The sequence below is a fragment of the Hyaena hyaena genome, unplaced genomic scaffold, assembly GCF_003009895.1.
Source record: "Hyaena hyaena isolate Hyena2069 unplaced genomic scaffold, ASM300989v1 scaffold_48, whole genome shotgun sequence".
Taxonomy (NCBI): domain Eukaryota; kingdom Metazoa; phylum Chordata; class Mammalia; order Carnivora; family Hyaenidae; genus Hyaena; species Hyaena hyaena.
Window position 1 is genome coordinate 1,005,432 of NW_024080680.1, and position 576,716 is coordinate 1,582,147.

The following is a 576,716-nucleotide window of genomic DNA, read 5'->3' on the forward strand; positions in this document are numbered from 1 at the left end:
TAGTTCAAGGCCCAGAGTACCCGACTGGAAGCAATTAAAACTTTAAGAACCTCTAAAAGTGAATGAGGTCTTACTCTGCCCTATCAATCTAGGTCAGCTCTAAGAGGATGACCTGGTTGATCTGTAAGGTAATTAGAAGTATCCCCTTAAAATTAATTACATAATCAGATGAACCATTGACCCACTGACCTCATCAGGAATGGTCAGCTTATGTCCTCTGTTTTCATATTACCCAGAAACCCCAAATGTGTTAGGAATTCCCGAATTTTGAGGAACACTTTTTGAATTATTTTGCTGTAACCTATACACACACTGCCTTTTAAAAATTAATGTGAAGACGGTACCTGGGTGGCTCAGTCGGTTAAGTGTCCAACTTTCAGGTCATGATCTCACTATTTATGAGTTCAAGTCCCAAGTCAGGCTCTCTGCTGACAGCTCAGACCCTGGAGCTTGCTTTGAATTTGTGTCTCCCACTCTCTCTGCCCCTCCCCAAATTGTGTTCTGTTCCTCTCTGTCTCTCAAAAATGAATAAACATTTAAAAAATTAATGTGAAAATATACCTTTATATTCTTAAATAGATTTTCTTTCACTAAGGGATTTTCAACTCCTTTTCCTTAAGTAACGGCTCCATTTAAAAAAAAAACTTAAGCTGTAAGGCAGATGGCCAACAGACACATGAAACGATGCTCAGCGTCACTCCTCATCAGGGAAATACAAATCAAAACCACACTGAGATAGCACCTCATGCTGTGAGAGTGGCTAAAATGAACAAATCAGGAGACTGTAGATGCTGGTGAGGATGTGGTGAAATGGGCACCCTCCTATATTGTTGTAGGGAATGAGAACAGTGTGGAGGTTCCTCAAAAAGTTAACACTAGAACTCCCCTATGACCCAGCAATAGCACTGATAGGAATTTACCCAAGGGATACAGGAGTGCTGGTGCATAGGGGCACATGTACCCCAGTGTTCATAGCAGCACTTTCAACAATAGCCAACTCATAGAAAGAGCCAAAATGTCCATCAATTGATGAATGGATCAAGAAAATGTGGTTTATCTATACAATGGAATACTACATGGCAATGAGAAAGAATGAAATCTGGCCATTTGTAGCAAGATGGATGGAACTCAAGGGTGTTATGCTGAGTGAAATAAGTCAGGCAGAAAAGGACAGACACCATATGTTTTCACTTATAAGTGAAACAGGAGAAACTTAACAGAGGACCATGGGGGAGGAGAAGGGGAAAAAAACAGGGAGAGGGAGGGAGGGAGGCAAACAATGAGAGACTCTTGAATACTGAGAACAAACTGAGGGCTAATGGGGGTAGGGGAGAGGGGAAGGGGAGTGATGGGCATGGAGGAGGACACTTACTGGGATGAGCACTGGGTGTTACATAGAAACCGACTTGACAATAAACTATAAAAGAAAAAAAAAAGACTTAAGCTGTAAGAAATTAAGTTGTTTCCAAGTGTTGAGTGATAGGGAGATTTGGAGAGAAGGGAGAACCAATCATACAGCAGAACGTGGAAGGGAATGCTCTTAAGCTATTATTTTATGTGCCTTGTGACAGTAATGTCCCCAGACTACAAAGCTAAATTGCTCTCCTCATTTATGAGTGTCTTTGTCTCATCAATAAGTCTTTAACTCCAACAGGGGAACAACAAAGCCAGAAATAGCAATAATCATCAATCCAGGAGAGCCTCACTACACTGTAGAGTCTAAAATAAGGCCAGCTCATCTTAGATACTGGATTCATAAATCAAAGTACCTTATCTATGTATCTAAAGAGAGATTTCAGCTTGTTCTACCTGCAGCCTAGTGTGTTCTACTAAGGGAGTGTCACAGCCAAGACTGTCTCCCACTCATGCTTCAGATCTCAGCATGATGATCCCTTCCTCCAGGAAGCCACACTGCCCCTCACCACACCCAATAGTTCCCATACCCGTTGTGGGCTCTCTTTCTGCCTTACTTTGCGCCATTTCAATTAGGCATTTCTAGTGTAAATGTTTCTTAAACATGTGTTTCCCTAGTAAGACTATAAGTTTCATCAGGATATGGACCTAGTACAGTTTTGTTTGTTTTTCCACAGTGCCAGGTTTATAGAAGACCCTCAACTATGTCTTGAGTGAATAAATGTATTAATGATTGACAGGCATGGATGGGAAGTTGGAATGGAGAAAAAAGGAGAATTGGGCTTTTCTATCCAAAAAAAACCCCCAAGAATTTGGGAGTTAATCAAACAGAAGAACCTTTAGGGAATGGTGATCAGATAATGGGTAAAGATAATAGAGAGCAACAAGGTACCTGGTGTGGTCATGCAATGGAGTCCATGATGGTTGTTGAAGCCCCATAAAAGACAGACAAAACTAATAGTCAATTTTGGGGGGTATTTGTTATAAATGATCATATTTGCTATAAATACAATCTTGAATCACTAGTACCCTATGAAAATGAAAAACACTGAGGCCCAGGAAGAATTCAAAGTAAACCTCAGAATAGACCTAACATGAATATTTCCTACCCCCCAACCCCACCTCATACCTGCCAGTATATTAGAAGGAGGTGACCAGGTGTGATACTAAGCTACAAAGTGCTGGTACCACTTTTTAAATACAAGTGATATTGTTTTACTGTATTACTTGTTAAAATACAAAATTAGTTTCATGTTGGTTAGTTGAACTACTGCCACTGGACCCTTTCTCAGGATCTCTTGGAGTGCTTGAACCCATTTCTGATCCAGCAATCTCAAAGCCAACTCCAGGTACAGTAGAGAGCCACTAAGCCAGGCATTAGCTCTGACTGGCTAGTGCCCAAGTCACACCAGTTGTTAAATATCTTGATTATTTCTCTAGAAGTTGGTTTTTGCAAAGAGCAGGAGAAAGCTGCATTCTGCATTTTTCTCCAAGCCTACCTCAAACCTCAGCCTTTAAAAAACAGAACATTAGTCAGTTTTTTTGGTACACTCACAATTTTTCACTTGTTCAATTTTTAGAAATACTACTCATCACTGTGATTATACAATTAAATCCCCACCTGCAATCTTTGAGATTTCCATTTCTCAACATCCTCTTCATATGTGAATTCAAATCTTACAGATGCATATTCATAGCAGCTTTATACATAGCAACCCCAAAATAGAAGCAACATTCATGTACAGGTGAATAAATAAGAGACACCATTGTTAAAATTATTATATTTGATTTTTGGTGAGCTTTTGTGATTAATCACATAACCTCCTTGAGTCCTAAGTTTACATCTATGGGAAACTACCAAAACTTTTTCCAAGCTGGGACTAGTACTGTCCACTCCCATCAACTACATACAAAAATCCAAATGGCTCCATATCATAGGCAACATTTGATGATGTTAAACTTTTAATTTTAACCTTTCTGATGAACATGCTGTAGTATCTCATCACATTGTAAGTTGGATTCCCAATGATGAATAATGATGTAGAATACTTTTAAAGGTGCTGATCATTTATATATTCAAAATCTCTCCATATTGTTTTTAGTTTTCTTACTATTGGGAGAAATTCTCCACCCCCCCCCCCCGCCCCCACCAAGGAGGAATTCCTTAGTCATCCTAGCTGTGAGTCTTTTGTCAGATATATTTATTGGGAATATTTTATCCCAGTCTGTAGTTTCATGTTTTCAAGATGTCCTTGGAAGAGTAGAAGTTTTCAACTTTTGATTAAATCTCACTTTATCTTTTTCCTTTTGTAATTATCAATTTTTGAGATAGGCCTATGGTTTATTTTGGGGGGGGGCATTACTCTCAGAGACAGTTATAAAGTGTTCATACTGACCTTCCACCAAAGAAATCAATTCACAGATTCCGTAAGCTCAGTGATTGCCATGCAGAATAAAGAAAGAAGATTACACTGGGACATAGAGTTCAATGTCAAACTTTCAAAAAAAAAATGAAACAAAAAATCATGAAAGCATCCAGGGAAAGAAACCTCACTGTTTTGAAAGAAGCGGCAAGTCTAAGATCTGAATTTTCAATAGAAACCATGATATATAGAAGACCATGGCATCCCTAGCACAAAGGGCAAGAGAAGAATACAAGGATTAAATATCTTGCATCGTTTGAAGTGATACAATTATTAATTTAAGCAAACTGTTTCAAAATCTAGGATACATAATCAAAATCACTAAAAGAATTCTAAAAGAATACTTAATTGAAAACTGATACAGAGAAATATAAAATCATTTCAGTATTTCAAAAAACAAAGCTAGAAGAAAATAGCAGAACCAAACCACAAATGGACAACAAAGCCCACCATAGTTAATGTAAAATACTAACCTGTTCTGGGGCGCCCGGGTGGCTCAGGCAGTTAAGTGTCCAACTTCAGCTTAGGTCATGATCTCGTGCTCCATGAGTTTGAGCCCAGTGTCAGGCTCTGTGCTGACAGCTCAGAGCCTAGAGCCTCCTACTGATTCTGTGTCTCCCTCTCTCTATGTTCCTCCCCCACCCGTGCTCTCTCTCTCAAAAATGAGTAAATTTTAAAATATATATGTATTATTCTGTTTTGTCCAATCATGTCACGTCAGCCCCTCATCCACCATGCATCTGATAGACTGCATTCATTTCAGCCTAGTAGGTGAACAATGTATGTTCAATGTGTGAACAAGTGTTCCTCTTACCCAGCAATTACTCTATATATTTCATGGCCAAAGATCAAGACTCACATATCTAGCCTAACCCAACTTCTCTGTCAGTGTTTATTTATAACTGTTAGGGTGAAATAGAATGAACACACTGGGTGAATTAGGTCCCACTAGGTTATACTACAATAACAAGTAGCCCTTCAAATCTTAATGGTTCAGAAAAATGAAGTGATATGTCAACGGCAGTCTATACCAGCTCTCCTCCATGTTGTCTTCATCTGTGAATAGCACAGCTCCCCTCTACTTATATTTCTCTGACTAAATCAAGTCTCATTGCCAAGGTTGATAGCAATCTTGGGTCCTGAGTATCCTCTAAGAGGAACAGGCCATTGGGACTGTTCTCAGAGAAATGGGTCTAGAAGGATGAAAAGTAAATACTTAAACAAGTACTACAGTCTAGCACATGTATCTTATTTCTTAACCATTATATTTTTGTTTTAACATCTTCTAATCATTATTTGGAGATTATGTCACTTCATATGGGTTTATCAGATAAAATTATTTTTTCTCTTAAGACTGAGATGAATTTGACACAATTTCCTATCCTCTTTTTATATTAAAATTGATTATACTATATTTCATTTCCTCTCATAAATAAAATTAAGGTAAATATATATAAATACATAGGGTTTTCTTTAGATATATACTTTTACCCTAAGAAATATTGTTGAACCAAAAGTATCAATATTATTTTAGACTCAAGAAATATTCTTTTAATTTATCAGTTCCTAGCCATGTGTATTGAAGCAGACGTATTTCCCTGTTTTCACAAGAGCTATTGTTACTGGTGGTAATTCATCATGGCTGGGTGAGAGAAGAGAAATTCTCATCTGAAAGTTGATATTTTCCACATAATAGATGGATAAATAGAGCAGATTCAAAACATGGACAACATCATAGAAAAAAATTTTACAAGCAATGCTTTTTGAAAGGGTTGAAGACAGACACATCCTTTCTGTAGTTTACAATTATGAAGTTAAAACAGACTTCAGGAGAATTAGAATGAAGACACCAATTACACCTTGTAATTCTTTGCCCATATTTGACATGTAATTGCTACCCATGGTGTCCTAATCCACCTGAATGGATGAGAAGAAGGGAAATGACTAGGCAACAATCGTAGTGTCTTATGCATATGTCTTGCCTTGTAGTTGATAAAGCAGTTTCACATAGGTTACCTGATTTCAGCTTGCATGTCACCTTGTTGCAAGCAGGGCTGGTGTGCCCCTCTTTGTATACATGAGTAAAACTAGACTCTGAAGCATTAAGTCACTTGCCCAAGGTCACACAGCTATTAGGGGAAACAGAGCTCACCTGTGACAACCTATCTTTGTGCCCTACCCATTGATTTTCAAATTTGATACAAAGTAGAGGATTTTGCCCAAAATGCATATTCTTCTACCTACCTATTGGAAATTCCAGTATTTCTGGAGTTATGCTCAGAAATTTACATTTTTTGCTAGATTTTCAGGTGACTGTGGTGCAGGATGAACCCCATTTTACCTGACATTGGAGACCAGGGTGAAATGACAGAGGACATTTGTGGGTAGCATTTAAAGCTGAATACTCCTCACTAGCCTAATGAGAAAAACACCTAGCCTGCTCCTTGTTTTGAAATCACTGGTAACTTTAATCCGTGTGGTAGGTAGGTAGGAGAGAACAAACAGCGTTGATAGATTTTTAAAAATAACATGCTCATAATCCTATTCACCTTAATCCCATTCAAGCTTTATAAGGGGATTTAGCCCAAGCATGATTTAATGACCCAATAATAGTCATATGGCAGTGTCCAGAGATAGGACCCTGTCATTCATTTGGAACAACTTTAATAATACTTAACTCCCAGGCTCAACAGGATGACGCTTTGCTGATGGAGCTAACTAAATATTATTCCGCGTATTTACCAATGCATATTAGAGCCAGTTGGGTGCTTGTATTCTCTTGACTAGATTTCTTTTCATTTGGTTCTTTTAATATGACATTGGACATCAAGACTTGTAAAGTATAATTTTTGGAGGACTGATAAATGTTTACCCAGTGAAGTCAAGAGCTGTGCTTTAGAAAGGATGTTTCAGGCAGGTCCATATCAAAGGACAGTCTCTTAGAAAATGATGAACTGTTGGTTTCTTCACAACGTCAATAGGGACCTTTCATGTCACCATGAATTGAAGACTGTCTCACATGTTTTCCTTTGCACTCTCTTTGACTGGATTATGTTCAAGGGCACATGGCCTCTTGTTTTTTGAGTCTGTGTAAGAGTTCATTTCCCAACTTTGACATTGAGCACAGGAGTTTCAACAACAATTAATCATAAATATCCTTATCAGGAACACATTGAGCTTTACAAACAGAAGCAGTTGTGTTTACAACTCAATTTTCATAGACTTTTTAGAGGTAGGATTTGCCATTTTACAAATGTTTTTGAAAGGGAAGACAAGATTTTGAAACAAGGTCAGCGTAACAGTTTTAAGGAGTTAGAACCCAATCCAAGACTCACTAGACCAGTTTGAGAGGAAAGATCTGAATCTGCTGCAGGTTATGAGAACAGTCACTTCCAGATTGAACCCCACCCAAGTGTGTATTAGGGCATATGGTTATCCAGCTTCCAAATTTCAGTCCTCAGCCCTTCTCTGTCCTCTCCCCCTGAATGAGCTCATTTCTTCCTGATTTCAATTATCACCTCAGTGCCTCAGTGTAGATGACTCATGGATTCATTCAGTTACCCAGCAGGTACTGAATTCCCACTGTTATAATAACTGTCATCCTAATAGCTTGCATTTATTAACTTTACATTATTGCCAGACACTGTGCTAACCCTCTCTGTTCCTGGAGGAGAGAGTGGAGTATGGTGATTGAGGAGGTAATAGGTTCTAGAGGTCAGCAGCCTGAGTTCATATAATTTGGGGCAAATGATGCACTTTTCTGTGGCTCCATTTCCCTCTCTAAAATGGGTATGAAAGTAAGATATAGTTGAAGAGTACATACACTTGTTTTTGTTTAGAATTAAAAGATTTCCTTTTTAAAGTTAGTTTATTTTGGGAGAGGGCATGGAAGGGTGAGGGGCAGAGAGAGGGAGAGAGAGAATCCCAAGTAGGCAGAGCCCAATGCCCAGTAAATTTTTATTATCAATATATCTTATTTTTACATAATAGCACAAGTCTCCTAAAATACAGTTAATGCTTAATCTGCTTTAAAGCCACACCTGTGTTCTTAATCATTATGCTAAGGACCTCTCTGATTTATGGCCTATGGAAATAAAGCATTGTTAGAGAAGAGATCAGTCTTGACCAGTTTACATATACAAAAAAGGGGCACCTGGGTGGCTCAGTTGGTTAAGTGTCCTACTTCGGCTCAGGTCATGATCTCCCGGTTCGTGGGTTTGAGCTCCGTGTTGGGCTCTGTGCTGACAGCCAGCTCAGAGCCTGGAGGTTGTTTCAGATTCCGTGTCTCCCTCTTTTTCTGACCCTCCCCTACTCACACTGTCTCTCTCTCTCTCTCTCAGAAATAAATAAAACATTAAAAAAGTTTTTTTAAATATGTCTACACAAAAAAATGACTAAGGATAACAATAATAATAATAATCTCAGAATACTAGTTGTCTATATAGCCTTCTCCTCACCTGATTTCCAAGTGTTTACAGAGTCATAGAATGTTAGAGCCAAAAATACATCGAGTGTGAGAACAGAGCTATGATCACAGTAGAATGCTTTTACAGCAAGGGCATTCATCTCAGAGGCATTAAAGGGTTGTGGTGAAAGTGACAGATAGTGACATGGGCAGAACTTCCAACTCTCTCTGCTATGCTACTTAGTAATCCATCACCCCATGGATGTGCTACCATCCGCACTACTCACCATTTCAAAATGTAAGCTTTCCATTCAACATACTGATTACCTATTTGCTATTGTTTATAAAGGTTCCATTTTTGACAGAATTCCTTGAGTGTGGCGCATTCCCTACGTTGCAGTCAGTCAGAACTACATATTGCAACAATCCTTATTATTTACCAGACAGAAGATGCTGTGTTTACAATCATTTTGCAAAAGCTTTGAAAGGGAAGTCAAGGCTTTGAAGCCAAGTGGGAGAAGTGATTCTCTTCTTAAGAGGTCATTTACAACAAAAACTCAAAAGTTGTTAAACTAGTTCTGCAAGTTGTTTGTTACTGCTTCAAGATGGCAACTCATCCCTTTATTTCCTGTTCATCAGGAAATCCTGCTGCTTTATAACATATCCACAGTCTGAACATTTCTGACCACGTATTCTGCTACTATCCTAGGCTAAGCCATGGCCATTGCTTACTCATTTGAGAGGAGGAGACTCCTACCTAGATAAACTCAGTTTTCTTGTGCCTCCTAGAGTGTTCTCCTCAAAGAATTGACAAAGTAATGATTTTAAAACAGAAGTCAGATTATGTCCTTTGTTTATGGGAAGCCCAGGGCTTCCCACTGGACTCAGAGGAAAACTCAACTCCCTTTACAATGGCTTTGGGCTCTCCCCAGTCTGGCCCCTGCTCCTTTTTAGCCATGGCCCCATCTCCTGTTTCTCTCTTCTCCATTTATTCCACTTCAGCTGCACTGCCTTGCTTGTATTCCTTGAAATCTTAGGGCCTTGGCCTAGATCTTTTCTCTGCCTGGAACAGTCCTCACTGAGCTATCTGGTGGCTCACTCTCTCACTTCCTTCTGGTCTTTGCTCAGAAGTCCTCTCCTGTGAGAGCTTACCTGGATTACTATGTTAAATATTGTAACTACACTACTAACTACACTACACCATCACACACACACCAGGGAACAGAGGCACACATTCTGAATGCTTCTAACTATGGTACTCGTTTTTGTAGTGTCTTTTTGTAGATGTCCCAAACTGGAACATCTTTTAGGGGAAAAGTGGGTGCTGAGGATAATTATGCTGGGACAGCAGGAGTACAGTGAGCCTTCCTTGGGCAGAGAGATAGACCTACTCATGGCAAATGTGCTCTGATTTTCTCCCTTAACATTAATAGCCTTTTGATAGACTTATGATATTGACACATTTATTTTATGTGAGTTATTGTCTTTCTCTTCCTCTTAGAGCATAAGTTGCACGAGGGCAAGGATGTTAGTCTCTTGTTTTTTTCATGTATTATGAGTACTTAACATAGTGCCTGCCTAGCACATAGTAGTTTCTTAGTAAGTGTTTGCTGAATAAATTAATGAATCAGGGAAATAAAAAAATGATCTCACAAGCTCTTTCAAACTTTAAGAATGAGATGACTTTGTCAGTTTAGTTCTATAAAAAAAGATTAAAAATTAATAAGATGGTGATGCAAACCCCAAAAGTTCATTAGAGTGATAACATTAAAGATTTGAATACTGGGTCTGGGAGAGATACAAACGGCTGATCTGGCTCTTGCTCCCTTCTTTCAAAAGACCAAATGTTCCTATCAGTGATTCCTAATCGTTTTCTTATTCTACATCTTTAAATGTCTCTGATTGGCTCCTCTTCATCTTTACAAAGCTCAGATGGAAATCTCTCCCTAAAACTTTGCATTTCTCTTGCCTTTTCTTATCCAGTCATGCCCACTGGACAATGCTACTTGGTCCTTTGTAATATTCTTTCTGTTTCTTGTACATGTCCTGGAACTGTATACATCTCATTTCATGCTTTCTACCATGTCACTTTCCCGTTTATCGAACTATAAATTTTTAGACCCTAGTGCTCTAACTTACTCATCTTTAGCTTCACAGCAATTAGCACAGTGCCTGGCATACAGTGGGCACCATCTCTGTATTTCTTGATGTGAATTCTATTGCCAACTATATCTTTCATTAACCACTCTGTCTAACCAAACTGTGCAACATTCCTGTTGAGCTGTAAAATTTTACATTAGTGAGATATCAAAAGCCCTTTCAAATATGACATTTTCACTTACTAATTCCTTATTAGTTTCTTAGCTTCCATCTCAGTCTACTCAAAGCTCAAAATGATCTTCAAACTCTAGTCACTGTATTAAAGAAGGCTGCTGCTTTCCTTGCAACACTGCAAATCAGCAGTCTAAGCATTGAGTTTTAATTTACTAGTGTATAAAATCATCTTAAAAGTGATTTTTAAACTATCACATTCAATCTCTGTCAACATGAAGCCTTCTGCAGTTGGATTCTTAATAAGTTTTTAGATATTATTGAAACACATCTCCTAATTCCTATGCATTGTTTTCTGATCCTCTAATATTTTGACGACTTGTGGTCAAGTTCTTTTTGAATCTGTTACTGAACAATTTGTCCATTATTGTCAATATTTTCTGTTTCTGAGCTATTCACCGTATTACATCTTGAAATGCTTTTACCCACTGGTCGTACTTCTAGTCTATGCCTAACTTTGATTAACAGCTAAACAGGACTATCCAGATTTTCCATTAGTGGTCAAATCTCTTATGTTTTCCCCTCCACATATGCATGCCTAGAACCTTCTTCCATGAACTCACCCCATATGAGTTGGTGATAATCTCCATTATTTAAAAATTTCCTAATGTTTTCTTCAGAGATATAAAATGGATAGCATGTCTTTCCCCATCCCTTCCCAGCATGTTTCTCCTGGTCACTGTAGAGTCCAGCAGTTAATATGACAGGTACACTTTATTTAAAGTGTGCAGACTCCCCTCCCCACCCACAATTCCATATTCCATTCCCCTCTTCGATCACCATTCCAACAGGCAGAGAAACAGACAAACGTTACTGAAAATCACAAAGAACAATTTCTCACCAGGTTGAGTGTATAGGAATGATCTTCACAAAGCCCAAAAGTCACCAGGGGTCTGTTGGAAATAGTTGCAAGAGTCATGCCCTCACAATTACAGAAATTCAAGCTGCCTTATGTATGTGTGGAAAAGATCAGTAACATACTTGCTCTCTGAAGCACCTTAAGGGTAACATCCTGTTCACTTTTCACCTAGATGATATCTGTATTTCAGCAAATGTCAGCAAGTCCACATACTTTGGCAGAACAAATGTTATTTTTCCTTTCATAACTGTCCTAAGAGGAATTGTGCAATCCTATAGATTATCGCATGGAGCTCTCATTGGCATGTGGCCAAGGCAGATTATTCTTCTCTGGAGGAGGCAAATTGCGAATTAGGTTCGTTGCTGGTAAATTGCTTTTTGTGTGCAGTTTAATTTAGTTTTCATGATTTTTCCTGAGGGTTCATCCGGCCTTGCTCAACTAACTGGTTTAACAGATCAGCCTAAGTTCAGAAACCTCATTCTTTCCAAGATGTCAAAATGTCTTTTTATTCAGTTCCTGATTAGGACAAGTGAGAGTAACAAACGTCTTACAGGTATTAAACTCTCCTAGACAGATATGTTTTGGAAAATGGAGGGTGGGTTTCAATAAATTACACCAGGCATAATTTTACTCGAACTCTGAGGGAAAACAAAGGAGGAGGAAGGGGCAGCGGGAGCAGCTTTTCCACCTCAAGTGAAAACTACATTCTGTGGACAATGACTTCTTTAGCAATATGTTGGATAATCCATGAATAGCAATGGTCAGGCAACAGCGAAAATTGAAGATCTATGTTTAAAACAAAATAGGGGCCCAGCACCCAAAAATTTATGAATCACTCAGTTTCCAAGTGATTGGAACAGTCAGTTGTGAATAAACTCAGGATCCCAGTTGGTTCCATTTATAAAACATTATAAAACATTGTTGGAATAATACATTTAATAGATTTTAATAATAAGCGAGCAATGTTTTAGTTAAAGCTTTACAAAACATACACGTATACACGTGCAGTGGTTGCAATGAGATGGAAGTTTATATATTACATTAAAGAATTCTAGAAGTAGGTAGTCCAATGTTCTGCAAGGCTGTTACGTAGTTTCATCTCTCGAAGTTTCTCTATGTTGAGAAATGGCTGTTAGCGCTCCAGCCTTGAAGTTTGCTTTCCAGGTAGGAGGAAGAGAGAAAAGCAAAAGACAAACCCCTCCTAGTTGAGTCTTCAGTCCTTGAAGAAATTTCCTGGGAGAAACATGCCACTGTTTCCTGGTGATCTGGTTACACACACCACTGACTAGATGCATGGAGGCTGAGAAATAAGGTCTATTTGTCACCCTAACAAAATGGTGGTTCAGCCATTGAAAAACACAAAGAGTGGATATTGATTAGGTAGCTTCCACCTGTCAGGTAAAATTTTCATGGAAGTAGAAAGAGGATCCTTAGAAGAAAACTGTTGCCTTCTTTTAACCATTACCTTAGATATGTCACACATGATTTTCTTGATGCAAATACTTGGTTCTTTTTTACTTTGTGATGCAATCATCCCATTAACAAGTAGAATGATGTCACACAAGAGGACATATTGCCAGCTTCTCAAATGGTGGAGGTTTTGTCCTCAACACAGGGCATGACATTTGACAGAACACTGAGAAAGCTCATCTGACCAAAACCACCCATAATAAAAGATCTGAAGTGTCCACTATGAAACCCACTCCTTCTGCATGGAGGTGGTGTGCTTCCAAAAGATCTTTGTTCTAAAATACATGTTACCTGGACTAGATCACTGTTAGGCTTTTGAATATCCATTAACTTGGTTCTCTGTATTAGCTTAGCAAACTAAGTATCATTATGGAAAGTAGAGAGTAAGGCTTTAAGGAGGGGTATAAGTAAGTTGGATACATTTTTAAGCAGTGGATATGAAAACCTCTGGGTAGAAGGGAGGTCCCTTATTATTACTGGTGGGCACATTGTAAGGACACTAGTTTGTGTAGGGAAATACAGGGAGAAAATTGGAAGAGTGACCCTTTAAAAAAAAAGAGCATGCATTAAGAATCCCATAATTAATTTGGAATAAATAAGTGAATTAAATAAGACATGCACAGAATAAATTCTCACTATATCTTTCTTGATGGCTTTTGTATAAATCCATGAACAGATGAACATCAGACTAAATCCTCAAAGGTGAATTTGATCCATGAAGATACTTTTATTTTTTCCATGCTGCTGTTCTTGCCAGTATTGTAGGTTTTTATAACAGCAAATTTTAGATAGAACTTAAAAAAAAAGTGTGAGTGGTCTACATAGCCAGCCTTGAGAGTTATTCATTATGGTGAATATCAGAGTACCAAATAAGCAGGGACAATCAGAGACAAGCCGGAGCCCGCAAACACTGAGGGGGCTGGCCAGGGGAGCAGCCCCTGGGCTGCTCGCATCCGCTTTAACACATGATCAGTTCATATAACCTCAAAATAGGAGCACTCACTATAAGATGACTGATAGGGATTTGCCTCACTTGGCCATGACCAAACTTTAATTATATACATTTTATCATAGCTTTGAGTATGTCTTTCTCTCCTGGTGTGGTATAATGATTAAGAATATCAGCACCTGTTGTAGGAAAATGTGAGTTCAAATGCTACCTCTCTTCCACTTTCTAGTTGCATGGGCTTGAACAAATTACTTGGCTTTCTTAAGCCTCAGTTTCCTCATTTATAAAATGGGGAAAACGCAGTTGTCTACATGTCTAAATGCAGTTGTGAGATTGAGGGCTTAATGATGTCAGCCACTGTGATTATTTGTTGAGGTTATAGGAGGACTGTGTTAAAGTCCTCCAGAGAAACAGAGTAATAGGACAGTATATATCTATATAGATACATGTATATATGTGTGGTATATATATATATATTTATGTATATATATGTACACACATACATATATATGTGTGTATATATGTGTGTGTGTGTGTGTATGCATGCAAGATACATTGCCAACTCTCTAATAGGTAATTATCTTAGGAATTAACTCCCACATTTGTGGGTACTAGTAAGTATTAAATCTAGGGGAAGCTAGCAGGCTAGAGATTAAGATTTGATGCACTCTTGAGGCTGAAGGCTGGAAACTCAGGTAGGTTTCCATGTTGCAGTCTTGAGGCAAGACTGCTTTTTCTGGGAAATTTAGCCTTTGTTCTTGTGGGCTGCAACTGATAAGATGAGGCCCACCCACATTACAGAGGCTACTCTGCTTTACTTAAAGTCAACTGATTTAAATGTTAATCACATCTTTAAAAAATTTTTTTAATGTTTATTTATTTTTGAGAGAGAGACACACACACAAAGAGTGCAAGCAGGAGAGGGGCAGAGAGAGAGAGGGAGACACAGAATCTGAAGCAGGCTCCAGGCTCAGAGCTGTCAGGACATAGCCCGATGCAGGGCTTGAACTCACAAACCATGAGATCATGACCTGAGCTGATGTCAGATGCTTAACCAACTGAGCCACCCAGGCACCCCTAAATGTTAGTCACATCTAAAAAATATTATGACAGCAACATCTAGACTGTTGTTTAGGGGGAAAAATACTTTACCCACCTGAATTCTGAACAAATAAAGAAATACAACAGAAGAGTTGCAGGTTGGAAAATCCAGCTATAACTTTGATGACAGCCAAAGGATGGGGATGTTTGCAGTGCAATTAGGTGCAGTGGAATTAGGAACTGCTACCCTGCTGGCCTCTGCCGGGTGTATTAACACACACAACCCAGGCAGTGCAGCCCAGCGTGGGTGAGCTGGCATCATCCAATCATCCTGATGGATTCATACCTAAAAAAAATAAAAATAAAAAGAGGAAGATCTAGTTTTTTCTTCCCCATCAGGTAGATCCCTCCACCTCCCTGGAGTAGAGGCAGTCTAGTGGCAAAAGGGCCAGAACTCTTTGTCTGCCTAATACATGCCCTTCACAGGAAGGAATTATCAAGATTCCAGAAGAATCAATGCACCTCCCAGCACCCTCCTCTCCTCACCTCCACCATTGCTTTCTTAATGATGGAATTGTGCTGTTTACACTTGTTAATTTAAAAGTTCAGTCTATGAAGTTAAAGCTCTGGAGTTAAAAGTGAAAGCTTTGGTGACTCCCAAAACCCAAGAAAACTCTACCCAAGACATATCTAGGGCCCTGTGGAATCTTGTATTCTACTCGTTGTGTATTTATACCAAGAGCCACCAGTTTTGTGTCTCTACCCTGCCCGCATCCACAAAACTTGAGCTGAAAACTAGCTGGGGATTAAAATGTCAGGCCTGCTTTGGATCCCATGACCCCTCCAAACCAAATTACCTATAATATAGGAAAATGGCTCTGTCCCTCCATAAAAAGCCCCCAAAGCCTCAGCCAGCTTGATGCAGAAGGACTCTGATATGCCCAAAACGGGGGGAGAACTGGGATCTTTGGGGCATGCTTGAGAGTGTCCTTTTATAAAGCTCCCCCTTCCTCTCTCTCTCAGGAAATCTGGGTGCTGACATTTGCCAAGCTGACCTCATCTCTCTCCCTCTGGCCCAGAACCCAGGGTTACTCACTTCCAGTTTGCTTGAAACAGCTTGCCTGGGCAGGACTGGTGTCCTACTGCTGTCAGTCAGAGCTCCGGAGTGGAACGTTGCCTGTGTCAAAGGCAGATGAAAAATTACAGTGATGGTTGGCTGGCAGACGGGTTCGCTATGTGCATCCACTTGGTTCACTTGTCATCCACTTGGCAGGAGCCATGTTATGTGGTCCTCACGGGGAGGTGTTTGTATGAAGTGGGTCTCTCCGTGCCAGAGCAAGGTGGGGAGGTTCCTAAGCCAGTCCCTCAGATTCCTGGTGACTGGGACGTCAACATTAGAGCCAAGAATCTGTCTGGTTTGTGAGGCTGGATAGAATCAGAGAGAGAACACAGGATTTGGAGCCACATTCCTCCAGTAAGCAGCTGTGAAATGTACAAATTATTTCATCTCTCTAAGAAACTACTTAGTTTCCCTACAGCCACATTACTCTAAAACTAACCGTTTTGCAGCTAACGTTTCCCTGGCAGGAGAAATTGCATGCGAGAGTAGAGCTAGTCGGGCATGGTTTAAATTTGATACCTGCCTTACATCCTGTGTGACCCTGGACAGTTGCTTAACTTCTCTGAGCCTCAGTTTCCTCATCTATAAAATGGAAACAAGTAAAACCACATCACAGGGCAGTGTCTGGAGAATTATAAAAAATAACAAAGCACTTAACAGTCTCCCAAAAAGCATGCTTTTTTCATCCTTGGGTGTTTTTCCTGGAGACAGATGCCTAAGGAACTGGGTTTAGGTGTTGAATTTCCTGTATAGTTGTCCAGAATAATCACAAGAAGATCTCTGTGCCTGGAGTTCGAAGCAGAAAGTGTTTTATATCCAAGAAGGTCGTAACATAAGAACATTTTATGCCAAAAACAAGCTTAAATCAAATGATAGTGATACTGGTCAGCAGGGCAAAAAATAATTGTTAGCGTTTTGTTTTCAAAGAAATGAAAGAATTGGGGCATCCACGTACTAACCGATATGAGAACATGTTTTTGTTTTTAAATTTTAACGTTCATTTTTGAGAGAGTATGAGTCGGGGAGGGGCAGACAGAGAGGGAGACACAGAATCTGAAGCAAGCTCCAGGCTCTGCACTGTGAGCACAGAGCCCGACACAGGGCTTGAACTCAGGGACCCTGAGATCATGACCTGAGCCAAAGTGGGACGTTTAACGGACTGAGCCACCCAGGTGCCCCTTTTTGTTTTTGTTTTTAAATGTTTATTTTTGAGAGAGAGAGAGAGAGAGAGAGAGAGAGAGAGAGATTCCAAAGCAGGCTCATGCTGGCACCAAAGAGCCTGATAAGGGGCTTGAATTCATGAACTGTGAGATCTTGCCCTGAGCCAAAATGAGACACCTAACTGACTGAGTCACCCAGGTGCCCCGAGAATATTTTTTAAATACTGAAATACCATTTTTCTTGATTGCTTAATTTGTACAAGGGGCTTTTCATACATAGCACAGTGAGTTCCCATTTTTAAGATGAGGAAATTAAGTCTCAGAGAAGGTAGCTGACTTTACCAAAGTCACACAGCTGCTTGTAAACCCATTCTCATAACTACTAAGAGGTATCCCCTCCAAAAATAGCAGCTACCATTGATGGAGACACTGGACACGACTAAGTTCATTTAATGTATTATCTCCACAAATCTGTAGGGTGATATTCTTCAAGCTGCGGAAACTGAGGCTCAGATACACAGCACAACTTAGCCAATGATGCACAGTAAAGAGCCTGGGAACTGAAGTCAGGACAAAAGTTGGACAATTCTATCAATAGGACACAGGGACCTCACATGGGTCCGTGTCCCTCATGCCCAGAGTACTGTGTCAGTATAGAAAAGGTGTCCAAAGGAATCCCAAAGCAAAATAGCTCTTCCTGGAACTACACACCACTGCTCAAGACCCAGGGCAGGTGTCCACAATTAAACTAACAAAAGAAACCAGCGGTGCTCACTCAATCTTCCTCTGCCTCTGCCTTCTGCGCTCTATAGGATTACACCTCCACGCCCCTTGAGGTAGGGTGGGGCCATGAGACTAGTGCTGACCAATGAGCTGTGAGCAGATGCTGCACGTGTCACTTTCAGGTCGAAGCATTTGTCCGTGTGGGAACTGTCAGCGTGAGAAACTCGAGCTCTTGCAGGTCATATTTCCATCGGCAGCCGTTTGTCAGTTTATGCCTAAATGACTATATTAGCGGAGCTCCTGTCCCAACACTAAGGGATGCGTAGGGTGAGCAAGCATTAAACGTGTTATTCTAAGCAGTTGTGATTTGGCTATTTGTATAAAACTTAAAAAAAAAGAAACACTCTGAGTGACACAGAATCAGACCCAAAGGAGTTTTGTAAAACTTCCCAAAGGAGTCGGCAGGTGCCAAGACTCTTAGCATCCAAAACCAAGAACTCCGGTGTTTCAGCGACCAGAGAGGGCAAGGGAAAATCAGTGAAGCAGCTGGGAACAAGATGGTAGAGGGTGGGAGGGACTGAGTCAAGCTGGGGACACACGCCAATGAAATTGGGCTCCCTCTTGACACATCTTGGAATTTTTGAGAAACAGGGATGTTCATGACTTTTCATAATGGATAAAACACTGAAGGTCAAATAAGCAGGTCTGTGGGCTATGTTCACTATAGGGTTTTCTTTCCCCTTAGCCTCATGTTCAAAAATGGGCTCCCGTCTGTTATCACAACCCCAAGGCAGTTCTTCAGGTTACTTGCTGGGTGACATTGGGCATGTCCATGTAGTCTTTAACACCCCATCCATGAAGTGGTTTAAGTGAGAGAAAATTGCGAACTCTTGCTTTTTCTCAGTGCTTCTGCCTACCAAAAATCTTATATACACACAGATGCAAAATGTTATGTGTTTCGGTTCCCAGTGATGTTGGAAGCTTTCACCACAGACCCCCTTCTCCACACAGCAGTTCCATAAAATCAAGGTGAAGCATCCCTGGGTGATGTGTTGCCAAAATTTTCTTCCATCTAAAAAGATGTGTCACTTGAGCAGGAAGGGTGGGGTATTTCTCTCCCTCCTGGAGATCCTCAGGATGGGGGAGCCGAGAAACCTTGGCTTTGATGCTGTAGTTGCCTGTGATCACATAGAAGGACATCTCCAGGGGGGGTACAGACCTTGTTGTTATGTTTAAAATGGGATGATTTCTCTCACTGATTTATCATAATGCATCTGATCAGAGGGACATCTAAGATGTGATTGCATGCAAAATGAAAATAGAATTTTCAGGTTCTAATTTAATTCCAATGGTTTTGGATTGAGTTATCTTTGGCCTCCTTTAGCTTTGGAATCCAAACCATCAATGCAATGCTGCTTTTAAAAATCTTTCAGACTCCCTTTCCGTGCTAATGATGGGTGGTTCCCATTGAAAGTCTTTGGAATAAATCTTTTCCTGTGGTCACCTTGTCAACGCTAGTCTATAACTCTTAAAAATCCATCCAGACAGGACTTCAGACGCATTTTTTCCCCAAAAGAGCCATTGTAATATTTGTGGGGCCAGGAGCAAGAAATTGCCAAAGTGTGCATTAAATAAATGGAACAATGTTCTGTAGCAGGTGGGTTCTGATGTCTCTCCCACTTTGATAGTGTGTGCTCATAATATTTCCATCAGTAGCACCTTTCACTGCCTGTCTTAGTAAAGGAGGATTCCCACCCCATTTATCAGGCTCCTGAATGTATGAAACTGTTTTACTCTGCAAACCCCTTGATGTGGTTGGAATGAAACTGAAACTTCTATTTAAACAGTCATTCAGTTGAAATAAAATTTATCATAAAGGGCAACCCTAACATGAAATCTTTATATAGAGCAAAGAGGTCTTAATTTGAAACAAATAAAAAAAAAGAAAGCATTAAATTGTCAGGAAAGAGGTCCAAGGCCATGTGATAAATTGGTCACAGCCAAATCCTCAAAGCTTGAAGGAGAAAACTGAATAGAATTTTTAATTTGTATGAAATTAATTCAAACAAGGTAGTTACCCTGAGATGCTGGAAATTTCTGGAAGTAATCTGTTTCTTTTTAACTGTCCTCCCAACTTTATATAATCAGCCTATTGAGCCAATCTGTCCTTTCTCCTTACTCATGTTTTTGGAATGTGTGTTCAATTCAACAAATATTTAATGGACTAGGGGGCCTTCTGTGTGCAAGATAACTTACAAAGTCCTGTAGGGACTGCCAAATAAGCAACTCAGAATTGAAGGAAGCAGTTTCTGAAAGGTGATATATAGGCTAGGGATGAGTAACTCATTTAGGGTGCTCTAAAAATACATCTTCTCAGGTCCTATTCAAAGCCAATAAAATCAGAATCTTGAGAGGACAAAGCAGGAAACTATATTTTAATTACATTCATCAGATGAAATTGATACAGAGCAGGTTTGGATCCTACAGAGGTCAAGACCTCTCTTACAAGTGACACACATCTAGCTCCAGCTGGCTTTAGGCACAAAGGAACATGTCAGCTGTAGTAACTAAAGAGTCTAACAAGGGAGATGGCTTCAGGCACAGCTGGATCCAAGTTCTCAAGCAAAATGCTCAGAGACTGAGTTGCTCTCCCATCTGTCAATTCTGTTTTCCAATGCATTGGCGCTATTCTTTTTTTTTTGTTTGTTTGTTTATTTATTTGGGGCAAGGACGGGCAGAGAGAGATGGAGACACAGAATCCAAAGCAGGCTCCAGGCTCTGTGCTGTCAGTGCAAAGCCTTACATGGGGCTCAAACCCATGAGCCAGGAGATCATGACCTGAGCTGAAGTTGGATGCTTAACCAACTAAGCTACCTGGGCACCCCACATTGGCTCTATTCTTAAGCACAACCTAAAGCACCATAGGAAGTAGTAGTAGTAGTAGTAGTAGCAGCAGCAGCAGCAGTAGTAGTAGTAGAATTCTCACTATGTTTCAGGCATTGTATTTTACCTATTTTGTCTCATTTAGTCTTTACCATAATGATAGAAGGTAGGAAATTATGTCCACTTAACCCATGAAGAAAGAGCAGCTCAGACAAGTGTAGTGATTGAGCCAGAGTCGACCAGTCACCAAAAAGATGGAGAGAATTAAACCCAAAGCTGTTAGAGCTGTTAGGTTACAGTTCCCATTTTCTTACCCCTTCTCATATTTGAAGGTAAAGTAGGCCAAGAATAAGTAAAATACAGAAAGAAAAAAATAAGTGTCAGAAGGAAAAAGAAGGACAAGAGAGTATAGTTTAGAGGAAAGTCTTTCTTCGTGTCCCTGAAATGCCTCATAGGCTCTTATCTCTCTGTAGATTAAATTTTCATAGGCCCAGGAGTCTGCATTTTAGATATTCCCCTAACTGATCTGATTCACACCTGAGCACTACAATAATTTTGTGAGTAATTCATCATAGCTTACAGGAGATGTGCTGAAGCATTTGAATCCATGGACAGCATGTTCAGGACTATTGCTAAGCTTCTGTTTTAGCAAGCAAAGACTAGGGAGTCATCAACAAAAAGGCCAAGAAAATTATTCTAAGGCTTCCAGAGGCAGAAGGCTAACAAAACTGTTATGGTCCTAGCAGATAGGAGCTTATAAGGCTTGCAATGGTGGTGTCACTAGAGGGAAAAAAGATGTAACACATGGAAACAAGGTTTAATAGTAAAAAGGATATGAAGCTTGAAGATACCTATTTTTAAAAAAAGTTCTGGGTGTCAGTGAGTCCCAGATTGCTAACTTGGCATGTCCTAAGAAACTGATAGATTATGAACTCCATGAACCATGCCTCCTGGCATTCCAACTGATGTTACTCTGGGCTTGTTACTTTTATGACTGATTTCATCAATGGGACATTAGCAAGGATGATTGAGCAGAACCTTGCATACAGGGGCTTTTCCTATTGAATTGCTACCTCAAGACTGCCATAGGGGTGCCTGGGTGGCTCAGTTGGTTAAGCATCTCACTTTGGCTCAGGTCTTGATCTGTCAGTCTGGGAGTCTGGCTCTGTATCAAAATCTGTGAAGACAGCTCAGAGTCTGGAGCCTGCTTCAGATTCTGTGTCTCCCTCTCTCTCTCTGCCCTACCCCGCTCCCACTCTCTCTCAAAAATAAACATTAAAAAAAAAAAAGACTGCCATGTTATGAGGAAACTCAAGTTGACCATGAGGACATAAACCAAGATTCCCAAAGAGCAACCCCAGCCAATCTCAGCCTCTAAGTGCATGACCTACATCTGGTACCCCAAGCAAGATTAGGAGAAGAGTCCCTCAGCCGACCCACAGAATTCTGAAAACTGGTGAGTCATCATGATTTCAGCCACACATGTTAGGTCAGCTTGTTTTGCAGCTCTTGGTAATGGAAGCAAACCAGAATGTGTTCTTCTAGTCGGCAGTGTAATCCACAGTTCAGTGAGCTGTATTTCCCTCTCTCCACTGGCTGCCAGGAACCTCAGGGCCAAATTTTGTGTTCATTGCTGTCTTCCTTAAACCAGGAGTTTTCATTAGAATTTGTCCATCTCTGTCTCAGGTTTTGTCTTTTTTATTCATTGGTTTATCATATTATTTGAGTTATTTTGTTTTAAACTGATGAAAATTATCCTTAAAGTAGACGAGGTAAATATAAAATAAATAAATATTCATGGTGGATATGTAGTAGAATGATTGATGAGGGAGAAATCACAGTAATTGTCCACTAGTACCTATGAATTCAACAAAATATTAGCATATGTTCTGAATCAGGTCCTGTTCTGAAAGGTTTACATGCTCCTATCATTTAATTCTCCAAACAACTATGAGCGAGCCCTGGGATCTCCCATTTTACAGAGGAAGAAACTGAGGCACACAATTTTTGTTTGTCTCATCCATTGTCTCAGAGATGGTGTTTAGGGTGCCAGCTCAGGCCTCCCCAACTTCAGAGTCCCCACTCATAACCATTACACAGCATGTTCATCAGAGTCCACTGGTTTTTATATTGTGTTTAATCTGTTTGATGCATGTGAAATTTAAGAGAGGAAACTGTCTTCTAAGTACTTTTAAATCCAAGAGTGATAACCAGATTACTAAGTACTTTACAAGGGGAAAAAATAGAAAGTTGAAAATTAAGACTCCACTGCCAGAAATGGACAAGCATTGCACTGAAAAGAAAATTAATGGTCTCCACATTGAAAACTAAAACTCAAGCTCCAGCTTCTGATGTCACCATCACTGCAGTTAAAAAAGCCAGTTCACTGATCTGATTTTGTCCTTGCTATATGTGTGTTCTTTCACATGTGTTTTCTCAGAAATAGAGTACTTTTGTAAGAGTCAATTTGAAATATTTCGAAAAAGCAAAGTGGTTTTATATAAGTACAGGGTGTTATTGCATGCAAGTGGTCCACAAACATTGTACAACCCAAGCATTCACAACTTGATAACCTTAATGTACTCAAGAGCCAAAACTAAACTTTGATATGTTGACTGAGCAAACATTTCAAAATATCTTGCTTACTCTGCCTTTTGGCCCACTGAATGATAGTATCACAAGCTTTACCTAAAAAGTAGAGCTTATGGCATACTTTAAATGCATTATTGAGCTTACATATTAAGCTTTTATTTGTACTTTTTAAAGTTTGTTTATTTATTATTTGAGAAAGGGACATTGGAGGAGGGGCAGAGAGAGAGAGAATCCCAAGAAGGCTCCACACTGCCAGTGCAGAGCCTGACACGGGACATGAACCATGAGATCATGCCATGAGCCCAAACCAAGAGATGGACGCGTAATGGACTGAGCCACCAGGCATCCCTAACATTTTATTTAAGTTGGTGCAAACTGGAAAGTGATTCTGGTGGTCAAGTATTTTGAAATATAAAACTACAAATGTTAAAGAACTTACTATGCATGCCAAATGTGGACAACATTTACTTTTGGGAAGATAATTTTTGGCCTTAGATGGTCATTTGAGAAGGAAAGTTAAGTTCTAAAATGTATATAACTAAACTGTGTCATTGACCTTTATATCTGAAAGGCAAAATATAATTCAGGATTTTATGATCTTTAGTTTTTACTTTATGAACTAAAACTTTGGAATTACACAATTCTTTTTGTCTAATATTAACTCAAAAATTGGACAATGAGACTTTCAATTTCAAGGAGAAATTGAAAATTACATTTGTGAATTTAAATGGAGGTTTGGCCCCAGACTGTTATTTCATTACATTTAAAGATTGCCCTAAATAGGGAAAAGTGTCAGCTACAGAACATTCATTTTCTTGTGCCCTGTGTGTACATCCTTCCCAAAGGCAGGAGACTGGTGAAGTTGATCTTGTAGACTCTTCTGTCTAAGTGATTCCAATCTTGAGTCCGTGGGACTGGCTTCCACCTCCCCCAAAGGCAGTTTGAACTTAAACAGCCCAGAAATATGAGAGACTGCTCTGTTCTGATTTGTCCCCAGCAATCAAATTGTCAGAGGGCAGGTGGGCCTGCTAAGCAGACACCCACACTTTCTGCCCTACATAAGTGCTCATATGGTCAGCTCTACCTCTCTAGCTTCCTCCAGGCTGCCTGAGACAGTCTTCATTGCATGAGAATAATGCTTTTTCTTCTCAAATTCTAAATGACAAACACACTGACAAAAATACTTTAATAAAGGGGCACCAGAGTGGCTCTGTTTGTTAAGTGTCTCACTTTTGGTGTTGGCTCAGGCATGGCCTCGCAGTTCATAGGTTTGAACCCCATGCTGGGCTGCACGGAGCCCGTTTGAGATTCTCTCTCTGTCTCTCTGCCCTTCCTTTCCCCTCAAAATAAATAAAAGAAACATAAAAAAAATAGTAGAGTGCTGTTAAATGCTTACTCTTACTGTAGTATAAGAAGCAAATCCTTGCTACCTTAACATAGCCCTAATAAAACATTATCCCTAGCACAATCACCCTCTGGTTAGGAATTCACCATTTGGCCACCTCATAAGTAATTATCAGTCTCCTGATCTGAGTGCTGACAGTGGGAAGTAGACTCCCATTTCTCTCTATGTTGTCTGTCATCCTCCCCTTTCCTGTTTTCTCTCTGGTATCAATACTTTTCAATCACCAAGGATAGAGAGAAAAGATTTTGTTTAGAAGCTTGTTCCTTTTTCCTAAAAATAAGAGAATTCAAGGGAAAAAAAAACCCTTCTCCTACTCTTATTTCTAAAGTATGCTTCACTACTCCCAATGCTGAAGAGAGCAATTCCTTACATTGATGAGGAGCAAATACAGGAAAAGTTAAGTAATTCCCCAAGGTTGCCGACAGCTTTTTCTTCCATCCTAGAATTCAAACCACAACAAAGAGCCACTTCAAAGTTACCATACTACAGAGTTCTCAAATTTTAGTTAATAATAAGGTTTCTGCCTACTCTGAGTCCAGTGGGTACCAGAAAATGTTTCTGTAAATGAAATAAAGATCACATTTTAAATGTGTTTTTCCTCATGCCCCCCAAAATACAATTTACTTTAAAGTATAATATTTGAAGAGAAAACAAAGATAGCTCCCTAGACTTGATTGTTTTTCCTACATAGTTTTGGGAATGGGTGGCTTAATTCAAACCCAGAGAATTTGTTAAAATTTGAGGTATCAGTTAAGTCATTGACCCTTTAGAAACTTTTTCTTCTAAAATGATAGCTATTGTTTTAGAGTGAAGTGTTTCGAAAAGAGTGAAGAGAGCTCCTAAAATTGCTATGTGATATAACTTGACTAAACTTTAAAACTGAGAAAAAAAAACCCTGAACATGCAGGTGCTATTGAAATAATGGATGCTAAAATTGTGGTCATTTTAAATGATAATGACAAAAGTAATTAAACAGAAAGGTGACCAGCACTCTTAGAAAAGGGTCAGAGAAAAGAGAGAAATAATTTCCTCCAGCTGCTGACTGGCTCCCAGAAAAGCAGATGCTATTTTTATCTCCAAAAGACAAACATTTTTCTTCCTGTAAACTCTTTTCTTTTTATCAAAACTGAAGACATGATAGCTTTGTCTGGGTTGAAGAGAAAGGAAAATAAGAACTTACCAATTGATCTCACCAGTCAATTTTCCTTGAAGGATCACTTAAAATTGAGAAGTCCAAACCCAACCACTTTTCGGAACTAAAGGCAAATATACTATTGTTGAGTCTCTCTGAGGGGAAAGAACATTTTTAATTGTTGGGAATGATGTAGCCATATAAATGGTTTGTTTAATCCCTTCTTCTTTTCTCCCCACCCTAAACCACCCAAAACCCTTCCATAATCCTCATTTCCACTCCAATCCCCACCACCCATGCTGCAGACCTAGAGTAAGGTGGCTGCTATAACGGGGACATAATCACAAAGAGAAAGCCATGCATGAGAATATAAATATATCTATATAAAGCTTCTAATATGGCCCTAGAGAGTGAGAAGGATTTAAGGTCAGTTCCTGATTAGAGCCCCTCTCCCTACCCAATTCCTAACTCTATTTTGATCAATCCCAACAGCACTGAGGTACATTTAAGAAGGAATATAAAAGAGGGGTGCCTGGGTGGCTTAGTCGGTTAAGCGTCCGACTTTCGCTTAGGTCATGATCTCGGGGTTTGTGGGTTTGAGCCCCGCGTCGGGCTCTGTGCTGACTGCCAGCTCAGAGCCTGGAGCCTGTTTCACAGTCTGTGACTCCCTCTCTCTCTCTGACCCTACCCTGCTCACGCTGTCTCTCTCTCTCTCTCCTAGAAATAAAAACATTTAAAAAAAAAAAAAAGAAGGAATATAAAAGATAAGACTAGGGAAAACAGAAGGATGAAAGCAAATCCAGAAACCTTAAAGTCTCCTCTTTAAGTCTTGTCAACAAGAGCCGACAGTGGCCATAGTAGCAGTGGTAACAAACATTTATTGAGCACTTAGTATATTCCTGTTACTGCATGTGGTATCTTATTCACTATTCAGAATAGCTACTCTTGTTAATTCATCGTATATAATATTAAGTTTTCGACTGCCCTGTCCACTCTTCATTCAAACTGCTTTCTGTTTATTTAAGTTCTGAAGTCTCTTTGCTTCTTGTATTTGGACAGTTAGTGTTTGGACCCAAAACCAGGACTTGACACACTTGTCCATAAGAGGTTCAACATTAGTAGATTCTGTTCATTGTTTGAGCCTGTGAAATTCCATCTGAATTCTGGTTGTGCAGCCACATGTTCACAGTGCCCCTCAGCCTCATGCCACTCAGATTCATTAAGTGTGTCTTCAGAATGGTGATCCAGGCCAGTGATAAAACAGACCTCTTCCTAAGGGCTCATTCATCTACTCTTCGTCCCACCAGGTGGGCATTTTCTTTTTGGTCTCCACTGAATTTGAGTGGATAAATTCCACAGCATCCTCTCACTTTTTATAGCAGTTGCCTGGGAAACCAACTGTGTAGCTCCCAGAGACCTTGGGGCCAATGAGCAGCTGCAGCCTCCCCCAGACAGAAGAGATCCACTCCCCCATGAGAAATCATGTGCAGGTGCACCCACTTCTAGTGGGAGAATGGGGACAATCAAATCCAGCTGGTTCTTCTCTGGGCAGCCCAGCTGGAACATCCAAATCCACATTTGAATAATTCTCCAATCTAAAAAAAATAAAAAGTTGGAATTCTAGTGGATTCTTTAGGCCCCTTGAGAGAGCTTATTTCTGCTCTCTTCCTCTGCTCCTCTCCTGTCCTGATTCACACATACACAGTCAGATCCTGTTCTTCCCTTGATACTCCCTAAAGCAGGAGCCTGATGTGATCTATCTCTCTGGTGGTCTTCCCTTATAAGAGTCTCTCCTTTCTTCTCAGAGCTGTGATCGTATAGATCACCCCTCAGATCTCCCTCTCAGGAAGACTTGGCCAGCATTCCTTCTCTTTGTTTCCCTCCTTTGCTTTCTTTTTGAGCAATTCTTTTTCCCTGTGACAAGTGTAGTTTCCAAACTCTAAACAGATTTAATGTTAGAGAATTGGGCAAAAATTAGAATTCTTCAGAATACCTCCAATCATAAATTGTTATTAAATATGTCCAGCATTCTTCATACAGCCTAACTCACTATTAGAAATATCAAAAATCCTTAATACTAAAGATACATAAATTTAGTAGTATTCGCAATGAACTGTAGTCTAGCTTGAATACCCAACTGCTGGAAAATATCTAGGAACATAATTGGGTAACAATAAATAATGTTAACATGCTACTCATCTCATAAGATTAACAGCTCTAAATAGAAGTGTGTGTAGAAATTGACAATTTAAAGACTTATTTTTCTTCCAAAACTTGTTATTTCTTTGAACACCACTTACAGGTTTACTACAGAGGATACCAAGTGAATAACCTTAGCATTCACTTTATCTGAAGAATGCACCAATTGTAGCAGACAGGGCCCAGCTATAACCAAAACCAGTGAAATTGTATTGCATCTCTCCTTTTCACTCCATCCCAGTCACATTGACCTTGGGCTTCAACTTTGCATCAACTTTTCCTGCACTTGCTTTCTTCTTGACATCACTGGATTCCTTGGAAGCATAATTTCTCTAAGTGATGTCAATCTTTTATTCTCACAGGAGAATTACAGTACTTTTTCTTTTTTCTAGACTTCTAAAATTCCTTTTTTTCAGGATGTGAGATTCAGAAAAAAAATAATTTTTTCAAGAAATGGCAAGGAGTGCCTGGGTTGATCAGTTGACTAAGCATCCGATTTCAGCTCAGGTCATGATCTTGTGGTGCATGAGTTCAAGCCCTGCATTGATTTCTGTGCTGACAGCTCAGAGCCTGGAGCCTGCTTCAGATTCTGTGTCTCCCTCTTCTCTGCCCCTCCCCCACTCATGCTCGCTCACTCTCTCTCAAAAATAAATAAACGTTTAAAAAAAGCTTTAAAGAAAAAAGAAATGGCAGGAAGGAATATCCACATGGGAAGTATTATTACAACGGCTATTTATTGTTTTTGATATAACCAGGAATATTTTTCCCATTCTTAGAAAAGTAGCACCCTCATTTTCATTTGTGATCTACCCTGGCTCTGCTCTGTGGCTATCAATGCTGGTGTCCCATATCCCCTGGTAGCAAGGAAATGTACCACATTCTTTCTAATGGCTGTAGCCTGGTCATTAACTATGTATAATTAACAAGTCCCTTATTCAGAGCCATTTAACAGTTGTTATTTGTGAGCATGCAGCTCTGCCTAGATGTCACAGAGAGAATCAAAAGACAGTTGATATTGTGTCTCCTTACTGGAAATACTAAGATTATGAGAGATTCACTGATTCCTGTCCTTGCAAACCTCCCTGTTATTTAATTGTGATATTTCAGTAAGTTATTAATTTTCCCTGGTACCAATGATTCCTTTTTTTGGAACTTAGAACACTGATTCTAAAACAGGCTCCAGAACAATTAGCCTGGGCCAGAAATGCTTGATCAAATGGCCCATCCTATGTCCCCTCAAGACATGAAGCTATCCTGTCTTAGTTTTAGGCTTGTGTCTTTTTGGCTTCCTATATATGTTTGGCCTGGAATAGGCTTATTTTACCAATAGTAATCGGATTAGTTTTCCAGGGTTTTGGTGTGAGACTTTCAAGAATGAGTCAAAAAAGTTCATTAAACCACATTACTTTGGTTATAGGTCCAAGACTAACTTCTAATGCAAGCAACAGGAAATTTCTCCAAGGACGTAGGGTCCTGTCCTATAGAAATATTTTCTTTGGTGCACATAGTATTTTTTTCTTAAAAATGTTTTAATTAGCCAATTAATTAAAATGTATGAATTTGACAGTTTAAATAAATCTAGATTTCCACTTTCTTTTAAAAAGATAAAAATATCAAGAAATTCTCAGCCCATGTTTCTGAATAACACTGCTTTAGATGGGTCACACCTCCACTGAGCCCAACTCTATCCAGTAAGCTTTGTTTCTTTGCATTTATCTTCCCAATCCTTATTGATGATTGAGTTCGTAACACCTGTTCTGTATGATTCAACCCAAGATCAGTAGAGGACTAAAGTTTCAGGTCAAATCCTCATCTACATATCTAAAAGGGTGTATCTAAAAGGGTGGTACATGGCCAGTTGAAGAGAGAATTCAAAAATTTGGTAATCTGGAGCCAAATCAACTTTTAATTTTCTTTTATATCCAATAGATTATTGGTTGGAGTCAAACAGAGAAACAAAGCAGGAATAACCACAAAAATACAGTAGTACAACTAAAACAAGTTTATTTCTCTTTCATGAAATATTCCAGAGGCACTCACAGGGTCCAGGTTGCAGGTAGCTTCTCTCCAAGAAATCATCCAAGTATCTAGTTTCCTTTTTCCTTGAAGGAAAGATGGCTCTGTCATCCTCTAAGGCGATTTCTCACCCACCTGATTAAAGGTGGCTCACATTACACATCCAAGGTCCAGCGCGTGGGACAGGGGAAAGAGAAAGTGCAGAGGCAACAATCTTTGTTTAAGGAGGTGTCTTCAAAGGCAAATCGACTACTTGCTGCTCTCACTCCATGGATGAGAACCTACTCCCTGCTCTTGGGGAGAAAGAAAATGGGACACAGAAAGAAAATGGGTGACAGAAAAATGTTTCTTCTCAGAGACCACACTCACACACATGCAAACACACATGCCACAGCCAGAGGCATCTGTCTGTAACCTCTGGATGTTCCTTATTTTTTTTTAACCAAACAGCCACAAACTGAAATAATAAGGAAATGATCTTTCTATAAACCGTGAATCAGACACCAAGTTTTGGCTTTCACAACCTCTTTACAATTCTTCCTACTATTTATTTGCCTGATGGGTGAGGCTTCTAATTTTGCCAGTATGGGAATTACACATTTTCTTAAATATTTGGACTGGAAGAAGCCCTTCCTCACCTGATGTGTGTATGTATATGTGTGTATATATTTTTTTAAATATGTATTTAAATACTTCCTTAAAAAGAACTAAATCCCCTGTTGTATGTGTACATGCATATGTACATGCATGTGTGTGTATTTGTGGGTGTGGCGTATGCCACATTCATTAGAGATGAAGACAGAGAAAAGTATAGTCACATAGTGATCTCTTCCCATGAGTTCCTCAAATCTTTGATCAGAGTTGCTTAGCAGTTGTTTGGATCAGCTGGCTTTCTCATCCAATAAAAGACTTGCATACGCCGTTCATTTCTTACAACTTGAAGGCTATCCTCTAGGGTTATTCCACTGGGAACTTTTTAAGAAACTTTGCGTTTAAAACCTAATTTTTAAGATGGCTCCAAAAACCCTTTATTATTCACAAGGAGCCATAGCTTTCATGTATTTTTCAACTTTTTTACTAGTCCCAGAAGTTTCATTTCAGAGCCCAATACATTAGAGAGATAAAACCACTGCTGCTCTGAGCAAAGAAGGCGTCGGTAGCCATGAGCTCTAGCAATTGACCCTCCCTGTCATCTCTTTAAAAAGTCCTTGAAGCCTCTTTGAGGAGCCCCCTGTCACTATGAACACAAGGTGAAAACCAGGCCTCCCTGTCTCTTTGTTTGTAACCTGAGGTTCAAGAGTGGAAGGAATAAGAGGAAAGACCTGCAGGAAAATGTGTGCCTTTTCTTTATAAAACCAGTGCAATCTGCCAATTCTCTTAGTTCAGCCTAGTAGAAGAGCCCAGCCAGCTCAGACATTATGCAGACAAAGCAGTGGTGTGTTGTTAATAGACGCATGCAGTTTTTAGTTCCAGACTTGCTTGTATGCACAGCCCTCCTCTGACTTGCATCCTTTTAAAATGGGAAGCAGATGCTGTGTTGGGATCTAGTGGGATCGTCACAGCTTATTAAATGAGAGGCCATGGGAAGCTCAGTTTCCCCATCTGAGAGTAGGGAATGTGACTACTTTCTCTGCTCCAGCACCAGGCTGGCTCCCTTGCTTCTTTGACTTCATCAGAAATGCCTCTCTGACCTCCCACCTGTTCTTCTGGCCTTCTGTATTCACTTACCATAGTGCTTATCACTACCTGACCTCACATGTATTTATTTGTTTCTCATCTCTCCCCCCTACCAGAATTCAACCTCAAAAGAGCAGAATCATTGTTTTCTTCTGTTTGCTGCTCTTCCTCCGGAGTCCAAGAGAGTTTTTGGCATTTAGTAGGTGGGCAGTAAAATGAGTTAGCTGTTGAATGAATCCTGAGGTTGTCGTAAAAGAGAAAAGAGTATGTATAAAATGTCCCACATGATCCCTGGTGCACAGAACGGCCTCAATACAAATTACTTAATTGTTTGACTGTTCTCACCTCACAAACAGAGGCTCTAAGATGAAAATTGACTTCATGGTTTCGCCCTTTCCTTCCCTTCTCAGTGGGTCTCTTTAATCTGTTCCCTGAGATGCAACGGGGACTGCCACAACATGGAGAAGTGTACACAGTAGGTATAGCATTCTATTTCCAAAGTTAGCACGTAGGATGAAAAATCACACACAGTTTGAATTACTCTTGAAGATTCATTAGGAAGACATTCACTGCAAGCCCAACTCAGCCAAGTTTTCCTCCAGCATTGCACCAGAGTAATGAGTCTTTGATTGAGTATCAAATGGAGTATTTGGCTTGTTAGAACCTATGTTGTACCAAAAACAATTATAAAAATTTAAACCACTCTAAGGTTTAACACAAGTCTCTTTAAACATCAGGATGTTACTCAGCAGGGTGAGAGTCCCACGGAATGGGAAGCTCTTGGGATCCAAGATCAAATGTAGATAAAGACACCCACTTCTTTAAAGCCATGCCATACATGCCCTTACAGAGTGGATGGCGGGCCGAGGTAACCATGTTTCATTTCTGTGTTCCTTCCATCTTGACCCTGGTCTCCCTCTCTCCTTTTCTCTCCCTTCCCCTTTTCTTTTCTGCTGTCCACAGAGCTGAAATAGTGTGAGCTAGAGATGTGCATTTATTGAATCACAAGTAGTGACAAAAGGCTATTATGCTCAGAACACTTGCTAATTGGGGTGATCTTTAGAAGATATCTAATTTTTTTCTTTTACACAAGGTGTGTAAGCAAAGTGGACATAATTTCTCTGAAATCACACACTGAATGAACTGTAGTACTAGAACCCAGTTCTGTGGCCCCCTAGTCCAGTAACTTTTGTCTGTCTTGTTGTCTGCCCTCTAGTGTGTCACATGTATCCCTTCCATTCTCCCCTTTCCATGTTCTACTCCTAAGACTATTCACCGGAGGGGATGTAGCCACCTTGACTTCCCTCCTCTCCTGGCTTGGAATCCAAACATCCTTGACACAGGGGACATGCTTCTTCCCCCATGCCTCTTCTAGTTCCTCACCTCTTCCTCACTGCCCCAGGAGTCAGTTGGGTTTCCATGAAACCTCTGGAACTCTCACTAGCTGCTCTGTAACTGGGCCAGTGCCTGCCTCCTCCATCCCTTGGCAGCTACTGTAATTCTTGGTGGGAAATATCATTCATGAAGCCCCTGGCATGGGAATCATGACAACATAGGGCATCGGAGTCTAATATTTTCTCCCTGAGTCACACTGAGCCGAGGCAACTTCCTCACACAAAGATCAGAAAACACATCCAGACAGACAGCATGAATGGATAATGAAGAGGACATAGAGACTCCAACAGAATAAACAGAACTGCATTTTTAAAAATAATAAGCATTTACATATAATGCCAGATGATGCTTGTAGATTAGCTTGTGGCTCCAAATGACCTCATATTGCACTTATGCCCCGAGGTAGGTTTTGAAGGGGTGAGACATTACACAGAACAACAGTTAGCTGCCAGAGAAACAACACAGCTCTAGAAACTGTCTGCCCACTTAAAAGTTGGTCCCTTCTTTGGTGTTTCGACTGGAGCTATGGGGTTGGTTTCCCAATGATCAAGCACAAGCCCCCCACTGCCGTTAGAGCACCTCATCTCCATCTATCTCTTTTTTCACTTCCCCCACATGCCATACACACACACACACACACACACACACAACACACACACACACACACACACACTAAATGATCCTTCCAGAGTTTTTAAAATAAATATGTGCCTCTCATTTTCTCTTTGTCCAGATGTGGTTTTTAAAATACTTTCAAGGGTGGTGACTGTGGAGAAATTGTAGAAACCAAGGAGGAGGTGCCTTGAAGGCAAGGCTATAGGAGCAGTGGTGTCCATGTTCTTGCCTAAGGTCATTTGATAGAACTGGCTGTTTATTACCCAGTACCCTCTGTCCCCAGAGTTCTCTTTGCTTTTGATTCCTACTCACGATCGTAAGTCTCTCCACATGCTTCACAGATATCCCCACTGCTTCACCATTATATTCATTCAAATGGGGAAAGAGAGAAGAAAAGGAAAAAATGTATAAAATTTCTATCTGTACAACCCTTCCTTCAATCTTTAGGCTAATGCCTGTGGTCACAACTTTAATAGCCTTTGAAGTTGAAAGTGAGTTTGAGTATATTTTAGTGGGTTCCTTGACAGTCTGACTGGTGACATTTTATATTTTAACCTAGTTTTGCTCCAGTGGTTGCTTTTTCCAGAAATGGGGTAGGAAAACCTTAATACATGAGTATATCACATGATAAGTGGGTAATAATCAGTGAGGACACAAAATGGTGCACAAATCAACACTGTGTTATTTTTAGAGCATTCACGTGATGGGATTCATCTTAAAAGCATTTCTAAGTGTTAGGATCTAAAACTATCGCCATGATTTACTGAAGTCATGGAGAACACATGTGACTTTTGTTCTGAAAATGACAGTATGTGGATACCACTGCTTTTTTTCCCCCTCCCCTTTTAGTTTCTCAGAAAATTGGTGGGCAAAACCAAAAGATGAACATAAATTCTCCCTGGTACCCTGCTGTCCGTGTTCAAAGACGGGGAGTATTTGGTGTACATGATCTATGTACCAAGGTGATATTCTAACAGAGACAAATTATGTTCAAACATCTGAAAGTCATCATTTCTATGCATATGCAGGCATTTTGAGAAAAATCTACAAGAGGATCAAAAACAAGATTAAACCACATCTGTTTGGGTTTAAACGACATTGTCTATGTAGTTCAAAGTTGTTTCCTTTCATATAAAAAAAAAAAAAACCTGCCCAGCTGTTTTTTATCTTAAATTCTTAGCCTTTATCAAAGGAGTGTTTTCATTGGCTAGCCAATGTTATTTCTAAAAGTTGAACTAGTTAAGAAAGAGGGCTAAGAAAAAGAAAATATGCTTTATTCATCTTGATTCTATCCCCAGAGCCCTTTCTTGGCTCTGGCAGAAAAGTAATGCAGGGGTTCAGTTCAATTCTAGATAGAAACGATGTATCTACTGTGTGTCATCATGTCATAAATTAGGTGTCTTATCATTTTATGCAAGTAATTGATTACAATTGACACTGATAAGAAACATGAAACAAGAAGTGACTCCTCAGAGGCATGAATTGTATAATAAATAAACATCTGACTTCCTGGATGCTCTGCACTGTTGAATGAGAAAGGAAATGTTTTTGAAAGCCACCATCTATCAGAAGATGGTCTGATTTAACAGACATGTGGGTGTAGAATGATATTGCACCAGTAGTGTCTTTCTTTTGGACATCTGACACATTTATAACATTACAATAGCACATCTGGTGATAAAGTCCTCATACTTTATGAGGAATAAATAAGCTCCACTATGAGCACCACTAAACAGTTCATTGGAATGAAACTTGAAAGCAAAAAATAAGAATGAATCAAAGGAATATGATATGACAACCAAACCACTTTAGGTAATCGCTTAGCTGCTTTGTGGTTAGATAATTCTTCATGTCACGTCCAGCTGATTTTAGCAGGATGACTAGACAATGTAACACAGACAGGTAGGTTTCCACAGACAAACACACAAATGGACTGTAGAGCACTCTAAATTACTGTTTGTCAACAATCAACAGATAGCTTTAAGGAGGACATTGTTATTGAGAAGACAACTTTTGGGGGCACCTGGGGGCCTCAGTCAGTTAAGCGTCTGACTCTTGATCTCAGCTTAGGTCATGATCTTGTGGTTTCTGAGGTGGAGCCCTGCTCCAGAGAGAGCGCCTTGGAATTTTCTCTCTCTCCCTCTGCCCCTCCCCTGCTCATGTTCTCCATCTCCCTCCCTCCCTCCCTCCCTCCCTCCCTCTCTCTCTCTCTCTCTCTCACTCTCTGAAAGGACAACTTTCCATTGTAGCATTTATAATTAGCTCTCCTTTAGACACACAGAGAAGTATTCTCCCTTACCAAATACAGCCAGCTCTCAAAGCTTTGTCCGTAGTTTGTATCAAAGAAGTGGTTTCAGTTTTCCAGTTTTGTTTACCCTGAAACATATTTTGAGACTAAATAAATATGAAGCCCTGGGTACAAATGCAACATCCATTGTGTTTGCATTTCCTCCTTCATTGGGTTTTATCCACTTCTTATTTCCTTAATATATTTTGAATCCTCAGTTGAGCTCTATACTTGGGCTCCAGGATCACGCACCCTGTCTCGAATCTTAGTTTTGCCACTTACTAGCTAAATAATTTTGGCTACTTAACCTCAGTTGCTTTATCTGTACAATGGAGGTAATAACATGACTTATATCACTAAGTCTTTGGAAAAATTAAATAAGAAAAGACATGCAAAGCACCCAGTGGAGTGCTTAGTTGTAATAATTGCTCAAAACATCCTTGTCATTGTTATTCTGCAGACTGAACTAAACCACCTCTCTGTTCCTCACTCTCTGCTGTTCCCACCTCATTGTTACCTGTGAGCACAAGTCCCAAGCCAGGTTCCAATATGGAACAGGCAGTTGAGATTATCCAGATGTTTTCATCTTGAGATCACTCACTGTATTCAACCTCTGTCTCCTTCTTAGCACCTGCTTCCAGAAAAGTCATGCTCCTCCCTTCTGAGACTAACTTCTCCATCTCTAAAGAGAGCACATGACATGTGCTAGGTGTGAGTCAGAGGCCATGACCTCTGCTGTGCTTACTCAATGGGAAAGACCACCGTGATCAAATGGTGCCAATCACCCTCATCCACAGAAAGGAGAGGGACAGAGCAGGTAGTAGATGTATGCCACCAAATCCTACATTCTTGGTCCTCTCCCTTCACTCCTCTGGGACCAGACAACGTCATTCATCATCCTTCTCAATCAAAATTCCATGCCTCCATCTTGGGAATCATTAAAATAATGTCTTAATAGACCTCCTGTTTACTGCCCTACCTCCTTCCATTCCCTCCTAAAACTGCTGTCGAGTTACTCTTATGCAGCAACTCCTTTTCACTAACCTTCATGGTTCCTATTACTGACATTAAAAAAAAATCCACTCTTCTTAAAGCTAATGAGAGGAAAAAGCAGATTTTTACTGCGTTTATTGAGAGAGAAAACTTTTGAAGTCTTTTTAAAAGTAGATAAAATTACAGAGTTTTCTCTGTCAGACACTATGCTAAATGCTTTGCCCATTCTCTCTCTTTTAATCTTCACAAGAATTGTATGAGGTAGGTCATGCTATTATCCCCATTTAATAAGAGAAATCAGGCTTGGAGAGGTTAACCTTGCTCAAGGATTCGTGGTGCAATGTATTGCTGTTCAATCATTTTGCTTGTGTTTTTCTTGTCTCCCCACCACCACACCCCCACATCGAAACTTGTTTTGGCACCAGGGAAAACATGCTAAATGCAGAGTAGGTGCCTGGTAAATACCTTTGAAATCAAATAGACCACAGGTTTCAAACAAATCCCTTAGCAGTCAGAAAGTGTAGCTGCATGGCTTCTTCATGTATTTCTGATCTCTGAAGCTTACATTAAGTTGGACCTTTTACTTCTGAAAGTATCTTCCCATGCTTATGTTATCCTGAAAACAACTGTACAATCCAATGTGAATGGGCCCATTTTGTGGATATGGAAAATAAAGTTCAGGATGGTCCTGACTAAGTATGTTGAGGCAACAGAGCAACAGAATCTCTGAGGTAGAAAATGGACCCAAGTTTCTCCCCATCTTAACTAAAATTTTCTTAAGCTAAAGCTTTAATCGCATCTCTGGAGATGCCTGAAACAACAGTTCAGAAGCTGTTAGAAGTTGGTAAGTTACATTATTTTTAAGTCAAATAGCCACTGAAGTCATTAGTTCAAGAGCGTCCCCCCCCCAGCATGTGGCTTCTCTGCCCACTTCTTGCCTGGGAGGTGAGTTGAGGACAGAGTCTCAGCTTAACAGTGAATGTCTTGGTTTTCCTGAATTTATTTAACATCCACCCTGGATGTTATTTCAACACAGTTTATCTTCCTACGCAGTAATATGCCCCTTTATAGTTTCAAGGCAGATTGACATGGACTGGGGCTTTTGAGGTTTCTGGACAAAGGTGACACTGAGGCTTATTCAGGGATTTGAATTTCAAATGGGCAGAGAAGGACTTGGCAGAATGCCTTCCCCTGGGAGGCTGGATGGAACTGCCAGCAAAGGAACATTAATGCTCCTTCTGTGTTCGGCGGATCTTCATCCAAAGAAGGAACAAGTAAGCACAAAGATGCTTCTCAAAGTGGTAGCAGGTAATCCAACAGTTCCAGAAAGGTGTGGTTAAGGACATCTTCAAAGGAGGAATAATGAAAAATCCAGGCAGCAAGATGTGTAGTCTGGCTAGCTATGGAACAAGGAAGCAGCTGAAAGACTTTGTTGGTCGTTCAGGTGTGGCAGTCTGCACAGAAGATTCACCCGGGCTCAAAGTTGGTTTTGTTTCAGTTCCTGGGATTTCTAAATTTATGCTGCACATTTGAGGCAAGTATTGTTCTCCATTGATTCAGCTACATCTATCTGTTACCTGAAGAAGGGATAAAAACAGCAACGACAAATCTTGCCCCCAAAACATAAACCTTTTGTTCCTTAGTCGAAAACGTTCTGTGAGCATCATGTTTGACAAGGAATAACAACTGATTCTGAGGAATCAACTATTTTTTCCCTCTAGCCATAAACTTCTGAATTTGTATAAAAAACAAAAAACAAACAAAAAAAAAGTTTGGTACCATCCCCATATCTTCTCAAGGCTGGCTCCTTTTTTCCCTTGGATCTCATCACATTGTACCTCCTCCAGGAGACCTTCTCTCAAATGTAAATTCTTAAATCAAATAATAAATTACTAAGTTCTGTCCAGATGTGACAATGGTGGTGGTGTTTGTATAAAAAGGGGGAAAAAAAGGTTATTTGTCTTTTGGAAATACATCATGAAATATTTATAAATAAAATAATCAGCAGGATTGGTGGAGACAGAGAGGAAATAAGATTGGCCGTAAGTTGACATTATTGAAGGAAGGCTATGGTTACATGGAGGTTCATTTTCCTGTCCTCTCTACTTTGCATATTTAATTTTTTCCCATAACAAACAAATCTAAAAATAATTTTAAGTGGTTATAAAGTAGTCCTCCCTCAGCCCTACTACCTACATCAGCTTGCTTTTCTTTGCTTTGTCCCATTTGATATTTTCCAACACCTAGATCTCTCAAGTCATCTTGTTAATGTGTTGGTCTATATCCTCATCCTCTACCAGAATCTAAGCCCCATGAGGGCAGATACCTGGTCTGAATTATCCATGTCTTAGAGCATAAATAACGAAATAGTCAGATATAGATTTCTATCTCATACCCATAGTTCTCTAACCAAAACATCTGGAGCAATTTACCTAATTTACCACACCTGTCTTCCTAACTTCCACTTAGAATTTCTTTTCTCCAGGAATGTTGTAAGCATGGGGTCATTATACCAAAAGAGCCAGGGGACTTATCAGTTTCTAGCCTTTTAGAAAATTAACATGTTTTAGCTGTTTCTCTTTTGAGGTATTAGGTAATATTTACATTTTAACCATCTCCACCATTGGAAAGATTGGGCAGTGAAAGGTATTTGTATTCATTCACTTTTTAAACTGAAAAAAGCAAGAAGCCTAGTTTTGGTTTTACCACTTCTGACCTGATGTAGAAATTTCTTTTTGCTGATTTCTTCTGCAAAATGGAAACCAGAGTACGAGAATTGAGGTAATCATAAGATGAGAGAGATAAAAACTATTTGGAACCCCATATAAATGCCAAACCAAATTTTATAGAAATCCCAAACACATTTGAAATATTCAGCAGTTCTCCTAAGGCCTGATGACAGACTTGATGGCCTTAATTTTTCTCTAATATGTAATTCTCTGTTAGAGTACTCTACAAAATGCTGTAGCATATCATTAATGCTTACAAATGTCATAAAAGTACACAGAGCAGAAAACCTCCCAGCTAGAGAAATTTTACAATCTGAAGATAGAGGCAGTTAACTTTAATCTAGGGAGCTGAAAAAAACACAGAATGGGTGGGTAGTTTGTAGAGAATGTTCCTCGTTGTTCTTTTGAAGTAGGGGACAGTGTTTAAGAAGTGACAATGTTTGACTGTAGAGGGGTATTCGAAATAAAGTCCAGAAAGTACTCCTGATAAAGGGAAAAGGAAACAGGAACGAGAAGGAATTTTTAAATAGAAAAGAACCCTGTTTTCAAGGTGGCAGGGAACAAAACAGAGAAATAATTTGCCTGCAAATAAATTTTTTGAAGGTAAACCTCAGTTTGAAATTGTTGGAAATAAAAGAAGAAATAGCAATATGGAAACGTGGGAAGCTGTAGTACATTGCCCACCAGATGCACTGGAATACAGATATTTAGTCCACGCATAATTTCAAAGTTAAAAATAATCTGAGCTGCTAAATGTCTATGATGGTTCTTTCTAAAGTTAAAATGTAAATGTATCTCAATTGTTTAAATCAGTCCGCGAACCAACAAATATTTAGTGAGAAGATGCTACATGCCAGGCACTAGGGATATACAGAGGCAAGGCAGACAGATGCAGTCTCTGTTTTCAAAGCATTTATAGTTAACTAGAGAAGACAAGCAGTAAATAATAATGAAACTAGTACCTATAGATTATTAACTAACCTATGATAAGTTAGCAAAATAACTGTTCAAGTAGTCTCAGGAGCATTTAATAAAGAGGACTATCCAATCTCAGGGGATATGAAAGGGTATTGGGAGCCACAGAAAATGGCTAACATAGTGTCATTTATTCAAATTTCAGCTGAATGATTGGGGATTGGCTAGGTTACCAACAGGAAACGTTTTCTACAAATAGTGAATAGCTTGGACAGGGGCCCTAAGGCAGAAGAAAGCAAATTGAATGTATAAACTGAGAGAAGTTCAGTGTAGCTGCAGTGGAAAGAAATTGGGGGGGGGGGGGGGGAGGGGGGGAGAAGTATACAAAATGAGCCCAGAGGAGTAGATAGGAACTGGATCATATAAGGCCTTATTAAGGATTTAGAACAATTATTCTATGAGCAACAACAAGGGAAGTAAGACCAATTATTCTATGAGCAACAACAAGGGAAGTAAGACCAGAGAAATTTTAATGACTATTCTTGTGATACTCATTACATAATGAGGTGAATTACAATTGAAATGCGCTGGAAAACAGGCCATTTGTACACATTGGCCAGGACATCAGACACCTCCAGAACTGTAGAACTCTAAGAACTCTTTGTGCCCTGTGATTGAAGAATCACAGTGCATCGTGCCAAAGGGAACATAAACATATACAAACACACACACACAAACAAAACCCTGGAGATCATCTCTGGAAAACAGACAAAATAATTCCAAACCACATCTAAGGCGCAAGTGCTTATGAAGAGATGTCATGTGGGTGGGGCCAACCCACCCAGAGGCTTATTGGGCAACTGCAGTGAATAGCTTGGAGTAGAGGGATAATCTGAAAGTTGGCATCTCCCAAAGGTGCCACAAATGGGAGTGGTAGACTACCATCCCTGGAAATTCTGGCTTGTGTGTCAGTGGCACAGGAATCTGCTCAGTGTATCTTATAAAGTTTCCACCCATTGGCTCAAGACAAAAACCTGGGAATCATCCTCCTTTCCAGTTCCTCCTTTTCCTTTATTCCACACATTGAATCTATTAGCAAAGTATTTGTTATTTCCAAAATATATCTTTGACTCAGTCTCTGCTGCTACAACCCTGGCCAGAGTTTCTGGCCTTGTCTACTGATACAACATCCCTAGTCCCCTTTGCAGTCCATTTTCCATAGACTAGAGAATGATCTTATAACCTAAGTATGGTCACTTCCTTGCTCAATATTCTTCAATAGATTCCCACCAGACTTAGAAGAAAATCATTCCTTTTTCTGGACTACAAAGCTCTGAATAACCTGGTTCTCTACCTAACTTTCCAACCGTATTTTATACCTCCCAGTGTTCTCTAAAGCTAACCTTGATTCAATTCCTTAAATGTGCTGAACTCTTTTCTGACTCAGAGCCCTAGAACAGTGTGTGGTCCAAGGGTCTTCTGCATCATTTGGGAGGTTATATGAAGTGCACATTCTCAGACTCTATGGTTGATCTACAAAATCAGAATTTCTTGGAATGGGAGCCAGAAGTTTGTGTTCTAACAAGCTCTCCATGTGCTTTTTTTTTTTTTTTTTTTTAAGTGCTAAAGTCTGAGAGTCACTACTCTGAAGAATTCTTTTCCCTTCAGCCTGAAATACTCTGTGCTTTCAGTAGAGAGATTACAAAAAAACAAAAGAGCAAAGGTTTACAATGTAGAACTGTATTTCTTTTCTGTGGAAAAATCTTTGTAGATAAAATAGGTTTAGAATGGGATTCTACTGTTCCAGAACTCCTCCTATCTTTCTTGTTGCTTCACCATTCCTTGCCTCTGTTCTCAAGTTCACATCATGATTCGTGAGCTCTCCTCTGGATCCAGCTGTCATAGCTTCACTCCAGGCACCTGGAAGGAGAGAAAGGAAAAGGTCATGACTTTCCAACCAAGTGTCCCTTAAGGACACTTTCCAGAAGTCATGCAGACTACATCCATTTGCACCCCTTTGACCAGAATCTTACTCCTGTGGTCACACCGACTTCAAGGAAGTTTTACTCTGAGTGGTGTCTCTGTCTACCTAAACTTTGGGATTGTATTTCTAAAATAGAATGGAGGAATACATACTGGGAGTAATTTTCAGACCCTGCCACATCTCCCACTCTACATATTCCTTAATTTTATTTTTTCAAAGAGCCTAGCCACTAGGTTGGAGTAAACCCCATTCCATTGTTTTCTCTCACTGCACACAAATTACTTCCTTTACAGCTCAACAAAATTTGTACTTTTATATGTTTAAATGCATTAAGTGGCTCCCCTACTAGACTGCAGAAATCACATGTATGTTATTCAACACATGTTCTTAAGCACCTAGTACAAAACCTAGTACATAGCAAGCCCTTAGTCAATATTAGTTGAATGAATGAATGAATGAAGATACGACTAAACAAAGTAATCCTTCTGTGGCAGATTGAAAGGGTTGTGCAGTGGAGTACACGAGCCACTGGAGAGGAGCCACTTGTGCGTGTCCCTGCTATTATGGCTCAGCACTCACTCGAGTTAGGGGACCTCCACTCCCAGCAACATAAAGAATAAATCCCATCTCTGCTATGAACCTATATACTCTCAACCAGTATTATAGAAGCAAGGAAAAAAAAATCAAGGTAAAGAGAAAAAAATCATGGGAAAGATAAAGCTCGAAGAAAGGTGATAACAATAAATCCCAATTTATTAGTAATCACTTTAAAAAGATGAATACAGGGGCGCCTGGGTGGCTTAGTCAGTTAAGCGTCCGACTTTCACTTAGGTCATGATCTCACGGTTCGTGGGTTCGAGCCCCGCATCAGGCTCTGTGCTGACTGCCAGCTCAGAACCTGGAGACTGTTTCAGTCTGTGACTCCCTCTCTCTCTGACCCTCCCCTGCTCACACTGTCTCTCTCTCTCTCTCTCCTAGAAATAAATAAAAAACATTAAAAAAATAAAAAAAATAAAAAGATGAATACAATTGCCAGTTGCCCTGCCCAGGTTCTCAGATGTAGATAAAAATAAAACAAAGTTCATAGCTACCAAATGATGTATGTAAAACATAATGGCATGGAAAATTTTAAACTAAAGCAATATATAAGTAGAAAGCCAACATTAATCAAAAACAGCTCTTGTAGAAAATATGAACATCACATGGTATAGACAAGGATATATACAAGGATAGGGATAAAAGAATCAGTAAGAGTAAACAAGAATTTTATGTAATAGTTAAAGGAAGATGGAACTATTCTGAGCCAATACATGGCTAACAGAATTCCAGAATATAAGTCAAAAGTTAAGGAAACTAAAATGAAAAATGATCCAGTCCACAATCATCAAGAGAGATATAACACATCTGGCTCAGAAAGCTCTCTCTCAAGAGCTGAAAATAAGAAAACACCAGTTCTACAGGTAACACAGTGGCACTGAATTCATATCTTTCAGTAATCACTCTGAATGTAAATGGACTAAGTGCTCCAATCAAAAGACATAGGTTATCAGAACTGATTAAAAAAAAACATCAAGATCCATCTATATGTTGCCTATAGAAGACTCATTTTAGACCTAAAGCCACTGGCAGATTCAAAGTGAGGGGATGGAGAACCATCTATCATACTAATGGAGGTCAGAAGAAAGCTGAAGTAGCCATACTTTTGTCAGACAAACCAGATTTTAAAACAAAGAGTGTAACAAAAGATCAGGAAGAGTATTATATGATAATTAAGGGCTCTATCCCTCAAGAAGATCTAACAATTGTAAATACTTATGCCCCCAACTAAGAATATAGATGCTATAAACATAACTAACAAGTTTGATGTAATTCCTATTTAGAACTCCACCCTACAGTATTACTTTTGTTTCCCTTCTACTGTATGTGCAACATAGATTTTTAAATTAAATTTAGATAAGGCAACAAATATTACAGAATCTAAGTTCTACAGATATCAAAGCATCAAATATAAAAAACCTAGATCACTCTATGTTCTCTGGCAAGAATATAATAAAATTAGAGCTCAAGAAAATAGGATTGTAATGGCCCCAAATACATTCAGAAATTGTAAAACATTCTTTTGTTAACAATTAGTAAAAAAGAAAGCAAAAGACATTTTTTTAGAAATAACTGACCCAAACCCCCAGAGGTATAACAGAGTAAAATTTCTCCTTGGAGGAAAATATATTACCTTAAAAACGTATGAAAGAAAAGACAAATTAAAAGCCACTGAGCTACATGTTCACCTCAAAAACCTGAAAAAAAGGAATCATAGAGAAAAGCAAGCAGGTGGAAGGAAACAATAAATATAAGAGAAGAACTTAAGGAATAAAAATAAATCCAAATACTAATGACGGTCAACACAGTCTAACTCCAGCCCCTTAAGAAGCTAATAAAACAGACAAACGTGTGTCCAAATTTATAGAAGAACCTCTTGATAAATGTGATGAATGGATGATTGGCCAACAGGTGAGCTGACTTTCATGATAGTAAGGAAAGAGATGGGATCACATAGGTGAAGAATTGGTCCAATACCTGCAACTCAGTCGGAACCCAGTAAGTATTATTTCTTCCTCTTACATTAAAATGATAAATGAATTAAAATGAAATGTAAAAATGGACAATGGCAATTCAGTGCAGTGCTTTTGAAATGCAAAGGATTTATTAAAGAACAAATCTTAGATGGGATCCCAGTATATAAAATGACAATAGCAGAAGGACTCTGAGTAAAAATGGTGGCAGAGGAAACATCTATCTTCTTTACTCTCCCACTAGCCATTTAAACACTTCCTGGGAATCACTAAGACTGCTGAGACCCCAGTTGCAAAACCAACAATTGATTGCCTTAACTCCACAACTATCTTTAGAGGGCACACTGTGCCCAAATCACCCTGCTCTGCAAGGCCTTCATGTGTGAATACAAGGAGTGAATATGAAGATATGAAGGAGACTATTTGCAGGACCTGTCCTTAGACTGCATGAACCTTCTTGTTTCACTAAAAGTAAGGAGGCATCTTCTCTTTCTTCCTTCTCAGAGCAAAACACAGGCCTAGGCCACATCTACCATCATTAGTGCCTCTGTTAGAGATTTTGGTTTCAAGAGAAAACTTGGGCCAAGAGCCATTGAAATCAGTGACTGGAAGAATATTGGGTAATTCCCCATGTCCATGAAGAGATGAACAGTGATGCACAGGGAAAGATAGGAATCAGGACAGTTCCAGCTTTTGGAGAGTAGAAATCAAAGAGAATCTATTCACACAGTTGCCGCAATGAGATGAATCAATTCCAACACCCATCCTTCATGTGCCTCTACTTGAGATGTACTTTCCAGGAAAGAGACTTCAGTGGGCCCAGCATCATGACAAGCTGAACTTCCTGCCGTGTGACCATTGCTGTGATCATTGATACTCAATCCTCTGCAGCTTTCTAGACTCTGGTCCATGTTCCAAGTCTGGTCTGCAGCTTCCTGCTAAGTCTGCAAGCCTTTGATATTCCTTAGATAAATTCCCCCATTGTTAGGATAACTATAGTTAGGGCATGTTGCTTACCAACAAAATCCTGACTAATAGAAAAGGGCTCTGTTCTTGTGGATAGTTAATGTCTGTATCTTTGAGAGATTGGGGACATCATGACATTGGTGCAGGGGGCTAGAATTGTATCAATACATTATGGTTTAAAGCTAAAAATAGTAGACTAAAAACCTCTCAGTGTAAGGAACTTTTGGCAAACCCCAAGAGCAAAGCTGTAATTTGTGTTATTGGTTTCTGTTATATGTTTCTACCCAACTCTGTCTTCTGAGTGAATTGTTTTCATTGATTACAATTGTCTTCTCCTTGCCTCTAATTATAAAATTCTGAAATCAAAGCAGAGAGCCCTGCAGTAAACCCTTTTCCCTGCCAAAGTGAGTTTGTCAAAACAACAGACAAAACAGAACTCAATTTGATCATCCCAGGAGAACGGAACTTCGAAATCCTTTGCCAAAAATATTTTCAGACCAAGCCTTCAATCAGAAGGTGCCTTTTATCTTTGGAGACATCAGTAAGCTGACCTTAAGAAAATGTAGCTATGCTCTCTCTAGCCTTAAATGTGTGGGAACCAGACGTATGTCTCCATATGCCAGAATTTTTATTACAGAACTAACCCAAACCCCTCAAAGAGCATCGTAAATTCACAGTAACATCTCCATTGAGACTTTTACCCAGTGAATGTGTGGGAAAATACAAGTATTGTCGAGGCCAGTGTTTGCCAAACAACATCCAAGAGACCATTAGTGACCCAGTCAAGGGCCTCAGTGGCTTTTTCCTCAGTCTGTCCTTGATTTTCTGCATTTATTGAACCAACTGTCCATATAGAAAGTTAGTCCCAAAAGAATCACTTCCTGAGAAAGAACAGAGCCCCACAAATCTAGAAGGTGTCTATCTTAAGAGAAATAATGAAACCATGACCTTGGGGAATAGGAAAAAAAGACCACACTATCTTTGGAAATCATATGGATTCATCCTTAAGGCACTTTACCCTAAAATACATGCCAGGAAGTGGCCATCTGATAAATAGCACTGGGGTTCTGGCCAACAAACGTAAGAAAAGTTAACTCAACATAAGTCTTCAGAGAAATGCAAATTAAAATCACAGTGGGATAGCACTACACCCACCAGAATGACTAAAGTTTAAAAGGTTACCGTACCACACACTGCAGAGCATGGAGGAACTGGAACTTTCATAGACTGCAAATGGAAACTTACATTGCCTTAATTCTGGAAAACTGTTTGGTATTATCCACTGAAGTTCAACACACTCTATGACTACGGTTTTACTCTTAGGTATATTTTCAACAAATTTATTTACACAAGAAGAAATATGAATGAGAATATCTTTAGCACCATGATTTGTAATGGCCATAAAGTAATGGAAAATCATCAAATGCCCATCAACTATAAATGATAAATCTATGCAATTGATGCTATACAGCAATGTAAATGAACGAGCTACAAAAGACATACTGAAACCCAGGATCCTGCTGTTGAGTTAAGGAAGACAGACCAAATAATATGTATGATATTCTTTAATTTACACAAAGTTGAAAACCAGGTATGGTGACCAAGGTGTTAGAAGTCAGTATGGTGGTTACCTCCAGAGAGGAAAGAAGGATATTGATTGGAAAGGGCCACAGGGGAATCTTCTGAGTGGGTCAGTGTTCTAAATCCTTGATCAGTGGTAGTTAAATGAATGTGATTACATACTAAGCTGTACCTTTATGGGTTGGCCACTTTTCTTTATACAAACACTTGAAAATAAAAAGTTTTTTAAACATTAATACTGGAGACCACTGGTATAAATCTATTTCCAGGCATCAATGGGAAGAGAGCCAAAGTGGTTGAACTCTACAGTCAGCCCTGGATTTACTGCTTGTTAGCCTCAGTTTCCTCAAATATAAAAATAGGCCAAAGAATTCCTGCCACAGAGGAGTGCCTTGGGCTTTGAAGTCTACTGTTTTCCCAGTGTGTTATCCGTTTTCTGGCTCCTTCTTCTGATACCTTTACCCCGGATAATTCCTACTTGTCTTTAAGATGCAAGTGTTGTTGTCCATTGGTTTAATAGGGTGGTGATCTCTGTGCACTGATGATACCGTCGATGATGCCTGTCCTTCTCATGTCACAGTGGGTATTGTCAGAGTACCTGGTTCCGCACAACAGGTAGTGATTCACACTGACCAACAAGAAGAGTAATTGTTACAAAACTAATAAGAGGCTCTGGCATCACTGGGAGGCCATTGAATTTGGCATAAAGGAAGTGGAAACAAACAAACACATGAATAAAATTAGTTAAAATTAGGTTCTTGAGAGATTTGATGTGGACAATGCTAACACCATCATAACCACCATCAGAGAAATAAAGTACCCCCTGTCTCTTCCTTGAGGCAGAACCTATTCAGATTCTAGTGAGGGGTTATCTGATTGGCAAAACTTGTGTCATACACCTGTAGCATAGCTACAAGTGGTGCTGGGAAAAAATACCCAGCAGTTTTAGCTTTTGTAGTTAGAGGAGGTCCACCCACACTGATAAGACATTTCTTCATGTAGAAAGCAAATCAAAGGCTGAGCGGCCAAAATGAATTGCAAAAGGTAAACACACCTTGTTTCGTTGTTTAATTTTCTGCCTCCCCCAAAAGGCAGCAATATCTGTGAGGTCAGGAGCCATATCCAACTTGTGTATCATTTCATCTTTGCACTCAGCACAATGCCTAACACAGAATAGGCCCTGAGTAAACATTGTTGAACAAATGAATAACTAATTTAATAGTTATAAAATATTTAACATAGTGCCTAGCACACAATATATGCAATATATATAAGATAAGCAATGGATCTTTTGAAGATAGGGACCATTTCTCAGTCTGTTTTGTGTCCCTATTAATACACCAATTAGTATATGTTCAATATTTGTTGAATGGATAGCTAAATCAATGAATTCATGAATATGTGTCATTGTCATTCATCACTCATAGAGTATATCCATGATGCTTCTTAAAATAAAGATTAATTAGGTGCTCAAAAGTTGAGCAATGACCCAGTGAGGCAGCTAATATCCTAGACGGGAGAGATCAGATGATGTTCTTCTTACCATCAGTCACCACAAATCCATTGAAACTCATATGTGTGCATACAGTCTAACAGTATAAATCCTTCTTTTCCCTTCTTCATCTATTTCTCCAGACTCATTTTGCTTCCCTGACTTCCAACTGCTAAAACATAGGGATGTGGAGACTCTTCCTATAAAATCATCATATAGAGTCTAGATCCCTCTGCAAAGAATCCAACTCAAAGAATATCAAAGTCCCATGTCCCATATTGCCTTTTGGGCTTTTGTGGCTAATCAAAATGGCAGCATGAGTTCTGGTTCCTGCAAAGAATATCGGTTTGTCTATCCCAGTTGGAGCTTTAAGATTTTTTCCATTGTGAGTACGTGACTCAGTGCTTTCGCCAAATCCCAAAGTCTGTCCTAACAGCATAACTTCAGGTACAGCCTTCATCACTGATCTAGAAAAAATGTGATGGCAGAGAAAAAGAAATTCTTTTAAGACCTGGGTTGGGTCCATGATTATGTGTAGTCCTATCAGAATGCAGCCTGATACAGTCATTTGTTGGAAGCTAGAACATGAATCAGAGAAAAGCCAACTGAAACTATTATTAGATTGTTTCAACTGGCAATTTGGCTAAATGAGGAGGGGAGGAAGACCTGAAAACTCCAGGTGGCTATATTTACTTGCAAAAAAAAAAAAAAGAAAAGAAAAGAAAATAAAAATTTGAAGGATGGTAATTTTTCCTCAAATTTAGAATAATGTTGAATCTGTTTTTAATGTATAAAGCTCAGTCATAAATAAAAGAATAGGTAACTGTGATTACTCGCCACCTCTGGAATATTTATTCACCTCTTGAAATACCAGCTAACTGTGCATGATCACCAGTAGATGGCAGCATTACCTCCACCATTTTGATCTTCATCTGTCAAACTCTGAGGTTATCAACGTTTGAAAGTTAACAATCACAAATTGCAAACCAGCTGCCTAATTTGTAGGCTGTTATAACCTTTCTTTTATGATACACTCCTCCTTTAAAAGATCTATTTAGCCAATATATCCTTTAAATATGTGCACGGAACTAAAGATGTGTAAGCAGTGTGCTAACTTGCTTTTTTTTTTCTTTTTCTTTCCTTCTGTTGATTTTCCTTCCCAAGATTTTCAGGCAAGTCTTTGCATGTCTAATTGTATGGAGATAATTAACTGTTCTATAAAATGTTGCCTCCTCCTATACTGTATATGCAACTACTTACATACAACTTTACTCACCAAGTACCAAAGCCCTGCCAATAGAAGCAGGAAAAATGGCAAGAGGGGGGAGGGTATTTTAAATAAATTGTGGTTCCAATCCTGACTGGATCACTTAACTTCACTGAACCACATTTTGCTGCTGTTTTTTCTTGTTTTTGTGTATAAAAATGAAATTACCAGAGTTAATAATATCTGCCTGGGACTATTGTCATACGTATCTACGATAACTGAATTCAGTAAATGTTTACTGAGCCCTTAGAACAAGGAATGAGTAATACATTAGTTTTATCCTTAAGAAGGTCACAGTCTACAGTGTGCTGTCCAATACAGTATCCACTAACCCCATGCAACTATTCACATTTAAATTAATTAAAATTAAGTAAATTAAAAATTCACTTCCTCAAGGGCATCGGCCACATTTCAAGTGCTTGATAGCCATATGAGACTAGTAGTTACTATACTGTATAATGCAGGTGTAGAACATGTCCATCTCTGCAGAGAGTTCTCTTGGACCACAGTGGTCTGGAAGGCTACATAGACTCATAACAGTTGATAATCATTTTTAAAAGTACCATCAGTATCAATATACAAAACAGGGAGGTGAAACATGGGAGTGATGAGGTCTTTGTAGTGGTGTCAAAGAAAATGGAAAGATAGAGGGATAGAGATAGATATTCTTTTAATGTAACCCTTTACACAAGAGATGATATTCCAGGAGTAGTATGAGGGGTATCAAGGTGTTTTCAGGAAAACTAGAGCAGAGGGGAGAAAGTCCCTAAAGAGACACATCATGTACAAAAACTCTAAAGAAAACAAAAAAGCCACAAATGTGCCCAGGGAATTCAAGGTACTCTGCATCGTAGAAGGATAAAGACTGAGGTCAAGGAAGGTAAGATAAAAGGAGATAGCACTAAGGAGGGAAAATTTGCCACTAAATTGTGAGTGCTTTTAATGACCACTTCACATGGCTTAGGTTTCCTTTCCCCAGTGTGAGAGGATGAACAACAACCTTTACATCTGAGCTCAGGGAGAGACAGCCAAGAAAGAAGGAGAGGTTCCTGATTCTTTCCACGTCAGCATCCCAGTGGAAAATGAAACTAACTCTTCTTCCAGTCCTGCACAGCCCCTCCCAGAACAAGGCTGCTTCGCTCACATATTCCTCAGCCTGTGAGAACAACCCACCAACCCTGCCACCAGGAACACTGCTGCCCACGTCAGTTGTCATGGAGGCTCCTTGAGCCCAAATGGCCCAAATGACTGCGGAATGCCTTCCGCCAAGGTTAAAACATATTCAGGCTTCTCATGAGTCCTGAGCTTTGAACCGATCTCCAACTTTTTGTGGTTACAGTTCATAGTCGGCTAACAAAATGTGACTTCCTGGTTTTAAGATAAAAGACTTGGAGTGGAAGAGGGGGGAGAAGACTAAAAAATTCTTCTTGACATCAAATGGCTCTTGCAACATAGAACTTGAATGAGCAAAGCACAGATGAGTCCTAATCATGCTGATTACATTTCTGAATTTATATACACTTAAAATTTCAGAAGGAGGAGGTTTGGTGAAAGTATGTTTGGGGTTTCTCTAACCTCCAGCCACTTGGGAAAGACTTGGAGATATATGCTGATTTGCAGAACACAGCTGGGAGTAAAGGGCCAAGATTTGGGGGAGGAGGAGACCGAAAAGGAAAAGAAAAAGCCCTGTTGTAAAAGATGTTCCAAAAAACACAGAGATGAGGTGGGGCCAGTGGGGGAGGGATTGACTGAGCCCTTCATACGGTTTTATTTAAGTTTGAATAGAGATAATCAACTTTGCTGTTTATTTCCATACCATATTCTCGGGGGCCAGAACTCTGTCACATTCCTAACGCAGATAATTTTAGCAGCAATCTTTCTGGAATAGAAAATGTGCCAAAGACACTTCCTGCTAAAGAGTTTCCAAGAGAATCCAGAAGAGCCTATCCTGCACTCCTAGAAGCAAGACAACAGCTATTCTTCTCCCTCCTGGGTGGCCAATTATTCCTGTGACAACACCTCATACTTTTCATGTGATGGCTTTTGACACAGAAGAACCCAAGCCAGGATAAATGCTCACCCACTTGACAATCTCTGTCTCTTTATCATCCCAGTTAAAGCATTGGGGGAGGGCAGCTGGCATGAGAGATCAACTCTAAAACCTTGTTTTAATGGTGATGAGGCAATCAGCGTGGTTTTTCAAAGCAGAGGGCGTTGGCATTAGCGAATATGCTATAGAGCACTAGTTTGGTAACTTGGATGCCTTACTTCTCTTTGCCTCAATTTCCTTACTCATAACATCTAAAATCTCATACTGTTGACCTCATAGTGTCCATTTTGAAATTATGCGAGCTATGGTTTCTGTCCTCACAGTGTCATGCACAGACTGATTAGCATATTACAGAGCCTGAAGGGATGTTTGCTCTCTTCAAGGAATTTATTTTCAGTTTTCTTAAGAACAAATGGTGTATCAGCCCCCATTTTTTTTTATTGTGCAAAGAACACTTAACATGAGATCTACCTTCTTCACAGATTTTAAAGTGTACAATATAGTGTTGTCAGCTAGCACAATGAGGGTGTCTACAATTTAATCATTTTGCACAACTAAAAGTTTAAAATAGTTGAAGAGCAGTTCTCCATTTCCCCTCCCCCTTGCCCTTGAGAAGAACCATTCTACTCTCTGTATTTGACTACTTTGTATTCCTCAGATAAATGGTATCATGCAATATTTGTCCTGAGATTGGCTTATTTCATTTAGCACAGTGTCCTCAAAGTTCATCCATGCTGTTGCATATGAAAGGATATCCTTTGTAAGGCTGTATAATGTGTGTGTGTGTGTGTGTGTGTGAGAGAGAGAGAGAGAGAGAGAGAGAGAGAGATACGTTGTGTGATACGTTTTCCTTATTCATTATCCACCAATTGACATTTAGGCTGTTTCTGAATCTTGGCTAATGGATAATGATACAGTGAACTCTGTAATGCAAATATCTCTTCAAGATGACAATTTCAATTCCTTGGGGTAAATACCCAGAAGTGGGATTATTGAATCATATGGTAGTTCCATCTTTAATTTTTTGAGGAAACCCCATATGTTTTCCACACTGGCTAAACCATTTTTACATTCCTACTAACAGTGTCCAAAAGTTCCAACTTCTCCATATCCTCACCTGTTTTGTGTGTGTGTGTGTGTGTGTGTGTGTATGTACACATATTTCTAATACATGTATTTAGAATAATAGCCTTCCCAGAAGGTGTGAGGTATCGTCTCACTGGGGCTTTGCATTTCACTTAATGATTGGTGATATTGAGCACCTTTCCTTTTGCTTGTTGGCCATTTGTATGTCTGCTTTGAAGAAATGTCTATTCAGTTTTTATGCTCATTTTTTAATCAGCTTATTTTTTTCCTCATGAGTGAGTTCAGTTCCTTATATATTTTGGATATTAACTCCTTATCAGATCCATGGTTTGCACATATTTTCTCCATTCTGCAGGTTGCTTTTTCACTTTGTTAATTGTTTCCATCAAGATCTTTTGTTTGACCGACTCCCACTTGCCTATTTTTTCTTTCATGGCCTGTGTTTTTGGTGTCACGGCCAAAAATCCATTGCCAAGATAAATTTCATGAAGATTTTCCCGTATGTTTTCTTCTAGTAGTTTTACAGTTTCAAGTCTTATGTCTAAATCTTTAAACCTTTTTGAGTTGATTTTTGTCTATGGTTTAAGATAAGGGTCCAATTTTTCTTAGTTTGCATTTGGATATCCAGTTTTCCCACTATCATTTGAGGAAGATATCCAGCTCCAAATGTAAGCTTAATAACCTGGAAATTTTCAAGGAGGGAAAGTCTCACTGACAGCAACTTCAAGGCTGAAAACATTGGTCTGTAACCTCCCTTTATTGGCCTAGAATCACTCATCAAAAATTTTTTAAAACTTATTTTCAACCTGTTATCACCTCAGGGGACCATTTCATGCCTGTGTTATGTGGCAGAGAATATAGCACTCTCTTTCATTGGAATTAGAGTGGTTTTCTTTGGTTATGCTGGGACTTTCAACAGTAGATGGAGTTAAGGCTTTGGTAAAAGAGTTACATGTTCACCCTGGCGTTGGATTTGCTGTCCTCACAGCCCACCCTTTGAATTTGGAATTGATACAATTGCTCTTGTTGTTTTTATTCTTTCCTTACATGGAAGCCCCCTATCCAGTTCCTCGTTTACTTTTCTTTCTCTTTCTCTGTTCCAGAGCAATATCTATTCTGTGAGAAAAATTTTTCTCCAACTTAAGGGAAGTTATGCAGGAGTAAATGACTAGTTGAGCAGAGCAGAAGAGCTGGCCTTAGAACTTAGGTGTGAATGTAGTCATTCCTGAAGATCTGCCCGGGCTATGTTTCATTGTACTATGCCCACAACCCCTACAAAAACACCTACCTATGCCAAACAGAGGAAAAGAAAAAAAACCTGTTAAAGAAAGTGAATCTCCTTCCCTTTGCACTAAATTTAACAAGGATATTTAACCATTTACTTAACACCCAAATTATGAGAGTAACAAAGGATTGTCATAACATTCTTAAGAAGAAGGTGAGGGTGCCTGGGTGGCTCAGTTAGGCATCCAATTCTTAATAACAGCTCAAGACATGATCTCACAAGTTGTGAGTTCAAGCCCTGTATCAGGCTCTGTGCTGACAGCACAGAGACTGCCTTGGATTCTCTCTCTCCCCTTCTCTCTCTGCCCCTCCCTCAATCATGCACACTCACTCTCTCTCAAAATAAATATATAAACAATAAAAAAATATTTGGGATATTTTCTGAGGTTGACAATTACATGGGGAACCTTCAGGTTTAGATTGGGGATCTGAAATTCAAATGTCTATAGGAGTCTGGTGTATAATTTAAATGAGGGAAGCATGAGAAATGATTTTATATAATTCTGTTTTAATTTTTAATTCTACTGTTAACTGTAAGTGTATTGATTAAAGGCCATTGCCACTAGCTCCAAGTGTTGAGTAGTAGGGAGTGGTGGGGACTGTGGAAAACTGAAGACCGTATGCATGATGAAAGAGAGTGGTCCCAGATGCCTCAGCTGCTCAGTGTCCAACTGCAGATCTTGGCTCAGGTCATAATCTCACAGTTCATGGTTTCAAGCCCCACATCAGGCTCTGTGCTTTTAGCATGAAGACTCTCTCTCTCTCTCTCACTCTCTCTTTCTCTGTCTCCCTGCCCCTTCCCCCCCTCTCTCTTTCTCTCAAAAGTAAATAAATATTAAAATAAATAAACAAAAATAAGGAGAACAGTCCCTTTTCATCTTGACCTGATTGTTGCCCTGTGGGAACATGAGCCCAATGTTGCTAGATGATTCAGTTTTTCAGGAGAAACCAGAGATTTCTAATTTTTGAATATTGTCAAGTAAACTAATCAATGTGATTGTAAATCGGGATATTGGTTATCCTTATGTAAAAAGTACAAGTAGAGATTTGGGGTGCTGGTAATTTCTATTTCTTCCTGCTAATTATGTAGGCGTGTTCTTTATGAAAATTCATCTAGGTAGGCACTTATATATGTACTTTTCTGTATATGAAACGTTTATAAATGTGTTGGCAGGTACTTGAGTTTTTAGAAGAATTTTAAAACATTATCTGGGCCAACATCATGTAGGCCTAATAATGCCCATCTGTGGTTTGAATTAAGCCCTCAAGGTCACTCTTCATAATCTTTAATTTAGAAAACTTTGAAGGGGGAAAAGAATTCTGACTTTTCTAGCACTTATTCAAAGACTGGGGAGGAAGGAAAGGCCAGACAAGGCTCTGAGGTTACATAAGGTACAGATAGATTTTCAGGGCACACTACTGTGTGCCGGGACCACTCTCTTTAATCATGCATACCGTCTTCAATTTTCCACAGTCCCCACCACTCCCTACTACTCAACACTTGGAGCTAGTGGCAATGGCCTTTAATCAATACACTTACAGTTAACAGTAGAATTAAAAATTAAAACGGAATACACAGAGAACAGTCCAGATCATCAAGGTCATGCCCTTCTCATCCTCATCTGTGAGAGCCTGTCTTCGTTTGAATTGCTAGTTGGTTCCCCTGATCCACCAGTACTGGGGCCTCCATTCTAGCTTCACTGAATCTCCCCTTGTGGAAATTCACATCTCGTGTTTCCTCTCATTGAAACGAAACCAGCACAGTGCAACCTAAGCTTTAGGAAAAACTGAAGGTAAATAGAAGGTCAATAGAGTAGAAAATAGACAAGCTTTTAAGCCAGACAAAACAGGTTCAAATATGGCCCTGACACAAACTGGTTGAGGATTTGGCCAAGTTACTTACCCACCCTGAGCTTTTGTTTGCTCATTGAAGCAATACTGACATGAATACCTCTTCCCTAAAGGTGAGAAATGTATAAATAAGTGCAGTGTTCCTCTAACTTTAATGTGTGTGGAATGTTGCCCCAGAATCTTGTGACAATGTGGCCTGTGACTGAGTAGGATCACGGATTACATGGATTACACATTCCTAACCAGCTCCCGATTACACCAATGCAGCCAGTCCCAGAACCACACTTTGAGAAGCGAGGCTGTAGAGTGCTTGATCACAGTACTTAGTGGGTGTTAGTTTCCCACTCCCACCCTCCATAAAAACATACACTCCCAACGAGAACTTAGAAATGGAAAGTTGGAGGTGCTATTGACACTGACTTTCTTTGCTTTGCATGTGATTCCAGTAAGTTCTGAGCACCTAGTTTCCTTCATGATGCTGACAGCAAAGTCACAGTCTCCTCCATGATGACTTTCACAGGGAAAAAATGGAAATCCTTTCAACCCAAAGCAGCGGTCAGAAGGGTTGCTGAACTAGGAAATGAGACAAGAGTTAAATGTGCTTCTCTTTAGGAGATTTCTCTTTGTTTCCTCAAGATGACTTCCACACTCACTGGTTTTTTCAACTGAATGCTTTATTCCATGAATAGCCTAACAATATAAATGTGTTTCAAGTACATGAATAAACAACATAATAATAAAAAGCACATGACTTTCCCAAGAATTTATCCCTGCAGTTCTGAGTTAACCAAAAGACAGCAACTTTCACTTTGGGGGAAGGGAATGAGGACAAGTTTCAAACGTGCTCAAGAGACTCAGAGAGGAGAGGAAACAGGAGGGTAGGAAAGAAATACTGGCCTGCACTACTCGTATGTTCCCCAGAACTGTTTGAGAGGATTGAGGAGGAAAAGGAAAACTATTCAGAAGAGATTAAAGTGGCAAGAAAACACACATCTGGCTTTGTACTGGCTTTAGAGACAGGAAGAAAAATACCTTTTCCCCAGGAATATGAGAAAGAGCATGAGTTTGGAATCAAGCACAGTCTGGAACATACAGGCATCATCTCTTCTCATAGTAGTCAAGGTTGGCCACTCACTTGAGTCTAAGTTTCTTCATCTGTAACACAGGGGGACTAAATACCTACCCGATGGGATTATTCTAGTAAGATACCAAAAATCACACATGGGAAGTACCTTGCTCAGTGGCCACTTAGCTTAACATATGCTCACTAAGTGGGTGTTTCTCACCTTCCTTCTCTAGGGAACTGAGGCTGTTGATCATAGACCCTGAGGTCAGCAAGAACACCATATCCTAATTCCCCGACCCATCTAAACCATCAGGACATTTCTTTTGATAGGCAGATAATCTACACCAAGGTGGGTGAAAGAACTTGGTACACATTCATGAGATGTGTTCCCATCAACATTGTCCTCAGTTTCGCTCAATACCTACTATAGTCCTCATGGCCAAGTAGATCATCATTCAGACCCATATTCATCTAGTCCCACTTCATCTAGCCCTTATCAACACCCCAGGACACTGTCAGGATGCCATCAAAAAGCTCTAGGTTTGAGCTGAAGCTTTCTTATTCACTAGCTGTGGGAACTTTGGTACATCACATAACTCCTTTTGGTCTCAATTTCTCCATCTGTAAAAGAGATAATTAGTGTAAAATGAGACATTAGCCCAACACCTGACACATCCAAAGCAGTCTGCCATGTTAGTTGTTATTGTTGATGGTGTTCTTATATACATTGGGCTTTACCCTTGTTCATAGGTAAGGACATTGGCATTCTAGGTGAATGAGTAATAAAACCAAGCTTTAAAATTTGCCAGTTCCATGGAGGAACAGGAGGCCCCAAAATCCAAAATAAAAGGTGTCCAAGACAATAAAAAAAAAAATTTAAATCAGCTGGCTCAAAGCCCATGGTCTTTGTACATCAACATACTACTAAACACTGAGGAAGGTACAGAAAAGATTAAGACACAGAAGCTGCCTTAAAGGTGCTTTTCAGGGATCTGTAGCAGAGAGCTAAGAATGATGACAGCAATATCCTGCTTGGTTGACCAGATGTCAGTGTTGATGGATACTTTTCTCTCCAGTCAGTTTTCCCTCTATTCAAGGACTTCTGAGTACCTCCACACTTGGTCTTCTCTAGTAATTAGTTCCTCTCTCCAAATGAAAGATAAGAAAATTGTCTGAATAAAGGAAGATAAAACCCCATGAATACCAAGGGTAATTTAATGTACTAATTGATGTTACTTGGTCATCACATCTGTTCAACTGACAGCCCTGTTCATGTTCTGAATATTTATTGGGTACCTGGATTTGGGCTTCCCACCTTCTATTTCAGGGATTTGGAAATGCAAGACCCTCATCTAATATACTTCTTGTCCATCAATTCCTGACCAAGTTCTGGATGCCTCCTGATTTCAGATTTGCCTGCCTTTTTGGCTTTGACCTCATATGCTTCCTTGAAACTTGCCTCAGTTTCCCCAGCACCTGCCATTCAACCTGCATTCACAATTCATTGCAGTAGAAACTCTACATCTTCTCTAAGGCCAGTGCCCTTTGCCTTGATTAAAATTGATCTCTGACTAAGAAAACCGCCTTAGTGATTTAGGCTGACTTTCCTATTATTTAATGAGAAAGTACTGTACGAAGTGAAAGGGATGTAATGCTAGGTAAAAAAGAAGCACAGAGATTAGTGCTTTTGTTTTGTAGTGGGTTCCACAACCCTGTGGCTTGAACTTTCTTTCTCGCTTTTCTTTCCCAGCAACTTCCTCTTCTTCCCAACCTCTAAATGATGGAATATCTTAGGAGCCCATTGAAACTCTTCAATCTTCTGTCTATATTTTTACTCCCTAGGTGATTCCAACCAATTTTATTTTTAAATACCCTGTCCACTATGTCTCCCAAATACATATCTCCACCTCAGACCTTCCCTTGTACTCTGGTCTTCCACACCCACCCACCACTTGAGCACCTAAGAGGCAGGATACACTGAGCAAGTCTAAGCCAAACTCTCCCAGTCTTCTCTGTCCTACTAAAGCATCTCTACTCTTCCGTTTCTTTTTCCTAACATAGTTTTTCTTATGTCCTGTATTCAATGTGTCAGCAAATCTTATAGGTTCTACGTTTACCATATATCTGGAATCCAAACCCACCTATTAGCCACCATCAGTTCTTGTGAAGACAGTTGACAGTGGTTCTATATTGGTTTTCTGTTTCCACCCCTGTTCCCTGACAGTCCTTTCTCAGTAGGGCAGCCAGAGGGAGCCTAGGAAGTCAGAGCATGGCGCTCCTCTGGTTGCTTATTGCTCTCAGTGTAAAAGCTCATATCGTTACAGTGTCTTGCAGGCCCAAGTGATCTGACCTATCCTGACCTCGTCTTATTTCCCCCTCCTCCTTTCCCACTTCTCCCTAGCACACTGGCCCTGGAGCTGTCCCCAAACATACCACATATCCTATTCCAGCTGAAGAACTTTCCCCCAGCTATCTGCACAGATCATCCCCCCTTTCCTTCACATGTCTGGTTGCATGTATGTGCTACAATAAGCCCCTTTCTGGTCCCTGTATCTACAATGGCACCCACACTCCTTAGCCCCTATCATCATTATCTAGGCTTTATTTGCTTGGTCTCTTCTGGTACTTGTCACCATCAGCCTCACCATACACTGATAGTTATTTCTCATCTACCTTCCCGAACTGACTCAACTCTCACCCACTCCACAAGCACAGGCACTTTGTTTTGTCATTGTGTCCACAGTCCCCCAATAGTCCCTGACACATTTTCTATACTTAATATGTATTTGCTGAGTAAATGAACATTATTAATATCCTGACTTGTCTTCCTTCGGAGTCTTGGTGGACTATGAGTCATGGATAGAGTTCATATTAGGAGTCCTGCCTTTTTCTAAATATCTGTATTGTCTTCAGAGGACTTAGTAACCTAGAAGCCTGCTTAGGACCCCATCCTCCTGCTGACCCAGGCCCATCTCAAAGCCTCCTTTCAGGACTAACTCTTTAAAACGTCTACGTTTTCACAACGTTCATATTGCATTATTATGAATTATTTCAGCTACAAGCTACAGAAATCCAAGTCAAACGGGTAAAAGGTTAAGAAAGAAAAGACATGGGATTCATTGGTTAGGTAGAATTGAAAGTCGCAGTTCGAGTGAAGTTGGAGTTTGTCAGGGATGCACTTTGTTCCTTCTTTCAGCTTTGCTTTCCTCTTTGGTATGATTCAGACAGATGTTTGCCCGAGTAGGAGTAAGGCTGGCCACCAACATCCTAAAGTTAAATTCTACCAAGTTAGCCACTCCACCGTCAGATGTAATCTTAGATGGGGTCAGTTCTACCCACAGCAAATGGCCTAGGAGAGATCAACATGGTTTTTCAGGAAAAGTCAGCCTGCTGAAACAAAAAGAACAAAAATGGTTCCTGAGCAGATGAAAAAAGTCGATGTCCACTACATTGGGCTTGCTTCTTTGTATCTCCAAGATCTCATGGGGGGGGTGATACTTAAAATAAACATGCAGTAAATGCTTGATAAGATTGACAGAATCCTCCCAAAGCCATAGCTCAACACAGAGCTGTGATGTGATTTTAAGTATTTTCCATCCCAGAAAATTTTGAATTTTCTTTCAGAATCCCATATTCCATATTCAAACAAGTCCCCTCTATCCCCATCTCCTTCCTTTCATGGAATATGCCAAAATCTTGCTGCATTAGCTATTAATTGCTGCGTAACAAAGCAAACTAGTACTGAGCAGCCTCAAGGCAACTGCATTTATTATCTCATATTTGCTATGAGTGAAAAATCTGGGTCCTCTGGCTATAGTAAAAGTATCAGCCAAAGCTGTAGATGTATCAAAGCACAGCTGGGGAATGTCTACTTCCAAGATTATTCACGTGGCTTTTTACAGAATTCAGTACTTACTGTCTTTTGGACTGAGGATCTTAGTTCCCCATGAGCTATTGACTGGAGGCCTCCTTTGGTTCCTTGCCATTTGGGCCTGTCTCTGGAGCTATTCACAATATGACAACTGGTTTCCTCAGAGCGAGACGGCAAGAACGAGTGCCAACAAGATGAAAGTCACAGTCTTTTGTAGCCCTGTCTTAGATGTAGCATTCCATCATCACTTTTGCCCTGTTCTGCTCACCAGAGTGAATTGTTAGGTCTGGCCCACACTCAAGGGGACGGAATTACATACGGGTACAACTAGGAGGAATTTTTGTTGATGGCAGAAAGCTGTCAGAAATGCAGGACACTTTGGTGTCACCTGGAGGTAGGCCCAGCGGATTTTCATGTGATGACAATTCCGACGCTGATGGAGACTGACTACGTGGCGCCTCGCTTTGTCAAGATTCGGAGGCCTGTGGACTCAGTGGGAATGTGTGCCATAATCGATTAGTGATGTCTGTCATGGATGAGACATGGAAGAATGGCAGCCTGGGTCCACAAACTGCCGAGCCCCATTCAAACGGCATTTTCCCAGGCCTACTAGACAGAACAATTTCTTCTGACACTAACCAGAGGAAACGATGAGCTGGCTAAAAACCACATATCTGATAGCTGAGGCTGAATGTGCTCTGATCAAATGGCACAGCTTGAGTTACTATTAACAACTGATGCCTTGTCTTACTGGCTTGCTTTTAACATATGCCCAAATCCATATTGAACCATTCTGTAAATTTACATCCAGTTTCCCACCTCAAATACACTTGAGAAATGGAGCAAGGCATACTTGTTCCTTTTTTTTTTTTTTTTTTTTTTGGTTTGATTTCAAAGGTTATGCAAGGAGCTTGGCCTGGTTGCTGAAATTGGTCCCAGCATTCCAAAATGGTGTCATGATGGCAGATAAGCCAATCTCCCCTCTCCCAGGACTAGTAACTGTGAAGGCTGGGCCCGTGGCAAAGCAGCAGAGAGAATGTTGTCACATTTCACATGGTAGGTACTTTTCTCTTCTTCAAAAGAACTAGCAACATATTGGGTACATGGCAAAATAAATAAATAAATAAATAAATAAATAAATAAAAGAAGTCTAATTAAAAACGTGTGTGTAAACACTTGCTTCCTTGGCACTCAGGCAAGAGAAAAGAGCTGGCTTCCTTTGACTTTGCCCCAGAATAAATGTGCTTGGGATAGCGTAATAACTGGGGTAAAAAGAGCAAGTACCTTTTGCCTTAAAATATTAAATGATGTTCCAGAACTGAAAATACTGCTTTATTCACTGAATGTCATGGCAACAGTGTTGTGTGTGTTTCAAACTTCTTTAGAAGGGTCAATTAAAGTTAGCATTATAGATTCCTTCCTTCCTTCTTTCCTTCCTTTCCTTTCCTTTCTTTTTTCTTTCTTTTTACCCAATTGTATTCAATGCTTTGGAGTTGACAGCGGAGTTTACAAAACAGAACACAAAAGATCAAAACCTAAGTAAGTTACGAACATGCTTTATTTTGGAATTCATTTTTGTCCCTTCTCTTTGGATTGCTTTGTTGCCATGCGGGGACCAGGGATACCCTGAGATTGAAATGTGCTCAGAGAATGAAACCTCCACTCCCAAACTCCTAAAAGGCACTCCAGGAAGCCAGTCTTCCCAGAGTTCACATGTTAGTATGGCCACATGTCAAACTCAATCTGTTACAGAGTATACAACTCCCGAAATCAGCATCTCAGGAAATGTAGCCTACATCCTGTGGCCATCTGGAGCCTGCTTTGCCGAGCCGTCTATTTTTCACCGGAGAAGTTGCAGAAAGGGTTAATCAATCACTGTGCCAGTTCAAACACAAACCGCCCCTCCTGCTCCCTGCAGCTCTCACTCAGCCCCAGAGTCGGCTGAACAAGCCCCAACATCAAAGCCGGAAACTCAAAGCAAATGTGCCAAAAGCCCAAATGGAAGTGGCGGAATTGGAGAAGGCTTTATTAAGTGTCACTTCTTAATACAGCCCCCAAACAGGCAGAGGTGACGAGACTGTCACGCCCAGCGGAGAATTTAGGCGCTCCACGCTGGCTGGATACTAGGGTTCCCCGTTGAGAATTCCAGTCTCCTCTGAAAGTTGTTTCTTTAGTAACTCACCTTGATAATGTGGCAAGGCCAAATGACAACAGCACTGTGCCCCTTGGACCCCAGAAGGAGCCATGCCCTTGTGCTCTTTCTAGGACTTCCAGGAAAATGTGCATACCGTCTGCCTGCTGCTCCTTCCTGAACACTTCTTTGAAATGGACCCAGATGACAATTCCTTCACCCTTGCGTAAGCTCTCTGAGAAAGTAAGGCTGACGTGGTGCTGTTCTCTTTCTTGGCCTGGCTCTTTGCCCTTTAGTTAGAACATCTTCATTATCCTTCAGGGTAACAAATGTGGGTAGTTCAATCCCTCAGTTTCCCCGTATCTTGCACATGGTGGCTTCACAGTCAGATGGGCTTGAGTGCAAATCATAGCCCTGCCACATACCGGTTGTATAAGCAGTGCACCTGCAGAACTAATTTTTCCAGGTCTCTATCATCTATAAAATGGCGATAAATCTGCATTCCTTGAGGAATTTGAGTTGCTGAGAAATTAAGGAGAAAGTGCATATGCAGACTCAGGACAGTGCTGGCCAGATAATTAGCATTCAATATATGTGCTTTGCTACTGTTGTTGATCATATGTTCATTCAACAAACATTTCCCAAATGCCCTGTCTTTGTTAGGTACTGTCCTAGGCGCTGTGGGCAGTGATAGACAAAATAGGTGAGGTCTTTGTTTCCGCTGAGTGTATGATCTTGTCAGAGGAAACAGATCAAAAGCACATGAATGAAGGGACAAAAACAAGTAGAGCCTAATATGATAGAGAAAGGTCTGGGGTTGGGACATTGAGACTGGGAGCTCTAGAAAGTTCCTCTAAAGATGAAAGGACTGAGCCAAGGCTTAAATAACAGAAGATGCCAGGCGTGTGAGGATCTTGGGGCAGAGCATTCTAGGCAGAGGGGACAAGTGCAAAGGCCATGATTCAGGACTGAGCTTGGCATTCAATTTGTGGGCAGAAAGAAGGCTGATGTTCTCAGAGCGTGGGGAGAAGAGCACACAGAAGAATGGAGAGAGCAGGGTGTGGCGGTGGCCTTACTTCTGTGCAAGTTCTAAGGTTTTATGTGACTCAAGGAGTAATTTTGCTTTCCCCTCCACCCACTTCATTCTGGAGGCTGCCAGTCCCTTGCACAGGAGAAGGACAGAGTTGCCTTATCCCTCTGCGGCCTCAGAGTCCCCTCTGGCATTCGTAAAGGCACAGATTGTTTCCAAGAGAAATGCAGAACCTCAGAACCAAGCAGCTTTGAAATCTCTGGAGGGAAGTTCATGCACATGCCAAAGAAGGCAAAGTAGAAACATGTCCTTTTTTTGGGGGCTTTTCCTTTCCCAGAAGTAAAATGGACATTGTAAATGTAAAAAATACACAGTGATTGAAATCGTAGTTTCATTTTGTTTGGTTTTTCATGCTTTGTACAAAGGGCTAAATGTCTGATTATGATCTGCAGGTCTTCTTTGTGAGGTTCTGTGTCTTGTGACCAACAGAACATGCCAGGAGGTGTTGTGTTGCATGATGTGCTTCTCAGTTCTGCACTTGAATTGCTGTGCAACCCTAGTTAATTTACTCACCCTCTCTAAGCAGCACTGCTCTTTCTTCATCTGCGAAATAGAGATTATAATATTGTTTGAAAAAGAGAGATAGAGAAAGAGCATAAGCAGGAAAGGGGCAGAGGGAGAGGGAGAAAGAGAATCTTAAGCAGGCTCCATGCCCAGTGCAGAATCCGACTTGGGGCTCAGTCTCATAACTGAGATCACGACCTGAGCTGGAAATCAGGAGACTGATGCTCAACTCCCTGAGCCACCCAGGTGCCCCAAGAGATTATAATATTTATGCTTTAAGAATTACATTAGGATTAGTAGAATCACCTAATGGGATCCTGGCAGCCAGAAGGGATACTCAGTGAGGAGGCACTTCTGAGGAGCTCACAGTAATACAAGTCGCTAGCTCAGGGCACAGCAAAGTGCTGCCCATGGCCCAAATCCAGGCTGCTGCCAGTTTTTATAAATAAAGTTTTATTGAAACACAACCACCCCTACTTGTGAATCCTTTGCAAGTGCTTTCCCTCTATGAGAGCTGAGTCAAGTAGTTGCACCAGAGGCCCTAGGGTCCACAAAATCTAACTCTCTGGCCCTTCACAGAAAGAATTTCCAATCTTGGCTCTTGACCCCTAAGGTCAGTGCCCTTTCCAGTCTTCCAAGATGCTTGACACTTCATTCCATGTCACAAAATTTTCCTGTGTGCTCATTTTGACGTTCATAGCAGGCAGGTAGTACCTAGTGATTCAATTGAATTAAATATGCATGTACACACACACATACACATGCATGCACACATACACACCTATTTATAGCCTTTTGCTCTTCCCAGAGAGCCCTTCCCTCTGTTGCATATTCATTTTTTCCAAACTATTCTTGGCTCCTTTATCAGTGTGTGGCTGACAGATACTATAGGCTTGCAGCCACCCAAATAACCTTTGCCCTTTGCAGGATCTAATGTTCATGGATTGAGCGGACCCTGCTGACCAGCGGGCGTCTGAGCATTCTATCTAAACTCTCTCTGCCCCACCACCCCCAGATGTCAAACACTGGAAGTGGCTACTGAGACCTTCTAAACATCCCCAAGCAAGAATTGCAAATAATAGACCAGCCAGTAGGGGTCGGGCTGTGGGATCCTAATCAGAGCCGCTTGGACCAGAATAGCCTATAAAATGTCTCCCACCACTCACCTGCCCCTCCTTCTGACTTCATTTCCTTTCACTCTAGCCCTTGCTTACTCTAGCCCAGGCCCACTGGCCTCCTTCTAGTGCCTTAGTCACCCATAGTCACTTGCTCTAGCTGTTCCCTGTCAGGAGTATCCTTCTCTTAGACCGGGAACCTTCAACTCAGAAACACTCTGCTTGAGTCCTTCCCTGACCACCATGCATCTGAACATTCCTGCTTGATCTCCCATGCCTGGCTTTCATTCTTCCACAGCACTTAAGACCTTCTACCATACACTGCTACGTGTTTAGTATGTTCATTGTTTATCATCTGTTCCCTCCATTATAGGTAACTTTCACAAAAGCAGGGATTGTGAAGTACTTTGTTTATTGATATATTCCAATCGAGCCCAGGACTCACATGTTTATGTATGTCTCAGACACACTGTATTTATTTTGTGCCTGACACTGTTCTAACCTCTTTAAGAATATCTACTTACTTAATGGTAGGTACTTGATAAGTATTCACAGAATTGGGTGCATAAAGAGAGACAACAAGAGTGTGGTTCTGGAGTCAGACTGAGTGGTGTTCCATCCCTCACTCTGACACATTCCTACTGTGTGACCATGAGAAGGTCACTTAAACTCTCTGAACATCCATCCTTTTTTGCTGTGAAAATAGAAATGAGAATTCTTATTCGTAGAGTTGATGGGAGAGTTAAAGAAGGCGTTGTTTAAAAGGTCCCAGGACACCTGGGTGACTCAGTTGGTTGAGTGCCCAACTTCGGCTCATGTCATGATCCCATGGTTCACAAGTTCGAGTTCCGCACTGGCTTGCAGTACACTGTGAGCACAGAGCCCACCTCAGCTCCTCTTCCCCCTTCTCTCAACCCCTCCCCCACTCACTCTCTCAAAATTAACTAAAACATTTTAAAGAAAGTCATTATTGAAAAGGTCTTGGTACAGTTTGCTACATAGGGAAAGAGCTAATGGTGGTAACACCATCATGGTGACGGCGCCATGTCACTAAGTAGTCAAAAGTGCCAGGCTGGTCATAACTTCTTGTTTCTATCACGATTCCTTTTTTTTTTTAAGAGCAAAAACACTTATCAGGGTCATCTGTAAATGTCAGTTCTTCAAGCCAAAGTAATGAAGAAACTGGAAAATTTTTCTTGGGCAAAGTTCCCTTGAAATTAATGGGAACTATATCAAAAATTTCAGTTCAAGTTGTTTGGGTTTTTTTTTGTTTTGTTTTTTTTTGTTTTGTTTTGTTGAATTGTGGTAAGAACGCTTAACATGAGATCTATCCTCTTAACAAATTTTTAAATGTGTAATACAGTTATTCACTACAGGCACAGTGTTGCACAGCACATCTCTAGAAATTAGTGCTCTTGTGTAACTAAAATTTTCTACTCATTGAAAAGCAATTCCCCATTTCTTCCTCCCCACAGCCCCTGGAGAATGACCACCTTTTTAATCTCTGCTTCTAGCAGTTTGGCTATTTTAAACACATTATCTAAGAATTTGTATTTGAGATACTGCATATGAGTGTTACATTATTTATCCTTCTCTGATGGGCTTCCTCCACTTAGCATGGGGTTCTCCAAGTTAGTCCTTGTACACTTTGGTGGTAGGGTTTCCTTCTTTTTAAGGATAAGTAATATTCTACTGTAAGTACAGTACCTTTATTTCATACCTTTAAAGAAAACAGAAGAATGGATGAATTAGGGGCACCTGGGTGGGTCAGTCATTTAAGCATCTAACTTTGGCTCAGGTCATAATCTCATTGTTTGTGAGTTTCAGCCCCACATTGGGCTCTGCACTGACAGTGCAGTGAGCGAAATATAAAAATTGATTTATTTAGCCATTCAACAACCATTTATTGTATATATTGAATACCTGATGTGAGCTAAAATCTTTCTGCCAGACATTGGAAACACAAAGTGATAACTATACTTTGGATAACCAATATGATATAGGTCACACTCTTCTAGTGATGATGAGTGTGTTAAGCACATGACAGATGTTGTGATGGAGAAATACAGAGTCAACGTACGTGCACATCTCATGTTACAATAGCTAGCGGCTGTTGATCGCTATCATTTAAGTACTGGGTACTGTGTTACAGCTTCATGGATGTTAATATTTATGGCATACCTGTGATGTAGTTTCTATAATTATCCACTTCTTGCAGGAAAAAATGAAGTTTAAAGAGGTTAAACTGTCTGAGATCAGTTAGTAAGAGACAGAGGCAAGAAATAAAACCAAAGCTCCAACTCTTAACTGGGCATAGATGGGTAAGTAAGTGGCTGACACTGGATCTACTGACATGTAGCTGATGGGTGCTTTCTGAGCTCATTGCCTTTCTAGAATTTGTTTTCTTATCTGTATTTACCACTGTAAGACAGATAGAAGAAGTAAATAAGACAATAAATAGAGAGTGATGACCCAAGACCTAGTTCATGGTATGCAGTAACTGCTAGTTCTCATCTCTCTTTCTTCTTCTTTTTTTTTTTTAATGTTTTTATTTATTTCTAGGAGAGAGAGAGACAGCGTGAGCAGGGGAGGGTCAGAGAGAGAGGGAGTCACAGACTGAAACAGGCTCCAGGCTCTGAGCTGACAGTCAGCACAGAGCCCGACGCGGGGCTCAAACCCATGAACCGCGAGATCATGACCTAAGTGAAAGTCGGATGCTTAACCGACTAAGCCACCCAGGCGCCCCTCATCTCTCTTTCTTCTTAAGCAACTTTATGATTGTAGAGTCCTGGGTACACGTATGAACATATACACCAAATAATTACATTAATAATAGTTAATATCAGGGAAGCACTTACTATGTGCAAGGCACTGTGTGAAGTTATCTTCATTGATTAACTTACTATCTCAGCACAGTAAGCCTCTGGGTAGGTGCTATTAATATCCCTGTCTTTCTGCTGAGGAGACAGAGGTACAGAGACTGTATGTGAGTTGCGCAAGGTTACAGAGCCCTTACTGGGCAGACCAGGCTTCATTCCCTGGTGTCTGGTTCCAGAGTCAGCTCTTGACCATTCTGATGTCTAAATGCCATCAAAAAATGGTTCCAGATACCCTTAGAAGCAGTTACTGGTAGTGGTGGTACTAACTGGTATGATTCAAAAAAATTTAGATGATTTATTCTCAAAATAGTGCAGTATTATTTATGCATTTATTTTCAAATTTGGGTAGATTTTTCGGTCACTGATAGCCTCCTGTAGCTGATGATCCCACAGACTTCCCCTCGCAGCATCAGTCAGTGTCATTACCTTTCTTAGAATGTACTCCTCCACCCCACCAGTGGCTTGTTCAGCATCAGTACACAGCCAAGTATTGTAAATGCCACCCCCCAGCCCCCCCCGCCCCGCCGGATAATTTCAGTGAGCTTGCCCTACCACCCAAGATTTGTAATAGAGCTCATTATTTAATTTTGGAATGGAAGATTGGGAAGCTGTGTCCATACTGGTACTCCCCAAAGCTAAAAGTCCTGTCCACTCTATCACCGACTCTGTCCAACTCAATAAAGCGTGTAGACCAAACTATAGAAAATACTTTCTCTTCTCCCATAGACTTATCAGAAAAAGGCTTAAAGACAAGTAAGGAGGAAGGGGAGCTAGTCCTTTGTGCTCCTCTTCAAAGCTGCAAACCTCAGCCGGGGCCCCCAAAGCTTGAGTGACCTCATCTGGACACTGCTTTGCAAAGTAATCAGTCCTTTCTTGGGCAGTGAACTATTTGCTAACTTCTCCTAATGAGTGTGGTTTTGTAGACTGTAATTTCTGTGCAGCTACATTGCCAGGGCAGGTTTAAACAGAAATATGCAAACAATAAAGCACGACGGGGCACGCAGAGTTGGGTCATAAAACGCATGTCCCCTGTGCGCTGTGAGGCAAGACGCCAGCGGCCTTGTGCCCTCAGCCACCTGTGTGCGATTCCAGCCGATCATCTGTGACTCACTGGAGGCTGATCAGATTGTTTCTGTCCCGAGGCCATTTTATTATAACGTTTGGTTGTGAATTTCATTAAGTTTTACAGTCCTACACATGTGTGTTTATAACAAAAGCTATCTCCCCTTGCGGGATGACATTTGTTTTTATAAAACAAAAAAATTAAATCAAAATCCAAGCTGATGAAGGTTGAAAAAAACACGTGCAAGAAACAATAGAAGAGAAACAAATTGTCAGTATAAACCAATAGGAAATGTCAACCAATGTCCATCGAGGGGCTTCAAGAGCCGTTTTTGGCATTACTCAAAATGCCATGTGAAACATATATAGGGATAACATGGAGATATGCTCAATGGACATTGAAGAGCTGGCTTTTTAACTCCAGTCAGTGTTAAGAAACATTTGGGGGAGAGAAATAGGAAATGTTACCTAGGCCACAGAAAAGATGGGTTTCTTCATTATGGAATCTGGAAGGTCCAAGGTGCAGTCTGTGGAGAGGATTAAGGGAGTGTCGGGCCCCACTGCATTTGAGCTTCCGACTTTGTCAGTGATGTTGATTCAGGGAAGGCAAAGAGACCCATCAAACATTGTGTTCACTTCTCTGTCTCTGTCTCGTGGTACAAAATCATTATGCCTCACACCTTCTCAGAAACATATACACTTATAGCGTTTTACACTTACACCTGGGTGACTCAGGTAGTCCAGGAGCTGGCACACATTTCCTAGAAGGGACCAACATACATAGAGTATGTATGTTTGGCTTTTCTGGACCTCTGTTCTCTGTCATAAGTGCTCACCTCTGTTACTGTAGCACAGAAGCAGAGACAATATGCAAGTGGATGAGTGAAGTTATGTTTCACGAAGGATTGTTAAGGCCATTGAAATTTAAATTTTACTTATTTTCACATGTTACAAAACATTATTTTCTTTAAAAAAATAAAGCATGAAAAATTTTAAAAACTATGCTCACAAAAGGCGATATGAAAACAGATTTGGCCTACAGGCCATATTTGCTGACTGAGCCTGATAACAGAACCCTGAGGGTAGACATGGGAGATTGCTGCATGTAACCTGGCTACTTTTACTCCCTTGTCTCCGTGAGGCTGCCTCTCCAATAGGCTATAAGAGAAAAATCCAAGAAGTTAAAAACCAGTGACAGCTTTCTCATTGGACTTCTGCCATGTAATCATAATATACTGAACCCAAATTATGATTCTGTGATGGAGATCACTAAGTACAATTTTGGCTTTTTAAAAAGGTAGTTAATAACCATTGTTTCCTCACTTGTTCTTTGGCAGGATATATTTCTTTCCGCCTCTGTGGTCCAAAGCCATATTTCACACATTCGAAAAAGGGAGATATAGTTGTTACTTGAAATCAAGTATCAAGTTATGGCAAATTCTACTGTTCAGCCAATATTCACTCCTCACCCCCCCCCAAAGGGAGAAGTGTTCTCCCCTCACCCCTACCCCTGCTTTGATGACTTAATTTGGACAGTTGAGGAAGAAAGATCCATGGAGTGGAAGGCACAGTGCAGCACAGACCATCAGAGGAATCATGTGATCCTTTTGGCCCTTCTAGAGATTCTGACCTCCTCCAGGAGATGAATATGCCCCTAGGTAGCTGCTGCCCTTTCTGCTTCACCCCAGCATGAGAGACCCCGGAGTAAGCCTAATCTGATCAGCAGCCTGGAGCGGGGCCACACCAGCTGACCCACAGACACAGCCAGAAGCAGGGTTGTGCTCACCACCCCACAGTCCAGTAAGTGAGAAATGAATGCTTATTGTTACATGCCACTGAGATTTTGGATGCTTTGCTTTGCAGCATAATTAAGGCCATAGCTGACTAAAACACAGGTTCATGGCAGAGCTGAGATAAAACTCAAAATGTCCTAAACTCAACCTGCTTTACTTGCCACTTAACTAGAAGAAAAATGAATGTACAATAGGCAGCTCTCAGCTGTAGAATATCCTGCCAGTGTGGTCTCATAGTCACAATTTCCAGAACAAGATAGGAGATCAGGTATTTCTAGGGTGAAATTACCGGTGAACCTTTATCCTATGTGGAAACCCCTGAGCCTGCCCGGTGTTCGCTTGCTGTTTGCTTCCTCCCTGTCGCCCCTCCTCCTTTAAATAATTTCTGTTGTGTTTTTCTTCCTTTCTCTCTTCGCTTTTAGTGCCAACCAAGCTTGGCACACTGTGAGAGAGAAATGTCTTCTTGTTTATCTTGAAAATGGATGTGAGAGAAAAAGATCATGTCTCCTTTAAGTGGAAAAGACAGTGATGAAAAGAAAGGAAGACTATAAGTTCAAATTGCTACAGAATAATTCAAGTAGCAAGGAAGGGCATGAAAGAACCTTTGGTAGACCAAGTTTCCATGAAACTGTGTACATCTAGAAGATATTTTTTTTAATTTTTAAATATTTATATTTAAGAAAAAGAGCGACAGACAGAGCATGAGCACAGGAGTGGCAGAGAGAGAGATAGAGACAGACACAGGATCTGAAGCAGGCGCCAGGCTCTGAACTGTCAGCACAGAGCCTGACACTGGGCTTGAAACCTTGAGCCGAGTCAAAATATCATGACCTGAGACAGATTAAGATGCTTAACCAATTGGGCCACCCAAGGACCCCTAGAAGTTTTTGAGCTCAAAAAAAAAAAAAAAAAAAAAAGATTTTGAGCTCATATGCACACATTCCAATTAAATAGAACCAGCTAGCCTTATTTTCTTGAATAGTTGTTGTAAATTTGTTGCCAGGTCCTATTTAATGATTGGCCTAAATAAGGCTGATGGTTGGCATAGTGGCTGTATTCTTGAGAAGGACACTTCAGAACAAAAGAATATTGATTCCATGATGGGCCCCATATTTTGCTGTGGCCAGTAATCATTTTCCCTGGGCCTCATGGTTTGAAAGGAGAGCCTTCCTAGGAAACCGTTTGGGGTTTCTCCCCATCAGTTCTGTAGCAATTAAAATCCTTTAAAAAGATTTTCAAAAACAAAGTATGTTCCCTTTAGAATGCACCCCACTTGGCCTTTCTAGAAGTGTAAACAAAGAGCCATAAAGTGAGTTCGGTCCTTCTAGACCACTAATAAACAGAAAGAGAGAGCCAGAAGAGCATCTGCAAACAGAGGCTGACTTTGAGCGTCATGGAACTCAGCTCTATAGGAAAAGAGCAGGCTTTAAAATTAACTGTCTCCTTAATCGTAAGTAAAAATGGCTCAAATTTGGTGACTTTCCCTATGGAAGTAAGAAATTATTCATGCGATATGATCAATTGTCATCCATATGACAATAAGTTTACCTATCAGATCACATATTGGGAAACCAAAAGAAAGAGATCGATGGTTTTTAAAACTTGCTTTTTAAAAAAATTTTTTTTCTCACTTTTTCCATGAAAAATCACCAAAATAAAGATGAGCCAAGAAACCTCACAGCCATGATTTACATCAAAATGAAAGTAAGACAAAGCAAGATCACTGGCTTGTTCTTGTCAATCGTGCCTGACACGTAGGTGCCGGGCCAAGGGGGCAAGTGTAGCCCAAGTGTCCCTTACAGTCCCCTCACCAAGCAGCACACCCTGGTGTGATGCTACACTGATGAGAGCGGGATGGGGGGGAGAGGGGCTACCTTTCCCCAGTTCACAGACACCATGTAAGATCACCAAGTCCAGCATCTGCCATGGGTGCCATTTTCCTATCCACATAGAGGCTCTGTGTGGGCTAGTGGCAGCTCTAAGCCAAAGCAAAGTGAATACCAGATATTCCATTTGAGTAATAAATACTACTTTGAAGCCCCACCAGTATTGCCAGCATGTCAAAAATTCACGGAAATGTTCATGAAGTTATGTTTTAATTTTGGACTTTGTCCACGAATATCATGGAGTTCTGTCAACTGAGCAATAACATTCTTACTGTTGGTACACATCATTGTGCTCTGTAGATGCCCTATTCTTGCTGGCTGAGAAAAGACTGGGCCCAGCATTGGTGACTGACAAAATGATCTTGTAGAACCTACCAAATGTGACTAAGCTCCCCTAGTTACACTGCTGATTTGTTCACTAGGGATAGATAGGTGTATCTCTTCCTAGCCCAACCCAGATGAGCTTTCAGGTATGGGCCATTAAAGGAGTTACAAACACTAGTTCAAGTAGGAGTTCTTAGATGTTCTTGCAGATTTCCTCAGGCTTACTCAGCCTCCTCCATACCATATCTGTAGTCCAGTAGTTTTTTTATATAAATTTTCCCATCAGAATAATGTAACTTAATGGAGTATTTAAAACATAATACAACTAACTGTGATACAACATCTCTTAACTGCAATTTTACTTAAATTAAGGTCTGGAAATGCTATATCCTTTAGAACTAGCAGTTTTCTTGGCAACATCCTGACTACGTCCACTTTCATAACACTGATCTTCATTTACTCCTTTGTTCTAGCATTTTCCTTCCTGCCTTCAAGTTTCTACATCTACTATTCCTTCTTCTTGAGATCCTCTTCCTTTCTGTCTTCCCCTAATTATTTCCTGTTCATCCTTCATACTCCAGCTCAAGTGTTACTTCTACAGTGAAATCTATGCCTTCCACAAATTATTCTTTCTGCCTGGCTATTTGATTAGTGCCTATGTCTCCCACATGAAGGTCAATAGGTCTGTGTCCCCAGAACCTCACCCAGGGTCCAACCCCAGGGAAACATTCAGCAATTGTTAGGGATCAAATGTTTTGTGTCCACTCCAAAATTCATATGTTGAAACTCTATTCCTCACTGTGATATTATTTGGAGGTGAGTCCTTTAGGAATGAATAAGGTCTGAGGAAGTCATGGGGGTAGAGCCCCCATAAGAGAAGTAGTGTCCTTATACAAAGAAGAAAAAGAGACGAGCTCTTTTCCTTACTCTCTCCTCTGTCAGGAGGATACAGAGATAGGTTATCTGTCTGTAAGTGTGGAAGAGAACTCTCACCAGGAACTGAATCTGCCACTGCCTTGATTTTGGACTTCCCTGCCTCCCAAACTGTGGAATAAACCTCTGGGGTTTAAGTCCCCTAGTCTGTGGTATTCTGTTAAAGCAGCCCAAGCTAAGACAGCAACTATTTTTTGATGGCCAGATGAATGAAAAGGGGAGAGGAAGAAAGAGTAGAAGGGAAAGTTTATCTGAAGGAAAGAACCAACAGAAGTGTTCAAGATTTAGCTGTGAAGATATTATCAGGCCAGTAATTATGGTAGCAAAAGCCTGGAAATCAATGTTTCTTGCATGAGCATTCTACCTAGCCCCTGCTGATGACACCCCGCAGTTAGAGGGATGTCCTCAGTATATTGCTGGACAAATCAGAAAGGTTACAAAGCAGTATATACTGCTTGGATCATGATTTCTTTGAAGAAAAGTATAATAGAACAGCACAAATGTGCACAATAATCTAGAACAAGGACCCAGAAGCCATCAACACATTAAGAATAGCTGTCTCAGGATGGTATAAATCTGGAGGATTCCTTGCTTTCCTTTTACTCACCCATATTTTCTCATTTCTCCACAATTAGCATGTACCACTTGTGTGTACCATATGTTAGCTTCCTCCCACACAGGCTCCATTTTTCCCTCATGCCTAGTTTGAAGCAGTCTCGGGACCTTTTTGTGTTCTCTAAAAAGAATCTGCTTAGACTGTGAACACTGGTGAGCGACGTAAATTCTGTGAAAGTTTTTAAGTAAGAGATAGGATGCTTTCACATCAGAGCCCACAGTGATTATCTCAGTCAAGTTCCCCAAAAGATAATCCTCTTGTCCTAGGAGCTCTTTTCTAAGTAACTGGTGGGTTTCCCTTTGTCTCTCTCATCTTTGTTCCCCATGTAGCTTCTCACTCTCTTTTGGCCCCTTGCCTCGACTCCAGCTTCTGATTCTTATAAATGTAAAGTCATTTCCTTCTTCTGCATGAAAACTTGTCCTGGCCCCACACTTGCTCTTACCCCACAGCTGGCTGAATGTAACTTCTCAGCAAAGCCCACATTTCCTCAGACTAAAAAAGAAAAAATAAATCCTCAAACCAGCTGTAGAGAAGACACAATTTCATCCATGTTTTTATGCCTCAACAACAAAAGTTAAACCATAATTATCTAAAGATGAAAAAGTTCATGTGTGATTTATCATTTTCCCACATAGTACTCTATCACATCCCAGTGAAGATCATGGCTAGCCTTTAAAGCAGAAACATGTCAGTGAAGAACAGAGATATAGACCACAGACTGATCCAAGATTTTGCTGATTTTTGGGGAATATTATCCACTGCACATGGGTCTAGTTATCAAATTTCCCATCATTCTCTGTACATTGGTTTTCAAATTCTCCAACCTGGTAGAACTTTAAAAATCCAATTCTTGGTGGAATGATAGGGCATCTTAAAGGGCTTGGCACAAATACAAATAAGTAAATCTACCAGAACTCCATTTTCTTAAGAAGTCCCAACTGTTGTGTTTTGAGCTTTAAGGGCTTCACAGGACCCAGGATGAAACCACTGTTCTTAGTAATTGAGCAGAAACTAGGAAGAGGGTGGGGGTGGCCAAGCTCTAAAGCATATTTCAACAATTCTAATTCACCCCAATTTCTATCCAGAACTGCCATATATAACTGAAGTCAGAATTCCTTACCTTGTGAATGACCAGATGTAACAATTGTTAGTTTCAGCAACAGTAGCCTTCTCTTAACTGGAATATGCCAGGTCCCTGTGCTCAAGCTTGGTACTCATCATCCCATCCAGTTCTCCCAATAATCCTGTCTACATGTAGAGATACTATTCCTATTTGATTGCAAAACTGTCAACTAGGGGTTAAATAACCTGTGCAAATTCCCACAGACAGTGGTGGAGGCTGTACTTGACGCAATGGCTAACATCAAATCCACACTCCTAAGCCTTTGAAACATTCCTGCTTCTTCTATAAATTTAAATCTTCTCTGCCTTCATTTTAGCACAAAGCTAGAGATAATTATATGATGTCCTTAGACCAGATGCACTCATATTATATTTGCAAAAAGGTTTCCTGGTGCTTTGGCCCGGCTATTTTTTTAAATGACCCCTATTAGATAGCAGTTAAACATCTGTGTTCCCAAATGGTTGGGAAGAACACCATTATGTGTGTTTCAGCCCCTAACACTGTAACTATTAGAAAGCAAATAGAGTAAATTCAAGGACTATTATTATAGAATATATTAATATTATATCATTCCAAAGTCCTGGTCTTCTGAAATTAAAATTGTCATATCATATATCTGGTAGAATGTGTATATACTTAGACAAGAGCACAAAATTGTAATTTTCCCAAAAAAAGTGTTAGAAAGTATACTCTAGTGATCTATCCTTTCTTAACTATGTAGGCTCAAAAATATCCTTAAAATGATGTGTCACTTACAATCGATTGTTTAAAAATAAACAGAAAAAATGTACAGTTTTCTCTTCAAGATAGATTTTTATGAGTGCAAAACTTCTTACCTCTTCATATAAACATGTAGGAATTTTCTTTTAGGTCGGACTCAATTAACCCTCACCACTCCACATATTAGAACTATGTAAGTCAGAAAAAGACAGAACAAAGTTATAATGAAAGTGGTCACCATTTTTGGTTTTATTTTTCAAGTACAAAATCAAGGACAAGGTTTAAAGCGTATTCTAGTTACTCTCCAAAGTCTTGACTTCCACTATGAAAATATTGTCTTATACAGAAATAAAGTATGAAGAGGGAATTTTTTGTTCTAACTAGTCCTTCTAAATTTTATTATATATATTTTGATGTTATCACAAATTTGATATCCATAGGTGGTTCTTTAGACAGTTCTGTTTCTTACATTCTTTTCAGTAGAAAGCCCTTCTGTCCATCCAATTTAAGGTCCAGTCTCAGCTAAACTGTACACTAGCTGTGTGACCTTGTATACATTTCATAGCCTCAGCTGCTATACCTGTAAAATAGGGATTATAGAGTTATAGTGTGCATGAAATGGGTAATATTTTATCTTCTTGGTTTTTTTAATTTAACTTTTAGTTAGTTATGGGATAATATTTGTAAAGGTAAAATATCCAGCATAATGCCCAGTACAAAGTGGGAGCTTAATGCATAGTAGCTCTCACTATCATTTCCAACCTTCCTCTAGCTTCTTCTTAAGTATCTTATTGCCCTACATGAATACAAACCCAGTAGTCGTATGATAGCCCTACCACTTTGAGATACACAGAGTCCTGGTCATTACCAGCCATGATTTTCAACATGGTGTTTAATAAGATCCCTAGGTCTTCCTTGACACTCCAAATTCTCCATGACCTCCCTAACTCTTCAGAATGAAAATACCATCTTGGGAAGTTCTCTCACATAACGCATATTTCTGAGATACCACCTAACACTAAATCCTTACTTTGTATTACCTAACCCTCGTGTGGCCATGATTGTTGAGACAGAACGTAGGAGAGATGAATTTTGATGAGAGCAAAAGACAGGGATAAGTACTGAGCATAGGTGTCTGAGGGATCGGCATGCCCACCATTTTATATGCAACAGAAGAGGTCCCTTGTTTCCTACCTCACCAGTATGATCCATTGGTGCCAGCACCCTTCTCCTCACCATCTGGCTTCCCTTCCAATGCTCAGTCATCAGGATTGAGTCCACATTCATTTTACCCAACACATACAGACCTGACCTTATTAACAACTGCATGTTATATTCTACAACCCTGTAAAGCAGTACTTCTGAAGCAGTTCACGTGCATGCAAACTGCCTGAAGACTTTGCTAAAATGTCGATTCTGATTCAGGAGGCCTACAGTGGGGCCGAGGTCCTGCATTTCTAACCAGCTCCCAGGTGATGCCAGTGATGCTGATCCAACAATGATAAGGGGTATGCTGAGCTTACAGATCACTTTCATAGTGACCTCATGAATTTTGACCACAAACCAGTGGAAGGGGAGGGCCTGTGGCTCATCTCTGTTTCTCAGGTGAGGAGAATAAGGTGCATAGAAGTTTAATGCCCTTTTAAAGTCAGAGGACCAGACAATGAGTCTTTATCCAGCTTTCTTCCAGCAGCACAGTGCTGTCCTTACCTTAGTTCTCAGTACCTTAAGTGCCTTTATTGACTTAAGATCAATTCATAAATTCATTTTAGAGAAAAGAGAGTAAATCATGTAGCTGGCTGACTTTTCTTTCTGGTGTTTCTAGATCTGTTATCTGCTTCATCTTGCCCACCTATTCCATGCTATCTGTGCCTCTTACCCCTTCTCAGTTTTCACTATGTAAATGCATATCACACAGATGGACCACTTAATTCCTCTTCACAAATAAATACTTATTGATCTTTCATTTGTGCAAGGCATTGAATGATGGTCTGGGGACAGCAAGATAAGACTTGTTCCCTGCCCTCAAAGAACTTTCACAATATCAAAGATGACCAATATCTATACCAATGGCTAGAGTAGAAGGCAAGCTATGCCAGCATAAGACATGATTCGACAAAGAGAATAAACAAAGCGATATGAAAGCCCCAGGAAGGGAGCAATTAGTTTCTTAAGTGGATCAGGGAAGATTCTTCAGTGGAGACTGTGTTTGTGGGTTAACCTTTAAACTAAAGCAGGATTTCAACATGTGGGAAAAAATGTGGAGGAGGAAGAAAAGAAAAAAAGAAAAAGACAGGTTGCAGGCATGAGAAAAGGCTCACTGGAAGATTTGCTCATTCAGAATGGTTGGTCTCCTGTGCTTCCCCTTGTCCATCAGGCTTGTACATCTGCAACAAAGTCCAGGAGAAATGCAATACCTTGCCTCTAAGGTACTGGCAGCAGAGTGCAGTCTGGTATCACTCCCCCCTCGAAATGGAGCCCATCCAGATTCCCACATCTCATTCTGCCTGAGTCCAATCCACCTCAGGAGAAGTATCACTTTTCAAGAAGGGACTTAGAGGCTCAGATAACAAATCTCTTGTTGGTGAGTCATGTTCTTCTTGGCAATCCAACAGCACATGGATATTTCCTTTCCAGCCTCTTTCTTTTCCAATCATCCCTAATGGAAACATTGCCTCATGCCTTCCTTTGCCAAATCCTCCAGCTCACCTGCAGCCCAGCTTCCGGGATTTCTTGCTTGAACTCAAGTCCTATCTGCCATAAACAAATCACCCAAGCTATCTTCCTTGAGTTATTTGGATCCTAAGCACAAAAGATGATACCAAGTCATTGCAGGACAATTTTTATTTTTAGCTTTTCAAGGCTGTCCAATTTAGATACTATCAATAAAGGGGATGAGGCAGGCAAAGCACTAAGCAAACAGTAGTTTGCCAACTTGTTTTTGATAAAACAACTTGTTTTTGATAAAACCCAACTTCAAGGCATTTTTAATTTTTCTTAACCAATGTTCCTTTTGTGAATTCTCTTCTGATGTCTTCTTTCAGTAGTGTGGGACATTCTGCACAATCTCTGTTACTTTAAAAATTCCCTGAGCCAACCATCTCTGAAGAAGAAATTCCCAATAAATTGTATGTGCGTCTGCTTCCAAAGGAAATGTTGCAGCCTTGAAAATATTGCCCCAATGTTATTCACCACGACCATTGTTAAGATTTCAAATTACCTATGACTAGCAAATTTTTAAAATATTCCTATGTGATCTTCAATCAAGTTCTCTTCTTGCCAACATTTTATAAGCTCTTGCAATGAGGAAGAAATCATAGCTACCATCCCTGTGATGAGGCCTTCCATCCTCTATAAAAAGCATCTGCCAGTTTACCAGAAGCCATCTCCCGTCCTTGGAAATCACATCTTAGAAGGATATATGATTTACATGTATTTAGTAGAGGGAAGGTCTGTCTGAATGAAGGAAATGTGTATTTTAGGCAGTATAAATGTAATCATATTACTTTGAAATACATGCAATAAAAATTAATTAAATCACCCAAGTGTTGACAAGTTGCAATTTGTAATTAGCATGCTAACTGTTTATAAACTGAGGTCTCTAAAGTGCCCCACATTTGAGGTAATCTTGTAGTCGAAATGGTTGTTCTTTTTTGTCTTTTTTGACTATCATATCCTTTTACTGAAAACCTCACCATTGCTGAAATCAAACAGAATCTCAAATTAGAAGCTATGAAAATAAGAAAAAATGCTTTTCTTTCTTGTTAGAAATATGTTGGTTAGGGATCAATGTAAAAATCAACACATATTTAAACTAATCTTTAGTTCTCTTTAAAGAATTGCTCCATCAACATATTAATATGCCCCTTTTTTAGTTTATATATATTTTTGCATAATTGAGTTTGTATTTATAATTATTATTATTTTCCACTTAATTATATCTCTGAAAAACTTGATTCCAGTAACTACATAATATGTTTAAATGCTTATGTCTAATCATTTATACATTCTCTTATTATTCTACATGCACACTATTTCTAATTTTGTATTACTATAAATAATGCTAGGATAAATACACTGTGCATAAATTTTATCTGTACTCTTTATCCCTATAGTCTTAGAAATGAAATTACCCAACCAAAAATACATCTTTTTTAACTTGTTATTTTGACCTAGTTTTTTTTTAATGTTTTATTTATTTCTGAGACAGAGAGAGAGAGACAGCATGAGCAGAGGAGGGTCAGAGAGAGAGAGGGAGACATAGAATCTGAAACAGGCTTCAGACTCTGAGCTAGCTGTCAGCACAGAACCTGATGCGGGGCTTAAACCCATGAACTGTGAGATCATGACCTGAACTGCAGTCAGACACTTAACCAACTGAGCCACCCAGGTATGCCTCGACCTAGTTTTAAACTTACAGCTGAGATTGAAGGAAAAGTAAAAAAAAAAAAAAAATCCCTTATAGCCTTTGCCTAGGTTTCCCATATTTGAACATTTCACCACATTTGCTTTATGATTCTTTCTCCCTGCCTCTTCTTTCTCTCCCCTTCTCCTTCAGCTCTCTAATCCTCTCTCTGTTTCCCCTCTACCTTCCCTTCTTCCCTCCCAACCTCTTTCCCTCCCTCATTTGAGAGCAACTTGAAGACATAATACATCTATACCCCTAAATATGTCAGTGTATCTTTCCTAAAATTAAGGAAAGCACATATAAGAATCAGATATAAAATTCAGATTGATAATATATATTGTCTAATCTACAGAATTTATGTAGATTTCTCCATTTGTCCTGATAGTGATCTTTGTAACAAATAAAATCCTGGATTATACACTGTGTTCACTTTTCATAAGCCTCTGATTTTCTGTGATTTAAAACAATTCCTCAACTGTTCTTTGTCTTTCATGATATTGACATCTTTAAAGAATAAAAGCCCATTGTTTTGTTAATTTGTATTTCACCCTGGATTTCTTGGATATTTTCTCCCTAGTGGTTTCAGGCTACTCATTTATAGCCAGAATATTGTTAATGTGATACTGTTTTCTTCTCACTGCATTGTATCATAAGGCATCATATCATAAGGCCCCTAATGTTTGTCTCATTACTCAGGATGTTAACTTTGATCACTTGGTTAAGGTGGTATCTGACACATTTCTCCACTGTACAGATACCTTTTTCCCCTTTGTAATTAATACACATTTTATAAAACTGTGGAAATACCCTATTACTCATCAGACTTTGACCCACTGATTTTAGTATCTATTGACTATATTAACTTTAATTCATTGTTACTGTGATGCCTGCCAAATGGCGGATTTCTGATTCCATCTTTCCTTCTGCATTTATTAGTTGCAGTCTCCTATAAAGAGAAACTTCCCTTTTCTTTAACTAAAATTATTTATATCCATATGGACTCACGGTTGTCTATTTTATTAATTGGTCATCATCTGTTATTATCTCTACTTTGATACTCAGACTGGTCCAGATTTAGCTGATGGGTGCTCCTTCAAGCTGGCACCTGTGTGCTTTTGACGTGTCCTCATAATTCTTTGAGCACATCCTATTTTCAGACATAACATGAATTTCCAGGTCTGTGCTGTTTTTGTTTGTCTTATTTGTTTGTTGCCTCTCCCTTAGGGTCAGGTATTTCTCCAAGGGGTCTTAGTTCCTTCTGGGGAAAAATGGTATTTTGAGACTGAGATAAGTATGTATGTAGTTACCAAGGTGTTATTGCTTCTAGATGCTTTCAACCTACAGAGCTGGAAAACACAAAGTTGTATCCACATTCACTCATCTACATGTGTGTATACATATATACACCCATCTCCACTTGTATCCATAACTGTATCCATACCTTACACATTAAAAATAATGAGTGGTTTTGACCCCCAATTGTTAAGACCTCCAATTCCAACTTAACAGAATGGGAATTGTTCTAGTTCTTACCCTTTTTGTATTTGTAACTCCTTCCTCCAATAATTGGAAACATTGCTACTACCATCTGTAGTCTACTATCTGCTTAATTCTAGTTTACGCAGAAAGTAGTTTCAAAATTGCTAAACTCTAACTCCGTGGGAACAAGAAAATCTATTAAGTACAGGTAATTCTTTGTTAATAATTTCTTTGTATTCAGTCTCAGGATTGCCAGTCCAAATACAGTGCTCAAAAAAAAAATACAAACTTTTGATAAATCTCAAAATATATCATCAGATAATTTCTCCAGTCATCAGCAATGATTAAGAATAAATGATCGAGAGCACCTTACGAACATGGAAAGTCATTCTCTCTCTCTCTCTCACACACACACAAAACTAGTTTACTAATTAAGTTTTTTAAATGTTACTATTATCAACTGTATTTTTGATTCCTCTTGTAAGTAATTATTGGAGGAAAATGATTTTGAAATCCCCATTTTTTTTTTTTTTTGTGAATTGGGCTTGAATATAATTATCAGCTAAGCTCTGGAGCTAATAACCCTGGGATCTTACCAAATATTGAGGAAACCAAGCAGTAGCAAGGCTAGGTGAAGAGGTAAGATGGGGTGAAGCTCTTTTGCAGACATAAGCAATCGCCAAAGGAGCCATTTTTGCCGTTTCCCCCACACCAAACTCCAGCCTGTGTGTTTTGGTTTTGGTGACTTTGATATCCCTTGCCCTGAAAAGTCATTTTAATTTGAAATGACTGACCTCAAATGTTGGGCTGGAAACAAGACCACCTACACAATAATTTGCCACCTATTCCAATTCCCCTTCAGCAGAGTCATTCAGTAACTGATTTTAAGAGGAAACCAAGGCTATTCAAAAGCTTTGTAATAAATATTAAGTGCAATCACAGGTATACAAGAACTAGCTTCAGAGTTCATGCAGAGGATTCATTCTAAGCAAACCACATATGCCCTGGGTCTCTTCAACAGGATCACCAAGACTCATAAATGAAATGAGATCCAGTCACTTCTCCTTAATTTGCTTATGTTTACATAGGCTGTTCATGATAAAGCTTCCTGGCTCTTAAAACACAATCCCCACGTCTTAAAACACCACCCCAAAATCCACCAGAGCCATTCCCAAACCCAAACTATTCCCTACACAATTTAAAGGGTGAATTTCACAGTAGGTGAATTATGTCTTAATTAAAAATAGAAAGCAACTACTAAAGTCATTCCAATGATAAAAACTAAACTTCATAGCATGGAAAGGATATGGCAAGCACCAGGAAGCAATAACACATGAGGAAACTGAGGCTTAAAGAGGAAAAATAATGCCCAAGAACATGCAGATAATAAGTGGACAAACCAGAACTGAAACTCATCTCTTTTCCTTTCCAAAATTCAGGATTTAACCCATGTACCATGACTCCAGTGAAGACCTACAAGGTGCCACCCACACTAAGTCATGACACGTCAACACAGTGTCCCATCAGGACACTCAAGAGGTATGTTCCTTGACATTGTAGTGAATAATTGTCTGCGCTGAAGGTTTGGGGATGTTTTCTCTTCATCGGATTAACTACTCACTTGACCAGACTAATCGATTCAACCAAGAAGTTCAGCATCATGAAAATAGACTCCCTGAACTGAGATTCAAAATTGGAAATTATAGGATATATTTAAATTTTTTAATGTTTATTTATGTTTGAGAGAAAGAGACAGACCATGAGCGGGAAAGGGGCAGAGAGAGAAGGAGACATAGAATCAGAAGCAGGCTCCAGGCTCTGAGCTGTTAGTTCAGAGCCTGAGTGGGGCTCACACTCACAAGTGGTGAGATCATGACCTGAGCTGAAGTCAGACACTTAACCAACTGAGCCAACCCAGGTGCCCCTATAGGATATATTTAACTGCTGAAAAGTATAATAAAATAAAGTGGAGTGTGGGGCTGTGGACTTGTAACAAAGACAGTGGTAGTCATTATACTGGTCTTGAACTGTTTATCCTGCTTCCCGCACATTAGGGTACACACAGATCACATGGGGAAGGTGCTGAAGTATAGACTCTGAATTGGTAGACCTCGGGTGGGGCGAGAGATTCTGTGTCTCTAGCCAGCTTCCAGGTACTACCAGTGCTGCTGATCCATGGACCACACTCTGAGCAGCATGAGTCTAGTTATATTCCCCATATCGCCCATTCACAAGGATTATCTGAAGCCTCCATGAAAACTGCACATCCAAGGATCTATCTCATTCTGCTGAATTCACATCTCTAAGGCAGAGGCTGGGGAAACTCACTGTCTATCGGACACACACCGTGACTCACATCATCAGCCGGGTTGGAATCCCGTTTCTGGATGACTCTAAAAAACCAGCCCTGGGACTATTAATATACTATGCATACACAGGAACAATTAGCAATTTTTAAAATCCAAGTCTCGGCTTCTTTCAATGTGTTACATCAACAGATCTATGCTATCTTTGCTTAGTAATTTATGAGATCTCATTATTTAGCTAACTATAGGTATGTGAGGCAGTCTTAGTAACGTGAGCCCTTTCTGTGTCGAAGGCCCAGCCATAAAACTTCACTTGGAAATGGATTAAGGCTGACAGATACTATACATATGCATGCTTGGTGTTGGTATGTATGTATGGCTAGGGTTTTATTTGTGCAAAAAATGTTAGTTGTTCAGCAGTTAAAAATGGAGGGGAAGAAGGAAAAGAACAAGCAGAAAGCTTATAAGACTTTACAACATCTACATTGACAAAACCAGTAAATATTAGTACTATTTGACTCTCTGATGCAAAACAGTTGTTATACAGATTGCCAACCCTGTTTGAGATATGCCAGATTCTCCTTGTTTCGATCAGATAATTAAGTGTCCATCTTACAATTAGCAACTGATACATAAATGTACACACACACACACACATACACACACATGTATGATGATTGCCAAGAATGTTTTCTAGAAAACCCAGAAGGTGTATTTGTGGAAGCTATTGTTTAGGACTTCCCTACTTGGCCCTGGACAATTTTCCCACTCACAAGTAAATGCCATCCTTATAAAACAGAATTGTTGAAATTAATAAAATTATCTATGTTCAATTACTTAAGTTATACATACACTGTTATTAACTGTATTGTTGGGTTTTCTGAGACAAGGGGAAAAAATACTTTCTGGTATGTAAGTTCAAAGAAATGGACCTCTTACCAGACATGAGCAGTTGTCTTGAGAATGCACATTTATGAAAATTGATAGCCTGTCTTTGTCTGGCAAAACAAAGTGCCTTTCTTTCCCACTATGTTTTCTCCCTGGGTAACAGAGACCGATTTTTTTTCCTCTTTATTTTCGGGGGATGGGATGTGAAATTTAAAATTAAACATACCTCTCAGGCCCATGGCAAGGAAACATCTCTGGGGTCTCAGCAATTCCTTTGAGCCCCAAAGAAAAAGACGTTGACCTTCAAGTTCAAGCTACGATGAAGACTGAAAGCAAATATGTTGGGGTAGAGGGAGACAGATGTTCAGATTGTATGTTTAAGTTGATGATGAGTAAACAGGTTATTATAAACAAAGCCAGACGCCTGGATGTGGTTAGAGAGTGTTTATAAAAAAAATAAGTCAAATAAATAAAATTTAAATGATCTTTTTAAAAATGAGAACATAGGAAAATGTTGAAAGAAAATAACTGTGTTCTATTTTGGTATCAGGGAGGCGGTATCCAGGATTTTATATTTTTTCATTTCCATAAATTATGTGTATATGTGTGTTGCGCTTACCTAGGCTTACTTAGCATATGCTAAAAATAATGAGAACTTTTCTTCTCCTGGAACGTGTCCCATGTTCCTCCAATTACCCTGCTTTCAGTTTCAGGGCAGTGAGCAGCACTGCTACAAAGGTAAACAAGCAGCTGAGATAACACTACAAATTTAAAACGTCACTTGAACATACCCATTCAATAAAGAGACAAAGGGGCCATGATGGCCTTTTTTTCCTGCCCTAAAAATCTGGAAAGCAACTGGGTTTTCTATCATACTTTTGGGGATTTGAACAGCATCCAGACATCTGTAAGACGTGTATTTTTAATCACATCTGACTTTCACTCCCAAGCCTTATGTACCAAAACTTGAAACTGCCATGTGGCCTACAAGCCTGTAAAGGAACCCCGCCTCCAAACATGGGAAGTTTCCAAAAGCATTTGTTCCCAATTTCCACAGTTTGGGTTAGAGTACTTCCATAGGGCTCCCTGACTCTTGGAAAACTGGAAACCTGGCTTGATTTGGCTACGTTTCTGCTAGCTGCACCTTCCCAAGAGGCTTGCTTTAACTCTCTTTCTGATCTGAGTAAATGTTTTTTTCATATGCCTGGAATGATATAATAATTTTACCACTAAATAAAGAAAATATTTACTGAGAATTTATTAGGTATTGAAGTCAGGGAGGTGTGGTGGACAGTATTGTGTCTGCTATCACTGAGCTTGGTGTCCACTTGAGAGGGAAGACACAGGCAGGTGAAATGGTCTATAACAGTCAAAGATGTAAATAACTATATGGAAAAAAAACATAAAACACAAATTATGTTTCTAACAATTGCCAAAAGATGAAGTATAAAAACGGCCAAGAGAGTATCACATAGGGTGGAGATGCCTAATGAACAAGGGATTATAAGAGGTTGACCAGATGTACTGATTTCACTGGGTTGTGACATATTGGCTCCTTTCATTTATGAAAGCATGCCAGTTTGCATGAGAAATTACATGGTCACACCCTGTTTATGGAAGACTGAATTTAGATACAAGGAAGAGAGTAGGGAGGATATTCCAGAAGGAAGCAAATGAAGATTATAAGACAGATCAAAGGGAGAAGAACATATTAGTCATGTGCCAAAGCTCAGTGACTAAAGCAATATGTTTAGCAATAACAGAGAAACACAATTACTACCAATCTCCTGCTTCGCAAAGTTATACAAAATAATACTCTGATATAAAATAGAATAAACAGAAAATAGAAGTGAGGAAAAAAAAGAGATTGTCCTGATTTCTCCCACCTAGGGTTCACCATTGTCAAGTTTTGATTGGATGTCATCTGAGAGATTTATTTTTCTTTGCAGATGTCATCACATCATCCATATTGACTTTAAATGTCTTGTTTATTCAATTTCCACATTATGAATATCTGTTTATATCAGTAGGTTTATTTTATACCTTTGATAATTGTTTCATAAAATTCCATTATGCAGATAAGTTGTGATATATTAGACACGCTCCTGGGTAGGATAGTTGGGACATCCAAGCTATAATTTTTGCTCTTATAAAAACAGTACTGCAGTGGACATTGTTATAGAAAATCTGTGTTATCAGATGACTCTCATATAATACAAGATCAGTAGCACAATTTCTAAATCGATTTTTAACATAATTTTTGAATGTTTCTTTCTGAGAGAGAGAGTAAAAGAGAGTAAGAGAGAGAGAGCGTGAATGGGGGAGGGTCAGAGAGAGAGGGAGACACAGAATCCGAAGCAGGCTCCAGGCTCTGAACTGTCAGCACAGAGCCCAACATGGGGCTCAAAGTCACAAACCGTAAGATCAGACCTGAGCCGAAGTCAGACCCCCAACTGACTGAGCTACCCAGGTGCCCCTTTAAATAATTTTTAAACTCACAATGGAGAAATTAAGTCACCTAGGCCATTAAACTATTGTCATTTTGTTCCCAAATGACCAGAAAGAATAACTTCGACAGCTCTCTGACTTTTCTCCATTCCCATTACAACCATCTTAGTGTTCCTGAGGTGTTGTGATAGCCTCCTGATTTGTCTTATTTCTTCCACTCTAGCTCTGTCTAAAATATTGCCCACTATGCAGGAAAACAAGCTGTTTGAAAATATCACCCAGATTTTGCCATCTTTCTGATGAAAACCCTTCAGTGTGTTCCAGTGAAACTCAAAATCCCAGCTCCCTAGCATGATTCTGCATGATCCAACCTATCCTAATCGCCTGCCCATCACCACTGCCTCCCACATTTTAGCCCCAGTGGCCACCTTCCAGTTCCTAAAGCAAGCCAAGCTCTTTGCTGTTTCTGGGTCTTCACCCATCAGTTTCTGAAACACGCTTTTCCTTTATAGATTTGCTCAAAATATAATTATACTCATTTGTTTCTAACTAGCATATGTTTCAGTCTTTATCAGTAGACAATAAGCTCTGTGGTGATACGAATGAAATTGGGTTTCTTTTTTCACGGCTGATGTGGCAGTGCTCCTAATAAGGTTGATCGCCATATAATAGGTGCTCAGTAACTCATAGGGAGGGAGACTCAATGATGAATGACCTCAGTGGCCATGGACCCAAAGAACTTCCTCAAATTAAACCTGTGTTCTCCATTTTTAAGCATGACATTCTAAAAAAATCTAGCTTGGCGCGCCTAGGTGGCTCAGTCGGTTGAGCGTCCAACTTTGGCTCAGGGCATGATCTCACAGTTCGTGGGTTCGAGCCCCGCATCAGGCTCTGTGCTGACAGCTAGCTCAGAGCCTGGAGGCTGTTTCAGATTCTATATCTCCCTTTCTCTCTGACCCTCCCCTGTTCTCTCTCTCTCTCTCTCTCTCAGAAATAAATAAAACATTAAAAAAAACTTTTTTAACATCTAGCTAACTGTAGTAAGTATATAAGCATTGTTGGCGGGAGATGACAAATTCCGGGAAAGGAAGGGCCTGGAATTAGACTAATGTTACCAGTAAACTACCTAGAACCTGGCATCTTAGATACTCCTTTAGCCCATGCATGAGGTCTGTTGGCTGAAGGCCAAGCAAAGGCCAAAACTGAAGCAAGCAGTCAGAACACTGCCAGCATGGCTTTCTGCAGGAAGGAAACCCTCAGTGAGCAGAAGTCACCCCAGGGGCTGGGATGAGTGACACAACACAGCCGGCAGAGGCTGACCAACAGGATTAACTGGGTCAAGGCATCGGCCAGCCAAAGCAGCCGCGACAGGCCCAGCAGATGCCAAGGAGCGATCGTGTGTCACCTCTGCTCATCCCCATCTGTTTGTTCGGCTGACCCCAGAGCTGGCCCCAGCTTTCTTTCTGAACTCCCAGGCAGCTGGGATCCGAGGAAAATGAGTATCAGGCAAGGGCGTTTAGCAACTGTGTGTCTGATGTGTGCTCATAAGTCATGGAAATGACCAGGGCGAGGTGTCAGCTTACAATTTCTGCATGCTTCTCCTTACTACAAAGCCCACCCTCTACAGCCAGAGAGAAGGGAGGTGGTGGATGGCAGAAATCTCTACACAGGTAATTTAGGAGATAAACAGATCTGCGGGAGCTGGCCAGAATTCCCTCTTGGGCCATGCCTTTGCATTTCCCCAGACTCGCTCAGACTGAGAGAGATTTCCTTGAGCCCACAGCCTCTGCATTTTGTGTGGCAACTTACAGGTGATACTCTGAAGCCATGCCTCTGTGTGACCTCAGGCAAGTTTCTTAACTTTGCTGAGCCTCAGTTCTCTCATCTACAAAATGGGAATTACAGCCCGTCACGGCACTAGGGTGAGGATTAAATGACACGAAAAATAGCTCAGTGCATGTTTAAAGGTCTGATATATAATAGTTGCTTTTATTATCGTTGATATAAAGTATCCAAGATTCCTCAGTCTTTAGAAAGAGATCGGGGGCACCTGGGTGGCTCAGTTGGTTAAGTGTCTGACTTCGGGTCAGGACATGACCTCACAGTTTGTGAGTTCAAGTCCTGCATTGGGCTCTCTGCTGTCAACACAGAGCCCACGTTGGATCCTATGTCCCCCTCTCCATCTCTGTCCCTCCCCTGCTCCGGCTGTCTCTCTCTAGAAAATAAACATTAAAATAAGAAAGAAATACAGAGGATGCCCCCCAAATTCCTGAGGCTCTGGAATCATTCTGTGACATTCATCTTGCTCCTGCATGTTATTCGGTCTAAGATATTCTCTCAGATCTTCCCTGGTCAAATACTTGAGTATCTTTTTCTATCTCATCTTGAATGCTGACCTTGATCAATTGCTAATGGTGGCCAAGAGTGAACAAGTATGCAGTGATCCATTGGCAGTGTCTGTCCCGGGCAAGAATTGGGCAGAAGGTGACCTGAGGGCCTGATAGTTGCTGTCCCTGAAGAGCTGGCACCATTATGGCACCACATTTCTAATACCAGCGTGGTTTACACTTCTTCCTAAGAGCACTAATGCCCTTGGCAAGAAGCACTTAACTCAAGTTTACCCAAACACTACTGTATGGCCTCTGCTCCCTCTTCTTAAAGCCTTTACCTCCGTTCCCAGCAAGAAAAAGGCAAAACAACCATATGCCACCAAGTACATTTTTCCTTTCCAGCGTCTCTTTGATTCTCTTTCATGAATCTGAGTCATCTCTCCACAGCCACCAGCAATCCCAGCTGAAATTACTGTTTTCTACAACCCTTCAACTTTTCATATCCTCGGGACCTGCTTTCTATCTGGTTCAGAAGCCTTTGGAGGGTTGGGGGAGGGCACCCAAGCCTTCTCTCCGACCGGGATTTCTTGCTGAAATGTATTTTCTCCTCCACATCAAAGTCCATTGGAAACACAGAAACCTCAGCCCATCAGGGGTTAGATACATATATAAATATATCCGTCAAATTCTCTAACCCTGGCCTTTATCAAGAGTACTCCTTTATGGGGGCACATTTCATAAGGCCGCTGACATGGTCGGTGGCCCAACACCCTTGAGAGGTGACAGTGGGCATCTTCCTCTGCATTGCCACACCGTGCCTGGTGCCCACGCTGCTGTTTGCATGCCTCTGGGCCCAAACGCCCCATTCCCAATCATTGCCCGGCTGAGGCTGGTTTAAGGAGATCTTACCAAGCAGCAAGAAAATCTGTGCACAGCATGATTCAGGCCACAGGGTCTGCAGCAAAGGAAATTCCACTGCAGAGGGAATGTCAGCCAGCTTCTTAGGCCGTCTGGAAGCAGCCAGAAAGCCGGGCTGACAGACAGATCTGAGTAAGCTCCCTGCAGCAGGAAAAACTGGCAGCTTTTTCTTTCCCAGCTCTTGCCACAGTCGGGGAAAAAAAAGATCCAAATCGTTATGTCTACAAAACAATTCTCAAAGTGTGAATTAAAGGGAGCAGAGAAAGGAGAGGGGAAACATCTTATTTCAAGTGCAGGTTCCCATGTACGCACCAGACCTACTATAATAGTTACCGTTAGGCGCCGAATGGAGGAATCTGAACTGTAACCAAGACAGGCCCATGTGGGCATGCGTACACATGTTGAGGGTCTTACACACAGTGAAGTTTTAACCTGCAAAGAAAAGTTTGGCTGGTCCACTATAGAATGACCTTGTTTTTTGCAGACCAGTGCAGAAATGTGTTTCTCGATGGCTGAGTGGAAAAAAGTTTCATAGCACCAACTTCCCAGGGGCAGGAAATATTTTAAGCCCTTATTCGTCCCATGACAGCTCTTCTGCTGTGAGGTCTCTGCTTTCCACATGCAAGTTCTGCACCCTTCTTAGTCGGAACGTTAAGATCCTCCATCTATCGTCATGGTCTTAGATGGATACATTCCACAGCCACATCTGCTGCTGATAAGACCCAATGGGAAAAACAGGTTTAAATCATATCAATGACAGTCCCCATTTAAGCTCATGAGAAAGCTGTCCTATTTGTTCCCCACTTGTGGTTACTTCCCACCTGCCTTTACTGTACTTCTGGTTCTTTTTGGTTGCGTATAAGAGAATCTACTGAAAAGAGTTTAAGAAAGAGAAGGAAAGAGGGAAGAAGAGAAGAAAGAAAGGAAAGGAGAGAAGAAGGGAAGAAAGGAAGAGGATTATAAGGTGCCAAGGGTAACTTCGGCACTCAAGGTAGGGAATATAGGCAGGCTTCCCAAGGATCAAAAACCAGGATCTTGGTAAACATTGGTAACTTTGGTGGACACAGTTGACTCTCTGCCCAGTATTCTCCTTTTCTGACCTTCTTCAGAGTGTTCCTGTTCCTTCCACATCAACCCATTGCTTGTGGGGCCTCAGGTCAGCCCAGCTACCATTTTTGAACCTGAGAGATCCAAACCACTGACTCCCCTAACAGATTTCTGTAATTTGTAGAATCCCTTGTATTTATCATGAAATGAAATCAAGAGATACGTATCTTATAAAATCAGTATGATTCCCTAACTGCCATGTAAAAGATACGTAGAAGCTTCACATACTAAAGTTATATGCATTTTGATCAGAAAACGCCCAGGCATGACTGACTCTACAAAAGTACATAGTAAAAAGTGGGCAGATTGTGCTTGAGTGAAGCTACACTGTGAATTTGAGAATACACCAGGGTTTCTCAACCTTGTCACAATTGACAGTTGGTGCTAGATAATTATTTGTTGTGGGGAATGCACTGGGCTTTACCTACTAGATGCCAGTGACACCTCCATTCGACCTTCCAAGCAACCAAAAATGACTCTAGTTATTGTCAGTGGATTGTGAGCACAGTCAGATCTGGATGAGAACCACTGGCATAGACTGGACATAAGATGTGGGGTTTTTTGATAACTCACATACAACAAACAGTATGGGTGTCAGTGATGTGAGTTTTCTGGAGTGGTGACCATTTCCTAGTAAAGTTCCAAATAAGGCATAGTAAGATATTTCCTCATTTCATGCAATGACTGTATCCTTGGAAAATCTAGTGGGTAGAAATACTTTGCAAAACAATGCCTTATGTTTACATGTAAACTGGGGTCATTGAATTCACTCAAATAACTAGAAACAAGGATATTTCCATGTGCAGATCAGGTAAGAATATAAAATGCTTTGGAAGACAATCTGACAGTTCAACAAAATTTTAAGCATAGGGGTATCTGGGTGGTTCAGTGAGTTGTATGTTTGACTTCAGCTGAGGTCATGATCTCACTGTTCATGAGTTCAAGCCCCACAGTTGGCTCACTGCTATTAGAGCAGAGGCTGCTTCAGATCTTCTCTACTTCCACCTCTGCCCCTCACCTGCTTGCTCTCTCTCTCTCTACCTCGCTCTCTCTCAAAAATAAAAATAAACATTAAAAAACACATTTTTAAGCTTAGAGTTACCAGTATAACTGAGCAGTTCCATTGCTAGGTATATACTCAGGAGAAATGTAAACTTGTGTCTAGGCAAAAACCCATGCCAGTGTATGAATGCCCAAAGTCATTGATGGCAGCCCCAAAGTGAAAATACCTCAAATGTCCAACAACTTATGAATAGATGAATAAAATGTGGTATATCCGTACAATGGAATTTTATTTGCGCTAAAGAAAAATGAAATACCAGTGCATGCTACAACATGGGTGAACCTTGAAAACATTACTTGGAGTGAAAGAAGCCAGTCACCAAATCCACATGTTGTTCTGGTCTATTTATATGAAATGCCAGAATAGGCAAATCTACAGAGACAGAAGTAGATAAGGTGTTGTGTATGTTAGGGGGGTGGAGGGGGCTGAGTAATTGCTTTGGGGATTTATATGCAGGGGTGGGGGGGAGGGAGGGGTGATGAAAACATTCTAAAACTGATTGTGATTATAGCTGCACAACTTTGAATAATCTAAAAAAATTGATTGAATGTTTTAATTACGTGAGTTCTATGGTATATGAATTATATCTCAATGAGACTATTATTTTTTGAAATGTCCCACAGATAACAATTCATTATTGTATGACACTGTATTACAATCTCCTTATACTTTGCAAGACATTTAGCTTCTCATCCATTTGTTTTTCCAAATCATGGTGAGGATATTAACAGCCCTTTCATTGTCCTCACAGGGCTAGTTGCAGCCCTGTGGAAAGTCATGAACCACTGGTCTAAACAATTTACATAGTAAATTCCTCCTTGCCAGTGATTGGTTCAGGAATTCAGGCTTTAGCCAATCAGTAAATGTTTTTAGACTATATGGTCACATGGCCTATGTCAGCCCAATCAGACCATAGAAAATCCTTTTATCCAGTGGTTTGGGGCAGAATCTGCTTTTCTCTCACTGGGCTTGAGCAAACACACACAGAGTCCTAATTGTCTCTGACAGCCATCTTGAGATGATGAGTGGAACCAGCTGTACAATGAAGCCAATGGTGTGGAGAGTAAGGTGGAAAGAAAGAATCTGTACCATGGCTGAACCACTAATTAACCAATTCTAAAGCTCGGCCTTCCTTTAGATTTTTTTGTTAGATGAAATAATAAATTTCCTTATTGTTTTAACCGTTTGGAAGCCCTTTTCCTATAACAGGAATCAAAGTGGACAGAGGACAGGGAATGAGATGTGCTACTGCCCTAAGACAAGCTGAGGTCCTCGAACATCTGTCCCTTCATGGAAAGACTTCCAGCTTTGCCCAGGAAGTGAAATCACCCACCTATTCAAAGCAAGGAAAATACCAATGAGCGCCCCAGGTATGAGGACTAGGGTTCAAGGCCAGATTTTGACCTAAAATTGGAAATGGGCAGACCAGATTGATTAGAAGACGAAAGTGAGTAGAAGAGCTAAAGAAAGGATATTCAGCTACAAGGATACTCAGAGTTCATCTCTGCTTTTCTGGTGTTGGATAATAGCTTGTAGCTATTCTGAAGCTTGCCTTTTATTTGTTTGAACACACTTATTTCAAAAATAGTTGTTTTATGACCTTTTATTGACAGGTCTGATATCTGAAGTCTTGATAATGTTGTTTTTGTTGTTTGTTGTTTCTACTGGTTCTTACTCTTGGTGCCTGCTTTCCATATGTGTTTGATCATCTTAAACTCTATATTGTTCATTGTCCTTAAAAAGAAGTTGTAGGAAGTCTTTGTGAAGATGTGATCCTCCAGAGATAATTTGAATTGCCTCAGCCACTTAGATACATAATCAGTCCAGGATAACTTTAAAGAAAATTTCTGGGTTGAATAATGATACACTTCCCAACTCAGGAGCATATATCATCGACATCAGCAACTGTATTTCCACCATTATTGTGCACTGATTCCATACATGCATGGATCTAAGTGCTTCCCATGCATTATCACACTTAAATGATGCAGGTATTGCAATTATTCCCCCAGAACAGAGAGAAACCTAGAGCACAATATGTCAAGGAATTAGTAACCCAGGTTCATATAGCCAGCTAATGACAGAGATACTAAAATCTTATCACCTAAAACCCAATAGTCCAGAGCCCACTAAGATAGTGAATAGTTAATAAATACATATTGGCGGTGTTCGTCACTATAAAGGTATTGTTCTTATAAATTTAAAAAAAGAAATAGAAATAAAGATACAGGTTCTGCTGGATTTAGGTTTTGAATTCACAGCTAAAATGTAAAATGAGTTTTCAGGAAGAGACAAAGTTTTGCAGAGGCACTGTCAGTAACAACCTGAATAAATTATGTGGGAACGAAAATGGAGAGAAACTCCTTGAGGTGAACGTTAGGCCAGAGATTAAAGATGAACTGAGGATTCCCAAGCACAACTTTCTAAGGAAGCCCATTATTCCATTTTACTATTGAGATGCTCACTGGTCCTTGGGACCATGTCCTCAGTTTCCCTGGAGGCTGCTGCCAAGGCAGGTAGTTAAGCCATTGGGCCAGGGAAGCCAGTTATTGTCGCTGCACTAGGTCTGGCCTTCCTCCTTATTCACCTGGATAATTGAAATTGATTGCAAACTGGACTACAGTCTGTAGCTGACAGAAAACCCCTTCAGGGCAGGGAATGTTGATTTTTTCACCATTAATCTTCAGCACAGTGATGACAGACTTACCCCTTGGTACAGGTCACAGTTACTTATTTTTCTTTTTATGTTTATTTTAATTTTGAGAGAAAGAGACAGAGCCTGAGCAGGGGACGGGCAGAGAGAGAGGGAGACACAGAATCTGAAGCAGGGTCCAGGCTCTGAGCTGTCAGCACAGAGCCCGATGCAGGGCTCGAACTCACCAACTGTGAGATTATGACCTGAGCCGAAGTTGGACCCTTAACCCACCAAGCCACCCAAGCACCCCAGGTCACAGTTACTTATTAAGAATTTACTCTCTGTTAGTCACTGATGACATAATTGTAAACAAAATCCTATGTGGTTCTTGTAGGGTGCATGGTCTAGTGAGGGACATATAGTGGTTAAATAATAAAAATCAGATGCATAATTACAAATTACGATTGATGTTATAAAGGAAAATAAATTGGGATATTGAGAATCTGATCTATTCTGGGCGACCAGAAGAAGCTGTCAATAAATAGTCACATTTGAGCTAAGGTCTGAAAGATAAACAGTTTAATCAAGAAAAGAGGAGAAAAAAACTCCAAAGAGAACTATACCTGCAAAGATCCTGTGGTCAAAGGAATGGTAGTCAGGAGTAGTTGACCAGTACAAACTGGTTATATTCATGAATGGTTGGTTCAGAATAAGAACTAGTATCTCTTTGTCACTTACCACATGCTGGGTATTATTCTAAGTGCTTAATTCATATCAACTCATTTAACCTCCACAACCAATGTATTGGTAGGTGTTATTATGGTCTCCATTTTACAGAGGAGGAAATTGAATTGCAGAGAAAATGGATACCTTGCCTAAAGTTACACAATTAAACTGTGACACTGAGATTTGAACCCAAGAATCTGGATGAAGTAGAAAAGCATGGCTTTCTTGGTGGTCTACAAAGACCCTAGAAATGGAGCACTTGGGTGGCTCAGTTGGTTAAGTGTCCAGCTTGGGCTCCAGTCATGATCTTGCCATCCATGAGTTCAAGCTCCACATCAGACTCTGTGCTGACAGCTCAGAGCCTGGAGCCTGCTTTGGATTCTGTGTCTCCTTCTCTCTCTCTGCCCCTCCGTTACTCGCACTCTGTCTCTGTCTCTCTCAAAACTAAATAAATATTTTTAAAAATTAAAAAAAAATAAAGACTCTAGAATCATATATATCATTAAATGGAACAAATAGGATGGACTGAAATAGTAAACAGTGGTTCTAAAATTGAGTCTGTGAGATAAAGGAGCAAAGTCCTTTGAAAGATGTGAGCTACTCAAATTAATATGGAATGGGATTAAGTAGATGGCAAGGCTTTTCAAGCTCAGTTAAAAATCCCCTTATAAAAAAAGAACTTAAACTCCATAAACTTGCAGTGATAAAGAACAATAAGACAATAAAACTGTTGTTTAATAAACCAAAGGAAAAGTTTAAAATGAAAATACTAGCATAATCAGTATTATTTACTTTGAATATTTTCTTTTTTCTTTTTAAAAAGTTTATTAATGTTTATTTATTTTGAGGGAGGGGAGCACAATGTGAATGGGGGATGGGAGAGAGACAGGAGAGAGAGAGAATCCCAGGCAGGCTCCATGCTGTCAGCACAGAGCCCGATGGGCAGGGTCAAAGTTGCGAAACCATGAGATCATGACCTGAGCAGAGATCAAGAGTCGGAAGCTTAACTGACTGAGCCAGCCAGGTGCCCGCGTTTGAATATTTTTTTAAGTCTGCATACCATAAACATCGTAATCACCATTTCTCCCTCTATTTCCCCCCTCTCTTCAATCTGTGAACGGATTCCAGTGATTTTTGTCTCTAAGTGCTTGCAAAGATACTTTGAGAATTAGGAAACCCTGGAAAACCCCTTATTGCTTCACAGTAATAAGTAGCAATGAGCCCTGCTGGCAATTCTGGATGAGTGTTAGCAGTATTTGCACTCTAATGCTCATAGTTGCTTGAACCCAAAATCCAAGCGAATTTCTAAAGTTGTGGGGCTAGGCGGGCCGGCAGACGCTCCACTGTTGTCAATTGCCTTTACACAGTTTACCTTACCCAACGTGACTTGTTATTACCCCACGATCCTGCAAGCACAGTTTGCCCTTGAACTGACGTTTTTATCAAGATGAACACTCTAGGGTACTTGAAGCTGCTGGCTTATTTTAAAATCTCCTCTCTCTCTCTTCCCCTCCCTCCCCTCCCTCTCCCTCATTCCCTCCCTCTCCTTTGTCCCCTCCTCCTTTCTCTCTTGTCCCTCTCTGTTGTCGTTTTTTGTCTTTCCTGGATTCTCTGCCTCTCTTGGCCACGCTTAAGAGCAAGCACTGGCAGGCAATGAATCAAAGCGGGCTATTTTTGCTCTCTCTGTGAGAATGTTTACAACATACTGAAAACTCAGCCTGTGGTTTAATGTTGTGTATACTTTCAGAAAAACTGACTGATTTCCAAAGTCAGTGTGTAGCTGTGAAACCCACAGAAAGCTCCGTGCGTGGGAGCAGGCCTTGCTCTACAGGCTCTCGCTGCACCAAAGATAGGCCCACATGTGTAGAGCCAAAAGCATAAGGCCTCTGACCAGGTTTATTTCCTAACAATGCTGATTTCATGACCAGTGGCTCCAAGTTGTAAAAGAAGAAATTCAAAACTAGCTAGGTATGACCAAGAATGCTAAGAAAACTCTATCTGTGGCCTAATTAAATTATTCCTCCTTCCCACCCAACCGAGTGGCCCCCAAATGTTTGGGATGCATGTACCATTCCATTAGAATACAGTTAATCTTGAATATATTTTACCATGAAATATGAACATAGTAATTACAGAGTTTTCCATTCAATGTCCCCTATCATATTCCTAGCATATTGGATTCTCTTGGAATAGCGTTTAACTGTTTTCATATGGGCTTCAGCCGACATCCTAGAACGTTCGAAATGGCCAATAATTTCACTCCAGCAAAACTTAGTCAACTGCTTTCTCTTTTGTATTTCTTTTTTCTTTTTCCCTACAACTCCAAGTTTTAAAATAAGATTAAGGCCAACCTAATTTTCTAAGAGCCTCCTGCTGATTTATCGGCTGATAGCAAGTTGGAGAGGTATTCAAGCCAATTAAACTGGCTCTCAGAGTTTTGCTCAGTGGATAAATATGAGGTGGAAATGTCCGGGAGGTCTTCTCTTATCTGTAGCTGAAATCAGAGGGAACCTCGAAGGCGGATTGGTATCTGTCAGGGGGGTGGGAAAGGCCCACCGGTGTTCATTAAAAACTGTCCTGGCAACAGCCCTTCTGAACAAGCAAAACTTCAAGCAGAGACGCTCAAACGGTGTTCAGTAGACAGAGAGGGGCCCAAAGTGGGCCTGCTGGCCTACTTTCCAGGGTCAAGGCTCACTTTCCTCTGAGGTTTCCATTCTTAGCGCTGTATTAAGTCCTTGTTTTGTGAGTGGCTTCTCTTGTCTAGCTGCTGTTCTGCTGGCTCACGGCGGGCAACACTGGGCCTGTTGTTCCGATTCCTTTGGAGATTCTGTAATTTAAACAACACAGAGCGTGGGCCAGCCCCAGAGTTATAGCCTTGTTTAACTGGATTTAGAAAACTGGTTAAACTAGGCTACAACTCCCTTGGTCTTAGACCAGCTGCTGGTGTGTTATTTTTGTTTTTGTTTTTCTTTCCCCTCTGTTCAGAGTATGAGTTCACTCCCTTTAGAAAAATGGAAAGAAGGGGCACCTGGGTAGCTCAGGTGGTTAGCATCTATCTGACTTTGGCTCAGGTCATGATCTCACGGTTTGTGAGCTGGAGCCCCGCATCAGGCTCTGTGCTGACAGCTTGAGAGCCCAGAGCCTGCTTCAGATTCTGTGTCTCCCTCTCTCTCTGCACCTCCCCCACTCACACTCTGTTTCTCTATCTCAAAAAATGTATAAACATTTTTAAAAAATGGAAAAATATAAAGGATAAGAGGGAGAAGGACACGTACATTGGAAACATATCTTTGTACTGGTGCAGCAGTCTTAACCTTTAACAAAGAATGTCTTTAAAATGTCCAGCATTTGTTAATGGCATTGGCCCTCGTACATTATGATTGCCTGTTCAGGTCTGACTTCACCACCAGAACAGCGGTCCTCAAACTCCACAGGCATCAGAATTTCCAGGAGAGCTTATTAACCCACAGACCACTGCCTCCCCCTGGAAGGCTGCTGATCCATGAGTTGCAGGTGGGGCCTAAGAGTTTCTCTTCCTAATAAATTCCCAGGTGGTTGGTGCCCATACTGCTGGTCTAAGGAAGACACATCAAGTTCCTTGAGGGGAAGAATTTTCTCATTCACCCCTGTATGCATAGTAGTCTGCCCTATGTCTGGCCCAAATATGTACTCCAGTAAATGACTAACTGTATCTCTTCATTCAACTGGTAGTTATTCAGTTATCTGCTATTCTAAATGCTAGAGATTCCACAGTAAGACAAAGACATTTCACATGCTTACAGTTTCCATCCTAGTAAGCCAGTCTGGGAAATAGCAAATAAATAAAATGATTTCAGTGCCAAGCCCTGTGAAGAAAATTAAGGCAGGGCACAAGGAGGAAGAGTGATGGGGTAGAGGTAACTTTAGACTGGGTGTCAGGGAAGGCCTCTCCGAGAAGGAGACATTCATGGAAAAATGAACAAAATAAGCAAGTCATAGGAAAATTTTACAAAGGAAGATTTCAGGTGAAGAGAACGGCAAGTACAAAGGCTCTAAGGCAGGAGTAGGCTTGAGATTTCCAAGATAAAGCAAGTCCAGAGTTATAAGAGTGAAGTGAGTTGAAGGGACAATAGTAGATGGCAAGATCAGAGAAGTAATAGAAAGGCTCATGTAAAGCCTTTAAAGCAATGGTAGGAAGTTTTGATTTTATTCTCAATTTGGTAAAATGACAATAAAAGGTTTTGACTCAGGAAGCAATATTATAATATTATTTTTAAGGCCATATTAGAGGAAATAATGTAATCAAGGAAGCCAGAGAGAGGCTATTGTAATAATCCAAGCACAGAATGATAACTTAGAATGGGATGTTGGTGAAAAATGAGACAAGAATGAGATTTGAGATATATTTTATAGGTAGATCCAACTGCAATTGTTGGTGGATTGAGCTGTGAAAGAAAGACGAAATCAATGACTCATAGTTGTATTTTTTTAAATGAATGTGGGTGACATTTGCTGAGTTGGGGAAAAGTAAAACATGATTAGTTCTGTTGGGGACAAGTCTTGAGCTGCCATGACGCATCTAATGGGAGGTGCTGAGTGGCTCTATGAGTCTGGAGCTTAGGGGAGAGGTCCGTGTAGGAATAAAGATTTGGGAATCATCACTGGAGAGATGGTTCCAAAGCCATATCAGTCAGGGTATACTTGCAGAGAGGAAGGAAAAGAGGATCAAAGGCTGAATCCTGGAGCATCGATGTTTTCAGGGTGGGAAAAGAAGGAAGAGTTGTAAGCCAGGTGTTTCAAGAAGGAAGGAAGGGTCTACTGTGCCCAATGTTGCTAAGTGATCAAGTAAGACAAATACTGAGAATTAACCATTGGATCTGGCAAAATGGAGGTCCTGGACAAAAGCAATTTCAGTGAAGGGGTAGAGAAAAAAAACCTGACTGAAATGGATTAGGGAAGAATGAATGGTATGTGAGGAAGGGAAGACAGGAGTCCAATGAGTATTTTTTATAAAAGAAACAGAGACATGGGCAAGTAGCAGAAAATGAGTGTGTTGATTTAGGAGGGTTTTTAAAGAAGGGAGATTGCTCACCCTTGCTGAGCCTATCCAAGGGAGAGAGAGAAACGGATTATGTATGTAGGAGGAGATTCACCTCCAGGAGAAAAGTGCTTGAGTAGGTGAAAAGGAAGGAACCCAGGATGCAGGTAGTTGTTGGCCCAGATACAACCAGAGGGCATACTGAGAATGAGAGCACAGACTCAGCACATGCTTAGGAGCAAATGGGCAATGAGAATTCTCTTCCACCTTGACACTGGGGAAAGATGAAAGTTTAATGAGCATGAAAGAATCATCTCAATAAGTAAGAGATGTAACCAGGTTGCTGAATTCTGCTTGACATCCATGGCTATGAATATAATGTGAAACCCCTCAGTATGGTTAGATGTTTTTGTCCAATGACATTTCCCTGCTGGGATCAAGCTTGGTGTAGCCAGAGGTTTGGGTTTGAGATATAATCAGGATTGAGATGTATCATGTCAGGGGCAGGAATTTGAGGATATCTGCAAGGGAGTAATGATAATGATAGACAGTGGACTTTCACCTGGGTAGGCAGGAAATAAGGTGAACAAGATCACTGGATCATTGGTAGGAGAAGGCCACAGATGTCACCTCTCCAAACTTATAATGCTCTTGGGCAGTCAGGTTATGGTTACAAGAAACAAAATGAGACAGCACATATGAAGTACACGCCAAAAGAATGGTTCCAATATTATGTATACCACAGAGTGATATAGGAGGAAGTCATTGTTCATCAAAAATTCATCAAAATATATAATTCATCAAAAATTTCCTCAGTATCTTCTATGTACTAGACTCAGTCTTTGGTGCTTGGGATACATCAGTGAGCAAAATACAAGGATGGCTGCCTTCCTCGTGCTTATATTCCTGATAGACAATAAACCAAAGAGGTAAGCAGAGGGAAAGCATAGCACTTATTAGAATAGTGTGGGTACTGTGGAAACAGGGAAAGCAGAAGCAGATTAGAGAGACTGAACACTTTTAAAAGTTAGGTTGGGGCTCCCTAAGGAGGTGGCATTTGAGTGAATACTTGAAGGACCTGAGAGAATTAGTCATATAAATAACTGGAGGAAGAGCATCCCTGGCAGAGGGACCAGCCACGTCAAAAGCCCTCAGTGTGCCTGGAATATTCTAGTGACAGCACAGAGGTCAGTGTAGTTGGAGTGGAACTAACAAAGGTGAGAATAGAAAGATCCCAGGTTGGAGAGGTGACGGTAGGGAAGCAGGGAGAGGGAACAGATCTCATCAGCTCTTTCCAGTCTTTGTGTGCACTTGGACTTACTGTATTCACGAATAAGTTAGTGATGGAATAAGATGATAGAGGCTAGGGCCTGGGGACTAGTAGTGGAAACATCCAAACCAAGCCAGATTCCAGGTATGTTTGGAAAATAGAGCCAATAGGATTTCCCCTTCACAGAGAATGCACGGTTTAAGAGATGGGCAGGATTAACTGACAGAGAAAGAGCAATTGAAATGTAAGGCAAAGCCAAGAGGTAGAAAGGGAGTACCTGGGTGGCTCAGTGGCTGGGTATCTGACTCTTGATCTTGGCTCAAGCCATGATCTCACAGGTTCATGAGATTGAGCCCCACATCCATCTTGATACTGACAATGCAAAGCCTGCTTGCTCTCTCTCTCTCTCTCTCTTTCTGCTTCTCTCTCTCTCTCTGAATAAATCAACTTTTTTTAAAGAGAGAGAAAGAGATAGAAATCACCATGAATTGACAGGCTACTGCGAGGGGAACACCTACTGGAGTAGAGAATAGATAGAAGGAAGGAAGGAAGGGATGATTTGTTTGGGTTCAGATGTCAGATACCTTCAATGTAGGTTAGGCATTTCAGACCTCATCTTATCCTTAATGGGAGCCATTGAAATACCTTGAGAAGGGGTAACATCATAGAATTATGTAATAGGGAAGTGAATTGGACCCTGGTAGTCACTGTGGTCACTCTCTTACAGACATTCTAGTGACATGAGTGTATAAACCAAAGTAATAGCAGGATTATGTAAGGGTGGGGAGAACAGACTTTAGATCAGACAAACATGTGTGGGATGCCGGCCTCATCCTATTTTCCATGGTCAAATTATTCACCATTACAGATTTGCTAATCTGTAAAGTGGTTATTCAAAGGGCTACTGTGGCCTTTAAATAACACAGTGATTATTAAATTCATAGTCCAATACCTGGTGCTGAGTAAACACCCAAAAAAAATGATTTGTGGCTATTCTTAATAGTTTTCATTTCAAATGGAATTAAAGGGATGAATAAAGATCAAAAGAGTGGGAGAAATAGAAAATCACCATTAGAGCACCGCACCAGTAATTAGTCTATAAGATCCAATGATGAATGCTAAAGCTGGTAGGCAAAAAACTGAGGAGAAATGGTATATTTGTATAGTCTCAAAGTAGTTCCTCTAAGATACTTATTCACTTCAAAGAGATAAGTAGTAACTTTACAGTGAAGAAACCCAAAAGACATATCCATGAAGTAAAGATGGACATTGCCACTGTCACAAATTGGAGGAAACAAAAGAAAAATGACAACTAAATGCCGTTGAAATCCTGGAACTGAAAAGAAGGGGAAACTAGTTTGTATAAAACCTGTAGTTTAGTTACTGGTACTGTATTAATGTTAATTTCTTAACTTTGAAACTTATATGATTGTTGTACAAAATATTAATGTTAGGGGAAGCTGGGTGATGGATGCAGGGGAATCCTTGATAGTATTTTGCAACTTTTCTATAAGACTAAAACTATTTTTAAATTTTAAAGCATAAGTAGAAGAAGTTGCCTTTGAAAAGCATCACAAAAAGGTGTCAGCAATACTTTCTGATTTGTTGGCTTTGAAGAAGGAAAGGGCGGATGGTGGGTCAAAGCTACCTTGAAGATTGTTCTTTGAGGCACTGGGTTGAGAATTGAAAAAAACCATTAGTGAAGACCTGCTTATGTGAGTGTGAGTGGTGTGTATGTGTGGGGGTAGGGGCTTGGGCATGTGAGTGCATTAGTCAAGGTTCTCCAGAGAAATAGAACCAATAGAATGCAATAGGATATATTTATGGAGAGAGAGAGAGAGAGATTACAGAGAGAGAAGGAGAGATTATAAATGGGGAGATAAGAGATTATAAGGAATTGGTTCAATTGATAAGACTGAGAAGTCTAGATGCAGAGGATCCAATGGTATAATCCCTGTCCAAGTCTGAAGGTTTAAGAACCAGGAGAGCTGATGGCTTAAGTGCCAGTCTAAGCCCAAGTCCAAAGGCTGAAGATGACTGATGTCCCAGGTCAAAGAGCATCTGGTAGAGAGAAAGAATTTATTCTTACTCAGCCTTTTATTTCCTTTAGGATCTCAATGGATTGAATGATACCCAGCTGCACTGGGGAGGGCAAACTGCTTTACCTCATCTACCGATTGAGATGTTAATCTTACCTAGAAATACCAGCATAGATAGCCCCCAGAATAATGTTTAACCAAATAGCTGAGGACTCCCATGCCCCAGTCAAGTTGACACATAAAACTAACCATCACAGTGAGTGTATATGTGTGTGAACATGTGCGCATGCGTGTGTTGGAGGAGGGGAGAGGAGGCAATCACTTCCACTCTAGACATGTGTTCCAGTGTCTTCCAGGCAGCGAGATAACAGAAGTGTGGTGAGAATGCAGAAGGTGTGGGGCAGAGAAAACAGGATAGGAGTAAACTGAAGAGAATATTTGAATACATATGTAGAGACAAGATACCTAACAAGAGGATGTACAAAAGTATGTAAGATTATCAATTATCAGTGGATAATTGACTATGAGTGACTTTCCATATAAAAATGAAAGAGCATTCAGAGAATGACAGAGAAGAGGTCACAAAAGGAGAATAAAGAAGAGACAGCTTCAAGGTCAAGCCAACTTTGACCAGTGCTTTCTGATGTGTTGGCTTTGAAGAAGAAAAGAAAAAGGATTGAGAAAAAGTCAGAAGAGTTGATGAATAAGAGGCAAAGGGTGATTTCCAAGAAGACCATCTCATTATACCAAAGTAGACAGAGACCAAAAGAGTAGGGAGAAGTGGGGAGGTGACCGGAGAGGTAGTTTCTAGGTCTAGAAGCCATAAGTATGATCCTAAGTAGATCTTCAGGCTTTAAAAGAAACCAAGAAATCTGATATTCTTTCACCCACTTGTTTAGTAAGTATTTGGGTGCCTACTATGTGCTCAGAGCAGCAGATATACAATGAACGAAAGCAATATCATCACTACTTTTGGAAAACTTCAGTCCTAGCATATTTTGCACACTGGCATCCAGGCTTCTCCAAAGATATGCTGACACAGCAAGCTTTGAATTTTCTTTCTGGAAGAGACTGAAACAGACACTGGAGGAATTAGCAATAATACATCTTTTTAAACTCATTGCTAGTATTGTGGTTGAAATGACAATGATGTATATTATGTGATCCAAGCTTTGAACATTTGATCCACAGCTCAGTCTTCTAGGTGCAACTTGTTTTGCTTCTGAGTTTGAGGAAATCAGTTCTTTTGTTCTCCACTAAAAACAAAGCCCATGACACTATGCTTAGTCTGGCCAGACTTCCAAATTTCCCATCATGAATTTTATGAGTAATATGCTTTCTTTGAAAACCTCACTCATAATTTGGTGAGTTTAGTTTTACAAGTAACAATGAACTAGCATACTAAGACAACAAAATGATGTTCTTTTCTTTATAGCAGACAATTCACAGTTCACAATTTTGTCCTGGTTTATAGGATACAATATATACCTGGCTCACCTCGAATAAGAACACTTCTTATCTTGAGATGGTAAAATGCATAAACGACAGCAAGGAGTATTCAACTCTAAGGAAGGTCTTGATTCACATGAGCAAAGTACATGCATAGCTTCAAGGAAAACACCTTGTCCATTCGTAGAGCATCAATATGCAAGTTAAACATCCAGGAATGGAGGAGATCTAGTTTATCACTTTCCTGTGGTCCTCAAAGGCTTTTAACTATTGTTATATTGTGTCTTCAAAATCTCAATAAAAAAGAGCAGGAGAGTTCATGTTAAGAGTTCATATTGGTCTACAGGAATTCCCTAACCCTAAGAGAAATGAGAAACTCCGGTGTTATCAAGTAAGGATATCTCATCTCCTATAAATTTCTAAGGACAAAGCAACAGTTTTTGGAAATGTTGGCCTACTCACTACTTAATACTTACAGCTTAATGCCAGGCAAGTTACCTAACCTCTCTGAGCCTCAATTTCCTTATCTGTAACACAGGAATGACATATTACTTATTTCATATGGTTGTTTGAGTATTTAATGAGATTAGTTATAGCACAGTCCCAGCACATGTAAATTGTCAAATATTAATTACTTTTCTTATTTTTCCTTAAAAAGATTTGACACAACTTGTTACATTGATTCATCCTTTGGTCCTTACCACCAGAACCGTAAGAATGAATCTAGCTGAAGTAAATACATTTTCATCCTCCCTTATACATAGGAATAACCAATGAGATATATGCAGAAATATTGGACAGTGGCATCTGGAAGAATGCTTTTTCTTTGCTCTTTTGCTTTATTCTTCTCTTTGCTCCTACTCAGCAGCCTGACGCAATGTCTGGAACTCCAGCAGCCATCTCGTGACTTACGGATGGAAGTTAAGCTTTGAGGCTGGCAGAGGAAAAAGATGGGGAAAGATGGATCTACAGCAATTCTGTGGAACTTCTCTAACACACCTAGACTACTATTATCACTGATCATTCAAATGACAGATATTTTAAATTGCTTTGAGTCTCTTAGCTGGGTCTCTGTTTCTAAGAGCAAAAAGCAATTCCTAACTGATATCTCAAATAACTAAACTTGAAGATCTTCTGAATTTCTGTTCACTTTCATGTTGACAACAGATATTCGTACAGCTGTAATTAGTTTGTCTTCCTTGCCATCACCTGCCTTTGTGATGACAAACTAGTCCTTCTCTGCAGTCTAGACTTCAATTTGCCTTTGTAGAGATAAGCTTCCTTCAATTACCTACAACTTTTCCCATTGAGTAACACACTCTTATCTTCCTATCCCTCAGTCACTTTACACATACACACTCATAAGCTTGAAAACTGATCTGAACATACCAGGATGTTTTAAATATGAAAATGAGTATAAATCAGACAACAATTTCCAACAGCAGAACCAAAGCCTTGGCCAAATGGGTTTCTAGAACAAAACAAAATGATTCCAGTGTGTAGAGATGTATTCTTACCAGAAGGCAAGGCATTCCGTGGTGGTTTCTGTTCACCACCTAGTCATAGAAAAGTTAGTCTCTCCTGCAGTTGAACAATGACCTCACCCTCCATTTCAGGCCTGGAGTGATAAGAAGGAAAAGACATCAAACATAAGGACCCAGGAGGCATGTTGGGGAGTCTAAGTGATGAGATCATTTTCCTCAACCATGGCGCAGAGAACACAGGTCACAAACTCTTGCCTATTTTAACCAGAAAGGTTTAAGAAAAGTCATGTCAGCACCTGGGGTAGCTTTCATGTTCCCACTTTTATAGAGCCATGGATTTTAGAGACATTTCTGTGCCCCAAGAAAAATAACATCATAAGCACATTAATAAATGGCAAGCTGAAGGGGTCTCAGTGTCAGAAGGAGAACCAGAAATGGTGAGAATCATCATGAACTGAAGAGCCCCTTCTCTCTCTAAAGAGGACCACCTTTATTGTCTCCAGCAACTATTTCCATGCCAGATTTTCAATGTTTTCAAGAAAAGCAGAAACTCATATTTTTGTGAGAAACCTCCAAAATTTTAAATGTTGCCTAGGGGCACCTGGTTGACTCAGTCAGTTAAGCATCCGACTTCTGCTCAGGTCATGATCTCACAGTTTGTGGGTTTGAGCCCCACGTCAGACTCTGTGCTGACAGCTCAGAGCCTGGAGCCTGCTTCAGATTCTGTGTCTCCCTCTCTCTCTGTCCCTCCCCTGCTCATGCTCTGTCTCTGTCTATCAAAAAGCAAAACAAAACAAAAACAAACATTTAATAAAGTATAAATATTGCCTCAATTTTTAAAATTCTCTGAGATTTAGAGAAATAAAACACCTCAGTTTGCCCAAAAATGCCCGGCCTGTGACTAAGCACCAATGAAGAGTAAGAATTACAGAAGCACAGAGGAGGAAGGAAATCTAGCATGTAGTCCTTGAATGTGTTCATTTATGTAACAAGCGTTTATGAAGTTGTCTTCCTACGTGCCCAGTACTCTGCTAAGTACTAGATCTGAACAAAAACCCAAGAAGAAAAGGAGGGGATGGTAAGGGATTGTTCAATACAGCAAAACCTTGAAATGTAATAGAAAGAAAATTACAAAATCTGTTGGGAAAAAGCCTCTAAAAATCCAGGGAAGGGGTTAAAAAATGAAGTACAGAGAGTTATGAAAGAAGTGACTGGTAAACGTGTAGCCACCTTCCCAAATGGGAGGTTTGTAGCCAGGCTACAGGTATTCTTTCCCTCTGGCACTCACCCTTTCCCATGCTGAATAGGGTTGAACCATGCAACCAACAGGATAATGTAGGAATAATGAGTGTCACTTCCCAAGGTAGGTCATAAAAGGTGCTCTGGTTTCTATCTTGCTCTTTCTTAAGTCACTCTCTCTAGGTGTAGTGAGCTGCCCTGATATGAAAACCTTCAAGAAGCCTTATGGACAGGTCTGTGTGGTGAAGAAGTGAGGTCTCTCTCAGTCAGTGGAGAACTGAGTGCTCCTCAGGTCATCTTGAAAGTGGATCTTCTAGAATCTGTCAAAATTCTCAGATGACTGCAGCCCCAGCTGCAATTAGATACTGTGGGATAGAAGAACCCAGATGAGCACTGCTGACTTCCTGACCCACAGAAACTGAAATAATAAATGTTATTTTAATCTACTAAACTTAGGGTCATTTGTTATGCAACAGTAGTTAACTTAGTAGGAAACGTAGAGGCTTTGAGTATCACCCACATTTCCAAGAAAAAAAAACAGAAAGAAAAGAGAGCTAATAGGGGTTTGGGGGAGAGTGTTAGAAGAGAAGAATATATTGGTAAAAAGCATGGCCTTTCAAAATAAATCAGACATGAATTTGAAACTCAGCACCAACACCTATGTCAGTGCAATTGTTGTCAGGCAAACACCTAACATATCTAAGCTTCTGTTTTTTCTTTTATCTGCATTCTCAAAATAATAATAATTACTTCATATAATTGTGACAATTAAAAGACAGAATGGCTGTGACATATCTACTTGGTACACAGTAAGCACTAAATAGGGTTAAGTTATCACTATTAGTGATCATATCATTGAAGACAAATATCATATACTCTCCAGATTTGGCATGGCCAATCATTTTAGGGAGAAAGAGTACCTTTTTTTTTTTGTTTTATTTTTTTCCTTCCTTCCTTCCTTCCTTCCTTCCTTCCTTCCTTCCTTCCTTCCTTCCTTCCTTCCTTCCTCTCTCTCTCTCTCTCTCTCTGTCATTCTGAAATATTTCAGAACCTTGATTACATTTTTAGAGTAGGTTGTCTTAAACTTAAGTTCTCTGTATCCACAACATTCCAATGAATCAAAGTATAGAATACAACGCAGAAGCTAATAGACCTAGAAAAAATGTATTTGAACAGAAATTAAATTGTTTCCAGAAAATGATACTCTTTTTTATTCCTTTTAAGCAGTGTAGACATCATGCTTAGAACACACATAAAACCTTATCTCAGTGGGGGTAGATAGCTAATGTCAGTTCCATGTTTACTACTCTGAAGAGAGTGGGTTTCTTCAGCAAGAGCTATTATACACTAAGGCACATTCTCAAAATCTACAAGGTCTTGGTGTTCTCATTTATAGCAGCAATTCATTTATAAGTGGGTGAATGGTTAGATGGATGGGTAGATTAATGGATAGATGGATGAAATAATTTTAAGCAAAGCAAATTAACTTTGGTGGTATAAAACTTTTTTTAACTTCACATTAATCATGTATAACATCTACCAACAACCAACAAAATGGACTATAATCCTTGCATGGTCAGCAACAAGTCACCACCAGGAAAAATTAGTTTGTCATTATCATGATTGACAAAGTTTACACACTGGTGGCCAGATGTCGCTATTTCCTAGATGCACATGTTGGTAGCATTGAAATGTTTCTCCTCTTTGCTCTTTTCTCTCCAGGAAATCACCACACTCTTGTAATAAAATAATTCCACTCCTTTCAGCGTGGTTCAGTGGTTGAACCAACCTTATCCAGGTAGTTAATAACAGAGCCTAAACAAGAAACCTAGTCTCTTATTCCCAAACTTAGTAAGGATTTTTATTTTCTACAATATAAGTATTTAGCAACTTTCTTACCTTGTGTCACCAAGTAAGCTGTCTTTCCCTTCCAATCATCCTGGTCATTCATAGCATTATTCCATTTCTCAAAAACCTGCACTGGCTCCCTTTTCCTACCCCTATCAATCCCAGATACTGTTACTTATCTCTCTGTCCTTTTCTTACACAATTATCTGTTTTTCTAAAAATTGACTTTCTCACTGAGCAAGATTGCTTTTCTTAGGCAATTAAATCTCCTAAAAGGGACCATGTCAATGTACCCTAGTCCATGTACTTCTCACTACCTTAATGCCTTGCTCTCTCCTCCCTTGCTTTTGAAATCTTTAAAATCCCTCTGATGAAATTCCACCTCCTCCATTAAACCTTCCTCAACTCCTCCAGCCCATCTGGCTTTTGACATGCTAGGACTCCCATTGTGCTTAAAATCAACACTATCTGGGCCAGAATTTGTTGTTTTACTGCCTACTCTTGCATATAACTTTGGTTGGTCCATTCAAACCCATTCATCATCCTTCACCTGCTTCTGTGCCTGGAGACTAACCTGTTTGGTCAACTTCAGTCGTTCTCAAGGTGTAATTCCAGACTGCGGCATTAGACTCACCTGAAAACCTACTGAATCAGAGATTCTTGGGATAGGCCCCAGAAGTTTGTGTTTCAGGAAGCCCCCTTGGTGTTTTTGACACAGGCTCAAGGTTGAAAACCACTGTTCTACGTCCCCAGCTCGCCTGTTCTCTGGCTCTGTGGCTGGGTTCTGTCAATGTGTAGCCCTAGCTGGGGGGAGAAAAGATTGAAAGATTGGAACTATTCTGACAGGTTTCTGATCCATGTACACACCTTTGAAGCCTCTTTACTTTAACTTTATTAAGGTTTCTTTTGCTTATCCTATTATCTTGTTTTGCCATCCATTTTCTTTTGGGACCCTGGCTGGTGTACACCCATATTTCATAACCAATATAAATGAAATGTCCCAGTTATACTCTTATCCCTGTCTTCCTGCCTCTCATCCTCTAAATTGTTGACCAATGAGGCTCAGGGATTTTCTTAATTATTTTCTCAGAATCCCAAACTTTTTAAGTCATGTGTGATAGACAGGATTATGTTCTCACAAAGATGTTGACATCCTAACCCCTGACACCTGCAAATCTGTTACCTTTATGACAAGAAAAAAGACTTTGCTGATGTCCTTAAGTTAAGGATCTTGCCATGGAAAGATTATTTGGACTATCATAATGGGCCTAATCTAATCACAAGGGTCCTTACAAAAGGAAAGCCAGAGGGTCAAAATCCAAGGAGATGTGGCAAAGAAAGCAGAGGTCAGAGAGAATGGGAGAGAGAGCCTGAGGCTGCTATGTTGCTGGCTTTGAGGTTGAAGAAATGAAGCATGAGCCAAGTAAGGCAGCAGCAAGTAACAGGTGGAAAAGGCAAAGAAACAGATTCTCCCCATAGAGCCTCCAGAAGGAATGTAGTCCTGCAAACATCTTGATCAGAACTTTGTAAGATTCATTATAGATTTATGACTTCCAGGGCCATTAGAAAAGAATTCTGTGTTGTTTTGAGCTAAGTTTGTGATAATTGGTTACAGAAGCACTAGGAAACTAACACAAGAGACTTAGAGAAAATAGGTGTCTTGATCAAATATGTTTGGAAACTCCCACATATTACACCGTGAGAAATATTGCACCAAAGAACCATTCCTAAATTCTTGAAACCCTTACTTCCCATACTTTCTCCAGGAAGACTATTAATATTGCACAAGTAACAGTAGTGACTGCAGTAATAGTCATGACACTTAATATTTGTAGATGCGAACTACATCCCAATTGCTGTACGACATGCTCCCAATATCAATTATCTAGTAGCCTTAGGAGGTCATTGTTATTATTCCTTTTATTTCAAAAAGTGGTAAGCCAAGGTTCAGGAAGGTGAGTAATTTGGTTTACGGTCACATGGCTCATAAGTGGTAGGGTTTATATCTACAGCGTTACCTAATTCTAATGTCCATGTTCTCAATATTCCACTCTACCTGTCTAGTCTTGGGAAATACTAAATAGACCAAGCTACCTTATGGCTCAGATGAAAACCCTAATGTGTATGTCCTACATCTTTACCATTACCAAATGCACCCCATCTCATAGTTTAAAATATTCCATGTTAATACCAGGGCTAATACCATGGCCAAATGCAGAGTGGAAACCTATTTCAGTCTCGTTTGAAAACAGCTAGACCACTGGAGTGTGGATAAGGTTAAGGCAACTTCTTTCCATGAAGGAACGCTTTTCAGATAGAAAGTAGCTGACAAGTACAGATGTGACATGGTCACAAAGGATTAGTATATTTAAATATAACTCAGTAGAGAGAAACCATTCAGAAGTCACAGGCCTGTCAGCGGTTCCCTGATTTACCCATAAAAATTAATTACTGGCTGAAAGTAGCAGAGAAAGTCTCAGATCATTAGGTGGAAAATGTTTTCACAAGCGATCCTAATTATACATAATGTTGGGGAATTTATAGAAAAGAGAGGCACATACAGCAGAGTTGAAAGAATTTTTATTTCTCAATAAATATTTATCACTTAAAATAGTCTTCATAGGATGTTTCTTGTGCTTTAGATGCATGTTTTAGTAATCAAATATGCTACTATACTGGAATATTTTATTAGTGTGTGCTTTAACCTCTTTTATGATTACTATAAAACAATATTTGGGCCTATAATTCTTCTAAATAATTTTTCTGTCTTTGTTAGTCTCTATATTAAATGTTGTGAATTATTTTGACACATATTAAGTTCTCATAAACATTAAGCACATTTTAGGCAGGAGGGAGGCGGGATGCTGGAGAAATAGGGAGCTCTGTACATTTCGCTCACCCCCATCTCTCAAGCAGAGAAGGCCTGAAGCCATAGGCCTCTGAATCGCGGGAGTCTGGGAGGAAAAGAGACAGAGTCTACTGAGAGGACAACCTCAAAGGTGCGTGAGTGCTGACTGGGGAAGATAAGGACTGTCTGGGACCTGGAGACACGGAGGACAGTAGGGTACCCCCTTTGCGGGGAGCCATGGACAGTTGAGGTGAAGACAAAGAACAGCTGAAACTGCTCATAGAACTGTCCCTGGAGAAGAGAAAAACCTCAGCCCAGGACGGAGAGTGATCCTATTTCTAGCTGTGGTGCTGACTTTGGGCTGCATGTCCTGATCCCAGGCGGTGCCAGGAGAAACTGGTCCACTGCTCTCCTGGCTTGATCCCCGGCAAGGAAGCGCCCAGCTTGTGGGATTATATTTAGGGCAGTATCAATAAAGCACACAGACTAAGACCTGAAAATGAGGCCGGGCTTGGAGCATAGAATACAGCCCACCTTGGCTACACTGAAGCACAAGGAGATCGGACCCAAAAGAATGATTTGTAACACTTGGTTCAGAAGGGACTGGGCCGCCGCCATTTTTCTCCCCACAGCCACCAAGGCAAGACCTCAGGGAGCGGTCTGAGGGACGCATTGGAGGCTAAGATCCGCCTACACCAAACCATGCCCATCCCCACTAAAGAGAGCTGGGTTTTTTTGTTTGTTTTTGTTTTGTTTTGTTTTCTTTTTGTTTTGTTTTTTACCGGAGCCCAGGGCAAGACCAACATGGATGCACTGCCATGATTATTTCTAGATCAATTCTTTCTATTCAAATATATTTTCCCTGTCTCATTCATATCCCTTCCCTCTGCAGGACTGTACACTCTGGTCATTGGTTTGCTTAAACAGTCACATTTAATCCATTCTCTAGATGTATATTCTACACCTCCACCGCTACCTTTCTATCTCTCTCTCTCTCTCTCTCTGGAGTAAACAGACTATATAGTTTCTCTGAGTAACATTATCTTTATTGCTTTCTCCTCACCTCTTATAATATTCTCTTCTTTCTCTCTCTGAATTAAGCCTCTCAGTCTCTCTGCCTGGTCATTGCCCAATTTTACTTTCTTCCCACTCCTGTCATTTCCCTTTTTGTATATGCTCTTCCATCAGCACTGTATACACCCTGCTCTTTATTTGTAGCTGGGTATTCTGGTTTTATAGTTTTAGACTGTCGTTTGTCTTTTGGGTGTTATTCTTTTTTCTTTTCTTTTTTTTTCTTTTTCTTTTTCCCTTTCAGTTTGCTTGTTTGTTGGATTTATCTGTGCATTTGTGTGCCTTTGCGTGCCTTTGTTCCCTGTGTGTTTGTCTGTCTGTTTTCCTTTCCAGGGCTGCCTCAAGAAACAAGCCAAAGTGCACATGGTGGAGAGTCCCAAATACCACTATTAGTAGGGAAATAAAATAACCAAAGTCTCAACAAGAAAGACCAAGAGACACCATTCAAAGAACACTTCCTGAATAGACAAGCCCTGGACAGTCAATGAGCCTTCTTTAATACAGGAGTACTCACAGGTACAGAGCGTATAACAAGCTTTTAAAACTGACAAGAGATAGAAAGCTAGTCAAAATGACAAAACGGAAGAACTCTCCTCTAAAGAAATTTGAAGAATAAGTGACAGCTAAAGAACTGCTCAAAAGAGATATAAGCAACATAACTGAACAAGAATTTAGAACAATAGTCATAAAATTAATCGCTGGGCTTGAAAAACACATGGAAGACATCAGAGAAGCTACTGCTACAAAGACTAAGGAGCTTAAAAATAGTTGTGATGAATTAAAATATACTATAAATGAGGTGCATAATAAAATGGGGGCGTCCAATGCGGATTGACGAAGCAGAGAGGAAAATAGGTGAATTAGAAGATACAATTATAGAAAAAGAGGAAGCCGAGAAAAAGAGAGATAAACTGATCCAGGAGCATGAAAGGAGAATTCGAGAATTGAGTGATACAATCAAATGGAACAATATCTGTATCATAGGAATTCCAGAAGAGGAAGAGAGAGGGAAAGATGCTGAGGGGGTACTTGAACAAATAATAGACAAGAACTTCCCCAATCTGGGGAAGGAAATAGACATTGAAATCAAAGAGGCACAGAGAACTCCCTCAGACATAACTTGAATCAATCTTCTGTATGACATATCATAGTGAAACTGGCAAAATATAAGGATAAAGAGAATTATGAAAGGAGCTAGGGATAAAAGGGCCCTAACATACAAAGGGAGACCTATCAGAGTAGTCACAGACCTATCTACTAAAACTTGGCAGGCCAGAAAGGAATGGCAGGAAATCTTCAACATGATGAACAGAAAAAATATGCAGCCAAGAATCCTCTATCCAGCAAGCCTGTGATTAGAATAGGAGAGATAAAAGTCTTCCCAAATAAACAAAAATGGAAAGAGTTCATTGCCACTAAACCAGCCCTACAAGAAATCCTAAGGGGGACTCTATGAGGGAAATGTTGCAAGGAACACAAGGTGCCAGAAACACTACTACAGCATGAATCCTACAAAGAACACAATGACTCTAAACCCATATTTTGCATTAATAACACTGAATGTAAATGGACTAAGTGCTCTAATTAAAAAACAGGGTAGCAGAATGAATTAAAAAAATCCATCTATTTGCTGTCTCCAAGAGACTCATTTTAGACGTGAAGACACCTTCAGATTGAAAGTAAGGGGATGGAGAAATATCTATCATGCTACTGGAAGTAAAAAGAAAGCTGGAGTAGCCATACTTATATCAGACAAACTGAACTTTAAAGTAAAGGCAGTAACAAGGGATGAAGAAGGGCATTATATAATAATTACAAGGTCTTTCCATCAAGAAGAGCTAACAATTATAAATGTCTATGTACCGAATTTGGCAGCACCCAAATACATAAAATAATTAATCACAAACAGAAACAATCTTATCGACAAGAATGTGCTAATAACAGGGGACTTTAATAATCCACTTACAGCAATGGACAGATCAACTAGACAGAAAGTTACTAAAGAAACAATGGACTTGAATGACACATTGGACCAGATAGATTTGACAGATCTATTTAGAACTCTACATCCTGAGGCTATGGAATTCACTTTCTTCTCAAGTGTGCATGGCACATTCTCCAAAATAGATCATATACTGGGACATAAAGCAGCCCTTAATAAATACAAAAGAATTGAGATCATACCATGCGCACTTTCAGATCACAATGCTATGACACTTGAAATCAATCACAGGAATAAGTCTGGAAATTCTCCGAAAACATGGAGGTTAGAGAACGCCCTACTAAAGAACGAATGGGCCAATCAGGCAATTAGAAAAGAAATTTAAAAATATATGGAAACATTGAAAATGAAAGTAAAACAATCCAAACTCTTGGGAATAGGCAAAAACAGTCCTAAGAGGAAAGTGCATTGCACTCCAGGCCTATTTCAAGAAATTAGAAAAAGCACAAATACAAAATCTAACAGCTCACCTAAAGGAACTAGAAGGAGAGCAACAAGAGCACCCCAAACCCAGTAGAAGAAGAGAAATAATAAAAATCAGGGCAGAAATAAACAATATAGAAACCAAAGAAACAGTTGTACAATGAAACCAATAGTTGGTTTTTTGAAAAAAATAAACAAAATTGGCAAATGTCTAGCCAGGCTTCTCAAAAAGAAAAGAGAGAGGACCCAAATAGACAAAATCATGAATGAAAATGGACTTAGTACAACCAACTCCTTAGAAATACAAGCAATTATCAGGGAATACTATGAAAAATTGTATGCGAACAAACTGGACAACTTAGAAGAAATGGACAAATTCCTAAACACACACTCCCTACCAAATTTCTCACGGGAAGAGACAGACAATCTGAACACACGCATAACGAGTGAAGAAATTGAATCAGTTATCAAAAATCTCCCAACAGATAAGAGCCCTGGGCCAGATGGCTTCCCTGGGGAATTCTACCAGACATTTAAATCAGAGTTAATACCCATTCTTCTAAAGCTATTCCAAAAAATAGAAATTGAAGGAAAACTTCCAGACTCATTCTACAAAGCCAGCATCACTTTGATTCCCAAGCCAGACAGAGACCCAGCAAAAAAAGAGAACTACAAGCCAATATCTTTGATGAATACAGATGCAGAAATCCTCAACAAGATACTTGCAAATTGAATTCAATGGCACATAAAAAGAATTATCCACCAAGATCAAGTGGGATTCATTCCTGGGTTACAGGGCTGGTTCAATATTCACAAATCAATCAATGTGACACATCACATTAACAAAAGAAAAGATAAAAACTGTATGATCCTGTCAATAGATGCAGAAAAAGCATTTGACAAAATACAGCATCCTTTTTTTTTTTTTAATTTTTTTATTAATGTTTTATTTATTTCTAGGAGAGAGAGAGAGACAGCATGAGCAGGGGAGGGTCAGAGAGAGAGGGAGTCACAGACTGAAACAGGCTCCAGGCTCTGAGCTGGCAGTCAGCACAGAGCCCGACACGGGGCTCGAACCCACGATCCGCGAGATCATGACCTAAGCGAAAGTCGGACGCTTAACCGACTAAGCCACCCAGACGCCCCTACAGCATCCTTTCTTAATAAAGACCCTCGAGAAAGTCAGGATAGAAGGAACTTACTTAAACATCATCAAAGCCATCTATGAGAAGCCCTCAGCTAACATCATCCTCAATGTGGAAAAACTGAGAGCTTTCCCCCTGAGATCAGGAACACGACAGGGATGTCCACTCTCACCACTGTTGTTTAACATAGTGCTGGAAGTCCTAGCATCAGCCATCAGACAACAAAAGGAAACAAAATGCATCAGAATTGGCAAAGAAGAAGTCAAACTTTCACTTTTCACAGATGACATGATACTCTACATGGAAACCCCGACAGACTCCACCAGAAGCCTACTAGAACTGATCCATGAATTCAGCAGTCGCAGGGTACAAAATCAATGTACAGAAATCGGTTGCATTTTTATACACCAACAATGAAGCAACAGAAAGAGAAATCAAGTAACTGATCCCATTCACAATTGCACAAAACACCATAAAATACCTAGGAATAAACCTAACCAAAGATATAAGAGATCTGTATGATGAAAACTATAGAAAACCTATGAAGGAAATTGAAGAAGACACAAAGAAAGGGGAAAACATTCCATGCTCATGGATCAGAAGAAAAAATATTGTTAAAATGTCATTACTGGGGCGCCTGGGTGGCTTAGTCGGTTAAGCGTCCGACTTTTGCTTAGGTCATGATCTCGCGGTTCGTGGGTTCGGGCCCCGCGTCGGGCTCTGTGCTGACTGCCAGCTCAGAGCCTGGAGCCTGTTTCAGAGTCTGTGTCTCCCTCTCTCTCTGACCCTCCTCTGCTCACGCTGTCTCTCTCTCTCTCTCTCCTAGATAAATAAAAATATTTAAAAAAAATAAAATAAAATAAAATAAAATAAAATGTCATTACTACCCAAAGCAATCTACACATTCAATGCAATCCCAATCAAAATTGCACCAGCATACTTCTCAAAACTAGAACAAACTATCCTAAAATGTGTATGGAACCACAAAAGACCCTGCATAGCCAAAGTCATATGAAAGAAGAAAACCAAAACGGGAGGCATCACAATCCCAGACTTTAGCCTCTACTACAAAGCTGTAATCATCAAGACAGTATGATATTGACACAAAAACAGACACACAGACCAATGGAATAGAATAGAGAACTCAGAATTGAACCCACAAATGTAAGGACTACTAATCTTTTGACAAAGCCAGAAAGAGTATCCAATGGAAAAAAGACAGACTCTTTAACAGATGGTGCTGGGAGAACTGGACAGCAACATGCAGAAGAATGAAACTAGATTACTTTCTCATACCACACACAAAAATAAACTCAAAATGGATAAAGGACCTGAATGTGAGACAGGAAACTATCAAAACCCTAGAGGAGAAAGCAGAAAACAACCTCCTTGACCTCAACCGCAGCAATTTCTTACTTGACACATCCCCAAATGCAAGGGAACTAAAAGCAAAAATCAACTATTGGGACCTCATCAAGATTAAAAGCTTCTGCAAGGCAACGGAAACAATCAAGAAAATTAATAGGCAATTGACGGAATGGTTAAAGATAGTTGCAAATGACATATAAGATAAAGGGCTAGTATCCAAAATCTATAAGGAACTCACCAAACTCCACACCTGAAAAAGAAATAATCCAGTGAAGAAATGGGCAGAAGACATGAACAGACACTTCTCCAAAGAGGACATCCAGATGGCCAATAGACACATGAAACGATGCTCAGCATCCCTCATCATCAGGGAAATACAAATCAAAACCACACTGAGATACCACCTCACACTGGTCAGAGTGGCTAAAATGAACAAATCAGGAGACTCTAGATGCTGGTGAGGATGTGGAGAAACGGGCACCCTCCTACACTGTTGGTGGGAATGCAAACTGGTGCAGCCCCTCTGGAAAACAGTGTAGAGGTTCCTCAAAAAATTAACAATAGAACTCCCCTATGACCCAGCAATAGCACTGCTAGGAATGTACCGAAGGGATACAGGAGTGCTGAAGCATAGGGTCACATGGACCCCAATGTTCATAGCAGCATTCTCAACAATAGCCAAATTATGGAAAGAACCTAAATGTCCATCAACTGACAAATGGATCAAGAAGATGTGGATTATCCATACAATGGAATACTACATGACAATGAGAAAGAGTGAAATCTAGCCATTTGTAGTAACATGGATGGAACTCGAAGGTGTTATGCTGAGAGAAATAAGTCAGGCAGAGAAAGATACCCTATGTTTTCACTTATAGGTAGATTAGGAGAAACTTAACAGAGGACCATGTGGGAGGATGAGGGGAAAAATAGTTGGGGAGGGGGAGGCAGCAAAACCTGAGAGACTCCTGAATACTGAGAACAAACTGAGGGCTGATAGGAGTGGGGGAGAGGGGAAAGGGGGCACTTGTTGGGATGAGCACTGGGTGTTATATGCAAACCAACTTGACAATAAACTATGATAGAAAAAAAAACATTAAGCAAATTTTAAATTAGTCACTCTAGTTGAGTAGTTTTAATGCAAGTTTATACTAATAGACATTTAAAAATTCTATCTCATTTATAATTCTTTATCCCCCCAGTCAATAACACTAAACATAATTTTTAGTTCTGGAAGAGAAGCAAGACACGAGGAGAAAATCCTAACACAATCTGGAATGTAACTCATAGTAATGCACTAATGTTCATTTCCTGGGTTTGACAAACATGCCACAGTTATGTAAGATGTTATTGTTAGTAGAAATTGGATAAAGGGTATAAAGGAATTCTCTGTAGTATCGGGAACATTTTTATAACCCCCAAATTATTCCAAAACAAAAAATTTATTTTATTACAAATTGAACATGTCACTCATGTTAAATCTCATGAGTTTAATAATGTTACTAGCAGGTACTGATGGACAGGAGTTCGTAGGACATCTGAGACTTAGAATTTCAGTCTCCCCATCTCCACAGCCTGTGGTTAGATGCCAAGCATCTAAATAGGTGTCTAACTGGGAAAACAAAGCCAAGAGCAAATAATAAAATGTCCTGTGGCTGACACTCTAAGACATGATAGCTGGATTGTTTCACCAGATTCTTTTTTTTAATGTTTTGTTTTGTTTTTTTCTGAGAGAGAGAGAGAAACAAAGTGAGCAGAGGGTCAGAGAGAGAGGGAGACACAGAATCCAAAGCAGGCTTCAGGCTCTGAGCTAGCTGTCAGCACAGAGCCCGACCCAGGGCTCGAACCCACAAACCATGAGATCATGACCTAAGCCAAAGTCGGACGCTTAACCGACTGAGCCACCCAGGCACCCCTCACCAGATTCTTTTAACTTGATCAACATCTTCAGTAGAGAGCTGACTCCCTAGGTATTTTCAAAAACAAGGTATTTTCAAAACACACACACACACACACACACACACACACAAAAGTCAACCTCACAATCACTTCATGGCCCACATATATAGGACCACTTGTAACTTATTTCTTTTTCATCTGTTTCCCCACTTAGATTGTGTGTCCTTCTAGAGTAGGTACCACGAATGAACGCCAGCACGTCTCCTGACAATGTGGACGCTCAAATGTCATTTGATAATGGGTGAGTTAATGAATTAATTAGCTGGTATTTCTATGAGAAGAGCCTTGCAGGATGTCAAGAAAGGATTACATACCTCTGTATATGCAGTGGAAACAGAGCTCTGGTGCCCACATGTGTATTTTTCAATCAGTTAGGGAACAAAACTCCCAGCCACCTGAGCCATAAATGTGAATTCAGAGTTGAACCAGCCCAGGAATACCTCTCTCCTTAGGAACTAGATAAATAGTTCAAACCAATTCCTGACACAATGAGAGTAAAGAACACCACTGCCATATTAAAACGTGGCTGTGCATATTCTAACATGAGAGGGCCCAAATTCACTTACTCATTAATTGAACACATAATTTTTCAGACTCAGGGACTCAGCAGTCAATGAATAAAACAGACAGGAACCCTTTGTCATAGGGCTCACAAGGTGAGAGTACAGAAAGGAAATAAGTAACTAAGATGGTTACAGACAGGTAGTCATCTCCATATTGTCAGGTCCAGGGAGAGAGGAATATTCGGGATTCAGTCTCGCGTCCTAGGCAGGCCTCATTAGCTGAGGAAACTTGGGCATTGTCAGGGCTATTGTAAGCACGAAGTGAAATGGTCTAGAAGCTCTTTATTAATCAAAAGCATTTTAGAGAATACTGGAATGTGATGTGTTTGTTCGTGCATGTCACCCTTTCCATAGTCACTCATCGTCACACTTTGACTGAGAACCTACTATGTGCCTGACACTGTCACAGAGATAAAGAGAACATCAAAATGACTCTCCAGAAATCCACATACCAGAACAGGAGGCAGCAAAGCTGTTTCCTTAAAGGCCGGAAAGCAAATATGTTTAAGCTTCATGGGCCATTTAGGGTCTTTGTTGCGTAGACTTCATTCTTGTTTGTTTGTTTTTTTAAAACTTTGCAGACATAAATTTAACCATTCTTAACTCATCTTGTAAGTGGCCTTACAAAAACAGACCACCAGTGGATTTGGGCCACGTGACTTACACTGCAAACTGCTGATCTAGAAAGACTGACAGAAAAGCAATAGAGGACCGACTGTAGCCTACTACCTTCCGGAACTGAGGTCAGTGCTGCCATTATTGTCTACTTTCTGAGGTAACCCTCAGAGAGAAATTCTGTATGTTAGCATCCAGCGTCTACCCCATCATCTTCATGGAAAATGTGAGGGCTAGGGCACCTGAGGTAAGTACATATGCTTCCTCCTTCCTAGCTGTCACAACCCCAGTTCGTTCAAAGCGGCAATGTGACTGGCTAAATACTTCTTTGTCAGACTTCCTCGTAGTAAGAAGTGGCCTTGGGCATGGTTCTGGCCACGAGGCTGTGTGCAAAATGCTTCTTGTGTTTCTGGGTATATTTTTGCTTGCCTCATGAAAGAAGATGCCATCCATTGTCCCTTGTTCCTTCTTGCATTTAGAGATAGTGTCTGGGGTAACAGCAACCATCTTGTCGCCAGAAGGCAACCAAAATGAAAAGAGGGCCATGGGATTCACAGATAAGGTGTCCTTTAGTTTCCTAAGGCTCTGAGCCAACCAGTGTGGGCAAGAATGCAGTCTCCAAACATCATTACATGTTTTGTAAGCCACTGTCAGTTGGGTTTTCTGTCACTAGTTGCCAAAAGCATTCTTGGTGAGTTAAGGTTAGTCGTCTACCCAACACACCCCACGTGACATCACTGGAATGGTGTTCTCACCCCATTCCTTGGGCTCCTTTATCTTCATTCCCACCACCCACCACCGTCATCAACATCATCACCACCACCACCATTAATGTTTTTTGAACACTTACTTGTATTATCTTATTTTATTACCTAATTATTTATCAATTCTTATCTAGTTTACTATGTAATTATTATTTAATCATCACAAATGTTGCCAAAGTATTATCTAATTATCAAATATCTGTGTATTTGCAGGTAGGTATTGTGACAGCACTGAAGCAGAAGCTATTACTATCATTACTTTGAGGTGAGGAAGCTGAGCCAAAAGGAGTAATTTGTTTAAGATCTCACAGCTAGTAAGTGGCCAGGCTAGGATTTGGAGCAGTCAGACTCCTGAGGCCTTACACTTAACCCCTGAACTTCATGGCTTCAACTGTCACCCAGCAGTGAACCCACATAATAAGTATAAAGTGTTCGGTCTGGAGTCTGCTGTCTCATTTGGGAGCATTAGCCACAGGGACCCTGGTTCGCAGGCACATCCCAGAAATAAGCCTCAGCTTTTGACATTAGCCAAGTCAAACAAGTCTGTCATTTAATTTCCCTTTTCTCCTCAGCATTAGGAATGCCTGTCAGTGGGAACACATAGTTTTCCGGATGTCAACAACTCGACTTCTTGGGCATTTGAAAATTACCATTATTAGCTGTAGCATGTGAGCAATTTCTTCCAGCCTCAGGGTTGGCATGATTCTTCTTAATCTTTTAACAAATGATGAGATGACGTATTTAATTTTTTTCAAAGTTCTTCCAAGATCCCGTCACTAGTAAGACACCTGAATTTTAAAAATGTTTTATTGAAAAAAATTAGCCCTCAGTTGAATCATCCTGCCCTTTTATCCTCTTCATTTTGATGCTACCAGATTGGTCATAAAGATAAAAGAATGAAGTTGAAAGTCATTAATATTCATTTTTCTCACACATTAAATAGTCAGTGTTCTGAAGAACCTAGCAGGTAGGTTAGCGTGAGTGCTCATCGTCTGTTTAACTCTTCTGATTATTATGCTTGTCATATGAAAACAAAGTGAATGTTAATTTATGCAGCTTTACATGGGGCTAGTGCACAAAGATATAATATAAATAATAATAGTGATAACCATCATCATAGCAAAACCTTAGACAGAGTCCCAGGTAATATTATAAACAGTTGATACCTTATCTCTTTTTTACTGTGACAAAATACACATAGCATAAAATTAATCATCTAGACCATTTTTAAATGTATAGTTCATTGCCACTGACTGCATTCACCTTGTTGTACACCCATTACCAACATCCATCTCCAAAGTTCTTCTTCCCAAACTGAAACTCTGTACTCTTAAATACAAACTCCCCATCCTTTACACTCCTGGCCCCTGGGGCAACCACTTTCTGTCTCCATGAATCTGGCTACTCAAGGAACCTCAAGTAAGAGGAATTCTTTAGAATTTGTCCTTTTGTGACTGGCTAATTTCACATAGCACAATATCCTTAAGGTTTATCCATACTGAAGCATGTGCTAAGAATCGCTTGCTTTTTAAGGCTGAATCACATACTGTGTATATGTACCACATTCTTTGTATTCAGTCATCTGTCAGTGGACAGTTGGGTTTGCTTTCACCTTTTGGCTGTTGTGAATAATGCTGTAAAAGTATCTCTTCAAGCCCCTGATTTTAATTATTTTGAGTGTACACTCAGAAGTAGAATTGCTGGGGGTGCTGGGGTAGTTCAGTTGGTTGAGCATCCATCTTTGGCTCAGGGCATGATCTCACGGTTCATGAGTTCGAGCCCCACATTGGGCTCTCTCCTGTCAGCACAGAGCCTGCTTGGGATCCTCTGTCATCCTTCCCTCTGCCCCTCCTCCACTCGCACGTGCTCTTCTCTTTTTCTCTCAAAAAATAAATAATTGTTTTAAAAAAGAAGTAGTGGGGTGCCTGGGTGGTTCAGTTGGTTAAGCATCCAACTTCAGCTCAGGTCATGATCTCATGGTTTGTGAGTTCAAGCCCTGCGTCCTGCTCTGTGCTGACAGCTCACAGCCTGGAACCAGCTTCGGATTCTCTGTCTCCCTTTCTCTCTGTCCCTCCCCATCTCGTCCTCTGTCTTTTCCTCTCTCTCAAAAGTAAATAAGCATTTAAAAAATGTTTTTAAAGAAGAATTGCTAGATCACATCATAATTCTATGTGTAATTTTTTGAGGAACCACCATACTGTTTTCCACAGCCACCACACCATTTTACATTCCCAAAAACAGTGCCCAGGATTCCAATTTTTCCGCATCCTTGTCAGTACTTATTTTCTGGGTTCTTTTTTTTTTTTTAAATAGGTATCTTAATGGATATGAGATGTGAGGAGTTTTTTTAATCTCCATTTTGTAAGTGAGGAAACCAAGGCACGGAGAGATAATGCAGACTGCACAGGGTCCCATTCTAATTATGCAGAACTGGGATTCACAGCCAGTAGATGGTGGCCCAGAGGTCACAGTGTTCTCCATTGGCCTTTTAAAACTAGCAGCAACTAGGGGCGCCTGGGTGGCTTAGTCGGCTGAGTGTCCGACTTTCACTTAGGTCATGATCTCGCGGTTCGTGGGTTCGAGCCCCGCGTCGGGCTCTGTGCTGACTGCCAGCTCAGAGCCTGGAGCCTGTTTCAGTCTGTGACTCCCTCTCTCTCTGACCCTCCCCTGTTCACGCTGTCTCTCTCTCTCTCTCTCTCTCTCTCTCTCCTAGAAATAAATAAAACATTAAAAAAAAACCTAGCAGCAACTATCACGTAATGAGCATTATTATGTACCAGGCAAGGCACTGAACACTTAAATGAATTATTTCATCTAATCCTCACATTAACCAGCAAGAAAGTCCTTGTTACTGTCTCTACTTTCTTAACACGGGATATGGAAAGATGTTAAGTATATTGTCCAGGGTTCTTCAGCTAGTAAATGACAGAGGTGGGATTCGAATCCATGTCTCTGAATTCAGGACATGAACAACTGATCTCTACTTCATATTTAGTTTTAGATAAAGGATCATCCCATCAAATTCTGTATCTTTCTGTGTGTCCTCAGTAGAGATATTTCCCCCTCCCGAGAGTTAATCAAAGTCCTTCCAGTTGTATTTCATAGTGATATAGATCTGTTCATTGTCTCAAGGCTTATGCTGGCATGTGAATGCAATTCCTCAAGGCTTTCCAGTGAGCTCATTAAGTTGAAACATGCACACTGAATATAACATTCCTTCCCAGGTAGAGTAAGTTGGCAGGACCCCGACCTTTCATGGAAGGGCTGGCTCTCAAAAAGCCTCCCATTTACCACTTACTCCTTCCCACTTACCTACTTGTTATTCTAAAGATATTTTCTTCCAAATGGCATGTTGAAAATATACTTTTCACCTAGCCCCTTGTACCCACTCCTCCTTCAACCTATTGTCATGTCTTTGGGGCAGGTGAGCAAATTTTATCACCTGCCCTCTTTGGTGTGCCCCAATGACCAATATCTTGGTGTCCTTCAGGAAGTCTGCTAACTCTGCCCAGCTATTAGTGACTTGGATTTGGACATGAGTCCTCAAAGAAGTGGGAAATGCCATTCGGAATAATGGTACAGAAGCATTGTTGAGTGGTTGTGAGCACAGACTTTGGTCTTCACCCAGCCTAAATTCAAATCCACTCAACCACTTAATAGATGTTTTACTTTGGATGAGCTATTTTAGTCTCACTGGACATCAATTTCTCCATCTATAAAGCATGAATAAAAAGCCTCTGGGTCATAGGGTTTTAAAGGATAAATGAGATCATATTCAAAGAAAATTAGCATGATATTTGGCAAGTAGTAAACTCTCTTTAAATGTTAGCTGTTCTATTAAATCTCACCCACCAGATGCTAACATTCCGAGGGTAGAAATTAATTCTTATTGACATACCCAGCACGGAGCCTTACACACAGTAGATGATCAAGGAAACTTTTTGGATGATGGTTGTTCATTATTTTTATGGGATGGCCATGACATTTTCAACATTGTGACTCCAGAATCACAAGTTTCAAGACTAAGGAACAGGAAAGACAAGGGTAAGGAGGGCACAGAGGCTAGGGGAGGCAGGCACAGGAGACAGGCACACACAAGAATTTCAGAAGTCATCGTCCTGTGAGATCCAAGCTTAAAGAGTGCTCACACTTCACGCCAAAAGAAGTTGGCTAGAGTCTCTGTGTAAAGAGACGAATTGTTGAGCAAGGACCTGCATGTCTAAACCATTCCAGCATCTTGCCCACCTGAGGAGTTGTCCTGACTCTTCTCACCAGTGATTATTCTGCTTTTCCACACCCACACACTGGGAAAATTTCTCCTCTCTAGGACATCTTCGGCCAAACCATCTCCATTTGTACTTTGAATGCAGTCAGGCCTGGAAGGCTTTTGCTTGTAATTGGAATGTTGTAGGGTTGTACTAGAAAGCCTGCCCAATACTTACATCACTCCTGGAATTGAACTCTGTTTCTTTATACTTGTTGTTCTAGACCCAAGCTGTCCAGTATAGCAGCCACTATACACAGGTGCCTATTTAATGTAAATTAATTAAAATTAAATGAAATTTAAAATTCAGTTTCATTGGCCATTGGCACGCACTCAATCACCACAACTGGCTAGTGAATACTATATTGAACAGAGCAGATATAGACCACTTATGTCATCACAGAAAGTCCTATTGCAGAATGGCTCTAGAAAATAAGATCAAGCATCGTAAAATAAGTAATTCTCATGAAAAACTGTGTCACAGCTATGTGAGGATCAGGGGGATCTGTTACTCTTCATATACAGTCTGGTGGTTTTAAAACATGTTGTAAAATTCTTTGACTCACAACCCATCAAAAGGTGGAATCTAACTTCCTTTTCCTTGAATATGGACCCACTTTATGACCAACTTCTTTTGAATAGAATGAGATGCAGGTGATGCTTGGAATTTCTGAGGCTTTGTTAGAAAAAATGATAGAGTTCCTTGCTTGGCTCTTTCTCTTGAAAGGCTCACCTTTGGAAGCCAGCTACTATGCTGTGAGGATGCCCAGGCCACATGAAGATGCCATATGTAGGTGCTCTGGATGACAGCTCTTGCAACAGCTGACACCCTGCTTAAACTTGATACATGGGAGCCTCTGCAGATTGTAGCCTCTGGGCCACCCCAGCTCATAGGTGGGGCAGAGACAAGATGTTCCCATGATACCCCACAGACTCCTAAGCAAAATGATGTTTTTGTTTTAAGCCACCATATTCACAGTACTTCATTATATGTAAATAAAAATTTGAACGTAAATATTCCCCCAAAGTAGCACATTTTAAATGAAGTATCATTACGGAAGTATCTTTAATGAAGTTCAGTCCATAACGGAAAAAATGTTAGAGGAAGGGTGAGAATCACCGTCTTCAGTGCCTAATTGCAACATCAATGGAGGGAACATGAGACAAATCAAAAGGCTAGGAAAGTTACAAAGCACTTTAACAAATGATAACTGCCCCTGCCGTCCAACTACATTAACTGCACCTTCCTCCAGCCCCACTCTTGGTGGTTAAAAAAAAAAAAAAAAGAAAAGAAAAAAAAAAAGAAAAAAGGCAGCATATCTGTGCTTGTTTCTCAGATGTCAGAACTTCCAATTCATTGTCAGTCCTACAATTCTTAGACTTCAGTCTGGTAAGAAGACTTGCATTGGTATTATATCTGCATAGAATCCTTGATGCTTTTGATAATATATGTGATCATTTAAACAAAATGACAAAGATTACTAAGATGCTTTGATTCTTGAGTTACATAAAATTGAGAAAATGTTCACTGTTCATGGAAAGATTATGCTTCTTAATCTGCTTTTAATTTGGATATATTTTCTATTTCCCCACAAGCAGCCCTTAAAATAAAAAGACCAATGTCCAAGTAGCTTATTTGGAAGTGTAGACTAGAGAAATAAACACAGAAAAATAAATGAGACCAAATACATGGATGCATTACTGACAATACTAACCACCGCAAGGGGAAACTGGATGCTTAATCCCATGGGGCTTTCAAAGAAGCTGGATGAATGAAATGCATCTCAGGTCCATCCACACCAGAGGAATGAAGAAGGAAGCATTTATCTTTGGCTCCTGTTCTCTGTGGGTCAATTTTTCCCCGTAGACTGTGCCTGAATGAGTGCCAAATGAATTGCCAAGGACATCCCAGACCACACCATGAAAGAAATTCTAGAACAGAAAGCAGGAGACGTGCGTTGGAAGCCCAAAATAAAGCACTGTCAGATTAGACCTGCAGGAAGTTGGCGGAAGCATGAGTGGAACCACCACTTCTCACAGATGGGCTAAGATAAGAGGTGACAATAAGAATATATTTGAAGTCCTGAAGTGATACACACAATGTGTGTGCAGCAGTCTAGCCTTTGAACCACTCAGCTATGAGTTTACCCTCTCAGTTCAAATAATTGCACAGTTTCTTTTAAGTGGCAGGCACCACCATCTCAGCCAAGACTTAATGCAAGACAGGTAGTGAACCAACCTAATGACAGTTGCAGCCAGTCCTGAGGCTAGAATTGATATTCAATAGATCTCTTTCCACCAACCATTCTGGATATCCTTCACCCTTGGCTAGCACTTCATCGGGGATGCTTGCCTGGTAAGGCTTCAAATTTCTACCATAGTTACCTTGCCACCGTGTGACTGGTTATTACATTTTCCTATACACCATTATCAAGAGATATGGAAAATACAAGAGACTTACCTACTGAATGCCCTGGGTTTCAGGTGTACTTCTCACTGACCCCTTTACGCAGCAGCACCTCTATCTTCTCATAGTGATGAGAGTCAATTACACGGAGTATGACAGTGATTCTTTCTTCTGCCTTCTGGCTTACCGTCATGAGAAATTGCAAGTAACCTGCCCCTCAGTTAGACAACTGAGTTACTTGAACACACTTCCCCTTATTGGTCCTTTCAGATGACTATATTCTTTCACTACACTTAATTTGCAGAGGAAGCATGAGAAATAAAGGCATAGAAGGATAGAATGAGATTTGAGAAAAGTGGATGTTGTGACAGAGATGACCTGCTAATTTCTCAATGTTCAAGCAAGGAGTCTGTCTCATTCAACATGAGTACCGCCTGTTCAAGTTTCAGAATTTGCATCCATCTGCAAAGGAGCAGCCATATGAGTGGAAATGAACAGCCAAAAAACCTATTTTGTAGCTGCAGACCATAGTAAGCATGCTGGTTTTACTTGATATGCTTATTTAAGATGACTTTCAGCATAGTGAGGAGATGTAAATAGCATCCGTTGGCACTATCTAGGTAGGAAAGTATACTGGCATATTGTACACTAATTTTCCATTCTAAAGATTGCAGTGGAAGCCCATCATAGCAGATGCCTCATTTTGCTCCGTATCCTATTAGCATCGCTTGCTTCCTATTCTAGTCACAGCATCAGTGGACAACTCCATCCGCCTTGTGCTGGCAGGGGACCCTTATCTCAAGTGCATGGCCATACCACATACCCTACCTTAGTACCTCCTGTGGCATGGCTAGACTCTCCTGGCCCCACAGCATGCCCAGCCCCCAAGTGTAGGGAAGTTAATGCCCTCGGGAGCCACCCTCATCCAAATAGGAATGAGAGCTGATAGATAAATGTTCCAGCTTCCCATTTTTGGAGTGAACAATTCTGGGAAGCATTCCACATGTACCTCAGTTTGTTCCAATGCAGTCAGTGTCCCATTTCCAAGAGTGACAGCCTCAATGACTGCTGTTAGCTTTTGTTTCTTTCCTGTTTTACTCTCATCATTCCCTCACTCTTGATCTTGGGATCACCCCCTACATAAAAATCTGAAACTTATTTCAGAAAAAGAGATTTATCAGGGATAAATAGATGCATTTTGCTGATAAGAAGTCCAACTCTCTAAGAAGACTAAACAGTTATAAACATGTATGCCTCTAACAACAGTGTCAAATGAGGGGCAAAAAGATAACACTACAAAGATAAATCAATTATTATGGTTAAAGACTTTAATACCCTCCTTTGGTAACTGGCAGATCAAGTAGGCAGAAACTTTGTGGGATATAGTGGATCTGACCAGCACCCTCAGTCTACTTGATCTAATAGCCACCTGTGGAATGCTCCACCCAACAACAGCAGAATATACATTCTTTTCAATCTTGCCTGAAAGATTTGCCAAGGAAGACTGCATTCTGAGCCATAAAACCAAATCTTAAATTTATGTTCTCAGATCATGATAGAATTAACACATAACAAAACCCCCAAATACTTGAAGATTAAATAGCACACTTCTACATAACTCATGGTAAGAAGAAGGAGGAAGAAGAGGCAGAAGAAGAGGAGGGGGAGGGAGAAGGTGAGAAGAAGAAGGAGCTGTTTCACAAGAAAGTTTAAAATATTTTCGAGCCAAATAAAAACTGAAAATATAGCTAATCAAAATCTGTGGAGTTCTTTGAAAGCTGTGCTTAGAGAGAAATTCATGGCATTCAATGCATATATTAAAAGTAGAATAATCTAAAATCAATAATTTAAGTTTTCATGTTAGGAAAGAGGAACAATTTAAGCCTAAATGAAGCAGAAAAAAAGAAAGAACAAAGGTAAGAGAAATCATTGAAATTTAAAACAGGAAAATAATAGAACCCACAAAACAAAAACCTGGTTCTTTGAAAAGATCAAAGTGACAACCTTCTAGCTAGGTAAACCAAGAGAAAAAGAAAGAAGATACAAATTCCTAATACCACAAATGAGGGAAAAATTATTATTACTGATACTGATCAGTATAATCAAGGAATATATGAACAATTCTATGCCCACAAATTTAATTACTTACATGCAATAAGCCAACTGGTTAAAAAAACACAAACTACTAGAGCTCACACAAGGAGTAACAGATAATCTGAATAGGTCCATCTTTATTATTGTAATTAAATTAATAAGTAATTTTAAAAAACACCACGCCAGGTTGGTTTCATTGATAAACTTTCCCAAATATGTAAAGAAGTGATACTAATACTCTACAGTCTCTTCCAGAAAATAGAAACAGAAAGAATATTGTCCAATTCAATCTAAGATGCCAGTATTACTCCAGAAAAAAAAAAAAGATATCACGACAAAGGAAACTTATAGATCAGTATCCTCACAAAAAATACTGCAAATAAAGTCCAACGTTATATAAAATTATACAGAATTACCAAATTGAGGGAGGAGGCAGCACCTGGGTAGCTCAGTTAGTTAAGCATCCAACTCTTGATTTCAGCTCAGGTCCTGATCTCAACGTTTGTGGGTACGAGCCCTGCATCAGGCTCTGTGCTGATAACAAAATTACTAAATGGGATTTATTCTTGGTATGCAAGGTTGGTTCACCATTCTAAAACCAGGCGATGTAATCCATATCTCTGGACTGAAAAGAAAAGAACAGGAAAGAAAAGAAAGAAAAGAAAAGAAAGAAAAGAAAAAAGAAAAAAATCATATCATATCAATTTATGCAGAAAAAGTATTTGCAAAATCCAACACTCATTCATGATAAAAACTCAGCAAACGAAGACTGGAGGGGAACTTCCTCAACTGGATAAAGAATGTCTACCAAAAACCCTATGGGAACCTTATCCTTAATGTTGACAATTGGTTGCTTTCTAAGATTAGGAACATGGGAAGGATGTCCCTTCGCACAGCTCTTATTCATGTATTATATTAGAAGCCCCAGCTAGTGCAATAAGAAAGGAAAATGAGGGAAATGAAAGGTAGGCTGTTTGAGAAGGAAGAAATAAAACTGTCTTTCTTCACAGATGACTTGATTGTCTATGCAGAAAATCCCAAAGAATTGAAAAACAAAACAAAAATAAAAACAAAGCCTCCTGAAGCAAGTAAGTGAACCTAGGAGTGTTGCAAGATACAAGTTTCATATACAGAGGTCAGTTGTTTTCCTATATGCCAGCAAGTTTTTAAACAATTATCATTTATGGTAGCAGCAAAAAATAAAATAATTAGATATAAATCTCACAAAATATGTACAGGATCTATATGTGGAAAAGCCTAAAATTCTGATTTAAAAAATCAGAGAAGGTATAAAAAATAGAGAAATATTCTGTCTTCACGGATTAGAAAACTCTGCATTAAAATGTCAGTTCATCTCAACTTGATCTAGGCATTCAACAAAACCCCAATCACGAGCCTAGCACAATAACTTGTTAGATACCAACAAACTAATACTAAGCTATATATGTAAAGGCAAAAGACCTTGAACATCCAAAACAATACTGAAGAATGAAATTAAAAATTTAAGATATACTACCAAATTTTAAGACTTACTATAAAACTATAGTGACCAAAGAGCATGGTATTAAGGAAGAATAAACATATGAATCAATGGCACAGAATAGAGTCCAGCAATATTTTCACACAATGTAGTCAGTTGATCTTTGACAAAGGTACACAGGCATTCCAGTGGAGGAAAGATAGTCTTTTCAACACATAACACTAGACTAGGACAACTAGACATTCGTGTGCAAAAACAATAAAAGGAATTTAGATGTTGATTTTATGCCTTTCACAAAACTTAACTCAAAATGGATCATATAGCTAAATGTAAATGCAAAGCTATAAAATTTCTACATCAAAATATAGGGGGAAAAAAATCTGTAATGCTTTTGGGTTTGACAATGAGTTTTTAGTTACAACCCCGAAAGCATGATCTATGAAAAAAATTGGTAAGTTGGACTTTATAAAAATTAAAAACTTCTGCTCTGTGAAAGACACTATTAAGAAAATCAAAAGCCAAGCCACAGCCTAGGAGAAAATATTTGCAAAAGGCATATCTGATAAAGAACTTGTATCCAAAATATACAAACGTTCTTAAAACTCGACAAAAAGAAACAAACCACTCAATATAAAAAAAAATCAGAAAACCTGAACAGACACCTCTCAGAAGAAAAATAGACATGGCAAATAAGATATATATGACAAATGAACATATGAAAAGACTCATTAGGGAATTATAAATTAAAACAATGCAGAGATATCACTATACATCCATGAGAAGGGCAAAAAAACAATTTTAAATTTACAACACCAAATGTTGGCAAGAATGTGGAACAGCAAGAACTCCCATCCTTTGCTGGTAGAAATGCCAAATAACACAGCCACTTTGGAAGACACTTTGGTGTGTTTTCTTAGAAAGCTTAACATAGTCTTACCATGAAATTCAGCAATCCTTCTTCTAGACATTTAAGTGACCAATTTGAAAACTTACATTCTCACCGAAAAATGCATGTGAATGTTTATAGCAGCTTTATTCATAGTTGCCAAAAAACTGTAAGCAACCAAGATATCCTTTAGTATGCAATGCATTCACAAACTGTGGTACACCCATATAATAGGATATTTGCATTAAATGCATATATGTGAAGTATACATGTATGTTGGAAAGTGCAACTATTTGAGCTATTAAGCCACAAAAAGAAAGAGAAACGGAAGGAAGGAAGGGAGGGAGGGAGGGACGGAGGAAGGAAGGAAGGAAGGAGGAAGGAAGGAAGGAAGGAAGGAAGGAAGGAAGGAAGGAAGGAAGGAAGGAAGGAAGGAATCTTAAATGCATATGGCCAAGTGAAAGAAACCAGTCTGTAAAGGCTACATACTATATGACTCCAGCAAAATGACCCTCTGGAAAAGGCAAAACTGGAGCAACTGGGAGAAGATCAGTGGTTGCCAGGGGCTTGGTGGGATGGGTAGGGTTGAAAGGGCAAAGCCTCAGGCATTATGGGATGGTGAAACTTTTCTGTCTGATTCTGCAATGGTAGATACATGATACTTCGTTTGTCAAAGCCCATTAAACTTAACAGTACAAAGAGTCAACCATAATGTATGTAAATTTTTAAGAAATCATTTAGGAGGTTGGAGATCCCAGGATGGAATGTGGAATATGATGAAGCCCTCTGACAGTATTACAGATGTATGAGACACTCTCTCTAAAGGGGTTTGGAGAACAAGGTGCTGAGTTAACTTTGGAAATGTACCGAATCTGTTAAGTGCATCTTAGAGAGAAGCTGAGAATGTGTCCATAATCATGCTTTGCTAGTGATAAAGTTGAATTACACAGTAGTGTGGGTTAACAATTCTGATGCCATCAGACATCTATGCCGGAATTGAGTAAATAAGTGGATGGTAGATAGTGGGAGCTTTCTGTTACTATTGAACTGGAAATTTGCAAATATGAGAAGAGAGGAGGCAAGAATGGTCCGTGTGGTAATGGATTAGCATGGGAGACATTAGTATGAACTCATGTTTGGCTTACTTTACATACAGAAAATTGCATATAGAAATAACTATAGATATGTATATATATACAGAAGTTAGTAAACACTCAAATATGTCCTTGTTCTGTCAGCTGGAATGCATATAGAAGCAACGATATAACAGTAACAATGAGCACACCAAGGGCCCAGGTACTGGTTTCTTTTTCCTTTTTGGTTTGTTTGTTTTTTTTTTTTTTAATGTTATTCCTCTTGAATGAGATTAACAGTTTAAATGTTTTTAATGTTTATTTTTATTTTTGAAAGAGAGAGAGTGTGAGAGGGGGAGGGGCAGAGAGAGAGGGAGACAGAATCCGAAGCAGGCTCCAGATTCTGAGCTGTCAGTACAAAGCCCCATGCAGGGCTCAAACCCGCTGACTGCTGGATCAGGACCTAAGCCAAAGTTGGAGGTTTCACTGACTAAGCCCCCCAGGTGCCCCCTAGATACTGGTTTCTAACACCTTTCTTCAGTATAAAGGAGCCCGAGCTCCTTGGAGAAATGGCTGGTTCAAGAGCTGGGACAAAGAAAAGATACATGATAACCCTAGAGAATCTCTGAGTGCCAGAAAGTAAGAAGTACAAAACAAAACAAAACAAAACAAAACAAAAAAAACAAAACAAAAAAAAAAACAGCAACAAAAAACCAGTACATTGGTGAAGGCATGTCAAAGATAGAGGAGGAGCTGATGGAAAGAGCTCTCTCTTGATGACCAAAGCTGGAAGGAGTGCTGGATTGCAACTCAAAGTATGAAATAAGTATCCATGAATTCATATTGATGTTAGTAAGTGATTGAATATATTTTAAAAATGGAAATTAAAAAAAAAATCTCTGCAAAAGAATCCAGATGCCTCATGCAGATACACCCCTCTCAAGTAGGTGGAGTGTAGCTCTCCGCTCGGTTATGTGTGTGTTACACATAGCAATTTCCTTCTAGAGTGCATTTATGGGAAAGAGGACAAAAGAGGGAAAAACCTCCCTCATCCAGGAGATCAAGGTCAATCTCAGCAGCGATCTGCCATGTTGTAGTGTGTGCTCTTGATATAATGTGATGAAAATGTCACTGTACCCCTGTCGTCTTCCTCTCGAAAACATGTAATGACAGTCTAATGATGGGGAAAACCTCAGACAAATCCCAGTGAGAGACATTCTACAAAATACCTAAACAGTAATCCTCAAAACTGTCAAGGTCATCAAAAACAAGGAAAGTCAGCAACATGGACCTAGCCCAGGGGAGGCTGAGGAGATAGGATGACTTACTGCAATGTGGTGTCCTGGATACTATCCTGGAACAGAAAATGAACATTAGGTTAAAAGAAAACCTAAGGTCAATAGAATAAAGTATCAATATTGAGTCATTAATTGTATGAAAGATACCATACTCATGTAGGATTTAGGGGACACTGTGAGATATATGGGAATTGTCTGGACTATCTTCACAATTCATAAATCTAACGTTGTGCTTAAAAATACATTTTGTCCTTAAAAAATCAGTATCTTAAAGAAAATGGAAGGTGACAAACTGAGTAGAAGTAGCATCATATGGGATGGGGGTCGGGGGTCTGGGCAGTGGGAGAGAAGCGTGGGAATCTAAAGACCCTGCTCTAGTTCGAGGCCTTTTACTCTCTGGCAGCATGACTTCTTCAAATTTCAGTTGTCCATAATTATTACCATAATAGTAGTTAACATTTTAGCAACATTCGTGAGGTCAAGAATGCTGTGTTGTGAATCACTGTATCCACGGTGCTAACACTATTAGTACATTACAAATATTCAATAATTTCCTGTCCAGTGAATGAATGATGGAGGAAGGAAAGAGGGGGTTAAGGAAAGAAGGAAGGAAGGGAGGGGCGCCTGGGTGGCTTAGTCGGTTAAGCATCCGACTTTCGCTTGGGTCATGATCTCGCGGTTCATGGGTTCGAGCCCCGCATCGGGCTCTGTGCTGCCAGCTCAGAGCCTGGAGCCTGTTTCAGTCTGTGACTCTCTCTCTCTCTGACCCTCCCCTGTTCACGCTGTCTCTCTCTCTCTCTCCTAGAAATAAATAAAAATATTAAAAAAGAAGAAGGAAGGGAGGGAGGGAAGGAGGAAGAGAGGGAGAGAGGGAGGGAGGAAGGAAGGAGGGAAGGGCAGAAAGAAAGAAAGACAGAAAGAAAGAAAGAAAGAAAGAAAGAAAGAAAGAAAGAAAGAAAGAAAGAGAGGGAGGAAGGGAGGGAGGGAAGAAAGAAAGGAGGGAAGAAGGAGGAGGGAGGAGAGAAGGAAAGAAGGGAAGGAAGGAGGGAGGGAAGAGGGATGGGAAGGAAGAGAAGAAAGAAGGAAGGAAGAGAGGGAGGGAGGGAAGAAGGAAGGAGTGGAGGGAAGAAGGAAGGAGGGAAGGGAAGAAGGAAGAGAGAGAGGAAGGAAGGAAAGGGAGGGAGGAAAGAAGGAAGGAAGGGAGGGAGAGAGGGAGGAAGGAAGTTCTCTTACTCTGTCAGACACAGTGGTCTGTGCTCCCTATTACTTCAGCTAATACATTCAGTAATGCATGTTTATGGACCACTGTTCTTCCGCATTTGACAATGGGGGCACTGTAGCTTAGAGAATTTCTATTTCTTGCCCATTCACAACCAAAAAGTGACATAGGCAAGATTCATACCAAGCCATCAGACCTCAACCCCCTACACACTTAACCTGTACTTTGCTGGGCCCTTAAATTTCTAATGCAAGAGCAACATGAAAGGAATCTGCCCCTTCCCCGGTTATGCTGCACTGCTTCTGTGTCCTGATGGAGTCGCCCTAGAGTATTTGTGGGGCCCCTTCTATGGTGACGATTATAGGATTCACCAGAACAGAATCTTCGCCCCCAAGACTCTCCCTCACTCTGTTCTGTATCTCTTTGCTCCCAGCCCCACACTGTTTATCTCCATCTGAACTTAGCTTAGATAAAAGCACTTCATCCATAATTTTCCTTTCTCGGGATCCTGCAGGGGAGACGAGACAAAGATAAATGTCTGACCTCCACATTCATTTTTATGATAACAATATCTCGTCCTGATTCACAGAGGCCCAAGCCTACTCAGCAGGTTCAACTTTAAAGAATAATGAGGTGGGAGGAAGGCAACAGAACGAGACCTTTCCCTTTAAATGCCGCCATGATACAGAGCTCTTCAACCCAGATAGCATCAGACAGCTCCAGCCCAAGGAAGGTCGCTGCCCTGAGGTCCCTGGTTCATGTTGTTGTTGTCTTATCCCTAAGTTCAGACCTAATTGTAAGATAATGACTTCAGCGTCAGATAGAACTCAAGGAGAATGTCAGATTGTGGAGAAGAAAGTTTTTATTCAAACTAAACATCTTTGATGGTAGAAAAAATAGGGCATATGTCAAATGCTATTTTACAGAAATCATCTAATTGCTAAATTCCTCCCTAGGCATAGCATGACTTTTTTTTTTTTTTTTAAAGAGGAAAGAGCAAAGACAAGCTCTTTTGGTGAAGATTCCAATCCCATCATGTGTATTTTAAAACAAGCTGATGTTTTAGTAAAAAAAGAAATTGGGTTTTCAATATACTACTCAAGATAAATGCTTGCAACCTGCGCTGTATGGCCATTTGAGTTTTCTGAATGCTTTTACAGTTTTTAGAGTGATTGTGAGCCCTGCACATTTTTTCCTGAGTAATAAAACTGGGGGAGATGTTTGCAAGTCATAATGTTACATAAATGGTTCCAAATTTACGGTTGCACTATAAACTATATTAAGCGATCCAAACTAGCAAAGAGCCAGTTTGTTGCACTCACTGGAGCTCTCAGAGTCTATAAATTCGAGAGGTAAGCCCTGCACAGAGCCAATGAACAGTCACGAAGCCATCCTGGGACAAGATGCACACGTCGACTTTGCAGAACTTTATGTGCTTCTCCGCTCCCAGGCATTTCTAAATAAATCATGGGTGGAATGGAGTCAAGACTCCCATCCTCAAAAGACACCCAGAGGTACATCGACACTGGTATCATATTCCAAGCAACTCTAATGAGGATGACTAAGGTGATCCGTCTGCTGAAGCTTCGTCGTATGACAACTGCATCGTCCTCAAGGGACAACTCTGTCTTTCTATCAGAAGCCTTCCTTTCGCAAGGCTGTGGGCTGCCTTGCAGAAATGGCTACAGATAATGATAGATGCTATTATCGTTACTGTTATTTATTAAAACCTTACAAGGTCTAGTCACGAGGACATGCACAGTAGAGCAATTATTCAAGCTATTCTCATAACCCCATGAAAATTATTCTAACGGGAAACTGAGGCTCAGAGAGGTTAACTACTAGTATTACCTGATCCCAGACAAAACAGCTTAGTCTCCCTGTACCCAAAGCCAAGCTATTAGTCACTCAAAAAACTGTTATTTCTAGACAAAACACAATCCTTTTGAGCATAAGCAGATGGCAGAATGTCCTGAGTCAGTCCTACGTGCATTTTATCACACACTGTGAATCCAGTTTATCCAAACTAAGAGGAATATTAAGAAAGAGGAGGAGGAGGAGGAAGATTGATCACCTTTTTGAGAGGTTATTTTGTGCAAAGCCCTGCACTAGGCACCTTGCATGCCAGATTTCACTGGGTCCTCATCACATCTCTGAGGAGACCCAATTAGCACTCCCATTTTGCAGATGAGAAGCCTGAGGCTTGGAGAGGTACAGAAATGGTTCCCATGTCACATGACTAACACATGGCAGCACTAGGACTTGAAGCCATGTCAGGCTGACCAAGATGCATTCCCTTTTTGTCCTGCACCAAGCTGTCAACAGCACCGGAGAAAAAATGACAGGAGCTTTGACATTTGTCAGGTAGTTTGGAAAACCTCAGTCTTTCTATAGCTCTTGAATAGGCTGTACATGGTAGAATTGCACTAGAGAGCCCAAGTGGTCTGGCCTGACCCTTCGCCATCCTGAGCACCCATTCCTACCTTTCCATTGATTGTAAAGAGAACATTCTAAGTCCAACTCTTGGTCACATTTGCCCTTTTTACTGAGAGCACACTATCCTGGGTTTTGATTGCTTAATTTTTTTAAATGTTTATCTATTTTGAGAGAGAGAGTCTGAGTTGGGGAGGGACAGAGAGAGAGGGAGAGACAGAATCTGAAGTAGGCTCCAGGCTCGGAGCTGTCAGCAGAGTTTGATGTGGGGCTCGAACTCACCAACTGTGAGATCATGACTTAAGCCTAAGTCGGACGCTTAACTGACTGAGCCTCCCAGGTGCCCTCTTTTGTTTTGTTTTGTTTTGTTTTAAATACTAATCGAAAAATGTGAAATCTCACCTTTCAAATAACCACTAAAGTCCTGTCCATTTTCCTTTCCCTTATCCTGCCTGTGATGGACATGTGTTGGTGTTGCCTCACCTCCATCAACTCTTTGCCCTATTTCTAGTAAGGGAGAGTTGATTCTTGTTCACAGAATGACACTGGCCCACTTCTCAATCCATATCTCAGAAAGTAGGAAACTTCATTTTAGCACTTAGATTAAGCCTTGTTTAAAGTTACTTAACATTCTGCTCCATGAGCCCATTAACCCCCTACTTACCCTTTTTGCGTAAGCCAGTTTGTACAGGTTTCGTTGTTTACAAGCAACATGGACTTGTGCCTTCCCAAGCCTCAGGTTCGAGTTCAAGTCATTCAAGTCACAGTTTCTATAGACAGATGGAAATTCCTCACCATCTCTAGCCCGCTTTGACTTCCCGAGCCCTCCTCAACATTTCCAAATAAATTAGCACTCATGCACATGTGTTTCATAGAAAGGGATCACATTCGTCAGGTTTGGTAGAGTATTTGAAATATCTCAGACACAGACAGCACTTTTCAATTAGCCACGTCAAGACAAAACCACCAGCATTGCTTTTCTTCCTCTCCCGGGGTTGATAACCAGATACCTTGCACCTGTCTGCACTCCCCCAATTCCCCTTATTGTTCTGAGGATTAAGGGCTGGCATATAGAGTGTGGCTCAACATTGATAGCCGTGATTGTAGTGAGTACTCTTCTCAAATTCTGGAAGAGCTGCCAAGGAAAAAAAGTAGACATATGTGTGCATTTATGACACAAAATGAAATCAATAGATAAAAGTCATAGAGACAGGCCTACTTGTCTGAGAAATATAGGCTTGAGCAATTGTATTTTTAATAAACTTCTCTAACTGATTTTGAAATAGGGGAAATCATAATAAAGTTTAAGATTCAATAATTAGGTACACAGGGAAGAGGCTGATGATAAGCCTTCACACTTGAGTTAATCAATATTAAGATCTATTGCAGAATCTTGAACATCATCTATAAGCTAATGGCTCCCAACTTAATGTCAACAGGTCAAAAATCTCCTCTAAAGTCCAGACTCATATATCTAACTTACTAGACATGATTTGAATAGCTATCTCAACTAGAAGTTTTGATTTTTTTAAAAATATTTTTATTTCTAGGAGAGAAAGAGAGAGACAGCATGAGCAGGGGAGGGTCAGAGAGAGAGGGAGATACAGACTCTGAAATAGGCTTCAGGCTCTGAGCTGGCAGCCAGCACAGAGCCTGACACGGGTCTCGAACCCACAAACCGCGAGATCATGACCTAAGCGAAAGTCAGACGCTTAACCAACTAAGCCACCCAGGCGCCCCTAGAAGTTTTGATTTTATCATCTACATCCTCTTGTCCCCCAGTCTGCCCCACTCTGGTAAAAAAAAATACCGTTATCCATCTCTTTGTTTGGGCCAGAAACCTTGAAGTTGTGAATCTTTTTTTTAATTTAAGATTTATTTATTTTTGAGAGAAAATGAGAGAGAGAGAACGCTTGAGCAGGGGAAGGGCAGAGAGAGAGAGAGAGAGAGACAGGATCCAAAGGAGGCTCTGAGCTGACAGCAGTGAGCCTGATGCTGGGCTCAAACTCACAAACCAGGCTATGAGATCATGACCTGAGCCAAAGTCAGATACCCAAGTGACTGAGTCACCCAGGTGCCCCTTGAAGTCATAAATCTTTGACTCTTCTCTTTCCCTTATACCCACATCAGCAAGTCCTTCTGTGGTACGTTCGATCAGTCTACTCCACCCTTTCGTGGCAGCTACTCTATTTCAGGCTACCATCGTTTCCTACAGAGAGCCACAGGGCCTGCCAACTATCTTCTCTGCTTCTTCTCTTGCCCCTTCAAATCAGTCCCCTGCTCAGAATGAAAAGTAAACTTGGAAAAATACGTATCAGGCGATTTCTCTCTTGCATCTAACCCATTAGCTTCCCACTGCAGATTCAGAGTAAAAGCCAAAGTCATTAGCTTGATCTCCATAGACCTACATGTCCTGCCCACTTGTCTTCCTGATTCCATCTCCTCCCCCCGCCCTCATCCAACACACAGCCTCTGCTCTCAGCATTTGAAGCTCTTATCCCTGGAACAAACTGAGTTCATTCCTGCATCAGGACCTTTGTACTTACTCTTTTCTCTTTCTAGAAATCAAGTCCCCTGTTGCTGTAACTTCCTCCCTCTCTTGGCCACACTCTTTTTTTTTTTTTTTTAATGTTTTATTTACTTTTGAGAGAGAGAGAGAGACAGTGTGAGCAGGGGAGGGTCAGAGAGAGAAGGAGTCACAGAATTGGAAGACAGGCTCCAGGCTCTGAGCCAGCTGTCAGCACAGAGCCCGACGTGGGGCTCAAACCCACGAACCGTGAGATCATGACCTGAGCCGAAGTCAGATGCTTAACCGACTGAGCCACCCAGGCGCCCCTCTTGGCCACACTCTTAAAACAGCCCCCTGGAACTCACCTGCTATGCACAAACCTAATCATCCCTTACCGCTATGTGGATTCGCCATTCTTCATGGCACATATTACATGTGTATTTTTAAGATCTGTTTATCCACATCCCTCACTCATTCATAAACTCCTTGAGGGCAAACATTTCTTTTGTTCACCGCTGTATCTCCCATGCCTTGTATAGCTCTCCTCATAGCAAAACTTGGTAAACATTTGTTGAATTCATTCACCAAATGCCATTTTCAGCCACAGCAGCCACAGAGCCCAGTTCCCTTTCCCCGCCGCCCCACTTTCCCCCATGCCTTTGCAAAAACGCACCACTCACCTGGAATTTCCCCACAAATGGATGTGTTAATCTTAGTTAAAGAGAGAAATAATGAGGTCTCACATTCAGTGAGCCTCACTGTGTGGCAGGTACCTTGCCAAGTCCTTGACCTGTCAGATCTCATTCATTTTCAGAACAATACCATGAGGAAGTTAATGATAGTTGTCCCCGTTTTGGTGATGAGGAAACTAAAGTGTGAAAAGAGGAGCCTTGCCCAAGGCTTGGATGTGGAAGAGTCGGAATTAATCCTGAGTCCTCTGACTCCAGAGTTACACTGCTCCCCTTCCACATGCCCTCCTTTATCCTCACCACCCTGAACAAGCTTCTTAGAGTTGAAAAAAGACCCCCCAAAATTTATTTGCTATGTCTTAAGCTCTTGCTAGTTTTTGTTTTGTTTTTAATGGAAGCATGCCAAAATACGGTGAAAAGATTATGGAATTTTTCAAATGTGTTCACTTAGCAAAATTATCCTTCTCATGTATGACACACACAAAAACCACGATGCACCGTAGTGGTTACTATTTACAAGGTGAAAATGGGATTATTAAAAAAAAAAGTGGTAATTACAGTGAACTATAGTTGCGGAGAGGCAGTTACATGACACGGAAAAACGGCTTCTTTGAATACTGTCACTGCAATCCTAGGGCCTTATGCGTGATTTCCTTTGGCATTAATAATGTGAGTCCCCTGGTTGCTCTCTTTCACATGTTCCTTACCTTCTGACGGTGCTGTGGAATACTTAACAAGGAAGTCCACGGCAACTCAGAGCCAGAAAGGCAAAAGCCACACCTTGATCAATGGGTTTAGAATCCCCACCTGAGACCTTCCAGATTAGTGTGACTGCAAAATCCGAACATGGGACACGTTGTACCATTTCGACTACATTACAGGACAGAGAGGATTTACTCTTCTGAGTCTCCACTTTGCTCAGCCACGTAGCAAAGCCTGGATAACCAAAGCTGATTCAGACTTTGGTCACACCCAATTTTTTTTTCAATCGGGGAAATGCTAAGAGAGCAAATGTTTTAGGGTTTGCCTCCAGTCTGACTCATGCACTTCAGAATTTTCTTTTGGTTTTCTTTTTGCATTTTCCTTAAAGCTGAATTAGGAGTCGCAGTCAGAGTGCTGTCTTTGACTATGCAGGTTTCACACTACACATCCCCCGGGGTCACCACTGACGGAGACCACAGTGGGACTCAACAGCCTGGGTTTTGATGCTTTGGTGCCTGTTAAGCTCTCTGAAACCTCATTTTTTTTCTTGTTTGTAAATTCAGGATAAAACCTGCCTTATTTGCTTCCTAAAGCATTTGAGGGGGTAATGAGATAATAGGTAAACATGTCTTGTGAATTACAAAGGTTATTAAAGTATGTGAAGTATGCAGGGGAGTGAGGAGGAGGGAGAACGCCATTGTTATAAATGGTGCCATTACTTCTTTCATAGAACTGAGCATCTCAGGCTGCCCTCTAACCCTTCATGGGAATGTATATTCAGAGCATAAACAAACCTACAGAACTGAAATTCTTATACCACCCCCTCAAAAAATATATATGCTAAATATATATAAAGTAAAGATTTTTAAAAAGATAAGGAAAAGAAAAGAGCATAAGCTTGTTGGGGCGGGGCGGGGGGAGGTTAGTGGATGCTGTTTAAACATTACCATAATGAGCAAAGTGAAGTCCAAGGCTATCTCTGAGCAGGTAAGTCCATATTCACGTAAGCTGAGTCTAAAGTTTTAATCAAGGAGATGTCTCTTTCAATCAGATTTTGGTACAGTCAAATAAATGTTGTTTTCGGAATACATTTGATGAAATGGATATACTAATCAGGAGAAAAGTAAAATAGCCAAGCAAATCAGACATTCCATCTCAGCCCAAGCACGACCAACCCAGCAGCAACAATAAAGTCTTGCCAACAAACCTGATGTTATCACTAGGGAAATAGGAATTTCTGGAGCCATGTTTTGACTTTCCTTATGGAAGAAAGACCAGCAGGCTGTACCCAGGAAATAAGTCTAATACGAGGGTTTGGCCATCTGCGTGATTTCTGAAAATCAAACCGCTCTAAAATTACATGGAGACAATCACATTCTGGGTTGCCTTCATTTAGTATTTTCAATTAGTGAAAGAGTAGACAATTTCAGCTGCTTCGAGTTCTCTGCTCAATAAAAGCAATTCTCAGTTACATTATTTTTTTAATTGATCTTCATTCATTAGCGCCAAATGAGAGAAATAATTGGGCTCTAATTACCCTGGCATCTGAGTAAGTAGTAGGATAATTTTCCATTTGGCTCCAAAGTATTCTCAATAATTAAGTCATGTCTCTCCTGCTATCTAATTTAAGAACCTTTAAAGAAATAAAAGAGTGGGGGGAGGGGAACAACACTTAATCACAAACCTTATTGATAGGCAACTTCTTTCATATATGCAGCTTCATTTGAGTTGTAATCAGAACCAAGACACAATGCTGAGCTCAGGGGAGATTGAAGCAAATACCAAACTACCCACAAAAAGAAGTCTCCTCCATTGCTTACTTATTAGTGACAGAAACTCAGTGCTTAAAAATGTGTAATGCTAAGATGGACAGAAAAATAGATATCGTCCCACGGCATGCCTGGGTGTTTTTGTTTTGATGAACATCAATTTGATTGTTATCCAATCCCTTCAGAAACCTAGATAAAGATGTAACACTAATAATTATGATAGTTATTAACTTATGTTTATATAATCCTTTATAGTTTTTAAAATGCTTTAAGGTACATGATCTCAGAAGAATGAGAAGGGAAACATAGCTTCGTGCTTAGGATGCCAGCCATGGAGTGGGTCTGCCTGGGCTCCCTCATTTCCTAGCTTAGTACAACCTTGTGCAAATTAGTTCCTCTCTCTGGGCTCATTTTGTTCATCTGTAAAATTGAGATGATAGTAGCATTTCCGTCAGAGACCCACTATGAAGAATATATTAGTTAACATATATAAAAATGCCTAGAACATTGGTGTCTACTAAGCTCACCATAAGTGGTAGCTAACAGGTAAGGATTTCAGAAAAACATAAACCCAAAGTCAAATTACATAATATAGAAAAGGTGTTGGCAAGCTCTGGGCCGTGGGTCTCATGTGGCTCACTGCCTACTTTTGTAAGTTTCACAAGCTAAGCCTTTTAAAAATTGAAAAGAATAATTAGTGATGTGAAAATGATATGAAATTCAAATTTCAGCCTCTAAAATAAGGCTTTACTGGTACAGAGCCACACCCATCATTTAAGTATTGTTCATGGCCATACCACAACAGAACTAAAGTCATTGTGTTAAAGACCTTATGTCCTGCAAAGCCAAACATATTTATTGTCTGGCCCTTTACAGAAAAAGTTTACTAATCCCTGGTTATAGATGTTAAAGTAAGTTTCAAGATCAGAACCCCCAATGTAGTAGATTAAAGATGAAGGGAACAGCAATCAATTCCCAGTAGCAGGAAGAAGGAATTGGGACATCATTTTGGAACCACTCAGACCTAGGTGGTCTGTTAGTTCCAACTACATCCATTTGTGTAACGTTGGACAAGTTACTTAAACCTGTTGGTGTCTCACCCCCTCATCTGGGAATAGATGACAATAATTAATGCTCCCTTCCTCACAAAACTGTGTTAGGGACTAACTAACATAGTCAATAGATATAAAACAGTGACTATCCAATAAGTATTCCTAGGTTGAGGATGACATAGAAGCAGAAAATACAAAATCAAGTTCAGAAACTCAGGTCTGAGATTTAGAGAACCGAGTCAAAGTTCAGGAGAGACAGAGGTCAGAGTTAGGAGGGATGGGAAAAGACACATCTTCAAGATCGTAAACTGAGCCAGACTTAGGACAGGGAGACAGAGTTTGCCTGCGTGTTCCTCCCAGGGTAGCCTCCACCCTAGGCCTGTAGCTGTTTCCTCACCCGGGTGTGACATGTGGTTTCAGCTGTTTCTCTGATCCATGTTTTCCTTCAAGGGTGTAGTCAAGACGAGGAGTATGTAGAGAATATGTAGAGAAGGAGTGGGGGTGTCCTCTTGGGTTTGAGGCACTAATGAGCCATTCAACTCTACTTGAGCAGCAAGCGAATGGAAATAAGGAGCTGAGACAGAGCTGTCTCCTGAAGGCTACTGGGAGAATAACGGTAGTTGAAGTTTTCAAGGATATGATCAGATCAAGAAGAAGAACATATGGAGAAGGAAGATAGGAAGCCAAGAACAGAACTGGGACAGACATGGTTGTCTACATAAAAGCCATTTCTAGCACCTTGTTCCACTGCTTCCTCCCACTAAAGAGTCTGTAAAGCCAAATGCTCATCTAGCTGACTTAGTCACCAAACTCCAAGTTTTGGAACGTTGAAACCCAGTCAAGCTACTTTTCATCAGAAAGGGGGGAGATATACTATAAGAACACCAGGCCACTGTAGAGAATTCAAGGACAAAAAGAGCCAGATCTTACAATGGACTTTGTTGAGAGGTTGATAGGGTTCAGTAAATAGAACTCTTTCTTTCCTGAGTTCTGAGCCAGTTGAGAAATAAGGCCAAAGAGCCAACTAACGGGCAACCAACTTCTGTTCAGTCCAAATGCTGGAGTCTAATACAATGCCCAGCACCTGACAGGTACTCAGGATATATTCACTGGATTTCAATGCATGAATAAATGAGTGAATAAGTAGATGTTTGTCATCTCACTCAAAAAGCACTTTTCACTGTAAAAGAATAAAGCCCAAATGATTGAATTTCAAGAACCAATGGCAGGGGCACCTGGGTGGCTTAGTCGGTTGAGCATCTGACTTCAGCCTAGGTCATGATCTCACAGTTCATGAGTTCGAGCTCCACGTCAGGCTCTGTGCTGACAGCTTAGAGCCTGAAGCCTGCTTCAGATTCTGTGTCTCCCTCTCTCTCTCTCTCTGTCCCTCCCCACTCATGTTCTGTCTCTCAAAAATAAACATTATTTAAAAAAATGACAAATGACAAGCACAGTAAATTCTATTACCTACTCTACTCATTTTCATAGCATGTGTCATAATTTTTAATAATATAATGATGTTTTTTATTAATGTTTTTCACAAGACAATAAGCTTCATAAGGGTAGGGGGTTGTGTCTGTTTTGATCATTATCTTTTTTTTTTTAAAGAGAAGGACACAAGGTGTTTTTAATTTTTTATTTTTTTAATTTATTTCTGAGACAGAGAGAGAGAGAGAGAGAGGCAGCATGAGCAGGAGAGGGTCAGAGAGAAAAGGAGACACAGAATCTGAAGCAGGCTCCAGGCTCTGAGCTAGTTGTCAGCACAGAGCCCGACGTGGGGCTTGAACCCACGAACCATGAGATCATGACCTGAGCTGAAGTCGGACGCTTAACCGACTAAGTCACCCAGGCACCCCTGTTTTGATCATTATCTGACACAGAGTTAACAAGCAGTTGCTATATAGGGCAAGCAAGTACTGTGAGCTACATGGTGTCTGTCACAGCTACACAGTGTCCCTGTCATAACACAAAACTAGCTATAGACCATATGTAATGAATGCAATGGCTGTGCTCCAATAAAACTTTACTTGCAAAGACAGGAGGCAGGACATATTTGGCCTATGGGCTACAGTTTTCTGACCCCTAATCTAGCATCTACTTGGCATTCAGTGATTAATAAATGAATATTCTGCACCAACTCAGCATCAACTCAGGATCAGCTCAGGGTGATCTCACACTGCCTGTACCCCACCGACAACTGTGTAGATGATGTCGTTCCCTTCCCCCTCTGCTGCAAGTGCCATCAGGTTTTATTCATTTGATTTTGTGGTGAGTTGAGAGCCAGCAGTAATAAAGTAGGATAGACAGGATGAAAAAAAGATTTTTAAGAAAAGAAGATTTGGAGGTTCTAGTTTTAGATTTAGAACTGAAGCAAAACCAATCTGTCTCAACTATTGTGGCCCATGTATGAGAAAGTTACATAAGCGATTTTATGAAAAGACCACTTGAGTTTTGAGGTCCAGAAGGCCTGAGTTTAAGTTCCTCTTCTGTTACTCCCTGGCTATGTGACATTACCCAGTGACTTCCTGTGTCTGAGCTTCAGTTATCTGATCCGTAAAATGGAGATCATGAGACCTTTTGACAATGTAGTTATAAGGATTAGATGGTGTGCATAAATGTTTAGACATGTTCATTATTTAAAAAAATGCTTAGCAAATATTATGTTTGTTAGTGCTTATTCTGTTATTGCTTTTACTCAGTTTTGAAACCCTTTCACAAAATAGATTTGTTCTTCTCCCAAAGATCTATAAAATGCCATTTGGCCCTAACCAACTTTCATGAAAAATTCAAGACCTTTTCACAATGTACACATTTCCTTTGACATCACTACACAATGCAGAACATGTGTGTAGTTACAAAGGAGAAAACAAGGCTTTGTGGCATAAATTATTGATATGTTTTGGAGCATATGCAAAATGAGACATGGGGGAGGGAAATAAAATGAATAAATAGATGAATTTGAAAGAAACTCGATTTACAGGCACAGTTAAATCCCTATGAAATAATCCCAGCCAAATAACAGTAATTTAAACAGGCTGACTATAAATTAGAGAAAATTGAGTTCCCTAAAGTTGTTTATTGGCGAGGGTGGAGGTGGTTATTCTAAAGCCATATACCTCATGTTACCCTTAGCAAACGAGTGGGTTTATCTTTAATGTGAAAATAATGTTGACGTAATTCAGCATATCTTATTGGAGAATAGAAAGACTATTTGCCTTTTGAGTATTTTGCAGAAGCAGGTCAAGTAACGAATATAAGAAAATAAGGTTAATTCCCCTTCCTGGTCCTTGCGTGCGGGCGCATGCACGCGGGCACGCACATACACACACACTCTTTACCATTTTGATTAACAAGTTACATTGTTTCCCGTTGGTGTCTCAAGCTATAGAATTTCTCAATTAACAATGATTCTGTGAGGAGCATGACATGCAATCCTTAAAAGTGTCCTCAAGCGTACTCTCACTTCCCTTCCAATTGTACATTTCATCTATCCTTAAAAACAAATTTCAAACTTGATCCATAGAAATTGCTTCTCCCTAAGCAGACATTTCCTCCAAGTTGAGAACAGGTGGATTTTACCAAAATAAATGGATTTCCAAATAAAAACAGAATTACTAGTCTTACCATATTTAGAATATCATTCATCTTAGTTTTGTTTCACCTTTTTTCTTTTTCCCGTCATTCCTAGAATCTAAGTGGCAATACGATGAGGTGATCCTATAATTTCTTACCCTGAAATTGTGAGAAAGAGGACTGCTTCCAAACAGAGAGGGTGTGTGAGAAATTGGCAGAAAGGTACAAACCCGAGTCTCTTTTTATTCCCTTAATCCTAACTGCTCAAAACTCATGTACAGAGAGCCTGTCTCATCATTGTTTTCAAACATATCACATTCCACACTGACTTTCAAAAGTTTTGAATACATTTTAAATTTGAAGACTTCCTAAGTACAGCAAGTCCTTGACTACAAAGCTAATTTTTATTTTACTGCTTGTTGACAGGGCCGTCTTGCCCACAGAAATAGGACCTCAAACTCAAATGCCAATGGTGGGGTGTGGGGGCAGGGGTCAAGAGAATATAAATGGATGAAACAGATCAATTATCTCCACATCAAACCCATAGAAGTGCTCTTTACATCTACAAAGAAATATACTCTTTCCTCTGCTTCTGGAAAGATATGGTCATCTCTCCTTTGTTTTCGCATTTCTGAGTCATGGATACAGAGGATTTCTTCACTCTGCGTAAAGCACTTGCACAAGCAGTGACAAATGGCAGCTTGCACTGTGGTGTGGGAAAGACAAGGGTGAACAGCAGGTTCTGTGGTGAGCCAGAGAATGGAGTAGCCTCACCCAGAGAAGACAGTGGCTGCCCAGCAACATGGTAAATAAGGAAACAAGGTTTGTTCCTTAGAACAGTACCTGGCACCAAGAAATCATCCAACAAATATTAGCTGTCGTTCCCATTATGATCATTATCACTGTCATCAGTCTGAAACAGGTGGAGGTAGAGGTGAGAACTGGCTATGAGCTGGGTCAGTAGTGACTGAGTTGAATTAAAAAAGTGGTTTACTCATTTTTTTTTCCAGTTATGCCTCAAGCTTTTTGTTCTTTGTTCCCTTCTCATTTGCTCTCTCAGGAACATGCCTCTCCCCTCCACTCCTGTGTCTAAAGGCTGAATCCTACAGATGCTTTCAGGCTCCACTTAGACGCTTCTTTCCCATCTGTCCCTCCCCACCTTAGAATCCAAGTTCCTCATAGCCCTTTAACCAGCAGTGTACCAGAGGACAGTAGCAGTCATTAAATTTTGGGAATATTCTAAGCCAATTGTTAAACACACTTGTTATTAAAATCAAATTAGGGGCACCTGGATGGCTTAGTCGGTTAAGCGTCCGACTTTCGCTTAGGTCATGATCTCGCGGTTCGTGGATTCGAGCCCCGCGTCGGGCTCTGTGCTGACAGCCAGCTCGGAGCCTGGAGCCTGTTTCAGTCTGTGACTCCCTCTCTCTCTGACCCTCCCCTGCTCACGCTGTCTCTCTCTCTATCCTAGAAATAAATAAAAACATTTTAAAAATTTTTAAAAATCAAATTATTTAAATTTAGCATTAAATTATATTAAAAACTTCCTAATTATATTACTACAGTTTATTAGTCTCTATGTTCTTGAGATACTCTATCTGGGTGATGGAAATTCTATGTAATGATGAGTTAGGACACATCTCTTCCAAACTATATCTTCAGTGATTTCAGAATGGCAGCTTGAAATTGGCTATAATGGGTATATTTACACTATGGAAATCTGCAAACACTACAAACATTTCCTCCAATCACACAACCCAGAGTCAGATGTTAAATATTTACAGCACAACATTGTTTTTATCCTTGTTTTGAATGCTTATAAAAAAAAAGTTTCTTACTCTGTACCTCTATTAAGACACCAGATTCTCCTTTGCATTACAGATAATAGGCTATAACTCGTAAAACTTCTTTTAGATTGTACAATCCCTGAGGGCAGAATAGATATCTTGTCATGCTTTTATATTCCTGAAGGCACCTTGCAGTGTGTATATTCCATATTTACTTCTAAATGGAACTAATTAGAAGTCACAGCCTAGTTATGGGAAGTGGGGATCAGGATTCATATTTAGGTAAAATATAATATACTCTTCTTATGCATGGAATAACTTAGAACAGGGAGAGTTGGCTGCAGGGAGGCCAGCCAGGAGCTTACTACCAGAGAAAGAATCAGTGAACCAAGGTGAAGGGCAGTGCATTCAGCCATGCTATGTATGAATTAAAAATGGTAGAAGGACATCAAATTTAGACATCATTAGTTTGAGGTGCACTGATAATACTAGCATCCTCATTTTCTTCTTCTATTGGGATAAAGAATTCTCCTTCACAAATCCCTTCTATTTCCTCAGAAAATTCTTCTGTATCTTTCCAATGATTTGGCATACAGATTGTCAGAATAGGAGCTGTAGTGATCTTCTACACCAATCTCAGGTATTTTTGATGTCAAATAATTTCTTCTTGCCTGCCCATACCAAAAGCAGCCACTGCTGTCTTCACGGCCCTGTCTTCTCCCAAGTGACCTCATTTCCACAGCTGATTGGCTCAGGGATGGAGAGCTGCCCAGTAAACTAGCCAGTGATGTGCTAACTGTGAAAAGGCTGGCCGGTCATGTCATTGCTCTTAGGAATTCCACCTGGGAAATGTGGAAAGCTTGAGCCTGTTAGAATTGATAGAAAGAACTGGAACAAAGAATTCTGAAAACAAACAAACAAACAAACAAACAGAAAAAGGCATTTTGTAGCTAACGGAATTTGCAGTAAATAGAAGAACAACAGAGAATGTGATAGAGACAGTGATTGTTGCCAGATCATAGAGCTGTTTTAGCTCCTCGTTTAGAAGTTATATTCCATAGTTTTAGGCACAGAAAATGTAAGTAATTTTATCTAAGATAAGAAATAGTAAACAGTTTGACTTCTCAATCCCAAATGGGAACACACACTCACGATGAAGCCTGAATTTTGCTTCTAAATTCTCACATTAAGCTCTGAGCAGACACATTAATCATTCAGTTAAGAATGTTTGAGTCTAAGGAGTGCCTGGGTGCCTCAGCTAGGTAAGTGTCCAACTCTTGATTTCTCAGTTTGTGGATTTGAGACCCACGTTGGGCTCTGCACTGACAGCACAGAGCCTGCTTGGGATGCTGTCTCTACCTTTCTCTCTGCCCTGCCCTCTCCCACTCTCTCTCTCTCTTTGTCTCTCTCAAATAAATAAACTTTAAAAAAAGAATGATTGAGTCTAATACTTGTATGTACATTATGCAAAAGCCCATTGCAAAACTCTAATGAACAAAATCAAAGAAGAATTAAATGACTTAATATTCCATGTTCATGGACAGAAAAACTCAATATTGTCAAGATGTCAGCTTGACACCTCAACTTAATCTGTAGATTTAATTCCAATGAAAATCCCAACTAGTTATTTTATGAATATCAACAGATTCTAAAGTTTATATAAAGAAGCAAAAGACCCAGAATAGTTAAGACAATATCAAAAAAGAAAAAAGTTGGAATATTGATGATATCTGACTTCAAGACTTACTATTAAACTATAGTAGTGATGACAGTAGAATTTTTTTATTTTTAATAAAATTGACATATGACATTATATTAGTTTCAGATATAACATAATGATTCAGTATTTGTATACCTTGTGAAACAATAACCATATGAGTCTTGTTATCATTCAATGCCATACATAGTTAAAAATTTGTTTTTCTTATAATGAGGACTTTCAAAATTTACTTTCTTAGCAACATAAATATGTAATACAGTATTTTTAACTTTAGTCACCATGCTGTCCATTATATCCCCACAACTTATTTGTTTTTTAGCTGGAAATACATACCTTTTGACCCTCTTTACTCATTTTACCGCCTCCCATCTGTACCCACCAACAGACACCAATCTATTCTCTGAATCTGTGACCTTATTTTTGTTATTTTGTTGTTTGTTTTTTAGATTTCATGTATTAGTGAGCTCATATGTACTTGTCTTTCTCTGTCTGATTTATTTCACTTAGCATAATGCCCTCAAAGTCCATCCATATTGTTACAAATGACAAGATTTTATTATTTTTTATGGCTGAATAGTGTGTGTGTGTGTGTGTGTGTGTGTGTGTACATACATCTTCTTTATCTATTTATACACTTATGGACACTTAGATGGTTTCTATATGTTAGCTATTGCACATAATACAACATGGGGCTGTGTATATCTTTTCAAATTACTGTTTTTATTTTCTTCTGATAAATACCCAGAAATAAAATTGCTGGATCATATGGTAGTTCTATTTTTATTCTTTGAATCAACTTCATGTTGTTTTCCATACTGGCTATACCAATTTACATTTCCACCAACTGTACACAAGAATTCCCTTTTTTCTACATCCTCATTTATGCGTGTTCTTTCTTTTTTTATATCTAACAGCCATGGTAACAGGCCTGATATGATATCACATTGCGGTTTTTATTTGCATTTCCTTGATGATTAGTTATGTAGAGTATCTTTTCATGTAATTGTTCTCCGTCTATATGTCTTATCTGGAAAAGTGTCTATTTAGATCCAGTGCCTATTTTTTAATCACATTGTTTGGGTTTTTTTTTTTTTTTTTTTTGTTATTCAGTTGTATTTGTTCTTTATATATTTTGAATATTAACCCCTTATCAAATATGTGATTTGCAATATTTTCTCCCGGTCAGTAGATTGCCTTTCATTTTGTTGATGGTTTCCTTTGTTGTGCAGAAGCTTTTTAGTTTAATGTAGTCTCACTTGTTTATTTTTGCTTTCTTTACCTTTGCTTTTAGAGTCAGATCCAAAAAAAAATCACAAAAACTGTTATCAAGGACTTTACCACCTTTGTTTTCTTCTAGGAGTTTCATGGTTTTGCATGTGGCTGTTCAATTTTCCCAACACCATTTATTGAACAGACTCTCTTTTTCCCATTGTGTATTCTTGCCTCCTTTATCAAAAATTATTTGACTGTATATGTGTGGGTTTATTTCTAGGCTCTTTATTCTCTTCCATTAACCTATGTATTTATGCCAGTACTACAGTATTTGGGTTAGAACAACTTTATAAAGTAGTTAGAAATCAGGGAGCATGATGCCTCCAGCTTTCTTCTTTCTCAAGTTTTCTTTGGCTTTCAGGCATCTTTTGTGATCTCACAGAAATTTTAAGATTCTGTGTTCAGTTTCTGTGCAAAATGCCATTAAAATTTTGATATGGATTGCACTGAATCTGTAGATTGCTTTGGGTAGTATGTACATTTTAACAGTATTCTTCCAATAAATCACATGGAATATCTTCCCATGTATTTACATGTTCTTCAGTTTCTCTCATTAGTCCTAGGGTTTTCAGTATACAAGCCTTTTAGATCCTGGGTTAAATTTATTCCTAGATATTGTATTCCTTTTGGTGAATTTCTAAATGAGATTGTTTATTTATTTTTCTTTGTTTTTTTAGTGCTTATCTTTTAAAAAATTTTTAAATGTTTTATTTATCTGAGAGAGAGTGAAAGAGACAGTGTGAGCAGGGGAGGGTGAGAGAGAGAGGGAGATACAGAATCTGAAACAGGCTCCAGGCTTGAACTAGCTGTCAGCCCAGAGCCCAATGCAGGGCTCGAACCCACAAACCGTGAGATCATGACGTGAACCAAAGTCTGAACCTTAACCAACCAAGCCACCCAGGTGCCCCTCTGTGTTTCTTTTCCTGATAGTTTATTATTAGTGTGTAGAAACACAACATATTTTTGTACATTGATTCTGTATCCTGAACTTTACTGCATTCATTGATTAGCTCTAAATGCTGTACTTTTTGTTTTTGGGGGTCTCTAGACTTGGGTCTCTAGAGTTTTCTACATATAATATCATGTTATCTCCAAAAAGTGACATTTTGCTTCTTCCTTTCCAATCTGGGTGTCTTTTATTTCTTTTTCTTACCTAATTGCTCTGGCTTAAGACAGTGTGGCATTGGTGAAAGAATAGACAAATGGATAAATTTTAAAAATGGAGAGATCGGAAATAGACTTACATAAATGTAGCCAACTGGTCTTTGATAAAGGAGCAAAGGCAATGCAATAGAGCAAAGATGATCTTCTCAACCAATGGTGCCGTAATAGCTGGACATCCCCACACAAAAAGAAAGAATCTAAACACACTCCTAAACACACAAAAATTAACTCAAAATGGATCAGCAACTTAAACATAAATAGCAGAACCATGAAATGCCTAGAAGATAATATAGGAGAAAACCTGGATAACCCTGGCATGGTGGTGCCTTTTTTTTTTTTTTAAGTGTATTTGTTTATTTTTTGAGAGAGAGAGTATGCACATAGAAGAGGCGCAGAGAGAAAGGGAGAAACTCCCAAGGAACCATGGAGCCTGAGCCTGTGAACCATGAGATCATGCATGACTGTAGCTGAAATCTGGAGTCAGTCGTTCAACTGACTCAGTCCCCCAGGCACCAGTGCTGGTTTAGATACAACAGCAAAGACACAGTCCGTGAAAGAAAAATCTGGTAAGCTGGACTTCATTAAATTTAAAAACTTCTCTGTGAAAGACAAAGTCAAGAGAATAAGAAAACAAAGCATAGACTAAGAAATATATTTGCAAAAGACACATCTATTACCCAAAATGGGCAAAGAACTCATAAAACTCAATAACAAAAAAACAACCTGATTTTTAAAATATGCTAAAGACTTTCACTGACACCCCCCCCCCAAAGATAGACAAGTGGCAAATAAGCTAAACGGCAAATATAAAAAGATGTTCTACAGCATATGTAATCAGTGAAATTAAAACAACGAGGAGATACCACTACACACCCATTTAAATGGCCAAAATCTGGGAAACTGACAACATCAAATGCAAGTGAGGATGTAGAGCAACAGGAACTCTCCTGCATTGCTGTTGGGAATGCAAAATGGGATAGCCACTATGGGAGACAATTGGGCAGTTTCTTATAAAAGCAAACAAGCTCTTACCATACAGTCCAGCAATTGCACTCCTTGATAATTACCCAAAGGAGGTGAAAAGTTATGTCAGCACAAAAACCTGCACAGAGATGTTAATAGCAGATTTATTCATAATTGCCAAAACTTAGAAGTAACCAAAATGGACTTCAGTAAGTGAACAGATAAATAAACTATGGCATAGCCACAATAGAATATTATTCAATGCTAGAAAGAAATAAGCTATCAAGCCATGAAAAAGACATGGAGGCAAGTTAAATGCATATTACTATGTGAAATAAACCAAATTGAGAAGACTATAAATTATATGATTCCAGCTGTAAGACATTCTGAAAAAAGACAAAACTGTGGAGGTAGTGAAAAGATCAGTGGTTACCAGGGAGTATGGTAAGGGAGAGAGAAATACACAGAGCACAGAGGATTTTTAAGATCAGTGAAAATAGTCTGTAGGATATAATGATGGATATATGTCATCATACATTGTCCAAGCCCACTGAATAAACAAAACCCAGAGTGAATGCGAGGGAAACTATGGGCTGTGGATGATTAGTGTGTCAACATAAGTTCATCCTTGGTTTAAAAAATATATATATATTAATATTTATAAATATATATACCATTCAGAATGGTATATACATACACCATTCTGGTGAGTGGTGCTTAGTGTTGATATGCATATGTTGGGGCAGATGGTATATGGGAAATCTCAGTACTTGCTTCTCAATTTGATTCTAAGCCTGAAGATACTTTTAAAAAAGTATTTAGGGCCAACTGGGTGGCTTAGTTGATTAAGTTTCCGACTTCAGCTCAGGTCATGATCTTGTGGTTTGTGAGTTCAAGCCTTGTGTTGGGCTCTGTGCTGACAGCTCAGAGCTTGGAGCCTGCTTCAGATTCTGTGTTTCCCTCTCTCTCTTCCCCTCCCCTACTTGCGCTCTGTCTCTCTCTGTCTCTCAAAAATAAATTTAAAAAATTTTAAATTAAAACAAACTCTTCATATACAAAAAAGCTTGTAACAAAGTTAAACAATTATGACAATTTATGTTAAAAATGTAAATTTCTCATAACACATACCAATAGTAATGATTTTACCCATTTTCTAACATGAATCAACATGCAGAAAATATTATTATAATTGGTAGACTTACACAGATGGACTATTAAGCCTATAGGAAAAAATTGGGGAATACTTTGTTGATTTTAGAAAGTGAGAGTTGCTTTTCCATTTATGTTATACCATTTTGAATTTGATGCTAATAATCCCAAATTGACAAGGAGTAGCAAATTTATTTAATCTAGATGCACATAGATCTCAAATTGATTTGGTTTTATTTCAAAGTCAAATCAGTTCTGAAAGAAATGAACTGGTTTTGTGAATGTGGATGCAAATATTAAAGGAAATGAATTTTTTGATCTTCAAGTCAGTTATAGAAAATGTTTAGGTATGTTTGGAACAATTTAGGTAGGAGAATCTACTTTTCCAACTGCAAATTTTAAGAAATCTGAATACAAGTCAGGAATTTCCAATAAAAATATTACACCTTTAACTTTAAGATGTACTTTAACTTTAAGATATACACCAAATTCAAAAACTTAGGATGAAAAATATCTAATTAATAATTTTCATATTGATTATGCATTGATATGACAATAATGGAGATACATATGATTAAATAAAATGTCTTATTAAAACTTCACCCAAATTTTTTACTTTTTTAAGTGTGGCTACCAGAAACTTTAGAATTGCATATGTGACTAACGCTGTATTTCTTTTTGTCTTTTAATTTATTTATTTACATTCAAGTTAGTTAACATATAGTGTAGTATTGGTTTCAGGAGTAGAATTTAGTGATGCATCACCTGCATCTAACACCCAGTGCTCATCCCAACAAATGCCCTCCATAATGCTCATCACCCATTTAGTCCATCCCAGCCTACTTCCCCCCAACCCCCCTCCAGCAACCCCCAGTTTGTTCTCTGTATTTAAGAGATGCTTACAGTTTGCTTCCCTCTCTATTTTTATTTTCTTTTTCCTTCCTTTCCCCTTTGTTCATCTGTTGTGTTTCTTCAATTCCACATATGAATGAAATCATATGATACCTGTCTTTCTGTGACTGACTTACTTTGCTTAGCATACTATACTCTAGTTCCATCCATGTTGTTGCAAATGGCAAGATTTCATTCTTTTTGGTTGTTGAATATTATTCCCTTGTATGTATATACAACATCTTCTTTATCCATTCATCACTTGTATTTCTGTAGGACAGTGTGACTCTGGAGATATGACACCTTATGTCAACATTTGTTGCCTTTATCACCTTATATTTTCAGTTATTAAGAAAGTATTAAGATACTCAAAATCTAAACTGTAATTTCTATTTTGTTTCCTGAGGAATTTCACCAAATTGCAGCTTGAACATCTAAAATATTAAGTATTTTACAACCTGACCAATGAAATCAGCGTCCTGGAATAATAACATAGATACATGCTATTGCCAGAAAATAAATAAGAGATTCATAACCTTTTGAAAGATCTTTCAATTTTTTAAATTGTGGCAAAATGCATGTAATATTAAAATTTAATTTTAGCCATTTTTAAGTATATAGTTCTATGGCATTAAGTAACATTCACACTGTGATGCGACCATCACCACCTTGCCTCTCCAAAGCTTTTTATCTTTCCAAACTGAAACTCTGTATCCTTTAAATACTAACTCTTCATTCCCACCATTTCTTACCCCCAGCCTCTGGCAATCATCCGTCACTTGACTTTCTGTCTCGATAAATCCTACTGCCATAGGTAAACTCCTATAAGTGGAATCATATAGTATTTATCTTTTTGTGTCCATGAACATTTTAGTTGTATTTTCCAGTAATATATTTCAAAGTTGGCCCCAAATCCCATTCCCAATGAAACATGATCTATTCAGAAGAAAGTGAGGGAAACGTACTTTGGTAAACATTTTGCACTGGTCAGTTTCCATGAAACTTCTTCTTCCTAAGGGAAAACTGCATCTAAGTTCGGAAAAATGCCAGCAGCTCTGCTAGGAAATATGAAGGTGATATTAGAATAATCTGTAAAGAATGGAATACTACTTGACAATGAGAAAAAATGAAATCCTGCCATTTGCGACAATGTGGATGGAACTGGAGGGTATTATGCTAAGTGAAATAAGTCAATCAGGGAAAGACAGATATCATATGTTTTCTCCCATATGTGGAATTTGACAAACTTAACAGAAGACCATGGGGGAAGGGAAGGGGTAAAAACTAGTTACAGAGAGGGAGGGAGGCAAACTATAAGAGACTCTTAAATACAGAGAAGAAACTGAGGGTTGATGTGGGTGGGGCAGGGGAGAGAGGAAAATGGATGATGGGCGTTGAGGGCACTTGCTGGGATGAGCACTGGGTGTTGTATATAAGTGATGAATCACGGGAATCTACCGCCAAAACCAAGAGCACACTGTACACACCGTTAGCTAACTTTACAATAAATTATATCTAAAAATAAAGAAGGAAATAAAGAAATACATATAACTACAAAAAAAGAATAATCTGTAAAGAACTGGAGGACATCATTCATGAGACTGTACTAACTCTAAAATACATGGCTCATTGGGCCTTTCATAATTGTGCCTTGCTGCTTGGAATGTATTAGCTTGCTTGTTAGAGGAGAATAGCATCACTTAGTCAAAAAGTGAAATTATAGGACATTTCTAACAATTTTACTCCTGAGGTTCACATGACCCTCAAGACAAGCAGATGTCCACACATCAGTGTGTTCTGCTGGGAAGAAAGATGGGTGGATGGCTGCATGGATTAGGTTGGATCTTAGTTTACGTAAAATATATGTAGGCTGTGGGCTTTTCACATATTTTTCACCCTTTCTTTTTCCAGGAGCAAAGTCAAATATTTTAAAATGTATCAACAACCAACTCATTCTTGATTATATGTTTTCTTGACTCTACAATAATTGTTTACATGATCTGTGCCTGTAAACACTTAAATACAAGTTTATGTGTTTATAAACAACTAAAAAACGAAGGGACAATGGACCAATGTGAGGAAAATCAATAAGCCCCTAATTAAATCCCTCTGGAAAGCCATCTTGCTTTGCCTTGGAGGTTCACATGAAGGGTAAAGAATTCTTTTTTTTTTTTTTTTTAATGGGAAAGAAGGTAAAACGATATGGGAAATATACTGATTTGAGTTTCAAATTAGTGCACACAAATCCCATTAAATTATTGAAAATGTAAAAATGAAGAAAAAAAAGGACGTGGCTCCTGGCATTGACACATTGTGGAAATCGAAGAAGCCTTCGTATTCACATCAGTGTGTTATTGATATTTTACAGTTGACAGTGAGGCTGGGGAGGGAGTATGGGACTGGCCCAAGGTCATAGCTCGTGCTAGAGTGGGGCCCCAGGCCAGTCCGAGTCTTTTTGCTCCATCCCACGTTGTATCCAGCCCACATCTGGTCATGCAAAACAAACAAAGCTTTCATTTATTTTTCCCTTCATAAATGCAGGAAGTGTCCGCATTTCCAAAGAAAATATTTATGTATTTTTAAAGTGGATTCTAAGACCGATTGAATACACAAATTAAAACAAACAAATATATTTGCCTGTTGGCCAGTGCCTTTCCGAGGCCCCGGTTTTGCTTTACACATGAAAAACAGGCTAAAAGATTTCATTCTGATGAAAGGCTGGTTCAGTTTGATTGCATTATCTTGTTTTTGAAGGAATTTATGCTCTACCCTTTCTTTTACATTCATTTCACCAAATGGTGATACTGCATTAGCAAAAATCCCAGTACAACAAAACAGATCGCAAGGCAGAAGCAATTTGAAAACCTTTAAGATGTGTTTCTGTTATTTCTGAAGGAAAACAGATCAGTGGGCAGTGAGCATTTGTAGAGTTCTGGTTTCATTTCAATGCAGTATGGTAGACTTGCTAACCCAGTGCTGGCACGGATTTGGAGAATCATTTTTCATTTGAGAATAGCCAACGTGGCCTTCTTTTTCTGTTTTAATGAAAGAAACACAAACGCCTGTCATGGACCCACCACAAAAGAAGCTCATTATCTCAAGACCATGTGACACCCTCAGCTCCACAGCCAGAACATGTTAAAGATATTAAAGAAAAATAATGGTAGCTCAATGCACTTCATAAACATGATTAAAGTCGATGTAGGTGGGTATAAAATAAGCTTGGGTCTCAGAGGTTTCCAAACTTGAATGGACTGTTGACTTTGTGGCTAGGAGGACTTGCAGCCCTAATATCTTCCCCAAAGTCATGTTGATTAATTGGTTCATGTAAATTCCAAGGAGTCTCATTAGTTAGATTAAAGAAATAGCAGTAGGTCATGTTGAGTTTAAAATTAATTATGGAATTTAATCAGCAGTAACAACCATGAAATTCATCTTTGTAATATTTTCCAAAGACCAAATAAAATAAAATATAGTAAACAAGAAACCACTATAAATACTTAAATGCTGCCCTCTCTAAGGCTAGACGACACTGGAGCTCTAAAAAAAACCATTTAACTAGTGTTTGGGTGGTTTTCTTCTGCTGTTTCTGCTTAACAAGCTTGTACTGATGTATCCAGTCCAACATTTGCCTCTTCATTCATTGACTGCCACCAAGTGAGGACAAAGGACTACCATCAATAATTGCTGTCATCAGCAGCTTGGGGCCACAGCTGCTAGTTAGGCTCTTCCTCCTCTGCCCCAAGCACGGGATTCGCTGCTGGGTGACCCAGGTCAGCCCAAACCCCGCTTTGCAGAGCTCTCATTCGGCTTGGTCATTAGACTCCAGGCCCGAAAAGCTGTCAGGGTCAGTGCCGAAAATCTTGTGTCCAACATTTTTTTCCCACCAGCATGGTTCCTGAGCCTTTCTCTGATTTCACAAGAAGCCATCTTGCTGATGGCAAAAGCTTGTAACAGCATATTTTTTTGTTAAACTTTGGTCTGATTGGCTCTGCCACCATAAACATGTCTCAACTCGAATTCCTTCTGGGGCCTGGAATATTCCATTTCCACAATCTATCCCAATCCACTATCATCTTTCACCTAGATACTAAAATGACCTCCTTTCTTACTGACTTTTTTTTTTTTTTTTTGCTTCCATTCTTTTTTCCCTTTACCTCTGAGCTATTCTTACTCAGCAGGAGAAGAAAAATCACTTCAGAGTATAAATCAGAGTATATCAACATTTTAAATGCCCGTGGTGGTGTCCTTAACAATGATTACAGAGGCTCTCCTAAATATCCATCCAGGACCAGCTAGAAACCATGGGGTCCCATGCAAAATGCAAATGCAGTGCCATTTTTCAGAATTATTAAAATTTCAAGAGGGTGACAAGAGAGTAGTTTTAAGGCAGCGTGGGTCCCTTCTAAGCCTGGAACCTTGTGCAACTGTGAAACTGGCCATGTCTCCCCCACTGCCCACATGTCTCTGAGATGGTATCTCTTTTGTTTTCAATGAGAACATTAGAGCACTGAATCCTGCTTTGGAAAATGGAACATGCGTATGGTGCCCATCGCTACAGAGTAGGTGAGTTTCAGACCACACTTTCCTGGCATTTTTCCCTTACTGTAGTCACTGTCTTCAAGTACCTCTTTGGAATATTAGAAGAGCCTCAGTGGCAACGCCTTATATTGGCATGGAAAAATGAAGAAAAATGGAAATATACTTTATGGTAACAAAACAAGTTTTTGTGATGTATACCTTTGACTAAGAAAAGAGCAAAATGGCACAGAGAATAAAAACAAGGAAGCTGCAGATAGAGAATGGACTGGCCCACACAAGTTGTTGATCTCCTGTTATCTAAAGTCCTTTTCTTAGGTTGGCCTTAGTGCCCTACTCCCTACTTTGCAGGAGTTTGTCTAGTGTTTAGGTCACTTTAGCACCTCTTTAAACATGATTTTTCAAAAAATTAAGAAGAAGAATTAAAAGAATTGTGATATGTAGTGATTTTCTATCACATACCCAGTAATGTACTAGACGTTATAATATCACCAATTCACAGTAAGGGAGGTACCATTATACTGATTCTATAGACGAACAAAATAAAGCTTTAAGAAGTTACAAAACTTGACCAATAAACACAGCAGCCAAACCCAGGCCAGCTGGGCTCCTATGTGTGAGTTCTTTCCTTTACCATGGAGGACTTTCCAAGTTAAGTATTTCTGAAAGTATGGTCAATGAACTACCTGCCTCCAAATCGCCTAGAAGTGTGTTAAAAATATAGACAGCCTCACCTAACACTTAGGAATCAGATTCTCCATGGTTGGGGCATAGGATAGTGTGTGTGTGTGTGTGTGTGTGTGTGTGTCTGTGTGTCTGTGTATGTCTGTGTGTGCGCGCAGCACACGCACATGCATGTGCACAAGTCCAAGGTGAATGTTATGCACAGTAATTTGAGATCTGCAGCCTCAAGTATTTTTCTTCTTCACCCATTTGTTTTCTGGAGGAAACTTCTCTATCATCTGGAGACATCTGCGTGCCTTAATCTTTCTTCTACCTTAGCTAAATAATGTGATAGAACTTAGCCTGGTATAGTGTGTTTTAAATGTCAGTAGGTTCTGGAATTCAACCAAATACACAGGAAACAAAGTTAACTAATCTCATACAAAAAAACCAAAAGCAGATCATTTTCCCACACATGATGTGAAACAAAATTTGCAAAGCAGGGTCCTTAACGTTACAGTATGCCCTTTGCATGTGCCTCCACACATAGAAGGCCATTTGTTATAACACATGTGACATTCCACAGTGCAGCCTAGGGCTCTGATGATCGTCAGCGGCACGGAGAACTGAACCGGAGAGGATGACACAAAACAGGCACTGAGATAAGAATCATCTCTGATCTAAGGGCCATTCACAAGATTGCATGATCAGCACCAAATACCACAGGGTTTCCTGACCTCAAATACATTTTTGAGATCCTGCCACTAAAGGAGATTGCAAAGTCTTACCATGTAACCCCTCAGGCTTTATTTTCCTTCCTCTCATTCATACTTTGTTGTTAAGTTCCAGCTGTTTACTTCCCAAATGCCAAGTCACAGTGCCTCAGTATTGAAACTGCATTCTGTTTTAATTAATTGTATCATTTCACATATACATTCACCTTGTAGATTCCCTTGGGTCTCATCTTCTAAGGAAGCTTATATAGGTTTTATCTGCTTTTCCTAGTGAAAGATAAAAGGAAGGGAGAAGGTCTGTTGATGGGAATAATCGTCTGCTTTGTGAAATCAGAAGAGAAAGATGAAATAATGGAATCTGGCCCCAGGATATTTCAGAAGTAGTACGGAGGGAAAATAAAAACATTACCCATATAAAGCATCTCACACCAAAGATCATGAGCTCTCCTTGCGGGACCAGAATTCATCCAAGTACAAATAATAAATAGATGGGAGAGAATCATTAGTGGGTTTACATTTTCCACTTAGCATTCAGAGCATAAAAGCTGTGAGAAGATTCGGAATCCCTTGCATGTGTGTGGAGCAGAGCTGGGGAGTGAAATGAACTCATCATGTCTCTCTGCAGGGGACACTCTCACTTTCCATGGCCTTTGTTTAGAATCTTCTTTGCCACAATTCAGCAAACCTCTCTCCCTCCCAAGGCACTGCACCATAACATACATGCTCCATCCTGCAAATGCCTCCTGTCACAACTGAACATTTCTTATCTCAAAAAGGATAGAAACCAGAGGACCCTCCAATGGCTCAGGAATTATTCAAGAATACCGGAAATTTAGCTCGATCATACCTATGGAGTGGCGAATTCTCGAAGACAGAAGAAAGTATCTGCTAACAGTCAGAATTCCCCCCAAAAGCTCTTTGGTCAGTTTTGGTCAGCTCTTGCAGTCAGCCATTCACTCCTGCCTTATGCCATTAAAGTTCAGGTATGACTATAGTCACTTTCCTTTGAGGACCAACGACTGGTTTTGGGGAACAAAGACCTTTAATCTCTTCTCAGAGGCCTAGTAACATCCTTTAGAGATGCCTGGATTTGGAAGGCAAAAAAAAAAAAAGACTATAATTCAATGAGTTTGGTATATGCTGAAAATGTTTTTGAACAGAACAGGAAAAGCATTGACTTTCCTCAAATACATAAACATAATGAATGTCAGTATGAATGACTAATGGGAAAAATGTGAACACTTACGGTGGCATAGGACATAGAAATATAAAACAATACTGCCGGTATCAGACAACACATTAGGCACCTAGGTGTACTGATCATGGCATAAAACACATAGGTAAGTGATATCTTTGTACACTAAAATGTCTTTATTTTGTTTTAATATGGTGGCATGTATTTTATTCCAGTCAAAAGAACAGTAGTGCTAAGGAGTTTTATTTGGCATCTAAGTAAATTAGTAAAAAGGTGAAGGACATGTACCCAGCAGACGTATATCATTAATATATTCTTCACAGAATATTACTGCTCTGCAAAGTTTCCACAGAAGAAGCTGAAGTTATGTAAATAACATTACTCTAAATCCCTAACCAGAGCTATTCATATAAAGTCTTTATTGTAGCTATCTCCATGACCATGACCATGTAGAGTAGAGATTGCATTATTGACAATCAGATAATGTAAATTACATTTGCTCTGAAACAGCACTCCTTATTGCTTTTGAAGGCGGCCAAGGTCAAGTTTAAAAGATGGAGAACATATGCCCATATGGCTTCAGAACTAGATTGCTGTCTGCTTAAAACTTGAATTCCTTGAAGTTATCCGGAAGATTGATGCTAATGGGAAACCCCACATATTCTTGCTTGTAAAGCATTTAGATTTGCTTGCTCTGGGAAGTGCATGGCATTATTTCACCTGGTGGAACTAAAACTGGAAAACAAAAAACTGGGCATATGCCTGGAAAACAGATACCGTGCTCAGAAGTTTGAGTGCATTGCTGCTTGGGAAGACCCCAAGGGTAACTAAAATAACACCCTTGAATTTGTGTTGTGCTTCATATTTGGAAAAGAGTTCATATTCATTTTCTCTTGTAATCTCAGTTAATCTGGTAACAAATGTGCAAATGACACAAAGCTAAAAGTTTCTGTGAGAAGATAGAATCCAGATTCCAGGCGATGGAGGAGACACAGTGATGGGTCATTATCTAACAGCATTAAGTGCCATGAAATAAGTGTAAAGACCAGTCAGCTATGTCAGTGTGAGAAGGGAGATTTAAGAGCTGACAGAAGCACCGATGGAAACAACTTAGAGGTCTTGGCTGACAAGAAGCGGAGTTAGAGTCAATCATTACCATGGCTGGAGAAAATGTGTATTCCATTCCTGCCTCTGTTACTAGGGTCTGAAATGAGGAAATGGCATCCTAGGCTACTACATCTAGAGTACTGAATTTCATTGGGGGATCCAATGGAATTGGTAGACCTACTTTGTGCCAAGCACTATACTAAACCCTTATAGTATATATATATATAAGTATATATATATATATATATATATATATTGTATATACATATGTTTATGTATTTAAAATAATTATATATATATATATATATATATATATATATATATATATAGGGTGTATATATATAGGGTATATATATATAGGGTATATATATATAGGATATATATATAAAGGATATATACATATCCTATTTAAACCTCAGACAATGAACAACCATGTTATTATACCCCTTTCACAACTTAGGAAACAGGTTAGAACGTGAAATGGGCATCTACCCATGTGCCTGCCCAATGTCCCTTCCTTCCTTCCTTCCTTCCTTCCTTCCTTCCTTCCTTCCTTCCTTCCTTCCTTCTCTCTCTCTCTCTCTCTCTCTCTCTCTTTCTTTCTTTCTTGTCTACCATTACGTACAGTCCTGCTGAATATCAGTCCAATCCCGGGTCAAATGGTGGAAATGTGAATCAAAGCAAACCCACAGCATTACCTGTTGCAGGCACTTGATTCATGAATGGAATAGAACAAGGCAAGAAAACAATGAGGCTGGTAACACCCAACATCAGTACTCTGAGGAAGTGGCCCTACTGCTTTGGTCTCCAAGCTCTTTCTTTTTCTAATTTTTCCAGGGCCTGATTTTTTTTTATCAGATCTCTTAGCCAGTTCATATAATTCTAATAAGTTCACGTTTTTGTTTAATTTAGCCAGTTACTATTATTACCACAGAACATCAAGTACCTTGCATTGATGTAAACAAGTGTTTAGTGGTAAGGTAAACAAGTCACTGAGACCTTTTAGACTCCAGAACTTACACACTTCATTGCTGCACTAGTCAGACACCAGCTCCAGTGAGAGGAGACTTGGCAGATGAGACAGAGGAGATAAAAGGGAAACCAGGAGGAAAGGGGATTGGAAACCATGTGTTGACCACTGATGGAATGGGATTGTTTGTTCTCAAGAAAGGTTGACATTAAGAAGAGTAAATATCTTTAAATAACTGGAGAAGAGTTGTTCAGAAGAAAGAGTAAAGATGACTATCATCCTTTATTCATTCACTCTTTTCATGACAAAATTTTATTGAAACATGCTAGATCACAGGAGTGAATAAACACAAAGTCCATGCTCTAATGGGGCTTGCAATCTAGCTAGGGATTATTGACAAACACATTTTGGAAATCAATATTTCAAATGTCAGGAGATGATAAATAATAGGACAATAATCAAAGCTGGGGAAAAGAGTCATGGTGATATTTGAGACAGAGTGCTCAGAGAAGGCCTCTCTGAAGTATGAACACTTGAACAGAGATCAACATGAGGCAAAGGAGCCAATCATGAGATACCTGAAGAAAGAGCATCCCAGGCAGAGGGAGCAGCAGATGCAAATGCTTGGGTTTTTAAGGGATGTCCAGGAGTGGGTAGAGAGCTGTCACCAAAAGAGAAAGAGGCAGGAAAATAGGGAAAAAGGAAGAGACCTGGTCATGCTGAGCCTTGGGTGATTACCATATGTGTCCATTGGGAAGCTGTCAGCAAGTTTTGACCAAGAGAGAAACATGGTAGAATATATGTTTAAAGAGCACCCCCCTTGGGTGCCACGTAGGCAACAAATAAAGACAGGCAAACATAAGAGCATGGGAACCAGTTAGGAAATTACTGCAGTCATCTCTGCTAGGGAACAATGGTGGCTTGTACTAGGGTGGCAGAGGAGATAAAAGTCATAAATTTCAGCATAAATTTGAGGGCAGATCTGATGGTGTTGGCCGATATTTTGGAGAGCAAGCATAGGAAACAGACAAGAGTAAAGAATGATTCTCAGATTTTTGGCTGGAGCAACTGGGTGAGTGAAGATTCCATTTACTGTCTGGCCTTCATAGAATAGAAATAGGGCTGGTGGTAGATGGGCTGAGATGCTATATAAATGAGGACTTTCCATTAGTCATATCTGGCAAAGGAAGGAATGAACTATCTTTAAAGATGATGAGTTCTCCACACAGGAGGTTGGCACAAGCAAGCCAGATGACTGTTTCGTGGGTGCTTTGTAAAGGGATCCAAATTCCAGTTAAGGGCTAAAACTAAGTGATTTGAAAAGGTACTTCCAATCATGAAATTATATCAAGTATGAGGTTTAGAGAGTCAACAAGTAACATATTAGTTATTATTGTTCACATTGGTAGAAGGGAATAAAAATACAAATTTGGAGTTTGTTTCAAATTGGGGAGAGAATGTAGATATATCCATCTCATGATATCCTGTTTATTACTTCAGCCTAAGACAATTCCTTTTCGAAGTCAGAACATCCTGGGGAAAAAGCAAAGTATGGTTTGTTATTTTTTCTCTTTCCTTTTCTTTGCTCGGTGCAAAGCTGGAAAGTTCTGTGCATCTCTGTAGTCCGGTAAGGTAGCAGACCATAAAAGCAATGGCTGCAGTCCAGTTACATCTCGTTCCTTGTGCTGGCCAACCTTGGAACTGGCCGAGATGAGAAAGGAGGTCCCAGACAAACCAAAGGGAAGAAATAAGAGCCAGGCTTGCTGACTTGTTATTCTTTGAAAGACAAATAATGCCTATAAATTCGATGAGAGGCCACCTAGAGTTATGTGAGGCACATTAAGAGCTGATTCCTCATATCTAGGGAGCGTTCCAAACTCTTTGTTTCCCCTGGATTTGATCATTTTTGCCGAGTTCACAGTTTACTCTCCAGACCTGCCACATGTAACACTCCTAGCAGAGGAAGCCTGGGACAAACCTCAAGGTAGAAAATGTTCCCAGCCGTATCCTGCTCACATCTTGGTACAAAAGCAATTAGGGAACACATACACTGTGATTCATTTAATTTTGATCTTGGCTTTCCCTGTCTTCTCTCGCTTGTTTCTAGGAAAGATGGTTCCCTTTTCCTTGCCAAGACTGATTTGATATCTTATATTTATCTGTGCTTAACTCTTATAAGGACTTGCCTCCCTAATCAGCTGCTTTTTCTGTCTCCTTCCCATTCCATGTATCCTGCTATTACATTTTTTTAATGTTTTATTTATTTCTGAGAGAGAGAGAGAGGCAGTGTGAGCAGAGGAGGGTCAGAGAGAGAGGGAGACACAGAATCTGAAGCAGGCTCCAGGCTCCGAGCTGTCAGCACAGAGCCTCATGCCATGGGGCTTGAACCCATGAACCGTGAGATCATGACCTGAGCCGGAGTCAGACACTTAACTGACTGAGCCACCCAGGTGCCTCACATCCTTTTAAACACCTTTGATTGCCTATTCATGTCTGTCACTGGGCTGGGGTGTGTAACAGGAAAGTGGGGTTCTCCACTCCTACTGAGCACTCTGTTCCCATCAGTGGAGAAGGGACTCCTGGTTCAGTGTGTGGTGTCTACGTGTGTAGCTCCTTTCAGCTCTTTGTAGTGTTAAGGCGAGACACCCAGTGTCTCTAGCCCTTCGTGTAGCTGGACACAACCAAGACGTTTTGGAAATGCAAAGGAAAGTCTAGACAAGAGTAGAAGAAGAGCTTAACTGCTTCTCACGGAAAATTGACCACCAGGATTTGTGAGCAGCTGAGTATCTGCTGGGGAGAGGAGGGCATTATTGTGACCAGTAAGAAAATTCCCTGGAGTCAAGAGCGGTCAATAAGTTTGTAGGGAGGTGAAGATTATAGGGAGGTCAAAACACTGCATCTGGATTCATACCTGGCTCTGGTCTGTGATTACCCAAAAGCTCATTCAAAGTATACTTTTTTCATAACAGTTTTATTTAAAGTGCTTTGGGGGAAGGAAGGAAAAATAATCCCATCTGGGATAGAGGTGGTGAGAGAGAATGACACTCTCAAAAGACAAGATGAGAGGCTACACAGAGACCATGCAGAAAGAGGACCCTGGGGACTGACCCAGCTGCTGCTGGGAGCATCAGTGAAATCCCCCCTTTCCATAAATTCACTTTAGAAGGGGGATTTGAAAGTGGACGGCAGTTTGAATTACATGGGAGATTTAAAAAAGAAATAAGGTAAGATATTGGTCCCAACCCCTCTGATAAACTGATATCCTTCCTCTCTTACATACTTAACCTACTTCATTTTCTATTTCCATTAATAACTTCTATCTCCTTGTGCAGCATTTATATCTGTACACATTTCCCTATGCTACTATGTCATGAGTTCTCTGAAAGTGGCACTATTAATTTATTCAGCAAACTTTATTGCTTAAATACCTCTTGTATACCAGCACAGGGATAAGCTCTCATCATACAAAGATAAATAAGACACGGACTATGGATTTGTTCTTGGTGAGTCCTGATATGGAAAAAGCCAAGATACAAAGGAAGACGTCTTCTGTTTATGTCTCTGTGTGCCTGCAAGAAAGTGGGCTCATGAAAAATATTTAATATCTCTGTTGGAAAGGGATGTAAATTAGGCTATCTATATACCCAAAAGGAGAAACTATTGGAAAGGAAGAAAGCTAAGTTATTGCATGACATTGGAATGAATGCGCTTCTATTCTTTGGAACTATAAGGGTAGTATAGTTCTTACACTACTTTGTATAAGCAAGTCAGTCTGTGTATATTTTATACTTTCTTGATATCATTTCAATATTTCATGAGACAAGAGAGCATCCTCATTTTGTCTCCAAATATTAGCCCCACGAGCTCAAAGAGACATGCTTCCCACGTGCAATTTAAAAAAGCCAAGACAACAGTGAAAATTAAAAGTTAAAAACCATGCATTGAATAGATGACACAATGCTACCAAATCACTGAAAATTCAATAAAGAAAATTGGACTGAATTCTTTCCTCATACTGTTACTTGGCTTCCTCTGAAGAAGTTTTGACTTATATTTTTAATCAAATTCCCCCTCCCCCGCCCCCTTGCTGGTTTAATTCTGGCTTCCAACACTTTAAAATGCTGTAAACCAGATGAATGCTGTATGGTCAAAAAGGAATGTGGAATGCAAGAAAAGCATGGCAAATGGCAAAAAAATTATTAATGTGGCAATAATGATCCTGAAAAACTAAGCTGAGTAGGAAAGTAGGTCACTGTGTGCGCTCCCTGGGGAGCCTCCCGGGAGAGATTCCAGTTCAAAGATGGAAGATGCAGGAGGCCTTGAGAAAAAACATACATTATGGTCCAATTGTCCAACCCTGGTGTGCAAGTCAAAATTCTGGTTACAAACAATGGAAACATCTCTGGTTAGCCTGTTCAGAGAAGAAGTTTATTGGAAGGCTATCAGAAAGCTCATGGATCAAAGAAGGCAGAGAGCCAGCTTAGTCAAGAACCAGAAGGCCAAGTCTAGCCACAGGCATGATTCAGTTAGTGTGATCCAACAGGGCCATTGTCATTACCCTGGGGTCATGGCCACTGATGGCTCCCTCCACCGCTTTGGGGTCTGAATGCTACTTGATCCCGGGCCTTTGTGTCATTCCATCAAGATCCAGAGTCCTGGATGGACCATGCGGCCAGGGAGCATGAAAGGAATACACAGTCTCCCCTGTTGGCTTTTGCAGTGAGAAGTGGGCCTTCCTCTGCTATAATCTTGGGATAATCCCAAATAGAATATTCAGATACCACGCAGCCAGAATGTGAGAAGTCCACTGCTGGCCAGCAGGCAGGTCCTAGGGCCAGGATTGTGTCTGATAGAGAGTTAAAGCTGAGCCAGAGAAACTTCCTCAAGATGGAGGTTGAAGCCACATGAACAGTAGCTGAGAAACAAGAAGTCTGGGCTAAATAATCAGGAACGATGGGATGAGGGACCCATGGGTCACAGCAGTGAATGGGGATTTCCCATGAGGTCAGAGTCTGGAGACAGGTAACTGGTGCTGCTTCTGCTCACAGATATTTTGAGAGGCAGATCCTGATGATGAAAAAGGCAGAGATGAGCTCTTGCCTGTTCCTCTCTGGCCTCCCCAAATTCCCACTGTCCGTCTGCCAGCACGTCAGTGCTTCCCAAACATGTATCACTGGTGCATGAGAGGTGATTTTTAGGTAATTATTGAGTAAACTTTTTTCATGATTATTCATCTATTTTAATAGCATTCAGAAATAGGTATTAGAAAGCAACATTTGCTTACTTTGTGCCAGCGACCATTCTAAGTGCTTTACACACGTTCAGGTTCATTTAATCTTCACCAAAATCCAAGAAGGTGATCATCATTATTATTATCACCTGTAATTCCCAGATGATAAAAGTGAAGTCCAGTAAGCTTAAGCACCATGCTTAGGCCACGGGCTAGCGAGGGACAGAGCCTGGATTTATACTCGCACTGTCTGGCTCGAGTCTTTGCCCTTTTACCCAGTTACCAGAGCATTTTGAAAGAAAGACCATAATTTCACCTTTCTTGTTTCTAGAGAGCATGCATGTTTCTCCTCACAGCAACCCTGTGACAGTAGCAATGGCTAACATTACCTAACACATAATCCATGTCAGGTACCTTTTCAAATGATGTGACTATAATAAACTCATAACTAGGATACAAAGGCTTTCATCATCCCCATTTCACAGAAGCAGAAACTGAGGCACTGAGAGATTAAGTGACCTTCCCAAAGTTACCTATTGAGTACGAGGCAGAGCCAGGGTTAGAATCCTACTTGTCTTGTGCTCTTGACTCCTTACTATATGGCCTCACTAAGCTGTCTGTCTGGGAGATAAGTACCATTATTAACTCATTTTACAGGTGAAGAAGGTGTGGCTCAGAGAAGTGAATTATCCCGGATCAAGAGTTAGCCAGCATTTCCTGTAAGGGACCAGATAGTATATATTTTTAGCTTTGTGGACAAGTGCCCTGCTTTGTCATCCAAAAGCAGTCAAAGCATAAACAACTGGGCATGGTGGGTTTCAATAACACCTTATGTATAGATACTGAAATCTGAATTTCATATAATTTTCATAGGACTGGATTACACTTCTTCTTTTGACTTTTTTTTCAACCATTTAATTCTTTTTAATGTTTATGTTTGAGAGAGAGAGAGACACAGACAGAGAGAGAGAGAGAGACAGAGTGTGAGAGGGGGAGGGACAGAGAGAGAGAGAGACACAGAATCTGAAGCAGTCTCCAGGCTCTGAGCTATCAGCACAGACAGGGTTGATCAGGGTTGATCAACCCGTCAGGGTTTGATGGGGCCTCAAACCCACAAACCACGAGATCCTGACCTGAGCCAAAGTCGGACGTTTAACCCACTGATCCACCCAGGTGCCCCTCAATTTGCATATAAACATGTAAAATCAATTCTTAGTTCACGGGTGATCCAAAAACAGGCAGCAGATAGGATCTGTACATTGGCCAGAGTTTGCCAACCTAGGCTGAATTGTGTCTGTGTCCAAACCAGGTCTCTTTCCACTGAGCTGTGAAGCTTCCATGTAGAGAAGGACTTCTCCATGCCAAGGACGAACCAGAGGCTAATACAGCGACAGCTTGCTCCTGGCCTGCGGCATCCCTGTGGGTCAGCTGTTGACAGTAGTAAAGTTGGAGCATTCTGGTGGATGGAAAAGGAGACGAACCTTATCAGTCCTGTAAGCAGCTTGTATGCTTTGAGTTAGAGTTGATTATGGAAAACAACACTTAAAACCCCAAAATACTACTTTCACAGCATATTTTATAAAATATCCTCTGTCACAAAAATACTGCAAGTTTTTTTTTTTCATTCTTTTTTTCAGGCTCATGATGAAATGAACAGTTTTAAACTGCAGCTTGCATTTTTCCCCTCACCCCAAAGAAAATCAAACTGTAAAAGCATGAATTTCCCCGAGAGGGCTCTTTGCCCATTCAGCCATGTCTTCTAAAGGGTTTGACTTATTGAAACATAGAAACCTCTCATGGTTGTAAAACCGGTGAACCCCTTTCCTTTATTTAACCTATTGCCCTTGAAAATGTACTTTTTTATGGTTTGCACGTGATCCGACCTGGCCCCGCTCTCTGCTATCCTCTCTCATAAGTTATGCGGAGAAGCACTTCAAAGAGAAGTGAGACATGCTGCCTGAATACAAGGCGGTAGTGTACTCAAATCTAATCTCAGCTCTGAACAGGAGCCCTATTGCCAAGGACAATAGTCTGCGATTGAGACAGGAATTTCCTAGTGAATAGCCTGTCCCTGTTAACTCTGCCTTTAATCCTTTTGCCATTTCTATGCTCACTAGTTCTTGGAATCTCCCTTTAATCCTTTTACCATTTCTGTGCTCACTAGTTCTTGGAACACAATCCCTGCCCTCGGGCTACTGGAGCCTGCTTTTCTTTCCTGAAGTAGAGGTACTTGGGAATTCCTGCACCCCAGCCCCGGGGGCCAGCTCCTATCCAGTGACTGATGTGCATGGGGCTTCACCCCTGACTGGGACAACTCTGTGGCATGAGCCTTGCTGTGTCAAGAACGCCCCCCCACCATGGGACTGAGTCACCGTCAGTAAGATGGTGCACAATATGGTAGCCTTGTTTGACTCCACCCTTCCAGTAGCACTTCCTAATGAGTCACTTTCACACAAATGCTCCTCGAAGTCTCCCTCCTGAAGGAGCCTAAGCCATGGGGTTGCAAGAGCATCTTAACGTTCTACCTTCTAATAGACGGTATATTAAAAGCCAATCCCCCTACATGGCGTAACTCTCAAGAGTTTTCCCAATGCTTGTAGAGCATGTTCTGTATTATTCTTTCAGCTGCTATGGCCCCCATTATACAGATGAGGACACCGAGGCTCAGAGACGTAAACAACTTGCCCCAGGTCTCACTGATAGGACTTAACAGAGCTGAATGCTCCTCCATCTTTGGTAGTAGCAATGGCGTGAACAGTCACCAACTTATTGTTGATGGGGCTGTGACCATTATTTAAAATTGAATTGTAAATACAATGTTTTCTCAGATCAAAGTATAGTCTCTCTTTGGGAACAAGGGTAAAGAAATATGTTTGAATCATTTATTCCCACTACAGACTTTTACTGAGCACCTGAAATATATCGGGTGCTGGGATAAAGGCTATAGGTACATAGCGAGCTCTCATGAACTTAACTTTTAGCAGGAAGATGAATGAAAGGGGAAAAGACTAATAATAATGGCCATAATCACTCTAAATAAACTAAACAAGGATCAGGACACCTGGGTGACTCACTGGATTAAGCAGCCAACTCTTGATTTCAGCTCAGGTTATAATCTCACAGTTTGTGGGATCGAGCCCCACACTGGGCTCTGTGCTGACAGTGCAGAGCCTGCTGGTGATTCTCTCCCTCTCTCTCTCTGCTCCTTCCCCACTTGTGTCTGTGTACACATATGTGCTCACTCTCTCTCCCGCCCTCTTTCTCTCGCTCTCAAAAGAATTAAATGTTAAACAAACAAAGAAACAAAACAGACAAGGTCGTGAGAAAGGGAACTTCAGAGGTTAGCCTCTTTAGATCAGAGAAGGCCTGCTGGTGAGGGGACATTTAAATTGAGACCTACGGATGAGTCCCAAGGAGTAAAGTGAAAACCTGAGAAAATGTGTTCCAGGAAACAGATCCTGATACCCACCCTCCATTTAAAAAGGTTGATTTCAGTGATTTGGTTGTCTGTGCAAATAGAATAGCTATTTGTGGAAGATATTTGTGGGAGATATTTGTGGGAGAATCTGTGGCTGCCATACGTACTTAAACAAAAATATCTACCACCTCACTGGCCTGTTCCCTTGTCTGAAATAGCCAGCCTTTGCCATAGCCTTGAAGCATCCTCTGGAGAAGCTCTGTGGGTTTACTTTGGCTCCACATCCACTGTTAACTGGGAGAGGAAATGCATTTATTAGCAGTGGCCAGCCAACTCTTGACAAACCAGCCTCAACAATGGGAGACCTGTGATAACCCCAAGCCAAATATCAAAGAGGTGCCTGTGGGGGAGGGGGGGGGAGGAGGGAAGATATGAGTGTATTCCCTGTTGTGCCATCCAGGTGATTACAAGTAGCACCAGGACTTGTAATAAATCCGCTCCCCTCTATGTTGTGCTCTAGGGTCTCAGTTTCCTCAACCATGAGAGGAGAATTTTGGGCTAACCGAATGGTTCTTGGGATTTTTAAGGATGGAGACCCAACCTGCATTAAAGAGACAACAACAATTTTGAGGTTATAAATTAATACACAAACTTTAAAAATTATACCCCCAAAGCACTCAAAATCCCCAGGTAACTTTTAACATTTGGTGATAATTATAGTCAATATTTCCCTATGTGTACAAGAGAAGGAAGACAGGACAGCAGAAAGGCAGGGAAAAAATGGAGGAAATGAAAGGAAGGAAGAAGGAAGGGATGAAGAGTAAAAGGAAATATGAAACATTATGAATTAAAAGCCAATCCTGAAGATGGTCAAGCAGAGAGATGAGAAGATCTTGGATCCATCATGATTCTATTGAATTGTGGAATCAACCAACCCAGAAACCCCACCCACCTCCAACCCCTAGTGCAGTAGCTCTCAACTATGGCTTCATGGCAGAATCTCCCGGAATGTTAAAAAATGAAATAAAATGTAGTAGACTTAAATCTCAGAATTTCTGATTTAACTAGTAAGGGGTATGGCCTCTGTGGCAGGATTGCCTAAAGCTAAGGACAGTCTACTGTTATAGCCAAGGTTGAGACCACCAGCAAAAAATATATCTCCTATCATATAAGCCAGTGTTTCTCAAACTGTAATGTCTGTCTGAATCAGTGGAGGATCTTGTTAAAAATGCAGGTTCTGATCCAATAGACCCGGGATAAGCCTGAGATTCCACATTTCAGACGAGTTTCCTGGGAAGGTTAATGTTGCTGCAAAGGGACCACACCTGGAGTAGCAAAGTTGTGAGCCAATTTGACCCAGTTTCTGTTCCTTACACCCTAAAGCATTCCATGTGAAACATCTTCCACCTTATCTTTTATTTGATCATCCTTTCTGAAATACCTTATTTTTTAAAGATAGAATCCTTTAACTATTTATTTATTTTTAATGTTTATCCATTTTTGAGAGAGACAGTGAGAGGGAGACAGAGAGAGCAAGAGAGAGAGCATGCCCACGTTGGTAGAGAAGGGCAGAGAGAGAGGGAGACAGATGATGTGAAGCAGGCTCTGTGCAGGGCTTGAACTCAAGAACCATGAGATCATGACCTGAGCCAAAGTCAGATGCTTAACTGAACCAACCAGGTGTCCATCATTTTTCTTGTTTAAAAAACAGTAATATTCTTTTTAGAAAACATTCAGAAGATTCTTTTTGCTTTTAAAATTTTTAAATAACGTTAACTTCTCCCAGGATGTATCTTCTGTTCATTGTCATCTATCCCTTTTTTCAAGGATGTGGTGTGGCCTTCCATCTCCAAATAAAATTATGTATTTGAAGAATCTTTCTCCTCTTACATCTTTGCATGTGTTTTTTCACTATGTTTATCACTTCTCTTCTTCAGCAACTCCAGTTATGTATAAGTTTACCTCCCATACCTATCATCCTTTCTACAACCATTTTTATATCTTCATTATACTTCATGTATTTAGCAGGATTTCTTCAAGCCTGTCATCAGTTTGGAATAATGATTGGGTTTTTTGGTTTCGTCTATTGTGAGTTTCACTCTGCCTTTTTTTTTCCTCTTTCATTTCTCTCTCAACTCTATCATCCTTTATTGTCTTATCACCCTCTCCTTTGAATCTTTGTATCTCTTATTTGAAATATTTTTTTAGTGAGGTTATATTGTATATAATTCCTTGGCGATTATTTCTGTCATCTTTTGTATATTTTATCTTATTCTCTTTACATAAAGATACATATGTATATAATATAGTTTTTCTTGTTTATATATTTTTTACTTTTTTAGGTTTTTTAGGTTTATTTATTTCTTTTGAGAGAGAGAGAGAGAGTGCAGGGAAGGGGCAGAGAGAGAGGGAGGGAGGGACAGAATCCCAAGAAGGCTCCGTGCTGTCAGCCTAGAGCCCAACACAGGGTTCAAATCCAGAAACAATGAGACTGAGACCTGAGCGAAAGTCAGATGCTTAACCAACTGAGCCACCCAGATGCCCATTTATTTTTCTACTTTTTATGCATTAGCTCCATGTATATCTTTTTCTTATTAATCATCTTTGAACAAGTAACATGGCCTGATAAAGGTAGTGGGGTGTAGTATAACTGAATTAGCACTGAAACAGTGTATAGCTTCCATGCAGATTCTTGGTCTATTATATTTTCTTGCAAAATCTATAATTATTTTGTTTCTTGAGAACATATCTCCTCATTTTCAGCAACCACCAAATTAGAACTTTGCTACCATGAAAAAGTGGGGGAGTGCTAGAGAATAAGCTTGTACAAACTACCAGGGCATGGTGGTCTGGAGGTGGACATTTTCATATAAGGAAACCACGAATTAAGAGAATACCTAAAGACCAAAAACATAAAATTAAATTAAAAAATTTTTAAAGCCAGTATCAATTCATTAATGTTGTAAATGTACTTGTGTTTTGGTACACACTATAGCATCTGCAAACATTTGACAAAGAGCCCACGTGTGTACAACATATGTTATTTACTTGGTCTATAGAAAATGGCTTGTCTGCAGATGGTTTCACACAACTTTCATTCAGCTATATTTATCAGGTGCTTACCATGTGTCTTTATGGAGTTTGGTCAAGTGGCAAGGCATATAGTATATAAGTAAATCAATAAATAAGTATTTTCAAGTTATGGACGTATATGCAGGAAGCAGATGGAGTACTGACATGGACAGTGGCTTGTATACAGAATGGCATGATATTCAGGTTGGGAACCGCAGGACAAAAGGCTCAGAATCACATGAAGAACTGAAGAAGAGTGAGCACGCTTAGTAGAAGGAACATCACCAGGAGCTTACCCTGAAGTGACCTGTCTGTGTTCTAGGAAGCAAGAAAAGCCTTTGTGGAGATGGGTGTTGGTAAATGAGTTGGTACACAATGACATTAGATGGGGTCAGAGTATACAGAGCCCCTTCAGACCACAGTGAGGTGTTAATTCTGTGTCTACCATGAAGCAAAGTATCTTGGACAGGAGTATGCCATGATACAATTAAATTGACTTTTGGGGCACCTGGGTGCCTCAGTCGGTTAAGCATCCAACTCTGGCTCAAGTCATGATCTTGCAGTTTGTGAGTTCAAACCCTGCATCAAGCTCTGTGCTGATAGCTCAGAGCCTAGAGCCTGCTTCAGATGTTGTGTCTCCCTCCCTCTCTGCTCCTCCCCTGCTCACACTCTATCCATCTCTCTCTCTCTCAAAAATAAATAAACATCAAAAAAAATTTTTAATCAACTTTTGATGGTTGTAGTGTAGAGCATGGACTTGAAAGCGACTGTGAATGAATAATAGACAGATGCTGCTCTGTGATCCAGGACAGACTTGGTGATCGTTGAACTACAGTGGAGGGTGCAGAGATGGAGAGAAGTGTGCTGATTTGACACACATTGAAGACGTACAATAAACAACACGTCCTGATGGCCTGAACATGGGATATAAACATGGGAGGTGAACATGGGAGGTGAAGAGCAGGGAGGAATCACAGCTGTGCCTCCAGGTTTTGGCTGGGACAACTGATCACTGGATGGCAGCCTTTACTGACATGAGCGTGATCTAGAAAAGAGCATGTTTGGGAGGAGCAATCAAGAGTTCAATTTCAGAACTGTAACGCTTGATATGTCTCTGAGCATCAGGAAATAAGTAAGGTAGTATGGGGCGCCCAGGGAAACTGGATAATATAGTACAAAAGATATTTAAAGTCCTTTGAGCAACTGAGGCAATAAAGGCTAACAAAAGGGGACCAATGAATCTTAGCTGTTTTATTACTTAAAACTCCATAGCTTACATGTTGAAAATCATTGAATATAGACACACACTGGCCTTCTTTTAGCTTATTTTTAATGCTCCTGGTCACCCATGACAGAAACGCTAGTCAAATTATATTAAGCAGAAAAAAAAAAAGGAATTATTGATTCAAACATACTTAAGGCCAACAATCAGTATGTTCTCAGGCACAGACAGATCCAGGAGGTCATATGCATCACCAGAACAGTCATGCCTTACTTCTTGGCTCTCTTCTTCTCCATATTGGTTTCAGTCTAGGCCAGCTCTCTCTCCTTGGTGCCCAACAGGGCCAGGCTTATATCATTCTGTCAGCATACCCAAGAGAGCTTATCCAGTGCAATAATCCTACAAAAATTCATGAATTTCTTCTGACTGTACCACCTTAGTGTCTGGGCTGCCTATAAACAACAAATACTTATTTCTCACAGTTCTGGAGTTGGGAGGTTCAAGATCATGGCACCACCAGATTTGGTGTCTGAGCAGGGCCCACTTTGTGGATGACCATGCTTTCACCACACATGATAGAAGTGGCAAGGGAACTCTGTGGGCCCCTTTTATAATGGCACTAATCTCATTCATGAGGGCTTTGCACTTATGACTTAATCACTTCCCAATCACCCTATTTCCTATACTATCACATGTATGAATTCCTGGGGGGTACACAAGCATTCAGTCTATGGCACTGGGGTCATGTGTCAACCTTATGCCAGTCTCTTTGCTCAGAATATGCTGATTGGTCAGGCTGGGTCCCCTACCAAACCCTAAATCCAAGAGATGTATATTATACCTTGGCCTAAAAAAAGGGGTGTACAGTACCTCAGAGGAAAGATCAGAGAGCCACTTTCAGAAGAAGATACCATGTTGGACCAGGAAAAGCAACAGCCATGCTCAGAGATCACTTCTGTCTCTAAAATATACTGACTCATATAGACACATGATATTTCAATTTGTCCCATCAGACAATCAACATAAAAGTTGACTTACCTTGGGGTGCCTGGGTGGCTCAGTGGGTTCAGCGCCCAACCCTTAATATTGGCTCAGGTCATGAACTCACGATCATGAGATGGAGCCCCACGTTGGACTCCACACTGAACATGGAGCCTGCTTGGGATTCTCTCTCTCCCTCTCCCCAACAAAATAAATACATATATATTTTTTTAAGTTGACTTACCTTTAATGGGTAGCCATATGTATCAACCCTAATGGTAGTTGTGGGTAAGGATAAGGGTGGGCCATTGAAGGATGACCCCAAAATTAGGAGGTCAAAATTAAAAGGTCAAATTCCTACCCTCAAAAGTAAGGATATAAGTGGGTAGATGTACGAGAAGTCAGAGATAGAAGGGTGGCTGTTTATGGAAGCAGTCAGTCTTAGGATTCTAAAAGGAAAAGGGTAACATCACACGTTATATAAATTAACCTTCACAGCTTTCCCTTGCCCCAAGGCCAATGGCTGAGAGTTGTATCAGGGTCGGGGACCTGGGCCCTAATAAGAAGCCTTTAAGTATAAGTACATTAAGAGAAGAGTTTATAAGACAAAACTTATAAACCCATTTCTATGCTTAGCAAGAAAGGGTGTGGACCTAGGTGAAATATTTGTAGCTTTAAACAATGGAGCCTGACCCAGCATTTCTGCATGGGTGTGGCAGCTTGGAAACCGCACTTGTGGCAGTAAGTCTTAACTGTCTTCTCTAAGTTCTATTCACAAGCACTAAATCAAACCCAGGTCCAGACTGCAGCTTGCACTTACAGAGTAATTAGGCTCATGCACTAGCTATTGTCTCTGTTCTGAGCTTGTTGCACAAAAGCATAAAGCCAGACCCCAAAGGGCTGTAACCAGGTGCCATGTCTGCATTTTAATACCATGCACTTTCCCTTTCTCCACTAGAGCACGAAGTATGGAGCAGAGAGAAGCGCCGAGAGTTTGTTTCCAGGTGTCTGGGCATATTCAACAGGCACAAACTGCAGGTAAGGTAGTTCTTCATCTCTATGCTTTCAGGATTTGGTGTACCCACTATGAATTTCTGAACTTTTCAGATGCAGTAGTTTAGGAATGGTGAGTAAGTAAGTCAATGTTAAGGTTAAAAAGGAGGTTTTTGTGCTTGTTTCTGCAAAAAAAAAAAAGAAGAAGAAGCCTCATCGCTGCTTGGTTTTGTGCAAGGAGAGTGGGGGGAATATGTGGGGGGCAGGGGAGCCCAGAGGCCAGGGGAGGAGACTGCAGATTCAAAGCTGTAGCCCATTGGACGCAACCTTGGAGGAGTCACTTAATTACTCTGCGTTTCAAAGCACCTGGAAAAATCATAAAAGACAAGCTGGCTCAGAAAGCCAGACACTCCATTGAATAAAGTGTGACTGAAGAAAATGAGGAGAAACCATTTCAGGACAGAGGAAAAAGAAGCTAACGATTTTTTAAAGTAAATACTTCATTCTTTTCTCCCATTATTAATTTGAGATCTTTTAATTGTCAGAACACCTTTCAGAGTTTGAAATATCATGAACACCGTCTGCCGTCCATTCGCATTTTTTATATCATGCTGTGTTTGCTTTATCGGAAGGGAAGAAGAGAGAGTATAAACAGTTCTAAGTAATAGCCATGTCTAAGAAGTGATGTTTGAATAAGTTTTGTCTCCCAATTATGCAGATGTTTATTTCCTGGAGCTGGGATTCATTTTCCATTTACTTATGCTGTCATAGGGCTTTTTTCTTTTGATCTTCTTAGACCAGCAAGGGGCAATTTTTGTTGTAGAAGGCAAAGAAAGAAGTTGTAGGAGTTAGGCTAGTATGAGGGCTGTGACAAGGAAGACCTAAAAAATGATGATGGCATAATCACAATACAAGTGGTTTTCTCACTTACAGAAATGTCCTAAAGGAGGGTGGTTTGTCACCCTCACTTCCACATGGTAATTGAGAGATCCAGATTCCTTCCATCTCCAAGTTCAGTCATCCTTCACTATTGGTTGCCTGGGGAATCCAGCCAGAGGAAGGGGGAAAAACATGGAGGAGGCACCACTGCCATTAAAAATGTTGGCTCTGAAGCGACACAGGCCACAGCTACTCCATTAGTGAAAGTGAATGCATGGCCCATCTCAGCACATACGTGGTGCCATGAGTGTTGTCCCTGGCTGGGCAGCCGTGTCCAAGCTGTGTTGTCATGGTCTGGATGGGAGAATGGATTTGGGGTGGGTGCTAGCATCCACTACCTCAGAGATCTTCAGCCTGCCCCGTGTGTGGCACCCTTGAGACCTTGGTCTATCACCTAGTGAGTTTAGGGTTTGACATCAAGCACTCAGGAGTTAGAAACTCCACTCTGTCACTCACAGGTCCACGGGAAGTCTTGGGCAAATCTGGGCCTCAGTTTCCTCATCTGTCAAATGGAGGTGATAGTATCTACCCCCTTAGGATTGCTTTGAGGATTAAATAATTTGTATATTCTTTGCTAAACTTTTGTCTTAGAGTAAATGCAAAGTAAAAGGCAACTATTATTATTGTTACCCAACTAAGGATAAAATTGCTGAATGCTTCGTTCTGCTTAGTTTGATTACTGACATCTTGACATATCTTGACACTTTGGGGCACCTGGGTAGCTCAGTTGGTTACGCATATGACTCTTGATTTCACCTCAGGTCGTCTTCCCCAGGTTGTGGGATCAAGCCCCATGTCGGGCTCCACGCTGAGGGTGGAAACTGTTTGGGATTCTGTCTTCTCCTCTGCCCCTCTCCCCTCTTCTCTCAATCTCTCAAAAAATTTTTTTAAAAAATCATGACACATTTTTCTTATTCCTGTTTTCCCAGCTCATCCTCACTCTGATGTGCATGGATGTATACAGAGATGCATTACGGATGTACAAGTGTCACGATGAAAGAGTACTGCTCACCTAACGTGCTCTTAGGATTGGAATGAGAAAGATATTCTGTCCCTTACAATGTCTGTCTGGGGCTCCCTCGCATATTCAGATCAAGGGAAAGTGGTGAGGTCCCATATGGTCTGGTTAGCAGAGCACAGTCGCTGTGTGTTCCGTGCATCAGCTGGTCATCTCAAGGTCTGTGACCTACCTCAGGGATTCTAGAATGGATCATAGAAATAGCTTATATTCTGGGGCACCTGGGTGGCTCAGTTGGTTGAGTGTCTGGCTCTTGGTTTCCCCTCAGGTCATGATCCCCAGATTGTGGGATCAAGCTCCACATCAGGCTTCACACTGAGCACAGAGCCTGCTTCAGATTCTTTCTCTCTCTCTCTCTCCATCTTCCCCTCTCCCCAGCTCACATGCATGCTCTCTCTCTCAAAAGAAGAAGAAGAAGAAGAAGAAGAAGAAGAAGAAGAAGAAGAAGAAGAAGAAGAAGAAGAAAGAAAGAAGTAGCTAATATTCTTTGAACATCTGCTATTGCAAGGCACTGTGTTCCTCAATCCCACATACCTTTAGGTAAGCAATCCACTTACAAGCTGAGGATCCAAGACTTAGAGATTATGAGTTCATGGACATCCTGGCCTCCTGATAACTGGTGGAACTCAAACTTAAAACCAGATCTGCTGACCACCCCGTCTTTGCTATGGTGGTCACAATTTGCTGCAGCCATTACACACACAGAGACACACAATTAGTGTATGTTGTACGAGGAGAGGGTGAGGAGAGTGCCTTTATTTTCAACAGTATGTAAGTTCACTTACAGAATGCTCAGGATCTTGAGGAAAAGATCCTGGGTATGAAAGTGCAGAAGTCTCAAGAGAGGGATTGAGAGAGAAGACAAAGTCTAACTCAACAGAGAGAAAGCTATAAAGGAATTAATTAGGCCACACACATCTCTTAATAGCTTGTGCTAAGGAAGCATCTAGATCTATATGAACGTTTAGCCTCTTCGTTGGGACAGATGGAGAGGCTGGAGAAGGCAGGGGGCACATATTTATCTGCACGAGAATCTAAGATGTGTGTGTAGGGATTATCTTTAACTTAAAAGAGTATAGGGCAGGTTTAATAAATCATATCACATACAGCTTCTCAGGCTGAAAAGTACAGGGTTAAAATGTAAGTGATTTCAAAACCAAAGGCAAAGTACAAATCCATATGTTGCTCTGCAATACGGAGATGCACTAACTTTAGCAGATGTTTTGGCTGCTACAGAAGGAAGGCAGGTCCCTTGGTTTATGGGAATTCTGGGGCTGGGAAGTACGGAGACCGCATTTCTCCCTGGCTGCTTCTTCCTTATTCTATAACCGGCACTGTGGATCCAGCATCCCCAGGCAGGTCCATGACAAGACCCATGTTTGCCTCTACTACCCTTACTAGCCCCTTGCTTTCCCCACAAAAATGACAGTGTTCTGTGAGGAAGCCAGTTTGGAACCACTCCTTTATTATGTGTGTCTATGAATGACACAATATGTCAATACGCACAATATTGTTGCTTAGGGAAACTCCAGGTGACTTTGAAAGCATTCTTTAGTGGGAGGGTCCATGGAGAGTCCTGAGGAAGTGATGGTGAAACTGACACATGAAAGTTAAGTAGAAGATAACCAGATGAGGCATGGGTCACAGCATTTCTGATAGAGCAGTGAGGGGGAGTTCCTCGCAGTAGGGGGAGGTTCTGGAAGGTGTGAGGAGACAGAGATGCTTAGCATAGCTGGTTAAGTTGCTGTAACACCATGCTTCTCAGCTAGGAGTAATTTCTATCCCCCAGCAGATATTTGGCAATGGTTGGAGATATTTATAGTTGTCACAACTTGCGGAGTGGATGCTCCTGGCATCTAGTGGGTAGATGCCAGGGATGCTGTTTAACCTCCTACAGTGCACAGCACAGCCTCTGAAAACAAAGATTTCTCCTCCCCATCGTGTCAATAATGCTCCGGTTGAAGGGCTCTTCAACAGAAGCCCCAAATACCAAGATTGCAACAAGACAGATGTATTTTTCGTATTTATCAGCCCACATGGTCTAAGTCACCTGATGCAATCAGCTCTGTAATGCCATGAACCTGAGCCCCTTCTGTCTTGTTGCTCTATACCCCTAGAGCACAGATTGGCAAACTTCTCTGTAGAGGACCAGCCTGGCAATATTTTGTCTTTGCAGGTCATATGGTCTCCGTCACTTCTCAGCTCTGACACTGGGGTGTGAAAGCAGCCACGGACAATGCCTAAGTCCATGGACGTGGCTATGTTCCAATCACACTTGATTGACCTAATCGCAATAGGCTGGGGTTGGCCTATGGGGCATGCTTGGAACCCTCCCCTGGTCCTATGTGCTTAGCCTGCTTGACCAATAGGAGGGAAAAGCAAGGGTATGGGGAGCAGGCTCATTTTCTTTTGAGGGGCGCCGTCACTTCTCCTTGTGTTCTATTCTCGAGAGCTCAGGAAGACTAGAAATGAAGCTCTTGGCTGGGGAGTCATGGGCCCTAGGGAAACCCAGCTTTTTTTTTTTTTCTTTAAGCACAAGGGAAAATGGATACCGAGGGGCAATTGGGAATGCCTGCACTTACTGCAGTACAGAGCTAGAGACAAGCCCAAAATGAGGCTGGCAGGAGAGTCTGGGTGAGATCATGCCCAGCCTGAGAAGTGAGGTATAGGGTTACAATCCTTTCTCTTAAAAGAAACGGGAAACTGTTGAATGGTTATAAGCAGCAGTGGTTCAGAACCATTTTTCCGTCTTAAAAAGATCACTCTGGCAGCGATGTGGAAACAGAGAGGGGCATGCCGGGATGGAGAGAGACAGCTTCGGAAAATATTGCCATCATCCAGGTAAGGGAGGTGGTGGCTTGGATGAGGAGTGTGGCAAGAACTTCAAGTAGGTAGATGGGAAGGAAATTCGGAGGGGAGAGCCTGTAACTATCTAGAGATCAAACTCCCTTTTTAAAATTGAAGGGGAAAGCAGCTTGTTTATTAATGTTTTAAAAACTGAAAGGCAAACTTGATCACCATTTTCCATCTGATCTGGCCCCAACCCATCCATGTCTGCCACTTTCCTCTTTTTCTTCCAGGACAGAAACACCCATTGTTGACCATCTTCTCTGGAGAAGAGCCATCTCCCTTCTCCCAAGCATGAGCCTCTGGGCTGCAGTGACTCAGACCGTGGACACAGAGTTCACAAATCCCAATTGTAATGAGTGGGCAACCCCGGCACTTTACATAAGCAAAGCGAGGAAGCGGCATGTGTTTTGAGACTGACTGGCACCAAAGGAGACAAAAGCCTGCAGTATAATTATGCCAAGCATATAATATGATGCAATCGGTTGCTGTCTCCAATACACCCCACAGTGCAGTAGGAGGGCTTTGAACAGTACAGTGCTCCAGACCTGCGTGTCCAGGCCGTTGGAAACTGGAGAAAGCCACTGCACCTTCTCTTCTGTCACGCAAGAGTGTCATGGGCATTCACTGAGTAGCTATTGTATCCCAGAGACTGTGCTCAGTGTTGGGGATATAGAAGTACGAATAAGACTTGACCTTATGATCTCTTCAATAAAATAGCTCTCTAGTTTCTGCCTCTCGTCCCTGTAAACAAAGGATGAATAACTGTCCCCCTGGTTTGTTTGAAACAGGCATCCATTAATAAGGGCGTCTTCCCTGACAATCTCATTATAGGGCTCTGGTTTTCACACTTTGCATTGCGGACACATTTATCCTGAAAGACAGTGCCATCCGGCCATTTGCATTCAAGGGATTTGGCTTCATGTCTATTGGCACCATTTTCGTTCTAAAGAGAGAGGACCTCACTTTCTTCTGACGTTCATTTGTGTCTTGGGTTGATAAAACTGTTATGGGGACTAACTGGCTCATTCACAGAATAATAGATAACTCCCAGAGAGTGATGATTCATAGGTAGCTCTGATATGGCCTCTTCTTCTCATTCCTTTCTGGTGAAGCGTGTCAGCAAAACTCCTTTTGGGTATGACTCCATCACTCCATATTCACAGTCTGTATACAAATGCATTTGGGTCCTTGCATTCCAGGTGTCGAGGGCAGAGAATGTGGGTCCAGTTTGTAGATGAGAATTTCAGGAAGCAGGGACAATGCAGGTCCACCCTCCTTATGGCCGTTAATTCAGTCTTAGTGTTGTTTAGCTCAGGAAATGCCTGGCATTTGTGCCAAGCACTTTCCATAGGCTTCCTAAGTTAAATGGTATGCCATTTAATCCCTGTCTATGCTGTGAAACAGGTGCTAATAACATCTCCCTTTCACAGATGAAGAAACTGACGTGAGCGACTTGCAAAGGTCAAAGAGCCGGTAAGTGGTAGAACCAAAATTTGAATGTAGGTTTTCCTGACTCCCAAGTTTATAATACTCCACAGTCCCCTTCATTCCAAGTATCAACATGAATGGAACATCTATTTATTATAAAGTCTATATCACTCAGTCTCACTCTGATGGTGTTAATGGGTTCCAGTTGAGCTGATCTGTGTTTTGCCCAAATGGCAGGGCGTTCTTATGTGAGAGCCGTTGGCCAACTAAGGCCTGTGGGTGAAATCCAGCCCTTTTGAAAACAGAGTTTTATTGGAATACAGCCACAGCCATTCATTTACATATTTTCTACAGCTGCTTTTGTGCTGCAACGTTACAGCTGAATAGTTGTGACAGAGGCGACATGGCCCACAGTGCCACCAATATTTACTATCTGGTTCTTTCCAGAGAAAGTTTGCCAAGCCCCAATGTGGAGCACAATTACTTGTATTGTCTCTGATGAAATTCTTTCAAATGAGTAGAATGGTGTTATTCACTGACTTAGGGTCAGTGTTCCTATTAAATGTATATGTATATGTTATTTAATCCAATTCATTCTTATCAACTGCCACAAAACAAAAAGGTCAGAAGTCCATCTGTAGGGATTTTGGCATGAAGAAGAAAATGTACCATTCCCAATTAAAGGGTGAAGTGTGGAACTTCTTTTGACTTTTCCCAAAAGTCATTCCTAAGTTTTTGTTACAGTAGTCCATCCCCCCGCCCCCCGCCCTTACCTATAGTTTCACTTTCTGTAGTTTCTGTTACCCAAGGTCAACAGTGGTCACGGAAGCAGGTGATCCTCCTTTAGGCACATGGTCAGAAGGGCAGCAGTAGCTTGACGCTACATCATGGTGCCAGCGTTGCTCACCTCACTTCATGTCATCCATAGGCATTTTATCATCTCATATCATCCCTAGAAGGGTGAGTCTAGGGATGCCTTGGTGGCTCATTCGGTTAAGCATCTGACTTCGGCTCAGGTCATGATCTCATGGCTCGTGAGTTCGAGGCCCACATTGGGCTCTGTGCTGACAGCTCAGAGCCTGGAGCCTGCTTTGGGTTCTGTGTCTCCCACTCTCTCTGGTTTTGCCCTGCTCTTGCTGTGTTTCTCTCTCTTTCAAAAATAAATAACCATTAATTTTAAAAAACTTTTTTTAGAAAGAAGGGTAAGTCTAAGAAGGTATTTTGAGGGAGAGAGAGAGAGACCACATTCCCATAACTTTTATTACAGTATGTTATTATAATCCTTCCACATTATTATCAGTTATTGTTAATCTCTGTGCTTCATTTATAAATTAAATTTTATCATAGGTATGTAAGTATAAGACCCCCCCCCCCGCCACAGTTTATATGGGGTTCAGAACTACCCGTGGTTTCAGGCATCCCCTGGGGGTCTTGGAAGTTATCCCCTCGGGCAAGGGGGGACTACTGTCTTTAGAGTTGTGTGCAATTCTTAGACGATCAGCCACAATTCCATTTACAAACAGGGTAGTCCCTGTCTTTGCTCGTCAATTACGGCCCTTCTGGAAATAACAAAATCAAAACATGTATGACAGAAGTTAGAAACACAATCTCACTGATTTCTTACACTTAAAGGACCATCAGCCACTTTGTAGTTCTACAGTAGGAAGAACACGAGTACGAGCTCTCAGAGTGCGGCTTTATCTTCATCTTTGAGCTTACACAACCCGTGGATAAATTATAAGTTACTGCAGAGATTCCCACCAATGACAAACTGACTCACTGTCCTCCAAGTTCTTTCATCTTTTTGGATTCAACTTCTAAGCCTCTCTGTATACTGTCAAGACCGAGTGTGCTATTTGCCAAAATTACAAAGAGTATGCCAGCATTTGGACACATTTTCCATTTTACCTGTATAGAAAAATGTTACCATTGCTGAAGTTTTTTCCATGATTGCTTTTTGCCCCTGTAACAAGTAGCTTGTGGCCAGCTTTGTGAAATGTTTCATGTTCGTTCCTGTGCAGCAATGAAACTAGATCGAAAGGTTTAAGTGACTTTCCTGTGTTAAAATATAACAAACGATTATCCGAGAAACACCATACCATTGTAGGACTATTTTCAGTAATGTTTTGTTTTTTATTTTTCATTGCCAAATGCCGGGTTGATCTGGGTACCGAAACCACAGCTTCAAGACAAGATTTCAAAGAACGGTCATGTCACGTTTCTCTTGATTGGCTGACGTCTCAAAAATGTTCTGCCTGAAGCTCTCCCAGATGAAAAGAAGTTATTCTTCTGTTGTAAAAATGATAAAAAGGGAAGGCAAGGGAAAAAAACACCCTAAACAATGGGAAACTTTCTCTCTCTCTCTTTTTTTTTAAGAGGGCCTGGGCAACTGTCTTTTTTATTTTAATACAATCAAATCGTATGTGAATGAAAAGCAATTGTGTGTTCTATGTTACATGAGGAAGGGCACCGTGGAAGTCACTGGTTCCAGAATTGCAGCTCTGTATCATTTGAGCTCAGATTCTGTTGAGGCCGTTTAAGGTGTTGGTTATATTTTGCTATAAAAAGGCCCGCCCGATAGATGAAACGCTGAGCACAACTCTGGTTATTTGAGGCCCAAGGTGACAAAAGACAATGATCTCATACGGCAGGGTTTTGTTTGTCAAATCAGTGAACAGTGGATGAATCCAGAAAGCCGTTTACAATACTGTATCCTCACGGAGTGGGCAGAATTAGAGTGTGAGCCATCACACTTGCAAACAGAAGGTCGTATCTTCCCCCCCTGCACCCCCTGCGCCCCCGCCAAGCCTAAAATAATAACTTAGCACCTGTGTAAAGTCTTCAGGGGTTTCCACATATAAAAATTAGTTAATTAGCAATTATTACCATATGTTAGGTGAGCACAGATTATTATTACCATAATTTTACAGACAGAGTAAATGAGAGTGATGGAGAAGGTGCCAGAAGAAAAATTACAATTAATGAGTTCCTAGATCATAGGCCTGACCTACAAGGAGGTTAAAGAGCTTGTTGTTTTAAAGAACACACGGTAAACTGAAACTTAAATATTGGAAAAACAGAGTTTGTGAATTGAAAATGTCCTGTTTAGTAGTGAGGGTTCGGATTCTGGTTTTTATTTATGAGTATTTCTTTCGATGATTTTTTTTTTAAACCTTCGATACCCCTGGGATGACTGAGTCATCTTATTATTAATGGGGATTCGATGTGATCAAAGGATGCGCTCTTCAGATCACATTCTTTTCTTTTCTCCTTAGGAATAATCAAGAGTCTCTGAGGTTTTAGAACCCTGAAAAATGTTTCTGGGCCAATAAATATTTGGGTAAGTTACATCGACAGTCAGCCTATTGTGTGAGTGTGCAAATGTGAGCCAAACACCATCCTAGGTCTTACGGATCCGGCACTGAGCAATATGACAGGTATCTTTTAAACTTTAAAAGTTAACATTCGACTTTAGAAATTGTACCTTCGTGTGATTTAGCTGAAGAAATAGGGTCCACTGTTGCATGGAGGCATTCTGAACTTATTAAAAAGCATAATACATGGCCATAATCATGTGTATTTGTTTTCCTTTCACAGGTGATTGCTTCAAGTCAGGGAGGGTAAAACAGATCATGGTTAAGGAGGCTGACTGGCCTTTCTGAAATTCATCCCAAGACAATGGTTATATATGTATTTTACAGACACTGCTTCCCCCTCCGCCCTCAGATGCGTGATGACTTCTGTAATAAGGCTCTAGTGGGCATATTTTTGGCCGTTCCAGCATGTCTTTGGGGAACTACTATCTCCCCTACCTTCATTCCTTGTGGTCGGGTGAGTTTGTGTCCAGTCTCTGACTCTGTTCTCTCTGCTGGAGATGATAGTTGATGGGCTCATGACATGCAAACCTGGGCTGCAGGGGTCTTCTGTTTAATCATGTGGGGAGCGTGCCTAAGAAGGAAGCCAGTCCAGGGGAGAGTAGAGTAGATTCTTAATACATTCATGTTAGCACCTGGATTCAGGTGCCTGAAGCCGTTTTTACCTCCTGGACTTTTCATTGATGTGGCCTTGTCTTTTTTTTTTTTTCTTCTTAAATGCCTGAGTCACTTTGAATTGACTTTCAGAAACTTGATGGTAGAATGAGTTATAATGTAATTCGAATCAATAATGTTTTTTAAATACAGTTTTTGGCATGGATGAGAAAATAGTTTAACAGATATAAGTTTCATAGATACAGATAATAGCTTTATATAATTTTGAGGAACACCTGGGTGTCTTGGTTGGTTAAGCATTCGACTTCGGCTCAGGTCATGATCTCACCGCTCATGAGTTCCAGCCCATGTTGGGCTCTGTACTGATAGCTCAGAGCTTATAGCCTGCTTCGGATTTTGTGTATCCAGCTCTCTCTGCCCCTCCCCTGCTCACGTGCTGTCTGTCTGTCTGTCTCTCAAAAATAAACATTAATGGGGTGCCTGGGTGGCTTAGTCGGTTGAGCGTCCGACTTTCGCTTAGGTCATGATCTCGCGGTTCGTGGGTTTGAGCCCCGCGTCGNTTTAATTAAAAAAAATAAAGTGAGTTTAAGTGCCATTTTATACTGATAATTCAAGAGTATTGTGAAAACAGAGATTTTATTTTTACCTTTAAAAATTAAGGTAAAGGAGGGGCGCCTGGGTGGCTTAGTCGGTTGAGCGTCCGACTTTCACTTAGGTCATGATCTCGAAGTTCGTGGGTTCAAGCCCCGCATTGGGCTCTGTGCTGACTGCCAGCTCAGAGCCTGGAGCCTGTTTCAGAGTCTGTGACTCCCTCTCTCTCTGACCCTCTCCTGCTCACGCTGTCTCTCTCTCTCTCCTAGAAATAAATAAAACATTTTAAAAAAATAAACATTAAAAAACATTTTTAATACATACAATTTTGAAAAAAAAAAGCTTATGCGTGTATATAGACACATGCATAGTGCTCTCTGTATATCTAATATCCATCATTCCCTTTGTCCTGATTAACAGAACCCTGTTAATATTTTTGCATTTTTATGACAGCTTTATTGAATACTTAGTATATGAGATACATTTCACATACCATGAAATTCACCCTTTTATTTTTTTAAGTTTATTTATTTATTTTGAGAGAAAGCACAAAGTGGGGACACAGAGAGAGAAAGAGAGAGAGAGAGAATCCCAAGCAGGGTCTGCATTATCAGCGCAAAGCCCTATGTGGGCCTCCAACTCATGAACTGTAAGATCATGACCTGAGCCGAAATCAACAGACAGACATTTAACCGACTGAGCCACCCAGGCGCCCCAAAATTCACCCTTTTAAAGTATACAGTTCAGTGACTTTTAATACATTCACAAAGTTATGTAACAATCTGTATGATTTATTTTAGAACATTTTCATCACCTCAAAAAGAAATTCTATATCCATTCCATTTCTCCTCCTCTCAGCTTTTGACAAACTCTAAAATAATTTGTGTGTCTATAGATTCTATATAAAGAGAATCACACAATTATGTAGCCTTTTGTGTTTGGCTTCTTTCACTCAGAATAATGTTTTCAATGTAAGCCATGTTATAGCATGAATCAGTACTTCGTTCCTTTTTATGGTGACTGATATTCCATTATATACTAATCTTGCTTACACATTCATCAGTTGATGGATACTTGGGATGTTTAAACTTTATGATGATCATAAATAATGCTGCCATGAACATTCACATGCAAATTTATGTTTTCAGTTCTCTTGGTTATATAGGTAGGAGTGGAACTGCTGGGCCATCTGGTCACCCAATGTATAACATTTTGCGTAATTGCCAAATTTTCTAGAGTGGCTGTTCCATGTTACAAACCTGCAAGCAATGTATGAGGGTCCCAGTTCCTCCTTATCTTTGTCTATACTTGTTATTGCCCATCTTTTTGACATTAGCCATCCTAGTGGATATGAAATATTTCACAATATACACCTGAAACCACTGTGCCCTCTTGAAAGACTTTATTTCACAAATCTTCTTTGCATGTAGGGATTGTTGCTGAAATGTAAGAGAAAGTACTTGGACAGGATTCCCAGAAAGGTCCTAAAGAAGGCTAAATTGGGCGGGGGGGGGGGGGCAGTAATTTTTGGTCTTCCCCTCTTTCCTTCACTTTTCTTCATGGACTGGTTGGATCTGCAGTGGACATCTTGGTCCACAAAATGATCAGAGAGGCCAGGCCCTACTGACAGTAGACTAGGAAGATTAAAGAATCCTAAGTCTTTGATGATTTGGAAGCCAGTGTATCAGCTTTGTGCTCCTAAGGAAAGATCGGACTTTTTTAGTTCAGGGACAAAGAAATTTCTTGCTTATAGACTTCATGGTTGTTTTGATGTTCTATTTGCCTCAGCTAAACTTAATCTTTTTTTCTCCTACACATACAAATGTATGTGTATATACACACCTATGTATTTATGCACAAATGTGTATGAACACATACACACACATATGTGCATAGATTGGCTAGATGCACACAAAAACCTAATTCTTCTCCTACCGGAGACCATAGCTAGATCCCGCTTCCCACAAACCCTTGCTATCAGTGTGGCCCTGTGACTGAATTTTAGCTAGTAGAATGTGGGTAAAAGTAAGTAAGCATTTCCAGTCCTGTCTACAAACACCTTCCATGGGCATCTTCCATTCTTTTCTTCCCATCCACTGAATGGAGGGAGACAGGTCTGAGGAGAGGGCTTGAAGCAAGGGAAAGTCAATAGATGGAAGGAGCCAGGGCACCAAATGACCACATAGATCGCTATAGTAGACAAGAGTAAGAAAAACATGCTGTGGTGTTAGGTCTTAGAGAATTTGGAGTTTGCTTACCCTAATTGAATTGCATATACATACACATCCATATTTATATGAAATCACAGACTAGGTTAACCCTAGGTTACTCAGTGAACCAGAGTTAACACTCACCTCCTGACATTTGATCCAATCCTTTCTCTGCAGTACTAGGTTGTAAGGATAACCGAGCATCTGTAACTACAGCATGTTTCATCATATGTATTTATAAAGTCGTCTCGGGGTGCCTCAGTGACTCAGTCAGTTAAGAGTCTGACTTTGGCTGAGGTCATGATCTCATAGCTCGTGAGTTCCAGCCCTATGTCAGGCTCTGGGCCATCAGCCCACTTTGGATTCTGTCTCCCTCTCTCTCTGCCTCTCCACCCGCCCCCCCCAACTATAAATAAACATTTATAAAAAAATTTTTTTTAAAAAGTCATCTAACTTCTTTGAGCTTTCAGGTCCCCTTTTGATTATGAGTAGTTTGGACTGGATACGATACTTGATACATTTGTTTTAGTATGAGAACTGTTGGTCCGTTCATTCAGTTGGCAATGTTGGGAGCCCTGTGAACTCATGAAGCTAAGAGCTAGGACCTGTGTCCTTTGTCATATGTCTTATCTTCTATGCTCTGTACAATACAGGGGATCAGTATTTGTGGGATAAAAGAGAAGCTCCCTTCTAGCTCCAAATTGTCTATAGTGTCACAAGTCTTTGGAATCACATTTGTCACACACACACACACACACACACACAGAACATTTTCTGTTAAAAAAAAAAAAAGCCACTCAATTCACAACCAGATAGTGATTGAGCTCTTCTTGTGGGAGTTGATTGTTCAAAATTCAGAATAGATTTTGTTAGGGGAACGATGCTCTAAATTATGACAGGCCACAGAAGGCTATTTAATCCATAATGTGATATGGATACCTCATATGGTAGCATCAATCTGTGCCTAGGATTTTAGAAGCAGGAACTTATACTGAGCAGCAAGAGGGAGCAATTTGCTCAACTTTTATTAGGTCTCTACTAAGTGTTAAATATGTGGGAAAGGATATGGTAGTCCTGTTCTAGAATAGAATGGGGGTGGAGGGCTGGACATTGATCGAGCTGTGCCCCTCTGCTGCCAAAACCTATCCGTGCCACCCAGCTCTCTCAGATCACTTGAAACCCTTTGGTCTGAGTGCTCTGGTAGCCCTGGATGTTTGGATCCTACCCACTTCCCTCCCCTCACTCAATTCTATTCTTCCCCTTCCTCACCCTGTTTTAGGTTCTAGGCAAGCTCTAACTTTCACCAAGTGCTTCACTCCCTCTGGACCTCTGCACTTCCTGCTGGAATGTTCTCCTACTGACTAGGGCTGGCTCATTCTCCCCCTTCAAGCAACAACTCCCATTTCTCCTCCCGTCAGACTTCCCTATTTGGAATGGGCTCCTCTAATTTCTCTCCAGCACAACAGCTTGCTACATAGTCTTTGGAGCAGAGCTTCTCAAACTTTAAGTGCATACATACCATCTGGGGACACTGTTAAAATGCAGATTCTAACTCAGTACATCCAGGAGGAAGCCCGAGATCCTGTAGTTCCAGCTGGAAAGCCACCAGGTGATGCCATGCCTCTGACATGATCAGCACTGCTGTAGAGAACTTCCAACATGCTGCCATGGTGTCGGGAAGGTATTTGTTTTTGATACTTGCCTCTTTGCATCCTGGAACGAGGGCTCGATAAGGCAGCATCGGCCATCTGGCTCACCCCTGTCACCCCAGTGCCATGACAAATGCTACGTGCTTCCCAGCACACAGAAGCTATGAATTAACTATTGGATAAATTAAAACATTCCAAGTGTGATGAATGTTACACACAGGAATATACATGGTGCTGTAGAAGCTAGTCCCATCTGAAGGGACAGGGAAGGAGGGCTCATCACTGTGCAGCCCCGGACCCTTGCACAAATTTGTAAGAAGCCTTTTCACAACTCCCCCTGTTCTCTGGCCCATGCCCCACACTGTGGTAGCTCATCTGGACTTAGCCAAATTTTCAAGTCTCTAGGATAAAAAGTTACCTATTCTTCTCCCTACCTAAGGCCAAATGAAATACCCCAGGCCTCAGAATGGCTGACACTGACCAGGTTAGGAGGCAGGCAATCTGCTTGAGATGCGTCACACCTGTTCACCTGTGACTAATACACCTTATTAGTCTCTGGTGGTACTTCTAGTTGGTTTAAAAAAAAATGTTAATTAATCACATTGTCTGTAGGGTACTATTTCAGCCAGTAGAATGTAAAGTAGTTAAGCCTAGGGAAGGTACTGCCCGGCCCCCCCCCCCCCCACCAAAAGCAAAAATCCTGACTTTTTTGCTTTCTCTAGTACCGAACATACAAATTATCTAAAGCCTAGGGGAAGCTGAGGTTTGATAGAGGGAAGGGACAGGCGAGTCATGTTGGAGGCATGGAGTGATTTTCTATATTGCTTGGGAGGTAGTAACTCCTGAGTTAACTGTGTAAGCACAGTGCTCACAGAGGTGAAGTGTGAGGGTTGTGGAATCCTTATGTCTTTATTCTTTGCTATCTTGATAACTTACATAATCTCTGTAAACCTCAGTTTCTTCATTTGTAAACTGGAGCTAACAACACATGTTTTTTGTGAAGTGCTGTGAGGGTTAATGAAAAACTGAAGGTCAAGTAGTGAGCACAATGCTTGGCACGGAGCATTAGCTAGCTCAAAATAGGGCAGACATTATCATCTGATTAAATACGACAGAAGAGACCATAAGAACAAAATTCAAAATCAGGGTGATGGTGAACATGGCATTTCAGTGAGGCTTGGGATCACTTTTGTTTAGGAAGGGCCAAATCAGGCTGTAAGAGGAAGCCGTGACGGCAAAGATGATGGAGTCCATGAAATCATTTGCAGGGGCACCTGGGTGGCTCAGTGGGGTTGAACGTCTCACATTGGCTCAGGTCATGATCTCGCATTTCGTGAGTTCGAGCTCCACATCAGGCTCAGCCTGTCAGAACAAGAGCCTGCTTCCGGATCCTCTGTCCCCCCTCTCTGTCCCTCCCCCACTTGTGCTCTCCCAAAACTAAATATTAAAAAAGAAAAAAAAGAATTGTTTGTAAAATGACTGATCCACCTGCCCCTAAGGAATCACGTTTATCAACAGTCAGCTGGTTCTGTGATTGCTGAGTAAGTATCTCATCCAGGTCAGAAAAACTTGCTAGGTTTCTCATAGGGCCTGCTGGACCAAACATTCACCTTCCTAAGCTTTTATTCACGTTTATGAGTGTGCTGCCTCAGCTTTCCAATTTAACATGACTCTCTCACTGTGCTGCATTCACTAGGTCATTCTGCAGCTAGCAGGGGATGTGGGCTGCTAGTCCTTGCCTGACTTCAGCAATCAGTGAAACAATGCCCTAAACCAGCGGTTCTCAATGTAGGGCAATTTTGCCCCCACGGGACATGGCAACATCTGGTTGTCACAGCAGGGCGGGACGGGGGAGGGGCATGGTCAGGATAGGGTTGCCACTGGCCTCTGGTGGGTAGTAGCCAGAGGTGCTGCTAAACGTTGTTCCCTGGACAGAACACGCCCCCACAACAAAGCATTACTTGACTATCAGTAGTTGCAAGGTTGAGAAACCTTGCCCTAAACTGTACTTGTTTTAAACCTTTCTAGTCCTCAGCACCCCCGGTTAAATTAGGCCACTAAATAATATGCATGGTCCGCCAACTCTGACATTCTAGGAGGTGTTTTTTGATTCTGACCTCCAAAATTTTTGATACTAAAAGTAACCAATAAGGAGTGGCTCCGACAGACTTTGCTTTGGCCTCAAGAGGCCGATCTCTTAGAGCTTCCCTGTGGCCTCAGCTGTAGCATCTTATCAACAGCCTCTCTGGAGGCTGCAGGGGGAGGTGGTGGGTGGCTGCTAAAAGAAGCTGACACCCAAAGCAAGCACTGGCTTCCCATTTATGGTGTATGATGAGCTTTCCCTGTTTCTCAAAACCAGTTTGGTTTGAAGATTATCCCCCTGTTGACACTAGCCCACCCTGTGAAACTGACAAGCCCACACACCTTTGTTGAGAAGAATGTGTTTCTCACTCATTATCTGAGAACCTGTGAGCTGCTTAATAAATATACTGATGGAGATTCCTGGCACATGCTTATCTGAACAAAGGCCAATTATATTCCACCCCATGTTCTATCAAAGAAATGCATTAATTGATTACAGCAATGAAAAGAAAGCCTCTACCACAAACAGACAGCAAATGCCACCAACACTGATTAAAGAACACTGTCCAGTGACCTCAATGATGCATTGAAAAACCTAGTCAGTGACAACTTTTTAAAGGTCAATTCAAAACAAGTAATCCTATAGACATCAAGGCAATCCTTTCACTCTGGTGAAGCAGTTAACTAGGGAAGGTCTTGGGGCTTTAGCAGACAGATAAAGGAGAGAAGTAAAAGCAATTAGACAAAATGGATGCTGTAATCCCACTTTCTAGACCTCACAGCCACACCAAACACAGAGATCCAACTTTTCCACTTCACTATTCAGAGACTGGCAGCAGTTTCTCATTTGGAGAATGTGAATTCCATCCCTTGATTTCTTTCTCACTGGTGCTGCTTGTTTCTTATCAACGTCTATAACCTCAGGGGGAAAAAAAGAAACTCCCCAAATCCAAGGATAATGCTATGTATTTTATCATTTAACTTGGAATCCCAAAGTATTCCTTCAACACACTGGAGTATTGCTGACAACTACAAGTCTCACTACACAGCCTGAAAAACTGCCCCAGAGCAGAAGAAAAAAAGTCCAGATTTAGGGACGGCCACTTTCCAATCAGGTGGAGGTACAGCACTGGAAGCATCAGCATCTTTCTGGAAGCTCTTTTAACATAGAGATTCTCAGCCCCAGACCGACTAGATCAGAATCCACAACCACATTAAAATTTGAGAAACACTGCTCCCGGAGACCTGACAGGACTTTTATTTTTTTTCCTTCTACCAGCCTGCGTTTCCCCTAAGGGGAAAATGGAAATATAACAAAGCAATATTTGTGTATAACGAAGGGGGAAAAAAAAAACGGAAGGAACACAGTTCACATGATCGTGGATGTGGGGGTGGGCTACGGGGAACTTCTCTAATATCTATACTTGTGTGACTTTTCGCTTGGCACGACCAGCGTTTCTTCTGCAATGCAGCGAAACAATTTTTAAATGGCGCTAAGGCTCTCTCACAACATCCTACGGATGGTGTTTAGAGAGACCGATTTAGAAGCGCGGACACTTGAGAGGTGTTAAGTGAACGAACGAACGGAGCCGGTCCTCCAGCCTCCCCGACACTGACAGCCCGTGAGCAGCTCTCCTCCCGGCAAATTCCCTGGTATTCGTCCCCTGGTATCCTTGGCCTGCCCAAATCCAGGGTCCGGGGAACCTCTGGTCGGACCCGCAGTGGCTGGAGCGTTCCGCAGGCTCTGTAACTTTCCCTGGAATGAAATAAATAAAGACCGTAAGTGCTGAGATAGCGGGTCCCAAAATATTTTTCGTTCTCCGCAATCAGCTAAGAAAAGAGAGGGCGGGGGAGGGGAGTTGAAAGTCACGATCAGTCGCGGAGGGGGCTCCAGGAGAGTTCTTCTGGGCGGCAGCAGCAGCCTCAGCTCCAAACTCGCTGTGCTTTTCTTGGCCTGTGTTGGTACGCTATAGCAAAAACTGCAAGAGAGCAGAGAGGAGTCGCCAGAGAGAAGGGCTCTGACTGGCGCCCTGGGCAGGCCAGTTCCCTCGGGGAGCCTCCGGGTCTCCCCATCCTTCTCCGCCTCCTCCTCGTGGCAGGGGGCGGGCCGGAGGCAGCCGAGGCAGGATGTGCGTGCGCACGCGCTCGCGCATATACGGCTGGAGGAGTCCTGTTCCTCGGGCATTTTCCGAGGAAGTCTGGAGCAATTAGGCTCAGTCCGGGGAGAGCGAGCGAGCGAGCGGGAGGCGCCGTCGGCGCGTCTGGGCTGCCTCGCAGGGAGGGAGGGGGCGGCCGGCCGCCCGGCGGCGACCCCGGGCCCCGGCCGCCACCATGGGCTTCGAGCTGGACCGCTTCGACGGCGACGTGGACCCGGACCTGAAGTGCGCGCTGTGCCACAAGGTCCTGGAAGACCCGCTGACCACGCCGTGCGGCCACGTCTTTTGCGCCGGCTGCGTGTTGCCCTGGGTGGTGCAGGAGGGTAGCTGCCCGGCGCGCTGCCGCGGTCGCCTGTCGGCCAAGGAGCTCAACCACGTCCTGCCGCTCAAGCGACTCATCCTCAAGCTGGACATCAAGTGCGCGCACGCCGCGCGCGGCTGCGGCCGGGTGGTCAAGCTGCAGCAGCTGCCAGAGCACCTCGAGCGCTGCGACTTCGCGCCCGCGCGCTGCCGCCACGCGGGCTGCGGCCAGGTGCTGCTGCGGCGCGACGTGGAGGCGCACATGCGCGACGCGTGCGACGCGCGGCCGGTGGGCCGCTGCCAGGAGGGCTGCGGGCTGCCGCTGACGCACGGCGAGCAGCGCGCGGGCGGCCACTGCTGCGCCAGGGCCCTGCGGGCGCACAACGGCGCGCTGCAGGCCCGCCTGGGCGCGCTGCACAAGGCGCTCAAGAAGGAGGCGCTGCGCGCCGGCAAGCGCGAGAAGTCGCTGGTGGCGCAGCTGGCCGCGGCGCAGCTGGAGCTGCAGATGACCGCCCTACGCTACCAAAAGAAGTTCACGGAGTACAGCGCGCGCCTCGACTCGCTCAGCCGCTGCGTGGCCGCGCCCCCCGGCGGCAAGGTAGGCGCCAGCCACCGGCCCCCAACCCCTGCCGGGCCCTCCCTGGGGACCCGGGCGCCTCCTGGTCCCTTTGGGCACCGGGATGCCTGGGACTTCCCAGGAGCATCCCTGTCTCCTTCCACTGCTTACCAGCGGTGTCACTAAGAGCAGGTCGCTGAAGCAGTTGAAGCTTGGAAACTACGGTCAGTACAGATTCCACGCACAGTGTGGAATTTAGCTGCAGCAGCTTCCGGGGTTCTGGAAAGACTAAAAGGAGTCCACAGTCACTGTGGAGTAAGAATGGTGCAGATCCTGATGCACAGCGTGAACTATATCCAGCAACCTTAGGAATTTCAGAAAGAGTAAATGAAATACAGTTCTAAGTTCACAAGGATGCTAGAAAATAGGCCCCTGCAGTCAGAGCTGGATTCGGATCTGGGCCTTGCTGCCAACTAGCTGGCTGACCTTGAGCAAGCGCTTAGGCTCTCTAAAGTTAGAAACTGGTCCCTAGAGCTGTGACACAGGGGTAAAACACAGCCAGGCCCCATCTTTGGCCTTCATCCGGGGATTCCAGAAAAAGAAAAAAAGGAAGCGCTACCAAACATAAAGTAATAATGGAGAGTCAGTTCTTTCAAATTGGAACTGTTAGGATTTGGGCGTTTTGCTAATGGCTGAGTGACTGTGTGGTTTAACCTCCAGGTGTCTCAGTTTCCCTAAATGTGAAATAGGTGGTTGTCAGCCCACAGCGAGAGAATGTTTAAAAAGATCTGGCACAGGGCTGGATGGATGTTCTCTACAGGGGTTAACATCTCCCTGGAGCCGTCCCCTTGAGCTGGGAGTTGGTGTAATTATAATGGTCACCACTAGTGATGGCTTGCTTTGCTCTAGGCCTTAGGCTAAGTACTTCTCAGTTGTTTCCGTTTTAATCAAGTGAGGCAGCTGCGATCAGTCCCATTTTGGAGATGGAGCAACTGAGCCCCCTAAGGGGCAGCCGGGGCAGTCATGTGCCTGGGTCATAGCTTCTAGTGCCATAGTTGCCTTCTGAATGCTCATGCGCCTGTCTTTCCAGCCCAGGGTCATAAGCACTATGGTGTTGTCTCAGTATAACTCCAAGGGCCATTTTTTGGGTGTTTTTTATGTTCCAGCAACTGTGGGAAGCACTTTACAGGTGTGATATCTATTTAATCCTTTGGGGGTGGAGGAAGCAGGCTTAGGGAGGGCGTAGAACCTGTCCAGAGTCATACTTGACTCTGGGAACAGAGCGAGGATTCAGGTTCTGCGTCAGAGTTATCAACGTTGGTTTGTATTGACATTTGGGGCCCCGTCAGTGTTTATTGTAGGAGGCTCTTCTCTGTGTTGTAAGATGGTTAGCAGCATGCCTGGCCTCTACCCACTAGATTCCAGCAGCATGCCTGTCTCCAAGACATGCGACTAAAAACGTCTCCAGATATTATCAAGTGTTCTCTGGGGTTGGGGTGTGTGTTCATACACATGCAAAACCGCCTGTTAAGAACCACGGTCTCCCTGATTGCAAACCCGCATTTTATACCAACAGGGAGGGCCACGGTGCCCCTCTCTGGTTGCCTGTTCCATGTGGCTGCAGGAGCACATATTTGCCCAAGGGGCCTGCATCTGCTTTGCCTCTCCCTGCCCTCTCCCAGCCCCCTCTTTATGCACATACCAGGCCTGCAAGTTTTCCGACCCCCCACTCCTCCCCGCCCCATCCTGGCCCCCTGGCCTGTCTGTCAGCTGCAGGCCCAGCAGCTGGCCAGCTCTGGACGAAGGGCAAATATTTACAACTGGGAGGCTCACGCAGGACCGCACAGGCATACAAAAGCCTGGTGTGAGCCTGCAAGTCCCCAAAACAGAGGGCACAGCTTGGTCTTCCAGCAGGCACCTGGTTTGCGGCAGAGGGGTGCCTGAGTTTCTCTTGTTGATGCTGTCACGCGAACTTCCTGCGTGGTTTTAAGTGATGCTTATTTATAAATAAGCCATTCACTACCCCAGAAGTGATACATCATTCATTGTTCAGCTGGTTTGTTATTTCTTCTTGCCTTTCTGTTTTCTTTCCGGAGTGTTTGGTGAAACCTTCTCACAATCGAAAATGGGATACTTGAATCTGAACTGTTTGAAGCTGCGCTGGGGGAGCCAGGAGGGTAATCAAGGGTATTAAGCTTAGGGACAAGATGTTGCGTTTTGAGCTTCCAGAGAAAGTTCGCCTCTGGAGCTGGAGCCCGCCCTGGGACTCCTATGCACCCCGGTGCTCGCCTCAAGGACAGCCAAGAATGGCCTGGCCTGCAGTTTGCACGAGTTCCTTTCTCTGGCTTCAGACCCTGGCTGGCCTCAATGAGGCCTCAGGGAAGCTTGCGCCTCTTGCCCCGAAGTTAACCCTCAGTGGCCCTCGCTGAAAGCTTTTGCTGTTCTTGCCTCGGCCAGAAAACCCTCTCCCACTGCAAGCTGTTTAAGAACTTGTTTATTTCATTGGGTTGACTCTGCTCCTGCAGGGTACTGTTTATTCTCTTCCAAAAGGCAGGAGGATTTATATTGCTTGGAAACTCTCATGCACAACACTTTTTTTTTTTTTTAAATAAGTCCTAATGTTTATCTGTCTGTTCCAAGCTGAAGTAGATAAGAAACGCTTAGAAGATTTTCACTACCAGTCCTTCAAGGCCTAGCTAGACCTTGTTCCGTAAAATGATCTGGCATTTTAAAAAACGATCTTAACCTTTGGGGTTTGGATGCCAGCTGAGTGTTGAGGGTGTGTGTGCGCTGTACCTACGGAGGCATTGTTTCTCTTGCTCTTAGATGGGTGCTGGGGCTGTGCTTCTCCAGCATCCCTATGATCGGAAATCACCCAGGGAGTTTGTTAAAACAGATTCCTGCGTCTTACCTCCTGAGGGTACTGATCATTAGGGCTGGCTTCGGTCTGCATTTCCCACAAGCTCCCGGGTCAGTGCTGGTCTGCCTGTCGTGCTGGGTTAGCTTCTCCACTGGATGAAGACTAGAGGTTCAAGTACAGACCTAGACGAACAGGTATGGGTCTCCTCCTTTTACAGAAGACCAGGGTAAAGCTCTAAAACCCAGACTCCCCAGCAGTTACACTGTAGATAACCACGGCCTGACACGGCATCTCTGACCAACAGGAAGCTGCCATCTGGGCCACAACAGACTTGCTGATGATGGTTTGCTTGAATCAGTTGAAGAGTTTTGCTGCCAGCGTCTGTTTTCCCACCTTGGCTTACCCACCTGATGATTCTAAGAGCAGAAGCACTTCATAGCACTCTTCTCTGGCTTTCCAAGAAAGGGAGAGTTCTGAGCATAACTTTTCTTGAAAATGTTGAAAAACCAGAGACTCGTCCTTTGATACCTTCTGCCCTTTTATTTCTACATCCAGTCCATTGTTAAGTCTTATTGATTTTACCTCCAAAACACCTTTTAGAAAAATTTTAAATGTTTATTTTTGAGAGAGAGAGAGAGACTGAGTGTGAGCAGGGGAGGGGCAGAGACAGAAGGAGACTCAGAATCTGAAGCAGGCTCCAGGCTCTGAGCTGTCAGCACAGAGCCTGTGGTGGGGCTCGAACTCACAAGCCATGAGATCGTGACCTGAACAGAAGTTGGACTCTTAGCTGACTGAGCCACCTGGGGACCCTCCACGGTACTTTTTGAATCTATTTATGTTCTCCCTCCCTATCCAGTGATATCCTTGGTCCAAACCACAGTTTCCAACTCCACCTATTAATGTTTTGGGCTAGATAATCCTTCGTTGTGTGCGTTTTGGGGGGACAGTGTTCCTTGTTTTATAGGATGTTGAGCAGTATCCCTGGCCTCTACCTGCTAGATGCCAGGAGCACTTCCCAGGTTGTGGCAATCACAGATGTCTCCAGATACTGCCAGATGTCACCTGGGAAACAAAATCAGTTTTGGTGTGAGCCACCACCATATCTTGCCTGTACCACAACATCTATTCTTCCATGCAATTACCTAGCACCAGGAATAATCACTTAGAAGTGTCAATCTGAGGGCTGCCCGGGTGACTTCATTCGTTACGGGTCAGACTCTTGATTTCAGCTCAGGTCATGATCTCAAGGTTTGTGAGTTTGATCCCCATGTCAGGCTCTGAGCTAATAAATGAGGGGCCTGCTTGGGATTCTCTGTCCCCCTCTGTCTGCCCCTCCCTGCTTGTGCACATGCACCCTCTTTTTCTCTCTGAATAAACTTAAAAAGAAAAAAAAAAGGAAATGTCAATCTGATAGCCTTCTGAGAGGCATTATCTTTCCAGTTGCAGTTGCATGGCCGTGAGGTCCATGGTGTCCTATATCCTTCCAGCCTCCACCTGTCTGTCTGCTTGCATTCTTACCCCTTCTTTCTCTCTTCCCCGCTTCTTTAGTCTCTGGAAATTCCATGAATACGACCCTATGCTCCTTTGTGCCCCCTGGGCCTTTGCATGTGCTCTTTTCTTTACATACAAGTCTTTCCAACGACTCATCACTGGATAATCTGCAAGTTTCAAACTGCTGCCTTCTGCCCCTGCCTTTATGTCAGCACTTAGGGTTTGCTCATCACTAGATAATCTTTCTATCCTTCCCATCCCAGCTCAAGCACTACCACATCCACGAAGGCCTCTGTGACCTCAGATCAGGTCTGGTGCCCTGAGATGTACACTTTGGTACTTCTTCTCCTGCATGGTATTTATCAAAGTTGTAACTGACTAATTGGAAGGGCTACTGATTGTGTCTCCCCAGGAGGAAGCACCTCAGTCTTCATCAGGACTGTGCTCTGGACACAAGATTGCCATATGGGCTGTGAGCTCTCAATATGTGTTTGTTCTGTGGGTGAATTCAAGTTTGGTGAGGCTGTCTTGTCAGCCATCACAGCTTTTCAGATTGCTAACAAACAGTGAGCTTGTATTGAAAAAGAATGAGTTTTTCCGTGACCCCCAAGTTAACAAAATTGTTCCCAGGTTTTTGGGAGGCATTCTTTTTGTCCTACTAGATCCACCCGGATCAAATTGTATCAAGCACCACATCCCAGAAACGATTTTGTCCATTTCAGAACTCCTGGGGGTAAGTGAATCTAATAGACAATTGTATCAAAAGGCTTTCCAGATGTCCAAACACTTTGAAATGTATCTATCTTGAGTGTTCACCTTTCAGGGTATTTTCTGTTTCTGGAAAGCTTCAGCGAATAACCATTTCATAGTGCATGTAACAAAACAGCCCAGTTCAGCTAAAGGAATTGGGGGCTGTCAGTCCATTTCATTTCAGGTTAGCTACTCTTAAATAATTATAACTGAACATTTTGAATTGGGAGTTCTGATGATATTTATTCATAAGCGATTCTTTCTGCACTTGGAAATACTGCTTGCCTGTCTGTCAAAATATCTGACGCACAAGAATCTATAAGGCAGTTAGTTGTGCATTAGACTAGAGACCCAGGAGCTTGAAAGGAAAAGAAATATTATTCATTGAATTCTGTTGGGTGCCATACACTTGGGGTGCTTTATGTATGTATGTATATGAGCTGCTCCATCTTTTTCATCAGATAGATCTCTCTTTCTTAAAAAAACCGGTTAGATGAAAGTTAGGTTAAGGCCAGAAGTTACACAGATTCTAGGTATAAAACTGGGATTTGAACCCGGTGTCTGACTGCAGGCTCATGCATGTGTGAGGTCTCATCCCTGTTTCCAGATTGTTCTTATATATGCACACACTATGTTATTTGGAGGTGTTTATTTTGTCCTCAGGAAGACCCTCTGAGTAGATACCCACAGACCATTACCTTTCATATCACAGGTGGAGAAACTGAGGCCTGGAAGGTTAAACATCTTCCCCCAGCATTTTTCTTTGGCTCCTTCTAGTTGGTTTGATGGCTTCTGGGCCGTGCTGGTGAAGTATGTTCTTCCCGTGACATAAATCCGATTTTCATAGGTCTGGCTGGCATCGAACACATGGAACATAAAACTATCCTGTGAAAAGAGATTTCAGTAAAACAAATTAAAGAGATGGTATCCTGGATGGAATAGTGGCTCGTTTCTCTCATTTTCATGCTAATAATATAAAGAGGGGTTGATAGTAGAAAGAAAAGACAGTCTTTTCCAAATGTATTCTTGCCATTTAGCTCTCCATGTTCTTAGACACATTGTGCCAGGCACCGTGACAGGCACTAATGGATACAGAGGTCATCCGGAGTAGCTTTAACTCCTGGGATCAATCAGACACCTACTTGAGTCTTTGAAAACACAACGCAAGTCTTCCTACTCTTGGTTGACTCAAGCTTTTTTTTTTTTTTTTTTTTTGCTATGGATTAGTTTCTGTCCCCCCCTGAACTAATGGTGTTCTAATAAGCCTGTTCCAATAAAAAAGGGAAGTGGTATAACATAATGATTAGTCTTGTAAAGAAAATAACTAACAGATGGACACAGGCATCCACCTTTCTCTCCCCTTCCATATATTCATGGGGAGTCCAGGGGACAGAGACCCCGTGCAGCCTGTGTGTGAGTGAGCCCGGCAGCAATGTTGCCCGGAATGGGGCGGGATGAACTATCTTGGGGCAGCGGGTATGCAGAAATGAGTCCTGGGCAGAGAGGTCACCCTTAGAATTTTTTCAGAGCTGTTTTCAGGTGTCTGTGCCTCTACTTTCAGGTTGTGGGTCATGGTTAGATATAGGCTTTGTGTAAAGAGGCAGGCTGCAGTGTACCCTGAATTGAGGTGGTGTGTGGTTAGTATCCAGGCCCTGGAGTCGGTGATAATAGGATTCATATGTTCCCTATGCCTTATTGTTGAAGGCCTCTGGGAGGATCTTGTAACCTGTAAGCCTTAATGTCCTTATCTCTAAAACGGGATAATATGTGGGCTCATAGAGCTGGCTTTAGGATTAAGCCAGATGATGAGTATTACGTGCATGAGTATTTATTGAACATCTATTAAGTGCCTGGCACCTTTAGGTTTTTAGATATTTTTAAAATAAATTGCTGCAGAACTGTTAGAAATTTGAAGTGATGTAATGGAGAAGATGGAAAGGGGTTTTTGCTTGGAGGGTCACGGTTTCCTTGTGAGCTTCGTGCTCCCCTGAGTGACTAGTTCTTTGGACTAGTTCTCTATCTGCCTCTTTTGCCCTGGTGGGAGCTGGGTAAGAGAGAAATATGCCAGGTGAGTTTCGCTGTGTCAGGGTAGCAGTTCTGGGCTGAGATGTAAGGGAGGTGGTTAAAGCTCATGAATAAAATGCAGAGTGGGGAGTTGCTATGTGTATTGCTGTCTGTCTCACCAAAATTAACGGGGCTCAGGAGAGGTTGGGCAGAGACCCTGCCTTCCTATAATCTAGAACTTAACCGTGTTCTAGCTGGGTAACTTTTGCTTGCTTTCTGATTTGGGGACGAAAATGCTTCCCCAAGGCTTAAATTTCAGAGACTGGAACTACTCTATAGTCTGTCAAGTGAAAATGTGACAATTTGGTAGCTCCTAAAATAAAGTTTGTTCTTGTTTGTTAGTTTTTTGGTGAAGCATTGCTTGTAGATGTTCACCAAGAGAGGCAGGACTTGATAGAAAAAGTACAGACTTGAAGTCAAACCCAGGGGAATAAAGAAGCAAATTTTTAGGGCTATCTTATGTTATTTAAATATAACTGCAGACTAAAAAATACATAGGAATTTTTGAGCCAAGGGACTCTTTCTCTTACACTGTTTTTCAAAAATAACTTCTTTGGCCTATGGAAGAGTTTATATATACTATTCTGTAGATATTGTCTCCAGAGAAGCTCTTTCTGTATTTCTTCCTATCTGTTTCTCCATCCCCTTTGCCTTTTCTCATCTTCCCTTATACCTATTTTGGTGATAGGTACACACCACTAATACTTCCATTGAATGTCTCATACATTTTTTTAAATGTTTATTTTTGAGACAGAGTTCAAGCATGAGCAGGGGAGGGGCAGAGAGAGAGAGAGAGAGAGAGATGTAGAATCTGGAAGCAGGCTCCAGGCTCTGAGCTGTCAGCCAAAGAGCCCAACACGGGGCTTGAACCTATGAACCATGAGATGATGACCTGAGCGAAGTCAGCTGCTTAACAGACTGAGCCACCCAGGCGCCCCTCATCCATTTTCAGTTCGTTTGCATCAACCCCACAACTGCCTTCAGTCTGAGGCTTGAACAGGCCTCCACTTTTCTTCCCCCAAGAATATCCCTTCTTTAGAACTAGATGTTGAGTTACAAGGAGGAGGTTGGCCCAAGCCAGCCGTTAGAACCACAGTTTGAGCGACAGAGAGGACAAACCCATTTTGGTGTAGGGAAGTAAAGACACTCTCATCTCTTCAGAACGGCATTTCTGGCAGCCAGCTCTGCCTCCTGGTGTCCCCGCACCCACCGCTGCACAGTTTCGTGCTTGCTCGTCACTAGTGCACAGATAGAACTGTCTCCCAGCTGTGCGACTGTCCGAGAGCTTTGCATAATCCGAGGCCGAGAGGTGTCATGTCACCCCAGATACACAGACTAGCGGTCAGTCAATTACAGTTCTCAGAACCCGCCGGGCAGTTTTCCAGTCCAGCCAGTTCTCGGCTGTGAGTCCCACAACACCAGTAATTGGGGAACACCCGTCGTGGGGCGGAAAGTAGTGTTTAGAAAGAATCCACATTGACAGTGGCATGGAGGGGCTCTGGAGGCCACCGCGTGGATTAGGAGATGGCCCACAGCCAAGCTTCTGAGGCCAGATTGTTCAGAGGAGGGTGGTGACAGAGTAATACTAAGGAAAAGGGGCTTTTCCTGTAGAGGATGGTTCATGTTCTTGGACACTTAAAAAAAAACAACAAACAAAAACCAAGAAAACCCCCCCAGCCACCATATAAGGTGACTTTGACAAAGTAAATTTGATTTTTACCTTTTCCACCCATGACTTTTATTTTCCTCCCTAATTCTTGTCCGCTTAGACCTTGAGTTGAAATTTGAGCAGATTGTGTTTTGGGCAGTTTAAACATTGATCCAGTAGTTCCTTGTCCGAATATGATAACATAGCTTATTTTCAGTGAAATCAACTACGGTGTTGCTGAACATTGAGTTTCTATTTCTGCTGTGACTTCATGGTGTAAGTACTGTGGACTGTTTGTGCCATCATTGAGGGCTTGGTGCCCACTTCTCCTCCTCCAGGGCTGATGGATCTCTGTTCTTTCTCAATCCTAAAGGCCTAGGCACCTCCCACAGAGGTCCTACACTGCCCTAGGGGCCCAGCGCATGAGCCATGTGCTGCTGGGGTGGAGGTTGGGGTGCTGAGGGCCTGTAAGAGCTTCCAGACCCGCCCCAGGGAGTCCGTGCTGTTTCTGGGGTTCACTGAATGCCTGCTGTCTTCCTTGTCCATCTGCCACCCAGACTCTTGGTTGAGACATGCCTGTCTCCTGGGTCCTGGTTCCTGAAGGAAAGAGACACCTGCCGTCAGAGCAGAGTAATAGAGGCAGTTCTAGGGAAAGCGGCCAAGGAGGTGCGATCTCCCCTCCAGTCTTCTTGCAGATGTTGCTTTATTCACCTTTTCTTCGCAGGCCCATTGGGGCTCACTGATCTGGTAGAACGTGCCCCAGCAGTCCCCACTTACCCCTCACTTTCCATCTCCCCAGCTGCTTCTACGTTGCTGTCCCTGTCCAAGTCCACGGAGTCTTAGACTTCCTGTTTCTCCTTCCCCTTGTGAGCCAATACCTGTTTGCCTGTTCTCTGCTCTGATGGCCTCCTCCCGCCAGGGCTGGATACATCATGTGTGTGACTTCACCTGCTTATCCCCATATCCCACCGGGACAGCATCACGTGCTTGTCCTAGCTCTGAGCTGAAGATTCAGGCTGAGCTGTCACCATTGTTTTCCTTACTCGTCCTCCTGCTACCATGTCTCCAGTGCAAACTGTCTGTTGGCACTTAACCAGCCCTCCTAGAATGTGCCACTCTTTCTCCAGACTTTGGGGAAAACAAGAGACACGTACGTGGAAGAGTTCCCATCATAGGGCCAGATGGTATGACGAATACGTAACTCTCCTATTTTGTGTAACTTGAGGTCCTGTCTCTCCCAAACTTGCTTTAGATAGCCTAAGTTAATTTGGGATTTGCTTGGACTTTGTGGCAGAGTAATTGAAGTGGCTGAAGAGTACCAGGGTCCTCAGTGCTGAGTGTTGTAGTGTCTACCACACACTGTGTCCTGTTGTCTTGTGAGCAAGTCTGTTGGCCAGGTGCTGTACTGAGGCACTGGTCGGTAATTGTCCATCTCATTCATGCTTTATAATAACCCCGTAACGTGAGAAAAAACCATCATTATCCCCATTCTGGGGATGAGGAAACTCAACTCAGGTTCTGACTTGAGGATCTGGACTCTGGAGTCCAAGATCTTAACCATTACCCCGTTTCTGTCAGGGGCATAATACTCTTATGATACCCTTCACGGTATAATAGACGCTCTTAATCTTGGCCACTATTATTACATGGTCCGAAGAAACCTTGCTTAAAACTCTAATTACAAAACTAATTAGATGTCTAATCCTTCATGACATTTTAATGTGAAGGCTCAGTCTTGTGAGGCAAAGGGATTTAGGATATGGTGCCAGACTTTACCCGCAGAGTACAAAGAACACGGACATTGGAGCCCCATGGACCTTGATTCCTGGCTCTGCCTCTGCTGCTGTGTGATCTTAAGTGCGTGTCTGAATTTCTGGAAGCCTCAGTTTCTCAGGTGTAGAGCGTAGATTTAATGTCTGCTTCAAAAAACAGATGTTTTAGTTAACTGGTTGTTTATGTGAAACAGAGCTCTTTTACCTTCTTTGTTGTACTTCATCAGGCCATTAAGAAAATTTCAAAGCATAGATTATGATAAAATCCCCATACAGATTAATATTGGTTAAGTTTTTCTTTAGATGAAAGAGCCACTCGTTAACATCATGTCCGTGAAAAGTCAGCAAAGCAGCATTGACATGAGCCTTTGCCCTTGTCCCATTTACATGTCTCTTTAATTGGTGGAGCATAATTAAACAAGAAATATTTAAATGCCCTCCATCCTGAAGCAGTTTCAGCTCAGGAACAGGTTAAATGATTTAAGCAGGAATTAATGTGTTAAATAGGTTGTATGAAGTGTAGTGTTTAAATTCTCTATTAATGTGTGTGTGTGTGTGTGAGAGAGAGAGAGAGAGAGAGAGAGAGAAATTAGAAAGTTGAGTAGTTAAGATTGCTTTGTGGGGAGAGGAATGGAAAGGGAAAACCAGAATCAAGTTCATGGTGTCAGAGGAGAAAAGACCTTTGGTGGTTAGATGGAGAAATGAAAGAAATTCAGCCCAGACAGAGCCTTTCCTCTTCTGTCTTGCTCCCAGCACTGTGTATTGGCTCATCATTGTAAATCAGTCCTAAAATAGGCAGTGGCACCTGAAGCCAGTTCCAACCTTCCTGGATAGCAGACTACATCAAGATGCTTGTAGAAGTGAAAATACCCTTTCTCTGTCCCCAGTGCTTGGGTCTGGCAGGGAAGTTTAGATGGTCAACCCAGTTGTTCCAAAATGTTGTTTGCAAATCGCTGTTTGGCTGAGGAATATTGTGTCTCAGGCATTGTCTCACCTGTCCCCATAGAGAGATCTGTGAGTCTGGGTACAGCCTTAGGTGTCTGGGCATCTCAGTTTGGATCTTCTGGAGATCAGTAGTTCGGTGCACAGTTGGGGGTTCTATTTTGACATTGGTTTCCTGGGTAAGAGCTCCTATAATCAGTTCCTTTATGGAACTCCAACCATTGAACCATCTTGAGAGAGACCTAAGAGGTTACTAGCCTACATGGCATTCTTTTCTACATTCTGCATGAAAAGGGGGTAGTATTGAAGAGTAACTGGGGTCTAGATTCAGAGAGCCTGGGTGTAAAGCCCCGCTTGATCTCTGACTCGCTCTTCCCATCTATATCATAAGGGTGGTAAGAATGTCAGCCTAGGAGATGGGTTGAATTTATTAAAGAAAATGAAGCACTTTAATGTTTAATACAATTTCTGGCACCTGGTAAGCAGCCAATAAATGTTAGCTGTTACATTGTCAATGCACTCTAATAAGATTTCTTTGTTTTTCTTTCATTTGTAGAATAAGTGCTTATCACACAGTAGGCTTAAAACTAGTCTTTTGAAAAACCCTGTTGTGTGTTCTCTACCGTACATCCTTTGAGATTCCCAGACTAGAGCCATCTGCCTTGGATTACTGGGTAACCGCAGTTTCCATCATTAATTACGAAAGCCAGCAATGCAAGATATGTGTGATAGCTCAGTCAAATTCCAATGTATTTCTAACTTTTTCACCCCTCTAAGATAGCAAAGCAAGACATGGACTTAGCAGGATCTTGCTTTTCCGAGGCAGAGAGATATAAACGATTTCAGTTTGTGAATCCTCACATCGACATTTCACAACTCTCCGGTTGATCCCCAATGTTTATTCTGTTATGGCAGTGACAGTTGTTGGCGGTTAACTTGGGTAGATCAAATTAATTAGATCAGTACCATTGACAGAGAGGTGCTCTAGATGGATGTGCTAGGGATTGGAAATATTTTTTTGCAAAATATTTTGGAAAATTAGTTTGTTATTATAGAGGCTTTTCTGTTTTTGGTTAGGTACAGCAGCTTGATGGAGACTCGTTTGCTATTATATAAAACACTGTATTTTATATATCAAGTGAGCGAGCTGACGGAAGTGTTTTATTGCATTGTTCTTAGAGGACACCTAGTTCTTTCATTAAAAACTGTCTTTTTCTTCTTCTTTTTTTTAATGTTTATTTATTTTTGAGAAAGAGAGACAGAGTGGGAGCAGGGGAGGGGCAGAGAGACAGGGAGACAGAATCCAAAGCAGGCTCCGGGCTCCCAGCTTTTGGCACAGGCTGAACTCAAGAACCCCGAGATCATGACCTGAGCCAACGTAGACGCTTAACTGACAGAGCCACCCAGGCGCCCCTAAAAATGGCCTTTTTCTAATGAAAAATGGTCATTTTTGTTTTTACAGGATTTTAAAAATTGATAGGCTTAGGTAACGGTTTTGAAATTTTGAAAAATTCTAGTATTGTAAATTCAGTGCACTAACTAGGCATGAGAAATGGTTGTGGTTACTCAGAGCTTTAAGCATGTAGGTACTTTTATTTATTGAGGCCCGTTAACCACACACACATATGTATGTATATTTTTTTCCTTTTGGTTCTGTTGGCCACATTTCTGCTGCCCAAATACAGAAATGTGTATTTTGTCATAAGCCATTGCAAGTTTTTTTTTTTTAAAGCTTCTAACGAAGTATTTCATTATCTTAAAAAATGCAGCATTTAAATAATACCACGTTTAAACAGAAAACGTGAGTGACACATTTCCAAGTCTCTCTCGGTCCCCACGTGTAAAGTTTGGTGTACCGTTCGAAGAATGGGAAACATTTCAGAGGTGTCTCAGCGAGGTTCATGTTGATGTCGCTGCCCGTTTAGTGACAGTGCACACCTAACATTAAATTTACTTTTATTCATCTGTTACTGGAGGATTTCCGCTAAGGTGCCCTGGCATCCCTGTCCCGTCCAGCTGGTCACCAGTGCCTGGAAGACCTGCCTGGGTGACTGCTGCTGCTTTGATTTAAAGGGGTTCACGGCGACCAGCCTCCACTGAACAGAGTGTTTTCTGTTAGCCATCTCGGCATCTCCTGTGGGCTGGACAGTAATTACTTTGTGGAATTGTCCCCTCCCCCTTTGAGTCAGATGCAGGATTTTTCTGTTTCTTCCACACGTTCACCGTCTCCCTTCGCTCGGACTGCTGTGTCTCTCAAACACAGATGACCATTGACAGGCTGTACAGGCGCTCAGACTTCTGAGAGCATTGCTACTTGAACCTCTCATGACAAAACATGAATGGCGCTGTTGAGAATGGTTGAGAAACAAACAGAAAGTTGCTGTCTAGACAGCTGGCGTGCAGTGGGCTCGTCAAAGGAGAGATGCGTTTGCAGACCAAGGAGTCATTGATAGACAGTGTTCAGGAGGCACGTCTGGACATCGCCAGACATTCTTATGCGAGCATTGCAAGGCTGGGTGAGATCTAGAAATGTCCGTGACCTCCTCAACACAAGACACAGGTTCAGCTTGGGCCCTAAAACTTTTCTTACGTAAAGTATCCAAGAGACAGAGGATTTTTAGTGATGACTTAAGAGCCCATGAGTCTGCTTAGGTAGAAAGAAAATGGCTACCGTTTATTCCCTGTTTGTAAATAAAACTTGAACTCCTCTGTTCCCTACAGGGTGAAGAAACCAAAAGTCTGACTCTTGTCCTACATCGAGACTCCGGCTCCCTGGGATTCAATATTATTGGTGGCCGGCCTTGCGTGGTATGTTAATTACTAAAACGTGTTTTTCCTTTCCCTGCTGCAGCGGGAAGAAGGCTCAAGGTTTGGGGAGTGAGGAGTAGAAACCTTGCTCACCTCATTCTGCTCTGTGTAATTAGAGAGTTCATTGTTTATCTAACATCTTTATCCTCTGGAGTTTTTATTTAGTTGTCTCCTAAAATAGCATTGTCCTAGTACTACAACAGCTTATCTAAACCGTTTAGGTTTTGAGGGGACATGTCTGGTTGGGTGGCAGTTGAGCTGAAGAACGTGGTGTGAGATGTATGCAGTTGGAAGAGAGTAACTGAGCTGGACCGTGGACCCCGTGCCTGGAAGTCTGGTCTGGAGCTCTGCTCTGTCTGCTCTTCATTGGTCGGGCGATTCCCTCATTTGTAGATGATTGCATCCCATTGCTTTCCCTCCCACTACAGCTCTTTGCTCACCCCCTTCCCCGTCAGCTCCTCCTCCAGAAAGAAGAGGTCAGATTCAGATCAGTAGGTTTAACTGGGAGGAAAATGGCCAGTGAAACAGCTCTGGGGACCAGACGTGGCAAAAGGCGCGTTGCAGGATCTCACCTTTCATGTGGGGTTATCTGGATGTGGATCATCTCCTGCTCATTTCTTCTGCTGACCATTTCCTCATTTATTATCCTGAAAGGAAAATAGTCAAAGGGAAGGAAAATAGATTTCACTCCTTCAACAAATAAGTATTGAACAGGGGCTGTTTGGTAGGAGCTGGAATACACTGTGGAGGCCAGGGAGACTTGAGTCCCTGGGGTCATGGAGTTTGTGTCCTGGTGGGGACATCAGGCGAGAAAGAAGTAAAGATAACAGTTACAGACTGGGGGACATGTGATGCAGGAAAAAAAAATGGGAGCATGGCAAACGTTAGAGACCAAGCAGCAAGGGCTGTCACTGGCCAGGAAAGAGAGGAGAAGATACTCAGCTGAATCCTGAAGGACAAGGAGATGCTAGGCATCCGTATGTGGCTACACTCCGTGCCTGGGTCTGGCGTGCCCTTGGGGAGGAGGTATTATCCTGGGGCATGGCCATTTGTGCCGCATTCTGAAGGATGAGTAGGAATTTGCTAGATCAGAGGCCCATATATACTGTATTTAGTTGAGTACTCTTAACTCAAAAAAAAAATTGAGCTTATTTAGTTAGCTCTTTATTCTACGTGGCTTAGAAAAGTTTCATGCAAAAGGAAGCATTTTATTTTATTTTTTTAAAATGTTTTATTTATTTCTGAGAGAGAGAGAGAGACAGTGTGAGCAAGGGAGGGTCAGAGAGAGAGGGAGATACAGAATCTGAAACAGGCTTCAGGCTCTGAGCTAGCTATCAGCACAGAGCCCGACGTGGGGCTCACACCCATGAACCATGAGATCATGACCTGAGCCGAAGTCGGACGCTTAACCGACTGAGCCACCCAGGTGCCCCAAAAGGAAGCATTTTAAAAGACAAAATTAAAATGTGAGAATGAATCACATTTGTCACATGTTCTTTCATTGTTCCAATGCACTGCTTTGCATGAGCCCATCTTTTTTTTCTCTTGTTAGTTTTTTTTAATAGTTTATTGTCAAGTTGGTTTCCGTATAACATGCACTCATCCCCACAAGTGCCCTTCTCCATGCCCATCACCCCACTTCCCCTCCCCCCACCCCCATCTTTGAAGACGACTGAACTAGAGGAAAGTGAGCAGGCCCGGGGAAGCCCTTGCAAAGCTTAGAAGAAGGTCGGAGTTGGCATGTGGGGGAACTGGAAAGAGTCAGCATGGCTAGAATTGAGGAGTGGGCAGGAAGTGGTCAGAAAGAGACTGGGAGAAGACGGGGGAAGTTAGCATGAGAATTTAGGATTGAGTTACCTTTGCTTTTGGCCAAAGCCACAGTTTCAAAAAGAAAACACACAGGGCTAATTGTAAGAAATGACAGCTTACTTACAGGTGATATATAACCATTAAATGCCGGACTGACAAATTGTCTGCTCTGTAAAACCTGTAAAAAAAGCCCGCTTTAGACCATGAGATTGAACTGTGAGAATGAAGGGGGGTGGGGGCAGGAGCTCTGGCGGGCTGAGCTCCAGAGGTGGGCATACACCGTAGCGTTTGTCTCCTTGTCTCGGTGACATTCTTAAGGATGTCCCAGGGAGCAACAGATCCGTGTTCCCCAGCTTGTTTTAGAACATGTTTTCATCTCCTGCTTAGTGTGAATAACGAAGACTGTCCTTGGCTTGGCTTCATAAATAACGATTTCTCCTGTCCCCCCCCCACTGTTACTAGTTTTAAGAAATGACTTCAACAAACGAAGGTGCACCTCACCGTTAGATGTTTCAGAAACTTCTGCACCTGAAAGAGCCTAAACCAGCAAGGTCTGTTCTCTGCCTTACCAAAACAGGAGCCCAAACTTTGCAAAGTGCTTGATGTGGAGAGGCATGCCTGGGTCTTGATGGTTGGAGGACTGGCTCTGTGAAAGGCTGTGAAGATGAGATTTATTTTCTGTTCCTCCTGGGGAAGAAAGGCCACTCCCAGCCTCATTGGAATATGGTTCTTTCTTGTGCTTATCAAAGTACGGTACATGTTTTAGGTACCTTTTACTTTTCTTTCTCCTTTAAAATGCTGGTTGAAGTGAAAGCCAGAGTGAATTCTGTAGCATTCGAAAGTGTTCTTAGTTCATGTGGTCTTTTTGCAAGAACTACGTGCATGTCCCCCTGGAGGGAAGTTTCATTCCACATGCATGTGGTTACAATAGTGTGTTTTAAAGACTTGTCCTGATTAGCAGAAAGAGCATAATGAACTCTAAATGTATGCTGAACTGTTGCCTGGAAATCTGGCAGGTCATTGAGAACACGCTAAAAAGCCAAGATGAGCAACAATGCACACTCATTGTTAGTAACTGGAGGTAGAAGGCAGCACGCATGACGTGTGTGTTTCCCAAGGAATTCTTGTGCTGGATGCTTGGTTGGGTTGTGACATAAGCCCGGGGGAGGGGGGTTCTGACACCAGGCTTTTCCTTGCCTGACGCACTGGTCCTCGCAAAGTCACAGCATTCATTCATTCATTCATTCCTTTATCCCTTCAGTAGCAGTAGCCAGTCTGGTGTGTCAGACCTGTCACTTCAGCCTTTGGCAAGTATGCCTCATTGTCAGGTACCCCTGGGATGCAGAAAGTCCCTTTTATTTTTCCTTTTCTCAAGCCAGCAAAACAAAACAAATCCTGAGCCATGTTAGTTCACCTTGAGAAATAGCCCTGACTTAAAATGGATTAGCAGAGACGCCTAACAAACAAAGAATCGAGAGATGCCTTTGAAGAGACACCCGTAGCTATCCAGGATGGGATTGCTTTGGTTTTCTTGGATTTTGACCTTTCTATAATTATTATTATTATTATTATTTTGCATTCTTTCCCCACCTCCTACCACTGTCTTAATTTAACCTGATTGTGCCGTTTGCTTTTACATGTTCCTCTCTGCCTTTGCTTGAACTTCCTGATTCTCCTGAGAAAAATTATTTGTGTACAAAGTAGTATTCTGCAAAACAAACCAAAGTCAGAATCCCATCCCTCCTCCCCCATCCCTCTCTTCCTCTTCAGCCAAGAAATGCAAAGCAATGAATTCAGAGTAAGTGCAGATCTGTTTTCATTGAATATATTGACATCACCTCTTAGGGAACTCCAGATTGCCCACGAATCCATAAATCCTTTGTGGTCCGTTGAGATTCTTCAGGTTTCTCCAGTGGAATATTCCATAGCTTGGAATGTGGAACTTCCAAATGAATGCTTCTTTTTGAGATGTCTCTCTGTAGGAGGCAGTATTGCACTTAGAGCTTGTGAAGGGAATTAAACTGTCTTTAGTTTTGAAACTGACCTGTGCTACTTTTTAGCTGTGTGACCACTGATAAGTTACTGAATCTCTCTGTCTCAGTTTTTCCTCTGTGAAATGGAGAATAATAGAGCACTTAGCGTTTGTGGCTATTATGAGGGTGAAACAGTGGACACAGGGTACTCCCTACCAGCCTGGTATCTAGTATGTAGTCAGTAAGTAGAAGCTGTTGCACAACTGTACTTAAAAGTGACGTATGCACATAGGAAGATATGTGAATATGCTCAGATTATTGCATTAGTAAGGTGGCTGTGAGAGAGAAAGGAGGCAGGGAGAAGTCCAGACAGCGAAGGGTTAGTCTGCGGTGGGCCCGTGCAGGGTGTTGTGATGCTGGGCAGGGCTGCCTTTTGAGGATGGCTGATTTAGCACAGCACCCACAGTCTCGCTGACCCTTCTCTCTTGGAAGAGTGTTGATAGAATCCAGATGTCAGTTTAGAGACCTATCTTTGTCACAGGGGGATAAATGTGGGGGAAAACACTTAATGCTCATTTTAGGGTGTGATTTTGGTATCTTTCAAATCCTGCTTATAACCTTGTAGGGCATGTGTGTGTGTTGGAGAGAAAGGGGTGAGGACGGAGGGAGAGATAGAAGAGGTACAGGGTGTGCATTTTCTTATTCTCAACCATTGCTCTTGGACTTGAAGCAGTCACTTGAACCACATTAAATAAAGTCCTCCCTTTCTCCCTTCAGAGTATGTTTTTTTTTTCCTGTTTAAAGAGAAAAATTGTATATTTTCTTTACTTTTTAACAAATGGTATTTATGTGTATTTCTGTATCCAGAAATTGCTTTTAAAATAGATCTTCTAGTGGCATTATGGCAACTCCAGAATTCTGGAGTTTTTGTGGAAGATCCTGAAATTACTTTTCAAATGCTTTTGTTTGGAAACAACACATGCTTATGCCATTTAACTTACAAATCCATCTGTTAATCACTAGAAATTTAATCCACACGCTTGGAGAGAATTCATCCCAGTGCTGTTTGGAAAGAAGTTCATGAACAAGCTGTGAGGGTTTTTCTTTTCTTTTTTTTTTTTTATGAGCTTGTTGGAGCTTTTTGATTTTAAATAAAGGAAGGAGTTTGAGCAGCGAGCCGTCCCCTTTTCCCAGAAAGTTTCAGTCCAGACTGTGAAAGAAGATCTAAAGGGATTTGAGATTGGAGATGAGAATTTATGAGGATTGGGGTGCTGGTGGTGAGCTTTTCTAATGTAAATCAGAGTACACATAAAACACCTATTTGCACAATCAGATTGTTGGGTAGTCAAAGTTTTAATAGACCTCTGTGCTGGTGAGGATATGGAAAAACAGTCTGATGAGCTCTGAGTGCGTAATTTGGCATTATCTGTCAAATCGATACATCCTTGGACCACCAATTCCATTGTTAGGAGTCTGCCCCAGATACCTGCTGCAAAAGATATTTCATTGTACAGGTTGGAAGGAGGTATTAGAAACATCATTGTCTCTGAGAGTGACAGCTGGAAACAGTGCTTACTATCTCAATTACCGGGATACTGTTCCGCTGTCGAAGGGAGTGAGGTAGACCGTAAGACTGGCGGAAAGTCAGATTTGTAAGGCTAAGTGAAGAGGCAGGGTGCACAAGAATGGAGAGAGCACACTCCTGTTTCGCATGAGCAAGAAACATATGCGTTGAGGAAAGGTGCTCTATGAAAAATGTTTTCGAAAGGCTACGTAAGGTGCAAACGGATGCTCTAAAGGGGAAAAACGACAATGGGTAGGAGGTGGCAGGCACTTAGACCTTCTGGTATGTTTTGAAACATTGTACCATGTGCATGTGTTAATTTTAGATTAAAACAGAAATTAGGGGTAACAGGTGAGCTTTCACTCCAGGACCACTTCGGGCATAAGCTAGAGTCCATCATAGTTGAAGAGTGTAAGCTTTAACCACGTTAATGCCTAGCATTCATGTGTGTGTTTTTTTAACCCAAAGGACAACCAGGATGGATCATCGAGTGAAGGAATCTTTGTATCCAAAATAGTTGACAGTGGGCCCGCAGCCAAGGATGGAGGCCTGCAAATTCATGACAGGATTATTGAGGTATGTGAACGCTGGCCAGTGTCTTTTAATAGGCTGAATGACATCCCATCTTCGTCCGGTTCGGTGCAAGATGTTTGGTCGGGGAGGGAGGCCTGAACCCTTCCGATGGTCGGGCGAGAGAGCTCTCCCCTCGTGTGGGACTACACATACCGTTGATTGCCTTGGTGTCAAGTTTTTGTTTATATTAAATATAGAGAAGCCATATCATGAGTGGCATGTTCACAGTTTGGCTCTCTTCCTTTAGCCTTGCATCTGTTTTGTAGACTTCAGTTACAGCTTTGTGCGAGGGCCGTTGGAGAGTTGTCCGTTAGTTAGAACCAGATGAGCAGCCCCGTTGTGCGCATTGTGTTGGTGTTCACGTTGGTTCCCAGGGTAAGGTGGGGGCAGCGTTGGGGGCTTGCTCACATCTTCCCAGCTCGCGGCACACAGTTACTGCTGCAAACGCACCATTCTGTCTTCTGGGTTGGTTTGTTGCCGGTTTAATTCAGTTCTTCATGGAGCGTTTTAAGGTTTTATAGAGCAGGTTTGTGGATTTCCTCTGGGGGAGGTAGGTGTCTCGCCCCACAGTCCAGCACACTGGCATAGGGTCACACAGATGTCCTCGGACGCCCCAGGTTGCCCAAAGGGAGAGAGTTATTCATTGCCTCCTTGTATGGGCTCTTGGTGCAAAGTTGGATACAAATGACTGTTTTTCCGCTGCTGTTTTTTGACCATGTTGATTGCTCTTTTAATGGTAAATACATGGACCAGTGGGTGGGTCTCCTGTGAGAAAGAACTTAAATGGGAGAATCCAAGATGATACGTTGAGTCCCACAAGAAAGTCACCATGGGCCATGGCCACGTAACACGGCACGTTGAACGGGGAACTGGGAAAACAGCACTGTTGGTATTCCAAATACATTGGCATAGCATCTGTATTTGTTGACTATTTTCATGGTCCGTTTCAAAACTTTGGGCTGAGAGGGAACTCTTAACTATGAGATAAGCCATGAGTGAGGTTAATGTAACCCACTGGAATTTGGCCACATGCTTCTCCCCAGGGAAAGGAGCCTTGGGAAGACAGAACAAAGTCTGGCTTTTCCATTCTTGTTTGAATGAATTCCACCATGTGCGAAGCAGCACACTTCTGGATCATTTATGTCCTCAGGAAAACATTCATTTAAACATCACCGGGAAAACAAACTCAACACGTTTGGGTCTAAGAGTAAACTTTGGTGCGGGAGCGGGTACGTCGTGGTAACTTACATATTAAAGGAATACTTGATTTTGTTTTAAGGGCAGTATTAATACTGTTACATCCCCGTTGACTTTTTGAAGGGCTCTTTCTTAACCTTGGAACTCTTTTTACTGCTTGTTTTAGGGTCAGTCTTTGTACTTCCCAGGTCAGGGGAGTGGATTTTCCCTAAGAGGAATTTGCTTGGGCAAGAGTACTTTCTCAAGAGCTCAAAGACATACTTACTGTCTTTTTTTTTTTTTTTCTCCTCTGAGAGAGAGAAAGAATACATTTTCTGAGGCTATTGTTCAGAAAGATAAGTACAGCTTCCGTTGCCAAGGGTTTGATGGACCGGCCAGTTTCTCTAAGTAATGGAATTTCATTGCTCTTATGTTTTGCAAATGAGAAATCTACAGCTGGGTGGGATTTTCTCTTGGCAAAGGGGGGATCTGTATTTGAAATGTTGAGGATGGTTTCTGGTAAGTCGCATTCCCCTGTTGGACAGTATGTAAAATATTAATCATGTCCCAGTGTTGAGATGGAAAGAAGGGTGGTTGCAGTAGAGACAATATATGTCTCTACTGCAATATATGTGTCATTGCAGTTGACGCAGTGTGCCCCTCTCTGTTAAATCCTGATCTCCTTTGACGTGCTACGGTGATTCCCATGCCTGAAAAATGTGTGCCCTGGTTCACCTCATCACTGTCGGAGTCGATTACCGGGTACGGATTTGATTATTTTAAGCGTGCCTGTGTTTCATCACGAAGGAGAGTCAGGCGCTTTATTCTTTTCTACCATATTTCTTCCTTTTCAGGGGAGTGGGCGATCTACCACCAGACCTTCACCATAAGAACTGTATTTGTCACGAAAGGGTGCTTCTGTTAAATCCACGGAGACTCAGTGAGTCTGGGGCTTTACTGCCAAGTCTACAGGGCATCCTCTCTTCCTGCTGCTGTCTGCTCCCTGAGACCAATGCCAGGCCCCCTCCCTTCAGTTTTCTCATAACAAATAGTTTTTCAGTGCCACCAATACCATCACGAAATGAAATTTATAAGGAAAATACAAGGAGACACCCCTAACTGTAAGGTCTCTATATACTGTAACAGACCGCTGAAAAAGAAGATAACTGATCATAAAGCACGTGTATCGGTGTATGTGTGTGGGGGCACGGTGACTTTGGGAGCACCGTGATGCTGCCCGATGCTTGTGCCTCCTGGTAGACCCACCGTGATGTTCCAGCTGGAAGGGCTGCCAGAGCAGGAGGGCCGTGCTGGGGACCCAGGCGCTGTGAGCCCCGTCGCCGTCCGTGGCCGAATTTTCTGCGGCGAACAGGCTGTGGTTAAGTTCCCGGCACAACAGAGTCCGGTCTTCTTGTGATTGGCACACTCTGGTGTTTGTGTGTGTGGATGTGTATTTTTAAAACTGTGCCAAAATAAATCTAACCCAAAGTTGGTCATTTAACCATTTTTTGTTAGACCTTTCTGTGACATTTACACTCCCGTGCAGCCACCACCGCCGTCTGTCTCCAGAACTTTTTCATCTTCTTTCAGTGAAACGGTCCCCGTGAAAGAACTCCATACACTTTCTACCCCCAGCTCCTGGCAACCACCGTTGTGTATTCTGTTTCTATGCATTTGACTGCTGTAGGTACTCCGTGTGAGTAGAGTCACACAGTATTTGTCCTTCTGAGTCTGGCTCATTTCACCTAGCATGATTCACCCTCCAGGGCCATCCCTCTTGTAAGATGCATCAGAATTGCCTCCTTCTTAGGGCTCTGCTGCATTTTGTGCATCTCTCTGTCCATTGATGGACACTTGGTTTGCTCCCACTTTTTGTCCATTGTCAGTCATGCTGCTATGAACAAGGGGGTAGGATTGGCATATAGTAAAACTGAAAAAAAAAAAAAAAAAACCCTTTAGTGTTTAAATGTAAAACAGAGTTAGGCCCTCCACTCAATTATAAAACACTTGTTATTTTACCTTCACAAATGTCTGGCAGGATTTGTGCCAGTGTCTTTGGAAGCTTAATGTGCCTTGCATGGGACCCTGTGCATTGTATGATTTGTAGCATCCCTGGCCCCCACCCCAATCCTTGACTGACCCCACAGATTTCCAGCACTGCCTCAGGGGATGATCGGGGTACCTAGGGGAGTCACTGGAGTAGGATTTATTTTACACCAAAACCTTATGCTGTGAATGTGCCCCTCTGCTAGCCTGACTGCCGGGGTTTCCTGTCTGGGGGCCTATAAGGCCTGAGAAGAAAAAGGCCTTAGCTGACCCATCCTGGGGCTGGAAGTCTTGGGCCCCCTCTGATCAAGTGTCCTCCCAGCCCCCACATGGCTACAGTTTTGGAGCCTGGCTGATCCAGAAGCCCGCACTTGTGTCTCTCCTCTCTGCCCTGGATTGGGACAGACAGACCGTTGTGCCCACCCTTACTCACATCTGACACTGAGATACAGCAAGTTCCAACGTACTCAGTATTTCCTTCTGATTCTGTGTGTGTGTGTGCACATGCGTGTGTGTGCTTTTTTTCTCCCTGTATGTACTTAGGGAGCTGCCCCAGACCCTTGTCATAACTTGTGACCTCACCTTTCATTGCATATAGTCAAATTTAGAAAACTAAATTTAATTTCTCCACAGTACCTTTTGTAATCCCTCTAAACCCTAAATACCCCAGTGGTCTAAGTTTTTCTGTCTCCGAGCCTAGCCTGCTTTATGAACTCCACTTTGAAGACAACACAGCGCTCACAACGCTATACCCCAGTCCCATCACTTTCTTAAAGGAACGTGGCGTTTGTTCTTCATGACAGTTTGAAACCTTTGGAAAAAATCTGCCCAGCTCCAGCTGAGTGTGAGTCAACCAACGTAAGTAGATTCCGTCACAAATAGAATGCTTTTTTCTGTGACCTCTATCTAGTGTCTGCTCTGGACCACCAGTCACATTCTGCCCAGTTCTACTGTAAGTGATTTGGAGAAACCAAAAGGTGAAAAATCATATACGGTTGATATTACCCTCAAACATCCCTGGAGGGTGTCCCACATTGGGAGCATCTGTCTCTCCCCAAGTCCAGCCAGCCGATTTCCCTAGCATTGGAGCATCTGGCTCTTCCCTCAGTTGACTACCATATGAGGTATTTGACTTGCTTTGCAAATACCTCACTGGGTGAAGAGCTCATGCCAAGAAAAGCACAGAAAAACCAAATCCTCCTAGAAACCTAGCAAATTCACTTGGAGGCACGTGCTATCAGTATATTAGTTCCTTGGTTCAGTTTTCTTTTTTTAGCTACATGTCCAGCATGGCAAGTACTTAGCCACATGATGCAATTCCAAAGCAACGCTTAAACCACTTGTAGAGGACAACCGTATTTATTTATATAATTTTTTTGGTGCCAGGTTTCAGGTTTCTTAAGTTGGAGAACTGAGCTCATGGCTGCATGGTGCGAGTCTCCCATTTAGTAGCGAGTGCGCCTATGTGACAGTCGTCGGGTTAAGGCAGTGTCCTGTTGTCTTGCAGATGTGGTGGAGTGCAGCGAAAGTGGGGGGTTACCCGGAGCCGTGATTTTATACAGTCGTCTGTAAATACGTGTTCCCGTTGAAAGCATGAGGATTCGAAGACCCATGGTTGTGGTCATGGAGGCTGTGAAACTTCTGCGGCTCTTGTGTAAACCAGTCCCTCAGTTTTGTTGGCTGCAGGTTCGCTTAGCCTGTCATGGCCACTAAGGCTGGGTTGCAGGACTGACCAGAAAGCTTTAACAATACCTTCCCTTCTGGAGCCAGACTTTGCTAGGACACAGTGAGATTGTACCATTTCTTATTGTTAGAAGACACTGTTCTGAGACCAACAACAATTGCAGAATGGCCTGTAATTCACTTGATAAAGCATTTATTTAAACACACAAACAAACAACTTGGGGCACCTGGGTGGCTCAGTGTGTTAAGCAGCCCACTTCAGCTCAGGTCATGATATCAAGGCTCTTGTGTTTGAGCCCTGTGTCTGGCTCTGTGCCAACAGCTCGGAACCTGGTTCCTGCTTCGGATTCGGATTCTCCTTGCCCCTCGCCCACTCATACTCTTTCTCAAAAAATAATAAAAAAAAACTTATGTCTTTTATTAAGACTCTTTTTTTATCCTATTGACTTTTATTTTGACATAATTTCAGACACATAAAAATGAATTCCTGCATAATATTTACCCAGATTCCCCAAATATTAACATCAATCATATTTACTTGAACCCTTTTCTCTCTCTACTCTTAATTCCTAAATATATCCGTGTGTGTATTTTAGGAAGAAAACTTTCTTTTACATAGCTTCAGTACAGTTGTCTAAATCAGGAAATTAACATGGCGGGGTGCCATTCATCTAGTCTACCAAATTTATATTTCATTAATTTCAATAATAATAATAACTATAATGTCCATTACAGTGAGAGAAAATCCTAGATCACAGGTTTTATTTAGTTGTCATTTTTCTTTAGTGTCTCTAACTTGACAGCAGCTCAAGTTCTTTGTCTTGCACCGTACTCATATTTTGGAAGAGCACAAACCAAGTGATTTGTAGAGTGCTTCTCCATTTGGATTTGTTTGTTGCTCATGAGTATGGATTTAGGTCATATATTTTGAATAGGAATACCACAAAAGTAATAGTGTGTCCTTCTCAGCACATCCTGTACAGAGTCACATGATGTTAATTGGTGACAAAAATTTGGAATGCATGGGTCAAGTCTTATCTGCCAGACTTCTCCACTATTAAGTTATTGTTTTTTCCTTTACCTTGTATCTTATGGGGGGATATTTGTGGCTATGTAAATATTTCTGTTGCTGTTCAAACTTTAATACACTGTTTTCAGCATTCTTTTATGGTTTTTATTTGAATCGATCATTATTAGGTGGTTGATACATTTTTTCTAATAGCATTCCTTCTGTGTTTATTAGTTGATTTTCCACGATAAGAAAGAGTATTCCTCCTCTTGTTTTTATATCTCCTTATTTATCTATCTCTATCCATCCATCCATCCATCCATCCATCCATCCATCCATCTCAGTATGGACTCATTGATACTTAGAGTTTGGTGGTCATAGTGGCTAGTTTTGACCAGACAGAGCTCTTTAAAAGATGGTAACTATATCCTTTTGTCATGTTCCCCTCATTTTCTGAGCACTTCTTACTTTCTGTCACTATAGGCTGCTTCTGGTTCATCTTACACTTTTCTTAACCCAGTTCTGGAATCAGCTACTTTTCCAAGTAACTCTGGCTCCATTTAGTGAGGAATGGCGTTTTGAAATCATAATATGGGTGCTAGGCCGATCATAATGATTGGGGTTTCATTGCTTCTATGCACTGTCCATAGATAGAGCTAGAAAATGTAAATATGCGTGTATAAACACACATACACAGTATCATCATCTTTGTCAACATTAATATGTCTCCATCTGTTTCTCTATCCTTCTATATATATTTGAAAAGCCAGGCCTTTATCAACATATCTAGTTCGTTCCAAGTCTGTGTGGTTAAATTTATTCTTCCTCTTCAAGTATGTGTAACTCCTAGAAGTCACTTTGGAAATGGTGATGAATGAGCTCTTTTCCTTTGAATCAAATCTTTGATTGTTGCCTTACTATTATTAGTGACTTAAAAATTGTTGGTGAAAAATGTTTAAAATTTTTCTGTATTGGGGTGACTGGGTGGCTCAGTCAGTTAAAGCATCTGGCTCTCGATAACGGCCTAGGTTACACTCTCACAGTCGTGAGATTGAGCCCAGTGTGGTGAGCCTGCTTGGGCTTCTCTCTTTCCCTCTCAATCTGCCCCTCCCCTCCTCATACACACATGTGCACACCATACACTCAAAAATAAGTAAGCTTAAAAGAATATTTCTACATTATTTTGGTTTGATTTTGGAGAAAAATATGCTAAAAACTAGATAATTTGGGAATGATATTTTTCTTATTTTACAGGTAAGAAAGGATCAGTTTTTCTTGTGTAACTTTACGCAAGAAAGTTAGTATTGTTAAACCAGGTATAGATAAGCACAAGCCATTTCTGTGTAATTTTAGACATAAACAAATGAGGTTATACTACCGTCCTCTGCCACAATGAATGCCAATTGGCCATATTTAACAGAGGAGAGTAAAGAATTGTGTGGTAGTTATTTTCTTAGGATTAAAACCTATTGTCATTTTGAATCTCTATTGCATCATTTATTTAAATAATCTGTTTTAATGAAGGAGACTTGGTAAAATCCAAGCCGTGTTGAAAACACTCTGTTACCTGCAAAAATAAGCTGATTTTAGAGACCAGTTATGCATAATGAACTCCAACTCTCCGTTTCCAGAGACAGATTAGAGTTTTATTTTACCAATTTTGATGGGTTAACAAGTGTTAAACCCTGAATTATGATGTGGAAAGGCTCTGATGTCATTACTGGATAAAGCAAGGATAAGTATAGTGGTCATTTTTTTTTAAAGATTCTTTTTTTAAAAAAATAATCTCTACAGCTAATGGGGGGGCTTGAACTTAAACCCTGAGATCAAGAGTCACATGCTCTACTGGCTGAGCCAGCCAGGAGCTCCCGAGTGTTGTGGTCATTTAATGATGGTTGCTGTGGGCACAGAGAGGAGAGGGATGACATCCTGGCTGGGATGTTTTTGAAGTGACTGTGTTATTATTTGCAAGTCATGACTCTGATTTCATTGGCATGGAGTGTACTCATTAATGACGTATTAGTTAATCTTGTTGGTGTTCATATGTAAAATACAGCAAACACCTTCATAGTATTGTTTTTTTTTTTTTCTTCTCCTACCCCTCTAACCATTTTCCTTGTACCCTAATGTCATAGTAAAGCAATGGAAGACACTGGCAAAGTGATGTTCCTCTAAAATGCAACCAGTTTCTTTCATCCTAGAAGGTACATGTTGAGGTGGGAAAAGCCCTGAAATTTAGATCGCACACCCCAAGTTCCAGTTACTGCCTCTTTGAGCTTGCTTGCTGTCCTCGGTGCTTAGCCTTGATTTCCTCATCTCTCAAAGAAGAGCATTACTGTCTCCCCATTACCTCTTGTACTGTGTGGGTGGATCAAGGAGATAATAGAAGTCGAAAGATTTTTGCTATTAAGTACAAATATGAAGAATTGGTTTTCTTTTAAATTAAAATTTTAGCATCTGACACAAGAACTTAATACCAAAGCTAAGTATAGAAGTCAGCAAAAATAATTTTGATCTGTTTTCCGCTTGTTACACATTTTGGCAAGGATATAGTGCTGCTATAGGATTATTGAGAAAACTCTGACCAAGGAGCATCCTCTCTGGAATTAACGATGTGCCCAATTAAAACCAAATATACCCTCTCTGATCTATATTAATTGCTTTCTAATGACTGTACTGATGTATTTGTTATGTTTATTAGTCTTGTTGCTGTGTTAGTATTTTGCTATTAAATCTAGCTTTTCATAAAAACCAAGAACAGCTAGGTTTTCACTGAACATCTTTGTAACAGACATCCTGGCACACCAGCCGGATAAACATACAAGTTAGATGAAGAATAGAACATATGGCATGATGCAATTTGTGTATTTTGAAGGCATATCTATATATTCGTCTTTTCATAGGAAAAAATCCTTTGAGCTAATAAACATTTTATAGTTCTTAATTTTGTAGGGGGGAGGAACTGGGAGGGAGACTTGAAATTTCTGAAGACACCTCATATGTGGACCTTGAGAAACTTAACGGAAGACCATGGGGGAGGAGAATGAGAAAAAATAGTTAGAAACAGAGAGGGAGAGGAGGCAACCATAAGAGACTCTTAAATACAGAGAACAAAGTGAGGGTTGATGGGTAGGGGAGAGGGGAAAATGTGTGATGGGTATTGAGGAGGGCACTTGTTGGGATGAGCACTGGGTGTTGTTTGTAAGCAATGAACCATGGGAATCAACCCCCAAAAACCCAAGAGCACGCTGTACACACTGTGTGTCAGCCAATTTGACAAATTACATTAAAAACTATTTTTAAAAAGTTTACAAAGCTAAACAATAAAATTTCTGAAGTCACATTTCCATAATGTTGGAATTCTCCAAAGTGACCATTGTTTTTATAATCAATAAAAAAGTAAAGATGAAACATGTGATGAGTTAGAAATTTCTTTTGAGTTTTGAATGTCACAAGGTTGGCTCCTGCTTCTAGGTTTCTTTAAAACGTGACTTGGCATCTGCCCCAGGTATGGACACATGTAAGCAGCTAGCTTTGTGCTGCAACTCAGGAATCCGGGTACTGGCCACTCCTCATTGGCAAAGCACCTACCCCCCCGTTCTCAGCTTAAGTTAACCAGAGTTCACAGATGTTGGTGCTGTGAGAAGTTCCGCGGCAGTTCTTGCTCCACCAGAGTTTTAAATCTATCCCTTATGGTCCTCTTTTAGATCATCCACAGAATATTTTAAAATCTACAATACATCAGAGGGGACTGGTGTCCCTGTTAAATTTTCTGAATAAAGGTTAGGCCATAAAAGTAAAATCTGGTAATTCCCCAAGGAAAACAAAATAAAACCGCAAGTCTTTTGACAGCCGTACAGATAGAATGCAGTTTATATTCACCCATCTTCTTTACATATGATATCTAGACACTTCCTGTTAAGTAGAGGGGTTTTGAGAACAATTGTCTTAAACATTAAGTTTTGTCTTTCTGTCACTGTCAGTCAAAGAGCTAGATGGCCTTTTGTCAACTTTGGAAGGTATGTTGAGATGGTCGAGTTTAAATGATAAGCTGTGAAGGGTATGGAATTAAGGTTCGCTCAGAGGCCCGGATGGGGGGACCCTTCAGAGCGGCACATTGACATCATTTTGGAAACAAACACTAAGCCCAGAGCCTATAGGTTAGGGTACTGTGAACAGGGGGAGGGAGTGTTGAGTTAGAAATTGTCAGTGCAAATTGCACATGGGAAGACTCGGGATGGCCGCTGCGTGCACTGATTGGCCATCATGGCACTTTCACTGGAGACCCTGAGTACCCCGGGGGGTGGGACACTAGCACCATGTCCTGTAATGATGATGAATGGTTCCCAGGAGCCGCACTGGGGAGAGCAGCTGGGACAGAGCCCGTCTGCCTCCGCCACACTGAGTGCCACACTGCTCCAAAGAGGCCTTTGCCTTTTATCCTGTCTTTGTCTATTTTGATAGCCGTTTGAACTCCACGGAGTCTGTGTCCCATCCCTTTTCTCCTGAGGGTGGCACTCCCTGCTGTCTTTTTAGCTCTTCTGATTCACTTAATTTCCATCTTTTCATCACTTCCTCTTTTCCTGCTGGTCTGAGGGAGTCACTTGACAGCTCTCCCGGGTCAGGAGGACTGAAAGCCTACAAACGCTGGTTGTGTAGCCGCTCTTCCACTTGTCAAAACAGACCTTCCCGTGCATTTTAAAACCTGTTAAATACATGTATTGCTTATTTTTCAGTTCTTGCAGAAACTCTAGGTACAAAATCAATTTTGACAGTCCCTAATCAAAACAATTTTTATTCTTTTCACGGAACGATTGTTGCTAAGAAATCCTGTGTTTCCAGACATCATGATTTTTTTTTTTTTTTTGCTGTGAGAGTTTCTATTTTATTTTGTTTATTTTTAATGTAATTTATTGTCAGACTGGCTAACATACAATGTGTACAGTGTGCTCTTGGTTTTGGGGGTAGATTCCTGCAATTCATTGCTTATGTACAACACCCAGTGCTCATCCCAGCAAGTGCCCTCCTCCATGCTCATCACCTGTTTTCCCTCTCCCCCACCCCCCCATCCACCCTCAGTTTCTTCTCTATATTTATGAGTCTCTTATGGTTTGCCTCCCCGACCCCCAACCCCGTAACTATTTTTTCCCCTTCCCTTCTGCCATGGTTTTCTGTTAAGTTTCTCAAGTTGCACATATGAGTAAAAACGTTTGGTGTCTGTCTTTGTTTCACTGACATATTTCATTTAGGATAATACCTTTTGATTCCATCCATGTTGCTGAAATGGCATGATTTCATTCTTTCTCATTGCCAAGTAGTATTCCATTGTATATATAAACCACATCTTCTTTATCCATTCATCAGTAGATGGACATTTAGGTTCTTTCCATAATTTGGCTATTGTTGAAAGCTATGAACATTGGGGTCCATGTGCCCCTATGCATCAGCACTCCTGTATCCTGTGGGTAAATTCCTAGCAGTGCTATTGCTGGGTCATAGGGTAGTTCTATTGTTAATTTTTGAGGAGGTTCCACACTGTTTTCCAGAGTGGCTGCACCAGTTTGCATTCCTACCAACAGCACAAGAGGGTTCCTGTTTCTCCACATCCTCGCCAGCATCTGTTGTTTCTTTAGTTGTTAATTTTAGCCACTCTGCCCAGTGTGAGGTGGTATCTCAGTGTGGTTTTGGTTTGTATTTCTCTGATAATGAGTGATGTTGAGTAACTTTTCATGTGTCTCTTGGCCATCTGGATGTCTTCTTTGGAATAGTGTCTATTCGTGTCTTTTGCCCATTTCTTCCCTGGGTTTTTTTTGGGTTTGTGTGTGTGTTGAATTTGGTAACTTCTTTACACATTTTGGACACTAACCTCTTTATCCAATACATCATTTGCAAATATCTTTTCCCATTGTCAGTTGCCTTTTAGTTTTGTTGATTGTTTCCTTTGCAGTGCAGAAGTTTTTTTTATCTTGATGAGGTCCCAATCGTTCATTTTTGCTTTTAATTCCCTTGCCTTTGGAGATGTGTGGAGCAAGAAATTGCTGTGGCTGAGGTCAAAGAGGTTGTTGCCTGTTTTCTCCTCGAGGGTTTTGATGGCTTCCTGTCTCACATTTAGGTCTTTTGTCCATTTTAAGTTGGTTTTTGTGTGTGGTGTAAGAAACTGGTCTAGTTTCATTCTTGTGCATATTGCTATTCAGTTCTCCCAGCACCTTTTGCTAAAAAGACTTTTTTCCACTGGATACTCTTTTCCTGGTTTGTCAAAGATTAGTTGGCCATACATTTGTGGGTCCAAGTCTGGGTCCTCTATTCTAGTCCATTGGTCTCCGTGTCTGTTTTTGGGCCAATACCATAGTGTTTTGATGATTATAGCTTTGAAGTAGAGGCTAAAAACAGACATAGGGATTTGAGAATTCGTTAGCCAGACACTTGGAACTCCTATCTAAAAAATAATTAGGTGTTTGTTTAAAAATTTGGGAGGAGGATGATTATATAGAATGAGATGGTTGTGGCTTATTAAAAATCTTCATGTGGGAACTCCCCGGTGGCCCAGTCTGATGAGTGTCCAACTGCTGATTTCAGCTCAGGTCATGATCCCAGGGTGGTGGGATGGAGCTCCATGTCAGCCTCAGCAGTGAGTGTGGAGCCTACTTAAGATTCTCTCTTTCCCTGTCCCTTTGTCCCACTCCCCAGCTCACAGGCTTCTCTCTCTCTCTCTCTTTCTCTCAAAATAAAAATAAAGCCTTAAAAAAATCTTTATGTTGTGTGATTCTTAGAATATTGGTAGAAGAGAAGCCCTTGGCTAGTATTTGGATACTTTCTGGATGTGCATTGAATTTCCCATAATACGAGAGAGATGAGGATCCATAGAGAGCTAAAATGTGGCCCCTGCCTGTAGGGTGTTTACCCATAAGGCCAGTATATACAGCAAGATGACTGACACTAGGGGTAAGCACATAGAGTGGCTCCGAATCACAGACTCTGGAATCAGACCAGATTTGAAATTCTAGTCCTACCGTTTGCTATTGTTAACCTTAAAACTGCCAGCTGTTTTTCCAGCAAAAGATGGGTTTATCTGGGAAGAGCAGAGAATTGGAAGGTGGCATAAGTAAGCTACGGCAAATCTATAGGCAAGTCTAGCCAACCAAAGCGAGGAACATTATTGTAAGGAAAAGGAGGAGGAAGTTGGGAGGAGTTGTTTTGAATAAAATTCCATTAAAGGGAATCAAGAATTGAGGGTGATGATTTCTCATCTGAGTTGCAGGGGTATTTGATTTCTTGTAGGAGATATATATCTTTCCCTACTGGGATTTTTCTTGTAGGGTTCTGTAAGTAAAAGTTCTTCTAAAAAATGTTTTTAATATTTATTTTTGAGAGAGAGACAGAATGTGAGTGGGGGAGGGGCATGGAGGGAGGAAGATACAGAATCTAAAGCAGGCTCCAGGCTCTGAGAGGTCCATACAGAGCCCGATCCAGGGCTCAAACTCATGAACCTTGAGATCATGACCTGAACTGAAGTCACTTAACCGACTGAACCACTCAGGCGCACTTTGTAATTGACGATTCTTATAACTGACCTTGAGCAGCAGAGCTCTTCTCTACCAGCCTCTCTTTGTACCATCTCAAGTCGTCTTTAGCGAAGTTTCCCTTTATTCATTGTTAGACTACCCTTGTGACCTTGCTCAAGTGTGTTATTGTTTCTGAGCATTGCGATCTTCTGTAAAATACGGACACTATTACACCTGTTATGAGGTTGCTGTAGTAAAGAAAAGAATGCATGTGTCCAAATACTATAAATTTGGCTCAGAATAAACACCCGCCAGGTGGTTAGCTTTGCTGGGTCGTTGCCTGTAGTTGTGTAGAGGCTGGCCTGGAGGGACCTTGCAGAGAGCTCTTGCTTTGATGGTGGTTGTAGGACACAGTTCTGTGAGCCTGAAGTTACAGTTGTGAATAGATCATTGTAATTTGTTTTAGAGTTCTTTTTTAAGTTAGTGACTCTGAATCTGGATGGAGAATGAGATGTCACTTCCTAAGGCCATATAAATCACAGTAATTGATCAATCAGAAATAATTCTTAATTTACATCATAGTGCGAACAACATGGTAATTCATTGCATATGTGCTGACTTCAGTGTTCTAAAAATAAAGTAAAAACGATTGCGTGTTTAATACCAGCTATTTTAAAATGCCAGAACAGAGTAAGACTTCCATTTTTAAGTTGACTTATGAAGAATATTGGGAATTTCTTAAAACTGTGGAGAGTTTCTTTGACTACCTCTTCTGTTAAGATGACGAGTTATTTAATTTCTCTCTGTATCTTGATGCCAATGTGATGCACCAAGGTAGAAAAATTGAAAAATACAATAAAGTATAGAGATGAAACTAGAAACCCTTACTCTTTTAAAAAAAATTGTTTTAGTGAGGTTTAGTTTTGAGAGAGAGACAGAGAGTGAGCAGTGGAAGGGCAGAGAGAGGAGACAGACTCTGAAGCAGGCTCTAGGCTCTGAGCTGTCAACACAGAGCCCGATGTGGGGGCTCGAACTCACAAGCCTTAAAGATCACGACCTGAGTCAAAGTTGGACGCTTAACTCACTGTGCCACTCAGGTGCCCCAGGAAGCATTGTCTTGACAGAAAGGAAGAGCTACAGTCGGCTCTGTGCCGAAATCTGATGGGGACTGGAAATTGCATATGGGACAACTATTTATTACTTGTTTTTAAACTGTCTTAAGTGAAGTGGGAGCAGCTCAAATACAATAGGATTAAGTATGATTTTGTTGCCGCATTGTTAATGGACTTCTAATGCTTTATATCATTTTTGGAAATATGCTTATAAGAACGTTGGGTGAGGATTGATGTTTATGGTGACTTCGAAGAGAATTGCTGGTGGTAAAGGAATTGTAGAGGAGGAGGAATCAAGCCAGAAAAAAAGTATTTCATCATATTTTTATTGAAAGCTCCTAATGCTATCAATAGAACATCTTAATTTTCTTCACTGATTAAAAGGTAAGTTTGAAAATTGGAAAGAACTACTTTATCCTTTCCTTCTAAAGGACTAGCGATAATGGTATCAAAAGCTGGTGACGTTTTTAATTTCTCCGTTTGGCTGTCCTAATCAGCACCTTGGTACCTAGAGAATTAATTTCCTTTGGTATATGAACCAGCAGAGGGAAGGGTTGGCGTTGGGGTTTTCATGAAGTTCTAAATGACACTGGAACTTTATTATTAGCCAGAGTCCTTTAATTTACTGTGTTTTGACAAATAAGATTTTTTTAGACTGACTAAAGAGCTTGTAAAATAAAAGGCTTTACATATATGTGTCTGTATGACTACGTATGAATATGAATCTGTGGGTAAGTATGTATGCCTGAATACACAGCGCTTCCTTCAATTCACGTAATTTGAGAGATTTTGGTTTTATTTTGTGTGAGTCACTCATTGGAGACCCAGCACCAATTGAAGTTCTAAGCTGTTTTTAATATAGTCTTTGTTTGGTAACCTTTGTTGATACTTTGTAAGAAATGAAAGGAGAATCCTGTGGCCAGATGGTATTATGTAAAGTGAAGGCAAGGAGATCTTTGTTTTGACAAGGTGACTTAATTACATGTGAAGCCTATTCATAGGTAAATGTGTTACTTTGTCTTATAAACTCAGTCCTGTAAGTGAAATGCAGTCTCATCTGCTGAACTAATTAGATTTAATAGAACATACAGGGAATTAGGCTAATTCAGAGAGAAGAGAAGAAGAAAGGAAGTTGCTATTCCTATTGAAATATTTTCCTTTCCCCTTGTTTGTTTGAAATTTAAGCACAGATAGGCGTCCATTGTTTTTTGCCATAATTAGAACATTAAAGGAGCTGTTGGTAGCTTTTTGTTACAAACAGTTCTAGGTGAACTTTCAAAACTTAAAATGGAGATTTAGGAAAAGAAAAATCTGATAAGCTTCCTTTCATTCTGAATCCTTTTATTCCAGTCTTGATTGAGCATGATGCATGGGAGGGAGAAATACAAACCAGGGAGTGTAAAAAGAACCTCGTATTATTTCCCTGAAGCACCAGCCATGAAACTTTTATAAACATATGCAGGAGAGGAAATTAGTCCTTGTGATACACCTCGGGGCAGGAGAGAGAATCCACCCTCACGTTTAGAAAATCGGAGTGATGGATGGTCAGTTAGGCCTGTTTAGCATTTCATACTGATCAGCAAACCGAAACGAGTGTTTCTCAAACTTCAGTCATCTACCGCCCGCTTGGTTTTTACCATCTATGTACCACCTGTTTTTGTGAAATGCCTAAGATTTTTTAAAGCAACATACCTTTGTTTAACTTAAAACTTATTTTAAAAGGAGACAGTGTCATGATTGTAAGCAGAAAGTCATTTTCATGCAATATAAAGAGAAGATAGCAGTAAAAATAAAAACTTAAAGGGTAGAGTTGGTAAATTTCAGCTTGTACTGTGGCTGGCTGATCACTGATCCTGGACCTTGCTTTCTCTTTAAGAGCAAAATTATTCTCCACATTCATAAGGATGATGACCGGAAGCAAGCCCCAGGAGAGCTTTGGGGTGTGGACCCCATTCTAGTCTTCATTTGGGTCACAGTTAATGAGTGGACTCAAACTGAAAATGCATCAGGATGTACACTTAAGGTTTATTCACTTCTTGTATGTATGTCACACCTAGTCATTTTATTTCTAAAAATGATGTTACAGACATTTAGGCCCCATATTGAATCTGTCCCCTCCACATTGGTTGGGAATTTACAACAGAACGGTGTGCACATAATGTCAGTCAAGGTCCTTGAATAGCATAGTCCCAAGAACCACCGACAGTAAATGTCACCTGTTCCTGACTTCATCTTGCCTGTGTGGCCATGAGCCAGGCTGAGCTAACTGCTTTGTGCAGCTACTTAGGTTTGCTTGGATGAGGAATGAGGAGCATTTAGAGATTAGAATCCACTACAGAGAAAAAGAATTCCATCATTGTTAAAGAATTTCAGAGGCAAAAGGTAAATATTCGTGTCAAAAGCCGCAAATGAGGGAGTCCATCTTTGATCAACTTTTATACATTAAAAAAATAACAACTGTGCTGTCTGTAGGCATTCCAGTCATAGCTGTTTGCAGTATGAACATTTGTCGATTGATGCAACCCAGATCTCGATCTAAGAACTGCTTGAGTTACGGAATGAATAAGTCCCGGGAATGAAAGGTACAGCGTAGGAAATATAGTCGGTGGCATTGTAATAAGACTGTGTGGTGACAGAAGGGAGCTACACTTGTGGTGGGCACAGCATAACGTATAGATTTATCAGAGAATCACTTTGTTCTTCAACTACGTTATGCAACTAATGTAACACCATGTCACCTGTACTTCCATCGTGAAAACGCCTGCGGGAACAGCTCCTTGTGGAGGCTGCTCTACCAGAGCCTCACAGAAAGAAATTGGCTTTATGTCCACAAACAGGTGACAGTGGGTCCTGGTGCACAAACACTGAAAAAAATGTTGATGAGAGCTACTTAACTACACGCAGCAGTCCGGTGTTTCTGTTTTATTCCTGTCTTGTTTTCATGCTCTTTGCCACCCACTCAGTTGATTGCATGGCTCACTGAAGGGCAGTGGCCAGCAGTTAAAAACATTCTGCTCTGGAGGACAGAACACGTTGATAACTTCCATGTTGATAGATGTCTTTTTCAGATATTATCCCGTGGAATCTGTCACATTGGCTGATAGCGTCTCTAAGTCTCAGCCTCTTACCGGAAGGATGGAATCAAATATGGTATTAGAATGTATGACTGTATTTGCAAAAATAAGTCTCATTACCTGTCAACTTTCCACTTACAAAGTTCTTGCCTGTGGCCAGGTTCACGGGCTCCGCACGCCACCAGCAGATGGATGGCATTAGTTGGTGGTCACTTGTGTCATAATAGACTTACCACAAAGGGACCGAAGTTCAGTCTTTGGAAGCATCATTTGTTTCCAAGAGTGAAGCTTTCATGTGCAGGGTCATCTCTGTCCATTGAGGAGACTTGTGTCTAGCCTGAGGCTTGGGGTGGATGCTTTGTGTGACGGGGGTCATCATTGCCTTCCAGAGTCTGTGGGGATGTTTCTAAGCTGTACCCCGATAGGCTTCTCAATGCAGCATTTGTTAGACCCCACTGGTGAGGCATCCCTCTGGGGTTCATAGGTCATTAAGGAAGGACGAAGGAGAGTTACGTGTGAGGACACGCTTGTGAGAACGGAGACACGATGACGGAGCTGTGTATTAGCTGTATTCCCGGGACCTTCCACTATACCTGGTGCGGAGTATTCGATCAGTAAAGATCTATTGCCTGACTGGAAATAGATTTTCAAGTCACATGATCCACTTCTGAGGGTAAAATTGCAGGAGGTCTAACATTAGAAGCATTAGAGGCAGGTGACAGTATGTCATGAGGTCTCGGGGGCATTTGATACTTTGACAACACCTCCTGCAGACAGGTGGAATCTGCCAGTTGTCCATACGAGAATAGCAGTGGCTTAAAATAGACCTCGCTGTCAGTGCCGGCAGGATTTAGGAGTAGAGTTCCTTTATTTGGAAACAAGGGAGTAAATTGGCTTGCCAGAGGAAAATCGTGAGGAGGCCCTATTTTTGCCCCTTTTGAAAAAAGAAGAAAAAAGATTAATGGTATCTGAAGAAAATAAAAAGTTCAATTTTTGATATACTGCATTAGTTTGTATAAACCTTAAGAAAAAACTGCATTTATGAATTTTAATCTTTGTTTTAAGTACCCTTTTTCTTAAAAAAAAATTTATTTTTAATTTATTTTTGAGAGAGAGAGCACACAAGCAGGGGAGGGGCAAACAGAGAGGGAGACACAGAATCTGAAACAGGCTCCATGCTCTGAGCTGTCAGCACAGAGCCCCATGCGGGGCTCGAACCCACAACCATGAGATCATGACCTGGGCTGGAAGTCAGATGTTTAACTGACTCAGCCACCCAGGTGCCCCTAAGTAAACCCTTTTTCTTGGTCATGATCAGCAGTAAGATTAGGGAACTATGTTACCTCCAGTTAATTAAATTTATGTGAGGTAAAATTTGTATTTATTTATAGCAGTTGTGCGTTTTGCTTAAGAAGCCTTTGCTGTCATGTTTGGATAATAAATAACACTGGTCATCTTTGTCTTCTGTCTCCTTGACCTTGGTCTTGTCTTCTATGGGGCCCCATTTTAGGAACATAAAATGGATACCAACTTCCAGCAAGTTGTGGAAGATGCTTTCCCTCACTTCTGTTTGAAGTGTGCAATTTTCTTAGATGAAAGTTAAGCCACTAGTGTTGCCATGGAATTTTCGTACATGTTCCAGGAAATAATTCCTTTGCCACAATTGCTTGATTAAGCCAACTTGTCAGTGAAGCAGTAAACCTCAGTGGAACTTTCTGAGGGCTTTAGAGGGGAATATAAATGAAGCATTAAAGAAAGGCCTGAGGGATGGTTTTCACCGCTCCTTTACCCCCAGCCAATCCCCCAGGAGGGATCTGTTGAGAGAGATGATGTTTGAAGCCTCTAGGACTAAACAGATACATGTTACCTTTCTGCTGTTAACCTTTCTTCTGAGACAAGTGAGATGTGTGTTCTGCGCTGAAATAACGAGAAAAGGATGACAAGCTGGAAATAGAGGAGTGGCCTCATAGAAGGAATAATAAAACTAAAAACAATGTAAATGTTAATACAAGTGAAGACATCAGATACAAATTTCTTAATAGGCATTTCCTGCTGTGTTTCCGAGGAACATCTGCTAACGGAAACTTTTAAAACACGAATTCCTAAGCTTTGGAATGCTGAGACTACTAAAATAGAACAACTATCTTAATTTTCTCTGTTGAGCACTTGAGCCAAGAAGAGAAGCTACACTTGTTTAGAGTCGTGTGTTTGCTTGTGCATTTATATGCCGGCCAGCGGAAACCTCAAATGTCTCTCTGGAAGGTGGAGGCAGCCTCACACTGAAAGTTTCCTGTGGGGGGAAAATATCTCTTTTGCTAGAGGTTTCAGAGGAAGATAAAACAGGAACAGTGGGGTGTCTCTCTTCTTTTGGGATGGGGGGAATGGCAGAATTTCTTGAAATGGACAGTTTTAAAAATGAGAGATGTGTGTTACAGAGGTTGCAAGGATGATGCTCCGCTCTGTGCATAACGAGCCGCTTTGGTTGACATTTGGGGATTTTGAATGCATCTGGATTATTTTGCTTGATACACAAATGAGAATGTACAATATTAATAATAGAATGCAGTACTCTGTTGGTTTCTCCGTTAGAGAAACTGCTGTGAAATGTTGTAGTTTAAGGAGGTCCCGTAAAGTAACACTAGAATCTAAGCCAGAGGAACTATAGAGGGATTCAAAGTAAATGGCTCAAGGAACTTTAAGAAAACAAACAGAAACGAGGTGGTTTTATTAATAATAATTTTTTCTTTTTCTTCTGAATCGGGTTCCATTTATGTTCTTTTTTTAAAAAATTTTTTTAACGTTTTACTTATTTCTAGGAGAGAGAGAGAGAGACAGCGTGAGCAGGGGAGGGTCAGAGAGAGAGGGAGTCACAGACTCNATGTTTAACTCTTCGAAGGGACTACCAGACGTTTTTTGTTTTTTTTTTTTTTTTGAGAGAGACAGCGTCAACGGGGGAGAGCCAGAGAGAGGGGGAGGGAGAGAGAGAGAGAATATCTTTTTTTTTTTTTTTTAAATATTTTTTATTTATTTCTAGGGGAGAGAGAGAAAGACAGCATGAGCCGGGGAGGGTCAGAGAGAAGGGGAGACACAGACTGAAACAGGCTCCAGGCTCTGAGCTGGCAGTCAGCACAGAGCCCGACGCGGGGCTCGAACCCACGAACCGCGAGATCATGACCTAAGCGAAAGTTGGACGCCTAACCGACTAAGCCACCCAGGCGCGCCCCATTTATGTTCTTAACACAGACGGGCATGCACACCATTAAATGGAGCATCCAATTGGGAAATAAAATTTGGTGACTTTTGCATTGTCTTAATTGAGCAAGACGAGTCAGGAGCTCAAGTTCAGTTCCAGAGTGGGAGTGGCCTGTGAGAAACCAGTACCCTCTTCCTGGGAGAAAGTGGTTCTTCATCCCTTATTTCTCTCCTCTGTCGTTTCACCCCCCAGGCACCCGAAGTTTGGTAGTGACCACGGAAGGTGTGTCTGTAGCAGGGACGCCGAATTCCGCTTGTTAAGAGCATTGAAGCATACTCTCTGGTGATTAATGGACTGCGCTGTTTTTTTTTTTTTTCTCTCCTTCGTTTTTCCCCCCTCTTTCACCACACCAGACAGAGGGAATGTCCTGGCCTTGTCGCAGGAAAGCAATGCCCTGGTCCTGGAAGTGAAAACATGAGCTAATTGTTGCTGGTGTAAAGTTACAGGCCACCACTGAGATGCGGCCAGAACCTGACGTCTGTTAGATCTTGAGGGAAACAGAACTGCCATTTTGATTGAACTTAAGAGAGTCCTAAAAGTGGTGGTAGGCTCATTGCTAAACCTCCTTGGTTTCTGGAGATTGGACAGAAGTTATTTTGTCAAGACACGAGGGTCACCTGTAGGCTTAATAAGCTGGTCATGGTGTTCCCATGATTGGAGCCTGATAGGGGACCATTCATTCCACCATCAGCTGACGGGACACTCACCATCGGAGCCATGCAGCTGGGATGCAGATGCTGTAGGCGACTTGGTGAAGAGCGGTGTCATTCAAGTGAGCGTAGCCCTTGAGGTTACCTTGTCCTATGTTACTTGAGGCATCCGTCCTCAGCTTAAAGTTTGGTTTGAGTGCTGGAAGTACTTCCGGGGAAGGAGAAGCTCCTGGCCAACCGGGCCCCTTTGCAGAGCATAGCAGGCAGGACACATGGGCAGAGATGGGCAGAGAGTGCTGACATCATGGAGGGGCTAGTTTGGGGTGGCCAGGTGAGTGCACACGTATGTCCCCACATGAAAAGGCCTGGGGACTGGCGCTGAGAAAATGGACTGCTGGCTTGAGGCCGTTTCAGCTGTAGCACTTGGTCCAAGATACACACAGATGATCCTGTAGGAGAATTTCCCATCCCCAAAGCACTTCTGCAACCACAGTATTTGAACGGTAGTGTGTATGTAGTGGGTAAGAATAAACTAGCTGCTTGGGTTTGAATCCCCGCTCTGATACTCTTAGCTGTGTAGCCTTGCGCAAGGTACTTCACTTCTCTGGACCTTCATTTTCTTGTCAGAAAAATGAGGGTAATAGCATCTATCTCAGAAGTTAAGTGTGTGAGTGAAATGAGTTAATATGTCTTAAGTTTTTAGAAGCCATTAGAAGAGTTCTTCGCACATGACAAGTACTCAGTGACATTATTACTATTGAGTCATTCTTACTGATGGTTTCCATTTGTTGAGCACCTGCTGGGTGTCAGGGTGTGGACTTGGTTAAAGACTTTCGTATCATTCACACAGCCCTGTAACAGCAGGGGGCCTTGTTTCCATTTCCCAGCAGACACCACAGAGACTCAGCTCATTGCCTTATCTAGCCATTAATTAGTCCCCATCCTGGGGACTGTCAGCCATCTGGCTCTGTCACTTTTTTTTCTTTTTTTTTTTAATGTTTTATTTGTTTCTGAGAGAGAGACAGCATGAGCAGGGGAGGGTCAGAGAGAGAGGGAGACACAGTATCTGATACAGGCTCCAGGCTCTGAGCTGGCAGTCAGCACAGAGCCCTACGCGGGGCTCGAACCCACGAACCATGAGATCATGACCTGAGCTGAAGCCGGATGCTTAACCGACTGAGCCACCCAGGCGCCCCAGGCACTGTCACTTTCTATCCAGCCTGACTCCATGCCTGTGCAAACATGATTAAGCCTTGTTAAGTGAATAAACATTTTAAAAAACTATATATGTGATGCATATATCACATGTATATTCTAATTAATATTGTATTAAAATATTTCATTGAGTAAAGTTGCTAGAGTGTAGGTATGGTCAATAATGGAAATTTGTATACAAATTGTTAGTAATGGCCTACCTTAGAGGGTGAAAGGGGGTGGCTTCTGAGATCTTTTTATTATAATATTTAGTTGTCTTTCTTTCTGTTTAGAAGAACGTCTTTTATTGAACACACCACCACCCAGATTGTAAAGTTATGTGCAGTTGCCTGAATCATTGAACCAATGAAGTTTTATTCTATTAGTGTTATATTTTTAATCCTTATTTATTTTTGAGAGAGAGACAGTGTGCGAGTGGGGGGGTGGGGGCAGAGAGAGAATGGGAGACACAGAATCCAAAGTAGGCTCCAGGCTCCAAGCTGCCAGCACAGAGCCCCATGTAGGGCTCAAACTCACAGACTGCAAGATCATGACGTGAGCAGAAGTCAGATGCTGAACCGACTGAGCCCTCCAGGCGCCCCTGAACCAGTGAAGTTTTAAAATGAGGAAGATCATTCTCTGCCTACCTTCCTTGCCTTTTCTGACTCTGTGTGGTGAGCTGAGCAGTGTTTGAGCCTGGCACATAGCCTTCCACAGCCTTCTGCATACTTATACAAAAATAGGAACATAACCACACATATGGGATGTTAGGTTTTTCTTTTCTTTTTAGATCATGGTCTTTACACAAATGGAATCCTACTATACTCAGTTTTTACTTATTTCTTTAACGGTGTGTTGTGTACATATCACAGATAGATACAGACTTCAGTCATTGGTTTTAATAGATGCGTGTGATTTCATCATATGAATGTAACCCCAGGTTATTCTGTGACACACGTATTGATAGATCCTTCAGTTATTTTGCAACTTTTGCCTCTGCGAACAGCCCTATAAGCGTGTGTTTGTACGTATGTACTTCCTTTGGTCCTAGGGTTTGGATCCCCAGAACTACATGGACTATATATATTCATATAATTTTTGCAGTTTTATTTTCTACAATGAGCAGATGATTTCTTTATAATCAGAAATAAGATTTCAAGTAAAATATATAGAACTTGATTTCCATACATTCACACCCACACACAGACATACCGCACAAACTCCAGGGCCAGTGTGAAAGATTTATTTTCCAAAAGCAGAGAGTCCCGTTTATTCAAAGCTTAATGTAACATTGTTGGGTGTTCATCATTGGGTTTCTGTGGTAAAAAAAAAAAATGTGTAAAGAACATATGGTCACGGCACAGAGATTGTTTTTGTTATTTTAAAATTTGGGGAAAACTGGCAAACGTAGTGAGCAAACCATCAGTTCTCTTTCCCTCCTCAGCTGAGTGGAAGAAAGCTACACACACGCACCCCCCATGCACCCCCACGTGTGCACACTTCTTGAAAAGGAATCCCAAAGTTGTGTTGCTTATACTTTTTCAAGGGCTGTTCTGTATATGGGAGTAGGTTTGACCTTAAAAATTTATACTCCGGCAAACCTCAGACTCCAGAATTCATCCTCTTTCTACCCCCAGAAAGGACATTTTACTGAAATAAAACCAATTGCAGGTTGCTTCTGGGGTGTTATGTGGAAGTTGTTGACTGGATACTCTAAAGGCGGCTGTATTGGATTTCTGAATTTCGTTTGAGGTAAATTTCATTGTTATGCAGCAAGATATAATTCAAACCACTCTCTGGAAAAATAACAATTACAGAGCACAGTCGTTTTTGGGGAATTACCAGACCCACAGATACGGCACATGGGGAGGTCTGTATGCACTTTTTGTAGTCAGACTGAGGTCACAATGAAATAAAAACCCTGTTTTGAGACTTAGGCCGTATGTCAAGATACTGCCTCACAGGTAAAATGGCCACAGAAAACACCCTGGTGTTACTTGAGTAGCTAAACCTTTTGGATGGCGTCCAGTCCAGCCTTCTCATCTTTGTGTCAGATTCCACTCTGTGGGGAATAGTGACGTCACAAGGTCACTGAGTAAATGGTGAGTAATGTGTAAGGCAGAGTCATGGCAAATGGTCTCCGGGGAGGAGGACCAGGAGCAAACTGCTGATGTGTTTGCCCGTCCCCCTCAGCCTGCCTCGTGAGCTTGATCGCACCAAGGCAAGGGGACTGTGTTAGCGCTCACCTCAGTAATGCTTTGTGGTTTGGGGGAGACAGACCCCTCAGTGAGGATCTGATGAGAGTTGTGGATCTTCTTGTCAAAAAATTCATATTCTCATATTCGCTCATTGCTTCTCCTTCCTCACGTGCATGCACTCACACAATTTTACGGGACTCAGACTCCTTGGAACCAATCCATGAGCCTGTTGAGAATTTCTGTGTTTGCTGGGGCGCCTGGGTGGCTCAGTTGGTTAAGAGTCCAACTGGGGCGCCTGGGTGGCTTAGTCGGTTAAGCGTCTGACTTTCGCTTAGGTCATGATCTCATGGTTCGTGGGTTCGGGCCCCGCGTCGGGCTCTGTGCTGACTGCCAGCTCAGAGCCTGGAGCCTGTTTCAGTCTGTGACTCCCTCTTTCTGACCCTCCCCTGCTGACGCTGTCTCTCTCTCTCCTAGAAATAAAAACATTAAAAAAAAAAATTNAAAAAAAAAATTAAAAAAAAAAAAAAAAAGAGTCCAACTTCGGCTCAGGTCATGATCTCGTGGTTTGTGGGTTTGAGTCCCACGTCGGGCTCTGTGCTGACAGCTAGCTCAGAGCCTGGAGCCTGCTTCAGATTCTGTGTCTCCCTCTCTCTCTGACCCTTCCCCACTTGTGCTCGGTCTCTGTCTCATTATTCTCCCTCAGCCAAAACCAGCTCCGTCCTCAAATGGGCTTTCCATTTTCCAACTGGACAATTGAACATCCACAAAGAACAGTTCACATGACAGATTTGGAAGGTATGAGGTGCCAAATACCATGGAAAACAATAGATGGAGATTTAGGGAGACAGGAAGGACCCTCCTTTCCTGGGATAAGTTCCTCTGGAGTCCTGGCTTCTCTGGTGAGGTTTGACACTTGTCCCTTTTTCTATATAGGTCTGAGGAAGCATAATGTGGATGTGAATATGGCCTCCCCCCAAACCTGCCCCATACCTAATGCATAGACTCCATGGAGCAGACACTCTGCCTGGCATCTAGAATCAGGACCACAGTAAGAGTTTGAAACTACCAGGAGCTCCAAGAACAGTGATGGCGGTGGTGTATGAAATAACCTCTGGGCTGCACTCTGACTATAGTCAGATCTTCTACAGCAGGCTTCTTCCTTCCCTCAGAGTGACAGCCCCTCTTGTGCGGGGGCAGTTTTTGGCGTGCCTCCTTCAGAAAGACAGGGTATAAACTTGAGACTTTGTCATTTACAGATTGGGGTGAGTTCTCAGTACCTGTTTATGTTCATTTTCTCACCCCAAAAATGAAAGTAATAGTAGTACCTTTAAAATGAATCTTGTAGGGGCGCCTGGGTGGCTTAGTCGGTTAAGTGTCCGACTTTCGCTTAGGTCATGATCTCGCGGTTTGTGGGTTCGAGCCCCGCGTCGGGCTCTGTGCTGTCTGCCAGCTCAGAGCCTGGAGCCTATTTCAGAGTCTGTCTCCCCCTCTCTCTCTGACCCTCCCCTGCTCATGCTGTCTCTCTCTCTCTAGAAATAAGTAAAAATATAAAAAAAAAATAAATAAATAAAATGAATCTTGTAGGCCTCAGTAAATGGAGAAAAAGAACGTGGAGTGTTTGCATAAGCCTTGGCACGTCTACCATGCTGAGGAACTGGAAGTTTGAATTGATGGCTACTTAATGTTGTCTAGCGGTAGCCATTTACTGGTCTTGGACCCCACAGAGTGGGGCCTTCCAAATTCAGCGTGCCTTGAAAGATTGCTGTTTTGGGATAGGACCCACGTGTTACAGAGTTCATATCCAAAATTAGGGGGTGGAGCTCTCTCTCTGTTCACCAACCAAGAGCCCATGAAATTGTTTGACATCCTTCATGAATGAAGAAAGAATTCTGGAGCAAAGTGTTTTCCAGTTCACTCCGCAAAGTATTAACGTGCCTCACATCCAAGCGTCAAGAGCAGGAAATGGGAAAGTGGGGGCAGGTTCCTCCTCAGTCGCCAAAGCAAACTCAGATGCTTGGCTGCCCTTCATTTATCTTTTAAATAAAGGGGAAAATCCTCTGGATCATTAATGAATGGACAACTTTTATTTATTTATTTATTTTTTAATGTTTGTTTATTTTTGAGACAGAGACAGAGCATGAATGGGGGGAGGGCAGAGAGAGAGGGAGACACAGAATCTGAAGCAGGCTCCAGGCTCTGAGCTGTCAGCACAGCTGTCAGATGCTTAACCAACCTGAGTCACCTGGGTGTTCCTGAATTGACAAATTTTATACACTTCACCTATGAATCAGTCAATCGCTCTCTCTCTGTAAACTGCTTTTGGCTTTTTTTCCCCCTTAAACTCGTTTATACTCCCTTTCACCTAAATAGTTTCTCCAAAATGAATCTTAAACTTCTTTGTTCCATATGAAATGGGAATAATTATAGTAGCTAAAGCTAAATCCTAGAAGTAGTTAAGACTGTGTCATGCAATATCCCAGGAATAAGTAGATGGCATAATCTAACATAGGAAACATCAAAGGGAAGTTAAGGATTACTTTCAAGGGTCTGGTAAGAGTGTAGGGCAGATCTTTCTGTAATGAGCCAGATTGTAAATATTTTCAGTTTTGGGGGCTGTGCGGCCTCTATTTCAACTATCCTCTTCAAGTGTGAAAAGCAGCCATAGACAGCACAGACATGAATGGGTGTGGTTTCCAATAAAACTTTATTCACCAAAAAGACTTTGGGCAGGATCTGGCTCATGGGCCATGGTTTGTTGACTCCTGGTGTAGGGGACACACAGAGGTGGGGCAGTATCCTCTGCTAGGAGCAGTGCTGTGACTTAGTTTGTCCAGCAGGGCAGGAAGGAGCCACCAGATGGTAGAAGGAAGGGGCGCTATGGAGAGGGACTGCCCAGACAGGAACAGTCCACTCTGGAAGATAGACCTCCGCTGTCAAGAGACCACCCCACGAGGAAGGACAAATACGTACACCTGAATTGGTCTTCTCTCCCTTGCTCCTCCTCGCTGTGCCCCGTTGACTTATGCCAGTGGAGCTGAGGGAGGACCCTGACCCATTTTGTAGAGTGTCCTCCCTGGGAACAAAGAACAGGGTAGGGAAGAAAGGAAGCTGTCTGACTCGGGGAAGTTCGTGAACCTGGATTCTCTCAGTTCCAGGGTGGGTTGTATAAACATTGTTTTCCTGTTGTTATTTATTAATCCTAGATCTTGTAAACATCTCCATGTCTGGCTCTGTGTGGGGTTTACGTGCATTCTTTCACTTTACAGTCTCAACAGTAAATGAATCAAAGGACCTTGAACAGAACCTGGTACAGAGACCGACTCGGTGCAGCAATTAGTCATAGAGTAGAGACCCACTCAGTGCAGAAGTCAGTCCTAGAATCGATTCAGATCCCTTGGGCCAGTCAAGCTCTCCTTGGCTCTTGATATGGTTCTTTCTGTAAGGATGCTTTGGGAGCATCCTTCTGCTAAGCTCTCTCCTGGAGTTAGAAAGCAGGGAAACCCTGTTTGCTTCAATGAATGGATGCATATTGACCTTTAATGGAATGAGGCGTCAACCAGAGTAAGTGAATGACTCCATTTAAGTAAAGTCCTAATTTAGTCATGTCCCAAAACATTGTATCACACTGCAGATTAAAGTAAGGTCGGTAAAAGTGAATGTCTTTGGTAACCTTACAGTCCACACTAATAGAGGCCTTAGAGATAAGTATCTTGAGAGTATGTGTTATACTTGGTTTTATCCTCACTTTTTTGTACTCTTTATAATTCAGTTTCTTGATTGTCTCTCTAAAAATTGCACTTCTCTCTAGGACTTTGATTTCTTTGTTTATAGCTCTCAAAGCTATGATGAAATGCATACTTACCCACACCAACAAAATAAGAATTCTGTGAAGTCTCACTTTCTCAGGACACAGGATAAATGGGTATTGGTGTCTCAATGAAAGTAGTCAGTGAGTTGACAAATCAAGCACAATTTGAAAAGGCTAAAGTTTGATTTCAACAGGTGTTTCAGGGAGCTTGTTTTAGATGCTAATGCTTCTATCCTGACCAGTAAATGGTCTTAAAAAAAGACATTTCTTCGTATCGGGCAGGGTCCTTAGAATTTGACTTGCATCACCTTGAAAACTTGTTTCTCCACATTTCTGTAGTTTGGGTCATGCATGTGTTTTTACATTCAGAGACAAGCACATGAAAGGTTGCTGCTCAAACGTCGGATCTGTGGCACTGATGTTTGGCACATGGCAACCTGGAGAGAGCCCCAGTCGTCTTCACTTGAGGATTGGCTGGGGAGGCAAAATACAGCTCGGGTCTTGAGGGTGTTTAGCTCAGCTGCCAGCACTTACTGAGGTAGGTGGCTGTCCTTTAACAATAGCTTTGGTTTTGAATGGCCATGGCTAACACCTACCTCAGGTTTGCTAACTGCATTATTTTTAATCCATCTGATCTTTGACTTTGTTCTCCAGTTTTTAACAGAAGAGTTGAACTCCCCAGTTTGGGAGGAGGAAGGGTAAAGGAAAGACTTGGGCAGAAAGTAGGCCATTCCCTAGGCCAAGATGTGTCCTTGAGTGCACGTGAGTGTAATTTCTTCACAAGGACACCCTCCTTGCAGAATGACAGCAAAAGGACTAAACTGTCTCATTGGGTTTTCCTTCCGGTTTCTTCCCTCCCTCCCTTCCCCATCATACTGCCCCTTACCTCTGTTTCTGTACTGTTTCATCCTGACTTTCAAATGACATGACCCTGTAAGTGTTCTTCGCAGCCAGACAGACTTTGGTTTGAGGGGGTTACTGCGACGTTATGCTATAAAATTGATTTTGAATGACGTTGGTGGAGAGCCACAGAAGCTGTCTGATGATCCTTGAAGATTGGTGCATTCTGTCTCCTGCTTGTATAATGAGAAGACAGAGGGCTTGTTCCCATCCCGTCGTCTGACAGGTGGCAGAGCTGGGGCTGGGGTTAGGCCTGATTTGCCGTGGTACGCTCCCCACAACCCAGCGCGTGTGCTTGTCAGATGCTTTTCTGTTTCTTCGTTCTGAACTTTCTGTTAAAACGTTCTTGAGCTTCCACAAGCCCTTCATCTTTTTAGCACACATTGTATTTTGGCCCCACAGTAGTATTGTCAAGTTTGATGGTGAGTTTGCTCTTTGATTTGCCTGCCATCTCTCAACTTTCTCCTTGAGAGAGTTACCGTGGTAGATTTCTGGGAGCCAGACAGGAGATGTGCATTCCAGGAGCAACGCTTTCTTGTGTGTCACGTCACTGCACCGGCTACAGATGCTGCTTTGGAAAGAAGCCTTGGCTTGGAAATGGGATGCTTTGAAGTGTGATGTATTAACACTAGACTCACCCATGAAGAGATGGCTTCTCCAGAACATTGCAGGCACCTTTGTGATCTGTGAACAGCACACATATTGTATCTGTGGTCATCGGTGAGCTTCCTTAAGACGTAGCTGTGTCATTATAAACCCTTCTTTTTCCTTTCGGGTGCCGTATAATGCCGTTTGTGTTCATTGTTTTCTTAGGCGATCATGTTAAATTTACAAGAAGCAAATGGTATTTGCAAGAAAGATGACATCCTTCAGAGCTGAGAGATTTTCTATATATTAACTTACTACCTTTTCCCTTTAGAAACCAAGCCTTTGCTGTCTCATACCACACTTCAAAGAAGAAACCTCTCATCACATCCCTTTTGCGAACTGAGAGGTATAGAACCTGGTTATACTTGACAATCTGCCATAGTACGACCTGGTTGTAAATGAATCGATTGTTCAGCACAGGACTGAACCATTGCAGGAGATAGAAATGGGCCAGCGGAGGGGAAAAACTTGAATTTGTTTTAAAAATCTCCTTCTTGTCTTGTGGGTGGAGTCAGTATCGGCTGCTGCCTTTTGGCTGTGGTGCAGTAATAAAATGTGCTTGCTTGACTGAACTCGTTGACTTCATTTTGGTTTTTAAACAGTGTTGGGGAAGGAGAGTGAGCTAAGAGGGCTTCCTTAGCTGTCCAGCCTCTCACTGCCTAATTAGCATGGTCAAATACTCAGTTTGGTTTTCGAAGCTTTGTAGAGCTGTAAGCCAAGAAGGCACTTTTGTCCTAGGGCACGTTTTCTTGATGCTGAGGAGATTAGCGGTCAAGGGGCTCTGAGAGCCGGAGTTAGAAGGTACTCGGAGGGGAGCCTTCGGCCCTAGAAGGTAATTAATGTTGGATATTTTTTTCCCTTTACAGGCTGAGTGTCAAATACCGGATGGGGCTAGAGCCAGCTCATTAATCCTGGCAACTGTTACTGCTCTGTGAGGTTAGAAAGTAGAGTATTTGCCCTTTTAATTTTAGGCCTTCTTGTTTTCCGCAGTCTACTTATGTCTAGAGGGTGTACTCAGGAGTCTAGCTACATATGCTTCCTGGCAGCCAAAAGTTTGCACTTGTGAAAAGGCAGAAGTGAACAGCTTATACTGAGTGTGGTGGAAACACCCTTGAGTATTTGCTGTGATTTTTTTTTCAAGTGTTACAACATGAGTTAATGTGGTAATGACCCATGTGGATGGGGAGGTCAATTTTACAAGATTTTGGCCATTTATAAAGCTTTATGAGGTAGTTTTTGGAGGGCTTCTATAGATTTGCATGAAGGAACATGGCCCCAAACATTTGCATTTTATCACTGAATGGAGGTTTACTCTCTGTAAAGGGTCACACAGTGAATGTTTTTAACTTTGGAGCCCATATAGTCTCTTCTGCAACTACTCAACATGGCCGCCTTAGTATGAAAATAGCCAGAGGCAATATATAGGTAGCTGAGCATGACTCATTCCAATAAAACTTCATTGAAAACAACAACAGCAGACAGTGAACCAAATTTGGTTTGCTGTCTATGGTTTGCTAATCTTGGCTAGAAAGTACTGCTTCTGATATATAGGTCTAGCTCTGTGGTTAGATTTCGTCTAAGAGGCCATTGTCCCTTATTTTCCTCCTCCTCCTCCTGGTCACTTACATTCCATTGTCCTTTGCTGTATACCCTGGAATAAAAACAGTCAGTCCTGAGGTGCACTGTATATGCTCTGTTGTTCCCAGGCAACTGAAGGCCCTAGAGATCGTGCTTCGCTATCAACTCCAGGGTCCTGTACTGCCAGAGATGGTCACCAAAGGACCTCAGAGAGGCCTTTGGGGCCAGCAACATTGATCAGCATTTATGCAAGCCACCACTATCACCACGCTCTGTATCTTGCTATAGAATTTGAGATAAGCCATAGTCCCTGGGACACACTGTGGGATACAAAAGAATAGCTAAAAATTCCCCTTTTGCTAATGAGCTTGTGGCATTTTCTCAGTTTATCTGAGGTCTCCAGTGTGAAAGCTCCAAGAACAATCTTCTCAAAACTCCTGAAGTTTCCTGGTGAACTATTGAAATCCAAGGTTTTTTACACACACACACGCACACACACGTGCGTGCACGTGTATATGTACACACATATATATGTATATTTATACATAGTTTTCCCAAATACAGAAAGGAATTTGCATTTTTATTAGAAAGTTGTGGGGAGGGTGCTCTTGCAATATCAGGCTTCTTCCTCTTTGCCTGACCCCTCTTGGGTTCGTCAGATTATTTCTATTAGTACCTGATTATTTGCTTTCTTGGGACAGTTGTCTCCTTTTCAGTATTGCTGACTCACTCCTACCAGGGACTCAGGTATGCCTGGACCGGTGAAGCTACCAGCTGCAGTTGAGTTGTATGCTGTAATGACAGCTGGAATGTATGGTATGATTTATGGAAGTTGTTCACATAGAGATCACCAGATAGCTTGATTCTCTGACATCCATGCGAGGTCCTGAGGCTGGCCCATGGAAGAAGAAGAGAAACGTACAGGAAGGAGGAGATGGAAGTTAATGATATTTTAAGCCTGGTGATTAATCGATCTAGGACTTCTTTACTTTTTTCTCCACTGGAACAGAACATAGTATTGGATTTCCAAGCCACAGAGTGAATTAACTAGCAATCTGACTACATAAACTTTGATACATTGGAAGAGCTTATGAAAATTTTTGAAAGAGAGTTAAAAAAGAATCAGACTTAGAAAACGTATAGCTATGAGCCAACAGACTTGATACTTTATTTTTTATTACCAAGTTTGAAAAGAGAGAATGACTATAGAGATCTGAAACCTAGTTGTTTCAGTCCAGCTGGCATACCTGTAAAAGTAAGATGCTGAATGAAGTTATTTTTAAGATTTGTATGTATGTGTGAGTCAAAATTCTGTTGACACAAATCTACTTAATTTTCTGAGAACAGTCGTGCTGTCCCTTACTCACGTTAAGTAGAGCATTGCCTGGGATGTTTTCACCAAACCTACCCCCGCCTTCCATCTTTGTCCTGCCGTGACTCCGTCTCAGCGTTGGCTGCGAGAGAGGAAGCTATGGTTACCGAACAGAACTTGGGAAGCGTTTGTGACCAGCCCAGCTTTCAGGGCATGGCTTCTGCTCTCAGGGGTTCTCAGCAGCTGACTTGGAAGTGAACCTGGGGGCAGCCTCTCTTGATGAGATGGGCCCATTTGCTCTGTGGAGATGGATGGAGCCCTCAAGGCTCTTTTCCCAGGCAGGGCCCACCCTCTGGCAGCTGTGGCTTTGATTGAAAAGGTATGTGGCCCTCTGGAGCTGACGTCAGCCACAGACCACTGGTTTTTGAAAAATGTACTTGAGCACAGAGCCGCTGCAGAACATGTTTGCTTAGGGATTTTGCCCTTGCTTAGAAGCAAGAATGTCGCTTGAGCTGGATTGCCTCCCACCGAAGGCATTTGCTGTGAACGTGTCTTCTACTAATATGCTTAAGGATTTATAACGAAGGAAGAGTGTCCTTCTTAAATAAAAGGACACTGACATAGAAAGCAGTAATGGTTGATGCTATCTTTTAAGATAAGGATTTTGTCACAAAGGAAGGGTTTATGGGGGGAATAGTGAGTAGTGGCCCTGGCAGGTGATAAATCACTTTTCTCACCACTGGATATTGAGAAGAAAGGAATGCAAAGACCTTTTTTTTTTTTTTTAAATAGGAAAAAAAGTACTCAGGAGCATTTGTAGATGATGTAGTATATTTGCAGTAGAACCAAGATTGTGGGTATGTGTGGCGTGAAATGAAACGTTTTAATTCCATTATGAGGAAAACTTTTCTAAAAAATGCCAGTTTTTGACATAAAATTTACCAAAACCCAGCTCATACATTGAACAGAGTCACATGATGTTTTTTGACTTAGGGTTTTCAAGCAAGTTGAACAGGTAACTATGGTGATCCTAAAATTCAGGACCTTTATCTTGTCTTTACTTCCTGCCCAAGTTTTCTTGACATTGCCCACAACCAGGAATATGACAAAAAAAGGAGACAGACTCATTTACAGGATGCGAAGGAACATATCCAGAGAGGATTGTGGGAGGTGGGGATCCTCCTACTCCCCCAGTCCTGGCCCCGGAGGAAACAATGCTATTTCCTTTTGGGCAGTTGGAGGCTCCTACTTGGCCTCTACCATGCTACCTTGGGGGTAGGAAGGCCCCGCCCACTGATCAATCAAAGACTAGCCTTTGGGGAAACCTGAAGCTAGGCAGCTGGCCAACTGGAGTGATAGATTTTCTTACAGAGCCTTTATGCCTTTCTAGAGGGCTCTGCTAAAGCATATAGTTCCATCAGTGGGTGAGGGTGTGGGTTCACACAGCATTAATAATGGTGAAGCTGGGGACAGGTACGGTGTGGGTGAGCGGACTCCTTTGTCACCTAGAATGATTATCAAAAATAAATTCATGTCTAGGAATTTTCTTCAGGTGCTGCTTTTGCTTTGTGACTAACACAAAAAATGCAATAACCCTGTAATTATTGACATCAAATGCCAGTGTAGGGTCTTGAGCTCTGTTAATGTCCCTCAAGTGTCTTCTATTTTTTTTTTAATGTTTGTTTATTTTTGAGAGAGGCAGAGCATGTGTGGGGGAGGTGCAGAGAGAGGGAGATACAGAATCCGAAGCAGACTCCAGGCTCTGAGCTGTCCGCACAGAGCCTGACGTGGGGCTCCAACTTGGGAAAGGCGAGATAGTGACCTGAGCTGAAGTTGGACGCTTAACTGACTGAGCCACCAGGGCATCCCCCTCAGGTGTCTTCTAGACTGTATGCTAAGTTGGCCAGTCAGTATTTGTTAGTTCGGTCATTGATTCACTTGTTAATTTGTGCATTCATTCATTCAGAGAAATACCTGAGGTCTTGTGCATACCAGTTACTGCCTTAGGTGCCAGTATACCCCAGAGAAGTAAACAAGCGTCCTCTCCTGGTGGGCTTATTATCCTAGTAGGTCAGGGCCAGGTGATAAGCAAAACCAAATATATAATGTGTCTGCTGGACAGTGAGTGCCTGGAAGGAAATGAAGCTGGGTAGGGGGATGGGAAGTAAGGGAATGCTAACAGAGCCCCCATTATGTTCTCAGCCACTCTTCGGTATCAGCCTTTCCTTATCTTTTTTTGCCTGTTACCCCGACAACAGCTCTGTGAGGAGCTGAGCCAGACCCTCAATCCTGTTTACTGATTAGGAGACCAAGGCACCATGTTTAAGAGAAGACCAAGGGGACATGGAGGTAGAACCTGCTCTGAACCCCTCCAGTGTCCCTCATCTTGACTGCTGCCGTTTCTGCCCCGTGCATCAGGTGAAGGATCAGTGAGTGGTTATCTGTTTGAATATGCAATTCAAAGGCAAGGCAGCGTGCTAAGTACTAGTGAGGAAGGAAACTTGAACTCCGGTACTGCCTGGAGAAGTCCCATAGCAGTGAACAGGGTTCCTGGGAACATCCAGCCACCATGCTAAGAATGTCCCAGGCGCCCTGAGCACTGTGGGCTGTGGGGTGCAGTGCTGCTGCTGGTGGTGGTGGTAGTGAAGACTTCTCAGAGAACTTGTCCGAGGAGAGCTGGTACAGAGGACAGAAGAGAGAGACCCTTGCTACAGTAGGAATTGTCAGAGTAGAAACCAGAGTCTTGAGAGAATGTGACCTCCAAGATGCAGGAATATGTGCCTTTTATAGGCATGAGGTGCGCGTGCGGCCCTGCCTTCCGTTCTACCTCAGAAAAGATTTTTTTTTTTTTAATGTTTCATTTATTTCTAGCAGAGAGAGAGAGAGAGACAGCGTGAGCAGGGGAGGGTCAGAGAGAGAGGGAGTCACAGACTGAAACAGGCTCCAGGCTCTGAGCTGGCAGTCAGCACAGAACCCGACGCGGGGCTCGAACCCACCAACCGCGAGATCATGACCTAAGCGAAAGTCGGACGCTTAACCGACTAAGCCACCCAGGCGCCCCTACCTCAGAAAAGATTCTTAACCTGCGGGTCGTGATGTTCACCTGAGGCGATTTTGAGTGAAACTCAAGTCTTCATTTCATGCAATGTTCTTCAGTGTCCTCTTCTCTAGGAACTTAAAGTTTTAGGAAGGACCTTCCAATACCTTGTTTCCCCTGGTTACTCAAGGAATAAAGAAGAATTGAACCTAACTGACCAGGTGAGGCGATGTGATGAGGAAAAAGTTCATGTGATTTGGAACCACATGGATTTGATTCACATTTCAGCCATAGTACGTTCCTTGGGCAAGTTCATTTACTTCTTAGGGCCTCTGTTCTTTCATCTGCAAATGGAATAATGAGACGTACGTCCTGATGGGTCAGGAGCAAAATAGGAATTTCATCAGGGTTCCCAGACTTCCATGGCCTTTCCCTTCCTGCTCTGCAAATCTCTTTTAAAAACTGGGCGTCTGGCTTACCTTCATCACATAGACCGCGTCCACCACGGCGCTCTGGGTGGGTCCGAATCATGCCTATAGGCTTGGCATGTGCCTATCACTTGTTCCGATCCCAGGATTTCAGTGTCCTCTTTGTGCTGTGGCTGATCATTTAATTTTAAATAAATCGTGTGGCAAATGCTGCCTATCAGGAGCTAGGGCTGTAAGAAAGAGTATGCCACAAAAAAGGTTTGGTTTGGTTTTCGGCCGGCAAATTCCAAGCTGCCCCTGCTGCCACGTGCTAGTGTAATCAGATGAGGGCTCAGGAATCCTCAGCCCGCTGCCCGTTGGCCTTGCCCACTTGGGTCACTGTTTTGAAGGTGGTTCTGCAGTGCAGTGTGTCCATCATCTGAGCACTGGCACGCATTTACCAGAATTCCACAGGAGCAGCAGTTCTCTGCTCCAGCGTGAGAAGAGACCGGGGAACCTCTGGGTATTGCAAAGGCGATAACACGTCCCAAGTCAAAACTAGGTTTAATTTACTGCTTCACAGATGCAGTATGAAACATCAGACAGCAACAAGTTTATTTTTGGAGCAACTTCAAGCCTCACGCGTTTTGGAAGATTCATAATGAGGGCACTTTACCATTTGTAGGGCTTTTAACCTTGAATTTAAAAATAGAATTTTCTGTCGTCATAACCTGCTCCACGTGGAAGGGCAGGTTAGTGACGGGCTGTACCTTTTTACAAATAAGACCACCTGCGTGGTGCCAGCAGTGATGTCTTCTCACCTGGCTTCGGGTAGCTGGTCCCTTGGTCGGCTCCTTCATCTCTCTAGGACCACAGCTGTTGTATCACGTGTCCGAGAAACCTTGAGCAATTCCCCCGTTGGAAGTAAAACTGCTTCCCCACCCCATTTTCTTTTAGCCCCTTCCTTATTCCCTTATTAGCATGTAATCACCATTCAGGTTTTGATGGCAGTATCATGGGTTCTAGTCTTGTGTAGAGCTCTCCGCTGGGGTAAAGCCTACTTCATTGAAAGTTTATGTTTTTTTTTTTTTTTTATCATTTTTAAAAAATGTTTTATTTATTTCTGAGAGAGAGAGAGAGGCAGGGTGGGCAGGGAAGGGGCATAGAGAGAGGGAGACACAGAATCTGAAACAGGCTCCAGGCTCTGAGCTAGCTGTCAGCACAGAGCCTGACGCAGGGCTCGAACCCACAAACTGTGAGATCATGACCTCAGCTGAAGTCGGACGCTTAACCGACTGAGCCACCCAAGTGCCCTGTAAGTTTGTTTTAAAGGCAGGAAAGTTGATTGAGGTGTGGATATTGTCATAAAAATTTTTCATCAATGAACCAGGTTTTTCCTTTAATATGCATAGAGTTCTCTGAATTACATCTTCCAGATAAATGAGACTAGCTTGGGGGGCTTTTTTTTTTCTTCTTTTTTTTTTTTTTTTTCTTTTTAGTTAAATGGACTTTGAATAAGAAGCAGGTTTACCCAGCAATAGCACTGCTAGGAATTTACCCAAGGGATACAGAAATGCTGAGGCATAGGAGCACATGTACCCCAATGTTCATAGCAGCACTCTCCACAATAGCTAAAACATGGAAAGAGCCTAAGTGTCCATCAACAGATGAATGGATCAAGAAGATGTGGTTTATCTATACCATGGAATACTACATGGCAATGAGAAAGAATGAAATCTGGCCATGTGTAGCAACATGGATGGACCTTGAGGGTGTTATGCTGAGCGAAATAAGTCAGGCAGAGAAGGACAAATATCATATGTTTGCATGTATAGGAGGATTAGGAGGAACTTGACGGAGGAACAAGGGGGAGAAGAAGGGGGGAAATGGTGGGGGAAAGGGAGAGAGGCAAACCATGAGAGACTCTTGAATTCTGACAAAAACTGAGGACTGATGGATGTGGGGGGGAGGGGGGATGGGCATAGAGGAGGGCACTTATGGGGATGAGCACTGAGTGTTATGTGGAAACTAATTTGACAATAAACTATTTGTAAAAAAAAAAAAAAAGCAGGTTTAGTGTTTGTTCTGTTTGCGTAGGATTGATAAAACCTTTGAGTCCTCAGTTTTATTTTAAACCCCTAAGGCATTTTTTTAAAACTTTGAAATCCCAGGCCATGACTTTGGCCCGTGATTTCTAACAATCGTACCTGGCATTTGTTGATGGATATTGTAGTCACTGATTTTTTTATTTTAATCTTCTTCCATCATTTCCATATGTAGTTTAGAAGGCTTGTTTCTATATTGTCATTTCACAATTTGCAGAATCCGACACGGGCATGTTTAAGACATTGTGCCCTTATGTAGAGGTATCTACACACATCCTATTGAGGTGTGCAAGTTCCGTCCTTGGTGGTGAGTGTCCATGCTGTTAAAGCTAACACACTCTTAAAACTTGTTCTTTTCACACCTTGCTGTTTGGGGTGAGGCAGAGCAACCTTTGGAGGGCACATGTAATGAAGAAACTAGAGTTTTCTCTAACATTTTTCCTTGAGTCCAATTCTGTTACTGTAGATGTATTCTCAGCAATAGGTAATGGAACTTGTAAATCAAAACAGCTTAAACATGTTGTCTTAGGTGAAAGGATGGGATGATTCTCAGGTCAGTGAGCTGAATGGTTTGGTGACCTTGTCAAAGACCCATGTTATTCTTGGTCATTCTTAGCATGTCAGCTTGGTCTCTTCATGGTCACAAGATGGCTGCCACAGGTCCTAACATCACATCTGGACAGCCTCCAACGGCAGCAACAAGACACTGTTTCTTCGTATCTCTTTGTAAGTGTGAAAGATGCTTTCCTAGAAGCCTTGAAACAGACTGCACCTTTATATCAGCTTGCCAGATAGTGCGAGTCACACCCCAACTCCACGATAAGACGTAATTTTACTGTGATTGGCGTGGCCCCAGTGGGATTTACTCATGGTCTCTGAGGGTGACCAACATTGGATTGTGATGTCAAAGAAAGGTGAGAAGGAGAAGGGTGGGCAATGGTCACTGCCATTGCAGGTTTCTTGGCCTGGAAGCCCCCTCCGTAAATGTGTTTATTGCCCTCAGGTAATGAGCATTTTATGAAATTGGAACAAAGGGACAGTTCTTTTGGTATAGAATTTCCACATAGATTCAAATCTGCCTTCTGGGAATTTTGTGGTAAAGCCACTCATTCAGGATTCTATGAAATGAATCCTGTGCTCACAGGTCATAGGAATATTCTGATAAGATATAAAGTCACATTTTAGACTCAGTCTGGTGAGTGAGCATGACTGTATACCATTGGGGTTTTCTGCATTCCTTGTATTAGAAAGGATGTCACTTTGTGTAAACCAGGAAAGGAAATTGGTTCGAGTAAGTCTCACTGCAAAGTTGTGTAACACCCCATCCCTCCGCCTTTCTCTCACAACAGAAAATTTGGAATGTAACTTAAACTTGTCAAGCAGTCATCATGAGGCATCTGGAAATTTCAAGCTTCGAGTACCTTGCCCTTTTCCCTAATTATGTTAATACTTTGAACCTTTTGGCTTTCCACTGTTTGACCTTTCTGAGGTTGCAAAACGTACTGAGTTTATTTTTACTTTTCTCAGCTGTCATTTATTTCTTTGAGATAAAAATGCTTATCTCACAGGATAAGCTTCAGAAAACGGTCTGAGGAATAAAGACAAACCTGGTTTTCTTTTCATTGGAAACAAAGTTTTTAACAAGCAGTGTCATCTGGGGACCTTTAAGATTTGTCCTCTCTTCCTAGGCTATTGAGGAGGTTGAAATCAGCCTACAGGTCTGTCAGCTTTATTCTTAGGGAAAGTATTTAGGAATATGAACAATCCGTGCATCCAACTTCTCTCCTTTGCGTAAGGAAACATGGGCCTACAGAGATTGAGAGATTTTTTTCACTTCTGTTCATTTTTGCTGGGTATTTCATTCCCTGTAGCCCCAGAGCACACAGAGCACATACAGAACTGTATGGCATTGTGTATATGGTCGCTATGACAATTCTCTACTGAGATGACTTTGACGTTGTAAAAGTAGCACTTGGTAGTGGCGGTTCTAGTGATGATGAGAATAATAAAAATCATAAAATAGCACTCCCTGACATTCATTGAGCACTTACTATGTGCCAGGCAGCACGCCTGGCATGCTGGCGTTATCACTCAGCCTCACAGTAACATTAGTATTTGCCTTTTTACAGCTGACAAAAGGGGAGTTGAGGTGTTGGGCTTGCCCCGGGTTTCACAGCTGGCCTGCAGCTGGCCTAGCATTCCAGCCCACATTTGGCTGAGTTCAGACCCCGTGGGCAAAGACTGTTGCTGATGATGCTGAGAAGGCCGGGTCCTGACTGGCATCAGGTGGGACCTGGAAGAGTGAGCAGCCATGGGAAGGACTGGGTCATCCCCGGCATGGGCCGTTGTGTCTGTCAGGTGACAACCTGAACTCAACCCTCCAGTGGAAGGCAGGGGCGGGAAGAAGTCTCGAAGTGTTAGGCTCTGGAAGGAGAAGTCTGGTCCAGGTGCTGGAAGGAGCTGATGGAATGCAGATGGGGCTGGGCTTGTGGTCTCCGCTCTCCTTGACAGCCCCCCAAGGTGAGGCCATGTGGCTGCTGCTGGCCAGAGGCCCAGATGCTGGCTTAGGCAGCAGGTGGGACTAGGCCACGCGGACACATGCGGAGGCAGTGGCCACAGTCCTGCACGGCAGGTGGGTGAGTCTCAGAATTGTAGAAAAGTCTCTCATGGGAAAGGAGAATTTTAGTGACTTCAGATAATAGCCTCAGGGAGCACCTGGGTGACTCAGTCAGTAAGCATCTGACTCTTGGTTTCCGTTCACGTCATGGTGTCATGGTTCATGGGATCAAACCCCACATCAGGTTCTACATTGACAGTGCAGAGACTGCTTAGGGTTCTCTTTCTCTGCCCTTCCCCTGCTCTCTCTTTTTTTCTCTCTCTTTCTAATATAAATAAACTTAAAAAAAAAAAGTCAGGCTCAGGTCGGCAGCTATAAGTCATTCAGCTGGGCTTGCCAGCCCTGGCTTTGGGATTCTGGATGTAGAATTCAACAGGTGGCCCAGGAAGCAAGGCCCAGAGCCAGGGGAAGGGCAGAATATCAAAGACTGCAGAGGCACATCCTCTGAACCAGTAACCACTCTGTTGGCAGCCCAAAAGCCCAGAGACAAATGTACGTGTTCCAGATAGTGCTTGTTCACGATCATAACTACAGCAGTACCAATGATAGAGTGGCTACGCCAAGCTTATGAGCTCCGGCCATGGAGGCAGACTGCCTCAAGTACCAGCTCCTGTATCTTCTTGCTTTGTTGCTTCCAGTACATCACCTTTGCCTCTTCTGTATACTTGGGATAATAATAATGCTTCATAGAATTTATAGCAGGAATCTGTAAAGGGGCAGATGGTGACTGCCTTTGGCATTGGTGGCCATTTAGTCTTATGGTCTTTGTTGAGACTCTTCTATGCTTCTGTGAGTTGGTGGAAAGTTTAGGCATTTGAAAGTCTATTGTGTCATAGAAATATGCAGAAAAGCCTACAGTAGGCAAGTGGCCCTTGGCTTATAAATAAATTTGCTATGAGTGTTCAACTTTGGACTCCAGATTGTCAACACAGTCAAATGCAAAGAATGGCTAACCTTTTTTTTTTTTTAATGTTTTTTTAATGTTTTTTTTTTTTTTTTTTAATTTTGAGAGAAAGAGAATATGAGCAGGGGAGGAACAGAGAAAGAGGGAGAGAGAGAATCCCAGCCAGATTGTGCACTGTCAGCACAGAGCCTGATGTGTGGCTCAGTCTCATGAACTGTGAGATCATGACCTGAACCGAAATCAAGAGTTGGACACTTAACTGACTGAGCCACCCGGGTGATGCTGCCCCCCCCTGCTCTTAATACAAGGTTTTAGGTTGTGTAAATGTGATAATATGAGACATTTTCTTTCTGTAAGCGTACCTGCCTTTCTTCCAAGCATTCCTTTTATCTTTCTCATCTACCCTTTTTTAAAAATAGAAAATATCATTTGGCACGTTGCAGCCCATGATTAGATAAGTACCACCAGAAAGTCTGAAAATGTGTTTTTCATTTACAAGAAAAAGAGTTCAGCTGAGTTAGAGATGTTGCATGTTGCCAGTAACACTTAAAGGAGATATTCTTCATTCTCAAGGTGAGAAGCAGCTGAGAAATCCATCTTGGAACCTTTTTGGGTGAAGAATTCTCTTACTCTCTCTTCAAGTTAAAAAGAAAAAGAAGTAAAGAAAGTGCAGAAAGGCTTGTTTTGGTGCTGTCTCTTAAAGCTCTGTACATTTTAGATGCTGTTGCACTAAATGAAGGCCGGGGAGTGTAAATGGCCAGTCTAAATGGGGCTGACCTTGGTAAATACAGGCTCTGGGGGCTGGCGGATAATTTCATACCAAGGTTCTCCAAAAACAAAAGCAAAGTGAGGTCTGAGTAATGACCTATTCTGTCTGCAGTTTGCAGGGAATGGGGCCTTTTTTCTTTAATTTTTCAAAAGAAGTTTGGAAAACATGTCTGATTTCAGTCTGATGAAACCTAATATCAGGGGGCTCTCAGGTCAGTGTTTTCTAGGAATCGCACCCCATGGCCATCTTGTAACAGGGTCCAATATTCCCACCCTCTCTGCATAACATATGTCTTTAGGTTGTTTTTTATTAGTTGTGACCCTGATTATTATGAGAAAGTTCTCACGACTATTGTGTATCTGTCTGACATGAATTCATCAGGTGTCTATTAACTCCTCTGTGTAGTCCACTCCCTCCTGATTGTGAAGGTCATGACGACTCAGGCTTTTCTGTACTGCTTTAAAGATTTTACATCCACTCAGATCAGAAGATGTTTCTGACCAAAATTTATGGATGCTGGCAGTGGGGTTTGGGGAGCAGAATGGATCTTCTTGAAAGCTTATGTAAAGCTCATGTGGATATTTCGAGAAAACCGCAAAACAGCTTTTCCAACAACAACAAAAAGGTGATTTGTCTTTCTCTGTCAAAGTAATGGTACCAAGCTGTGATTATTTAAAATCGCACAAAGAAATGAGGAGAAGAGTTGGCTTTTAAGTTGGCTTGTCCAGGAATGGAGACCTAGGACTTGATGAGTTCGGGCTGATATCTCCCAAACCCTGGCCTCAGAAATATCGAGATGTGTGCCAGCCCCAAGACCGACTGCAGCATCCTTTCCTGTGTGCATCATGTGAAATGAGTGACTCCTCAGAAGTGGTTCAGTATTTATTTCTCCGACGATACCAGTGTCCTGAGAGGTGAACAGACTAGTATCGTGAGATGCTCTCTCAGGTGCCTCCATGTTCAGTACACTGGCAGGGCCTTCGTTGTCTGGGACGTTCTTGCACCCTGTGGTCCTGCGCTCGTGTGTGCCCCAGCCTCTTTTCCTCTAGAAACACTGAGTCCTCAGAGCCAGGACCCTCATTCCATTGCAACCCTGGACAGAAAGCTTGCTGTGCTTGCAGCAATCACAAAGAGGGCAAAAGGTATGGAGTTGGCCTAAGTAGTGGTGAATCCTATTGCATGAAGGGTGAGAAAGCTTTCAAAATACTGGCTACTTCTCTTCAAAATGGCTCCACAACAGCATTTCAGCAGATGGGGAAACAAAAACATGATCCAGCTCACGTATTGACTAGCTCTCATACAAGACACGTTACTTTTCAAGGATCCAGTAATCAATGAGAAGTAAAGAGTTCCTCGCTGCAGGCAGGGTAAGGAAGCCCTTGTCTGAAGGTTATTACCTGGATCCCTTTAGTGGGCTGTGGTGTGCTAATGGATGAAGTCGCTTATTTTTCAAATGGTTTGCCCAGAGGAACTGTTGACGTGTTTGTCCTCTCTTCCTCCTCCGTTCCCTGTTCTTCCCTGACAAACATCATTTAGATTTAGCACATGGAGTCGAGTCGTTGCAAACGTGCCAAATCCACTTCATGATCGTGAGCAGTGACTCCTGTTTACCGTCTCCTTGGAGCCAAGGAACTTTCTGTACTAGGGATTCTTAATCTTAATGCAGTATTCCTGACCATGAGTGAGGGCCAGCTTGGCTGTAGCGACACAGAAACATCTGTCTTCTAAAGCCTCCATCTCTGTACACTTAATATGATGCTTATGCAGAGAGATCTGTCTGCTGAAGGCCACGCTCCGCCCCCACACCGGGAGAAGAGGTGTGCACGTCTCAAAGCTGCATCTAAACCCCTTTGAGCGGTACCTGGGAGGCTCAGCCAATTAAGCGTCCACCTCTGGATTTCAGCTCAGGTCTTGATCTCACGGGTTCGTGAGTTTGAACCCTACATCAGGCTCTGCGCTGACTGCGTGGAGCCTGCTTGGGATTCTGTGTCTCCCTTTCTTTCTTCCCCTCCCCTCCTCGCTCTCTATCTCTCCCTCTCTAAAATAAATAAATAAAACATAAAAAAAAATTAACTCCTTTGAATGAATAGGTTGGGTGTTTCCATTACAGAGCACAATGTATCAGTCATGCCATTGAGCAGGTATGTTTCAGTGATTTCCCACTTCTTCTGTGATATATACAGTGGTGCAGGTTTTCTTACGGCATGTCCTATTTCTCATTCTCAGTATAAAAATGAGGCTCCCTAGGTTATGTTCCCAAACACACTCTTGTTTGGTGGGGATGGGGGAAGGGCACTCAGCTTTAGGGTTGAATTTTGACCTGCCCCTCATTCTAGTCTGTCTTGTTTAGCTGCATTTTCTTAAACAGTTGAATGGGCTCATCAGTAAAACCAAAAAAATAGGATCCTTGTGAGAGATTTTAAGAAAAAAGGTTTTAGGGTTTTAGCAGACAGGGTGTTAAGCCTACTGGATTAAAGTCATGTTAATACTTTCAGTTTGTGGTTACCTTGAGAGTAGGCACTGTTTGATGCAGACTCTGTTCCCCGCAGAGAGAGAAGTTTCAGTGTTCACCGAACTCAATAGATCATGTCAGGGATGGGGGGTGGGGCAGGCCTCCTGCTTCCGCCCTGGGCAGAAAATATTAAACGTGATTTGAAAGTGAACTGTCTGCTCACATGTTCTCCATGAGTGTAAACATTGATTCCCAAGAAAAACTAAGATGATATTGTGGTATGGGACATTTCCTAGTTGTTTAGATTTTTGTTTTGTTTTATTTTAATTGCATGCACATGAAAAGTATATTCCCCAGCCATGGCCACACTCCAGTCATTCTATACCCCTATCATGTCTTCTGTCCATATTGTTATCTTAAAAAGTAGTTTGTTTAAATTCATTGAGTTTTTAAAAAAATTATTTCTTAGAGCAAGTTGGGGGAGGGGAGAAGGGAAAAAGGAAGAGAGGGGGGAGAGAGAGAGAGAGAGGGAAAGGGAGAGAGAATCATAAGTAGACTCCATGCTATCCATTTGGAGCCTGATGCAGGGCTCGAACCCACGAACCCATGAGATCATGACCTGAGCCAAAACTAAGAGTCAGACACTTAACCGACTAAGCCACCCAGGTGCCCCTGAATTCATTCTTTTTAAATGGAAACAGATTTTAAAAAGAAATATGCCTAACTAATCAATAGAAATGGTCCTCACCTTATATAAATGGGAAAATATTACATCTAGTAACTAGAAGGTGGCCTTAGCCTAAAGCCTGCACCCATTGTGCAAAAGGGCATTAAGACGAACCCATGTGAGAGCAAGGTGTTTAAGATGCATTAACACCCATCAGAGAGCTTCTCCTTCTTATAAACTCCTTTAACAAGTTCTGAAGGCTTTTTGTTTGTATTCTTGTTTTAACATATTTTATAGATTAGACCTCATTGAATGGCATAGCCTAATCTTTTATTAACACTGTTACCATTTGAGATTCCTGTTTCCCCTTCCCCAGGCCTATAAAATAGCATTGGAAATAAGAGGAATCAAAGTTGAGTATGTTGCGGGGGTGAAACTGCATTTTTGAAAAACCCAGATCTGCATAACTCTTCTCCACATAAGTCGTCAGGTTCGGAAAGCCCTTGCCAACCAGGCAGAATGTGTGAAATCCAAACCCACTGGAAGACATTAGCCAGACAGTGGCCATGCACAGCCCCCTGGCTCCTTGTGGCTGCCCGGGTGTTCTGTTCTGGTTGCTTGGAGTACCTGCAGGCTTCTGAGGTTAGGAGCGCTGTCTTCACACTCCTAGAGCAGTTTTCCTGTGGTGTAATCCTAGTGCTGTGTGGGTGACGTACGCCGTAATCACTTACTGGGCACGCTTGGGCCATCTGGCAGCTTGCCAAGCAGAGCAGCCCCTTGTCCTTGGGACTGTCTTGTGTTATCTTGCACAGGCTGTCAAACAGTGTGGCCCTCGGGTGTTCCTGGCTTCGGGGGTCAGTGATGAAATTCACGGGTTTCTGAGAGTGCGTGATTTCAGAGGCTATTGGAAAGCTTACACATAGCATGTTTTAGGTAAAGTTTTTAGTCTCCTCCTCCCTTGCATTTGCATTGAGAACGGGCGAGGGGGCTAGTGGTGATTGCCTTGGACTGGATTCTCTACAGGCTTGGGGCCACCTACTTCTCGCCGGGCCTTACGATCAGCCCCTGGGACCCAGAGCCCTGACCGGGGTGGGGCCGGGGGGAGCCTGGACAGGAAGAGGGATAGGACGGACAGTTTGCACATTCACAAGTCGGGGCCTGAGGGCTGGCTGTGCCTGGGATGGGGCAAAACACACTGAAGGGTGAATCATTCATTTTTGTCTCCTTTTCTGGCGCTTACCATAAAATATTTTTTGTGGTGGTGGTGGTGCCAGGGGATTATTCTATGGTAGAGTAAGAAAATTTTAGTTTTTAAAATGATGATATTTTTGAGCCAGTGTAATAATGCTTATATTTTACAAAGACTACTCTTGAACTGTGCAAAAAAAAAAAAAAAATAGGATATTTACATTAATATTTAGTTCTTTTGAAAGAATTATCTGTCTACTAGCTTCCCTGATCTGCTCCTGAAGATTTTTCCCCTCTGTACCCAAGCAGTTTTCCCTCCAGTAAAGTCCTAGCCAAGAGTTTGATTTTCATTAGATAAAAATAACTGGTTATACTGTGGAGGCCTATTTTTGGTAGCAGAGTTTCTATATTTGTTGTTTTTACTTAAAAAAAAAAAAAACATGGTAAAGATAAAAACTTTTTTTTTCAATTTTGTGAGAATAATGCATTTTCATTTTATTGAATGTACAGAAAACTATGTGCCAGGGTCAAATGCCACCAACAGGAGATTAGCACGGTTAGTATTTTGGTGTTTCTCCTACCCTGGTACATAGAAAAATACTGTAATTGAACCGTTTAACTTACTCTGTGAATTTTCATATTTCTGCTGCTTGTTTCTAAGACACAAGTTGAATTAAGTGGTGTTTAGTGTCCTAAAACTCACTAATTAGAGTCAATGAAATGATTTAAAATGATGCTTTAATTTTTTTAATGTTTATTTTTGAGAGAGAGAAAGAGGGCGTGAGTGGGGAAGGGGCAGAGAGAGAGAGGAAGACAGAATCTGAAACAGGCTCCAGGCTCTGAGCTGTCAGCACAGAACCCGATGCAGGTCTCGAATCCATGATCTGTGAGATCGTGACCTGAGCTGAAGTCAGATGCTTAACGACCTGAACCACCCAGGCACCCTTTAAAATGTTTAATACATTGCCTGCCTTTTTGAATCATTATGACAACAGTCTCCCGTATCTTTTTTTTCTTAAACATTTTTAAACGTTTATTTTTGAGAGAGAGCGAGAGAGAGGAAGAGGGGCAGAGAGAGAGGGAGACACAGAATCCGAAGCAGGCTCCAGGCTCCGAGCTATCAGCACAGAGCCTGATGTGTGGTTTGAATTCACAAACCATGAGATCATGACCTGATCTGAAGTTGGACACTTAACCTCCTGAGCCATTCAGGCACCTCCAGTCTCCTGTATCTTTAAACATTCTTCAGAAATACGTTAATCCTAAGGCATAAAATATGACATTTAAATATTAAGTAGAAGAAAAGAACCAGTGACATTAATTGATTAAAAATGCTGAGGTACATTCCAGACTTGGAATTGCTTTTATTTTCAACCACTAGTTTGATTACATAGCTTTTTAAATATGAGGACTTGGGTTTAAAATGTATCCTTATTAACCTGAATTAGGAAGAAAAAAATGACCACATATTCAATTTTATTACCAGCACAAAAAGGAAGGATTCAAATCATAAGATGAGAAATAGTCTTAGAAATCCAACTTCCTAACTTAAAACTAGTGATCAGGTTCCAAGCAAAGATAATTCAGATTTTATTAACTTGAAGCAGCTGTGGTATTTAATATAGAGGGTTTTTTTTTTTTTCCTGGAAATGGAAAAGGTCTTATAAAATAAAGAATACTTGTGTTGTTTCTTTTTGAAAGCAGCTGGCTTCCCATCGTTGAGCTGTTTTGGGGTTGAGAAATCCCAGGCTCTGGGTGTTTTTCTTGTAAAGGAGCTAGGAGGAGGGGAGAAGTGGCTTTGACCATGCTGTCCAGCTGCAGCCGTATGGGGACCGGAGGAAAGAGGGATGGACAGACCCTCGTCCTCTGTCCCTTCCGTATTTCCCCAATACTGCTGCTCTGTGTCACCGCCATGACCCTGCCCACGGGGCCTCAGTAATGTGAGGAGCAGGCCTTGTGGAGGCGGAGGGGGGACGGGGCAGCACAGGGACGGCATGGCTGTTGTCTGGTCAGGTGTACAGAACTCCGGTTTAGCAGTGGAGGTCTACCCTGCACGCTGTGATCCACGGCCACCAGTGTGCTCCAGAGGGACAGGGAGGGAGGACCGTGGGGCTGGAAGCCACCTCCGTTCCTGCTGCGTCTACAAACTCCCTGTGACCTCGGTGTCCTGAGGAGAGTAGCTTGGGCGTCAATTCTTCAGGGTCACCTTTGATTCCTGGCGTGAACGCCTCTCCAGACGTTGGGTAGTTTTCCTTATCGGGGTTTACACTTAATGTTAGTAGGATTATTTGATAAATGTCATCTCCTTCCTGTTTCAGTCACCCTTCTGTCCTCAGCACCAGGCACCAAGTCTGGCCCACAGGAAGCTGTTGGTAAAGAGTCAATAATCAAAGGAAAAAGTGACCTTTGTTTAGTAACTTTACCCCTGATTGCTTCATTTAGATATCTGAGATATCTTGACGGAAATATATATGTAAACGTTGATAACACTCTCTTGCGGGCATAGCATTACATTTGTCAACAGGAAAAGGACAGAATGACGGTATTCTTTATACTAGATGTTGATAATATTTTATTTTATATTACTATAAAAGAAGATTTATATTTTGTGTTTTCTGAAGCCTTTTTTGGCAAAGTCGTGTTAATTTTCAAGTCTTATTTTAATGGAAAATATTTGTAGATAATGATTATTCCTTATTATATTTGAGATTTCCTTGATGTTTATTTCAATTTCTAAGATGAAAGAGTGAGTTTGTATTGTTAGGCTCATTTTCAAAGTGAGGATTTTGAAAGTTGAGAACATTTCTTCGTGTGGTAGGTTTGGGAAAGAAAATTGGAGGTTAGTGGACATTTTCAGAATTGTCTCTTGTGAATTTTTAAGCATATTTTGTAATTACTGCCTTTTCTTAATCACTCATTGCTCTTCAGCGATGAGGACAGCACCTAGCATGTATTAGGTGTTGGACATAGCATTGAATCAATGTATGTATTTACTTACCAGTAAGAACATGGAAGGAAGATGTAAAACCAACTACAAACAGTCTTGTATTAAAGCCTATTCTTTTTACTTTTGTACATTTTATTTATTTATTTATTTATTATTTTTTAATGTTTATTTCTAAGAGAGAGAGACAGTGTGAGCAGGGGAGGGTCAGAGAGAGAGGGAGATACAGAATTGGAAGGAGGCTCCAGGCTCTGAGCCAGCTGTCAGCACAGAGCCCGACGTGGGGCTCGAACCCACGAATAGTGAGATCGGGACCTGAGCCGAAGGGAAAGGTATGGCCAGGAGAACGATTGTTTTCACAAAATGTCATGGGGAAAATTTTAATTACTTAAGAGACTTGAACTGTTGTGAACATCCTAGACTATAGGAATCTGCGAAAATTAGGGTTCTCCCTACGGGGTTGTGGATTCAAAGTTACCTCTGCATTTTGATAACCATTGTAGCTGTTCTGTTTTGTTATTTTATTCTGAAAACAAAGGTGCTCCTTATGAAAGCTTCTCCAAGGCCTTATACTCATAGCTGCTTCTTGGTCCCAAGGGACATGGCTAGATTTTTTTTTTTTTTTTTTTTTTTTTTTTTTTTTTTTTTTTTTTTTTTTTTTTTTTTTTTTTTTTTTTTTTTTTTTTTTTTTTTTTTTTTTTACTAAGTAGTGCTTGTTCCAGGGGAATAAAGCAGTGGCTCTAAAATGTTCTTTTAAAACGTTAGTGATTATGGTATAATTATCTTCCCTCAAAGAAAAAAAATTACTGGCTCTGATCCAAAAAATAACACCACTTTGGCTATAAATCCCTAATTGCCTCTAAAATGCAAAAGCAGACATGCTTAATTTCTCTATCCTTTCTGCAACTTATCTGCTTTGTCTGGTGATTAAAGCAGGAGACAACCAGTCAGGCCTTTTGGAATCTGGCCCTTTCCCTGCCACTGAGGGCTTTGGCTCAGCCCTGACAATGTGCTTGGCCCTCTTCGTTGCATCATTATAGGAAACTGCTCTCCCTCCCATGTGGGGGGTCTGCAAAGGTTCATTCTCCTGAGAAATAGTTACTAAGACCCTGAAGGTATTTGTGTGAAAGATAGTATGGTCACTGCTTTGTCACAATTAGTGACTATGGATGGGAATTTTGGGGTCCGGCTTATTTATTTCTCTTAACCTTTTGTATCTTGAAGGTGTTTCCAGATTGAGATGTACGGAACACTACTCCAGTTTTTTAAACTGTTGTCTGGGATTCTCCGGGCAGGCCACTTCTCTATGAACATACATTTAGGTGGTTTACAGACCATGCTTACATGAAGCACGATGATGACAACAACAACAGTAACAATAACCAGACACTTAGAAAGCACTTACATGCCTGGCATTGTTCTTATCATTGGCATGTTTGTTGTCATCTACAGAACAATCCTGTGAGATAGGTATTCTTATTATTCCTATTTCATATTGGAATAAAATGAGACCCAGAGACATTTTCCAATTTGACAAACATAACAGAGCTACTAAATTTCATAGCTGGCATATGAATCCAGATAGAAGTTTATGGGGATATATATATATAAAACTGCTAAAATACATGTTCCTCTTCCTTGATTCAGTCTCCAAATGGTGGCCATTCCTCACAGCCAGACTCTGGCACTCTGTTCTTCCATCTCCTCTGTTTCTGTATGTATCTTCAGCTAGCAGCTCTGTGCTGGTGATGCCCAGACTTCTCGGCTCTTTGCCTCTGCTTTACATTTCCCGCGGCCAGTGAGACATTTGCATACGCTTGTAGGTTTCTTATTCCCCAACCCCCTCCCCACCATGCTTTCTCGTAGTTGTTTCCCTTTTATCCCCTCATGCCTCTGGAGGACCAACTACCTTGTCATTTGTGTGCAGCACGCATTTCAGCACCCCATGCCCTGTCCATGCCCTTCTCATCTGTCCAAATCCTACCAATCCTTTGCCAGAGCGCAAGATAACCTACTCCCTGTAACCTCTGCCAACTAACCACTCCAACCTATATTGACGTTTCTCTCTTGTGTTTTCTGAAATCATAGAGTAGAATGCTTAAGGATGTGAACTGTGGAGTCAGGGTTCCTGAGTTCAAATATTGGATCTGGGTTATTTTGCCTTGCTGGCCCTTAGCTTCCTCATCTATAAAATTGGAACAATAGTTGTTAATTTTGTACATCTAGGAAGAGCAAATAAGCTAATTTTGTAAAAAATGTTCTTTTTACTGCTATTTTTACATTCTCAAAACACTCTCCCCTCTTTACAGTCTCCCCCTTAGCCCTTGATTATTCTATTTTATGTGTTAGCTTTGCCTTTTTACATTATGGGGGCCAGGGTCACCTGATACTTGTCTGTCCACCAGAGAATCAAGCCAGAGAGGGGAAGAGACAGTAGATGTTGGTTATTATCAAGTAAAACATGAGAATGCATGAGTCATCATGCTAAGCCCCTGTGCTCTGTAAGCTGTGCTGTTTATCTGTGAATGAAAACATTTACCTTTGTTCTGAAGAGCTGTCTTCCAGACACCATATTTGAGTATCTTCAAATTCCAGGCAGTTTATTAATCATACTCCTTACAAACAATGGCACCTATTTTCCCTGAGCAGATACTCTGTAGGCAGACATCTAGGTCAGTCCATTTAGAACTTTCTGAATAACACAAGGATGTCTTAGGAGTATGTTTTATACAATCTTGCTTCATTTCTGCTGGAATCTATACTTGATCAAGATGAACTGTCGTTTTGAAAGCTATTTTAGATAGACACACACAACTCATACACTCCATATATATCTGCCTTATTATAGTTCCTATTTCTCCGGGGGAAGAAAATAACCTAATTTTATAGGGTCATAAGGAGTTAAGTAAGATAATTGTGTGAATTCCTCATGAACCTACTGTCTAGATTGAGTTATTATCCAATTAAAGTTAGTCATTAGGACACTTCATGGGGAATGGGCAAGTTGCGAGTGGTAGAAAGGTACCAGGGTAATTATTTCCTAATTGTTAATAGAACATTATTTATATAGCACTTACTATATCCAGTGTCTGTTCTAAGGTATGTAGTTAAAGATGCACCTGCTCACCCTTTCATTCCCACAAGAAGCCTAAGAGGCAGTGTTGAGGTGAGGAAGAGGAGCCCCAGAGAGGATGTGTAACTGTGAGGACAGAAGAAGGTGCTGGAGAAAGAAGTCAGAAAAGACGTTCGACATGGATGGCTCTTGGAGCCCCACTGCCTGCTAGCATTGTGGCCTTAAACTAACCTACTAACCTTCTCTGAGCCTCGTTTTCTTCACTGGTACCTTGGGGGAAAGGTAATGGCCATTGTGTTGCTATGAAAAATAAACGATGTGTAACACAAGGATTAGTAGTTTACTGCTTCAAGGGCATAGCATCCAAAAATAAGTCCCTTACCACTTTCAGGATTCTCTCTGCGGGCTTCTAATGTTACAATTAGGAAAGTAGTTATGTAAGTTTCAAATGTAGCCAAAGAAACGGGGAACAGTTGTAGTGTTACGTATATTCAGCATAGGTCACTTATATTCAGCATAGGTCGTGATTTTTGCTGCATTGGCTTTTCTTTGGCTTCTCTTTCTCCTTTCCCTCTCGCAGTTCCGTACCTTACTTCAGTATCCAGCTGTTAATAAAACTTTCGCTTACCTAGCCACAGTGGAAGTGACAACAGGAAACAGCTGAAATTTGGTGATAGGAAAATAATTTAAAAACACGATTTTTGTATAGTTAATGACTTGTTTTTTTGTAAGAGTGATCAGTGTAAAGGTTTTGCATATGGTTTCCATTGTGCTTCCTTCCCTTAAGTTTATTTTTCATCAGATAATATACTCAAGATTTAAATATCCTCAAATGCAGTGATTAGTGACTCAGACACAGATGTGGGCATGTTCTAACGAGTGTTGACAATTTACCGTGATGGCTTGGAACACTTTCAAGGGGGTAAATCCTGTGGAGGACAGACAGGACCCCGTTTCCAACTCTGGTTGATCCCTTTCCCTCTCTCCTCAGATGTAAAAGGAGCGTTCTAATGTTGATGTGTGGCTTTGCTATCTCCGTGCATTTTTAAAGACAGGGTTTGGAATTGAGACAGATGATTTCTTAGATTAAAATTCGTACAAAAAAAATCAGAATCCTTCATTCCTTATTCTAATCTCTAAGTAGGTCACATAACTATCCCCACTTTACAGGTGCAGAAACTGAAGCTTCAGAGAGTCAGAATGATCTTCCTAAGGTTACAGAACTTAGAAGTGGATCAGCGGGAGGACGGACCCTGTTGGTTTGACTTCAGAGTCCACTGTGAGGACAGTGTCATAATTATCCCTCTCTCTGAACTCTGAAGTGAAGATGAACATAAACTAGAGCGGGATCTAGACTCAAGAGCATACAGTGAGTGGCACGTTCACAGTCCGCAGTCCAGAGGCCGTGTATGTACTGGGGTGGAATATTTTAAGGGGGGTTTAGGGCACTGACAAAGCAATAATAACAAAAAAGGGGAGGCGCTGCTCTTTCGATGTGTGCACCTGATTGAGGAACTGGAAGATACACACCTTCCTGTTGAGAGCAGGGCTTCCCAAGCGTGATCTCCTTTGACCTGAACCTGACGGGAGGTAGATATCCCGGTTGACATGGGAAAGCAGGGTCCGACCAGGGCTCCTTTTCTCAGTGGTGACCGCCTTCCTTGTGGGTTGTGCTTCAGGCTGCTGGAAATGGGGGTGCAGCCGCCCCTGCTCTCAGTTGCCCGAGACTCTCAGAGCCCAGGCAGCATCACACAGAGTGGGGAAGGGGTAGGGAGTGGGAGGGCTGAGAGGCCCTTGTGCAAGTGCGCTGTTTCACCTCATCTTTTTTTTTTTTTTAATATTTTTATTTATTTCTAGGAGAGAGAGAGAGAGACAGTGTGAGCAGGGGAGGGTCAGAGAGAGAGGGAGTCACAGACTGAAACAGGCTCCAGGCTCTGAGCTGGCAGTCAGCACAGAGCCCGACACAGGGCTCGAACCCACGAACTGCGAGATCATGACCCAAGCGAAAGTCGGACGCTTAACCGACTAAGCCACCCAGGCGCCCCTGTTTCACCTCATCTTAAGTGAACGATGTTACAATTGTTACCGCCACAGACATGAACTGTGATGATAGCAGATGGAGAGGAATAAACCATTACTCTTTGAGAGCTTCCAGAACTTTCCCCTACTGAGCCACCAGGCTCAGTTTTGCAACATTCTGCTTCTGTAGGACAGGGACCCTTTGGAGCACCGATGCCCATCTGCCCCTCATGGGCAGGAGTCTGGAAAATGGAAAGAGCACAGAACTCCGTGGGGCATTCAGGTTCTAGTCCACGAAGTCGCTTCGAGACTTTGGGCATTTTTCCCCATCTTGTGGCCTCCTTTTCTTCATCTGAGAAATTAAATGTTTTGTGTAGATGAGTTTTGAAAACCCTGCTTCTGACAGTCCACAATCATAAGAGCTACAGTTTGCCGAGCATCTGTGATACGTCGGCATGGGGCTAAGCACCCAGTACTCCGTGAAGGACTGTTGTTCCCATTGTAAAGATGAGAAAGTTGGGGATAAGAGAGAAAAAAAAAATCTGCTGGTTTTGGAGGTCGGCCCAGGCACTGACTTTATTTTCTTGAACATCAACAAATTCATTCTCCCTTGGCCCTGATCACTGGCACCTGTATATTTCTTTCTGCTACCCAAGTAGCATATTAGACAAAAAGACCTGTTTGGGTGGAAGCCACATTGTGTAGGTTGGCCTTTCTGCTTAGAATGCATGCTCAGTCCACAGCACTGAGGCTGCTTTAGGGTCACTGCAGGCGGTATTGGAAATGTCCTCTTCTGTGAGGTTTAGCTTGAAGTGGTGAAGGGCAGGGCCGCTCACCTACAACAGTGGTTTCCAAATTTGACAGTGCCTTAGATCAACTTGGGAACTTGTAAATGAAGAGTGAAGTCCAGGCCTTTCTGTCAGAGAATTCTGGCTTAATTGATCTCGGATGTGCCAGGTATTGGTAAGTTGAAAGGCCCCCCAGGTGTTGATAATGTGCCACCAGGATGGAGAATCAGGGCCCGGGGACATCTCCTGAAGGGCTTGTTAAAATTACCCAGACTCTGGGGCCTTAACCTCAGAATTTCTGGTTCAGTAGGTCTGAGGTGGGGCTTGGGATTATGCGTTTCTAGCACATTCCCAAGTGATGTTGATATGCTGGTTTTGGGAACCCATTTTAAGGACCACTGGCATAGAAGGATCTTTCCAACAGCTTTGTATGATACTGTTAGAGGAAAAAAAAAAAGTGATGCCAACACAAATACCCAGTGTTGCTTTTAGTAGAACAACACTTTAGGCACAAGTATTAAAGGTTCATACCAGCCATTCCTAAGTAAGTTGGGCCATTAGCTTTTTTTTTTTTTTAAACCAGTATGCTAACTGGTAGGCAAGTAGAACCCCAGCATCTGCTGGGGCGCCTGGGTGGCTCAGTCGGTTAAGTGTCTGACTTTGGCTCAGGTCATGATCTCATGGTTTGTGGGTTCAAGCCCCATGTTGGGCTCTGTGCTGACAGCTCAGAGTCTGGAGCTTGCTTCAGATTTCGTATCTCCCCCTCTCTCTCACCCTCTCCTGCTCACACTCTCTATTTCTCTCTCAAAAATAAATAAAAGACATTAAAGAAATTTTTAAAAAGGTGATCTTTAAAAAATAAAAAAAAAAAGAACCCCAGGATCTGAAAGGAATTGAACTAGAGGCAGGTTAGAGATGAAAAGAAAAGAAAACCTTGCAAAAGTCTATGGAATTGTGACTCAGGCTGGCAAATGACCCAAAGATGGGGGAGCTTTACTGACACAGGTAGCTTGGGAACACATGAGTGGCAGTGATCCTCACAATTCCCCAGGCAGTATGGAATGTGCCAAGATGAATAAAAAAACATGGTGCTTGGCCCCTAAAAGAGAGGCGTTTAGTTACAGAATGCACAGTCTATGACTGGATGTATCGATTTCTTCTTTAAATGGACACCCTGCATTTCTTATAATCTGATTCTTGGGACCTCTCCTAGTCCCCCATCACTCTCCAAATCTTTGCCTTCAGTCTTGCAGTGAAAAACCCATTATGAAATGTTTGAAGTTCTAGGATGTCACCTATGCTTTGTCCTGGGGTTCCTCTTACTGAGTTGCTGCCCATGTGTCTTCACATGACTTTTACGGAAGACCGAACTTGTAAAAGCAACTGTTGCATGTCCCGTGCTCGTGGCCTTCCAGGATTGGGCTTTGAACCCAAACGATGGAGCAGCTTGACTCACTCTTCCTTCTTGCCATGCAGCCTGTCTTGGGTGCAGTGTCCAGTGCTGGTGGATGGAGAAGAAAAGAGCCCATTCTGTCTGTTGGACAGACCCTTAATGAATAGTTATCATGAAAACTGAAGTCATGCACTGCCGCGGCATTCACCATTGTTGTCTTAGCAATTCCAAGACCTCACAAACAGAGCTCCCCTTATTCTGCAATTAAACCAAAAAGAATGGCGTCATTTCAGCTTTAAGGAAGGAAATGTTCAAGTGGAGGCTCTGTATAATTAAGCTTAACATTATTATCAACAGAAAGTGATTGTGCCTGTGTTCACAGGCGAGAAGAGATCTGCCACCAAGGCTTTTGACTTTGCTCCAGAACTGGTTCTTGTGCTGTGGGAGGTTCCCCTCACCGACGGCTTTGTCCTTGACATGGGGCAGATAGGGGCCATTTTGGGTGCCATTCTCTCTCCCCTCCTGCTGCCTTCAAGCTCCTTCTCATCAGTTCTTGGGACTGTCTTTGTAACATTTGCTTGCTGGCCGTTTCTTTTGATGCCTTCCAGCCTCTGCTTTCCTGCTTTTGCTTTTATATTTTGTTTTTCTTCTTCTTCGGGGAGAATCACTTTTTCTCCACTGGGACATGCTGGCTTTCTAAATGAAAACAGTAAAATGAAAACAGTCGATCTAATTTTTAGCCAAAACAGGTGTTGAGTGATTGACCCTATCAAGTGGCTCCCTCCAGAAACCTCATTTACTCCTAGCTTCTTTATTACCGCCTCGTAATTAATTAGCTTCGTAAGAGGCATGTGTGAAAGGGCAGCGGTCAAAAGCACAGCTTTCCAGTGTGTGTGTGTGCCTGCTCAGTCCCCTGCCCCTGTCCCAGGGATTTGAGGGCATTGAGCTGCCCGGGGAAGCATCAGGCCTCCAGGATGTGGCGCTATGAGGAGCCTGCAATTAGCGCATGCCTAGGAGGATTCCTTCCTTGCTGTAGTGCATTGAGCTTGCCCCTCTTACAGAACCACCACCCATATGCCCTTTAGTGGAATCCCAGGGACAGAAAATTTTTATATATGCTGCTTCGGGATTCCCAGCAGCCACAAAATGTCCAATAGTTTTTGGCCCATTACAAAAAAATAACCAGATCCCAAACGTCATCAAAGAAAGCCCCAGCCTCTGGGTTGTCCAGTTTAGGGAGGTGGGACTTCATCTCATCAGCCTTTAAGGTTGGTTGGTGGATACCATAGGCCCGTAGAGGAAGCGGAGATGGGGGGTGGGGGGTGGGGGGGGGTTATGGTCCCAGTCTTCTTTAGGTTTAGCAAATGTCTGACGCTACCCACCCCTCCTTTAACATTTTTGCCAGAGCCCAGACTCCTCCTGTGGAACATTCCCCCCACCTCTTCATTCCTCAACCCCTGTGTATTATAAAGGAAATGAACTCCATATGTTTCTGGTTCATTTACATGTAGCTCATCAAAATGTAGTTTTGTAAGAGCTCTTTGCTGTCCAAGAAGCATTTGGAGCCTTTTTATGAGACTTTTAAACACCTCCCTCCCTTTCCCCTTAGAACCAGGAAGTTGGGACTTGCCAAGACTAAATAAAATCAAGCTTCAGAGTTGACTCCGTCTCTAGGCTGACCCACCAAACTTGAGCACACTCAGAGCTTCAGCAAAAATGGAAAAGGCTCCCTCTACCCTTTTGAAGGTGCCATCAGTGGCGCTAATCCCACTTAAACTCTACATGACAGTGAGTCTGGGCTGGCTGGCAGCTTCCGGAGACATCAGGTTGACCTGCACAGCTGAACCTCCCCGCTCTGGCCCATTGGGGGAGCAAGATGCCTGCTGGAGAAGCTCAGGGGACCGGTTCCTTGCAGGGTTCCCCCCCTCGGTCCTCTAGCAAGTCACCAGGTTAAGTCTTTATTGACTCTCTCAGCCACGCATGCCTAGCAGGGGAGCTCCTTTGCATCAGTGACTTCTGTCTTGCTGGGATGGTGACTGAGGCACCCACAACTATAAACTAGGCTTTAGGGCAGCCTAGTCATTCAATGACAAAAGGTCATTGAATGACCTTTTGGAGTGTTTTTCTTCAGCAAGAAAGGCCGATAAGCTTTGAGGAAGAAACTACTGCCATTAGGACTTTAGAGCTTTTACTCTGGACCATCACAGGAATGAAATGAGTCAACCTGTTTTCAGAGTTCAGTTCATGAGAGGTTTGTGTTTGTCCTCTGTGATCCTAAAGGGGATGAATTCTGTACAGCCTCTCAGGAGCTTAGGATTCCTCGCTTGGGCTGTTGTTGCGAGTGGGGCGGGAGGCATCCTACCCTCTTCTTAGGACCTGCAAGTTTTCACCCTGCCTTCCAGCTGCAGAACTCTGGCTCTTTCCAGAGGGTGTTTATTTCGTCACGTGGCCACATGCAATGTAGGAAAAGTCATCTGCTCATTCATACCTGACCTTGACTCAAAGGATGAGTCCGGAGAAGTATGCTTGGTCTTCTTGTACATAGAATTTGATAAAGTCCTTGTTTAGCTTCAACAGGAAGACAATACAGTTAAATATTATGTACTGTGTGTGTGTGTGTGTGTGTGTGTAAGGGGGTGGCATTCTGAGTGGAAATGTTAAAATACTTAACAGCAGCTATAAAATGTTTCCAGTAAGTTGGAAAAGTGTAAATTAGGTCTTGTGCCACCTTGAAGTCTGAACATCACCTGAAACCCTGTGGCAGGGAAAATCCATTACCGGCAATCCTTATAAGGGAAGCTGCCCTGTCACAGGTGAAAGGCTGTGCACCAGGGTGCAAGGTGTCCTCGGTTCTTTATTTCTCCAAGTGAGTAAGCCTGCTCTTGGATGATCCAAAGACAGACAGCCTTCAGTCCATTGCAAAAATGCCTTCAATGGGGCTCAAAGGTTACGTGACAGATGGTTCTAGTTCTATGGCTAGAATGAACTCTATGAGTAGAGTTTGGCTCTATGAGTAGCGGGTAAGATTTGGTTCATTTTGTCTTCCTCCTGTTCCTTACTCTCCTGTATTATATGGCTCCTCAGCTTTACAGATAACCAAGCACCATACACATTGTTGAATTTTCCCTCTGTCTTCCAGTACTTTCCTTTCTCGTGGAGAAATAGAAGTTGCACTTGATCCAGTGAATTCTGCCCAGTGTGACTGATGCACTGATTTACTCCTTCAGCAGATACTGAGCACCTTCCCTGCATGGAGACTTATTCTCAGTGCTGGGAAGTAGCACTTAGGACAGATGCAGTTTCTCCTTTCACACAGATTCTGTTCCTGTGGGTATAGCTTACATTCTGGTGCTCACACACGGAGTCATAGAGCCAGAGGGTGAACTTAGGCCTTCAGCGTCACTGAGAGAGGGAGGTGACTTCGTTCCCCACTCACACCACAGCTGACTTCCCTCAGAATGGCCCTTCCACCGTCCTGTAGAAAAAACTCTGCCACAGCATTCTCCATCACACCGAGATTGAAGACTTTGAGGGAAAAAGCATTTTTATCAGAATTTTGGTATAGCCAAGAAGTTTAAAGATCCAGGGGGTTTTGGCAATATGTTCTGAGTAATTTCTAGTTAAGGATGTCTCATGGACTAGAACTTTGAGGGTGGGCTGTATCAAATTTCTTTTTGTTACAGGTTAGAATGAGCATATATTAGCAGTCCCTCATGATTTAAGTCTGATAGATTTTCTTCCGCTTTGTGTCTCATACATAGCAAGTGCTTATACATAGTAAGTGCTTAATATAGGTAAGCAAAATTGCTACATATATCGGAGATACTCAGACCCTTCTAAGCAGTCTAAATTATTTGTTCTTTGTCCATTTTTGAAGCTTTTGTAATGTAGCTAAAGTTGGATAACAGTTTATTAAAACTTAATTTTCATAAACTTCGTAGCAGTAGTTCATAGGATTGTCTGCAGTGCGGTGCGATCTTCCCTTCTCCACAGGGTTTCTTAAACTCTCTAATCCTCCGATGATAACCTTACTGAGAAGGATGTTGATGGTATCCTGATCCTTTGAGGTGTTAATGAGAGGGGTCTTGAAGGCACTGGGAGTAGAGCGGGTACATATTCAAGACCATTGTCCTGCCTGCCCTTTCAGCTTACCTGCCTCCCAGGCCCTGTCCTGAGATAACAGGTGTTTAGCATCTAGTGGGGCTCAATAGATGTTAGCAATTATTTCATTAGTGCTTTTAAATGTCTGTGTTGTCCATGATATTATAATAAATGGCATTATATTGACAGATGGTAGCCACACTTAATGGTGAGCATAGTATAACGTATAAGCTTGTGGGATCACGAAGTTGTGCACCTGAAAACCAGTGTAACACTGGGTCAACTATACTTGAAAAATAAGTTGGTAGGCATGCTTTGAAATGAACAGGATATCTCAGTGGGTTTAAAAAAAATTTCCCTTGAAAATTATTTTTGTTGTCTTGTTATTTGTATATATGTGTGTAAGTATTTGGAGGTGGGGAATACGACATGGAGGTTTTGATGAAAAGGTACAGTATTGGGTTCAGTTTTCATATCAAATCACATGCACATTATGAAATCTATAAAGAAACCAGCCGCATAGGTTGATGCCTGGGACATAATAACCCAGAAAATGTTGTTTTTGACAGTAACCCCAACAGATATTTCCTTCCTTCTCAAAATAAAGTACCCAATGTTATGAGATTTTTTAGACTTTGAAACGCCATCTTACTGACTCTTTCCAGGAAAAAATCCAGATAGTTGGAGATTCAAGGTAGTGGAAAAAATATGGTGAAACAGTGTGTGGGCATGATGGGGCAATAGTACCCTTGACTGTTTGTCCTTCTCTGAGGTAACCTTCAGTGTTGACTATTCACATATATGTAACAGTTTATGGAGTGCCTGGCTGGTTCACTTGGTAGAGCGAGTGACTCTTGATCTCAGGGTAGTGAGTTCAAGCCCCAGATTGGGGGCTAGAGCCTACTTAAAAAACAAAACAAAACAAAACACAAAGGCAACAAATAAGTGTAACATTTTAAGATACATTGGTAACTAAAAGGAGCACGGTTTAAAACAATAGGTGTAGTGGTCTTATTTGCATAAAATAACACCCATGGGGGTAAATTGTGCAGAGAACAATTTGAAGAAGCACACGGTTAACTGCAGTGGGGGAAGGGTTTGGTAAAGCACAGGAAACTTGACCTAGTTGATTATACATGTTTTATCCTTTCAACTTTTTTTTTAAAATGTTTTATTTATTTCTAGGAGAGAGAGAGAGAGAGAGACAGCATGAGCAGGGGAGGGTCAGAGAGAGAGGGAGTCACAGACTGAAACAGGCTCCAGGCCCTGAGCTGGCAGTCAGCACAGAGCCCGACGCGGGGCTTGAACCCACAAACCGCGAGATCATGACCAAAGTGAAAGTCGGACGCTTAACCGACTAAGCCACCCAGGCGCCCCAGCCTTTCAACTTTTTTTTATAATGAACATACATTTATTTGAATAGTAACAACTAAAATTACTGAATCTGATTTAGGCATGTGATGCTCTTTCTTTTCAGAGTGCTTGTTAGTGTACAGTTTTAATAGTCTGTTTTGGATATTAGAGTATGAAGTATCCTGTGTTAGAGCCCCAAGGATTGACTGTGCCGAGCTTCCTTCCTACCTACAGTGAACTTCATTTCTAAGTGAAATAGTTGGCCCAGTTTCATAAAGCATGTCTGTGCTGTCTGTCCTTGCCAGCTGCATTGAGAGCTCTCCCTGAAAATAACTGCGGGAGAGGCAGGAGTCTGAAGGAAATACTGAATCGTTGCCGTATTTGAAATGTCAGGATGCCTGGTGGCTCAGTCGCTTTAGCATCTGACTCAATTTCACCTCTGGTCATGAGCTCATGGTCCACGAGATTGAGTCCCACATGGGGCTCCGTGCTGACAGCAAGGAGCCTGCTTCGAATTCTTTCTCTCCCCCCACTCCCTTGCTCTCTCAAGATAAATAAACTTTAAAAAAAGCCTCCGTTTTTAAGGTTTCAGTTAAGAGTAAAAAAAAAAAAAGAAAAAGAGGAAAAAAAACGTAAGGCCAGATTTCATTTTCAACTTGCAAGACTAACTCTAAAGTCTGGAAGAGATATCCTTTTTGTTTTCAGCACAAGACTTGGTTTTTGCCTAGCGTGTGTAAAAGGCAACTCACTCATCTCTCAGATGTTGCCTCATCTCACTGTGGAAGCTTCCCTCGTGGTTCTGATGAGGGAGTGGGACAGTCAGATGCACGTAAGGCAGTTCTGTGGAGGGCCGTTGGAAGATGCAGTGGGCTAGGTGCCCACCTCACAGCGTGGGACCCTGGGTTTGCCCACTTGCTGAATTGGATCCTAGACATCTCTGGGCTCTGCTTAGTGATATTTGGAACAACAGAAAATTTGAGCCCTTGACATTTGTCTCTGGATGTCATGTTTACCTTCTGAAAGGGTTCTGTGAATATGTTCTGTGTCTATTTGCAATTATGTTCATAGAACATGAATCCAGAAGTATAGTTTGAAGTTGTCAGAAATGCCAGACACTTGTGGTGCCCATAGCAGAAAGGCCGCACTTGCCCTGGCTGACTCGAGTTTGGGGAGGAACGTGTTTGGGGTTCAGAGAGGACCAGTGCTGATGACTTCCCATGTAGCTGTATGAAGTTTGTACGTGTGTGGGTTTTCATGCAGCAGTCGTCAGCAAGTGCGTCTTAGAATGACCTTGTATTGTGCTTTGATCCATAAGAATGATTTAACTTAGAACTCTTCTAGAAAAATCCATTGCTAAAGATTCACTGACACGGAGTGATTGGTCTGGCCTTGAAACCCAGGCTGTGCAACGGTGGAGCCTTTGTTCTTAGCAACACAAACACACAGTGTGTTCCTACCCGGGCCCTGCTGACCTGCTGCTTTCTGGTCATCCGGAGAGACCTGTAAAATACGCTCATTTCTCTTGTGCTTTGCGTTTCTCTGTCCATATTGAATAAGGCTATTAAAGTGAGGATTTTATTGTGTGTACTTTCCCCCATGTCATTTCTGTAACTTTGGAGGCCTGTTCCAACATTGCCCACGTTGCTCATAGTTTCTTCTCTAGAGAAACTGCAGATTGCTCTTATCTTCTGTTTGCTTTCCTGAAAGTTCACTTTTCATGACAGCCCTTTCATACGAGGTTTAGAATATTTCCAGACAGTTTTTGGAAATTAGCTACTCACATACTACTCTTTTAATATCCTCCTTTGCTGAAAACATCTCAAGCACCCAAATGTTTCTAGCATTTACAGAATTTTAGACCTCTTTGGAAAGTTGGGAGACAAAAATAAAATAAGATGAGGTCCCTGCACCCTGTGCTTAATGACCTGTGAAATGTATTGAACTGAACTCGGCAGTGTAAATACGCAATGTTTGAAATGGCTAAATTAGCCACTGAGGAGAAATCAGGGTGCATTTAGAGACACCTGGAAAGACTTGTGGCAAAGGTGAGACTTTGACAGATGGTTTTTAGGGCTCTCAAAAAAAAAAAAATCTCAATGTCTGGAGTGCGTACCTCATAGGGAAGATACAGAAAAAAGACTGAAAGGAAAGTAGTAGAAGGCCAGTTCAGTGTCAGCACTGAATGTAGTGAGAGCCTGAGTCTTGAGCCACAACACCCAACTCTTCCTTCTATGGGCTTTGGGACCATGGACCATGTGAATATCAGACCATGTGAATATCAGAGCCTATAAATATCAGACCATGGACCATGTGACAAAAAGTTACTTTATCTCTCTCTGCCTTCCTTTCCTTATGCATCAATCACTCAGTCAATCTTGTGTATAACTCATGAACTTAGATGGATTAAATGAATTCATATATGTAAAGATTTGACATCACTGCCTGGCTTACAATCAGCACTCAGTAAGTATTAGGTAAATTGGGCATATTTGAGTGGCGAAATAATGAGAATAGTCTGTTCATCATAGTCTTAAATTTTTTCATATTTTCTGCAATGAACATGTGCCTTTGATAATCAGAAGAAAATTTTTTAAAGCAGGATCTCTTAGTAGGGTTTACAAATATATATACCACAGGTGAGTCACACTTAGGTGATGAAAAATCATTGCAGAGCGTATTTTCATGAGGTTAGGCAACATTTTTGCTGACATGTAACTCAGAGGTCTTATACACCTTCATAAATGGAAGTTAAAGTTTACTGCAAGTTCCCAGAACCTCTTTGCTCCACAGAAAATTTTAGCATACATTAGGATAGACTGTTTCATTGCTTCTATCAGTAGTAATAGGGCAAGTCTCTCTTAAGAATTGGATAAAAAGGCATCTTGGCAGATAATTTAATTAACTGCAGTTGTTTCCAAAAAATAATAGTGTTTGTACCTCTTCAGAGTAACTTCTGCCAAATTGTAGTCTCCAGTCATTTATTAGATCTTTGAGCTTTATCATTTTATGAAATGCTATATGTGCCCAAATATAGGCCAATTCCACCATTTCCCCAATGAGAAAATTATAGAACAACTTTTGCTTTGTTTTGGAAGAGGTCAACCTTCATACATAAACTTATTTAGGTGAAGATGAAATAGTGAAGTGTTAACTCATAATGTAAAATGTTTCAACTATACATGTTTAGAGTCTCTGATAAGTCCTACACAAGATAACATCTTAAATTAGAAATAGTGGCTTTTTACTGTATTTTATAAAATGGTTTTATTAAAACTTTCTTTGCATAGTTTACACCAGCGTCTTTCTCATCTCATGAGAGCTCCTTTCGTCATCCTGTAGTTTTCCAGAGCATCCCATCCTCACTTCTGTCCAACTTGTTAGAGGCACAGCCCTTCTTGAACCCTATACATCACAAGGTGTTTCATTCTGAGCTATAAATCCTCATCCATACAGCATTTCAACATACTCTCCCATTCAGTACCCTACATAAGTATATTTGTGCTTTCCACAATTAACTGCTTACTGATGGCTTTCAAAATTAACCTTTAAAAACTTCTTTCCAGTCAGTCTGTTGGAATTACATAGATATACCCACAAGGAATAAAAAGTAAGTGTCTGTCATTCTTTTGCTTTTGGTTTCAGTTCCCTCTCTCTGTACAAAAGTGTTTCTGTGTCTGTTACTTAATACCACAGTGATGTATAATTCCTCGTGATTCTGTAGTTCATGTGAGGTGTTCTTCCCCTGACCTTCCTTGAATTGATTGATTTAACACCTGGATTATCTAAAAAATGGCCACACTTACAAGTCTGGCAGTTGGGGCTCGATGTTGATGGGTCCCTCTCCATGTAGTCTTTACTGCTCAACGAGGTTAATGCAGGCTTTTTGATGGGACAGTTTCTGAGCATCCAGAAGGAAGAATAGAAGGTGTGAGGTTACAGTTAAAGTTAATTATAAGGCCGGCCTAGACTGGCACTGAGTAAATAGATTTCACCTCTTGAGAGGAGCCACAGAGAATTTGTGACCATATTTAACCCACCACAACCTCTTTTTAAAGTGAGTCTCTGAGGGGCACTTGGGTGGTTTGGTCAGTTAGCGTCTGACTTGATTTCCACTCAGATTATGATTTCACGGTTTGGGAGTTCGAGTCCCGCATCGGGCTCTGTGCTGACAGCATGGAGCCTGCTTGGGTTTCTCTTTCTCTCCCTCGCTCTGCCCCTCTTCCACTGGCTTGTGTGCTCACTCTCTCACTTTCTTTCCGAATGAATAAATACAGTTAAAAAAATTAAAAAGTAAACAAAGAAAAGCAAAAAACCCTCCAAAACAACCCCGCTCCCAGATTCTCTGCAGTGAGATCTATAGGCATCCCAAACTTACCATGCTTCAAATTTATTCAGGCTACCATGCCTTCCCTAAACATCACTTCCCTAAATATTTTGTGGTTCAAAACTAAGTACTTAGCAGAGTGACCTGTAATATAGAAACCTGCTTAAGGGCTCAAATGGGAGGGGCCTGCCTAGTCTGAAGAATAATTACCTTTCATTATATCTTAATAAATAAGTAAATCTGTGAAGCTGACCCTTGAAAAAACACAAGTTCCTTGTCAGCCTTGAAGGATACAGACAGATCTGGGGAAGTGGTGGTGTTCCCATAGGGGTTGGGGGTGGGGCAGAGACATATACACTTCTGGTCCAAGCCCATGGGGCTAGAAATAACACTTCTTTGATAATATGCTTTCTTACAAGAAAGCTATTTGTCCAGTGTGTGTGTCTGGGTAAGCAGTTCGATTAAGGAACATTCAAGACCCTGTAAGATATACAGCCCTCTGGATGAGGAGATGCAGCCCATCACAGTGATGGGCAAACATTTCATGTGCATCTGCTGGGCTGCATGAGGGCTTAATTACTGGCTCGGAGAGCTTGCCTTTACCTACATCGTTGTGTAAGATTAAAACCAGATGAAGAAATCAAATGTTCTGTGCAGGAGAAAAGTAGATGTAAAACAAGGCTCTCACAACCCTTAAGTGCATTCTGTTGCTGAATAGAATCACTGCATTGCCTCACATAAGGACAGACCAGGAAACCCCTCTGAATGAGAGGTAGCATCAGGAAACCACAAGCGAGAGGGCTCGACGTCATAAGTGTGTTTTAAAAATGCATCGTACACAGTGTCAAAGTCAGTCTGCAGTTTTTGAATTATGTTTGCTATAAAAGTACATCAGGTAAATATGTGTAATTGGCATCCCTGGTGTTCTGGCTAAGCTCATTTTGAAGAACTTCAAAAAACTAGATTGCCTTTTTTAGGAGTATTATTTTGATTTGAAAAAGCACTTCTTTGCCAGAGACCATGCACAGAATTCACGGATAGGGAGACAGCCCCAGTGTGCTGGACGTATGTGGAGTGTGTACATGTTCGGTGCAAGGAGATGAAGTCTCTGCTTCCGTTCAGAAGCAATTAGAGGATGTCTCTGTGGCTGTTGGAAAACAGATGCAGACTCCTGGAAGTTTGAAGAGTAAAACGGAGGTGGAAGATAAAGTACAATGCGTCATGGTGTATCCTAGATCTTAAGGTAACAGCCCAGGCCTGGGACACACTCTGTGCATCTGTAATGGTAGATGTGCTTCAGGGATTCTGTGTGGCCGTCCCCACTCAAGATTTGATAGAGCTTTAATGAATCCTTTTGGTTCCTGAAGCCCCAGTGGTGAATTGAGTGCTGATGTTGAACATGACTTAGGCGACACAGGTTCCTTAATCAAATAACTGTAATTTAGTGTCTGGAAAGAGGGTTCTGTGTCTATTTTTTATTTTAAAGTTTTTTTTAATGTTTACTTTTTTGAGACACAGAAAACAGAGTACAAGCAGGGGAATGGGAGAGAGAGAGGGAAACACAGAATCTGAAGCAGGCTTCAGGCTCTGAGTTGTCAGTGCAGAGCCTGATGCGGGGCTCAAACCCACGAACCGTGAGATCATGACCTGAACCGAAGTCGGATGCTTAACTGACTGAGCCACCCAGGTGCCCTGGGTTCTGTGTCTAGAATGCCACTTCTGTTCTCTAGATGTCCCTGTCCTTAAATCCTTCAAGGTGGCAGATTCTCCTCAAGGAGACCGTGAAACAAAGGCCTCCTGTGTCTCTTCGAGAAGATAATAGTTGGATCCTGTTGGCCATTTTTGAACTAGTACGGTCAAGATTGGATCATGTTCCACAAAAGATTGAAGGTAAAACTATTGCCTGGAGTTTGTTTGATGACCAATCTCAGCACATTCCTGGGTATTTGACAGTTCTGCATCGTAGATCAAACCATCTGGCCAGTTAAAGCCAATTTATCACTATATTAGCATAGACCAAGTGCTATAACAAATAATCCCCGAACTTCACATGTCCAACACCATAAATATTTATCACTTGTTCACAGTAGGGGCAGATGCCCTCAATTTCCGTTCTTTGCCCCAGTTGATGGACCCAGACTTCTCCCATCTTGCAGAGCCCACCTTCTCTGGATTTCCTGAATCTCTTTAGTTGGAAAGCAGGTAAAGATCCGCAAGAGAGGTTTCTTTGGGCCGGGCTCGGGGGTGAGGCACGTCCCCTCTGCTCACATTCTGTTGGCTGGAAGTCAGGTTCCCTGACCTCACTGAACTGGAGGAGAGGCCAGGTGGAGAAGTACAGTTGCAACAACAGTGCAGTGTGTCTGAGCACTGACACTGTGGGTCCTTGCCTTTCAGTGGAGGACCCAGGGAGGGGGTCACTGCCTCCTCACATGTGGATACAGATCGTAGCACAAGCCCTGGGGGCCTCTCCAGTGGCCTTAGGCCAATGTGCAAGGACAAAGACTTACAGTGTAGGAGAAATTCTGTGTGAGCCTACCATGTTTCAGAGTGGTCCAGACCTTGGTGTCTATTACCTATACGCCCAGTACAGTAGAACTGCTGGGTCACATTTCCCTCTGGGTCCGTTCCCTTTTTGTCTCTGATGCAGTCGTTCACAAGTGTGGGAAACATGTTCTTGTGGAGAACCTGCCACCACGGCGGATTTAAGGACGGGGACATCTGAAGAACACATGTGGCATTCTAGACATAGGACCTTCCTTCCAGTCTCTAAATTATGGATATTGGTTTAAAGAAACCTTTGTCTCTTAAAATAAATTCTCAGTGCTCAGGATTAGAAACAGCTGGAAGTCTTTACAAGGGGGCAGAGGTTTCAGATGTGCGTCTGAGTATTTGTTCCTTGGGTACCACAGATGCTCCAGAAGGACACACATACCTGTCATGCCAGCAAAGCCACATCCTCAGAGTGTCTGCCTCGGCAGAAGTGATGGCCGGGCCGCTTGGGCGGGCTCTGGGCCTCCACAGAGTCTACTTCTGGAGCACCAGCTGTGGGAATTTTTCCTCTGCTTCCATCTGGTCTGCCCTTGCTGTTGATGTTGAAGAGACTCCCGGAAAATTTGATAGGCACCGAATCATGCGATTTTATTAATCCAGCTACTTAATGAAACTTGCGACTTCTCTTTGGTGTGCACAAGGTCCCTGTGAGTCATTAAATATAACAGACGCTGTGTGTGTCAGAAACGGCTTACTGGGAACACAGCAGCATAGACGTTCGTATTGAATGACTATGATGAAAAGTTGTAGCCCAAACAAAGAAATTACAGTGACATCCCTTGGGCTTTTTTTTGAGTCACCTTGGCACCAAAAAAGATCATGGCTTTTATATCTGTTACATATATTAAATTGTGTGTATATGCATGTGTGTTTGTGTGCATGTGCATGTTTATAAGGGAGCCTGTCTAGGTCATATCATGTTTTCTTTTAACACTAATGTTACATAATATATGATTGTGGAAAACCCCAAAGTTATATCCTTGTAAATGCGTCTTTTACCTACAGTCAAATCCTAAGCTGAGTGACTTAGGGACACACTTGGAGTCTGCTTTGCTTGTTTGTGTCCTGCCCCACACATGTTGGTGCATAATAAAGCCCATTCTACAGTCACCTTCAAGGCAGACATTACATGCAAGGTCTACACCATACATAGCAACAGATGACATGAAGGACAGTTCAGGAAATGCAGGTTATTAAGTGTGCAGTTACTCTAATTATGGACCTCTGTGGAACTTGATGTGTTTTTATGCTGCCATCTGCCCATGTGAACTGTCAGGTGAAACTTTCGCAAGACACTCTTTCCCCAAAAGGCCAGTTCTGTGGATGTGTGTCTGCTTTTATCTTGCCTAGAGCCCTTGTGTTCACTTCATGTGTTGTAAGCATTGGGAGTGGGGTGGGGGCGGGGGGGTTATATGACTTGGCTGACATATGTTGGCCTTTGCCACTGCTGGGCCAGTTAGTCTCCCTTCAGGTGTAGAGAGTGGAAACCTAGCTTCTTGTGAAGGCAACCCCAGTTCTTTGTTTATGTGTTTAATCACCGGGTAGAAGGATCATGGCGAAAGGTTCATCAGTGTATCATTCTGCTCAGGCTGAGTTCTATTGCAGTAACATCTTCTGAAAAGCTCAGCTGTTTGCAACAGTGGGTTATTTCTTCTTCTTGTTATGTGTCCATCTTGGGTCAGCAGCAGCTGTATTCTGTGCCCTCAGCCTTCCAGAAGCTAGGCTGAAGGAGTGGCCCACTGCCTGGGATGTTTCTGTGTGCAGGCAGATGGAGAAGACAACATAGCAGAACCGGGTGATGGTCCTGAATCTTGTGCTCAGAAGGGTCACCATCCCTCCCAGCCACATGTCCTTAGCAAGTGACTTGATCACGTCTGCCATCACTAGGAGAGGGAAGGATAATCCTCGCACAGGGAAGGGCGGCAAACGTTTAGAGCAATAACACAGCCTTGTGCAGTTGGCAAGGCAGAATTGATTTCCTCGATGCTGACCTTTGCAAACTAGACGTGTTTTATAGTAGTTGGGGGAGACTGGATGACATACCATTGGAAACATGGAAATGGAATCTTCACTCTTTTTTAATCCTCATTGCCAGAAAGGGGATCAAGAATTTTCAGGGTCCAAAGGTGTTACCAACAAGATGTGAGTAGAAGACAAGAAAATGCTGGAGAAGTGTGGCAAAATATGAGTCTACAAGAGAAGTCAGGGTCCCTCGGCAAGGTGGAGAGGCTTCTCTTCAAGGTTCACAGACTCCTCATAAATCCTGACCCACGATTTTCTGAACCTTCTGGAATCTAATCACAGTTTTTCCCTTGGTTTCCCTAAACGTCTTCTTTTCCACAAACATCCTATTCCATTAGGTGACTGGAATGAGTCTGTTCCTTTCCATAGTACTCTTTTAAGAGTCAGGGTCTTAACACATAAAAGATGCACTTAAGGAGCTACAGAGTTGACCTCCAAAGATGTGGAGGTGTCCCAATCTAAACCAGAAGAAAATTGAAAACAGAACAACTGTCACTTGAATTTGAAACTCTGCTCCAGTCTTGACTGCTCGTGGAGAAGAAGCATTGTTGCCTAGCCAAAGGAATTAGCTTGGCTGCAGGATGGAGTGTGTGATTCATTCCCTGCTGCTTCAGCCCTGCTTTCCTACATGCCAGGCCCTGTTGTACGTATGGAGCTCGGAAGGCTACAGGGAGACTGAGGCACATAGGAGCCCTGCTTTCAGATATTTACATTCTGGTGGGTGTGGTCATTAATGCTTTATCATTTGTTCACGTGTATATTACTTAGTTATGTGCAAAAGATCTTGTCGATTCAATTGTTAGATGCTGAGGCTCTAACAGTGAAGGGAACTGGCCAAGGTCCAGCTTTCATGGACGGGCCATTTTAAGGGGGATGAGTAGATTATAAACTATTGAGTGAGCACACAAGATGTCTGGTGGTGCTAAGTGCCGGGACAAAAAATAAAGCAAGGAAGGGAGTTTTGTCAGTAGGAAGAAGTGGGTGGGGATAGAGTGTTCAGGTTAGGTGTCATTGAAAAGGCCACAAGACCCAGAGGCAGTGGCAGTAATATTTGTGAAGGGTGTTGGACCGTGAGGGGACAGAAAGTACAAAGTGAGACAAGCTGGCAATACCATCCCTCGCTGATTTCTTTGCTTACCTCTGTTAGGTTTCTTTGTGTATTACACCTTTGTAAGACCTGTTTGATGCAGGGCAGTACAGCCCCACAATAATTCCAGGATATTTTTTTAAAAATAAAAAAATATTGCCCTTTGAGTTCATAATACACTGTGCCTGGAGGTTTTCTGCTTTTATTTATTTATTTGCACTTGGAATTGAAAGCTGGCAATGGGTAGATGGATGGTTAAAGACTCCTGTAGTCATACAGCCCTGTAAATAACTTGAAGCTTGTTGTTGAATGGGTTAGCGTAAGAGGAAAGGGCTGGAGGTTCTGTGAGGAAGTGGATCCTTCACAATGGCTCTATTGTCAAGTGCAGTTAAGGCAAATAAAAATCACAACTGGCCTGTGCACTAATTTTGGATTCGGTTGCTTTTGCTTTAATTTGTGCCAAAAATAAGCATTAGGAAAATATGGAAAGTTGCTTAAGTTAACTTAATTAAGAAAGGGTGCTGGAGGAGGTTATTGGACGTCTTTTGTAAAAATACTTCACTTCTGATCCATTTGATGTTGAACCTTTTTTCTCTCTTTGATGTCGAAGTAGTAAGATTAAAATCAACTTGTTTTTTTTTTTAAGTTTATTTATTTTGAGAGTGAGGGAGGGAGGAGAAAGAACAAGTGGGGGAAGGGCAGCTGGAGAGGGACAAAGAATCCCAAGCAGGCTCTGAACTGACAGAAGGTAGGGCTCGATCCCATGTCCATGAGATCACGACCTGAGCCGAGATCAAGAGTAGGATGCGTAAGTGGCTGAGCCACTCAGGTGCCCTATCATCTTTTTTGTTTCTAACATTTATTTATATTTGAGAGCAGAAAACAGAGCATGACCAGGGGAGGAGCAGAGAGAGAGGGAGACAGAATCCCAAGCAGGGTCTAGGCTCCAAACTGTCAGCACAGAGCCTGACTGGGGGCTCAAACTCACAAACTACAAGATCATGACCTGAGTCAAAGTCAGACATTCAACTGACTGAGCCACCCAGGCACCCCATTTTTTAAAAATCATCTCTACACCCAACATGGGCCTTAAACTCACCACCCTGAGATCAAGAGTCACAGGCTCTTAACTGCTGAGCCAGCCAGGGGTCCCCAAATTAACCTGTTAAATGTGAAGCCTACATATGCAAGAAGAATTACCGAGTGAAAGCTTCTAAAACCGTTTCTGGCTTAGTCTCTAAAAGTTCTCCTCCCCCTCCCCCTCCCCCTCCCCCTTCTCTCCCTCCCTCCCTCCCCTTCTTCCTTCCTGCCTCTTCGTCTCTCTCTCTCTCTCTCTCTCTCTCCACTCCCTCCCCCTTTTGCTTGCAGATAGTTAGTGGCCGCATTTCTGACTACTTCTGGCAGATGATAAACCAGTTAGCAGGCGTCATGCTGAAGGGGTACATCATTTGAAATATGGTTGAAGACCGTATTATTTCTCACTTCTGAGATGACCACATTGGACCACCGACCTCTGAACAACAGGCTTGGCATTGTATAGCCTAGTAAATAACACGGAGATCCATAATGTCACCTCTCTGGTTTCCCCAGGACCTAAGAGGCCCCTCCTGCGAGGTCTGCTTTGTGTATTGTTGTTTCTAGTTGCAAATCTTGTGGTTTAGTGGAAAGCTGGCGGTGGGTAAAGTTGAGACTCAAGTTCCAATCCTTCTCCTGCCTGGGTGGGGGGGTGGGGGGGGCTTAGACAACGTCTTAACTTTCCTAAGTGTCTTTCTTTATCTCTTCAACCAGGGTGGCAATATTACAATCCATTTGTAATGAGAATCAAAATGACATAATACATGGCAAGCACTTACCACAGTGGCTCGCCCACGAGGGCGCTCCAGGTTGGTTAGTTCTTTACAAATACTCTAGAGCTAGAAATTACTATTCAAGTTTCCTTGCTTTTTTCTGGGGGTGAGCTCTACAGCTGGCAGCCTGGAGGCTAGATGTGGCCAAGAGAGATGTTTGTTCAAACTATCACTGTGTCTAAAAATGTTTGGAATTTGTTGCCGACGTTTAAAAATGAGATTTTTACAGAGAAGTCTGGGTCTCTGGCTTTCTTCGAAAATTGAGACTCTGTGGCCATACTACCCTTCTCCTACTTTCCCTCACATGGCCAACAGCCAGTCGGAGCTGAGAAGCGGTGGCTTCCCTTAGGTGGAGATGAGTACACTGACCCCGCCCCCTTCCCTCCTTCATGTTCCTGCCTGCTCCCTGATGGCACCTAAGTGTTAATAGTACCCAGTCCAGACAGTAGGCTGACTGGACTTAGTGAGCAAATGTGTCTGTTTTTTGTGTGGCAGTGAGAAGTTTGGGGAGGTTACAGATGGGCTTTGAGATGTGTCTGGCTCTGATGGGGAAAGGAAATCCCTTGTATACCCCTGACTGAAGAAAAGGCACCTCCTTCCAAGGAGGCTGTCAGTTTAAAAATGCAGCTTTAAATCAGATTAAAAATGCAGTTTCGACAGCACCTAATCAGAAGTAATGTTCGGGAAGGAGTTTGGGACATGGGGTTCAGAAGGAGGATTGGCCCCTGCGACTGGCCATTGAGCCGGGGTGATAGGTGCACACCCAGGTCACTCTCAGGTACCACACGGCAAACGTGGTAAATGGTAGAGATTATGAATGTGGACAGTGATAGTGATGGCACCAGTAGAATAGGGAATGTGGCTGCTAGTGGAGAGTTGGTTCCAAACAGAGAGGAGAATTCATTATCAAACAAGGTACGGAACAGATCAGCACTCTTGATCAAAGTAAGGTCATTAAAAAATTAGACAGGACCAGATAGATTTGCAGCTGCACCAGAGAGGTGGGGTGAGGGAGGGATGGGCAAAATGGGTGGAGGGGAATGGGAAAAACAGGCTTCCAGTTCTGGAATTGGTAAGACACAGAGTTAAAAGGAACAGCATAGGGACTATAGTCAGTAACAGTGTTGTATGGTGACAGATAATAGCGACATGAGGTGTGCAGAGCGTAACATACAGACTTGTCAAATCACCGTGTTGTATACCTGAAACTAACATGTGTCTGAGCCCTACCTGAATTAAAAAATTGTAGTCTAGCAGGGGTGCCTGGGTGGCTTAGTAGGTTAAGCCTCCGACTTTCGCTTAGGTCATGATCTCGCGGTTCGTGGGTTTGAGCCCCGCGTCGGGCTCTGTGCTGACTGCCAGCTCAGAGCCTGGAGCCTGTTTCAGAGTCTGTCACTCCCTCTCTCTCTGACCCTCCCCTGCTCACGCTCTCTCTCTCTCTCTCCTAGAAATAAATAAAAACATTAAAAAAAATTGGAGTCTAGCAATAATCTTTGCATTTCCCTGGTTTTCTTTGCTTCAAAGCTTTATATGTTTCTGGTCCTCATCACAGCCTGCCAAATTTGTCATAATTAAGTGACTGAAGAGATGTCAGTTGATTCACTGGTCCATTCAGTGAATTAGTGATATCTCGTCTGTAGAATTCCAGGGTTTTGATTGATTATGTTTTGAAGTACGTAAGAAATGAATGTAAACTGAAGATTTCTCTGATTTTTCCCCTAAGCAATAAATTCAAGGCTTAAGGCTTCAATTCACTTCAAAAACATTTGATCTCTGTTATTTAATTACACTTTAAGAGACACATTCTCCTTTGGGTGATAATCTACAATTTTGTGGGCTCTTTGGTTCTTACACTTGACCCAGATTTAGCACAACTTGGTACATCAGGACTTTTTACAAGATCACTCTTATTTTTTTTTAATTCTCAAGGAACCAAGAATTACCTTGGTTTTAATAAAAACGTGAGTACGTTGGCATTGATCTTGGGGTTCATGTTAATAAGTCATTCTCAACCAGCATCCACGTCTGTGAAGGGTTTTGTAGTAAATCGGTACGTAATCGTGGTTTCATCATTTGGTGGTGGTCTTATGTAACCACTTAATTTTTATTGCATACGTATTAAGTCATAAAAAGTGTCTGCGCTGCGCTCAGTAAAAGAACCAGACCTCGCCAGGCGTCTTTGTCATCATTGTTCTGGCATTCCGCCGTTGACTTCAGGCTGATGGGGAGCAGAGCTGAGCAAAACCACTGCAGCGAGGCCACGACTCCCAGAGTGGAAAGAGAATCTGTGTTCTGTGGCTTCGCGGTATGCCTTTGTCGCGGTGATCACAAGTTTAAGGAATTGAGTAAATGGGTAAGAAGTAAAGTCAGGCTAATAACGTTGACGACATTGACAACAGACTTTTACCGAGGGCTCACCTGTTGCAGGTGTTGCTCCGGGGGTTTGCTGTGCATTCATTCATTTCATTTTCTGAACAACTTGATGAGGAAGGTGTTCTTCCTCCCCCTGTTTACAAGTGAGGAGCCCGAGGCACAGGCTGATGACGTGACCTGCCCCAAGTAGGGCAGCTAGTGAAGTGGCGGAGAATTTAGACCGTCCTGTCTGGTTGATGTTCTTAACTGCTGTGCCTGCTTTTAGGAAAAGCTGAAGGAAACAAAGACACCATCAAAAACATTCTTTTCTGCCTCCTTGATTAAGTTACTATGGGGCCTGAACAGCTAGCTCTGGAGCCATCATAGCCATGCTTTGTCGTGAAATTCATAGCCCCTTTCTCAGGTGGTGCCTTGGAACACATTTATAAAACTCTTCAAGAACAGTTTTATCCAACTCTTCATAAACTGTGCTGTACATGCCTGTTGTCTTCAAGAGCATAGAGTGAGTGTAATTCAGATCTTTTGAGATGATTGTCAGCCTCTACGAAGGACAGTGACTGTTACTGTCCTGCTCTTGAGAAGGAAGCTCTGTGTCTCTTTTTTTAACCTTTTAAACTCCTAGCATGTACTTGGGAGTTCACAGATCTACAGTCTTAGGTTTTGTTGCTGTTTCTTTCAGTCTTCTCTCTACTGACAGACGGTTAGCTACTGTTGGGTTTTTAGAGCACATCTCTGCCTTCCCTCTGTCTTCCCATTCTGCCTTTAATCTGCTGTGAGATGCGAGAACAGAGGAACTGGCTTACTAAAAGAATGGAGTGATCACCAGGAAATAGACTGGGTTCCCTAAGGAAAGGCTAAGCCAAGCTCCATTTATTTCATTCCCTGTGTTTCCTTTTGGTGCTTCCTTTTCCCTCCCCTCCCCCTTCTTTTCTTTTTTTCCCTCTTCTTTTTAAAGATGTAATAAGTCCATCAAGATGATCTAGTTATACCCCATGTGTTTCAAAGCAGTGTCCTTCCTGTTCCTGTATCTTTGCTTTTCTCTGGAGCCCCTCGACTAACAGGGTGCACTGATGATGGAGTCTGTATCTGCTGGCTTGCATTGGAAATTGGTGATCTGGGCTGCATCAGGGTGCAGTGAGGCAGGGAGGGCACCAGAGGCGGCCGTGCAAATGACCAAGGGTATAGAGCAACAGGGAGGGTGGGGACTGAGGATAGTGAAGAGCATGCAGTACAGACCACGGGGCTGCCATCTGCACCCCCGTGTCCAGGTCCCTCTGTTCAGTTTTGTCTTAATGCATTGGATAAGCAGATTGATGTGCCAGTGGCAGGGCGCCAAGCCATGGGAAAGGACATACCCACAGGCTCTGTCTTACAGGCCCTGAACAACGAGAAGAACTCTGAGCAGCCCCTTGGGGCCACATTTTTGAGGTTCCAGGTTCACGTTTAGTGGGATAATGAATGAAGCCCAGCTTATGTAGAAGACAGTGTGTACAATGGTTTCCGGCGGAAGTGCTTAATTTTTATTTGCACTCATGGACCTTAACCCCAAATCTTTGCTCCCCAGCCCTGGCCATGGGAACATAAAACAAAAGCCTCTTAAATATTTTTGAGCATATATTACTCTTGTCAGAGTTCTTTCGGTGAACGTAGGTTGTCCAGCAAATGTTATCCCTCTTTGTTTTAGATAGATGGATTTTTTTAAATTTTCTAAAAATGTTTTATTTATTTCTGAAAGAGAGAGAGACAGCATGAGCAGGGGAGGGTCAGAGAGAGAGAGAGGGAGACACAGAATCTGAAGACAGGCTCCAGGCTCTGAGCCAGCTGTCAGCACAGAGCCCGATGTGGGGCTCGAACCCATGAACCGTGAGATCATGACCCGAGCCAAAGTCAGACGCCCAACCGACTGAGCCACCCAGGTGCCCCTACATAGATGTTTATTGCAAGGTTTTAAAACAATCTCTATTAGCTGTTTGCTTAGAAAAGCTTCTTGAGACTAAAAATACCCACTTTTCCTTGTGGCAGTCTGCCTTCCCCCCACTCCTAATGGCAGTGATGCACAGATCTCAGTGTTAAATTGAGTCAGATGTAAAATCCATTTATAGTGCCCAGTCCTATGGGAAGCATTCCTCATTCTATTTGAGTAGCCTGTAAGAATGGTTCCTTTTGTTACTTTGTTTTATTGTGATCCCCATTATATGGCAGTGTTAAGATACTAAGATAGTTAATAATGCAGCCAGAAAGGGTGAAGAATGACATTCAATGTGTACGTTCACAGAATTTGGAATCCTGCGTATAACTTCACAATCACATGTAAAAGATGATCAGCTTTCTGAATCATTTGTTTATTTCTGACAGTTTCCTCAAGAGTCTCTCATCTTCCTGGGGCTGCATTGGGGCCACATTCTCTTTTTGTGCCATGAATCTAACTTCAGGAGAGCTGTACTGTATATTTCACGGCTCATCTAAATCTTACTGATCATTGCCTGCTGCTTGCTTTGTTGGCTATTTTTCTCTAGTGCGATAATATTCCAACTCCATAGCCAGCTTTCCTGACCTTTGGAAGGGAAGCCGTTTAGTTTGACCTTGCTGGCATGAAAGCAGAACCAGGCGTTTGGCGGATTAACCAGCATATATATTTTTTTTAAATATTTTTATTTCTAGGAGAGAGAGAGAGAGATAGCATGAGCAGGGGAGGGTCAGAGAGAGAGGGAGTCACAGACTGAAACAGGCTCCAGGCTCTGAGCTGGCAGTCAGCACAGAGCCCAATGTGGGGCTCGAACCCATGAACCGCGAGATCATGACCTAAGCGAAAGTCGGACGCTTAACCGACTGAGCCACCCAGGTGCCCCTAACCAGCATATTTTTAAACCAGCTGCTCAAGCATGCCCATTTTTCCGGCAGGTCTAGGCCAGATGGAATCCAAAGCAACTGACCATGTCAGTAATAAGGAGTGATATTCACTGCAGCCTCTCTAGTCTGACGGACAGCCCTTGACCTCACAGCCCTCCGCCCATTGACTTGACCTTCATAGCTCTGAGTGACTTGTTCAGGTTTATCGTGTAAAGACCTAAGCCAGTGAGCCCTGCGCAGTGTCTGCAGGCTGACCTCATGAATGGATCCTTATGAGCTTACCGTGGGGAAGAGTTCCATGCTTTTTACATTTTGCCCAATCCTAGTAAAGAGGGTATTATTTGCCTCATGTGGTTTTTAGGTCACGTGGTCTTTCTGGGTGGTCTGGGAAATGAGATGAAACGTGATTTTTTAGGTTTCCCCCTGTGTTCTTGGAACAGTGCTAGCCCCCAGTTGACTAGAGTTCTGGAAATTGAATCTAATATTGGAAGTGGGCAAAGTCTTTAATTAGTTGGACTACTATAGATAGATCAAAGAAAGACAGTCACTTTCCCCTAAAACAACTTTATTCACGAATTTGAGAATTCTAAGAACAACTCAGAATGTATGATTGTGTGTGTGTGTGTATGCGCATGTGTGTATGCGCATGTGTGTATGCGTGCGTGTGTGTTTGCCGTAGATTTAGGAATTGGAAATGTCCAGGTTGGCAGTCAGATTCCAGCACAGATGGGATTTTTGATTTTTCATATTGTTTCATAAGATAATTTAGAAACTTCTAGGGTGAATGGCCTCATACGGTATCTATTATAAATCCAAGGACCTCAGCTTTCTAACTGCCCTATAATTTGAAAGCAAAATAGCTGTTTGTAATGGATTCTTCATTGATGACATCCAGGATAAGCATAGCTGATGGCCTTGGAAATCATTGACTGGGTCACATTCAGTGGAGAGGATGAGGAAGTAAATAACAGAAGTTACCTTTTTTTCAGGACCTACTTAATGCCAGGCTCTGCGGGAGATGTTCTCCATATATTACCTCCTTGCATCTCTTTTATCCCCATTTCACAGAGAGGAAAAATCAAAGTTCACACGGTTTATGGGACTGGACAGGAGAATGGGGAACCATATCACACCATATTCCTAATTGCAGGAACATTGTCTCCCTCCTACAGACTTGTTCTTCTTTACTTTGTTTCTGATTGCTCTTGCCCTCAACAGGTTGACGTGAAAACTGTGAGGAGAGATGTACTGAAAATACTGTCCTGAGTTTATTGCTGGTGGACCTAGGGCTCAAAAATAGAACATTTCTGGAGTTCTGTGAGACGTCAGAGAAGGCATCAGTAATCTCCCTAGTTCTTTACCTCTGAAGTGGATGTAGGATCCCTTCATGGGTTGTGAGAATACTCGGATATAATTGTATTAAAGCGTATCGATTTAGTCAGTGTTTGTGCATATATAGTATGACAGCTGTGCCTGGTAGGAGGCATAGAGTGGTAACTAATAATAGTGCTCTTTTATGAAGTGATTACTGTGTGACCAAGGTCATTTTACGTGCTCTACCTATATCATCGCTTTTGATTTTAACCATAGAAGACACATGGATAGGTATTATTAACCATTTCTCCACCTGAGACGAAGAAACCACTACCCAGAGAAGTTAAGTAACTTGCTGAGGTCACACAGTTTGTGCATGATGGAGCTGGAATTGGGACCCAACCACCCACCTCTAAAACCTGCATTTTAATCATGGCACTGATTAAATGCCACCGAAACCCACGAGTCTAGCGGGACAAGGTCAGAACAAAAGCAACATGCTCTGCTAAGTGTTACCAAAGGAGGGGACAGGGCGAGATGAGTGTATCAAGCAGGTGGAGCTCAGGGCGGCTGCTGAGTCTGGCAAGGCCTCTCTGAGTGGGTGACATTTGAGCCAAGACCAGGCAGAATTGCTGCTAGCCAGGTGACCAGTGGGAAATGGAGGACTTGAGCAGAGGAGACACGGTGAATAAGCCTCGAGGTGGGAAACATCTGTCCACCAGGGGCCCCTGTAAAGCAGCTGCCCAAGTGAGCGTATGCGGGTACTGGGAAGGAACACTCAGACCTTCAAAAACTACTCACAATCTTTTGGAAGATTCTGCAGCCTACTTTCTGGGCTTAGTGTTTTCTCTCTTTTATTACATGTGTTCAGATTTATAAACATGAAAGAGATTGAGCCTTCTCATGAATGCCCATAACTGGCCGCATTTCACAGTCCCCTCCCCTCTTCCAAATGTGGGAAAACAGAAGAAATGAGAGGTTTTGAAGTTCTGCCTCCAAGTATTTCCTCCGTGGTCTTTTATGCGGCTTCATTCTTTAGAATCTGACATGTGTTCATAAAAAATGACGGTGCTCTGCCTTTCTATACATTCTCAAAAAAAAAAAATACTTTAACGGAGTCATAACTCTGACATAGTAATTGTCAGTGCTGAAGCACGCGATGCATAAAATTAATGAATGCTAATTTATTTGCCCTGCTTTTCACAAGAGCAGCATCAGGCAGACCACCAGAAATGATCCCTGAAAAACCTTTTTGTGAGTACCTACCCATGCCTTTTGATTCTGCCATTTCTTTTTAAAAAAGAAAAGTTCCTGAGAATCACATATCTCTTGCCCCTCTGTGGTACTTTTTACCTCCTGAGCTACACAGGGCTCTTTTCCCAAAATGTAAAGTAGGATTATGTTCGCTTTTCATTTGCATGCCTGGTTAACAATGTCACTAACCCTTGCTGTCCCTTTATAAATCATAATTAATTAAACCCAAGCTTGCCAATGAAAACACACCCCCCCAAATAGAGATTTTGGTTCTGTGGCCCTGTCCAGGCCAAAAAAAAAAAAAAAAATCCCTTTTATTAGAAATTGCTGATCTCACATCAAAGCAGTATGAGAAGATCAAGTTCTCTTTCATTTTTAATGAAGAGGTTTTCTGATCTCCCAGGGCACACCTGACCACAGTGCATCCAGCATGGGGAGCATGTGATGAGCAGCCTGTGCAGGTCACAACCTTTCAGAGGTCATGGCTTTCTCTGCACTTGATGTGCTTCCTGCAGCTAATTTGTTAATCAGACGGAACGTTAGATCGCGCTGTGATTTCCTTTAGGCAGTAATAGACAACACTGCAGTTTTCAAGCATGTTTAAAAGACTGATTTGGAATATCTTTTGGAGACAGGAGTTTTGTATTACAGGAAGGTGAAATATGTCTATTCTTCTACTTTTACTTACATTTCCACTTTTTTTTTTTCCAGGTCTGCCAGGCAGACTGTCTCCTCGCGTCCAGAATTCTTTGATACGCTTGCAGCCTTGACTCTGAAAAGGGGTGGTAGTTGTCAGTTGCCCTGTGTCCCTTTTGCAGGATTATAAATTAAATTAAAAGCCAGCTCTCCTAGTCTGAGATATTTCCCAAACACCAGAGATGCATGTTCGCTGGGAACAGAAAGTTTTCAGGGAAGGCTAAGCGTGGCCTCCGGTATCTATCTGTGCATAAGAAATACTCCACGGTACTGAAACGGTTCCTTCCTGATTTGTGAATCCACACTCGACTCCCAGGCTTCCAGCTTCTTTCACAGAACACTTTGGATCCTTTGCCAGGGTCTCTGTGAGTGTGCTCCCTGCTTGTTCATTTCCTGCTGCTTTTTGAAAGCCGCCTGCTTCCTTTCTGCCAGTTGCATCTGCTCAGGCCTAAATGAAAGCAGCTTCCAGAAAGCTCTGGCCAGCGTCTGAGCAATGGGAGTGCTGTGTGTTAGCCCGCTGTGCGATACTGAGGTCGAGGTTTGTTTGAAGCTCTTCCATCCCTGTAGTTATGCCACCAGATTTCTCTGTGGACCTTTACCCAACTATTCTGCTTTTGTGGGGATGTTTTTCCCTTATTTGAAGTGTTATAATCCATATTTTCTTATGACATTCCTTTGTGCCCCTCAGTGACATACTGTATTTTTCTGCAGAGAATGACTATGCATTTCTTTTGTTGTCTGGTATTTTATGTGTGTGTATTTGTTTGTATATACATGTACCTCTACATGTGTGCATGTATGTATATGTACGTGTACCTGTGGATATGTATATGTAGGCACACATATAGCTGTTGTAATTGGTGACTATTTAAATAGTTTTATAGTTTATTACAAGGTTTTATGAGGTAATGTATCATGTTATTTCTAGATGAGAATTGTTTTTCTTTCATGTATCTCTTAACCACTTGCTGCTTTTTTTATTCTTGTCATATTTCATTGGCCAGAACATCTTTATAAGAGTCTAACATTTTATTCAGACACTCATCCTTAAGGTTTGAGTGAGTTCATAGCCAGCAGTTAGGACCTAGCATAATAATTTAGCTTTCGTCATTAGGTGTAGAAACCTACAGTCTGATAGAAGCAATTCATTTTAAATTATTTTCTGATTTATGTATTATTTTGGAGAGTGAGAGAGCAGGAGAGGGCTAGTTAGAGAAAGGGAGAGAGAATTTTAAACACGCTGATCGTGGAGCCTGACATGGGGCCCAATCCCACAACCTCAAGATCATGACTTGACCCAAAATCAAGAGTTGGACAGTCAACTGACTGAGCCAGCCAGGCACCCCTAGAAGTAATTCATTTTAGGGAGATATATCAAAGAGCACACACATCAAAGTGATATATTCCTCCACAGACAGTGAAGGGTTATTGTAGTTTGATTAATGAGGTGCGATGTCAGGTTCAAGCTTAAGAGGTAAAAATAAACTGTATTATTTGATTCTTAGAACAATCTCCTGATAAAGTCTTACAGGGCCCATTTTACTGCCAGGGAGACTGAAACCTAGGAAATAAATAACCTGTCAGGCATTCTTATAAGCGTAGTAATAAATGCAAGATCTTGTGAGTCCAGAGTCTGCTGCTTTATACCACTAGGAAATTTTGATGTTTGTGTGCCCCACCGTGGGTTAAAATGTCTTTTCTTTTCATGTCAGTAATTGGGAAGTCTTAAAGAACCCTACTTGTTAGGATTATTGTCTGATAAATTTCATGTTTATTTCCTTATTTAGTGTTTTGATAATAGGAGTCAGCAAACCTTTTCCATAAAGAGTCAAAGAATAAAAATTTTGCAGGCCCCTTGGATGGCTCAGTTGGTTAAGGGTCCGACTATTGATTTAGGCTCAGGTCATGATCTGGCGATTTGTGGCTTGAGCTCCATGTCAGGGTCTGTGCTAACATTGTACAGTCTGCTTGGGATTCTCTCTCACCCCTTTTCTCTGCCCCTCTCCCGCTCATGCTCTCTCCCCGCCTCTCAAAATAAATGAATAAATATTTTTAAAAAAGAATAAAAAGTTGAGACATTTTGGACCATGCTATTTCTGTCACAGCTGCTCAACAGTACTGATAGAGGCCTGAATCAGCTGCTGATAATGCAGAAATGCATGGGTATGGTTGGATTCCTATAAAACCTTATTGATGAACACAAACATTTCAATTTCATATAATTATCACACATCACAAAAAATTTTTCTCATCATTTCAAACCTCATAAACCTTCCCCACAGCCCACAGCCAAAGTTTATTAGGGGGGCTATATTTCATCAACCCTGCTTGACACCCTTAAGTCTTAGAACTTCAGGTAAATGGAGAGGTATGCATGTGACCAGCACTTACATTCCCCTTCCTGTGACATTGATTTAGCAAACACTTCTGGGGGCTGACTACTGCATGGCAGCCCCAGCTTGGCAATGAAGGTACAGAGGTGATTAAGATGACTTTTGTTTTCAAAGAGTTTACATCCAGTTGGAGGGAAGGGTGGCAGTGGAAGTGGTAAAAAGTGAATAGCTGTAATCCAGTATGGAAAATACTTCAGACTTAGAGCAGGGTATGTACAGCATCTGACTCCAACAGCTTCTGGCCAATCTTGGGCTTTCTGGCTTCGCAGACTCTCTAGAACTGCCTCCCTTCCCCCTCAGTGTCTTGTAGGACATGAGGTCTTTTGGAGAGACTCACAAGATTTTAGGTCATGTGATGGCATTCCTGATCCCACACTGCTGTGCTGGAGACTATTCAGACGCCACAGAGCGGCAGGCAAACCCGGCATCTTTTTAATCCGGCGCCATCTGCCCACCCACCCCTCCCGGTCGCACATTTTAGTCCTCTGAAGCTTGGCGAAGCTTTCCTCAGCCGATCTAACTCTTCAAAAATTAGAATTGAGAGGAAATTGAGGGGGGGGGTGTGTGCACTGGCCCTAGAAGAGAGGTGCCCAGAAGCATGATGTCTCACTTGAGGCTGTGCAGGGGTGAAGGGGCCGCTCGCGCCGCATGCACACGGACCAGTTGAGAGAGCCCACTGGCAGTAGAATGTTCCCTAGGGACAGTGCTTCCCTGGGCTCGTCTCCTCCTCTTATTTTCTGGCTGATGTGTCTTGCCTGAATTAAATTCTTTGACTCTCCCGTGCCAGTAGTTCTTTGGTGGTGTTTCTGCTGGTTTGTTAGAGCCTCCCAGCTTTCAAACCAGGTGCACCCCGCTTCTTCACCAGCCCCTGTACTTCGTAAATATAGCATTTCTGCAGGGCTCTGTCCCTAGCACATGGCTTTTCTAGTGTTTGCACATTCCTCTCAACTGATCTTACCCTTGCTTGTAGTTTCATTGCCATCTGGGTGCTGATGGCTTTCAGATCAGTATCCCCAGCCAGCCCGGTCCCCTGACTTTGTGTTTCTTCCTCCAACTGTCTTCCCTGAGAGCTCATCTCATCCTCTGCAAGACCAGTTTGCCTCTACTCTGCCTCCCTATCCTTCTCTCTCTCTCTCTCTCTCTGTCTCTCTCTCTCTCTCTCTCATATCTCTGTATTAAATCAGCCTGCAAATCTTTGATGGTCTTCCTCTTTCTTCACCATCTTCCTCTGCTAATCCAGACCCAAGTACCTGGTTCACTCTTGATGCAGCTGCTAAGCGATGCCAAGGGTATACACAAGACAGAGTGCCTCCATGTATCTCCCCTTGGCCTCTCTCCTGTCACCCCGGTGCCAGCGATACCTTTTCAAATACAAATCTGGTCGTGTATTCTCTCTGCCTTAAACCCTCCTGTGGGTTTCCCACTGCTTTAAAAACTGCCAGGTTTTTTGCACCACACAAACCTAGGAGGTATTATTCTCATCATAGTCTGTGTGAATAGTGCCACCCTCAGTTGTGCAGTGTGTAGCCTATTCTGTTCATGGCAGCTCTAGCTCACAGGGTCCAGTAATATCTACTCTTGAACTTTTGACCCACCATGACATCCCATACAGCTCTCTCCCTAAATGCCAGTCCCACAGTTTGTGACTCAGTAGGTCTGGAGTTGGGCCTGAAAATATGTATTTCTCTCACGTTGCCAGGAGATGTGCTGCTGATCCAGGGACCACACTTTGAGAACCACTGATATTGACAGAGCTTGATAAGGACATTTTTCTGTTGTAACATTTCACTCACTTGAAGCCTCCAGGACATGTCTGCACGTAGGCTACCTAGTCCAATTTTGTAAGAGCTGGAGGCACCTGCATTTTATAAATACCAGTGAAATGATGGCATTTACCCATTTCTTATTAACATTGAACTACACAAGTGGCACATGAGCACATTTTTCTTGACATCTTTGAAAAATCACAGATCTGCCCAAAGTCCCTTCCCTTCCTCTCTGCCCCAGGTATGTCTTACCAGTTAATGTATATCCCTTTAGACTCCATTCTGCATTTCCTGGTAGAATATACAAGTACTGTGGTGGTCCCTCTCCCCCTACCATGAATCGTATAATACTGAACCTTCTGGGTTGCAACTTGGTATTTTTCATTCTACGGTGTTTGGCATTCCCTTGGTTATGGTATATAGGGATATTGCTGAATCTCGAGCCTCTCACATCTCTGGCCTTTGTTTCCAAAGGTCCAGGGTCCACCCAACTGTCCAGTGCTCTCTGGTTTCTGAGTGGGTTTGGCCCCGGCGGAGCGGGGGCTGTGCAGGGTATTGGGACGAGGAAGGAAATGGAAGTTGGAGGATCGTTTCTCTCTCCCTGTAAGGTTACCCGAGGTTGGCTATGGCTGTAGAGGGAAGCTGAACTGCATCGCTCAAGATACGCTCTGCAGAACATGGGCCTCGACGCGGTAACAGCCCACTTCTCTTGGTCCCCTGGTCCTCCACCCACACTCACACTGCAGGCCAGCCCTATTGATGTTAAGTGTGTCGTCTGTTTCCTTACTACAGAAGTATATCCCTCACTCCTTTTTTATTAGGTGTATGTGTGTGTAAAATATACATAGAACATAAAACTGGTTACCATTGTCACCTTTTTTCTTGTTTTTTTTCTTTTTGAGTGTGGTAAAATTAGTGTAAAACACAATATCCGTTTTAGGTATACAAGATTATAACTTGACATTGGTAGTCATTACAGTGTGATCACCTCCAGAACTCTTGTTTTGCCATCTGTCACCATACGTTAGGCCACCTTGGTCCATTCTACCCAGCTCCCAGCCCCCTGCCCTTCTGGCAGCCACTAATCTCTTCTTTGGGTCTCTGAGTCTGTTTTTTGTTTGTTTGTTTCTGTTTGAGATTTCACATAGAAGTGAAATTATACTGGTTCTATCTTTGTCTTCTAATTTTACAACATTATATTATCAGGGTCTCTCCATGTTGTCACATATGGCAAGATTTCATTCTTTTTTATTTCAGAGTAATATTCCATTCATCTTTAGGTGTTCATCTGTCCTTGGACATTTATGATGCCTCCACATCTTGGCTACTGTAAGCAGTGCTGCTATGAACATTGGAGTGCATGTATCTTTTCAAATTAGTGTTTCTGTATTTTTCGGATAGATATCCAAGAGTGAAATAGCTGGGTCATATGGTAGTTTTGTTCTTAATTTGTTGAGAAGTCTTCCATAAACTGTTTTCCATAGTTGGTGTACCAGTTTACATTCCCACCTGCAGAGGGATTCCCTTTCCTCCACATCCTCTCCAACACTTGTTATTTCTCATCTTTTTGATCATCGTCCGTCTAACCAGTATGGACTGATACCACATTTTTGTTTCCCTTTGCATTTCCGTAATAGTTACTGATTTTTAATAGCCTGTCACATGCCTCTGTGCAATCTGCAAGTCTTCTTTGGAGTAGTTTGTATTTAGATCCTCTGCCCATTTTTAAATTGGGTTATTTTGGGTCTTATGTTGTATGACTTTGTTATAGTCTGGATTTTAAACTCTTGTTGATATGTAATACGCAAATATCTTCTCTCCTTCAGTGGGTTGCTTTTTGTGTTGATGATGGTTTCCTTTGCTGCGCAGAAGCTTTTTAGATGTGGTCCCATTTGTTCATTTTTGCTTTTGTCTCCCTTGCCTTTGAAGTCAGACCCACAAAAACATCACTAAGATTGTCCAGGAGGAGTGCCTGGGTGGCTCAGTTGGTTAAGTGATTCGTCTGCAGCTCAGGTCATAATCGCATGGTTCCCTGGGTTCGAGCCCCACATCGTTGCCTCTTGCCTGCTCACATGTGTGCGAGCTCTCTCTCAAAAATAAACACTTCTAAAAAACTTTTAAAATATGTTAAGGAGCTTACTGCATATGTTTCCTTTTTAGGACTTTTATGGTTTCAGGTCTTACATTCAAGTCTTTAATCCATTTTGATTTAATTTTTATGTATGGTGTAACATGGTGGTCTAGTCTCATTCTTTTGCATGTGGTTGTCCATTTGCCCCAGCATCCTTTATTGAAGAAACTACCCCCCTTTTTTTTTTCTGGTTCCTTTGTCATAAATTGTGTATGTGTAGCTAAATTATTTCTGGGCTCTCAGTTCTGTCCCATTGGCCTGTTGTGTCTGTTTTTATGCCAGTACTGTACTGTTTTGATTACTGTAGCTTTGTAATACAGTGTCAAGTCAGGGCACATGATACCTCCAGCTTTGTTCTTCCTTAGGATTCCTTTGGTTATTTAGGATCTTTGGTGGTTTCACACAAATTTTAGGGTTATTCTGGTTCTGTCAAAATGCCGTTGAAGTGAGGCCTGGGTGGCTCAGTTGATTGAGCATCCATCCACCTCTTAGTTTTAGCTCAGGTCATGGTTTAATGGCTCATGGGTTCAAGCCCCATGTTGGGCTGTACACTGAGGGCATGGAGCCTACTTGGAATTCTCTCTCTCCCCATCTCTCTGCACCTCCCGTGCTCAGTTTCTCTGTCTCTCTCCAAATAAATAGTAAACATTGAAAAAAAATTTTTTAATGCCAGTGGAATTAAAAAAAAAAATTTAATGTTTTATTTATTTCCGAGAGAGAGAGAGAGAGACCGCATGAGCAGGGGAGGGTCAGAGAGAGAGAGAGACACAGAATCTGAAGCAGTCTCCAGGCTCTGAGCCAGCTGTTAGCACAGAGCCCGACGCGGGGTCGAAGCCACAAACCGTGAGATCATGACCTGAGCCAAAGTCGGACGCTCAACCAACTGAGCCACCCAGGTGCCCCTAATGCCAGTGGAATTTTGATAGGGATTGCATTCAATCTGTTGATTGCTTTTGGTAGTATGAACATTTTAACCATATTGATTCTGTTGATCCATGAACATCAAGTATCTCTCCATGTATTTGTGTTTTTAGTTTTCTTCATCAGTGTCTTGTGGTTTTTAGCTTTTATAGCTTATCTTTCACCTCTCTGATGAAATCTCTTCCTTGTTATTCTATTCTTTTTGATCCACTTGTAAGTAAGATTGTTTTCTTAATTTCTCTTTTTGATAGTTTGCTGTTAGCTTTTAGAAACACCACTGATTTCTGTAGATTGATTTGTATCCTGCATCCTGGATGAATTCATGAATTAGTTCTAACAGCTTTTTGGTGGAATCTTTAGGGTCTCCTGTATAAATTATCATGCCGTCTAAAAATAGTACAGTTTTATTTCTTTCTCTCTACCTTGTATGCCTTCTGTTTCTTTTTCTTGCCCAATTGCTGTGGACTTCCAACATTAGGTTGAATAAAGTGACAAGAATGGGCATTCTTCACTTGTTCCTGATCTGAGAAGAAAAGCTTTCAGCTTTTCACACTTGCATATGATGTTAGCTGTGGGTTTGTCATATATAGCCTTTATTATCTTTAGATATGTTCCCTCTATATCCACTTCATTGAGCATTTTTATGATAAATGGATGTTGTTTTCTCACATTTTTCTCCATCTTTTGAGATGAATGTGTGATTTTTATCCTTCATTTGGTTAATGTGGTGTATCATGTTGGTGGATTTGCAGATGCTTGTACCATTCTTGCATCCCTGGAAAAAATCCTACTTGATCATATCGTGTAATTCTTTTAACATATTGTTGAATTGAATTTGCTCGTATTTTGCTGAGAGTTTTTGTGTCTTTGGTCAGTAAGGATTGTAGCGTGTAATTATCTTTTTTTGTAGTGTCCTTGCCTGGTTTTGTATAAGGGTAATGCTGGCCTCATAGTATTAGTTTGGAAAGATTCCCTCTTCTTTAATATTTTGATATTTTTGAGAAGGAAACTACTGGTATAGTATTGAATGGTAGAACTGACCAGTGAAGTCATCTAGTCCTGGACTTTTCTTTGTTGGGAAGTTTTCAGTTACTGATTTAATCTCTTTACTAATAACTGGTCTGTTCACATTTTCTATTTTCTCATGATTCAGTCCTCAAAGATTGTATGTTTGTAGGAGTTTGTCCATTTCTACTAGTTTTCCAGTTTGTTGACATGTAATTGTTGGTAATAGTTTCTTATGATGTTTTTTATTTCTGTAGTATCAATTGTAATATCTCCTTTTTCATTTTTTATTTTGTTTATTTGAGCCCTCCTTTATTTTTTTTTCTTGTTTAGTCTAGCTAAAGGTTTGTCTCATTTGTCATCTTTTCGAAATTCAGCTCTTGGTTTCATTGATCTTTTTCTTTGTGTGTGTGTGTGTGTGTGTGTGTGTGTGTGTGTGTGTGTTGATTTTTTGTTTTTTGTTAGTCTCAGTGTCATTTATTTCCACTCTCATCTTTAGCATTCTCTTCATTCTAACTTTGGGCTGTGTGTATTCTTTTTTTTCTGCCTCCTTAAGTGTAAAGTTAGATTATGTATTTAAGATTTTTCTTTTTTCTTGAGGTAGTCTGTATTGTTCCCTTTTTGAACTACTTTTGTTGCATCCCCTAGCGTTTTGAATTATTTCTTTTTATTTTCTTTCATCTCTATTTATTTTTAAAACGTCTTCTTACATTTCTTCAGCAACCCAGTGGTTTTCAGTAACATGTTGTTTAATCTCCACATTATGATGGGTTTTCTCTTTTTCCTTTTGTAATTGATTTCTAATTTCACACTGTGGTGGTCAGAGAAGATGCTTGATATGAGTTCATTCTTTATTGTTAATTGTTCTGTGGTCATCATTTGATCTGTCCTGCAGAATCGTCCCTGTGCACTTGAGAAAAATGTGTATTCTCCTGCTTTTTGATGAAATGTTCTTCATGTGTCTGTGAAGTCCGTCTAGTCTAATATGTAATTTAAGGTCTGTGTTTTCTCACTGATTTTCTGTCTGCATGATCTATCTATTGTAGTAAGTGGGGTGTTAAAGTTCCTTAGTATTGCTGTACTGCTATCACTTTCTCCCTTTATGTCCATTAATACTTGTTTTATATATCCTGGTGTGTCTATGTTGGATGCCTAAATATTTATACACATTATATATCCTTGCTGGATTGATCCCTTCATCTTTACGTAATGTCTTTCTTTGTGTTTCATTCTGGTCTTTGTTTAAAGTCTGTTTTATCTGCCATGAGTATAGCTGTATCAGCTTTCTCTTCATTGCCGTTTTCATAGACTATCTGTTTTCATCCCTTCACTTTGAGTCTGTGTGTGTACTTACTCTTGATCTGAGTTTCCTGTAGGCAGCATATAGATAGGTCTTGTTTTTTATCCATGGAGCCATATCGTGTCTTCTAATTGCAACAGTTAGTCCTTTTATATTCAAAGTAATTATTGATGGGGGTGTATGTATTGCCATTTTGTTAATTGTTTTCTGGCTGTTTTTTAGTTCCTGTCCCGTTTTCTATCTTCCCTTGTACTTAAGTGGCGCTGTTATGTTATGTTATGTTATGTTATGTTATGTTATGTTATGTTATGTTTATATTCCTTTTCCATTGTCTTTTGTGTTTTTGCTATGAGTTTTTGTTTTGTGGTTCCTGTGAGGTTCACTGAGGTTCACATATAGCACCCTGCATACATAAAAGTCTTTTTTAAGCTAATAGCAACATAAATTTGAGCATATTACAGAACATGATAATTTTATTCCCTCCCACACCCACATTCTGTATTGTTAATATCACATATTGCATCTTTTTACTTTATGCCTGCTTGAATTACTGTAGCTTTAGTTAATTTCATTACTTTTGTCTTTTAACTTTCATGCTTTATAAATGACTGACCCACTACTCTTACTATATATTTACCTTTTACGGTGATATTTTTACTTTTATATGTTTTTTTGTTATTAATTATTGCCATTTCTTTTTCAGTTCAAAGGAGTCCCTTTAACATTCTAAGGCTGGTTTAGTGATGATGAACTCCTCAAGCTTTTGCTTATCTGAAAAACTCTTTTTTTTTTTTTTTTTAACATTTATTCATTTTAGAGAGAGAGTGTGTGTGATGGGGGGAGGAACTGAGAGAGAGGGAGACACAGAATCTGAGCAGGCTCCAGGCTCTGAGCTGTCAGCACAGAACACGACACAAGGCTCGAGCCCAGGAGCAGCGAGATCATGACCTGAGCCGAAGTCTGAGGCGTAACCGACTGAGCCACCCAGGCACCCCGCTTATCTGGAAACCTCTTGATCTCTCTTTCAATTCTGAATGATAACCTTGTCAGGTAGAGAATTCTGGGTTGGAAGTTTTTCTCTTTAACCCTTGGAGTATGTCCTGCCACTCCCTCGTGGCCTGCAAGGTTTCTGCTAAGAAATCTGTTGAGAGCTTTTGGGGTTTTCTTTATATATATATATATTTTTTTTTCTTGCTGCTTTCAAGATTCTTATCTTGAACCTTTATCATTTTAATTCTCATGTGTTTTGGGTGTGGATATCTTTGGGTTTATTTTATTTGGGACTCTCTGCAACCTAGATGTGGATATCTGTTTCCTTTTAGATTAGGAAAGTTTTTGCTATTACTTCTTTAAACAAAATTTTTGGCTCTTTTTCTTTCTTCTCTTTCTGGGACATCTATAAGGTGAATATTATTTTACTTGATACTGTCCTAGTGATCCCTTAAGGAATCTTCACCTTTTAAAATGTTTTTTCCTTTTGCTTCTTTCTTTGAATGATTTCCATTGCTTGGCCTTCCAGCTTGCTGATCTATTCTCCTGCTTCATCTAATCTGCTGTTGAACCTCTCCAGTGTATTTTTCAGTTGGGTTACTGTATTCTTCAGCTTTGTAACTTCTGTTGCTTTTTTTTTTTTTTTTTCCTGTCTCTTTTCTGAAGATCTCACTTTCCATTTTTGAGCCCAGTTTGATGAGGATCTTTATGATTGCTTCTTTGCACTGTTGATCAGATTAATGGCTTATCTCCAATTCATTTTTTTTCATGAGGTTTTGTCTTTTTTAAAAATTTCATTTGGAACATGTTCTTCCTCTGTGTCTTCATTTTTACTTTGTTTCTGTATATTAAGTGAAGAAACTGTTTGTCCCAGTCTTGAAGGAGTGGTCACTAGAACACTGCGGGGTCAAGGGTGGGGGTGGGGTGCTGTTTCAATCTGTTATCTGTGCAGTACTTTATGGAGTGGTAGCCTACTAAATTTTGTCTCTACAAATGTTTCAGACCTGAAGGCCCAGAAATGCAAGCCCTGCTGGCCATCAGTGCCAGATGTTCATGGGTGTCCCCCATGTGAGCTGTAAGGACCTCCTGGGGCTAAGGGGCTGGGACCGTCTGCCCATGGCATCTGGCAGGGTAGAGGGCACAGTGGCTTAGAGGATGAAGACAGCAGAGTGAGCACAGGTGCTGATTGTGACAGGGTGGGAGACCGGGTAGTTGAGTACTGGGCAGGTCTGGGAGACTGTAGGGAAATTTGGGGTGAAGAGGTGGCACTAGGCAGGTAGAGGGATAATGGCAAATAAAAGAGCTGCCCACACTGCACTAACAAGGAAGAAGAGTTTAAAAAAATAAAAGGTGCTCACTGTTACCTATATGCTGGGACAGATCTCTATCAGACCCCTGCCCCTTCAGTATACTCCCTAAGATTAATCAGTGCATCTCCCTCATATACAGCCTCCATTTCCTACAGCCCTCTGACTTTCCTGGATATTAGCCCCACTGTTTTTCAAAGCCAGTAGTTGTGGGGACTCACCCTTCTGGTGCAGATGGCTAGAGTGCCCAGTGTCGGGCTCAAACTCCTCTTCAGAGAGGAGCAGTGCATTTATGATATCCCTCCCTCTTCTGGGTCATGGTGCCGGAGGTTAAGGGTGGGAGTCCTGGCAAGGTTACTCCTTTGTCCCTCTTACCGATCTGGTTGTAGCTTTTTTTTTTTTTTTTTTTAATTTTTAAAATGGTTTTATTTATTTTTGAGGGAGAGGGAGAAACAATGTGAGCAGGGGAGGGTCAGTGAGAGAGAGAGGGAGATATAGAATCTGAAGACAGGCTCCAGGCTCTGAGCTAGCTGTCAGCACAGAGCCCGACATGGAGCTTGAACCCGTGAACTGTGAGATCATGACCTGAGCTGAAGTTGGACGCTTAACTGACTGAGCCACCCAGGCGCCCCTGTAGCTGTTTTCTTTTCCTCTCCCCCGCCCCATGTGTATTGTGTGTTGTGTGTTGTGGAAGAGTTGTCTGTAATCTTCAAGTCTTTTTGGATAGAAGTGTTCCTTCTGTGCTTATAAACCTTGGTGTGTCCTTGTGACGATGTGAGCCTCAGGATCTTCCTGTGCCACCATCTTGAATCCTCTCCAGTCTTCATCATTAAGCGTGCAAGTCAGTGGTATTAAGTACATTCACATTGTTGTATAGCTATCACTGTTACCCATTTCCAGAATGTTTTCGTTGTCCCAAACTGAAACTCTACCCACTGAACAGTTCCCTTTTCTTCCCATCCACTAGCCACTGGCAGCCACTACTCTACTTCATGTCTGTATGAAATTAACTACTCTGGCATTTTACAGAAGTGGAGTCATGCACTATTTGTCCTTTTGTGATTGGATTATTTCACTTAATGTCCTCAAGGCTACCCATGTTATAGCATGTGTACAATTTCTTTCTTTTTTTTTTTTTAAACTTTATTTATTTTTGAGAGAGAGAGAGAGGAAGGGGCAGAGAGAAAAGGAGGGGGAAAGAGAGAGAATCCCAAGCACGTTCCTCAGTGTCAGTGCAGAGCCAGATGTGGGGCTCTAACTCACAAATTGTGAGATCATGATCTGAGCCAAAATCAAGAGCCTGATGCTTATGTGACTGAACCACCCAGGCACCCCAGAATTTCCTGCCTTTTAAAGGCCGAGTAATACTCCATTGTACATCTATACCCTATTTTTTTTGTCTGCCATTATCCATTTGCTAATTCACTCCCTGAGATGGCTTTCATCTTCTGACTGTTGTGAATAATGCTGCTTCTGAGACTGGGTGCTCAGGACCCTGCTTTTAATGCTTGTGGGTGGAGAGCCAGGAGTGGAATTCCTGTATCATATGGCATTTCTATTTTTAATTTTCTGAGAATAAACCACATTGTTTTGATCCCTTATTATTTATATTGTTTACTTTGACCCAAAAGACTAACTCTTGGAATTGCTAGATCTATATGGTATCCCACGTCAGCGGAACTTCTTTTAGTCCTGTCTACAAGGTCAACTGCTTTTGCTTACAACCCATTTATTATTTTGAGCTGGGAAATGTTTTGGTCCCCAAAATGTATTAGTAAAATGCATTGCAGAAACTCTACATCATCTTGCCTGTGAACTATGAAGCCAATTTTCAAAGCGGATGTGTAAATTATAGATATGGCTTCAATTATATGGCATAGTGAATATTTTGATTCCCATGGCTACATAGTCTACAGACCATCTCTCAGTTTCTCCTGTGTCGTGTTGCGAGTATCCTCTTCCACACAGCTCCATCTTCCAGGCTCTCCAGCCCTTTAAAGTGTCTGGTGGCATCCTTTCAGCTCTAAACCTAACTGTGATAATGTTTGGGGGGTTTCAGTTGGTTATGTAATAATACCTTATTCTTCTATTACCTGTGTGTTAGGTGCCAAAAGTAAAAGTGTGTCATGCAACAGTCAAGATGAGACTTGTTTTCATGTAGAAAGAAGTCCTCTCTGGAAAATCCTTGGTGAACCAGGATTATACATTTTTAAAAAACTGTAATATGCTTGCAGTTGTGTTAGAAGTTTCCCAAAAGTTGTCGCATGTGAATAACAGGTAACATTAATAAGTACTTACTGTAGCCCCAGCACTTAACTCTTAAATGTCTGATCTTATTATTGCTTTCATAAAAAGATAACAGAATCACCATCATCTTCATCATTATCAAGGAAATTGATACTCAGAGAGGTTAACTAAGTTACTCCAGGCCACAGAGCTGGTAAATAGAGGATATATAATGTACGCCTGAAGTGTCCACTTGATTACACTTTCTGTTCTTTCACCTGTAACTGCGTGCAGTGGGGTGAACGCGCACACACAGCCCTGCCTCAGACATTTGGACCGCTTCAGCACCTACTTTGTGGTAACCAGTGAACATTCCCCTCAAATAAGAAATAAAATAAGTATTTTGAGGTGTGCCTGCGTGGCTCTGTTGGTTAAGGTTCTGACTCTTGCTGTCAGCTCAGCTCTTGATCTCAGGGTCGCTAGTTCAAGCCCCATGTTGGGCACCACGCTCGGCATGGAGCCTACGTAAAGAATAAAAGAAGCAGCAGCATTTTGATTTTCTGCATGGTAGTGGAATTTGAGGAGCCAGGATCAGTGGGAGTTCCCCCTGAATGCTAGCACAGCTGTGGCTGTGGCTCAGCTCGGCTCGGCTCAGCAACTAGAACTCAGGATTCCATTGTGCGGCGTTTGCGCCAAGGTGGGAGAATCCTCAGGGCTCTGGTCTGTAGGCACATGATCACCAGCAGCAGCACAGCAGGACCATAAATGGATTTGGAGAGTTCTGCTCTGGAAGGTTTGGGCAGGTGTCCAGAACTTTTTGAGCTGGAACAAGTGTAGACCTCTTTCTGGATTGTGTGTTTTATTTTTATTTTTTTATTTTTTTTAAATTTTTTTTTAATGTTTTATTTATTTCTAGGAGAGAGAGAGACAGCGTGAGCAGGGGAGGGTCAGAGAGAGAGGGAGTCACAGACTGAAACAGGCTCCAGGCTCCAAGCTGGCAGTCAGCACAGAGCCCGACGCGGGGCTCGAACCCACGAACCGCGAGATCATGACCTAAGCGAAAGTCGGACGCTTAACCGACTAAGCCACCCAGGCGCCCCTGGATTGTGTGTTTTAAATATCAGGCTTCGAGGGTAATTTTGGCCAGGCTCACTTTTACATTTTTCATGGATACCTATTTATAGGTCTCAATCTACATACACACACACACACACACACACACACACATATATATTTTTTATCCTGTATACCCATGAGCCATAAGGAAAAAGATTGATAATTTAACTATACAAAACTTAGAATTTACATAGAGCGGCAAAACTGTAACAGAAATTAAACCAGCAGAAGCAGACGGACAGCTGATTTCCTGCTTTCCTAATAGGCTCCTACATGTCAACAGGGAAAAGACAAACTACCCAATGGAAAAGTTAGCCAAGAATACAATCAGTTAATGTATGAAAGGTGCTCAACTTCATTCATAATTGAGTTGTGGTTGGCAAAGGTGTAACAGTCTGATAATATGCAGCATTGATGAGCGTGTTGACATAAACGTCCTCATAAACCGTTGGTGGGAATTTAAATGGAGGCAGCTTTGGCAATATCTATTAAAATAGATAATGCGTTCTGGCTCATAAATCTCCATTATTAGGCTGTGGAGAAAATCACAAGAGAATGCCAAGATAAGAATGTGTGTGTATGTCAGCAAGGATGCTACAGGGAGCGTTTTGCCAGGAGAAACCAACGCCACCACAAGATAGCCCTGCCTCCTAAATTACAAGCATAACTGCTAAGTAAGTGACAGCACTTATTCCACAACGGGCTGCCCTGTGAAAAGGGATAAAGTAGATCTACAGGTGCTCAGTTAGACCTTCAAGCTTTACTCATGAAACAGTTCTTTGAGTATTTCTGGTATTGGTATCTACTTGCTTTTATCTGGAAGGATACACAAGAAATTGTTAACAGTGGCTAAACTTTTGGGACTACTGTGTGAAAGTGTGGTCAGACTTATTTTTTATTTCATACTTCAAAAATATTTCATTCTTCTGTGTATCTTGTTTCTTTAAAAAATTAAAATTTGGCTGAATACATGTGAAAGTGCCTCCAGCAGTTATAGGTAACCACATTTAGCTTTAAGTCTTGATCTCATCCGTGCAATCCAGTCATCCAGAGCTATTCTCTAGAAAGAGAAGAATAGAAGGTCACTAGGATAGGGTATATCCTGCCCTCTGCTTTCCTCTGAAAATCCATCTTTTAAAAGTCTTAGGTGGAGGGGCAGCTGGGTGGCTCAAGTGGTTAAGCAACCAGCTTGGGCTCAGGTCATGATCTCATGGTTCATGGGTTCGAACCCCTTAGTGGGCTCTGTGCTGACAGCACAGAGCCTGGAGCCTGCTTTGGATTCTGTCTCCTTCTCTCTTTGCCCTTCCCTAATCACATTCTGTCTCTCTCAAAAATAAATAAACATTAAAAGAATTAAAAATAAAAGTCTTGGGTGGAGTTACATTGGAAAGAAGAATGTGTAGATGTAATTTCCTTCTAGGAACTTTTTTTAAACCTTTTTTAAAACATTTATATATTTTTTTTGAGAGGGAGACACAGCTTGATCAGGGGAGGGGCAGAGAGAGAGGGGTACACAGAATCCAAGGCAGGCTCCAGGCCCTGAGCTGCTCAGAGCCCAACACGGGGCTTGAACTCATGAACCAGGAGATCATGGCCTGAGCTGAAGTCGGGCACTTAACTGACTGAGCCACCCATGCACCCCCCTTCTAGGAACTTTTTGAGGCAGATTTATATTCTAGTTCTAGGCTTTACACAGGGCTGATTATGGGCAAAAAAGGAGACTCCCCCAATTCCCCGGACAGAAAAGAATACCTAGGCTCCTGTATCTTTAGAGCCCTTCATTGTTACACAGCTAACACAGCTAATGAGCCTATAAAGGGTACACTCATTTTTTGGGTGGTTGGTTTTTTTCAAAATGTTGGGAAACAGTATGGGGGGGTATTTCTTATCAATCATATATGTCTTCTGTTACTTTTTGACTTTGCACTCTAGCAAAGCAAAGCTTGTTTTGGATTTATGAATAACATTTTGCTTACAGAGTTATTAAGAGGTAAATGAGTTAACAGGTAAAATGCTCATCTTCCCATCTGGCACCTGGCAAGCCTTCGTTGGTACCTGTCATTTCTGTTGGACCACAACTGCACAAACTTAATTCAAGAGCATGTACAGTTCTGCCTTCATGAAAACCAAGTAGTTCAAGTAGATTATTTCTTGGGGTTCTGACAATTAAATGGGTTACCAAACTACCGCTAATGAACAAGAAAGCAGGTCAAAGAATCAGAACTCCGGACTTTTGGCTCCGGCGTGTTACCTAACTTGGAGTGTAGAATATAAAAGATGCAGATGTGTTGGTTGAAATTTCTTAGGTAAGATATTGACTGGAATTGTTGGAATGTGAGTATATTTGTGTCTTCATGATCCTCATGGCCCAAATCAAGACCAGAGAATTTGCCCAGATAGAAAGTCCTGAGTACACCCATCACAGCCACCTCCCTTCTCTCTGCTGCCCCAGCATTCCATCTCACCCTTTCCTTAGGTCTTTTTTCCCCAAAGAAGATCTTGACAGAGGCACTGTTAGACACATGCACCGATAGACACTCAGTATAGTCCCTTTGCCTAAATCTACTATCTGCTCTCAGGCCTGGCCTCAATGAAAGAGTGATTTAGGGTCATCTCAGACTTTTCAATGAATTAATTCCAAGTTCAACTAAATAGGATAAACAGACCCCAGACCTCACATCCTGGAGACTTAGCCTTTCATTCTTTTTAGAAATCTTTCAGCAGGATCAAAGCAGTGTCCCCTCCCCCACAGGAGATCCCTTTGTTTGGCTCCCTTATCTCAACCGAAGGTGATTTTTCATTTGCATTACTAATTACCCTCTTCAAATGCATTGTTCCTAAAATTGACTAAATGCCCCTAAATTGTTCCCTTGTGTTTGACAAAGGCAGCCTGACCCTTTAAATATGGGTGGCCAGTCTATGAAAGTACCAAGTCACTGAGAGTTTTATATATAGGAATGGATAAGATTCTAATATTCAATCCAGAATTTTAAGCCCAATCTCATCAGTGAGCCTACATTTTGTGGGTATCCATTTTCAAGAGTGATAAAAATTATTTCATTCAGGAAAAACAAACTAAGCTATTACCATTGGGCATTCAACTGTGGGTCCAAATACCTTTGTTTAATGGAATATTACATGGCAATGAGAAAGAATGAAATCCGGCCACTTGTAGCAACATGGATGGAACTCGAGGGTTTAACGCTGAGTGAAATAAGTCAGGCAAGGAAAGACAGATACCACATGTTTTCACTTACAAGTGGATCAGGAGAAACTTAATGGAGGACCATGGGGGAGGAGAAGGGGAAAAATACTTGGGGAGAGGGAGGGAGGCAAACCATTAGAGACTCTTGAATACTGAGAACAAACTGAGGGCTGATAGTAGGGAGAGGGGAAGGGGGATGATGGGCATGGAGGAGGGCACTTGTTGGGATGAGCACTGGGTGTTATATGGAAACCAACTTGACAAACTATGAAAGGAAAAAAAAGAAAAGATTATCCTTTCTCAACTAAAAAAAAATCCCCCAAAACCCCAAAAAACAATTACCTTTGCTCAGTGGGAAAGCAATATTTATTTCGTGGATTTTTGCAATAAAGGTTCAGGGATCCAAGAAAACTGTAGGAGCTTCATTCTTGGGTCCTAATTCGCGGAATTCAGGACCTGGATGCTCATGTCCGGGTTTGAGGCAGGGAGAGGTGAGAACTTTCTTAGAGTTGCAGCCTGTGTAGATGGAGGAAGGAAACGGCGGCTGTTGTTATGAGGACATGTGAATGTTAACAGCTTTGCTTCTCAGGGGCGCTGGTTCAACAACTTCTTAACTGGCCAGAGCTCAGCACGTTAATCATTAACCTGATGCTGAGTGTCTGCTGCCCCGTGGATTCAGAGTTAGTTTATCATTACCTCTAACCGCTGCCTTTTATGGTTCCGAAGACCTTCTATGAAATCTCTTATCACTGCCAAGCCTAATATTCATTAACCAGGGGCCAGTGCACTGATATTTCTTAGCTGGACCAGAGTAAGCAGTTTATGGTCAATTGAGGAATTTTCAATCACGACTGCTTAAAGAAAAATAAAAAGAACACCAGTCACTCACTGCACTCACTGGACCATGTTGGCAAGTTGGTATTTTCATGACCTACTTCCTGCTTAATTCTTGGTGTAAGCCTGGGACTCTGCATTTTCTTCTTGACTCGGGGAAGACTTAACATTGGTGGGGTAGAGTCAGGGCACCCAGGCAGGCAGTGTGGGCTTGAAGCTCCATCTGGTGCTGCTGCGGGTCCCATTTCAGTGCCCTTGTGTCATCCGTGCTCCCAGCTGGGAGTCTGCTTTGGAACCTGGAACCCACCCTTCGTAATTTCCATAGAAGTCTCCAGCACTGCCATCTTCTGGGTCGACACAGGGCATCTAGAGGCTGCTCTGAAGAAACCCCATCTTTTCCCTTTTTGCTCCCCTCCTTTCCTCTTTCGATGCCTGTATGTGTGGGTGACATTTTCCTGACTCTTATCAAAGTGTACATTAAATAAATGAAAGCAATACATGTCCTCTGCATGGTGGAAAATCTGGAAGAGTCTGAAAAGAAGAAAATCGCTTTTCAAAATGGAATTTTCTGCATACAAGCTGAGCTCATTTCATTTCAGTGTCTAAAAACAGCTTTTTAAAGCATTTTAAAAGGCTTGACTGTTTGTGCAAGTATGAAAGTTTGGCTACAAGGCCTTTAGCTTAGGCTTCCTCTATAGCTGGAGGTTTAATAATTGGTGTATTAAAACTTTTCTAAGTCTCCAGAAGGGTTTGTCTGGGTCCTATTTACCCTAATAGGCAAGTTAGGGAAACTTAGGTTTAATTTATATTTCAGTTCAGTCTTTTCTAAAATCTTTTGGAAAACAAGCATGGTTTGGGCATTATTTATAGGGGCAGAGAGCTGTCCCCCCCCTCAAAAAAAAAAAAACCACACTGAAATTCCCTTATGATGCTATTACATGCCTTTCTTTGGGTTTTATGTTTCTAGGATATTGTCCACATAAATATATGCAATGTTGAAAGAATGTGGACGACTAGTAGCGTGTATGTTTTAGCCTTCTGAACCAAGGGTTTATGAAATGGGCTGAAGAGTGTTTTATTGAAACAGGACAAATATTTAGGAACAATTCAGAATCCTGTTTTGCAATGTAAAGTGTGGTCCGAGTGGCGCACAGAGTTCCAGGTGTTTCCTGTCTGCATTTGGAATGCCTCGCTGCTGCTCTGGGCTGCCCAAGCAGGGCTTTGCTAGCTTTTAATAAGAAACCAAGAATCACGCAGCCTCCCTGCTAATGTCTGAATGGCCGAGAATGCTCACGGCAGCATACTTGATTTAATGAGCATAAAGCCGTTTTGAGACCTGTCTATATGGGTGTATTCTGATCTATTACATTTGTCACTTAAGTAAAGAAAAAACAAACTTGTTTACAGAAGGACTGTGTTAACTCCTGCAAGTATATAAGCTTTGCTTCTGAAGCACATTCGCACTAATCAGAGGTTTACTTTCTGGTCTTGCCAGCTTCTGTGTTGTTATAGTCCCTGGTTTCTGTGAAATAGAAATATTATGTATTCGCCCAGACAGTTGGAAGCCGTTCGTATAAATACCGGCCGTTGTGATTTAACTGTCAGCCCAAAAGGCCTCTGCTTCCGAAGGGCTTCTTTTAAAACTGGAGCACAATGAGATGTCTGTTTCAGATGCGGCTGCGAAGCCTTGGTCCAAAGGCACAGATCTGTTTTCTGTTTGCCAGCAGACCTGCTTTTTTCCAGCGCGCCCTGCTTTGTCTGCTGATGCCGTGGACGGTACTTTGGGGTGGTGAGAAATGCTGCCATTTTCTCTTTCCATCCCCTACCCGCCCCCCACCCCCCCCCCCGCCATCTGCCCCAGGCTCAACACCCAAGGACCCTGGTTTAAGAGTGAGATTTGCAACAGTGTCATTTTCTTAAGTATCCGGGGAAATGAGAAGGGAGAAGCTTGCCTCACAAAGGCTGTCCAAGTATACAAGCCAGCCCACGTGTGGAATCCAGCCGAGGACTGGAAGGCTTGTAAGGCCTGTGGGAGGGGGTCCGAGGATACCCGGGGCTGGGGTGGGAGTGGTTTGGAAAGGGGGACCGTTTTTCCAGCTTGGAGAGGTACTGAGGGAATAGTAACTCCCCTTCCTGCCTTGGCCCTTCTTTTTTGCATTGACTAGAGGCTGTTTCAGTAGACTTCCTTCTCCCTAGTGGGGAGTGCGCAGGAGCGCCCAGGGAAACAAAGTTTTGCTGATTTGTTGTTTTTTTTTTTTTAATATTTTTATTTATTTCTGAGAGAGAGAGAGAGAGAGAAACAGCATGAGCAGGGGAGGGTCAGAGAAGGTGGGAGACACAGAATCTGAAACAGGCTCCAGACTCTGAGCTGGCTGTCAGCACAGAGCCCGACGCGGGGCTCGAACCCACAGACCGCGGGACCATGACCTGAGCTGAAGTCGGACGCTTCACCGACTGAGCCACCCAGGCGCCCCTGCGGATTTGTTTTCTTATTGGACTTTCGGGAAGGGCAAAAAATAGAGAAAGCAAGTCACTCACTCATACTCCTGCCTCCCCCCATAAAAGTAGCCACTGTGAACATTTTGCCACATTGGCTTTGAGCAGGGTTGGTTTTTTTTTTCTTTCTTTGTTTATATCTTGAAAAGTAATACCTGAATATCCTTTTCTTCATAGGTCAACGTTAGAACTGTAAAATGTTACACATAGAGCTAAAGCCCTCCTTAGATCATAACCCCTCTCTGCTCAGTCCTTACTCTGAATTTGATGTGTGCTCTTTCCATTTTTTATTTTCTACTTATAGGCTTTTAAATCTTGCGTCTGGGGGGCACCTGGGTGGCTCAGTCAGTTAAGCGTCCGACTTTGGCTTAGGTCATGATCTCGTGGTTTGTGGGTTCGAGCCTCGCATCGGGCTCTGTGCTGACAGCCAGCTTAGAGCCTGGAGACTGGGATTCTATCTCCCTCTCCTCTCTCTCTCTCTCTCTCTCTCTCTCAGAAATAAATAAAAAACATTAAAAAAAATACTGTGTCTGGTTCAGGCCTCTGTGCAGAACACACATGGACCCATTCCCCTCTTACTGGATTGCCACGTTTGCACTTGTTTTTCCAGGCAATGCTGCTGTGAGCTTCCTTGCACGCTTTTCCTTGTGTGGATGTGCTATCAGCTCTTTTCCTGGCCAGACTGGGGAATGGAATTGCTGGTTCTTGGGCAAGACCGGACTGTAACCATTGCATTCAAGAGCATTACCTTTATGTATGTAGCCACTGACCCTGTTTATTATAATTGGGCTTGATTTCTGGCCAAAAGATGAATGAATCCACAGGAGAACAGACCCAAGAGACAGCAGGCAGAATGCAGTAGGGATCCTCTCGAATCTCAAGCTGAGTAGTTTCCTGAGCTGCTTTGCACATTTATTTGGTGTTGCCCTGATTATCAAAATACTGGCCTCTGATAGGAAACATTTGTTGGAGGGCCTCTCCTCTCTGCCCCCACCCCCCAGTGTACAACAAATGAATCGGTCACGGCAGAGGAAACAAATGGCTTTTTGTTGTTGCTTCTTCTTTAAAGATAATCTGTTGTTTTCAAAACACTGGCAACTATTGCTTTCAAGGAAAGGTGGCGGGAGGCCCCTGGCTTCCCCCAGGTGGAAACATTTGCAGAGACATCATAGAGAAGAGCTGCGGAGCTAGGACCGAGTGCAGGAAGTTGTCTGTTGGGTATTTACTCAGGCATCTTCTGGCAAGAATTGATTACTCCGTCAGAGCTGAGAGTTGAGGCCTGCAATTGCTTAGGGGGTTAGGGAAAAGGATGGTTTTTTTTCTCCCACGGCCTAAAAGCCTGAGACCCTAATTTAAAATGACATTTTGGTGTGTCAGTCCCGATGAGATACTTCTGCCCTCAATGGCTCAAAGCCTAGTCTATCAGTTAGTCAATAAATATTGGCAGCATGTCCCCTTGGGCCGTAGCCCTGTGAGATCCCGAAGAACTATTAGTCATCATCTAGCTCAGTTCCTTCATTTCTGTGGATCAGGAAACTGAGGCAGGAGGGATTAAATGGCCCTTTGGAGAAACTCGGGGACATCTGGAATGCAGAGGGCCAGCTCTTTGCCTTCTAGGGACGGAGACGCCTGTGTGGATGTCTGTCGTGCTGGGTCCACTCCCAGAACGCACCCAGATCCCGTTACGTGGTAGGTACTAGGGGACTGTGTTAACCTGACCCCGTCCTTTCCCAGGGTGGCTGGTTTCCAGTGTGAACATGAACGCAGAGGCACTTCCTCATGGGGCTCTTGGAAAATAAGAAAGGAAAAGTCAAACTCGTGAAAAATGTAAATAGCAGAGTCAGCCTGTGCGCTTGAAAAATTACTATTTATATCTTGCCTCCTTCCACAAAGGATTTAAGGTATCTTAAGAGCATTAAACACCAGTAAGCAGGGCCCTCACTAGGCAGTGAGTAACTGCTGGCCACACAAGGCTTATAGGTATCAAAGGCTGAGGCACAAGAGTGGGTGAAATTGTCTTTGCCCCTGCAGAAAGTTTCTAGGTCCGTCCATTTAAAAGTCGGTTGTAATGTGTAAATAGAACCGCAAAGGGACACTAAAGGCTCTGTTGCCAGAGGTTTGTTTATTTATTTTGTCCTTTCGAGGAGGAAGCCTTGGTTATAGCTAGGGAAGTGGACAGCAGAGAGCAAAATATTTATTCTCCAACTTAACAGGTTCGCGTGCCATTCCCTCCCCTTTCTCACATCCGCAGGAGATAAGCCTTTTATCCTGAAATTTCCAGAGAAGTTAGAAAGACCCTGCTTATATTGGTGATTAAAATGTACAACAGGACTTACTAGGGAGCTCCTCTCCAAATTAGAGGTCTCTTAGCTCATCTTAAGGATGGAAAGCTGGTCACTCCTCTGTCGCCCCCTGGTGGCCCCAGGGGTCATGGGTCATCCACGAGAAGCAGCTGCAGGCCTGGCCTCTGTTGAGGCAGCACGGTCAGCCTGAGGTGTTGCTCGGAGGTGAAGGTGACGGCCAGTTGGCTTTTCTGCTTTCATTCGCATGGGTTCCTTCGTCTTCTGGGCTGCTGTCCCCAAAGTTCTAGAGATGACTCGAGAGAGATTTTAGGCACGAGGCTCTGGTAACCAAAGGGAGGGAGACCTGCCTTGATAAGTGCTCTGTCCGGGGAGCTTACTTATTCGAGGCTGAACAGAGAGAGGGGTTGGTTGGAGGCGACTGTAGCTTAGCTGGGGTGTCCAGCCTGTGAGGGAGGGTGGTTTTCTTCGAGGAAGTTTCTAGTCGGTCATCATGCGTGTTGTGAGAAATGGAGCATAGGGTGGCAGTAGCTGAGTGGTTGCTTTTTGTTTTTGTTTTTTTTTTAATGTTTATTTACTTAGAGAGAGAGAGAACATGAGCAGGGGAGTGGCAGAGAGGGAGGGTAAGAGAGAATCCACAGCAGGCTCCACGCAGTCACCGCGGAGCCCGACTTAAGGCTCCATCTCAACATCCTTGAGATCATGTCATGAGCCAAAATCGGGAGTCGGATGCTTAACCGACTGAGCCACCCAGGTGCCCCCAGTAGCTGAGTCTTACGTATAAAATGTAAGTCTGACTTACAGTTGCTAATGCCTGAGCACCCCTTCCTGTATTCAGTTTTAGAGGTTGGTAAAAGCCTCATTTCAGTCCATCTTTTCTTTGCCAAGTGTTCAACTGCCAAGAGTCATTTCTCATTGGGCTGATCCTAATTAGACCTGACATTACCAAACTCCGTGACTTCTCCAAGTTACTGAAGTGATACCGTCTCATCTCTAAAAGCCCTGAGATGTCACCTGACAATGTGGAGAAAAAAAGTTACTCCTTTATACCTTTATTTGTACTTCATGGTGTGTAGGGGTGTGTAGAGGTGTGTAAATAAGTCCATTAGAGAAAGCAAGAATGAAAAGGTATGTTTATACACACAGTTTAAAAGAAACCACTTTTTTCCCCTGATGCATTGTAGCCAGTTCTTACTTAGTATACCATCAATGATATCCTTTGCCATGAGATAGTTTTGAGCCTCAGGGCTTTTAATGGCTATGGAGTTGACATGTGGCTGAGTTGTAACTTCCCGTACTGTGCTGTTATTATTGCCATTTTTTGTCATTATAAACAATGTTGTGTTGAAGGTCTTTATATGTAAATCCTTAAGTCCATTTATGCATTTTTCCTAAAAGTTTCTAGAAGTAGAGTGTTTGTCCCATTATTATATGAATATCTCCCTTGGAGGCTGGGCACTACTGCTTTCCCATAGGTAATATCTGAGCAGATCTTCCTCCTGCCCCTTATTAGGACTGGGTTCTTTTTAACTTTTGGTCTGTTGATCAGTGAAAACACAGCACCTTGTTATTTAAATTAGTACTTATAGGGACACCTGGGTGGCTCAGTCTGTCAAGTGTCTTACTTCACCTCACTTCATGAGTTCGTGGTCTGAGTTCAAGCCCTGCACTGGGCTCTGTGCTGATAGCTGGGAGCCTGGAGCCTGCTTCAGATTCTCTGTCTCTCTCTCTGCCCCTCCTCTGCTTGCATTCTGTCTCTCTCTGTCAAAAATAAATAAACATTAAAAGAGTTTTTAAAAATAACATTAAAATTAGTATTTGGTTTACATAACGAGTTGGATCTTGTTTCACTTCTTCATTAGCCAATTGTATTTCCTCTTTGGTGCAAGGCTTGTTACCTTCCCCTTGTTTTGGTTGATAGTTCATCTTCTGTCTTACTGATCTAGAAAAGCTTCATTTATACTAAAGATAACCAACATTTTCATCTTTGTTGTAAATATTTACTCCCATTTGTTTTGCCTTTTCTGGAGATGCGAGCATTTACAAATTAACCATCTTTAGTAAGCATTGCTTTCCTAATACATATTAAATGCATTAAGTTTCAAGCTTCAAAGATTTGATAAATTTTAATTGAATATCTTCCATAGGATGGACTATTTGAAAATTTTTTCTCAGTCTAATAGGTCTAGCTAGTGGTTTGTCTCTTAGAAGATGTTTTTGCTGATACCGTTAATCAATGTTATGTGATTTTTGTCTGGGAGTTTTGGGTGCAGTGTTCTGTCCACCCAGTGCATTGTGACTCAGTTCTCTTAAAAGCAACAGTAACAAACCTGACACAGTGAAGAAAGTTACATGAATGAACTTCTGTGACTTGCAATTCTTGCCACAAGTCTGTCTTCAAAGCCTGTAACTTTTAGGGACTTTGGACTTAGCAAAGTGTTCTGTCTGAGGGGTTCTTCGTATCAGAAGTGCCCAAAATGGTTATTCCTGGAACACCAGTGAAATGAAATGACATCTGTGTATGAGAGTATGGTTTAATTCTTAATCAAAAGAGTAAAACCTTTGCCTTCAGTTCCGCTGTCTCCTACTCTTTGATTCCACACTGGCCTCTCCAGGGTGTGGAGAGATTGTAGAGCAGGAATAGGATTTGTTCACAGAGCAGAAACTTGATGAAATGGCCTGTTCAAGGAACTGGAAGTACTTGCTAGAGTTTCTACAAAAACCTTTCTTTCCATATCACAATTGCATAGCAGCATCGCTTTTTGGATTCTTCCGTACTTATTTTGCGTGGGGTTCCCAGGAAGCCTCCTTGTGCATTTCTCCACATGCCAATCAATCAGTCCTGTGGTTAATTAGTATCTGCAGAATTCTTCTTCTTCCATTATTATGTGCACACACATGAGTGATACCCAAACGATTATCTTTATATATAAAATCTGATGACTTCACATGGGTATGGACCTGCTTAACAATAAGTAGCATCCTGTGGGGATGGGAGTAGTGGTTTGTACTTCTGGAGAGTTGTTGACTCAGAGCATTACTTCATTCCCTGAACATGCAGGGCGCAGAAGACGGAGTCATCATAAAATATGTCAGATCTGTAATCACCAACTAATAATGATTTGGCAGAAGCAGCATCACGGCTGCCCGAGGAGCGTTCACATGCGCGCCAGGCTCCGAAGCAGCCTGCTAGTGGGGCCGTGATGTTGATTCCAGAAAAATAACATTCTCTATTTGGAACCAGGAAAGTTGTCATGGAGATGAAAATCTTCCTGGTACCATAAAACCCTGCCTGTCATCTGACTTGAGCCCCATATTTGCACAGGTGGTTTTCCTAGCTGAGAAGGGCTGAGTGAAAACAAATCTATTCTTCCTCAAAGGCGCCTTTATGTGTCCAAAAGAATATGTTTCCTTTCTCCAGCCCCTCAATTAATGACCCATTATCAGCTAATTAAATCACATGTAAATTTTACGTGAATTCATTTGTTACACAACACTTGCTAACTAACCCCATATTCTGTGTGTTTAACCATGTACGTGTTCTAATTAATGGTGAGAATGCGGTGCATGGGTTGGTCATCCCAGGTAAACAATAATGTACCCACAAAAGGCAGACACGCATACACAGCCAACAGTGTAATAGTAATTTCCGTTTAATAAAGAAGGCAGAAGTATGAGTAAATGAGTGGCTGGCATGTACGCTGTGACTTGGGGATGCCATGTTTGCATTGCTACTCAAAACCGGCGTAACATGCAGGGATTTTTGTTTCACTGTGTTCTGTTTCAGATGTGGAGGTTGTAGATGTAACACAAAAACACATCTGTCCAACTTCTCTCCCTTCCCCCCCGTTGCTTTCTTGCCTGTGTGTCAGAGAGCCGAACTTGATCTATGTATACATTTTGTATAAAAGCTTTAATTGTAGGTTTTTTATTTCAGTCTGTGATGCCTTTCTGCCCCAAAGAAGTTCAAAGCTTTTACCAAGTTTCTTGAGACACATTCAGGGTTGCACTGAGACAGTTGACTTCAGACACAATAAATGCTGTGTTATATTTTTGGAAATGTACTCGTATTCTGTCATTTAAGACTTTGCAGCGTGCCCAGGGAAAAGCAGTAGATGATGTCCTCTGTAATAAAAAAGTACCAAACGGAATAAAAAGCAAAGACTTCTCATTATTTCTTAGGCAAAGCTGAAGAGACAGCAGTGGGGATGCCCTTTGGAATGAGCATTATGGATAAAGGTTTGATTTAAAATGAATACATTTGCTTTTTTTTTTAAGGCTCAGTATTTAAACTATGAAATCATACTTCCTTGAAGTTTAAAAATAAAGAATTACCCATGTGTAATGCTAGAATGTGGCTATGCATTCCCAGATGTTTAACCCACCTGTCACTTGTAAATGGAACTCACATCAGATTTATGACCTCAGTAGAATCTTCTAGGTAAATAATGTACCACTTATCCATTTGCTTGTAAAAGTAGCACCTAATAGAAAAATTTTGAAGGCACCATTAAAATCTAGGTTGAATCTATATAAAAAGAAAACGCAGCTATCTAAAATTTGTTCAGTTTGTTTTTAAAAGACTGAGTTACCACAGTTCTTCGAGATGACATTTTATGTTTATAACGTTAAAGTTTTAAAACTGAGATCCAGAAAACTTTGAAATAAAAATGCGTTATCTAAAATAAAACTTGCTGCGGTAGTAGAATATTCTCTGACCAGTAGTACCCATAGATCCCGCCCCAGGAATGCAAAACCAGAATTGTGTTTCGTGTCTCTTTAGTGCATAGGAAGAATTTCACTTTTTCTTATCTTAAGGGGATCAGAAAGATTTCTCCAGAAAGAACTGCAGTGTGTAAAATATTGTCATAGCTCTGCCAGGAGGTGGCGGTCTGATACCATACCTCTCCGTCATTCCTTTCAGCTGAAAAGAGGCTCTCTCCACCTCCTGAGATATTTCTGTGAGATATCCCACAGCCGATCTTTAGAAACACCTAGACTTGTGAGGGACTTTGCCTTACCTCTGATCTCTTAACATCCTTGACAGAGCTGCCTTCTCTGTAGCTACACATTGAAAATTGTCATTTCTTTCTATTGCGTGGATTCATGATGCCAGTTCCAGAACATAACGTACCACAAAAAAGGAACTCGGATCAAGCAGCCTTACTTAGGTGTGTCTCTTGGGGGTAGGGGGGTGGTAAGGGGAGGGGGAAGCATCCTAGTAAAAGATCATTCAGAAAGATACTAAATATAATCCTTAATGAATGTTGCAGAAAGTAATTGTACTTGACGGAGGCCTAAACTTCTAGAAAACCAAGTATCTTCCTTTCTCTTCTCACATCTGACAACCCCCACTCTTCCGGGAAGCCATTTATTTAGATGCCGAAGAACACCGTTATGGAAATCGAATCTTTTCTATAAAAACCTATCATTTAGGCTGCAACCAAGTTATAATTTTGACGGAAAACATAATAATTACTTCAGACGAAAAGTTTTACATTTAATTCTGTGCATCCTGAGTCAACTTAATCAAGATGCGTGCGTGGAAACACTTGATTTTCTCACCTCTTGCCTGCTGTTAGGCTTTTCGTCTTTCCTTAATAACACGACTCTAAGAGCTGGAGATAATCCAAGGAGCTTCATTCTTCTGACAGCTTTTTTTTTAGAGTTTAGATGACAATATCACCCACTTTGTTCCCACTAAATATGGAACCAGAGGGTCACATTTGACACGGCTTCCCTTTGACACCCAGAGCATCTAGGTTTGTATCTTCCTCTCTGACATGGTTGTGTGTGCTTCTTACATAGTAAGCACACAAACAATATGTGTTGAATGGATCACTGCTAGGTTAGAAGTGGGAGAGACTGAGCATTGAAGGAATAGTTAAGAGCCTTCTGCAGTTACCAGGGTGAATGCTGGTGGTGACCTGTGTAGGGAAATGGCGGGGAAGCTGGGGACCAGATGGGTGAGCCCTGATTGGGAGGCAGATTCCTTAGAACTTAGGAATAAACAATAGTAGATGGGACTCTCAGTAAAGGGTATCATCTCTGACATCCACATCCCACTTGAGCGTACAAAGGACTTGGAAAGATGCCCTGTGCTCGAGGGTGGTTGACATGAATTTAATCAGAGATGGGAATCAAGTGGATAAATTGGTTTGGTTGTTAAGAGCCCCACAGCAAACCAAGGCAGCTGTGGTTTTTGTGTTTGGAGTTTGCAACCTTAATCCAGTTCTTGAAGTCATAGCAAAATTGCAGCAGGAGTTTATAACAACCTGTCCAAATAGTTGCAAAGAGTACAAGATTTCTAAATCACCTAACTTTGCTAGGAAGGAAGAGCACGTGGGCTCCATAGGAATGTATGACCCTTTGCCTCCGCTTCAGAAAATGGGAATCCCTCTTGGGAGACCAGACTTGCACTAATCCAGCTGTATTAAATGAGAAAAAAACAATCAAGGCTCAGAATGAGCAGAAGACTGGATGGAGAGATTCACATGGGCTACATTAGTTAGGTTAGGCATCACGGAGAAATCACAGCTTTAGATAGATTTGGAAAGGAAGGAGTTCGCTTTAGAAAGTGTGGCTGTGGTGGACAGAGGCAGTCATGACTCGGAACATCAAAGTAGGTGGTTAAAAGGGGACCAATCTGGAGTGGAGGTGGGAGCTGACAGGTGAGCTACACTGGGTTATGAATTGTCAGAGGATGAGGAGCTTGCTCTTAATCCAGTTTACAACAAGGAGCCATTGTTGGGTGGGGGCAGAGCTTGTTAAGGCTGTGTTTTAGGAAGATTACTCTGGCTTTGACACTGGTAAAGACTGGAGCCATGGCGATTAACGTTCCGCAGCCCTAGTAATTCAGCTGGGAGATACTCAGGGCCCAATGTGAAACGTGACATACCTCATATCGGAAAAGGAGAACGGGGGGAGATCAGAAAGAAGTTTAAAAGGCCAAGTTCAAGTTCAGACTTAATAATTGACTCCAAAAGTAGCGAGGGCTTCACCTGATATTCTTTATAACCCTCCATTCTTATGGGGACAGGATTTTCCAAACATTGAAAGAAATCTGACAGTAACAACAAGGAGAGCAATGATATTCACTAATATCCATCAGTGGACATCCTAATTTTTCTATTAGGTGCTACTTTTACCAGCAAATGTATAAGTAGTACGGTATTTACCTGGAAGATTTTCTATGCGGCAGGCTCTGTCTAGGCACTGAAAATGTATTAAGTCATTTAATCACCACAGCAGTATAGAGGAAGATACTGTCCTTATCCATAGAAATTGAAGTCCTATAACTTACTGCAAAAGATACAGCTGCAGTAAGCAGCAAACCTAGATTGGAGCCACCTAGCATCCCCAGGTCGCCTACTAGGCCTTTGGTAACTTAACAGAAACCCTCTTTGCCCTTCCTTCACCCCTTGGTCTGTGTTGAAGGGAGTCAGTCAGGAAGCACGGCATTGGGGGGGGTTATTAAAAGAGGTCTGGGAAACTCAAATCCTTATTAATGATGAGAACAAACCATGTGGTCATTGGTCCCTTCCCCATGGTGCCACTGGTCACCTACCCTCAACACCTCCTCCTCACACAGGATCAGAGCTTGCTTTCCACGATGCTGGGATAGTGCAACCTCTGCTTTTACCTCAGGAAACAGCAGCAAGTCATACCACGGGGTCTCACAGCCACCAACTAGCCTTATCCTGTCTGTATTGTAAACACTTGAGTTGTTACGGAGGTGCGGCCGATTTGGAATATTTATCCCACTCTCTTTGTACGTCTGGTATGAAAAGATAGGTTATCGCTAACAGAAAATGATTGTGTCAGATGTAACAACTAGGAAAAAGTACTCAAGCTTTTGAGAGAGGGAGAGAGAGAATCCCAAGTAGGGACAGTGTGGAGCCCAGTGCAGAGCTTGACCTCATGAACTGTGAGATCATGACCTGAACCGAAATCAAGAGTCGGACAGTTAACCGACTGGGCCACCCAGGCGCCCCTTTGTGTCCTCTTTTGATACCTAGATTCCAGCAGTAATTTTTCTGCACTGTCCCAAAGCTGCCCTTCCAAGACTAAGCACTCAATGTTCTGCCTACCCAGCTGCCAAGGTGAGGGTCTTTTCAAGTTAGGCTCCAAGTGGGGTGACTCACTGATGGAGCCTAAACAAGGGAAGAGTGGTCTGAGGCAGGTGAGGACAGGGAATGGTCTAGGAGGTATCTTCAAGTGGAATGACAGGGCACGGTGATTCACCACATCTGGAAAAGGAGGGGCTAAGGTGAATTTTTGTGTCCGTGTGGGACACAGAAGCTCCTCAGGGAGCTTCGAGAACAGCAAATCCCTTCCTGGAGGTGAGGAAGGAGTTGGAACCATACAGACTAGGTTTTGTCTTTGATGCAACCTCAGCGTTTTCCCAGCCCGTACTGCCCTTCCAAGTCTTTCTTCAGAAATCCACCTGTCACATTCTTGGGGAAGGATGGAAGATTCCTGTAGGCTCTTGTTGCCTTCCAGGAATATCTGAACCCCTGCAGTGGGCCCCACGCTGTGCTAGCTTAAGAGATGCTGTGGCCAGACTCTAAGTGAGTTTTCTCTCCCTCCTTTATTTCCTGAAATACTCTTGGAAGGAAATCAATTCCCGTGAGATGTCACCATTGTAAGTCTATCTGTGGGGTAGTTGAAACAGGATGCACGATGAGTTGATAACTGTTTAAGCTGGGTGGTGGGTACATAGAATTTCATTATATTATTGCTCTGCTTTTATGTATGTTTAAATTTTTCCATAATAAGCATTAGTGATCACCCTTCAACTCTTGAGCCTTTTGGATTTTGAGTTTTCTTAAAGCTGGATGCACCTATAATGTCAGCATTGACAGCGAGGCATTCGCTTTAGAAAAGCAGCTAAGGGTACAAAAACCTGACGGTTCATCTTCAAGATGATTTTTGTGTATTTCCTCACTATTGATAAATACACGAAGAGAAGCAGGGCCAGAACCCCATTGAAGCAGTTTCAACATTTACCTACCAGCCTCGCTCTCAGATGTGCGTGTGTTACTGCTTTCCAAACATACTCTTTTTTTTTTTTCCCCTACGTGTAAAGAGCAAACCAGACTAGGGAAGCAGCTCTTCATTAATGGCCACATTGAAATTAAATCATTTGCTTCCTTAAAGAAAGCACAATAAACGAGCACCAAACCCAAATACTCTTGTGGTGTCTACCCAGTTATTTTTAAGCTTGGAAAACAAGGCCAGAGTGTGTATTAGTCACATTGTTATAGCATAGTCACCATATAACGTAGTTCATTTGTTAATTGCCTCAATACACTTGTGAAACTAAAAACCTACCAATGGCTTTGCCCATGAGTTCATGATGGTGCGGTGTACCATGGCGCAGACAGCAGGGAGTATACTCGGTAATGCTCACTAAGTAGTTGATTATATAATAAAACCCCACTAATTCTTTCTTTTTTTTAATATTTTTATTTTATTTCTAGGAAAGAGAGAGAGACTGCGTGAGCAGGGGAGGGTCAGAGAGAGAGGGAGATACGGGTCAGAGAGAGAGGGAGATACAGACTCTGAAATAGGCTCCAGGCTCTGAGCTGGCAGTCAGCACAGAGTCCGACGCGGGGGTCGAACCCACGAACCGTGAGATCATGACCTAAGCGAAAGTCGGATGCTTAACCGACTAAGTCACCCAGGCACCCCTCCACTAATTCTTTTTAATTTGAGGGAAAAAGAGAGGCCATTTCTTAAAGTTCAAAATAAAATCTTTTTTTAAATCATTCTTTTTTTAAAAAAATTTTAAATGTTTTTATTTATTTCTGTGAGAGAGAGAGAGAGAGCATGAGCAGGGGAGGGGCAGAGAGAGAGGGAGACACAGAATCCAAAGCAGGCTCCAGCCTGCTAGCTGAGCTAGCTGTCAGCACAGAGCCTGATGTGGGGCTCAAACCCACGAACTGCGAGATCATGACCTGAGCCAAAGTTGGATGCTTAACCGACTTAGACCCACTGAGGTGCCCCTGAAATAAAATATTTTTAAATATTGTAGGGTTTGGGGTTTGTATCCTATTGTAAGTTCTCAGTGCACTTTTTAAAAAACTGTAAATAGACATCTTTGCTGAGATTTGAATGCGGATGGAAATTAGATTAAGTTAAGGAAGCATTGTGCTCTATGTGATTTTGGCCATGGTAGGGGTGCTCTTAAGTCCTCATAGAGATTCATTATGAAGTAATTACGTATGACATGACATGGTCTCTGTGATTTTTTTAAAAGATGCCAGAAATAAAAAGAATGAGAGGGGCTACATGAAGAAATCAGAGTGACAAAAATTTGCTAATAGTTCACATCATGTGTTGGGTACATAGGAGTTCATTAGGTCATTCTCTCTACTTTTACGTATGTATCAAGATTTGCGCAATAAAAAATGTTAATAAATCAAAATGTAGGTAAATAGAAAAATTATATATATGTATATGTATGTGTGTGTATATATCTACATATATATAATAATGCACACACAGCGTATGAGAAAAATTATATATACACATACACACACGTACACACTCTCTACTGGGAAGTAGAATGGGGCAGTTGCTCTAGAGGCATCAGCAGTTTGGAGAATGTTCTTAAGAATGTTGGGTATAGGGGCACCTGGGTGGCTCAGTCAGTTAAGCGGCCAACTTCAGGTCAGGTCCATGATCTCGTGATTTGTGGGTTTAAGCCCTGAATCTGGCTCTGTGCTGACAGCTCAGAGCCTGGAGTTTGCTTCAGATTCTGTGTCTCCCTTACTCAGTCCACCCTCCCATTTGCACAGTCTCCCTCTGTCCCTCAAAAATCGATAAACATTAAAAAAAAAAAAAAAAGAATAGAGGGTATATAGCAGGATTCTAGCACAGAGAGTCATAATACCGAGGCTTTTTAATTTCCAGGAAGCAACTTTATTCGTGCCAGCACTGCTCAGTTGGGTTCGTACCTGAAGAACAGAGCGCCAAACGCCACATGGCATAGTTTTTTCTTTTTTTTTTTTTTTTACATATATTTCTACCTCTTTGTCTCCCATATAGGGTAACACACAAACATGTAGTCTGATTAAGTGGTCTCACGTTATAAGGTCGTGAGGGATGTTGTTATGTATGCGTATAGCCAGGTTGCCTTAAGGGTTTTTTTGTTTTTTGTCTTTTGTTTTTTTCCTTAAGGACGTGACCCTACCACAGGTACATGGGTATTTAATTCATTGTTCTTAGTACCACATTCGCTGAGTGTATGTGTGCGGTATTTTGTATATGTATCATAAATTTCATTTTAAAAATGAAGTTTATCTATGGAATAGTTTTGTTGTCTCAGATAAGTAGCTTGACTATGGCATAGTAAAAGTTTTAGGACTGTGGTTTGATACATAACAATCCTTATAATTAATCTATTGACTAAGTACAGATGAAGTATATACATATATATATAGTATAATAATATTGAAACTCTTGAGTAAGTGAGAATGGATAACTGATCAAGTAAAACTGAGAACTAGCTATGGTTCTATTAACAATTTTTAAAAATTTTGTTTAATGTGTATTTTTTATAGAGAGAGCGAGCAAGCATGAGCAGGGGAGGGCCAGCGAGAGAGGGAGACACAGAATCTGAAGCAGGCTCCAGGCTCTGAGCTGATAGCACAGAGCTCGATGCAGGGCTCATACTCAGAGAACCACGAAGTCATGACCTGCGCCAAAGTTGGACACTTAACTGACTGAGCTACCCAGGTGCCCCGAGTTATATAACAGTTTTTGAAAAGCAAAGAAAATAATCTAACGCTTTAAAAAAATGTTTTTAAGTGTATTTATTTTGAGAGAGAGCACAAGCAGAGGAGGGGCAGAGAGAGAGGGAGAGGGTCTCACGTAAGCTCCACCATGTCAGCACAGAGCCCAGAGCAAGGCTCAAACCCACAAACCATGAGATCATGACCTGAGACGAAATTAAGAGTTGGACGCTTAACCTACTGAGCCACCTAGGCACTCCCAAAATAATCTAATTTTTTAAAAATGGAGGAAAAAAACAACACGGGTTTATGATAGTTTGGAGCTATATTTTTTTTTTGTCTGTTGCCCACCTTTTCTTATACAAGAGCTATCTGCATGAAAAATGAGTATGAATCAGCCCAAGAGAAGTCCTTTACTGTTTGTATACGAGAGGCTTATACCTGGATGTTCACTGCAACATTGTTTGTAGTGGAGAATTAAGATCAGAAGCAACCTAATTCCCAGTAAACAACAGGATAAAGTCTGGAATATAAAATGATGACATAAATGTATGTGCACTAACTAATAGGGAAAGATCTGTAATATATACAACTACGGGGAGAAAAAAGGAAGTTACGTGGTACTGCGTAATGTTTGACATCATTTGAGGAAAGACACGTACATGCCAAGCAACGCAGACCTAGAAGGAAAAAGATCTGGGAAGACACATACCAGGCAGGGGACACACTGGTGTCTTCTTGGAAGTCGAGATGAGTAGAGGAATTTTAGCTATATCAGGCGTGTTTTAATTTTTTGACAAACAAAATGTATTCTTTTATTACCTGGACAATTTAAAAATTACATAAAAGGGGGGGGGCACCTGGGTGGCTCAGTTTGTTAAGCGTCTGACTTTGACTCAGACACTTGGGCTCTGTGCTGACAGCTCAGAGCCTGGAGCCTGCTTTGGATTCTGTCTCCCTCTCCCTCTGCCCCTCTCCTGCTTGCACTCAGTCTCTCTCTCTGAAAAATAAAATAAACATTAAAATTTAAAAAAAAGAAAAAAAAAGAAAAATTGCGTAAAAGGGAAGACGCTTGCTGAATGAATACAATTTGCTGTTGAAAGGAGCTCTTTGGTAAATCATTTTGTAAAGTAATCTTTTGATTTACTGGTTTTGCAATACTGGAATTTTTTTTGCTATTTAGCTTGTGAAAAGTATGCTTTGTCTTACACTGTGGCGTGCCAAGGAGCCAGAAATCATATTTTCATTTAAAAAAAAGTTATAGTCTTCAGATTTTGTCTTTTGGCATTGAAGACACTAAATAATTACATGTGCTTACATAAGTGTCTTTAAAATAATGCAGAAGAAAAAGGTTACGGGTGGGCAAAAATTACTTTATAAATTAAGCTTCTTAAAGAAACTGAAGAAATTTATGTCCCAAACCAGCAGCTCTTAAATATTCCATTTCAACAAAAACAATTCATAAGCAGTTGCCACGAAACTTTTGCAAATAGTATTTCATAGGTTATAAATATTTCCCTTTATAAGTGTTATGTGAGGTGTTTGAATTACTTTATTGCTGCTTTGGATGAGAGCAAATGACATGACAGAAGGTACACATAGGTTTTGTTCATCCGTCTTCCCAGGAGTAGCTGTCTGTAAATGTGTCAGGGCTGTCCTGGCCAGACCTTCATAGTTAACCAAGAGAAAGGGAGTTATTTTAGGGAATGGTTAGATTTGGACATATAGTCAGAATCCGTCGTTTAATGAGGAATGTTGGCGATAGGAATACACAGATTGTGAAAGTAGCCTTTTCCTTTTTAATTCTCTAACTCGATCTTCTGGTTTGTAGTAAGAAAGCCTTCGTATGCATTTAAGGTATTTAACTAGCTTGAAGTACAGTGGTGCTCTGTGAAGGAAGATTATATTGGTCAGGATTCTTTGGAATGCGTGTGTCCAACCCCAGCCCAAATTGGCCTCAGCATTCAACAAAACAAAACAAAGAACAAATGGCAATTCATTGGCTCAGGCAGTGGAAAATTACAAGCACATCTAGCTTTAGGCTCCACTGGATCTAGCTCCTCAAATCTTTTCCTCTAACATAGATCTCTCTGCGTCTCTTAGCTGTACTTAACTCTCGTTGGTTTCATTCGGAGCTGTGCTCTACACACACGGTGGTAAAAATGGCTCCTAGCATTTCGAAAATTGCTCCTGTCAGCCCAGCATGTAAACACAAGCCCTTTTTTTTTTTGATAATTCCAGAAAAAATCTTACGGCAGTCTCTCATTGTGCCAGTGTAGGCCACGTGCCATCCTTTAACCAGTCACTAATGCCAAAGATTTGTAGCAATCTTATTGGCCAGGCTGGAGGCAGGAACATGCTCATCTCTGGAACTAGTAATGGGGTCAAGTTCAGCTGAACCACATTGAAAGGAGGAGGGGAGGGATGGTTGCCCAGGGGGAAATAAGGAGCTATTACCAAGTGGGAGTACAGGATAGGCATTACAGAAATACTAGGTATTTGAACCTGCAGTCTTTCTGGCTTTTACCAGGTGCTCATATTGTGTGTGTGTGTGTGTGTGTGGGCTGGAGGGAGGGGGTACTATGGGCACAAACACAGGCACACACATACATAGACATCCTCCTCATCCAATCATCGGGTGCCATTTTGAGTGTTTGAGTGACGAGTCTCATTCATGGTTTAGAGATCGGCCATGATCCTTGATCTTCTCCCTTACGGTTGAAGTCACTCCTAGGCTCAATGTTGTCGCTGAGGTCCTGAGTGTTCTCCTTGTCTCTCTTACCGGTTGTAGTCTTCTGTCAGGTAGCAGGGAACTTTCCCATCACACCCCCCTGCTCATTTCCACGGGACATCTCAGACAGACAGACACAACAGGAGAGTACAGAGAGACCTCAGGCTTCACGCAGGTCCCTGAGGCTCAGCTGGGGCTTTCGGGAGCCTTGAGCTCCAGCGAAGGTCTCTCTGAAGGTGTAGAATGAGAAGGGGAAGCTGAAGAGATGGGGGCCCCACAGCTACCCTCCTTCCCACTTTCAGATTTCCTTTTGTATAAGATTTTGTATGAGAAATATTTTCCAGTTGTAGGTCAACAAAGAAAGGAAAATGCTCATTTTAAACATTTTTTTAATTTAATGTTTATTTTTGAGAGAGAATATGAGCGCATGAAAGGGGGAGGGGCAGAGAGAGACATACACAGAATCTGAAGGCTTCAAGCTCTCAGCACAGAGCTCGACGCGGGGCTTGAACTCACAAACCACGAAATCATGACCTGAACTGAAGTCAGATGCTCAACCGACTGAGCTACCCACAGGCCCAGGGAAATGCTCAGTTTTAAAGGTTCCCAGAAAACCCAGGTGGCTTGCCTTAGCTTAGGGCCTTGGCACCACACTGCTTCCCCCAGTGCCTCTCTGTCCAGTATGCCTCGTCTCGCACCTTGCCCTCGGATCCTGTGAAGGGAAGCTTCCTTAAACACTTGGGCACCCCCTTACTGCGGAGCGCGGCACTGGACACAGAGGTGCTCAGGGAATATCCTCCACTCGTGCTTTGGACAGCTGGTAAATTGTGCATTTTCCAGAGCACGTTCAGGACAAGGTCATAAACCCAGGTGCCTCCTAGGGCCAGTGAAGTGGGGCACTGTGGAGGTGCTCATGGGCACAACAGCCTGGCTTCACACAGACAGAGGCCACTACTCACAGCCAGCTGGTCACCGCCACAAAGACCCACGAGCCCACTGCTGCCTGAACCTCTGCGTTTTTGCAAGAGAAGCCAGCACACCAGGATTCTCTGTGGGCGTTTCGATTCCTTAGTGTTGGGAGCCGGTTTGCAGATCTCAGAGACCCCTTGAATTGGTGTACAGACCTGATGGGGCCCAGGAAGGGGACTCCGGGATTGGAGACCGTGAGAAACACCAGCTGCCTCCTTGCTGCTCGTTCTCATCCTCTTCCAAGTTTGCTCTTTACGATGGGTTGTGAGTCTCTCTTCCGGGGAGGAGTCCCTGGTGGACCGTTGAGTCATTTGTAGGCTAATCTTAGCGCCTTCCCTGAAGCCGGAATGACAGGACTGCAGGAATTCTTCCTAAGCACCCCCAGGAGAGAATTTGGTGGATTTAAAATAGGAGTTTCTGTAACCTGAGCAGGGGCCGGCGTGCTTAAGGGACTGGGGCAGCCTGCCTGCCCGCAGGCCAGAAGGTCGTGGCGTCTGGGCCTTTAGCAGACGGGACTGCTGGGAATAGCAGCCGCCTTCCTGGGGCTTCCTGAACTGACCTTGACCTTGGAGGGCTTGCCTGGCAGGGTTTTATGGGCTCCTGATACTGTGGTTGCTGCCCGAGACGGGATAGAGCGAGAGGCCTGTGCATTGCAGGGTTGCTACACCCGCGCCGCCCTCTGGCCAGAGCGCCCTCGAAGCTGTTTCCTTTGGCAGCCAGTTGGGCCCCGTCACTTCAGTTCCTTTGAAGTTCAGAGGTACAGAGACCAGTAGCCACTGCCTGCATTCTTTGTTCAAGGCAAGGGTTCTGCGGCGTCGTGCCTGCCGAGGAGTAGGCCTCCTCCAGAAAGGCCGTGTGAGCCTGAACGTACCTTCCCGTAAGCAGGATTTCATGCTGACGCAGCCCTAAGGAGTCACCCCATACCCCGGGGTTCACGGACGTCGTGTTCCTTTGAATTCCTAGCCGGAGACGTGATGAAGAATAAGGTCTTTGTTTGGCCACAGGTACCACTGTGGCTGTGAGCATTTTGCCCACGTTGGTCACTGGGGTGCGGACACCCATTCTGGTGAGGTGCGAGTCACTCGTGCAGCGAATGGTCAGAGAGGCTGGGAGTCTTTCTCAGCCCGGTGACGTGACGCGTGGATCCAGAAAGCTGCAGGGCACCCTCCCTGTGTGTGAAGGGCATCCTGACCCTGACGAGGCCCAGCATTTCCCTTCCCCTTGGTGGCCTGCGGGGGGCTTGGGATTCCCTGTGCAGTGGTGACAGTGGGACCCCGAGCAGGGATGGTCAGTGTTACCCCAGCCACGCAGGGCCTTCCGGGCTGTGTGGGGCTCCCCGTTCCCCCCCAGGGGAAAGAGGCAGGCGTCGCTGCTCCCACATCCTCGCAGAGGGAGAGGTGTGCTGGGGCGTGAAGATGAAATGAGCTGCTTAGAAAGAAGCTAATGTCTTTAAGGTTCCGTAGGGCAGGGAGTGGCCATTACAGTGGGTTCATCACAGGATTTTTGGTCGGTGCCTCGGCTCACAGATGAAGACCTGTGGTCATGAGCAGTGTGGCTGGATTCCACAGGCTACCCGTGAGGTCCCATCGTTATTCTGTAAGCACATCTGTGGGTTTGGATAGCCCGGGAACATTCCGCGCCGTCACCGCCTCGGGCACCTGCAGGGACCCTGGAGGCTGCCCAGAAGCCTGGCTGGGACAACGTCGGATGCGCATTCAGTCTCCGCTGGTGGCGTCCCCTGAAAGCCCTCCGCCTGCCTCGCGGAACTCGTGCTGGCAGAAAGGGGTAGAGGGTTTGAGTCAACACAAGTTGAAAGAAATAAAAAGGAGGTAGGGGGAGGCGCCTCGGCAGGTTATGTGTTCAACTTCGGCTCAGGTCATCATCTCATAGTTTGTGGGTTCAAGGCCCACGTCCGGCTTTGTGCTGACAGCTCAGAGCCTGGAGCCTGCTTCAGGTTCTGTGTCTCCCTCTCTCTCTGTGCCCTTTCCCCTGCTCATACTCTCTCTCTCCCTCTCTCAAAACTAAATAAACGTTAAAAAAAATTCAGTATCTGCTCTTTGCTGGATGCCAGGGCTAGGTAGTAAACAGGGTAACCCTCCTGATTTGTAGGGACCCGTGCAGAATGAACACAGGAGAGCCACAATGTTGGAAAGCTCAGAAGAGAGGGTCAGTCATTGAAAGGCATGAAAATATACGCCGCTTTCTTCTCTCCGGTGGTTTCTCTGACCCCCCCCCCCCCCCGCTGTGGTGTGCTTGTTTGCTGTGGGGGTGCTGCGTTCCTCCAGGCGCAGAGCCGTCCCGGAGCTTGGGCAGGCGTGGGGGCGCACCAGTGGCTGGGGGCCCGGCCTGCAGGCTGTCCACTGCCTGCCCAGCGCCCTGTGAGCCCGCTGGGGAAGGGAAGGTGGGCCCACAGCCCTAATCCCGCCCCCCCCCCCACCCACGGGTGAGCCCCGATTGCAGGCAGTGTGCCCAGATGTGCTCGGCCACCAAACACACTGGGGAACTGCCGCAGCCACTCTGCCTTACTCCACCCCTCCCCTGGCCCAGCCCCCACCCAGGACAGAGTCAGCAGCGGAGGCCGCGAGGAGGAGGCCGCTGGCACCTACGGCGACTCCGTGCCAGCCAAGTGCCTCAGCCTCTGGCACATCCCACGTTATCTAACCAGATTGCACTTTCAGAACATAGATTCGAAGGTAAAATGAGTAAGCATGTGGCTTTTCTGAGCACAGGGAGCTAGTCGTACAGGTAAGGAAGAGGATGACGGCCGTCCACCCTCCCACCTCCAGGGAATATAATTTCTCTTAAGATAAGAAAGAAATAAGGAGACCAAGGCAAATAAAAACGACAAGGTGACGGTTTTAGAAATGGTAGGCAGGCGGTCTTTTGGAGAACAGGTCATTTAAAACCAAGAACCCAGGCTATGAGAAGGCAGCAACCAAGGCAAGAGTTGGGAAGAAGGTTGTTCTAAGCAGGACACATAGCACGTGCAAAGGCCCTGAGGCCAGAAAGGGCTTGCCTGTCAGAGGAACTGAAAGCAGATGCTGTGTTTGTGGCACAAGGAATAATGAGGACAGTGTGGGAGAAGGTGTGGAAGGTTGATACAGAATTGATAGAGGTATTTGGAGACCAGTTTAGTCCCTGGTAGCCCTCTTTTCCTTAAATCGTACCTGTATCTTAGTATGCCTCATTCACTTGGGTTAATTTTTGCCCCAAAGGCTCAGCTTTGTCACCTCCAGGAAACTTTTAGGAGAAAAATTTAGACTTTCATCCGTTTTCTTCAAAGGACCCACCCTGGCGCAGGGCTTGACAATCTAAAAATCAGGCCCCACTCTGTGCCTTGCATTTGCCCTCATGAAGTATCAAAGCCTAATGCCTCAATCACAACCTTATTGAAAAGAGCTTATCTAAAATTGGAAGAAACTAGCCTGCAGTTGGTGTATGATGTGGGTTTTTTTTTTTTTTTTTCTGTACACTGCTAGGAGATAAGAAAATGGTTTCTTGGGCTCATGAGGTGACATTTCTGGGAGGCTTTGTCCTATTGAGAAATGGCCTCAGAGTTGAATGCGTTCAACAGTGAGCAGTAAAAGGCTACACTCGGGGCAGTGAGTGAGAAATCCCTGGGACAGTTAGGTGGGTTCCGTGTGTTTTCCACCCTTACCTCGAATAGCGACACAGAAATTACCGGCTTATAGGAGAACCATTTTTAACCACTTGCAGAAATTCAAGATTGTGAATGTTTTAGCTCTTTAATGGTGGCACATTTGTTCTGAATCTGCAAAAAGATGGTTTTCTCTTCAGCCAGAGGAGGCTTGGATGTCGCCAGAGGAGAGAGCTCTGTTGTGTCCGGGACAGTCTTTGCAGTAATTAGTTGGCTTCGGGTAATTGTGACATCTTCATCTTGTGTATTACAGTGAACTGGTTAGTCCGCCTTCCAGAAAATGTAGAAAGGGAAGACGGCCTCCTGGGAGTTTCGCAGACCGAGTGTAGAACATGATAGGTTGGGTTCCTCTCTTCTGTGTTATTATTTGTTTATTATACTGGTGATTTTTTTTCCAGGGGTAAAAATTCTTTGTTTTCTTTTTGAAGAAGAACTGGACCATCCGATAATAATATACAGAATTTAAATGTTATCTAAGTTTGGTAAAAAAAAAAAAAAAAAAAATTAATCAAGTGCTTTGGACGTTAAAACCTAAAATTGTTTCTTAGAAAACATTTCTAGGGATGCCTGGGTGGCTCAGTTGGTTGGGCGTCTGACTTCGGCTCAGGTCGTGATCTCTCGGTTCATGGGTTCGAGCCCCGCATCGGGCTCTGTGCTGACAGCTAGCTCAGAACCTGGAGCCTGTTTCAGATTCTGTGTCTCCCTCTCTATCTGACCCTCCCCTGCTCGTGCTGTCTCTCTCTCTCAGAAATAAATAAAACATTAAAAAAAAAATTTAAAAAAAAAGAAAACATTTCTAAGTTCAGAGATACTGAAGCTAATGAAAGTCTGTACAGCAAGTTGATGTTTAGATTTCTTCCTTTTAGAAGTCAGTACTGGTGAATTTTTTTTTTCATATTCACTATGAAAATTGTTTGATTCCCATATAATTAGGAAACTTTGAGTGTATGTTTAACCAGTTTATCAGTGGTGGGAGGATAGTATAAAATACAATGGACATTCACTTTGGAGCAGAAGATGTTTTAATTCCGCAGGCGCATTTACCTTACAATAGACCATAGGTTTAAGGGTATTTCTAATGTTACTTTATTAATATTTTCCCAGCACTTTAAAAATATTTAGGTTTTCTGATGTGAAGTTAAATGTCTGACCTCTGACATGTCTGTTGATCAGGTTTGAATGTTATAGCTGCTGGTAGCTTCATAAATAATCACAACACAAAATACCTCCCAGCTCTGCCTCCCAGGTTGGTCAGTGCTACACTGAGGGAATCTTCATGGACCAGATAAGTTAAATGTATGTTTTTTGCTTTGTTTTTGTTCTTGTTTGTTTTTTTTAAATTTGTATGACTTAACATTGACCATTTCATCCATTTTTAAATGTACGATTTAGGGGCACCTGGCTGGCTAAGTCGGTTAAGCATCTGACTTCGGCTCAGGTCATGATCTCCCGGTTCGTGGGTTCAAGCCCCGCAGCAGGCTTTGTGCTGAACGTTTGCTCAGAGCCTGGAGCCTGCTTCAGAGTCTGTGTCTCTGTCTCTCTCTGCCCCTCCTCCACTTGAGCTCTGTCTCACTCTGTCTTTCAAAAATAAATAAATGTAAAAATAAAAATATACGATTTAGTGGCATTCATTACATTCCCAAGGTTATATAAACATCACCACTGTCTATATCCAAAATGTTTCCATTGTCCCAAATGGACACTCTGTAACCACTAAGCCAGCTACCAGCTTATTTTTTTCTGTTGGTTTCAATGGCGTTGTTTTTGGTGTTTGAGAAATCATACTGGTCGGCTCCTTGATCATTTTTCTCCCAGTCTCCTCTCCAGCCTGTGAGTGCCCTGCCAACTTTAAAGCCGTGGAAATTCCCAGCTGGGTACTTGTGGCTGGATTGTAATCCCACCCCTCCCATCCATGGGCTTTTACACAGGCCATAGAATTTGGAGTTATTGCCCATCGGAGCCGGATTCAAGCTGTTGACCTAAAAGCGAGCCATTTGTAGCCATTGGCATTTCCCCGACCCCCGTGTCTGGTAGCGTGTTGATTATTTTTCTCTTTCCCTCTCCACACTCCTCCGCCCTTGCCGTGTGCTGTTTCCCCATTCCCTGTCAGCCTGATCCACTTCCCTTCCTCTGATGAAGATAAAGGTTCTCTCACAAAAGCTGCTCCGACACATCTCTTGCTGTGTGTTGGCAAGGGCACTGGTAATAGCTTTAAAATCCACTTAAAGAAACTGGAAACACTGAGTCATGTGCCATCATCGCCAGACATGTTGTTAATTACTTGATAAAGATGCTACACGGGCCGCCTTTTGGTTATAATTATAGGTTTTTATCAGCCTTGCCTTGCCTCTAAGTTTTTCCAAATTTCTTGTTAAACATCACATGTGGAGACGGATACATCAACACACATCAGATCACCTACCAATTTTCCTGAAATTGACTGACTTAATTGTCATCTTTTGCATGCTAGCTACGTTTCTCACAGTGCCTGTGTGAAAAAAAAAAAAAACATTTTTCATGGTCTTCTAGTTTAAAATGAACATTTCTTGCTACCAGCCTCAGTTTGTGCTTGACAGAGATCTCATTCAGAAAGTTGCTGGAAGAATGAAATACCACCGTCTGCCCTAAATCGAGGGCTTAACTCTTGGTGCTGGGAACCGTATTTGACTTTGAAGCTGCTGGACATTTAGTAGCCAGATAGTAGTAGAAAACCCCCTCTACCACATAGCGTCTGAGGCGGAGCGATACCTGAACCCCTAAAAAATCCTTCTCTCGTTGGTTCAGATCCTGTAAGAGCCTCATTCTAAAAAGATGTAAAGAGGATTTGAGGAAAGCATTTCCTACCCCACCATGTTGATGATGTTATACATGAAATTAATTGTGGAATTAATTCCCTTTATCCCTGTCTCACCAGCCAGACAACTGAGACCCATAGAAAGCTTATTTTCCTCACCCAGGTGTATTTGCTGGAAACTGGGAAAAGGAAGAAAATATTAGGACAGCTGGCCTTCGTGGCTTCATTGTAAGGCTACATTCACTCTTCCTTTAGTCATCTCATCTCTTCCTAGGAGAGCATTTGCTTCCCCTCTTTCTCGGTGCCTCTCTTTCTGTTCACAGAAGAAGTCTGAGCCTCCTTTATAACAAGCTTCTCAGATTTTAATATGCAGATACATCAGCTGAGGACCTTGCTAAGGTGCTGATTCTGACTCCTTTATCCTGGCATTGGGCCTGAGGTTCTGGATGTTTAACAAGCCCATGGGTGTGGCCGCTGCTCCTGGCCTGTGGATCCTGCTTTGCATAGCAAGGCTCTGCCTCCCTGGCAAGGCGGCACGTTGCTCCTCTTGATGGCAGTGCCTCCTCTCTCTCTGCTAGTAGCTACGAGTCCTCTTGAAAGAACAGTCTGTCCTTGCTTCCTTTCCTGACTTTCTCTGTCACAGTCTGGCTTCTTTCCCCACCTGTCTCCTGAAGCTCTTTGGGCACGGGACACTGGGACCTTTCTGCCATCTTAGCCAGCAAGCACTGTCAGTAACCCCTGTGTCTTGGGGCATTTGAGCCACCCCTCCCCGTGCTCCCCTGACCTCACCCCTCTCCTGCATGCTCTGAGCAGTCCTCACCTAGGTACTTCCCACATGAACCATTTCTTGTCTCCAGAAGCCAGATTTTTTCCCCCTCATTTCTGGGATACGTCTGCTCAAATGTCAATGTACGTCACCCTGAAGGCTTATGAGCCAGACTCCAGCTCTCTCTCGTTCTCTTCCTTACCCTCCAAGTCTACCCGGCATCTTCATTGCTCCAGGTGGTCAAGCCAGCAACCTTGGAAAGATTCTGGACTCTCCTTGCTCATTCACGTGTCAGTTCCTGCCAGCTCTGACTTCTGGCCATTATCTCTGATATCCATTATCTCTGATATCCATCCCCTCCTCTGAATTTCCACCCCAGACTCCCCTTCACCTTTGCCAGGGTCGTGGTATGTCTTTCCTTAATTCCTACCTCCCCTCCATTTTCTCCTCCCTGCAATCCTTTTGTTAAACTACCTGTAAGAGTTGAAATTTTTCTAAAACTGTGCTGTGACGTATCTTTTCTTTCTGGCTGTCAGAGCCTGGTCCCTGGGGCCCTTCCCAGCCCGCAATTACCTCTCTAGATGGCTCTAACCCAAGCCTTACACACCAGCCATCCTGTGGTATGGGTCATCCAAGAAGGTCCTGCTTCTGTGCCTTTCTGTCCACTGTCTCCTCCATTTGGGGTACCTTTCCCAGCCATATCAGTTAAACCCAACCCCCCTTTGAACTGATGGGGTTGTACTTTTCTTTCCTGGAAAAGGGACTAAGAGAATTGACTTTCTGTCCATCCTCTGAAAACAAATCAGGAAAGAGCAAAAGCAGAGAGAGTTTCACGGCTACTTTTGAAGCAGCCTTGCTGGTGTCATCCGTGGACTCATCCCACCACATTCTTGCTGGGGCTTTGCTTCCAAGGAAGCAGGACTCGGTGCTCAGTGGAAGCATTTGTATTTGTGGCTTTTTGCTAAAGCCTTCCACGTTGTTCTATAAGGCTGGATGTTGTGATTAACGTGATGAACCAGAGACGTGTATTTGCCTTTTATTTATTTATTTTTATTTTTAAATAAAAACAATCCCACAACATTTATTGTCATTTGGTAATAACATAAAGGTAATCAAAACAACAGGAACAAATGTTTTAGAATATACAACAAAGGACCTCTAAAAAAACAAACTACATGGCCTTCTTAAGAATTTCTCACTTCATTGATCATTTCTAGTTGGAGACACTTTGGAGCAGGGTAATATTGTCTCCTTTTAGCATGATCCGACCCAGTTGTTTTCTTGACTTTGTTTTAGAATGAATCTCTATTGCATCTTCTAATACGAGGTTCATGTATCATCAAAACCAATGATACAGCCCTCTATCCGCATGTTCACTTGCTCATAAAGCCACACCTGGATCCGAGATCTGTTTTGCAAGTATCTGAAGATGAGGCTCCAACGAAAGCCGTCTTTCTTTGGCTCATCCACGCCTCCTGCAATGCGCGCTGCAGGGGTCTGCACAAGCCCACCTCTCACCGGGTCTTCAAGTACCCGTGCTTTCTCCTGGCCTCCACTCCATATTTGCCTTTTAAAAAAGAGGCATATATTTGGTTAACTATAGGGCTGTCACTTTGCCCAGACAGGAGCGAGTGACAGGAAACCAGAAACAGCGTTAACGATAGCTGACATGATAAACTCTAAGGTAAATTGTCCTTTTCCGGAAGTGCTACAGTGTTTGTGAATCCAGGACACATTTCTTCCCCAGGGACGACTGACAGTACTGTGAAGACATCACTGACACGGCATCCTTTTGTCAAAAGTGTGTCTAGCCGAAAAACTTTATGGGAACCGCGCTTTCTCACATCTTCCTTATGTCGCCTTTGCAGGCCCGGAAGGTGAGCTCAGGAAGGCGCATCTATGTGGCTCCTTCTGGGCTGCTGCAAAGTGAAGCTCCTCCCTTAACCCTGGACGCTTTGATACTCTCCCTTTGTGCTTTGTGCCTAGGATATCTGTCACAGCCACAGTCATCTTACCTTGTTAATTGATCTCTGAGGTAGCGGGAAAATTTCATCTTCCATTCTGGATTATGAGGCAAAGGCAAGGCAGGCATGTTGGTTCTCTGATGCACCAGACCATCTTATTTTATTTGCACTAGCGTAGGAAACCTTCAGTAGCAATTCCCTAAGCCCTTTGGTGTCCAGGGACCAGTCAGGCTAGTGTAATGAGACGTGTTGGAGAGAGGTTGGATACTTTGGATTGACCCGGGCACGGCATGTATGGAAGTTTCTGGATTTGCCTGACAGAAAGCCCACAAATGTTCTGTCCTTAGAAACAGTGTCAGCTCAAGACCCCTCATAGGCTTTATAAGTATATAATGGTGTCTGGTAACCCAGGGTCCTTTTAGTGTCGAAGGGCTTTCCAGACCAGCCCTGTGGATCTCCTGAGGCACCTCACTTCCTGCAGTGTCTTACAGTAGGTACGCAGCTGAGCTTGCTCAGAGCAATCCAGAATAGACAAGAACTTTCTTGTAGTCCACTGTATGGGTACTTTAGGGTATATGATGTTTTAGAAAATCGAGTTGAAGACTGTCAGAGATGTTTAAAAAAGCAAACAAAACAAAACAGAAACCCCTCCGATGCATTTAGGAACCATGTAGTAAATGTATGATTCAGCCGTTAGAATACACCCTAGTTGAGCAGTGGCCACGATAGTCAAACAGGACATGGCGTGTACATCTAACGTCCACTGTTGAAGAGGGTGAAGCATTCAGACCCCCCGTTGTGTTGCTTTCCCCTGGGCCCATCTCCATCTCCCTTCCTGGTAGCTTTCTTCTAAGGAGTCTAGGTTTCTGGGATCCCTGCTGCAAATCAAGACGCATTTTCTCTTTGAATCAGGTTTGTAACAGTCTAATGAACTAGGCTCTTGTGATGGTATTAATGTAATTGCTCTTGAGATAAATTATGAGTTCACTACAATTAAATAGACACATTTCTGTGAATAAAGAACTTAAGAAGGGAGCAGCTGACTCTTTCATCCTTTGACCCATCCCTGCATCGGGCCTGATTAATCACTCACTGCCTTCTTATCCTCAGAGCCCCCCTGTGGCTTCAGAGCCTTCCCAGCGTGTCACTCCAGGCAGCCACTGCCGGTCAGTCAGCAGTGCCCTTCGTGTTGAAACCATTTGCCATGCTTGGATAATGGAAGGGACATTGGGTGGGGATGTAAGGCACCTGTGTTTAATCCTGATGCTTCTGCTCGCCAGCTTTGTGGTTTTGCTACAGCCTCTTTCACTCTTCTTAGACCTTTCTGTCCTACTGCATAAAGTGAGGAAAGTAGATTGGAGAATCTCTGATGTCCCTTACGTTTTAAAAAAAATTTTTAATGTTTGTTTTATTTTTGAGAGGGAGAGTGAGAGAGAGACATAGTACAAGTGGAGGAGGGACAGAGAGAGGAGGAGACACAGAATCCGAAGCAGGCACCAGGCTCTCAGCTGTCAGCACAGAACTGGACATGGGGCTCTAACACAGGGCCCGACATAGGGCTCGAACACCCCAACTGTGAGATCATGACCTGAGCCGAAGTCAGCGCTTAACCAATTGAGCTGCCCAGGTGCCTCTTCCCTTAAGTTTAAAAAAATAATTTTTTTGTAATGTTTTTGTTATTTCTGAGAGAGAGAGAGACAGCGTGAGCAGGGAAGGGTCAGAGAGAGAGACACACACACAGAATCTGAAATAAGCTCCAGGCTCTAGGCTCTGAGCTGTCAGCGAAGAGCCTGACGTGGTGCTCAAACCCACGAACCGCAAGATCATGGCCTGAGCTAAAGTCGGATGCTCAACCGACTGAGCCACCCAGGTGTCCCTTCCCTTAAGTTTCTAAAACGACACTAGATTTTATGAACAACCTGCTCATAAATTTGAATATTTCATTCCATTTTTTTTCAAAGATAGAAATAAAAATGAGTGATTTCCTTCTCCTGAACTCAGTGGGTTTCCATACACCCAGCTCTTTGTCTTCTAGGAAATGGGTTCCTATCATCACATCTTTTTACTAAGTTTAATAAATTGTGCTATCTCCATTTTTTGTTATTTCAAGGTAAGAGGAGAAGATTATTCTCCAAAGTGACTTACTCCTACATGCAATGTGACCCCTTTACCCTCTGACACCTCTGATTGCCATATACAGTCCTTTCGTCGAAGGTTCCAAAAGCCTGTATGGATAAGCAGTCTACATGCATCGTGGTAAAAAGCACAGATTTCAGGGTCAGGACAGACCAGGCCAAATCCCACCTGTATCATTTACTACACTTTCATGGCCTTGGACAAGTCACTCACCTGATCCCTAATTCCTAGTCCTCAATTAAGAATAATACAAGTACCTAATTCACAGAATTGTGAGAGGTGCATGGATTGGGCATGGAAGTACCGCAATCAGCAGTAACTTGACGAACGCAAAGTGCAGATGCTGCTTGTCCTATGACTGATGGGCACGAAACTGGCATGCAGCGTGTGGCTAAGAAAGCCATATGTACACGGGGGCAGGAGCCACTATACAGATACTGAACTGGGAGCCAGGGCATGCATCGGCCAGCATTTCTTCAGACAGATCTGTCATGTGGCTGTGCTCGGGGTGCACATCGCCAAGGTAAGGCCCCCACTCTAGAGGTGCACACAGTGAGAGGTGCAAATAACAGCTCCCCCTGTCAGTGAACCAAGTGCTGGTATGGAAGCAAGTGTGGACTTTGGGGAGCAGGATAGAGAGGAGAGTCCCAGGAAGGAACAGAGCAGAGCCCGTCTTCAGCACGGTTGACCAGACAGCTAGACCTACAAGTCAGACTAAACTCGGGCCGCTTTTCTGAGCAGAGAGACCCATCCCTGTGTGCAGAGGACCAAAGGTTTGAGCGTACTCCCTTGGAACTTGAACTGCTAACATTTCAGCAGAGGAAAAACCTAGAAGGTCACCTGAAGTTCTCAGCAGCGGGAAATACCCGATCACCAAGGGCTTGCCCCGGGTGCTGAGATTTGGGGGCTGTGAACTCTTCTGGATTTGATAACCTCTTAGCCACAGGTTTGACAGCAGTGACTCCACGCCGTGGCTGATCTCAAGTTCGCCGGCCTTCATGCCCCAGTGGTTTTAGGATCAGGGCGCTCTCTGACCGGCAGTCCCAACAGCCAAGGGCAGACATGGTTTGTCTGGTGAAGAGGAGTATTAATAGAGTTATTAATAGTTAGACTCTGGCCTCGGGTCTTACCCTACGGATGGTGGTTTGAACTTCTCTGTAATTGGATTGCCCCCAATAAAATCACATTACAGGCAAAAGGGTTTATTGGAACACCTGGTGCTGGCGTCTGTATTGGAAATTGTATTCCAATGCACTACTCTGTCCCCTGCACGTAACCTAATTTCCTTCTTTTCCTCCCATAATCCACCCCTCCTACTCAGCCAATCCCTCCAGCGGGTTGTTTTGTTTTTTTATTTTGTCTTGTTTTCTCGGCAAATAGAGGAGAATCTGCAACATTTATGTAGACTGAGTTGAGCCCCCATATAATGAATCGGGAGCAGGGGTGCAGGGGAGGGTATAACACAGGAGGGAGGGTTTGCATTGCCCTGTCCTTTTGGTTAAGCTGTTCCAGGAAGGGGAGTGGGGAAAGGTCTGGGTCCTTCCTTCAAAGCTGTAAGGACCAAGACCATTTTTGAAGTACTTCCTAGTGGCCACACTAGTGGTGATGTGCTTCTCAGGCCGAGCTCACACATGTAAGCCAGATTTGGGCGACAGCAGCAGGTGCCTGCTGTCTGGCTCCAGCAGTCTGGGATGACTCCCCCTGGCTGCTCTGGGGTATCTATGGGACACGGCCACAAAATAGCCGTGGAAAAGGAACTGGGCGGTGCCGACTGTGGGCAAGCGTATACTGGCAAAAAGGAACTTCTCCTCGAAATAGAGGCCCTCAGGATTTGGTTCTACTAACTGCTCCCTTCACAATTTGAAAACACTCCCAGAAGGAATTTAACTTGTCATCCTTGCAGGCTCAAAGAGTATGGATATTCTCATTGGCAGCGTTATTTGAAGCCACTGGGTTACTTTGATAAATGATGATAGCATCATAAAGAAATGAGATCGCAGAAAGCCAGTACCTTTTTCCAGCTGTCTAACTGCAAAGGAAGAGAGGCCCGTTCAAGGTGGAATAGGATCAAAGCCACAATTCTTAGTTTCTCATTCCACAGGCACTTACGATAAGTAAATCTCCGCAGGGAACAGATGTTCATTCACCAGCGAATTATGTAGAACTGAAGGTTCTACTCCAAAGATAAAAGCTGGACGTGGATTTATCAACTGTACAAGACCTGGCTGAAATGAGTTTTTTAAACATTAGCAGCATGCAATTTCTGTTATTTCCTAATACTTTAATAGGGTACTTAATCTCACAGAGATTATAAACCTACCTGAGATGCACTACAAACAGAAAAAACATTTGTCAGAAGGCTGGACCTCTCTTGGATTGTTTTTAATTCAACAAGTGCTATTGAACCTGGTAACAGAACCCTTCAGTTAGTTTCTCTGCAGGTTCAGGATTTGGCCCAGGCAGTGCACATACACCCTTCTGTTATTTGATTTCATCTTAAGGATAGGCACGATTTAGTGACTCACGGCAACATGCAGCCGGTTTCAGTGTTGTAAATACCATTTGTATTCAGTAAACTTTTAGACCAAATAAAAATCCTTATTTGTTAACAGGCTTTTGGTTTTTTGCTAAGTCATTGCTTTCAGTGTTTTTTAATGTTTAAAAACACTTTTGGAGCATTCAGAATTATTATGGACTCACCAGCCCATGCAGAGAGCATTTTAATCTAAGATCCAAAAATCATGGTTAATCCAAGACCATAGAAAACCCTGGAATTATTTACCTTTGCTTTTAGCATATGTTTTATTTTGTTTACTGAAGACTGTTTTGTTTGTAGAGGAAGCATCCCAGTTTTGGAACCTAGGCCTTGGAATCCGGGAGACGTGGACTCTAACTATGTTTGCTGCTTCCCGGCCATGTGGTGTAGAGCAAGCTCTGGCTCTTGCTAACCTGTGATGCTCTCCTCTGATGGGAATATTCATCGTCCTAATAGCTAACACTTAGAAGGTACTCACTAAGAGCCAGGCACTGTTCTAAGGGCTTTATAGATCATTTAATCCTCACCGCAATCAGGTGAAGTACACCTAGGGATAATAAATTAGGACCTGTACCATAGGGTGTGTGATGTATTATTAAGTGAGATAGTTCATGAAGAACACTTCACACATTGCATGGCACATTATAAGAACTCACTAAATATGTGGTGTCATCAGTGGGTATAGTCGCTATCTATTGCTGTGTAACAAATATCCCCCCAATTTACCCCTTTTACAGAAACAAAAATTTATTGTCTCACCATTCCGGAGGGTCAGGAGTCTGGAGAAGGCTCATCTGGATTGTTCAGGCTTAGCATCTCTGATGAAGTTGCAGTCAGGCTGGCCACTGGGATTGTGGTTGTTGGAAGGCTCACCTGAGGATCTTTGTTGACAATGGTTCCCTCACAATGACTTGCTGTTGCCAAAACTTCTTCGGATCTTCACTGGCTGTTGGCATGAGGCTTCAGTTGCCCACAGCCCATGTGGGCTTTTGCAAAGGGACATTCAAGACCTCCCAACTGGCTTCCCCCAGGGCAAGTGATCAGAAGGAGAAAGAGGGAGGGAGAATGAGCAACAGATGGAACCTGCAGTATCTTTTATAACCTGATGTTGGAAATGACATACCGCTGCCTCTACCATATTTTGTCGGTCACACAAAACAACTCTGGCAGGATGTAGAAAGGGAGGTCACAGGGTGTGAATACCAAAAGGCATGGTGACTAGGGCCATCTTGGAGGCTGACTGCCACCATGGTATTTGTGTACTGTGTTTCGTTTTTTTTTTTTAATGTTTTATTTATTTCTGAGAGAGAGAGAGAGAGATGGTATGAGCAGGGGAGGGGCAGAGAGGGTGACACAGAATCTGAAGCAGGGTCCAGGCTCTGAGCTAGCTGTCAGCACAGAGCCCGATGCGGGGCTCGAACCCACGAACCGTGAGATCATGACCTGAGCCGAAGTCGGACGCTTAACCAACTGAGCCACCGAGGCACCCCTGTGTACCGAATTTCTAAGTGTGTGGAAGCACGTGCCAAACCATGAAGGTGGAAAGCTGACCAGAGACCCTAGGAAAATGTTTCTAGCATTAAGGATTTGCCATGAAGCCTCAGTATTTGGGGACATTTTATAGGTTAAATGCTGCTGCCACGTACGTGTGCGGAGTATTTTGTGTGACGTTTTATTTGCACACCCAGAGATGGTGCCAGATACTGTGTTTGCCCTCTGCATTTGTTCGCCCTCGCTTTTCTTTCAGTATTCTGGTACATATTTTTTGATTTCCCTCCACTGCAGGCATGGCTCATCGTCCGTTCGAAAAGTATATAGCAACCCCTAGCTAGAGGTTCATTTCATTACAAACTGGCTGAAGGCAGTGAATTTATATTCAATCACCAGTCTGAGTGTTTTCCCCCAATTTTCTGGGGATGGATTCACTGCAATATTCCCTTAAATGGATTTTTTGGCCTTTCTCTCAGGCCTGCCTTTGACATTTTCTCAAGAATGTTTATTTTTTAATTTACAACTTTGAGAGGTTTATTTTATGAGATGGGTTTTATGCAACAAAATATAATGGGTTCAGGGGTGGGGGAACCCTGTGAATTTGAAATTGACTGCCATGAGGAGGAATTATTCATTTCATTTGTGGGAGAAAAATGACAGCTAACATGAAAGTGGAAAGGTTTCAGGTCTCAATTCACAGATGGAACAAATCGCCTTTCATAAGTCAGCATGCTCAGTGTTTTGTATTTGCCACAAATATCTATTTGGGAGGCTTTTGGAAGGAGGTGATTAGGATGTGAGCTCTTAGTGGAGGATTTTCATGGGGTCCACTTGGCTAAAGGGGCCTTTTGAATTAAAACAAAAGAAAATGAAGGCCCTTGCCTCGTCAGAACATCAGAGCTTGGAATCCGATGGGCATGTCTTTATTCTCTTTTTCCTTGGACTAGTGATTCCTTCTGTTTTGTGAAAAGAAGAAGATGCTTGGCTACTCAGTGCCTGGGCTTGCTCGTTCTAATCATACAATGGTGAAATATTAACTTATCAAAGTGCTCGAAGCTTTAATAACCATTCTGCCCCGACTCTTTGAGCAGAAAGGACTGGAAAAATCACCGTGCTCCCATTTTCACCCGAATACCCCATACCACTCCATTAATTTCCAGGCATCGCCCTTCATTAGCGACCCCGTGGCTGAAGGACTATGTTATGAGGCTACAGGGTCATGAACCGCACCATCTACCCCTTGGTTCATTTCACAGCTTGCTCCTTTCTTCATGCCTTACGGCTCATTTTCCCCCCTTCACTTGGCAAGAGGGACCTTTCCCAGGGCCTGAAATGGATGGGTCTCCCACTGGTCCCCTTTTGTTTAATGCCTCTCTTTTCTCTGAGCTTAAAAGTGTACACTGTCACTGTAATGGTAGCATTTGCTCTGCACTCTCACCATAAACGAAGCTGGGATTCCAAGGAAACGAGGGACCCACAGTGTTTTAATGCAGGTGTTTTTCTTCCTGCATCCGTTTTTAAATGAAGATGGAATGCAAGACAGTGACCTTACTGTTCATCAGATTTACTGATACGTAAAACCCCATGGTGGAAGATGGTATTTTGTGAGTTTAATCTGCTCCACCTTTTTAAATAAATAAGGTAATTATGAGATGTGGGTCTATTTTCCCCACTGAATGCCATTGATAGCAGTCAGCGTTAGAAGTCCGGTGTGTATAAAATTAACTTCCAAGGCTCATAGAACCAGGGCGAGGGCACACCTGCTAAGCGCTGGGATTTCTCCCATCTGTCTGGATGATGAGCTGTGTTACCTTTGACCTTTTTCTCTGGTGATTGGCAGACCAAGGAGGACCACAGCTCCTTCTACCAGTGCCCACTAAGGTGGCAGTGGGAGCAGAGAGAAATTTATGTGTTCCCATAAAAGGGGTCCTGGGTGACTAAAGGAGTGATTTAGGAACGTTGAGGGAGGGGAAAAACATAAACCCCAGAGCCAGGCCGGTTTGAGTCTGAATTCCCGCTCTCCTGTTTCCTAGGTGTGTGATTAGTATTTTAATTACTGTGACATAACAAATTACCCCCAAACCCAGTAGCTGAAAACAACGCACGTTTATGCCGTCACTCAGTTTCTAAATGTCAGGACTCTGGCCTGGCTTAGGGCTTCGTGGCTCTGGGTCAGGGTTTCTCCCAACGGCGTCCTCAGGTTGTTGACTGGGGCAGCAGCCATCGGAGGCTAGGCAGGGCTGGGGCCCCGTCTCTAAGTTCATCCCCATGGCTGTTGGCAAGAGGCTCAGCTACTCTGCCATAGTGAGATGTGCTCACGACATTACATCTGGTTTTCTTGAGAGCAAGAGAGAGAGAGAGGCCCAAGGTGAAGGAAGCCTAGTATCTTTTATACCCTAACGTTAGAAGTGACATATGGTCACTTCTGCTGTATTCCATTAGTCACCCAGACCAGCCCTGGTGCATTGTAGGAGAAGACTGGGAACACCAGAGGGCGCCCGTTGGTGGCCATCTTGGTGCCTGGCTACCGTAACCAGGCAGGCTGCTTCACTTCTCTGCGCCTCCATTTCTTCATCTGTAAAATGAGGAGAATAATACTTACTTCAATGGATTAATAGTGAAGATGGAATTTTAAAGTGCTTAGCACACTTTAAAATGCCCCATAGACTCTCACTATTACTTATTTTTATCATCATCATTGTTGTTGGTATCTACCCTGTAAATTTCCATCGTGTTTAAGATTTTTTTTAAGTTTTTTATTTTGAGTTACTGTGAGCAGAGGAGGGGCAGAGAGAGAGAATCCCAAGCAGGCTTCACGTTGTCAGCACAGAGCCCAGTGTGAGGCTCTAACTTTAAAACTGTGAGGTCATGTTTTGAGCCTAGAGTCAGACACTTAACCTGGTGAGCCACCCAGGTGCCCCGTAGAGTTTTTAAATGGGCCTAGTATATATTGCCAATTCCTGTTTTCTTTTTCTCCTTGCCGTTAATAATCGCCCTAGCTTCCTTGAATTTCACTCTCTTTCCTCGTTGCCCACAATTAGAACCCACCAGAATGTCACTACCTAAAGTCACATGGGTAGCCCTGCTGAGTTTTCTCTGGCTGCCAGAATATGGAGGATACGGTTAATGGTGCAAATTGCAAAGAACCTACATGAAATATTGGCCATGTTATTAAAAGAGCTGAGAAAAAAATTATTTCCTGTAAAAGAGTTTTGCATCAGAGAACTAACACTGGAGTTTGGGAGAAAGAAGACAAGGGACAGAGGAGGGGAGGAAGAGTGGAAAGCTGTAGAAATGCCTACCCTTACTGAGTAGAGACTATCTGTATTTCTGCACCCCTGTAGCAATCAGATAAGATCTTAGGACATTCGTCTTAGATTACAGCTCATTTGCACATGGCCAGGTTTGCACAGATTTTTGAGGGACTCCCAGCTCCCATCCATTCACCCCAGGTTAATCAACTCACTCCATAGAAAAGAAGCAAGGGTATAGTAAAGGCCAACATCTTATATCCAGCTTTACTGCACATTTTCATCTAAAGTGAATGGCAGTGTGGTGTTCCTTTGTGCACCTCAAACAATCCTTTATACACCCACACGTAGGGGACTTGTGGTGTTTCTGACAGTTTACTTGCTACTGCAGCTCTCTGAACGATGCCAGCTCCCCATAATTTGTTTTTCTCGGCCATGATGTAATCATTAAGTTGCTGTAATGAAGATTGAAGGTTTAATAATGGGAAGTGTTACAAATTCCAATTTAATCATTCCTAAATTGATTAGTGACTTTCCCCAAATGCCTGGCTGCGGAAAAACAGAGGCCTAAGAGAGACAAAGTGCTGTGGTCTGAGTTTGATAAATGGTGCTTTGGTGTAGCTGTAATTGAGTTATTGAATTTACTCATCTTCCAAATGATGTTTGCATTGCCTCGGCCATATGTGTTGAGGGCCAGGGAAAGGTCATTAGAAGCTTCAGACCGAGGGCATGTGTGGGTTACAGTGGTTCTGGTCAGCGACGTCGAGGTGAGTCAATTAAAAGGAACACCCAGTACAAGGTGTCCAGAATCTCTTGCCACAGAACAGTCAGGGTCAAAATCCCCAAGGCCTATTTAAAAGAATATGAAGATTCTGTAGGTAAATGTCTTCTGTTGGCCCGGAGCTCTTTAGCCCCTGACAAATGACACGGGTGAGCCTCTGTGGGGCGGATTTGAAGGAAAGGACACCTATAAGCCAATCAGACGCTGGCAGCTCTAACAGAGCCAGAATTGCAACAATTAAATTACAGCACTGGCCCAGCTCACCAAGGAGATGAGCTGCGTGGCTTTCTGCATGGCTTTGCTAATGCCAGATGTGAACTTACTAACTTTGCACATAGATTCTCCTCTGCCCTGGCATCTTAAAGACAGGAGATCAGCGCTATACTACGTCTTTGTTGCTGGGTTCCATAGCCCACGAATTTATCCTTGCCTTTGCCCACATTTCAGATGGGCATGAATATTAATACCACTTGTGTTTCAGTGTGTAGTCAATAGCCCTCCTTTTTTTCTTAGAACATATTTATATAATAGAAATGTTAACAGAAATATAATAGAAACTCTAAGATGTTATTTTTTTACAGATTCATTAGAATTCATGTGAATAAACATTCTAAACCTTTCGGGGGGAAGCCAGGAGGTTTTGCCTGAGACCTAGAAGAGACTTGCCTTGAGGATATGGACAGAAGAGAGGCTGCCTGGGGCCCAGCTGCCACTTGGCATGGGTGAGGGTCCTGTCACTCTATGGCAGTGGGCCAAAACACACATATGGCGGGCACGCCTCAGTTGACAAGCCACCTCAGACAACTCCGTCTGCTTTACACTCCTGCAAACACAGTATTCTAGAACCCCCTGAAAACATACCATGTGTATTTTCCCAAGTCTACTTGTGGATTAACTTCAGAAATAGAAACTGTGTTAGTTTCTTAGGGCTGCCATAACATTCATTTCCCTTGGTGCCTTAAAAAAGAGAAACGTATCATCTCAAAGTTCTGTAGGCTAGAAGTTTGGAATCAAGGTGTTGGCGGTGCCATGCTCCCTCTGAAGGCTGTGGGGGAGTTCCTTTTGGACTCTTTCTAGCTTCGTACGGGTTGCCAGGAGTCTTTGATATTCCTGGACTTGTAGGTGTATCACTCTAATCTCTATCTTCACCTGGTGTCCTCCCTATATTCTTTCATATCTGTGTCTGGATTCTCCCTGTTTATAAGGACACTGGCCATATTGGGTTAGGGCCCACCCTCATGACCTCATTTCAACCTGATTACCTCTTAAAGACCCCATTTCAAAATAAGGTCACATTCTGGGGGACTAGGGGTTAAGAGTTCAACAAAACCTTTTGGTGAGAGTGGGGAGACCCATTTCAACCCATTACAAATACTAAGTTTAAAAATCGAAAAAAGGAACCTAAATTCCTTCTTGTTACTTAGGTCAGTTTAGAATGTGTTTCTCCTGTTCACATCACAGCTAAATTTTCTGCATATCTAAAGGGAGAAAAAGAATCGCACATATTAAGAATTGACCCTACTCATGTCAGTTTGTGACTAGTTTGTTGGGTGATGGGCTCAGTGGGTCTTGGGGTTGGAATTTAGGCCCGACTTAACCGGTTCACATGGCTTTAGCTCCTGGTTATAGATTTCATTGCAGCCCAGGCTGGCTTCTCTAGGTATGTGTGCCATTGTTTCCAGAATAGCTTGTCAAAGAACATGTGAGTGTCTCCCTCCCCTTCCAGACTGATTTCCACAGCATGTGGCAGGCACTGGGGGGCGTGGGAGATACTGGCTTTGGAGAGTGAGTGGCCTAGATTCAGATCTTGCCACTGCCTCTTCCTAGCCTGCTGACCTTGATCGTGTTACTTTATTTCCCGAGCCTTTGATCCCTCATTGACACAAATCAGAGGCTGAAATTCACATAGGGTGTTGTGAGCAAAGTATTTACCACAAAGCATGGGCTTAATAAAAAGTTAGTTCTTCAAGCAGCCCATGCTTTTATAGTCCCAGAGCATGTGGATATCATTTTAATAATCTTTAACACCGCACTTGGCCATTTACAAAGCAATTTCACTTATTATTACATTTAGTTTATATTTATTGGATTGAGGGACACTGTAAAAGTAGAAAAAGGCTTCTTTTAAATTATTCACAACTAGTAGCCATAACTGTGGCTCTTTCTGGGTTAAATATTTTTTAATGTTTCTTTTAAGGAAACAGCTGCTGTCCATAATCTCAGAGTTGATATCATATGCCAACGTGGTGTTTCTCAGCTGAAGGCCATCCCCCCCCCCCCCCCCCCCCCCCCCCCCCCCCCCCCCCCCCGCCTGCCCCCGCCCCTGGGACATGTGGCAGTGTCTGGAGATGGTTTTGGTTATCATAGCTGGGGGTATAGGTCCTGCTGTCATGTAGCAGGTAGAGGCCACAGGTGCCGCTGAACATCTTACAAAGCCCAGGACATTCTCTACAACATAGAATCATCTGGCCCAAGAGGTCAGTAGTGCAAGGGCGGAGAAACTCTTCCTTGAGCTCCCAAGATATTTTCACAAGTGCTCACCTTCAGTCAAGGCATACAATCAGAAAATGGGTCTTTGTTTTTTATTTCCATCCCTCAAAGAAAACTAAATCAGAAGCACTATTTTCTAATGTTATGAAAGAAAAAAAAAACATCCTGTAGCTTAAGTCAATAAGCATTTGATGAATATGTATCCCCTAGGGTATTGCTGATAAGTGACAGCTGTGGCAAAACCTGGCACTCAGGCCAGGCTTTAAACCTTAAATTATGGCTCAAGCTCTTGGGCCGGCCCTTACGGTCGCAGCCGTGGCTTGCTGGGGAACGAGCACACAGCACTGGCAAATTTCACTGACCAAATGGTAGAGCCGTTGCCAAGAACACGCCTGCCCCAACATGGCAGTGTCCTGATTCACTCCAAATAATGTGACCTCCGAAATACCAAAGGGCTGGTGGTCAGAGTTGCTCAGACTTAATTTATGTTAAGGTGATGAATCTTTTTTTTCCCCTCAATTTTTTTTTCCAGAAAGAAAATAGCTTTTTCGTAGAATCAGAATGCTTGGTAATAATCACATTAGTAATAGGAACCCAGCATGTGCCAAAAGCTGCCCTGCATCTTAATTGAGTCTCATGGAAGCTTTTTAGAGGGAAGTACTCATTAACCCATTTCATGGTTGCAGAAACTGAGGCTTTGAGATGAAGTGATGAGCCCAATCTAGGATTGCTCCTGTTCCTCAACTTAACTCCTGCTTCCTATTTCCATCAGTCAGCGTGATTACAAAGTTTGGGAGGGAGGTGCTTTTAATAATTAAAGACCATGGCCTGTAGTCAAGTGGTATATAAAGTATGTTGACATCTAATTTGAATGCATCCCCGTGGTCATGATGCCTCTTAGATACAGTAAATCCTGGAAAACTTTGTTTTGCCTTTTATAGCCCAGCAGATAAGGTATGTGTTCAGCAGATATCAGGTGATCATATGTATTCACAGTTTTTCCATAGACATGGACTTCTTCTGAATAGCATTTCCAAATACGTTTGAGTGATTGTGTTTTTCAGGGGATGAAAAATTACACAAATGTATTATCTCACAGTTTTGGAAGCCAGAAGGCTGAAATGTGCCCTACTGGGTTATCACGAAGGCTTTGGTAGGACCTACCTCCTTTCTGGAAGCTCTGGAGAAGAATCCGTTTCCCAGCCTTTACCTGCTTTTGCGGGCTACCTGCATTCCTCAGTTCAGGCTGCTGCTGCTTCTGTCTTCCGGGCCTATGATGTGACATTTTCTGACCTTTCTTTGCAGTCACATCATCCTCTGCTTTTCACTAATATTTTCTTTGGCAATAAAATGTCTGTCAGTTTTACCATCTTAACCATTTTTTAAGTGTACAGTTCAGTAGTGTTGAATATATTCACATTGTAGTGCAACCAATCTCCAGAACTTCTCATCTTGTAAAACAGAAACTCCGTACCCAGGAAACAGCTCTGCGTCGCCTTCCCTCCCAGCCCCTGGCAGCCAGTACTACTTTTTGTTTGTATGAATTTGACTACTCCAGATACGCAGAGAAGTCACCTTGTTTCGCCTAGTATGAGTAATTATTTTCAATGACCGTTTTCTCTAACTTCTGGAAATGGAGAATCAGTAATACTTGTCATAAAAAAGAAAGGATTGTAAAATGATTGTAAAAATGAATTACAGGGACAACAGCCTATCATTAGATGCTAGCTGGGTTCTACTGTCTTTTCGGTGCTCCGATTTCACGTCTCCCTTTTAGATGAGCGCGTATTAGCTCAAGGTATAAAACACGGTCAGCATGCTGAGATGCCTACTTGTTGATATCAGACCTCCTCCCACTTTTTTGTAGTCTAGAAGATAACCAGACATTGCAGAGAGCACAACTCTCATTGTGATGTGATTCAGGGTTCATTCAAAGCCTGTCATTGTACTACTTAAAAATAGCTCAGGTGCTGCTGGGAATCACCACTGTAGCACATCCAGGCAGGAAAGAAGAAATGGACAGGAACATGGAAATCATCTCACAGGAGAAACCGGTGTCGTGGTGGGAATATACGGAGTGTCTGTGTCACTGAGTGCACTGAAACAAAAGAGTGGCTCTACCATCCTTATTCCCTCACCTGGGCACATTCTCCTTGATTGTCAATTACGTGTCAGCAGGTGGTCACAAAAGGCAGTTTAATTCCCCATGAAAATCAGGACTTGCCCTGACTCTGTGCCGTTTCTGCCATTACCTGGTGGTTGCAAACGCTCCTTAAGCTCTTTGTGTAATCCCCTTGAGATCGCCAACCTTGAAACGCATCTCCAGTCCGTACCCCATCTCTGCAGCTGGGGTCAGATGGAACATCAGATGGGGTCTGGCAACAGTTTTAGACAATAAACTGTGAGTATCTTAGTAGCAAATCCAGGATAAATTCCTAGGGACCCATTTTTGCCCTTCTTTGGAATCTACCCAGTGCCCTACCAAGGAAGAATGAAAAGTTACTCAAGAGGAAGGGGGGGGGGGGGCGGGAATCATGTTGTTTTCCTGGAAAGTTCCTAAACATTTCTGCCATGTCTTTTATGTACTAGAATATTTTCTTCCATTCCTTCATTAGTTAAAACAGAATCCAGAGACCTCGTTGGGGGTATATGGTTATTTTAAACCAGAAAGATGTTGTGAGAACGTTTTTGGATTGACATCAAGGCAGTCTGACCTTCCCTCAAAATTCATTCTAGAGTTTCTGCCAGTTTAGGGAGAGAATGAATATAAGCTAAGAACCGCTTCCAGGTCCTGTTCGTCTTTTATGATTCCCACTTTCACTCACACTGTGGACCAGCCCTATCCCCACCTTAATGGACTCACTCAGGATTCTCTCCTGGGTCTGAATCCTCGCCTGGAATGCCTTAGGCACAACCAAATGTCATTAACGAAGCCTGGTGTTCCAGGTGAGGCTTTTCGTGTTCTGTCCTCACTACCGCTCTTAAGACACATATACCCTGGGTGTCTTACCTTTTGTTGCTATTATTGGCTGTTGTTTTTCCTATGGTGGCGGGTTTACCATCCCCTCGTAGAACACCAGGTGCCTTTACCCCCTATCATGTTCTCTTGCAGTCCTATTCAGTGATAGCTGTCTGCTTGGGGAGAGCAGCAACTTTTGTTGGTCATTTCAGATAGAACACCATATGTCAGATTTGTAAAATCTTGTTAACATTGTGTTTTCTTCGCTTGAGAATTACCCTCTAGTAGGGGGAAAATGGGATGCCAATTACAGCAGCCTCCTGCTGTGAATAAACTGGTGTTATATTCCCAGACATCAGGCTGTGCAAGGAGAGAGCCCCCAATTGCCTTTTGCTTTCTTGCGTGATAGACAAAGCTTTAGAGTAAAGCATAATTAGCTTGACTGACAATCAGGAAAATACAGTCTTCAGTATCTGTTTTTATTTTAAAGTCTTCGTGTTTCGGAGACCCATTCCAAAAGCCATTTTACAATTCATTCCTCAATGCAAAATTCGATAAGTTTGGAGCACCAGAATTTGTTTAAAATGTTCAATGCGTATCTCAAAAGAAAGATAAATGAATCTACGTAGTGACCAAAGAAAACTTATAGTGTATCAGACTATAACTATTAAAGAAGAAACCATAAATCCTGGTGGCAGGAGAGCTAGTAAATTTTTTTAAGCTGACTCCTTTGGGGGGAATTTGGATCCTACACTAAGTTCTTAATTTTATTGGGACCGGGATATTGCAAAAAGAAAATCGTTTCCCTGGCAATAAACACAAATAATATACAACAATAATTGTGACTTCCCGGTAGCCGTTTTCTGACCCTCCCACTAGGTTTGCTTCATCATGGTGAAGTACAGCGGTGTGGTTTTGTTCTTCAACTCAGGTCCCTTTAGAGGTTTTCCTTAGAAAATCAGAAAGGCGTATTTGTTTTGTTTCCTTAGGGGTTTGTTTCCCAAGTCCCCTCCTCAGATTTTGCAGCCTAGAAGCACGGGAGCAGGTGGATGTTCATATCACACCGTCTACCACCATGCCTGAGGAAGTCGATTTATTTTGGTTGGGGCATGCTGGACCTGAGGGGAAGAAAGCGAAATACATAGGAAAGGAAGAGAGCCTGAGGTTCAGACTGCAAAAACTAGAAAACCTCAAAGAAAATACCCTTCGTTATTCATGAAGGAGTGATTGAGTGCCTCCTATTTTCCAGGTGCCAGGCTCCCCTCTGTGGGTGAAACAGTCAATACTGCACCAATTCCGCCTGCGAGCACTTCCTGTCTAGGCCTGGAAAGAGAGGGGATCCTCTATTCTAATGTAATTAAGATTCATCGCATGGTAATTCCTTAACCTGGGGACAATGTAGTGCCTGAACCTCTGGATTAGGGGGAGGGTCTCTGAAAACCTAGCAGAGCAGAATCTGGTTTTCAGATTAAAAAAAAGAGAACCCCCTTTCTAAGCTATGAATCTCCTTATAATAAATGTCTGTATTATATATGTATATGGAACATTTCTAATAAGTAGCAGCGTGTGAATGATCCAGTGACGCCTCATACTGTTAGTGGGGGGTCCTAGGGCCAAAAACCTCTTGAAGCTGAGTAACCAAACAGCTCCCAAATGCTGTTCCGCGTGAGCATCTCAGCTGTCACTTCTTGATTTTGCTAGATCTTTCCTTCCCAAGCGTGACAGAGTAGGAATGGACCCTGCTTGAGATCACCATGCAGTGAGCACCCAGAGAAGAAGAATTCTGCCACTGGGCCCCCCCCCCGCCCCCCAGTAAGATGACCAGTTCTTTTTGAAGCTTGCCTTTTCTCCTTGCCTGAGTGCACATCTCTCTTGCAAGACTGGGGCTCGACCCTCTCCTCTCTCTCCTTTCCTTCCTGCCAGTGCTGGCCCAATAGTGATCGGTCACAGAACAAGCAGAGCGTCACCAGGCGGCGTATACTTGGGTGGTCCAAACCAAGACAGGCCGGGTGTGAATCCTGACTTTGAGCATAATGCTAAGTCCCTCTAAGTCTCTTGTTCTCATGTGTAAGACTGTGGCAAGTAAGGCTTACAGCGAAGGGTGTTGAAAAAGCCAAACATGGTAACGAGTGCAAAGTGCTTCGCATGGTTCCTGTTACCTGGTGGAGGCCGCTGAATAGGTGGTCCCAGCCACTGCAGTTGTTAATCGAGAGAACGGGATGACCCCCCCCCCCAATGGCACGCACAGAGGGATTTGGAGGCCAAGTAGAGGCTTCTTTTTCTACTGACATGCCATTAGACCCAATCTAAAATGCTTTAGAGACTTTTTGTGACATGCAATAGGGTGAAAGCCTCTAGACCTTAAACGGAATCAAGTTCCTTTTAAAGGTTCACAAGCTCTGCAACGCTTCCGTGATAAAATTACGATTCTCCACCTCTCGAGCAAAATTACCATTCAGATTGTTTGAGCCGATTACTCCTGTGTTCGAACTGCAGACTTCCATAGTCAGAAATGTGAGCACAGAGAACAGCATCACTGCAAATTCGTAATCTCTTTGACACGTTGCTTTTCATGTAATTGAAAGAACACACATTACAATTTACACTCCAGCAAAAATGATATATGGTATCGATGCGTAACAGGGAAGATGAACTCGGATTTTTTTTCCTCGTTAATGAATATTGAGCAAATAAACAGAGGATTTCAGGATCCTGGAATATATGGGATTCTGTGTATTTATTTTCTTCATTACTCTAGCCACAATATCACCCTGGAGTATCTCAGAGATGACAACTAGGCAATTAGAGACAGGTCTGTCCGGGCCCTGGTGCTGCCAGAGTGAAACATGGCCCTTTCTCTGGCTGCCCCATGGCTGAGCCCCTGTCCTTAGGGAACCTCAGACTGGGGATGACTTGGCAGTTGCTGTGACATGTACTTTCTCACACATGTGTGACATGCCTGTGATATAACATCCACTGGCCGTAGAGCCACCCTGATGACTTAATATTGTCTCTAGGTCTTTCTGAAAAAGCAAATCAGGAATCTCTTGGAAACAGTTTGCATTTTTTCCCAGATAATCATGAGAACTTTAGCCGCATTTGGGGGTGTGAATGCAGGGACGGTGCCTCTAAACAGATGAATGAAGCAGACTACCTGTTTTTGACACAAACACATTTGTGCTTATGAATGCTTCGTATGTTCATGAGATGAGTTTCACTAACACCCTCTGTCTGGCGTTTAATCAGTGAAGTGGGGGAAGTGTCCAAAGGATTCTTTTAAAGATTTCTGGGTTCTTCTAAATTTCTGCAGCTTCCTGAGCTGTCTGTAGAATTGGCTAAGAATGGCTGTGAAATGCTAAAAATAAAAATATGTGTACATCGCATAGGCCTGTCAAATGGCTAGCTCTATTCAAGCCTGACTATTTTCAGTGAAATGAATTGTTGGGTTTGGACTCCAACCATTTCCTTACATGATCAGATGAGACGCCCCCTCCCCCATCCTGGTTTCTCTCGACTGACTCATTGTGAGATCACGTGACACCTACTATACTGGATGATAGTAATAAATACAGTATGAATCCCTCTATTCATATGCAACCCATAGACATGCTGTGCTAAATTCATCTGTTGGGTGAAAATAAACATTGTCCATTTCTTGCTTCTTTCTTGATCGACTACAAAACCTTAGAGTATATTCTTAACCCCATTCAGTGTTAAACTTTTCACTTAGAAAATAAGGTATCATAAATAAAGAAAATGATTGGGCCACACTTGTCAGAAACACAGTATGCTCCCTGAAGAGAATTTTTTAATTACTAAATTCCTAGAAAACCTATGGTTTTCAGTGGATTGTTAAGACAGATCAGGATTTCAGACCTGGCACTGTGGGTCCCATTTATTTTTATCTTAATGACCCTGACAGATAAGGAGCTCATTGTTGATTGGGTCTTGTAATGACCTTTCACCACCATGGTGGAAAAGAAAGCTCATTCCCATGGCAGACGCAACCCGGGCCACAGGTACTAAGGATCATTGGAGAGAATGTTAGCATAGATCGTTATTTTTCCCAGTCATTATTCTCTCACCAGTTGGGGTTTTTTTTTTCTTCCAATGGGTTTCTTTTGCTCAGATGTTTCCTTTTGCTGTTAATTCTCAAATGAGCAAGCTCTTAATTGTATAGAACAACGATAAAAAAGTCCCCAGAGTGTCTGAGAATTCTCACAATCGTGGATTCTGTCATCTTCCATACACATTGCCATTTCCCTTTTTTCACTCGAAGTAGGCAATGCATTGAGCTCTCATGGGAAGGGCATGCGTGGACTGGCACAGACATCTACCTGGATGTGATTCCTGACTACCACAACTCACTTTGGGCGAGTTCTTTCACTGCTCTGAGTTCCAAGTTCCCCATCTATGAACTAGGAAGAAAAGAGAGTGCTTATTTAAATCAAAGCTATTTTGACAAAATCATGTAGCTAAGGCTTCACACACTGTGTTAGTACATGATAAGTATTCAGTAAATCCTGCTTTGCCATTAAACCTTCAAATGTGCAGAACGTTGGAGGAAGATTAACTGGAAAAAAGGTTCCACAAATATCCGCACTGAGACATACTACCCATTCATAGGGAGTCCCTGTCCCTGTAAGGTACACTCATTTGGATTTTTTCAAAGCAGCGGAAGAGCCACTACTCACAGGCCACCAGTCTCTGAAAGAGAGGTGCTGGTGTCAGATGTGGGAGCAGTCAGCTAACAGCCCTAACTGTGGGCACCATAGGAGAGTCCATCCTCTAGGGCTACCCTCTTTTTTCTGATCACGTTGATAAAGAAAGAAAATCCACCTGGAAGTAAACTGCAGCCAGTTGACGAGGGCCGGATTTGGAGGTCCACTATGTTCAGGGTCTTTCGTGGAAGAAGAAAGATAAGAGGCAAGGGGGAAAAGAAGGTAAGGGCGGACCACATCTGTCCCTGCTGATAACCAGGCTCCAGGTTTCTGCACCAGAATGCCTGTCCACTTTCGGTGGCAGGTATGTCGCTGCCTTTTCCGTTCGCCTTCCCTGTGGATGGGAGACACTGCCCACAGGACGCGGCATCATGAAGAAGAGGTTGGTGGAAGCTCAGGGGCACCTGGGAACAGAGTGGCTGTCTCCATCATCCCTTGACCTGGCTCTCACTTGAAGCAGGCAAACCGGTATTGGGGCCTTTCTTCACCAGCACCATTTCCCTCTTCCTGGGCCTTGCTACACTAAAAGCCTCTCTGATATCAGGGTTGAACAAGTACACATTTGCTCACTCTAGGCCAGTCTCATCCTCTGACCTGAATGAATTCACCAGCGGGGAGGGTGTCATGTTACTTCACCAAGATACGAAGAGGCACAACTGCACACATGTGCACAGACCCCACCTTCTTCCCCTTAGATACCCCAGAAGGGCGACAGTTATCAAAACCTAAATTGTATAGACACCATGTTGGATTTGTGCCCTAACACCATTCCAAGGAAGCAGAGACTGTCTTCTGATAATTTAGTTTCAAATGTATTTCTCCCTTCTCCCTACTACCATTGCTCCTGTTCAAGAAGCTCAGAAGAAGTGGTTATTATTTATGCAGAGTTTGTGCTCCCTCTGCTGGCTCTGTAATTAACTAATAAGTCTAATTCCCTTAACGATGCTGATGTCATCAATTACTTTGGTGCATGGACATGGAATTACCCAAATCAGCAGGTTCTGTTCAGACATCATCAGGAGAATTAGCGGGGGGTCAGAGGAGGACAGTTGGCCTGGAAAAAACAAGTGAAGAAAATGTGCATTTCGACTTGTATGACTTGGTGTTTGAAAGGCGTAAATGCAGTTTTGTGCCTACGTGCGCTCAGTGCTAGAGAAAAGGGACTCATCATTGTTAAAAGTGGGGTATCCCATCCCACTCTCCCCGAGGATTTTGGAAGCAAGGCATTCTCATCCTTGGAACAAGATTTATTATAATGTGCTTTACAGGTGAGGAAAAAAGCAGCTCAGGAACCATATATGCTTTGCTAGTGAGATCCATTCTGGGCTAAGAAAGTAGATTTCTGTAGGTGACCTGTAGTGGCCAGAGTCTTGATTTCCTTCAAGGAATTTCCTTGAATTCCTTGATCTCCATTGTCTTTCTTTATGAATGTGGGGACAGTAATACAGCTCTTTCTTAATGTTAACACATCACCATGAAGTCATTACAAACTCAAGCTCTCAGGGCATTTGGGTGGCTCACGGAGTTAAGCGTCTGACTTTGGCTCAGGTCATGATCTCACAGCTTGTGAGTCTGAGCCGTGCATTGGGCTCTCTATTGTCTGCACAGAGCCTGCTTTGGATCCTCTGCCACCCCCCCTTCTCTCTGCCCTCCCCTGCTTGTGTTTTCTCTCCCAAAAATAAATAAACGTAAAAAAACTAAAAAACAAAACAAACTCATGCTCTAGGTTTGGATCAACAAAGGTTACATTCTGGCGGCAGCAGTTATTGTGATTCTGAGTAGGTTACCTAACCTTCTCGACCTCACCTTTCTTGTCTGCAAACTGGAAAGAATTTGCTAGGCAAGAGTTTTTGCCTTGTGGAGTTAGCATAAAGATTAAATAATGCATAGTGCAGACTACTGCTAAAAGCGTATCGATGATGACAATCTGAGTATCATCTTTGGTCATTACTCAGCATGATTCTTTCTTCCCAATGAAAATAGCTTCTTTTCCCAATTAGAAAAACTTAAACTTACTCTGACAATTGGGAAGGGAATTTCAAAATGGGAAGGGTTCAGTTTACCAGAAAGATGTGTACACTGCTAAACAGGCCTTGAAATAAGAGATGCAAAATTGGTTGGAACTCTGACAGAAATCAGCCAGTGCACTAAGAGAGTATAGAAATTCAAGACAAATTTCCTAGGGATGAGAAGTCAATCAGACCAAAACATCTAATAGAAAAAAAACATTTAGAATGATAATAATGAAGAGATTTCACATCAGCTAATGAATATCTTCTGGATGTTCTGTATTTATTTACTCATGCATTGCTTTGTCCTCCTGTTGAGTTACATGTAAAATTATGCCGCACTGTTTGTACTTGTTCTAGAACCTTCTCTATTTCTCAATTAGCACCATGTTCTAGCCACTTCTCCATGGCAGTAAATGTAGATCTTCATCATGGTCAAGGTCAATATTTTTCTTGGCCCACTTAGTCCTTAGCATTTATAGGAACTACTCCACCCAGCTTAATGACTACGTTCTTAGATAATGCAGTTTAATTCCAATAACAGCCCAGGCAAACAGAAGAGGTAAGTCTGGAGTGAGGATACATGTCACCCTTCTTAAAAGGAGACATTGGCAACTCTTAGACTGTTCACATCAGCCCGTTTCCATCACTACTTTCATGGGAGAGTTTGTATGGAGACACGTTGATGGCGCAATGCATTGCCTTGCTCAGGTGAGCGTGGGGGGGACATTGCTAATGGGCTTTGGAGATGGGATAGAGGAAGAGGCAGCTGGAGACTAAGAACCGCCGCCTCTGCCTCCTCTGAGTTTCTCTGGGCTCTCAGAGATTTGGCCGAGAACCCTTGCATTTACATATGTACTGGTAATTTCAGCCGTATGTGTGAACCTTTTCTCAAACACACCTGTCTGTGGTACAAAGCCCGGGCTTACCGTCCCTGCCCAAGGGGCACTGTCGTCTCTATTTGTTTTCAAGCTGGCTTAAAAATAGAGAGCATTGTGCTAGAATAGTTTGCTGCAATCTGATTCTTTAGCTGTAATTTGTACCTGTAATTTTCACAGGCCCTGGCTACCCTCTGCCATCAAAATATTTGGAATTTATTCTTTAAACAGTGTAGGCCACTTGGGTTGTTGATTGAAAACATGCTGGAGGTTTTATAATGGTTATTTATATTGGCCAACACTGACCACTCTGCAAATGACCTGTTGATGTTGGACGAGGATAAGAGGCACGGAATACAATGCAGGAGATGGAAAGAGATCAAAAAGAATGAATGTGTTAGCTTAGCAACAGTGCTTCATGGGTTAGCGTGGAGATCAATTGTGCTGGTGTCGTTGCCAGAATTGCGTTATTTGGCCCACTTGCAGGCATTAGGCATTCTCTTCAGGGAGATAGAGGAGTTTCTCAAATCATGAATTTCATTATAGTTTCAACATTGGTGACTTTCTAAAATCATCATAGGCTATGTAAAATTATGCATAATTTATATATATGCATGTATGTATATAGTTCAGGCAAGAAGAAGACTTCACATATACGAAAGCGATTGTACTTTTTTCAGTGAAAGCCCACCAGTCAGTGTGAAGCAAGCGTTCCCGTGAAATGTAGACCACGTTTGCATTCCTATGGACCATTCAAGAATGAACAGTAATGTGTTCACAGGCCTGCCTGCTGGCAAAGGAGGTAGCCTGCTTCATACCAACTGTTTTCTGTCATCACTGTACTCCTTTGCTTTCATTTATTCAATCTCAGAGTGTCCGTTTGTTCATAGCCTGTTTCCGAGGTCATTTCTCAGCATACAAATGTCAGATATGAGACAAGAGAACATGTGTGTTTGACAGCTTCCCAATAAATTATGCAGAAGAGCAAGTTAAGGACAACTGCGGTGGACTTTCAAAAAACAAACAACAAATAACCCCCAGATATGTAGCTGGTTAAAAAGAATTTCCTTTGCAAAGCTTGCTTTGCTGCCGACCAGTTGTGACTTCATGAATAACTTATAAAATTATTCAACCATATCCTCTTAGTGAAGTGTTAGCCTGGTTTGCCGGGGGCTGGGGGTGGCATCGCCATAACTCACAACTCGGAACCGAGTAAAATACGGTGCCCAGAAAGAGAGCTGAAGGGAGACGCATGTGACTTGGAATTCCCAGTATTAAATCCGTGCATGATGAATTGTAACACAGTGGAGGCAGCAGTGAGGGCATCCAAGAAGCCTGGCCCAGCCAGAACTGATTCGGCCTCACACCTTGTTCCCCGTAAGAGCACGGAGTTCCCAGCACACGGCCTTGCCTTCTGCACAGCAAGACAGAAGCAGACGTAAATAGAACTACCCAAGGTGTATATTCCTGTATCAGTTTTGGGGAATTCTCCGTGGCAGATATTTTGTGGTTTCTTGGCAGAAGATAACAAATGATGGTTGCCATGTTGGAGGCAGAGGAAGGAGTTATGTTTGTGGCGTGGTCTAACCCCACCTCTCCCAGACACATAAGCACATGCATGCACACACAGCAGCAGGTTGTTTCCTATGTATACTAGCCAAGATCCAATTGTGTTTGGCTCTCACAACTTTGTCTCTGGGTTCACTGTTCATGCTAGCAGTGGATTCCTGTTACTTATGAGAACCGACTTCCCATTAAACAAGAGCGGAGTTATCTTTACATCTGTTTACAGGGCTGTGCGTGTGTGATGAGAAGCCGGAGCATCTCTGGGATTCAGTAGCAGGAAAGCCTATGACCTAATGTAATAGTAAATGATTATGGCGTGAGTGAGAGTTACCTGGCGTCGGTGAGCCAGTAGTTGTCTTCAGGGGAAGCTCTGTTTTAACACAAGTGGGCAGCTGTGCTGGGGAAGGAAAGACGTTTCCCTAATCCAGTTGCATTTAGACAGGTAGTTGGCAGCTCAGCCCCTCTTTGAAACCAATTTAACTTTGGTATTTCTCTCCCATCTATTTATTCTCTTTAGTGACCTTGTTTGGCACATCTTTGCACCATGACCAGAGTGACAGACTTTAGTCTCTGTTGGATTAATCAGTGTGTGCTTTGATCCATGGCATATGATCCCCGTAGACATTTAAAGTCAACGTATTCAGCAGTTGTGGTGCGGAGGTTCAAAGTTGTTAGCCAGGCTGATAGACTGGTTTGGGTATTTGCATCCAAAAGACTCTCCCTCCTTCTCTATATCTCTGTCTCTGTTTCTCTCTCTCTCTCACACTCACTCACACACAAACACACACAAACACACATATGTCCACACCCAACAACAAAAATATTGACTGATACCAATCATTCATTAACAGTAAAAATTTGTGAGCAATTTTTTTTTTTTTTACTGCGCTTGCCCTGAAAGACACCATTAATTACTCCCTTGCCTGTGGATGTGAGCCAGTTTCGGTATCCCCAGAGCCTCCTCTCCACCCAAAGGAGTATTTGCAGCTCCGAGGAACACAGTGCAGGGGTGTCGTCTGGCAAGCAGTGCACTGACATGGTGCATTGAGTTCTGAAGTGAGACGTCAAGACTCTCCCTGCCTTGGCCCTGGATTCCTCCCCATGTGGAGTTCACAGGTCAGGCTGGACACTGACGGTAGGTTTCCCCGATGGCCTAGACTCCCAGGTAGAGGTGGGTGTTTTGTGACTTTGGCATTGTGTCAGCTTTTTTTTTTTTTTTTTTTTGAAGCGTGAGAACTATTCCAAGTCATCTTAGAAATAATTGTCAGAGGGAAGGACATTTTTGACCATTAACTTTGATGGTCTCATTCAAAGGCGCTAAAGAACCAAGGTTCCTGATGGGTGGCATCAGGCGGTCTGTCCTCTGGAGCATTTTAGCCCTGTTTCATAGGTGGCTGTGACCCAGGCAACATAATCTTAGTGCCATTGGGTGGTTTTCATCCTTTTCCTGGTCTGCTTAGTAAAAGTCCATAAATGCCTTCTGGAATATAAACTTGTGCCCTGCACCAGCTTGGCCATCAGTTTCTCCTCAGTCTAGAAAGCCCTATAAGTCACTGGTAACATATATATTTATTAGGAGTGGGCTATTCCTTTATTAAAAACATATTGATTGTATGAGTGGTATGGCCTTACTCCCCACCAAACGGAAATGAACTGAGACTTATTAATGTGTCTGATTACATGGTTGGGCCTCAATATCTGTTGGTTGAATTCATCAACTTGAGACTAGCTGTTCCACACCACTTACTTTCAGTACGCTTGTGAATTATGAGCCCAAGATGAGCATTCATTAGCAATGTCACCCATTTTCAAATCTAAATTGAAAGAGCATAGTAGTAAGTTTAACAAGAGCTTGGGAATGTTTAATAAGTTCTGCAGGATGAAGAGGAATTGCAGTGGAGAGGCGCATGGGATACAAGGCCTCTCGATCCTGGATAGAGTACCGTGGGATGGACTTACTCTGTGAGAGGCGAGGCACTAATTACAATTTGGGAAATCTTTCCTTTTCTAAAAAAAATTTTTATGTTTATTTTTGAGAGAGCTAGAGAAACAGAGCATGAGCAGGGAGAGGCAGAGAGAGAGGGAGACACAGAATCTGAAGCTCCAGGCTCTGAGCTGTCGGCATGGAGCCCAACGCAGGGCTTCAACTCCCAACCTGTGAGGTTGTGACCTTAGCCGAAGTTGGATGCTTAACCCACTGAGCCACCCAGGTGCCCCTAATTTGGGAAATCTTCTCTAAAAGCTGCTACTGTTGGAACTCACAGTGAAGCTGGGTTGAACTGTCTTCTTCCTTGGAAGAATTTTAATTTTAATTTTATTTTTTTAAAATGTTTTATTTATTTCTAGGAGAGAGAGAGAGAGAGAGAGAGAGAGCATGAGCAGGGGAGGGTCAGAGAGAGAGGGAGATACAGACTCTGAAAAAGGCTCCAGGCTCTGAGCTGGCAATCAGCACAGAGCCCGAAGCAGGGCTCGAACCCACAAACAACAAAATCATGACCTAAGAAAAAGTCGGACGCTTAACCGACTAAGCCACCCAGGTGCCCCTGGAAGAATTTTAATTTTTAGAGTGTGACCAGATTGTGAAGGAAAAAGCCTCGTTGGTCCAGTGCTTTTGAAGGATGCTTCCTCATGTCCCCACCTTCTGGAAGAGCAGCCCCCAGGGTGTCCTGCCTGGCTGTTGGTGGTTGAGTGTGAACCGGACTCACACCATGAGGGGGACTGGTTTTGTTTTTTTAAGCCAGCTGCCTTTTCTATAAAAAGCTTTTGTTAGAACAGTTACTTCTTCCACCCTGGACCGAAGGATATTTTTCGTCCAAGGAAGTCAATAGAAGGGAGGGAATATATTCTTTTGCAGCCTGTGCTAGAAGGGTAGAAGTCCAGGTTGCCACTTATTAGAGTTTAAATGATCGATTCTAGCATGGTTTGATTAAATTACATATTCAATTATTTTTGTTTGAAATTAAAAGCTTGATTATATTACCGAATGCTACATAATTTTACACACGCCGTTCACTTATTTAACAATGAGGCCCAGAGTGTGATTAACAATGTGGCTGCCAGGAGGAAGAAGCAAAATAATTATTTTTTCAATATACAAGTCCTCATCATGATTCAGAAATCAATGTGCGTCCATGGAGGATTTATTCTTGCCCTGGATTATGGACTTCAGGGTGGCCTCCCCTCATTTCCCTATGAATATAAAACCCGGAGATTTTGGCTGGCCAGGCAGGTTTTTATTTCTCTCTCTCTCTTTTTTAAAGACTGATGTTTAACTACAACCACTGGGACCTAAATCAGAGCATCCGGTGCCCAAATATGAATATTAATCAGATGCCAGGCCATGGAGCCCCTCTCCGAGTTTGACAGTTTAAAGGATCAGTTAGTTAATTAGAAGATGACATGGCGTACCAGGTCCCATGGCTCTGTCCTGCCTTCTGTCTCCTCTTTTCTTCCTTTTTGACAAGTTGGATTACATCATTACTTGTAGTTTCACTTGTTATCCCTACCACGGAATAAGAATATTTTAAGCTTTAATTAGCTGTGATTTCTTCCTCCTCTGTCTCAAAGACCAGGCTTCAGTAGAACTGAAAGAAACAGACAAGAAGCGGAGGTTCAAAGGCCCATGAACATCAGCCTCATGACCCCAGCCACACCACACGCTACTTTGTAGCGAGAAATCGAAGGTGCTTAATGGGCATTGTACACTGGTAGTGGTCGTCATGGTGATTAGTTTTAAATATGAAGATGCCTCGTCTGACATGGGGCCACATCACAATCCGTGCGTTCATCCTGTGGTTTGTGGACCACCTGTGTGAAACACGGGGGGGGGCCCGGGTCTCCTGAAGGGTTACCTCTTCGGGTAGGGCTTAGGAATCTGCATTTACCAAACCCCACCACCTTACCCCCAAGAAGGGGGATTTGGCTGCACCCCAGAGTCTAAGTTACTCTGTTCTAAATGTTTTGGGGGATTTTCTTGACACGATTGTTGCTCTTTTGAGAAGCTCCCTTTTATGTAAAGTTTGCATGTGGCCCTTAGATGAGCCTGATTGCCAGGAGGGCGAGCAACGCTCAGATCGTTGTTCAGCTCTTGAAAATAAAGCTTTTTCTGATGTCCTGAGTAGAATTAACTCTTTACCCTGTTTTCCCCACACTACTTCTCTTGCATCTGTCATGGCACATCTGAAGTCGATGATACCATTTAGTCTCTGTGTCCGTGGGCCTTACAGACAGTGAGCTAGCTACTCAGGAGAAGGAACTAGAGCTTAATGTCCTCACTGATGGACATTAGTCATGAAGATTTAAGAAGAACAAACCAAAATCTACCGTTTACCATGAATGCTGTGAGCCATCCACTATACCGAGGAATTCAAAAAACCTTTTTTCTCTGTGGTTTTCCTGACAATCCTTTGTAGTTCGATGGGGACTTAGGAAGAAACCAGCCAAGTCCCAGGGGCATGTGCTGAATCAGAGGCTGAGCTACAATTTCGTACCTGTTGCTTCTCTCCGCCTTGCGGAACCTCACATAGTAGGTGCTTCTTTCCAGGTGATGAAAAGAAAGGACATTTTTAGACGTCAGAGGACAATTCTGATACCCTGCCGACTCCTATAAGGGCTATAACCTTTGAGTGTATATACATTCATTTAGAAGGCAAGAGAAAGGAGGAAAAACCAGCACGAGTCACTGGAGGGACTCCTGGAGAGCAGGAACGTCCAGTACAGGAGGAGTCAGGAGGGATTCAGGACAGGATGCTTGTTTTAAAAAAAATATTTATTTGTTTCTTTGTTTTTAAATGGTTTATTGTCAACTTGGTTTCCATATAACACCCCGTGCTCATCCCCAAAAGTGCCCTCCTCCATGCCCATCACCCCCCTCCCCCCACCCCAGTTCTCAGCATTCAAGAGTCTCTCATGGTTTGCCTCCCTCCCTCTCCCCCACTATTTCCCCCCTTCTTCTCCCCCATGGTCCTCCATTAAGTTCCTCCTAATCCTCCTACACGTGCAAACATATGGTATCTGTCCTTCTCTGCCTGACTTATTTTGCTCAGCATTACACCCTCAAGTCAGAAGGACAGGATGCTTAACATTAGACCTTACAGGGAAGGCAAGGCAGGTGGTGGTATTTAGGGGGGAGAAGAACATTAACATAATGGCCAGAGAGCTCACTCACATCCCAGTGGCTAGGTGACCTTGACCACAAGACCCCAGTCTTTTTGAACTGCAACTTAATTACCTCTAAAGTTGCTGGAGGTGAAGCTTAGACCATGGATCTCCTTGTCCTTCTTAGGTTAAATCGAAGACTTACAAAAGGCTCTTGGTGGTGACATTTGACAGGTCCTTGTGACCCTAGATGAGATGGTTTTGGTAGAGTGTGTTTGTCTGTAGGAGGAAGGGATGGTGAGGGCAAACCAGATCACGTAGTGCTGCGGTGAGAAAGAAGGCCAGGTACCTCCTTGTAGAATCTTGCATCTAGAAGTGTGACAGCGAACGGCAGAAGAAGGAATAGGCTGGGGGCTGACAGATTTGAGAGTCTTCAGAGTGAAGACGTGTCTCCAGATCTGGGGAGGAGAAGGGCAGCCCGCGGTGACCGGAATGGACAGCATGGTGGGACTGCAGTTGGGGAGACCACATCTGTGAGTCGAGAGAACATGAGTGCAGGAGAGAGGCCTGCCTTCCCTGTAGAACCAGAGGAGCGGAATGTTGCGAGGATGGTCAGAGCAAGGATGTGCCAAGTTTGTTTCTCCACCAGTGTAGATCACTGGGGGGAGAGGAGTTAATAACAGAGACCATCACATGCCTTGCAAAGAGAGAGGTGTGTTTTCATGAGATTGGCAAGAAGCAGTGAAGGTGTAGCCCACATCAGTCTGAATCAGTCAGGAATCTTTCTGTCCTGTTGTCTGTCACGAGAGAGCTGGCACAAGCTGGCAGTGAAGGAAGTGGGAGAGGCAGGAACCAGCATTGGGCACATGGGAGACACAGAAGGCATAAGTTAAGAGGACAAGACAAAACATGGGGCACCTGGGTGGCTCAGTCAGTTAAGCGTCTGACTTCGGCTCAGGTCATGATCTCACGGTTCGTAGATTCAAGCCCCGTGTCTGGCTCTGTGCTGACAGCTAGCTCAGAGCCTGGAGCCTGCTTTGGATTCTGTGTCTCCCTCTCTCTCTGACCCTCCCCTGCTCATGCTGTGTGTGTGTGTGTGTGTGTGTGTGTGTGTGTGTGTGTGTGTCTCAGAAATAAATAAAAACGTTAAAAAAAAAAAGGCAAGACAAAACAGATTGGCTTGCTGCATTACAATTCAGTATTTTAGTTTTTTTTTCTTTAAAGTTTAATTATTTTGAGAGCGAGAGAGAATGGCAGAGGGGCAGAGAGAGGAGAGAGAATCCCAAGCAGGCTCTGTGCTGTCAGCATGGAGCCCGATGTGGGGTTCTATTCCACGAACTGGGAGATCAGGAGTCAGATGCTTAACCAACTGACCCCAGGCACCTCCAATTCGATATTTTAAAGAAGGAACTGAGAAGAAACAGTGCTTCATTCTCCATCCTTCTGTGCACCCTGGTTAACCCTTCTTCGCTCCAGGCAGGGAAATTTCATGTCACCAAAAGCCTCCGGGTTTGCATGTTCTTCTCGAGCTTCACGGGGATATGTTGGGGTCTGTATCCGTGGTACATACAGAGAATACGTTGCTACACAGCATGTACCTACAGACAGCTAAATAGGACCATGTAGGGAGTACTTTGCAAATACAAATTGATTGTTTTGTAATTTCTTAGATTAGATTATATCTTTGGGGATTTTTTCCAATTAAGATACTAATAAATTTATTTTACTTTATTTTAGTGTTTATTTTTGAGACAGAGAGAGAGAGAGACAGAGCCCAAGCAGGGGAAGGGCAGAGAGAGGGAGACACACAATCTGAAACACAGGCTCCAGGCCCTGAGCTATCAGCACAGAGCCCGATGTAGGGATCGAACTCATGCACTGTAAGATCATGACCTGAGCTGAAGTCAGTCACTTAATCAACTGAGCCTTCTGGTGCCTCCTGACAAATTAATTTAAAGGTCCTTACAAGGCAGTACTTGTATTTGGCCAGCCTCTTAGTCAGATACTTTTCCCGTTATAATTTTACTGGTCCGTGCACTCCCAAGTGGCAGAGAACTAACAGTCTCGCGTTCAGTACCATTAATAGCTTAGCGTGCGTGGTCAGCGGGTGCAACCGTGGTACGGCTTGGTCATGCAGAGCTTTGACAAACACCCTCCATCGACATTACTGTGTATTTATTTCTTTCCCTGCAGTGAAATGCCTTGCCCCTAGGTAGTTCATGTCAGAGGGACTCAGAAAGGCGATGGGCAGAACTCCGTGTATGACGGGGCCTCCTCTCTGGGGGAAGGTGCAAAGGGAAAATAAGGCACCGTTAGTTCACCTTCGTTCATCCCATAAAATAAATTGTGGTTTCAAAGCACCCCCTCACCGGCCTCCTCATTCAAACTACCCAGCATAGCTCTGCCTACCCCGTGGACGGGTCAGCTGAAAGATGGGGAGGTCCCAGGCATCCAAACATTCAGACGCACATTAATGGGTCCTACACCTTTGTATCCCTCTGATATTACTGTTTCGCTTCAGCAAGCCCACTAATATCAGATATATCCTATCACAGGCTGTTTTAAATCACCTCAATTTTCTCTGCCCTTGGGCTCTGCCCATAAGACCAGAATCTGAAGCGTAGGAGTGTGGCCTGTGATGTAGTGGTTTACTTGTCCCCCCATTTATGTTAGAGGGAAGTTTATTAGTTTTTGGACACACATATATCAGTTTTAAAGATTAAGTATGATGTCAATAGTTTTTACCCAGTTCTCAAGTATATCAAGTTGTTATATTTTCCCAGAGAATGTTAAAAAATTAGTATTGCCATTTGTGAGAGCATTTTTCTCTTAAAACAAGCCATTGGTCATAATAGTGTTTGCTTATTCTCCAAAGTGCTGTTTTATATCGAAAGTAAATCCAGGATAGAAGCTTGATAAGTAATGTCAGACTTGATAGCACATGAACCTGGTGGTAAAGTGAATTATGAAGCCTCACTTGGCCATGTCGTGGTTTTTTTCCTCACATAACTCTTTTCTTCTCAACTACTTGTTTATCTTTTGAGTGATTTTAAAATAATGGATTAGCTTCCTGTTAGTGTCCAGGTCATCCATCCAACTCACGCCTTGCCTGTATCGCAAATTCTTTCAGACATGAACAGTCCAGGATCACCTGAGTCAGTTACGAGCTGTTGGGGAAAAAAGCAGTCTACGGCAAGGGCTTGTCTTAAATCCTAGAGCATGGCCAAGATCCCACCAGAGAGGCTGCCTTTCCCTGGACCCACTTTGGGCAGTTGTTCAGCCTGGCATCCACCAAGAAAAGTACCAAATAATTACCCATTAGGACACCCAGTTCTGAATTTGGGTCTGGGCTCTTTCTCACCATCCCTGCGTCTACTTGGTGTCACCTCTCGTCATTTTATCCTCTCCCTCCCCCTACCCCACCCCGCTTCCTGCCAGTGTACGCACCAGTCCCAGACAGCTGCCTCAGACATGGCTTCTGTCCCACCTCTTACGTGCCCTCGAGACTGTCATTCTCCTGGACTTCCCCACCACGGCCTGGACATCCAGTGCGGTCTCAGCCTTGCATGGTCTCTCTCGTACGCTTCCGCACATACCGCTCCCCGTGGCTTATTTCCCTTGTCCAAATCCCCTCCATCTTGCAGTACCAGCTCAGACCCTGCCTTCTCCACAGAGGCTGTCTTAATTAGAGCAGAGCCAGAAGCATGGCCCCGAGGAGCTTTGTCACAATTATCTCATGGGGGCCATTAGGAGCAGTGGTCTCGTTCTCTTCAACTGCTGCCCTCCGCAGCACAGACTTCGCCTTCCCCCTTGGTCGTTCAGCCCCGTCTTCCAGAGGAGGGTGTCAGCCCTGTGTATAGAGACAAGGTTTTCCTGTGTTCCCTCGCTGGGTACAATGTGCAGTTCAGATGCTTCGTAAATACTTGCTTATTGATGAATCACTGTAATGAAGCTACTTATTAGTCATAAAACACCATGGGGTTTCTGTCTCCAGGAACTTGCAGCTTTCCCCTTAGAAGGAAGAAGCTGGTCGGAGTCACCATAATATCGCAAACACTTAGCATAACATTTGTCAGTTTAAATGGTTAGGAAGACAGAAAGACATGCCCCTAAGAAACTAGCAAAGAGCAGATTGCCGGAAAGGCTGTGACCGAGCACCTAGGGTCTAGAGGTGAATTCTGATGGGTGAAATTGGGGTTGACTTTAATGTGCATGGGATTTACAAGCTTGGAATTCAAATTTCTAGAAACAGGGTGTGCAGAAGGTATTCTAGTTAGAGCTAACAGGCTCAGTAAAAGCATAGTAGAGTTGGTAGAATTGGTGTGGGGGTGGAGGGTCGTCAGAAAACAGACCCAAGCATAGGAGGGGCAGTGGAAGCCGGCAGAACAAGCATGGGAAAGGTCATGGTGGGGCTGAAAGTCAGTGCCAAGTGGACGTTCTTTTCAAAAACAGGTTGAACATGGCAGGATATAAGATCTCGTGTGGTATGGGAATGAACCCCTTTTCTGTTTTTAAATTTATGACTGTTGTAATTTTTATAGACAGTAAATGAAAATATTTACAACAGATAATTTTTTTTTCTGAAAATACATTTATTTAAATAAAACCAAAGGGAGTAGCTTTAAAGAAAAATAAGAAATTGTGTTGGGGCCATTTATCACAAATGGAGATTCCCTCCGGCCGGAAGTTTAGAATGGATCAGCATAGAAATGGAAAGGTCCCTCCCTCCAAGCCACCACCATCCTGTGGAAAGTTGCGGCAGCCAAGTACCCAGGCCAAGGACTATGGACGGGATTGGGAAGCCATCCGTGAACTTAGCCAGAGCAGCAATAGTCCTGAGGTCGCCACAGGTCAGACGCAGGGTGGCTCTTGCACGGGGCGGGCGTTTTGTGGTTCTCGCTGATCACTGCACAGCAGTGTCTGGCTCACAGCAGGCAATGAATAAGGTGTGAATCAGCAGGTGGGAGGTGTGAAGTGAGGCTTTTATTTCCTCCCGTGGCCCTGAATCTGGTTGCTGCCTGCCTCCTCCCCGCCCTGGCGCCCTGGCCGGAGCTGGTGCTCTGGGAGCAGCCTGGTTCCCACACCCCCTCCCGCGTGAGCTCAGGGGATGCCCCCTCCCACGTGAGCTCACGGGACCCAGCGCGGGTGGGCGCTCCCCGCGGTGGAGGAGGGCGGCGGGCCATTCCGGAGCCCAGCCTGCTGTCTCTGCCTGTGGTGTCCCGTGTTACCACAGCCACGCAAACTGGCCAGTGAGGAGGCCCCCAGGAGGGAAGTGGGGATCACAAACCACCCCCCATCTCAAGGGGACACATGTGCCACCCACGTGTCCGATTTGGGGGGATTTATCAAAAGTTGACAAAGTACACATTTTAGGTGAAAGTTCCTGGTTTTGTTTCTTGCTTAGCACCTAATCCAAAATTTTGAAGGTGCTGCGTGGGTCCAGCGTACCATCTGTGACCTCTGACAGAAGGAGGCGAAGTCCCATCTCGTGCTCTGTCCCTCCAAGGTTTGGCCGCCTTCAGTTGCCCCTTTCTGTACTTCTTCGCAGCCTCTTACTCGAGCCGTTTCTCTGAATCCACAGTAACACAGCGGGTGCCCTTGTCGTGTGAGCTCCAAGTCTCTCCCCCTTCCCTCTTGCCGAGTGTCCTTTGTGCACGCTGTGTGGTCCTGGCGCTTGCTCTGTCACCCACGTTCAGTCCCCACACGGCTAAGCCTGGCTTAACCCATCAGGACTTTGAAGGATGGGCTTGCCCCCAACTTAATTCCCCCCAGTCCTGTCCTGACATCCTGTCCAGTCATCCTCCTTCCGCTTCCTCCTCTGTGTTCACACATCTGTCTCTGCCACGTCTCCTTCTTGTCCATCTCTCCTGCCTTCACTCCGGGCACCGAACCTTCGTTCCCGCTGTCAGGAATCCCACACCCAGCGGTTGGAACAGACTTACGTGGTTCGCCGCAGGCCTGAGACACCCGAGGGTCGCCGGGAGCTTGGCCGGGATCACAGAGCTACACGTTCTTCACCCCTCATGCCCTTCTGAATGTGGCCTTTGAGGGGTCTGTCACCTGTGCGTGGGCAGAGAGGCTCCAGGAGGCCCTGACACTTTCCCGGCCCCTGGACTGGGGGTGGGGGGACACCTGGGGTCAGGCTGCTGGGTGGTTGTAAACATCAAAGAGGAAGCTCACATGCAGCGTGAGGTGAGAACACGTCCCCAGGGCAGCAAAGGCACGCCTTGTCCTATGCAGCAGGCCGCTTATCGACAGATTTGGGGTGTCCATCGCACTCACCGGGAGTACCTGGTGTGACTTAGATATTTTCCGGTAGCACCTCCTGCTGTTGCCCACGCTGACCTGGCCTGTAGAAGTCATGTAGATCTGAACCCAGATCCCATGTCCGCCGCCCTCATCTTGTCTTCTTGGGTCAGTCTCTTGACCTTGCCTGGCCCTCCGTTTTCTCCTGCACGACCTGGGGAGAAGGGGAGCATTGCCTCATGGGGCACAGATAAAAGGAACCCTTTGCTCAGTTTCAGATACTCTGGTGGGCAAATTGTGGTTCACAGGCGGCCGCAGCCAACCCATCGCCTGTTTACATGCAGCCTGCAAGGGAAGAACGTTTTCTACCCTGGAAAACGGTTGTTACAGAAGTGCCGACACAGTGTCCTCCATTTTTCCTCTTGGCCCACAAAACGTAAATACGTACTGTCTGGCCCTTGGTGGTAAAGGTTTGCCCCACACCCTGCTCTAGAACATGCTGGAAGGGTTTGGGGTCCCGAGGTGTGTCACTTCCCTTTTGATTTGTGGCACACCCTGAGGCTGTGTTCCAAGAACGTTTACAGGCTTTCTCTAGTAAGTGTGCGGAGGGGGGTCTCCCCCGTCCTCATTTGGGGGGGTAGGTGCCACACTGAAGGCTGGGGAAACCGAGGTCCCAGGAGGCTGTGAATTTTCCTCTTACACCCTGTGAGTTATTCTTCCGGACTGGACTGGGTTGCCTCATTACCCTCCCTTCCTTGCCGGACTCCCCGGGCCATGGTCATGGGTAAGGAACTGAGTCTGGAGAGGGTTTGGATGTTCTAGGCATTTCAGGCATCATAGACATAACTCAGTCAGGAACCCACCCTCCAGGAATCTCAGCTACAGTTGGGGAAATGGAGGCACGCACTCAGCACCAGCAGCGAGCACCAGCAGGAACGACTTGTGCTGCGGGGCCTTCAAGGAGTAAAAGCATCCACTGGGGTCTCCAGGGCTTCAAGCCCATTGGGAAACCTGAATTTTCTGTTGAAGTTGAGGCCTGTTGAAGCTCTTTGCCTGTGGCTGCCTTCAACAAAATACTCACGTTCCAGCCTCCCCGTGACAGATGCCTGTTGCTCTGGCTGCATTCTTGTCTAGCGGCGCTTGTCGGGGTTTGGGAAGCAGCTCCCGATGGCCGAGGTTCGTCTGCCCACGTGGCATTTGGACGGCAGCCGTGGGTGGGTGTGCATCAGGTCCCTGGAGCCCAGCGGAAATGCCTTCTGGACAACAGCGTCTCCCTCCGAAGGGAAAACATGCTCTCATTTATAAGAATAAGAGCTGGGGTCCCATGCAGGTGTTCTGAGCTGAGAGAGCTTTACGGAAACAAAATTACACTTACAGCTGCTGTTCTGTGTTTTTTCAACTTGTGTGACATTCGTGCGCTTGTGTGTTCTAACATCTTTGCAGTTGCTTTTTTTTTCTTTGCAATGATGATGTGATTCTCATCCACACTTGGCTTTCTAGCAGGTCTTACCCCTTATTCAAGCATTAGTTCGAGAACTCACTAAATGTGGTTCAGTCAGGCTCATGAAACCCCGGCAAAGGGCAAGGTCAACAAGAAGACACAAACCCATTTCCCCAGCAGATGATGGGTTTGAATCTCTGGCAATGCCTGGTTTAGCAGGCTCATACGAGCAACTTTTGTCCCACACGACGCAGAATCTCAGTCTATTTGGGCTACTGAACAAAACAGCATTGATCCTGTGGCTTACAAATAGCTGAAACATATTGCTCACAGCTCTGGAGGCTGGAAGTTCAAGATCAGAGGGCCAGCAAGACTGGTTCAGGGCTTGCTTCCATGTCACAGATTCCATTGTATTCTCCCACTGCAGAAGAGACCAGAAGCTCTGTGGGGTCTCCTTGACAGGAACATTAATCCCATTCATGAGGTCTCCTCCTTGTCACCTAAGCACTTCCTGAGGGCTCTGCCTCCTGATACCATCACCCTGGACGTGAGGATTTCAACGTTAATTTGCAGGCATCACAACATCCAGACCATAGCAGGCACAAAAGGCCAAGGTTTATGGCCTTGATCTTCTTGTGAGAGTTGGATTCTATGCCCATTCACTTGTGTTCTCCGAACTCAGGACGGTGCCTCATACGGATGGGGCATTTGGTAAATATCAGATGCTGAATTAATTCATGAGGTATTTATTGAGCACCTGGGGGTGGGTATCCATAGCTGAATTTGGCCTCATCTTCCCCCATGAGAAGAGAGGGATGTAGGGGCGCCTGGGTGGCTTAGTCGGTTAAGCGTCCGACTTTTGCTTAGGTCATGATCTCACGGTTCGTGGGGTCGAGCCCCGCGTCGGACTCTGTGCTGACTGCCAGCTCAGAGCCTGGAGCCTGTTTCAGTCTGTGACTCCCTGTCTCTCTGACCCTCCCCTGCTCATGCTGTCTCTCTCTCTCTCTCTCTCCTAGAAATAAATAAAACATTTAANTCCCTGTCTCTCTGACCCTCCCCTGCTCATGCTGTCTCTCTCTCTCTCTCTCTCCTAGAAATAAATAAATCATTTAAAAAAAAAAAAAAAAAAAAAGAGGGATGTAAACATAGAAGGCTCACACAGTGTGAAGCGTGCCCAAAGGAGGCTGCATATGGGCACTACTGCGTGGAGGTCTTTGTTGCCGGGGGCAGAGGTGACGAGATTTAAGGGGCACACTGAAGGCAGTGGAGCAGGTGGTGCGAGCCAGGGGCCCACCATGTGCACAGACATGAGGCATGAAGGACCCTGATGCAGGTGCTGCCGCATAGTGGGCAGAGGAGGCCGGGTGGAGCAGAGTGGGTCAGAGCCACATGCTTGGGAGCTGGATCTGTGTCTTCAGGGCTGTGGTTTATCAGCTGTGTGTGTGTGTGTGTGTGTGTGTGTCTCTCTCTCTCTCTCTGTGTGTGTGTGTGTGTGTGTGTGTAGGATTATTCTAGCTAGCTGCATCATACAGTAGGAATTGAAAGGAGAATGAGATTCAAACCAGGAAGAAACCAAGGTAATGAATTGACATGATCCAGTGAAAAGAGCTTAAAGAAAGGCAGAGCCATTGGGTGGGTCTCTCAGAGATTTGAGGGAGGCGGCATTGATTGCACAACTCAGGGTTCTCCCTTGAGAACCTGATGAACTTAATAAACTTGGCTCCATCTTCCCACTTCTTTTTTGTCACTGCTGTTCCCGGAAAAATATGCCATCTGACGGAAAGTCTGTAGTTTGAGGACACCTGTGTTCATCATAAATTAGGAAAAAACAGGAAGGTCAAATGACAGGTGTCGGACACAGAGGCACCCCAGGCTGTGTGCTGGAGGAATATGCCTGAACTAGACAGACACGGTTAAGGGAACGTAAGTTCTCCTCTCCATCTGCTGACTCCTACAGCATCCCTGATGGCTTTAGGAAGTTCAAAGAATGATTATAAAAGCTCTTCCCTGGGCACCCTCAGCCCTTACTGTCTGTGCCTCTTCTGTCTGTCTCTCCATGTTCCTCAGTGGCCTTTCTTTGCACTGTATTTTTCATTCCCACGAAGGCAGGAAGAGGCGGCCGTCTGCTGGTGCACCACACCCGAGGGTGCCGGGTGCTCTGGTGAGCTTATTAGGCGCTTTCCGATGATGTGATTACTAACTTGAAAATGACATTCAGCGTCTTCCTCAAACAAAGTGCGTCTTTGTGTAGCCAGGAGTTTTTCATTTTTACTGGGACAGCTGTTCTCCCAGAAACAGATCTGTTGTAAATAACTTGCTGTCACTGAGATCTGTGCCTCTTGGATCTGCGATACTAAATGCTGTGGTTTGTATCACAATACAGGTGAACCTCCTTTCACACAGTTGTGTTTCTTACTCTGTGGAAGCAACATTTTGCAAATGAAACTATTCTGGATGTACCTCGATGATTTTACAAAACAAGGCGTCTTGTTAAGGCAAATAATCACTTTGGTAAGTCCTGTTTTAGGCGCAATAGGTACGAGTGTTTTTCACTAATGAGCCCAAATAATACGCAATTAATCATAAGAGTGGGAAACCAACCATGAGCTGCATTGAATTACCGTCCCTTCCACTCTTCTGCCCACCTCCAAGAATGAGACTCTTTTTTTTAATTGTTTATTTGGGGGAGAGGGTGTCTCAACACTGTTTCAGGGAGTCTGTGAGGTCAAAACTCTGTTCATAAAAACATCAAGATGTATTTTTTTCTTTTGCTCTCACTCTCTCATTCATGGACAGACCAGTAGAGCCCCTCTATCACACAACAGAAATGATTGAATGCCGAAGCGAAAAGACCAACTGTCTTCAATTAATAGACATAGAGGGCTTGGTGAAAATGTAAAACAATGCCAATATTCCCCCAAAATTCTTCTTGTCTTGGAAAATACAGTAATGTTTCATAAAAATGTTAGTTATGTCAATACATAATGAGTTTGTTATTGCTATTGTAAATGAAGGAAGGAAAAAGTATTTTTATTTTTCTGATGGTTTCTAACATGGTAAACATCAGTAGGTGTACCCCAAATAAACAGCAGCCCTTCGGCGTCCTCAGTAATTTTTAAGAGTGTGAAGGGTTTCTAAGACCCAAAAGTTTGAGAAACATTTCTGAAGTATAGGGCAACATGTGATAAAATTGTCCTAGCTTGTGAAAAAGATCAGAAACTTTTGCAACAAAGACTAAAAGGATTTGCATCAGTTGCCTGTCCATGAAGCTGGAGCCCATTTCTACACTTACTTGTGGGCATACAGGAAAAAAGATGGGTGCAAGCTACAATGACACACACAGCTTACCACAAAATGACGTAAAGGCCCACAGCTTTGGGGGAGGAGAGCCAAGCTGCCTGTTGACCTCTCTGTGTGGCACTTCCGGTTCACACCGTAGGGCGTGAGTTTGTGAGGCATCAGTCTTCATCTGTTCTTTTAACCACAGGACCTGTGTTGGCCAGCACCCGCACAGGGCTGAGCAGCGGGGAATTGCAGATGCACTTCCCTGCCCTCAGGAAGCTGACGTTCTTACACGAGGGGCCAACCCGCAAGAAAGAGCATGAATGAACAGGAAGACTGAGGAAATGAATGGGGTGACAGAACAGTAATTTGGAGGATTGAGGAATAAATTCATACAAGGTGCCCCAACAAAGGCTTTTCTACTGAGGCTTCATTTGAGCTGAGCTGGGGGTGCTGAGTGGGGAGGAAGATGAAGAGAGGGGCGTTCCAGCGAGGGAACCCTGAGGAGGGACATGGCTTTGTGGGAGTGAAGTGAGCACCGGTAGATGATGGAATAGAGAACCTGATGGGCAAGGACCAGATTTCACAGGGCGTCAGAGGCCCCATGCAGAACGTGACTCTAACCCCAGTGTGATGGGAAGTCATTGGAGGGTTTGTAAGCAAGCAAAAAAGTGAAGCCGTTTCTGCTTTATAAAGACCGAACCGGCAGCCTTGTGGCGGGCAGCCCGTGCTTAGGCAGGAGAGGAGGCAGAGAGCACCCGGGCAGGCTCCTCGCACCAGCCGGGTGGAGTGGATGGTACACCAAGGATGATAAACCGAAGTGGGAGGGGCTGAGACCTCGCTCAGATTAGAAGAGATCAGCCCTACAAATGGAAGGTTCTTGGGGGGAGGGCAGAGAACAAGCACGACCTCTGGTTTTGGCTTTCTTACCTCGTTCCAACAAAACTCTGCGAAGTGGTTTGTTTTCTAGCTCTTTAGAGATCAGGAAACTGAGCTCCCAGTATCTTGCTCAGGGATCCAAAGTGTCCTTCCCGACATCAGAGCAAGTCAGAGGTCACTGCCACTGCCTGGCGCCATCTGTGGCTTCTTTTCCCTGGTGGCACGCCTCAGCTCTTGGCTCTAGCCATGACGGTGCCCCCAGGTGTGGGTCTGAGATGGAGGTTCCCGGACTCCTCTGTGACACGTTGCCATGCCTCACCTTCTGGGTCCGAGAAATGGGACCAGATGTATCTGCTGGCCACCAGCCCAGCTGGGACTTTATTTACTGTTTTACTCACATCCCAGGTGTGTCTGGACTCCCAGAGAAAGCGAGCATTATTCTTCAGTGCTTGTGGTGCCTCTTGACAGCATGTGGGAGTCCTCCCGAGAGACAGTTGCACCTTTATAAGATGGAGGTGGGGTGTGGGTTTGGAAACAGTGGTGAGAATTTTCAACAGGAGTGCTTTGGGCTGCAAAAATATTGCCTGCGCATTTCATTGAGGTGGTGGGGTGATCGTGTGAGAAAAGAAAGTTGTTTATAGAGCCATCTGACTTCGTGGGTCAGAGGCAGAATGAAGGGAGACCAGAAACACGGCACAAGAATCACAACCCTTAAACGCAGGTGGTGCTCACCTTCCCTGTGTGATTGCAACTCCCTGCTTTCTTTTTTTTTTTTTTTTTAATTTTTTTTTTAATGTTTTATTTATTTCTAGGAGAGAGACAGAGAGACAGCGCCAGCAGGGGAGGGTCAGAGAGAGAGGGAGTCACAGACTGAAACAGGCTCCAGGCTCCGAGCTGGCAGTCAGCACAGAGCCCGACGCGGGGCTCGAACCCACGAACCGCGAGATCATGACCTAAGCGAAAGTCGGATGCTTAACCGACTAAGCCACCCAGGCGCCCCTCAACTCCCTGCTTTCTAGACCCGCAGCACAGAGCACAAGGGAGCCAGTTGAGGCAGATGTGGACTGTCAGACACAGATCTGTAGTAGCCAGGGACAGTCAGCTCAGGGGCACGAGCTCTGTTCTGAGGGGTCTGTCAGCGTCTACACAGCTGTAGAGATAGGACGAAGCTGGCCGCTTCCCTTCCTCCCAGTGAGCCAGGCAGCCCTTTAACAAACAACTTTCTGCTTTGGGAACTGAAAATGCGCTTTAGCAGTGATTATCTGCTTTCTCACCTTTAGGGCAGCCTGTCTCCTTACCATCACCATCACCTCACCCCCCCCCCCCGGTTACTTTGCATACACACACATATACCTTGCAATTTAAATTTTTATATTTTATTCATAATGTGGCAGATTTTTCCTGTAACTTGGGAAAGAGCTAAATATTATGTGAATATTATTCAAAACATGTGCATTCCATAAAGCTCGTTTATATGCTATCATTATCTGCAGCATTAAATACATTTTATATCATCAGAAATTTTACGATATATTTAAAAATGAATTTCTACTTAGCTTAAATGCATTAGGGATTATCCTGCGAGACCTCGCTAAAAATGCAGTCATGTTTATTTGTAACTGCCAGAAAATGGCTTACAAAATTGTTAGTGTCTTTTATTATTCCCTACCACTGGAGCACTTGCTTGTTAATTAGAGAAATTTCAACTGTCATAGTTGGCAATTATAGCTTCTGTATCATTGTCTGTTATGAATAGTCAATGAGAGCTGATTAATATGCATGAGCAGCAGTATATATAGCGTGTGCATTGGACCACAATCCAGCTGCCAGAGTCCCTCAGAGGAGGGAGTGTGGTGTGTGTGTGTGTGTGTGCGTGCGTGCGTGCGTGTGTGTGTGTGTGTGTGTCTATGCTGCGAGGGAAGGAGGGGAAGCGTGGAAGGGGAGAGAGTTGTTTGCAGCCTTAGAGAGCGACACCGACGCGAAGTGTTGCGGCCGCCTGATGCACCTGAGGCTCCCCGAGGATCGCTCCATGCCTGCGCGCAGGGCGCTGCCTTCCCCGGTGCCGGCGAGCCCTGAAGCCTCCCCTTGACGTTCCTCTAAACATGGGATGCAGTCTGTGCAGCCTGCAGAAACCAGAGGAGCAGTACAGACTGCTTTATGAAGTTTGTCAGGTAACGCTTTGCATTTGCCTCCGTGGGCGTGGGCAGGCACTCACCTGGCAGACGGGAACTTCTGGGAAAGGAGCTGGGGATTTGGGTGCAGACTTGCGTTCCGAACGAGACCGCTTTTCTGACTTTGCCTTCTATTCTCTGTTAAATCTCTTAGGTGATTTCCCTCCCAGTGGCACTTCCTTAGGTGCCCGTGTTTGAATATTTAAATAGATGGTGACAGTCGTAAAGTATGTTTCCAGCAGTCGTGTCACAAAGCTCCTTTACAAGTGACCGCCCTGTGGAGTGCCAGCAAATGTCTCGGGAAGGGTCAAAGCGTGGTCACCCTTTGAACGGGCTGGAGAAGACGGGGATGATGATTAATGCCCGTGCGGTTTTGTGTCTGTTTAGAAAGAGTTAGAAGGCGTGCCTCCCAGCCCGGCATAGGCGTCTGACGCAGACTCGAGTCTTTCAGCAACTTCTTGTCCTGGGACATGTGGCTCACATGTATGTGTCACACTTGCCATTTCTGTACCTCGCTCTGAAAATTTTAAGAACTTCAAGAGCAAGTGGCTCAGTCTTGGTAACTGTCATCCACAGCAGATGACGTCTCGAAACTTCTCCATCATTAGTCACGCGAAATTGCAGTTGAGATGAATTAGGATATTGACGGGATAACCCGGATAACTTACCTTACCTTGGCATTGAGTGTTTTATTTTTAGGTATTCAAGTTTTATCCTGAAACTTGAGATTTTCATACTGTTGTTGGTAACCTAACTTGGCAGTTAAGTATTTTCCCCTTAAATCATTCTAAATCTTTCCAGTTTTCCTTCATTAATCAAAAAAGTATAATCTTATTAAAAAGGTTTTTTTTATTCGGATGTTAGAATAAGGTCTTTACGGCAAGAAAATAAAGGGTGCTTATTCCTGAATTTATCACAATGAATGGCATACTAACCTATTATTTAAAGAGGGAGACCGCTTAAAAAAAAGAATTGGATTAGCTGCCAATTGGGCATCATTTTTGCACAAGCCACCAGAGGGCGCTTAGCGTTAAAAAGACACAGTGAAACAAGTGCGTCTGTGATTTGGCTATGTCTGTGGACAGGCTAATGATAGAATGATCCTGGGTAAAGAAAAGGGGTGTGTGTGTGTGTGTGTGTTCACTGAAGCAGAGAGAATATCAAAACAAACCTTTGGGGGCTTGGTCATGCCTCCTCCCCAACCACCCTTTGTATACAGTGCACATATCTTACCAAAAACAAGCATTTTAAAGCAGTGTAGGACATGCATTTCTGACCTGTGACTTCACAGCCTGGTACTCTGCTGGACTTCTGGCCTGTGAAAGCCGGCTGGGGGCACCCTGGAGGCCTGGCCAAAAGGGCCGCTGGCCTTGGAGACCTGGCATCCGTCCCCTGTGTGATCATATGGTGGTGTTGTAATCCAGATTTTGCCAGGTTATCATGTGCGATGAGCCACAAGCCCCCAGTTCTCAGGGAGTCAGACATTCGGAAAGGAACCAAGCAGAACCATCCCCAAGGTGGCTCTGTTAAAGATTTTTGCTACTGTGTATGTAATATAATGCATAAAAATGGAGTCTTAATAACTTGCTGGGTTTTTTTTTTCTTTTGACCATCCGTGGACAAAAATATTACTTAGGATCCGTTGTTATAGATGTATTAATTACAAAATGTGGCAATCCTGCCCCCTGTCCTGCAAACCTGTGTTAACTTGTGCTTTATTCATCTGTATTTTGGGGCTCTTCCCCCCCCCTCACCTTGGCCCCCCAAAAGAAAGTGCCCTGAATTCTGTTTGTTTGTTTTTACTAGGTGAATTTATGTGGAAATATTTCTGGCCAACGCATCATGCAGTAAATTGCTGATAAATGACTTCCATCTGGAATACACTTTGTCAGCAATTTAGGAAGCCATGCAGATTTATTTTCAGGAAATTCAAACTACTTTTCGGACCCATTACCCTCATGCCAACTAAGTAAAATCCCCTTTCTCCTATTCTTTGCGAGTCCTGAACCGTAGCATAAAGGAATTCACAAAACACTTGCAGGAATTAACAACTGCATTCCCCTTCTTATTATGCAAAGCCTTATTAAAAGCAGAGAAATTAAGGTTTCCATAAATTACAGTTCCAGAAGGTCCAGTGTGTCTGGCTTCCACGAGCCCTCCTAACAGCAGCACAAAGAGGATCAAATATTCTGGGGCTCAGACTTGATCCTTTCCTCATCCAGAGATAATTCAAAGAGATGCTCTTCATTAGGGCCTTTGGCAAGCTGCCGACAATTTCTTTTTGGGGCTGCTGGGAGCCTAATGATGTAGAACAATGGCTTTGCCTCTGTTGCACACATACCTTATCGTACCTTTAATCACGTTAGAAAAACAACACTGCATGAAGTTGTCGGGCCGTTAAAGGGCGCTGCAGAGTGCGCACAGGTATCGGCGATGCACGTCCTATGTTACGGGATGCGCCGAGATACTGGGGGTACCCGGGGTACCTGTGAGAACAGTACAGGACAAGCCTCCTGCCTGGCCTGGAGGTGTGTGATCAGTTGAGGTTCAGGACTCTCTGTGCTTCTTGGTCACTGCAGAGTCCCAGTGAGCATCAAGACCGGGCCTGTGCCTGTGGGACATTTTAAAATTTTAAGTTAGTAGTTGTTTTCTGCTTTGGAAAACTAGCCCATCTTGGAGCACTCAGAAGCTCGGCTGCTTCCAAGTAAAGGAGAGAAACGGGAAGGGAAGATGCTTTTTGGCTCTCAGGGGGTGCCGTCTTCCACTGGGATAGATTAGCTGCCCAAAAGATCTGTTGAGGGAGTGAAGCTGGGGGCTCTAGAGCTGTGGCCGGAACCCAGCTAACAGCGGCCACCTGGTTATGGGCACGGGCTGTGGGAGCTGCATCGCCAGGGATGGAGACATCTGTGGCTCTGTTGGCCGGGAGCCAGGGACCTCAGTGCCGGCCAGGCGTGAGCCCCCCGCACAGCTGTGTCCTTTCACGACAAGGGGAAGGCCAGTGTGTAGATGCTTTGAGGATGGTTTTTAGATAGAGTCCAGGGGGAGGGGGATGGATTAACACACTCATTCCCTCCACCTCTTCTAAGGTCTCAGGCCACGCAGAGACTCTGCATAATAGTGGTCTTTGCTCAGTCGATTAGGTGATAAGGAAATAATTGTGTTCGGGACTTAGTTATTATAATTTCTACTTTGGAGCCTAGTACATTCATTGAAGTCTCCACGCACACTTTCAAGATGGCAAGGGAAACACACCTATAGAATTGCAGTGATGTTCATTGCAGCAACCACAGTATTATTTGTTGAGCACTTACTGTGCACCAGCACTTTGCTAAGTGCTGACTGTGCATTTCTCCATCACCTCCTCACAGCAGTACCAGCGGATGGGGGATATTATTATCCCCATTTCAAAGATAAACTGAGACACAAGGGAATTACAAATGGGGGTGGTGGCAAATGTCTGTGCTGTGATTCCAGTCTGAAATCTTCATATATAGAAATCATTTTTATCAAAACCAGTGAATAGATGACCTGTATTATATGGAATGCTTAGCTTGATTTTTAAAAAAACACGCACACCTTTGTGGAGCTAACCCGGAGGGCCCGCATTTCTCAGTCAGGGCCATGTGCTGCTTGGTACCTCTGTCAGCCCAGGGACACTGGGGTCTGTTCTCTTATGGATGAGCAGACTTGAGACAGAGCCTCTGGTCCCTCACGCCGGTGGGGGGTGGTGGGGAGGGAGAAAAGCAGAATTCCCATCACCTTCCCATGCACTTTTAAAGAGTGGATCATTTAAGAAAGTTCATATTCTTTTGCCTCTTGGTAACAACAACAGAAAAAATAGGAGTAATTTGTGCCTTTGAGGCCGCCTAACGTTGTTGGTCTTGAGAATCAGCCATGTTGTGGCACAATCAAGCATGGAAAGTGTTAATGGTGGTTAAATGGATGAACATAAACTTGAACTCCATACAGAAGTGCTGATTGTGGTTTGGTGTTCCTGTGTGTGGGAGTGTGTTTGCTTCAACAACCTATCAGTTCACGGAGCTTCATTTCTGGAAGCAGCTTTACAAACTGAATGGGTGTAGGCAAAGCAAGATGAAAAAAGAAAGCCCGTCTCTTCCTGCCTTAACGACATGGCAGTATCTGCAGTGGAGAAAGTCACGTTTTTTCACGGTGGACATTTGTGTCACTAGTTCTTGTTATCTCGTCAGTCATGGGTGGACTGAAAACCTCTTTAATGTAGAAGAAGCCATGGGAAGGACAGGCCGAGGCTTAGGCCAGGGCTCGCTCCCCTCTTTCTGCCTATCTCTTCTCTCTGTACAGAGCGTTAGGTGACCATAACAGAAGTTCTCTTGCTTTTCTCTTAGAACTGAGGCCAATTTGCCACCATCCCGGCTTAGATGCCCTTCTATGTGTTCCCATGAGCCCCTGCACACTGCCATATCCCTGCACTGAGCTTTCCCAGGATGCCCTGCGTGCCTCTGCATCCCTACACTGAGCTTCCATGAGGTCCTATGCACCTGCTTCCCTACCCCTGAGCCGCTGGGCACCAGTGTATCCCTGCACTGAGCCTACCCTTGAGGCTCAGCACGTCATCCTGTCCTTGTTTCAGCCTTATCTGTAAATTCAGCCTCTTCCGTGATAATTGTGAAATCCTGGAAGGTCTACTCACCACCCTAACCCTCAGCATGGGATTGGCGGAACACGTTGGCTTTTGTATATGCTGGCAGGGCACGGGCAGCGAGACGAAAAACAAGCATACTGGTGAGGGACCCTGAATGAGCTGTTGGACGAGATGACTGTGATTTGGATCAAGAAGCTGCAGCTGGAGAGCACAGGGGCTACAAGACATTTAGTTTTCCTTCAGCCAGCCAGCAAGTTTACCCAGCCAGCCCCCTGCCCAGAACCGAGATTCTGCTCCCTACTCTCTGGCTCCCCCCTGCGGCTAAGATAAAACCAACTCGTTAAGTGTGGCCTCCAGGGGCATGTGTGTGCGGTCTGGCCTCATCTTCCCCCTCTCGCAAGCTGCCGGCCGGCCGTGTGCCGATCATGCATCTGCTCTGGTCCCTGCAGGCTTTCTGTAGCGCCCAGAACCCACCTTACTCCTTCCCGTTAAGACCTTACAACCGGTTGTTCCCCTCCATCTGAAACCTAGTTCACCGGCTCATCCTTGAGGACTGAGCTCAAACCTCCCTCTCCCCGGAGCCCTTCCGTGACCTAAGAGGTTCCCTGACATGCACCCATATCGGCCTCTTTGTATATGGTTTATTTCCTTCCTAGCTCTTAACATAATTTCATGTACCTTTTAACTTGTCTGTTGTCACCAAGTCACCAGGAGAATGTCAGCCCCATGAATGTGGGGACTTTTGTCTTGTTCTGTGACACCCCCGGCCCTGACACGGGCCCAGTAAACTATTCAGGACATGTTTACCAAACTGACTTCTGAACGAGGAATGTACCAAGTCGGTCCTACTTTGGTGTGGGAGGGTGGTTAGCAGTGACAGTTGAGCCGATGTCCCAGGATTCTTACGGCTTCCATAGATAGAGCTGCATATCGCCACGAGGCAGGTGGTTCCCCGTCACAGGGGAGAGGAGTGCCCCTCTCTCTGCGTTCCTGTGACGCGCCTGCCGCGGCTGGCAGAGAGGAGCATGTGGGACGGTGGAAAAATGTAGCTTTAATAAATAACTTTTCCTGCGCTCATTAATAATGCAAGGAGAGGTCATGGCTATCTTGGGGGTGGGGCGGAGGAAGCACAGAAGCGCGCCAGAGCCCAGATCACCCTCCTGCTTTCTCTGACCGGCGTGATGTTCAGCAGGGAACGCAGCGTCCACTCTCTAAAGCTCACAGAGCCACAATTCTAGAAGCATCACCTTCCGCGGTGTGATAGGCGTCTTAACGTCGGTGAAGTGCCGACTTCCTGATGGCAAGTGCTGTGCTGAGGAGAGTCAGGAATGGAACTGTCCCCTTCACATGACCTGCTTGCCCCATTAATCCCCAGGGGCATATTGAGTTGGGTGTGTCTGTTGGACAACTTTGGGGCAAGCGTCCCTTTTCCAGTCTGCTGGGCACCTGGCCTGGCAGCATCATTTCTTCCCAGTGCATTTGATCCTACTCCTCAGTTTGTAATAAAGAATAAGCTGAAATAGAGCAGAAGTCAAAGTACGTTGTTCACATCAGTGTTCGATGGTGGAGTGCAAGGATATGGATTTGAGGGGCGGCAGGGATCAAGGAGAGCTCTTCTGACTGCTGAGGAGTCTTCCAGAAGTTTCAGCCTCCCCATCACGTAGGAACTCGTTAGGCCCGCAGGTTCTCCAGCTATACTCGCGATCTGCTGAGCCAGAGCCTCTGTGAGTGGGGCTGGCAGCGTGCGTAGAACGAGGCCTCCCGGTGAGTGGGCCGCTCATTGAGCCATGAGTACCGCTGCTCAGCGCGACACCAAACGTATGGCGAGACAAGGATTCTTAGGTTCCCAGGATTTATCCTGCATCTTCCTAAGGTACACAGCCTCCTACTCCCATAAACACTCCCTTCCCAATAGCAAATGGGAAGTGAATCTAATTAAAGTAGTCCCCCTGCAGCGTGAATGATGGTAGGCACCATCCTCCCAGAAGAAAATGTGTCTTTAGAAAGGACCTTGTGAACCAAAGGAATGGTTCAACTTGCAGAATTCTGCGTGAAGTAAGTAGAGCAGCGTCCTCTTTCTGATGACAGAGTGTGTGGCCATCACCATGATGGCAGGTCCCGATTTATAGACCCTGCCCCTGGGACACTTCCAGGCTGCAGGACTGGGTCTCACTATGTGCCGTTTAAACAGTACCGCTGACCGATCCTTAATAATGACTTCAGTGTCCATTTTGTCCATTTCTGACACAGTGGGCTGTGTCAGAGGCTAGACAGTTGTAGAGGCCTTCCTAGGTATTGCCAGACTAGCCCCCAAAATAAGCCTCTTTGTATAACACCCAGCAGTAAAGAAGTGTCTGCCGCACCTTCCCTCTCATCCCGGTACTCCCTGGGCAGTAAAGGTATTCTCACTTCTTCCTCTTTTTTTCTATTTGATAGAAATAGGGAGTGGGGGAGAAGAACGGACTCTTCATTTGTCACTTGCATTCTTACAGCAATTTCAAGGGACGCAAGTTGCTTTGGGGTAATGGAAAAGCAAGCTTGAACATGGCATCACCATCGTGCATAGCCCTGGGTCAAAGGAGAGGCCGGTGCCCCTCCCTTGGTTCAGACGCTGCTGGTCTAGGCAGCACCCCTTGGGAACCACTGCTCTGAGAGACACGGGATTACATATGGATGATTGGATGGGTGGACGGATGGACAGACTGAGTAGCGGATGAAGGGACAGGAGAGAGGGGAGGGAAGGCAGGCATTTAGGGTATATGTCTCTTTGTTTTATTAACGTCAGATTGTCTTTCACCGTCAGAGTGGAGAGGGTCTTGGGGCTCTACACCCCCGGCAGCCCTTGGAACTGCCTGACTTCTTAATTTTTCCATTGCAGTGTGTATGAAGAGGTGTCTCACTTTGGCTTAAATTTGGTTTACCGTGGAATATTAATGACGCTGAGTGTCTATTTCAGTGTGTTTACTGGCCGTATTTGAGCTTCCACCAGTGTGTGCGCAGTGCCTGTTCAAGTGTCCGCCCCACTCCCATCTTGGCTTTTTCATCTTTTTCCTTGGATTTGTAGGATTTTTAAAAGCATAGTCTGGATACTGGTCCTTTTTGAGATAGGTGTTGCAGGCCTTTTCTCCCAGTTTGTGGCTTGTCTTTGCCTTCTCGGGCTGATGTGCTCCTGTGACCCAGACCCCTTACTTCTACATAGTCACATACAGCAGTCTTTTCTCAGGATTTCTGCTTTTAGTCTCTGTCAGGAAATACATACATAGCCATGAGGCTACTCGCCTCTATTTTCTTCCAAAAGTTTTATATAAATGTTGCCTTTCACAGAGGGTGTAAGGCTGGAGTCCTGGCACCACGTGGAGAACAGCCCCTCTCTTCTCCATTGAAGGGCATTCCCCGTTTCCCTGTGTGTTTGCGGCTGTTTCTGGCCTCTCTCTTCCGGTCTCTTGAGAGTCTGCCTGCACTAATATGGCACTAAGAGTGTCTCTTTTATTGTGCTGTAGTTTTGTGGTAACTCGTGTCCCCTAGGAGAGCAGGTCTCTCGCCAGTACCACCTTCTTGAGCTCTTGGCACCCTGCCCATCCATGCACGTGATGGGCAGGTGGCCAAAGTGATGTACTGGTAGGCTCAAGATGCTCAAATTGGGGGATGGGCTTACAAGTAGTCAGTGTAGCGTTCTTTATATTTACTTCTGTCTTACAGAACTTTTAATGTCTTTAGTATTTAATAAAATAAAAATACTAAGAGGAGCCTAAAGAAATATCATAGATTGTTTTTTTTTAGTTTATTTTGAGAGAGAGAGAGAGAGAATGAATCCCAAGCAGGCTCTACTGTCAGCCCAGAGCCTGATGTGGGGCTCGAACCTCCAGACTGTGAGATCATGATCTGAGCTGAAGTCAAGAGTTGGACCTTTAGCTGAGCCCCCCGGCACCCCTGGAGGCTTTTTATAATCTATAATATTTCTGGGGCAACTAAGGGGCTCAATTGATTAAACATCTGACTCTTGATTTCAGCTCAGATCTTAATCTCAGGGTCGTGAGTTCAAGCCCCATGTTGGGCTCTCCACTGGGCATGAAGGCTACTTTTAAAAAATAATAATAAAATAAAAAGTAAATATTAAAAAGCCTCTGTCTCCCTCACGCTCTGAAAGAAAGTAAACCAGAAGTAGTAATGTTGGGGAGGAAGGAGTTGGTTGGCTAGAAAGATCTTTAAAAAGTATTAAAATCCTGCTTAACTTTTTCCTGAGCATAAAGCATTCTTCATCTGCAAACGAATTCCCTCAAACGACACCATTTGTTGTAACAGAAGACATCTGTGAGGCTGCACTTAGAACTTGTGTCTTTACATAAACACGTTTCTTAGGGGGTGACATGTTTGAGTGTTTCTATATAAAGAAAAATCCTAAGGAAAAATTTTGTCTTTTTTGTGAACAAACAATGCATAAACCACATAATGCAGCCAGACACTCTTCACGGCATTAAACCACTGAAAACAGAGTTAAATTGTCAGACATCTGGGAAAATAACAGTTTTCCCCCAGTGTGTTCACCAGCGAACCACAGCCCAGGTGCATTCTGCTCTTTTGCCATACGTGGCAATTAATTAATCCCCTCCTCTGCCCAAAAGTGGCAGTGAGGTGGCACATAACATTGGAAGGGACGTGCAGTTTAATAAAAGAAAACTCTAAAGAATATGAACCAGTTCTCCTTTATCAAGCAGCTATTGACTGGAAAACCAAGAGAGAAATTGCTCTCCTTCCTAATGGTGTTTCTGTTGGCATCAGGAGGTGAAAAGCAGTGGGTCTTTCCCCCCAGAGTCACCGGAGTGTTTTACATCTGGGAGTCTGTTGCTTCTTACCTGGCTATCAGATGCCTGGCATGAATGACTCACATCTCATGCACTTGGCATGTTAGGTACCAGCTGCCCTGTGTTGCCCTTACCTGCGTGTAGCACTGTGTTTGCACATGTGAGGACTCCCTGACCAAGAGGGGCATCTCTTTCCCCGGGCAGCATTTTCTCCTTTTCCATTCTCTCGCTAGAGACTCTTGAAGCCTGAAGTTCGTAGTATAAGCCTAGGTAGCTGGAAACTTTCCAGGAATTAAAGTTCGAGTTGTCTGGCCTGTCTGTCTCCTCTCTGCCCCCACCATTGAGGGTTCTGTCCAGGTTCCTCTGTGGAGTAGAATCTGAGAGCAGGTTCCCGTGCCCCGTACAGTGAAGAGCTGGTGGGGGGAGGGGGAGGACAAATATCAGGGAGAAGTCGCCGTGAAGAGTCAGCAGCACGTCTTGTTTTCAGTGGGCCATCAAGTTTCAGAACCAAGTCTCCTCTGCAATCAGCCGCAGTTAAGAAATGTCCAGAGATGGAGGAAGCGATTCCCGCATGTGTTCTTTATCCTTGAGTTAGTGGTGAAGGCCAGAGATGAATACGTTCCAGTGCTTTGGAGTTTTATGCCAATGGCAATGAGAAATGACGGCGTGCCATTTGCCCTGCATGCGGTTTATATACATGGGTTATACGCAGAATGTCGTGTAATTCTAACACAGCCCCTGAAAGTACAGGTGTGTTGTTATGTCTGTCTTACAGATGAGGCAACTGAGGGTTAGTTAGAGACACTGATTCCTGGGCCTGGGATCCCAGGGCTCCCCGGGGCAGCACCGGGGTCCTGACACAGGACCGTGTGACTCAGGCACCGACCCAACCGTGTGAACAGCGTCACGGCATGTCCTAAACACCTGGCAGTGTGAGCAGAAGCAAAGTCGCTCTCCTGGGGGGACTTCCGTCCTGGGGCGGCAGGCAGTGAGGAAGTGAATCTTACACTACTGAGCGTGTAATGACCGTGTACGGTGAACGAGGGACTGCAGGAAGCCTCGGCTGAGGTCTGGACGGAGACACCATGCCCGGTTTTCTCCGCGGCAAAAGGGAGGCAGTCCCATGGCGGTGGGGTGACATGACGCATCAGCGTGATGCCACCTCGGGAAGTTCCTCTTACCGTCATGTTAAGGCAGGAGAGGGCTCCATTTGCAGGGCACCCCAGTGGAGAGTCACCCTCTAGCTGCTCCAAGGCCAGCATTTATTGAGTGCCTACTTTGTTCTTGGACCACATGCTGAGGGAAAGACTGCAAACAGCCCTGTGCTCACAGCACTCCTGACCTGCCATCTGGATGATCTGGTGTCAACCATGACATTTTGTCACACAAGCCAGTCGAGGCTCTGGGGACAAGGGAGGACGCCAGCATTTCTGGAGGAGATGGCAGCGGCCAGGCCTCTGCAGGAGGGTCTAGAAGAGTCATCCTTAGGGGTGGGAGGTCTCTGGGAGACAGGAAGAGTGACAGCGGTGGCCCCAGAAAGGACACCTTGCGTGGACATCACTGGCCACCACTGGTGCCAAGCCATTTCTCTCACAGGCACCCTGGAAAATGACCTTTCCACAGGAGTACGAGAAGCCAAGACTTCGCACACATAACACACAGAGGGAGACACACACAGTATGTTTGGACAAAGTGCTCGGGTTCTGTGATTGGTTCATCACGTTATTGATGGAGCATCTGTAGTGTCCCCCGTAGGAGCGGCCACTGGTGGGGACACAGGGCTGCAAAACTAACGACGTCATGCTCTTACCCCCCAGAGGTGGAAGGAGATGAAAATGCACCAGTAACCAGCTGCGGGCGGCCAGTGCCCAGCAGAAGGGCCCCCCTCCCCGCCATGTGGGGTCTAGGAGTCAATCATGGCGCCCACGCTGAGCTTCCTGACCGTCTGAGCATGAAGCAGTTAGTGTTGGCCCAGTAGAGGCTCCGAGGCACAAGAAATCTGGATTTGTAGGACAAATGTTGCATGAGTGACCCTTCCCTGTGCACACATGTCCTGTGCGCTCTCGTATCCTGAGAGGGCGTGGCTTCAGGGTTCCAAGCTTGACTTGCACTTGCTGAGCTAAAGCAGATGAAGATACTTGCAAAGTATGAAAGTGCGGTGTAGCTGGCAGTATGACATGCCTGATATTTAAATAAAGAAATGCTCTGGAAAGGCATTAAAAGTGTTAACCATGTGTTCTCCAGACTCAAAAAGCCAATGGAGGGGACAGGGAGCATACAGTGTTGGACAGCAGATTTTTAAACATGTATAGAGTTATACACATCCATAACAGTACAAGGAGCCTAGTGACACAGCCAGACAGAGAGTGCACACACATCACAGGCCCGCAGTTAGAACAAGCGTATATACGGCCGGACATTTCCCCTAGATGCACACAGCGGGTGTTACCCCTGGAAGACTCATTTTTCAGTGAGGCAAGATGAAATGAGGTCAGAGAGAAGCTTCCAGAGCTTCAGATTCTTGGTTTCTAACTCAACTAAGTCCAGGTTTAAAGGAGATCATCCCTGACCCAAACCCAAGCAGTCGGGGAGAGAGCCCACAGGAGCTCCAGGGAAACCCCGCTCCTGGAGCCGCACTCTGCCCTCCCTCCATGGGGACCGTATTTTTGCTGCCAGCCGTCTCCTTTCTTTTCCTCAGACCCACACCCCATTTGGCTGAGACATAGCTCCAGGTGCATTTCCACTCAGCTGGGCACACCGGTAACTCGATGCAAGCGCCAGAACTAGAAACACCACCCCAGTCCCCGCCTCCCCCCTGACAACTTTACCCTTTGAGAAATTCGTTAGATTCTTTTTCTGGCTTTAAGTTTGACATAACCAAAATCACGTACACATACTTGTGTCTGTCTCCCTCTTTCTACCTCTCTGCTCTCCTCCCTCTGTCTCTCTCTGTGTCCCTCTCCTTCCCTATTTCTCTCTCTCTCTCTCTCTCTCTCTCTCTCTCTGGAAAACTCCTGCATTTCCTCATATTCTAATTGCATTATCAAGTGTTGTGTTGGATCATTAATTCCTTCCCAGATGATTTGCTCCTGGTAGGTTTCTAGCAAATGCTCCCCATGTCTAATAAATCATCTGAGGAAATGCTGCAGGTTCCTGTCTGTCATGGGGAGGGGGGTCCGCGCACTAATTCCCTCACCCTGCACACAGTTACATCCTCCTTCCTCTCACAGACGCAGCCCTGTTGGCCTCTTCATTAAAGCTCACTGACCGGCCGACAGCAGAGGGGAGAGCTTGCCGTTGTGCTTAGGCCAACCTCTCGTTGGACTCCTCCATGGCTCACTTCACTGGGATAGACTTCAGGCTGTTTTGTCACCTGAACAAAGTCTCCCCGGGTGGCCCGAAGCAAGGGGTCCATCTCCTCTGTACCCCTGCTGGAGCCCAGGGTCAGGGGATGATGTCTGAAGGACCTGCTCCCTGATGCAATGCTTCTGGTAACCCAAACTGAGAGCAATCCTCGGAGACATAATGGTGGTTCCCACAGTGGGGCAGAGTTGCTGGAGCAGGGGGTTACGGAATTGTATCTGGAAGGGTGTTAATGTTGATGCTTTTCACACATATCTTTTCATTTCATTTTTCATCTCTGTTCAGATCAACAAACTTATCATGGACCTTCTGTGTGTTGGAGTTCTGTGCAGCTTAAACTTGTAATTACTCTGCCATTCTTATTCCCCAGAATTTAATCACCAAAAAAGCGAAGATCAATTATTATAATGTGGTCATATTTTAAAGCCCTTGGTGCCTGTGAAGTTGAGAAGGAGAGTCATTTTATTTGCTATTTTAGAGGTGATAAATATCCCAGGATGTCATCATTATTCTTTTGGTGCCACTTATAAATCACATTTATAAATCTTTGAGAAAGAAATACCACCTTAAGTTTATTTTTGATTCATCAAGGTTCTAAATCTTACCAATTTCTGTTTTGTCCACGCCTCCAGAGTCCTTCATTCCTGCTCACTTTCCATTGGGTCTTCTCTCAAAGCTAATATTTCCAGAATTCTGCATTAATTTCTCACATTGATCACTAGGTAACTCTGTACTTCAGTGGAGATAACTTAAAGCGAATTTATATAATCTATTGATATAAAGTTGTCTCTTCATTGCAAGGGAAGTATCTGCAAACCATGAATCTTTTGGCAATTCGCTGAATATCTCTCTGATTCATCGTTGCATGTTAAGTACTCTTAAATGCAATATTCTTAGACATAGTACAGGCGAAGTGTGAGTGGGTAGGATCAAGTGTTTTGTCTTTTAGAAATTTTATTCAAATTTAGAAGTATATCTCAGCCTAGCAGGAGACACATATTTTTCCCCTCTAACCTACGTTTCCTCAACACACTGAGCAATAATTTGCAATTAAAAATAGAGAATGTTGTCACAGTTCAGGACAAACAGGTTAGCTTTTGTGCTTTAATCATATCAACCTAGATAAGCAGTGAATTCATATCATTCACATACACACACATACCCTCATTCTTCTGCAAAATGAGTCCATTGCCAGAAGTTAGGAGAATAAAATACGGAGCGCTTCCCCCACACCCTGAGGACACTGGAGTAGTGAGGGCCGTCCTGCTAATGGCAGACTTCAGTTCTACAATTTTCCTCGTGGGGATAATTAAGAGGGAAAAGAAGATCAGGAAAATTTTCATAATAAAAAATGCTGAAAATTACCCATCATAATACCACATTGAACTGCTGATGTCCAGTCAAGATTAAAACTAAAAATATAGGGATTATGTAACTAGATAAGGTTTACATTCTTTAGAAATGCAGTTCTAAAACACCAATCGTGGGGAAAGCCTGTGTGAAGAACAAAGCATTTCAGGAGCAAATGGATCGGGCTTCCCCGCCTTGAGGCTGGGGACTGTGTCCCATTGTGCAGAGAGAGGTGGTGAAATAGAAGATTGAGTGGCTTTTTTAACCAGTTAGCAGTATAACCCATCCCTCATCCTATAATCCATCCCCATTATGGTTTTCTGGCAAAAGAATGGACACATTGGATTCCAGAGTCTTAGGACGCAGAGGCTCCAACCAGTCGTAGGTTAGATTGGACAGGAACCAGCAGGTGCTGACATGATACCCTCACCTCGCACTTGTGAGGGCCCCCAAGAAGGAACTGGGATCCAGAACATTACAGGGAGTCTATATTCAAGCCTCTCAAAAAAACAGTTAAATATATAGAAAACAAAGATTTAAAATCACTGTTGAAGTTCCACTAAAAATGTAAGACGCAATCCTCAAGAGCCAGGAAATTGTATTTAAAGCGTGTCAGCATTCGTTCTCATTCGTCCCGGCGTCTGTTACTTTGTTACCTGACATTGGTGTTGTTGAAAAAGAGGAAATTTCATAATCGTGGCAAGAGGGATAAATAAAACACAGATCATTAATTAAGGTCAATAAGCTTTTTTCAAAATCTGATTTCTTGGCCCGTGGCTCCCGTAAGATTCAAAGGCTTCAAAGCGTCTGATGGTGCTGGTTTTCTTCCCGCTCAAGAGTTTTCTGTTTTAACATAAGACTTTCCTCCTGGTTGGACTATTTTAAATGGTGTTTAAACGCTAGAGCCTCACAGAGTGCCTCAGGACGTTGGCAGGGCGAAGAGGCTAAAATTTGACGGGACAGCTTCGTTAAGAGGAGAATTGAGACAAGAGATTCCTGTGCCTTTGGCTTCTCACAGTTCAGAAGGGGTGGGTGAGTGACTATCCAAAACCAGTGTTTCCTCACTCCGCTTGTTAAACATGGACCATTACCGAGGTGACTTTCTGGGAGAGGTCCGTGGACTAGGCCACCTTGGTTCAGCATGGCCTGCCTCACCCGTTCCCACCAAGACACCAACAGTAAATGTTGTTCCAAGCCACAAATTTCCTGCTTCTCACCAGAGCCTTGCATTTCCTGTCTGTGCCTCACCTGCCCCAACTCTGCGAGGAGGGCTCATTTTCACTCCACCCTCCCATCTCATGTACACCTAATCTTACCTTTGCTTTGGGCTGAGGTCAGGTAAGAGTGCAGGCCAGGGGTTAGAAGGTTAGAGCATATGCTTGAACTTGAGCAGACGTGGCTCAGATCCCATCTCTACTGCTTAGGAGCCGCACAGGACTTAGGATGCTGCTTTGAGCTCCTTGGGCTTTGATTTTCTCATCTATGAACACAGAATGCCACTGGCCTCCCCGGTGACCTTCTTATCGGGAAGAGGGGATGGGATCATGCACATAAAGCATTTAGTGCAGTCCTGGCACAACAGACACCCAGTACAGAGAGTCCAGAATACTTTACCCTTGAGATAGGCACCGGGATCCAGAAAGGCCTCTTTCCCATAGACATGAATGCAACTTGACATCTTTTTTACTCCACGACATATTGGCCCGTAGAGTTTCACTGAAATTGGGCCGCTGGAACGTATAGGAAGCACGTGGGGGCTACTGTCTCCCGTGAGGGTGCTGACTGTGAGCGGGACCCTTCACAGGGAATCTTCACAACTCCATTGACAGATGATGAACAGGGAGACCTTCGGTAACATGTCCAAGGCTGCAGCGTGGTGACAGTGGCTGACATTGAGCGCTGCACCAGGGGCTTTACTTCACACCGTTCAGTCATTACAGAGAGCCTAGGAGGGAAGTGCTAGAATGCCGCCCATTCTCAGTGGAGAACACTGAGGCACGCAGAGGTAGGGGACTTCACCCGGTGGGCCGTCTGGTAAATGGCAGAGAGTCAGACCCCTGTGTGTGTCACCCCAGAGCCCAGACAGTGTTCTCTCTCTCCCGGAGTCACTGAGCTTTGATCCCCATTTGATCAGTGCCTGGGTACTGGGCAGTGGTTGCCCCAATAATTCCTCACGTGAGTGGGGATAATAGGTGGCTAATGCAGACTGAGCACTCACTCTCCGGGGGCACGAGCCCTACTTACTTTCTGTGTCTGGCCTCACGAATCCCAACAACAACCCAGTTATTTTACGGATAAGAACACTGAATCACCAGGGTGTTACCTTGCTCACGATGATGTAACCCAGAAGTGACACAGCCTATATTTAAACAGAGGGAATCGGACCCCAGAGTGGAAGGGTCTTACGCGTCAAACTCCCCCCTTCCTGTTCCCACACAGCTCAGGCAATCTCCCTTCAGATCCTCTGTGAAACTTCACTGACCGTGGTCGCATAAAACATCATTAAATGCTTTTTTAAATCTTCTTCTAATTTGTGCATGACAGCAGTTGTTTGGGGGAGGAGGCTTCCTATAAGTCCTTTTCTCTGATGATTAGAGGCTTGAGGGTGGAATTTTGTCTGAAACACTCCCCTAGTCTTTGAGGAAAACAGCTAACACGTTTAAGTTTATAAGAGATATTTATGAGACTGATACGAAGTTCACCCCGGGGAAAGGCACATGACATAACAAAACGGTTTTCATAAGGCCCTGGGTGTGATGCTTGCAAAAACATAACCACACTTTTTCCTTTGATTGGCGGCTGTAGTGCTTTGATGGTAGGAGGTAACACCAGTGTGGATCGTCGCGTGCAAGAAAATCAACACGTAAAAAGAGGCCTGGCTACCTCGGGCCTCAGCGTGCGTCTTGAAGCGGAGGTCTGCAGAGACACAGGTGCCCTCCGGCCACTCGGGGTCATCTGGAAGACGCAGAGAACGTTACGTGACCTCCCGCACGGGAAGCTTGCCCGAGGAGGCGTGTGCCAAGTGCCTAGCGTAGTGTCTAGCACAGAGGGAGCGCTGCCCCACTGTTGCCCCGATCACGACGGAAGGGTCCGACACGCCTGCCTTGCCCTGTGGCTATGCTGGCCGCGCCTCCGATACGCAGGGGAGCAGCGGAGCACAGAGAGGGAGTGCCTCGTCTCCCAGGCCGGGCAGCACGGCAGTACGCGGGAAGGATACCGTTGTGTAGGGGTAAGGGAGCTGAGCCCTGTGCGGGTCCCGGACAGAACTGCAGGTGCCCAGCGGTCGGGTGTTCACGTGCTTCTGCTGTACCGACTGGGACCCGGTGGCCGTCAGCAGGGGGGCCGCTGCCGGCCCTTCCTTTTAAGTGGGGGTTAGAAAAGGGCTCCCTTTCTTCTGAGCCCACCCACCCTACACCCCTCCTTGTCTGGGCACCTGGCACACAGGTTAGCCTCCATAACCGTAAGCAGTGATGCTGGCAGGGGTGGTGTGGGGAGCAGGGCAGAGGGGTGGGGAGGGGAGAAGGAGAGAGAGAAAGAGAGAAGAATGGTCTAGAAAAAGAAACCATTTTGCATCTTGTGATTTTCTGTGAGGTCTAGGACATTGGCCTTTGTCATCTCCTTCCCCTGTAATGGGAGGTTTCCGTTTTCACCTGAAGCGGCCCCACCTCCTCTCATGCAGCCCACAGACCACGGGGGGTGGGAAAGCTTGGGTACAGCTGCCATGCCCTTTCGCAGACATTCCCATCCTTTCTGGGCATCATGTTTTACACCGTCCACAAAGCAGAGGATGCTTTCCTTCATAGCGCGTGATAGCATCATAATGAGGATGGCAAAAGCAGTGTATACATTTAACATTGAAAACGCTTCCCTCTAAATATGCATATCTGTAAAAAATATAACACGTATTTTATTCTCATTTGAAATTTGGAAATTCGAAAATAGACTCCATCAGATTTGTGTTCAACTTAGCATATAAGATCATAGAGCAGAAAATGTTGAATTTTTGTGTAAGAGGAGAAAACCATGAAACGCCAGCAGATGTGCACAGTGGGGGGACTCTGACTGTCTGCACATGAGTGAATAGGTCGCTCAGCTGACCCGTTGGCAAGCCTGCTGCATTCCAGAAGCTGCATTTGTGTGCTATAGGGAACAAAAGACATGGTTCAGGCCCTCATGGAGGTTAGGGCCTGGTGAGAAAACGCAGGCAAACGGTGGAAAAATAACTATGTGATTACACATTAAGAAAAATGCGGTTAATTCTACTCAGTGACATCTCCTGTGTAAATGTTCTCCAGCATCAATAAACTCGCAGAGAAATGGAAAACAGGCAGGTGGTTGGACCATAAGGATTGGTCACGGCTTTTCCAGAGAGTATGAAGAATAAAAGAAGGGTGGTTGGAGGCACTTGGAAGAATGTCTTCCAGGAATGCAGTGATAGACCATAGAATATGATCGACCATTTTTAACTGAATTTCAACCAGAAACCAATCCCTGCTGCAAAGGCATTAAGGATACAACTGGAGAAGAAATGTTCCACAGAACTTAGGAGTCATAGAAAGTAGGGGCACTTAGCTACAGGAACACCTTGTTTCCAACAACACAACACTGGGCTTTCCTATATGTCATTGCATCTTTAAATTATCACCTTTAAGATGATAGAAAATGTACATGTTTGGGGCACCTGGGTGGCTCAGTTGGTTGAGCATCCAACTTCAGCTCAGGTCATGACCTCATTGTTCATGAGTTCGAGCCCCACATCGGCCTCTCTGCTAACAGCATGGGGAGCCCACCTAGGATCCTCTGTCTCTCTCTCTGGCTGCCCGTCCCTCTCTGCTTCTCCTTCTCTCAAAAATAAATAAATATTATTTAAATGTTCATGTTTATCTTGAGATGCAGAGTAGTTCAAATATATTGTAGTTTAATGGAAATTTGGATGTCATCACTTACAATGTGATTTGGGGTTATGACATGAAAACTTCCTAAAGCAGATGAAATCTTCTTGATCAAGGTAGATTTTTACCTGAGAAGAAAGCATTTTACAACATTTTAGGACTAACTTTAGGGGCACCTGAGTGGCTCAGTCGGTTGAGGGTCCAACTATGGCTCAGATCATGATCTCACGGTTCGTGGGTTCGAGCCCCACGTCAGGCTCTGTGCTGAATGCTTGCTCAGAGCCTGGAGCCTGTTTCGGATTCTGTATCTCCTTCTCTCTCTGCCCCTCCCCCACTCATGCTCTGTCTTACTTTCTCAAAAATAAATAAATGTAAAAAAATAAATTTAAAAAAAGGACCAACTTTACAAAAAACCTAAGTACATAGATGATTTTTGGCATTGATTTCTTTAAGACATGCCATCCATTTTATTATTCAGAGACTGGCATGGCAGCCAGGAATAGTCCCTCTTTGAGAAAAAAAGTAAAGGATTTAAAAATCTGTGATATGTAAGTTAGACGTCAGGAAGGGTGCTCTCCCAGGAAGACTACCTGGGCTATAAATTCAGGTGTGCACAACACTCAATGCAGCTAGGCAGGCAACCTTCCACTTGTAGAAAGAGCAAGCCCAGCAAACTAACTTCAGGACACGTTTAGAAGTTAACATGGACATACTCTAGTGGGGTCCGTGGTAGATATCAAACATTCTACTACAGATTTAAGGGTTTTAAAAAAATATGTATTTATCTCGAGACAGAGAGTGTGCACTCAGGGGAAGGGAAGAAAGAGAGAAAATCCCAAGGAGGCTCCACACTGTCAGCGCAGGGCCCAACACAGGGCTCCATCCTACAAACCATGAGATCATGACCTGAGCCAAAACCAAGAGTGGGACGCCCAATGAACTGAAACACCCAGGCAGCCGTGCCTTAAGTTTTTACATCAAAGAAATTGGGATCTATGGAAGAGTAGTCTATTTACACATACATATCACATAGTAAAGTGAGGGTTTTCCACAGAAACATGTTACTGTGAATACCATTTGTTCATTAAGACTCCTATTCCTTTTTTTAAAAAATTTTAATGTTTATTTTCATTTTAAATGTTTGTTTTTATTTTGGGGAGACAGAGTGGCGGGGGGGGGGGGGCCGCAGAGAGAGAGGGAGACAAAGAATCTGAAGCAGGCTCCAGGCTCTGAGCCACCAGCTCAGAGCCCAACGCAGGGCTCGAACCCATGAAGTGTGGAATGTTGACCTGGACTGAAGTCAGACTCTCAACTGACTGAGCCACCCAGGCCCCCCTGTTTGTTTATTTTTGATAGAGAGAGAGAGAGAGATGGAGCATGAGCAGGGGAGGGGCAGAGAGAGAGGGAGACACCAAATCTGAAGCAGGCTCCAGGCTCTGAGCTGTCAGCACAGGGCCCGACACGGGACTCGAATCCACGCGAGATAATGACCTGAGCCAAAGTCAGACACTTAACCACCTGAGCCACCCAAGTGCCCCAGACTTCTTTTCCTTCTTAGTTATACCTACATTTTAGATAAGTTGGCCTTCCCTATGTCAAGCCCCAGAGCAGACTATATATTTGAAATAAATTAAGACAGAACAGAGTTTCTCGAATGAAAAAAATTATTTTTCAGTGTAAATCAGGGCTTGAAACCTTGTACTTTTTGGTATGTAATTGATTATTGTCTGCTGCTTCCATCGGAACCTAAGTTTTAATTAGTTTGACAACATAGGTGTGATATTTTACAGAATGAAATCACTGCCCCTGTATTTAATTAAATGAACCCTATAAAAGTTGTGTTTTAGCCAGGGGCATAATTGATAGGAGGCTGGATTCAAAATCGCATTAGCACTTTATATTGGGGTCGTTTAGCACGTGCAGTAGAAATAGAGGTGACTGCAGTATGTTGATTCTCAGAAACCAAATGTCTTCCCATAAATAGATACATATTTTCTAATTTAGAGACCGTATGGTAGGTCTTTTCCCAGTATTACACATCCACGTATCCTGACCTGCTCACACTTAAGTTGTAGGGCACAACACAAGCTTTCCGGGCTCCTGTTGTGAAAAGCAATACTACAGCTGCATGACGTGACTACCACCAGTGGCATTTCTAGGTAGACGGTGATGATCCAGGGCCCCCTCACTCTCTGGGTTATGGGCTCAATTTGTGCTCCGGTTTGTGTACTCTCTGGGAGTACCAGCTGCCACCTCAGCAGATCGGATCCCTCCCGAGATGTCTCGGGAAAATGCTGCCCTCAACACATTCCTTGTGGCCATTTCTTGAGTGGCTCTTGCCTGCTGTAGCCTCCTTTTTCCACCAGAAATTGTCCCAAGTTGCATCCTGATGTCTGCCAAGAGAGGAACGACTCTCACTGAATAACCACATTGGATACTTTCTCAGGAATTGAATGACTGAAAGATGGACAGACGGGCTGTCCATGAAGTCTGCCCCCACATGGCAACCCCTCTCAGGTTTGTGTTCATTCTCAGGACCGTGGAGAAGACGGTCACGAGCGTCTGACACAAAGAGCAGCAGGCGTGTCACCCAGGCCTCATCGGAACCAGGAAGGAATCACTCCACACCCTCAGCGTAATTGTCTTGTCTCAGGAGACCTCACACTAACAGACCTCTTGAAGGTTCCTTAGTGTCATGTCGGATTTGTGCCAGTGCTGTTTGCCTTGAGACAGACTGATTGGATTTTCACCATAATTGCACCTAAGTCCCAAGGGGCCAGCCAGAGCCTTAGGTGAATAACTTGAGCCTTTAATTTATAATAAAGATAAAGTTTGCAATCAGCATTTCTGGTTCCAAAACATTCCATTTACTTGGTTTTAGAGCTGCATAAACTGTTTTAAAAGCAATCTGCTCAATTGGGCGAGTTAATGATATTTAATTTGACCGGGCCAAACGTCACCGGATGAGCATTCCATCTGTAATTGCAGCCATCATCACAGTCGTTCTGGGTAATGTAGATGTAATGCTAATCCCGAGAATAAAGGCTGTCATTCTCGGGTGGTTGACAGTGTACCGGAGTCATCCCCTCGCTAAGGCTCTCAGTGATGTGATTCCAGGATGACAGTGTAATGAGTGTTATGTGCACAAGGTAATTCAAAACAAATTTGGCTGCAAAAATGGATCGTCTAGGAAAGTAAACTCCCGCCTTGTCTCATGGTCCTTTAAGAGAATGTAATGATCCCTAAAATACCCTGTCAAGAAGCTTTGTGTGGCAGGAGTCAAGTCTGTAAAATTTATCTCTTGCACCCCTGAACCCCCCTTCTCCCCACTCGTCGGAGAATCCCAACTCAAAAATATTAATGCATATGTTGGTCATCTAGGAACAGGAGATGGGTAGGGAGTCTTTCAGGACACAGATGTCTCTTAAGACTACCTAATTAGGCTGCATTTTGCTGCTTTGATTTATAGATTATTTTCTCCTGGGGAAATAAGACTTCTGGTGTCAGATTCCCATTAGTACTGGTATCTTAGTAAATTTCCTATTATTTGCATGTGAGGCACTCTTAAGTAGATTATCCCATTAAACTTTGTAATAACCCTAAGAGGCACGACATTATAATTACATTTATTTTGCAGATGAGGTAACTGAGACTCAGAATAGTCAAGTTGTCCAAAGCCCACAGTCAGGATCGCACCCCTGCCTTGGTCTCATAGTCGCAGACCCTGTGCCCTCCATCCCTGAGCTATCACTTGGGAGGAGGCACTCACCTAGATGGTGCACAGGCTTTAACGGAAAGTCATTTGATTAGCGTACACATATGGCCCTGGGCTACTGAAACTGTTCTCATGGGCATAGGTGCCACAGAGGCCTCTCTGTGGCACCCAGCCATATGTGGAGGTGATGTCCTGGAGGGGGACAGGACATCACAGTCACCCCAACATTCCCGCCTCCCCTTTGGCTTTGCCATTGCTTTCCTTCATCCTAGGCTGTAGAGAGGCTATAGATGTTGTCGGACCAGCACCTTTGAACAATACCAAAGGTGGGACGGGGTCAGAAAAGCCTTCTGGCTTTTTGTAATTGTGTGCAGGGAGACACAGGGCAGCTGTCTGCCCCTGAGAATCCTCTTAGGTTAGACTAATACAGGCAGGTCTTCTGTGTTTCTCTTTGTAGGTACCATTTATTTTTTATTTAAAAAAAAAAAATTTTTTTTTAATGTTTTTATTTCTAGGAGAGAGAGAGACAGCGTGAGCAGGGGAGGGTCAGAGAGAGAGAGAGTCACAGACTGAAACAGGCTCCAGGCTCTGAGCTAGCTGTCAGCACAGAGCCCGACGCGGGGCTCGAACCCACGAACCGCGAGATCATGACCTAAGCGAAAGTCGGACGCTTAACTGACTAAGCCACCCAGGCGCCCCTGTAGGTACCATTTAAACATCTGCTCAGTCTTGTAGCGTTGATGTATAAAATCAAAGTAATAGTTGCCATCACTTTTGTATAAAAATGAGCTGATTAAGATCTACTCCAGTTGGAAAAGCATTTTCAGGAATTCTTTCATACAGATGGAAGAATGTGTCTAGGAACTGATCAGAATACATCCCTGATTTTACACTACATCTGTGTGATATTTATACCTACTGGGATGTTCTGGGCTGCAAGCAGTGGAGACTTAAGTGAAAGTGGTTAAAATGGTCTCAAGGATCAGGAGTGTGGTATTGAAGAGAGAAAATTTGGGGGTAAGAGGTTCTAAGCTTGGTTAGTTCATTTGCTTGGTGTTATCATCAGAGACTCCAGTTCTCACATTTTTCTGCTCCGAGTCCCTCAATATATTGTGAACCTTGCGTCAGAGACTGGATCTCAACATAATCCCAGCGTACTCCCCTTGAGGCTAAGCAACACATGCAGATGACTTGCCCAGAGGCAGAAGAGAGCCATCCCCACTTCAGCGGGGACACCTCAGTCACCCTGAGAGGGAAAGCTCCCTGATCTAGTGGAAAGGAAACAACATCTAATCTCTCTCAGCAGAGAGGAAGCAGATGGGGCAAGGAGGGATGCTAGTTGACCAGGTAGCTGACATGGTCTGCTGTTGTATTTGCAAGACCAAGTTGTATAATTCAAAACTAGACTCCTAAGGGCGCCTGGTGCCTCCGTCAGTTAAGCATCCGACCCTTGGTTTCAGCTCAGGTCATGATCTCAAATTTCCGTGAGTTCGAGCCTTGCACAGGCTCTATCGGCACTGATAGTGCAGAGCCTGCTTGAGATCCTCCCTCTTTCTCGGCCCCTCCCCTGCTTGCATTCTCTCTGTCTATCTCAAAATAAATAAAACTAAAAAAAAGGGGGGGGCGCCTGGGTGGCTTCATCGGTTAAGCATCCGACTTTCGCTTAGGTCATGATCTCGCGGTTCGTGGGTTCGAGCCCAGTGTCAGGCTCTGTGCTGACTGCCAGCTCAGAGCCTGGAGCCTGTTTCAGAGTCTGTGTCTCCCTCTCTCTCTGACCCTCCCCTGCTCACGCTGTCTCTCTCTCTCTCTCTCCTAGAAATAAATAAAAAATATTAAAAAAAAAAAAAAGTAGATTCCTAGGATGTATTCAGTTTTAGACATAACTAAAAGACTCGTGGAAGGAAATCTCTTGTTAATTCCCTTTTGGCAAATGGTCTGATATTTATACGTCAGTAGAGAAAGCATAGGCTGGATATATTGTGCAGAACCAGTTCGAAAGTCTTCATGTTTGAGGTCATTGCAGGTAAAACTACCTTCGGTACGAGCCATCCCTATTGACTACCAAGGGCAGAGGCCGAGCATGGCTAGCTGGCCTGGGCCACACCCACATCTCCTACACATGCTGCCTGTGGCATTAATTTAACCTAGGGACACATTGACTATCACATTGTACATTCCTGTATTACTTGACTCTTGGTGTCAGGCATTAATGGAATATACGGCTCAGAGAATTCTGCCACAGCATGAATTTCTCAGATCTCCAAGTCGCGGTTTAACCACCCACCCCCTCCCCTTCCTTCCCAGCCCAAGCACTCAGTACTCTAGGCCCTGAGCAAGGAGGGGGTCAACATGGTCTGCTGTTGGGAAAGCTGGAAAAAATTCCTTTGTGTCCTCAGATCCTCTTCTCAAAGGAGGAGGGGTGAAGACAGTTGGGGTGTTAAACCCTGATGTTCTGGATCCTCCCAGGTAGAGGAAGTCAGGGCTCTTGTGGGAGAGCGAATGGTGCTTCAGCAGATGGTGCGTTTGAACCACTGTGTGGCCCAGAGTTCTTGTTCTGCCTGACTCCCTTGTGATGTAAGTAAATTACTTAAGTAGATTGAATCAAGATCATTAATAATCTCCCCTGGCACAATGCACTTGGGCTTCATTATAAGAAAAGAGTCTGACATCTATTCTTGAACCGAGTAGTTGTTTACAAGATCCTTGGTCCTGAGAGCTCTTGTCCCTGTAGGGCCCGAGTGAAGGGACTTAGCAAACATAGAAAAATGGCCACATAATCAATACTCGTGTTCTGCTCGGACAAAGAAACCAAAGTGCCCTCTGCCTCAGAGGAAGGACCCATAACTGTCAGCGTGCTTTGAAGTACGAGATAATGGGAGGTGGGTGCTGAAGGGAGGATGTATGTGTCAGACAAGGAAACGTTCTGTGTTCCCTGTGACATTTATAAATGAATACTAAAAACATGCCTATTGGAAAAAATGGAGTATTAATCTAAGAGGTTTACATTCAGGACTTCGTTTGTGAAGTGACATGAACTTGTCAGTGTCGTTTTCCAGAGATGTGAGACGCCGAGGAACTTTTGCAGAGGTGTATTCTGCAGAATATGGCTGCTATGCAGTCATCTCCTATGTGACGCTAAAAAAGCAAAGCAACCACTTGGGGAACTTGGGGAATAATATTGAAATATGTCGGGGCCTGATAATTTCGATGCGACATCGCCAAACCATCAGAACATGGGGTCAGTTAAATAGTTGGGCTAACAGGTTGCTAGGAACGGCTTCATAGTGTAGAAACAAGGTTCTGCCTTCTATTTCCTCTTGCATAAGCCAAGCTAAAGATAGCCATGGTGAGTTAGTTTTTATTGGCTGCTGTGTCCAGGATTCTTTCCAATGGTACAAAGTCGTGACCCACCACTACCTAGGTGATGATTTGGTTTATTGGAGACTGTTGGAGGGGGGAGATGGACATGATTTCGGCTCTGCCAGCTTCCCAGACTATGAGGAGAGGAGGATTAAGTGGTAGCTTCATGTAAGTCCTGCAGTAGACAGTTGACAAGCAGTAAATACGGGCACTGGGGATGCAGCAGCAGTGGCTGTACACAGGGGCTGTACACAGTGAGACACGGGACCGCGGTTACGCTAGCGCTTGTTTCCCAAACATCAGACAGAACGCCAGCCATTTGTGTACTTCCTTGGTCTCTGCCAACCCACCTACGGCCTGGCGGATCATTTACTTAGTAGTTTTAATTGACTTTTTTTTTTTTTAACAGAAAAAAAAAAAAAAAGCCAAGCAATTTATTTCAAAAGGAAACTTCCCAGTGCTTCCCTAAAAAGAAAGCTAATGTCACCTGACACAATACACCCTATTAAAACATAACAATGTAATTAATTTCTAGTTAGCTATTATTGCCTGATAAAGGCTCTGAGCCCTGAGGCTGCTCTTTTCTCTCACAGGCGAGATGAGCAGGTGATGAACCTGCGTTAAAGACCCCCCAGGAGGAAGCCGACACTCCCCGCTGTGAGCCTTGCTGCTGAATGCCAGATCTGCAGCCCTGCAGACTCCTTCCCATCCCACTAGGCTCTCCTTGGGAGCCCCCAACCACAGAGAACTGTGATCGTCAGACCCCCTCGCCTTCCCCCCCAACCCCGAGTTGTTATTTTTGTGCACTTAGACAGGAGAACAGTCTTCCCGGCTTCCGCTTGACGATCAGCCTCCCTCACCCTACCTGTTTTCCCACAGGTCAACGGCAAAGACTTATCCAGAGCAACCCATGACCAGGCTGTGGAGGCTTTCAAGACGGCCAAAGAGCCCATCGTGGTGCAGGTGCTGAGGAGAACGCCACGGACCAAAATGTTCACGCCTCCGTCCGAGTCACAGCTCGTGGACACGGGAACCCAAACCGACATCACCTTCGAGCACATCATGGCGCTCACCAAGATGTCCTCTCCCAACCCACCTGTGTTGGATCCCTATCTCCTGCCCGAGGAGTAAGTCACGTGACCCTGCAGTGCTATGTGTTAAATGCAGTAAAGAGGTCCGGAGAAGTTGGTTTCTCCCCTTCCATGTGGGGAAAATAATGTGATGTGTCTTATAATTCTCCAAGTTGCCCGTGATTCGCTTCATTGTTTATGGAGGCAATCAATTGAATCCTGCTCAAAACCACTCTGACATATTAATTACTTTATTATAACCCCGGAGCGGAGTTATTCAAATTATATTCCAAGAACAAAATTACTTACAAATGTCGTTAAAGTTATTTCAGAATAAAATTTAATCACCGCAAATGGCAACATGAAGGTTTGGCGGTGTTACTAGAGGGAATGCTGATGGTTCTTTCAAATAGACAACAAAGTAAGTTGGGAAGGTAAAGAGAGCCCTGAAGGTGGTGCATTCTGCTTTCTTGGGTCTCGTTTCAAACCTGGATCTGTGTTAATAAGCCCACACATGCCTCATATAAGTACTGCATTTACCGATTAAGTAACAGCTGTGATCCAACATTGCACATTAATTACTTTACACACAACTCTCCTCTCACCTTACTCCCTGCCAGAGATAGAGAGGGGCTTGGAGCCTTCAAGTCAGAGCAGCCTGATGTGCACACTTCTACCTAGCTGGGCAGCTGTAGTACTTTACTTTAGCCCCATGTTAGTAAGAGGAAAAATAATAATAGCACTTAGTGTATAAGAGTGTTGGGTTAAAGGAAATAATGTGCCATAATAAGCGGCAGCAGCAATCATCATTAATTTAGTGACAGATTAAATATTTAGGGGAAGTAAATGAAGAAATTTTTAAAGATAGACCACTGGCTGAGAAGCTGTCCCCTTTAGCATGTGATTTTGCGTATGTGAGGTCAGTATGTCCACCTCCCCACCTCAGTCTCTAGGTGACGTGAGAGTCACTCCTGGCTCTTCCTGTCCTGCTCCTCATTCCAATGATTGACTTGCTGCTCTATTTTAAAGGTCATTTTACCTCTTCCAGGGCAGACCTCTGAGTGATACCTGTTGGGTTTCTGTTAGCGACTCCATAGTGGAAGTGAGCACACGCTTCCAATGTTCCGTCAGGTGCCAGACAGGCTTGCCTTTCAGCCCATGGTGTTGCCTGTTAGCTGTCACATGAACCCAGGGCCAGCCGCCCAGGCCTGACAAAGCCACCTCAGCTGCAGCGGACATTGTGTCGGGGGGGGTTGCGGGGCACCGAACACACACATGGTAGCGTGCAGACAGCTGTTACCTCAGGTACATGTAACGACTGCCCTTCCTGTGCACGCTCACCCGTTCTCAGCTTCTGTTGGCAGCCGGATCGCAAGGCAGGTCCCATCTCACCTAAACTTCACCGAGTACAATCGTTCAAGCCAGTTGTTTGACTTTATAGACCCGAACTGCCTCAGTATTGATGAGGCCTTTACGGCAAGTCTTGACTCTCAGATGGTGAACTGTCATGGTGATGGGCCTTTTAGAAGCCAGACCTTTAATTTCCTCTTAAGTCTAGTTAACATGACATGACTTACCCTCAAGGGGAGACTTGAGAAATGTCAGTAGAGTCCACAGGTCACCCCGGGTTCGGGCTGCAAGGTCAGAGGATAGCAAGAGTGCACGTCGGGAAGGAAAGGGGAGCGTTAACTTGATGCTTGAAAGCCCAGGCCTTCCCACAACCTCCTCAGTACTAAAAGCCCCTTAAGTGCTGGCAGTATATTTACCTGATAGGTGCTGGTAAGTCCAGAAAATTGAAAGCCAGCCCTTGTTTGGATGACCATTCATGTCTGATCTGTTTTTATAAAACGAAGTGCGTGGGAGGGAAGACCATCGATTGCTCTGCTGACCTTTGAGAACAGCAAGGTTTGAGTCCCCAGTCAACTGTCAGGCTGAAGCTTTCCATCCACGTCTGGCACCTTTCAGAGTTGCCGGCCGAGCCTCATAGCATTCCCACTGCCTTTGCTCCTGGATGTTCCATTAATGATACTTAAGAGCCGGTGGGTTGTGTAAATAGTGTTTCACACACGTCGTCCTAGAGAGAGAGACTCAAGTGTCCATTCTCTGAGCAGTGACTGTGTACCCGTGTGTGCTTATCTGCACATGCAGTTTATGTGTGCATGTGTGTATGCTCACTGCATACCTGTCTGTGCGTACAGGCTTTTCATGCCAGATGTATTCCTTGTTGGAGAACAAACACGAAAGTTTGGAAAGACACTGTCCTAGATGACAGCATAGCAGTTTTGGTCATAGCCCTTCAGACCTGTCTCAGAGGCCAACACGTGTCTTTGAATGTTGCCTCAAGTCCAGCCTTTTTCTCCCCAAAGATAAAATCTAACAGGCAAGAAGCACGAGATAGGAGTACATCTCCTACCTTGAGATTGAGTTAGAAACGAGTCCTGTTGGGGCGCCTGGGTGGCTCAGTCCATTAAGCGTCCCACTCCTGGTTTTGGCTCAGGTCATGATCTCACAGTTCGTGAGTTCAGGCCCTGCATCAGGCTCTGTGTTGACCATGCAGAGCCTACTTGGGATTCTCTCTCTCCATGTCTCTCTACTCCTTCCCCACTACCACTGTCTCTCTCAAAATAAACTTAAAAAAAAAAACCTAAAACAAACAGAAATGAGTTCTGTTGACACACATGACTAGTCAGCTGGGGGATGGTCCCTGGGAGCACCAAAGGCTGTCCCACTGTCACCTCCATCTTCTTCCAGGGGGACAGACTTTAGCGCAGAGGATGGAAGTGTTACGGGGAGTCCTGACCCCACTGGGAAACACAGCCAGGGAGAAACTAGCAGAGACAGTGCCCCAGGCCCTGAGAACTTGTGCCTCATCACAGAGGTGTCTTGTCACGGAGGTGGGAGGGGAGGGGAATGACAGCAGCTACTTCCAAGTGCAAGAGGCCTGAAGGGTCTTTCTTCTGTTTGCAGGCATCCCTCAGCCCACGAGTACTATGACCCCAATGACTACATTGGAGGCATCCATCAGGACATGGACAGGGAAGAGCTGGAGTTGGAGGTAAGAACAGCCTTGTCTAGATTTCAGGGCTCATTACGAAGACTGCCAGGTTCTCTGTAGGCATAGTTTATGGACGTTGGTAACACAGCCACTGTGAGTGGATTTCTTTTAAAAGAACTACTTTCAGTCATGTGTTTCAAGGCATCATTGAGCTTTTCTCCCAACCCCCTTCAAAACAGAGCATAACAATCAGATCCCGAAGCAGAAATCCAGGATTTTTTAAATTGAAATTACTTAAATGATACGGTAGTAAGTCCTGTTGGAGATTTCTGAATTCGTGTAATCTCCTTCCCATCAGGCTCTAAACTCTACACATTGTTGTAACTACAGTGAGCTTCCCCACCTTTCTACTCCCCAAGTCCTCACCACTTTTACTCAGAGGTGAGGATAGGTGGATAAGGGATTAGCTAGCCCAAGCCAACACCAGAGGGTTTGCCCAAAGTTTACAAACACTGAGCTTGAAAAAATTAGCACATCTGTAACTCTCCTTAATTTTACTTGATGCCAAATAGGACTCAAGAATCTAGAGGATGAATAAAGTCACACTGGCCTCTAAGATGTTTTCAATTTATTTTTCTTCCGGTATAACTAACTTGCAGTGTTACGCTAGTTTCAGGTGTGCGATACAGTGATTCAGCAGTTGTGGAGTTACTCAGTGCTCATCACCCTAAGTGCTCTCTTAACCCTCCTCACCTGTCACCCATCCCTTCTCCCTCTCTCCTGGAGGACATCAGTTTACAGAGTTCGTGTTCTCATTTGTTTTTTAATAAGAGTGATAGAAAATAAGAGAAAAGTCACATTTCAACATATATTTATTTATACTTTTGGGTAAACACTCATTCCTCTGTTTCATAGTGTTTTCAAAAAATACAAAAGTGTTTTTTGAAAAGTGACTTTACGGAATAAGATAATTGGGAACTTGTAGAAAGATTTTGTGATGTCAGGGGTAAACCGTGCATCACCATCGGAAGGTAAGCTAGGAAAAACCCAGTAACGCTTTGTTCAGCTGTGTGGCCAGCGCCGTGTGATCTGGGCCGTGCCCCCAACACCTGTGAGGTTGATGCACTGTGGAGCAGCACGGGAGTGGGAGACAGCTGTGTTCCTCCCGGTTTCTCGCAGTTACCAAGGAGTTTTATAGCAGAACAGAAGCTTAAGATCCAAGTGTGCAAATAACGCCTTCACTGGTTGCTCCCCTACAGCCCAGTGCAGGAAATCAGTGTATTTGGCATGAGAGTCATGACTGATTCTGGGACATTTCTTTTTGAAAACATAAATGTCCTGCTAAAGGGCTATGCTCTAAACTGGAATGGCAGGAATTTAGACTCTAAACTGCGGTTCGTACTCGCCACCAGCCGTAGACCACGGCACTTGCCGTCCACTGATTGCTACATGAAATGTGGCCTGTGCCTTTCAGAAAATGAACGATTCTGCCTTCTACTTATACTTGCTCATCTCCCCAGCTTCAGGGCTAGTTCATGAAGCAGCCAGTCACCCCCCCACAGGACACTAGTTGTTTAACGGTGTTAATATACGGTGCTTACAAAGGGCCTTCCACATCCATTTCAGAATGGTCAGAGTGAACCACAGTGAGATCTTTGTCATAGAGGACTTCTGTGACAAACAGAAGTTCAAGATGACTTGAATATGCTAAAGAGCATGGTAAATGCCCTGGAGAGGGAGAGCAAACACAATAGGCAGAATTGCAGACACCTACTTCTCTTGATCTAACAATTTCTCTTTGGTCAAGTACCTGTTAACGATTCCTGGGTCTGGAATTCTCTGGAACAGTGCTTTACAAGAAGAAGGGCTATTTAATAATCTTTATAGGACAACACTGCTTTTTGATGATCAGTGTAACTGTGACAGAGGTCTTTAGAAAGCTATTAAATATCCAAGGAGCTGGATTTATGGAGCCCATTTGACCTTTGAACAACACAGGGATTAAGAGTGCCGACCCCCTACACAGTCAAAAATCCGCTTCTACCTTTTCCGTCCCTAAAAATTTAACTATTAGCTTACCGTTGACCAGAAGCCTTACCAATAACATAAAGAGGTGAATAACACATATTTTGTATATGTGTTATATACTGTATTCTTTTAAATGGGTAAGCTAGAGAAAAGAAAATAAGGAAGAGAAAATACATGTATTACAGTGCCGTGGTGTAGTTATCCAAACAGTCTGCATGTAACTGGACTCACGCATTTGAAACCCATGTTGTCCAGGAAATCAGCTGTATACTGTAAACTTGGCAAGTCATGGGCACTTAGTTACACTTGAGAGAAGTGAGTTCTTTAGTTCTGTTTTGGTGTCTGACACCTTTGACATCCTGATGGAAGCTATGGTTTCTTCCTAGAAACATATTCCTGTCTAAAAGAGCTTGCAGGTGGTTTCTGGAAGGTCATCGGGCTCCTGCAGTATCTGTGCAATCTGACCTATTCTGCCTTACAGTTTGTTACATCTGAACACCACCAGAATCATTGTTTCCTTTCTATTTTGCTTTAACCCAAGTCATTTGAACTAAGGTAAATTTATTTTAAAGGAAATCAGCATCAATGGCCACATATAGAAGGTGGTATCCAACACGGACAGTGGCCACCAGTCAGTGTTATCACATCCTGCCATTCACTGGTGGTGCCCGGCAGGGGCTGGGAGCCTGGGGCTGATGTGCCCCACTCCCTCCTGTTCTCTTTCTTAAGAGATTAGCTTGTGTGAAAGAAGTGTTAAGACTAGCCCAGACTGCGTCTGCCTTTGTAAAGGAAGTAGCTTTCTCACCATGAACTATCTTCCAGCATCTTGCTTTTAGTAGAAGCCACTCTAAAACAGTTCCCTAGAACCTTCTTATTCAAAATGTGGTGATAGGAACAGCACAGCATCACCTGGGAGAAGGCAAGAAATGCGAATCTTGGCTCTCAGACCTACCGAGTCAGAATCTGCATTTTAACAAAATCTCTGGGTGTGTCAGTGCACATTAAAGCTGGAGAAGCCGTGACCTAGAGGTAAAGACGTCCAAGCTTTCATTTGCTCTGGTCATGGGTCAGAGCAGTGAGGCTTTGGTTGTGCATTTCATCCTCTCTCCTGTAAAGATGTGCCTCCAAGTCTCCAATGCCATCTACCCTTCCCCGGGCAGAGTGAAGTCCTACGGACTAGAAAGGACTAAGCACCTTGTAGACACGCGGCACTAGGCTAAACCTTCTTTCTTTTAATGATTAAAAAGCAGAGGCCAGCAATCCCAAGTATTTAGAAGAGTAGTTGAATGTTAGACCTCTGATGCCTTGAGACTTGACATCCATTATTATTTTCATTTCGACTTTGCCTGCTTTCACTGAGCATCTGTTATGTTGAATACACTGGGGCTAGAAATGCCAAATCAGGAGAACTTTGCATCTCCTAAGAAAACCAATACAAGGTCATGGGTCCCTGCTAGGCAGGAAGGCTGCTTTCACATTTGGACTTTTGTCCTTAGCAGCTGAGATGTCACCAGGTGATTTCTGTTAACTAAGCACATGTCATAAAGTGAACCTGGTGGTTTTGGAAAAAAGGTCCATCCTGAGTCTAGTGGTAAGGACTCCAGAGTCTTCCTGGAGCTCACTGTGGCAGCTTCCCGGGTAGCAAACAGTGTCTTTGGCTCCAGTACTTTCTGTTTCAGAGGCATTGGAAGGTGATCTGGTCGGTTCCAGAATGTTAGTAAACAAACCTCAGTACCAAGAATTGGGTTTGCTAAAGCAGACCCAGTGTTTGGGGAGACTGACACATACCCATCATCCATGCTTTTCATGAGACTTCTTAGAACAACCAATAGTCTGTCTCAGCTGCATTCCATCTCCTTGGCTTCCCCCACTCTGGGCGGGGGGGGGGGGGGGATTACAGAAGGAGCAGGCGTGTTTTGAGTTAGGGGCCTAATCTCAATACATCACTCATCCTCGGCATTGAATGAGATCAACATCCACACTTTTCAAAAAATAACCAGTTCCATAGATAATATATAGGAGGAAAATACATGAGTGTATTGGGACACTGTTGGAGCAAATGCTTAGAGAAAAACAGATGTTCTGTCTTTTAAAGCACACAAAATGATCGTATTTTGGTAAGTGTCAAATCCCTGTTATTGCGGAACTGTGTAAAGCTAAAAGGATTATACCCAAATATGCCCAAGGGTCGAGCAGCCACATAATTACCCATAAATTTTCAGGTACTGAACACCTGCTCTAGGTCTTCCTGTAGACAATTAAGAAGGAAAATAGATGTCTGAAGAAGGTTTTTTCCTTCATCTATTGTTTTAATTTCCCAGTTGCTTCATCAGTAGCCGCCTCTCCAGGCTCTGAAGCTCCCTTCACGAACTCTGTTGTGTTCTGATGATGTAATTTTGAGGTGAGAAAAGGGAAGAAAGCCACAGTTTCCACGGGGAAACTAAAACGTCTCTCAAACCTGGTTTCATCGACTCCTCTAGGTAGATCACTGGGAACTTGGAATTGTCCTGGAGATAACATAGGATGCTTGGCCAATCTACTTTTTCTTTAGCCTTTCAGGGTTCCTCCCGGGAACCTTCCCCGGTCAGCCCTGCCCTCCGTGAGTCAGCCTCCTTACCCTGTTAGTATAATCAGCACTTTACCATTCTTTGGACTACCATCTGCACACTAGAACCTCCCACCTGTTCTTCTCTTGGCCCAAATAGTACTTGCCTAGATCCTAGCATGGCTCAGTCCAGCCCAGTCTTTTGTCCAAGTGTCACCTCCCAGGAAGCTTCCCGACCACTCTAAAGCATCCCTATCCCACCAGTGCCATCTCCCACTTACCGTCTGGCACCCCCACTAGAATACAAGTCCCATGAGAGCCGGGCTCTTGTCCAACTCGTTTGCACCTACAATCCTCATGCCTAGATCATGCTTGGCACACAGTAGGTACCCAGTGAACACGTGCTGAGTGAAGGAACAAATGCCTTCAAATGCCTGTCCCAAATGAAGGTTCGTGAAGGGAAGTGCATCCCCTTTACAGACACATCTGTGTGGGATCTACCCCTGTGCACAGACACTGAAAGGGTTGAGACAATTTCAAGAAATATGCACAGCAGTTCTGAACCGATAAGGTAGAGTTAGGCTTCAGTGACTCGTCTTCCCAGAGTGGGATAAGCCAGTGAAATTAGTCTTTGGGATCCCCTCTGATTAAAGTGGCTGATGCTAAAACAGAAAGCTCGAATCACCCAGGTGGAATGGCCCCATTAATTCTCTTAATTGGGCTATCGTTTCAATTTCATCTGGAAATGTCAGGCTTAGCAGTTCATTTTTATCCAACAGTCCATCTAGACCAGTAAGCAACAGGACACCGGTGGTGGGGGAGCTGTAATCCAGATAATGCTAATACATTATTCATACCAGTTTGATTAATGGGCTTCTTTGAAATCTTATCTCCATCATTGCAGACAGATATGTATTGATAACCTCTAAGCTTTCAGTGATGTGCTCAGTTGCGTAAGTCTGTGCCTTTAGCTTGGAGTCAGAATGCAATGTTGAGAATTTACAAACCACCCAGGGAGCTTGGAGAACTGTCTGCTAAAAGCCCCCAAATACCGTATCTGGTAATGAAATTGCAGAATAGCTGAGAAGTTTGAAAGAAATGAAATGACTTTCCCAAGAGCCTAGCTTGTGAAGGGCAGGGCCAGGATTGTTTTTCACTTGGAATTTTTTCTGCTTTTGAATCTCAAACTCTTTCATTGATTTTGAGTGCCTACTGTGCACAGTATATTTGGCCAGACACTTGTTTTTACTACACAAGTCATTATTCGGCTACTGTTGCTTTACCGTAATCCTCTTTATGAGCAACCAAGATAAAAGTCAGATTTATATAGAGAGCCAAGGCGGTAGCAGTAAGCAGTTCTTACCATGTTGTTTTTCAAGAGCTTCTGAAAACCTTTTATGGTTCACTGTTTGCTTAACTATTAGCAACCAGGCTCTTCTTTATGATGTTGAACCATCCCTTGGAAATGGAGTGACCATAGCTAAGTTACACCATATGTCTTCTTAACCAAACTTGCCTGGCTTTTGTTTAGAGCTCCTTAGAAGATTGAGCTAACACAAGGAAACATTATAGCCCAAGCCATCTTATCTAGTATCAATGTCAAGTACATACGTGGAGTAACCTCCTGAACACCCTTTCCTTTATTATTGCTTGAAATGTAATATCAGCATCGTTCATCTGGTACCACTCATCCTTTTTAAAACCAGACCATTTCTAAGACACTTCTTCTCCGCAAAGGACTAGCCTTAAACTAGAATTACACTCCCATTCTTGAATCTCTTTTAGAAAGTGAGTCCTAAAGTCTGCTTCACAGCCAAGTGGAATTTTGGGATGGGGGAAGGGGAGACAAAGCTTTAACATTCTCAGGGCAGGTGTTTCCGAGTAGAGCTGGCTTCTGTGTTCTGTCCTATCACATGGTGTGGGTGTCGTGCTAGGGCCAGCTTCGTATCCATGTCAAGGATGGAATTTGGCTTTTGTGGTAGTTAAGTCAAATCTGACCAAAGTAAAAATGTGACGGTCGCCCCAACAGTCTGCTTGGGAGGATGTGCAATGGGATTTAAAGGCTAAATGCCATGTTGGCTAAATCTTTCCACTGTAGGAAGGGAGCCCTGCCTTCTCGGAGCATCACTGCCTGGGGATAGGTCAGGTAAGGAGGGCCTCTGGTCCCCCATGCAAAAACGGGGGAATATTTCACTGTTATGTGTAATTTCCAACAGTATTTAGTGGAAATCTATTATTACTTGCTAATCACTTGTGGGGTTAATGACAGAATATAAACTGTGTTCAAGGAGAGCATAACATGGCATCCTTGATTCAATTATCAGGGATTCAGGGAAAACTCTTTTAAAGCAACTAACACGTAAGGATGTATTCCTTTCCAGCCTGACGTTTTGTTGTAAGAAAGTTTTCTCCCTGGTTATCAAAGATTCCTTGAAAGGAATTGGCAGATTTAGAAGGGAAAAAGTTCTCCTACCAATAGTAACAGGAACATGAATAGTAATGTCCACATTCACAGCTCTGCAGTTTTCCAAATATCTGTCAATCAAAATACTACCCAAAAAAACATAGTAGAAATGATTTTCAAGTTAGATTTTTATTGAAATCAGTTACTTAGCCCTTCAGATAGCACACTCTACATTGTGGGAACTAGGCCAAATAAAGGTAAGCCTTTGTTACACAGCCGGCCTTCAGCTATCATGTCCCTTATGAGTCTTCCTTCTTCCCACTAGAATAACCATAGTACATTACGCTCTTCTTTTCTAAGACGTGATTTCCAGACTTTTCACTTTCCTGGGTTCTCAAAAGGGAGCCCTCATGGAGCCGTGCTTCTCAGGCTGTCTATACTGAAAAACTATGATGACCAGGTCAACCAGTTCGTTTAATTTTCAGTGTGTTACTGGTCAATAATACGTGAGACTATATAGCTGACCCTATATGCTGCTTGCCACTTGAGTCCAGAGTACCTGAACCCATAGACAATTTGGTCAGAGAGACAAGCTTGCAAATCTTGTTCTTAGATGTTATGACAATGTCCAAATGCTGTAGTAGTTTCTAGTTTCTAAAGACTTCCATCAGTGTCTGCACTAACTTGCTCAGAGCCACACGTGGAAGCACACTTTGAGTACTGGGATCAAGCCCAGTTCGACTCTGATAGCTTTTATGCTTAGATACTCACCTTGGTGGCCAACTATTTGGAAAAAGCTGTAACTCATGCTACCATTTTTAATTCTGTTAAAAGGAGTATCACAACATTCATTGTCTCTCTCATTTTTCTTCCTACAACCTTTCCAGTTCTCTCTCTGATTTGGCTGCACAGGGACCTGTTCCAGAACCATCTGGCTTCCACCATGATAGATAGCACAGGGCTCTGTGGCAGCATTTGGCTACAGTTGTGCAGTGGGACCCAAACAAATCATCACGAAATTGCGCTGATTTGCACTAAGTGTGAGAAGGGCCAAAACAGAGAAAGCCTTCCCTCTTACCCAGACCCAAATGAAGGGTAACCTGGGACAGAGATGTGGGCATGTGCTTGCAGCATAAGAGGAGGAGTTGTGACGAACCATATATTTGAGGTATGCAGACTGGCTGCTCCAAAGTATGTGGAAAGAATTGGCCCCTGTAGTTAAACAGCAACCCTTAACCTCCATTACTGTGCTTAGTCCAGTTCTCAAAACATGAGAACTTTCCATCCAACTCAAGAATCAGAAATTGGGATCTCATTTAATGAAAATTGGCCATATTGCTAAAGCTATAATTAGAAAGCCACTGAATTAATTAACATATCAATGTTCAGGAAATAAAGTCATCTCATTGGGTGGGAGGGACATGTGAAATATGCCCACCCTGCTACAAGCAAGTTCTGGGACTTGAGGCAAGTCAACACCCCTGCAGTGTTACACCCCCATTTCCTACTGGCTTTCTGCAGGCCAGACACCGTGTTGAGAGCTCTGCGTGCCTTAACCTCAGTGAGTCTAGACCATGCCTCAGGCAGCAGGATGGCATTTCCAAGCGAGGCTTAGATACAGCAACAAGTACATGACACAGATGCTAGAAAGAGGTAGATTGGGGATGTGAACACAGGTCTGCCTGTCTTCGCAGCCCCAGTTCTTCCCCACCACATTACTCTCCGTGTATCAGCCCGAGAGACTGCTGAACGTCGTCTGTCAGATTGGAGCAGTCCTCACATGGTCCCCTTTTTCATGGGTTCCCATGATGCTGAAATAAGCTCAGAGCTCCTCATCCTGGCCTGTGGGGTCCTACCTAATCTGGCCTCATACCTGGCCATGCTCGGCACACCTCTCTCGTTCTTGCACACGGGGCTTTGGCATTACTGGCCCCGGACATTTATACACTGCTATTTATTCTTCCACCCTGAAAATATCCATGGTGTAGGGTACCCAGCCTTTCACAGGGGAGGGTTAAGGAGGTTCCTGTTACACAACTGTCTTGAGCTTTCCCACAAAAACAACTGCATCCTTCCCACCCTTCCGGGATAGTATAGAGAGAGGAAGTGGTTCCCAGAGACTGTGGTTTCGAAGCCCCATTCTCTCTGAGCACCTCTACCGTCCTGGGTGGCAAGCAGTTCACAGTAAAAACCAGGCCAGGAGACCTGGTGGGGACTTTCTTATCAGGCAGCCCTTCAGACAGGCCTGTGGCTCCCTGCTGCAGAATGTCGTGGGGGTAGTTGGCAGTGTGGTAGAGAGGGCACGGTGGCCTGTTAGTGCTTGCAGAAAGCCCAGAACTTCCCAAGACTCCCAACAGCTTTCAAAGTTCTGACTTTGTTCTGAAGCGCAGACTCCTTGTCAGATGCAGTGGCGTTCCCTGTGCTCATGCTCTCGCATTTGGGCTCACTTTGCTTTTATCTTATTTAATTTGCAGTAATAGCGGCTGAAACTAATTTCTTGACTGTAAATATCACAGCTGTTGTGGAAAGCATTAATTGCGCGCTATCACGTTACCCTCCTTTCTTGGATCAATTTATGTGTAATCTGTTTGCAAGTTCTATTACTGTGAATATTAAGGGAATGCAATGTGAAATCTACCCGAACACATTGGAAACATTTGTACCAAAATGGCTGGATGGTTTGGGCCATGGAAATATTCTCATTTGTGGCAGACATTGAAAAAATGCTTTTTAAAAGCCCTACCCCAGAAGTCTTTGACACTGAGTGAAATATAGGCAATTCTTCTTTTGGGGGATCAATAAAATAACTATTTTCAAAATGACTTTATATTGACTGAAAGGTCAGAAATGCCGTGGGCATTGATCCTGGGTCCATAATCACTTTTTGTTTAGTAAGTTAACTGCTCTACACAAATATAAAGAACTCCAGTTCATCATTGAAACAAAATAGGTTTAAAGCCTGTGCACCCCCCCAGCCCCGCCCCCAGCTTCCCCTGCCTCCTGCAGGCTCACTGGAGATGCCCTTTCTTTGTCTAGGAAGTAGATCTCTACAGAATCAACAGCCAGGACAAACTGGGCCTCACCGTGTGCTACCGGACAGATGATGAAGACGACATTGGGATTTATATAAGTGAGGTATGAAGGCTCAGGGTTTCTGTCCTCTCAGGACCAGAGGAGGGTTTTTTTTTTTCTTCTATTATGTATTAACCAGCCTGACCTCTGGCTCATGGAGAAGTCTTTGGAAGGACACAAATGTCTTTGTCCCCTTCATCACACAGTCCACAGAGTTACATCTCTACATGTGGGTGAAGTTCAAATGTCAGCACATAAGGCGAAATTACCCTGGAGAAGCCTGCAAATCGGCCATAAAATGGAGCCGTTTACATGGTTTTGTGTGTTCAGCCCCCGGGGGAAGAACAGATTCACATTTCCCTTCTCGTGTTCACTGAATGGAATGGTGGATGGAATCATTTACATTCTTTAAAGTATTTCTTGATCTCTTTTTTTTTTTTTTTCCCCTTTTGGTTGAATGTGTATATAGTTGAATTCACATAAGTTAAATGTATGTTCAAAGTACGTAAATGGGAGCTATTGTGATCGTATTAGAGAAGATAGCACAAAGCGACTGATGTCAGTGTGGATCGTTGACCAGACACTCCCATCCGAGCAAGGGCAGAAACTCCGCTGTGTGAGAAAATGACCCCCTCTCTGTGGGAAGAACAAAGTGAAGTGTTTCCTGGGCTTAATCATTATTCCTTTGGACTCACTTTGTTCACCAAGCTTAAGAAGGTCCACCCTGACCTTCCTCAGGTCCAACTGCAGTTGGAGGGATTTTTCCCATACTTAATCCCACCAGTCTCAATTATGTTTCATTTTTAAAGCTGTTTTCCAAAATGGAAGCATTTAGTAAAATCATCAAGGCCGTGACTGCCGGTGAACCTAGTGAAGGGCGCCCCAAAACCTGCTCAGCGTCACACTGGGCTTTTTGTTTGTGTGAATGCAACCACAGTCAGCTGTGCGTCTCCATCCATTACGCCCCCAGCGTCTGCGCATGTGTGACAGGGCCACCGGGCAAGGGCCCGGGAGCACACCCAGGAAGGGACTTGGAAACTGAGCGACCTGTGCTGATCTCTCTTTGCATGATGCAAAGTTTTGTTCATTTCTATCCGTGTCTCGGTTATCCACTCTGTGCTGACATGTCCATTGTGTGTTTCAGATCGACCCTAACAGCATCGCGGCCAAGGATGGGCGCATCCGAGAAGGAGACCGTATTATCCAGGTAGGGCGGCTTCCAGCCAGCAGCCTCAGCCCCTGCCTGTCACGGGATAGCACATTTCATGGGTGACATCAACAGCTTTAGGGTTGAAAATGCAAAAGAGGTTAAAGAACAAGGATTACCCAATCAGATGCTGGCTAGGGAGGCCAGACAAGTTAAATGGATGAGTCCTGTACAGGCCCCGGAAAGGAAGATGCCCCAGGGAGTAGGGAGACCTTGGGGAGACTGCAGAGAGTGCCCAGCACTTCACAGAAGGCGAACTTCGTTTCTTTTCATTCACTTTGGGGAAAGACGGCACGGCAGGGGCCCAGGTCAAGTCCATAATTTTGGCCAATTGTGAACCAGAATAATTCTCATTAAAAAATTTTTTTTTAATTTTTTAAATTTAGTTTTGCGAGGCAGAGCACCAGCAGGGGAGGGGCAGAGGGAGACACACAGAGAATCTGAAGCAGGCTCCAGACTCCGAGCTGTCAGCACAGAGCCAGACCGAGGGCTCAAGTCACGAACTGTGAGATCATGACCTGAGCGGAAGTCTCGTGCTTAACTGACTGAGCCACCCAGCACCCCCACCCCCACCCCCACCGCTTTTTAAATTTTTTCAATGCAGAATAATTCTTGTTTTACATTTCTTTGAAGGATTCATTTTGGACCACATGTGTCAAGGTTGGTCTTGCCCTGAAAATAGAAAATGGGCAAATTTAATAACATAGACTAAGAAGCCTTTTTACTTTCATGAGGTGACATTCACAGAATGGCTTCTGTGAAGTTTCTTTACCAGGAGTCCGAGTGCTCCTGGGACTCTAAATGAGACCAGCTTGTTTCAGCGGCCAACTTTTTTAATCTCACAGAAATTGAGATTCTTTGCCACAAGGCTTAGCGTCTGTCTTCCCGGTCATACCTTCTTGTTTCTAATCCACCATGTTTATATCTGCCATTACACGCCTCACCACGATTAATTTTTATTTTCCTCTTCCACTGCTTATTCTCCATTTCCTCAGACTTCAACCCAACCCTCAGCTGCTTAAGGACCCTTTCCTGGTGGAGTAACCCAGACCTTGATTCCTAAATGCCCTGATGCATCTGCAGTCTGGTGTTTGGGTTCCATTAGCATTTACCACGGGGTATGGAAGTACTGGGTTCTGGACATGGCCCTGCCCGCCTGCCTCCACTGGGAACAGGGTTCAGTCACCCCAAACACGAGTCACCCCCTTTGCTGCCTCTTGGTTCAGTGGGACCATCCCTGTGCCCCCTGGAGGAGTCCTCTGCCCTGGGACTGAAACCTTCATACCAGATGTGACATAGTCCCTCTCACTCGACTTTCTGTCCCACCTAAAGAAGTTTGCGGTGCCAAACGGGCACCCAGAAGCACCGTGGATCATCCCAGTTCCTTGTTTGCCTTCAACTTCCGTCATGGTCACATCAGCCCTGCTACTGCTTTTGCTCCTAGAGTCTCTGAAAGTGTCTCTAATAATGAGTCCGTACATTCCCTTTCTGTTCCGGCCGGAGTATGATGTCTGATTAAATTGCTCAGATGTTCCCTCTTCACAACATGGTGATTTTTCTCAGTCTGCCTTCTGGAGTCTCAGCGACTTCTGTTCCTGGAGCTGGCACATTAGTAGCCTTCTATGCCTGTCATGGTGATGGATAGACTAGTGCGAGCAGGGCCTTTCTTTCTGAAAATGAGCATCCTTTGCAAGTTACATCCAAGTTCTGTGTTCCAGCTGTGACTGGGTGACACACAGCAGCCAGGAACAGTCTGGAATGATTTTGGATGGCCTAATTATGCTATGGTCCACCCCTCCGTCACCTCATCACTTTTTTTTTTTTTTTTTTAAGATTAATGGGATAGAGGTACAGAACCGTGAAGAGGCTGTGGCTCTTCTAACCAGTGAAGAAAACAAGAACTTTTCTTTGCTGATTGCAAGGCCTGAACTCCAGGTGAGTCCCCTTCTGCCGATGAAGCAGGGTCTGTATTTCTAAAGCCACAAACCCAAATCCATTGGCCCTACAGACCACTGCCCATGCACTGAGTTTGAATTTGAATGTACTCTGTCCTCTGAAAAAGTAGTCACGCTTGATGTGGCCCAAAATCTACTGTAGATTTTAAGCACTTAAGGAGAGGGCTGACAGGCAGCCCAGCATTTGTATCACAGGCCCAGCAGGCTCATTAGCGTGGGAATTATAATTTAGGAGAAGACAAGGACACGTGACAGAATGGAGAACACAGCCAAGGTCATAACCATCAAGATGTTTGAGTTCCTACAGCTTGACCAGTGTCCCAGCCTAGATCCACCGTGTGGACCTCCATTCTAACCACAGAGCATAGGGAACCTAAAACACAATGGCTTTGGTTATTAGGTTGACTGTCGGAATCATTGCACTATGTTTATGTGTAACATGTACATCATGATTTTTTTTGTTGTTTATTTCTAAGAGAGAGAAAGACATCGTGAGCAGGGGAGGGTCATAGAGAGAGTGGGAGATAACAGCATCTGAAGCAGGCTCCAGGCTCAGTGCTGTCAGCACAGAGCCCGAGGCGGGGCTTGAACCCATGAACCGTGAAATCATGCCCTGAGTTGAAGTGGGACGCTTAACCCACTGAGCCACCCAGGCGCCTCTATCATGATTTAATAAACATAAAATATAATTTTTATTTTAAAAACCCAAGGAATGGCTGGTCAGAAAACTTTCTTAAAAGGCCAAATAATATGTTTGCCTTTGGAGCCATGCCACCCCCAGTGCACTTGCTAGACTCTGCCACAGGAGCACCCACGTGGCCATGGATGGAACACACCCAGCAGGCCCTAGTCAGCCTGTGGGCTGTAACGTCTCCGCCCCCTGAAGCGTCTACTCTAGGAAGATAGGGGCCTAATCACAAGGGATGGGTCTTGCCCGAGACACTTAGGGGGCCTGAAGGCCTGCAAGGCTGTCCCCCTGCAAAAATAACACCGTGGCCGCCAGAGCCTTGGCCAGATACAGTGCAGGGTGAGAGGTTTCTTTCATGTGAGAGAGGCCAGTTTCCTGATGGAAAGCAAACCAAGGGGCACATTTCACTTTCATGTCTCCCAAAAGGAGCCAGAGAGCCAGCCTTCCCCAGGATAAGGTTCTTGCTTTGAAAAAGTGAGTAAAACGAAAGGCATCTTTTCTGAGGCCTGTGTGGGCTGCTGCTTCCTCTCCCCAGCTGGACGAGGGCTGGATGGACGATGACCGCAATGACTTCCTGGACCACCTGCACATGGACATGCTTGAGGAGCAGCACCAGCAGGCCATGCAGTTCACGGCCAGCATGCTGCAGCAGGTAAGGCCACGGCCCCACACCCCTCACCCCTCTGAGCGCTGGGAAAACGCGCAGTGATGCTGAGGACCATCAGAAACCCACCGGCCTGGAAGGGGGCAAGGAAACGCAGTGCTTATCTGTTTGCACACCAACAAAATGCAAGCTGCTGGTCTCTCCAGCCAAGAGAATGCAGCTGGGCTTTTAAAGCTGAGCACTAATGGGAGGTAGAGCTGACTTGCTGGCCGTTTGGAAAACACATGGGCCAGCTCTAACACAGGTCGGAAAACAACAAGTCATGTTTTGAAATGTAAAGCAATTCCCTGGCTGTTGCCTGAGCCGCTGTGAGCCCTTTAGCCCCTTCTGTGCCACCTCCATGGTCAGAGACCTACCTAATAAGGCACTAATTGAGTCATAAGGCCCTACAGGCTTCCTGCTGTCCTTGCACTGGGTCCTTACATGGCTAGGATCATTCACTGAGGTGAGGTGTCTCGTCCCTTCAGTTCGCAGGTGGGAGAAGTGAAGACGAGAAGGATCGGTGTTCAGCCAGCGTAGGTCTGGCCATATCCTTGAACTAGTACTCATCCCATACGCTGCCCCTCAGCCTTAGAAAGCCAGAGCCTGCCCTGACATCCTTGTTCTCCAGCAAGGGGGGAACCCAGTAACCACAGGCGGGGCCCTCCCTCACCGTGGCCGTTTGTTCTTGTTCTAGAAGAAGCATGAAGAAGACGGGGGAACCACAGACACGGCCACCATCCTGTCCAATCAGCATGAGAAGGACAGCGGCGTGGGGCGGACAGATGAGAGCACGCGCAACGACGAGAGCTCGGAGCAGGAGAACGCCGACGACGCCACCGTTTCGTCCGCCCCGCTGGCCGCGCAGAGGAAGCTCACGTGCAGCCAGGACACGCTGGGCAGCGGCGACCTGCCCTTCAGCAGCGAGTCCTTCCTGTCGGCGGACTGCGCCGACGCCGACTACCTGGGCATCCCCGCAGACGAGTGCGAGCGCTTCCGGGAGCTCCTGGAGCTGAAGTGCCAGGCCAAGAGCGGCAGCCCCTACGGCCTGTACTGCGCCAGCAGCCCCCTGGACGCCAGCAAGAGCGACCCCGAGAGCGTGGACAAGGAGCTGGAGTTGCTGAACGAGGAGCTGCGCAGCATCGAGCTGGAGTGCCTGAGCATCGTGCGCGCGCACAGAATGCAGCAGCTCCGCGAGCAGTACCGCGAGTCGTGGATGCTGCACAACAGCGGCTTCCGCAACTACAACACGAGCGTCGACGTCCGCCGGCACGAGCTGTCCGACATCACCGAGCTGCCCGAGAAATCCGACAAGGACAGCTCGAGCGCCTACAACACGGGGGAGAGCTGCCGCAGCACGCCGCTCACCTTGGAGATGTCCCCGGACAACTCCTTGCGGAGGGCGGCCGAGGGCGGCGGCGGCGAGGGGGCCGCGGGCAGCGCGGAAGCGTTCGGGCCGTCCCCGAAGAACCTGCTGGCCATCACCGAAGACCCCGAGCTGGGCGGCGCCGGCTACAGCCCCCCCACCCCTCCCCCTCCTCCTCCTCCTCCCCCTCCTCCTCCTCCTCCTCGGGAGCTGGCGCCCAGCCCGGCCCCCGAGAGCAGGGAGCGGCGGCCCAGCGACGACAGCGGCAGCCCCGGCCCCAAGCTGGCCGGCTCCTACCTGCCGCCCTTCCCCCACTCGCCCTACAAACACGCCCACATCCCGGCGCACGCGCAGCACTACCAGAGCTACATGCAGCTGATCCAGCAGAAGTCGGCCGTGGAGTACGCGCAGAGCCAGATGAGCCTGGTGAGCATGTGCAAAGATCTGAACGCGGCCGGCGCGGCCGAGGCCCGGCTGGAGTGGAAGGTCAAGGTGCGCAGCGACGGCACGCGCTACATCACCAAGCGGCCCGTGCGCGACCGCCTGCTGCGGGAGCGCGCGCTCAAGATCCGCGAGGAGCGCAGCGGCATGACCACGGACGACGACGCGGTGAGCGAGCTCAAGCTGGGGCGCTACTGGAGCAAAGAGGAGAGGAAGCAGCACGTGGTGAAGGCCAAGGAGCAGCGGCGCAGGCGCGAGTTCATGATGCAGAGCAGGCTGGATTGCCTGAGGGAGCAGCAGGCGGCCGACGACAGGAAGGAGATGAACATCCTGGAACTGAGCCACAAAAAGATGATGAAGAAGAGGAACAAAAAGATATTTGACAATTGGATGACGATCCAGGAACTCTTAACCCACGGCACCAAATCCCCTGATGGCACGAGAGTATACAACTCCTTCCTGTCCGTGACTACTGTATAATTTTCACTTCTGCGTTGTGTACATAAACGAGAACGCTACCGTTGGGGTAGAAATTCCTGCCTCGTTCAATGCGGCAAGTTTTTGTATATAAGAGAAATACGGTCATCCTGTTTATAGTCCAGATTGACCAGCTCTGCAACTAGCTCTATTTTAAATGGAGAAACACCACCGGTAACCAAGGCAATATTAACAAACAGAGCTTTTTTCAAAGAGCAAATTGTACTTTTTTACTTGCTACCTTTTACATAAAGTGTTTAAATTTCAAAAAGATCTTTTATTAAGCATACTTTCACAGAATAATTTGTTTAAACTATATTCATACAAAAAAGTTAAACACGCTTTTTTTTTCCTGCCGAAAACACAGGTACGACCGCCAGTATGTATTTTTAAGGGAACCCTATTTTATAATTGTTACTTTGTTGGATGTGTTTCATATGAGTGACCAGTAATATATGATTTAGGTCAAGGCTTCAACTCCAAACTACCCAACTCTGTGGTTAATGATTTAATATACATAACCACACCAGCAGTGCTTAGAGTTGGGATACACATTTAAACATTTTTCTGGTTAAAGTTCCCAAGAGTGTGTAAAGGTTTGAACAGAAAGCCAAATACCGTGCAGCTTTATGGAAGTTTAAAGCATGTTTGCAAATATTGCAGCCCGATGGAAGAATTTGCATGTACAGGAAAGTCGTGGGTGGAGATGGTTTGTGGAATTTTAAGTGCTCATTTGTAGTAAACCTTTGCTTTGTAGATTGGAAGGGACAGAGTTTTACAAGCAAGCTCACGAAATCATGATTAGTTACAAACATTAAGTAAAATGAAGTTAAAATAAATTATTATTTTCTATTTGATATGTTCTGAAGTGACTCTTCATTTTTTGCAGTGGTGCTGATAAAATAAAAACCTTTTGTAGTGTTGATTTTTTTTTCTTCCATTACGTTATCTACTTCCTTGGGAGTATTTGAGTCTTTCAGATCATCCAAAGCCTGCATTCTGCCCAGAACCCAAAGATAGACGTGAAACAAATGTCTGTCCGTGAAGAATAAGGCATCAAACTCACCATTCAGTCCTGCATCCTGACTGCTGGCTTGCAGAAGGCAGCAACCCGGCCCAAGGATAAGCAGGAGCACGTTCATCAACAGGGTCATGTTTACAATGAAGTCTCTTTGGTCTGTTGCAACCATTTGTCGCTCCCAGTAAAACACCTCTGGGTGGCTGGACCCAACTTTCCATTTCTGCACATTATCTGGTAGTTCCAGAATATAACCCAAGTCACCAAAATGAGTGGGTTTCCAAACGGGTGTCTTTTAGAATCCCAGCAACTCCCAGGGTCTTAGATAATGAATTGGCTACAAATTGTTCCCTGGCTCTATTGTTGACACCAATTGCAGCTATAATACCTATTGAAACCAAAAAATAGGATTTGGAAGGGTGTCATTTTCATTTGCTATGATGTCAGACATCTGGCTTACTCATCTGACCAAAAATTTGATTGAAATGACCAGGTGTCTAGGCATCTCACAGATTCCTCCACTGTGCCCTACTCCAACCAAACTGCCTTCTTTGGAGCTAAAATCTTGAGACTAACAAGCAGTCAGTCACACTCGGCAACAGAACAACTTAATGAAGGTAAGACACTGAAGTGCTTAAGATGTCTGTTCACTGCCTCCTCCAGATGAGGCCTTGCAAAGGGAATTACATCTGCTACGTTAATCAACCCTCCAAAGAAGTTTCTACAAAAGGGTGGACTATTAGGGGCATGGTTTTCCAGTATACTCCCAAGTCCACCAGCCAACAGAACAAGATCCTCGTCTCCCAGAAGAGGTGCATCTACAGTGCTCTCTTACCTCACACCCTTTCTTTCTAGTCTGTTTCACAGACAATGAACCTGCTACAAGACCCTTGGAAGTGTGCAGGTTTCCATGGGAAAGAGCTTTCTTCCCTCAACTGTTCTCATTCAAGGTCAGAGGCATGTATATGGCCACAACAATAAAGAGCTCCACTCCAGTCATGTGACACCAGAGTTAGGCAGAGAAATCTCTCATCAGAGCTTCCCATGTGCCTCCAGACTTAGGAGTCAGCCAGTGCCACTTAAAAGCAAATCCAATTCTATATCCTTCCATTACAACTTCCTTTTAAAATCACTCTGTCATATAAATTACATTTGGTCATAATTTGCATTGTGACAGGTTTCCAACTCTGAACAAATCCACTCCGAAAAGAAATTAGAAGACACATCAAATATCATCATTCTATCCATGAGCAAGAGGCTCAAGGAGACAAATGTGGCTCATTTAACAAACAAATGGGGATTTGAATTCAGAACCCACCACCTATTCCCACAGCTGTTATTGGCATGGCCACACAGGAGAGGTAGCTGTCATATATTCAGTTAATTAAGACGCATTCAACCCTGTGCCCTCAACCAAAAAGTAAACCTATTTCACCAGTGGATGCCCTGGAGTGAGCATAAGCCAGGAGACATGAATCTGCCATTTCTTTTGTCAATCTGAGCTCCCAAGTGCCTGGTGGTGCCGACATTCCCCAGCCAGTGGGGGAGGTGAGGGCTTTTCCTGGGTAATGGTGACAAGAAACAATTTACAACTTCTGTTCCCACTGGTGTCAAAGCCTAGTTCTTGTGTAAACAGAACTTCCTCCATAACCAACAGAATTTTCTACTGCCCGAGCTGCTGACACTTTATTTCTCTTATTTCCTTGGCCCATGTAAGAACCTGACAGAAGCTGTGGATTCTTTACACAGAAAAATATACATATAATAAATTACACTGAGCGGCGCCTAGGTGGCTCAGTTGGTCAAGCATCTGACCTCAGCTCAGGTCATGATCTTATGGTGAGTTTGAGACCCGCATGGGGCAGGGTGCTGACAGCTCAGAACCTGGAATCTGCTTCAGATTCTCTCTCTGCCCCTCCCCCACTCATACTCTCAAAAATGAATGTGAAAAAAATTTTTAATAAAAAATAACACTGATAAGTTGGGAATAATTTTGAAGGCCTTAGGTGCCCCCAAAGTCCATTCATGGACCTCCTCTTAAGATCTAAAAACCTTAAACACTAGACCAAATGAACTAGACAATTGTATGGATTTCGTTTTCAAGCTGTTTTTAGCGGTATCTAATAGCACTGTTTGATTTGCATGCCCATTTTTAATATCAAGCAACAAATTTCTCCCCATTAGAACCATATTGCCTATGGCAATTAAAGTTCAAGAAACCACCAGCAACTATAACAGTCACTATGCTCACGGTTATTCCTCTCACAGCTACATAAATTTCAGGACTTCAAGGACAGATTCCCACTTCTCCATATCAGCCACTCCACTGGCTGGAAAACTTAAGTTTAAACAATACTTCTAAAATACAAAGGAAGAGAGGTGCCTGGGTGGCTCAGTGCATTAAGCATCTGATTTCGAGTCAGGTCTTGATGTCATGGCTCATGAGCTTGATCCCCACTTCGGGCTCTGCACTGACAGTGCAGAGCCTGCATGGAATTCGCTCTGCCCCACTCTCACACCCTCTCTCAAAAAAAAAAAAAAAAAAAAAAGGTGGGAGGAGGGCGAAGATGGAAATGATAACATATTAATGATTCACTGATACATGGTCCAATACAGCAATACAGGAGCCCCTAGCCATATCTGGCTGTTGAACATTTAAAATATGGCGAGCCTCATGTGAAATGTTTTGATAAAATGAATTTAAAAGACTTAAAAAATTTAAAAAGGACCTATTTCAATTTGTATGCATAGTGAAATAATATTTCACCCATGTTAGATTAAATAATTTTATCTTTTTCTTTAATGTGGTTCCTAGAAAAATTTTAATTATGTATGTGACACATAATGTATTTCTATTACATAGCATAGATTATCAAGCATGTGTGTGCAAAACCACCTTGTGGTCTCACCACACCGGTGGAGCAGTTCTGCAAGGCAGATGGCCTTATCAACCGTTTAGACCCAGATTACCATGGCATTTGCCCAGTTGAGTATAAGGAAGTGATCTGAATTTGCAACCACCTGATGCCACACCCTTCACCTGTCACCACAGTGCCTCCATCCCCTTCTCAAGGCCTCACCTGAAGTCTGTTCAAGTTGTGTTATTACTTTTAAGATGATCATGATTGCAATCAAAGAAATAGCTTCAAAATGACAAGCATTTTGCTCAGTTCCCTTTGAGTTTTTAAATTACAGAGTATTCTAAGTCTCCTGGCAGGAACATACAACAGACAACACATAAAAATACAGGAATGTGGGGGCACAAATTAAGCTTTTCATCTTTTCAATGAAAACAGGACATCCCGAGTGGCAAGGATCACAAATGTGATGAGGTAGGACTACAGCCATTGCCTGGGGAATACTGGTTGGAGAACTAATTAGTATCATAAACTGAAGTATGAAAATTTACCAAATAATTATCTACTGGTAGCCTTAGAAGTAGGTTACAGGTCACTTGTTAGCAAAATTGCCCCAAACCAAGAAAGGAAACGCGGTTGTGCCATAAGCAAATGCAACTCCCAGTTTTATTTGTCTCCCGATTGTTTGAAGCACTTTAGGGTTTCTGCAGAGCAGCAACTAATTAAAAAGGAATCACTAAAACTGAGATACGATGCAAGAATTCTCATGGCAAATGCTGCAGCCTTCAATACTGATTAAATGTGAATTCCCTGAAGCAGCTACAAAACAAAGTGTGGTTCTTTGGGTTTTCTTCAGATGGGTTTTTCTGCTTAAATGATCCATTTTGTTTTAGCTTCCAGTTTGAACTGACCCTGCAAGAGCGCTGTCCACGGGGGCCTGTGATTTGCCAGTGATGTGGTTTTGCCTCTAGATGGTGGAGCGCTGACCTCGGTGCACTTGGCTACTTTTTAAAATGAAAAATGGGCCATTAACGACTCTTTATTCAGTGGGGCTACTAGATGGTTAGACTTGCTTACCACTTAGGTGAGTCTTGCCAAAGTCCACAGAAGCCAAATGAAACTGCCTAGACCTCAGCTCCTCAAAAATACATTAGGACCCGGGGCACCTGGGTGGCTCAGTCGGTTGAGCGTCCAACTTCGGCTCAGGTCATGATCTCATGGTTCGTGGGTTCGAGCTCCACATCAGGCTCTGTGCTGACAGCAAGTTAGAGCATGGAGCCTGTTTCAGTTTCTGTGTCTCCCTCTCTCTCTGCCCCTCCCCCACTCGTGCTCTGTCTCCCTCTGTCTGAAAAAAAAATATATATATATATATATTTATATATTAGGACCAGGTTGAATAGTGCATTTAGCCCCCCTCCTTAGCTGCCACCCTGGACATTATAGGTTTGACTGAGCATTTTCAGCTCTGAGGAACTGTTACCACCCCTGTGCTCGAGGAGCTACATCGAAAGACACCACAGGTTTCTTCAGCCAGTAGTTTTTTGTGCCCACATGGTTTAAGGCCACAGTGAGTTCACATAAAGCTTATGGTCTGGTGGGAAAGAAAAATAATAGTCCAATCCTCACAAAAATACTTGAAAAAATATGTCAGCATGGTTAAAGGAGGGGGTGGATGGAGACCTAGTGCCACAGAATTCAAGGAGGGTCTCCCAAAAAAGTGATGCTTTAGCCTAAAGCCAATGGATGAATGTGAGTTAACTAGCAAAGAGAGTGGTTATATTTAAGGCAGAGGAAACAGCATGCACAAAGGCCCTGAGGTGGGAGAGACATGGCTTATTTGAAACAAACAAACAAAAATGCCCAAAGATACCCAGTATAACTTATGTTCAGAAAGCAGTGGAGAGAATGGTGTATGATAGGACTCATGAAGTAGGAAAGAGCCAAACTCTCTGCATGACCATAAATACGTATTCACTATGGCCAACATTTATTGAGCACCTAATATGTCTAGAAACTATGCTAAATGTTTATATGTGCTTGAGCATAAAGAGCCTATGAGATGGGTGGGACTGTTATTCTTCTTTTGCAGTTGAGAAAACAAATAAGACTTAGGTAAGCTATTTGCTCAGAGTGAAAGAGCTAGTACACAACCAAGGGGAAAGGAGAAACCAGTTCTTTCCAAACATTCTTGGTCACTGTGCTCAGAAATAGCATTTCCATGACAGGGGGCTCATGGATTTTCACTCTGAGACAGGCTCATATTTCAGCAGATGCCAGACTGGCTTCTTTATGTCTTACTTAGCTCGAGCTTAAACAACAGAAATATATTTTTCACACTTCTGGAGACTGGGGTGTAAGATCAGGATGCCAGCATGGTTGGGTTCTGATGACAATTGTCTTTTGGGCTTGTAGACGGCTGTTTCTCCATTGTGGGGAGACAGGGAGCTCTGGTGTCTTTCTCTTCTTATAAGGACACTAATCCCATAATGGAGACCCCATCCTCACAACTTCATCTTACCTCAGTTACCTCCCAAAGGCCCAACCTCCGTATGCCAATACACTGGGGGTTAGGGCTTCAGCACATGATAAATCTGTCTATAACCCTGTTGCTTCCCACTTCTATGCTACTGCAGATGATAAACTTAACAAGGTTGGTCAATTGATTTCTGCAGGGTTAACCACGTTGACCACTAATAAGAACATATCTCCCTCTCCAGGCTTCTTTTTCCATCACCCACCACAAACACAGAGATAGGGAACTAGGGAAGAGCCAGTTTCTCCCTCCCTTCCTTCCCAGCTAAAGCCCCTTCTCCCAGGTCTTACCACTATCCGGAGGCAAAGAGCCTGACCTGATGAAATAGTCCCACTGACTGTATAATGAAGAAGGCAATTTAAGTTTTAGGACCACACAGCTTCTCTGATTAGCCAGCCTCTCAAACACCTCCCTTGAGTTGTGACCTGCTGTGTGAACTAACGGGGTGACTCCGTGTCAGAGGGAGGTTTTCCAACCCCTGCTGCCACTCATTCTGACCTTCCTTCCAGAAATGATCTCCAAGGTGTCCTAAGCGGAGGCCACAGATTTCCAAAGGCACTAAACATCCACCTCCATAAAGAAGTTTCTCTGTGCTGATCAAATGAAAGCACAAAGGAGCTAAATAAATCCAATGCAAATATAATTGAAGCCTTTCCATTTCCTGAGGAGACACTTAAGACAAGGAACATGGGCTTTGCAAATGCCTCACATTTACCCAGTGTTGGGTATAAGGAGTATCGGTTCTAATGAAAAAATGACTTTCTAAGAGCCACCTTCACCATGACCCGAGACCTATTATGAGCATTTATGGACATTGTTACCTTAAGAACATGTGCATGCCCTCTTTCTGGATTCCAAGCCAACATTTTAATGAGTACTTTGATGAGGAGGCTTATACCTGGCCAATTTTTCTTCATCAGCTTTTCAATCTTCTGGCTCTTTTTGACCCAGCCTCTTCAGGAATGCAACCTGCTTCTATTTTCTACTCCATTAACCCTCCTACTTTTTCCTCCTATTCAGCAGGGTCACCTCTTTAATATCTACCGAAGGTATCATGATCTGATTTCCCTTATGAAGAAACCACAATTTATAAACTAGGCTTGGCCCTCATTCCTTCAATTAACATCAAGCATAATTCCAAAGGAAGTATATACAGTGTTACATTTAGAAACAGGGCCGAGTATTAAATGCGTTTCTTAAAATCCATCAAAGCTCATGAATACTCAGCATATATAAAGAGAAAAGACCTGCAAGTGTGATAGATCTAGTACCAAGCTCAATTAACATGTTCCGGAACTTGCCACAGGGTGGGCCAGGACACCTGCCTCTCTAAGTGATGCTTTGGGAGATGTCAGCAGACAAAACTCTAAAGCAAACAGCTAGTCATTTGTATCAGAATGTTCCCTTGTTATTATCTTTAATACAGAGATCTCTTTACAACTCCAGACAAAGCACAAAACTGTGCATATAATTCAGGGAATTCACAAACCTATGTGCCGTCTTAGAGTCATAACAAGTGTTGACTTGATCTCCTATTCCAGAAAACCTCATGTCCTCTTCACAACCTTCGATTTGACAATGGATTCTTAAATATGATGTCAAATGTATGAATGACAAAAGACAAAGGAGATAAATTGGACTTCATCAAAATTTAAGACTTTGGACACTAATGGACATTATTAAGAAAGTAAAAAGACAGTTTACACAACTGGAGAAAATACTTGCAAATCATATGTCTGATAAGGATTTAATATCCATAATATATAAAGATCTCCAGTCATATGAGATTGGGGGCCCACCTTAATCACCTTCAATGGAGAAAAGATAACCCAATTTAAATTTGAGCAGGGGCCCCTGGCTCGCTCAGTCTGTTAAACGTCCGACTTCATCTCAGGTCACTATCTTACCTTTCCTGAGTTGGAGTCCTGCGTCGGGCTCTGTGCTCACAACTCAGAGCCTGGAGCCTGCTTTGGTTTCTGTGTCTCCCTTTCTCTCCGTCCCTCGCCCACTCATGCTCCATCTCTCTCTCTCTCTCTCAAAACTAAATAAAAATTTTAAAAAAAATTTTTAATGGGCAAAGGACTTCAATAGACCGTTCTCCCCAAAAGATATAGAGATGATCAATAAGTACAAGAAAAGATATTAAACATCACTAATCACTGGGGAAATGCAAATCAGAACCACAATGAAATATAACTTCATATCCACTAGAATGACTACTATCACAACCAAAACAAAACAGAAACAAAAAAAAATGAGTGTTGGTGAAGAGTGGAGAAATCAGAACACATATGTTACTGGCGGGAATGTAAACATGGTGCAGCCATCCTGGGAACCTGTTCGGAAAACAATACTCACAAAAGTAAACGTTGAACTACCACATGATCCAGGGATTTCACTTCTGGATATAAAATTAAAAAACAAACAAACCTGAAAGCAGGGACTTGAAAGGTATTTGTAAACCAATGTTCATAGCAGTATTTTTCATAATAGCCAAAAGATAGAAACAACACATGTCTATTAAAAGATGAATAAACAAAATGTGATTTATGCATATAGTGGAATATTATTCAGCTATAAAAAGGAAGAGCATTCTGAAAAATGCTGCCACATAGATGAACAATGGAAACGTTATGCTAAGTGAAATAAGCCAAACAGAAAGAGACAAATAACATATCATTATAGTTATATGAAATACACAGAAGAGATAAATTCAAAGAGACAGAAAGTCAAAATGTGCTTACAGGGGACTGAGGGAGAGAGGTGTAGAATTATTGCTTAATGGTTACAAAATATTCTGTTCAACAGTGATGAAAAGGTTTTGCCTACAGTAGTGATGGTTGTACAATATTATAAATGTAATGCACTGAATGGTGCACTTACAAGGCTTGCACTAGTAAACTTTATGACGGGTGTGCATAATCACAATTAAAGTCACAATTAAAAAATAATTTATGTCTTCTGATTCTCAAACCAAATTCCCTTTGGCTTCTTGAGAGCATAGACTGTTGCAAGCACTGTTGAGAACTACATACAGTCTCTCAGTCAGAAAATGAATATATATATGCCACTTTTTATTTATTCGAAATCACACTTTTCGCAAAAAATGTATTAGACCCCAGGTTGATTTTGATCTTAGGTAGAATGGATCCAAGGCAAAATGAAGCCAGTGTCCCTACATTTGTGCAGAGATTGCTTTTATTTATTTTGGTGCCAAGGAAATAAAGAATACCAATGTCTCCTGGGCTTGGGAACTGCTCAGGGTTTGACTCAAGCCTCCTTTGGTGTTAAACATTGAATGTTTGTATCCCCTCAAATTCCATTGTTGAAACCTAACCCCCAAGGTGGTGGTATCAGGAGACAGCACCTCTGCAAGGTGATCAGCTCACGAGAACAGAGTCTCATGAATGGGACCAGTGGCCTTACAAGAGGCCCGAGAGAGCTTCCTCCCCACTTCTGCCCAGCAAGGGTACAGTAAGGAGGCAGCCATCGACGACACAGAGAGGGCCTTCGCTGGAACTCAACCTTGCCGGCACCCTGATCTCAGACTTCCAGCCTCCACAACTGTGAGAAATAACTTTCTGCTGTTTTTAAGCCGCCCAGTCTATGGTATTTTTTTTTTTTAACAGTAGTCAGAACAGACTAAGATGCTTTATACCTCCCATAAAATCATCAATTGCAAATGGTCCCAAACACCAAAACATTCTTTAGGAAACTTCTTCAGATGCCCTGTTGTAAGTTACAAAGACACTTTGGGCTCTGCTGTTACTGGGCAGGGGATAAGGGTCTATCTCCAGGCATGAGGTAAAAGTGACCACGTTGCTCTGGTTACCTGTATGAGATTTCACCGCACAGAATTTTCTCTAATCTCAAAATCCTAGGCACAAAGATGGCTCTCAGCAAGAATGATCTCACTGCCCAAATTCTAGGAACTCTTTTTAAAGATTGCCTGGAAGCTTAAATGCCACGAGGGCTCTGATGCAAAATCCTTCCTCCTACCACCCAATCTATACCTGTGAACAACCATCACATAGTCTCTGTCTCTCTGCCTGCCTGTCTGTCCCTCACTCTCATCTCTTACTCACTCACTACTCTGTAATCTTACTGTGTCATAAAGCACTGCTTTCGCTAAAGTCACCTGACTAAATACATGAGGTTCCCACCGGGGATGAGAGACTCTGATTCTGCTTGTCCCTCCTTCTAAGCTTTCTCATGGAAGATGGAAGTGGCTAAATTAAGAGGGGTGTTCACAGGGAGGAAGGACAATGAGGGTTTTTTTTCTTGCTGTCCACTATCCTTCATCCTTTCATGTATCTCTGGGGCACCTACTGTGTGCTGGTCACCTGCTAGACACGAGGAATACACTGAAGACAAGGCAGAGATGATTCCCCCTCACAGAGTACCCCCTCACCAGTAAACAAAGAGAGAAAAAGACTTGCAAATCATGACATCGAAACAAGAAAGCACAGGTCTGAGAGGAAACTTATCCACCAGATCAGTGGGGTCCCTGGACCAGCAGCCCCAGGAGTATTGCTAGAAATGTAGATTCTTGGGCCTCACCAATACCAACTGACTCAGATAATCATGGGTCAAGGTATCTGTTCTACCAGGCCCACCAGATGACTCAGGTGCATGCTCAAGTTTGACAAATGCTGCAAATAGGCAGAGATTCTGCCTATTTGTGTTTTTTACCCCTAATCCTCAGAACAGTTTCTGGAAATATCACATACTTTATAAAATATGATATATGGATGAACACTTGGGGAGGAATAGGATACTTTAAGCTGGGTTATCAAAGAAGACGTCTCTAAATATTTAACGTGCAAGCTAAAAGTTTGAGAAAGACTCAGCCATGCAAAGAGTGTGGGCAAGAATGTTCCACACCAACTCTAAGAGCCAAATGCAAAAGTCCTGGGGTAGAAAAGCCTTTCCTCAGAACCAGACTGCCTGACAAGGCATGCTTTGCAGTTCAGAAGTCCCATCTCTGCCTCTGGGATCCACAGCCTTTGGTCTCCAAGGAACCCAAGAGCAGGTCTCTTCTTAGCTTGACGGGTAGATGAAAAACCTGACCTCCCTGTGAGCATGACTGCCTTTCCTGTTCGGGTGTGCACATAAAAACCACCATGCGGGACCATGCTGCAGACAAGGCCATCATCGGGAGAGTCTGTTTTTTTCTCCCGTCAGAATGACCTCTCAGTGGCCTTGGACAAAAAGGCTCCCCGGTGTCACCCAGTAAGCAAGGCTGGGGAACCTGGGTAGTGTGCAGCAGCTCTGCCTTCCCACAGTGCACTGTGAAGCTGGCCCAGGCCTCATCATTTCCACCATAAACAAAGCACGCTCTGAGACAAATTCAAGATGGCTTCACAAAGACAGTTTGAAAGGCAGCATATAAGAGAACGCAGTGATAAACATGACTGTAGTGACTCAAGCTTTCGGAAGCCAGAAGGTAAGGGTCGGGACAAGTCAATGCTGATACTACACCATCAATACCCAGCCTAGTTCCAACCTGAGCAGCACACAAAGCTGGCAGCCAGCAAGATAGGGAAGCAGCAGCCCTCCTCGCCGCCTGCGTTTACCTTCATCAGTAAGAAAAGACACCAAGTGTGCTCTAATTATGCCCACTGGGAAAATTTCTTTCATTTTTTAATGTTAAAAATTAACAGAATATGAACAGAGATACTTTTCAAAGTTGAAAAGGCAAAAAACAAAAATTGTGTTGGATGGCTTTAAGGTACCACTTAGAGCAAAAGGTTAGCATTTAGGCAAGGGGTCAGCAAACCTTTGAAAGACCCAATAGGGACACCTGGGTGGCTAAGTCGGTGAAGTGTCAGACTTCTGCTCAGGTCATGATCTCACGGTTTGTGAGTTTGAACCCTGTGTTGGGCTCTGTGCTGACGGCTCAGAACCTGGGAGCCTGCTTCGGGTTCTGTGTCTCCCTCACTCTCTGTCCCTCCCCTGCTCACACTCTCTCAAAGAAATAAAATAAAAAATGTTAAAAAAAAATTCTTTTAATAAAATAAAAAATAAAGACCCAATAGCAAATATTTTAGGATACGTGGGTAAAGAGACAAAATGAAGAATTTTAACTTGACATTTATATAAGAGGAGAGAAACAGAGAGCTCCTGGCTGGCTTAGTCAGTAGAGCATGTGACTCTCGATGTCAGGGGTTGGGAGTTTGAGCTCCACATACGGTGTAGAGATTGCATTTAAAAAAAAGAAGAAAACAAATTTCCACTATGTTTTGTTGATGAATTCCCAAGTTTGTATGTGTGTTAGTGATACAGGCCTACACTAATGAGAAGAATGTGAGGGTGCGGGGCTTTTGCTTACTTAGTGTTCACAGTTTGTGTTTTTGTCAACACACTGATTACAAATATCTATGGTAAAGCCATTCTTAGTTTATGGGCTGTACAAGAACAGGTGCAGGCTGGATTTGGTTCATGGCGCACAGGTTCCTAACGCCTAGCTTAGACCATTAGTCAGAGTTCTCCAGAGAAACTGAACCAATCGGATGCACACGTATGTATGTATTAGGGAGAGGTATTTATTATAAGGAATTAGCTCACGTGGTTAATCCCATGATATGCAGGGAGAGTGGGCAAGCTGGAGACCCAAGATGGTTTAGTTCCAGTCCAAAGGCTGACAAGATGAGACCTAGAAATTGCTAGTGCTTCAGTTCAAGTATGAACATGGGCGGGGGGGGGGGGGGGAGTTATGGCCAGTATAAAGGTCACCAGGCAAGAAGAACTCTCTTACTTGAAGAAGGGCAAGCTTTTGTTCCATGCAGGCCTTCGCCTGAGGGGATGAGGCCCACTGCCATTGCTAAGAGCAATCTCCTTTCTTCCGTCTACCAATTCAAATGCTAAGTTCATCCAAAAATGTTCTCACGGAAATGCCCAGAATAATGTTATGCCCCACTATCTGACCACCTCATTGCCCATCCAGTGGTGACACATAAAATTAACCCAACTGTCACAGTCCAAATTTGAGGACTCTTCATTAGACCAAGATTTCAAAAAATATGCCTTTTTCTCCCTCCCTCCCAGCTGCCAACAAGCATCCTGACAGCTGCGAGGGAGCGTGTGGCTTTAACTACTGCAGGGGCACAGCTCTGGGGCAGGGAGGGGGTCGGGGGGAGGAAGCTCTGGTCCCATCTGAGACCTGAGGTGTCCCTAGACATGTCGCCATTGCCTGCATCCTTGGCATTCTCAAGCACACCCGTGTTGCCCAGATTCCCCAAGGAGCCATTTCTCCCCTGCCCAAGTTCTCCATCTTTCCATCTCTGGCTGGAAAACAACTTCCTGGGTATGCAGTATTTACAAACATTTCTTCAGTCCCTATTTTTAACGTGTGCCCCGTGCAAGCTCTTCTATACTTCCTGCCCTAAGTGCTCTGAGAAACTCTCTCCACACCCCACTCCTACCATGCTCTATGGTGTGGCCTGGCTCTGCCTCCCTTCCCAATATTGGATTCCCCTTGATTAAGGGATTCGTCTTTGTGAAAGGAAGACATTCTATGAGTCTTAGATGGCACTACTTGGTTTCACGCTGAGGTCCAGAGCCAGTCTCTTCTGGTTCTGAACAGAGGCAGCTCTAGCTGAGGTCATTACTATTTGATAGAGACATCTGTCAGCACCCAGAAGGCACCCCCAAAGGTTAACACCCCAGGAGGCTACAGAGGATGGACGGTTTGGGTTTTGTCTTTTTACATTCTTTCCGCATTTACTAGTTACCATTTCCTGCCATGAAACTCTTCCCTCATTTTATTCCAGTGAATATTTTTTAAAAAAGACAATGTTCTATAAACAATAACTGTCATTGTTATTTTTACCAGCTTAACAATTTTGAAGTGTGCAGATCAGTGTCAGGCATGTCCACATTGCCGAGAAGCAGATCTCCAGACCCTGCTTCATGTGTTACACTAAAACTCTATATGCGTTAAATACAAACTTGCTGTGCCACACACTTTCCCCTCTAACCCGGGCCTCAAAACCACCCTCCTACTTTCTGTCTCTATTTCAGGTACTCCAAATAAATGGAATTCTCCAGTATTTGTCTTTTTGTGACTATATTATTTCACTCAAAGTAATATCTTCCACATTCATCCACATTATAGGATAGGTCAGATTTCCTTCCATTTTAAGGGTATACAATACTTCATTTTACGTACACACATTTTCTTTTTTTTAATAGTTTATTGTCAAGTTGGTTTCCATATAACACCCAGTGTTCATCCTCACAAGTGCTCTCCTCCATGCCCATCACCCCCCTTCCCCTCCCCGCGACCCCCATCAGCCCTCAGTTTGTTCTCAGCATTCAAGAGTCTCTCATGGTTTGCCTCCCTCCCTCTCCCCCACTATTTTTCCCCTTCTTCTCCTCCACAGTCCTCCATTAAGTTCCTCCTAATTCTCCTATACGTGTAAACATATGGTATCTGTCCTTCTCTGCCTAACTTATTTTGCTCAGCATAACACCCTCAAGGTCCATCCACGTTGCTACGCATGGCCAGATTTCATTCTTTCTCATTGCCATGTAGTATTCCATGGTATAGATAAACCACATCTTCTTGATCCATTCATCCATTGATGGACACTTAGGCTCTTTCCATGATTTGGCTATTGTTGAGAGTGCTGCTATGAACATTGGGGTCCATGTGCCCTTATGCATCAGCACTCCTGTATCCCTTGGGTAAATTCCTAGCAGTGCTATTGCTGGATCATAGGGGAGTTCTATTGTTAATTTTTTGAGGAACCTCCATACTGTTTTCCAGAGGGGGGGCTGCACCAGTTTACATTCCCACCAACAGTGTAGGAGGGTGCCCGTTTCTCCACATCCTCGCCAGCATCTAGAGTCCTCTGATTTGCTCATTTTACCCACTCTGACCGGCGTGAGGTGGTATCTCAGTACACACCACATTTTCTTAATCCACTTGTCTGTCAGCAGACAGTGGAACTGCTTGCACCCCTTGGTTCTTGTGCACAGTGCTGGCATGAGCATGGGTATGCATGCAAGTACCTCTTGGACACCATGCTCTCTTCTGTCGGATATGTATCTGGAGGTGGAATTACTGGGTCATATGGAAGTTCCAGTCTTAATTATTTGAGGAACCAGCACACTGTTTTCCACGGCAGTTGTACAATCTTAAAATCCCACCAGAGAGTTGGAGGGTCCCAATTTCCCCACGCCTTCCCCAACGCCTGTTGTTTTCTGTTTGGTTGACAGCAGCTGTCTCAATGGGGTGAGGTGATGCCTCAGTGTGGTTGTGATGTGCATGTCTCTAAGAGTGTGGATTTTAATTGTGGCCCTGCCTCCTAGCTCTATTTTTCTTGGTTTTCAGTGCTCTGAATTTATGTTCTTTTCTGTAACTTACGATATTAATACTTACTCCTGTCATTCATCCATTCATTAAAGAGATACATGCTGAACACTTACTATACGCTAAATGTTATGTGATGGGCTAGAGCTACCGCACTAAACAAAACAAGAAGCAGCTCCTTGCCCTCTGGGAGCTTACCTTCCAAACAGAGTCACTGACAATAAAAAGTAGGAAGAAAATCAGAGAATGTATTCAGTGCTACAGAGAAAAATAAAGCAAGGAAGGGATAAGGTATTCTGAGGGTAATGAGGTATTATCACTTAAACATTTTTTTAATGTTTATTTTTTTGAGAGAGAGGGAGAGCGTGTGCGTAAGCAAGTGCGAGAGCAGGGGAGGGGCAGAGAGAGAGGGAGACACAGAATGCAAAGCAGGCTCCAGGCTCCAAGCTGTCAGCACAGAGCCTGACACAGGGCTCAAGCCCAGGAACCTAACCAAGAGGTCATGACCTAAGCCAAAGTCAGATGCCTAAGGGACCGAGCCATCCAAGTGCCCCTGAGGTATTGTTATGTTAATACAGGAACAGCCAGGAGACCTGCCAGGCTTGAGCGGGAAAACAGAAGGAAAGGACTAGAGATCCCAAAGAATGAGGCAGGCACCGGGACGAGTATGGCAGGAATCTAAGGGAAGTGCAGTGGTTTTATAAGGATTTAATGAGATAATTTACACAAACTTGCTTGATGCTCTGTATAAGCATTAAACAAAGGATAGATCCAAAATGTCTGATATTCCTACTGCTGGGGAAAACCACAGCTTCCCATGGGTCTTAGCAAGGTAATGTCAATAGCCCCCTTCCTCCAGCTTTCTATCAGGAGTGGAGGAGGCCGTGGTGGGACCACCATTCTGGTGCTCCCTAATGTTCGATGTTATTAGTTGAACTGGGTCCCCCTCAAATTCATACGTTGAAGTCCTAACCCTAGCACCTCAGCATGTGACCTTACTTAAAGCCTTCATAGGGGTAATCAAGTTAAAATGAGTTCACAAGGTGGGCTGCCACCGAATCTGACCCATGTCCTCATGAAAAGGGGAAATCCTGAGTCCAACACAAAGACACGGAGAACACTGTGTGAAGATGAAGGCAGAGATCAAACGGACACTTGTGCAAGTCAAAGACTGCCAAAGATGGCCAGCAAACCACCAGAAGCTAGGAAAGGGGCAGGGAACAGACTGCCCTCCACAGTTCTCAGAAGGAGCCAAATCTGCCCACATCCTTATCTTTGACTATCTAGCCTAAAATAGTGAGAGAATAAATATCCATATTTAAGCCACTCCATTTCCAGGACTGTGTCATATGGACCCTAGTGAACTAACCCACTCCAGGACACAACGAGGCAAAACATTTACCAGGATTTCTCTTTATTGGGAAGTTTCCTATCGCTCTTTTCGTTTCTCTCAAAGAGGATCACTACCTGGTAGTTTTTATGTATTTAATTTGGGGAGGGGAAGGGCAGAGAGAGACAGAGACAGAGAAAATCACAAGCAGGCTCCTCCCCATCAGTGCAGAGTGAATGAAAAGACTATGACCTGAGCCCAAATCAAGAATCAGACACTTAACCAGCTGAGCCACCCAGGTGCACCACTGCCTTGTTTCCTTACTGCCTATTTCAAAACGAAAATCGGAGCCAGTCTCAAAAGAGGCAAGCACAGGCACCACCCCAATCAGCATGTGGGAAGAAGATGAGGTGAAGACTGGCAATGTCGCGTCTCCAGACAGAAGCAGGCAGCCCAGGTTCCCAATGAGGAAAGAGCAAGAAGGCATGGGAGAACCTGGATTTTGGGAGCCAGAAGGGCCACTTGCCTTCTGACCTGCCCCAGAGCTGTCAGACACATACGGGGCTGGAGCAAGAGGAGGTGATGCTCTCCTCACCTCTGATCCCAGAAGCATAACTCAGCTACACAAAGGCCCAAGAAGCTGGGAAAGAAGACATGTCACAGAACTCCAAATGGTGCACTCAGTGCGGTGAGGAAGGAGGAAGAGCCAGCGGACCTCCACAAAGAGAACTCGTGCAGTCACCCCTTAGCGAGGTAACTGATGGTCAAGGGTAAACATTTTTAAAGCATTCTTATAAATAAAAGCTATAAATAGGGCTCAACTCTGTTCAAAGGATCAAGAGCACAGTCTAGATTATTTTCCAAATATTCACCAAGATGCTAAGTGTTATAACACTAATTATTACACACAAACACACACACACACACACAGCATTATTCACAAAAGTGGATTAAATGAGGTGGAAACGATTCTTGACTACAGGACGTTTTAATGACTTTGATATGACCAGGGACTTTATGAGTCTCCAAAAAAAAAGAAAAAGAAAACCTACAAAGCCTCCAGTTTTATTTCATTGCAATCTTTTTTTTCTTCTTGTATTTCTTTTCACAATATCTAATCAATCACATCTCTGAGAACAAGAAACTCACTAAGAAACATAATTGGGAAATGCTGGTAATAAATGCTGAATTATGGATAATTTTAGAGACACCCACAGAAGAGAAAGCAATAAGTCAGCCGACATTGAGCCGGCCAGAACCAAGACCCAAAACACTGTGCAAAGAAAGAAAAAGTGTGTCACTGCCATTTTCTCCTAACAGGTCCCTCCTTGAGGCAGAAATCACTGGAGTTTACCAGACTATCTTCCAGTACTCCCATACCAAAGAATCAAACTATCATTTAAAGATTTGCTAGACAGTGGAGCCAAGCAATTATTTGAAGGAGAAAAACTCAAAAAGCTTAAAATGTGATTAGCTCTGCTGATAAGAGCATGGCAGGGAGGTGACCATAAATTGTTGATAACAGCACTATGCAGGCCTATCAGCTGCTGCAACAGGGTCAGAAGCAAATAGAAACAGAATTCTTTGTTATTACTTTACTAAAGGCCCCTTCCAGCCGAGGGCACACAGATAAGGGTCTCTACCTGGGAGTCTCAACAAGAGAGTCACATCAGTGCCTCAGGCAAAGCAGTCGTAGGTTTACAGAGATGGAAGCTTGCTCAGACTAACCTTCTATCTGTATATTTAAAGAAACTTAGCCCAATGGGCCTGAATAGTGCTAAACGGATTCATGGAAACCCAAGAGTTCAAAAAAGTGAGCCCTCTTACTTACACCCCAGTGTTTTTAACTCTCCACCATCCATTCTTAAATGTGGTCCCCAACCAAAGTCAATTAAAATTGGAACCTTTCAGGTGTCCGGGAGCAGGTACCTGCTAAGAGAATCACAGTAACAATTTCTCAACATTGACTGAGCACCTAAGATGTGCCATGCATGTAGCTACCCTTCTGAATCTCAGCCAGCTCTTAGCAAACCCTCTGAAATAGGTGCCTTTGCAGTAACAAGGATGTCAACCTTCAGCACGGCTTAATGCCTATTCAAGTCCTGTACGGAGCTGGGGTGCACTCTCAAGGCTCATTCCAGAGCCAGCACTCCTTGCTGAGCACTCATGAAATTGAGAGCACCACTTTAAACAAACCAATAAATGTTTTTAGGACTTCTTTTAGCATGCAAGGATAGTCCGAAAAGCAATGGCATGAGTAAGAGTGACCTTCTGAAGTCATTTTGCCTCAGCCCTGTGTCTCAGCAAGAGACACCTATACCATCCATCAACCAGTTCGTTCTTTTTCTCGTGCCTGAGAGTGAGCATATAGTTTCTTGCCTAAGAAAATATCAGAAAAAACATTTCTGTGATTGCTGAAAAGCCAGAGCACACTTGTTCATTTAAAGAAACAGGATTATAACTTCTACAACCCTGTTTTTGCTGTAAAAAAGGATACTGCATTCTCTCAGGTCAATGAGCATCAATGCTCAGAAGTGCAGAGCGCACCATCACAGGGGTGCACGTGTGCTCAGTCACGCTATGGGGAGGGACAGCCCACGTGGGACTATCATAACCAGCGCTGCAGTAAACTCCTTAGCAGACTCATCTTTGCACTTCTGTGGCATTCTTTCATTATTTAACAATTCCACAGGTGGTACTACAAAATCTTCCTTCTTTTTTTTTTTTAAATTAGAGAGAGAGAGAGAAAACATGACTGAGAGAGAGGAAGAGAGAGAGAATCTTAAGGGGACTCCTTGCTCAGCATGGAGCCTGATGCGGGGCTTGATCCCATGAACTGGGATCATGAACTGAGAAGAAATCGAGAGTCAGATGCTCAGTGACTGAGTCACTCACGTGCCCCACAAAATCCTTTTTCGTTTTGAGAGACACCCCTTCTCAGAAGGTTGTGCCAACTGTCACCCTGCCTGGCTGTACAGTGTGTTAGGAGGTCCATCCACCTGAACGGAAGCACTGACAGGCTCGGATGCCCCTTGGCTTGTAGATGCATCCATTCCTCTGTCCCCACTCCAATGTCCCAGGACCGTCTTCACATCACCCTCCCTCTGTATATGTCTGTCCCTATATCCAAGCTTCCCCACTGAGAAGGATGCCAGCCTACTAGATTAGGGCCCACTGATAATCCCATTTTAGTTTAATCACCTCTCTAAAGACCATCTCCAAATAAGGTCATGTTTTGAGGTATTGAGAGCTAAGACTTCAACATGTCTTTTTTTGGGGGGAGGGGACGCAATTCAGCTCATAACAGTATTCATGAGTCAAATACAGCCCTGTGATATATAGAAGCCACTCCGATATCATTTTAGTATCAATAAGAATATGTACAATTTCAAGGGCAGAGTCCTACCAAATTCAAATATTTTGAAAGGTCAGAGAACTGCAAAATTCAGTACAGTCTGAGTAGATCTGTAGGGTCAGCAGACTGAGCTGTGGAGACCCTGGTGCCCATCGGGGACGTGACACTACTCTAGTCTGCATGCCAGCGGTATCTCTGATGGCTGGGGAACTTCAGGAATCTGAGCAATGAGCTCAAACCTTGCTGGAAAAAGGCAGACGCCCTAGTTTGTGAAATGCTGTTTCCTGGGCAAGCATCTTTTAAATAAAAATTTAGAATTAAGTAAAGAAAGGTCTGTGAGCAATAAACCCATATAATTTTTTTACGTTAGAAAATCTTTGCTTACTTTCTTGCATACTTAATTTTTTTGTGAGAAATGAGTTTGAGTGAGTTAATCAATCACCCTTACACATTCCCGTCTGAGACAGACACTTGAGTAACGTAAGCTTGCAATTGCCCTGATCTATTTTTAAAACAGTACTGCAACACTTAAGAGGTCCTAAAAACATATTTAGGTAAGTTTAATTTATTAGAGTTCTAGGAATTGGGTGAGTACTTGGAAAGTTTTGAAAACTTCTATAATAAAATGAAGTTTTTAAAAAGGAAGCTAAATATAGTCTGCTCAGAAATTAAGTTTAAAATGTTTAAAAAGGCTCAATTAACTAAGTTTAATAAATGAGCACAAATAATCAACAAAACCTCCTTTAATGAGACTGCTAAAATGTGAGATTTATAAATAGGATCATGAGATTTAGAAACTGGAATTAAAAAGCGTGAGGAAAGATTGTAGTATAGTTTTAATAAATTGAGTATTTAAAACCAAAACAAAACTACTGAATACTTTTTTGCCCTCCTGAATGTCACAAAACTCATTTTCATGCAAAGAAACAACTCCCCACCAAGTCAAAGAACAGCATGGAAATAATTTTTAAAAAATGAACTTTTTTTTTGGCTGTGTCAGAATTTCCTCGTTAAAATAGGATGGGTGCTCGGGCGGGGGCGGGGGTGTGGTGTGTGTGTGTGTGTGTGTGTGTGTGTGTGTGTGTGTTCCTTTTTCATTTGAGTCATTTCGTATGTACTGTGCTCAGGTCAATCTAACAGTGGAAGGACTCTTTCCTTTGCTAGATACTCTGCAAAGCAAGACAGTCTGTAGTCACAGTCCCCTGGCTTTCAAGTTGGGATGGGACATTGGTATCACGGCCTCCAGCCAGCACTGCCCCTCTCCTGGGCCAACAGCCTTCCCAGGCTGGAAGCCACCCACCTTTGACCGTATTTTCCACCCAGAGGTGGGAGGCCCAGGCTGGTTAACTGGCCTGGCTCAGGTCGCACTGCCTGCTGGTGGGTAAGTCTGCGAGACAGCTCATTTTCTCCCTGCCTCTCTGGAGTGAGTGGCTGTGTCGGCAGCATTCCGGGTCCAAATGACACAGACGTGCCCCTGCTCTAGCCGAAGGGCCAAATGAGCAAAAATTCCGAGTGCTAACTTATTTGCCCTCAGGAAAGGTCGGTCCACAGCCCGCGTCTTATACACAGCCCCTGCAGTGTGTGAGCAACTGTCAGGGGAGAGGTAAAAACTGGTTGACTTTAAGCCTTGAAAAGAAGGGATTAATCCTAACAAATGGGGGTGGGGTGGGGGCCTCAGATAATGACCAGGACGCATTAATGGTGTGTCTGTGCACGCTGAGGCGCAGACTTTATGGCCCTGCTAGGGCAGGGATAAACCACGGGCCCCATAATAGCTCCCTCCAAAGGGTTATGATAATCCTAACCGTTGTCTGAGCGGAGCGCACAACAGTGAAAATGGATGAAAAGTGTATGTTTATGTCCTTCCTATTAAATCCAGAGCTATAAACACAGGCCACTAAAGTTGATAGCAGCGCTGACAAATGCGTCCTTTGGAAGAGCACCGAGAAGGTTAAAACAACAAAAGAAAAAGGCACCAACTCTTGGTCCTGGAGATTTTCATCCAGCTTTCTCCTGGACTCTGCTCGCCCCTCCCCCCTGCACTTAACTTCAAAAATACACTTTGTGGGTGGAAGGAGAATGTGCGAAAGCAGATCTTTGTCTTTCTGGACTGGGAGTTTTGCCTGAAGGTGACCTTGGGCCACTCCTGCAGCCTGCCACTCCCCATAAAGTGTCACACGCATGTACTCAATTAATATTTTGTATCTTGTGGCTAAATGGGAAACCGTGGTCTGCCTCTAAGAGCCTGGGAGAGCTCACAGAGTGACTCTATGATCTAGAATTTCTCTGAGAGTCACAGAGAGAATAATATCCAGGATGGGGACTGGGGTGAGACAGATGAGACACACAACTGGGGTACAAAATATAAGGGGGTGCCAAAAAACCAGTAACAATGGTATATAATATTTTAGTGCAATCCTTTTTAAAACTTAAAAGCATCAGGGGCCCAGGGGTGGCTTAAGTTAAGCGGCCATCTCTTGTTTTTGGCTCAGGTCATGATCTCACAGTTTGTGAGTTCAAGCTCTGCATCAGGCTCCACACTGACAGCACAAAGCCTGCTTGGGATTCTCTCTCTCCCTCCCTTCCCTGTTCACTCTGTCTCTCTCTCAAAATAAATAAATAAATTTTTTAAAAAATTAAATAAAAATTAAAAGCATCCAACTACAGCCCTTATGCTGGTCACCTGCTTTTGTACATAAAGTTTTACTCCAAGTCCAGGGCCAGGATTAGCTTAAGGCAAGTGAGGCAGGGTAGTATAATTGTAGGGTCGCATCTTATCTTTATTTATTTATTTATTTATTTATTTTTATTTTTATTTATTTCTAGGAGAGAGAGAGACAGCGTGAGCAGGGGAGGGTCAGAGAGAGAGGGAGACACAGACTCTGAAACAGGCTCCAGGCTCTGAGCTGGCAGTCAGCACAGAGCCCGACGCGGGGCTCGAACCCACGAACCGCGAGATCATGACCTAAGCGAAAGTCGGACGCTTAACCGACTAAGCCACCCAGGTGCCCCACATCTTATCTTTACTTAAAAATCTGGGGGGAGGGAGCACCTGGGTGGGTCAGTCATTTGAGTGTCCGACTTTGGCTCAGATCATGATCTCACAGTAAGTAAGTTCAAGCCCCATGTCCGGCTCTGTGCTGACAGCTCAGAACCTGGAGCCAGCCTGCTTTGGATTCTGTGTCTCCCTCTCTCTCCGTCCCTCCCCCACTCATGCTCTGTTCTATCAAAAATGAATAAACGTTAAAAAAATTTTTTTTAATTTGGTACCTGTCATCATGGATTTTGAGGTTTTAAAAATGTTACATGAAAGTACTATTTACCTGGATTACTGAGATTTCTGGCACCCCCTGAAATTCACCCGAGTACCTGACACTACTCACCCTGGTCCCAGCCCTGCGGAGTGCACACCCCAACCTGTCCAAGAGTTCTCCCATAACTTGTTATTACTGAACTCTTCTTAGTTACAGACATTGTTCCAAGGACTTCGTTACACGTATTCTCTCAGTGAATTCTCCATTTTATGTGTAAGATGAGGCACAAAGAAGTCACACAGCTAAGTCAAGTAGAAGAACTGGGACTTACAGCTAGGCTCGGCCACCACTCCATTCTCACTCCCCGATTTTTTTTTTTTTTTTTATGTATCCTCGTTTCCATTTCTAAATGTATTCTGTCCACTTTCTCAGCACACAGTGATTTCTTAATCCAATTTACCCAGCCTTTATACTGATAAGTTATTTCTATCGTCAGACACAGATGGCTTTATAGGAGCCCAGCCAGCTAAGTGCACTGCCTAAGAATGCAATAAAACGTGTTTTTCTAACCAGCTAGATTGGTTTACATGATGAGATAAATATTGTGCTAAGAGCAACTCCCAGCACATCTCGGGGAGAGGGCTGGTGCCCCACTCGGGCTGGTGAGGATCACACAGGGCACTGCCTTCCAGAGACGCGGAGGAACTCATGGCAAGCGCGGGGGTGGCTTTCCCCCTTGTGTCAATGCTGATACTCCTGCTTGCCCCACAGGCACTGCGGCCTGGGAACTGACTGCCCAGGGTCACCCAGGTATCTGCTCTCTCCTGGGGTGGTGGCTACAGACACCATCTACTCTTCCAATTCCTGTTTCCGTTCCGGAGAAGGAAGGGTACAGGTGTAGACTCAGCGCCGTAATTGAAGGTGATGCCTTAAGCACAGTGATGATAAACCATTGCTATCAATGTCCCCACTAGCATTTAGCAGGGCCTGCGTAGGTGGGGCAGGACATTCTTCCCCTTCTCCCCATGCACAGGGCTCTACCTCATCTAATATGATGCCAGGACAGCGCTGCTCAGGGCGCAGTGGGCACACAGCCTGCAGCAGAACTGCCGAGGCTACAAGGGGAAGAGACAGACGGAGCCACTCCACCTCCACGAGAGGGAGCCGGCATCTGCATCTCCAACAAGAACCCCAGGCTTCTATGTTCATCTCTGTTGGGAAACCCTTACCCATCATGCCCATTTTAAAGATGTGAAGGGGGAGGCTCAGAGAGCTTATGTCATTTGTCTAGTGTCTAATCTACATGGGGCAAAGTCCTCTGGGTCCCAGGCCTATCAGACTCCAAGGCCCAAGCTCTTAACCCCTTCCTCTACAGCAGCTTATAGTTTTCTTTCTAGTCACCTGTCCCTTGTCAAATTCACCTACACCATCCTGAAATGGTTTCCGTTTTGTGGGAGTCACTCTAAAAGAATCATTGCTCAAGTCTGTATCGGAAGTTTGCTTGAAAGAAGAACCTGGGACAAGGACTCTGGGACAGGGATTTATTTGGAACGAAATCTCAGAAAACAGGTGAGAGGTCAGGGAGAGCAAGGTGGGGGGGGGGGGGAGAAAGCCAGTGTCAGAGGGAACTGTCATCGGTACTACTGTGAGCATCAGGGGCTCCAGGCTCCTGGAACCTCCTGAGCAGAGGGCAGTCCTCCCGGAAGTGTCCGGAACAGTGGGAGGGCCAGGACATCCCAGCTCCCATCCCCCTTTGATTTAAGGTTGGCCCCAGGGATATTAACACACACACACACACACACACACACACACGTGTGTGCATACATGCAAATGCTTCTGACACCATGTGTGGCAGCTGAATGGGCCCTCACAGCAAGGCTCTGGGGCAGAATGCAGAGATGGGCACACTCAAGGTGGAACACAGGGTTCAAGGTGCCCTTGCACTTCCACGGAACAGCCCTCATGGCTTTGGCGGAAACCAGAAACAGGTTGAGTGGATGTGCCTTGGGGACCAGAGTTCCCTGCTACCCTGATAGAGTGAACTCATTAGTGTTCCCATCAATCAAAAAGATAACAGAGATGACACAACATGTTGAATAATCCACAAATCACGTTAGGATGCACTTGGCAAACTGATCCTTTGCAAATGGAAGCCAACTAAAGATGACAATCTTTGACGAAGGGCCCTTGAAGGAGCTGGAAATCAGTTTGGCTTCCCACACCTGTTCCTCTTGGTTTTACTTCCTTTTTCTTTTTAAGGGGAGGGGGGGCAGGGGCAGTGGGAGAGATAGAGAAAATCTTAAGCACGTTGCCTGACATGGACCTCAATCCCACAATCCTAGGATCATGACCTGAGGAAATCAAGAGTCAGACACTCAATCAAGTGAGCCATCCAGGCATCCCGTGGTTTTACTTCCTGTTGGAAATCAAGAGAGCCTCTTTTCTTTTTTTTTTTTAATATTTTTTTATTTATTTCTAGGAGAGAGAGAGACAGCGTGAGCAGGGGAGGGTCAGAGAGAGAGGGAGTCACAGACTGAAACAGGCTCCAGGCTCTGAGCCGGCAGTCAGCACAGAGCCCGACGCGGGGCTCGAACCCACGAACCGTGAGATCATGACCTAAGTGAAAGTCGGACGCTTAACCGACTAAGCCATCCAGGTGCCCCGAGAGCCTCTTTTCTTAAACCATAAAGCACCACACTTGAGGCAGTCCCTGTTCCCACTCTTAGGTTGCCTCTGTCTTCACTCTGTGACAGCAGTTCTACAGGACAGATGACACTGCTTGAAGAGTCAGAAGGCAGTCCCACTCCATGACAGGTGAGCCCTGTGTCCCCGGGCAGCTTACCTCATCCCTGGCTGGGCTGTGGCCAGCACTAAGTGGCATCGCTGATGGTGTTCCACCTGCCTGCTCCACTGGGGCACCCAAGCACTTTGAACGTGGCCATGGGAAACAGCTGTCACTATGCTGCCTGGTCTCACTGGAGATTCCTGCTTGCATATCTCAGGAGGGCACCGAGAACTTCCAAGCTGACTGCACCTCTTTAGTATGTTTTCTTTCCCAGGGTCTCTATGGCTCTCTCCTACCTTCTCCCCCTTCCCCACCCCCTACTTCTCTCCTCTCTGCACCGCCCTCTGCACCTCTCCTTCTCTCCTCTGAGCCACGCCCTTGCTGATACTTCAGGAAGAAAAGAGAAACATCGTTTCTCAGTCTTTGTGCTAAGGTCAAGTGTAGGAAGAAAATGGAGAGAGTAGGATGAGAACTCTATCGCCATGCCCATCAGCTGACCTGCACATAGATCCCTTTCTCAGCTAACAATTTCTGTTCTAACAGGAAAATGTTATTCCTTAAAATAAATGCGTTCTCTGGATGCTTGCCTTTCTTCAGAGCTCAGAGCCATTCCTTCCCATCTCACTCTCAGCCTGTTACTGGATCATTCCCAAGAGTAAACATACTTGTAGAACATCTCTCATCCTGTAAAAAAAAATCCTCACTTAATCCCAGGACCCCTTATAGATACCAGAACATTCCAGTGCTCCCCTTCTCATTGGATAGTCTCTTTCTGTGTCATGCTGCTGTCTCAACTTCCTCACAAGCAGTTTCCTTCTTCACTGACTCAGCTGGACAGCCGTCCCGCAGGTGAAGGCATGCCTCAGCATTACCAGGGACCTTCCTAGTAACCAGGCCAGAGAACGTCTCTGACCTCAGTACTCCAACTGTCTCAGCACCTTTCAATGTATCTGCTCATGGTCTTCTCAAAATCCCCTCTTGACCTCCAGCCCACACTGGTGTCTGGTCTCACCTGCCTAACAGCTGCTGCTCAGGCACCTAACGTGACTCTGCCCCTGGACTCCCAGTCTAACTGTCCTCACTACCCATGGTGCAACAGCCAGAAACCTGGGTCCCCTTATGATCTTTTCCCTGTTAGTTTCATCTAGTCCCACAATTTTAAACATCATTTATAGGCCAATGGTTCCCAACTTTTACCTCCAGACAGCTAATATCCCCACTTGGCTATGGAAGACAACCAAATCTCAAAACAAACACACCCTGGCGACTGGTAATGCTGTCCTGATCTGCATGGGGTTTATGTGAATGTGTTCACTTGGTAAAAATTCACCACTGAGAATGGTTGGGCTTTTCTGTATATAGCTTATAGTATAATAAAAAGATTTTTTAAAATCCAGAGCCATCCTCCAAATTGCTCTTTTCTGTAAACTTACTCTTCAGATTCTTCCAAAGAAACCAAAAATCCTGCCATTATTCTTGATCATTCTCTCTCCATATTGAGTCCAACAGTAGGTCCTGCATCCTGGGCTGCCGAAACAACTTAGCTTCAACCCCGCCATCTGGCCACCCCATCAGCACCTCTCCCGAGTTACTGACACAGGTTCCAACGGGCCCTGTGGATTACACCCTAGCCCCTACTTTCCCTACTGCTCCAAAATGAGCAGCCAGAGTGAACTTACAAAAGCTGCAATCAAATCATGCTACATCCCCTACTCTGCGTCTGCCAATGAAAACTTCCTGAGCCCCAACCAGCCACCCTTCGTTCTGCTTCTTGACACCATTAGTTTCCACTGAAGAACCTTTGCTCCAGCTACTTTCAGTGTCCATGGTGCCCTTGGCCCTGGCCTTGGTACTGCTGGCTCCTTCTGGTCAATCAGAGAGCAGTTTTATTTTTTTTTAATGCTTATTTTTTGAGTGAGAGAGGTGGGGAAAGGGCAGAGAGAGAGAGGGAGACACAGAATGTGAAGCAGGCTCCAGGATCTGAGCTGTCAGCACAGAGCCCGACAAGGGGCTCAAACCCATGAGCCATGAGATCTTGACCTGAGCTGAAGTCAGATGCTTAACCAACTGAGCCACCCAGGCCCCCCAATCAGAGATCAGTTTAAATGTCTTCTTTCCACAGAGGTCTGCCCTGATTCCCCCTAAATGAGTCCCCTCATAACTTTCCAGCACTCATCTATTTTATTCTCCACGTAGTACTTAAAACCACCTGACCGTGATTGTATTCCATCTCCCACCACTGTCTAGAGTGTAATTTTCTTCAAAGCAGAGACGTCTGCAAGCCTCTGTGTCTCCCTCCACCCACGCCCCCCTTTTTAAAACAATGCCTGGCCATGTGGGAGATGCTCAGTAAATGTATGTCAAAAGAAACAAATTTGGACAGCCCACCATAATGCACAGAGACTAGCAAAAATACAAATCTATATATATACATCTAGAAATGTATGTCACCCCCACTTTCTGTCACATTTCTTGGAGATGTAAGGACTCATGGTAACTTAGCAAAGAGTAAGTGAGACATTTGGAAAGCAGTGCTTGAACCCATGCAGTTATTTCTGTTCTTTCCAAAATCTCAATAAGATGCTGTAAAGGTACAAAAAGCTATAAACTCACAAGGACAAAGAGAACAGAAGATAAGATGCCAACAGTTCCAAGGCAACAACACCATTTTTCTCAACACGGAAAGGGATCCACAGGTGGGGACGGAGGCAACCAGGGTGGCAGTTTGTGACATCGAGTCCCACAGAGGCCTCGGGGACTGAGGTACTGGTAGCCTCAAAAGGAAGGCACAAAGGGTGAGGCCAAAACGAGGAGCATTAGCTCAAAGTCTGTGAAAGAGGCGGTTAGACTTCCAGGGGACTGTCCCCAACACCTCACTGCCAGGCTAGGACCCATCCTGACCTCAACAGTTAATGGGATTTTTTTAAAATCTGGAGATATCACACCAGACATGTTTTCCAATCATGAAAACTTAAGGCACAGCCAAGAGTCAGGTGAGGCACTGAAGAAAATGCAGGCACAGTAAAAGCGTGCACACCAATAATGAGCCCTCTCTGTCTCCCCCTCCCCCACCCCCTGCTGTCTCTGCCATTCCCTGTGCCTCCTACCTAGAATCATCTTGGAAGCTAAGTTTATACTTCGCAAGGCAGGAGACTGAAGGATTCCTCAGTTGAGAAGCTGATACAAGAGAAAAAAAATATCTCCAGATGCAGACATTTAAGGATTATCAAGACAAGATGGTTGGAATGCACCTGTTTACCTTACAGTTAAGCCACCAGTCTCTTCCCACCAAACACACACTCTGAACACACATGCAATACCCCACAAGAGAGTCACACACTCCAGATACACAGACTCGAAAAATATGCAAATGTGTACTCCTCCCCCACATATATCTCAAACACCCACACACACATCCCCCCCCCACATAAACCAAACACACACACACATCACCCACACGGAGAAAAATACGAAATGCTACACACTTATCTCAACACACTTACTTCGAACACATATACAAGCACACCCTCTCAACTTTCAATCAGCTTTTTCCCTACTTAAAATATGAATGAGCAATCAAAGACAACCAAATTCGTGGATAAACCTTCGCAAATGAAAGCTTTGGTCTGAAACAAATAGATTGGGGTGAAAGAGAAGAAAAAATATAGTGCAGGAAACAGAATTAAATTTTCAAATACCATAATCACAATACTTACAGAGATTTAAAAAAAAAGATATCATATCCAGGAAACAAGACCAGCATTCTATTAAAGGAAACATTTTGAGAATAACAAAGAATACTTAAAAACTTATGATAGAAAAAAAATCAGTTCAAGAAATGGAAGAAACAGTTGAAAAGAATCTCAGAAAGTATAACAAGAGACAAAATATACAGAAGTAGAAGCTCAATCTAAAATTAGAGGCTCAATCTAAAGAGTCCAAAATGGGAGACTCAGAAGGAGAAAACAGGAAAACTAGAAGAAGGGAAGGGAATCCGTCAATGTATAAAACTAGAAAATGGGCCAGAGCATCAGAAACAAAATTTTAGAACAAAAGAGCCCATGGATGTTCAGACCAAGCAACTGACTAAAAGTCCACTTTAGTCATTAGGACAGTTTAGAGCACTACAGACTAAGAAGGTAGAGGACTTCCTAAAATACACACAAGTATGTACACGTACACCTACGTTCCTAAGGGCTTTCTGAGAGGCAAATATGTGCATATACACATATATGCATAGACATATCACCCACAAAAGATCAAAAACCGGCACTAGGGGTCACCTGGGTGGCTCAGTTGCTTAACCATCTGACTTGGTTTCCATTCAGGTCATGATCTCACAGTTCATGAGATCCAGCCCTGTGCTGGGCTCTGCGTTCTCAGTGTGGAGCCTGCCTGGGATTCTCTCTCTCCCTCTCTTGCTCTGCTCCTCCTCGGCTTGCTCGCTCTGTCAAAAAAATTAAAAATTAAAAAGAAATCAGCATTAGACTTCTCAACAGCAAACTTGAAAGCTAAAAGGCAATAGAGGAAGGTCTCAAATTTTGATAAATATTTACTTCCAACACAGAATTACACACCCAAATGAAGTGTTAATCAAATATAACAATAAAATATCTTTACATTTTCACCATGTCTAGCATTCATACTGTTTGTGTTTCATACATCCTTTCTCAGCAGGGTACTAAGAGATTTGGGACACTGAAATGAGTGAGGAAGCCAAGAATGATTTCCAACAGGTCCAGGAAAGAGAACACAATCACAAGAGGAAAGGAAATCCCTGGAAGAGAATCATGCAGCTGGGTTACAGGACAGCCAAGTCCAGTTGGTACAGAGCAGTGACTCTCAGGAAATAAAACTGATGATTTATCTGATGTGTTGGTCTATATTGAAAATGGTCTTAAAGTTTTACCAGAGTATTTGAGAAAAAAATTAGTGACAAGTACCCAGAACGCTAAGCAAATTAAAACAAATAATCAAAGCAGTCCTCCGGGTTGTACGGGAAAGGAAGAGGTAACTGTATCCCTCGCTGCACGGCTCAGCAATCAAGAGTATCTACACAATAAAAATCATAAGAAGACAGAATAGGAATGTGACCCAAAATTATGATATAGCAATAATGGCAGAATGAGGAAAAGGGAAGCTTAAGTGAGGGTTTGTGTCTGTGTGGGAGAGGATATAAAAACTGAATCTATCATCTTTCATTTTAGGAAGCCTATAAATGGTCTAAAATATCTAACTCAGGAAACAACAATGTAACTACATTTCTTAAAAATGTAGAAGTCGCCATTGTGGAAAACAGCTTAAAAAAGATAAAAGCACTTTGCCTTCAGAAAGGGGACCCCAGGAGCAGGAAGGTGACTTGTGCTGTCTATTTATTACTTCAGTAAGACTAAAAATTAAATTAAAAATAGAACAAAGCAAAATATCATGGAGTAACCTAGCAAGTGAGGGTGTATCATCACAGTGAGGTGGAGAGCTGGACTCACGGCAGATAAGCCTCACTGTGACGAGGCCAAGAATGAATAATGGTAAGTAGATAAAATGGGGTTTAAGAGCATCAAGCTCAAAGGGTCCTCACTTTTCATGCTTGCCTCTTGCTACATCATCAAAACAGGAAAAACAGCAGGTAACATTCATCAAGAGCTAACTGGTAACAGAGAATGGTGCTAAGCAGTTTCCTAACGTTAGCTAATGCCATTCTCAAACAATCCCTAAGATAGAACAAGATTCTATCATTTTTCTACTTTCAAATGAGTAAACCAAGGCCCAGCAAGGATAAATAACAGAGCCAAGGTCAGTGCAATTCCCTCTTGTGCCTGAATGAGAGGAGAATGAGAAGAAGCCATGTGTGTCTCAGTTTCTGCCTTTACAAAAAAACAAATGGCCAAAGATGGGCAGATTTTAAATGTTGGGAAACCATGGTGAAAATGAAGCTGACTGTGGCTGAAGCCAACTCAGGGAGAGGGCTGCGGGGGAGGGGGAGGGATGGGTGAACATGCTCAAACAACAAAAACCAAGGCTGCTTAAAGCCAGACACAAATCTGTCCACTCATTAAGGAGGAAATTGCCAAGCTTGAAGCATTTATAAATCACCCCAAACTAATCACCCATTTAAGGACAATCCCATAAAAAAATAAAAGGGACCACAGCAGGCTGCTCTCGAGAGATAAATGGCTTTGCAGCCTCATCTGGGTATGCAAATCTGAGGACATCAGCAGGCCCTTTCTGAATGATAACTTCGTTTGTTTTAGAGGGGCAGCCCATTGGGAAACAGCTGAAGACCAGGGGAGAATTCTGAAGATTTAGGGAACTCTGCGTATCAAGGCAGTTCAAGGGTAACTTGACTGAGAAAGGCATGTGCCGTGGGGCCGAAGGCAAGGTGCAGTCGGGTGACTCGGCCTTGGGACTGGCACTAGGGACTGGCCTTATGGTGCAGTCAGGGAAACTAGGTGACTCTGAAAGCCATGAATGAAACCGCTCCTTTCCTCCATGATGGTGTCTTCCTCTTATCTCTCCCTCACCTTTTCCAATGCCGCTGTTCCAACACAGGGAGGACAGGTGCAATTTTAGGACTGGTTGTAAGTATCACAGTGTTCTTGAGATTCCTCCTTCTCCAATAAGGGTTGAATGGTAGCCCCGAAAATTCTGTCCATGTCCTACCCCCCAAACCTGTGAATGTGACCTTTGGAAAGAATCTTTGAAGAAAGAGTTAAGGGTCTCAAGATGAGATCATCAGAGATTAATCCAGGTGGGCCCTAAATCCAGTAAGCATCCTTATAAGAGACAGAGAAGACATAGAAGACAAAAAGGCCACATGAAGCTGGAGGCACACATTGCAAGGGTGCAATCACATGCCAAAGACTGTCTGGAGCTGTCAGAAATGGAAAGAAACAAGGCAGAATTGTCCCCCAGAGATTTTGGAGGGCAAGTGGCCCTAAGGACACCTTGATTTTGGAATTCTAGGCTCTAGAACTGTGAAAGAATATATTTCTTCTGTTTTAAAACATGCAGTCTGTGGTTGAGTTTCAAACTCAAAACTACTGGTCAAGGTTCCTAATTCTAGAAATGAGGAAGACAGAGGGAAGAGAAAGTGGCATGGCCTTCTACAAGTCACCACTCCTTAGTGATGAAAAATGGACCGATAGGGCTTTGAGCAAATTACTAAGTTTGCACTAACAACCCTCAGTGTTCACATCTAGAAAATCGAAGAAAGGAGATACAAGTGTATCACACTGCCTGACCCAGAACAACTGGTGATAATATAATCTATCATCTCATTTCTGGTTTACTAGAAGAGCATTTCTTGTACCATCATCAGCTGATGAACAGAGAAATCTCTTGATTTCATCAATAAGAATGAAATCTTGTCATTTGCTATGACATGGATGGAGCTAGAGTGTATTGTGATCCTAAGAGGTACCTGTGGACTAGACTATGAGCTCACTTGCTCCCAAGAACACACGTGGAGATTAGATCAGGGTGAAGGTCTGTCTTGAGAATGAACACCACACACCCAATCATACCAGGTGCCTCTTCAAGACCCACTCAAATTAAGCTCTGGAAATAACAACTGGACTGAGGTGACAAAATCTAGGAAGTGCTAATCCGCATTTAGTTGGAAATGAGCTGGCTGGCATTAACCATTTTTCTACATGTTGTAAAATGAGACTATTCTTTCTTTGATTCCATGGAAGTAGATATCTCCTCTGTCTGATTTCTTTTATTGGACAAGGTAGACTGCATTAAGGTACCATTTGCCACTGCGTGAAAAGTGGTCCCTATGGACAGGGCATCAAATAATATTAAAATAAATAAACACAGAGGAGGTTCTGGTCCAAGATGGCAACAAAGGAAGACCATGAACTTACCTTCTCCACAGATCACATCAGATTAAACCTATTTAAAGAACAAGCTGTCCTGAAGGAAAAACCGAGGGCTAATTGAGCAGCTTCTGCCTAACAAAAGAGAGAAAGAATGACAGGAGAGAACAATAAGAAAGAAGGGGAGACAAAGGGAACCTTCACACCCCATACTGCAAACTGCAGTAGAGAAGAATAATACTGAGGGACCAGGGGCACATTCCTCTGTCCGTGGGTACAGAAAAACAACTGTAGTTTACAAGGGCAACCAGCACATAAAAGAGACAACATTAGAACTCTGCCAAATGTCAGAGGAGCTGCTGGAACTCCCTTGGGGTCAGAAGGACTGGCGAGCAGCGCGGTTTATGCTCCTTCTCCACCTTCCAAGTACAGAACACAATGGTGTCCAGACACAACAGCCAGCTTGCTGCTGTGCATGCACTTGGGCACAGAACAAAAACTGCAGTTTCAGAATCAATGAGCATATAAAAGACTCACTCCTAGAACTCTGCCAAATGCCACTGGAATTCTCTCTGGGTGGAAGGAGCTGGCCGACGTGGCCTACGCTCCCTCTCCCCCTTGAAAGTACAGACCAGTACAGGGTTGAGGCTCTGTAATGACCTACCACCTCGGTGAGCCCTGGACCCCTAGCCCGGACCAGCCCTAGCCATCCCACCAAGTTAGCCACAGAGTGGTGTACCCTGGGACTCCCCCAGTTAGTGCTCACTACAGTTCCAAGCCTTTGGGCCAAGGTGATGCAGGTGCACAGCACCCCGAACTGATACCACTTCAGCTTCAGCTGGCTTGAGAGGGCACCCCTGGAACAGAGCCCCCTGGAGCTCCTGGCTGACATCTGTCTTGGACCCAGCCTCCCCACCAAGGTGCTGCCTGCATGAAGCCCTGGAGGAATCCCTAGCTCATGCTGTGGTTCCAGCCAACCTGCACAGAGAGCCCTGGAGCCCCCCTTGCTTGCACTAACCTTGGCCCCAGTCACCTGGCCAGGGCACTCCTTGCAATGAGCACCCCAGGATCTCTCAGCTTGCACCCACTCCAACCTCAGCTGTCCTGCGGGGGCACACTTTGCACAGAGGGCCCAGGGACCATACCAGCCCATGCCCACCTGAGCTCAGGTGTCCTGCCAGGGGGACCCCTATGTGGAGCAGCCCAGGAGTTCCCAGCCTATACCCTACAGCAGTCCCAGCTGAACACCCAAATTGATACCCACTGCAGCTTCATTGGACCACCCTCTGAAACCCTAGGGCACCCTGCCCACACTCCAAGTTTCGCTGTCCTACCAGGGCGCCACTGGACAGAAAACACTGGCACCTCCCAAACTGCACCCTGCCTGAGCCGCAGCCCCCCTGCTGGGGCACCCTCTGCACGGAGAGCCCCAAGATACCTGGGCTTACATCCACTTTACCTTCAACTCTCCTACCACGTGCCCTGTGGATGTAGAACCTTAGGATACCCATGCTTGTACACACTTCAGCTTCAGCTGTCCCACCAGGGGACCGACTGCATGGAAAGCCCAGGGACTGCAGCAACCTGTGCCCACTTCAGCTTTAGTTGTCCTGCCCTGGTGTCCCAAGACCTCCAGTCTACAGCAGCCATAGCTCCATCCAGTCAATGACAGTCACTAAGCACACGGTATACATAAGGGATGACCATACACAAGACCATGCCCTCAAGTTTAGGAGAAGTGGCTGTTCCACATAGCTGCAGAAACAAATAAAAAGTCAAACAAAGTGGGGAGACTGAGGGTTATGCTCCAAAAGAAAGAACGAGACAAAACCTCAGGAAAAAAACAAAATGAAATGGAGATAAGCAATATGCCCAAGGAGTTAAAAATAAGGATCATAAAGATGCTCACTGGGCTACAGAGAAGAATTCAAGAATTCAATGAGACCTTCAACAAAGAGATAGAAAATATTTAAAAGAATCAATGGGAGCTGAAGAATACAATGGTTGAAATGAATAATACACTAGAGGGAATCATCAGGTTAGAAGATGCAGAAGAACTTATCAGCAAACTGGAAAACACCGTAATTGCACCCAAATTCAACAACAAAAAGAGGAAGTAATTTTAAAAATGAGATAAGTTAACAGCATCTTGAAAAACATCAAGTGAACAAACATTCATATTACAGAGGTCCCAAAAGAAAAAAGTAAAGGGAAATGAGAAAACCCATTTGAAGAAATAATAGCTGAAAACTTCCCTAATCAAGGGATATAAATAGACACCCAGGTTCAAGAAGCACAGAACGTTCCAAACAAAATGAACCCAAGGAGGTCCACAGCATGACACATAATAATTATAATGTCGAAGATTAAGATGGAGAATTTTAAAAACAGCAAGAGACAAGCAAAAGTTATGTACAAGTGAAACCCTACAAAGCTATCAGCTGATTTTTCAGCAATAACTTTGCAAGTCAGAAGAGAATAGCATGATATATACAAAGTGCTGAAAGGAAAACACCCACAACCAAGAATACTCTGCCTAACAAGGTTACCATTCAGATTTGAAGGAGAGATAAAGAATTTGCCAAATGAAAGATAAAGTAATTTGTCACCACTAAATCAGCCTTATAAGAAGTGTTAAAGGAACTTCTTTAAATGGAAAAGAAATGGCCATAGTTAGGTGTAAGAAAATTATAAAGAAAAAAGATGTAAAGTATGACAGCATATACATCAAATGTGGGAGGGGGAGTAAAAAAAAAATATTTTAGAATGTGTTTGAGCTTAAGTGACTAACAACTTAATGAAGATTGTGATATATTTAGGATATTATATATGAACCTCATTAAAATCACAAACTCCAAACCTGTAATAGATATACAAGAAACAAAAAGAAAGCCAAACATAACTTTACAGAAACTCACTGATCACAAAAAGAGAAAAAAGGAACAGAAAATTACAAAAAAAAGAAAAAAAATTAACAAAATGGCAATAAGTACATACCTATTAATAGTTACTTTAAATGTAAATGACCTAACTGCTCAAATCAAAGGACATAGAGTGGCAGGTAAAAAACAAGATCCATCTATATGCTACCTACAAGAGACTTACCTAAAGACGCATACTGACTGAAAATAAAGAACTGGAAAAACATCTACCATGCAAATGGGAGTGAAAAAAAAGCCAGGTTAGCAATACTTACATAAGACAAAATGGACTCAAAACAAAGACTAACAAAAGACAAAAAAAGGCATTACATAATGATAAAGAGATCAATCCAACAAGAGGATATAACAAGTATAAATACCTATGCACCCAAAAATGAAGCACCTAAATATATAAACCAAATACTAAGAGACTTTTTTGGAGAAATTATTGGTAATATAGTAATAGAAGGGGACTTTAACATGCCCAGTTACATCAATGGACAGATCATTCAGGCAGAAAATGAGTAAATAAACAGTACCTTTAAATGATGCATTAGACCAGATATATACAGGACATTTCATCCCCAAACAACAGAATACATGTTCTTTTCAAGTGCACATGGAAAATTCCCCAGAGGAGATCACATGTTACGCCACAAAAGTCTCAAGAAATTTAAGAAGACTGAAATCACACTATCAATCTTTTCCAGCCACAACAATATGAAACCAGAAAGAAATCACAAGAAAAAACTGGAAAAAATACAAGACATAAAGGCTAAACAAAATGCTACTGAAAAACCAATGAGTCAATGAAGAAATCAAAGAATAATGGAGACAAATGAAAATAAAAGCACAATGGGCCAAAATCTTTGGGATATAGCAAAGGCAATTCTAGGAGGGAAATATATAGCAATAGAAGCCCACTCAAGAAACAAGAAAAAGCTCAAATAAACAACTTAACCTTACAACTAAAGGGACTAGAAAAAGAAGAATAGAGACCAATGTGAGAAGGAAGGAAATAATAAACATAAGAACAGAAATAAATGACACAGAGACTAAATTTATATATTATATATAAATTTATATATATTTTATATACATATATATATATAAAATCAATGAAACCAAGAGCTGGTTCTTTGAAAAGATAAACAAAATTGATAAACTCTTAGAGAGACTCAAAAAATAAAAAAAAGAAAGAAAGAGAAAGAGAGAGAAAGGACCCAAATAAAATTAGAAGCAAAAGAGAAGTAACAACCGACACTACAGAAATAAAAAAGAATGTAACAGAATATGATGTAAAATTATATGCCAACAAATGAGACGACCTAGAAGAAATGCATAAATTCCTAGAATCATACAATCTTCTAAAACTAGTCAGGAAAAAACAGAAAATCCGAAAACACCTATTACTAGTAACAAAATCAAATGTGTCATGAAAAAATTACCAAAAATAAAAGTTTAGGCCCAGACAGATTCACAGGTAAATTCTACCAAACATTGAAGGAAGAGTCAATCCCTTTACATAATAAAGGCCATATATGAAAACCCCACAGCCAACATCATACTCAATGGTGACAAACTGAGAGCTTTTCCTCTAAGGTCAGGAGCAAGATGAGGCTGTCCCCTCTCACCACTTTTATGCAACCCAGTACTAGAAGTCTTAGTCACAGCCATCCGACAAGAAAAAGAAATGAGCAGTATCCATCCTGGTAAGGAAAAAGTTAAACTGTTACTACTTGCAGACAGCAGGATTCTATATACAGAAAACCTTGCAGATTCCACAAAAAAAAAGTGATGAGAAGTTATAAATTAATTCATTAAAGTTGCAGGATATAAAATTAATACCCTGAAATTGATAGCATTTCTATACACTAATAACAATGTAGCAGAAAGAGAAATTAAGAAAACAATCCCACTTAAAATTGCAGCAGAGAGAATAAAATACCTTAACCAAGGAGGTGAAAGATCTGTAATCTGAAAACTATAAAACACTGATGAAAGAAATTGAAGGCGACAGAAACAAATGGAAACATATTCCATATTCATGGATTAGAGGAATTAAAATTGTTGAAATGTCTATATAACACAAGGCAATCTACAAATTTAATGCAATCCCTATCAAAATACCAACAGCATTTTTCAAAGAACTACAACAAATACTGAAATTTGCATGAAACCACAAAAGACCCCAGTTAATCTATGACAAAGGAGGCAAGAACAGAGAATGGAGAAAGGCATTCTTTTCAATAAATGACGCTGAGAAAAATGGACAGATACCTGCATAACAATAAAACTGGACCACTTTTAACATCATACACAAAAATAAACTCAAAATAGGTTAATAACCTAAGTAAGAGACCTGAAACCAGAAAAATCCTAGAAGACAACACAGGCAGTAATTTTTGACACCAGCCATAGCAACGTTTTTCTAGACATGTCTCCTGAGGCAAGAGAAATAAAGCAAAAAATAAACTCTTGGGACTACACCAAAATAAAATGTTTTTGCACAGTGAAGGAAACCATCAACAAAACAAAAAGCAACCTACTGAATAGGGAGAAGATATTTGAAAATGGTATATCAGATAAAGGGTTAGTATTCAAAACATATAAAGAAGTTACATAACTCAGTTGAACACGATAAAATAATCAAATTAAAAATGGACAGAGAAATTGAACAGCATTTTTCCAAAGAAGGCATACTAATGGCCGACAGACACATGGAAAGATGTTCAACATTACTAATCATCAGGGAAATGCAAATCAAAACCACAATAAACTACCACCTTCACCTAACAGAATAGCTAAAAAAATAAAATAAAAAGTAAATGTTGGTGAGGATGTGGAAAAAAAGGAACCCTTCTGCACTGCTAGTGGAAATGTAAATGAGTACAGCCACAATGGAAAAAAGCAGAGTTTCCTCAAAATATTAAAAATAGAAGTACCACAGGATCCACTAATTCTACTACTGGGTATTTATACTCAAAGCAAATGAAAATACTAATTCAAAAAGATATATGTGCCCCTGTTTATTGCAACACTATTTACAAGAGCCAAGATACGGAAGTAACCCAACTGTCCATCCATAGATGAATGGATAAAGAAGATGTGGTATGTGATATATATGTGCATATTTTCATAGACAATTGAATACTGCACGGTCATAGGAAAAGGATAAACTATTGCCATTTGTAACAACATGGATGAACCGAGAGGGTATTATGCTAAGTGAAATAAGTCAGGCTGAGAAGGACAAATACCGTAAGATTTCCCTCCTATGTGGAATCTAAAAAACAAAACAAATGAATGAACAAACAAAAAACTGAAGCAGATCTACAGAGAACAAACTAATGGGTGCCAGAGGGAAGAATGGGCAGGGAGGGAATGGACAAAATGTGAGATGTGGAGAGGGAGACACACCCTTCGAATTACTGAATGAGTAAGTCACAATAATAAATAATATATTTTATATATATGAAAAGCATAGGGGAAAAGCCCATGATATTATAAAAGCACTGTATGGCGACAGAGGGGAGCTACATCTGTGGCCAGCACAGCCTAACACAGGGATGGGGAATCTCTATGTTTTATACCCAACACAAATGTAGCTTTGTATGTCAACTACCCTCAAATAAAACCAGCAAACACAGACAGAAGGCTATTCCCTCCTCAATCTTCTTTCTGTTCCTCTAAAGAAAAACCCTCAGATTGGTACAAATGCATCCTTAAAACTTCTGTAATGCTTCTAATTCTTTGCTCTAACAGATGGCAAGCCTTGAGTTCAGAGTCTTCAGACAACACTATTTAGGAAGAATTGAATGTCAAAATTTGATTTTCATAGCATGGTACCTGCTCTCACAATTACCTCTCTTTATGGCAATTAATTCCCACTTTTCATTAATAATTTCAAATTGGAGACTTCTTGTTGTGTATGCTGAGGTTTTAAGAGGGATCTTTATTTTAAAAGTATTAAATAAAGGGGCCCCTGGGTGGCAGAGTGAGTTAAGTGTCTGACTTTTGATCTCAGCTCAGGTCATGATCTCACAGTTTGTGAGCTTGAGCCCCCACATCAGGCTCTGTACTGACAGTGTGGAGCCTGCTTGGGATTCTGTCTCCCCTTCTAGCTTCCCCTGCTTGTGCTATCTCTCTCTCTCTAAGTTAAATAAACTTAAAAATTTTTAATTTAATTTTTTTAGTATTTATTTTAGAGAGAGAGACGGAGCAAGAGTGGGGGAGGGGCAGAGAAAGAGGGAGACACAGAATCTGAAGCAGGCTCCAGGCTCTGAGCTGTCAGTCCAGAGCCTGACGCAGGGCTCGAATACATGAACCGTGAGATTATGACCTGAGCCGAAGTCAGACACTCAACAGACTGAGCTACCGAGGTGCCCTCCCCCCCAAAAAAATTTTTAATAATAAAAATATTAAATGAGTAACAGCATAGCTAGTAAGGGAATATGAGAAAAACACATGGAATAGAAATGAGTCAACTCTGGGAGAACATGAGTAAGGTATATTGAACCTTGTAAACAGGACAAAGTAAAGTTTTATAAGGAAGGTTTAAGTGGCCTCCTTCTATAGCCTGAGAGCTTCTAATTCCCTTAATGACCAAAGAGTGGGTCATTACTTGGCCCAGGCAGAAAAGAAACATGGAACTAGAAAACTATACACTTCGGAAAAAATTATTGGATCAAGACCTAAAATTCCTACTGGCATGTAAGGTACTTTGGAGAAAATTTAAAGGTATAAAAAGGCCCCAGAAGGTAAACTCAGTTCTGCACCAGATGGGAATTTTAGTCCCACCCGCCCTCATACCTCACACACTTGGTCAGGTCACAACCTACACGATCACACCCAGCACGTCTGCTAAGAGCAAGCTAAATTCATTAGGTTGTACCAAAGTACCATGGACGGAGGAAACCACAAGAAGACCAAGCAATATTCATTGTTCACGAACTCAGAATAGCTCGAACTAGGTCTTTAGTTTAGAATCTTATACACTGTCATCCTTCTCCACAGTACAGTCAGGGACACTTTCACACTTGGGGCTGAAATGACAAATGCATTTGGTTCCAGAATACCCATGAATTGGCACTGCCTATTTGAAACTTTTCTATTTTGTTTTATTTTATTTTACTTCATTTATTTATTTTATTTTGTTTAGAAAACGCATGTGAGTGGGGGAGAGGGGCTGAGGAAGAGAGAGGGAGAATCCCAAGCATACTCCATGCCCAGAGAGGAGCCCATTGTGGGACTTGAATCCACAACCCTGGGATCATGACCTGAGCTGAGATCAAGAGTAGGACGCTCAACCCACTGAGCCACACAGGCGCTGCTGAAACTCTGCTTAGGAAGGTCTGTGTGTGCACATCTTCTGCTCTGGGCAGGGGATTAGGGACGGGTACCTGCTGCCCTGCCTCCGCCCCCCCCCCCCCCCCCCCCCCCCCCCCCCCCCCCACCAGGAGCGCCATGTACCAGCTCACACAGGAAAGAAAGCTTTAAGACTGACACATAATGGATTTTATTGGAGGATCCCAGACCCACCATGCCTCTTTCTCAATCCCCTGCCCACTTTTTGGGGGAGTTCTAAACCTGAGCCCAAATGTCACCTCTCCATAAAGAGCTTCCCGACTTCTGACAGGTAATCTTCCCTCATCCCTGCCTCCATCACCCAGGCCCCAGTGACTGGAGACTGCGGCAGGTAACATTCTATCTCTTCCCCTTGACCTCAGCTTTAACCTGTGTTAAAAAGAGAGAGAAGTCAAGGAGAGAATTATAAGGCAGAGATTTGGTCCCACAAACTTCTTAAGGAAAGTTTCAAATAGACAATGCAACCCTGAACTTAGATGGGAAAAAAATCTACAACCCTACTTTCAAAGACATTTACATGAAACTGGATGTGCCCTTCAATTATAAATAAAGGAAACAGGTACCTATGACTTTGCCATTCATAAAAATGGCAAATATCTTCACATCATGTCATACTTATTACAGATACATCAAAGTATTTTTATACAACTTCCTAATTTGGTAGGCCCACTATTAATTGTGGTTATTTAATGTAGTAATAAGGAAACACACTCCACTACTATATCACAGATTTGGTTTTTTTAAATATTTTGATCATTGTCAGTACTACTGGCTTATCTTGTGATCCAATGGTATCTATTAAATAATTTCAAAGCATATTCTGAGAAGGGAGCCTAAAACTTCACCAGATGCCTGAATGGGCCCACAGCATTCAAGAGGTTAGGAACCATCTATCAACGCTCTGGATTGTAAGCACTTTGGCTCATGGGCGAAGTTCAGACCTCACTCACTTTTGAACCCCACCCTTCTGCACCCAGAACAACATACATGAAAGATGCTCAATCAACAGTTCCTGAAAGAATGCTCACCATCTCTCTCTAGGTTTTCGGCACTGAGGCAAGGGAGAAAGGCTATGTTTTAAAGACAGATGGATTGGGGCGCCTGGGTGGCTTAGTCGGTTAAGCGTCCGACTTTCACTTAGGTCATGATCTTGTGGTTCATGGGTTCGAGCCCCTCGTCAGGCTCTGTGCTGACTGCCAGCTCAGAGCCTGGAGCCTGTTTCAGAGTCTGTGTCTCCCTCTCTCTCTGACCCTCCCCTGCTCACGCTGTCTCTCTCTCTCTCTCCTAGAAATAAACAAAAATATTAAAAAAAAAACTTCTAAAAAAAATTAGAAAAATAAATACAGATGGATCTAACTGGGTTTTCTAAGTAATTTCTGTGCCTAAAAGAGCCAACCACTTCTACCCCCTCTGTTCATTGTAAGGGCCCCAGGCTCATCCCTAACTGCCGATCTGTGCCCACATGGTGCCTGTTTTGGCATGTCCAGCAGGACCTGCTCTCCCTCCATGAACAAGACTCGTTGTGACATGTGTGTTAGCGATGTGCATTTGGACTCCTTACTGCAGCCTACACCGGGGACTACACCCTGGGTAGTGATTCTGGGGGCGCTGACTGGACAAGTGTGCCATGTGGCCGCTACCCCTCACTTCCAGTCATCGCGTTGTCAGTATCCTCATATTTATGGTGATCGGCATTTGATTTTTGGCTGTCTCCACTGTTCAGCTCCTAATCTTGTCTCTGAGGATAAAACTGAGGCACTTCATGGCTTAGAAAATACTGAGAGAGCCAATGAGATCCCTGAATTTGACTGCGAGAGGGAAGGGTTTGCAATGAATCATTTTCTCCTGCAAAGGGAGCAAACAGAACTCAGAAGCTTCACTGCTGTTGGCAGCAGCAAACAGGGAAGGACCTCATTCTGAATGTGTTCTGCTCCTCTCTCCCAATTCCCTTCTTATTTTCGGATTACTTTGATTGGCTAATGAGATGTCTAAAGCATGAGATTAATCAATTCAAACCACAACCACAGCTGTGCTTGTCTCAATAGCCTTTGCTGCCAGTACCAAAAATATAGCCTTTCTCCACAATAAACACTTTTTATAATACCAATAAGACCACTCCAGGGAGCACTGTTATCATGAAATAATCAGGGCCCTGTGGGATTTCGGGAGCCTGGCCATGTTTCCTGCCTCATAATGCGGGAGTGAGGAGAGGAGCAAAAAAGGGCAGAGGTAAGGAGTAATTATATCAGAACAAGGACACCCCCTATTGTGCCTCTTTGCTTAAAGCTTTAGGTACCTTGGCTGAGAACATGTGCGTGTGAATCTCACCAGGTTGAACAGCTGTGACTTTCTTGCATACAGCCATCTGCATTCATGTATTTTTAATGGACCATTTTGGGCTGTCAACCTACAAACAGAAGTTAGGTTGGGTTTTAAATCCTGGTCAAGAATACTGCATTGTGGCCCTTTGTGAGTTCTCCTCACAAGCGGACTCCACCAGCAAGAATTATTTTAAAAGTTATATTCCATGGTATAGATAAACCACATCTTCTTGATCCATTCATCTGTTGATGGACACTTAGGCTCTTTCCATGTTTTAGCTATTGTGGAGAGTGCTGCTATGAACATTGGGGTCCATGTGCTCCTATGCCTCAGCATTTCTGTATCCCTTGGGTAAATTCCTAGCAGTGCTATTGCTGGGTCCTAAGGGAGTTCTATTGTTAGTTTCCTGAGGAACCTCCACACTGTTTTCCAGAGGGGCTGTACCAGTTTACATTCCCACCAACAGTGTAGGAGGGTTCCCGTTTCTCCACATCCTCGCCAGCATCTAGAGTTCTCTGATTTGCTCATTTTAGCCACTCTGACTAGCGTGAGGTGGTATCTCAGTGTGGTTTTGATTTGTATTTCCCTGATGAGGAGGGATGCTGAGCATCGTTTGTGTCTGTTGGCCATCTGGATGTCCTCTTTGGAGAAGTGTCTGTTCATGTCTTCTGCCCATTTCTTCACTGGGTTGTTTGTTTTTCGGGCGTGTAGTTTGATGAGTTCCTTATAGATTCTGGATATTAACCCTTTATCTGATATGTCATTTGCAACTATCTTTTCCCATTCCGTTGGTTGCTTATTAATTTTCTGGGTTGTTTCCTTGGCTGTGCAGAAGCTTTTATCTATACCATGGAATACTACATGGCAATGAGAAACAATGAAATCTGGCCATGTGTAGCAACATGGATGGACCTTGAGGGTGTTATGTTGAGCGAAATAAGTCAGGCAGAGAAGGACAAATATCATATGTTTGCACGTATAGGAGGATTAGGAGGAACTTGACGGAGGAACAAGCGGGAGAAGAAGGGCGGAAATGGTGGGGGAAAGGGAGAGAGGCAAACCATGAGAGACTCTTGAATGCTGACAAAAACTGAGGACTGATGGATGTGGGGGGGAGGGGGGGACGGGCATGGAGGAGGGCACTTTGGGGATGAGCACTGAGTGTTATGTAGAAACTAATTTGACAATAAACTATTTGTAAAAAAAAATAAAATAAAATAAAAAATAAAAGTTATAGTCCTCAGCAAACCGAGACACATTGCATCTTACAACTTGCGTTCACTAAAGCAGCGGTGACAATGGATGGATGTGGGGGAGTCTCCAGGGTTTGGAGTTCAGCCCATTGGACTTGACTGGGGCTTGTTTTGATTACATGTAAATTGCCCACCCCAAATGCTATGCCTACTTTTGGATACCACGGCAAATTAATCAGGTTTACGTGGCAGATAGTGGCGTGGGCAGTTCATATCTGTCTATAATAGTGCAAAATGACAGCCAAACACAAAGAGGGATGCTTGTGAAAAATACTGACGGATGTGTGGTTTTCAAAGGAATATGGCATCAATGTGTGTATGAGTCAACGTTCTGCTAGTAATGACTCGGTGAATCAAAGGGACTGTTTCCAAAAATGACTTCTGAACTTAATTAGATCTTATCTACAAATTCTCTTATTGGTGAAGCTAAGAGTAATGTATTTTCTTCCAGAGCATGAAAACTTTGGAAATAGATGTTATCAAAGGTAAGTTTAATATGCTAACATAATTTTGTAACTTAAATAGACTGAGGGTTTTACTTTCTCCTAACAGCCGAACTGTCCCATGGTTAAAGAAGTGAGGGGATGCCTGGGTGGCTCAGTCAGTTAAGCATCCAACTTTGGCTCAGGTCATGATCTCACGGTTTGTGAGTTTGAGCCCGCATCAAGCTCCATACTGACAACTCAGAGCCTGGAGCCTGCTTTGGATTCTGTGTCTTTCTCTCTCTCTCTGCCCTTCCCCTACTCATGCTCTTTCTTTCTCTCTCAAACATAAATAAAAATTTTTTAAAAATTAAAAAAAAAAGAAGTGAGGCTGACCTTTTGTTCTTTATATTAGTCACTATACAGAAAAGTCTAAATATGGTTTAGGTGCAAGGGTGATTATGATCATTTTTCCTCCAGAAGAGGAACACACACACACACACACACATATACACACACACACACTCCAAAAAAATAATGGAAACTAAACTTATTTGAGTCAATTTTTCTCTTTTTCTAATCTTTAACATCATAACTAATCCTTGAATACCTCAGGGGTTAGGAGTGCTGACCCCCACACAGTAGAAAATCCACATGTAATGTTTGATTCTCCCAAAATTTAACTTCTGAAAGTTTAATGTTGACCGGAAGCCTTACTAATAACCCAAACAGTCGATTAACACATATTCTGTTTGTTATATGTATTACATACTGTATTCTTACAATCAGGTAAGTTAGAGAAAAGAAAATGTTATTGAGAATATTATAAGGACACTGTAAGGTATCTATCAAGAAATATCCACATGCAAGTGGATTTGTGCTCTTCAAACTCATGTTGTTTGAGAGTCAGTGGTATGCAAAATGGTATCTGTCATCTTCTCAAGGGTCAAGCTGGACTCTGAGACCCGCAGAAAATTATTTCTCAAGCATGTGTACACACTCAGTGTACACACTGAGCCAACAGCAAAGGAGTAACACCATGAGGACCCCCCATTCCAAGCTCCATGCCTCCTAGAAAACACCACCGCCATTTTGTCTTCCTGGGACAATATTCTCACTAAGCAAATCTCTCTCCTTTAAAGCTCCACTGAAATAGTTCCATGTCCTAAGAGAGGAGTGAGATTATTTTGATCTTTCAGTGACATTGATTCAACCAATTCAGCATTTGTGGGAGACTGAATATTCCCCCATTTTAATTTCATCAGGCCGAAATTGTTATAAAACGTTCTCCTGTGAAAGAATATTCCATTTTAATCATGATTTCTCTTAAGAAAAAGAAACGTAAACATGTCAACATGACACTCAAGGACCACAATGTGTCTTCCTAATACAATAATAGCCATAGGTTTATGAACCATTCGATGAAACAGCCAAAGGAGAAATTAGATCATTTGGCTCTGGTCGCTGAATGTAATAGATCTCCCCTCGGTTAAGATTGCTGGGAACAGGCCGAAATGATTAATGGAAAAGCTTGATGGTGTAAAAACTGCTTAATGTAAGAGCGCAATATGGCATGCAAACCAAACTAAAACAACCATAAATATTTTAGGCACCTTATAAAGATTTAAGAATATTTATTCCACATATAAATCCTTCGTGCAGTATCGGTGAAAGCCCGGAGCCCAGGGGTCTGGCAGCCCGAAACATAAGGCGGCGGATGAGGGCTATGTGCCCTCTCCTTTCTGTTTGTATTTCCACGCAATGATTAAACCAAATTAGCCGGCTAACTGTGTCCAAAACGAGGCAAAGCTCCCGAGCGCCCTTTCTTTTACAGCTCTGTCAGCACTTACTGTTCCAAGAAATCTGATCTCCAAAGCCTTGTGACAAGATGCAAGGTTGCTGGGGGCACACAGGGTCCCCTTGGTCATTTTATCCTACGTTTCAAGTCTTCTACACCTGTGCTCACCAAAGTGTAGTTTGGGGCTAGTTGCAGTGGACCAGCCTGGAGGCTGGTTAGAAATGCAGATTCTGGGGCGCCTGAGGGGGCCCAGTCAGTTAAGTGCCTGACTTTGGTTCAGGTCTTTATCTCCTGGTTTGTGAGTTCGAACCCCAGTTTGGGCTTGCTGCTGTCCGCCTGTCAACACAGAGCTGAGTTCGGATCCTCTGTCCCCCTCTCTTCGACCCTCTTTCTGCTTTGGCTCTCCCCAAAATAAATAAATATTTTTTAAAAAGAAAGATATGCAGATTCCTGGGGTGATTTACAGGTGGTGTGCATGCACATTAAACTCTGAGAAACCCTGGGTTACACCGTCATCACTTGGACCTCTCGCCTCCATCCCCAAAATGTGGACAGCTCCTCAGAGCCTAGATAAACATGGAGTTGGTAAGAGAATGGCCTTGCCACTGATGAGCTGTGTGATCTCAGTAAGCTTCCGTAGCCTTGCCAATCCTCAGGCCTCTCATCTGAAAATAGGGAGAAATAATAGTAACAACTTCAAGGGAAAGAGGAAAGAATTAAATAAGATAATGTGTTCACCCTATTCACAACGGGATGCCTTGCACATAGTAAGAGGCCAAGCAACGGTAAAAACGTGCAAAAGTACCAAGTCACCGATGGGGCCATTTCTGGTTTTGCAATGGACTTGTTATAGATCTGTTGAGAAATCTTTCTTCAATTTCTTTATCTACTCAGTGTGGTCAATAATGATCCATAACACAGAGGAGAAGAAGAAGGGAAAAAAGACCATGTTTGAAAGTTGGGGTAAGGGCCGAGGCAAGTGTGGCTTACTACAGGAGAGAAGTAACAATCCTAGGAGTACCATTCTGGGTCACTGATCTCTTCCTGTGAATCAAATGACCCTAAAACTTAGCAGCTTAAAACAAGCACTTGTTGCCTTACAGTTTCTGTGGGTCAGGAGTTCGAGCCCATCTTAGCTGTGTGCTTCTGGCTCATGGCCTCTGACGAAGTTTCAATCAAGATGTGGACCGGGCCTCTAGTCATCTGAAGGCCTGACTGAGACTGGAGGCTCCCTTCCAGAATGCTCCACTCCCATGGTGCTGGATATCAGTAGGAGACCTCGGTTCCTCCCCCTATCAGCCTCTCCACAGGCTGCTGGGTGCCTTCGTGACAGGGTACTAGCTTCTCTTACGTTAAGTGAGCCAAGAGAGAGGTCAAATTGGAGGCCACAATGCTTTATCTGACCTTGTCTAGGAAATCATATATGGCCAAGTCTACCAGACAGCCTCTATGAGAAGCTCCCATCGTCGGGGCACTAACAACGTGCCAGGAGTGACTATGCCCCTTAATTCATCTTCTCAGACCCTCAAGCTCCCACTGAAAATAAAATAAGACCTAAGTGCAAACATCCTGTGCAAATTCTCCAGAGCAATCCCTATTTCAACCAAATTGTTGCCTCTAAATCCTTATGCATAGAGATGCTAAAGCCACCACAGTGTGGCTACTATCATTTGTAAAAGTTCTGAGGTGTCAAAACCCAGGTCACCACAAAAGTCTCCAGTGATGGAGTGCATTTCCAGTTCAGCTAGAAACACTCTTCTCCTTCACCCCAAATATCCCATCCTTAGCTCAAGTCCTACTGATCCTTTTAGGTATAGATTAAATACCCCTTCCTCTTAAAGACTCTAGATTAAATAGGGCTCCCCAATATCTCCCCATAGCTGTCACGAGTTCTTTTATCATGTCCCGAAGTTCATAATTGGGAAATTATGTACTTGCCTGTATGTCTCTCTTTATCAACCACAAAATTCAAGATGATAGGGACATATCCAATTTTGTTCGATTTGCATATATGGCGAGTCTGATGCAGTGCCTGCACATAGTAGGTCCTCAATTACAATCTGCTCAGATTTGATTTAATCACTAGATCAATAAATATTATCAAGGGCCTACTGAGTGCTGGACGGAGTTTCGGGCACAGTAGATATAGCTATAAAAAACCCAACCAAGTCATTTTTGTTATGGGGCTTTCATTTTAAAGCGGGCACAGATAGACCAAAAAATGAATAATCAAGCAAAAATACAACATACCTGGATATGACAAAATGCTTAGGAAAAAATACCACAGAGCAACAGGACAGTTATTGTGGGGCGAGGGGTTTCTTTTTTAGAAAAGGAGATTTTGAGAGATCTCTCTGAGAAAATAATATTCAAGAAAAGTTCTGGATAAAGTGAAAACACAGCCATGAAGATCTCTATGTGTAGCATGTTCTAGAAAGTGGAAATAGCTACTGCGACAGCTAAGGCGGGCACACATTTGACACGCTGGAAGAATCACAAGGAGCCCATGTGCTGGCGTGGAATGAGGTGAGACAGGAGATGCGGTCAGAGCAGTACAGGGAGGGAGAAGAGACCATGTAGCACCCCATGGGCAAGTGGAACCATCAGAGAGCTTGACCGGGGGCAGCACGATCTGATGCGGGCCTAAAGATCCATGTGGCCCCCGTATGGAGAGGAGACTTTGTGGAACAGGGATGGATGCAGAGAACGTGACAGACATTCAGCCTCCAGAAGTTGAAGTCAGCCTCTCTAGGGTTAAGATCTGCCCTCTCTGGGGGCAAGAAACATACAAACAAATAATGACAACATAGCTAAGGAATGGTACCAATAAGAGCCATTGATTCTAAGCAATACTAACAACTGCCATGTATCAGTCACCGATGACATGCCTCGTGTCTTCACACAGTGTCTGATTTATTACTCTAAAGGACCCTGCAAAGCAGGAGGCATTATCCACAGACCATCAGTCTGCAAATGCTACCCAGCTTCCCGGCACCTCCAGTTGTCAACGTCATAAAAATAAACTGAGGCCCCGAGATGTAAAGCAGTTTGCTGAAAATCAAGCTCATTGTCAGTGGCAGAGCTGGGGTTTAAACCAAGGCAGCAAGACTCCAGAGCGGGGCTCTGAACCAGGTCATGATGCTGCCTCCAAGTGTCTTTCATGTGGGTAGTTGAGCTTCTGATCTCTGGTCTGAGGAAACAGACCACCAAGGAAAATATGAAGACCTCTCAAAATGATAAAGTACAGATTTATGAAGCTGAAATTGCTTATAAAAGCAGCAATGGGCTTTAATGAGCTAAGAATTCTTTTAGCTAAGAAGGTGATTTGTATCCTTCCCTGTTCCACACTCCCAAATTACAAGAATCATTTTTTCTGAGCCTCCCACAAATTTCTAGATCTATTTATCTTGTTCTCCACACAAACACAGGAGATCTTCCTCTTCTTAAAATTCAGATGTGGTGCTGCTTAAAATTTCCCACCTTTCCTGCCAGTTTTGCTTTTCAAGGGACGTTGACTTTGGTTTTGCTAACTCAAAGGGGAGTGGGACAGACATCCACCAGCTGCAGAGATGGCAAATGCCTGGTCCTTGTGGCATCTCTCTCTGCTCCTACGTTCACAGCAGTCAGCCCTCATTGATACCAGTGCCCTGCACTGGTCCTTACCAGTGACATGTCGTGGTGCTTTCCACGGCACCCCAGTCTTAGGCATCACCAGTAGATCCAAGTAAAACATGTGCCATCTTAGAAGTGATCACCTTGCCTAAGGCCTTGGTTATGAAAAGCAGGGAACACCTCACTCAGCAACACTCTTTGAAATGCCAATCCGGGTTCTTAGCTTGGTAACCATGGGGAATACAGATATCTGGGAGAACACAGGTAGTAAGGGAGAAAGGGTGCTGAGTTGGTGGATTCTCTGAAAGGGGGAGATTCAAGAACCATAAATTCCACCTGGGAGGCACCTGCTCCTAAAACCCAGATGAGAGAGGAAGATGACTAGACTGAGGTGACAGCGGTGAAGAGGAGAGAAGCTTGGGCAGTGGTTTTGAAGCTGTGGGTCATTGGATCAAGTTGTTAGGTCAAGCCCAGCATTTCTTAAAAGTGAAGTAGTAGAACTAAATAGGTACATATTGCTTGGTGAAACTCATTCCGACTCTCTGTACGCATGTGTGTCCTGGGTTACAAGGTAAAAGGTATGTCTGACTACGGGGAACTTTCCATGGTCACCCGAATAATGGCTTCCTCGAGATTCCATAGCCCAGTCCCCTGAACTTGTGAATGTTATGTCACATGGCAAAAGGGATTTTGCACATGGTATTAAGGTGATTAATCAGTTTACTCATCTAGTCTTAAAAGAGAGAGATTTTCCCTACATTTCAGAAATGGTCCATAGGCTTTCCGACCTATAGAACTGCCGGGTCACAAGTGTGTGCAGTTTCAAGCCCTGAAATTTGTGGTAAATTGTTACAACAGCAATACAAAATGGAAAGTAATCCAATAAGTGTGAAGCAGGTTGCTGATATGCTCCTATCAATTTTTTGTGTCTAGTAGCCTGTGACATTGGACAAGTTAGCCAATGTTTCCTTATGTAAAAGTGGTTACAGTAGAAACCACTCACTGGGTTTTGGAGGGACTAAAATTAATGGCAGTAATGCACATAAACTGTCCGGAGTAATGAAAACTAGCCTTACTGTTATGACTGTGACTTAAGAGAATGGCAAACTTTCTGAACTCCAGTTACTTATCTGGAAAACAAAACTACTGCCACCTCCCTCATTTGGTTGGGAGCAAAGACTAACCAAGTATTATAAAATAAAGTCCACAATAGTCTCCATCTATTTAAGAACAAGTCAATGAAAGATGATACAGAAGAGACTACTTGTTCTTCACCTCAGTATCTTCTCTCCCCTTCTTTTTTACTAACAGGACCTCTAATTTGTGGCAGGGGGCAGGGCTGTCCCCCATCAAGACAGTATCTCCCAGGCTCTTTAGCAGCTTTACACAACCAGGTGACTAAGTGTTGGCCAGACTCATGTATGCAGAAGTGTTATGAGTAACTTCCAAAAAGCTGATTTAGGGATGCCCGGGTGGCTCAGTCAGTTAAGCCACAGACTCTTGATTTCGTCTCAGATCATGATCTCATGGTTCATGGAATCCAGCCCCACGTGGGACTCCACACTGACAGTGCAGAGCCTGCTGGGGATTCACTCTCTCTGCCCTTCCCCTGCTCATGCACATGTGCTCGCTCTCTCAAAATAAATACATAAGCTTTACATAAAAAATAAAAAGCTGTTTTAAAGGGTAAAGGCTATAGGCAGACCCTGCCTTACCTTTTTCTTTTCTGTGGATCAGCATGTGACCATGACAGGTGAAGTTCAAGCAGCTATTTTGGCCCAGAAGGTAGACAATCACAGAGCAGCCGGACAAAAGGAAGCTGAGCCCCTGGGGGTGGAGGCTACACCAGTCCTGGCGCCTGCACCTCGGGTCTTTGTTTACATAGGAGAGAAATAAATAACAATCTTACTAAGTCATCATTATTTTGGGTCATCCTTCATGTGTAGCTGAACCTGAACTAATAAAGGTACTTAAGGAGGCCCCAAATCCCAGGGGCCATTCTGGAGAAAAGAATGTCCCAAATAATGAGACAGGCTAATAGTGCTTGTGGGAAATTAGAAACTCAAGAAATGCTCATATGCACAAGGCTTATATAGTGCCTTGTACATATCAGAGCCCAGCAACATAGGCTGTGGATGGTGGTGGAGATTTTAGGAATGACAGTCATAACCCTTCAACCCTTGAGCTTTAATCTGTTTCCCATGAAGGCTATATCCAACCTCCACTCCTGTAACTTAGGCCTTAATGAGGGAAATAAGGAGAAAAAGTACTGTGAGGTACTAAGTACCCCAAGGATATAAAAATACAGATATGAAGGGGCACATGCACCCTGATGTTTAGAGCAGCATTATCAAAAACAGCCAAACTATGGAGAGAGCCCAAATGTTTGTCAACTGATGAATGGATAACGAAGATGCAGTATATTTATGCAATGGAATATTACTCGGCCAGCAAAAAGAATGGAATCTTGCCATTTGCAACAATGTGGATGGAGCTAGAGAGTATTATGCCAAGTGAAATAACTCAGTCAGAGAAAGACAGATACCAAATGATTTCACTCATACGTGGACTTTAAGAAACAAAACAGATGAACATATGGGAAGGGAAAAGAGAGAGAGAGAAACAAACCATAAGAGACTCTTCATGATAGAGAACAAACTGAAGTTTGAAGGACGGAGGTGGGTGGGGGGTGGGCTAGATGGGTAATGGGTGCTAAGGAGGGCACCTGTCATAATGAGCACTGTGTGTTGTATGTAAGTGATGAATCACTGAATTCTGCTTCTGAAACCAATATTGCACTATATGTTAACTCACTAAAATTTAAATTAAAAACTGGAAAAAAAAAAAGGCAGGGGGGTCAGAAAAAAAGTACTGTGAGGACCACAAAACAGGGTGATGTCTGACATGTGGGCCATAGAGCGTAAAGCTTGCAGCTTCATAATTTGCTAGTCACAACATGAGCAACCCCACAATCTAAGGCTGTTGGATCAATAGATATATGTTTTAAGTGATGCTTTAAACCTTTGCAGACTGCTATACACTTATGCAAATAATTCTCAAGAGAATTCCAAACGTTTGTAAAATAAATACAGATAAATTAATTTGAATAGCTAACTAAAGTAGAAGGAAGTCTATATAAAAATGTTTTAGATGGATAAGACAGACATTTATCAAGTGACTCAATGTGCCTCACGGATCAGCCAACAGGAAAAATAAACTAACCTGGCATCTTTGAGTAGATTCATGAAGGAAATTAATTTGTAGTCCACAGGGAATTTGCTTTATGCACCCCCAAATGTGTTTTGTCAAAAGAATCAATAAAGATGAACGATTTCAAGATGAACATCCCAACATAATACATTAGAGTGCATTGGCCATTTGCATTTTCTAAAGAGGTGAATAATGAAATCAGGGTGAACAGTAATCCAAGACAATTCTCTACCCTCCAGAGAACCAAAGTACAGAAGTAGAATGGAGAAGGCCTCTTTTAGGTTTTTCAGGGCAAAACTTCGGTTCAACCAGTTCATCTCACCCATGACTCCAAGGTTATAAATTTCAGAGACATTTGGAAGTTATGAAATTAACTGCCCCCCAGCAGAAAATACTGAGCAGGGGGGCCTGGGGGGCTCAGTTGGTTGAGCCTCTGACTTCAACTGAGGTCATGATCTCTCAGTTCGTGGTTTCAATACCCATGTTGGGCTCTGTGTTGACAGCTCAGAGACTAGAGCCTGCTTCCAATTCTGTGTCTCCATCTCTACCCCTTTTCCACTCATGCTCTGTCTCTCTGTGTCTCTCCAAAATAAATAAACGTTAAAAACAATTTTTTTAAAGAAAATACAGAGCAAATTATAATGCAAAAGGAAGCTTCTAACAAATCATTGTGAAGGGCATTTATGTTCATGATCTTACTTAAAACTCATAGTATCCCTAGCAGGCCAATATTGTTCTCTCTGCCTTACAAATGAGGCATGAGTTTAAGGCAGGAAGTTACTTATACATGGTGTCACTGGTAAACACTGCCAGAGGTAACAGAGCTTTAGAGCAAGGCTGTCTAATAAAAATCTAATGTGAGCCACCTACGTCATTTAAAAACTTTTAGTAGCCACATTAAAAAAGTAAAAAGCACCAGGCAAAATTAATGCTCCCACTCCATCTATGGTAACCCAATCGATCTGGAACATCATCATTTCAACATGGAACGAATATAAACATTACTGAGATATGTCACACTCTTCTGTATTAAGTCTTTGAAGCCTGGTGTGCGTTTCGCACTTATACCACATCTTAATTCAGACTGGCCACATTGCAAGTGCTCAATAGCCACGTGTGGCCAGTGACTCCCGTACTGGACAGCACAGACCTACAGTCATACTCAAAATTGATACCTGCCATTTTATTTTTGCTTATAGCAGGGAGTCTTAGATGCTTGAATTTCACACCCACCTATGAAGCCTTAGAGAGCTGACCATATATAATTTGCCAAGCACTCAGGTAAAGTCACACTCCAGTCACAAGCAGCCCCAGATCACAGTCACTTACAACAACCAACTGTTATTTCCTCCCCATATAACATGACCAATATGGGTTTCCTGCCACTCTGCTCTGTGTCATCTTCACTCTGAGACCCAGGCAGAGGGGACAGGTCATATCTTACAGAAGAAGGGAGAGATAATGGAGGAACATACAATGTCTCTTAACAATTCTGGTAGGAAATGACACACGTGGCCCATGAAATAGCCAAAGCAGTCATATGGCCAAGCCTGATGTCTTGGGGGCCAGAGCAGGAGCGGATACCTGGCTCTCCTTTTTGGAAGGGTAACAAATACTCCGAAGGACCAACAGTCTACAACTCTAAGAGAGGACTTAGGGAGATATTAACTAACATCTCTTCTCATTGTGACAGTGATATTTTAACACCACAAAAGTAGGAAGGGCAGAACCTACATTATTCTTACTTTCTTTTCCTACCAGAGATCGGTGACATCGCCCCTTCACACAGGTGGTGGGTATGAGCAGGAATCACTAATCTCCATAATGACCACATCTCTGCTCTGCCCTGTTTCCTAAACCCTATAGTTTCCACACAGTCTAAATTTTCAACATCTTTTAAAATCCACATGATATGGGTGCCTCGGTGACGCAATCAGTTAAGCATCTAACTCTTGGTTTTAGTTCAGGTCATGATCTCACAGTACATGAGTTTGAGCCCCAGATCTGGCTCTGTGCTGAGAGTGTGGAACCTGCTTGGGATTCTCTCTCTCCCTCTCTTTTTGTCTCTCCCTGGCTCATTCTGTCTCTCTCAAAGTAAATACATAAACTTAAAAAAATTTAAATCCATGTAATTTTATATGCATCATGTAGTAGTTATTTCTAATAGTGGTTTACCCAGATATGTGTACTGTATTCTTTTCTGTATTTCTGTATTATTTTGTGTGTGTGAGTGTGCATTTCTGTACTACTTTAACCATTAGTAAAAGTAAACAAAGACCTAGTTAGCTTAGTTTGCAGCAGACCAGGGATGGGGACCAGGGACCGTGGGAAGTGTGGGTGAGGTGTACTCTGAGACTCACACTCACGTCCATTTACGATTTGCTTTAGAATATGGTTTAGGACATAGGGGGCTGGACAGGTATAAATTCCTCAAAGGATCCAAGTTGACCCAGAGGAATCATTCCAAGAACTCACTAAGGGGAGTGAAAAACCAGCCTTCTCCTTCCAAAGCAAATGTTCTCCACAAATAACACACCCAGCAAGTATTATACCAGTAATACAGAGATGGCTGTTTCTCTTCGACAGATAAATTACAAAGCTTCAAACTTCCAGTTACCGTTCAGTGAAGCCTTCCTGAAATCAAAAGACATTTTCCTCTCTCAAAGAAAAAAAAAAAAAAAAAGATAAGTATGACCAAAAATCATAGTACCTTGTATAGCCCCAGGAAACTGGCAGAACTTTATTAATCTTTAGATTAATATTTGGTCACCTTATAAAAAAAAAGTGGCTACCCTGGGTCTCTCAGGCAGACTTATTAGATCTCTAAAGAAAAAAAAACATTTTAAGTAATAAATAAATTTCTAAACAAATAAATGCCACAGGCCCAAAGCCTCACAATTCACAGGAACAATTTTATTGCCCTTTTTACTGTTCCCGATATCATGGAAGTTTACAATTAATAGCCAGCAACATGAAAGAAGAGAAAGATAGGGAAAATGTTTATTGCTTTAGAAACCGTGGCGCTCCCTCTCGGCTCCATAACGATGCTTCTTTCTCAGTGTCACTGAGGAATGGGGGTAGAATAAAACATGTTCTTAACGTGGGTGCCATGCAGTTCGACAGGGAGAAGCTGATGTGTGGTGGAGGAGTGTGCTGAGGACGCTTCCCCAGAGCAATTACTGCCAATGACAGCCGGCGTAAATTTCATATCACCTCCAAGCAAGATAAAAAAAAAAAAAAAATGTGCTGAGGGGCATCCAAGTTTGAATTAAGACAATCAAAATGCCAAAGGGGAAAGAATATCTAAGGGTAAAATAAAAGCCCGATCCAGAGGATTCTGGATTCCTTTTGTTCTTTTTTCCCTTATGGAGTCTTGATTTCAGACATATCTATAGCTTCTTCATTTACTCGTGCATTTACTCAACAAACACATGCCATGAACTAGAAAACATTGATCGTGGTAAAAAAACAGTATCTTTTCTTTTGACCCAAATAACTCAGTATTCATTAAAACGGGATATATTCTAATCTTACCACATATTAATAGTGTTATAAATATGTGACCAGGAGTTTTGTTATTTTGATGCTCTTGTTAATTGGACCAGGGCAGAATCAAAGCGGATTTTTATGACCTCTATAACAGAACACACACAGGCACACACATACGAATACAAGATATTGCAGTGCTGTTTCTGACTTATTTAGAAAACAGGCGGTTTTAGCATATGTCAAAAGGAGATTTTACGAAGTATTTTTCCTTATGATAATTTTTTTTATTTCCTCTGCAGTTCTTTGGTCACTAAGGCTTAGCCATAAAGTCTGCTGGGGAAGGAAAAGGCAGTTTACCCTAGAACAGTGAAGTCCACAGAGCAGGGAGACACACGAACAGAGGAAGAAAGAAAAGCAGAACAAAGACTTGAGGCCACAGATCTCCTGATTTTCTCCTTCCTCCAACCACAGGACTGGACCTTGAAAGAAGGAGGGGGCAGAAACTTTCGAGCCAGCACCCTGCATCCTAGTGTAGTAGGGGACACTACACTCTGAGACACGCATTTAGGGAGGGATGAAGACAAGTAAGATAAAAGATATGGGCCAGGGGTCCTGCCTCAGTTCCCTTCCCCTGGAACATGCCAGGCCAAGAAGTTCCCAGAAGGCTGACCGACCAGGAGGGGCCAGGGAGAGACATCATGAATGGAAGGTGTAATCAAGTCTGTAGAGAGCAGCAGGGAGCCGGTGCAAAGCCCAGAGACAGAACCAGACCAGGCATGGCAGTGACTGCCATCTTGATGTCCTGGGCCTCGGCTGCCTAACCACAGCAGGACCCATTTGGGTCTGAGGGTCCGCACAAATAAGAGGCGTCTCCTTCCACCCAGCTGTCCCCCTCTGAGGTACCTAACTTTCTTCTTAACCAGTTGGCACCCAGGGAGAAGAGAAGGGAGAACAGAGGAGGAAGTTGGCATTTACCCAAAGACAGTTAACCTTGAAAACAACGGTCTTAAACAGAAAGGGTCTGAGTCGCGCTTACTTAGCAAGCCTAAGGGTCTCTCCTCTCCCCTACAACGCGGATATGGCTTGCTGTCCAACTTTCTCAGCAACAGAATCCTGATTTTCAGCTGTGTACACTGCGAACCAACTGTGAGATTATACCACCACCAACCCCTCCCCCCTTGCAGGTAGACATGACTATGTAATTAGGTTCTAGATGGTAAGATGGAAATAGAAATACTACGTGAGACTCCCACGAAATCTCTTAAAAGAATGGGAGCAGAGACTTCTCTCCTTCCTCCATTCTGTTGCCAGGAAACTGGCTGTGATGCCTGGTACCCCAGCAACCATTTTGGACCATGAGTCAATGGCCATACTCCAAGGAAAGAGAACAAACAGTTAGGTCCAGTCAACGTTCCCTGAGGACTTTCTGGTACCACCATATCATCCCCGAACCTTCCACTTCAGAGTACTTTTTAACATAGAGAAAAAGTAAATCTTGTTTAAGTATCTATCATTTTCCTTTTGCCTGTTGAAATAGTATACAGTTGATAAAGTGATTTGTGAGCAATATGCAATAACTAATAGCAAAGGAGAAAACTATAATTTTTTACACATCTAAAATATAATATATCCCTGTATAACACATATTTCTATATGATATATATAAAATATATCTCCAGCTACACATATATCTGTTATGTTTCATAACATATTGATAGCAGTTACTTATATGTAAACAGAGTAGGGCCAAAGTCTATTTTAAAAATAACTACTGAAAATTGTCCTAACAGGTGAATTTAGATATTTCAGAGAAAAACCAATTTGGTCTTATTGTCTTAAAAGGATGACAAACTGTTTGACTGCTTGTCCCAGTAGAATAGAAACATAACCCAATTTTCAGCAATTCTATGCATCTGTGACCTGTGATAGTCACAAACGGGGCCTGAAAACCTGCCCTCCCTGAACAAGGTTCTCTGTTCCTCCCCCAAAGTAGCCTAAGATAAAAAGTGAGAAAAGGGTTCAGAGGAACTTCAATCATGCAATGATTGTTTCAAAACTGCATTCTGACATTTCTGTATACATGAGTCAGATTGATGGCACACATTTTAGAATATGCCCAGGCCTTTTAAAACTCAAATGTGTGGTGGTAGAAAGGGGCTTAACAGTTAGCAAAATAGGAGCTATTTCCCCAGAGCTATCAAATCAAATTGTGGCTGATCTATTGCTCGTTACTTGGAATTATTTATGTTCTTGTGAGAATAAAGAATCTAAGGTAAGGGCTTTTTTTTTTTTTTTATCCTAATGATAAATACGCAGACACTGTAAAACCGCCTGTTAGCTGGCATAGACAATTGTGTTAAAGAGAAACCTTGTAAATTTCAAAAGCCAACGAACAAGATGTAGAAAATTGCCCACGTTTATGGTGCCATTTATCAAAAGACTTCCATAAGTGTTAGAAACTTATGTGTGTGCTCATGTGGCAAAACAAAAACCACACTGTGCCTAAAATGACACAAATTCTGCTTTTTGAAAGAAAAAATCACAACATCAACCCTAGCCCATTAAGAGGGAGCTAAAATGGACTAGGTCCATGCCTTTATTATTAAATGACTTGCAAGAACATCAAAACCTCATCACTTATCCAGAAAGGGAGAGAAAGAGAGAAAAAATTTAACTGATTAGACTTGAAAAAATGCTGAGCAGCTATTTTGCAATATTGCATTAAAAATACATGTTTTCCGTTCTCAAGTCTTACTTCAATTTCCACCCAAGCTGCACAGAGTTTAGTTTTAAAAACTAAATTTCAGGGACTGGGAATTCAAATCTTGGCTGGCATTAAGCTCCTACACAGAGATCACTATTAGGAAAACTAACAATAATACTAGAAAGAAAAGCAAACTCAATACAGGCGGTCACCTGGGAGATTATGTGGCCACACTGCTCCTTCACTTGTCCTGAGGACTCCAGCAATGAGATGCTGAGTATTTGTACTTTCTAAATCCCATGGGGCAGTGATATTCTAGGATTTCATTCACGGCAGTTTCACATCCAGCATCGAGAACACGACCTGGCACATTGGAGATTCTCCAAAAATGTGTGTTCAACAAATAAAGGAACAGAAAGAAGACAGAAATTGCTGGGCTGAGGTAAGCAACATGGCTTTCTAGTAAGATGCCACTGTGATTCTCAGCGTGACAGAGCACTGTGGGTAAAAACCTCAGCTCTGGGTGCATATTCTCCAACATGGAGACATTGGTGCAACATGTAACAACCTTATGGCTTAGGCTCCACCCGCTGCAAAATGGGGAATGATGGCGGGAAGGCTGTGGCGGATTAAACGCTACAATGTATGCAAATGACTTAGCACAGTGGTTCTCCAGTAGGGTGATTTTGCCTCTCAAGGGACAGGTAGCAATGTCTGGTGCTATTTTCAGGTGCCATAAATGGGAAGGGGTGCTAATGGCACCTAGTGGGCAGAGGCCAAGGAAGCCAATGAAGAGTCTATAGTGCTCACGACGGCCCCCTAGAACACAGAATGTTCCAGCCACAAATCATCAGTGCCCTTCTCGGCAAACCCTTCGTGGGTGCGACATTTGATCAGAGAAAGGACTCAGTGAGAGCTCCACACAGTTAAAGAAGAAATGACTAATACGTAAAAGGAAAAAGGAACCTGGCACCTGTTTGCAAGTTGGCGACTTCTTTTCTGAAGCTCAGATGAGGTATCTTCTTGGTCTCTACAACCCCCGTCCAGATGCATGGGAACTTGGATCCAAGCCTCGACAGTGGAGAGGGAACAGCCTCTGGAGTCCATGTTGTGCTATCCCCAGAGCTTTTTGTTAAAACATCCTTCCTTGAGGTTTCCCCTGCCAGTTTTAGAGAGAGATGTGCCTTGGGCACAGTGCTCTAGCCTGCAGAGCCACAGGGCAGGATTTTAAATGGTTTCAGCAAAAGCCTAACTTCAGAGCCAGAAGTTCCAGAGAAACCTGGGCCCTTCTTGCAACAACTTGCAACTCCTAAACTGGGTCAAATGCTTACCCTCTAAAATCTTCCTAATATTCTGATTTCTCCTTATTGCAACCATTCACGTTCATCCTCCTGGGGTCAAGTTCTTTTTTTAATATTTATTTACTTATTTTTAAAGATTTTTTTAAGTGTTCATTTATTTTTGAGAGACAGAGCACGAGCAGAGGAGGGTGAGAGAGAGAGGGAGACACAAAATCCGAAGCAGGCTCCAGGCTCTGAGCTGTCAGCACAGAGCCTGGTGCGAGGTTCCAACAGACGCACCATGAAATCACGACCTGAGGTGAGGTCGGACGCTTAACTGACTAAGCCACCCAGGCACCCCTATTTATATTTAGAGAGACAGACAGAGACAGAAAGAGGGGGAGAGGGTAAGTGGGGGAGAGGCAGGGAGAGAGAATCTTAAGCCGGCTCCATGCTCAGCACAGAGGTCACAACCACGAGATCATGACCTGAGCCAAAACCAAGAGTCGGACGCTTAACCGACTGAGCCACCCAGGCACCCCACCAAGTGGAGTTCTTCACTGCTACCTGGAGGACACACAAGAGTATGGAAGTGCTCCCAAACCCCCTGGATACTAGCAAAGATCTGAGGTCTCCCGCTAGTTACCTAACATCTCCAGGCTTCCCTGAAAGCCTTTTGAGAATACTGGTTCATTCTTGGATTCAACAGTGCCTTTCTGGACACTCACCATCTGCTAAGCTCGGGGTTAGACACCAGCAACATATCGGTGAGGCAGCAGAAACAGTGCCTACCCTCATGAAGCTTCTAATAGCTAATTATAATTGCAGCGAGAGGGATCAAAACAGGTGCAAAGAGGCAAAAGTTTTGGAAAATGCAGGGATCATCATCATCATAGGGCTACTGGGTAGGATGATTAAATGAGATAATACATGTCAAGTCCTTAGCGCAAAAGCTGGCCCCCAGGTCATGCTCAATAAACTCAAAGTATTATAAATAATGATTGTTAGCATCTCGCCCAGGAAGGCACTTTCCAGCACTGAAATGAAGTACAGTGCTGATGAAGTAATATTCACCTTGCTTTCATTAACTGCTCAGGAAGGCATTCTCACCAAAATCAACATTGTGTATGAATGTATGGGACCATAAAGGCTGGTGGCTAGGCGCCCAGCTGGGTGCTGAGGAGGACAGGATTGAAATCACAGCTCTGCTGTGTATTAACTGTGTGATCCGGGGCAAATGATGGAGCTTCTCCCAGACTCAACTTTCCTATCTGTAGAATGGGAATAGGAATGAAGGCACCAAAGGTTTTTATGAGTATTTCATGAAACGATGTGTATAAAGCATTGAGCACTGGTATGTGATGTATGGTAAGCTCTGGTTATATATAATTTACGTCATAAATTATAATAGGCATAGTCCAATCTGTCTCTAAACACACCGGGGAGATGCACTTTTAAAAACCTTTCTGGGCTCCCTTAACCTATGTCTCCAACTTCCTATCCTGTAACATAAGTTTTCTCAAAACTAGTGGCATCTCTCCTCCATCTCACACCAGGGACCCAGGGCCTGGTGGACCCCGCTCTCCGTGGCCTTCTCCATCATTCTGCTGCCGCATGATCACCATGACCCACGGGCTGATGAATGGCTGTCGTGAAGCAAAGCCTGTCAGTAATTGCAATACAGTTGGGATGGATGACAGGACACACACGGAGTGTGGGGACATTTTTAAGAACGTATTTTTGCAGGAGGCTTTTAAGAAGTGGTGCAATTGCACCCAGGTTAAACGCCCTTGATGATGCCTGATGGCTATGAGTTGTACCTGTGGGTATGCTACACACACACACACACAGCCTTCCTTTCCCGAGTCCTCGACAGGCCCCAAAAACCTAAAGACAAATAAGCCAAGATTTAGGGATCTACAAATATCCCAGAAAATAAAGACCTACAGGGGACTGTCTTTCAACCCAGTGATCACAACTGCCTGATTTTTATCATCTGTCAATGTGGAGGTGATTTGAAAGCTGACTCTGTGGACATAATGAATAAGACCGGCTTAAATAAAATGCCATACATCAACCCCTCTGTTTAACGCAGAGACCTTTAAAAATCAGGGACACTAAGACATTTTCCTAGAGAGCAAAGGGCCACGTAATTTATCTTTTGTTGCTGTTTTTGTTGGTCTGTGGGTGGCTTTAAAGGCCAAAGCTCCCTGCCCACTCTGGTCAAAATAAAACCCAGCCTCCTCCAGCCTTTGGGGCCACAGCCAGCCCAGCACTTGCTCTGCTCGGCACCCAGTTTGGGCTCAGCAGGGAGCAGACCCTCTTACAAAGGAGATTTTGACACAGACAGAAAGACACAGGAAGAAAGGAAATCTACAAGGAGACTGTAAACAGAAGGGGAAAACTCATCCCGTTTGCTCGAAAGCGTAGGAGCGGAATCATCCGTGTGTGCCTGTGGCTGCAGGAGACCAAGGCTAGGGGCCGTACATTGATACATGAGAGCGAAGGAGATGGTGCCACTAACACAGCAGCCTGATGGGGACCCACACCGAGAGAGCCCCGACCAGGAAAGGGCACTCTCTCATCTCCTGAACGCCACTCAGAGGCAGATTTTCTCCAGGCAGCCATGTGTGTTCTGAGAAAGGTCAGAGAGAGGCGTGGAACGGCCTGCCTGCTGCTGGTCTGCTCTTGCCATTTCTCCCTCTGCAGCCAAGGGTGCAGCCTGACCTAGCCAGGAATTCGTCAAGTCGCGGGGGTAAGAAAAATCCCCCACATACCAACGTTAAAACAAACAAAAACAAAAACAAAAAACTGAGAAGTGCCTGAGTGGCTCAGTCAGTCAAGCCTCCGACTCTTGCTTTCAGCTCAGGTCAGGATCTCACAGTTTCTGAGTTCTAGTCCTGAGTCAGGCTTTGTACTGACAGCGCAGAGCCTGCGTGGGATTCTCTCTCTCCCTCTCTGCCCCTCCCCTGCTTGCGCTTGCCATCTCTGTCTCTCTCTCTCTCTCAAAAATAAAGATTAAAAAAAAATCTCTCTCCCTCCCCCTCTGCCACTCTCCTCTACTTTCTCTCTCTAAAAAAGAACTGAAAATAACCTAAAATATCCATTAACAGAATGGATAAATACATTATGAAATGCTATGTAGCTATTTTATAAAGTTGATGTCCATCCACACAGATTATAATGAATGCTATCAATAATAACATTTTAGTAAAAAGGCCACAATACCACATACAATATGATCCTATTAACATATGCATGCATGCATTTGCATGTGTATACAATTAATGATAAATGACAACAGTCTGGAAGAAGGTACATTAAACTCTTAACAGTGTTTATTTCAGGTAGGTGGGATTGGGGGTGCTTCTTACTTTCTTCTTTGTATTATTTTTGCGAGAGACAGAGTGTGAGGAGAGGAGCAGAGAGAGACGGAGATACAGAATACAAAGCAAATTCCAGAGTCTGAGCTGTCAGCACACAGCCTGACGCAGGGCTTGAACTCACAAAACTGAGTTCGTGACCTGAGCCAAAGTAGGATGCTTAACCAACTGAGCCACCCAGGCGCCCTTCCACTTTTCTTTTTTTTTTTTTTTTTTTAAATGAACACTTATAATCCGGGTCCCTGTTTGGCCAGGTTAAGCCTAATTTGAGTTACCAGACAGAGACACATCTGAACAGCTCTTCTTATTCATTGCCGAGATGTCTGCCAATAATGAATGACCACTGAGGGCCATTAGCAGTTTAGAAGTGGATGGGAGAGGTCAATGTTCGAAGCTAATAGACCCTTTCTGCGGTTTCTGAGAAAGCTCCCCAATCCACAGGGGTAGGTGCCACGTACCTCCACTGTTAAACCTCCGTGTTGATTCAATTGGGAGTAGACACCTGCATCTGACTCAAGATGGGCCAGTCAGCACCCTTCCGGAGGTTTAGAATTTAGACAAGAGAAGGAAATCAATTGGTGTCATGGCTTAATCATATCCCCCCATATTCCTATGTTGAAGTTCATCTCAGAGCGTGATCTTATTTGGAAATGGGATACTGGAGATGTAATTAATTAAAATGAGGTCATAAGGGTGAGCGCTAATACGACTGTGTCCTTAAAAATAAAGGGACATTTGGACAGAGACCTCACACACACAAAGTCATGTTACAGTGAAAACAGATGTCAGGTGATGCTTCTACATGCAAGGAATGCAAAAGATGAGAGCAAAGGTAGGAGAGAGGAATGGCATTCTCCCTCACAGCCCTCCAAGGGAACCCACCCAGTGGACACCTCGACGTTGGACTTCTAAGCCTCCAGAACTATGAGAGAGTCCACTTCTGCTGTTTAAGCCTTCCACGCTGTGGCACTTCATTCTGGCAGTTCTAGCCGACTGATATAATTGGTCTCGGGAGGTGTTGAGAACTATAATTCACAAGCTTGAAAGATGGGCACAGGAGGGTACATGTGGCCAGAGGGAGAGTCCGACAGCTGAACCCTACAAGGAAGGTCCATGGGCAGAAACAAACACAAGAGATGCAGGGGAACCCATGAGTGCTTTCTAAGCCTCTAAGCATCAGGCCTCTTCCTGAAATTTTGATTCCCAGGGCACCTTAACTGAGTCCTGCTATTCTGTTTGAGCTAGTTCCAGGGAGTTTCTTTTTCAGCACTGAGCATCTATAAATCTTGACTCTCTAATCCCACAATATTGGTAATGGAGCAGACCCACCAGCACAGAGAATTCAATCAAAGCTTGTTGGATTAGAGAATAAATATGCAAATGAATGTGTATAAGACAAACTGAACAGTAGCCACAAATTCAAGAAAAGGATGGCTGATTTAAAATTCACAGGGACATCCAGACACAATGAGTCACTTCCTAAAAATAAGAAGAGGAGATGGAGGGGGTGCTTGGTGCCACAATTAGGTGACACCAGGCAAAGTACTTTGCTTGGGCTCTGAACCAAAGGGCAGAACAAAATGGAACCAATCTGTTCTTCTGCTCTCTCCAGTGGCCTTTGGGGAAAGTCAGCCCTCTCTGCTTTTTCTCCACGCCAACCACATGATGTTTGTGGAATTTCCAAAGTCACTAACCACCCACCCTTAGCCCGGTGGTGGTCTCCTAGCCAGGCTGGGCCAGTCCAAGGTCCCATGCCTCCCTTTCCAAATGATCAATGGCCAGACTGATGATTTCAGGCAAGATCTATGACCCGAGAAACCCTGAGAAATTTGTGACCTACAACGTTGTAAGCCCTTGGCTGCCTCTTCCAGAATTACTGTGCCGGAGAAGGAAAAGGAGCTACAAGAAGAGAGAAGGAAGACAGATGCTTAATGGTTTTGCTGTTCCTGAGTCCTGGCAACCCCAGGCCAGTAAGACCACAGCTCTTCCCATGGTTTTATCAGAAGAGAAGATAAGCTTTCCCTTTGTTGAAGTTAGCTCAAGTTGGATTTCTGTCATTTACAGCCCAAAAGTCCTGATCTATAAAGAGCACACAAGGCGTCACTCACACCGAGAATGAGGAGTGCTGCCCATACCCCTAGACAGTGGAGCAAAGTGCCCCACCCTCGAGGGAGCCTCAGAATGAAGGGCACCCCTCCTCGGTGGGCGGCTGACACCACACAGGCTGGCACTTCTACCTGTGGCTACAGGTCACCTGGAATGCCGAGTATTCCCACGGGCGATGGGTCTACCAAGAGCCAGCTGCCCCTGCCTAGGAGTCTCACCCAGCAAGAACGCTCCAGGTGCTGGCGGGCTGACCTCATCCTTCTCCCTTTTAAAGCATTTGAGCCCAAAAGCTGCAGAGAGGGGTTGTCAGTAGACAGTGACTGGGAGAGTAGCAGCAGAGACAGACAAGAGCTGAACCCCAATAACATGGGGGTACTGGCGTTGAGGAGAAGACACAAGCTCCCAACGGGACATCTTCTAGAATTGTTGTCGAGAGAAACAACAGAGCCATTAGAGCAGGCTTAGAGTCAAATCTGGGCAATGCCGCTTCTAGATGTTTAACCTCTCCGAGTCTCAGTTTCCTCATCTGTATAATGGGAGACAAATTTTGACCTCAAAGGGTATCGTGATAATTAGATGAAATAATGGTGTATAATAAATGAAGTATTTCACATCGGTAAGGAATGAAGCGATTTTAATAAGTGGTGTTGGGACAAGAGGGTAGCCATCAGAAACACAGATAGAAGTACACGTACCTAAATCATACACCAGAATAAACAGCGCTGGATTAAAGGTGGAATTATGAAAATAGAGCTAAAGCGGGGCTTGTGGGTGGCTCAGTAGGTGAGCATCCAACTTTGGCTCAAGTCATGATCTCACCGCTCATAGGTTCGAGCCCCTCATCGGGCTCTTTGCTGACAGCCCGGAGCCTGAAGCCTGCTTCAGATTCTGTGTCTCCCTCTCTCTCTGCCCCTTCCCGACTTGTGTTCTGTCTCTGTCTCTCTCTTAAAAAAAATAAACATTAAAAATTTAAAAGAAAGAAAGAAAGAAAGAAAGAAAGAAAGAAAGAAAGAAAGAAAGAAAGAAAGAAAGAAAGAAAGAAAACAGAGCTAAAGAAGGGGAACACCACTTTCTGGGGAAAAGAACGGGTGTGTTCATAGCATCACAATGGGAGATGCCCTTTTGATAACAGCACAAATACAAAAGACTGATACATTCATTGACATAAAATTTTTTTTAAATTAGTATGGCAAAACTACTTACGCAAAGTGAAAGACTAACTCATAAGGTGGATAGAATCATGGATGAAATGATAACCTCTCTCAAGAAGTGCTTCTAGAAACTGAAGTTAAAGAGACAACCCTGAAAACAGAAGAAAACCACTATACTAAGATGCTCGTTTTTACCTACTTTATTGGCAACAACACAAAAGTCAGGTAGCTCATCATGCTCCATGGAACAGACACAGGGGCCCGTATAAACAGATGTAACCAACATGCAGGCTCTCCAGCATTAGCTACTGAAGTCTCAAAGGCACAAATCCCTTGATGTGGCACTTATACTTCTAGGAGTTTATCCTACAGATATAGCTGTGAGGGAACATGGCTCCTATGCAAGGTTTTTACTGCGGCATTGCTTGTATTTGCAAACAAATGGAAACAAATTTCAATGGCTTTTTACAGAAGACTAAACAAATTATATCAATCTAAACAACGGATGGGATACAAGGCTGTCTTTCCCCAAATAAACAAACAAAAAATGGGTTCTTTAATGTTCTGGCCTGGAAAGAACCACAAGTTACAGTATATTGTTTAATGAAAATGTTGAGTATGGAACATGCTTCCACTTGTGTTTAAAAAAAAAAAGAAATAAGGGCGTCTGGTTGGCTCAGTCAGTAGAGCGCGTGCTCTTGATCTCAACTGTTGTAAGACTAAGCCTCACTTTGAGTGCTGAGATTATGTAAACATAAAATGTTGAAAAATAAGTAAATAAAAAACAAAAAAAGAGATAAGGGTAAAGATTATCTGAAGATTACACAAAAATCATTAATCATCTTTTTTTTTCCTAAAAAAAACAAGGGGCACCTGGGTGCCTCAGTCAGTTAAATGTACTATTTTGGCTCAGGTCATGATCTCATGGCTCATGGGTTTGAGCCCCGCATCGGGCTCTGTGCTGATAGCTCAAAGCCTGGACGCTGCTTTGGATTCTGTGTCTCTCTCTCATTGTGATCCTCCCCCACTTGTGCTGTCTATCAAAAATTTAAAAATGTCTAAAAATTATTTTTTTAAAAAAATGAATAGAATTTTTGTCCATTAGACAGGAGTATTCACTGATGCTTTTTCTGAATTGTGACTCTATTCATAAACTAAATTTGAAAGAAAGAAAGAGAGAAATAGGAAGAAAGAAAGAAAAAGAAGTAATGGATGAATAGCTCTTAGCACAGTACTTGGAATGTAATAAGCTCTCAGCAACTATTAGTGGTTTTGTTATGATTATTTATCATTATTTTTGGCTGGGGAGCCTTGAGCAGACTCTAAAACGTCCACTGTGTTCTCCATGATGGCTCTGGCATCATGGGGCCTGGCTGAATGTTCTATGTTCCTTACACTCTTCTCACACTAACTTACCCTGGGCCCAGCCATCCCCCTCACCCCCTCACCCACTAACATGACCCAAGGGAGATTCTATCTCTTGCAACGCAAAGGAACCCTTCAGCTACAAAAGCTCATTTCAGGGATGTTGACATGCAGAAGGTGAAATGCAGACTCCTGGGTTCTTTGTGACTCAAACCCATCTCTGTCCACTTCTAGGATCCTGAACATCAGCCCCTGTCTCTTGATGCGCACCTCTGCCAGCACCCCCATCATCCTTTGCATATACTGTATGTCCTCAGGGAACACCTGACAATCACGGGGTAAGGGTGGGGATCAAGAGCTCTGCTTCCCACCTACTCTCCATTTGGCAGTCCAGGTTCTGTAAGGTGGAGAGCACTTCTGGCATCCTCCAGATACCCAGCATTCCATTCCTCTAAATGTGTGGCTACCATGTCGTATTCAGCAAATTATTCAAGAGCACTTTGTAATTTTTAAATGCTCTGCCTTCACAAAGTGTTATGATTGTAAACTCCTACGGAACAGAAATCACAGCATCCATGCCTTCTGTCTCCCTTGGAGCATTTAGTATGGTGCTGAGTACACAGCAGTTGCTCAATAAATGTCACTTGGTTGACTGAAAGCAGAGTGAGTCAGTTATGTACACTATGGGCCAGTTGGCTGGTTCAGAGATCTTTACAATGTTTTATCTAGCTAGAACATTAAAAGAAGCAATTCCTAGGTGTTTTCAAGAAAATGTTATATCCTTTATTCAGGAAAATGTTACATCCTTTATGCATACCTACCCATGGATTCACAGGTTTATGGGAGATAGAAATAGAGGAGAAAAAACAGAGATATGCTTTCACCTTGAATGGAATGTCACCCTCCAGCCAACACTTGATCCCTTCTTTCCCCTTTATAACCAAGTTCTTGAAAGAGAAATCTATGCTTTCTCTTCCCTATCTTCCTCCTTACTTCCTAAACCATTCCCAAGTGATTTCTGCCCCCATCTCTCCCCTGTATCACTTTTGTGAAGGTCATCAACCCATCTGTTACCAAATCCAATGGATGCTTTCCAGAACCATTCTATTTTGGCCTCCCAGCAGCAAACTATTTCTCACCCACATCCTCTTCGCACAGTCAACGTTTCCTATGATGATCTTCCCCCCATCTCTCTGATCAACCCTTCTCTATTTTGCAAACTTCTCTTCCCTTTCATAAATGCTATGGCCTCAAGATTCTGCTCTAGACCCTGTCCCCTTCCGGGGCAATTCCATCAACATTCATCAATTCAATGGCCACTTATCAGGTTTTTACCCCTAGTCCTACTTTCCCTGCTCAGCTTTATGCCCCTGTATCCTAAAGTCTATTGGACATCACCTCTTGGATATCACACCTCAAACTCAGTGTGTCCTAATATATCTTCATTCTCTCTCCCTTCAAACCTGTCCTACTCCTGTGGTCCCAAACTCAGTCAATGGTGCTGCCTTCCACCCAAAGGCCTACGGCAATTTGTTTCTTTCTTTCCCCTCAACCCCAACATCAGTCAGTCATCCTGTCCTGTGGGTTCTACCTCCTAAATACATTTCTAGTCCATCCATTTATCTCCTCCCATCCAACCAGCACTATCCTAGTCCCCTTCAGACCAGTGCACTGGCCTCCACGACACCAGATGGTGCCACCCTCCCGATCTGTTCTCCGGCAGAGCAATCTTTCTGAAACACAAATCTGCCCGGCCATCGTTCCCCCGGACCCTTCCTCATCCTCACTCTCTAAATTTAAAAGACTGTCATGTCAGTCATGGCAATGAGTCAGCTGCCTTGACAGATCAAGAAACGTTGGTTTCAACAAGATAAAACCTTCCTTTCTCTCTTGGTAAAAGGACAAGGTGGCCCATGGTTGAAGAATGTAGGTTGTTTGGTTCTACAAAGCCATCAGAATCCAGGTGCTTGCAGCCCTGGCCTTCCCAAAGCATTGGTCTCATCAGCATGTCTAAGGTCACCTACAATCACCATGTCTATATTTCAGCCCATCAGTGGGGATGGGAGGAGGATGAGGAGGAGAAGCAAAGAAGAGGGCAGGAGCTTTGTTTTAAAGACAAGACCTGGAGGGAGGGGATGCTGGGTGGCTCAGCGGTTAAGCATCTGACTATTGATTTTGGCTCAGGTCATGATCTCACAGTTCAAGGGATCGAGCCTCCCTCAGGCTCTGCACTGACAGCACAGAGCCTGCTTGTGATTCTCTCTCTCTCTCTCTCTCTCTCTCTCTCTCTCTCTGTGCCCCTCCCCCTCAAAAATAAACAAACATTAAAAAAATAAAGACATTACCCCTGTGTACTTCCCACAGGTTTCTACATAGTAACATGACTTCGGGCTGCAAGGCTACAATGCGTGGCCATTAGCCCAGATAAAATCAGCAGTCATAAGACTAATGACTTCACCTCCCAACCACTTCCCAAATCTGTGCCTTTCCTCACTGCCAAGCCCAGCTCACACCATATTTCCTTGGGATGAGGGTAGAAGCCTACCCACTCCTCTCCCTGTTTTGTGTCTTACGCCCACTCATTCCAACCCCCTTTCAATGGCCCCACATAATCTTTAAGACTTCTTCCATCACAAATGGCAGGAATCTACTTCACACTGACTTGAATGAGAGAGGGGAAGTTACCATCCTCTGTGACTGAGGAGACCAGGGTTATTGGGCTAGCTATAAGCATGGCCAACGGCTCATGCATCCAAGGGACATTATTAGCCCTTAATCTTTACCATCCCCGGGCTTTGTTTTCCTGTCAGTATCATTCCCAAGCAGCCTCTTGGGGAACTCTCAGCATCTCCAAGCTTACGTGTTCCACTTAGCAACCCTAGCAAAGTAAAACAAACCCCGAACGCTCATATTTACTAAGAAATGCAAGGAGAGCCTAAGGTCTGATACTTATGGTCTTTGACTGGCTTGACTCAAACCTCCTGTCCCATGGCCAGGAGTACATTATACCCTCCTGGGCAGGCCGGGGTCATGTGTCTTCTAACTGCAGTCAGAAGGTGGGGTCAGTCTCACTTGAACCAGGCTGACAGCGTGTGGGGAGATTAAGTTCCCCAGAGGAATTAAGGATACTCTTCAAAGTGTGGAGAATGAATGAAAATAGGCAAAAACCATAAATGTACATGATATGCTCCATCATTTCATGGAGTAGCCATCTTCTTCTGGATGGCAAACAGTTCTTTTTAAATCTGGTGTTGTCTGTGTCTGTCTCTAGTCCCCCATGGTAATATCCACTTTCAGGCTACTGTTTAATAATTCTGAAATGTGTGTGGTTTGGAGGCACGCATGCACACATGCACACATGCATACACCCTTCCACTTTTCTCATGACTTCTCCACCTGGATTAGGTCTCCTCCTGACCTTTTGAGATTCAATGTGGATGTATCTCCCACCAAGAATCCTTCTTAGAGACCCCCAGGATAAGTGTAGGTCCTCTCTATTCCCAGAAGACGGTGACTCTACTTCACATATTGCTTTGAAGTTAGGCATTTTTGCACCTGCACCACACCTTATTTCCCATGGGGAATATTATGGACTGGTTATCTCGATCTCCACTCCCTCGAGTAAGGGATGACTTTGGCCAGCCTCCTTTGCAGCTGGATATAAATTTGTGTCTGCATGCTCACTGCACTCACATAACCTCTAGAAGCAGAAGCGAGGCAGAGGTCATCTCTCTGCCTTTGTCATCAAGAGCTCAGAAAGGTGGGGTTTTTGTACAACAGCATTTGGCATGCAGTCTCCACTCCCCCCGTGTCAAGAGGAGGTTGAGATGGAGGTGCTGGTGACAATGGATTCATGGTTACCTCCTTTCAGCTGCCTGGACTGCATCTCAGAGGTACTCAGACAATCACTCCTTTGACGCTTCCTGGGATTTTCTAAGTATCCTATTTCCGGCATTAAATCTCCACCTGCTTAAAATACCTAGGGTGATTTCTTTTTCTTGCACTGATCCTGATTGATCATTTCTCAATGGAATTGTCTTATTCGTATTTGCACACTCGGTGCCTACAACAGTATGTGGCAGCAGGTGCTCAATAAATATTTCTTGAAAGCTAATGAAATTAAAATATATGTGTAATTTCTTGGCAACACGAGACTTATGAGTATGACAGATCATCCAAGCATGTCTGCTAGCCTATGTTTAGCTTTCAAACCCAGATCTTGGTACCAGATATCCTGCTGCTTGGGAAAACAATGGGACTACATTTGACAAAAGAAATCCAAAATCTCTGAGGGACAAAGGGCACCTTTCCTTATACAAACAGTGACCCAAGGTTCATGTAAGCACAGGCTCTGGTAACAAACTGCGGCGTTATTAACAAAAGAAAATTCTATGATCCTGACATGGTCTAGTGATTTAGCACCTGCAGGTAACTTTTATTCTGAATCTTAATTTACTACCCACTGGTGACCCTTGTGTAAAAATCAGAACAGGGGAGATTTGATCTTGCATGTAAATTTTATGTTTTGTCTGCTGGCAGATTTATGACTTGGGTTGCGCCCAATGCATTCAATGAGGGAGAGCCACATAATGGTCATACGTGTCATCACCCAGCACATTAAGCTGCCTTGCAATATCCCAGATTACAGTAGTACATTGCAAAGCGTGGCCATTTGAAGGTAATTCATTCCAAATTCTACTTGGATTGCTTTGCCTCTAAAGCTGACAGAGGGCTGCACGCAGCAAGACCATTGATGTGCATCTCCAACCTACAAATAAATTTTATACTTTTAGAGCAGGACAAAAGGGAGTCAGGATATTGGATTCATTTTTAAAAAATAACAATAACATTCTTTTGTGAGATCATTTGCCCCAAACAAAAGGAAACAGAGAAATGTCACGGAGGCCATTGAACAGAGCAATTAAGAGAATAAATGTTCAGGTCAAATGGATCTGGGATGTTAGCTCTCTAACTCCCAGGGAGTATCTGGAAGCTTCAGTTGCCTGAAGTGCACTGTGTACTTATCATCAGACTTCTTGGGGACATGGAGGGGGATGCATGTTCGAGGCCTAACACAGCATAAGGACTCAGGGGGAAGCTGGTTACTTCTTTCTGCCTAGTCATTTTTCTTCCGTGTCATCAGACAGCAGCTAATGACAAAGAAGAATACATCAGTTCACTTCAAGAAGCCGATAGCTTTTCCAAGAAGGAAAAATGGAGTAATTCCTGAAGAGTTCTCCAAGTTGCTTGAGGTCTTCTATTTGATTTTTAAACATAAGGTGTACAATCTGGTAATGTATCTGTATTTGCTTTAATATAAACTACGTGATTGAAATGGATATTTCAGGGGTGCTGGGTACTGGCATATGTTCCTACATTGAAAACCTGAGTTGCACATCAGGACATGTATGTCCTTCTGTGTGTGTGTGCGCGCACGTGTGTGTGTGTGTGCGTGTGTGTTACACTTCAGTAAAAAGTTAGTTAAGACTTCAAGAAAATGCACCAGGCTTATCCTAGAGCTGTGAGTAACCCCCAGCACCCCTCCCCCAAGTCCGTGGGGTAACCCTCCCTTGTTTGCAGAGCATGTCACAGAGGAAGCAAAATCCACAAGGAAGTAACAGGATCACTTGGGAAAGAAGGCAGGCTTCTTCACGTGATCGAGGACACAGCAGAGTCAGGAGTTTATCACAGCAGATGTGGACTTGCGCTGATTGCCAATTTCCAAACACTCATTTGGAAACCCACGGTTCAGGCAATTAGGGCTGATTCTCGGCTGTATTTGAAATACAGGACTTTTTTTTTTTTTTTTTAACCAGAAACTCATCATCCACAACCATGGATGCAATGTGCTGGTTCATTTTTTCCAGTGACTGACCTTTAAGTGTCCAATTACAAAGTTTTATTATTTCCACCCCCTTTCTGCCATTACCCCCTTGGGAAGGAGAGAATTCAGAGACCAACAGGAATATAGACTGTGAGGCTGGAATTTGATTAGAAAGTGCAATTACAAAATCCCTAAACCCAAACAGCAAAAACAAATTTCCAACAGCAACATTAAAGCCAGTAGCACAGACGTTCAGGCCTAAATTTGATTTTATAAAATTTCTGGGAAGAAGATGCATAACATTAGGAATGCATGCGGCTACATGACTCTGTCTAGCTTTAAATGTATATAAATACATGGACCTTAATGCCTAGGCCACCACATCACAAAATGGGCTCTAAAAGCGCCATGCTTTATCAGTAAAAAAGGCAGGGGAAGGGTAAAGCTCACATGAAATACATCTGACAAATACTACACCTTTTATTCTGCTCTCAGAGCTTCATGAGACTTATTAAAGGCTCTGAGAAGTCCTGCAGCAAGTAAATATGTTTAACTGTCTGCAGCCCAGTGTTTCCCTAATTTACCTGACCAAACCTGTCATACCACAGACAACCCTCTAAAAACTAGGTAAGTGCCAAGTTCACCCTGGTGAGCTGTCTGGTTGTCACATTCCGTGAAGAACTCTTCAAGCAGGATATTGGTGCACTGGTCTTCAGGCCTCATGTGGCTATCAGCCATGTGTCCTACAGCCCTCTGGAGTTTTGAATTTATACTTTCAAATTTCCTATGACACGGAACTCTTCAGGGCAAGCTGTTATCACAGGGCTCCTTCCGCCAACAGGGATGACAGTGTGATTCCATAGTCCCACAGGGAGTGGAGCTGTCATGGACTGTGAATAACAGTGATGCCATATGTGGCTGAGAGGGAGAAATGTTGAACTAGAAAGGGGGTTACCACCTGCACAAACGAAACCTAGGATGTTCTCGCTTCTGCCTCTCCTCATTTACCTTTCTTTTTGTCCTTACTCTTCTTCTAAAGCTTCCTTCCCTCCCCCCACCCCCCGTCCTTCCCTTCACCTGGTATATCTTTATCCATGCAGGGTGGAGGGCAACCCCTCTTTATAAAGGGATCAGAGAGTCAATATTCCAGGCTTTGCAAGGCCATTTGGTCTCTGTTGTACTATTGTTACGCTACTCCACTCTGCCCCCCGGAGGGCAACGGCAGCGACATAATATGCAAACAAATGGGGGTGACTGTGCCCCAAGAAAACTTTATTTAGCAAAGGAGGCACGCGGTGAGGTGTGGCCCATGTGCTGGAGTGTACCAACCTTTATGCTTTACTGGGTCACGCTAAGAAAATCAAGCCTGCTTATTTTCTTCTTACTTCTTGCCCATTTCCTGTTGCCCATCCATCCCCAATGCTCATCTATAAAGCTTATTCTCCTTTCAAGGGTGATTTCTAACCCTCCCTCCATCAGGAAGCATTCCCACACTGCCCCCAGACCCCTCCTACGAATGAGTCTTTCCCCTTACACTCACAAGGCAATGGAGGTCAACAGAAATGATAGGATTGGTTACTCTGCCCCCTGCCTTAGCATGCGTTTTAAACTATTTTGTCTTCTATTTTAAATGCATGCGTCTCTCTGCCCTGGAGCCCGAGGCTTGTCTATACACACATAACAGTTTCCTGACAGCAGATTCAGACGTCTGTGGAATTCTGTCTGTCCAATTTTTAAATGGAGACGAATATTTATAGGAGTAAATACAAATCACAAAAATTGAAGTTGCTTTTGGCACAAGGTGCTTATCGAGCATTTTCTGGTGACTGATGCTAGGTATGTGTGCGCAGGGTGGGCGGGGGGCAGGCAGGCGAAGTAGTTTCGCACAAGATGGAGAGAAATCTCGCAGGGAAGCCACTGTGAGGATATAAAGAGTACCTTTCTCCTCTCACGCCTCCAAAACAGATGTCCTACTTATGCATCCATAGTGTGAGCACCAGAGCTTTCAAGAAATACCGTCTAAATTTATTCCAACAGGGACTCCGCAGTAACGCCTAAAAAGCAATGCCTTCAAAGGGAAAGGAAAGGCGCTCACCTTGCGAGACCATCAGAACTATTCCCATTGATGCCCCGTGAGCCTCCACTTATCTGACATGAAAAGAGAAGGGCCTGCTGCCGGCCTGGCGGGATTTGAATCTTCTGGTTCCAGGGAGAGAAGGTATTACCAAGACCTGCTTTCGCATGCGGCTTAAAAGAAACGGAAATGGAATACATCTCTGTCCGCCTGGTTTTGAACTAAATCTTCTCCTCCCTCCTGGATGTAAATGAGATCATTACTGAGGCTCAGTTTGCAGGGATGGATGGGAGTGGGGGGTGCTGAGGGGCAAGGGGGGCCGGCTCTCTAAGGATGTGGCCAGGCTGCAGCCAGCTGGTAGAGCCACTGAGAGCCACACCCTGACCTGTCGGACATGTGGCAACAGCCCCTCTGTAAAAATGTCGTAGCCCTGGGATGCTCTCAAGACTGGGATTGAGGAACATGTCTGCCTCTGGTTTCCTGTGTAACTAGGGAATGTCACTGGTCCTCTGTGTCCTCTGTTTTCCTCATGTGTCAAGTGCAGGCAGTGGTAGTGCCTGTCGACAGGACTGTGTTCATAGATGTCAAATGCCTGCAACAGCATTTCTTGATGCCTCAGTTTCCTCTTACATAAAAGGAGTAAAGATGACATCGGCTGCAAAGGGCCATTAATGAGTCAATATAAGCACCGAGCACAGTGCCTGGTGCACGGCAGATACAGTGGAAGTGTCGGCTATTATTAGTGGTGAGTAACAGGCAGGTGACTGTGCAATGATTAGGAGCAGAGGTGGGCGCGCTTTTGTAGTAAATGGCCAAACTGTAAATATCTTAGGCTTTGCAAGTTCTACTGCGACTCAACCTGCCGTTGTAGGGCCAAGGCAGTCTTAGGCAACAACTTAGGAATGAGGAGGCTTTGTTAACATAAAACGTTGTGTACAGACACCAACATCTTAAATCCATATAACTGTCACCTAGTACAAAAGATCATTCTTCTTTTGATTTTCTAAAACCCAGTTTTAAAATAGAAAAACTATTCTTAGATCGCGAGCCATATACAGAACAGGGGCTGAATGTGGCCTGTGGGCCAGAGCTTCTGCCCCTGATTACGAGTGACTGCTCTGGAGGGGGGCCTGCTGGCTTTGCCGGTTAAGCAGCTGACTCTTGGTTTGGATGCAGATCATGAGTTTGTGAGTTCGAGGCTGCATTGGGCTCTGCGCTGAGAGCTCAAAGCTTGCTTGGGATTCTGTCTCTCTCTCTCTCTCTTTGCCCTTCCCCCACTTGCTCTCTACCTCTCTCTCAAAATAAATAAACATTAAAAAAGAATGACTTATACCTGTTACAGGACATTGAGCAATTTAACCCTTCTAAGCCTCTAAAATTTGACAATACCAGCGATATCTGAGAGTTGCTATAAAGACTAAATGACCTAATGCATGAAAAGAACCCATCAGGAGGCCTGGCACATTTGTGAACACTTGGTAAACATCAAGTCTCATTAGGAACAAACCCATTAACTGTATTTAACTAAGCTATGAAGCTACTTTCTTAGTGGCAGCATCATGACACTGGTCTCTTCACAAGATCCGGACAGAGACCCTGCCAGGATATTGGCATGTCCCGTGTGGCAGAAACTGACCAGGCAGCCTTGGCAATTAACACTTGACATCCCTGCATGAAAGCGAGTCTGGGGGGGTCCCTGAACTGTAACACCCTCTCTTAGACAGTGTGGAATTGGTTGCAAAATACATGGTACATATCTCCAACAAATAACACAAATGACCACTGGAGGCATTAATGATCTGCAGGTAACAAAGGAGCCATTTGTGCACCTGACTCTTCTGTTCCTCCTTTCCTTGGGGAAACATGGAATTCCCAATAAACTGAAGTGTGCACATTCCACTCAAAATATCAAACAGCCTCAGGGCGCCTGGGTGACTCAGTCAGCTAAGTGTCCGTCTTCGGCTCAGTTCATGATCTCACGGTTTGTGAGTTTGAGCTTCACATACGGTTCTGCGCTGATAGCTCAAAGCCTGGAGCCTATTTCTCCAGGTGTGTCTCCCTCTCTCTCTCTCTGCTCCTTCCCCACTTGTGTTCTCACTCTCTCTCAAATAAATAAACATAAAATTTTTTTTTTTAAATATCAAACAGTCTCGTCAGCCAGATCCCATTTCCTGATCTTCTTGAAAAGGTCTATTTGGATGGTTCCTTTGGATAGAATCATTTTAAGCTTCTTTAAAATGGTCATTATTTGTTTTGCTTATAGAACTCAAGAGATAATTTGTGCACCTGACTGCATACAAACCCTGTCTTTCCTGACACTTTCTCATTCCCTGACAGTCCCATTCTTTACTCTTCTGACCAAACTTCAGCACCAGATAGCACAATTCCTGACTTTTCCAAAAAAGTAAATGTTTCTAGATTCAATTCTACTATGTCAAACTGAACTGCTATTAAGATGATTGGCCAATCTGAGGAGGGAGAAGTGAGGGCCTAGTTTGTGGAAACCATGAATCTGCCTCATTAGAAAAAAGTGGCAGAGATAAAAATGACTTAAAAAATTAAGCAGGGACACAGGGAAGAGTGTCACCTTGGATTCTGGAAGAGGCTCGAGGCCTAGCCAACAAACTCTCATCTCCACAAAGCCACTCAAGGAAGTGGTAACAACAAGGACAATAATAATACCTGCTGTGGACCAGGGGCATCTCTGAATCTGTTGTAGAATGTGAACAAAAAAGTCTTTTCAGACTCTTGCTTTTTTCTTTTCTTTCCTCTTTTTTAATAAAATTTTTAACGTTTTATTTATTTTTGAGAAAGAGACAGAGACAGGGTGAGCAGGGGAGGGTCAGAGAGAGAGAGGAAGACATAGTATCTGAAGACAGGCTCCAGGCTCTGAGCGAGCTGTCAGCACAGAGCCTGATGTGGGGCTCGAACCCACAAACTGTGAGATCATGACTTGAGCCAAAGTCGGACATTCAACCGACTGAGCCATGTGGGCACCCCCCTTTCCTCTTTTTTTCTTTTTTCTTTTCTTGTCTTTTTATTTTGGTGTAGCTACTATGGAAAATGCTATGCAGTTTCTTACAAAAATGAAAACTAGAACTCTGTGTCATCTAGCATTGCAACTTTTGGATATGTATCCAAAAGAAACAAACAAAACACTGTCCCAAAGAGCCATCTGCACTCTCATGGTCATCACAGCATTGCTTACAACAGCCAAGACATGGAAACAGCATAAGTGTCTACCAAGAGATCAACGGATAAAGAAAACGTGGTCGATATTTACAATGGAATACTATTGAGACATTAAAAAAAGAAGGAAATCCTGTCATTTGAAACATGGATGGACACTGAGGGCATTATGCTAAGTGAAGTAAGTTAAACAGAAAGACAAATACCGTACGATCTCTGTTATATATGAAATCTAAAAAACAAAACCCCTCAGATACAGGGAATGGATTGGTATTTCTGAGGGGCAGGCGGGGCGAAATGGGTGAAGGGGGTAAAAAGGTACACACCTCCATGTATAAGATAAGAGTCCTGGAGATATAACGTACAGCATGAAGGAGGAGAAGGAGAAGAAGAAGAAGAAGAAGAAGAAGAAGCAGCAGCAGCAGCAGCAGCAGCAGCTGCAGCAGCAGCCTTACTGTTTATTTTTTAATGTATTTCTGAGAGAGAGAGAGAGAGACAGAGAGAGAGAGAGAGAGAGAGAGAGAGAGAGATTGAGCAAGCAGGGGAGGGTCCGAGAGAGAGGGAGACACAGAATTGGAAGCAGGCTCCAGGCTCTGAGCTGCCAGCACAGAGCCCAATGCGGGGCTCGAACCCATGAACTATGAGATCATGACCTGAGCCGAAGTCAGTCGCTTAACTGACTGAGCCACCCAGGCGCCCCAAGCCTTACTATTTAAATTCACCTGTACTATGTATGTCCTTTCCACAGTCCCCACACTCCTTCCCTGACAACCACACTTGCCCACTTCACTCCGCAGTCTGCTCAGATAGCAGTTCTGGGGAACCTCTAAGGGTCCGCGGGGGCTCAGGGTTCACAGCTCAAACTCGGCTGCCAGCACCAGCCAGGGAGCCTCACTCCCTGTCAGGCTCTCAGCCACTAAAGGGTTGCCGACCTCTGCAGCAGCAGCCAGGTCTGCCCCATATGTGGTGGGGCCCCCCACGGATGTGATGGACAGGTGTCTGATTATAAATCATATCGCTGTTATTTACCAGGCCACATCTGAGCACCCCTCAAATTACAAAGGAAGGGACAGCAAACAGGAGACAAAGCAGATTACAATTCTCTCCAGCGGGGCTTTATTTAAAAGGTACCTCGCCCATGTAATTCATTAAACGAAATCTCTATTTGGACCGGTTTGGAACCTGAGATGATTATCACAGAGCAATTGCCCATCACTTGCTCTCTGATTTAAAGATGCCTTTCTGCCAAAGCGCAAGGGATCATTCTGCTTTACAAGCAACAAGAAAATGCTGAAAAGTTGTGCTTTTAGCCAATATGGCTCCAGCTCGTGTTTTATTATTCAGCAGTGAAGAAAGAAAATATTTTAAAGAGTCCATTTCCATACAACAGCAGAAAGTTGGAAGTAATTTAACGTCCACTAATATGGAAATGATTCAAAGAACTATTTACAACACCATGAAATGTCAAGATGACGTTAAGAGGAATGAGAAAAGCTACAAAAAAATACTGAAGAAAAATCTCTAAGACAAGCTGTTAAGTAAAAAGAAAATTAAAAGTGAAAGTGAAAACGACAATGAAGTTTAAGAATGAGATATCTTAACACAGGAGCAGGGATTCGCTGCCACAAATTTCTGACCTTCAAGGTGGCTAAGACAGTAAACTGCATATATTTTAACATAACTTAAAAAAAAAAAACATGTTCTCCACATATCTTTAAAAACAAAGCTATGTATTTTCCTATGTGACACTTAAGCATATGAAAGTTTAGATAAATGTCAGCAGAGCCAGAGAGTGACCTCCAGGGAGGGGCCTAGAATTGAGGATAAGTATAGTGCAAAATGTGGCCTCGGCAGCATTCTGTGAATGTTTTATAACAAGAATGTAGTCACATATATTATATGTCACACATACTTTAAATAAAATCTGCACATAATTCTCAATCTCTTCTCTACAATGAGGATACTGAACTAGGTCAACAATTCACTTCCTCCCCACCATCATGAAAAACCATGATATTGTAAGATTTTTGTCAGTGAATGACTATCATTATTAGGTACAGGTAAAAGAGATCTCAGGGAATTTCTCAACCTAATTTAAAAATTTTTTAGTTAGCAAATACTTCACAAATATAAACTCATTTAATTATCAACAAATACAGTGAGGTCGGTTTATCATTATCCCCCACTCTACAGAGGAGGAAAGGCACAGAGAGGTTAAGGAACTTATCCAGGGTCACACAGCTAATAAGTAAGGCAACCGGGATTCCAGTTCAGGCAGCTCCAAGTCCATACACTTTAAATAGAGCTCTATACTGACTCTCTTGCCATCACCTACGAGCTTCCTTTCTGTTCTTCAAATCTACCAAGTTCATTCCCACATCGGGGCTTTTGCACTGGTCATTCACTCTTCCGTTAATACTCTTCTCCAGATCTTTGCATGACACAGTCTGTTTTTTTTTTTTAATTTTTAAATGTTTTATTTCTTTTTGAGAGATAGCAAGAGAGAGAGAAAACAAGTAGGAGAGGAGCACAGAGAGAAGGAGACACAAAATCCAAAGCAGGCTCCAGGCTCTGAGCTGTCACTACAGAGTCTGATGCGGGGCTCAAACTCACAAATGGCCTGATCATGACCTGAGCCAAAGTCGGATACGTAACTGACTGAGCCACCCAGGCGCCCCAATTTGTTCACCTTTTTATGTTCTATTTCTCCCCAAACATTATAAGCTTCATGAGGTTAGGAACCCTGTCTGCCTTGTTTACCACTTGTCTGGACTCCCACCTCAGTGCCAAGCACAAAGCAGACACTCAGTAAGCAGTAAATGGATGGATGGATGGACAGATAATGAATGGAAGGATGGATGGATGGATGGATGGATGATGAATGATGGATGATGGGTGGCTAGATAGATAGCTAATAAGAGGACAGACAGATGATGGGTGGGTGGATGAATAAGGAGATGGATGGACGGATGGACAGATAGCTGGACAGATGGAGGGATACATTTACGTTTTAATGAATATAACTCTACTCCTCTTGTTCCACTCAAAACAATTATCAGGATTCAGGTGAGAGGGATATTATTATAGACATGAGCTTGCAATCATTGATTTCCTTTTAAAAATAATTTACAACCAGATGGTTTTGATATGTTAATTATTAAGATTACATCACTGGCAGCATGGCTCACAAAGGGTGAGTGCATTGGAAGCAACTATTAATGGGGGAAAGAATCTTTATGACAAATGTTTTAGTTTATCCGCGAGCAGAAAACCCTACCTGCCTTGAAGGGCAGTGATACCACGAAAGCCCGGTACTAGTCTCATGCAGAGGGTGAGGACTCCTAGGTGCTCACAACAAAACACAATCGTCAGCTGCTCAAAGGTCCAGAGGAATGACCCAGCAGCACTCAGGGTCCAGCAGCTCGGGGCTATGTGCAAACCAAGTCTGGACACCAGTCTCCCTCCCCTGGTCCCATGCTATTGGGTCTCCTCCATCAGGCACTTTTGAATTCTTTGTTTAAAAGAAAATAAGAGAATATATCCTGTAGCATGTTCCAGATATTAGGAAGCGAAACAACTAATCTCTGCAAGTAAAATATGAGATATTGAACTTGGCTCCCTGGAGCAGCCATCTCCCACATGTAAGTAATTTTAGGAAGACGGAATTGATTTCTGACCTTGTGCCTTGGCGTATATGTAAGCATTTGTATTTGATGAAAAACAGTCAGAATAAAAGGCAGTTTGATTTTTCAAGGGCTGTAAAGTATAGTCAAGGATAACAGGGGGTAACTTGCTTATTACTCTGCAAATGGACAACAGAAAGCTCTGGGTACAGCAGGCAAAATATGAAATCAAACTTAGCAAAAGGCCTCAGTTCACTGTTTTACCCGTTTTATTTTAGCCTTGGTTGGATGAACTCAAGACGGGCAGCTCTGTTCAATGTCACAGTGGGGTTTTTGTGGGTTGTTGTTTTTTTTTTTTTTTTCACATTTTCTCATTTCCTCACACTCAAGCCCTTAGGCAGATCTGAACATTATCTAACTCGAATGTTATCTAACTTAGAAAAAATGTTCTTGGTGTCATCAAGAGATGAGACTCACGTTCCTCTGGGAGTGAGATGTGAAGGCTCCTGGATCCTATCCTACTGAAATAGAAATGCAGACAGGGGACCCCACCCCCAAGCTCACAGGTAGCACTAGGGCGCTAGGGCTGTGAGAGGTACCCATCCTCCTGCAGACCAAGCCTGGCTTGCAAGCCTCCCTTTCCCAGCACACCGACACCCCCCCACCCCCCCCGCGGGAGACAACATGATCTGAGACTCATAAATGAGGACGTGCATCTAGAAAGATTAACTGAACAGGCAGGATATGGAACAAGGGGCTGGTCTCCCCACACATGCGCACACCACGCACACACATTTCTGGGCAGTCTGCATAGACTTCTACTGGATCCCACCTCTTCTACCTCAGTGACCTCACAGAAATGTAGACATCAAACTTACTTTGCCCAAAAGGGACCAAGAAAGAGAGATCACAACCATTATAGGACTTAAAGACCCATGATGAAGTCTTTAATAAGACCTGGCTTCCATTTCAAAGGTCCGTCTCAATGTTTCCTAATTAAAGAGTGATGAGCCTGATAGACATTGGGCATGTCAAACGTAAACAGAAACTCAGAATTTCATGCCCCCCCCCCTCCCGTAAATAAACTCCAGAGTGGAACAAGGCAGGAGGCATTACTCGAGTGGAGGTGGGGGAGAGCGGGGTTAGTGCCTCTCGTGCCAGCAAAGTTATCTGAGGACTGCTTAACCCTGTGAAAGCTCACCCTTTCTGGTTGCCAAGCCTTCAGAGACTTAGATTTATCAAAGAAATGCCAATCGTGCAATGTAGGTAAAACAGCCTCGAGGCAACTTTAGCTTTCACACCTGAGATTCGGGGAAATTCTGAAGCCCCTGTGCCTTTGCCAAAAGGGAAACTTATTACCAACAGCTTTGTGCTTTGTCTGAATACACAGTCTCATGTGGCATTGTCTGATCCTCTTTCCTGCACACAGCCCACAGCGTCTCCTTGACGACCCCACCGCACACGGTAGGTGTCAGAAAAGTCTAAAATACGGGTGGCTGGGGATCGGGTTTTTTGGGGTGTATATTCTGAATGCTACTCATAATAAGGGATAACTACCCTGTGTAGACAAGTGTTTGTCATTTTGCTTGGGGGAGAGATTCTCTCCCTTTCGAAGACTCTATCAAAGACCCCTACAATCCAAACCTCTCACCTCATGCTTCCACGGTGAGCAAGTGCAAAAATAACAGCTCATTTCATGGTAAATAAGGGGCCCACTGTGCTGGGTGAGAGTTCTCTAGGGCAACACAGTGAGAGGTGCCCTTGTGCTTGGGAACCAGAGCCTAAAAAGGCTACATACCTTGCAGAGAGGTTCTCTCAATGGCCATTAGAAAAATAATTATAATAAATGGTTAAATAATATACAATATGCATAATGAATGAATACCAGTAATCACAAAAATAAATGCAGAGGGAAAGCCATGAATGGAAGCCCACTCCAAGGTAGAATCTAGTAACTTCTCAAATTCTGTTGACGTTGATTCACGACATGTCTCAGATCTGCTGTTGTCTTGGCACCAGAGCTCACCATCACCTGCCTGGACCACCCCTCGTCCTCCATGCTCCCCGAATGAACCTGCTACGCCCTCGTTCTATTCTTAGACCTTTAATGGCTCCCAAGTGGATTAAACGCAAAGCCAAAAACTGGGTGTACATTGAGAAGGTTCTACAATGTAGCCTCTGCTCACTTGTTCAGCTCCATCTCTCACAGAGGTAGCCACCCCCTACCTCCCAGACCCACAAGGCTCCAGGCACTGTGCTTTCTTCCATGGATTCTCTATTTCATGCTCACAGCAATGAGTGGGCCATTCCTATTGCTATCTTACAGCTGACGAAACCACGTCTGGGAAGGTTTTGTAACTGACCCAAAGTTACACAGTTAATACGCAGAAGGACAAGAATCTGAAACTAAGCCTGTCTGATTCCAACACATGTATTCTTTCCTCTACACTGTTTTAGCAGATAAATAATTATTTGACCTCTTGCAAAGTGCTTGGGGTTATAAGGTGAGAACCCAGAAATGTCAAACAGAACTAACCTATAGGACGCATACAGATAAGAATTTCTTCTTATTCCAGAAACAAAGGCAATCAGGAATGAAGAAAAAAATCACGTCGGTGCCAGAAAGGGGTCAGAAGAGGCACGTGAACCCCAACATTATTCCTTTCCACGAACTCCTAAAATTTTCGATAAAAAGTCATGCTCACCAATCGCTTTGTGGAAACCCAGGAAGGGGCTGGGCTTTGCTCAGATATTAACAAGTGTGGAATCAAAGCAGCATGCACAGATGGGGAGGCGGAGAGGCAGAAGGACATGAGCAGAAATTGCAGGGGGCACTCGGGGCTCTTACAGAAACTGGCACAGGTGGCACCAAATCCCCAAGAGGCCGGAGAGTTTTCCATCTCTTTAATGAAGCACTGAGCTCCAACACATCCCATGTATTTGGCGTTATCTCCACCCACCCTCATGTCTGTCCCTATTCTGCACAGGAGCCCCCCACCCTAAAGGAGCGCTCTGCTCTCAGTGTCCAGAATCCCCTCCACCTCCAATCAAAAGCTCTGCACAGGAAAAAGCTTCAACAAATTCATTTACCTTAAGGAACAAAAATGATTCTCTGCTAAAATCACCATCCCCCCAGGGCTATGATTTTCATTTTTCAAGCAAAAAGGACAGGAGCCGTGAAAGCAGAATTCTAGGCAACAAGGGACTTTTGTGAAGGCTCAGACATCGGACAAAGGCCAATCCTACGCAAAATATGGCATCCCTGTTTTTAAATCTATTGAATGCAATTAGGACTTTGAGGATAGCTGTCAAAGACACATGAGGAAATATCAAAATATAAATTGTCAGATGCTCAGAGATAAAAACTATATGATTCTTTTTCATTAAATGGTGGTTCCTCTGGCTTTGGGAAAACAGAATGCGTGCTTTTAAAATTTTAAAGTTTATTTATTTATTTTAAAAGAGATCACACGTGGGGAGGGGGCAGAGAGAGAGGGAGGAAGAGAGAGGATACCCCAGGCAGGCTCCACACCATTAGCACAGAGCCTGATGCTGGGCTCAAACCCATGAACCGTGAGATCATGACCTGAGCTGAAATCAAGAGTCAGAGGCTCAACCAACTGAGTCACCCAAGCGCCCCAGTGTTATACAAAATTTTAAAAGAAAGCTGTAGGGGTGCCTTTGTGGTTCAATTGGTTAAGCCTCTGACTCTTGGGTTCAGCTCAGGTCATGATCCCATGGGTGTGAGATTGAGCCCTATGTTGGGCTCTGTGCTGAGTGTAGAGCCTGCTTGGGATTCTCTCTTTCTCTCTCTCTCTCTCTCTCTGCTCCTCCCCAGCTCGTGCTCGCTCTCTCTCTCTCTCAGAATAAACATACATTTAAAAATAGTAAGAAGAAAGCTGTAAGGACACATAGAGATACACACAAAGGTATGTACCAAGCAAAAAACAAAGCTATGGAACAGCAAAGACTCTGTATTCCTCTTTTTGTTGTTTAAATTGAGGTGTGCCTGTGTGTGTGTCACCGGTGCACTGTGCGTGTTTTATGGAATGTTTTTCAAAGTTTACTTATTTTGAGGGAGAGAAAGAGCACCCAAGCACATACACAGAGGAGAGACAGAGAGAGACGAGAGAGAGTCCCAAGCAGGCTCTGCACTGTCAGCACAGAGCCTGGCATGGGGCTTGAACCCACAAACTGTCACATCATGACCTGAGCTAAAATTGAGAGTCAGATGCTTAACTGCCTGAGCCACCCAGGAGCGCCTGCACTGTTTTGTAACTGGTCTTCTTCCTCCCCTTTTTCTACAATCAGCAACTCCTTCTCCTTTGAGTTCGTGTGGTCCTTCAGAGGCCTGAACAACCACTATCCCCCAACCTGGTCAAAGAGATAGAGGTGACCCCGGTCTGTCCCATTACTGCCCCCCTGTCCGTAGATTAGCCCACGCAGATCTAGTCACTGTCCTTCACTGGGACTGGTGTACGGGTCCCTGGATAGAGAAGCTCTCTCCATGAGAGCTGCTAACCAGGTACGTTAGGCAGTGAGGATGCAGGTTAGCATCTCCTCCGCCGAGGGCAGAAGAGCTGTCTGCAGAGGACTGGAAAGGAGAGCAGAACTGGATGCTGGAGAAGGAGAGAGGAAAAGGAAGAGGAGGAGAGAAAGCTCCCAGTGAACCTGGGGACCAAGTCAGGAATCCCGATCTACTCTCTGAGTTCCCCCTAACTTGGCTGTTTCACTTGTGACTTAGGCTAATCTGAGTTTGCTTTCTGTCGAGTGCGAATTAAAGACCTCTCCCAGACACCATGGATATAGACATGGAGGCTTCTGGATGTCTCGCACTCAAACTCAAACACACATCCAAGCAATTTAACAGTTCTTACATGCCATAATCTATTAAATTCGGGGGGGGGGGATCAATTTTACTCACTTATTTTAGCTTTTTCAATCAGTACCTACTATTTTTTATGACTTTTTTTAGTGAAAGTATTTTTCTTTTTCTAAAACATTTTTGCCTCCAATTAAGGATGAAAAGAATCTGTGTTCACTCTTGGAGTAAGAGCCACTAAATACCCTGTAGGTAGCAGAATGTGCAATGGACGAAATCACACACGCAGCACAAAATAACAGCTCTGGTACGCGTGCTGATTCAGTTCGCTGTGTCGTGAGCCACTGCAGATGGAGCTTCCAAAAGCATCATTTACCCTCCTTCATCTTGGCTGTTTGTGCAAAAATGTTCTTCCTCCATGTAATTGTTACTCCGGGCACCAGAAATGCAGGATTTTGTACCCATTCCAGCTTGCTGCTTTAGCATATTCGAGCAGACCCCAAATTATACTCCACTCTCTGTCGTTATGCCAACCAAGAACCACCAAGTCACCTCCGAGGAATACACAGCAACATGGCCAGATTCTGTCAGATTAAAATATGAGACAAATTAACCCTCATTAAGCGAATGCACCTGCAACACTGCCTACCAACTGTGAAGGAGCAACTGGCCGCATCCCTGAGTCCATATTGTCTTCACCCCTCATTAAGCACCCCCCTTGGATTTTGCTGAGCAGACACCGCCGTGAGAGGCTTTACAGGACACGGCTCAGGCTGGCCCCCACGGAGGTGGGGCAGCAGGCAAGGTGGAACTACTCTGTCTATTCTGAGGACATCTGTACAGAAACCAAAGGGAAATGTGATTTTAGAAATCAGTTTTTATTGTCTTGAGAAAAAAAAACAAGTTAACAGTTTTAAAGGATGCCAGTTATGGTCTGATTTATCGAGGACTTGAAAAGCAAAGGTCCTTTATGGATCAGTTTCCTTTCTGATGCCTTATGCTGCTCAGTGCCTTGGGTGGCCGTGAAATCCCAAGCTGCCGAGTTAAAGGAGGGTCTAACTTTCTGCCTCCTTTCCCACTGAAGAGGGCCTGAGAAAAAAGTAAAGATTTCTTGGCGTAATTTCTTTGAGAAAAAATAATGCTAACGTGGAGTCCCCGTGCAGAGTAGCTTTCTTAACAGAACTCCTTGATTGGTTGAAATTGAATATGGAGACAGAGTTCAAGGTAGTGAGATGTTCTCCCCAAGGTCACATGGCCAGAAAGAGGTGAAGCCAGGTGTGTTGGATTCCAGAATCCACATCTGTAATCACAATGCTATATAGTGTAGAGGGGCGCAAACCATGGGCCAAATCCAACCTGCCACCTGTTTCTATAAATACAGTTTTATTAGGGCACAGCTATGCCATTCAAATATGTGTTGTGTAGAGCTGCTTTTGTGTTGCAGTAAGGAATATGAGTAGTTAGTTGCAAAGCCAAACCTATCTTCCGTCTGAGCCTTTACCAGAAAAAGTTTGCTGGTCCCAGTACAGTTTAATGCCCTAATCCATGAGAACAGAACTCAACTCAAAATCAGAGGAGACCAAAACACCTAATCGATAATGTTCATTGTCCCATAGAAGCCACTCAACTGGCAAATACCAAGCCCAAGTGGTGGGCTTCTGTCTGACCAGCCCTGGTATTCTACATGCTGCCTTCTGGCCTGTGACAAGAAAGAAGGCTCATGCTTACTGGAATCAAGAGGTCAAAGGTGAAAAGGCCAATAAGATCTTTCTGAACCAGGCATACATATCCTTCCCTCTCTCTTCTGCCCATGCTCCCCAGCATCCTTCTTCAGTACAAGCTCCAGAAGATGGGACTAGCAAGATCCATGACTTATGTGGAATCGACTCACCTGTGTTCCAAATACTCCCTGCCATGCTTTTCAGTGACAGGCTTTTCCTGGGTTTGAGAAGGTTTCAAGGACAGAAATGCCAAGCTAAAAAAGAACAGGAAAGAAGCATGTATAGGGCATGCTTCCAAATTCTTATTTGACAGAATGCCATCAGGAATGCCTGTCAATTCATAAAACCAGACCACTGAACACTGATCAAGCTTGCATTGTCTAATTGTGGCAAAAGCTAATCAAAATAGGGTTTATGTTTGCTTGTTATTTTTTTACTATACAAGAGTATCATATAGCTTTCTCTCCTGGACAAATGAGATTCTGGAAATTCAGATTTTTTTTTTTTGAAATTCAGATTTTTTAAAAGACCAGTTGTTCACACTGTCTTTTTCCTTTTCTTTGATAGTCACTGAGCACCTGCTCTGTGCCTGTCTATATTTTAGGCATATGAGCAACAATAGTCACTAATAGAGTTTCCATTCTGGTTCAGAGGACGTGTAAGTAAGTAACAAATAAACAAGAGTACTTTAGATAGAGGTAAATGCTATGAAACAAACAATAGAATGTGTAGTACAGAATAATGGCAGGGGGATAATTCTAGGCAAGAAACACAGGGGCGTACACCTACTGGATGCCGGGAACTGTGCTAAGTTTTAGGGAAGGAGCAGGAAATGCTGGCCAGAGAGAAGGAGCTGTCACACATCAGATCTACATAAAGGAGTTTCACACAACAAAACGAGAGCTGTCTTAGGATGACAGAAAGGATTTTCAGGAACCTTATTATTCTTATTCAAGACCTAGGAATAACAGGGGCGCCTGGGTGGCTCAGTCGGTTGGGTGGCCGACTTCCGCTCAGGTCATGATCTCACAGTTGGTGGGTTCGAGCCCTGGGTCAGGCTCTGTGCTGACAGCCAGCTCAGAGCCTGGAGCCTGTTTCAGATTCTGTGTCTCCCTCTCTCTCTGACCCTCCCCTGCTCACGCTGTCCCTCTCTCTCAGAAATAAATAAAACGTTAAAAAAAAAAAAAAGACCTAGGAATGACAGTGTTAATGTCCAACAATGGAGAAATTATTAAAATATGGTATAATTTAAACGTTGTTTTGAAAGTGTATAATGAAACGGGGAAATGTTCTAATATATTATATCGGAAAGGTCATTTCTAAAGCAGTATTTGTGATGGTTAATTTTGCATGTGAACCTGACTGGGCTATGGGGAACCCAGATATGTGGTTAAAGATGATTCTGAGCGTGTCATGGGGTGTTTTCTGGATGAGATTACACTTGAATCAGTTGACAGAGTAAAGCAAATTACATTCCCCAAAGTAAGGGCCTCCATCCAAGGCATCGGAGGCTTTTAGTCTTTTTCTGTTTCCGGACAAGAACTGAAACATGGACTCTTCTTGGGTTACATGTCTCCTAGCTGTGGTTCATAATGGCATGAGCCAACTCATTGTATCTCTTTCTCTCTTTCAGATAGACAGACTATCTATCTACCAAGATATCTCTATATATTTTGACATATATGTGTATATATACGTACATATACACATATGTATATATACTATTGGTTCTGTTTCTCTTGAAGACGATGATTAATATAGTATGTGATGTTTTCTTAGAAATGTGTGTATACATAGAGAAGAACTGCCCATTAAATATTAACTGAGGGTATAACTGAGTTACGAAATTACAAATGATTTATGCTTTCTTTTTTGTGCTTTTCTGCATTTTCCAAATGCTGTGCTATATATAGACAGACACATACACACACATGCACACACATAACTTAGAACACCTGAAGCGAAATACTAATTCTCCAATCTCCTGGGCAAAGCATTCCAGGGACGCTCGGGATATAAGAGAAACAGACTATACCCACTTTGGGCCTGCGGACTCACTTCATTCACCTGCTGAGCACTGACCCCCCCATCCCCCTCTCCCCAGCATCCTTCTTGGTAAAACTTGTCTCCCCACATAGATCTGCCAGGAGGGAGAGACACAGCTGATCATCCAAGCATGAGCATTGTGATCCCTTTAGCAACTGCAGTCTTCACTAGAAATGAATTCATTATTAGTCTGCTTCTGGGGTGTCAGCCATGCAAAGCTGTCCAGACTGAATCCTTCCCTGAAAGACAGACACAGTCACGGAAGTGTGGACAGTCTCACATCTGAGGCCACATGGCTGAGGGCCAGACCCTGGACCAAAGAGAGCTTTACTTGTGCTAATTAAGTCTCTCGATGGATATTTCCCGTTTGTCAGGTTTTACACAGTAATAGCTCCTCAAGAATAATCTGTCTGATAGTGACATTTCCTTCTCTCATTTCTAAACCTAACTCGTTCAGGAGCCCAGGGGTGCTCTCCAGCTTGAGACTCTCAGGATGTGGTTCTCACACCATCAAACCACACTTCAAACTCATCTTCGCTCCATCTTCCATGATCCAAAAATACCAAACACTACACTTCCCAACAGATGCACATAATAAAAGAATATGATCTGAGTCTTACAACAAGCCTATTCAGCCGGTAGGCAGATACCAGTATCCCCATTATAAGGATGAGAGCACTGAGATTCAGAAAGCTGGCTGGTCCATGGTCACACGGCTTATAAACGGCCGAGTCAGGGCTGACCTTTGTTCTAATGGATTACTCCAACCATAAAGCACCGATTACCAGAGCCCACTGGTCCTTGTTTCTTAGTTCCTAATGCTTCTCCACCCTCAATGGCCCCTCTTAGTCTCCCTCATACCTGATTACAACACCAACTCTGGAAGACATGACACATAAATATTGAAAAAATAATTTCATGCTTTAGAGCTCATTCCTATAGCCCAAAAGTTGCAAAACTTAATTTCCTAAATTTGGACAGGCAATGTAAATAATGGAAGCAGCCCTTTTATGGGAGGGGCACAGTATATGGGAAACTGAGAAGTAAACACCCTATCTACATGGTCAAGTCTTTCTCTAAATCCACTGTATGAAAGGTCTGCAAGCTGCAGCCTATGGGCCAAGTTAGGCACCCTACCCGTTTTTGTACCGCCCATGAACGAAGAACAACTTTTACATTTTTATACACTTACATTTTAAATGGTTCTTGATTTTGCCTCTTGACCCACAAAGCCTCAAATATTCACTATCTGTCCCTTTCTAGAAAAAGTGTACCAACTCTTGCTTTACAGTGTCACTTAGCATTCAGAATGGGACATGTACCCACCTGCAGAACCTAAGTAATTAAACCCATTTGGCTCTGAAACCTCTCCAAGTCTCTCGATAGAATGTGGTTATTCCATCTGAAGAAAGCTACAAAAACTGTGTGATTCCAACTCTACCACATTCTGGAAAAAGTAAAGCCATGGAGACAGTAGAAATGGCGGTGACTGTTAGGGGTTGGAACAGAAAAGATGCATGGGAAAAGCAGAGGATTTTTCTGTATGATATTAGCACGGATATATGGATGGACAGATGTAGAATGAGGGTACAGAATGTAAAACACCATGAATGAACCCTCATATGGACTTTGGATGTGATTGGAGTGTCAATACAGATTCATTAATTGTAACAAATACACCAGGCTGGTGGGGGACAAGGCTCTGCATTTGTGAGAGCAGGGGGTATGTGAAAAACCTCCATACTCTCTTCTCCATTTTGCTGTAAAGCTAAAACTGCTCTAAAATAATTAAGGGAAAAAATGGGACCATTACCCCATCTATGTTATAGATTTGCATAGCATTTGCATAGCACAATGCTCTTCTGGGACAGTGTCATAGCTCAGCATTAACATGGTGACGTCCACTGCTTAGTACACATGAAACCACACTTGTCTTTCATTCGCACAGCAGACATTTTTAATCAGTTGTGGCACTCTTTCTGATGAGGCCAGGAATGACCTCTGAACCCTGATCAACACAGACTTCAGTCTTCTACAACCAATAAACCAAAATGTTTTTATCTAAAGAAACACCTAGTGAAATAAGATGGACAGAGAAAAATAAATACTTCATGAGCTCACTTCTAAGTGGAGTCTGAAAAGACACACACACACACCCCAGCAACAAAAACTCACAGGAACAGAAAATGGATTGGTGGTTTCCAGAGGCAGAGGTTAGGGAATGGGCAAATAGGTGAAGGGGGTCAAAAGGTATAAACTTCTACTTGGAAGATAAATAAGTTCTGGGATGTAACATACAGCATGATGACTATAGTTAACAGGGTATTGTTCGTTGGAAAGTTGCTAAGACACTAAATCTCAAAAGTTCTTATCACAAGTTAACTGATGTTAACTAAACCTGGTCTGATGATCATTTCATTAGATAGATAAATAGATAGATAGATAGAACCATTATGTTGTACACCTCAAACTTACACACTTATATCTCAGTAAAACTGGAAAAATGAAGAAGAAAAAGAAAAAAGAAACCCACCCGCCATCTTGGATTGTGACCTAGAAGCAGGAATTTGAGAGATGTCTTGAGTGCTGTAAGTTACTTTCCTCCCTTGAATCCCACAACCAAGGCTCATGTCTACACTTGAGGACCAGAGCCTGCTTGATTTTCATGGTATTTATTTCAGAGAGGAGGAAAGAGGTTTACTTGCCCCAGAGTCATTCTCTAACATAAGGCTGTACTTCAGGTCTGAGGACTGAAGCACCATTGAAAAGTTCTGATTATGGAACTTTTCCATAGAGTTAAGACTTCAGCCCTAAACTAGTATTTTTATTTAAAATCCCTTTCCTTTCTCCCCCCCTGCACTTTCCAGAACACTGAAGCTGCCTCAAGGAAAGCCATAGGAGTCCCGGGCACCATGGCCATCCACGTTCTATAAATATTTCTGGCCTCTCCAAGTCAGGACAAAAAATAAACGAATCCAAATATATTTCAATCATTTGCTAGGTTCCAGTTTTCCAATTCTTCTTCCATTCTTCTGTTCCCCAGTGACAACCCCATTCCCTGAGAATCTTGCACAAACCCAATATGCCTTCACACTCCTTCAACCACACACTTTATTATTATCTTAAGGTCAATACCTTTATAAACGTGCCTTTGACTGGTTTTTCTTAGATATCTTGAGGGCAGTTCTTCTTCACAAGCAATAAAAATACCCCAGCCTAGGATGTTATCGAGATGAAAGTAATTACAAAGTCCTGAGCTGAACTGCCTGGGAAAGCCAGCATCCCATATTATTGTTTAAATCTTTGAACAAGGAGGACCCGGCTTTATGTAACCATCAATCTCATACCTTTCTTCTTTCAAAAAGACCTCACCCTTAAAATATACAGTCTAAGAAATTATTTGTTTTTGCTAGCAATTCTTCATCACATGTTAATATTTTTCCACAGGCATCTGAGGGGATTCCTGGGTAAGTGGATATTTTACTGGCCTTACCTTTGTTAGAAACCCTAACAATTGACTTTCCCACATAGTGTGCTTTTTTATTCTGCTCCCTCATCCCCTCTACCCAGATCTTAAGCTAATTGGCTGCTAAAGGCTATTCTAGCAGTACCAAGTTCAGGGTCAACAATTTCAAATGTAATGAAAGAAGTAAAGAATACAAGGGATATGAGCCTAAACTGTCTGTTTGGCATGGATTCTAGCAAGATTTTGCTGATACGTGTGTCCGTGGCGAAGGCCATCAACGTTTGTAACAAACAAACCAGTAGACGTTTGTAATAATGTTTATGAGCTTTATGCCAATGTTGGGAGGTGAGATCCTACCCTTCCAGAAGAATATGACCTGAGAAGGAGCCACCACAGATAGAAATCATGCTCACTTGTGACGCCTTAGTTGCATAATCTGCCAACAACGCAGACCTTAGGGGGTGGGTCACCACTCTGTTTTCCAGATGTATGGTGGTAAGCCAAATGAGTGAAACTCTCTGAGCCATGTGTATTTCACCTGAACTTGGGGATATGGAGCAGGGCTGTGAGGACCAAGGATATTCAGACAAATGAAGTATTCAGTAAGCATTCTACATCAACAGAACAGATGGGGGCTCCTCTGTCCTGTAAAAAGCAGATTAGAGCGGATTATCTTCAAGGCTGTGAGCTCCAACGTCCAAATGGTCTAGTTAGTGGAAAGGGCCAGTGAAGGCCAAGTGAGACCAGTGAAAGGGCCAAGGAGATGAGTGAAAATAACTTCTGTTTAGAGCTCAAGAGATACTGGTCCCAAACCAAAGCCAGTTTGCTCCCTCTGGCAAGTAACTCCTGCCTACAAAGCCCAGGAAACTTCTAGAGCATTGTATCACATCTTAGGCTAACACCTACATGTGTCAGGGACTAAGCACTTAAAATATGGTGGCTCATTTATTCTCCACAATAACTTGGTAACACCGATACTATTATCATCTTCACTTTATAGATAAGGAATTGAAGCAAAGAGAAAATAAATTACTCTGCAGGCAGTAAAAAAAAAAGGCAGGGTGGGTAGTAAGTGGGGGAAAGAGCATATGTGCCATGAAAAATAGAAGAAGAGATGAGAGAGACCAGCCAAGGAGTCACCTGTACACAGGGTGCTCAAGGCATGACTTTCTGAAGGAGGGCTATCTGAGCCAGGGCCTTAAAGACAGAACAAGCCAGCCACACAAGGCTCCCCAAGTCCAGGGAGAAGATGGGACCATGAGAAGTCTCCAAAACCCAGAGGAGTTGGATCCAGGGCAGTGTTTCTCAAACGTTACGAGCATCCCCAGCTTGCTCACCACACATCGCTAGGCCTCACCCTCAAAAGTTTCATTCAGTGGGTCTGGAGTGGGGCCTGAGATGCTTCATGTCTAAAACATCCCCAGATGATGTGGATGCAGCCAAGCTGGAACCCACACTTTGAGAACCACTTTGCTGTAGGAAAGGAGTCTGCAAACTTTGTATGCAGACAGTAAATATTTTTTTTCACATTGCAGACCATAAAATTCTCTGTTGTAACCACCAACTCTACTGTTTATCATGAAGGTGGCCTAAGACAATATGCAAACAAATGATCATGGCTCTGTTCCAATAACACTTTATTTACAAAAACAAAGAGAAGACTAGGTTAAGCACCGTGGGCCACAGGTTGCCAGCCACCATTCTAAGGGAATTGGGAGCTAACTAGAACTCTGCCTTCAAATCTTTCCAGAACAGAAAGCCCCTTTGCCCACAGCCTCCACTAGAAACAACTGTACTTTCCCATTCTTTCTGATCACACAATTGTGTCTTGGCTTAAAAGCCGTATGTCCAGAAAGACTTCGCAGACCTCCATGGGTCAAGCAAGGTACCCCTCCATTGTGCCTGTGGCACCATTCAGGTGCTCTGGCATAGCACTGAGTCCAGCATGACCCACATGACTGCATGGTCCTATTTCTTTCAGAAGGGGGCAAATCTGTCGCTTTCAAACCCCAGTCCAGGAACCAGGACACAGCCTGCCCTTCAACCACCAAGTCACTTACTTAATGAATGACTCAGTCTTCCATTTTCCCCTTTTCAAGAGCAATTCCAGGGACGTTAGGCTGTACTTCTCACACTCTGATGCATATGGTTCACTTGAGAATCTTGTTAAAATGCCCATTCTGATTTATTCAGTCTGAGGTGGGACCCAAGACTCTGCATTCTAATGGCTCTGGGAGGCGCCGAGGCTGCTGGGCCATGGACCACACAATAGGTGGCAGGCACTCAGAATCACAGAGTAAAAGGATCTCTCTGAAGCTACGATGTAAGTGGAGGTCCTTGAATCACTTTCTCAAACACTTTTGATATAGAAACCCAGGACTTCGACTCCAGCTTCCTGATATTGAAAGAAACCACATTTAACAATCAACGAGGGAATTGTACTATACAAACCTCATTATATTTCCTATTATTTTAACTATGACTGTAATTAAGCTCAAAAGATTTATCACACACAACTCGCTTTGGCACGCTGGGCCTGCTTTGATGTTTAGCAGCCTCAACCTACTCCAGCACCCTTGAAGTTCATCTGTCAAACACAGGGATGCCACAGACCATAAATCACAAGAGTCTTTTATTAAGCTCATGGGTCCCCTGTGCCAGACTTTGTCAAGAAACACACCACGTGCAGCATATTCTAAATGCATGTTGTTCTTTTCTCCCGGCCACTGGCCTCTCTGGGGCAGAACACCCTTAAAGTCAACATGGAATCGTGGTGGCTTGGAACTGGCAAGGATCTGCCATTTGTCCGCTCCAAATCCACCCACTCAATGAAGATGCTAAACTCAGAGAGATGAAGCCACTTCCCTAGGGCTACACAGCAAGCCAGAAGCAGGAGCTAGAATGAGCATTCCCTGACTTATGAGCCCAAAGTCTCACTTTTGGTTATGACTCTCAAAGTGTGATCCATGGCCAGCACTGGTCTGTGAACTATTTGTCAGCAGTCCACAATGAGATACATACAGTTATCAACAGAAAGCATGTAGAAAGTCTTACAGCAGACGGACATGGCTGACACCTAAGCACAGGTTTGTGATCTTGACTCTGAATGTGGGATCCTGCTTACACTCCAGTCGATTCTGTGTGCCACAAGCTGTATCATTTTCCATGCACAGTGGGACCATGCACAGGAGGACCACAAGGCGTTGGGAATTTGAAAGCAGGCAGGCAGGCAGGCAGGCAGGCAGGAAGGAAATTTTCTTTCCATCACTATGGCTACTACTTTGAGCAGCGGTGATCTCTACCACTACCTCTCCCAAGGCATCACCGCAGACCTATGGCACTGCCCCAAATCACATTTTAATTTAAAACCACAAACTATGTTATTTATTGGTTGACAATCTCTCAATAGTAACACTTGGACCACTGCCAAACAAGTCAAAGCTTCTAACTGGCAGGGAGGAGATACAACCTGGCAGCTAAGAACTTGAGCTCTGGATGGGTCAACCTATGGCCCATCCAGGTTCTACCACATTCTTTGCTACATGACCTTGGTCACTGTCCTTTAAGTCTTAACCCTCCTTTTGCTCAACTGTAAACTGGGAATAAGAATAGTACCCATAGCCTCTAAGTCTGTTTTTAAGAATTTAAAAAAAGAAGAAGAATCTGCATAAAGAGTCTAGCACCGTGTCTGGCACATACATATGTTCACTGTGCTAAATATGATCAGTGCAGAGGGTAGGAATATAGCCCCTGGAGTCCGTTTGCTTGGACCGCAATCCCAGCTTTATCACCTACTAGAAAGCATAACATTAGGCAACTTTCCTTCTTTACCCTTCAACGTCTTCATCTGCAAATGAGAGTACAAATGCCATAGGCTCTAGGAGGACATTTAGCACAAGAAGCATTTAGCACAGAGCCCGACACTCAGCAAATACACAGGCACAATCTAAGAGGGCTCTCCCTTATCACAGTCACAGTAGTTTTGGAAAGAATTGGCCTTAAAAAGAATTCATACATAAGAGTGGACATGTGTAAATTCCTGGGCACGCCTTCAAATTGTGGATTTGGAAGTTGCTTAAACAATAAAAGGCAAAGTCAGACCATAGAGGACCATGTAACTCTCTCCCGAGCAGAAGGGGAAACAATGTCACCTAAAAGCAGCCTTCACAACCTTTCTACCATGCCTTACTGCCTACTTCTGTTAGGGTTTTGAAACGATTCTTATTTACAAATGAGATTATCTAGAGCTTAGGTTGCCAAGAATTAAGAAACTAGATTATATGGTGTGACATTAATCTCTCTTCTGATGTGGTTGGGAGGAGGCTGGAGGGCATCGCCACGGGAGACAAGGGCCATTTGGCAGTTGCATCCGTGGGCGGCTGGACTTCGCCTGGCTCCGGCCCCATTGGTCAGGGCTGAGCAGATGGAGTCGCACTTCACAGAGGCCCAGCTGGCTCTCCATCACGGAGGTACTGGGCTCAGGCCTGCAGCAGACCACACCGTGCTACTTGTCACATGACCAGGACAAACAGGGACAAAAGACATCACAGAAGCCGAGAACGCGAGGGGTGAGGAACAGAAACCCTGGATTCTGAGCTACGGTCAGCATGTACGATTGAGGAAGCAGAGGGAAGCAGAGAACCAGCTCGCCACCTTCCAAACCCACATGAGACAGGGGGAGAAGCCACTGAGAGAGACGGCTCTTCTGGGGTTCCCACCTCACTCTGGACAGCGGACGAAAGAAAATGGCACTGACTGGGCACACAACTTAGATCTCCCCGAGGGAAGAGGCAGCACGAGCTCTCGGGTCTGCTGCCCTTCTGGGAATGCTACTGAGTGAGAAAAGGAGAATAAACAGGACTCTTTGCCCAAATCATCACTGGCAGTTATGCTACCACTTTGTCCTGCCTCCGGTGGGGACCAGAAAAGAACACTAGATGATGCTGTCCTGCCTTGTTCACGGTAAACAGAGTGCAAGGCTGCTCTGTCCAATGCCGTGGCCACCAGCCCCTGTGGCTATTTAAATTCAAATGAACCTTGCAACAACATGGATGGACCCAAAGAGTCTAATGGTAAACGAAATAAGTCAGTAAGAGAAAGACAAATACCATATGATCTCACTCATATGTCAAATTTAAGAAACAAGACAAACGAATAAAGGAGAAAAAGAGAGACCAAAATAGAGATTCTCAACTATAGAGAACAAACAGATGGTGGTTACCAGACGGAAGGTGAGGAGGGGGATGGGTGAAGTAGGGACAGGAGATTAAGCGTACACTTACCCTGAAGAGCGCTGAGTAAGGTAGGGAATTGGTGAATCACTGTACTGTACAACTAATGTTAACAGTGTATGTTAACTACACTCGAATTAAATTTTTTTTAAAAAGGAAATTTTTTAAAATAAACTATTTAACAAAAATATTTTTTTTAACGTTTTATTTATTTCTAGGAGAGAGAGAGACAGCGTGAGCAAGGGAGGGTCAGAGAGAGAGGGAGTCACAGACTGAAACAGGCTCCAGGTTCTGAGCCGGCAGTCAGCACAGAGCCCGACGCGGGGCTCGAACCCACGAACCGCGAGATCATGACCTAAGCGAAAGTCGGGCGCTTCACCGACTAAGCCACCCAGGCGCCCCTAACAAAAATATTTTTAAATAAATTAAATTGAGTTAAAAGTTCATTTTCTTGGTGCTCTAGACACATTTCAAGAGCTCTTATAATAAACCCATGTAATTAGTGGCTACCACATTAGTGCTGAAAGAGTATTTCCATCATTGCAGAAAGCTTGACTGGATAGCACTGGTCTAAAAATAACAGAGTAGGTTACCTACAAAAGTTAGTGAGTAGGAAAAAATAAGGACACCGAATTCTGGTGAAGGTGTGATGAAATGAGCAGTGTGATACTTGCTGCTAAGAAGGTAAATTTGGTACATTTTTAGAGCATAACCCAACAATGTATTTCAAGAGCCTTAGAAACAGTCGTATTCACTGGCCCAGTCTTTCTGTACAAAAGATTCTATCTAAAGGAAGTAACCAAAGATGTGGTCCCCAATTGTATGCATTTTTAATTCAGCAGTATTTGCCCAACAATTACTTATCAGAGAAAAGTTAGAAATCATGTAAATATATATTAGGAGAATAAAAAATAGATTTCACCCTATGATGAAATATAAGACTATTAGTAAAAGTTGAGTTTCTAAAAACCAGTAACAGAAGAAATGACTGACCAAAGTAAAGAAAAAGAAAAAAAGAAAGCAATGTGTCTATGTATCATTACAGTATTTAAAAAATTACATATGCAAATATGAATAAAAGAAAATACACCGAAATATTAACAGTGGCTATCTCTGGAAGATGGGATCACAAATAGTCATTTAAATCTCTTCCTATTTCCCTGAAAAATAACACTGTATCATTGATGGTCACTATGTGTGGAGCACAGTTCAGAGGCTTACATGTATTCACACCTCTAATCCTCACAATGCACTATATTGTAAATTCTATCCCTATTTTACAGATGGGAAATAGTGATAAAGAGGGAAGGAAGTTCACAAGGTCATAGAGCACTGGAGTAGATGAGCCAGGATGTGAGAGCAGACACCTGACTCCAGGGTCCAGAATCTCAAACTTTTTTTTGTTTTTTTTGTTTTTACAAATACTTTATTGTCAAGTCAGTTTCCATATAACACCCAGTGCTCAGAATCCCAAACTTTAAGCTGTAATCATCAGTCTGACTTACAGAAGAGGATACTGAATAGGAAATTGCAAAGTAACCTACATAGGTAGCACAGGTATTGACTGGCAGAACTAGAATCCAAGCACAGGCTCACAGACTGTTAAGTGTTGACAGCCTCAGGAAAGGGAGGGTCCAAGCCAAACTATGGCTGGGGTGTGGAAAAGAAGCCAGTTTTCATTCTTGTACTCCAGAATGTGTGAGACACACCCACTCACTATATAGAGACTCCATTTTCATTGAGTGCTTAACATGTAAGCCCTTCATCCTAAGCCTTTGCATATATGATCTTGTTTAACCCCTAGAACTACCCTTACCAACAGCTGCCATTCTTCTTCCCATTTTAAGATGAGGAAGTTGAAACTCAGAAAGCTTAACTGTCTAAGATCACAGAGCTATGAATTGGAAAACCCAAGATTCATACTTAGGCTGTGGACTCTAGTAACTTCTTTCTCTACAGGGTCATAAAACAGCTACACAAGTTATATTTCAGCCTGACACTTCTGAGAGGGAAAGGGAAACTAGTAATTATTCCAGGACAATACCCAGACAACCCACTGTCCCCAAGAAATGCAGTCTCTCAGTGATCTTGTTCTCCAGGGTGAAGGTCACTAGGTGGGGCTTTGGACCCAATGAGGGCCCCCAGTGGTGGCTATAAGGACAATACTCTTGTAAATTCGCAGGCAGGTGTTACACAACAAATTACAGATGTTTGCTTGCTTCCTTGTGCTCTCAAAATATACACCAGCCCATGACCGCCCAAACGAGTGCTGGGGGCTGGTTCAGGTACCCCAGAGCAGAATGAATAAGACAAACTCAGACCCTTTTGATTTCATGGGATGGCGGTGGAAAGTTCCATCTTCAGCAACTGGGATTTGTTGTTATTCTTGTCAAGGAGAACAAAGACAAGACAGGGTCGATTTTGCCCACTTCCCAGCGCCAGCCATGACTCATCATCCCATGGCTCCCTGCACACTTCCTCACACATTACTTAGAGGAGGCAGAGATCCTGCTCATCTACGGATCAGATTCGCTACACTGCACTGGGGCTGTACCTACAGAAGGCACCCGCTGCTGGATGGAGCCCCAGACCCTATCTATCAATGCACCGTTAGGGGTCAGCGAGGATGGGGTGACCCAGCAGTGAACTGCTCCACGATCCATTAAACAGCCACCCTGAAACCCAGAGTGCCAGCCAACTAATGGGGCTTGAGGCAATCATCAGTTCACTGGAAAATGACATCTTCCTGGAGGCTGAAAGTGGCTTCTCCATCATCCTGAGAACAGAAGGCTTGAAGGAGGGCCAGACACCTGGGCCTGGAGGCACCTGTCATGCCACACCAGACCGCGAAGCAGTGCTTACGGGGGTGACAAATGAAGCCCACAGAACGAGCTGCCTAGCACTGCCATCTTGCTGTGCGTCCTAGGGTACTTCCCTTAAACTCTCTAAGGCCCAGCTTCCCAGTTATAAAATGGGCAAAATGATAAGCTCACCTATAGGGTTTAGTGAGGATTAAATGAGCTAATACATGGGACACCTGTGTGGCTCCGTTAAGCATCAGACTCTTGATTTCAGCTCAGGTTATTATCTCATGGTCCATGAGTTTGAGTCCCGCCTCAGGCTCCATGCTGACACTGCAGATCCTGCTTGGGATTCTCTCTCCCTCTCTCTACCTCTCTCTCTCTAAAAACAAATAAATAACAACTTAAAAAAATAAATGAGGTAACACATGAAAAGGGCTTGGCATAGCATTTGGCTTATAGTAAGAGTTCAGTAACTGTTAGCTGTGACAAAATAAATATCAAAGCAACAGTGATCAAAAACTACAACAGTTGATATGTAACATATTAAGAGAATTAACATGTAACATATTACTGAAAGTGTAACAATAGCAATGATTGTTACTATTCTATATAGTTACTATCATATCTCACTTCAAATGAGGACTGCCTGCTAAATATGTTGCCTAAAATCAAGGAGACAGAATGGAGTAAAACAGAATGGAATTACAGTGAAAAACTAACAAGAAAGGCTAGGGATTCCTAGGTCAAAGATCAAGGTCAAGGCATCACTCATGGAAAAACACTTCCAGATTTCAATATATTTATAAGCATCGGCCTTGGCCATGAGCCAAGTTCAAGGGGTGGTTGTGAAAAGGAGTGGAATCAAAGCTCCAGGGCAGCGTTTGAAAGAACAGTGACAGTCAGCAGAAGTCAGCTTCACATCCCAAATCACAACTGAGAACAGAGTCAGAGAAGTAAGCACCTCAGCGTCTAATGACGGACAAACTTAGCTCTGTCTCACTGAGAACCACCCAGTCCAATGTCTTCATCAACACTTAATTTTTCCTTTCTCTGGAGCAGAGCTTTGGGCAAATTTTTCAGCAAAAAACAAGACAGAGTGACTTAAAAAACTGTTAATACAACACAGAAATAGCAACAGTCTGAATTTTTACTTTCCCCTCTCTTCTTCCACAGGGATGCCACTGAGTTAAAGGGGAAGAGCACTGCCTTCAGAAGCATTTCTTTCAATCCCTGACAGATTTACAAAGATCATCTTACTCCATGTCTTATTTCCCTGTGTATTTGGTGATTCCCTTAGCAGCCTCCCTCTCTCCCCCAAATCCGAAGCAATCGTTTGCAAACACAATGAGGTGGCACGCCAGAATGCTGCCAAACTAGTGCAATTCACATGAGACCCTGGAAAATCTGGAGCTAGAAATAAAAAAGGAGGGGTGTCCCATGAATCACTGCCCACCCACACAAAATCAATACCAGGGAGGCGGTCACACAGCACGGAGAGCCAATTTTCCTTCTGAGAGGGAAGCAATAGTTACAGTTTCAGCTAATATAACATGTGAATGACAACTTAGTAAAATCGAGACACTTGATGGCTTCTAGCCATCATTCAAGGACTGGGCTGTAATTCACCATATTGCCGGCCAGAGTTCAATACTCAGTTACAGCTTCTCATCCGTCCTTCTGTACCAGCATCCGCCAGCTATCTCCTGCCCTGCATTCTACAATTCTCCCAGCCTGCTTCCAAATTCCCTCTGTTAGTGGCTCGGGAAGGAAGAGAGCATGGTAACCGACTTTTGCGCCCAATTCTGACCAGAACAGTCAACTCCTCCATTCCATGGCTCCTCTGCACTCTCCCTTTTCTTCTCAATTCAAATTGGATCTTTTTCTTTTAAATGTTTATTAGTTTTTTTGAGAGAGAAAGCACAAGCAGGGGAGGAGCAGAGAGAGAGAGATAGAGAGAAAGAGAGAATCCCAAGCAGGTTCCGTGTTGTCAGTGTGGAACCCCACAGTGGGGCTTGATCCCCCAAACCATGAGATCATGACCTGAGCCAAACCAAGTGTGGGATGCTTAACCAACCAAGTCATCCAGGAGCCCCAGAATCGGGTCTCTTTATAAGCAATGCCTAGGTTTCCTGAAAGTAGTGTCATAAACTCAAATCCTAACCAGAACGAGGCGGACAACTTCTGTAGATGAAGTAAACCAGGTAAGAATTCTTATCTCGAGAAACCCTGTTCCAGGCACTTCTTCATTTACGTCACAAACCCCAAAGTCTCAGGAGCTCTCAGCACAAAACCTTCCAACCTGTTTTGCAATTGGCTTTCTCCACTTGTTTCCCATTTGATATTCACAGGAAACAACACAGTGGGGCTCTTTCCTGGTCTAACAGAGAGCTAGTGATGGGTACCTACTGCCCAAATGCTCAACCTCAAAACCCAGTGGCTTTGCCAGCTCCTACAATTAGAGGAACTGAGATTTGAATAGCAGCCAGTAAATTTTCCTGCATTATTGATTTTCACTAAGTGTGTGACACATTGTATTTTCTTGAATCGAGTGAAGATACTTGTTTTCTTAGCAGAGGCTCAATCGATGTCTTCTCTGCCATCAGTCAAAGGGCAGCAATGAATCTGATATGCAAGGGACAAGACCCATTCAACAAAAAACACCTGGAGTTTTGCAAGATCCAGTTCTGGCAGCTCAGTGTTCTCATTCTTTCTAGAAAAATTTGAAAATAAATTTTCTTCCACCTCTAAATTACCTTTTTAAAAAAATTCTTTTAAACATACTCTCTACTAGAAAGAGCAAGTGTTGTCCAAGGACTATTTCACTGCCTTAAGGCGAAGACCATCAGTGGGTGAAAGTCTTAAGAATGGATTTATTTGTGACTTTTCCTTTCTGATTCATTGTCTATTGCCTCTCGACAGGAATGGCAAGAATTCCTTTGAATTAGGAAACCCAGAATAGACAACACATTCATGTGGAGAAGCCAATCAACCTCAGATGGAGTAGATATGCTGACAAGAGGCACGTCCTGGGGTGATGCAAGTATACTAATAAACAGCTAGGAATTGAAAAACTGCTGAATACCCTTCTACAAACACACACTCCTGAATCCCCTAGGACAGGATGATCCTGCCTGAAAACAGGCTGATTTGGTCCAAAGATTCAGAAGGGATTCATTCATACAATACTGTCCAAAGAACTTCCTGCCCTGGGTGTTCTATATCTGCTATCAAATACAATCTCTGGTATTAATAGCCACATGATCCTATTAAGCATATAGAATGTAGCCAGTACAAAGGAGAAATTTAAGCTGAACTTCAGATTTTACATTTAAAGTGAATTTTAAGTTCCATTTCTTTTTAATTAAATTAGATTTAAATGGTTTCAGTGGCTAGTAGCTGCCATATTGGTCAGTATAGATCTACAATTAAAAAGCGCCTACTTATTTAGGAATTCTCACCCAAGTCTCTTCCATTATAGTAAAATCATCAAGCGAAATGGGCTCAGAGCAGTTGTCAGCATGTACTGATGTGTTCAGAAGGACTAGCAGTTGTTGGTGGAAGACCCACATGTTAAGCATCTAAAAATACTCCCATGCTACATTCTTTGAATCAGGGCATTCCCACAAGACAGGCAACTGTTGGGATTGCAGGGTGGCCAGCAAGTACAAATTGTTCTCTTTCTAGTTACCAAGGTAGGAACAGATCCACATTTGCTAAGCCTTGCCCAACTTTGTCCCCTGCTAGTGTCAAGGACTGCTCTAGAAGACGTAGGAGTTCTGTGTGTCCACAGCCAGGGGAGGGTTTCTGAGGACGTGGACATCATCTGATGGCAGCACTGCTCTTGCATCCACCAGAAAGCCAACAATGACTTGGCTAATCCAGATGGTTACTTTCCTCTTCTGCCCTATGGGCCCACGTGGGAACATCCAGTTCACCTGACAATAAACAGGTGGTCGAAGCGCTGGTTAATCTCACTCCTCTCTTCAGATATTTTTGCTGAAGATACTGAGCAAAAACAATCTTTCTCACATTTCCAAGCATTAAACAAATAAAACATTTATTTAAACATTTGCTTAGGCCTGGGTGCCCTGGTCCTGGTTCTCAATTCTCTCAGCTTCTGATTTTCTACTGATAGTTCCCTAAGAGTTTCCTTCGAAATCAGTTTAACTTTTTAACCTAAATGTATCTGCATGAGAGTCTTTATACCACCATACAATGGAAAACACAACTCTGATGTCCTAGTTACAGATACTCTAATATACTATTAAAATGTTTTAAATGATAATGATATATATAGGCCCAACACCATCTCACTGACTTTGTAAGTAAGGGTGGCTACATTTGGGACAATCCTACCAACAATTTTGAAGCTCAAGGATAATTATCTGAGGTGCACAACTGTTTTTTACCTTTACTTTCATGTAGAAATCTGCACGATACACCATTTTGTATAAATAGGAGAAAATATTGCAACTGCAAAGAGAGTAGGGAGTTGTATTGATTATGGTAAACTTTTTCGTGCTTAAGGGGGAAAACAACTTTGGAAAGAGGGGCCTGCTTGCTTCTGATCACCACAGTTTCCATCTGAGTCTTCTAAACCCACCTCCCTGCTCCAGAGTCCATCCCTGCCTTTTCTTCCTCAAGAAGCTGAACCTTCCAGTTGCCATTTAAACTCTCTGGAAGATTACACTTCAAGCTAGGGTGCCTCGTTCTGGACATGATGCCCTTCACTTCGAGACAGGTCTGACCTCCAGAATGCTAATAGCCTGTCTGTGCAGCTGCCCCTCACAAGCCATCATTTCGGATGGCCTCCTTGCCTAATTTTACTACTCTTTCAGAAACAATTACTCTTGAGATTAGCCTATAAACCTTACATGTAAAATGGGCAATTATCGATTACAGACACTTCCACAGCCACACCCCTCTGTAAGAGAATGATGTAAAGGACTCCAGGGCCACTTAATTATCCCTGTCACATTTCCCTGTGAAATGCAGTCTGGGGGTTGGTCCTCTCTGGCCCCTCCCACTATTGTCTGATCTAAACTGGGATGGATGATGAACGAGAAGTCAACCAGCTCAAGAGAAGATATTGACTGGCACATGGCCTCCAGTGAGGCCAAATGTAGCCCAATGATCTAGAAGAGTCTATTATGGGCTGTGTCTGGGGTTGCTGGTACATTGTAGTAATAGTCACAGAACAGAGTAGGTGCCTATAGCCCATAATTTGGAGGGTTCATTTATTTATTCATTCATTCAATGTATCTATTTGTGTATTTACTACCTGACAGGCACGTGGAACAGCAGTGACCAGAGCAGACAAAGTCCCTGCCCTCAGGAGGGTTTCTAACTGACTGGCAGATGATATACAAGTCATCAAATAAATAAACAAGATATTAAAATCAGATCAGAGTTATGAAAACAGTAGATGACAAATATGTACCTTTTTGTAAATGGAAGAGGATGGGTGGTAGGAAAGGGTCTCTTTAGTAACGCCAACACCAATGGAAAATATGGTGGCCTTGTGAAGAATTAGAAAGCATCTTGCTGCACATTAGAAGCCTCCACAAAAGATTTTTTAAATAATGATGCCCAGGGTTGCCGAGGTGGCTCAGTCCCTCCCCAACTTGTGTGTGATCATGCTTTCTCGCGCAGGGTCTCTCTCTATTGTGCGCGTGCTCTCTCTGGTGCGCGCACTCTCTCTCTCTTCTCTCTCACAAAAAGAAATAAATATTTTTTAAAAAATAACTAAGGGGCACCTTGTTGGTTCGGTGTCTGACTCTTGATTTTGGCTCAGGTTATGATCTCACCGCTCATCAGTTCAAGCCCCACGTCGGGTTCTGCGCTGACAGCTCAGAGCCTGGATCCAGCTTCAGATTCTGTGTGTGTGTGTGTGTGTGTGTGTGTGTGTGTGTGTGTGTGTGTCTGAACCTCCCCTGCTCACTCTCTTTCTCTCAAAAATAAATAAAAACATATAAATTTTTCAAAAAATAAAATAAAATAGTTGTACCCTGATCCCACCTATAGAGACCAATTTGGGTACTGTATGGTGAGCCCAGGGATCAGTATTTTTTAAAGGTCCTTGGGTTCTTCTAAGGAATACCTAAGAATAGGAACCATTAACCCTCAAGAAAGTAGGGATAAGAAGAATCATACCTGAAGATCATATAAAAGCCATATATGAAAGACCCACTGCCAGTATCATCCTCAATGGGGGAAGACTGAGAGCTTTCTCCCTAAGGTCAAGAACAAGACAAGGATGCCCACTCTTGCCACTATTATTCACCATAATATTGGAAGCCTTAGCCTCAGCAATCAGACAACACAAAGGAATAAAAAAGCATCCAAATCAGCCATGAGGAGGTCAAACTCACTCTTCTCAGATGCTTGCAAGATACTCAATATGGAAAACCCAAAAGATTCCACCAAAAAACTGCTAAAACTGATCCGTGAATTCAGCAAAGTGGCAGAATATAAAATCAGTGCACAAAAGTCAGTTGCATTCCTATATACCAACAATGAAGCAACATAAAGAGAAATCAAGGGATCGATCCCATATACAATTGCACCTAAAACCATAAAATACCTAGGAATAAATTTAACCAAAGAGGTGAAAAATCTATACACTGAAAACTGTGGAAAGCTTATGAAGGAAATTGAAGAAGACACAGAAAAATGGAAAAATATTCCATGATCATGGATAGGAAGAACAAATATTGTTAAAATGTCAATATTACCCAAAGCAATCTACATATTCAATGCAATGCCTATCAAAATAACACCAGCATTCTTCACAGAGCTAGAGCAAACAATCCTAACATTTGTATGGAACTAGAAAAGACCCTGAATAGCCAAAGCAATCTTGAAAAAGAAAACCAAAGCTGGAGGTAGCACAATCCTAGATTTCAAGCTATATTACAAACTGCAATCATCAAGACAGTATGGTATTGGCACAAGAACAGACACTGAGATCAATGGAACAGGATAGAGAACCCAGAAATGGAGCCACAAATGTAGGGCCAACTAATCTTTGACAAAACAAGAAAGAATACCCAATGGAATAAAGACAGTCTCTTCAGAAAGTGGTACTGGGAAAACTGGACAGCGACATAAAGAGAAATGAACCTGGACCTCTTTCTTAAACCATTCACAAAACTAAACTCAAAATGGATGAAAGACCTAAATGTAAGACAGGAAGCCATCAAAATCCTAGAGGAGAAAGCAGGCAAAAAACTCCGACTTCAGCCACAGCAACTTCTTAACACGTCTCCAGAGGCAAGGGAAACGAAACCAAAAATGAACTATTAGGACCTCATCAAAATGAAAAGCTTCTGCACAGTGAAGAAAACAATCACCAAATTAAAAGGCAACCAATAGAATGGAAGAAGGTATTTGCAAACAACATATCAGATAAAGGGATAGTATCCAAAATCTATTAAGAACTTATTAAACTCAATACCCAAAAAACAAATAATCCAGTGATGAAATGGGCAAAAGATATAAATAGACACTTCCCCAAATAAGACACCCAGATGACCAACAGACACATGAAAAAACGCTCAACATCACTCATCATCAGGGAAATACAAATCAAAACCTCAAGGAGATACCCCCTCACACCTGTCAGAATGGCTAACATTAACAACTCAGACAACAACAGATGCTGACCAGGACATGGAGAAAAAGGAGCCCTTTTGCCCTGCTGGTGGGAATGCAAACTGGTACAGCCACTCTGGACAACAGTATGGAGGTTCCTCAAAAAATTAAAAATAAAATTCTCTATGACCCAGCAATTGCACTACTAGGTATTTATCCAAGGGATGCAGGTATGCTGTTTCGAAGGGGCATATGCACCCTAATGTTTATAGCAGCGCTGTGGACAATAGCCAAAGTATGGAAAGAGCCCAAATGTCCATCGATGGATAAATGGATAAAGAAGAGGTGGTATATATACACAATGGAGTATTGCTCAGCAATGAAAAAGAATGAAATCTTGCCATTTGCAACTATGTGGATGGAACTAGAGGGTATTATGCTAAGCAAAATTAGTCAGAGAAAGACAAATATCATATGACTTCACTCGTATGAAGACTTTAAGATAAAAAACAGATGAACCTAAGGGAAGGGAAGCAAAAATAATGTAGAAACAGGGAGGAGGACAAAACATAAGAGACTCTTAAATATGGAGAACAAACAGAAGGTTAGCAGAGGCGTTGTGGGAAGGGGGATGGGCTAAATGGGTAAGCGGCATTAAGGAATCTAATCTTGAAATCATTGTTGCACTGTATGCTAACTAACTTGGATGTAAATTTTAAAACTAAATAAATAAATTATTAAATAAAAAACAAAATAGTAAGCCAAAAGACAAAAGAAACAAAGAAAAAAAATTGACTCTAAATTTTCTGACATTGGCATTCCTTCGACCCAATCACATCACTTCAGCTTGGATGTGTTAACTGTTTCTTTGTAAATAATGACTATGACATTCAAAAAATGAGAACCATTACACTCCAGGAAGCACTGTGACATTCCGTAGAAAAAGTCTACAGAGTGGTTCTCCCAGTGCACTCTCTGAACCCAAAGTATCAGTATCACCTGGGAACTCATTAGAAATGCACATTGCCACACCCCACCCCAGACCTGATGAATCAGAAACTCAAGGGGTGGGGACCGGCAATTTCTCTTAATCAGCCTTTCTGGGTGATTCTGATGCCTTTGGTGTTTGAGAACCTCTGGCCTAAAAGGTAACATTTTAAAAGTGTGAGAGCATTCCAAAGCCAGCATTCCTGGTACTGGGGAAAACGAGCAACTCGGACACACTATCGCAGAGAATTATAGAATTCAGCAATAATAATGCTGCTTCCCATTCACAAAAGTAAAACATCAAGTTTTCATCCCTAGAGTGTGTGCCCGGAATGGCTTTTCCCAGAGTGGTAGTGAATTCCCAGTGAGCCATTCACACTCCCCAGGAGGAAATCAAGCCCCTAGCAAAGCGGTGCCTGACGCCTCACTCTTACAAAATGGTTTCATATATGTTGCCTAATTTGTACCGTTTTGCAACTCCACAAGGTAGATTCTATTCCCACTTTACAGGCAGGGAAATAGAGTCAGACAGGCTGACTAACATACAGAAGGTCCCATAGCCGAAAATTAATTTTCTGTCTACTTTAAGCTTTCCACCTCACATCCCTCCCACCTTCCTGCCCGGACATCTATCCAATGCTTGAGCCCATGGCTTCAGCTGAGATTCATTCCAGCATCCAGCCAAACTGATGGGCCACTGCCAGTGCCATCTAAGGGCAGACATCTATCTGTGGGGAAGGAAAAGGCCTGTAGTCACCGGGGCTAGAAGTGGGGACAAAGGATGTGGAGGGCAATCCTCTGCTAAGCCCAGACTGAGGTCAGCTTCTTCCCTGCTTCCCACTGGGGAGCAGTTTTCAGCCCAGGCAGGACATTAGAGTCACCCAGGAAGTTTATAAACCACAATGCCCGGGGCCACCCCATGGGATCCTAATTTCAAGGCTCTAGGCTGGGACCTGGACATCCTTCTCTATGAAAAGATGCATGTGTGATGGTTGGCAGTGGTATTCTGTTGTGCAAATACTATGCGTGCACTCAAGGCTGCATTCCTGAGTCGCTGTCCAAATGCTGGGCTTCCTTCCTCGTCCAGCATCGCCCAGGCTCCACCTCTCACTGCATGACAGGAAGAGCATCCAACTCCCCCTGATGATGAGGCAATCAGTCCCCTGGTGCATGGCCTATGGGGGGGGGGGGGTCTGAGAACCAGGCATCCTGGTGAGACCTGCCTCCAAACAGAAATAGCAACAGAAGCCCTGCTGCAAGTCACAGAGCTCTGCAAGCTGCCCCCTTGGAGCACTGTTTTGCTTAATTGCAGGAGGACGCCATGAAGAGAGGCCTTAGTGGGGTGAAATGCCTTGACAGGGGCTAAGAGTAGCAACAGCTCTCCACTGCAGGATCAGCTGAAAGTCTGGGACTCTAGATGAAACGAAAGGTGCTAATAAGAGAAGTTTGGAAGGAGCAGGCTGCCCTGGAATCAGGTAATAGATGCTGTCTTTAGCATGGCCACTTACAGGAGAGGAGGCCCAAGGCGGCATTTCTACGAGTAATTATGCTCTCATCCCAGCCCTGCCACTAAGGGAACATGAACTTTACTGCAGCGCTCACCACCGCTTTTCATTTTACTGCACCAGCTAACTCATATTCCACCAGGAAGATGAAAGATTTCAGGTTCCGAGGCTGTCAGACATTTGCACTTACGAATTTAGTGAGGCTCCTAAATCATGACTGAAGCCCAGCTTCCAATATCTCTCCCCTCGTTCTCAGGCTTTCTAATATTGCCCCTGCTCTTGTGGTATCTTGGAGCAATCACACTAATAGGAACAATTTAATGGAGGCCTGGGGAGGCAGGGGTTTGGAGGATTAAATTTCAACACTCAGCTTCTTATCATAAAGAAACACCCTTCCTTAATAGATGCCCTGGATTCCAGACTTAGTGGTTTCTCTCACAGGAGGGCCAGCTGCACCTGCTCAGGACTGCAGACTTAGAAAGATGGTTACTGTCCCTTTAATTTCAGTTCCAGTCAAGAATGGGCTGAGGGCAGGGTAGCGCTAATCAAAAATTAGGAGTCACCAGCGACCTGGAAAGACTAATGAGTCTTTTTTCCCAACACTCAGAAATCGAGTCTTAATCAAAGCGAAACTGTCTTCTCCTGCCCTCTCTAACCATCTGCCAACTAGCTCCAGCCAGAATCCTGAAGACTTTCCTACCCTCCCCATCTTCTGCACACCCCCACCCATCCAGCCAATAGGCAAATCTCTCAAAAGTCTCTGTACCGTTTCTCTTTAATACACCTCTCAACTGTTGGTGCCTTTGCTGTGGTTTAGACCCTCTTCATTTCCTGGCTGTATTTGTTTATTTATTCAAATATTTTAGGAGATGGTACTATGTACCGGGCTTATGTGCTGGGATCACAGCGGGGCTTACACACTTTCATGGGAAGGAAACACGAAGTAACTTTGCCAATCGATGTTCAATAACCTATGTAATAAACACTATTCCAAAAAAGTGCTATGGAAGTTGGAGGTGGGCGTAAGTGCCTCTGAGGTTTAACTGTTGAAATGTAAAATAGGTAACATTTTTATAATGCAGAGAAGTCCAGCTTCTGTTACAAGGTGGTGTTTATGGAACTCAGGGGTCCAGCACATAATAGCTATAAACCTTGGACTACACACACACACACGCACGCACGCACGCACGCACACAAAGATACTGAAGCATGAACAAAAGCAGACATTCTTTAGGGTAATCAAAATTTGGAAGACAAAATTGGTTACTTGTCCTTATAGCTTTCAACCTGAAGACAGGCTGAAGTTACACATAAGGCAGCTATAACTCCAGAAGAAATATACCAACCTTTCTGATCTAAAAAATAGAAAGACAGGGTTTGGAACTAGCACAACCACTAAAAAGTAAGAAGAGATGGCTAGAGAGGAGAAAGACCAAGAGGGAGAAGCCCAGTTTCTACAAATAGCCTCTGTCTACATGTCTGGCTGACCTGAACCACACGTACACAGAGCCGATTTCAGAGCAGTTCAGCTGTACTGAGATATGATCTGCTGCTCAAAAGTCAGAGGTTACCATTCGAGTTCAACCCAGTTAATTGCCTGCTCAAACAAAAATGCCAAGACTCTTCAGAAGAATATAATGGAATCCAGAGTTTCCACAAGGTCCTATCACAATACCCAGGACATAATCCACAACTGCTCAGTATATAAAGAACCAGAGACAGTGCAGCCCAGTAGCCAGTGGAGAGACAATAACCAGAGGTCAATCCTGAAATAACCCAGACACTGGAATGTGAAACAGGTATTCCATGTTCAGTAAGGTGAAGAACATATTTTTCTCATAATGAATAAAAAGAGAAATGGAAACTATAATAAAAGACTCTAATGAAAACTCTCAAGCTGAAAATTAAGATAGGTGAAATTTAAAACTCAATGGATAGGCCTACTGGAAGAATGGAGATGACAGAGGAAAGAGTTAATGAAATTGCAACCAGATCAAAAGAAATGATCAAAATTAAGCAAATAGAGAAAAAGGATTATGAAAAATATGCAGAGCCTCAAAGAACTTTGGTTCGATACCATATGGACTAGTTTTTGGATAACTGCAGTCCTGGAAGGAAGAGAAACAGAAATTGGAAAAAAAAATACTTGAACATATAACATCCTGAATTTCCCTAATTTGGTTAAAATCATGCATTTATAGATTTACAAAACTAAGCAAACCTCAAGTAGGTAAGTACAAAGAAAACAATGCCTAGCACTTCACAAAGCACTGAGAGCCAAAAATGAACAGAAAATCATAAAAGCAGCCAGAGCAAAACAATATATTACACACAAGAAAACAAACATTTAAATCATGACAGATTTGTCATCAAGAACTATGGAGACCAGAAGCAGTGAGCATCTGTAAAATCCTGAAGAAAATCTTGTCAAGAGAATTCTGTATTTAACTGAAATATCCTTTAGGGGCACCTGACTGGCTCAGCCGGAAAAGCGGGAGACTCTTGATCTCAGGGTCATGATCCAGCCCTACGCTGGGTGTAAAGATTACTTTAAAAAAATAAAAGGTAACATGCTAAAATGTCCTTCAGAATTAAGTCAACATAAAAATATTTTTATTTTTTTAATGTTTATTTATTTTTGAGAGACACAGAGTGTGATTGGGGGAGGGGCAGAAAGAGAGGAAGACACAGAATCTGAAGCAGGCTCTAGACTCCCAGCTGCCAGCCCAGGCCTGACAAGTGGCTCAAACCCACAGATGGTGAAATTATGACCGGAGCCAAAGTTTGTCGCTTAACCAACTAAGCCACCTAAGGGCCCCTAACAACATTTTTAAGTGAAAGAAAACTAAGAGAATTTGTCACCGTGAGAAACTCTAAAGGAAGATTTTTATTCCTAAAATTGTCAATGATTCAAATACTATGTAAAGGTTACATTAAATGAGGTGTGAGTTGTTAATGTTTATCAAAAGGGGACACTAACTTTAAATGAAGACTACAACTCAAAACAGAAGTCCTAAAACAAGAGCAAAATGATTAAAGTATGTACGTGTATACATCTATATACATATATGTGTATGGCTATGTATAACGGCCTATTATTCAGAAAGTAAAATGGTTTTTATGAACAGTTTTCTGAGCTTAGAAAAATACCCATTACCTGCTGAATAAAAGTGTGTCTGTAAAACCCTAGGACTTTCATAGCCTTTGATGTAATTTTTCTTTTTCCTGGAATCGAAAGAAACAGAAAATCACACCAAGAATAATGGAAGAAGATGTTCATCACTGTATTATTTTTTCCAGCCCAAAACAAAAATTGGGATGGAACTTGTTTCAGTAATAGATTCAAACTACAGATGTAAAGACTAATGTCAAAAATAATTTTCACTCCAGAAAAGATAGCAATTTATAACATGTGTATTATATATATTATACATAATATATATATTACACACACACACACACACACACACACGCACACACACATTCCCATGAAAGAAAACACTGTGAAGCCTAAAGCACACATCACTGATTATGGATGATTTGTCACTGACAAGTGTAATATTTTCTTTTTCTTTTTTGTTTTCTAAAAAGTTTTTTCAGAGAGAGAGGGAGAGCACATGCATGCATTAGCAAAGGGATGGACAGAGGGAGAAGGGAGAGATCTCAAGCAGGCCCCATGCCCAGTGCAGAGTCTGATCTCATGACAATGAGATCATGACCTGAGCTGAAACCCAGAGCTGGGTGGTTAGCTGACTGAGCCACTGACATGCCCCTCTAAATTATTATTTTTTTTAGTAATTTTACCCTTTTAAAAATGTATTTATTTTGAGAAGGAGAGGGAGAGAGAGACAAAAAGAGAGCTGAAGGGGCAAAGAGAGAAAGAGAATCCCAAGCAGGCTCCACATTGACAGCACAGAGTCCAATGCAGGGTTACAAACCACAAACCATGAGATCTCAACTGGAGCCAAAATCAGGAGTCAGACGCTTAATTGACTGAGACACCCAGACACTTCTAAGTTATTTTTAATAAAGAAATCAGTAATTGGATAAGTTTGGATATACAGTATAATCTAAATTATATGTTGATACACATAGAAAAAGATGGTTAGGACAAAACTCCCTAATATATTAGATAACCACCCACTGGGACACTCTATCTTCAGTGCAATCAGCTAGCTTTATATCCAAATACGGTCCATGATGCTTTCTTGCTTTCTCAAGAGAGGAAGAGGCTATATAACTTGATGGTAAAGAAAAGAGGCTATGGACCCAGATTGCCTGGGTTAGAAGCTCAGCTCTGGCATTTATTACAGTTAATCCCTCTCTGTCTTGTCTGTAATATCTTGGTAGGAAGATTAATGAGTTAATTTTTATAAAACGTTTATAGTAGTGTCAGACACTTAGCATTCTTTAATAGTGTGTTAAATAAAAACTAAATAGCAAATTATCCTAAGGAAACAATCAGATAAAAATATTCACTACAACATCACTTTAATAAGAACGAAGAGAAGAAATTGCCGATAAGAGGTTAGTGAGAATGGCAGATTAAGTAGGAATACAACATCTGGGACCAGACTGCCAGGATTTGAATCCCACCCCTGCCATTCGCTAGCTGGAGGACTTTCGACAAGCAACCTAATGTCTCTAGGGCTCAGTTTTCTCATCTATAAAATGGAGGGACATCTGAGTGGCTCAGTCTGTTAAGTGTCCAACTTCAGCTCAGGTCATGATCTCACGGTGCTTGAGTTTGAGCCCCACATTGGGCTCTGTGCTTACAGCTCAGAGCCTGGAGCTTGATTGGGATTCATTCATATTCTCTCTCTGTCTCTCTCTCTCTCTCTCTCTCTCTCTCTCTCTCTGTCTCTCTCATTCTCTCTCTCTCCCCCTCTCTCTCTCTGTCCCCCCCTCCTCCCCCACTCATGCTCTCTTTGTCTGAATAAATGTTAAAAAAAAATTAATTAAATGGAGAAAATAATAGTACCTGCTGCAGTTGTTTAAGAGTTAAATAGGATGATACTTAAAAAACTGTCAGAACAGTGCCTGGAATGGGTTAAGCACTGTATTTAGTGTTCTCTCTCACAGGGGGGTGCTGATGTGGTGGGGGTGGTACATCTGCATATGATGGTATGTGTCTTTCACATGCTGCTGAGTAAAAAAATCAAGGGGTGCTGCCTACATTGGAGCCCTCCACAAACCTGAGGGGATAAATGGGAACTGCACCCACCAGGCAGGGAGGTGACTTTTGTAATTTACACAAAAGCACAGTGTAGATGACAGCTGGCTCTCTAGAAGAGTTAGGAGGATCCCATTCATGTAAAGCTGAAAAGATGGACGATTGTGTGTCTAAGTGTCTAAGTACCCTTCCATGTTGACTTAAGTTACATGAGGACAGTGGGCTCAGGATGGTGTAATTCTCTTTTCTGTAGTTTTCTATAGCTCCCTACGCATCCCATCCCCCAAAACATGCCTTTTTGTACAAAAATAATAAAGCTTTCTGTGCATCGGGGATCCACTGATAGGTAAAGAAACAACAAGGAATTCAGTGGACGATATTCCTTCTACATATAGGTGTGGGTGCAAGGCTCTAGAGGAAAGAAACTCAAAACTTTTATATACAAAAATGAACAATTCCTATCTCTGCCGAAGCATTACAGGCTATTTGCAGTTTTCTCTGTTAATGAGAATACATCTTTAAAAAAAAAAAAAAAAAGGTTGTTTAGACCTGAAACGTAGGAAAAGGAAAATATTGAGTGGTTGTCTTTTGGTGGTAATATTACAGAAAATTCTTATTTTCTTTTTCATATTGTCCTACAATGAATGTATATAACATTAATACTCACAATATACTATATATAACTGAACTATAAAAGGTTCACCTACGTCCTTATAGTCAAAAATAACAAGAATAATTAAAAGTTACATTTAATAAAACACTTTAAATGGAAAAGGGTAATTTCCCACATTCTCTCTCCTCCCCTCCCCAAAAGCAAAGCAAACAAGTGAAACATGTGTTTCCAACAGACAGCTCTATTTTATCAGTTAGCAAGGTGCACTCCCCTGGCAGATTCACCGCAATAAGCTCCTGTCATGGTATAAAGTTTAGGAAACCTCATTTCCAAGTTCATGGTATGACACATTCCCAGCTCCCCCTAGGAATGGTCTAGGAGGTGGGTGTCTTATTTACAGATTATTTTTATTCTTTATACTCCTGACTGTGCTGTGCTCAAACATTTTCAAGGCTTGAGCTGAGTGGTGAATCCACACGTACACACACACAGACACACACAGGTCAGAGTGGAGAAATAAAACCGGATATTAAGTATGTATCATACCCTCCAGACTGTCAGGCAGAGAGAAGACTAGGACACGTGTACCAGCCCACAATCACCAATGTGTTAAAATAATTTAATTGGGTATTTCATGGCACATTTTGCATTATTATGGCTCCCTTTGGATGCAACAAATGATTTGCTTCAGTAATAGAGTCCCAAGTAGTGGCATTATGTGATTAAGTAAGTGAGAACATCAGCCATTAAATTCAGTTCAGTCATGCTTACATCCATCTTATTCCTTTTTTATCATTTAAATTTTCCTGCTGGTATATATTCACCTGAGACTATTTTTAAGTAATCTGTTTATGAGAGTTTCTCTGCTTACTTTTCATCTAATTACTGCTGCACTTCAAGTTTGAGAACTGCAATTTGATTCCCCTTTGTTAAGTGGATTGACCATTACGTTAGAAGGCGTGAGAATACTGTCCTCAATTTCCATATTTACAACTGCTCTCCAAAATGTGTCAAATGACTTGTTTTGTGAAGCTCATGGCTCTCCAAAATATTTCAAATGGCTTGTTTTGTGAGCCTCTTAACAATACTAGTTTATTGGATTTGAACATCCAATTGGAACTCACACGTCATTAAGCAGTGATCTTAGTCTCTCTAGCTATTAAGTTCAACAGTATACCAAAGGCTAGAGGAAAACATGCCTAAAAGTTTAAAAACAGCTTGAAACTTCTAGAGGAATGGTTCTAGATTTCGCTGGATCAGTGGCTCTCTTGAGGATGGTGAGAGCTGTAGGCACTCTCCCCAAAGCAATGAACATACACATAACAAATATCCATGTTACTCAAGGGTTCACACATGTACATCCTACCTATAGCTCACAGAACTCAACATCAGAATCCTTTCACTGGAGCAGTGGTTCTCAGCCAGGCTATTTTGTCCTGCAGATGACATTTAGCAAAATCTGTATACAGTCATGTTCGCCACAACTGGAAGTTTCGGGTGTTATTCGGATCTAGTGGATAGAGACCAAGAGTGTTGCTAAACATTCCCCACGTGGAAAATTATCTGACCGAAATGGCGGTTCTGCCAAGGCTGAGAAATCCCGTTCTACAGAGTAGGCCAACAATTCTTATGGAATATTGAGACCCAGCTCCAAATACACCCCAGAAGACTAAATACAAATCATGGGAAAATCCACACATTTTCCCTTTGATTCATTCAATGACTCACTTATTTATTCAACACACTTGTAAACACCCACTCTGTGCCCAGTATCACTACAACTGCAGGGAATACAGAAGTGATGAGGACAGAAATCTCTGCAAGTAAGTCATTAGAAATAAAGCCAGTTAGGTGCACCTGGGTGGCTCAGTCGGTTGGGCGTCCGACTTGGGCTCAGGTCATGATCTCATGGTTCGTGGGTTCGAGCCCTGCATCAGTCTCTGTGGTGACAGCCAGCTCAGAACCTGGAGCCTGTTTCAGATTCTGTGTTTCCCTCTCTTTCTGACCCTCCCCTGGTCATGCTGTCTCTCTCTCTCTCAGAAATAAAAAACGTTAAAAATTTAAAAAAAGAAATAAAGCCAGTTAAACAAATAGCCAAAAATGAAAAACAAAAAACTATGCTATCAGTTAGGAATGAGTTCAGCTGCATATTATAATTGAATCAAAGAGGGACTTGATTTAACTAGGTATGTTTTCATGCAGAAATAAATACAGGAGTCAGCAGCCCCAGACATGTGAGGTTGTTCCCTGTGTGACAAAGGCCGCAGTCAACTTCCACTGTCATGCTCTGCCATCCTTAATGCTTTGCCTCATTTGTGCTCTCACAAGACCTCTGCTGCTCCCCAAGGCTCAAATCTGAATGCCAAACACAAGAGGCAGAGTGAAGGACAAGGGAAAAACAATGTACAGACCAGTTAAGTCAGCCTCTTTTGGACGGAAATGATTATCTGGAAATTCCACCCAGTGGACAGCCCCTTACACTTTATTGGTTTTAATGAGGTCACATGACCACATACAACTGCCAGAAAGTCTAGGAAGGTAAATATTTTTAACTGGATACAAGGTTATTCTGAGAAAAATCTGGGTCCTGCTAATAAGGAAGAAAGATGGAATGGTTTGGGAGGAGGTAAGGAGTAGTGTCTGCCTTAAGTGTGGTAAATGCAAGAAAACAGGATTTAGCACTTGGGAGAAGCAGATAAACCACCCTGAAGCCCTTGACGGAGAGCAGAGTTCTCCAGACACGTAAACAGAGACTTGAAAATGAGGAAGAGGGGTGCCTGGGAGGCTCAGTCAATTGAGCATCAGACTCTTAATTTCAGCTCAGGTCATGACCTCAAGGTTTGTGAGATCGAGCCCCGCCTCATCATCACAGAGACTGCTTGGGATTTTCTCTCTCCCTCCTCAAAATTACTACATAAACTTATAAAAAAAAAAAGAAAAGAAAAGAAAATGACAGGGTGGGAGTGGGGGTATCTGAGCAGTGGGATGGCTGTGGGGTGACAAAATGGTCCAAAGAGGAAGAACCATGTGTATAAAGGCTAGAATGGGGGGAGGAGGGGGCAGGGATGGTGAAGGAGAGACAGAATGGGCATGTAGGGCATTGTAATCCATATTAATCCTGAGGGTAATGGCTAGCCTTTAATAGGTTTAAAGTAGGGAAGTGACACTTTCCAAACATTCATTCAACAATATCACTCCAACTGCAGTGGGGTGTGTCCTTGGAGTGGGGTATGAGGCTTGATACAATAAAGCTAGAGTAGTATCTACTCTAGGATGAATGGAAAGACTAGATGCTGACCTTTTTAAAATGTAAGCATATTATCCCACCCCTTAGCCATGAAGCAGAAGTGGGCGTTGGAAGCCTTTCTAAGAATATAGGGACCTACCTAAATCTGTGCTGTAGTGATATGTTCTGGACAATCCTTGCCCTGAGAAGTTCCTGAATAGTGCAATGATTTCTATTGTCTTTAGTCCTTGAAGATGTGACAACCTTGGGCTTTTTATCTTTTGCCATCTGTTGGGCAAATGTTGGCCATTCATCTCAGCTAGCAAGGTTTGTCCATCACACAGTCACAGGACTTCTCCCAATGGCCCCCGGCCTGCTGATGTTAACTGCATTCCCTCAAGCATTTTCCTTCAAGTGCATCAGCCACACTGACTACCTACATGTCTTACACCTATATCTAACTTAGGGGTTCTTTCACTGACTCTCTGGAGCAGGCTCTTACTATCACTTGTGTGCCTAGGGGACCAGTATGAGCTCTGCCTCTTCTTGTACTGTACATAACAATGGTAGGAGGAGACACTGCAGATAAGTGTTCTCCACATGCTGCAGAACACACTCAACTCAAAATAACATGGGGGGACACTCACCAGCCAAAAGATCTTACAGTACGATACACACAGTGACACTCAGCAAGAATCATACACTGCTGCCTGTCAAATACTGTTGGGTGACAGCCTATGAAGCAGCATGCCAACTAGAGAGAAGAATGTATCTGTATGCTAAAATGTACTAAAGTTATATATGAATATATTCTGAAAATGTGTCCATAAAGTAGCGGTATAAAAATCCTGAGCAAGGTGGCACGCAACAGTGTTTATCCTTAAAAGTCCCTGTTCATTCATTGGGAAAACAGGAGCAGGGAGTTCACAGTATAGTTCTGGGTATGTGTAAACCATAAGTGCAAAGTACAAGTATGTATTCTTACAAATACTCACTTCAAACAGTTCTTCTCCTATCTGACCACAGAGTATAAGAGTATTTGTTCAGAAGTCCAAATCCTGGAATAACTTATCTGAATTGTTTAAAAACACTTTCTAATATTTTTCAATATTTTATGAATTAATGGTTTTTGAAGCAGCTTTGAGGTATAATTTGTGTATCATCAAACTTAGCCATCCCCCTCCCCCTCAAATTTCACCATGTCCACTTTTATTTAATCCTCACTTACTTCCCCAGCCTGGGACACCACTGTTCTGCTTTCCATCTCTATAATATTTGCCTTTTCTGGGCATTTCCTATAAATGGACTCATACAACATGTCTGATTTTGCACCTGGCTTCTTTCACCTCTAATATTTTTGAGAATCATCCACATTATACATGTATGAGTGACTTTTTATTTCTGAATGGGATTCCATTCCATAGATATACCATATTTTTTTTTAAATCCAATCACAGGTGATGAGACTTGAGATTGCTTCCAGTTTAGGGATGTTATAAAACCTGCTGTTGCTTGTCCATGTCTTTGTGCAAAGTCATGTTTTCATTTCCTTGTAAATCTCTAGAAGTAGAGCTGTAGGTCACATGGCAGGTTTTGGTTTTTTTATTTTTTTAACTTTTTGAGACACTGCTAAACTGTTTTCTCAATAGGCTGTATCATTTTATACTCCTATCAGGATGACATATTAGCTAAGTTTCTCCACATATGCCAACATTATTTTTTTTAAGTTTAGCCTGGTTTTCTTTTTTTTTTCTTTAAATGTTTATTTATTGAGACAGAGAGAAACAGAGTATGAGTGTGGGAGGGGCTGAGAGAGGGGAAGACACAGAATCCGAAGCAGGCTCCCGGCTTTGAACTGTGAGCACAGAGCCTGACACGGGGCTCAAACCCACAAACCGTGAGATCATGACCTGAGCGAAAGTCGGACGCTTAACTGACTGAGCCACCCAGGCACTCCCATACTGCCAGCATTTGATACTGTGTGTCTTTTCGATTATAGCCATTCTTGTGAATGTGTAGAAGTACTTCATACCAGTTTTCATTTGATTTTCTGTAAGCATTAACGATGTTGAACATCTTTTTTGTACATTTGTTAGCCATCTACCTGTTTTCTGGTAAAATATCTATCTAAATCTTTTGCCTCTTTCTAAAAAGTGGGCTCTTATTGTTCAATTATAGGAGTTTTTCTAGTATATTTTGAAGGACCCTTCACCAGATCCATGATTTATAAATGTTTTCTGCCAGTCTGTGTCTTTTCATTTTCTTAATGATGTCTTCTGAAGCACGAAAGTTTTTCAAGTTGATTAAACAAATTTATAGAATTTTTTCTTTTGTGGATCCTGCTCTTTGTATTGTAGATAAGAGATTGTCTTGCTTTTTAAAAAATCTAGTTTGATAATCTCTGCCTTCTGATAAAGATATTTAGATCATTTATAGTTAATGAAAGACTGATATGGTTGGATTTGCATTTTCCATTTTATTTTTTTCTATTTCTTTTCTTTTGTTCCTCTGTTTCTTCTTGACTGGCTTCTCTTGCATTAAATAACTACTCTTTAATGTACCATTTTAATTTCTCTATGAATTATTTTAATTTTTTATTATTTTCTTAGTAACTGCTCTGGGAATTCAAACATGTGTCTTAATTTCCTGCAACCAATTTCAGATTAACACAGCGTAATTCTGATGAAATACAGAGAGTCTGCTTCAGCATGGCTCCTTTCCCTACTTTCTTGTTTCCATGAATGTGTATATATATGTTATATATAACGTGTGTGTATGTGTGTGTGTATATATATATAAAACAAGGTTATAATTACCACTTTATTTGTCTTTCAATAAGATTAGAGAGGGTATCAGAAAAATATATTTATAGAGTTTCTTACAGAGTTTATCACTTCTGTTGCTTATTATTTCTTCTGTAAATTGAAGTTAATCTAGTGTCCTGTCCTTTTCGTCTAAAGGATTTCTTGAATATTTGTTAGGTCTGCCAGCAACCATTTTTCTCAAGCTTTACTTTTCTTGGAATGTCTTTATTTGCCCTCATCTGAAAAGACAGCTCTTCTGAATATAATTATCTTAATTTATGATTTTGGTTTCTTCTTTTAGCACTCTATGTCATCCACTGCACCCTGGCCTCCACTGCTTCAGGTAAGAAGTCAGTCAACCAGTAATTATACTGATACCTCCCCTTCTGTAAAAAGCCATTTTTCTCTTACCACTCTCAAGAATTTCTCTGCCTTTCACTTCCAAGATTTGGGCCATAATGTGTCCAAATGATAATCTCTTTGGCTTTATCTGACTTGGAGTAAGTTCACCTTGGTAGGTATGTGTTTTTCATCAAATGTGACAAGTTTCCAGCCACTGCTTCTTCAAAGAGGTTTTCTAACCCCTTCTTTATCTTCTTTTGAAACTCCCGTTATATTTA

General features: G+C 42.8%; 1 protein-coding gene and 1 long non-coding RNA gene across 2 annotated transcripts; both read left to right on the top strand.

Moving 5' to 3' along the window:
- The first annotated feature begins 204,898 nt into the window (after positions 1-204,898).
- Positions 204,899-449,600, top strand: PDZRN3 (PDZ domain containing ring finger 3). The gene is made up of 10 exons (XM_039230567.1): positions 204,899-205,716; positions 219,923-220,009; positions 225,824-225,931; positions 428,732-428,979; positions 431,890-431,977; positions 441,931-442,029; positions 443,111-443,173; positions 445,007-445,108; positions 446,352-446,468; positions 447,157-449,600. The coding sequence occupies exons 1-10, from the start codon at positions 204,994-204,996 to the stop codon at positions 448,744-448,746; spliced, it is 3,225 nt and encodes a 1,074-aa protein (XP_039086498.1). The 5' UTR covers positions 204,899-204,993; the 3' UTR covers positions 448,747-449,600.
- On the top strand, positions 250,610-252,078 carry LOC120230827. Its single transcript, XR_005528174.1, has 2 exons — positions 250,610-250,729; positions 251,759-252,078. It is a non-coding gene; the product is annotated as an uncharacterized LOC120230827 (long non-coding RNA).
- Positions 449,601-576,716: the final 127,116 nt, after the last annotated feature.

Coding starts and splice junctions, on each gene's coding strand:
- PDZRN3 (XM_039230567.1), top strand. CDS start 204,994: ATGGGCTTCGAGCTGGACCGCTTCGACGGCGACGTGGACCCGGACCTG. Junction 428,980..431,889: donor CCCTATCTCCTGCCCGAGGA/GTAAGTCACGTG, acceptor TTCTGTTTGCAG/GCATCCCTCAGCCCACGAGT. Junction 442,030..443,110: donor TTGGGATTTATATAAGTGAG/GTATGAAGGCTC, acceptor TGTGTGTTTCAG/ATCGACCCTAACAGCATCGC.